This window comes from Schistocerca piceifrons, chromosome 2, assembly GCF_021461385.2.
Source record: "Schistocerca piceifrons isolate TAMUIC-IGC-003096 chromosome 2, iqSchPice1.1, whole genome shotgun sequence".
Taxonomy (NCBI): Eukaryota; Metazoa; Arthropoda; class Insecta; order Orthoptera; family Acrididae; genus Schistocerca; species Schistocerca piceifrons.
Window position 1 is genome coordinate 361929055 of NC_060139.1, and position 576716 is coordinate 362505770.

Here is a 576716-nt window from a genome sequence, read left to right on the forward strand (position 1 = left end):
AATGATATTTTTTCGAACCCATTCACTTTCTTTGTGTTGTTTTGCACTTCTTCCTCTCTTCTCTAATTTACAAGCAATCCCTGCAGACTACAAACTATTTGAGTACTATAATGCCAATTTTGTAAATTATCAACACATATAAGCTCTTGTGCTGTGAATGTGCTCTTTGCACATAAAACAGTTGAAAATTATTTTGTGAGGATCACAGTTCGCATGAAAAGAATGCTGAGGACAGCAATGTAGTTGAGATCACGTGACACGAACTAACTTGAGATTCTGTGCTCATTGGCTGTGACATTATGGGCACTGTGAATACACCTTGACATGACAGAGCCATGATGGAAATTGTGAATTGGCCTTTATTAGGTATTTTTTCCTATTCAATTCACATATGGATGACAGGGAGAATGTTTAAAGGCCTCTCTGCAAGCTATAAGTAATCTAATCTTGTCCTCATGATCCCTACCTGTCTGTCGCCATACATATCGAAACTACTCTTTAATCTCTTGTCGAACGCGACTGCCTCCGTCATCAACATATTTTGCTTCTATATTATATCTCGTATCAACAAGAGTAAGGAGTCGTACGATGCACAACTCATCGGAAAATAATTTATAAAATCCGTGATTCTGATTTCAGTCAGAAAATTGATATCTTACCAGGCGCTCCTTTTTTCAACCAATCTCAGACCCATTTCCTCTTTTTTTATTGTTTTCTGTTGCTTGCAACTATAGCTAATATAACTGGAGTACACACTTTCTTGTGGCTGTTCGACATCTTAACCTTGTAAAATCGCGTTGTCAACTGACAGCTTTTGTCAGTGTTATTGATAGTGTGATGTTGCCTCAATACATTTAAGGTTGGACAAACATAGTGTCGTCAATAAAAATTGAACCTGTACAGGCCCCTTTAACCACCTTTGCCAATGTTGTTCGTATCCTTGTAATGCAGTGATCTCCATACTAGAGATCACTGTTGTAATGATATGTGGTGATCTCTTTATCTTATATGTATGTAAACATTGGGACATTGTAAACAAGACAACTTTTCGACCAAAGCTTTTTGCAAAACGATTGATGTTAAAATTTAAATTATATGCACAATAGAAATACACCATGACGTATTAAATATTTTGCAGTACAGCATATAGGGCATAATTACGGTTGTTGCTGATCGGTTTTTGCATGCTGTAGAAATTCGATTATACCTTTACGGTAATCTTTGTTGAGTTCTATATAAAGAAGTGTAAAAATATGCCCACTTGTTTGGTTTAAATACACTCGGACCGATTGTGAACGGAAGATGCATGTAAATATGTAATTTAGTTATTTAAGTTTTTCATCGTATTTGTTACGTATTAGAAATCGTGTTCATAATAAGCTGAATGTTTCTTTATATTAATTATATATCCATCTGAGGAAATAAACTTTTTGTTGATGTTGCCAACACCTAGTCTTGAGTACATGCGCTGTATCTTATGTTCCGTGTGTATATGGTTTCACTAGACTGCTGTACAGTGGTTCTTTTGCCATCCTTTGTATTCTAGTTTGTTATGTAAGATGAAAATTTCACCAAATAGTTTGTCTTTTGTCTATCGCCATAAGTAATCCTCAATATTTAGTGTAATGGCTTATATACCCTACCAAAATCTTAATATTTTCTTGATGCACTGAAACTCATTTTTCTCTCTGACATGTTGTGGAGGAATATAATTTTATTCCACAGCCGACAGCATTTACTGTGGATAGTATCATCATTTCTCCTTTTGAGATGTAAGAAGTGGGAGGATCTTGCCCCATGTTCTAGTAAAAATGTGTTGGCTGGGTATTGGTCAGTGCTTCCTGTGATATAGTGATATAGATCAGGGTAAAAACTGAAAAAGCTTTAAACATATCGATGCAGTGAGTTCCTCTACTTTTTGTTGTGTTTTGTGTTGGCCCTTTTTGTACCTTGAAGTTTTGTTGTAACTAATTATGGATCAGACATGTGTAAAGTATAATGAGCTGCAATGCACTAGAGCTATAGTTCTCAGACTTCATATCATACTTTTTTAAAACATAAGTCGCGCTCTCCCTCTCTCCCTCCCCCCCCCCCCCCCATTTTCCTGCCCCCAGAAAAAGGAAAAAAATTAGAAACTTTTCCACATACTTGGCTACTTCAAAGTCCTCATTTTTCCCACTTTCAAATTAGTGAATAAGAATGGTTAAAGCACTCTCGCTGTTAATATTGCCATATTTGAGAGAGATGTATTTTATACTGGGATTACATAGGCTATTTGTTAAATTTTTAGATTTTCCATTTCTAATGATCTTGTCAATCGGACACGCCTTTTTTTTCCTTTTGAGGTGTGAGTTCCCGTGTAATTTTGGATGTCTTAAAGCTAACTGCCCAAAAAAATTTGTCATCATAATTTCAGTACAGTCTTTGTGATGTATCATATGAAGTGTATTTTTAAAGAGAATGCTATCACCTTGTTTTTAGTTCATGAGTAATTACAGTATAAATATTGACCCTGATGTGGGCAAGTATTTTGAATGAATTTAAGTAATAGTGCTAGTCTTGGCTTATGGGAGATGCTAATAAACACTTAACACCACCCATGAACTAATTGAATTCAAGAATTAAATAGTGATTATTTGAGATTCGTTGTTAAGGAGTGTTCCAGATACTACTTCCTGTCCTGACTTGCTACTCAGTAATTGGTTGTAATCAGAGGTTTTGTGTTAGGCGTGACATTCTCCCCATGTAATGTGTACAAATTCTGTAAGCCAGCCCTCTCGTACTTTGCCACTCTTATTTTGGTCACACCTTAAATTGGTCTCTCTTCGTTGATAGTTGTATTATGAAAATTTAATGAAAGAAATTATCTTGCTTCAGAGGCTTAGTAACCATGTTAAAATGTAACTGGTGCTGACAGACTTCAGTAAAAAGCAGTAATTATGGTGCCTGTGGTTCCAGTTACATGAGAATATTACAGTATTGCTCAGACTACGTAGCATTACCCTATCTTTGCAATCAGTTGATGATTCAGTGTATATTTTGTGATGGACATGAAAATGCTATAGTGACACTCATCTGTAAAACTGGAGACAAAACACCGCTGATTTTTGGCCTATTTCAGACTTTCCAAAAGGGTATAATGGTTTGAGAAAGTGGTCTATGATAGAATATTGTTTCGTTTAATGGTTAACAGCACTTTGAATTCGCTTCCATAAAGGAGTCTTCACAGAAAAAGCAATATAAGACCTTACATGTGAAGTCCTGACGAAGATAAACCAAAGATATTATCATGTAGGTATGTTATGTACCCTTGTCAAAGCCGTGGGTTGTGTAGATCACAAAATTCTACTTGGCAAATTAAAGTATTGTGACATCTCATTTGTTTGGGTGGAGAACTAATCTTCATAACAGAAAGCAGATGGTCCTATTTGCAGAATTTACCACAGGCATGGAACTAACCTCTGAATGAATGGGAGAACACAACATGTGTGGTCCCACACGTGGTTGGAACTGAGCTAATTATAGTTCTTAATCTACATAAATTGTCTTCCAATGACATTAAAGGGTGGTTCAAGTAGTGCTGTGTGTGCTGATGACACAGAAATGCCAATCAAGGGCCTAAACTCAACTTTGCAGATCAGATGTTAGCTGGAAATGTGGTTCACAGCTGGCAGATTAAATGTTAAATCTCACAGTGATTCCTATTACTCTACTTCAAACAAGCAAAAAGACCTGATACCACCAGAAGTAAACATTATCATTTGTACACTAAATGAAGCATACTGAATAAAGTTCTTTGGGATTCTGTTCAATAAAAATCCAAAATGGATAAACAAATTAAAGAACTCAGTTCAGCATGTTCTGCCCTTGGTAGCTTCATTCATTGTGTTGACTTAAAGACAAGAGTGTTGACACATTTTCTCTTGTTGTCTTATGAAATTATCTTCCAGGGGAGTGCATCTTAAGCAAACAAATTGTTTACGCAGCAGAATAAGGACATTGTGTAAAATAGATAACTACACATTTTAGAGAAGCTTTTTTAAAGGTCTTGTTGCTGACAATAAAAATCTGTTTCAACTGTACTGTGATCTACACAGTACGAGACAAAAATAATTTTCATTTAGATGTTCACTTTCTCTAGAGTTCAGAGTGGAGTTGTGTAATAACATAAAAGGAAGAAATTAAGAGTCCCATTTAGCCCGAAACAAAAAAGTATCTCATTAGCTTCTCTTTCTACAAATTAGGTAAATATCTATATTCTAGGGTTGAAAAATGATATTGCAGGCAGCAATGTTCGTGGTAAAGCTCTTGAGATGCGGTATTGTACTGTAAACAAGATACAGTGTTTACATATATAGATAACTCTTACTTATGAAAAATGCCAGTGTGATCAAGTTAATATCAAGCTACTACTAGGCAGTAAATAGTAACTATTGAATAAAACTGAGGAGTCAACAGCTCTTTTCAGAGAGACAGCTTTAGTTCTAATTATGTGATTACATTTATCTGGCATAAGCAAGAATAATAATAAGCAGTATAGTGATAGTTTCTCATTAATGCAGCATATGATCTGCCTTGTTTTTGTCAACATATATGCATATATTGACTTATCCTCATTCATGAAGGTTCTCATTCTTGGTGGAATCCCACAGAACATGATAATGAATTTGGGTTTTCAGTCACATAACTTCAGCTTCAGCTGTTTATAATTCAGCCATCTTGAAAGTTAACCGAAAGACTAACGCTGCAGCACTTGCTCCGTCCTTTTAAACTCGCAGACCATGCCACTGCACTTTCGGCCACATAAACAGGTGTCCGAGATGTTGATCAACGACAAAGAAGAACAATGTGTACAAATTACATCTGTGGCTGCACAATCAATCCACACTGGGATCTCGTCATATCACTCTGAACTGCACTGTTGCGACATCTCTGTAAGTTTCCTACAGAAAGTGCCAGAATCCATGACTTATCCAACCTGAAGCTGCTATCTCTCTCAGTTAAATTCATCACCAAGTGAATTTCAATTGCCTTTCACCACTGAGTCCCAGAAAGATGATTTAGACGTTAAAATTTAGAAGTTTTTGTACATCATAGAGTGACCAGTATCAAAACAGTGATCTGCGACAATCTATTTATTTGGCTGTATGAGGCCGGTGTATCTGTGCTGTTTCATACATCTTTGATAGACTGTACGAACTATCTGTCCGATGTATGAGAGGCAACAGCCTTCTGGAACATCTTTAGTGAGACCCAATAACACTTTTGTCTTCAGCGGAGGACAAAAAATCACTTTTACTTTGTGCTTGCAGAGGACGTGTCCTATTTTTGACAACATCTTTACCACATATTGCAGGAAAGCCAGGGATTTAAATCTTTCTTTGTCTTTTCTTGCACACCTTTGGTTCCACTTGTAGTGCCTTGTGTGTCTACTGTGCAGAATATACGTTGCCTTCAAAAACTCTCTTTAAATGTAGGAGCTTGTCCTGCAGACTGCTCTCATCAGCAGTGATGTGTGCTCTGTGGACTAAAGTTCTGAGAACACTCGTAATCTGCAAAGGATGGTGGTAGATATTTACTTGTATATATAAATTTGTATGCTTCAGTTTCCAATATACTGGATGTCCCAGTGCCATCATCTTTGCACTAAACCAAAACATCCAAAAATGGAAGGCGCCCATCCTTTTCTATTTCCATTGTAAATTAGATTCATTGGATGTGGCAGAACACTGTATTGGTACTGATCACTCTATGGTGTATGGAAACATCGAAGTTTCAGTGTTTACATCTTCTTTCTGGGACTCACAAGGGGAGGCCGCCAATTGTGAAATTCAGATTCGATTCATACTGCGCATAATAAAAGCTCATGGCCAGGGGTGTAATGTGGCAAAGCACCAAGATGCACTTCGCAGCCGTTGTCGAGAAAATCGACAGTTAAAAGAAACCGTTGCAGTGAAATACTCTCTACGATTTACAATTTCCTACAGCGTCGTGGCGCAGCGGTAAGCACTCAAAAACGAACCCGAGCTACCGCTGCGCCACGACGCTGTAGGGAATTGGAAATCGTAGAGAGTATTTCATCTCAACGGTTTCTTTTAATTGTCGATTTTCTCGACAACGGCTGAGAAGTGTATCTTGGTGCTTTGCCACATTACACCTCTGGCCATGAGCTTTTATTATGCGCGGTATGAATCGAATCTGAATTTCACAATTGGCGGCCTCCCCTGGTCAGTGGCGAAGGAGGCAATTGAAATTTTCTTGACGGTGAATTTAATTAATAGAGATTGTATCTTCAGCTTGGTTAAATCATGGGATCTGGTACTTCCTGTAATAAACTTACAAAGACATCACGACGGTGCAGCTGAGGGTGACACGCCAACATTCAAGTGCGGGTTGACTGTGCAACCACAGATATAATTCATGCAACTGTACTTCTTTGCTGCCAGTCAACACCTGTGTATCTCTGCCTACATGCGCTGTGGCATAGTCCACGAATTTAAAAGGAGGGAGTGAGTGCAGGAACATCAGTCTTTTGGCTCACTCTGAAGATGGCTGATCAGTATACAGCTGAAATATTAGAAGAAGAAGTTGAAATTATGTGGCTGTGTGCCCCAAATTTAATGGAGCAGTCACTGTGCTGTGAAAACATGAAGATGCACATGATGAATGAAGACCCTCACCACATCCTTTCATAAGCGTGGTGTGGAGCATCACTTCAGAAATGTAGCCTGGAGGAATACAGCCATTCTGAGATTCATTGGAGTAATACTGACCAACTGCTATATATGAAAAGACAATTTATGCCTACCAAACACTCATCTGAATTATTCTGGACTATTGTTTGCCAGTGTGGGACTGTTCCCAAATTGTATTAATAATAGATATGGAGAAAATTCAGTAAAGGATTGCAAGATTGCCATTGGTGTATTTAATCAATGTGAATGTCGCAGAACACTCAGGTCTAGTTGGAGATGCTGCAGAGAAGCACTTGGTTCCATAAAGAAGAATAAGTACACCAGACAAAAAATTAGTCACCTGCTACCATAGAACATCGCTTTTATCCTTGATAATGGCCCAAATTTGGCAAGGAAGTGTCCACAAGTTTCCTCAGGCATTTCATATGTAGTTGAAGCTAGCCTTTGATGAGCTATAAAATGCAGGAATGTCGATCACATGCTGTTCCAAGTAGTGTCAGGTATTTTCTGCTGGATTAGGCGTGGGTGATTTAACTGGGCAGCTGAGATCAGAGATTGTGCCTGAGTGTTCATCAGATCAGGAATATATGTTGTGAAACCCTGTCATCATGGCTGCTGTAATCTTGGAAGACAGGAGTTTCCAGAGGATATGCATTATAATAATGTAGAAGAAACTTTGACAACTGAGAATGTTGAAATAAACATCCTGATTCATGTACCTGAATGATTGGAGGACTGATGTCATGCAGTGGAGTAGGAGTACCTGAGGCCAGTCTTTACAAACAGCTTCAGTAAAATAGAAATGACACTCATATCTCCCACAAAAGTAGCATCTATCATAAAACCTTTAAAATCTAAGTAGTCTAGTGGTTTTGACAATATATCAACAAAGTTAATGAAAGAGTGCTCATGCTAGTTGAGTTCTATCGTAAGTTATTTGTGTAATCATTCTCTTATCAGTGGAACATTTCCAGACTGGCTAAAATATGCTGAAGTTAAGCCTCTTTACAAGAAAGGGGATAAATAGATACCATCAGACTATCAACCAATTTCATTTTTTCCGGCTTTTTCAAAAATATTAAAAAAGGTTGTGTTCAAGCGTCTCCTAAAGGATCCAACTGCAAATAATATATTGTCCAAGTCTCATTTTGGGTTTCTTAAGAGTTCTGATATAGAGAAAGCTATTTACACATACAGTGAGCATGCACTTAAGTCATAAGATAACACATTAGAGGCTACTGGCATTTTCTTTGACCTGTCAAAAACCTTTGACTGTGTGAATCACAGCATTCTCTTAAGTAAATTAGAATATTATGGTGTCACTGGCAGAGCTTCAAAATGGTTTGAGTCTTGTCTAACTAAGCAGAAACAAAGTGTGTCGTTGAGAAATACCTGTGCAGTAAGCAGTCTGTCTTCATCTGATTGGGAATTAATTACAAGTGGTGTTCCACAATGTTCCATCTTGGGCCATAGGTGCACTTGCAGCATTACGTGTTGCTACAAGCAATAGCCTTTTGCTGTGTACCCAACATAAAATGTCCATTGCATGTACACTGAAGCACCAAAGAAACTGGTATAGGTATGTTTATTCAAATACAGAGCTATGTAAACAGGCAGAATACAGTGCTGTAGTTGGCAACACCTATGTACGACAACAAGTGTAAGGTGCAATTGTTAGATTGGTTACTGCTGCTACAATGGGAGGTTAATCAAGATTTATGTGAGTTTGAACATGGTGTTACAGTCAATGCACGAGCGATGGGACAAAGCATCTCCGAGGTAGCAATGAAGTGGGGATTTTCCCATATGACCATTTCACGAGTGTTCCGTGTATATCAGTAATCCGGTAAAACATCAAATCTTCGACGTAGCTGAGGCCAGAAAAAGATCCTGCATGAACAGGACCAATGGACCAACGACGACTGAAGAGAATTGTTCAACATGATAAAAGTGCAACCCTTCCGCAAATTGCTGCAGATTTCAGTGCTGGGCCATCAACAAGTGTCAGTGTGCAAACTATTCAACGAAATATCATCGACGTGGGCTTCAAAGCTTAAGGCCCACTCATGTACCCTTGATGACTGCATGACACAAAGCTTTATGCCTCGCCTGGGCTCGTCAACACCGACATAGGACTGTTGATAACTGGAAACGTGTTGCCTGGTCAGATGAGTCTCGGTACAAATTGTATGGAGTGGATGGACATGTACGGGTATGGAGACATTCATGTCCATTGTGCATTCCGACAGACTTGGACAATTCCAGCAGGACAATGTGATGCCCCACTGGTCCACAGTTGCTACAGAGTGGCTCCAGGAATAGTCTTCTGAGTTTAAACACTTCCACTGGCCACCAAACTCCCCTGACATGAACGTTATTGAGCATATCTTGTATGCCTTGCAATGTGCTGTTCAGAAGAGATCTCCACACCCTCTTACTCTTACGGATTTATGGACAGCCCCATAGGATTCATGGAGTCAATTCGCTCAAGCACTACTTCAGATATTAGTCTTGTCCATGCTACATCATGTTGCAGCACTTCTGCTTGCTCTCGGGGGCCCTACACGATATTAGGCAGGTGTACCACTTTCTTTGGCTCTTCAGTGTAGTTCCCTTCACAGTATTTGCTCAGAAACTGGTTGAGATGACAGCAGCAGTTCGGTCACGTTTGAAGCTGATTGTCTGTGACAAATCAACCTACTCATCTCCATTCCTTGTTGGTTAGGATCTTTCTGTGACCCCTGTTTATTGCCATGTTACATGACTGCTTGTAGACACGAACAAATCACATTGCCATATTAACATATCAAGCAACTTCATTTGTGGTGTGGTCACGGGCACATCAAAACTGGTAGCTCCTTTCTGCCAATCCATCTCTGAGGGAGGGAAGAGAAGCAGAGAAGGGGTATGGACTTGTTGGTGTGGTGGGGAAGGGGGGGGGGGGGAGGGAGGAGACAGTAGGTGCTTGTAAGGCTGGAGTGGAAGCTGGGAAGGGGATAGAGAATGTTGACTAGCAAAAGTGATGGGCAGGGGGGGGAGGGTTGGCTACAGGAAGGAAGGACCTGTTGTAGGGATAGTTCCCACCTTTGCATTTCATAAAAAGTGGTGTTGAAGGGAAAAATCCTGATAGCTCTGGAGCAGTCTTTGAGGTCAAGCATACTGTTTTGCACTGCATGCTCAGCAACTGGTAGGCCCAGCTGTCTCTTGATCACATTTTGGCAGTTGCTGTTCATGCAATCATACCAGTTTTTTAGTGGTCATGACCACATGGTTGCAGATAAATTGATAATGGCTGCTTTCACAGATGGTCATGCCTTCATTGGGGTAGAAACTGTCTGTGACAGGAATGTAGTAGGTGGTAGTGTAGGGATGTATTGGACAGGCCTTGCATCTAGGTCTGTTGTAAGGACAAGTGGTTGGCAACAAGGGTGGAATAGAGATGGACAAGGAAATTACATAGGTTGGGTGGGCTTGGAATACCATTGTGGGAGGGGTGGTGTGGATATTCCTTATTTCCAGTCATGACAAGAGCTCGTCAAAACTGTGATGGAGAACGTGATGCTGTTGCTGTGTCCTGTGTGGTATCGATTCATGAGGGGCACTTCCTTGTGGCCAGCCAGTGACAGTTGACTATACATATATAAATGGAATGCAATGTAATGTGCATAAATAGATTAAAAATTCCAATATCATTTTATTATGCAATTAGTAGTAAGTTATTGGTATGAGCTAGAATCTTCACACGTCTTGGAGCCTGTGTCTGCACTAACTTAAGGTGGAAGGACTACTTAAGTCTAACTCTAGGGAAGACAGATGACAGACTCAGATTTATTGAAAGAATCCCAAGGAAGTATAATTTACACACGAAAGTAAATGTTTGCAAAACTCTTGTGTGACTGCTCGTTGAATATTGCTCATTGTTATGTAACCATTACTAGGTTGGATTAGCAGAAGCGAAAGAAAAGACTAAAGGGAGAGCTGCACGATTCATCATGGTCTTGATTTGTCAACATCAGAGGGTTACAGACGAGCTCAGAAAGTTGTAATGATAGATGTAACAGGAAAGGCATTAGGCATCGGAAAAGTTTTGCTCACAAAATTCCAAGAACTGATATTCCAAAACAAGTTATATATATATTGTTTCCTCCAACATACATTTCGCGTAAAGACCATGATGCTAAAACTTGAGCTCATACAGAGGGGTCCCAATAGCATTTCAAATTGCATACCATTCATGAATGGAATGGGGAAATGTGAATGGGGGTGGAATGATACTGGTACACTACGTACACTCCATCACTCACTGTACAGTGAATTACAAAGTGCAAGTGTTGATGTATGTGCCCATGTACCATATAGTACCAGTACCTTTGTTTTACGGGAATTGATTGCATCTGTTATTTCCACAAGATATCCTAGTTCATACTAAGCGAAAGGCTCCATCACCATAGCAAGACATCATGTTGATAGAACTATAAAATTGTAAATCACTCTACTCATTTCACATTGTATGGATACTTATTTGTCAATCTGCTTTTTTTTAGCCAGTATATCATTGTCAAAAACATATTTAGATTATGATAAAGCTAGTAACTTAAAAATGTATCAGGTAATATTTGCCTCTTAGCATACCTCCTTCACTGTCATTGATGTTTTAAAGCTTCAGCACATAAATATTTTTAAAAAAATGTATTCTGACTAGTACACACAATTAATCAACTTTTAAATATATTTTATTCTTTGATTATTTTACAATGGAACAGTAGCTCATTCACCAAGTGGTAGCAGCAGATGTGTTAAGAAAAGTTATTCACAATTAATATTTGGAAAACCAGGGAAATTTGCTTATATGGAATTGTTGACAGAGTAAAATATGTCTGACCTTTGTTGCTGCTGCAACATGGGAAGTCTTACCATTACTAGGTTGGATTAGCAGAAGCGAAAGAAAAGACTAAAGGGAGAGCTGCACGATTCATCATGGTCTTGATTTGTCAACATCAGAGGGTTACAGACGAGCTCAGAAAGTTGTAATGATAGATGTAACAGGAAAGGCATTAGGCATCGGAAAAGTTTTGCTCACAAAATTCCAAGAACTGATATTCCAAAACAAGTTATATATATATTGTTTCCTCCAACATACATTTCGCGTAAAGACCATGATGCTAAAACTTGAGCTCATACAGAGGGGTCCCAATAGCATTTCAAATTGCATACCATTCATGAATGGAATGGGGAAATGTGAATGGGGGTGGAATGATACTGGTACACTACGTACACTCCATCACTCACTGTACAGTGAATTACAAAGTGCAAGTGTTGATGTATGTGCCCATGTACCATATAGTACCAGTACCTCTGTTTTACGGGAATTGATTGCATCTGTTATTTCCACAAGATATCCTAGTTCATACTAAGCGAAAGGCTCCATCACCATAGCAAGACATCATGTTGATAGAACTATAAAATTGTAAATCACTCTACTCATTTCACATTGTATGGATACTTATTTGTCAATCTGCTTTTTTTTAGCCAGTATATCATTGTCAAAAACATATTTAGATTATGATAAAGCTAGTAACTTAAAAATGTATCAGGTAATATTTGCCTCTTAGCATACCTCCTTCACTGTCATTGATGTTTTAAAGCTTCAGCACATAAATATTTTTAAAAAAATGTATTCTGACTAGTACACACAATTAATCAACTTTTAAATATATTTTATTCTTTGATTATTTTACAATGGAACAGTAGCTCATTCACCAAGTGGTAGCAGCAGATGTGTTAAGAAAAGTTATTCACAATTAATATTTGGAAAACCAGGGAAATTTGCTTATATGGAATTGTTGACACAGTAAAATATGTCTGACCTTTGTTGCTGCTGCAATATGGGAAGTCTTTGCACAAAATTCTCACACAATTCTGTTTATATTTTCTTCCACTTCTACTACAGTTTGGCAGAGAACTCTATATTCTCTAAATCACTTCAAATGGATGTCTAAACAGTTTCTTCAATGAATTCTTGGTGACTTCTTTCTCTATCTGTGTCCAACTGGGCCGGCCGGTGTGGCCGAGCAGTTCTAGGCACTTCAGTCTGGAACCGCGCGACTGCTACAGTCGCAGGTTCGAATCCTGCCTCAGGCATGGATGTGTGTGATGTCCTTAGGTTAGTTAGGTTTAAGTAGTTCTGAGTTCTAGGGGACTGATGACCTCAGATGTTAAGTCCCATAGTGCTCAGAGCCATTTGAACCATTTTTTGTCCAACTGACCTAGTGCTCCATCAAAAACAATTTGTCTTTTTAATGTAATGTTAAATCTTTCTTTCTTGATTATGTGGCATGCTTGTCATACAGTGCTGTAATTCATTCCATTTTGATTGTGAATGGAGTTCTTATCCATCCATTTTATTTCATTTCATCCCATTTCATCACACTGCTGTAGGTCTAGCTTTTATGAATAGGAACACAATCATAAAGAGAAGGAGTAGATCCGAATTTTTGCATGAGTAACAGAGATCAATTGACTTTATGGTTCAAGCAGTTGCAAACAATTGAACAAGAGCCAATTTAGACAGTGATATACAAACTGCATCAGAAAAGTTTGATGCATAGTTCAGACAATATAGGAAGCAATAGTTGCAAACAGAATACCTTTACTGGCCTTCAAAGCAACCACACATCTGACATCAGTTGTAAAACTGTGGAAACTGTCACCAAATGCTTCTTGTGGAATCGCTCAAAGCACTGTAGTCACGTGTTGTTGGATATCCACATCATTACAGGAGATGAGACCTGGTGTTACCAATAAGATCTGAACTCCAAACATCAGTCAATGGCATGTTGTTCATTATCTTCCCCACATCCCCCGTGTAGAAATTCATGATGGATTGAGGCATTGCTGTCAAAAAAAAATCCATCGACATCATTTTAATTGTGGGTTTTGTCAGCTGACAATATTTGTGAGGTGGGGAAGATAATGAGCACCATGCCATCGACTGCTGTTTGGCCTTTGAGTTGTATTGGTAGCACTGGCTGGCATCTGTAATGCTGCAGATATACAATGCTTGAGCATGGTGCTTCAAGCGATTCCACAAGAAGCATTTGTTGACAGGTTCCAGCAGCCTTACAACCAATGTCAGAAGTTTGTTGTAGTGAATGGTGATTACTATGAATACCAGTAAAGATATTTTGCTAGTAACTCTTGTTCCCTTTATTTTCTGAATCATTCACCGAACTTTTCAGGAGCACCTTGTAATACCATAATGTTTTCTCCACTAAATTTCACAGCACTGGCAATGTAATGTTGTTAATTAGCACTTACATTGTGTGCACTCACTTCTTTATGTACATATGTACCCTTCAAGCCAACGAACTGTGCATGGTGGAGGGTACCACTTACCAGTACTAATAATTTCCTTTCCTGTTCAACTCACAAATAGAGTGAGCAAAAAATGACTGTCTAAGACTGTGTATGAATCCTCATTTCTCTGATCTTCTCTTTGTGGTCCTTACACATAATGTACGTTAGCAGCAGTAGAATCATCCTGCAGTCATCCCTCAAATGGAGGTTCTCTAAATTCGCACAACAGCATCACAAGAAAAGAGCATCATCTTCCCTCCAAATTGCTTGAATGTATTCCTTTCATTTAACCTGGTGGGAACCTCAAATACTCAAGCAGTACTCAAAATTGGTTGCACTAGCATTCTATATGCCGTCTCCATTATATATGAACTGCACTTTCCCAAAATTCTCCCAATAAAACGAAGTGAAGCATTCGCCTTCCCTACTACCAACCTGGCCATTCCGTATCACATTGCAGTGTTATGCCCAGATACTTAATCAACATGACTGTGTCAAGCAGCACACTACTAACACTGCATTCAAAAGTTACAGGCTTGTTTTTATCTACTCATCCATGTTAACTTATATTTTCCTACATTTAGAGCAAGCTGCCATTCATCACACCAACTAGAAGTTCTGTCTAACTCATCTGATATCCTCCCACAGTTATTCAACAATGAATTAGCAAACAACTGTAAATTGCTGCTCAGTCTGTATGTACATAGAGAATAAGAGTGGTCGTATAAAACTTCCTTGGGGCCCTCTTGCATTCTATTACGTAAAAAGTCTCCAAGCCACTCACATATCTGGGAACCTAATCCATATGCTCAGACCATCATCCAATAGTCTGCAGTGGGGCACTGTGTCAGTTGCTTTGTAGAAATCTGGGAATATAGAATCTGCATGTTGTCTTCCATTCCATGGTTTGGATATCAATACACTTCAATCAGAATGTCTCAATAAGTATCATAATTTTTGAATGCATCTGATCATCTTATGTTACCTAGGGTCATTGTGATGATTTTACATCACTAAAACCGAAGTGTGTTGAATTACCTGATATTTTTTCAAGTGACTTTTTCATTGAACCCAAGCCAAGCAGTTCTCTATTAATGGCGTGAGTACTAGTATCGCTTGCCGGTGTTTCTCAAAGTTCTGAGACCATTGTTTTGAAAATCAGCTGGTTTAACTCATATATCATAGACATTTATGGTCGTTATTTGTCAATATGTTTGGTATCTCTGGTTAACTCTTATGTGTTGGTGTTGCATATGACAATACTCTTATAAATGAAACAAGCATATCAGTGGATGCTCATAATGCTGACTCTTTCAGCTTTCTTTGTATACTTGTTTTGGCCAGTGTATATAGAAATCACATTTATCGAAGTTCCATGTGTATACAAGTTCTTGAAATGTTTTTATGATACAAAGCAACAGTCTTCGTCCTTGCTCAAGTTGTTTCTTGGCATTAATAGTAAGAATGTCTAACTTTTAAGTTGACTAAGGTAATTCAAAAGTACTTTAAATTAAGTCCAAAGTAGTTTTTGTAGCACAGATGATTTCTTTAATTTTAGGTTTATCGCTTGTGTGGAATATTCAGGTGTCGTACGTTGCTGTGTATCAGAGACACTTCAGTCTATAGACACTGTATTTCATCAGATGATGGAAAGAAAGGTGATGTGATATCTAGTGAAGACAATACTGGAGAGCTGCCAGAAGAACCCACCAACTGCTGTATGTCTGGATGTGAAAACTGTGTTTGGATACAGTATGCAGAGGAACTCTTAAAAAGATTTTCAGACGGTGATGAGAAAGCAAGAACTACAATTCTTAGTAAAGTATCAGATCCATCAATGAAGTCATTTTTATTAACAGAGCTAAAAATGTTGAAAATGAAAAAGAATTAAGATACTGTCTTAAGGAATCACTTAACAAATAGATAAATGATGTAATAGTATTATCTATCTCCATCTGTTGTATTTGTTTTTTCAAAAATTTTATATTGTCAGCCTGGAAGTTTTGTTTACAAACATCATGTAATTGAAAAATGTAACACTTTCGCAACTGAGAGTTTTATAAGAAAATTGAAACAAATGAAATAAAATTACAAAAATTACATTTATGTCAGTTTAACATGGCATTTCCGTGACAGAAGTTAAATTTGTACAAATAAAATAATTTAGTCTTTATAAGCAGGTGCTGTACAATTATTGTGGTCAAATTCAGCTCTAAGTGTCAAATAACGCACGTCTAGCTTGCCACCAAGTATGCTGGCATACCTTTTGTCTGTATGATAAGAATAAATTTATATGTAATAGTAGAATTAGAAAGATAAAAAGTGAGATGTCCCAGAAGTGACTTCTTATCTTTCAGTGGGGCGAATCAGAACAGGTGTATCATAATAGTGGAGAAAAGACAAAAGCATGAGCTGTCATAGGTGTTCACATGGAGAGCAGTATTTTGAAATATAAGAAAAAGATAGAGGCAATAGAATAACAGAACAGTTTAGTCTTGAATAAATAAAAGAAAGTCAATGAAAGCAAGATACCTGTGCATTCTTGGAATCAGTTGCTCTCTCTCTCTCTCTCTCTCTCTCTCTCTCTCTCTCTCTCTCTCTCACACACACACACACACACACACACACACACACACACACATTCAGGAGTACAGGATACAGGAATTAAATTCTCTCTCTGTCTGACAATCTAGACGTGAGTTATCCACAATTTCTGCAAACCATTTACAGAAAATGTTGGGATGACTGCTTTGAAAAGGCAGACTGATTTCCTTCCCCTGTTTGAGCTTGTACTTGGTGTCTAATGATCTCATTGTTGGCGGAATATTAAACTACTTCCTCCTGAACTGCCCACGCTAATGTTAAAAGTGTAAGCCGGGGGGGGGGGGGGGGGGGGGGGCAAACTGATGACCCTTCTTTTGGTTTGGTTCAGCCTCTGCTGCCTGCATGGAGTGTTAGTAAGTATGAGGAACGAGATACTTTGTTTGGGTCATCACATCACTTGTTACAGCTGAAGTCAGAATTTTGCTTTAAATTTTACCATTTGGTGTTAATATTATCATCCCCATTGTTTTGTAAACACTATATTAAAATGTACATGAGAAGGTAGGTATTTGTTATAAAGTAAATCACTGTTACAGTATTCTGTGGTGTATTTGTACAGAGGAGTAGTACGTATTTCGCTCATTAAACTTCTTCTCTGTCTGCTGTTTTCACAAGTTTGTGTTTTTTCCCATATACTGAACTTAGTTAATCTGTTTTATGTAGTAACAAGGATAAACTAGTATCACGCTGAGCACGAGGAACCTTAACTTGGTGCAAGAGAGATCAGTAATACTTACGCTGTGTATGAGCATTGTTTCATTGAAAGAATATCAAGGTTCTTACTAACCAATACAGCAATTTGTCTTGCGCTGGTCAGTGGCAACAAATGGTAAAGGAAGTTTGTTTTAATCCTGGTTTGATAAGACACGGAACAGTGCACAATATTACTTGAGGTGAATGAAGTTGCAATGAATATTACTTGAGGTGTTGTAGAGAGTTCAGTATGTGTGTCCAGATGGCAGTCGCAAAACCGATGGGGTTGCATGCTGTGTGAAGTACAGTACATCAGTCCTCTCTTGGTATGGTGAGAAATGATAAAGCATAACCTACACAGGGTGCTTTCATGCACCCATCTGCATCAAACTTTATGCCCTTGTGACATTGGAATGCTTGATTTGTGTCATAATTGCATTGCCTTACCATTAAAAAACCACAGTTTGATTATTTTCAAATTCTGTTAAGTGTTGGCATTGCAGCAAAACATCCATGAGGCCACATTTTGTATTGACCATCCTTCAAATACTCTGTTCATTTCTTATCAACACTATTGGCATAATCAGTATGTTAGGTGATAGTATCCATGTATTTTGGTGGCCATTCGATATAATACAGGTTGTTACTTAGGTATCACTTTGGATAGTTTGTTAAAGTGGTGTTAGCACTTACAAGAATGCAGGGAGGTGGTAGGGGTTGCCGAGTCTCCCTAAGTCAAGTGCATCTGTCTGTTACGCAATGGCCAGATCTGCTGAGAAGTTTATCAGCAGTTGAAGAAGAAAGTATCAGAGAGATTAAAACAACCAAATGTAAAGCACAAATCATGCACTAAATGAAATGGAAAAGAAAAACATGAAGTTTGCAACACTTTGACTAAATCAGCTTGTTAGGTGAACCACCTGCAATGATCCCAATGCTTAGGGATCATGGCAGCTCTACTAATTTACGTATCTGTAAATGATATATTAGTGTAACAAATAATATTCTGATCTGACCATTCTTTCTTGGCACCTAGCGTTTTTTTCACTACGAGTAAACGTGATTAATTATTGTGCTATGAATAGTTATTAATTATTACTTATTTATTACATAGCTTTCTTGATTAAAGTTCCATTCCATAACTGTTACTATTTTTTCATGCTATATTTGTTGTATGTTGTTGTTATGGTCTTGAGTCCTGAGACCGGTTTGATGCAGCTCTCCATGCTACTCTATCCTGTGCAAGCTTCTTCATCTCCCAGTACCTACTGCAACATAAATCCTTTTGAATCTGCTTAGTGTATTCATCTCTTGGTCTCCCTCTACGATTTTTACCCTCCACACTGCCCTCCAATACTAAATTTGTGATCCCTTGATGCCTCAGAACATGTCCTACCAACCGATCCCTTCTTCTAGTCAAGTTGTGCCACAAACTCCTCTTTTCCCCAATTCTATTCAGTACCTCCTCATTAGTTATGTGATCTACCCATCTAATCTTCAGCATTCTTCTGTAGCACCACATTTCGAAAGCTTCTATTCTCTTCTTGTTCAAACTATTTATCATCCATGTTTCACGTCCATACATGGCTACACTCCTTGCAAATACTTTCAGAAATGACTTCATGACACTTAAATCTATATTCGATGTTAACAAATTTCTCTTCTTCAGAAATGATTTCCTTGCCATTGCCAGTCTACATTTTATATCCTCTCTACTTCGACCATCATCAGTTATTTTACTCCCTAAATAGCAAAACTCCTTTACTACTTTAAGTGTCTCATTTCCTAATCTAATCCCCTCAGCATCACCCGATTTAATTTGACTACATTCCATTATCCTCGTTTTGCTTTTGTTGATGTTCATCTTATATCCTCCTTTAAAGACACTGTCCATTCCGTTCAACTGCTCTTCCAAGTCCTTTGTTGTCTCTGACAGAATTACAATGTCATTGGCAAACCTCACAGTTTTTATTACTTCTCCATGGATTTTAATACCTACTCCAAATTTTTCTTTTGTTTCCTTCACTGCTTGCTCAATATAAAGATTGAATAATATCGGGGAGAGGTTACAACCCTGTCTCACTCCCTTCCCAACCACTGCTTCCCTTTCATGCCCCTCGACTCTTATAACTACCATCTGGTTTCTGTACAAATTGTAAATAGGCTTTCGCTCCCTGTATTTTACCCCTGCCACCATCAGAATTTGAAAAGAGTATTCCAGTCAACATTGTCAAACGCTTTCTCTAAGTCTACAAACACTAGAAACGTAGGTTTGCCTTTCCTTAATCTAGCTTCTAAGATAAGTTGTAGGGTCAGTATTGCCTCACGTGTTCCAGTATTTCTATGGAATCCAAACTGATCTTCCCCAAGGTCGTCTTCTGCTAGTTTTTCCATTCGTCTGTAAAGAATTTGTGTTAGTATTTTGCAGCTGTGGCTTATTATACTGATTGTTCGATAATTTTCACATCTGTGAACACCTGCTTTCTTTGGGATTCGAATTATTATATTCTCGTCTGTCTCGTACATCTTGCTCACCAGATGGGTTTTGTCAGGACTGGCTGTCCCAAGGCAGTCAGTAATTCTAATGGAATATTGCCTACTCCTGGGGCCTTGTTTCGACTCAGATCTTTCAGTGCTCTGTCAAACTCAGTATCGTATCTCCCATTTCATCTTCATCTACATCCTCTTCCATTTCCATAATATTGTCATCAAGTACATCGCCCTTGTATAGACCCTCTATATACTCCTTCCACCTTTCTGGTTTCCCTTCTTTGCTTAGAACTGGGTTTCCATCTGAGCTCTTGATATTCATACAAGTGGTTCTCTTTTCTCCAAAGGTCTCTTTCATTTTCCTGTAAGCAGTATCTATCTTACCCCTAGTGAGATAAGCCTCTACACCCTTACATTTGTTTTCTAGCCATTCCTGCTTAGCCATTTTGCACTTCCTGTCGATCTCATTTTTGAGACGTTTGTATTCCTTTTTGCCTGCTTCATTTACTGCATTTTTATATTTTCTCCTTTCATCAATTAAATTCAATATTTCTTCTGTTACCCAAGGAGTTCTACTAGCCCTTGTTTTTTTTACCTACTTGATCCTCTGCTGCCTTCACTATTTCATCCCTCAGAGCTACCCATTCTTCTACTACTGTATTTCTTTCCCCCATTCCTGTCAGTTGTTCTCTTATGCTCTCCCTGAAACTCTGTACAACCTCTGGTTTAGTCAGTTTATCCAGGTCCCATCTCCTTAAATTCCCACCTTTTTGCAGTTTCTTCAGTTTTAATCTACAGTTCATAACCAATAGGTTGTGGTCAGAGTCCACATCAGCCCCTGGAAATGTCTTACAATTTAAAACCTGGTTCCTAAATCTCTGTCTTACCATTACATAATCTATCTGAAACCCGTCAGTATCTCCGGGCTTCTTCCATGTATACAGCCTTCTTTTATGATTCTTGAACCAAGTGTTAGCTATGATTAAGTTGTGCTCTGTGCAAAATTCTACCAGGCGGGTTCCTCTTTCATTTCTTAGCCCCAATCCATATTTACCTACTACGTTTCCTTCTCTCCCTTTTCCTACTACCGAATTCCAGTCACCCATCACTATTAAATTTTCGTCTCCCCTCACTATCTGAATAATTTCTTTGATTTCATCATACATTTCTTAAATTTCTTCGTCATCTGCAGAGCTAGTTGGCATATAAACTTGTACTACTCTGGTAGGCGTGGGCTTCGTGTCTATCTTGGCTACAATAATGCGTTCACTATGCTGTTTGTAGTAGCTTACCCGCAATCCTATTTTTTTTATTCATTATTAAACCTCCTCCTGCATTACCCCTATTTGATTTTGTATTTATAATCCTGTATTCGCCTGATCAAAAGTCTTGTTCCTCCTGCCACCGAACTTCACTATTTCCCACTATACCTAACTTTAACCTGTCCATTTCCCTTTTTAAATTTTCTAACCTATCTGCCCGATTAGGGATCTGACATTCCACGCTCTGATCCGTAGAACACCAGTTTTCTTTCTCGTGATAACGACGTCCTCTTGAGTAGTCCCCGCTCGGAGATCCGAATGGGGGACTATTTTACCTCCGGAATATTTTACCCAAGAGGACGCCATCATCATTTAACCATACAGAAAAGCTGCATGCCCTTGGGAAAAATTACGGCTGTAGTTTCCCCTTGCTTTCAGCCGTTCGCAGTACCAGCACAGCAAGGCTGTTTTGGTTAGTGTTACAAGGCCAGATCAGTCAATCATCCAGACTGTTGCCCCTGCAACTACTGAAAAGTGTGCTGCCCCTCTTCAGGAATGACGCATTTGTCGTTTGTCTGGCCTCTCAACAGATAGGGAGGGCGGGGGGGGGGGGGGGGGGATTATTGTATACTATGCTTTTTTATATATAGAGGGAGAGATGAGTACTGTGCAGTTCTGTGTTCAATATGATTCGCAGATTAAAAGTGAGGGAAATGTTTACGAGAGAAAATCAGCATGATGTGGCTCTTGCTGATGACATGATAGTGATTGCTGAAACTGTACAGAAATTGAGTTGGTTGCTTAATGGAGTGACTGCTAGCACGTGTCTGTAATGGATGGATAAATACACGATTCAAAAAAAGTTTTGCATCACCTCGGTTCTGAGAGTTCCAGAACCTGTACAGAAAATTGGAATAGATATCAACATAAAAATCATTTCTGCCATTTTATTGCTCATGAAAACCACAGATTGCATGTTGTACCACCATACAGCGAGACCTTCAGAGGTGGTGGTCCAGATTGCTGTACACACCGGTACCTCTAATACCCAGTAGCACATCCTCTTGCATTGACGGATGCCTGTATTCATCATGGCATACTATCCACAAGTTCATCAAGGCACTGATGGTCCAGATTGTCCCACTTCTCAATGGCAATTCGACATAGATCTCTCAGAGTGGTTGGTGGGTGGGTCACCTTGTCCATAAACAGCCCTTTTCAATCTATCCAAGGCATGTCCAATAGGGTTCATGCCTGGAGAACATGCTGACCATTCTAGTCGAGCAATGTCATTATTCTGAAGGAAGTCATTCATAAGATGTGCACGATGGGGGCGCAAATATTGTCGTTCATGAGGACGAATGCCTCACCAGTATGCTGCAGACATGGTTGCACTATCAGTCAGAGGATGGTTTTCACGTATTGTACAGCCATTATGGTGCCTTCCATGACCAAACACCAGCAGCATACATCGGCTCCACACAATGCCACCCCAAAACAGCAGGGAACCTTCACCTTGTTCCACTCGCTGGACAGTGTGTCTAAGGTGTTCAGCCTGACCAGGTTGCCTCCAGACACATCTCCGACGATTGTCTGGTTGAAGGTGTCTACAACACTATTTGGTGAAGAGAACGTGATGCCAATCCTGAGTGGTCCATTCGGCATGTTGTTGGACCGATCTGAGCCGTGCTACATGGTGTTGTGGTTGCAAAGATGGACCTCTCCATGGGCATCGAGAGTGAAGTTACACATCATGCAACCTACTACGCACAGCTGGAGTCGTAACACAATGTCCCGTAGCTGCACGAAAAGCGTTATTCAACATGGTGGCATTGCTGTAAGGGTTCCTCCAAGCCATAATCCGTAGGTAGTAGTCATCGACTGCACTAGTAGCCCTTGGTCAGCCTGAACGAGGCATGTCATTGACAGTTCTTGTCTCTCTGTATCTCCTCCATCTCTAAACAACATCACTTTCGTTCACTCAGAGACGCATGGACACATCCCTTGTTGAGAGCCCTTCTTGGCACAAAGTAACAATGCGGACATGATCGAACCACGGTATTGACCGTGTAGGCATGGTTGAACTACAGAAAACACTAGCCGTGTACCTCTTTCCTGGTGGAATGACTGGAACTGATTGGCTGTCGGACCCCCTCCGTGTAATAGGCACTGCTCCTGCACGGTTATTTTCATCTTTTGGCAGATTTAGTGACATCTCTGAACAGTCAGGGGGACTGTGACTGTGATACAGTATCCACAGTCTACATCTGTCTTCAGGAGTTCTGGGAACTGGGGTGATGCAAAACTTTTTTTGATGTGCGTATTAAACTTAAACAGGAGACTGTTGAAGGGATGAATAAATATTACTGAGTAGAAGAACAGATAAGAAGGAAAATGCAAAAAAAGTCATACTAGCAAGTATTGCACAATGCAAAAAGGCCTTTTTATGGAAAGAAATAAGTATTGACATCAAAAAATATAAACCTTACACCAAAAGAAGATTAGTGAAGTGCTTCATTTGAGGCACATCTCTGTATGAGTGCAGAACATGAACAATGAAGATGACAGAAAGGAAATGATTAGAAGCCTTTGAAATTTGATGTTTAAGGAAAGAGCTGGAGATGAAATGGATTGATATGACCAAATAAGGAATTACAGCCATCCTACAGTTAGGCAATAAGACAAAATGTTAATGAAGAACATCATTAAACAAAGAGAGAAAATGGTTAGGTATATGTTATGAAATAGTCAGTGCTTAAAACAATAGTTGGAGGAATGGCAGAGGGAAAGATTGACAGGAGCAGACCTAGGTACGAGTACATAATTTACACCGTTGATATAGAATGCAGCACTTAAACTGAAATGGAGATGACATCTGGCAAGTGACAGAAATTAAGAGCAACTAATTGGTCAGGCTACATAATTTCTGTGTCCAAAGAACTTAGAATACTATACAACACATTTACAGTTCACCAATTTTGTGGCCAATGTTTATTTGTTGTGTCTATAGAGTCAATCACGGAGAACCATCTCCAGTAATATGGTATAAATAAAGTTATACCGGATCAAAATAGAAATGGCTGTTATAAACGAAACCCGTAGGTAACAGGTGTGGTGGCACAGCTGTTTTAATTTACATGTCTAGTTCCACAGGACCAAATTGAGAAGCAAATCTCCACGGTCATGGAACAATTCAGTACATGAAATAAACATTAGAGAAATTAATTAAAGATAAATAAAATGTGCACAAGTCTTATACGGAAAACAAACTGCAGAGTATATATCAGAGAAATCAACAGTGTAACACAGGAACCACCATAATTTTTTTTTTTTTTTTTTTTTTTTTTAATTCAATCACTTTTTTATGATACAAAAAACCAGTTTCGGCCTTCAAAGGCCATCTTCAGATGCTGCTGTAGAGAACGTAAAAGCTTAAATTAATACCTGAAACAAGTGCAATTATTTTCACTAGGTCTACTTGTAACTTAGGGCTATTGCAATGCATAAGGCTCATACCTATGGGAGGCATCTGATGAACAAGTGTTCATGCGTTGTCAAATAAACATATCGGAAATCAGGGAAATGTATGCATACAACCAACTTTGTTTTTCTTTCCCTACTCCACACCTAACACAAAGAGTAGAGAAGGAAAAGTACACTTGGTTGTATGTATATAACTCCCTGATTTAGAATTTTATGTTTAGTTGACAATGCATGAACACTTGTTAATCAAATGCCATCCATAGGTATGAACCATGTACATTGTAGTAGCACTTTACAAAGTCACAAATAGATCTATGGAAAATTAATCCACATTTGGAGTGCACTTCCTTGACTCTTATGCAGAAAGGTGTACAGTATTCTGCTGCATCCACCTTTAGTAAACTACCACAAGAATTCATTAATAATAATAATAAGCAGGGATGGCTAGAGGAAAAATGTAAGGTTGTACAGGCTTATCTCACAAGAGGTAAGATAGATACTGCCTACAGGAAAATTAAAGAGACCTTTGGAGAAAAGAGAACCGCTTGCATGAATATAAAGAGCTCAGATGGAAACCCAGTTCTAAGCAAAGAAGGAAAAGCAGAAATGTGGAAGGAGTATATAGAGGGTCTATACAGGGGTGATGTTCTTGAGGACAATATTATGAAAATGGAAGAGGATGTAGTTGAAGATGAAATGGTAGATATGATACTGCGTGAAGAGTTTGACAGAGCACTGAAAGACCTAAGTCGAAACAAGGCCCTGGGAGTAGACAACGTTCCATTAGAACTACTGACAGCCTTGGGAGAGCCAGTCCTGACAAAACTCTACCATCTGGTGAGCACGATGTATGAGACAGGCGAAATTCCCTCAGACTTCAAGAAGAATATAATAATTCCAATCCCAAAGAAAGCAGGTGTTGACAGATGTGAAAATTATGAACTACCAGTTTAATAAATCACAGCTGCAAAATACTAATGCGAATTCTTCACAGACGAATGGAAAAACTGGTAGAAACCGGCCTCGGGGAAGATCAGTTCGGATTCCGTAGAAATGTTGGAACACGTGAGGCAATACTGACCCTATGACTTATCTTAGAAGAAAGATTAAGGAAAGGCAAACCTACGTTTCTAGCATTTGTAGACTTAGAGAAAGCTTTTGTCAATGTTGACTGGAATACTGTGTTTCAAATTCTGAAGGTGGCAGGGGTAAAATACAGGGAGTGAAAGGCTATTAACAATTTGTACAGAAACCAGATGGCAGTTATAAGAGCCGAGGAGTATGAAAGGGAAGCAGTGGTTGGGAAGGGAGTGAGACAGGGTTGTAGCCTCTCCCCGATGCTATTCAATCTGTATATTGAACAAGCAGTAAAGGAAACAAAAGAAAAGTTCGGAGTGGGCATTAAAATCCGTGGAGAAGAAATAAAAACTTTGATGTTCACCGATGACATTGTAATTCTGTCAGAGACAGCGAAGGACTTGGATGAGCAGTTGAACGGAATGGACAGTGTCTTGAAAGGAGGGTATAAGATGAACATAAACAAAAGCAAAATGAGGATAATGGAATGTAGTCGAATTAAGTTGGGTGATGCTGAGGGAATTAGACTAGGAAATAAGACGCTTAAAGTAGTAAAGGAGTTTTGCTATTTGGGGAGGAAAATAACTGATGATGGTCGAAGTAGAGACTGGCAATGGCAAGGAAAGCGTTTCTGAAGAAGAGAAATTTGTTAACATTGAATATTGATTTAAGTGTCAGGAAGTCGTTTCTGAAAGTATTTGTATGGAGTGTGGCCATGTATGGAAGTGAAACATGGACGATGATAAATAGTTTAGACAAGAAGAGAATAGAAGCTTTCGAAATGTGGTGCTACAGAAGAATGCTGAAGATTAGATGGGTAGATCACATAACTAATGAGGAGGTATTGAATAGAATTGGTGAGAAGAGGAGTTTGTGGCACAACTTGACTAGAAGAAGGGATCGGTTGGTAGGGCATTTTCTGAGGCATCAGGGGATCACCAATTTAGTATTGGAGGGTAAAAATCGTAGAGGGAGACCAAGAGATGAATAAACTAAGCAGATTCAGAAGAATGTAGGCTACAGTAGGTACTGGGAGATGAAGAAGCTTGCACAGGATAGAATAGCATGGAGAGCTGCATCAAACCAGTCTCAGGACTGAAAACCACAACAACAACGATAATAATTAGCAGTAATCCTTTCACTTTCAAGACCAAACTGAAGAATTTCCTCAAGGCGCAGTCCTTCAATTCATGTTAATGCACAGTAACTGTGAAGAAGTCAGATTTTCCATAACACAACAGTAATTGACATTAATCTTACATACATCACTTGGTTCTAGTAACAAAATCTTCAATGGACTAGGATGAGTTGGTCTCCAAAAACCCTTTAATTGCTGAGTGTCCCATAACAGTGTGCACATTTGTGTGCATTTGGGCCATTCCTCATAGCAGTACTTGCCGTGCTGCACTGATTGTGAGCTGTTATTACCACAGGCTCTTCTGTATTTATCATCACCAATAAGTTCTTAACATAAAGTGTACTATAAATATTCTTTATTGTTGAGGTTTCTAAAACTGGTTAACATGAGAATGAAGCACATTTCAGACTTTTTTATTTTTATTTATTTTGTGATATATTTCGAAACAAGCCACAACACAAAATCCCACATTACATTGTTTACAGAATTAACTTGATTCCTTTTGTTTTTTGTTGTTGCTGCAGGTGATGCATATTCTTACTGGTCTGTGTTGCTTTACTGATTGCTCGGAAAGTGCCTTTCTTGAAGCCCCAATATATTTTCCTCTTTTGTATGCCACATTTGCCACTGCACCCACAGAAGACTTTTAACTCAACACACATTTTGGTTTAAATTTGTTGGTATCAGTTTGGCAGTCCATTTTCGCAGCTTCTTTGATTCCAGATGTATGGCATGTCATCAATTTACAAACATCTCTTTTATCATGTCACTTCAAAGCCATCATAGCGTGTGTTGACCTAAATTCTAGATCTCCTCTATGCAATTTGGCTTCAAGTTTTGGTATACCTTTCCTGTTCCTGTGAACTGTACCTACTACAGTTGTTTCTCTTTCACGCAAGTAATGGAAGAGAGCTGGATTTATGTACCACTTGACCACATATAGTATGTGCCCTCTTCTGAAAGAGTTGTCATAATACTGCAAGTAACCCTCGAACAGTTTTCACTGGCAACTGCATCATGCTTTGCACCATTATCACTAAAAATTCAAGATTCAAGTATAAACCCTATTTTACAAACACACAGAACAGATATTTTTATTTTTCAGAATTAAAATCAACCATCAGTTGGAAATACAATTTTTTGTCATACCTTACCAGTCTTGACAAATTCATCTGTCATCTTTGGAAGCCTACAAAATATGGATATTATAAATCTGTAGACCTTGGCTTTACAGTTATGTGGAGTATAAGAAGTATATTACAGAAACCTACTTAGTATTGGTTTAGCAGATGTTAGTATCTTCTTCATAGAGCTATAATACTAAGATATGTCCAGAAATGTTTATATACTGATGTGATTATTATAAGCACAGATTGACTGTTTACAGTAACTGAATCGCACCTATATGTATTCCGAGCTGTTGCACTTGTAGCAAGGAACACACATAAAAACATATAAAAATTAACCACGATATATAAAGAAGTTATATATAATACATTTGAAAAAAAAATAAATAAATAAACATAGTACATAGTTCAAATATACACTGAACTGGTATAAGCATGCATATTCAAATACAGAGATATGTAAACAGGCAATGCCTATATAAGACAACAAGTGTATGGTGCAGTTGTTAGATCAGTTACTGCTGCTACAATGACAGGTTATCAAGATTTAAGTGAGTTTCAATGTGATGTTATAGTCGGTGGACAAATGATGAGACACAGCATCTCCGAGGTAGCATTGAAGTGGGGATTTTCCCGGATGACCGTTTCACGAGTGGTGGTGTTTTTGTTGTTGTTGTGGTCTTCAGTCCTGAGACTGGTTTGTTGCAGCTCTCCATGCTACTCTACCCTGTGCAAGCTTCTTCATCTCCAAGTACTTACTGCAACATACATCCTTCTGAATCTGCTTAGTGTATGCTTCTCTTGGTCTCCCTCTAGATTTTTACCCTGCACGCTGCCCTCCAATGTTAAATTTGTGATCCCCTGATGCCTCAGAACATGTCCTATCAACCGGTCCCTTCTTCTTGTCAACTTGTACCAAAAACTCCTCCCCAATTCTATTCAATATCTCCTCATTAGTTATTTGATCTACCCATCTAATCTTCAGCATTCTTGTGTAGCACCACATTTCGAAAGCTTCTATTCTCTTCTTGTCCAAACTATTTATCGTCCATGTTTCACTTCCCTACATGGCTACACTCCATACAAATACTTTCAGAAACGACTTCCTGACACTTAAATCTATACTCGAAGTTAACAAATTTCTCTTCTTCAGAAATGCTTTCCTTGCCATTGCCAGTCTACATTTTATATCCTCTCTACTTCGACCATCATCAGTTATTTTGCTCCCCAAATATTAAAACTCCTTTACTACTTTAAGCATCTCATTTCCTAATCTAATTCCCGCAGCATCACCCAATTTAATTCGACTACATTCCATTATTCTCATTTTGCTTTTGATTATGTTCATCTTACATCCTCCTTTCAACACTGTCGATTCCGTTCAACTGCTCTTCCAAGTCCATTGCTGTCTCTGACAGAATTACAATGTCATTGGCAAACCTCAGGTTTTATTTCTTCTCCATGGATTTTAATACCTACTCCGAATTTTTCTTTTGTTTCTTTTACTGCTTGCTCAATATACAGATTGAATAACACTGGGGAGAGGCTACAACCCTGTCTCACTCCCTTGCCAACCACTGCTTCTCTTTCGTGCCCCTCGACTCTGTATTTTACCCATGCCACCTTTAGAATTTGAAAGAGAGTATTCCAGTCAACATTGTCAAAAGCTTTCTCTAAGTCTACAAATGCTAGAAACGTAGAGTTGCCTTTCCTTAATCTTTCTTCTAAGATAAGTCGTAGAGTCAGTATTGCCTCACGTGTTCCAATATTTCCAAGGAATCCAAATTGATCTTCCCCGAGGTCGGCTTCTACCAGTTTTTCCATTCGTCTGTAAAGAATTCGCGTTAGTATTTTGCAGCTATGACTTATTAAACTGATAGTTCGGTAATTTTCACATCTGTCAACACCTGCTTTCTTTGGGATTGGAATTATTATATTCTTCTTGAAGTCTGAGGGTATTTCGCCTGCCTCACACATATTGCTCACCAGATGGTAGAGTTTTGTCAGGACTGGCTCTCCCAAGGCCGTCAGTAGTTCTAATGAAATGTTGTCTACTCCTGGGGCCTTGTTTCGACTCAGGTCTTTCAGTGCTCCGTCAAACTCTTCACACAGTATCATATCTCCCATTTCATCTTCATCTACATCCTCTTCCATTTCCATAATATTTTCCTCAAGTACATCGCCCTTGTATTGACCCTCTATATACTCCTTCCAGCTTTCTGCTTTTCCTTCTTTGCTTAGATCTGGGTTTCCATCTGAGCTCTTGATATTCATACAAGTGGCTCTTCTTTCTCCAAAGGTCTCTTTAATTTAACTGTAGGCAGTATCTATCTTTGCCGTAATGAGATAAGCCTCTACATCCTTACATTTGTCCTCTAGCCATCCCTGCTTAGCCATTTTGCGCTTCCTGTCGATCTCATTTTTGAGATGTTTGTATTCCTTTTTGCCTGCTTCATTTACTACATTTCTATATTTTCTCCTTTCATCAATTAAATTCAATATTTCTACTGTAACCTATGGATTTATACTAGTCCTCGTCTTTTTACCTACTTGATTCTCTGCTGCCTTCACTGCTTCATCCCTCAGAGCTACCTATTCTTCTTCTATTGTATTTCTTTCCCCCCTTCGTGACAATTGTTCCCTTATGCTCTCCCTGAAACTCTGTACAACCTCTGGTTTAGTCAGTTTATCCAGGTCCCATCTCATTAAATTCCCACTTTTTTGCAGTTTCTTGAGTTTTAATCTACAGTTCATAACCAATAAATTGTGGTCAGAGTCCACATCTGCCTCTGGAAATGTCTTACAATTTAAAACCTGGTTCCTAAATCTCTGTCTTACCATTATATAATCTATTTGATTCCTTCTATATCTCCAGGATTCTTCCATGTATACAACCTTCTTTTATGATTCTTGAACCAAGTTATGATTAAGTTATGCTCTGTGTAAATTTCTACCAGACTGCTTCCTCTTTCATTTCTTACCCCCAATCCATATTCACCTACTATGTTTCCTTCTCTCCCTCTTCCTACTCTCGAATTCCAGTCACCCATGACTATTAAATTTTTGTCTCCCTTCACTACCTGAATAATTTCTTTTATCTCATCATACATTTCATCAATTTCTTCATCATCTGCAGAGCTACTTGGCATATAAACTTGTACTACTGCAATCGGCGTGGGCTTCGTGTCTATCTTGGCGACAATAATGTGTTCACTATGCTGTTTGTAGTAGCTTACCCGCACTCCAGTCCGCCCCCGGTAGCTGAGTGGTCAGCGCGACAGACTGTCAATCCAAAGGGCCCGGGTTCGATTCCCGGCTGGGTCGGAGATTTTCTCCGCTCAGGGACTGGGTGTTGTGTTGTCCTACTCATTATCATTTCATCCCCATCGACGCGCAAGTCGCCGAAGTGGCGTCAAATCGAAAGACTTGCACCAGGCGAACGGTCTACCCGACGGGAGGCCCTCGTCACACAACATTTCATTTTTTACCCGCACTCCTATTTTTTATTCATTATCAAACCTATTCCTGCATTACCCCTATTTGATTTTGTATTTATAACTCGGTATTCACCTGACCTAAAGTCTTCTTCCTCCTGCCACCGAACTTCACTAATTCCCACTATATCTAACTTTAACCTATTCATTTCCCTTTTTAAATTTTCTAACCTACCTGCCCAATTAAGAGATCTCACATTCCATGCTCCGATCTGTAGAACGCCAGATTTCTTTCTCCTGATAACGACGTCCTCTTGAGCAGTCCACACCTGGAGATCCGAATGGGGGTACTATTTTACCTCCGGAATATTTTTCCCAAGAGGACGCCATCATCATTTAACCATACAGTAAAGCTGCATGCCCTCGGGAAAAATTACGGCTGTAGTTTCCCCTTGCTTTCAGCTGTTCACAGTACCAGCACAGAAAGGCCGTTTTGGTTAGTGTTACAAGGCCAGATCAATCATCCAGGCTGTTGCCCCTGCAACTACTAAAAAGGCTGCGGCCCTCTTCAGGAACCACTCGTTCATCTGGCCTCTCAACAGATACCCCTCCGTTGTGGTTGCACCTACGGTACGGCCACCTGTATCGCTGAGGCACGCAAGCCTCCCCACCAATGGCAAGGTCCATGGTTCATGGGGGGCTCTCTCTAAACTAGCCCTTATGTTTGCCATCCAATTCATATTCTTTGACACTGCTTACTATCCTGTTTTTTCCTTTAATCTTTATGATTAAATACATTGCACAAGAAATCACATGCATAACATCTTTTAGAAACAAATCTTATTTTGAAAATAACTATTCACTGCATAAAAATAAAATACTTGAAAAAGTACTATAAACTAGAGTACATTAGAGCAAGGAGTGGAAGAATTGTCCAACCCAGCTCAAATATGCACAGTCACCCATATGTGCAGCTTTCCAAAACCAACGATACCACTACACCACCTAATTAATGTACTGCTTTAAATCGAAGGTGCACTAAGCAGTATGCATTGGTTGAAGATAACTGTCCCCGAAAGATGGACCATGGTGAACCAGTAATAAGTTCTTAACCTTACTCAATCTTCCTTTCATTTCTAACAACATCAAATCTTCTAACTTTGCCCTTTCATCATGTTGAGTTTGCTCTTTGGTCTTCTGTCCTTGGCTATTTTCTTGATTTCCACTCAGGTCACGACATGTCCCATGGGGAAACTTTGCCTCCAATTGTCAGTAGGCCTTCACCTAAACATCAGCTCACACAGAGTGAACCCTGTAGCCTCATGTCAAAGGTTATTAATTATCTCTTCAAATGCCAAAATAAAATTTGCCCGGGTCATGTTTCCCCTAAGCTAAAACATTTTACACCACCTGTTCAATTCTTCCATAATACCTCCACTCAGGTTGCCTTGCAGAAAGTAAGGGGAAATCTTAATATGCGTAATGGCATTTCTCTCAACATTTCCTCAGATTTCTTCACTAGAAACTGGGGACCATCATCCAAATGTAGTGACTGAAGTTGCCCTATCTGAACAAAATAGTCTTTTTCCAGCTCATCCATAGAACCTCATCATTCTCTCTGAGGATGGGATAAAGCCTCACTTTTTGAGATAACATCCAACACCACAAAAATGTAAGTACATCTGTCTCTAGGCAGTGGCAGTGGCTTAAACAGATCCACAGCTAATTTTTTTAGCTGTCTAAATTCCTCCACTTCGATGCTCTGTTGTAAGCCCTGAATAAGTACGGAAGCTTTGCTCACTTTTTGGCATTGATTACATGCTAGGAAGCCTCATATGTCCCTGCCTCCACATGTTTTCAAATATTACTGTTACTTGTGATGTTGCAGTACACTACTTTATACCTTAATGTCCATAACTCACATGTATAAGGGGCAATCAAAAAGTTTCCATTTGGAGGCCGTACAGTCCAGAATTGGTATGCAAATCAGGCAAAATTGCTGTGAGAATTTATGCAATAACCCACCAACACATCAGATTGGAGGTACTACTGTTTCCTGCTGCATGAAAAAGTCTGTAAATGCCTGCTAAACATCCTTATCTGACAGGAATTGTCAATTTATCAAGGCCTTCTTTAAGGGACTGAAGGTGTGATAATCACATGGGGAGAGATCAGACCTACAGGGTGGGTATTGGAGTGTCTCCCACATTATGACATTTGTCATATCGGGAGGTGCATTATCATGAAGCAACTGCACCCCTTGTCATAGTTTTTCCAAGCGTTTTACATTAGTTGTACGCTATAATTACTCCAGTGTTGTTCAGTACCATTCCCCATTGGTGGAGACACCAGTTTCCTTAAAATCAATAAGTATGTTGGTCCCATTTGGACCATTTGATACTAATATTGCAGTAGTTCACATTTCTATGTTTACTGCAGGTATGTTGAAAGAGACAAATGCAAAATTAATCCTTTGCCTATATGTCTGTGTTTATACACCCACATCAGGGTCATGCTATGTTGTGTATACGTCGCAGCAGTGCTCTCAAATGGAAACTTTTTGATCACCCATTATATTAAACTGATGAGCACCTCTACATGCTGCTCTCAAAAGCAGATCTTCCAATCCTCCAAAATAACCTTCCTTCTGTGGAAGAGAATACCTCGACACAGTTTGTAATATACATGCACCTTTGAGTATTTCCATAAACACAGGATTTGCTAGATAGACTTATGTCACTTGTACTGATTCTGTTCCCTGTGTGTCTTCCTACAGATCCACTGAACTGTGGCTTCAGTTCTAGTTCCTTTCATGTAAAACACTTCGAGATTGAGACTCTCACAAGTTGGCACCTGAACTTCTAGCTGCCCCTCACCAGGCAGTTTACAAAGAGTGTTTGCAACAATATTGTCGCTCCCTTTTACATATCATATCTCCAAATCAAACAGCTGTAAATATGTACCCACCAGGCCAACCTTGGATGTCTTAAATGATGTCTATTCAGGAAGCTAAAAGCTTTGTGATCTGTTAATACCACTGTGTGATTACTTAACAGACAATCCTCAAATTTCTGGAACCTACATACAATTGCTAATGATTCCTGTTCTACCACACAATAACCCCTCTCTGCCACCATCAGCATTTGACTCACAAATGATGTTGCACATGTGATTATCCTCTCCATCCTTCCTTCCTAATTGGAAAATCATAACCCTGATACCACAAAGACATCATAGAATATGAAACATGGATTAGAAAAATGTGAATGATACAAAGTTTAATTCTGCATTAATACCGGTTTGAGTTTCTGAAAAACAATTTTGCATTCCACTGTCGATGCCCAAATGTTATTCTTCCTTAAGAGCTGATTCAAGCACGGGTTGGTAAAAGTCTGTGGTGACATAAATTGCTTATAGAAGCCAAACAATTCAAGCATCACCTGCAACTGCTTTTTATTCGCAGAACCAGGAAACTCCACTATAGCCTTTACTTTACTTCCTTGAGGGACTATACCCTTCACAGTAGTCTTGAGGCCCAGAAATTTAATTTCATTCCTGACCAACTTGGCCTTACTGAGCTACAATTTGATGCCATCTCCCTGCGTAGCTACTAATTCCCATTCCAAGAACTCACAGTGTTTCACTCAAGTGGATGTATACTGCCAGTTTGTCCATTACTCCTGGGCTCAGTGCCTAATGCTGTGGCCACAAATGCAACAGATATATTCAAACCAAAAGGTAGTACACAGTGCTAGTAACATAAGCCACCAAGCAAGAATGCTGTATACTTCCGTGACTCAAGGGCTGAGCTTAAGTTCCAGTAACCACAAGTGGCATCCGCTGACCACAAGAATTTTACTTCATGAAACCTTTGGAGACGTTCGTCAATTGAAACCAGCCTGTCACTTTCTCTTTCCACAATCTCTTAAGAGCTTTTGGGCATTGAGGACCAGATGTTTACTGCCATAATGTTTTGGAACAGCAGACACATTGATATACTCACTTCGAGCGTGTTCAATGATGCCCCAATCTGTCATTCTATTTATCTCTTTTCACACAGTATTTCTTTGAGAGAAAGATGCTGCAAACTTTTCATGTGGCTTTGCTCTTAATTCAGAACAGTCTAGCTTGAGCATCTGGAGATAGTGGCCATGTGTGTGTGAGGGTGAACTTGCTTGTGTGAAGGCTTTGGCTGAAAACTCAATTTTTAACAGTCTTTTCATAGTTCCTGTCTGCAACTCAGCATATAATCTTTTTGGTGAGTAGCAAAAAGTTGCTTTTTGTCTTTTGGACAACATATAGCCATTATGTGGATTCTTTCAACTATCTTGGGCCTAATTTGTCTTTGTCAGCCAGTGGATTGCTTGTCTTCATCAGACCTCCTCTCTCTTCTCCTCCACACAATAAGATGAAATATGGTGTCACCAAAGTCTAAGTTACTGAAAATTCCAAACAGATGGTCTCCCATGCCTTGTGGATCCCTATGCACATGCCTTCACAGTCCATGGCAAACATGGAACTGCTGCTTTGCACTTCCTTTTCATTCACCTTGAAACCAATTTCCTCATCTTTTAAATTTGATATAAAGCTTTGGACCTCAGAAATCTCTGCCTCTAGTTGATCATGGTCAGGCAGAGATTCTGAAATCAGATATTGGATTGTAAGGTGTACCCAGGGGCAGGTATAGACTCAGATAACAACCTGGTAATGATGAAGACTAGAGTACAGTTTAAGAGAATAGTCAGGAAGAATCAGTGCACAAAGAAGTTGCATACGGAAGTACTAAGGAATGAAGAGAGATGCTTGAAATTCTCTGAGGCTATAGATAGTGTGATAATAGCTCAGCAGGCAGTGCAGTTGAAGAAGAATGGACATCTCTGAAAAGAGCAATCACGGAAATTAGAGAGAAAAACATAGATACAAGGAAGGTAGCTGTGAAGAAACCATCAGCAGCAGAAGAAATACTTTAGTTGATCAATGAAAGAAGGAAGTACAAAAATGTTCAGGTAAATTCAGGAATACAGAAATACAAGTAACTTAGGGGTGAAATATAGGAAGTGCAGAGAAGTGAAGGTGAAATGGCTCCATGAAAAATGTGATGAAATTCAAAAATTGCTAGGACTGACTCCGCATATAGAAAAGTCAAAACAACATTCGGTGAAATTAAAAGTGAGAGTGGTAACACTAAGAGTGCACTGTTAAATGCAGAAGAGAGAGCGGATAGATAGGAAGGATTACATTGAGGGCCTTTATGAGGGAAAGGATTTATCTGATGATGTGATCGAAGAAGAAACAGGAGTTGATAGAGGACCCAATATTAGAATCAGAATGTAGAACTTTGGAAGACTTAAAATCAAATAAGGCAGAAGAGATAGATAAGATTCCATCAGAATTTCTATAATCATTGGGGAAAGTGGCAACAAAACGATTATTCTCATTGATGTGTAGAATGCAAGAGATTGGCGGCAGGAAGGGCATCTGGCCACCTCTTCAAAACCAACCTTGCCAAATCCGTTGTAACCATACCGACCATGCGAAAACTGCAGGACGAAGGCATAAGAAGAAGAAGAAGAAGAAGAAGAAGAAGAAGAGGAAGAGGTGTGTAGAATGTATGAGACAGTGATATACCAACTGACTTTCAGACGTTGTCCAGACAATTCCCAAGATTACAAGAGCTGACAAGTGTGAAAATTATCACATGATCAGTTGAACAGCTTTTGCATCCAAGTTGCTGACTAGAATAATAAACAAAAGAATGGAAAAGAAAATTAAGGATCTTTTAGATGATGATTAGTTTGAGTTTAGAAAAGGTAAAGCCACCAGAGAGGAAGTTCTGACATTGTGGTTGTTAATGGAAGCAAGAGTGAGGAAAAAATCAAGAGTGAGGAAAAAATCAAGACACACACGTAGTTTGAAATACTCAGAACAATACAGGTAAGCTGTATGGAAAGATGAGTAATGCATTTTATGTACAAGAACTGGGAGGGAGCAATAAGAATGGAAGACCAAAAATGAAGTGCACTGTTTAAAAAGGACGTAAATCAGGAATGTAGTCTATTGCATCTGCTGTTCAATTATAAGTTGAAAAAGCAATGGCAGAAATAAAAAAGTTTCAAGAGTGGGATTAAAATTTGAGGTAAAAGGATATACATTTTAAGATTTGCTTTTAACATTGCTATCCTCAGTGGAAGTGAATAGGAATTACTGAAGGTGTTAAGTGGAGTGAACAGTCTATTGAGTACAGAATGTGGATTGAGAGTAAATCAAAGAAAGACAAAAGTAATGAGAAGCAACAGAAATGAGGACAATGAGAAACTTAACATCACAATTGGTGATCCCGAAGTGGATGAAGTTAAGGAATTCTACTACCTAGGCAGCAGAGTAACCCAAGACAGACGGAGCAAGGATGACATAAAAAGAAGAGTAGCACAGGCAAAAAGGGCATTCCTGTCCAAGAGAAGTCTACTAATATCAAACATAGGTCTTAATTTGAGGAAGGAATTTTGAGAATGTACTTAGGAGCATGGCAGTGAGACATTGGCTGTAGGGATGTTGGAACAGAAAAAAGTAGAAGTATTTGAGATGTGATCGTATAGAAGAATGTTGAAAATTAGGTGGATTGGTAAGGTAAGGAAAGAGAAGGTTCTCTGCATAATTGGCGAGGAACAGAATATATGGAAAACATTGACAAGAAGAAGGGACAAGATGAGATGACATCTGTTAAGACACCAGGGAATAATTTCCATGGAACTAGAGGGAACTTTAGAGTTAGACGAGGACAGAGATACTTGAGGATGTAGGTTGCAAGTGCACTTTGAGATGAAAAGATTGGCACAGGAGAGGAACTGCCCTGCACTGACAAAAGCATCAACAGCACATCCACAAACTCTTTTACGAACAACTTTGGGTGCACATTCTCTTGTAGATAATAATACTGATATCTAAATGTAGCTTCTGCTGAATGCAGTATCGTGTTGTGACAGCTGCTCAAGTTCTTGGTCATGTTTAACCAATCTCTCATGATCAGTGGTATTATATTCCAGCTGTACTCTTTGGAGTGACACACACTTTTCACTCGGTGTCAAGTGTACAATCACTAAAACTAGTAAGGTGCTCTTGCATAATATTAACACTTATACAAGGCAACTCTTTTACACATGGCTTCCTCATCTACTGCATGTTTCACCTCTGTTCAGTGAAGGTGCGATAAATGTTTTCATTTGTTTCCAATTTTTTTTTACCAAGCATTAACTTGTATTCTTGTGCATGTGTTTCACACTATTCACACACTGCCCCAAGTTCTGAGTCAACATTAGTCATAATAACTTTAAATTTTGAATTAACATGTTCATTGAACTGTTAAGTTTGAGACCTCATTGAATACATATGCTCATATCTTTTCAATAACTTCATTTACATTACCAATTTCTGTTTGCATGTTTGTATTTACCTAATTAATCTTAATAGTTGCATTTGAATTTACACTATTAATCTCCATTTTTAATTTGCACAATAACATAATATTTTCTCTTTTTAATTCTGACATGAAACCATTAAATGCTTCTATAAAAGACAGTGTTAAAAACACTTTGCCAGTCAGGTTCCCTAGAGTTCAACTGGTTGTTTTCACTTGAGCTACTGATACCGTGTTAGCTATTCTTCCTCTTTTCTTTCACAATCCTCAACATGCATGGAATACATATCCAGACTGAACACTTCTGTTCTACTGCCCTCAAGTTTTATGTTAACATTAATATTGTGATCAGTATCACACTGTGACACAAAACTGCTATTTTTCTACTCTCAGCCATCCAAGTATTTTACAAGAGCATCTTCTTGCAGTTGCAAAAAGGTTTCCTGACTTAATTTCCAACAAGTCCTCAATGCATTACTTTCCAATGTATTGCCAGCAGCCGTGGATATTATGAGCTGTGTAGCACCTTGTTCTCACGGTCACATCAATTACCCAGCATGTTTCCCACATATCCCAGCTTCTTGTAGCCCATCTCACTTATTGTTCCTTGATGACAGGTTAAAAGACACTTGTAAAGCTTTCCATCTCTCTGGCTTTTGAAGAGCCAGCTACCAGCTGACGGCACTATGCTCTTGTTACATGGAGAATGCTGCAAAAATGTTTTACCCTTGGTGCATTCTGTTGAAGTATTCATACTGTTTCCCAGGCAGTGCACCACTTTGTAGCAGCCAGCCAAGACAGAAGCAGCAACAGGGAAGTAATCTATTTCGTGACTTCACGAGTTCCTAACCAGGAGTGGATTGTATAATTTCATCTGTGTGCTTTGACAGTTTAGTTTCTTGAGTTTCTGTGTGTTAATTTAACATCTAATAGACACAGTTCTTGCATTTTCATTGTCTTCAGAAAGTAAACCGATTTTGTAACATATTACAAGTTCCTAATCAGGGGCGAAATGTTTAGCCTCACCTGAGTGCTTCGGTAGTTCAGTTTCTGAATCTCTGCATATTATCTAATTTATTACACACAGTTCTTGCATTTTTGTCATTGTCTATAGTAGAGTTCTACAGCACGTGTCGATAGTCCGTTTGGATAGTGTAGTTTCCAACAGTCTTTAGCGTGGGTATGAACTGTGATTGTTGTGTGCGGATGCAAGCCGAGTTGGTGACCATTCACTCTCAACTCCAGGCTGTGACAACTTTGGTTACACAGCTTGAAGCTGCTGTGGATGGGCACCACTGTTGTGGGCCATCCATGGGGATCCAATGGACATCCAACACATCAGAGTCCTCTGATTGATCCTCACTGGTGGCCTGCCCAGTTACTGCGCACACTGAGGTTGACCCCTCACCCGTGGTCGAGTGGGAGGTCAGCTCATCGGCTCAGGGTGTGGCAGGCAGTGAAAGACTTTCCAGGGGGCTGCACATGAGGCCTCCCTGGTTAGTCTGACAATCAGGTTCCAGGTGCTGTCCGTGACTGACACTGTCGCTCAACCGGATGCAGTCGCCTGCCCTGTTTTGGAGGAAACTTGTCAGCCTGTAAGATATGGGCAATCACAGAAGGTGGGATTATTGTTAGTTGGAAGCTCCAAAGTTAGGTGTGTTATGGGGCTCCTTAGGGCCATGGCTGCCAAGAAGGGGAAAAAGAGTCAATGTGCACTCCGTGTGCATACCAGGTGGAGTCATTCCAGATGTGGAATGGGTTTCTTCCAGATGCCACGAATAGCACAAGGTGCGGCCAAAAGCAGGTGATGGCTCACATCAGTACCAATGAGGTGTGTCACTCTGGATCAGAAGAGATACTCTCTAGTTTCGAGCAGCTAACAGAAGTGGTAAAGGCTACCATTCTTGCTTGCGAGATGAAAGCAGAGCTCACCATTTGCAGCATAGCTGACAGGACCGATTGCAGACATCTGGTACAGAGCCAAGTGGAGGGTCTGAATCAGAGGCTCAAACCATTCTGCAACCGTGTAGGCTGCAGATTCATCGACTTGCACCGTATGATGGATGGGTCATGGGTTCCGCTGGATAGGTCAGGAGTCCACCACACATACAAGGCAGCTACACGGGTAGCAGGGGCTGTGTGATGTGGACTGGGTGGTTTTTTTAGGTTAGAGGGTCTTGGGAAAACACAAAAAGGGGTTCATTCACAAAGGGTGCAGGTCGAACACAGGAACCATCAGTATAACAGTTGTAAATTGTTGTAGCCATGTTGGGAATGTACTCTAACATTTTGATGACTTAAAGTGCGAGTGTGAATCTGACTCTGGGTTATAATGATTTATTTCCCCAAACCACATTCCACTTCTTTACGAGATGACTTACTTGGGTTTTACAGCCACTCTTCTTTACTGGATAGCCGGCTGCCGGAAACTCTCTTGACTTCTTCTCCATCGAATAACGCTAGGTACAGGAACTTCCAAGCCTCTTTCTATTCATGAAATAAGTAGCCATACAAATTTTACTTTTCATCAACCAACAATGTATTTGACTTTCAAGCACAATAACAAATTCTCACTTTCAACAAAATATGTAACTTCCAGCAAGTCTCTTGTACAGTCGTACGTTAGAAACAAACTGTTTTACATTCAAGAGAAAGTCTGGTTAGACACCTTGACTTTCAGTAAAAAGAATCTGAAAATACATCCTGCCTCTAACAAGGCTGAGTCAAGAGTCTATAAGAGTACTTTTTCAACTGCTCTTGTTATAATTAACAATAGTCAATGACACAATAAGCACAGAGTGGCATATTAACTCCATGGTTCTTCATTACTCACTCACTAACACATCTATGGATTGTCCAACAGGTACTTGTCAGTGCTGTTCGACCGCCCCGTCTACTTTCTTCCCGCAACTGATTTTAAACCTGCACACGCAAACATGTGACATGCAGTAGGTCAGATTTTACCATTTCACACTCGTATCTAGAATATCGTGTGTTTGAGATGGTAGGAGGCTGAGTGATTCTAGAATTTACACAAATCACTACATATCCCCCCCCCCCCCAGATTGAACACGCGATATTTTATACATAATCATTATACAAGTAATATCACTCATAAAACATTTCATATTTTAATAGTATACATTTTTACATATGTTTATGTACATATCTCTTCTTTCCATAATAATTCTCTGCCCTCTCTGGAACAATCTTTCGCTTGTTGTTTCTGTATTCTTTTCTTATTTTACTTTGATATTAAGACATGAGCATTTAATTGTGGTTTTAGTCAGCTTTATTAATATTTAGGAACTGTGAGGACTCTTTTTACTTTCTTTATTTCCTTTTTCATTCGAAAACTTCAGGTGTTTATGACACGTGAGTAATCTATTTTCTGTTCTTATGTTTTTGTACTACCTTTTTCCTAGTATGTACTGTTTTCATTAGTTGTAGCTTGGAGGAACTCTGGGCAAAATGAAAGTGTTCTTTTGAAACTCATTTACTTCCACAAAACAATAATGCTAGTCATTCATAGAATTTAACACTTTCCAGAATAATTCCTATAAAATTTGTGACTTTTGTCATGATACTGTCCCCTTCTCCTAGGATCAGCACCTATTCCTTGCTTGTGGGTTGACCTTATGAGAGCACTTCCTTTTTCCATTCTGGTAGATATGCCCCTTACCAAACATCTCTATTTTTTAGGCCACAGATCGTCCTATCTCCACGTAGGTACATCTGCCCTTTATACTTAGTGATTGCTGGGTACACTCCCCTTATCCCTCCTGAGTAGGCCTCATGATTTGTTACCCTAATATACATTTCTATGTATGCCATAATGTAGTATCTTCTGGTAAAGATAGATTTATATCTTAAACTTCACATTCATTCTTTAATATATCACTCACTCCCTAGAGTCCTCCTCTACTTATCAGCTTCTATACTTTCAATAGATATTACGTCTATATATACTACTTACGTCCCCCTATCTGTCAATTCATCAAATTCATCAGAGTTTTTATTGCACTGATGTTGTTTACACCTTTTTCTTATTTATCCGTTACTCATTATTATTTTATAGTTGTTTTTTATGTATGGGCACCTCTTCTTATGTATATTTGATGTAGAACCATCATAACTCCCCACATATGTGCGCATAATTCTCTATGTAGACACCTTTTCCCCTACAACACCTGGCGGTTCTCACATCGTGACAGGCTTTGTCTTATATAATTTAATGTTTGCGTAGAAGTGTATATTTGTGTTTATGTGGTTGTGTGTTCATGTAGTCTTGATTCTTCGGCCTTCTTATCTAAAGATAAGATGTAGGTTATTAGTAACCACAGAAATAATGAAGGACTTTAGCGATAGAAGTTTATGAATATGGAAAGAGGGAAACGACAGACAGGTCCTCAAGATGAGAAGAAAGGAAAAAAATCGATGTCCTTGCTACGATTGAAGAAGAGAAAGAAGACAGCCCCAAAGACAGGAAACCCTACCCACCCCTCTTCCCCAGGACCGCTACCTCTCAGATACTTGAGTGAGACACCAGAGGAGGCTTGGTGTTAAATTGTATCCTACAGAACAGACTTGTCCCACCTTCACCCTTTGAGGTCCCTGAAGGAGATCCTAGTAACCCTATGGAAATGGCAAATGAAGAAGAATCAGGCGCACATATTTGTGAGGGTTGTTTGAAAGGTGTGTTTTGTGTTAATCATGACTTATCTGTTCTTGTAAACCATGCTTTTAGCTACAATACCCACTCCTTTCAAAATTTATACAAACCCTCCCATCTCTACCACATCTCATAAAAGGTATAAAATACTCTATACAAAGTAGAAAAGTTATACACTTCGGTATAACAGTTGTTCAGTTAGTCACATCATATTACATTTTCCACAAATATAATACTCTAGTCAATTTATTTAATGTAGATATCACTTTTTTTGTGATTCCCTTAAGTCGGTCTCTATATTATGGTCATATCCAGTTTTTTAATAAGATTACAAGATAGTTCTAGATCTTAAAGGAATTAGGTGAGGAAACTATTTTGAAAAAACACCGAAAACAACTTGGGATCCGACATTCGCCACTCCACCCGTGAACTCGGAATGCTAACGTCCCTGGGGGATAGATGACTCTGCCTGGGTCCCATGGATCTGATATTAACTTTTCTTGTGCACTGGCACTACAGCGAACCCACCTGTTGGTTTATGCCACGTGGTGTGCACCAGCACTGCTGCACTCTTCCAAAAACTCATCTGCTTTACCTGCCCTGTATGAGTTCTGACTTTGCACCTTAGCTGGTGGTACATGCACAATCTTTGAATGAAATGTTGGTTGGGCAGAAAGTAAGTACCCAACATGTCTGGTAAAACACAATATATTGTTGAGGCACAGTGTCCTCCAACTAACTTTGTGTACATCCATATCAATTTCAACCAAAGACAAATGCACATCACACTGGAATTCAAGGAGCTGTTACAGAAGCAATTAATTCCAAGTAATCATCGCCTCAATGTAACTTTGATGAATTTCTGATTGCAGTGCGGTTTCACACAAATTAAGCTGCAATGTGGGACTTTATACATGAAATCCCAGGAAAGTTCTATAAACGAGATTCTCCACAACTAATTAAATTTCCACACTTAACAGTAATCAGAAGGCCATCTGTGTTTACCTTCCACAACACTGTGCACATACACAGTAAGAAAGTAAGTGTAGCCCCACTTGTCATTGTGGGGCATGATGATATAGCATGACATATGCTTTTGTTTGTCAAGTATAACCACATCTATATCTGTAATTACTGTAACAATACCAGAGAAGGAAAGTTGCTACTCACCATATAGCGGAGGTGCTGAGTCGCGATAGGCACAACAAAAAGATTCAGATTTTTTGTTGTACCTATCGCGACTCAGCATCTCCGCTATGTGGTGAGTAGCAACTTCCCTTCTCTGGTATTGTTACATTCCATCCTGGATTTTCCATTGTCTGTAATTACTGTCACTGTTCAAAATATAACTTTTGAACAACAATCAAAATCTCTTCCCGCATGACTGTACATGGTTATGTTTTGCAGACATAAGCTTATTGCACCACTGTAGTTGAGGTGGCACCAGCTACGTGCTCTAAACTCAGCCAGCACTCTTCATGATCTGCTTAGAATAAAGGGACACTACCTCTATATGTAACTTTTTCTCAGGCTGTGAGACAGAAATCTTACTTTGCTAATATCCATAACTAAGCTACTTTTATAAGTCGCAACAGTAACCTACAGTTTTGCTCACTTGGTTACTGTTGAGTGTGGAAATTTAATAGTCATGGAGTAGTTAGGATCAATCTCTCATACAAAATATATATTTTTTTGAAAGGGCTATTTCTTTTCTCCCACCTTGTAGACGCAGGGATGAGTTCATCCTGCAATTACCAAGGGCTACCTTCACCTCAAAACTGCTTCTTACTTTTTAGTTTCAACAGAAGTATTTCTATGGCAGACTTGTATAACATCTGAAGCACCATTTTCTATCCTCTTTGGTATCTGACTTTTGTCCACTTGGAGCAATTGCGCATCTTCCGTGGCCCCACCTTGTCACCTTGAATGACAGTGGTCAAACATTGTTGCAGCTCACCTCGCTGAATTCTGATGCACTGTTCAATTGCAAATCGTGTAACATTTGAACCAAATGTGAGATTTAAATGTGAGTTGCATCAATAAATTGAAATATTCTAGCAGAATATTTTACAATCTGCTCTACAAATAGTTATTCTTTTCGTCAACGTAAGAAATTGTGGAACATTATGTTCAGAAATGAGTGCAGGCCGATAAATAAAATGTCACTGCCATGTCTCAGTATTACTGAAGTTATTTGTAATGACTGGTTTTAGATGTTTGCTATCGGTATATACTGACCCTGACAACCCTACCTTTTTAGAAACAATTATCTAAAGCTTGCTAAAAAGTTTTGCAACACTGCATGCATCTATTACCAGTATATCATTTACTCTTAACATTATTGCCTCCTTCTCATCCCTAGTTCTATCAGTCTCCTTCGCTATATCTAATATTGTTATTCTTTGGCTACCTTATGTGGCTACCTTTGCCATATAATGCATTTTATTTTATGTCTGTAGTACTGTCTTCAGTATTTTGCAACATGTCTTGTAACAAGGTACAACCTCAACATTAGAGGTCTTTCTAACTAGCTTCTCTGTTTGAGGAATTTACAGTAGGGATTTATTACAATGATAATGTTACCAAGTACAATAAATTCTTACTGGAAGAGTCATTAAGAAAATATTTATTTAAGTTACCAACAACCACTATTTCTTTCCTTTTTACCATAAAACATGGTAACAGAGTTTAGAGATGATTTATGAACAGACTGGAATTTTCTGCAAGTGATCAGTATACACTTACTATTATAAAAGATTTGTTTTGAAATTATATTTTTGTTGCGCTTGCTTCCATATGCTGCTGCATCAAGCAATATTTACTGGTGACTATGTCAAATGTTTGGCAGTTGCTCAGCTTTTTCTTTCTCCATTTTCTGCTCTACAGAAGATATACTAACCTAAACCCCATAACACTTGACATATCTGCATTAGTGGTCACATGATGTTCAGAGAGGCAGAGTATGCCAGTAGGGTTTGGCAGCAATTTATCAAGCCAAACAAATAATTTACGCCTCAGTCCTCAAACAGTCTAAAGCAATAAGGATCACTGGCATGTAATACAGTGGAAATAAAATTTCTGGTAATATTCAAAAACTTTCAACTAACAGTTGTTTGTGTGCATTCATTTTGCTAGAATGCTGTTTTGTTTCTTTCTCAAACTGAATATTTGTTTCAGGCCTAACCTCTCTTGAAACTGCTTCTTTCAGTCATCGCTACCCTATAAAAGTTGTTGCTCAGAAACATGTAACCATATGTATTTTATCACACATGATAGTTCCTTCCCTTCTTAGTTTTTCTGCTAGTAGCACAGCCAGTTTACCCTTCTGTCAATTTTTGAGGTGAAGTCCATGACTAATATAACCCTATCTACTCACAGAATCAACTGAAACCACAGCAGTGTGTGATCGTGCACTCAATATTATCAGCCATTCCAAATCTAAATTAATTCTTCATGCAGGAAAGTTCAAATGAGGTTAATTGTGGTGTCGCAGAACAGATACAAATTCAACACTGGTATGTCGACATTACCTTTACCAAGTCACACTTTTTATTGTACTCAGAATCTCTGTCAATACTACTGTCCAGTCCACCAAATACAACCAAGGCCTCATATTTGGTGCAATCTTTACAACCTTACACAGACCAGCAGTATGCATTTTTTAAAACAAAATGGTGACCTTGTATTCTGATCATAGATCGTTCTGCAACAGTTGGTCTACACCTCTAGCATGAGAACCACCTAACAACAAAACTTCCTTTCTCTTTACCAAATTCACTTCTTCCACACTTTTCAAGTCTTGCTGAAAATATTTTGTGTACAGTCTGGCAGAGATCAGAAATGGAGAGAGTATGAGTCTATAATGTTTGGACTGCATACTTCACAAATCAAGGTGCTGCTGTTACATCAGTGCTACAGGTCTTACTTTATTCCTTCTGTAGTTCTGTGAGTATGGCGAGTCTGAGAACTGTGGTACTATGGTCACTTCCTATTCGTCCACTCATTCTCTCTTTCTGAAGCACACGGGAATGTAAGGCTAGTCATGTTAGTATGGAAGATGAATACGTGATCTTGCTGCTGTAAAGTAGCACTGACAAGGTGAAATGACCTATTGTCGGGATCAGATGGCCTTTAACAAAGCTGTGTTTAGTGAGACTGTGGAGGTTGTAAGACAAAAATTAATTGATGGGAAGTACACAACTGAAAATGTATTGTATTAGAGGAGCAGTTGATACATGGAGTAAGTTTCACAGAATAGTCCACACTTTAGAGAGAGAGAGAGAGAGAGAGAGAAAACCATACAAATTTCACTCAGTGCATACAAAATGGTTGTATTCTTGTCTGCTCCACCTCCACCACGCAAAAACTGGGCACAGAGCAATGTCACTGTTATAGCCCTACAACAACAAAGTGCACTATTTCTGTATGCATTTGGCCATGAAAACTTGTGTTTATGAGTTGTGTAGCTTATCATTCATTTCTGTAATTTATTTTCGTAATTAATCACCATTTAGAGATTGCACTTCAACCTCATGTCATGTTTTCTGGTACCGTTGTTACAGACTTGGTAATGTTGCACTCTTGTTACAGACTTGGTAATGCCTCAGAAGTGTGTGTACTTCAACATAATTATTATACATTCTCTGATTAGAAATTATGTATTAAAATAAATTTACAGTTGTCTTCAAAAAAGTTTTATCTGTATAAATGTATGTCTAAACAGAACAGTTTTCATTTGTAACCAATCAGTCATTGTATTGGTATATGTATAACTTGCTTCCATCATTTAGGCAGATCAGACTTTTTGTGACATTTCAGCTTACACCTGAAAATGGCTAAAAGCTAAAATCATGATTGTGTGACAAAAATGAATAGTAATGTACAGTTTAATGGCAGAAATTTCTTTCAAAACGGTTGCATGTGTAGTGGCAAAAGCGTGAGTCTGCAACTGTACTTGCGAACTCACATACTTGCTCTCCTTTCTGGGCTAGTTGAGTTCACGAGTCCACTTGTACCCTATAACAGACTCAGGTGACTAGTGGGTTGTGGTGGAGACTCATAAATCAGGTTTACACCACATGGATATGGCAAGTTAGTAGATGATGTCACATGACTTGCTGGGAAGTTTAAAGCGAGTATATGGAGCTCATATTCTATCTCTACTGTCTACAGCTGAAAACCTGCACACCAAAATTAGAAGCTGTGTATCCACAATGGGGGCAACTACAAAAACATGTTGAACTTATACAATTAATTGCACATTTTCTGGGCAAAGTACCTAATTTGTTTTTTGGATCAGAAAAGGAACTGAGCAATGTATTGAACTGTGAAGCAGAATCATCAGGTGAAGATATTAAAAGTAACAATATGACAAGGAAAGTTGCTACCATATGGTGGAGATGCTGAGTCACAGATAGGCACAACAAAAGACTGTCACTTTTTGTTGTGTCTGTCTGCGACTCAGCATCTCCACTATATGGTAAGTAGCAACTTTCCTTTTCATAATATTGTTGCATTCCACCCTGGATTTGCCATTGTTTGAAGATATTAAAAAGTTTCACTAGGAACTGATAAAGTTCCAGAAATTTTCAATAATGGCTCTGTCTCTAATAAAACAAAGCAGTTTTTAATCTGATTTGAATAATTAGATCTTTATGACAGATTATTTACAGTGGTATGAACAATAATAGTTTGTCAGTTATCTACACCTAGTTAATAGTCTACAGGAATGTGATAAATTATTTACAACAAATGAAAGCTAGCAGCACATGCTTCAGGTTGTATCTGAGTGTAGTCATAAGTTTTCATGGCATAGAAGAGAACTTGATCAAAGAATCAGGATTTTAAACAGAAAATGTATTATCCCATCATATTTACCTCACAAACGGTGTACAAAGTAGTGTTACAGATTGTACTATTAAAGTTAAAAGAGCAATATTAATAAATATCTTGAAAGTAACCAAGTTTCTGGTTAACTAGCAATTTCTGTAAAATATTTTTGAGAGAAAACATAAACGAGAGATTTCATTCCCCTCCCCTCAAAATGTAAGATGCAAGGGGCACCTCTTCCTCTTTTCCCATGGAGCCTAATGTAAACAGAACACTTTTATTTTCTTCATGCCATAGAACCAACTACAGAGGGAGAGGGGGATGGGGGGGGGGGGGACTACAACAATGAAAAACTCAAGACTTGAAAGACAAGAGTCATACTACCACACAGGCTCCTTTTGGTGGCTGGCTGATGCACGTAAGTGAAAGCGTAGTTCTCAATTTACAGCATAGATCCTAGTAATGACAACTGTCTTCTGATTACTAGCCTACGGAAATCTGTTACAATCTCAGGTCCAGATTTCTTTAAATGTGCTAGGAGATGGAAAACTGTTGGTTCCCTCAGAACAGGATAGGGCATATGCTACACTTGGGAAGCAATTACTTCAGTAGCAGAGTATGAGTGGCATGCATGCGTGCACGTGTTTTGTGTGTGTGAGTTTTTCCAGTGAGAAACACTCCACTGTAGAACCTATAAGCAGTTCTATGTAGTATACCAAAGGATCCTGAGCAGGTCACCTGTTTCTGATACAGAGTAGGATTACTGGAAAGAATATGGAAGACTCAAAGAAGGGCTGTACTACAGCTGCCTGTGTCTGAGGCCATAGTATAGTAAATTATGTTAAGACCAACAGCATTAATGCTGTGGAAAACTCAGTTATGTCTTATCAGGTAAACACTGACTCAGAATGTGAGATAATCTGTCATGAAAATAAGGGAATCACGTGCTTCATGGAGGGAGAGGGGGGGGGGGGGGGGGACCCTGAATATGTTTTGTGCAAAAACCTTGACCATGCCACAATAATAGGAGGATATTTCATAAACAAGCTATATGCTAGAAGGCACATTCATTTTTACATTAGCCATTGCAGAAGCATTCAGGGTAATGCTCCAGAACTACTTCAGTTCTTAATTTTAGTATAATTAATGTAATTCTGGTAACATAAAGTGGCTAGAACTAGAAGTAAATAGCAAGTGGTCTCAGATTCCAAATTAAATACATACCAGACAGATAGACTGGAACCGACTGTGGTGATATATTTATTGCTGTGAACAACTCAGTTATGTCTAATAAAGTAAACACTGACTCAGAATGTGAGATAATTTGGGGTGAAAATAAGGAATGATTTGCTTCAGAAAAAAAACTGAACATGCTTTGTGCAAATACCTTGACCATGCCATAGTGATAGGGGGATATTTCAGTACAAAGTTATATACTGGAAGGCACTTTCATTTTTAGACAGTACATTTGTAATGGAAATTTATTGGATCTGCAGACAAGAAACTGTCCCGAAGCTTTTGATTATGTGATCAGAATTAGGATACAGTGTCCAGAAGGTAATTATAACATCATTGATCATTGGTGTTGAATGAGACGTCAAGAAAGGAAGACCTTTCTGCAGAATAAGAGCAACAGGGAAATTATTACAAACTATCTGGGCAGCCAACAGTAAAAATTCACTTCTGGGGAGGAGAATAAGGATGATCAGTGTTACAAGTTGTGAAGTATTGTAAGTCACATACTACATAAGTTTTTACTTTGGAAGATTGTGAGGTATGTAAGGACCCACCACAAGTCTACAACAATATTAAAAAGGTATAAAAAAAGACCTCATAGCACAATCCTTTCTGACAGACCACTTATGTAGAACACTAAAGAAGGCTTTAGTTACATTTGAAACATTCAGTGGAATCAAAAGCATGATTTTACTTGTCCAATACAGAAAGAACTCTAGAAATGTTTAGTCCTACACATAATTAGTTAATATATCATAGTATTATTCAAAATGTTTGTTGATCATGGTGACACAGAAAAGGGAACAATAAAATTAAATCTGAAATGCTAATTTTCGTTTCCCAAAGTTGTTTCATGAAAGATCACAGTACAGTGATTACTTCAGATTACTGCAAGGATACAAAAACAGGAAATAGAAATAAGTTAGCACAGCTCAAGGTGCAAGTTACATTCTATACTGAATATGCCGATGTACCGACACCCTCTTCAAGCAACAGTCTGTTGTAAATCACTGGAACAACAGAGCATCCCATGTGATTAGAAAAAAAAAATGCAAGTCTGTTTTTAAGGCCAACAGATGTACAGACTTATAGACCAACGTCATTGGCATCAATATGCTGTAGAATTACATAAAATATATTGTAAAAGTTATTTGATAGGACTGAAGATTTTCTAACAAACAATATCCAACACATAAGACTTAATGGTGACACATCATCAGATGTAGAAGTATCATTAGCGTAATTGATTAGAGGGCCACTTTAGAAAATTGTTACAAAGGCATCATTTCATCAACAAACATAAATGTAATGTAATATGCATAAATAGATGAGAAGATATTATCTTGTTGGGCTACCCAACCAATGGCCAATCACAGCCATCACAAATCTACATATGTCTGTCAAGAGTGATTTTAAAGTGGAATGATTGCATAAACCTAGCCTTGGGGAAGGCTGATGCTAATTGTTAAATAAGGTTAGTTGCTGTGGAACACTTGCCAAGTAGGACTACTGGAAAGAACAGGGAAGACTTAAAGAAGGGCTGTACCACAGCTGCCTGTATTTGTGGCCAGAGGCTAAAATGCGATAACAAATTGTTAAGACCAACAGTATTAATGTGACTGTGTGGTAGTGAACCGAAGTGTTTCTTTGTGTGTTTTTGCATCTTCAATGTAACTGTGACCTACTGGGCTCTGCTAATATTAGAGCATATAGTTGTGACAATACTAAAAGAAAAAACACAAATGTAAGCACAGAATTCTGTACAGTTTGTAGTGTTTTTACACGTACATTTGCATCTGTACTATCTAAATGACTCTGTCAACAAAACTTTGAACAGAACCTGAAAATAATGTTTTGGATTCCTAAACTTAGTATCTGAATCCTTTCATAGGTGATTATGCATTAATATTACAAATAGTTCATACATCCACCCCAATTCACAGACTTAGTTTTGCAATACCCACGTAGTACAGCAGACCAGTCTTTTGAAATTCTCATTTGTTTTTCATACATAATACTAGTTTGATTTAAGATATTAACAATTTATGCATTATTCTACTTGTAGACGCTGAAAAATATTGTGTTTCTGGTTGCAAGAGTAATTACAAATCCAGCAAGAAAGTGTTGTTTACACTGAAGATGAGGAATGTGATGTGTCAAGAGTGGAAGTTTACAAGAATTCTGATGAATAGAACTGTTAAGAGTTCCTTCATCAGACACCACTGCTTTTATGAAAAGTGACGCAAAAATTATTTTCTCGGTTACCATCACATTTAAGCAAGGCACACTCTCCATTACAGTGTGATCCAGAAATCAGAAGGCAATGTTCTTGTAAAGAACAGGAGGAGAAGAATAATTAGGTCTGGTTAAAGGAGGACATTACACTTGTGGCAACACTGATGTGCCATAACATCTCTGGTGCACAAAAACTCTTCGGGCCAAGGTGGCCATTATGTTTTGTCTATGTGATACTTTTGATGTGTAATGACGTATGTCTGAAGTGTTACAATAAAAATTTGCTCATTGTTTTAACAGGTGGATCAATGGGTTGTTATTTATAACGATAAGGATCCAAAACTCCACATTGGTGACCCCGACGACAGTTTGTGACGCTCTTCTCGTGTTCTACGTGAGTTCAATAACAATAACAATCGTGTGTACGAGTGAACCGCCTGTATCGTCATGTGGCCTATGCATTGAGGTGTACCACCATATGATTTCTACGGTCAGAATCCGACCATGCCACCCATCTGCGCTACGCATGGACTCTATACATCGAACATTTCGAGGCCCTTCGATCTGCTAGTGGATTGCAGTACCACAACACTCACAGACAACGCACACGTACCGCCCGCCATATTGCCTCAAGATCATTCTTTCGAACATACAGGACAAACTGTGAAAAGAGATCCGGACATTCCACCGCTAACGTCGCACCTCAGGTGTGCGCAGCCCCCCTCAGAACTTTGCACCAACTTTCGGAGCAGTGCCACTACATGGCTGCTACATCATCCGCGCCGCGAATCGGTTCCGCGCCTGGCTATGCACAGCCGCCAGCCTCAATTTTCTGATTGAACTGAACAGTGTATAGTGAATATGACCTCTCCTAATACCTCGCCCACTTTTGCTAGACATGAGACAGTAATAACAACTGATCCAAGGGGTGTAACAGTTTACGGGCCCCCGGGCTTACCCCCACCCCCCACCCACAGCTCTCGCACCTACTGTGTTAACTTCCTCGCCCAGACTGTTACGCGCAGCTCAGTGACTCTCATATCAAAGTGTTAGGTACGGCGCCTTTAACGCTTAAAATGTCAAAAGACTTGAAGCTTTCGTGGACTTTTCATGTGGCACAGGCGACTTGTCTGGTCTTAGGCATTGACTTTCTGCGACAACACAAATTTTCACTAGACATTCCGTGAAGTACATTAGTCCGCCAACCTTCGCAAAAGACTATTGCCCTTACGGCCACTGCCTCTGTATCACCCATTCGGTCAAAATACATTGACATTTCACTATTGCAGACTGAATGTGCTCTTGTTGCAGCCAAGTTAACTAGTAAAAGTTGCGACATGCTACTACAATGACAAGAAATCAGTGAACTCAAGCAAACGAAGGCCAAGCTCACCTCCCTTATCGAGCATACCGAACAGACATTACAGAGCACAAAATCCGAACTCGCCTCACTTCGGGGTATTCGCTCTTCGCACAAACCGGCATGCACTCAAATTATTGACTCATTGCAGGAGTGTTCAAATGCTAACAACGTACCCCACGCGCATAGCATGTTATCAATCACAAGCGGCGCATGTCACAAACTCAATATGACTGAGGGACCTCCAGTCAGACACCAACCATAACGCCTGAATCCACACAAACTCAAGGCGCCAAAAGCAATAATCTTGGACCTATTAAAAGCAGGCATTGTACGCTCATCCTCCAGTGACTGGTCGTCACCGATTCATCTCACACCGAAGAAGGATGGTTCCTACAGACTCTGTGGCGACTATAGACGTCTCAACGACCGCACAATCATGGACAATTATCCAGTACCAAACATTCAGGACTTCGCTTCTCAGTTGGCAGGCACTAAAATTTTCAGTGTGGTAGACTGTGAGAAAGCGTATCACCAAATACCAATGTATGAACAAGATATCCCTAAAACGGCCATCACCACACCCTTCGGCCTCTTCGAATATATTTACATGCCCTACGGATTAAAAAACGCTGCCCAAACCTGCTAGAGGTTCTTAGATACAGTGTTACGACCCCTACCTTTCTGCTACACGTACCTGGATGACATTTTGATCTTTTCTTCCTCTCGGGAGGAACACGAGCTTCACATCCGCGCGCTGTTTGACACATTACAGTCCCACAGTGTGATCGTCAACCAAGACAAATGCAAACTGAGACAGGATTCTGCTGCTTTTCTGGGACACATAGTTTCAGCCGATGGTATCTGGCCCACACAAGAGAAAATATACATTATCAAACAGCTGCCGATACCAGAAACATACCATGAACTCCGCCAGTTCTTAGGAATGATCATTTTTTTCCACCGCCACATTCGAAGAGCCGCCGAACTACAGGTCCCCGTCACAGACGCACTGCGCGGGCCACAAATGTCAGGCGACAGGCGTGTGCCGGGGACAGACATCATGCGTGCGTCTTTCAAAAAACTCAAAACCGCACTCGCAGAAGCCATCACGCTTGCCCATCCACAACCGGATGCAACACTTTCGCTCACCACTGACACTAGCGAAATATCTATCGGCGCAGTACTTCAACAACACAGAGGAGAGGTGGTGCAACCTCTTAAGTTCTTTTCAAAAAAACTTCCTCCCTCTCAGTGCAAAAGGTCCGCTTTCAACAGAGAGCTCTTATCTGTCTACGAAGCCATTAGATATTTCCACGAAGACGTCGAGGGACGCTCCCTCACAATCTTTACAGACCAAGCACTCACAAACCCTCCAGCCAGCCCACCTCCTTGGAGGTTCCATTATTTCGACCTCATTTCACAATACGCAACTAATGTACAATACGTTCGAGGATCCGACAACATAGCTGCTGATTATTTCTCCCGGATCTTGGGCATATCTTCCTCAATCGACTTCGACACTCTTGCTTGAGCGCAAACAAATGATGATTGCTTGGCGAGCCTTTTATCTGACAATAATCACTCTCTGTGCCTGGCGCGCAAGACGATCCCCGGCGCACACTTGGAGCTATGGTGTGACACTTCCACTGGCGTGCCATGTCCCCTCCTCCCCTCCTCTTTGCGTCGCTTGGTGTTTGATGCACTGCACAGTCTCGTCCACCCGAGCATTCGCGCAATTACGCGCATCATTGCCGAGCATTTCGTATGGCCTTCGCTTCGCAAAGACTGTCGCAACTGGTGTCGCACTTGTATTTCATGCCAGCAGTCCACAGTCGGACGCCACTGCATGCCCCCCCTCAGGCATCTTCCGCTCTCGTTCTGGCAGACTCCGCCACATCCAATTCGACATTGTCGGTGACCGATACTTGCTTACTTTTATCGACAGAACAACTAGATGGGTCGAGGCAACCCTTCTAGCTGATATTTCGGCCGAAACAGTCGCCAACGCTGTCCTCTCCACATGGGTTGCACATTTCGTCTGCCCTGAAACCATTACTACAGACCAAGGCCGTCAATTCGAGGCTGTCCTCTTCACAAAAATGTGCGAGCTCTTCGGCGATGGCCGCATTTGCACGACAGCCTACCACCCCCAATCAAATGGCTTAGTGGAACGATGGCACCACACATTAAAGACAGCGCTAATGTGCCCAAGGAACGGTGGTTACACGCCCTCCCGTGGGTACTGCTAGGCCTTCGTTCTGTATATAAAGATGACCTGCAGTGCTCGGTAGCCGAATTGCTCTATGGCAAGCCGTTGACCCTACCAGCCGAGTTTGTCGAGCCTTCATCGCTCCAAGATACCATCGAATACCCCGTGCTAATCGAGAACATACGACAGACGATACGAGCACAGAGAACACTCGCTCCGAAAGCACACACTCCGCCTAAAACTTCGTGCACCAGCGGTTAGACACGTGTGAAGCTGTGATGCTTAGGGATGATACAGTGTGCACCGCCCTGCAACCCCCATACACAGGCCCTTACAGGGTACTCAGGCGCTCATCGAATACATTCAACATCTGTATCAAAGGCAAACTCTCGACAGTGTCAGTGTCTCGACTCAAGCCGGCGTGGGTCACTCCTGATGACAACAACTCCAGCGACCGACGCCGCCAACCACGACGTCCTCCATACCGCCGCCTCCTCAAGGGACGACACGCTGGCCACACTCCTTTCAACAACGCCGGAAACCCTCACTGGGCAGAGTCCGGGGTCCATGCCCTTCACCCCACCCTCTCCTGCTATGCCCGTTACACACTTCTCACCCGACATTCAACTACCCACTACAGTCTCCATTGACGTCTCACACTTTTCACCGTCTGACATCTGTATAAATATCACAAAAATTATTCTCTCTTAATCATCCACGCTCCCCCCGCTCTGCCGATGATGACACCTTCCAACTTTCCATTCTCCACTCCTCACCGATCCCCAATTCCTTAGATCCTTCCCTCATTCAATCTTTCATTGACGCCACGGAGACACTGTATGTGTTGTACCCCGTGTCTCTGTCTATTCCCCCACCCTCTCTGTCACCTCACGAACTGCTCGCCGCATACTCCCACCGGTGTGGCACCGTGATTACATTTTTCCATCCAAAAGGGCTCGAACCCTGGCCCGGCCCCGCCCTGCGCAGTTCCCCCTCCGGACGAAGACAGTGGGACACCTGCACCCTCCCCCCACAACAGCCAGAACCTCGTGCTCTGCACTGCAGGGAGGGGTGGGGGGGGGGGGGGCTGTGTGGCAACACTAACGTGCTATAACATCTCTGGCACACAGAAACTCTTTGGGCCAAGGCGGCCATTATGTTCTGTCTATGTGATAGTTTCAATGTGTAATGACATATGTCTGAAGTGTGACAATAAAAATGTGTTCATTGTTTTAACAAGTGGATCAACGGGTTGTTATTTATAACGATAAGGACCCAAAACCCCACACACTAAATTTTCAATGTTTGTGTACTGCTGACCAAGAAAGAATAAACAGTATACAAAAGTGCAGTATTAAAGTTAAAGACAATGAAATATTCCTTTATACTGCAGACTTTTCTGAAGATATGCCTCAAGTCAAAGTAAGTATCCAAATCAACAACAAACTCATTTCAAATATATTGTTACCGAATAAACTTCAGTATTAATTTGTTACTGCAAATGTGAATTCATATCACAGGAAAAAGATACCTTATCTGCTTGATAAATCGATTTCATTGCAACAATATTTCAAATTATGTAATAGATGTCAAATGTAGTTAGTTCCACAGTATTCCACAGACCAAACTTTGGAGTGCCTGTAATATGTTCTACAGTTTGAAATTGCGTTATAGTCTATAATTAGCAGTTTTATACAGCATTCACAGTTAAAAAAAATAAGTAAACAACAAAAACTAACAAAGATATCCCATTTCTGTCATCTTCATGTAGGTCTACTGTGTTATCACAGAACACAGGGAGACTATCTTATTCTATCCATGACCTAAATCTTTCATGTTGTTATAAATATGTGTTGGAGGTGACTACTATGAAATCTATAAAACATGTATAAATTACAGTTTAAAAAATAATGAATTGGTCTTGTTTCTCATACAAATTCCACACCCATTTCCCAGTCACCCTGTATCAGAAAGATATGTAAAAGAATTTAAATGGATACTTATGATCTGTAATGGAAAAAATCACATTCAACATGCTGATGAACAGGATATAAAAAGTTGGTTAAAATAGTTATTATGTCACAGCCATATAGAAAGATGTAAAGGATACTATGTTGTAGTTCCTAGAGACTGTTAAGCTAATTTAATGCTATTTGTATACAAATGGAAGTGATTATATATTCAGACAAAAGTAGATTGAAATAACTACAAGTCTGGGAAATATTGTATGTAGGCATCTCACAAAACTGCACAGTTACTGAACTATAAATTTCTGATGAGAAATGTCATAATATGCTGTTATGAAGTAAGCGTGAGTTACTAAAAAGTTTATCACAAATGTTTGCAATTGTTGCAATGAACTGAGCATAAAATGTGTAATGGCAACGTAAAGTTTGCGTATTATTGCAAGAAATTTGCTTTTTCATTTTTTGGAATCATATCTACGAAAAGAAACTCAATACAAATGTAGAATAGCTGTCATGCTGTCTGCACTCAGCAAAATCTGAAATGTAATCTTAGTTTAGCCAGTCCAATGACATCCAAGTTACAATGTTTTCAGTTTGATAACTCTGGCCTATAGTAGAGGTGGCCATGATCGTACACTTCATCATGGTTTTCTTTAATTAGTACAAGAGCTGAACAAACTCAAGTGGAAGATGCTATGAAATAAGACGTGCTGTGTATCAATTAGAGCATACCCTCAATCTTCCAAGAGCCCTTGTTCCAATGTATTACTCTCACTCACTTATATCTTGGGTAACTATGACTTCATCAGGAATAGAGAAATTCATGCATACAGTGAATAGCAACAATATTCCTTCCCATGAACAATCTCCTAATGGAGTGGGTAATTTGGGAGGTTTGATGGGGGAGTGGGAATTCCAGTACATCACATTACTGTACGGTCACTTTTATTGAACAGCTGTATATATAGATTATACTTTTCTAATATTCCTTATGCAACTAATTCAACCCCTAAACAAGATGATTTTTATCTGTGCTTCAGAAATTCTATATTTGTCTCACTGTATCAAGAAGAAAAAGGCATATGTAGATTTCTTGGGTGTCAACAATACGTAAGCATCTGAAAAAGATGGGCCAGAGTAAAGAAGATGCTTCCCAGTAAAGCAAATGTTACTTCAAGTTTAGCTAAGTTTTAGCGACATCCAAAAAGAATGTGCAGGAAAAAAGAATGTAGGTTCTTGCCCAAGGCAGAAAAACTAAAATACACTAATGGTATTTATGATTAAGAAGTTTCTGTTTTTTCTTATGTTGAGCTGTGATAATATGTCTCTTAGTTTAGGTGTGTGGAAACACCAGTATGTGTGTTTATGTACTAGGTACCACTCACATCCAATCATTTCCTCTTGCACATTCTTCTCTGCACAAAATTGTATATGTAAATGTGGTATGTTTGAAACTCTAACCAGTTTACAATCTATACCACAGCTCCCTCTCTCCACTATGCAGTTCCTTCTTTTGTGAGGTTGATGTGCTTTATAATTAGAGAAAATTAGTTTTACATAATCCTTAGAATATATTCTTCATTTGACATCAGCCTGAATAAATATACAGAAAATTCAATTGCCACATCTCATCTGTTCAAGTTAATGAAATTACTAGATTACCCCTCTCAGAAAAATGAAGAGCTCAAGTAAACCATTGCTAAAAAAAAGGAAGGAAACGGGTTCTGTGTATTAGGTTTTGAAGCGACTGTACAATATTACAGTTATACACAACAGAGAGAGAGAGAGAGAGAGAGAGAGAGAGAGAGAGAGAGAGAGAGAGAGAGAGAGAGTGGAGGGGTATCAGCAATGTTTATGAAACATTCAATTATTGGTCTGGAAAATCATATAATTTGCTTTAAGATGGCCTATAATGTACACTTTGTTGCAGAGCGAAGAGAAATATTTGTAATAGTTTAATAAGCAAAATGGCAAACTCCTTGAGAGAAACACTTCTAACTGATCAATAACATAGTGCCTTTTGTAAAACACCACCTAATCCCATACTTTCAACCTTAAGATTTAACACACAAGATATGACTTCATAAGTTGTACTAATTACATTAAAAATTAGTCTAGTAATAGTTTTCATACAATTATTCAAAATCTGAAATAGTTTGCTGTATGACTAAATGTGCAACACTATGTAGCCCAAAACAAGTGCTCACAAATATAACAATTCTACAGCTGTCATGGCAGTATATGGTTTCACTGATATTACTTTCCTCTCACAACTGTAGCTCCTGCAGATGGGGTGACTACATAAAATGTTGCTTTTCCTTTGTACTTCTTTTTTGTATTGTTTATGACTTCATTAACAGCATCTTTATACACCTGAAACAAGAAGAAAACAGTAAAATCTGTAGACTCTCTTTGTTGTATTATTTTATTAATAGTTAGGCCCACATAACATTTTTTGTTAGAATGAAAATACAAATATTTATGCACTTATTATACCATGTGATTCATGTTTATGCAGAATTCCAAAGGGGATGTGGCTGGAATAAATTGACTAAGTGGAGGAGATGGTATTTGTTAAAATGAAAATTATATTTGCTCTAATGACATGCACATCATAGTTCTAAGAATGTGGATAACGAAGTCAGAGAAAACATGATTTTGTGAACAAGAAACACGGAAAAAGTAGGAGGTATTTTTTTAAGTTAATAATAATACACTCAGATCATAAATGAAAGACAATTATACACTGTAATTATAAGAGAATAAACTCCTTTCTGACAAAATTATCAGCTCTTTCCATATCTCTTTCATCACAAGATCTATAGAATATTATGAATGAATTATAAGTGAATGAACATGGAGCTACAAAAGAACACAAATATTTACATAAATAACAACAATCACTAGCTTAAGGAAGTAAAGAAGATGAAATCAGACTATTAGTTGAATTTTTCTTGTCCTCTCATTCATTTGCATGTTGAATCTGTTATTTTCTTTTAATGGTCTTGTAATACACAAATTACAGTTATAAAACCTATAGCTGTAACATTAGACCTTAAATGCAACTTGTTACTATGTATTAGTACACTCTAAGACAAAAAATTATGCACCATGATGGAGTTATGCATATTGGCCACAGATTGATATTCATAGAGGTATCAACAGAAAATGAAAGATTGTTAACCTTGATAGCTGATGGATGAATGTGTGATGCTGCAGAGCAATTTCACTGCGCAGCTGGCAAAGTTAGTAAACAGGGTACATGCAGCTGGGGTCAAAGAAGTTGGTTGGAGTAACTGGCAAATTGCTTGAAATTTGAATAGGAGCACTGCCACTATTTGATAATACTGGCAGAAATGGATGAACCATGACAGAATACAGGGTCTAGAAGGAAGTGGTTGATCTAGAGAGAGCACGGAGCAATTGTCAGGGAGACACTCGGAGGCCCAGATTCATCATTATATCAGTATCACACAAGTACCATTAATAGTAAGCTCTCAGAAAGGTGGCTGAGCTCACAGCACTCCTTCCTCTAACTACTATTGAACTCTGAATACCAACTAGTCTTTTTGCAGTGGTATCAGGCACATCTGGCCTGGAATCTCATTGACTGGAATAGAATTGTCTTCAGTGATGAGTCCCATTTCGAACTGAGATCTGACCAATGAAGATGTGTCTGGAGATGCCCTGGACGGGGGATACCAACCTGTCACTCACCATATGGCCTGACAGTCAGCAGTGATGGTCTGCGATGCTATTTAATTTCATAGCAAGACCCCTTTGGTTTTCTTCCACGGCGCTCTTATAGCATAGCAGTATGTTGACAATATTCTGTGCCCTTGGCATGATATCTCTCAGGAGAACATCCAACAACTCTAGCAATCAATACCAAGCCAAATAACTGCTTGCATAAGGGCCAAAGGTGGACCAACACATTACTGACTTGCTTAATTTGTGAAGCTCTTTCTCTTAAATAAATCATTCAATTTTTCTGAAATTGTAATCATTTGTTCATCTGCACATGTACATCACATCTTTCAATGTCTGTCCTATTCGGATAATTCCTTCAGGGTGTTTCACTTTTTTGTCTTAGAATGAATAAGAATACATAAAAGTAAATTAAAGTAATGTCTGTGGATCAAGCTGCGACCAGGCATCAGCTTGAGATTTCCTTCACTGCAGCACTAGGAGGGGAAGGGTGATGGGCCCATCACCCCAGCTACTTTTTATTCCCAGACAGATCCCCAGTACTCCATTGGTAGCAGGTTGAGTGAACCTGCAGTCATCCCAAAGGGACTGGAATGAGTAAAAATCTCCTCCCATGGTTGAGATTGAACCCAGGACCTCCAGTGCTGGAGTGTAGTGTTGTACCCACTAGACTACCATTGTCACAGATAATAAATCTAAATATTAATATTAATCTTTCTTTGAACATACCAGTGTCACTGTGCAGCCTCCAAACCCTCCACCAGTCATGCGAGAGCCAAGCACACCTTTCACCTCAGTAGCTGCCTTCACCAGCCGGTCTAATTCTGCACAAGAGACTTCGTAGTCTGACCTTTAGAAAAAGTAATCTCTCTTTGTATGTGCTTCAGAGTTAGTAATAACCTGTTAGATGCCTAGGATGTAGTAATGTGTTGAGGACATATCACATAATTTTAGTTGGCATAGGGCAGTATTTGAAGGATGTGGAGACATAATGCTACATAACTGTACTGCTGCACCATTTCCTTTAAACTAATAGTATAGAGAATAAGTAAATGCCATCACACATTCCATCATAGTTGAGTTAGTTAGGTGCTACTGTACTGTGAAATATATTTACCACGAAGATCATGTAACTGCAATATAGCTCCATGCATAATTTAAAATTCTGCATTATACACTATGTTACAGAATTCTGTTACCATGTTAGAGTACCTTGTTGTTGACTCACATCCAAAATGATGAGAAAAACAGAACAGTGGTAAGTAAAAGATAAGTATCACTGCCTGCTATATAAACAGCACTACTATGTGACATGTAATTTTCTGCAATAATGACAATTTTTTGTTGATTCAATAATGGACTCTGGAGCATAGTGCACACTGTTGTGAAAGTTCGTAACAGATTAAAACTGTATGATGAAGTGAGATCTAAACACTGAACTTTACCTTTCACAGGCAATATTCTTATGGAATTAATTATGTGTGCATAACAATGACCCACCAACCAAACAATTCAACCTGCCAGTACCTTCTTCCTTCTTTCTGAAACTCCAGGGAGAGTCTCCTTCATACTCTTAAGACTAGCATGCCTGAGAAAAAGGATAATGTAGGAAATTGCTTCTTAACATCTTAAGGGTTGTCTTCTGTATGAGTCTTCCACTCTGTGATGGGATGCACCTTCTCAGAAACATGTAAACTGAAAATGTTGAATACTCTGTGACTGTTAAAAATCACTGAAATACTTTCATAACAGCACAATTGGAACACCACTGTGATTGTGGACTACCTATTATGTTCCAGGAAGCCTGTATACTGGCAAAAGTCATAGATACACCAGTGCAAAAAAAGGTGACTGGAATTATTAAGAAGTCTGATAACATTAACAGACTGAAACTACAAACTTCCAGCATCCTAGCTGCTAGCTGTCCCAGTGTGATGGGCCGCAAGCGGTTATGGAGCAGAAGCCTCACCAGTCACGGACACAGCAGCCTAGACAAGCAGCCATATAGGAACAGGCAGTGTACTTGCATGCACACCAGGATGAAAACATGCCCACCAGAAACCAAGTCGCAATTTTCAGACAGGCATTAATCATCAATAAGCCAATCAGTACACAAATACCCTTCTTCCTACCATATCTCTCTTGTCATGACTAGCCTATTATATTTTAGGGTCAATGAAGTTCCGGAAATATGACTTATTGACACCAATAGTTTGCAATAAGTAGGGGTGTCTTTCCTCTGGTAGGCCAGCCGAAGTGGCCGTGCGGTTAAAGGCGCTGCAGTCTTGAACCGCGAGACCGCTACGGTCGCAGGTTCGAATCCTGCCTCGGGCATGGTTGTTTGTGATGTCCTTAGGTTTGTTAGGTTTAACTAGTTCTAAGTTCTAGGGGACTAATGACCTCAGCAGTTGAGTCCCATAGTGCTCAGAGCCATTTGAACCATTTTTTTTCCTCTGGTAAAACCAGTCTTGCTCTGAGGAAGGCTGTAGTAGCACATCCGACACATCGGTTTTATGCTTTATGTATTTTGAAGTATTTTATATTTTATAAATGGCACAGTACAACATCCAAAAGAATTTTAATCATCTTAATATCTTAATGTGAAAGTTAACTAAAGAGAATAAAAATAAAATAAGAAGTGTGTGTGTGGGGGGGGGGGGGGGGGGGGGATAAGAGAACACATTTTTAAGTGTCATTGACTTAAAGTGGATTAATTGGCATGCAGTGATACATAAATGATTAGTGAGAAATATGAGCTTGATACAAAAAGTTATAGAGCACAAGTCCTGTTAAAATAGCAATTAGTGTGAGAAGCCCTTCCCTACACATGCAGACTGCAAAAAATAACTGGATGCTACCTGCTTCAACTGTAATATTTGAGTGTCTTTCACATACTCCTCATAGGCAAACAGATAACTTTTCAAAGGTCAGAACACTATGAAAAAGTGAACGAGAGAAAACTGTTGCATTATTTCATTTCAATAAGTGAAAAGTAATAAATTTAAAATGAAGTGCTGTGTTACAGTTGTGCCTTTACAGGAAAATTAGAATACTTTACTTTTTCAATTATGAGACACACACTGTCACATTTCTTAAATATTAAAAAATGAATAACAAAGAACAAAATTATCCTGTTCAAAGTAGTAAACGTCTTACTTTTGATGAATAAACTCACTTATATAACTGGAATGAATAAAAACATCAGCAAAACATGCTATGCATGCAATCTTCTTTTTTGATTGGGACTGCAATTTTGTGACTGTCATCTTTGTAACCAGTTCACCTTTAACTTTTTTACTGAAATATAAATGTGTATGTGCAAACAGAAATTACTAAAAAGGAAAAAAAAAATATTACAACAAATATTACCCAGTCCTGAGGAGAAAAAGGTATTGTCTTCACTAGTAGCTACCTCTAAGGGGCAAATATTTTACGTGACTCCTGAAATTCTATTATACAGTGCCATACATCTTATGCCCTTAACACATTGACTGCTATATGGTCACTGGGAGCCACAGCAGGAGGTTCTGCTCCGCTGCCAGTGGCCTTGTGGCAGTCAACATGTTAATGGTGAAGTGAATTAAAATGTACGCATTACTTTAGAAGGATAATAATAGTAGTTGTTTTACAGTTTAATTCTGTTTTGACTGCAAGACCTGCTGTATGTACTTGTGTTGGGATGATTCCACTGAAAGGGACATGGGCAATTTCTTGCCCTATTCTTCCACAATCTGAAATTTAGCTCAGTCTCTAATGACTTTGTCACTGAAGACAATTGAACACTAATCTTCCTTCATTTACATTCCAAGTACATGTTCACTGTATATCCACAAATCACTATATTCATACATTGTGAGAATACAGTGCTGTTTCTCTTTCCTCAGGCGAACAGATCAAGATGAAGGAAGGAGCTGGTGTTCAAAAATATATGTAATGGCATTAAAAGTTCCTTTGCATTATGTACAGTTTTGATACTGCTGTTTGTGCTGCTTGTTTCGATTTGAAATACCTCAAGTGGCACTGAATAGAGATCAATGCAATGTAGTCTGTATATATACACACACAACATCAGAAGGCGTTTGTATTCATTCCTAGGTGCTTCTTGCCCTCACTTATCTGACTTAGAGGGTGTTTTTTGCTGTTACACAGAGCATATGAATTTAGTATTTTGTCCATCTTTAGCAACTGTAGCATAATGTAATGAAATAATATGCAACCAGTAGCATGTAATAAATTTAATTTCTTGACCAGTTTCGGGCACTTAGTGCCCTTCTGCAGAATGTTGTGCCTATCACACTTTACTATTGGCAATCGCAAATAATTTGATAGGCATAACCTTCTGAACAAGGGCACCAAGTGCCCGAAACTGGTCAAGGAATTAAATTTGTTATATGCAACTGGTTGCTTATTATTTCACTATAGAATATGAATTAGTAATATTGTAGAGGCATTGAGTTGTTGACAGGCAGACAAACAATATTTTTCACTTTTAAAACTTTTTTTTTTTTTTCCTGAGCATTCTTCCTCCAGGTGCATACACACTAAGAGTGTGTGTGTGTGTGTGTGTGTGTGTGTGTGTGTGAGTGAGTGAGTGAGAGAGAGAGAGAGAGAGAGAGAGAGAGAGAGGTGCCTGTATTTTATATGGAATACTTGTAATATAGTTTTCATCAATAGTCATGATTACATCATTTGCGAAATTAAAATGAATCTGTAACTTTGTATGTGAGAAAAAAATCATACTGTTTCAATTTACTCAGATATTTAATGAAACAAAAGGAAGATGCATTCAAAAATTCATATTAAATTGCAGATATAGCACTTCTGCAAAGCATTTTAAACAACAGACTGAATTTAAGTAACAAATTCTTGGCACTTTTACTCTTAGAACTCAAAGTTTGTGACTAATTATACATGATGCTCTGGGTCATCTTTAATTGGACAGGTTTCCTGAATAAAATAACTTGTTATCAGGCTCAGTATTTTTCTAGACCAATAGTCTTGTCACTATAACTACTTCATGGTCACCGAGTTTTGTCTCTGAACTAGATTTATAAAAAGGCTGTACTTTTTTATGTCCAAAGACACTTAAATGTCTGTTTTCTTCTTTATCCTCCCAGGTTGAGAATTCCATTTTAGTGTATAATATTTCAACAGATGGCCAGAACCCGGGCAGCACACACACATAACACTTGTAGTAAGTATGATACTCAGCATAGTAGTTACGTTAAAACAACTAACAGGTCGTACATTTCCATTCAAATATATTTTACTGTTCTACAAAGTGCAAAGCATGCCGTCACAAACATTGATCACAGCAAATAAACTGCAGGTCCAGAGACATTAGTCGAGCTACCTCAGGTCAGCGATATTGTTCAGTGTGACTCGACAGGGTTACATCCCCACAGACTAATGCCCAATCATTGATGAGAAGGTCAGTTGTCAAAAGCGGTATATATAAACACCATGATTTTCTGTCTGTGTGTGAAGGCTAATACCAGGAACTGGTTTAGGGATTTTGATATGGTTCTCACTAATAAATAGACTGATTCACAAGGAAGGTTTCCACATATATAGTTTATAATTACAGTAATAATGAGTGTGTAATGTATGTGTTGTTATCTCTTTCACATTTAACTGAGTTTGAAATAACACTTTGTGGCAATGATGGGAGCTATGAGTTGGTCAGCTACAGAGGAAGTGGTATACAGCTGGAAAAGTAGTAAAGTTAACAGCCGCCGCAATTCCACAGCGCGGTGTAACTTGACCAGAATCTGTAAATATCTCCCACACATATTATAAATTAAAGTCTCCATTTGTTACCACTACACTACTGGGCACAGACATTTAGTGCTGCCTATGTGTTGTCACTGCAAATCACTGTTACTGTATACATAAATTAAATTGTAAACTTGGTTAGTAACCCTTCAAATCTTTAAATTAGGCCAGGAAAATCACAGGAACATCATCAGAGATAGTTGCTGGAGATAACTGTCATATAATTTGCTGAAAGTATTACACACAAGCCGTAATTCATGCAGCTTGTAATAAATACTCACTAGTCACTAAGTTGTACCTTGTAACACACAGACATGATCAAGCAATTAATACGTAATATTCTTTAGATTTCCCCAGGATTCAATGCAGCGTTTATTATTGTTGAATATGTATGGCAGAAGCAGTCAGTCACAAGATAAGTGTTCTTGTGGCTGTGTCCGCTTATTGTGCACTCTCAATTAATATGTTTTCCATTAGATATGTGGATTAAATCTGACACTAAGAAAGTAACTGAGGAGGATTAAAAAATACTAACAAAGCCAGCACATTGACATACAGAAAAGTGATGCATATGTGTCTCAAGGTGTGAGAGGTACAGAAAATTCAAACTACGTTGTTGGTAGATCAGAAAAGAATCTTAAAACAATCAATATCGTAACTCTGTAATAGCCCAACAGTATCAGGGCTCATAACATTCAGTATGTGGAAGTAGAATTCAAGATTATTTCACTTACAAATTTCACATAAATTAAAACTTGCCTTAAAGACTCATGGCTCTCCAACATCAACTTTCCAAATAACGTAAAATCTTTGCTCTTCAATGCCTCTGCTGCCTGTTCAGTTCTATTAATTTCACCTATGACATGTCTGGCACGACGCACAATATCTTCATCAACCTTCTTCTGCTGTAGCACTGTAAAAAGAAAAAGATATATTCAAGAATATGCTTGCTTTGTATGCAGTCTTAGAAGTACATACCACACACAAAACATTAACATGAGGTATATGTATTATGTGTGATAATATTAATTTACTAAATTAGAGTCCTGTATGAATTACTGTATTAAAAGATTAAATTGCCTTTTAAATGTTTAACATTTTGGTAGATATAATCTGAAATGATAAAATGAGCACAGTTAAATGATATTTATCGAAAACTGGCACAATCAACATGAACAATAAAATTACAAAACTTAAATACTTCTTGATTGAATGTTTCCTTTCTAAAGAGTGGTGAATGATACAGGAAGTTAGCAAAATGATGAAGGACATTTAGACTACAATGGAAAGAAGAGAAAGAACAGAATAACAACAACCAAAAATTAACACCAGTGTTGGATGGAAAATGGGACACAATTTAGTAAATGCTGAAAGGAGAAAGAACAGACTAGAACTAACAGACACAGCAAGAAAAATAAAGTATCAAAGAAATTATATACTGAGTCTGTAACTTTCAGAAAAAGAAAGGAAACATAAATTTGTAAATAAACTCCTTTAAAGAATAAAATGGCTTTGAAACTTGAATTGATAGTTTTAAATGCACAAGCCTACATGAAGCCCAAGCCTACCAGAGAAGTACATCTTTATATGCCTACTAGCTCCACAGATGAATAAGAGATTGAAGAAATGTATGCTGCAATAAAAGAAATTATTCATATACTTTCATGGGGGACTGAAAATCTTTAGCAGGAAAAGGAAGAGAAGGAAAAATAGTAGGTGAATACAAACGGGGGATAAGGAATGAAAGAGGAAGCCGCCTGGTAGAATTCTGCCTAAGGCTTACCTTAAGAATCATGAAAGAAGGTTTTATACATGGAAGAGGCCTGGAGACACTGGAAGGTTTCAGATAGATTATATAATGGTAATACAGAGATTTACAAACCAGGTTTTAAATTGTAAGACATTTCCAGGGGCAGATGTGGACTCTGACCACAATTAATTAGTTATGAACTGTAGATTAAAACTGAAGAAATTGCACTGAATTTAATTGATGAAAGGAGAAAATAAAAAAATGCAGTAAATGAAGCATGGAAAAAGGAATACAAACGTCTCAAAAGATCGACAGAAAGTGCAAAATGGCTAAGCAGGGACGGCTAGAGAACAAATGAAAGAATGTAGAAGCATGTATTACTAGGGGTAAGATAGAAACTGCCTACATAAAAATGAAAAGACACCTTTATAGAAAAAAGAATCACCTGTATGTATATCAAGAGCACAGGTGGAAAACGTGTCCTAAGCAAAGAAGGGAAAGCATAAAGGTGGAAGGAGTACACAGGGGGTCTATAAAAGGGCAATGTACTTGAGGGCAATATCATGGAAATGAAAGAGGAAATAAATGAAGATGAGATGGGAGATATACTGCATGAAGCATTTGACAGAACACTGAAAGACCTACGCTGAAACAAGGCCCCGGGAGTAAACAACATTCCATTAGAACTACTGATAGCCTTGGGAGAGCCAGCCATGACAAAACTCTTCCATCTGATGAGCAAGATGTAAGAGACAGTTGAAACACCCTCAGACTTCAAGAAGAATACAATAATTCCAATACCAAATAAAACAGATGTTGACAGATGTGAAAATTACCGAACTATCACTTTAATAAGTCATGGCTGCAAAATACTAACCCAAATTCTTTACTGTCAAATGGAAAAACTGGTAGAAGTCAACCTTGGGAAGCTCAGTTTGGATTCCGTAGAAATTTTGGAACATGCCAGGCAATGCCGATCTTATAACATATCTTAGAAGATAGGTTAAGGAAAGGGATACCTACATTTATAGTATTTGTAGACTTAGAGAAGGCTTTTGACAATGTTGACTGGAATACTCTCTTTCAAATTCTGAAGGTGGCAGGGGTAAAGTACAGGGAGCAAAAGGCCCTCTATAATTTGTACAGAAACTAGATGGTATTTATGAGTCAAGGGGCATGAAAAGGAAGCAGTGATTGAGAAGGGAGTGAGACAGGGATATAGCCTATCCCCAATGTTATTCAATCTGTATACTGAGCAAACAGTAAAGGAAACAAAAGGAAACTTTGAAGTAGGAATTACAATCCATGGGGAAGAAATAAAAACTTTGAGGTGTGCTGATGACATTGTAATTCTGTCAGAGAAAGCAAAGGACCTGGAAGAGCAGCTGAATGGAATGGACAGTGCCTTAAAAGGATGATATAAGATGAACATCAACAAAAGCAAAATGAGGATAATGGAATGTAGTCAAATTAAGTCGGGTGATGCTAAGGGAATTAGATTAGGAAATGAGACACTTAAAGAAGCAGACAAGTTTTGCTATTTGAGAAGCAAAATAGATGATGGTGGTCAAAATACAGGGCTATTACAAATGATTGAAGCAATGTCATAAATTCACTGTAGCTCCATTCATTGACATATGGTCACAACACACTACAGATATGTAGAAAAACTCAAAGTTTTGTCCGGCTGAAGCCGCACTTCGGGTTTCTGCCGCCAGAGCGCTTGAGAGCGCAGTGAGACAAAATGGTGACAGGAGCCGAGAAATGCACTCACATCAGTCAGTCATAACAGTGCAACGACACTTCAGGACGAAGTTCAACAAAGATCCACCAACTGCTAACTCCATTCGGCGATGGTATGCGCAGTTTAAAGCTTCTGGATGCCTCTGTAAGGGGAAATCAACGGGTCGGCCTGCAGTGAGCGAAGAAACAGTTGAACGCGTGCGGGCAAGTTTCACGTGTAGCCCGCAGAAGTCGACAAATAAAGCAAGCAGGGAGCTAAACGTACCACAGCCGACGGTTTGGAAAATCTCATGGAAAAGGCTAAAGAAGAAGCCTTACTGTTTACAATTGCTACAAGCTCTGACACCCGATGACAAAGTCAAACGCTTCGAATTTTTGGCGCGGTTGCAACAGCTCATCGAAGAGGATGCGTTCAGTGCGAAACTTGTTTTCAGTGATGAAGCAACATTTTTTCTTAATGGTGAAGTGAACGGATACAATGTGCGAATCTGGGTGGTAGAGAATCCTCATGCATTCGTGCAGCAACTTCGCAATTCACCAAAAGTTAACGTGTTTTGTGCAATCTCACGGTTTCTGCAAAAAAAACGTTACAGGACACGTGTATCTGGACATGCTGGAAAATTGGCTCATGCCACAAATGGAGACCGACAGCGCCGACTTCATCTTTCAACAGGATGGTGCTACACCGCACTTCCATCATGATGTTCGGCATTTCTTAAACAGGAGATTGGAAAACCGATGGATCGGTCGTGGTGGAGATCATGATCAGCAATTCATGTCATGGCCTCCACGCTCTCCCGACTTAACCCCATGCGATTTCTTTCTGTGGGGTTATGTGAAAGATTCAGTGTTTAAACCTCCTTTACCAAGAAACATGCCAGAACTGCAAGCTCACATCAACGATGCTTTCGAACTCATTGATGGGGACATGCTGCGCCAAGTGTGGGAGGAACCTGATTATCGGCTTGATGTCTGCCGAATCACTAAAGGGGCACATATCAAACATTTGTGAATGCCTAAAAAAACTTTTTGAGTTTTTGTATGTGTTTGCAAAACATTGTGAAAATATCTCAAATAATAAAGTTATTGTAGAGCTGTGAAATCGCTTCAATCATTTGTAATAACCCTGTAGAGAGGATATAAAATGTAGAATGGCTATGGCAAGGAAAGCATATCTGAAGAAGATAAATTATTAACATTGAGTAGAGATTTAAGTGTCATGAAGTCCTTTCTGAAAATATTTGTATGGAGTGTAGCTATGTATGGAAGTGAAACACGGACAACGAATAGCTTAGACAAGAAGAGAATAGAAGCTTTCGAAATGTGGTGCTACAGAAGTATGCTGAAATTAGATGAGTTGATCATGTAACTAATGAGGAGGTACTGAATAGAATAGGGGAAAATATGAATTTGTGGCACAATTTGACTAGAAGAAAGTAATGGTTGATAGGACATGTTTGGCATCAAGGGATCACCAATTTACTACTGGAAGGAAGTGTGGAGGGCAAAAATTGTAGAGGGAGACCAAGAGATGAATACACTAAGCAGATTCAGAAGGTTGTAGGTTGCAGTAGTTATTTGGAGATGAAAAGGCTTGCACAGGATAGAGTAGCGGGGAGAGCTGCATCAAACCGGTCTCTGGACTGAAGACCACAACAACAACAAATGTACATACAAGTTAGAAATAACAATATTTTGTATCAGATGAGGTTACTGAAATGATAACATTATGTAACAAAGACATTTTTTGTGTTACAAACAGCTGTGATGAACAAATAGAAACTGTAATTGTACACAACAGCTAATAAAGTGTATAATAGGTAAATAAATCCATGAAAATAATCTTGGAAGACAACAAAAAGCTGAAGGGATACACAAGATGAAAGAAAGCAATGAAGTAAGAGTGAGCCTAAGGAATGGCATGTTCTGAAAAAGAATGAACAGCTTAGGCTATAGAAGATGTAATGAAAGGATTTAACTAAGATACTGTTTTACTTTATGAGTTACCTTCAATGTCACTTAATTTAGCATCTCTCAGGCTTTTCTTTCCAAGCAGTTTTGCAGCTTCTTCACACTGCTTCCTTCTAGTTGGATACTCACTACCAGTCAGTTCATGCCGAACATTTGAGTTTGTTATTAAAATAACAATTTTTGGATCATTGATAGGAACTATAGTTGCTTCCATTGATCTATGAAATTAAACAAAAAAAATTAGTCCTGAATCAGTACAAATGAAGGAACATTTAAAATATGTGCTAAGCAGAACACGCACACAGAACCTATCCAAATACATTTTTCAAGACTGATTGTGAGTGTACTATCTTCCTACCTTATGCAATATTTGAACAGTTAAGTAGTGTACTGGTGCTTGCCATTTGATGGGAGGCATTATTGCCAAAGCTGGTCACTTTTGCCAGCATGGACATGAGCCAGTCAGCATGCGTCAGGAAACATGTGAGCAGCTAGAGAGTGCTGTATTGTATAGTAAATTGTGGTATGCAGAAAGTGGTAATGCTTCTACTAAGGATTTATTGTGGAGTGGTTTGAATATTGTGAAGAATCAAACAAAAATTCAACAGGCATTCAATAAGTAATGCAACTTTTTTTCTCAGCCAATTTTTGTTGAAAAAATGTGGAATTTCCTCTGGAACATTGTGGAGTATTCCTGTTTCAGTCCGTATAGTTTCATGACGCTCCAATAGATGACACCAGTATATGTAGCCTTCAAAATGGCATCTGTAACAGAGATGCATTCCAAGCAGAGAACTGTCATTGTGTTTCATTTGCCAGAAAACCAGAGCACTGAAGATATTCATAGGTGCTTGCAGAATCTCTGTGGAGACCTGGAAGTGGACAAGAGCATGCTGAGCTGTTGGGCAAGGTGTCGGTCATCATCACAACAAGATTTCCGATCTCCCGTATGCCAGACGGCCACACACATGTGACTCTCTGACTCCTACTATGTTAGACTGTGCAGACACTCTCATTCAAGGTAATTTACAGATCACAATCAAATAACTTGCTGCACAACTGAATGTCTCTGTTGTTAGTCCTGATATACTCATCCAACAGTTGGGGTATTCAAAGATGTGTGCCCACTGGGTATCTCACTGCCTAACGGAAGACCACAAAGAGCAATGAAGGACCATCTGTGCAGAGATGTTTGTGTATTATGAGGCTGATCATGACAATTTTTTGTTGAATAGAGTGGTGCCACACAACCTCTCCCCTGAAGAAAATGTTCAAAGCCACACCCTCAGTCAGTAATGTCTTGTGATGGTCTTGTGGGAATCTGAAGGGGTTATTCTATTTGACGTCCTCGTTCATGATTCAATAATCAACTCTGAAGTGTACTGTGCTACCCTCAGAAAATTGAAGAAATGACTTCAGCATGTTCATCACCACAAAGTTACAAAAGAACTTTCCCTTCTCCATAAAAATGCAAGGTGCAAGGCCTCACACAAGTCTGCACACCTTACAGGAGCTCACAAAACTTCAGTCGACTGTTGTTCCTCATCCACCCTACAACCTGGATCTCATACCTTCGCCTTTTGTCTGTTTGGCGCAATGAAGGATGCACTCCAAGGAAGCAGTACATGGATGATGGGCAGGTTATTAATGCAGCAAGACATTGGCTTCATCACTGACCAGTAAAGTGGTACCATCCAGACACACAAGCCCTCCCAGTAAGGTGGCATAACACCTTCATATTGAATGGAGATAATGTTGAAAAAGAGGGTTCTGTAGCCAAAAGGGTGAGAAATAATGTGGTGCATTAAAATACTGAATAAAACCAAGCTATTTTCAGAAAAAGTGTTGCATTACTTACTGAACGCCCCAGATATTTATTCAGAAGTATACTGTATTTGCTAACAAATGGAAAGTGTTGTTGTTTGCAGCATTTATGTGTAACAGGCAGTCAAATTAAAAGGAGACACATGGAAAAGAAGTACGTAAATTGTTTATTATTTCAAAAGTAATCACCACAACTGGGAATACATTTATCCCACTGTGAGACAAGATAATCAATGCCTTTATGAAAAATGTTTGTGGTTGCCTACAGACTGTACCCACACATGCACCTCTTCACCTGTAGCACATTGATTGCCACGAATGTCCTTCTTCAGAGCTCTAAAAATATGGAATTTGCATGGATAGAGATCATGATTGTATGGAGGATGTGCAAAGGCTTTCCCCTAAAACAGCACAGCCAAAGCAATAGGCACACCATTTCTGAGAAAGTCATGATGACCTTTTGCTTTGACTGCAAGTGGCTGCTGTTCACTGACTTTCTAAAACAAGGTGCTACAATTAACACACAGTGCTACATGAACATTTTGCAAAAATAGAAGCATGCTATTGAGTCTCAATTACAAAGAATTTCGATGGATGGCATCATTGTGTTGCAGGATAATGCGCACCCACATGTTGCAAAGATGGTTTCAACTACTCTTCAGAAGTTTTTCTGGGAAGCCCTTACACATCCTCTATAAAGTCCCAGTCTCTCCCCATGTGATTCCCATATTTTTAGAGTCCTGAAGAAAGACATGTTTGGCCATCAATTTACATTGGATGAAGAGATGCACACCGGGGTACAATCATGTTTCCATAGGGAACTGCAGATATTTTTCCAAGAAGGGATGGCTGTTTTGTCTCACAGTGGGATAATTGTGATAACAGTTATGGTAATTGCTTTTGAAATAATAAACAGTTTACCTACTTTTTTCCATCTGTATTATTTTCATCTGACTGCCCCTTATACATGGGAACATGACTTATTATCAACAATTTGTGACCATATCACTGAGAAACTTCAGGAACATTACCAATCTGAGCAGTTCTTCTTTCATAAAAATGTATTTGTTTTTAGTATGATTGCAGTACTTCTAACTTTATTACAGAACTAGGTTGCAAGATATATTCAGAACTTAAACAATGGAAATGCCAGATCAGAATATCAGCACTTATGAAATGGACAGAGTGCTACTCACGATGAAAGTGACACATTGAGTTGCTGATAGGCGCAATGAAAATACTGTTACAAACTGAGCATACCCAACATATATATGACTGCTATCTCCAACCGTTCTAGTCAGACTGCCAAGCAGTCTGGCTAGAGCAGCCATAACTTTACGGTAACAAGCAACTGTAATAATAAGACTCTTTCTATAGCAGGTGAAATTTTTTTTATGAATGTTTTAACAGACATACAAGTTGGAATGTGGGAAGGTGGTTATGTTGCCATTGCTGCTAGTAATATGATTTGGTACAGCTTTACAAGATATACAAAGAGAAGAAAGTTTAGATGTTGTTATAGACAATGTATAACAAAAATACTGAAATGTCAAGTGATATAATTACGGCTTTCTGATGAACCAGTGACAAAATTTGGAGTAAATAAAAACCAAGAAAAATCTGATGAAGGACTGTGACAATGGTACCATCAGGGGTCATAAGAACTTTTTGTGACACGGGTATGGCAAACCCAGGGTCCTATACTGCATAATTTTCTCTGACTTCTCTGTTTATCTTTTACAAAATCCCTTATCCTATCACCTTCTGTGTTGTATGAAGTATTATTTAGTAAGTCTATTGATTTCATAGGCTTAAATGTTAATCTCAGAGTGATAATGGAAAATATTTTAAAACGCAGAAGATAGAACTGTATCTAACAGCAAGAGGGAGTACTGACCCTGAAATTGTTCAATATTATAAAAACTATTGTGCGGTACTAAGAAAAGTTATTAAAAAGTCCAGAAGCATGTCTATCATGTCTGAGATCAGTAACTCTGATAATAAAATTAAAGCAATTTGGAATATTATTGAAAGGGAAACAGGGCAACCAAGAGCACATGAAGACTTTAGTGCCATAAAACTGAATGACAAGTGTACTAACAGTCAATCAGAAATTGAAAATATTTTCAATAATCATTTTTTAAATGTTGTGGAGAAAATAGGATCTAGATCTTCACTAGAAGAGGCAAGGCTACTAATAGAAGAGGCCATACCTGTGCAGTTTGAAACAACTGTAATTCCACCAACCTCTCCCTCTGAAATCAGTAAAATAATAAACTCACTGAAAAGTAAAAGCTCTTACGGAATTGATGGCATTTCCAGCAAGGTACTTAAAGCTTGTTCCCCACAGATAAGTAGGATTCTCAGCCACGTATATAATAGCTCTTTGGAGCAGGGTGTTTTCCCCGATAGACTGAAATATGTCATTGTAAAACCATTGCATAAAAAGGGGGATACGTCAGATGTCAACAACTACCGCCCAATCTCTCTTCTGACAACTCTATCAAAAATTTTTGAGAAATTACTGTATTCAAGAGTGCCTCCCATATTTGTAAAAATAAAGTACTAACAAAATGTCAGTTTGGTTTCCAGAAAGGCTTTTCAACAAAAAATGCTATATATGCTTTCACTGATCAAATATTAAATGCTCTGAATAACTGGACATCACCCATTGGTATCTCTTGTGATCTCTCAAAGGCCTATGATTGTGTAAATCATGGAATTATTTTAGATAAGCTAAATCATTATGGTTTGAGTGGGGCAGTGCACAAATCGTTTAATTCATACTTAACTGGAAGAATGCAGAAAGTTGAAATAAGTGGTTCATGTAATGTTAAAACAACAGGTGATTCCCCAAACTGGGGGGGCTATCAAGTACGGGGTCCCACAGGGTTCGGTCGTAGGTCCTTTATTATTCTTGATATACATTAATGACTTACCATTCCACATTGATGAAGATGCAAAGTTAGTTCTTTTTGCTGATGATACAAGTATAGTAATAATATCCTAAAACCAAGAACTAAGTGATGCAATTGTAAATGATGTTTTTCACAAAATTATTAAGTGGTTCTCAGCAAACAGACTCTCTTTAAATTTTGATAAAACACAGTATATACAATTCCGTACAGTAAATGGCACTACTTCAGTAATAAATATAGACTTTGAACAGAAGTCTGTAGCTAAGGTAGAATTTTCAAAATTTTTAGGTGTGTCCATTGATGAGAGGTTAAACTGGAAGCAACACATTGATGGTCTGCTGAAACGTCTGAGTTCAGCTACGTATGCTATCAGGGTTATTGCAAATTTTGGTGATAAGAATATCAGTAAATTAGCTTACTATGCCTACTTTCATTCACTGCTTTCGTATGGCATCATATTCAGAGGTAATTCATCGTTGAGTAGAAAAGTATTCATTGCTCAAAAACGTGTAATCAGAATAATTTCTGGATCCCACCCACGGTCATCCTGCAGACATCTATTTAAAGATCTAGGGATCCTCACAGTAACCTCACAGTATATATATTCACTTATGAAATTTGTTGTTAATAATCCAACTCAGTTCAAAAGTAATAGCAGTGTGCATAGCTATAACACCAGGAGAAAGGATGATCTTCACTATGCTGGGTTAAATCTGACTTTGTCACAGAAAGGGGTAAATTATGCTGCCACAAAAGTCTTTGGTCACCTACCAAACAGCATCAAAAGCCTGACAGATAGCCAACTAACATTTATAAATAAATTAAAAGAATTTCTAGATGACAACTCCTCCTACTCATTGGCTGAATTTTTAGATATAAATCAAGGGGGGGGGGGAACACCAACAACAACAAAAACAACAACAATTTAAACATTAGTGTCATGCAATATTTTGTGTAATGTAATATCTTGTACAGACATCTTTTATTAACCTGACACGTTCCACAGCATTACGAAGTGTCGTATTCATGATCTATGGAACAAGTATTAATCTAATCTAATCTAATCTAATCTAATCTAATCTACTCTACTCTACTCTAACCAGGAATGTTGAAGGAGGTAATATTTAATTACCATTCATAATGAAAAACTTTTGAAAGATGAAACTACTTTTACTGTATATGAAGAATTTTGCTTTGTATGAAATTACTAAAAAAATTGTCTCACCATCTTCAAAATATAATGGGTTCATGACCAAGTTTATTAACACAATATTTTATCATGCTATATGACTGGTGTCTTGAAATGTTTTTTTTTTTTTTAAATGATACTAAAAGATCCAAAATTGTAGTGAAGGAAAATACTGTTGTGAAATAAAAGTATACAATCTACTTCTCAATTTATGTCAGCTGTGTATTTATACTTACAGTTAAAAGGAAAAATTTGTTAGAGGAGCATAATTGTCAGATCAAGTAAATATGAATGTAATGAGATGCTGGAAGAATCAGTTCCGATGTAATGTATTTCTTGGTTAAAAGCATATGCTGCCTTATCACAAGTGAAGTATGTGAATTGCATTAGAGTATCATATATAAAGTGAAGGTTGATAGAGGGGATCACTGCTGTCAGCTGCACTGGGACGATTATGTGGAATCAGTGGCGATGATTGAAAATTTGTACCAGTCTGCTGACTCTGCATAATGTCCCAATGCAGCTGACAGCAGTGATCTGTTCCCTTTCCTTTCCTTTCTTCCCCTTTCCACCTTCAGTTTATGTATGATGTGTCACAGCTGTGGATTCTGCGTGGTGTCTGTTCTTTCAAACATGTCTGAATAATAATAATAATAATAATAAATACAATAAATAGGAGTATCATTACTATGATGATGCTTAGGGCACTATTGAGATATTTGATGTTGTGATGACATATTTTGAAGTTTGTATGATGTGATGCTTAGGGCTACAGGAAATATTAAGATTATGTTTGTGACATATACTGCAATGATTATAGGGATTATGTCCACCCCCCTTAGCTGAGTGGTCAGTGCATTTGACTGCCATGCAGCAGGCCTGGGTTTGATTCCCAGCTGGGTCAGAGATTTTCTCTACTTATCAGATTTTTCTTGGTTTTTATTTATTCCAAATTTTGTCACCAATTCATTAATAAGCCCTAATTGTATAACTTCACAACTGGGTGTTGTGCTGTTCTGTCCTCATTATCATTGACACACAAGTTGCCCAGTGTGGTAGCTGAAAAGACTTGCAACTCAGTGGCTGAACTTCGCCTGGTGGGGACTCCCGGCCATCAATGCCATATGACCACTTAATTTCTTCTTCTTCTTCTTTCCTTTATTTATTTATTTACTTTTTAAATAGGGATTATGTTGGTGCTAGGTTGAGGATGTGTTAGGGACTTACCGATGCATTATGTAATTTATATTATTCTTGTTCATGACTGTATGCTGAGACAAGTCTGTGGTGAGTTAGTGATGTTTGCTGAAGTGAAGTTTTGCTCTGAGATTATGTTCAACAGTTATTGAAATATCTGCTGCTAGTCTGACATATTTGCAGTATGTAGATTATGGCTGAATAGTTCACAGGGATGACATAGTGATGTAATGATTAAAAAAACCAGAATTATACAGATGAAATGATAATTATACAATGTAGCTGATTATAAACAATTAACATCACAGTATAAATCTTTGAAACTGTCTGACTAATAACACCAATGTGATCTAATGAAAGAAAAGGAACTGTAACTGAAGAAAAAAACAGTAATAATAATTCCTGGTTACAATACAGTTAATATGGATTGTATATATATGCTCTCAATACTGTGACATTACCTTAAGAAAACGAAATTAAAATAAATGTATTGTAAGAATATTTTATAGTCTGTACCATATGGACATAGACTAGAGGATGAAGATTTGTGTGAATAATTACCTTACTGAAAATCATTTCTAATCCTCAGAAGATTGAGGAAATTTTCTTACTGTCTTAATAAAACTTGAAGTTTAATTTGTTAGTATGCGTGGATAATTGTGTGAAACTAAAACATAAATACATACTGAAAGAAGAGTGAGAGAGAGAGTTCTGCCAATACCACATTTATATAGATCCCCCCCTCCCCACATAGAACCATGGACCTTGCCGTTGGCGGGAGGGCTTGCGTGCCTCAGCGATACAGAGAGCTGCCCATATGTGCACCCACAATGGAGGGATATCTGTTGAGAGACCAGACAAACGTGTGGTTCCTTAATAGGGGCAGCAACCTTTTCAGTTGTTGCAGGGGCAACAGTCTGGATGATTGACTGATCTGGCCTTGTAACATCCACCAAAATGGCCTTGCAAGAGAAACTACAGCTGTAATTTTTCCCAAGGGCATGCAACTTTACTGTATGGTTAAATGACAATGGCATCCTCTTGGGTAAAATATTCCGGAGGTAAAATGGTCCCCCATTCAGATCTCCGGTTGGGGGCTACTTAGGAGTACATCGTTATCAGGAGAAACAAAACAGGCATTCTACGGATCAGAGCGTGGAATCTCAGATCCCTTAATCGAGCAGGTAGGTCAGAAAATTTAAAGAGGGAAATGGATAGGTTAAATTTAGATTTAGTGAAGTTCGGTAGCAGGAGGAACAAGATTTTTGGTCAGGTGAATACAGGGTTATAAATACAAAATCAAATTACGATAATTCTGGAGTGGATTGGATAATGAATAATAAAATAGGAACATGAATAAGCTACTATGAACACCATAGTGAATGCATTATTTAGCCATGATAGATATGAAGCCCACACCTACAACAGTAGTACAAGTATATATGCCAACTAGCTCCGCAAATGACGAAGAGATTGAAGAAATGTATGATGCGATAAAAGAAATTATTCAGGTGGTTAAGGGAAATGAAAATTTAGCTGTCATGGGGGACTGGAATGCAACTGTAGGAAATGGAAGAGAAGGAAAAATAGTAGGTGAATATAAACAGGGGGTGAGGTAGAATTTTGCTTAATCATAGCTAACACTTGGTTTAAGAATCATGAAAGGAGGTTATATACATGGAAGAGACCTGAACACACTGGAAGGTATCAGATAGATTATATAATGGTAATACAGAGATTTACAAACCAGGTTTTAAATTGTAAGACATTTCCAGGGACCGATGTGTACCCTGACCACAATTAATTGGTTATGAACTGTAGATTGAAACTGAAAAAACTGCAAAAAGGTAGGAATTTAAGGAGATGGGATCTGGATAAACTGAAAGAACTAGAGGTTCTAGAGAGTTGCAGAGAGAATATTAGGGAACAATTGACAAGAACAAGGGAAAGAAATACAATAGAAGAAGAATAGGTAGATATGAGAGATGAAATAGTAAAGGCAGCAGAGGATCAAGTGGGTAAATACACAAGGGCTGGTAGAAATCCTTGGGTAACAGAAGAGATATTGAATTTAATTGCTGAAAGGAGAAAATATAAAAATGCAGTAAATGAAGTAGGTGAAAAGGAAAACAAATGTCTCAAAAATGAGATTAAGTGCAAAGTAGCTAAGCAGGGATGGATAGAGGGCAAATGTAAGGATATAGAAGCATGTATTCCTAGGTGTAAGGTAGATACTGTCTACAGGAAAATTAAAGAGGCCTTTAGAGAAAAGAGAACCACCTGTATGAATATCAAGAGCTCAGATGGAAAATGCGTCCTACCCAAAAAAGGGAATCCATAAAGTTGGACGGAATATATAGGGGGTCTATACAAGGGCGATGTACTTGAGAGCAATATTATGGAAATGGAAGAGGACGTAGGTGAAGATGAAATGGGAGATATGGTACTGCTTGAAAAATTTGACAGAGCACTGAAATATCTAAGTTGCAACAAGGCCCTGGAAGTACACAACATTCCATTAGAACTACTGACAGCTTTGGGAGAGCCAGCCATGACAAAACTCTTCCATCTGGTGAGCAAGATGTATGACACTGGCGAAATACCCTCAGACTTCAAGAATAAACAATAATTCCAATTCCAAATAAAACAGGCGTTGACTGGTGTGAAAATTACCAAACTATCACTTTAATAAGTCACGGTCGCACAATAGTAACACGAATTCCTGACACACAAAAGGAAAAACTGGAAGAAGCCGACCTCGGGGATGATCAATTTCAATTTGGTAGAAATGTTCGGAAATGAGAGGCAATACTGACTTATCTTGGAAGATAGGTTCAGGAAAGACAAACCTGCATTTCTAGCATTTGTAGACTTAGAGAAGGCTTTTGACAATGTTGACTGGAATACTCTCTTTCAAATTCTGAAGGTGGCAGGTGTAAAATACAGGGAGCAAAAGGCTATTTACAATTTGTACAGAAATCTGACGGCAGTTATAAGAGTCGAGGAGCATGAAAGGGAAGCAGTGGCTGATAAGGTTGTGAGAGCGGGTTGTTGCCTATCCCCAATGTTATTCAATCTGTATATTGAGCAATCAGTAAAGGAAATAAAAGAAAAAAATTGGAGCAGGATTTAAAATCCATGGAAAAGAAATAAAAACTTCAAGGTTTTCTGACAACATTGTAATTCTGTCAGAGACAGCAAAGGACCTGGAAGAGCAGCTGAACGGAATGGACAGTGTCTTGAGAGGAGGATATATGATGAACATCAACAAAAGCAAAATGAGGATAATGGAATGTAGTTGAATTAAATCAGGTGATGCTGAGAGTATTACATTAGAAAAAGAGACTTAAAGTAGTAAATGAGTTTTGCTATTTGGGGAGTAAAGTAACTGATGAAGGTTGAAGTAGAGATGGTATAAAGTGTCAGGAAGTCTTTTCTGAAAGTATTTGTATGGAGTGTAGCCATGTATGGAATGAAACATGGACAATAAACAGTTTAGACAAGAAGACAATGAGAATTATTAGGGATTTTTTAAAGTATATATTGACTTTCCTTATGTTTCTCATGTCTGTCTCTTTAGTTTTGTAATACCTATATTTGATGTACAGACATAAGTCATTACTCTGCAGTCCCAAAGAAGATTGCCACAAACAATGTTTAGTACTCGTAATTATAATTTCTTGGTACCCATTCTTTTATTATTTGTATGTACTATATGCTCTCCTGAAAAAAAAAGAACACCTACACTAATGTACATTAGACTGTGGGGAGGGGGGGGGGGGAGGGAGGGAGGAATTTGTAAACATTACATTAAAATAATCAATTTTTCATTAGGTAAATCAAAAAATAAAAGTCTGAATCCTCTGAATATGATATGAGTTTTATACTTGGTTGAAAATCCTACTGTCTTTTATTTGATATGTTGATGAGATAATATCCTCTGTTTAGAAACTATACTTTTTATATGCAAAGACTTTTCATCATTTATTTGTACTTAGCTGTATAATTGCTGGAATTCACACCTTCTTTAAAGTCACTCTGAGATGACCAGCTTTTCCATTTCTTATGTCGTATCCTTCTACGAAATTAATTTTAGGATGAATACAATTTCGAAAACATATGTCTGACTCTTCTGAGTAGATAAAACTGGTGAAAGACAGAAGTTCAGGTCAACTGAAAGAATGATATAAGTATGGAACATCAGTGAAGGAACTCATAGGAAATAAAGTGGAGAACATCATTACTATGAATATTGAATGGGTAGAAAACAGAATGAGTAAATGACAAAAAAATTTAAATTTCAGTACAACCAATCATGAAGCATTTGTTCATGTTTATGATAAAAGAATGAAGTAAGATACTGGAGGAAAAGATTTGTGTCAAACTTCAAACATTTCTGTGTTTTACTTGTATTATCTTTGGTGAGTGCAAAAAGAAAAGATTTGTGTCAAACTTCAAACATTTCTGTGTTTTACTTGTATTATCTTTGGTGAGTGCAAAATGAACACTAATTAAAATGTTTCTTATAATGTAATACAAGCTTGTTAAACATCAATGTTTTCTCCCTGTGCAAGTTGGGAAAGTTTAGATTAAACTTCACACTTTTATGAACTGTGAGAACATAAAGAGTAGGAATATTAGTAATAAAATTTTTGTGATAAGTTTGTAAAAAGTAGAGAGAGTGAAATGAACAGAAGTCTCCAGCTTATATTTTTCACACCAAGATCTGTTTAAAATTTTGAAGATTGGAGTAAAATGTTTGTCTTTGCTTTGTGTTACTCTATGAAGATTGTATGTAGAAAGGGAGTCATAAAGTTTGTCTTTGCTTTGTGTTAGTGTACGAAGATTGCATGTAGAAAGGGAGTCATAATAGTTGAGTTGTAAGGAAGTCTTTTTCGAATGTGATGGACATACATGCGGAGGCAAGATTGTAAAAAAAAAAAATTGTTCTAATGGCTCTGAGCACTATGGGACTTAACGTCTCAGGTCACCAGTCCCCTAGAACTTAGAACTACTTAAACCTAACTAATCTAAGGACATCACACACATCCATGCCTGAGGCAGGATTTGAAACTGCGACCGTAGCGGTCGCACGGTTCCAGACTGAATCGCCTAGAGCCGCTTGGCCACCAGCGGCCGGTGGCAAGATTGTAACTTGTCTCATTGCACCCCTGTGAAATGCATCCATACAGTTATGCTATTGTACAAAACGTGTCAGCAGTCAAGATGTGTTTGTGAAATGTGTGAAAAATGGCATTGTTGATCTGCAATCTATGTCCCGCAAAGTGAAAAAAATCATTTCTGTGTCTATTTCTTTACACAGAAATGTTGAAGGAATAATTTTAGTTAGTGAACTAACATCACTGTTTAATTTGACTGTGGGACTGTATTGTTTAGAACACACTGGTCATACAACTGACCCACTAGTACAGCAACCACATCCCAACCACAGAGCAGTGTTCATGTATGCCTGAGATGTTACTGTACAGTGTGCAAGGTGTTACATATGCCACAAGAATCAAGTGGCAAGGGCAAGTATTACTGTGTTTTTTATGTTTTACTCTTTCTGTTGTCTTTTTATCCACATGGATTCAGTTATGGAATTCAAGGACAGAAAACATGGTGTCCAGTATGACACGAGAAAACATTTTCGCTCGCAGTACTTTTTCCTAAACATTATGTTATTTACCTGGATGTTTAGCAGTTTCAATGAAACTACTGTGTATTTATCCATTCATATTTGGTTATAACCAAGTGCACTTACTTTAAATAATTTTTCTATGATACTGTTTCTCACTTTTGTGACCATATATATTTTTCCTGATATAATTTTTCATTTTTATCTATTTTCAGTGTCTTTAGGAATAACTTTTAGTAATTTGATTTACAATGTGGCCTTTTGATTTTCTATAGGCCCTGAGAACCCCAGACACAGTGGCCTGGATGTTTTATTATGGTTTCCTAATTTCTAGCTCTGCAGATGACGAAGAAATTGAAGAAATGTATGATGAGATAAAAGAAATTATTCAGATAGTGAAGGGTGATGAAAATTTAATAGTCATGGGTGACTGGAATTTGAGAGTAGGAAAAGGGAGAGAAGGAAACGTAGTGGGTGAATATGGATTGGGGGAGAGAAATGAAAGAGGAAGCCGTCTGGTAGAATTTTGCACAGAGCATAACTTAATCATAGCTAACACTTGGTTTAAGAATCATGAAAGAAGGTTGTATACATGGAAGAACCCTGGAGATACTAAAATGTATCAGATAGATTATATAATGGTAAGACAGAGATTTAGCAACCAGGTTTTAAATTGTAAGACATTTCCAGGGGCAGATGTGGACTCTGACCACAATTTATTGGTTATGACATGTAGATTAAAACTGAAGAAACTGCAAAAAGGTGGGAACTTAAGGAGATGGGATCTGGATAAACTGAAAGAACCAGAGGTTGTACAGAGTTTCAGGGAGAGCATAAGGGAACAATAGACAGGAATGGGGGAAAGAAATACAGTAGAAGAAGAATGGGTAGCTTTGAGGGATGAAGTAGCGAAGGCAGCAGAGGATCAAGTAGGTAAAAAGACGAGGGCTAGTAGAAATCCTTGGGTAACAAAAGAAATATTGAATTTAATTGATGAAAGGAGAAAATATAAAAATGCAGTAAATGAAGCAGGCAAAAAGGAATACAAACGTCTCAAAAATGAGATCGACAGGAAGTGCAAAATGGCTAAGCAGGGATGGCTAGAGGACAAATGTAAGGATGTAGAGGCTTACCTCACTAGGGGTAAGATAGATACTGCCTACAGGAAAATTAAAGATACCTGTGGAGATAAGAGAACCACTTGTATGAACATAAAGAGCTCAGATGGAAACCCAGTTCTAAGCAAGGAAGGGAAAGCAGAAAGGTGGAAGGAGTATATAGAGGGTCTATACAAGGGTTATGTATTTGAGGACAATATTATGGAAATGGAAGAGGATGTAGATGAAGATGAAATGGGAGATACGATACTGCGTGAAGAGTTTGACAGAGCACTGAAAGACCTTAGTCGAAACAAGGCCTCCGGAGTAGACAACATTCCATTGGAACTACTGACGGCCTTGGGAGAGCCAGTCCTGACAAAACTCTACCATCTGGTAAGCAAGATGTATGAAACAGGCGAAATACCCTCAGACTTCAACAAGAATATAATAATTCCAATCCCAAAGAAAGCAAGTGTTGACAGATATGAAAATTACAGAACAGTCAGTTTAATAAGCCACAGCTGCAAAATACTAACACGAATTCTTTACAGACGAGTGGAAAAACTAGTAGAAGCCGACCTCGGGGAAGATCAGTTTGGATTCCGTAGAAATACTGGAACACGTGAGGCAATACTGACCTTATGACTTATCTTAGAAGAAAGATTAAGGAAAGGCAAACCTACGTTTCTAGCATTTGTAGACTTAGAGAAATCTTTTGACAATGTTGACTGGAATACTCTCTTTCAGATTCTGAAGGTGGCAGGGGTAAAATACAGGGAGCGAAAGGCTATTTACAATTTGTACAGAAACCAGATGGCAGTTACAAGAGTCGAGGGACATGAAAGGGAAACAGTTGTTGGGAAGGGCGTAACACAGGGTTGTAGCCTCTCCCCGATGTTATTCAATCTGTATATTGAGCAAGCAGTAAAGGAAACAAAAGAAAAATTGGGAGTAGGTATTAAAATCCATGGAGAAGAAATAAAAACTTTGAGGTTCGCCGAAGACATTGTAATTCTGTCAGAGATAGCAAAGGACTTGAAAGGAGGATATAAGATGAACATCAACAAAAGCAAAACGAGGATACTAGAATGTAGTCGAATTAAGTCGGGTGATGCTGAGGGAATTAGATTAGGAAATGAGGCACTTAAAGTAGTAAAGGAGTTTTGCTATTTGGGGAGCAAAACTGATGATGGTCGAAGTAGAGAGGATATAAAATCTAGACGGGCAATGGCAAGGGAAGCGTTTCTGAAGAAGAGAAATTTGTTAACATCGAGTATAGATTTTAGTGTCAGGAAGTCTTTCCTGAAAGTATTTGTATGGAGTGTAGCCATGTATGGAAGTGAAACATGGACGATAAATAGTTTAGACAAGAAGAGAATAGAAGCTTTCGAAATGTGGTGCTACAGAAGAATGCTGAAGATTAGATGGGTAGATCACATAACTAATGAGGAAGTATTGAATAGGATTGGGGAGACTTGACCAGAAGAAGGGATCGGTTGGTAGGACATGTTCTGTGGCATCAAGGGATCACCAATTTAGTATTGGAGGGCAGCATGGAGGGTAAATATCGTAGAGGGAGACCAAGAGATGAATACACTAAGCAGATTGAGAAGGATGTAGGTTGCAGTAGGTACTGGGAGATGAAGAAGCTTGCACAGGATAGAGTAGCATGGAGAGCTGCATCAAACCAGTCTCAGGACTGAAGACCACAACAACAACAACAACAATTTCACAAAAACTGTGGGAAGCTTTTTTGTTACAGATTGTGAGCATACTGTCATCATACCTTACACTATATCTGAACATTACAGTAATGCACTGGTGCTTGACATTTGATTTGAGGCATTGTTGTCATTATGGAAGTCAGTGTGCGTAAGGACCAGCATAAGCAACTAGACATAGTATTCAGAAAGTGATAATGTTTCTACTAATGTTTTGTTACTGTAAATGTGAACATGAATTATTATCTCTATATTTGTGATTATGTTACTGAGAAGCTTCAGTACCATTATTAAACTAAGTTGTGCTTTTTGTGTAAAAATAAGTTTATTGGCAGTATTGTGCCAGTACCTACAAACTTTATTCTAATACAGCCTGACAAAAAATCTTCTGAACTTACTCATACAATAATGAACAATCAAGAATTAATTCTGGCTGCGCACACATGATTAACAGTTATTAAATGTAAAGTGCAGTTGGTTATTTTCATTGAAGGATTTTGATAATATGTGCTATTGCATTTTCGAGTTTGTAGTTCATCCCCCCATGGTGCCTGCAGAGGAGCCCTTTTCAGTACTTGCAGGGGCAACAGACTGGATGATTGGCTGATCTGGCCTTGTGACATCAACCATAATGGCCTTACAGTGCTGGTACTCTGAATAGCTGAAAGCAAGAGGAACTACAGCCGTAATTTTTCCCCAGGACATGCAGCACTACTGTATGGTTAAATCATAATGGCATCCTCTTGGGTAAAATATTTCAGAGGTGAAGTAGTACCCTGCTCACATCTTCTGGTGAGGACTACTCAGGAGGATGTCATCATCAAGAGAAATAAAACTGAGATTCTATTGATCAGAGCCGTAAATGTCAGATCAGATGGTCGGGCAGGTAGGTAAGAAAATTTAAAAAGTGAGATGGAAAGGTCGAAGTTTGAAATAGTGGGAATTAGTGAAGTTTGGTGGCAGGAGGAACAAGACTTCTGGTCAGGTGAATGCAGGGTTATTAATACAAGGTGAAATAGGGGTAATGCAGGAGTGGGTTTAATAATGAAAAAGAAAATAGGACTGCATAGTAAACACATTATTGCAACCAAGATAGACACGAAGCCCACACCCACTACAAGTTTACAAGCTAAATAGTTCCCCAGATGATGAAGAGATTGAAGACATACATGATGACATAAAAGAAATTATTCAGATAATTGAAGGAGATGATAATTTAATTGTGATGGGGGACTGGAATTTGATAATAGGAAAAGGAAGAGAAGAAAAAATAGCAGGTGAATATGGACCTGGGGAAAGGAATGAAAGAGGAAACCATCTGGCAGAATTTTGAACGGAGTGTAATTGAATCATCACTAACACATGGTTTAAGACTCATAACAGAAGGTTGTATAAGTGAAAGAGACATGGAAACACCAGAAGGTTTCAGATTGATTATATAATGGTTAGAGAGAGATTTAAGAACCAGATTTTAAATTGGGTGACATTTCTAGGGGCAGAGTTGACTCTGACCACAATTTATTGGTTACGAACTGTAGATTAAAACTCAAGAAATTGGAAAAAAGTAGGAAATTAAGGAGATGAGACTTGAATACATTGACAGAATCAGAGGTTGTTGAGAATTTCATAGGAAGCATTGGGCAATGACTGACTACAGCAGGGGAAAGGAATACAGTACAAGATGAATGTGAAACTTTAAGAGACGAAACAGTGAAGGCAGCAGAGTTTCAGACAGGTAAAAAGACAAGGCCTCGAGCAAATTCTTGGATGAAACATGAGAAATTTAATTTAATTTATGAAAGGAGGAAATTTAAAAATACAGGAAATGAAGCACATGAAAGGGAATACAAAAATGAGATTGACAGGAGTGCAGAACTGCTATGCAGAAATGGTTTGAGGACAGGTGTACAAATTTTGAAGCAGATTTCACTAGGAGAAAGATAGATACTGCTTATAGGAAAATTAAAGAGGCCTTTCAGGAAAGAAGAAGTAGCTGTATGCATATTGAGGGCTCAGATGGTAAACCAATCTGAAGAAAAGAAGGGAAAGCTGAAAGGTAGAAGGAATGTATAGACCACCTATACAAGGGACATGAACTTGAAAGCAGTATTATAGAAAGGGAAGTGGACATAGATGAAGCTGAGATGGGAGATGTGATACTGCAGGAAGAATTTTACAGAGCTCTGAAAGATCTAAATTGAAACAAGGGGTAGATGGTATTCTGTCAGAACTACCAATAGCCTTGGAAGGGCCAGCGATGAAAAAACTCTTCCATCTTGTGATGACAAAACTCTTCCATCTGGTGTGCAAGATGTATGAGACAGGCAAAATACCCTCAGACTTACAATTCCAAAGAAATCAGTTGCTGAAAGGTGTGAAAATTACCAAACTATCAGTTTAATAAGTCATGGTTGCAAAATACTAACATGAAATCTTTACATAAAAATGGAAAAAACTGGCAGAAGTTGAACTCAGGGAAGATCAGTTTGGATTTTGGAGAAATGCAGGCAAAATACTAACACGAACTCTTTACAGAAGAAAGGAAAAACTGGAAGAAGCTGATCTCAGGGAAGGTCAATTTGAATTCTGGAGAAATGTAGCAACACATGACTCAATACTGACTCTACAACTTATCCTAGAAGATAGGTTAAGAAAAGGACAATCTACATTTATAGCATTTGTAAACTTAGAGAAAGCTTTTGACAATGTTGACTCAAATACTTTCTTTGAAATTATGAAGGTAGCATGGGTAAAATGCAGGAAGCAAAGGGGCTGTTTACAACTTGTACAGAAACCAGATGGCAGTTACAAGAGTCAAGGTATATGAGAGGGAGGCAGTGATTGAAAAGGGAATGAGGCAGGGTTGTAGCCTATCCCTGATGTTATTCAATATGAACACTGAACAAGCAGGAAAGTAAACATGAGAAAAATTTGGAGGAGGAACTAAAGCTCAGGGAGAAGAAATAAAAATGTTGAGGTTTACCAATGAGACTGTAATTCTGTCAGAGACATCAAAGGACTTGGAAGGGCAGTTGAGTGGAATGGACAATGTCTTGAAAGGAGAATATAATAAGATGAATGTCAACAAAAGAAAAACAAGGATAATGGAATGTAGTTGAGTTAAATCAGGTGATGCTAACGTAATAAGAGTAAGAAACAAGACCCTTAAATTGTTAGATGAGTTTTGCTATTTAGGCAGCAAAATAACTAATGATGGCCAAAGTAGAGAGGATACAAAATGTAGACTGCTAATGGCAAGAAAAGATTTCTGAAGAAGAGAAATTTGTTAACAAGAAATATAGAGTTAAGCATTAGAAAATCTTTTCTGAAGGTATTTGTGTGGAGTTTAGCCATGTATGAAAGTGAAACATGGATGATAAACAGTTCATATAAAGGAATAACAGAAGCTTTCAAAATGTAGTGCTAGAGAAGAATGCTGAAGATCAGATGGGTTGATCACACAACTAATGAGAAAGTACTGAATAAAATTGGGGGAGACAAAAATTTTGTGGCACAATTTGACCAAAAGGAGGGATCAGTCGACAAAACACAGTCTGAGACATCAAGCGATCACCAATTTAGTACTGAAGGGAAGTGTGGGGGTAAAAATCATAGAGGGAGACCCACAAATGAATACAGTAAGCAGATTTAGAAAGATGTATGTTGCAGCAGTTATTCAAAGATGAAGAGGCTTGCACAGGATACAGTACCATGGAGAGCTGCATCAAACAACTTTTTGGACTTGGCCATAGCAACAAACAGTTTGTTATTCAGAACTAGACTTTCTACCTATGCAGTTATAGCTTTCAGGTACTACCTGTTGCAGTGTGAACAGTGACAGTTGGAGCCTATATAATGTTGAAACATCAACGACTGATAAACTGTCATGGTTTTGTTGGACATTAGTGAATATATGAATGCACCTGCACATTTTATTTTATAACACTCCAAGTACAGCATAGGCAATGTGGACAAATATCGTAATAAAAAGCAGTTTTAAGATACTAATAAAATGTGAGAGGTGGTTATATTAAAAGAAATAATAGAATGCAGTACGTGAATTTATAATTAATAAACACAGCTTTACCTTCCAACATGGGAAATAGCCTAAACAATTGTTAGGAAATTATCTACAAACTAATATGAATATCAAACAGAGGAAAATCCAGATTGTAATGTAACAATATTATGAAAAGGAAAGTAGTGAACATGCTGAGTTCCAGATAGGCACAACAAAAGGACTGCCACAATATAACCTTGTGGCCATCAAAGGCCTTTGATGAAAATAGATCACACACACGCAAACTCAACTCACACTCATGACTGCAGCCTCTGGCAGTTGAAGCCACACTGTGAGCAACAGCAGCAATGCATGATGGGAGGGGCAACTGGGTGGGGGTAAGGAGGAGGCTGGGGCGGAGAGGGGAGGGATAGCAGGGTAGGGGTGGGGGACAGTGAAGTGCTGCTGGGGAGCAGGCAATGATGTGGTGGAGAGAGGATAGGGCAGCTAGGTGCAGTTGGGAGATTAGATGGTGGGCGGGGATGAGGTGGGGGATTTGTGGAAAAAGAGAGAAGTTAAAAGACTGGGTGCATTGGTGGAATGAGGGCTGTGTAGTGCTAGAATGAGAACAGGGAAGGGGCTTGATGGGCAAGGAAAAAAGTCTGGCCTTTTGTGCTGAGTGTTCAAAAAAGTTAATACAGAACAGACACAATATTTTTTGTGTTTACTGAGCAGCACTCAACCATTCATTGCCAAACCAACATTCTTATCAAGTAACAATTTTGAGTGCAGTGTGCACTTCATGCCAATTATTGCGTCAGTTCAAGTAAAGCAGTATTGAACACTTGTCTTATAGCTTGAACTTGGTTCCACATGATTTCAACCTCTTCATGTGCATGAAACAAAGTTATTTTTAAGACTTTGTTCATAATTAGGTGTAGTGTGGGGAATTCACAAAATCTTTAATAGATAACATAAGTGTGTAACAATAGGATTAAATGGAAATAGAGAAGTGTTAATTTAGAAATATGCCTTTGCACCAGAGTCACTGGAAGCTTTGAGAAGGAATGTGGGATGCCTCAAAGAGATAACCTTAAGAGATAAGTTCCATCAATAATTTACACTATGAAAATTATACAAAAAATCTACTGTTTACACAAAATATTTTCAAGCATATGAAGAGGAGAGCTTCCTCTATGATTACTTGTATGTTTATGACAGAACCCCTGTTTTCAGTGCTCCCTCCCTTTCCATACTGATATTTTGACATTCAAAATATTATTTTTGCCATTGACTCATTATAGAAAAAATAAAAAATTATTCTTTGTTAAAAGGAAACTAGTTCTGCACATTGCTCCATTCCTTAGTGATTGAGAAACTGTAATAACTACTTTGGTAGAAATCTGATTGGTTTGAAGTAATGAATGGACACTTTCTGGAAAAGAATTGTCCTAGAGCAAGAATATTACTTTCCTTAGCAAGCATGTTCTTCTTTCTTCACAAAAACAAATTTAATTTATTTCATGACTTTTCATGGATACTTGCAACTAATATTACACTGTAACACACACCTTTTTTGAAATGACTAAAAGATAAAACAGATAAACATGATTTTTCATACTATACATTTTATCAGGAACTTTTGCCAGCTGGGAGTTGGTCTTCCATATTTTCTTTTTCTTAAGGTATGAAATTGTTTCCCCATGCCATGCCATTTCCAATCAGGGTCCCAATGCAAATTCAAGTCACATTAAATGTAATTATTATTTCCCGGAATAGACTTCCACTATAATTTGTGAACAAGAAGTCTGCCTCAGAACAAAATTTCTCCCAGCAATGTCTTTATTTGAATAATGGAACTAGAAAAGGTAACCATTCACTGCATGTTTGAGACACTGAGTGGTCAACAAAAACATAAGGAAGATTGAAAATCTAATCTGATGTTTTCCCAGAATACTTCTAACTTTTAGAATTCTAGGTGTCCACTCGGTTCACACTGTTAAGTTCTCCATGATATTTCAGCAAACAGACTTACTGCCATCCTGAGGTGCATCCTGACAACTGCTGTTTTGCTCATTTTAGCATCATATATACATACCAAGATGGAGTGTCTTACATCACTGGTTGTGGGGAATTTGTGCATGAAAGATTTCAAGGAGAAGGCCCTAGAGCAAGTACAACTATAACTAACTTGTTTCTACTGTTACGTGGATGGCACATTCGCTGTTTGCCCACATGGAAGGGACAGCTTAGACGAATTTCTCCATCACTTTAGCTCTCTTCACCCCGACATACAGTTAACCATGGTGGAGGAACAGAATGGCACTCTCCCATTTTCCTCACATCCTGGTCAAATGGCAACCAGACGGCATGCGGAAAACAGTGTGTACAGCAAGCCTTCACACACCGATCTGTATCTACATGCCTCTAGTACTCATCACAGCTCCCAGCGTGAAGGCATTTTACACACACTTGTTCAAAAGACACAATTCATCTGTGACCAAGAAAGCCTTCCAACTGAGCTGAAGCACCTGGAGACAACTTGCTAATGAAATTGGTACAGTAGATGCAAGCAGTCATGGCATGGTTTTATACAAGTTGATCCTAGACAACAACAGGAAGAAACAGATGATCACAGATCACTAGAATACATTCCATGTGTTGACAATGCCTCCAAAAAAGTCAGCAGAATCTTGGAGTGAACAATGTTAAATGTATATTCCACACACCTCAAAAACCTTGACACCTACTAGGTTCAGTAAAGGAGGACTTCACAAACCAGGGGTCAACTAGATCCCCTTCCAATGTGGCAAAGCACACATTGAGGAAACTGTATGCACAGTAGAAGAGAGGTGCTGTGAAGATAGACTGAATTACACTACATCAGACATAGTTGACCACAGAATAAAAACTGACATACTATAGATTATAACAAAACTAAGATACTTAGGCAATCTTCTTCCTTCTGGATTGCCTACAAGTGAGTCAGGTGTGGACTATTGCATTCAGCTGAGAAAAAGAAAGGCATGCAGTACTGTGAGGGTGGCACTCAATGGCAACAGCATGGACACTGAAGACCAAAGTTTACAGCTGTGTATTGCCTCCACCAACACCATCATCACCTTCACCACCACCACCACCACCAGCATGGACAGTGGCAGGAATGGAGTGACAGGGGGAGTAGTGGCCTATGTATACAGGACTCCAACATGAGTAGAGCAGCAGTCACCAGAAACCACATCAAGATGAGTCCATGTGCCAAAATATCAAGGAGAACTTATGACATGACCCAGGTGGAATTCTACTACATTGAAATGAAAACATTGTTAAACTACACACACACACACACACACACACACATACACACATACACACACACACACACACACACACACACACACACACACACACACACACACAAACAAAAAAAAAAAGAAGAAGAAGAAGAAAAGAAAAAATGGAAAGGTCAGTTTTCCATCATATTTATGTGCCTGTTATCCAAGCAAACACGCAGTTCACAGGGAGTTGCCCGAATTTTGAACATGTCTGTGAGGTTGATGTATAAAATTATAAAATTCTACAAAACATCTTGCATTGCTATAAATACAAATTTATCTACATTCAGGAGTTGCTGATCTGCAACTGACAAATATTTGCTCTAGAATTTCTTGCTCGCACAGATATGGATAATGAATAGCAATGGAACATTCTTGGACATACAAAGATCATTTCCATCTCCAAGGACATGTTAATACACAGAATTGCAGAATATGTACAATGGAAAATCTGTTCACACGTCAACTGGTACTGCTTCATTCTGCATTCTGCTGTATTTTTTCGAGGAGATGTGTCCCATGGGTCCTTTTATCTGCTCCGTCACTGGTAAATGCTACGAGTGTCTTTTGCACACCAATGTCATTCCAACGCTTCAATAGTGTGTATGTGTGGGTAGGATAATTTTATGCAATATGGCACTTCTTTACACAATGCACAGCCAGTGAAGCAGCTGCTGCAAAGGAATTCCAAAAAGGCTAGAATTATCAGTGGTCATTTCCTTAAAGTCTGACCATCCAGATCATCTGATCTTAATTGGTGTGACTTTTGGCTGTGGGATTATCTGAAAGATGCTGTGTTCAGTGCTCCAATTACAAATGTAACTGAAATGAAGGCATACATTACCCAACACATACTGAACATAGCCCCTGAGACACTCCAATCTGTTAATGCAACATGCTGTTATTGGATTTCAATTTGTGGCAGAAAACAGTGGATAGCATATTGAAAATGTCTTGTGTCAGGCTCAAGACAGTTAAAAATCAATTTCATTGTTGTTTTATGCAGTTTCTGACCTCAGGACAGTTAAAAACTATTTTTTCCCACTTGGTGTGACATGACCTTGTCAACAACTGTTGAATGCCAAACTTGTGCAGTCATACACATTGCACAGTACTGTTAGTTTGATGTGCAATTCACACCATAGCCATTGTATTGTGATTCATATGTCGTTTGTAGCCGAGTGTATTTATGTTATCACAACAAGAGCGAAGGAGAGAGGAACAACTGGAATAACAATTTGTGGGGAACATTTGAGGAAAGTGGTTGAGGAGAGTGGAGAGTTTCAGCTACCTAGAATGCCTGATACAGGAAGAAGGAAATGACATAGAAATAAATGAGCGGGGGAGAAAAGCAGAAGTATTACGGAAGAGTGTCAGAAGCCTGATATGGAGCGAGGATGTACCCCAAATCAATAAAAAGGTTATATACTGGTCATACTATGTCCCAATCCTGACATATGCATTCCAAACCTTGGTTATGAAAGGAAGCTAGTGTGATGGAATTCTTGAAGAACAGTACTGGAGTGACAAAGATAGACAGGTTAAGGAATGAGAGGATCAGAGAGTTAACGAAGGTGGAACCATTACAGGAGGAGATAGAGAAATCAAGGCTGGGTTGGTATGGGCATGTTAAACAAATGAACCTACACGAGATGAAACTGGAAAGAAAGAGACAGAGGAAGACTGAGAGACAGATGGCTGAAAGGAGTGGAGCAATGCATCTGGAAGAATGGAGAAGACTGGACCAAGGTGAAGATGGAGAGACAGTGGCAAGACAGAAGACAATGGAGAGGCTTACGTTCCAGTCAGACCTGGCCAGAGGTTGAAAACTGTCCAAGATGATGATGACTTACGGTGCCATCTAGCTGAAACATTTTCATTACAATTTTTTTGTTTCCATAATGTTTCCCCCTTCTTTAATAATGTTCCACTCAAATTTGAGATCACTGTGAGCAGCAGTTCTTTTTTTTTTTAACTTGAACTTATTATTATCACCCTGTACATCTCCAATATTTTACAGCACCTCAGTCAACTATGGAAATGGTGAGAACAGTGTCGAAACTTACATCGCAACTTTAACTAACTGGAAAAAATACATCATGTATTGTCTTAAGTAACAACATCACTGCAAAATTCAAGCTATAGAGTTGGACCACAGCACTCCTTCATGCAACTGGTGTAAAATTTTGCTGCAGCACACTTTTTTTTCATTACTTTACCTTTTGACTACTTCATACCTACAGATTATGATTGTACCTTTCCTTTTTTTTCAAAATATGAGTAATGTTCTACACCTCTCACTGTTCCCCTTTATAGTTCCTGTTGTTATTCCTACAAATCTGTTGTATTTGTGGGCACCTTAACTCTGCCAGCACGCTGTTCTCTTTCTGATTCTGATCCCTTTATCTTCTTTATAATTTCGCTTGCATTCTAATATTTAGACTGGTGGTCTGTTTTCCATGTGTCTTCACCAAACTATATCCACAATTCACTTTTAACTCCTGATATTTTAGGTTCATTGCTAGCATCTGCAATTTTTTTTAACCAGTTACTCTGACAGATTTGAAGGTGCTTGACTTACTGTGTTTGTTTAGAAAACTTGTTCCTGGGAAAACTGCAAACAACAATGTGTTGTTTCCACAGGTTGTTGCTAAGCAAATGGAGACTATTTTTTCTGCTAAACTATTCAGCTCATCATTTTAGACTTTTAAAATTAATTATTTATGTCATTTTAAAATGAAACATGTTAAGTATTTAGTTGTCAATGAATCAATAGCATCACATACTACTGACAAATATACATTAATTGAAAACACATTTACTCTTGTAATGCACAAAATACTTAATCTACACTGAATATCCTCAGTTAACATATTCATCTTAGATCAGTGTCCTTAAACTACTGCATATAGATCATCAACTACGACAAAGCATCATAAACATATCAGCTCATATAAGCTCATTGAAACCTGAAATTGATAAGAGTGAGATTTTTGGGGAAAATTTAAGTATATGTTGAAATGATAGGCAAGTGGGAAATAGAGGTGGTGTATTTATCACAGCAGGCAAAAAACTCAAATCCACAAGATGGAAACTGAAGCTAAATGTGAGATTGTTAGGGGATAGCTTAGTACTGGGGGTGGACTTAAAATGCTAATTAGATACTTCTGTTGCCCCCTCAACTCATCTCCTGATGTAACCAAAAGCTTTAGAGAAAACCTCAATTCACTTGTACAGAAGTTCCCCAGTCATGCTGCAATCATCAGTGGAGACTTTAATCATCCAACAATTAACTCAGAAAATTACAGTTCTGTTAGCAGTGGGTGTGATAAGACAACCTGAGAAACAATAGTAAATGCCTTCTCTGAAAACTACCTAGAATAATAGTTAGGAACCCCACTCATGATGGAAATATAAGGGACCTAATGGCAACAAATAGACCTGACCTCTCTGAGGGTGTCCACATCAAAACCGGTATCAGTGAGCAGGATGGGATGATTACCCAAGTACAAAGGACAACTAAAACAAGCAGAACGATATATATGTTCAGTAAACTAGATAAAAAAAATGGCTCTGAGCACTATGGGACTTAACATCTGAGGTCATCAGCCCCCTAGAACTCAGAACTACTTAAACCTAAATAACCTAAGGACATCACACACATCCATGCCCAAGGCAGGATTCGAACCTGCGAGCGTAGCGGTCGTGCGGCTCCAGACTGAAGCGCCTAGAACCGCTCGGCCACTCCGGCCGGCAAACTAGATAAAAAATCAGTAGTATCATATCCCAGTAAGAAACTTGAAACTTTCAGCAAAGGGCAGGAGCAAGTTTAAAAGAATAGTTGGCCATGCACTGGATAGATGTGTATTCAGTAGAACAATTCATAATGGGAGGTAATCTCTATGGTATATAGTCACTGTAAAGAAACTTCTAAGGAAACAGAGGTTATTGCATAATAGGGTAAATCAAACCATACGGCTATAGATAGAGAGATACTGAGTGAGATGCATTTGGCTCTCAAGAGAAGAATGGGTGATGCTTTCAATGACTACTGCAGCAGAATATTGTCAAATTGCTTCCATCCTAATATCTCCTGTGTATTCAATAGATGGGTTACTAGATTTAGTGCACTCATGTGATGGAAGACCATCTGCCTAAAAATATATGAATCTCAGATCTTAGACTATGCCACAAACTGTAAATATCTGAATCTCAGATATGAAGACTGTGTACAAACTGTAAATTTCTTAATCTGTGTATTGCAATAGCAAATTTTTTATGTACAGTTCTTATATGTAACATTTTTCTCCCAACTAAATTTAGAAAAAGTTGTAAAGATAATAATTACAGGCAACAATATGGAACTCTAGTAAGTAAGGCTCCGACTCTCCAGAAGACTGGAACAAAACAAAAAAAAAAAAACTTTTTTGTCATCAGTTGATGTTGGATCAAAATAAATAAATAAACAAATGATATTTCACAACACCCATAGAAATTCTGGTTATATCTAAAGACTGTTAGTGGCTTCAAAGTCAGTGTTCAGATCCCTAGAGAATGAGACAGGAACTGAAATTGAGGATAGCAAAGCAAAATCTGAAATGCATAACTCCATTTTCAAGTGTTCCTGTATAAAGGAAAACAGAGGAGAATTGTCCTAATTTAATACTTGTACTGTAATGGTACAGCCTCTCCTTAGATTCATATGAAATGTCTGATACAACTTTTTTTTGTGCATCCAGGTGTTTTTCGGACGATTCAGTGCTTCCTGGAGACTTTTGTGTGTCTTTCTGATACATTATTCAGTCCAATTTGCCAAAATACAGTTTTTTAATTCTGGATGAATGTATATTATCATAATTGTCTATAGATTGTTGTCATTAACAAAAATTATGTACAAGTTCCAAATCAAAAACCTAGTTGAGAAGTTGAAGTAAGAGATATTTAGTAACAAATGTTAAAAGGCTATAGTGTCTGGCACCTCTAATTACCTTAATTACAGTTGATTGTTGGGTTGACACAGAGAACCTCATTATCTCGAGAAACGGCTTAAAAATTATTACCAAGTGACGTATTTTCATTTGTTATCTATTTTTATGTCCTCCTCTGTAATTAATATCCTTTGTAATTACATTTCTAATTAACTCTCCAATTGCTTACATCACACAACTTTATGATTTTCAGAATTTGAGGCCTTATTTGTAACTTTCTTGTATGCAGTCAGATAAAGCACGAGATTTGTACTGTCAATGAATGTTAGTAACCAAATCCAAACTGTAATTAATTATGTAACTAAAATAATACAAGAGACATTGTTGTAATTCAAGTTCAGATCCATTTTCATATTTACAAATAGTGATGATACTATAAAAATTTATGTAATACGATATTGTATTTTATTCCTTATTTGCCTGTAACATTAGTTTCTTTACGTTTTGTAAATTTTAATTGTAACATCAGAATTGTACAAAATTAATAATGGGTTATTTTGAAATTTATTGTTAAAATTCTATATAAAGTGATGCAGCAAGGCTGCGAGTTAGTTGTTGAGTTGTTGTTTTGTCAGTCAATCAAAGAGATCTGTGAAGTATGTGAGTCAGTGTTTCGTTAATGTGACGAGTATGGAGCTCAGTTTGTCAATAAATTTTATGAAGGTGGAAACTGTTATATTCTTTCATCAAATGAACTAACTCAAGGCCAAGTTAAGTTAATTTAAGTAACGTTCAAGAATATAGCAACATTACAGTACCACTGAAAAGATGAATGAAATAAATACTAGTATCAGTGGTGTCATGAAACAGCTGAAATCGTTAAAATTGAACAAAGTTCCAGGGCCTGATGGAATCCCTGTCAGATTGTATACTCAATTTGCAGCTAAGTTAGCCCCTCTTCTAAGTAAAATCTGTTGTAGGTCCCTGGAACAAAAAGCTGCGACCAGTTCTTGGAAAAAGGCACAGGTCACACTTGTCTACAAGAAGGGTAGTAGAAGTGATCCACAAAACTACCACCCAATATCCTTTACATCGATTTGCTGTAGAATCTTAGAATATATTCTCAGCCCAACCATAATGAGATATATTAATCACAATCCCAAACAGCATGGTTTTCGAAATCACCGATCATGAGAAACTCAACTCACACTTATCTCACATGAAATACTGAAAGATTTGGCTCAAGAGAGTCAGGTAGATCCAGTATTTCTTGATTTCTGAAAAGCTATTGACTCAGTACCACACCTCTGTTTATTGTCAAAAGTACAATCATGTGGGGTTGTTGTTGTTGTGGTCCACAGTCCTGAGACTGGTTTGATGCAGCTCTCCATGGTACTCTATCCTGTGCAAGATTCTTCATGTCCCAATAGCTACTGCAACCTGCATCCTTCGGAACCTGCTTAGTGTATTCATCTCCTGGTCTCCCTCTATGAGTTTTACCTTCCAATACTAAATTGGTTATCCCTTGATGCCACAGAACATGTCCTACCAACCGATCCCTTCTTCTAGTCAAGTTGTGCCACAAACTCCTCTTCTCCCCAATTCTATTCAATACCTCCTCATTACTTATGTGATCTACCCATCTAATCTTCAGCATTCTTCTGTAGCACCACATTTCGAAAGGTACTATTCTCTTCTTGTCCAAACTATTTGTCATCCACGTTTCACTTCCATACACGGTTACACTCCATACAAATACTTTCAGAAACTACTTACTGACACTTAAATCTATACTCAATGTTAACAAATTTCTCTTCTTCAGAAACACTTTCCTTGCCATTGCCAGTCTACATTTTATATCCCCTCTACTCTGACCAAAAGAAGTTACTTTGCTCCTCAAATAGCAAAACTCATTTACTACTTTAAGCATCTCATTTCCTAATCTAACTCCCACAGCATCACCCGATTTAATTCGACTACATTCCATTATCCTCGTTTTGATTTTGTTGATGTTCATCTTATATCCTCCTTTCAAGACAAGGTCAATTCCATTCAGCTGCTCTTTCAGGTCCTTTGCTGTCTCTGACAGAATTACAATGTCATCGACAAACCTCAAAGCTTTAATTTTTCTCCATGGATTTTAATTCCTACTCTGAATTTTTCTTTTGTTTCCTTTACTGCTTGCTCAATATACAGATTGAATAACATCGGGGATAGGCTACAACCCTGTCTCACTCCCTTCCCAACCACTGCTTCCCTTTATGCCCGTTGACTCTCATAACTGCCATCTGGTTTCTGTACAAATTGTAAATAGCCTTTCGCTCCCTGTATTTTACCTCTGCCACCTTCAGAATTTGAAAGAAAGTATTCCAGTCAACATTGTCAAAAGATTTCTCTAAGTCTACAAATGCCAGAAACATAGGTTTACCTTTCCTTAATCTATTCTCTAAGATACGTCCTAGGGTCAGTACTGCCTCACGAGTTCCAACATTTCTGTGGAATCCAAACTGATCTTCCCCAAGGTCGGCTTCTACCAGTTTTTCCATTCGTCTGTAAAGAATTCACATTAGTATTTTGCACCTGTGACTTATTAAACTGACAGTTTGGTAATTTTCACATGTGTCAACACCTGCTTTCTTTGGGATTGGAATTACTACATTCTTCTTGAAGTCTGAGGGTATTTCGCCTTTCTCATACATCTTGCTCACCAGATGGTAGAGTTTTGTCAGGACTGGCTCTCCCAAGGCTGACAGTAGTTCTAATGGAATGTTGTCTATTCCCGGGGCCTTGTGTCCACTCAGGTCTTTCAGTGCTCTGTCAAACTCTTCACACAGTATCATATCTCCCTTTTCATCTTCATCTACATCATCTCCATTTACATAATTTTGTCCTCAAGTACATAACCCTTGTATAGACCTTCTATATACTCCTTCCACCTTTCTGCTTTCCGTTCTTTGCTTAGAACTGGGTTTCCATCTGAGCTCCTGATATTCATACAAGTGGTTCTCTTTTCCCCAAAGGTCTCTTTAATTTTCCTGTAGGCAATATCCATCTTACCCCTAATGAGATAGCCTCTACATCCTTACATTTGTCCTCTAGCCATCCCTGCTTAGCTGTTTTGCACTTCCTGTTTTCAGACATTTGTATTCCTCTTTGCCTGTTTCATTTACTACATCTTTATATTTTCTCCTTTCATCAATTAAATTCAATATTTCTTCTCTTACCCAAGGATTTCTCTTAGCCCTTGTCTTTTTACCTACTTGATCCTCTACCGCCTTCACTACTTCATCTCTCAGAGCTACCCATTCTTCTTCTACTGTATTTCTTTCCCCCAATCCTGTCTATTGTTCCCTTATGCTCTCCCTGAAACTCTGTACAACCTCTGGTTTAGTCAGTTTATCCAGGTCCCATCTCCTTAAGTTCCCACCTTTTTGCAGTTTCTTCAGTTTTAATCTATAGTTCATAACCAATAGATGGTGGTCAGAGTCCACATGTGCCCCTGGAAATGTCTTACAATTTAAAACCAGCTTCCTAAATCTCTGCCTTACCATTATATAATCTATCTGATACCTTCTAGTATCTCCAGGCTTCTTCCACTTATACAACCTTCTTTCATGATTCTTGAACCAAGTGTTAGCTATGATTAAGTTATGCTCTGTGCAAAATTCTACCAGACGGCTTCCTCTTTCATTTCTCTCCCCCAATCCATATTCACCCACTATGTTTCCTTCTCTCCCTTTTCCTACTCTCAAATTCCAGTCACCCATGACTATTAAATTTTCGTCTCCCTTCACTACCTGAATAATTTCTTTTATCTCATCATACGTTTCATCAATTTCTTCATCATCTGCAGAGTCAGTTGGCATATAAACTTGTACTACTGTAGTAGGCGTGGGCTTCGTGTCTATTTTGGCCACAATAATGCATTCACTATGCTGTTTGTAGTAGCTTACCCGCACTTCTATTTTTTTTTATTCACTATTAAACCTACTCCTGAATTACCCCTATTTGATTTTGTATTTATAACACTGTATTCACCCGACCACAAGTCTTGTTCCTCCTGCCACCGAACTTCACTAATTCCCACTATATCTAACTTTAACCTATCCATTTCCCTTTTTAAATTTTCTAACCTACCTGTGGGGTACTGAGTGTAATTTGTGACTGGATAGAGGACTTTTTGATAGGGAGGACACAGAAAGTTATCTCAGATGGAGAGTCATCATCAGATGTAGAAGTAACTTCAGGAGTTCCCCACAGAAATGTGTTAGGACCCTTGCTATTCATGTTGTATATTAATGACCTTGCAGGCAATATTAATACAAGGGTAATCTAAAAAGTAAGGTCTCCTATTTTTTTATAAGTACATAGACCTGTTTATTTCTACAATGGTTTACATCAGTTTACAGATTGAACATTTAGCTATTTTTCGACATAATCACCATTTCTGGCGATGTATTTTTGTAAACAGTGTGGCAGTTTTTGTATGCCCATGTCATACCAGCTCACCGCCATGCTGCAGAACATTATGAACCTCTTCTTTCACCTCGTCGTTGGAGCTGATGCCGCTGGGACCACAATTAACACTTACAGGTACTGTGAGACTCTGAAAAAACTCAAACGGGCAATTCAGAACCAGAGAAGAGGAATGTTGAGCTATGGCGTACACATTCTTCATGACAACGCTCGCCCACACATCACTCGGCAAACCGTTGCTCTCCTACAACAGTTTCAGTGAAACATAATCACTCACCCACCCTATATTCCTGACTTGGTGCGCAGTGACTATCACCTGTTCCCAAGGTTAAAAGAATATTTGGCCGGAAAGCGATTCAGCTCCGCCGACGAGGTGAAAGAAGAGGTTCATAACTTTCTGAACAGCACAAAAATGCATCAAAAGAAATGGTGATTGTGTCAAAAAATAGCTAAATGTTCAAGCTGTAAACTGATGTAAACCATTGTAGAAATAAACAGGTCTATGTACTTACAAAAAAATAGGAGACCTTAGTTTTGGGATTACCCTCGTGGTAACCTCAGATTTTTTTCAGATGATGCAGTTATCTATAATGAAATATTTTCTGAAAGAAGCTGCATAAATATTCAGTCAGATGGTGCAAAGACTGGCAATTTGCTTTAAATGTTCAGAAATTTGAAACTGTGCACTTCACAAACTGAAAAAATGTAGTATCCTATAATATCAGTGAAACAATGGGAAATCCAGGATGGATTGTAACACTGTTATGAAAAGCATAGTTGCTACTCAGCATATAGCAACTATCCTTTTCATAATATTATAACATCAACGAGTCACTGTTGGAATTGATCATCTCATACAAATACTTGGGTGGAACATGTTGTAGGGATATGAAATGGAGTGATCACATAGGCTCAGTTGTGGATAAAGCAAGTGGTAGAATTCAGTTTATTGGCAGAATACTGGGGAAGTGCAATCAGTCTACAAAAGAAATGGCTAACAAATCACTCATGCAACCTGTTCTAGAATACTGTTCAGGTGCGTGGGACCCATACCAAATTTGACTAAAAGGGGATATTGAATGTACACCAGAGAAGGGAAGCACGAATGGTAACAGGCTTGTTTGATTCAAGAGAGAGTTTCACAGTGATACTGATGGAACTGAACTGGAAGACTCTTGAAGATAGACGTAAGCTATCCTGATCATTCTGCCTGTGAATGGAATGGGAAGAAACCCTAATAACTGGTACATGTAGGTGTAAAACATGCCTTCCTGACTTTGTGAACACGTGAAGTGGCCTCGTGGTTTAAGGCGCCATGTCGCAGACTGCGTGGCCCCTCCCGGCGGAGATTCCAGTCCTCCTTCAGGCATGTGTGTGTGTGTGTGTGTGTGTGTTGTTCTTAGCATAAGTTAGTTTTTGTAATGTGTAAGTCTAGGGACCAATGATCTGAGAAGTTTGGTCTCTTAGAAATTCACACACATTTGAACACACTTTGACTGTATGAGTAACACTCTGTCCATTAACTGATCACTTTGAGAAGCACAAAGGTATATTATGAAGTAGTGCTGTGACATTAATATAATTTTTTTATTGTCAAATAGAAAGTAAACATGTTGTTTTTCTCCTAAACAGTCTCTACTTTAATAAAAATTATAATACCAGGACTTATAGAAGAAGTTTTTCTAAAAAAGCTGTCAAAATCTGACAGAATTGGTTGCAGGCTATTTATTATTTTCTGAAATAGCTGGAAGACAAAATATTCCATTAACAAATAAATAATTCTTATTGTGGAGTAAAGTAGATGGAAATTAGAGTTTAATGTCTCATCAACAGTGCAGTCATTAGGGATGGTGTATATATATGATATGAATATAATAGAGGGAAACATTCCACGTGGGAAAAATATATCTAAAAACAAAGATGATGAGACTTACCAAACAAAAGTGCTGGCAGGTCGATAGACACACAAACATACACACAAAATTCAAGCTTTCGCAACAAACGGTTGCTTCATCAGGAAAGAGGGAAGGAGAGGGAAAGACGAAAGGATGTGGGTTTTAAGGTAAAGGGTAAGGAGTCATTCCAATTCCAGGAGCGGAAAGACTTACCTTAGGGGGAAAAAAAGGACAGGTATACACTCGCACACACACACATATCCATCCGCACATACACAGACACAAGCAGACAAGCAGACATTTGTAAAGGCAAAGAGTTTGGGCAGAGATGTCAGTCAAGGCGGAAGTAAAGAGGCAAAGATGTTATTGAAAGACAGGTGAGGTATGAGCGGCGGCAACTTGAAATTAGTGGAGGTTGAGGCCTGGCGGATAACGAGAAGAGACGATATACTGAAGGGCAAGTTCCCATCTCCGGAGTTCTGACAGGTTGGTGTTAGTGGGAAGTATCCAGATAACCCGGACGGTGTAACACTGTGCCAAGATGTGATGGCCGTGCACCAAGGCATGTTTAGCCACAGGGTGATCCTCATTACCAACAAACACTGTCTGCCTGTGTCCATTCATGTGAATGGACAGTTTGTTGCTGGTCATTCCCACATAGAAAGCTTCACAGTGGAGGCAGGTCAGTTGGTAAATCACGTGGGTGCTTTCACACGTGGCTCTGCCTTTGATCGTGTACACCTTCCGGGTTACAGGACTGGAGTAGGCGGTGCTCCCAGTGTATACCTGTCCTTTTTGTTCCCCCTAAGGTAAGTCTTTCCACTCCCGGGATTGGAATGACTCCTTACCCTTTCCCTTAAAACCATTCTTTTGTCTTTCCCTCTCCTTCCCTCTTTCCTGATGAAGCAACCGTTCAACCGTTTGTTGCGAAAGCTTGAATGTTGTGTGTATGTTTGTGTGTCTATCAACCTGCCAGCGCTTTTGTTTGGTAAGTCTCATCTTTTTTTTTTTTTTTTTTTTTTTTTTTAGTGAAACTTCTAAAGTCCTCACTGACCTGCAATCAATAAGTAAGGCGCTGCCTTCTTTGGCCATCACTGAAATAAACTGGTCCATAATGCCACAAGGCATGTTTGCAAATGTATGTTCAGCTTTCTGACATGCTAACGCCTTGTCTTGGAGGCTGAAACAAAAAAATATCACACCATATATATAACAAAAAAAGAGTGTCCATTTTTGTGTATGATTCATACAAATCTATAGTTTTATTCTGGTCTTGACAAAATTCTGCACACTTTACCTTCAAGACAAGAGGAAAATCACTGTCTGCATAAGATTTGTAATCTGATTTGAAACATATCATGTACGTAATATGCAAAGGGGAACAGTTGTTATCAAAAATCTTCAAAAGTTCTTTGCTGATTTACTTCAAATTTCTACTTGATCTCCGAATGAGCATGTGGGCAGAGATGGCTATATATTCAAAGCCCTTGGCCAATTTACTTCAAATTTCTTGGCTGATTTACTTCAAAGTTCTACATAGACAATGAAAAAAATTAATGAAAAGTTAAATGCCTTACAAACAAAATAACTCCTATCATGAAAATAAATTACAGCGGCAAAATCCATGTTAAAGATAGCACCATCAGACATCACTAGAGCATGTGCTGAGTGAAAGCTCGAGAATTTAACAGAAACACGATTGCAAACTCTTATTTATTGATTAGTTGTCATTGTTACTTATTGAATATACCCTACAAGATATTTAGTCTGTGTTTCTCAGTAACTTTTATTATGAAAACCTGCATTGTCATACAAATGCTAAGGCAGATCATGGATATAGTACCAACAGAAGTCACTAGATTGCGTGCTGATCAAAATAACAAACAAAACCCACGATTTTCTGAGCTGTTCACACAATTTGAGTCGTGCTCAAACACATCCCTACTTGAGACCTTGAAAACTGAGCTCAAACAATGCCTTTGGTTAAAATGATTGCAGTTTCCTATGCGGCTTCCATTTGCTGTGAGTATCAACAAGGCACAGCACCAATCACTTCATGTCGCAGATATCAAACCTGGGAAATACCAGGCACTGCAGTACAACATAAAAAAGAAATTTTTCATACTTCATGTCATGTTTACTTGAATATACACTGAAGCACCAAAGTAACTGGTATAGGCTTGCGTATTCAAATACAGAGATATGTAAGTAGGCAGAATATGGCGCTGTGGTCGGCAATGCCTATATAAGACAAGAAGTGTCTGGTGCAGTTGTTACATTGGTTACTGCTGCTACAATGGCAGGTTATCAAGATTTAAGTGAGTTTGAACATCATGTTATAGTTGACGCACGAACAATGGGACACAGCATCTCCGACGTAATAATGAAGTGGGGATTTTCCCATGTGACCATTTCATCAGTATACCATGAATATCAGGAATCCGGTAAAACATCAAATATCTGACATCGCTGCGACCAGAAAAAGATCCTGTACAAACGGGACCAATGACAACTGAATAGAATCATTCAACATGACAGAAGTGCAACCCTCCTACAAATTACTGCAGATTTCAATGCTGGGCCATCAACAAGTGTCAGCATGCAAACCATTCAATGAAGCATCATCGATATGGGCTTTCAGAGCTGAAGGCCCACTCATGTACCCTTGACGACAACATGACACAAAGCTAGACATCTTGCCTAGAAACGTTAACCCGATATTGGACTGTTGATGACTGGAAACATCTTGCCTGGTTGGACAAGTCTTGTTAAAAATTGTATGAAGTGGGTGGATGTGTACAGTTATGGAGGCAACCTCATGAACTAATGGACCCTGCATATCAACCGGGGACTGTTCAAGCCGGTGGAGGCTCTGTAAGGATGTGGGATGTGCAGCTGGAGTGATATGCAGCCCCTGAAATGTCTAGATATGACTCTGACAGGGGACACACATAAAAGCATCCTGTCTTATCACCTGCATCCATGTGTGTCCATTGTGCATTCCAGCAGGACAATGTGACATCCCACATGTCCAGAATTGTTACAGAGTGGGTCCAGGAACAGTCTTCTGAGTTTAAACACTTCCACTGGCCACCAAAGTCGCCAGACATGAATATCATTGAACTTATCTGGGATGTCTTGCAACATGCTGTTCAGAAGAGATCTCCTGCCCCCCCCCCCCCCCCCATCCTCCCCCCCCCCCCACCCCTCCCTATACTCTTATGGATTTATGGACAGCCCAGCAAGATTCTTGGTGTCAATTCCTCCAGCACTACTTTAGACATTAGTTGAACCCACACCTTGTCGTGTTGTGGCACTCCTGCATGCTACACAATATGAAGCAGGTGTACTGGTTTCTTTCGCTCTTCAGTGTATAAACAAATAAGACAATTTGCAAGATTCAGTATGTGGGAATTACATGGATGTAAGCATTCACTTGGTGCAGAATGCGTTAAAATCCAACCAAAAGTAAAGAAACTCAATAATGGAAATTTGAGAATGGTAATAAAAAAAAATATTAGAATAGTAATGTAGTTGTGATATTATAACAACTGAAAAGGGAAGAGGAACCAAGGTGAAGCCAAGTTGGGGGTGATAGATACCTGGAAAATAACTAGGGGATCTGGTAAAAGTGAGGGAAGGCATAGTGCAAAATAATGCTGACACTCACATTCATATCCCCATCATTTATGCAATCACAGTTAATGTCAAATACTGTTATACTTTGTAATTCAGTATATTACTTTGAATTTTGTACAATTTGTTTTAAAGCATTAAAATTTCATGTATTTAATTTTTATTATCATAAGGATTGGTTCTGGTGTTTTTCATTATTATTATTTTGCTTATTTATTTATTTTCATTACACAACTTCTCTTCCTTCCTCTTTCACTATCACTCCTTCATCCGTTGGGTCTCTCGTGCATGTTCTTCTGCCGAGAATACTCTGTTCTTCCTCGTTTTCTCCTTGAAGAATTCCTTCACTTCCACAACTTTTTTGCTAAAGATCTGCCAGTTCACAATTTATTCTACTCTGATCCTGCATTTTTCTAGATCCCTCTGCACTTCTTTCACACATGGAACTTGAGTTTTCCTGTTCTCCTGGGAGAGAAGAATCTTGTTGGCGAGCCTCCTCATTCCATTTTTCAATATGTCCTTAGAAAGACAGTCTTCTTTTGTTCATAGTGGTGGTGACATTTTCATACCGTTGATAAAGTTCTTGATTTGATCTGAAGCCGAACGTAAATTCATTTGATATTTTTCTGGGTCCAAGAATCTTTCTTAGGAATTTCCTTTCTTTCTTCTCCAAGTCTGAAAGTCCTTTCTTGGCTGTTGTCTCAGACGCATATAAACATTCAGGTTTGACGACTGTGCTGTAGTGTTGGAACTTGGCCTGGTATGAGAGTGATTAGATTTGTATGTGTTCTGACACAATCTGAATGCTATTTCCATTTTTCTTGCCCATTCTTCAATTGCTGCCTTTTCATTGTTGTTTGGTGTCAAAATCCCTCCTAGGTACTTGAACCTCTGAACTCTTTTGTTGTCGCCATACTTGGTCCTAATTGTCCAGACTGGATCAGTGGCATTTACATTCATATATTGTGTCTCCTCAAAAGATATTTGCAATCCTACCTTCACTGCTGTTTCCTTGAGTACTTCAATCTGTTTAGTTGAAATTTGCAGATTCTCTGCAAAAAACACTATATCAATGCAAATGCGAGGCATTCAAATGTAAGCCCAGACTGTTTGCAGCCTAGCCTAATTCCATTTGGAAAGTTGAACTGACGCATTTCTTTTCGCCATTCCCTGATAACTTTTTCTAAAACACAGTTGAACAAGATTGGAGAGAGACTGTCTCCTTGTCTCAAACCTGTTGCGATTTCAAAGGGCTCTGACAGTTCTTCTAAAAATTTAATTTGTGATTGGGTGTTTGTTAGTGTTTGCTGAATAAGTGTCGTCGTCTTATCATCTAGTCCAAATTCTTTCAGCACTTCTACTAATGTGTCTCTATCTACCGAGTCATGTGCCTTTTTAAAGTCCACAAATTATAATTAAGTGAGTGCTGTGGCTGATTGAAGTTCATACTGGCTATGGCTCGTAAACTGGCCAGTACAGTGGCTGTGTCAGTCAGGTAGGCAATGAAGTAATATTTCCACTGACAGAAATGGATAAAGGAAAGTAAGCCCACCTGACAACTCCCCTTTTTAAAATGGGGTGATACTTTTGTGTGATTAAAATTTTATAAGATAGTTTGAACAGTGTTGAGAGTCTGAAGGAGTTTTCTGGCTCTAGCAACATAAAGATATTATACAGTAAACTACTGTTACAGTTTAAAGGAAGCTGGTGAAAAACAGCAGTGATGGTTTAACCCTTTGTATTCCAGTAGCAAGTGTTGCTCAACATGGCAAATTTTGTTTTCCACTCCGATGTCAAGCCCCATTTGACATGATTTTTTGTAGCTCTCATATGCTCCATTCTCAAAGCTGACTATACTAGGTATCAATGCTGCATAATTCTGCCAACTAGGTATACTTTTGTATGCTGTGTATTGAGATAAAAGTGAAAACAAGAATGACAATGGTTTTGATGATGACAGTTATTCATTTGTGAACAATTCAACTGAAATTATGATGAAAACAGTCCACCCTGAAGAATGTTTCAAAAAATAGCACAGAATGAAATATTTTGTGTTGTATTGCTTATGTATATATATTTGAATGAAAGTGCACATTTTGTTTTAGTGTACACCCTACTTGTTGGTCAGTGGCATCACTGTTTCCACAAAGAGACTCATACAGTTCTCTGTGGCACACTCGCGGCCCAGGCAGTGAGTATTTAAATAAGAGTGCACAGAAGTTCTCTGCATTGCAGAATGCAAAGGGTTAATATGGTCTGTGCTTGGATATTATACAAGATGATCATTAATAAAACCAACAAACTGCAGAGACAATTTCCTGTCTGGAAATGGAGGAAAAGAGGTCCTATGAATATGTGTCCCAAAATGCATTGTTGCCACGGTAGATGGCACTGATGAACGGAAGTTCCTCTGACCACATGTCATGTGTTCCTCGTGTTTTGCAGGCTGTGTGATTCACACAGTATACTGTAGGCAGCCGAATGGTCTCGTATTCATGTTGGTAACAAGCCGAGATGGTGTCTGTGTACAGCCAAACAGATAGAAACAGTTGAGAGGCAGCATGGATATACCAAAACCAGTACTCTCACAGACACCCACCATATTGCACAACATTTCGAGCTCTTTTTGGGCATTTGTGTGATAATGGGTTCTTTCAGACAGACAAATGTGCACGGAGGTGATGGACTGTGTGTACACCAGTTCTGGAGGATTGGGTTCTGCAGGATATTGAGATGAACTCTAGTACAAGCTCCAGGCAACTGGTTTGCCAACATGGTGTAAGCCAGAGTATGAGTATGTGTATCCTGCACAACAACCGCTGCTATTACTATCGCCTGCAATGAGTGCACAGATTATCAGCAACAGATTTCCCTCTATGAGAAGGATTTTGTTGATGTTTTTTGCACTAGAACGTGTGAAAGAGTATGGCAACCCAACAGATCCAACACACATATTGGAATCTCAAGCTTCTCGATGAAACTCTACCAGTGAAAGGGATAGCAAAATATCTAGGAGTAACCCTGAATGAGAAACTATTATGGACCCCTCACGTAAGGAGTACCTGTTCCAAGGCAAAAGGTAATTTATTGAGTACCAGGAGACCTTGTAGTATAAACTGGGGCTTAAGCCCCAAGAGTATGTCCTGGATATACACCATGGTAGTAAGACTTATGATTGCTTAAGGGGCTACAGTGTGGAGGAAAAAGGTAGAAGAGCAGGTAGCCACTAAGGACCTTGCTATGGTTCAGAGACTGGCATGCTTAGCCATTACAAGTGGAATTAGCAGCACACCCACTGCTGGAATGGAAACCATGCTGGACATGCCCCATTACACCTGTGGGTGAAGATGGAGGCAAAGCTGGAGCACATAGGTTAAAGACTGGCAAAAACTGGAACTCACTGAGGTATCCAGGATCTCACACTAAAATACTGAGGGAGAGAAACATAGGTACAGTTGGGGAAATGCCGGTTGACTATATAATAACAACCAGCTGCTTCAACAAGCCTTTCAATGCAGTAACTGGAAGTAGAGAGCTCTGGGAGAACAAACTTTTGACACTGTACTGGGGACATAGTCTGGTTCACTGATCGTTTGAAAAGAGACCAAGGTGTTGGGGCTGGGGTATACAGGGTGCAGCCAAGGCTGGAGACTGCAATCTCTTTAGGGAAGATGGCCACTGTGTTGCAAGCAGAAGTACTGCTATCAGGGTGTGTGGAGGAGAATTTGCAGAGGTGCTACAGAGGTCATAGCATTTTTATTTATTCAGACAGCCAAGCAGCCCTGAAAGCACTGGCAGCCTCTGCAACATGATCAAAGATTGTGACAGAATGCCACAAAGTCTACGGGAAAGCAATAAGGTAAACCTATTTTGGGTCCCTGGTCACACAGGCATTGGTGGTAATGAGCAAGCTGATAGGTTGGCCAGGATAGGGGCAATGACACCATTTATTGGACCAGAACCTGTCCTGACAATCACCAAGGCAATGATCAAAATAAAACTATGAGACTGGACAAGGAGACAGCATGCAGAATATTGGGCTAGGTCCAAAAGCAAAAACATGGCAAGGTATTGATGCTGAAGCCTGTTCTAAGAGAAGTCTATCAATCCTGGGCTTGAACAGGAGGGAAATGAAACTCATGGTTGGACTATTGACAGGCCATGGGAATTTCCAAAAACACCTACATATAATGGGGATAATAGAAGAAGACCCCAAATATAGGATGTGTGGTGTGGGCGAGGAAACAGCATCCCTGATAAAATCAAATCAAATCAGTACCATATTTTAGCCATCCATAATTATGTAGTTTAATTCACTTGATAGCTCCTGACCACAGAAATCTGTTTTGTTTTCGTTTGACGTCAGAGCTGTAAATGAAGAAGAAATGGCAAAAACCATTAAACATAAACATGAGTCATGTGGAGACTAACCCCCCTCCCCACTACACATCAAACTGCTCTGCACATGGGTGAATTTGATAGCTTGCTCATTTGCCCATGCAGTCACAGCCTTGGGAACAATGACTTCGCATCATGTTAAATTGGCAGTGTTTATTGCCCGTTGGCTAACTGATATGCTGCTACAGTGCAGTGTATCCCATGTTGCCTCGCACTCAATGGAGTCTGTGAGAACCTGAACTTTTCCTGAACCTCACCCTAAGTGCTGTAACATGACAGTGGCTTCCATGGAGAAAGAAAGGTGATGGGCCCTCTGCTGCATAACTTTACCCAACTGCAAAATAGCATAAAGTCTATCAGCCAATTGTAATTTGGTGTCGATAGGATCTTGCTTGAGAGAAATTAATATAGCTTCTATTGAAGGAGGTAGTTTTAGCATCCAAATCCAACATAATGTGTTGTTGGCAAACTGTCTGAAGTAATTGCACTTTGCAAAAGCCATCATAATTGCAGTGGATTTCTAAGTCCCAGCACTTCTTCATAAAGCACCAGCCATATTTGTTGCTCTAATAACAGCAGTTTAATAGCCTCAAACTTGTTTGAGCTCGGTAGAGAATCAATTAAGTCACAAATAAGATATGAGAGTTCACTTAAGTTATTCAGAATGGGAACAAACTTGAACATATCATCTTGAATATTGTAGCCATGTAGAATTAGCCTACACTATTAAACCATGTATTGGGTTGATCCAGTTGGAATGCTGGAAGTTTAGGCACCATACACATTTTAACTATCGTATCACTCAGCACTTGTTGAGTTCTGCCCATTATGTGTGGTGAGAGTTCTGGACATTATCTCAGCACAGATGAGCATCTGGTGCATTTAATATGTGGATGTGCTGCAAAACTAGCATGGTAACAAGGTTGAGGCATGCAGCATTTGGGTCCTAAGGTTGTGAAATGGTTTTCTCAGCCAACATATTTGAGAGGTTAAATACCAGAGCAGGAGCCAAATTGCTGAATATTGTATTTGGTTCCCATGGACAATTTGAGGAAAGTGTGGCAGGCACGAACAATGGGTTGTAGACTGGGGCAGTAGAGAAATCATTATAACTGACACCCAGTTCCCATGGCAGAGTGGCAGAGTGCGCAGCTGACAGGAAGAGAATGTTTTGTATCAGTGCAGTAGCATCTGAGTGATGGAGTCTGGCCATCTTATTCCATCCATTGTGAGTGAAATGACGATTGAATGAAGTTTGTTGTCAGCTGCTATGTCACAGATGGAATGCCTTGATTGCTTCTGGTGAAGCTACAGTAGGCCATTGTTCATTTAGTAACATGTGGTGTTCAACATGGAAGAATGAGCAGTCCACTATTTTCAGGATCACCATGGTAGTTAACAAATCACTGAGTGTTGGTTATAAGCAGCTGACACTCACAATTTAGCCCATCAACTACTTTATTGCTACTTTGTACACATCACGTAATTTAACTTGGTCATCAATATCTCATACATCCCACTAGAGAGTAAACCAAAGACCTCTCCTCATTCTTCATCTCGCTTGCAAAGAACCTACATTTTCTCTTTTTATTAATTCTCTAGGTATCAGTTTCTCGTAGAGACACCAGTAATACATCTGCTTTCTGTAGCCTCACAAATGACTCGGGTTCCATTTACAACCATTTCACAAAGTCTGTACACAATGAAGAAGAACAGAGATACTATAAAATGCAAAGATTTTACATCTTTGTCAGAGACAATTGCTGGTACATATTTAACAAGATTACACACACACACACACACACACACACACACACACACACACACACACACATGTGCATGTGAATTGCCCCACCCCCGCCCCACCCCCCCACCGTCATAGATTACAATATATTTTCTAATTTTGCTCTGCTTCACTTATCAAGCCTTACTTTGTTTTCTCTCCTGTAAGCGCCTCCAGAAATGTATAAACTCCAACCTCTAGAGCAGCACTGCTTGAAACACCTCCGCCAAGTGGAACACTTGAAGAAATGACAGCATTAAAGCCTGGGACTGCACCTGCAGGGATGAAGAATGGGACAGAGACAGCTTAAATTTTTTTTGTACTAATGTATTAGTGATTGTTACAAACAGAGATAAAGGAGTAAACAATATGACAACGAACATGACTGATTCACACTTGCAAAAATAAATATTAAAGTTTAATTTAATAAAAAAAAAAAATTCCATCAACATGTGTTGCATAATGTTAGGTAGTAGTAGAAGGGCAAAATATGTCAGTGAAAAAAAAGGTCAAAAAATAAAAATACATTGAAAATGGACCAGGAATGGAAGATGATTGCCACCTACTGTTCTGTGTACAGCTGTTACTCTAGAAACCACTGACAAGTTAAAAGATTCAGTTTATTTACTCATCTTGTCAAAAATCTGTATAAATATTTACTTCACACTGTATTTTGTGAACAAAACTGAAAGGCAGGGTGACAATTATTGAACTACACGGAAAAAAAGAAAGGAAATTAGTTACAAACTACAGCATACACACACTTTATTCAACATGTAAACGTCACTACAGATATTCAGATTTAGGTTACGATATGTTCAATATGCCTGCCATCATTGGTGATGATGTGGTGCAGACAAATAGAGAAATTCCGCATGATCCACTGAAGTGACAGAACGTCGATGCTGTCAGCGACTTCCTGAATGGCTGTTCTCAGCTCAGCAAAGGATTTGGGGTTATTGCTCTACACCTTGTCTTTAATATAGCCCATAAAAAGGAGTCACATGTGTTCAGATCTGAAGAATATGGTGGCCAATAAAGGCCCATGCCAGTGGCTTCTGGGTACCCCAGAGCCAGAGTGCCATCTCCAAAGTGCTCCTTCAGGGCACCAAACACTCTTCTGCTTCAATGAGGTCGAGCTCTGTCTTGCAAGAACCACATCTTGTTGAAATCAGGGTAACTTTGGGTACTGGGGATGAAATCATATTCCAAAACCTTCACATACCATTTGGTATTCACCACGCCGTCAAGGACTATTGCACCAATTATTCTGTAACTGGACATTGCACACCATACAGTCACCAGTTGAGGGTGAAGAGATTTCTCAATCACGAAATGTAGATTCTCAGTCCCCCAAATGCACCAATTTTACTTGCTGATGAATCCATCCTAGTGAAAGTGAACTTCGTCACTAAACCAAACCACATTCACATACTAATTCCCATCATGACCCACAGCCAGCTGTGCAGTTGAACATCCTATTGCAAACCGTCCAGAAGTTATGATGATTTTGTTACATATAGTTTAATAACTGTCACCTCGTACGTAGCTTGTGTTCTTTTCCACAACTACAGTCCTGAGTCAATAACATTTGTGAAATTTTCTCAGTTATTAAGAACACTTGTTAAGGTTTTTAATAATGCTAGTGCCTTCAATAATCTTAATGGACACTTAATGTTTATGAATCATTTAGGAATAAAGGAGACAACTCACCGAAAGGCACAAGTGCTGCGCTGTTGATAGGTGCACAAATAAAAGGTGCAGAGCTTTGCTAACTTTTGGAATGAGATTCCTTTTTCAAGCCTGTAGGAAAAACATACGCGCACGTGCACGTACACCCCCCCCCCCCCCCCCCCACACACACACACACACACTCATCTACATTCGCCTGTCTCCGCGCACTGAGCTCAGGCGACTGTCAGATCTTTCCTGGCCCACCTGCTAGATGCTTGCCCCCAACTCTCTCCCTGCCTCACACCACTCTCTGTCCCTCACCCCACCTCACCCTGTATCCCCACCTCACCCCAGTACGCTCACCATGGGCCAGGAAAAAGCCAACAGTTGGCTGAGCACAATTTAGGGAGACAGGTGTGTGCATGGGAATGAGTGAGTGTGTGGTTGTGTGCATGTTTTTTCTACAAGCTTGAAAAAGGAATCTCATTCTGAAAGCTAGCAAAGCTCTGTACCTTTTGTTTGTGCACCTATCAACAATGCAGCTCTTCTGCTTTACAGTGGATCATCTCCTTTATTCCTAAATAATTCGTAATTCTCAACTGAAACTTAATGTTTGCAAGATATTCACATGAATTAACAAATTATATCACTGATCTACAAAACCTGTATAAAATACTGCTTCTTTTTCTCAGGCAGAGAATATATGATTTAGATTACAAGATAACAAGTATAATTATCGTGAAAAGATTTTGTGGCAGTAAAAGAAGTATAAGGAATAACCAGCTGCAATCCACACATAACCTAAGGAATCCAGTATGATTGGAAGGTGACACTTTAGAGAGTCACTTTTCCTGGTGAAGGAGAGAGTAAAGATTCAGGGAAATAAGTATCCCAATGAGGGTAACAGTAAAGTAAGTTTGGAAATCCTATTATTGCGGAATAAACGTGAAAATTGACGTTTATGTGTAAACAGCCCATAGGTCGCCCATTTATGCAATTCTTTCTTTCTTTTGCCTGTCCCGCAGTTTTGCAGGGTCGGCACAGTTAGGACGGATTTGGCAAGGTTAATTTTAAGAGGTGGCCGGATGCCCTTCCTGCCACCGCCCCATACCTCCCAGGCTGTAATCAGTGTACCCCAGCTGTCTGCGTTGATGGTAGTGGTGGTGGTGGTTGTTGGTATGTTTAAGGGGGACTAAACAGCGAAGGTCATCAGTCCCCCATTCCAAAATCAGGCGAGCCGAAAATCTACGGAGCAGATAAAAACCAAAGGGGGAGGAGACGTCCCCCCAGGTGCTAAAAGAACACAAATGCAGCAAGAAACACTACAGACAGGAACAGGACAGAGGAACACCAGACAGAAAGAAACAGAAGAAAGGAGGATGGCCGGAGACTGGTTGACTGACCATGAGAAAAAAAAAAAGGGAAAGAGTCAACCATCTGACGGCACACCAGAACAGCAACAGACACAAGGACAAAAGACACAGAAAGGGTAAGGCGCAGGACTTCCCTAAATCGAACCATAAAAAGGACTACTACGGATAAAATGTAAAACAGTGTCAGCCATGGAGGCATCGTCGGATAAAACCAAAGCCAAAGTGCCCGGGAGATTAAAAGATGGCCGGAGTGTGCGCAGTCGAGGACACTCCAGCAAAATGTGGCCGACCGTCAGCCGGGACCCACACCGACACAAGGGGGGATCCTCCTGACACAACAGATGGCCGTGCGTCAGGTATGTTTGGCCGATGCGCAGCCGACACAGGACTACTGAGTCCCTGCGAGAAGCCCGCAGGGAGGAACGCCACACATCGGTCGTCTCCTTGACAGCCCGCAGTTTATTCGGGGCTGTCATGCCACGCCACTCAGCAGCCCACATCCCAATCAGCTTACGGCGCAACACCAGCTGCTGGTCGCGAGCCGTAAGGCCGATCCCCAAAGCCGGGGCGTCGATCGCCCCTTTGGCCAGCCTGTCTACACGTTCGTTCCCTGGGATGCCAACATGACCGGGCGTCCAAACCAGGACCACCGAACGACCAGAACGGGCAATGGCGGAAACAGACTCCTGAATGGAGGACACCAGAGGAGAGGAGGGATAGCAGCGGTCGATGGCCTGAAGGCTGCTCAGGGAGTCACTGCAGATCACGACGGACCTACTTGAGCAGAAACGCATATGCTCAAGAGCGCGCAATATGGCCACCAGCTCTGCAGTAAAAATACTGCAGCCAGCCGGCAAGGAGCGCTGCTCAACATGGGCAGCATGAGCAAAAGAGTAGGCAGTGCGACCATCAACCAGGGAACCATCAGTGTAGACAGTCTCACAGTCCGAAAATGAGGCGAGGAGAGCAAGAAAACGGCGACGGAGGGCCACAGGCGGAACCGAGTCCTTGGGTCCCTGTGCCAGGTCCAGACGGACGGACGGCCGGGACAAACACCAGGGAGGCGTAGGTGCACGGACCCGGAAGGGAGGCGGAAGAGGGAATGAACCCAATTCCGACAGCAGGGACTGAACGCGGACAGTGACGGAAAGCCCAGACCTAGGTCGCCGATCGGGCAGATGGAGGACCATGGCAGGGAAAAGCAGGCGACGATTGGGATGGCCTGGCGAGCAATGCACGTGGACAGCATAGTCGGCGAGCAGTCGATGGCGGCGAATCCGCAGCGGGGGAACCCCGGCCTCCACCAGTAGACTATCCACGGGGCTCGTACGAAAAGCGCCAGTTGCCAACCGGACCCCACAGTGGTGTATGGGGTCTAACAAATTCAACACTGAGGGTGATGCAGACCCATAGGCCAGGCTCCCATAATCAAGCCGAGACTGCACAAGGGCTCTGTACAATCGCAGCAGCATGCAGCGATCTGCACCCCAAGACGTGTGGCTAAGGCAGCGGAGGGCGTTGAGGTGCCGCCAGCATTTTTGCTTCAGCTGAGTAATATGAGGAACCCATGTGAGCCAGGCATCAAACACGAGTCCCAAGAAGCGGCAAGTGTCCACCACTTCAAGCAGGTGGCCGTCGAGGTAAAGGTCAGGATGAGGGTGGACCGTCCGATGCCTGCAGAAGTGCATAACTCGAGTCTTGGCTGCAGAGAACTGAAACCCGTGAGTCAGAGCCCATGATGCTGCCTTCCGAACGGCTACCTGCAGCCTGCGTTCGGCGACTCCCGTAGTCGTGGAGCTAAATGAGATGCAGAAGTCGTCGGCATACAAAGAAGGAGACACCGACGACCCCACAACTGCAGCCAGACCATTAACGGCCACTAGAAATAAGGACACACTCAACACCGAGCCCTGCGGGACCCCATTTTCCTTTGTATAAGAAGAACTAGAGGCGGCACCGACTTGCACCCGGAAAGAGCGGTGCAATAGAAAGGTTTGAAGAAAAGCCGGGAGCCGACCACGAAGACCCCACCCATACAACGTGGCGAGGATGTGATGCCTCCATGTGGTGTCATACGCCTTCCGCAGATCGAAAAATACAGCAACGAGATGCTGACGTCGGGCAAAAGCCGTACGGACAGCAGATTCCAGCCGCACCAAATTGTCCACTGCAGACCGGCCCCGACGGAAGCCACCCTGGGATGGAGCGAGGAGACCGCGCGACTCAAGGACCCAACACAAACGCCGCCCCACCATACGTTCGAGCAATTTGCACAAAACGTTGGTGAGGGTAATGGGACGATAGCTGTCCACCGCCAGTGGGTCCGCACCGGGCTTCAAGATGGGGACAATAACACCCTCTCGCCATTGCGACGGGAACACGCCTTCGCTCCAAATGCGATTAAATATCGTGAGAATGTGTCTCTGGCAGTCCCTGGAGAGATGCTTCAGCATCTGCGCGTGGATGCAGTCTGGGCCTGGTGCTGTATCAGGGCAATCGGCGAGGGCAGCGAGGAATTCCCTCTCGCTGAAAGGAGCATTGTATGTTTCAGAACGACGCGTGTGGAATGAGAACGGCGTCCGCTCGGCTCGCTCCTTGAGAGAGCGAAAGGCGGGGGGATAAGATGCAGTTGCAGAGCTCAGAGCAAAGTGCGCGGCAAGCCGTTCAGCAATGGCGGCAGCGTCTGTGCAGACAGCGCCGTCCAAGGAGAGCCCAGGGACACCCATAGGGGTCTGGTATCCATAAATCCGCCGGATCCGGGACCACACGAGTGAGGGGGAGACATGGGAGCCCAAGGATGAGACATACCTCTCCCAGCACTCCTGCTTACGCCGTGCAATAAGACGACGGGCCAAGGCACGGAGCCTCTTAAAGGCGATGAGGGTCTCGAGAGACGTGTGCCGCCTATGACGCTGGAGAGCCCGCCGACGGTCGCGAATAGCCTCAGCAATCTCCGGCGACCACCAGGGTACAGCATTCCTCCGAGGGAGGCCAGAAGATCGGGGGATGGCAGCCTCGGCCGCTGAAATAATGGACGTGGTGAAAACACGGACCACCTCGTCAATGTCACCCTGTGGGGGAGACGCAATGGTGACAGCGGAAGTAAAAGCTGGCCAGTCAGCCCTGTGCAGAGCCCAGCGGGGCAAGCGCCCAGAAGAATGACACTGGGGCAGTGACAAATAGATGGGAAAATGGTCACTACCACACAGGTCAGGATGCACTCTCCAGTGGAGGGATGGGACAAGTCCAGGGCTGCAAATAGAGAGATCGATGGCCGAGAACGAGCCATGGGCCACACTGAAATGCGTGGGAGCACCGGTGTTCAAGAGGCTAAGGTCGAGCTGAGCCAACACATGCTCCACGGCCCGACCGCGATCATCGGAGACAGTCCCACCCCATAGAGGGTTGTGGGCATTGAAATCGCCCAGAAGCAGCAAAGGTGGCGGGAGTTGAGCCAGCAGTGCAGCCAAGACATGTCGGGGGAGCTCCCCATCCGGAGGAATGTAAACAGAGCAAACAGTAATAGACGGCGAGAGCTCAACCCTGGCTGCAACTGCCTCTAAAGGCGTCTGAAGGGGTACTGGCGAACTACAGACAGAGTGGTGAACAAAGAGGCAAACCCCACCTGACGCTCGATGACAGGCAGCACGGTTCTTATAGTATCCCTGATAACCGCGAAGGGCGGGGGTCCGTAGTGCAGGAAACCAAGTTTCCTGCAGAGCAATGCAGAGAACAGGGGAATCACTCAGAAGCATCCGGAGCTCAGGCAGGTGGCGGAAATAACCGCCGCAGTTCCATTGGAGAATGGAAGCAGGAAGGAACTGGGAGGGCGTGAATGCGACTAAGAGGCAGACAGCGCTTCAGAGCCAACTGCCGCCACTGGGGGAGAGTCGGCTGAGTCCATAGGAGAGGCCCCCAAGGGTTCCGTGAGGGCGAGATCCGCGGCAGAGGCGAGGATCTCCACCTCATCCCCGGAGCCAGGACTATGTACAGCAGGCGGTGCTGAAACCGCCGGAACGTCCTTCTTTTTGGACACATTCCGTTCCTTCTTCTCGCGTCTGCCCTTAGGGTGAGAGGGCTGGGAGAGCTTCTCTGAAGGAGCGTCGGAGGCTGACGACGACGCAGAAGCCCTACGATCAGCAGGTGGCGGAACCTTCAGCCACTGGCTGACATCTGGCTGGGAAGGAGAAGAAACGGAGGAAGGGAGAGCCCCGAGGGACCCCTTCCGCGAGAGAGGAACCGGCGGAGGCAACGCCGCCGGAGAAGGAGGGGGAGGAATCGAGCCTCCCAGTTGTGGAGCAGATGTCACTCCCGAAGTAAGCTTGGGGGGAGCGACAGAAGAGGGTTTGCCCCCAACTGCTAAGGGGGCAATAGAGGAAGGCTTGCCCCCAGGCACGAGGGGGGCAGACAGAGATACATGGCCCCGAAGGCCCACTGAAGGCGGCACAGATGAAGCGACAACCGTCGCTCGCGTGGGCAACGATAACGTGGCTGCAGCATAAGATGTTCGAAGGGAAGCAGGATACAACCTTTCATATTTCTGTTTAGCCTCTCGATAAGTAAGCCGGTCCAGGGTCTTAAATTCCATTATCTTCCGCTCCTTATGAAGAACGGGGCAATCCGGCGAGCATGGAGAGTGGTGCTCCCCACAGTTGACACATACAGGCGGAGGCGCACATGGAGAATCGGGATGAGAGGGGCGTCCGCAATCTCGACATGTAGCGCTGGATGGGCAACGGGAGGACATATGCCCAAACTTCCAGCACTGGAAGCACCGCATCGGGGGAGGGACGTATGGCTTCACGTCGCAACGGTAAACCATTACCTTGACCTTCTCGGGCAAGACATCACCCTCGAAGGCCAAGATAAAGGCACCGGTGGCCACCCTGTTTGTCTTGGGTCCTCGATGGACACGACGGACAAAACGCACACCACGTCGTTCCAAGTCGGCTCTCAGCTCGTCATCGGATTGTAACAAGAGGTCACGATGGTAAATAATCCCCTGGACCATATTTAAGCTACTGTGGGGAGTGACGGTAACAGGGACGTCACCCAGCTTATCACACAAGAGCAACGCTCGTGACTGGGCTGGGGAGGACGTCTTGAGGAGGATGGACCCATTCCTCATTTTTGACAATCCTGCCACTTCCCCAAACTTATCCTCCAGGTGTTCCACAAAAAACATAGGCTTCGTCGGAAGAAAGGAGTCACCATCAGTCCTGCTGCAGACAAGGTATTGCGGTACATAAGGCTCCCGCTTGGCACTAGATCGGCGTCCCTCCCATGGCGCAGCCAACGAGGGGAACGTCTGAGGGTCATATTGCGCAGCATCGAAGTCGACTCTACCTCGCTTAGAGACGCTGGTGGCCGTGCGACCACCAGCTTGGTGTGATTTATTGCGCTTCATTGCGCCACATCCGCCCAGATGCCACCTACTCCGAACGAGGGCTCTCCCCAAGGGCGCCACCCAGCCAAAGCAACGGGTACCTGGCCGATATCCCGTTGCCCGGAGTCCCCGTGCCCCAGACAAGATGGGCACATACTCCTTGGCATGCATGGGGAGGAAACAGCTCTGGCATCTGTAGTGCGATCCCTGCGTGGTCAGGGGGCTACCACCAAGAGGGTACATGACGACCCCACCACAACGGACTGGCTACCGTGCTGGATTTTAGGTGTTTAAAGGGTCCACAGTTGTCGTAGGCGCTAAGAAGAAGAGTGCGCACAAGGCGAGAAGGAGACAACCCAGAAGATGTTGGGCGTAGTCCCCCCCCACACGACAATAGGTAATATGCAAGATGGTGGAGCATGATGGACCAATACAAAAACACCACGTAAGGTGTCCTTCCCCAAATGGCAAGCACTGACGATGGAAATTTGGAAGAAAAAAGGAGGTCAAACCCAAGAGGGGACCATCACAGAAGGCCGAAACATTTGAGACTCCTTTTAGTCGCCTCTTATGACAGGCAGGAATACCGCGGGCCTATTCTTACCCCCGAACCCGCAGGGGGAGTTGAGGGTAGTCCATGAAACAATGCGAACTTGTTCAAATGTCTGCGAGGTGTGGAACTGAGGCAGTATGTGGAGACCAGCCTGGTATTCATCTAGCAGGATGTGGAAAACCACCTAAAAACCACATCCTGGCTGGCTGGCACACTAGCTGACATCGGTAACCCACCAGGCGGATTATATCTGGGGCCGGAGCACCTACCCGAGTCGAGGAAGCAGTGCATTAGCGCTCTTGGCTAACCTGGCAGGTCTTACTTATTTATGCGAAAGGTGAATATTCCATAGAGTTCATAATATCTCATAAGTGAAGTACCAGCAGCAAAACACTTACTTATTAGACCACTAACAATTCTTTACTTTTATGATGTAAGGTGGAAATCCCATTATTGCGAAATAAATATGAAAATTGACTTGTATGTGCAGCTTTACTGTATGGTTAAATGATGATGGCGTCCTCTTGGGTAAAATATTCCGGAGGTAAAATAGCCCCCATTTGGATCTCCGGGCGAGGACAACTCAGAAGGATGTCTTTATCAGGAGAAAGAAAACTGACGTTCTACGGGTCAGAGCATGGAATGTCAGATCCCTTAATCAGGCAGGTAGGTTAGAAAACTGAAAAAGGGAAATGGATAGGTTAAAGTTAGATATAGTGGGAATTAGTGAAGTTCGGTGGCAGGAGGAACAAGACTTCTGGTCGGGTGAATACAGGGTTATAAATACAAAATCAAATAGGGGTAATGCAGGAGTAGGTTTAATAATGAAGAAAAAAATAGGAGTGCAGGTAAGCTACTACAAACAGCATAGTGAATGCATTATTGTGGCCAAGACAGACACGAAGCCAATGCCTACTACAGTAGTACAAGTTTATATGCCAAATGACTCTGCAGATGATGAAGAAATTGATGAAACGTATGATGAGATAAAAGAAATTATTCAGATAATGAAGGGAGACGAAAATTTAATAGTCATGGGTGACTGGAATTTGAGAGTAGGAAAAGGGAGAGAAGGAAACATAGTGGGTGAATATGGATGGGGGAGAGAAATGAAAGAGGAAGCCGTCTGGTAGAATTTTGCACAGAGCATAACTTAATCATAGCTAACACTTGGTTCAAGAATCATAAAAGAAGGTTGTATACATGGAAGAAGCCTGGAGATACTGGAAGGTGTCAGATAGATTACATAATGGTAAGACAGAGGTTTAGGAACTAGGTTTTAAATTGTAAGACATTTCCAGGGGCACATGTGGACTCTGACCACAATCTATTGGTTATGAACTGTAGATTAAAACTGAAGAAACTGCAAAAGGTGGGAATTTAAGGAGATGGGACCTGGATAAACTGACTAAACCAGAGGTTGTACAGAGTTTCAGGGAGAGCATAAGGGAACAACTGACAGGAATGGGGGAAAGAACTACAATAGAAGAAGAATGGGTAGCTCTGAGGGATGAATTACCCGGAACCTATCCTCTTATATAATAGATCCCAACCATTACCTCGACCGACTCTCCACAGTTCCTGTCCCTTTACCACATGGTGCCCTGCTCGTCACTATTGATGCCATCTCCCTGTACATCAACATTCCTAATGCCCTTGGCCTTACTGCTATCGAACACTACCTTTCCAGACGCCCTATGGATTCCAAACCAACAACCTCCTTCCTAGTCTCCATGACCTACTATATCCTCACCCACAATCACTTCTGCTTTGAAGGCATTACCTACAAACAAAGCCGCGGTACGGCTATGGCCACCCGCATGGCACCATCCTATGCTAACTTATTCATGGGCCATCTAGAGGAAGCCTAAACCCCTCACCTGGTCAGATTCACTGATGACATCTTTGCTATCTGGATTGAAGGTGAGGACACCTTATTCACATTCTTCCAGAACCTCAATAACTTCTCCCTCATTTGCTTCACCTGGTCCTACTCAACACAACAAGCCACCTTCCTAGATGTTGACCTTCACCTCAGAGATGGCTACATCAGTACCTCCGTCCATATCAAACCTAATAACTACCAGCAATACCTCCCCTTCGACAGCTGCCACCCATTCCATACCAAGAGTTCCCTTCCATACAGCCTAGCCACCTGTGGTCGTCGCATCTGCAGTGACGAGCAGTCCCTCTCAAAATATACTAAGGATCTCACTGAAGCCTTCACTGACCGTAGTTATCCTCCCATCCTTGTACAAAAACAAATCTCCCGTGCCTTATCTTTCCAGTCTCCCACAGACTCCCAAAGTCCCACAGTCTGGCCACATAGGAGCATTCCCCTTGTAACTCAGTACCATCCGGGACTGGAGCAACTGTATTACATTCTCCGCCAGGGTTTCGATTACCTCTCGTCATGCCCTGAAATGAGAAATGTCCTGCCCACTATCCTTCCCACCCCTCCTACCATGGTATTCCGCCATCCACCGAGCCTACACAATATACTCGTCCTTCCTTACACAACCCCTACTCCCAATCCCTTACCTCATGGCTCATACCCCTGTAATAGACCTAGATGCAAGACCTGTCCCATACATCCTCCTACCACCACCTACCCCAGTCCAGTCACTAACGTCACCTATCCCATCAAAGGCAGGGCCACCTGTGAAACCAGTCATGTGATTTACAATCTAAGCTGCAGCCACTGTGCTGCATTCTATGTAGGCATGACAACCAACAAGCTGTCTGTCCGCGTGAATGGCCACCGACAAACTGTGGCCAAAAAACAAGTGGACCACCCTTCTACTGAAAACGCTGCCAAACATGATATCCCTCATCTCAATGACTGCTTCATCACAGCCTGTGCCATATGGATCCTTCCCACCAACACCAGCTTTTCTGAATTGCGCAGGTGGGTACTTTCCCTGCAATACATCCTACATTCCCATAACCCCCCTGGCCTCAACCTTTGTTAGTCACTGTCCTCATCCATCCAGCCTCCTCCTTGTTCCCATTCCAGCACTACACAGCCGTCATAGCACCACCATACACAGTCTTTTAATTTCTTTGTTTTTATTTGTCTCATTTCTGCTATGTACCCCCTCCACCCTCCACACCTTCTCTCCTGCCCTCCGTCTAAACTGCAACACTTCGCTGTCTGCCATTCCCACCATACTATTCCTCCCCCTATCCGCCCCAGTCTCCTCCTTACCCCCACCCAGTCACTGCTCCCATCATGCATTGGTGCTGCTGTTCACAGTGTGGTTTCAGCTCTCTGAGACTGCAGATGTGTGTGCAAGTTGCGTTTACATATATGTGTGTGTGTGTGTGTGTGTGTGTGTGTGTGTGTGTGTGTGTGTGTGTCTACTGCTGACGAAGGCCTTACAGACGTGTGTGCAAGTTGCGTTTACATGTGTGTGTGTGTGTGTGTGTGTGTGTGTGTGTGTGTGTGTGTGTGTGTGTGTCTACTGCTGACAAAGGCCTTACAGAGGTGTGTGCAAGTTGCGTTTACGTGTGTGTGTGTGTGTGTGTGTGTGTGTGTGTGTCTACTGCTGACAATGGCCTTAATGCTCGAAAGCTATAATTGTGTGAATATTTTTGTTGTGCCTATCGCGAATCAGCATCTCCGCTACATGGTGAGTAGCAACTTTCCTTCTCTGGTATTGTTACATTCCATCCTGGATTTTCCATTGTTTGAAAAATCAGTTTTTAATTGTCCTGAGGCCAAAAACCACATAAAAAACATCAATCAAAATCTAATCGGATTATTAATTTCCATGTGACTGGTGCAACACATGTTCAATACGCTGTCCACCATTTTCTGCAACAAGTTGAAATCAAGAAACAGCATGTTCCACAACTGATTCAAGTGTTTCTGGGGTCATGTTCATCATTTCCGAAATGGCACTTCAGCAGCTGTCTTAACTGAATTTGCAGTATGTGGAGGTGCACCATCTTGCATAAAAATGATCCCATCCACACTGTTGGAGAGCTGGAATGACGTGGTTGCATAAAATACACTCATAGCACTTATCAGTGATGGTCCAGGTAACAGGACCGGAAGCACCTGTCTTCGAAAAAATATGGCCCTATGATAAATGATGCCATAAACCCGCATGACACAGCGACCTTTTCAGGATGAAGTGGTACTGGCTAATTTGTGTGTGGATTTTCGTTGCCCATATTTGGCAATTCTGTGAAGTACATATCCTATCAGATGGAAATGGGTTTCATCTGTCCACAAAATCTTCAATGGCCAAACATTGTCCACTTCCATGCGAGCAAGAAACTCTAAAGCAAAGGTCTTTCTAGCTGGCAGGTCAACAGGAAGCAACTCATGCACATGAGTAATTTTGAATGGATAGAATGGATAGCAAAGGAGACTGTTTTGTAGGATTTTATGCTCCGTGCTCATGGGTACGTCCAATTTTTCGGACAATTCTCCGTGCACTATGCATTTGCAAACCACCACTCGTCTCCTCCTGCACTGCTGTGGCAAATGCTTCCACTGACGTGGAATCAATTTGTTTCCTCCCCCTACTGAGTTGCACACCAAAAGAACCCGTCTTTTTGAATTTCTGAATCATTTTCTCCAGACCCATGGCAGTCGTCAGACCAGCGCCTTTTTTCAAACCCCTCAGCTGGAACTTCTGCAGAGCAACACGTGCACAGTCATCATTCTTGTAACACAGCTTTACAAGCAGAGCGTGATCCGGCATTGAGACAGTCATGGCGAACATCGCAGACACAAAAGGAGGAAAAGCCGTGTACCCGGCGTGTTATTCCAACTTCAATGGGTCGTGTGCATGACAGATGTTTTCATTTACATATTCTGACACATACACCTTTTTTTTCCCCCCTCCCACCATACATTTTCCCCCTTCTCCGATAAAATTCCACTGCAATTTGACTTCATTCTGACCAGTGGTGTTATTTTGAAGGTTTAACTTTAATTATAATCACTCTATATATCAATCAAGGTACACAAGTACTGCTGCAAATTTATTCTTGAAGTTCTCTGTCATATATTTAATGAGTCCATAAATCAATATACTGTCCCTAATAGGCTAAAATATGCAACTGTGAAACCACTGTTCAGAAAAGGTCATAAAACTGATGTTCCCAGCTACTGGCCAATTTTATTGGTAACAAGTCTCCCTAAAATCCTATAGAAACTAACGTTCTAGAAACGTTCAAGAGATTATGGCTCATTTTAATAAAAATAAAATGCTTAATAAGCATCAGTTTGGATACCAAAAGGGTACCTCAACTGAACACACCATTTTCTAATTTGCCAAAGAACTCCTTGAATCCATAAACAATAAAATGTCACTAGTTGGAATCTTTTGTGATCTGCCAAAAGCATTCAACTGTGTTGATCACAAGATTATACTTACAAAGGCTGAGCACTATGGATTAAATGGTAAGGTAAGGATGTGGCTCAAGTCATATCTAGATGATGGAAGGCAGAAGATAGTATTGAACAATTCTGTTATGGCACCTACCTGCTCTGACTGGGGCATAGTAAAATGTGGAGTGCCACAGGACTCAGTGCTTGGTCCCTTACTTTTCCTCATCTTTATCATTGATCTGCCATGCTGTATGACACAAAAAGCACACTGCACCCTGTTTGCAGATGACACAACCATAATGATGGACAAAACATCAAACTGCAGTCTAGAGAACATTGCAACCACTGTATTCAAACAAACTCTAGATTGGTTCACTTCAAATGGTCTGTCACTCAATGTTAACAAGACTCAGTTCATTCAGTTTCAAACAGCAAATAAAAAACAGGAAAATATTGAAATAAATTGTGGTGACAAAGAAATACTGAGTATTCAGTCTTCCAAATTCCTGGGATTACACATAAATAACAATCGAAACTTGTCAGTTCACATCAACAACCTATGAAAAAGACTGAATTCAGCAGCATTTGCCATTCGCTCAATTTCATCTGTTTGTGACATGGTAACAATTAAAGCTGCATACTTGGGATATTTTCATTTACTTATGACATATGCAACATATTTTGGGGTAACCATTCATGAGGAAAGGCTTTATTACACAGAGAAGAGTCATCGGAATTATGGGTAGAGTGCAAACTTTTTCAAACAGCTCGGGATCCTCACCATGCAATCTCAGTACATTTTTTCACTAATGTGATTTGTGAACAATAATCATACAATTTCCAAAACAGTGAATATCATGATCATGATAGAAGAAGTACACATGACCTTCACAAAGATATAAAAAAAAATCTGAGTGTGGTAGTGGAAAGAAGTACATTATTCAAGCATAAAAATATACAATACACTTCCATTTCATATTGAATCAGTTACTGGGAATATGACTAAATTCAAAAAACAGCTGAAACTTTATCTTTTGAATAGTTCTATGTATTCTTTAAAGCCGTTTTTGACAGCGTGTAACAGTAAAATGTGCTTAATTTTAAGCATTTCTATAAGAACTACCTATGTAGCAGTGGCATATCAAATGATGACAGAATGGTTTTTATAAGTATTAGAATATAAGACTTAACATTTGCTTGTGTAATCATTATTACTACTATAATCTGTGCGTTTTTAATACCTGAACCTCATGTATATGTTTATATATGATTTAGTTTGCAAGCCTCATGACCATTTAGATATGGTTATTACTATAATAATCCAACACATTCTACATCCTAGCAAACCCTTGCAACAAGGATCTATGGAACAAGAAAATAAATAATAAAAATAAATACTTTTTCTTCTGGGTTACGCTGGCAAAAGATCCAAGGCACAGATTCTCATCTAATCAACTGCAGTTCCTCATTTTGCTTCATACCAACCCATCCTCTGTGATGGGATAAAAGTGAAGCTTGACCCCTTACAGGAGACAATTGTCATTGTGGCCATATTGTCTAGTTCTTACACATCTTTGTTAATAGTTGCTTAGCAGACAAATGGCTCCCATGGAGTGTGTGGGGATTTCGAGGCAGTAACTCTCAGTATTTAGACAAATTTCTAAACCCTTGCCTTGAAGTTTATTTTTCAGACTAAAAGAGAGTGAATGTTACACCAATGTCAAATGTTCAACACGCATTTACAACTCCCACTGCATTCAGAGTTTCAACTGATCTTTGAGCTACACACAAAATCAGCTTAAGTCATTATCAAAGGTTTCCATCTAGAATTTCCAGCACCCCCGCCAGATTTCAGCACAATGTTACAGCAAGTTGCAATTATCTTTTTAACATAATTATCAACAGAACAACTGCAGAATCATCACATGCTGTTCACTTCATTGTGGAATATGGGCCTGAAACACAATTTCAAAAAATGTCAATTTTTCTAATGTTGTGTGGAATATCTACATTTAATAAAAAGCAAAGAGGGCATTCACCCCACCAACAGCAGGATTTACAAGCCATTCACAGTGTGCCTCTTCGTCACAATCTGAAGGAACAACATTCCTTCAGGGGATAGTAAACTACTGAGGTAGTTTCATTGCCTGCATAGCAAATGTCTCACATCTCCTCAGTCTGCTTCAGAATGAGGGAACAAAATGTGTATGTTCATTGGATTGAGACAACGTGTTTTGCATCCTTGAAAGATACTATAGTCTGCCCTTTGTCTAGTTCTGTACTACCCAGGTAAACCCTTGGTAATAGCTACAGATCCACCTCAATACATCATTGGGGAAGTTTCTCACATGGTGAACCTGATGGTTCTGAGTGCCCCATTGGATTAACATATAAGACTTTGAACTATGCTCAGCAAATTATGCACAAGTAAAACAAGAGGCCATAGTGATTATTTGTGCTCTTTGCAAATTCCATACATATCTTTATGGTGTGAAGTTTCATGTTCAGTCCTTGATCTTCTTTACTGGAGATGTCACATCAATGCTTGCAGCAGTAGGCTCTGTTCCAGTCATCATAACACTACCATTTTTGTACAAGCCTACCAGCTGTCATGACCTATAGATTTCAGTTTGATCAGCAGGCAAACATTTCCCACCACCACAGCCATAACTGCAGATTTAAAAATGATACACATTTCAACAGTTCTTGAAATAGGTGAAGTTAGGCTGACCAAACCATCTACCAAACAGTCCAGCATGTAGTTGAAAATATGTTTTTCCTCAAACTATCAGTTAACTGCACAAGACGGCAAGCTGCAAGTTGGCACAGAAACTGTGTCTCTCAGAGTGGTCGTTCCACCCACTCTCCACACTAAGGTGATTTCTTTGCTGTATGTGGGACACTAGGGCGTCACCGGCATGGAAATACTCACCCACATCCATGTCTATTGGCCAGGAATACACAAGGAGACTGAGCATCACTAGCATGCTCATGTTTAGACTGTGCTCCTCAACAAACTTCTCCCCAAAGATTTTTTCTCAAAGGCCTCGACTGACCAGTATTTAGGACTGGGTTCCTATCAGTTTCATGAGCCTCAACTGAAGACAATGTGCATCATAGCAGTGGACTCATTTATACAATTCTTGCAGTTGAGGCAGATGTGTTCATCAATGCCGGTAGTCAAATCTTTGTCATCAACGGTCTGCCAAGGGCAGTAGTAACAGACGATAGTACCCATTCATGTCTGCCTCCTACACAGAGGTTTGTCAACAACACAGCATCCAGCAACTGCCTGACCATTTCCTTCAATCCACTATAAGGGGAGGCAGAGCAGATGGTCCACACCTTTTAAGGCAAAAATGAAGAGAGCAATTCAGCTGACATCCACAGAGGGTGCTCCAACAATATTTTAAGCACCATGTAAGAATCCACTTTCCATTACTCAGACATATTCATCATGTACTCACACAGGTCACGGTAGGTAAAGGGTCGAGCACTGAGTGCCGATCATGTAACAGAAGGTAGCAGACTGAATGAAGCAGCACCATGTGTTGACCCTCAGTAAATCATTATGATTATACTAATTAGGGGAAAAAGTATTTGTTTTTGTCAAGAGTTAATATCAAAATACGAAGTGCAGATCATCAATGGTTGAGCCAACCATGCTGACCAATGGTTTGCAGTGTCGCCTATATGTGTGTATCACTGTAATAAAATGTGATGACATTGCAAATGGTATGTTGTGAGTAAGACTTGTTATCACGATATCAGATAGTAGTAGCAGTGTTAATGAACTCTGTTTAAAGTTGTGAATGTTAAAACCCATGTAAGTGGCTATAATATTCATGTACTATGGGAAAACGTGTGTACATTACCATAACTAAACAGGCCAAGAATTCATCATTAACTTAACTGAGACTTGTTTTCTAATGATTTTAATCCCAAAATTCCTCTCTGAATGGTTTAAATTGCTTGATTTCACATGGACCCACAAACTTGAATGCACACATGATGCAACTGTTGACTTACAAAGAAGCACAGCCAAAGAGCACAAAATAGCAAAATGATTACAGCAACCTATATTATGCAGCCTTCAGAGCTTGTAGGAAAATCAAACTGCATTTTGCATTTATGCCAAGAACTGCAAACAGTATTATCATTTTCTTTTCTTTTTTTAAATTTTGCTTGTAAGTATAGTGTGCTATTGTGTGACTGTAGTAAGAAACAGTAAGTCAGATGCACTATTTATTATGAATTATAGATTTACTGTTTATTGATTAATAATATATAGCTTACTTAAATGTTTTGTGTAAATCTGTGAGTGAATATTGAGGTCAGTATCTGATTTGGGTAGATCTAAGAGGAGTTCTGCATTTAGCTGTGAAAGCTATTCTGTTAATTTGAGTTAACGGAAGTAGAACAGTTAGCGTTTAGTTAATTAGTTATTAACCAGAAAGTCATGTGGGTTACTAAGGGGTTCATTGACAATACTTGCCAGAGTATTATCAATAATCAGGGAGTTTTTGAACCAAGGCTACAGGCCAAGGGCATGGTATATGGGAAAATGGAAGTAATGCAGGAAGACAGGGATGATTCAGGAATCAGTAAATGTGAATTGTCAGCTGGCAGCCCAAGGTCATTTAATGGATTACATCAACACACCAGGGAGGTCAAAGATAGATAAGCCAGATATAGCTGAGGAGAGGCTACAAAACACTGGAAAAGTCAATGATCTACAAATTTCAAGAAAACTCCTAATTTTTGAGAGGAAATGAAGAAACAAAAGAGCACTTAGAAAAGATATTCCAAGGAAACTTAAGAATATCGCAAGACAAACAGAGAAATTATCATAAGAAAACAAAGAAGACACAGAGAAAATGTTCCAGAAACTGGATGAAATTAGTGCAAGGTTAGAATAGAAGTACAAAAAAATCTGAAAACAGATCTCAAAGAAAGTGATGCCAAAGTGCAGGAGAATCTGGGCACAAACAGAGATGATGTGGATAGAAAGAGAGTTGAAATAACGGGATAAGCTAAGAAAATGTTTTGAAAGCTAAAACTGAACTACAAGAGAAGATTCAATAGACACACAATGATCAACCGATCAGCAATGTGACAGAGATACAACAAAATGTAACATCACAATTAAACAACTAGAAACCAAACAAATGAACTAACTGTGAGTTGAAGGGAAGGAATAGCAAGACAGAGGATAAAGGACAAACAATAAGTCATGCAAGAAATTAACCATTTGCAAGAGGGAACACAAGAACTGGAGAATCAAACTGAAGAGAGATTGATAGGAGAATTAATAATGCAACTTTGACTGTGAGGGAAGGTAATGTTACAGCAGTGAATGTCAATAACTGATTCACCTAGGCTAAGGCACAGCAAAAACGTAAAGTAGAATTGCACCCAATCAAATTTAACTATAGGTAAAATGAGTTTTAGCAGTGAACTTGAGAGATACAGACAATATCCAGACTGCAACAGACAGAATGGAGGGCAAAGCTTTCACTGGAGAATAAAGAAGAAAGAAGAAGTTAATAATCACAGTCAAATATCCAAACTGCAACAGATAGAATGTAGGGCAAAGCTTTCACTGGAGAATAAAGAAGAAAGAAGAAGTTAATAATCACAGTCAATTTGAAGCAGAATTTCTGAAGAAGTACTGGTCCAAGAGTCATCTTTGTGCAACAGTCAAAGATTTACTACAGCACAAATCTCTTAATACATGGAAGGGTAACTTGAGAGAATGTGTTGAGTATTTACGGGAACTGAATGTAACCCTAGAGCAACCATTAAATAACAACTAAATAATATCTGCAATGAAGAGAAGATTGAGTCGGAAGATGCGCAAAAATCTATCTGTTTTTCTGATTATAGACAGAGATACATTAATTGAAGTGTTGGAACAGTTAGAATCCATTTGCTCACAGGAAAGCAACGTAAAAAAATGTATAAACCAAAAGAAGAAACAATTATCACTAAAATCAGTTTAGTAATTCACCATATTATCAATGGAAAGGTGGTGGTGATTAACAATATAGAAGCCACGGAAATGACCATCAGTTTTATTACAATTACATGAAAATAGATAGTTTAAGAGATTACGCAACAGGAGAAGATAGACAAATGAATCATGAAACAAGAAATTAAAAGGCATAGAGAACCAACAAAAACTTCATGTTTCAAATTTCACTCCTCTCTCATCTTTCCTACCTGTAAGTTAAGAAAGTTGTAGCAGATTAAGCAATGGTTGCCCAAATATTTTAATCATGAACCGTTTAGTGAGGTATATGGCATATGTGTCGTAAGAGTATAGTAGTTTCCAACCAGCGGTAATTATTCCCTGAGGGGTAAAATGGAAATTTCTGAGGGGTAAACACCAAATGTGTTCGATGAAGATTCAGTGACCAGTATAAATCGATTTATTAAAATAATCTCTATTCTCAACACATTGGTAGAGTCTAATATATAACACGTCATCATCTTCATCATCTTCAGTCATTCCTTAAGTTTGTCTTCTTAGTATTTTCTTGTTTCTTGTATCCCAGAAAGAACTTCCTCTGGGCATCTACCATCCATCTTTCTGGTTTCTGCCCACCCCACTTACACTTTTTTTTCCCCTCGCTGTTTGCTAATCCATTTATTGGCTTTCCTGTCTCTCCCAGTAATCTGCAAACTGCATCTCTCTATTAGTCGATGAGCCACCTTCAAAATTTGAGTGGTCTTCATTTTAACACATCATGTCTCACTGTCATGAATCAAAAACGTTAATATGAACTGTTTGTTACTGTTCAGTTTCATATTCATTAAAACTTCATTTTTTAAATTTATTTAGCTTTCCAACAGCACTCAAGGTCAGCTTTACTCTTCTATTTGTTGCTTTTGCTGTTTATCTAGTGTTGTAGTTGTTGTGGTCTACAGTCCTGAGACTGGTTTGATGCATCTCTCCATGCTAATCTATCCTGTGCAAGCTTCTTCATCTCCCAGGAGCTACTGCAACCTACATCTTTCTGAATCTGTTTAGTGTATTCATCTCTTGGTCTCCCTCTACGATTTTTACCCTCCACGCTGCCCTCCAATATTAAATTGGTGATCCCTTGATGACTCAGAATATGTCCTACCAACCGATCCCTTCTTCTAGTCAAGTTGTGCCACAAACTTCTCCTCTCCCCAATTCTGTTCAATACCTCCTCATTAGATATGTGATCTACCCATCTAATCTTCAGCATTCTTCTGTAGCACCACATTTCAAAAGCTTCTATTCTCTTCTTGTCCAAACTATTTATCGTCCATGTTTCACTTCCATACATTGCTACACTCCATACAAATACTTTCAGAAACGACTTCCTGATACTTAAATCTATACTCAATGTTAACAAATTTCTCTTCTTCAGAAACACTTTCCTTGCCATTGCCAGTCTAGATTTTATATCCTCTCTACTTCTACCATCATGAGTTATTTTGCTCCCCAAATAGCAAAACTCCTTTACTACTTTAAGTATCTCATTTCCTAATCTAATTCCCTCAGCATCACCTGACTTAATTTGACTACATTCCATTATCCTCGTTTTGCTTTTGTTGATGTTCATCTTATATCCTCCTTTCAAGACACTGTCCATGCCGTTCAACTGCTCTTCCAAGTCCTTTGCTGTCTCTGACAGAATTACAATGTCATTGGCGAACCTCAACATTTTTATTTCTTCTCCATGGATTTTAATACCTACCACAAATTTTTCTTTTGTTCCCTTTACTGCTTGCTCAATATACATATTGATTAAAATCAGGGACAGGCTACAACCCTGTCTCACTCCCTTCCCAACCACTGCTTCCCTTTCATGCCCCTCGACTCTTATAACTGCCATTTTCCTTAATCTATTCTCTAAGATAAGTCGTAAGGTTAGTATTGACTGACGCAATCCAACATTACTATGGAATCCAAACTGATCTTCCCCGAGGTCAGCTTCTACCAGTTTTTCCATTCGTCTGTAAAGAATTCATGTTAGTATTTTGCAGCTGCGGCTTATTAAACTGATAGTTCAGTAATTTTCACATCTGTCAGCACCTGCTTTCTTTAGGATTGGAATTATTATATTCTTCTTGAAGTCTGAGGGTATTTCGCCTGTCTCATACATCTTGATTACCAGATGGTAGAGTTTTGTCAGGGCTGGCTCTCCCAAGGCTATCATTAGTTCTAATGGAATGTTGTGTACTCCTGGGGCCTTGTTTTGACTTAGGTCTTTCAGTGCTCTGTCAAACTCTTCACGCAGTATCGTATCTCCCATTTCATCTTCTTCTACCTCCTCTTCCATTTCCATAATATTGTCCTCAAAAACATCGCCCTTGTATACACCCTCTATATACTCCTTCCACCTTTCTGCCTTTCCTTCTTTGCTTAAAATTGGTTTTCCATGTGAGCTCTTGATATTTATGCAAGTGGTTCTCCAAAAGTCTCTTTAATTTTCCTGTAGGCAGTATCTATCTTACCCCTAGTGATACATGCTTCTACATCCTTACATTTGTCATCTAACCATCCCTGCTTAGCCATTTTGCACTTCCTGTCGCTCTCATTTTTGAAACGTTTGTATTCCTTTTTGCCTGCTTCATTTACTGCATTTTTGTATTTTCTCCTTTCATCAATTAAATTCAATATCTCTTGCGTTACCCAAGGATTTCTATTAGTCCTCGTCTTTGTACCTACTTTCACTATTTCATCTCTCAAAGCTACTCATTCTTCTTCTACTGTATTTCTTTCCCCTATTCATGTCAATCGTTCCCTAATGCTCTCCTTGAAACTCTCTACGATCTCTGGTTCTTTCAATTTGTCCAGGTCACATCTCCTTAAATTCCCATCTTTTTGCAGTTTCTTCAGTTTTAATCTACAGTTCATAACCAATAGATTGTCGTCAGAGTCCACATCTGCCCCTGGAAATGTCTTACAATTTAAAACTTGGTTCCTAAATCTCTGTCTTACCATTATATAATCTATCTGACACCTTCCAGTATCTCCAAGCTTCTTCCATGTATACAACTTTCTTCTATGATTCTTGAACCAAATGTTAGCTATGACTATGCTCTGTGCAAAATTCTACCAGGCGACTTCCTCTTTTATTCCTTAACCCCATTCCATATTCACCTACTACGTTTCCTTCTCTTCCTTTTCCTACTATCAAATTCCAGTCACCCATGACTATTAAATTTTCGTCTCCCTTCACTATCTGAATAATTTCTTTTATCTCATCATACATTTCATCAATCTCTTCGTCATCTGCGGAGCTAGTTGGCATATAAACTTGTACTACTGTGGTAGGTATGGGCTTTGTATCTTGGCCAAAATAATGCTTTCACTACGCTGTTTGTAGTAGCTTACCCACATTCCTACTTCTTTATTCATTATTAAACCTACTCCTGCATTACCCCTATTTGATTTTGTATTTATAACCCTGTATTCACCTGACCAGAAGTCTTGTTCATCCTGCCACCGAACTTCACTAATTCCCACTATATCTAACTTTAACCTATCCATTTCCTTTTTTAAATTTTCTAACCTACGTGCCCAATTAAGGGATCTGACATTCCTGCCTTCGACCCGTAGAACGCCAGTTTTCTTTCTCCTCATAACGACGTCCTCCTGCGTACTCCCCGCCCGGAGATATTTTACTTCCGTAATATTTTACACAAGAGGACGCCATCAATATTTAACCAAACAGTAAAGCTGCATGCCCTCGGGAAAAATTACAGCTGTAGTTTCCCCTTGCTTTCAGGACAGATCAGTCAATCATCCAGACTGTTGCCCATCTAACTGCTGAAAAGGCTGCTGCCCCTCTTCAGGAACCACACGTTTGTCTGGCCTCTCAACAGATACCCCATCTAGTAGTAGTATTTGCTATCAGTGACAAATTCTAATACCATAGTACCAGTAACTACTTTTTCCGATTTGGAAAATTGACCTGGATTCTAAGACCAGTCTCATGGATGAATGAATATATTTACATAGTGAAATTTGAGCCAAAGTACAATTTCTTTGGCCTATCAAAGGCAACACATGCTATTTTCGTACATCAACATTGGAATTGTTTTAGTATCACTCTGTCATTAGTAGCTATTGTTATTGGAAGAACTCTTGAGAATACTAATTCCATTCTTTGAAGTATGAAATTAGAGATTTGACGATGGACGCATGAAAAAAAATTGAAGAACTGAATGAACTTGGTGAACTAAAAAAACGTATCTACATGACTTTCAGTGTGGAATGGAGGACACCATTTAACCAAATATAAAAAGAGACTGATATAAATAACCACAAACAAACACCTCATTGACTCATTATATTTTTGTTCAGTGAATAGTGTAGCAAGCGCCTGAGTTTCCGTTGTGTGAACATTAATGGAGTATTATAAATAATGTGTCACTTTAAAACTAGGAAGATTTATCAACATGGCACTGAGTAGGAGGATTTATCAACATGGCACTGAGTGAAAGTTATTTATGTAGTGGTATTTCAGTTTCTTTAAAATGTGGTAGTGATGTGTGTAAAATACGTGTAAAAAAGGGAAAAGAGGTTTACTGTGCACTGACTGCAAGTGCTGGTACCATGACAGGTGTGTAAAAGTATTTTTGAAATACATAAAAGATGAATGTGAGTGGTCATGCCGTCAGTGTTTGGTAAGTGCCACAAAAAATGAAATAATGAACACACTAATTTTAAAAGAAACTATAAGTGTATTAACAGATGATCTGGAGATGATCAGTTCAAAACATCAAGAATTTGTGAGGAAGTGTAATGAACTGGATATGAAATGTACCATAATGCACTCTCTCGAAAACATCCCGTAGCAAAAGACAACATTATCGTTACAAGTCATTCGGTGGCAAAAACATGGTGTGCGCCGTGTGACACATGCATCAACTTCAGCATGCGAGTGCGACCCCACTGATAGTGCTGTCAACAAAATCAATGACAAAGTTTCTGAAGAAATTAAAAAATGAACTTTCTGATGCAAAGATTCACCAAAGGACTTCATTCTGAGAGTCAAGAAAAAGACCTCTCTTCATACTTTTGTGAGAGTATACATTCAAAGCATTAGGTTTCAGGAAGGTTGAACCTGATGTCAAGTTAAATACAGTGGTGGAGAATATTGTAATAGAGACAAGTTATAAGATCCAGTTGCTATTTCTCCAGGCCCACTATATTAGGTCGCAGTCTACCCTTTTTTTTCCAACAAACTTTCCGTACAGCTAGTCTCATTAAATAATTCCTCTAGCGATACTATGATTGCTTTTTCAAATGAGAACACCGATTGCTAAACGGTCATATATTATAATTTATTCAATTTATTTCCCATTCTATTTAAATTGTTACTTAAAGTTAATTTTCATTCTCTATTTGTTGTAACTAATACAGTGTTATACAGGGTGCACATAAAGTCCGGAAACACTTTCAATTATTTATTTCACAAGAACTAAACATTGTACAGATATCATACATATGGAATTTTGAAGAGAAACCCTGAAAGTTTTTTTTTCATGTGTACCGCCACAGCATCGTTCGGTAATCTACCGATAGTCAGCACTAGTCAGTGCAAAATATGGCGAGTTCAGGTGCGAAGCAAGCTTTATGTGAGTTGGAGTTCGACAAAATCAAGTGTGCTACAGCTGTTTAACGGATGTTTAGAAACAAGTACGGTAAGACGCCACCAAAAAGAATGGGGCTCCTCCCAATTTTCATCGTTAAGTTCGTGGGTACCTGAACACGAAGTTGCCGCATCGATGGATAAGCCGTGCTACAGAAGGGGACAGCTGTTTCATGAAAACCCCATCAGCAGATCTCACTCTGTGTAACTTTTTTCTGTGGGGACACATTAAAGATCTGGTGTATGTACTGCCTTTACCACATGGTGTAGGAGAGCTCTGGGAGAGAATACAGGAAGCAGCTGCCACAGTTGATGATGCCATGCTGGGACGGGTATAGCAAGAATTCCATTACCATATTGACATCTGCCGGGTCACTCATCGTTCGCATATCGAATGTTTGTAAAAAAAAACTTTCAGAGTTTCTCATCAAAATGCAATATGTATCACATCTGTATAATGTTTAGTTCTTGTGCAATAAATAATTGAAAGTGTTCCTGGACTTTATGTACACCTTGTATTTTAACTATCTGTTTGTTTTTTAATATTTGTTGCTTCTGTTAAATAGTCTTCCGCTACTCTGTAGTTTTGTAATATAATTTGCTAGCATTTTGATGAGCACATTTGCACAGAGTTTTGTTAACTCCTCATGAGTACTTGTTTTATTCAGTAAAACTATAGGCACGTCAATCATTGCTGTACCTCGCTCTGTTAAGAGATGTCTTACAGATACCACATGCCTCTTCCAATATGTTGAATACTTTTTTAGATAAAACAATTTAGCTTTCTGCTTTATTCTTATTTTCTGGTTGTGTGACATTTATATGTGTTGGCTGGTGTGTTAGAAAAGTATTTGTACACAGGTATGCGAAGGTATTGTTTACTTATAAATTATGGTTCCTGACAGCCTTTTTTTGTAATCTTGGTGCACTTTGTACTTGGACTTCTTCTTGCTCAAATGCAGGGCGCCTTTATCTCACTTTTTATTTGTGGAAGATGGTCATAAATCACCAAAATTAATAAACTGTTGTATAAGATCGTTGCCTATAACCAGAATAAGGACATAAATTGTTTTCTGGATTATTTTTTATAATGACAAGCCTGAAGAATCCATCAGAACAACTGGCGAAATGGACACTAAAGCTTCAGGAATAAAATGTACACCAAAAAAGCATGCTGACTGAATTATGAAAACGCCACTAGAGGAACATTACAGCACTGGTGATGTCTCACTTATCCCTGCATTAACAAACACTGCAGCCAAGCAAAGGGAAGGTCCAACTTTACTGAAGACCATAGCAGCCTTATGGGTGGAGGAGGCTGTCAATGGAGAATTCAGACAAATATATGGACAATTATATTAAAAGAATTAGAACACAACGGGATGGAAATCATCCCAGCTCTTTTATAGCCAGGCATACTGAACATCAGGTCACCTGGGATTTGTGAGACACTTGATAGAATCAGAAGCAGGTATCATTGTCCAGGTCTTTACTAACATTGCAGACATTTGTGTAGGCCACTGTAGAGAATGCCAATGAGGAAGCCATGTGGCCCAGTTAATCCAAGGATATTTTGTACCAATTTCTCCTCCAGTTGCTCCTTTTCAGTGGATTGGAACTGATCTCTTGGAAGGTTTCTCAAATCGACAAATAAGAATAAATGCATAACAGGATCCACTGATTAGCTAGCCTGCCGCATAGTCACCAAGGTTGCACAGATTACTGAATCTCTTTAAATCACCAGGTTTCTTGTACAGAGAGTCAGGTGTGAAGATCTCTGATTGTGGACAAATATTGAAAGTAAATTTATAACACATCATCATCCACAGGAAGACAACTGCCTATTTGAAGACTAGGGCCTCATGAAACATTTTAATAAGACAACGGTAGATATGATCTCAGTCTACATTGGTGACAAAGATAGTACGATATAGCACTGCTTGTTGTGGCAGTCACATACAACACAGTGAAGCAAGATATTACAGGTTTCATGCCATTTTTTTTTCTGATGAGGCTGGAACTTCAACAAGATAACTTGTTCCAGTCTCAATGTGACAATGTTCATATTGATTACATTAAACATAGCATCAACACCAACCAGTAAACTACAACCCAGGTGATCTATAATGGGTTTTTACACCTGTGCTGAAGGTCGAGCAATTATAAAAATTACTGAAGTGCTACTTTGACCATAAACAAATCCTACATTTCTTGTCAGACATCACCTACTTAGTAGAGGATATCAGTAGGTAAACTTGAAGCCTTATTATAGTCTTGAGACACAGGTCACTGCCCAATGACAGCAATAGCTCAATGGGTGAAACCCCATTTGAAATTCACAGTGAGCATGACAGGGTGAAAACATGACCACAAGATGAGGGTCCACCAGTGACACATACACTCCTGGAAATGGAAAAAAGAACACATTGACACCGGTGTGTCAGACCCACCATACTTGCTCCGGACACGGCGAGAGGGCTGTACAAGCAATGATCACACGCACGGCACAGCGGACACACCACGAACCGCGGTGTTGGCCGTCGAATGGCGCTAGCTGCGCAGCATTTGTGCACCGCCGCCGTCAGTGTCAGCCAGTTTGCCGTGGCATACGGAGCTCCATCGCAGTCTTTAACACTGGTAGCATGCCGCGACAGCGTGGACGTGAACCGTATGTGCAGTTGACGGACTTTGAGCGAGGGCGTATAGTGGGCATGCGGGAGGCCGGGTGGACGTACTGCCGAATTGCTCAACACGTGGGGCGTGAGGTCTCCACAGTACATCGATGTTGTCGCCAGTGGTCGGCAGAAGGTGCACGTGCCCGTCGACCTGGGACCGGACCGCAGCGACGCACGGATGCACGCCAAGACCGTAGGATCCTACGCAATGCCGTAGGGGACCGCACCGCCACTTCCCAGCAAATTAGGGACACTGTTGCTCCTGGGGTATCGGCGAGGACCATTCGCAACCGTCTCCATGAAGCTGGGCTACGGTCCCGCACACCGTTAGGCCGTCTTCCGCTGACGCCCCAACATCGTGCAGCCCGCCTCCAGTGGTGTCGCGACAGGCGTGAATGGAGGGACGAATGGAGACGTGTCGTCTTCAGCGATGAGAGTCGCTTCTGCCTTGGTGCCAATGATGGTCGTATGCGTGTTTGGCGCCGTGCAGGTGAGCGCCACAATCAGGACTGCATACGACCGAGGCACACAGGGCCAACACCTGGCATCATGGTGTGGGGAGCGATCTCCTACACTGGCCATACACCACTGGTGATCGTCGAGGGGACACTGAATAGTGCACGGTACATCCAAACCGTCATCGAACCCATCGTTCTACCATTCCTAGACCGGCAAGGGAACTTGCTGTTCCAACAGGACAATGCACGTCCCCATGTATCCCGTGCCACCCAACGTGCTCTAGAAGGTGTAAGTCAACTACCCTGGCCAGCAAGATCTCCGGATCTGTCCCCCATTGAGCATGTTTGGGACTGGATGAAGCGTCGTCTCACGCGGTCTGCATGTCCAGCACGAACGCTGGTCCAACTGAGGCGCTAGGTGGAAATGGCATGGCAAGCCGTTCCACAGGACTACATCCAGCATCTCTACGATCGTCTCCATGGGAGAACAGCAGCCTGCATTGCTGCGAAAGGTGGATATACACTGTACTAGTGCCGACATTGTGCATGCTCTGTTGCCTGTGTCTGTGTGCCTGTGGTTCTGTCAGTGTGATCATGTGATGTATCTGACCCCAGGAATGTGTCAATAAAGTTTCCCCTTCCTGGGACAATGAATTCACGGTGTTCTTATTTCAATTTCCAGGAGTGTATATGAAAGACCATTGACTAGATACAGACGTAGTGAAATATAATCCATTATGAAACAGTGGTTCACTGTCTTGCAAGGAGAGATAACGATGCCATGTGCTGCACATCATCTGTCATGGTGCTATGATGCTGGTTGGCGACATCAGGGAAACCAGTTCAATTTCTGCCTCCTACAATTATTCATCATTTAACATTTGTGATTTCTAGAAGGTTATGGGGCATACTTATTTATGGACATTGCAATTTGCTAGAATATTTTATGGATGTGTATGCTTGTATAGCATCACCTGCTGCTGAGGCAGAAAGTTCAGCACTGTATATACTCTCACATGCACTCAATAAATGTGCTTTCATTGTGAAGTGTCAGTTCTTGCTGATGATCCTCCTCTCATAACTGGTAGTAGATTATCGATTTTTTGTGACAATATGTTACAAGCCAGATTTAACAATGGAATGTAATGAGATTCTAATGCCAGGGCATTAATAATGTGTTGTAGGCAAACAATAGCTTCAGGTGCAATGTAAATACAAAAGGAGGGGTCAAAATGGAGAGTGAATAAACAAAGTGGGAAGATAGAAAAGGAAAAAACAAATTGTTACAAAAAAATAATACCTACACATGAATAGTCAAATTTAAAAAGTTACAATAAATAATAACTGTTGTAGTCAGAAAGGTAGTTATGGTTGAAAGTAAAAAGAATAAAATCAAGGGAGAAAATTCTTAAGAGGGCTAAAAAAGAAAGGTACAGAAGAGAGACAATTAAAGACATACATAAATTAGAGCCATGTAGACAGTACAGCAAAATGTGTACTAACATTTATGAAAATTAAAGCACCTAAGATTGATGCAGGTAACTGAAACAGACTTTATAACACAAATTCGGTATTGGTATTGCAGAACTGTAGATTATCTCTGACTCTGAGAATTCAATATGGTCTGAAAGCTTCAAATTGTGGAATCATAACTTCTAAATGTTTTGACACTGAAAACATGAGAAGTCCAAGGAATCCACTCCTTATGTAGGGTGTATGCAAGTCCAAAAACCATTAACAGTCTTTGCAGGAGCACGGTGCAAAGCAAGCTACCAACCAACAATATTCCAGTTGTGTTTATCAGACACCATGTCAGGTGATTGCGCAAGCCAGGGAATTATCAGTAATCGTCTTTCCTTGAAGAAGTATTATGCATTTCCTACCACCTGTGACAGGCATTGTGCTGCTACAATACAGCCTACTAAATTATCAGAAGAATGGTCAGTACCCTGAGCTCTAATGCTTCCCTGGTATAGCAGCTTCTGTCCAGATTGCCCTCGATGTGTAGGTTCCAAGAACACTGGCAGCATTCAGTGGCATCACAAACCATCACCTTGGCAGGCAGACCAATGCAGACAGCCATATTACATTTATCAAACCAGCAGCTGACATACATCCTGCCATCAAAACAGATTGAAGCAGAACACCTCTAAAATCAATAAATTTTACCTCTCAGTATCCCAACAACAGAATCAAATTGCACATTTTGTTTTGTGGTTTCTGGACACAATGATACAATGGTAGGCATGCCACTACCCATTCTACTGGATGCCTGTTCACAGAATAAGCATGATGCAACACTAACAATTCTGATCATACAATAGAGGGTGTTGTCACATCTTCTTGTATGCTGTCTCTGGGAAACCTTAATTACTTATTGCTGGTAAGCTGTTTTACACTTCCTCTGAGTTAGATGCATTAATTCTGGGCATTGCAGTTCACACAAATGTTCATCTGTGCTGGAGGGTTTCATAATTCCAGAACCAGTTGTGCTGATTCCACAATAAATTTTACAATCCAGACCATGCTGAAACTACATATTAACAGTAGCTGGTTTAAATAACTGTATGTTTACAAGCCAAAGTCTCACCATTATAGTTTCCAACCAGATCACATGAAACTATATTTCTCTTGATTATGAAGTAACTTACAAGTTTCCACACAGTTGTCTTGTCATGCCAGATGTTGAAGTAAATATATAATTCATCTACTCGCTGAATAACAGCACAGACAAGCACAAACACAAAGAGACAAAAATTCACGCTCATCGAATGAGAGCTACTTTCATATTGCCAAAGAAAGGATAATGTTGGAAGAAACAAGAATAACTGATTCATTAGGAGGGGTGGCCACCTTCTTCGCAGCTAATAGAATGTAATTCAAGTGGGGAAATATGACATTCAGGGAAATCAGATAATGTTTTCTAAGAATTTTTGTAGTTACTCATGACTATTGAACCAGTGTCCAAAATGTGCTTTACTATATACTGGGTTTACTTCAAAAACCACAATTAAATAAACTTAAATTGATAATTAAGTAGTGCTAATTATGTAGTTACAAACCTTTAAAATTCTGAACAACTCCTTTAACATAATTAGCCCATTTAGGTGACCCTGGCTGAAGAGACTGCTTAGACGGAATAAGAAAATCAGTTTCTTTTGGTGCATCACATTGCTGGTTAGTTGTCTTGACATGGCAGGTATCAGTATTGTTCTTGCTTCCTACCACAACTGTCACCAGAGGTAAAGCCTGTTGAACAATGTACATTGAGTTACAGACAACAGACAATACATTCTGTTAAAATGATAAGAGGTACATGGTGATTCTTAATAACACAGACTGACTGATTACAGTAACTCTGTCAAGGAATTTAGGTGATACTAGAATTTGGAAATCATTGTGGGATAAGTACATGTATTTTCATACCAACTATCATTTAAAATAAGGTTTTACATTATATTAAATGGGTATTTCAATCACTCATCCATGCCTTCACAGTGCACTATTAACCACTATTCAAACTACATGTGCACTTACAGCACCTTTGACATACAAGCGTGTATTGACAGTCAGAGCTGACATATGATATTTGCTAACAAATGCTGACAATCATATTCACAACAAAAAATTGCAGGGCCCACCATGCAGAATGAGTAAAAATAATGTGTGCTGATAAATATGTGATAGACATTAGAATCAAATGTTATAAAGAACTGGCAACTTACATGAAGAAGATATTCTGATACATTATTATGTGTGGCAACTTGGTGAAGCAAGTCTAACAAACAAAAAGGTGTGCAGCTTTGAGAGTATAGCAGCAGTGAAAGAAGTCACTATACTGCCAAATCACAACTAAGAAAATTATATATTATTGGGCTATTGTTAGCATACATAGTTGTTTGCAGTAGGTTTTTGGCAACTGCATGGACATTACAATGCCATGTCCTGTTGCTACAAACATAGCTAATCTAGACAGCGGTGACTCAGTTAAGGAAGCAAGGGAGTTGGACTGTGGAAGTGAAAAACAAACTTGATGTATGGGTCAATCTACGGGGTATCAGAGAGTCTGAGCACCATGTAGAATTGAGTATAGAGAAAGGCACAACATGTGAACAGAGTGAATGGTAACAACTTGCAAGCAAAACAAAGAACACAGCACATTGCAAAAGCCAGGTCTGAATTGGTTATGTCAGCATAAGAACTGTCAGGTAAACCTGTCAGCAAGTAAACACCCAGATCAATGGTTCTGACCATAGAGAGTGCGCCATCTGGGACACGTTGCTGCACTAGTCTACCGTAAGACCCACCACAACTCATTTTACGTCCATATAGATGTCTGCTGGGGCATACTCAACCCTTGAAAAGGCCATGTATGCCTAAGTTTTATGTCACAACCTGTATCACAAAACCAGAGAGGGTGTCAGATCTTCCAGCAGTGGGTCTACCTCTGATGTAGGCAACACAGACACAGAAGACTCTGCCACAGCATCAGAATAGGGCAGCTGGTCTGCCTGCACCAGTGAGGGTGAGGATGCAACCATGGGTGAGTGAGGAAAGGAGAGAATGGGCTCCAATTCCATGAGCTCTGCAGTTGGAATCACAGGAACAAACACTACCATTATCCCATTCTGTGAGCAAAAGTAGGGCAGTGGAGGATGTGGTGCAGATGGCAGCAGATGTGCATGCTGACACACAGAAACAGGCTGTGCCATGGCTTCAGTTTTCTCCTCGACCAACCCCAGTGTAACCTTGGGACATGGTGCACATTGACACTGCAGGCCCATTTTTGGGAAGCATATGGTTTTTGGTAGTGGATGCATTGTCTGACTTCCAGAATGTTGTTAAACCATCTTCCATAATGTTCACAGCAATGAATTGCATGTTATCTGTCACTTTTGCTATCGAGCCCCCCCCCCGCCCCCCCCCCCCCTTCCCCCCAACCAAGTTCGAGTCTCGGTCCAGCACACAGTTTTAATCTGCCAGGAAGTTTCATATCAGCGCACACTCCGCTGCAGAGTGAAAATCTCATTCTGGAAACATCCCTCAGGCTGTGGCTAAGCCATGTCTCCGCAATATCCTTTCTTTCAGGAGTGCTGATTCTCCAAGGTTTGCAGGAGAGCTTCTTTAGAGTTTGGAAAGTAGGAGATGAGGTACTGGCAGAAGTAAAGCTGTGAGGATAGGGCATGAGTCGTGCTTGGGTAGCTCAGATGGTAGAGCACTTGTCCATGAAAGGCAAAGGTCCTGAGTTCGAGTCTCCGTCCAACACACAGTTTTAATCTGCCAGGAAGTTTCATATCAATGCACACTCTGCTGCAGAGTGAAAATCTCATTCTGGGAACATCCCTCAGGCTGTGGCTAAGCCATGTCTCCACAATATCCTTTCTTTCAGGAGTGCTAGTTCTTCAAGGTTTGCAGGAGAGCTTCTGTAAAGTATAGAAAGTAGGAGATGAGGTATTGGCAGAAGTAAAGCTGCGAGGATGGGGCGTGAGTCATGCTTGGGTAGCTCAGATGGTAGACCACTTGCCTGCGAAAAGCAGAGGTCCCGAGTTTGAGTCTCAGTCTGGCACACAGTTTTAATCTGCCAGGAAGTTTCATATAAGCGCACACTCCGCTGCAGAGTGAAAATCTCATTCCGGTAAACTAATGAAGTTTCAAGAACTGGCTTTGAATGAAGACTCTGGGAATATACTGCAACCCCCTATATACCACTCCCACAGGGATCATGAGAATAAGATTAGATTAATTACGGCATGCACAGAGGCATTTAAACAATCATTTTTCCCACATTCCATGCACAAATGAAATAGGGAAAATCCCTATTAACTGGTACAGAGTGGGATGTATTATCTTCCATGCAGTTCACAGTGGTTTGCAAAGTATATGCAGATGTAGATGTAATACACAACTAAATACAAATGTATTAGATTTAGTTGTAGAGAAACTCCGTGTAACAACGACAGACATTATTTTGAAAAATACAACCCCTAAAAAGACAACAAAATTCATCAGATCACTAAAATTTAGTAATACTGCTAACTTTGTCCTAACTTGAGCTATGTCTGTACTCAGTCACTGGCTCATGGCATACTACTTTATGAACAAAGAAACACAATAGAAATATCCATCTATAAAACCAGAGATAGGCAAATGGCTCTGAATTACGGACCTATTTTGATGAATGGCAAACTTTGTCTGACACAGTCTTTTTCTGACGCAGGCTTTTAACAGATACACTGCAAATGCTCTCATTTTACAATATTGTATGTTAAAAAAACTAATATTCTTCAAATTGGTTTTGCTAAGACCAATCTCAGTAATAATACGCAACAGACAGTTGAAACTGCAACATCAGGAAGGCAGAATGCAACAGACATTATACTGGCATGTAACATATGCTTGGATACAACAATGAATTGCATTCCAGCACAACCATAAAGTAGATGAAGTAACACTATCAACGTTTAGTATGTAAAGTAACATTATATAGCCAGTTTGTCATTCAGAAATAGTATCTGAATGTTGTTTGTCTGTGAGAATATCATATTGGGCCTGATGCAGTGAGGTGATATGTCTAACAGCATGTGTTGGAATTTGAAAGTGGTAGAATCAGGTTCTGTCAAGGTAGTAGTTTGTATTTCTGTAATACTGGTGCTGATGTTGGTTGGCGTCCACTGACTGTCACATGAATATAGAATCAATGGATTCAGAAAAGCAATACCAAACACCATTCAAGATCTCAGAGACCCTGTGTAAAAATACATGACGGGATATACACAATGTTCCCTTGGCTGTGCAGGATTATTCAAAAATGTCAATTACCTTGTGTCAGGAAAAGGGCTCCTTATTGGAAGACAGGTATACACAGAGGCATTGTGATATTGTCTGGAGTACCATGGACTGTCAGCAGGGAAATCACTGTTACAGCAGCAGAGAGTGTACCAACAGTGTTGCAACCAATGACATCACTGAACACAGAAGTGAGAGTACATTGTCTTTTCAGGTGAGTACCACAATGAAAGTGTCCTTTTTAGGAGATTCTAAGGATAATGAACTGTATGAATTGCATTTGTTGCCATCATATGTTCCAGCACCTAGTGTAATGGTTTGGAATGCCGTTGGGTATGCAACATTTGTTGCACCCTATTTCTGATGTCTTCACGATATGGTTCCACAAGGTAAAGGAAGCCCACATGTTACCTATCATGCCTTGATCCATCCCAAAACAGAGGGTGCCCAACTGTTGTCCTGGCTAGCATGTTCTCCAGATCTCTCACCCACTGTAATCATCTGATCATGGGATGCCAAGAGACATGTACACTACTATCCACTGGGCACTATGATTAATTCCTACACAGATATGGTTCAAAATGGTTCAAATGGCTCTGAGCACTATGCGACTTAACTTCTGAGGTCATCAGTTGCCTAGAACGTAGAACTAATTAAACCTAACTAACCTAAGGACATCACACACATCCATGCCCGAGGCAGGATTTGAACCTGCGACTGTAGCGCCTACACAGATATAAAGAAGCTTAGAATGGCATACCAGAATCTGTCATCCAATCACAGTTTGGCTGAATGCCTAGTCAGGTTAGACCCGCTGGTACTGCTAGAGATTACAGCTCTTTTTACTAAGTTTCATGTTCTGTATATCTCCATATCATCTACAAATTACTATACCATCAATGCACAATAAATAAAATTTCATTATTTGCTATTCTTTCTGGTGTTGCAGTTTCATAAGCCAGCAAGGGGGTGAGCAGCTGTCACATCAATGGCCTTCTGCCATTATTCAAACTCCATGTCAGGCTGCATGTTTCCGTAACTTCTACTTACTGTTGTCAGTGCCTCTATAGTAAAAACTGCCCAATGGAAACTCCTGCAGTTAAACCATTGGTGAATTTGCAATGTCTGTTCACTATGTTATGTACGGATGACCAGTATCAAATTTCCAGTAAGAATAAATTACACAGACGAGTCGTTTATGCTAGCAGTTCCTAATATCCAGTTGACATACATGCTCAGAAATACACTTACGTACTTGATATCTGGGTGTGTATTGTGTACTTAAACTGGGGACCTAGAAACTATGGAGACTCTTTGTCCCACCATTGCCCTCAGTGGTTCACAACCCAACAACAGGCCACAGCAGTTCAACCACCCCATCACAGCCCCACACTGAACCCAGGGTTATTGTGCAGTTCGGCCCCCAGTGGACCTCAGGAACGTTTCATACCAGGCAAGTGTAACTCCAAATATTTGCGTGGTAGAGTAATTATGATGTACACATACGTGGAGACAGTGTTTGTGCAGCAATCGCCGACATAGTGCAACTGAGGCAGAATAAGGGGAACCAGCCCACATTCGCCGAGGTAGATGGAAAAGCGCTTTAAAAACCACCCACAGGCTGACCGGCCCACCGGACCCCGAAACTAATACACCAGGCGGATTCGTGCCGGGAACCGGCACACCTTCCAATTCAGGAAGCAGCATGTTACACCGAGCAACTAACTGGGTGGGCTGATATCTGGATACTTTATTCACTATTTGTGGCAAGTGAATACCACCCAGAATTTCAGTGTTTCCAAATCCTGGAGATGAGAACTGACCACAGAACACATATTTGGCTTTTGAATTATGGACGTATTAATTTTAGTTGTACATACATTTCTTTTTCATCGTTATTGTCTGTTTTTCCTCTTCTGAGTTTTGGCAGTAACTGTTTCTTTTCCCATTGTTTTTCTTGTGGCCATAGTGTCTAACTGGTAGAGCACAAGACTCCAGCTCTAGATGTCCTCAGTTCAGTCCCAGATGGGGTAGGAATTTTCCCTCTTTCCATTCCTTCCATGACGACCCCACGCTGATCAGCCTGCTATCGAATCAGTAATGGCGATCTTTCCCAAGAGCACTACACTAAGCATCAGCACCCTCCTAATCTCACAAGGAAGAAAGACGTTATTGTATTTTAGTCAGGCCAACAGCCCAGTCACTGGTTGTACCACAGATTTTATTTTTTACTTAACTGCTTTCCCTTACTTTCTTTTGAGTAAAGAGATATGCTTCACCTTCTGAAAACTTAAAACTGATGTGTACTTCCTGTACACGTGTGTGCTGTATCCTGCAACAAGTGCATATGAGTGTGAGTGTGCCAAGTGTAGTGTCACTGTGTGTGTGTGTGTGTGTGTGTGTGTGTGTGTGTGTGTGTGTGTGTGTACTTAAATCAACTGCCAACTGCAACAGTGCGGACCCAATTGTGTAGTAACCACGTTATACATGAAGCCAATCCAAATTACACAAGTATGGCATTATTCATAAACCTCTAAACAATAACAGAAGTAAGCCTCTCATGACTCCACATGTAACGAGACAAAAGAATCATACAGAAGGTGCAATGTAAGCGATACACAGAACAACTGATGTGAGCAGTACAATCTAAAAGAACATAGTGCGAGTGAGTCAGCACTGCTTGCACCTATATCAGCACGAGTCACCAGCAGATGGCACAAAGGCAACTGTGCCGTGTTCATGCTTCCTGCAGGTCTGGCCTGGGGGCTGGCCTGTGCTGATACAGTTGGCGGCCAATTTAAGTACACATGCACAGCAACACTACACTCACTGCACTTACACTCACATGCACTGATAGTGGGATACAGCAATGTGCTTGTCAGTTTTGTTGTTGTCATTCCTGTACCAGTTGTGAGCTGTTATACAAGCAGACATAAAATGAATAGTGATAATCTGATCACCAAACATTTAAAAGAACATCCTGTTTCAATCATAATTCACTAAAAGTATATTATACATATATATGGCATAATTACTGATTGATATTAAACATCATTTCTCAGTGAGTGCAATCAGTGTCTGTACAAACCGGTAGGCTGTACGAGTATCTCTGACAAAAAAAGCATTGAAATAATGTTTTAAGATATCTGTTTTCAAAAAAACATCTCTCAGGTCACATTACTGGAACCTCTTTTTTACATATCAAGCACTGAGTATAATTATCATGGTGTTGTATTCCATACCAATGAATGCTGTGAGTACCTGTATCGTTCTTTTTTTTTTTGGATATGTCTTTCAGTATGAAAATAACATCATGTATAGATCAAAGGTATGTACCTGTTGAAGAAGCAATGGAAGCAACTGAGTATTGGAAATACATTCTATTCTGTGTGGCACAAGAATCTCTCAGCACTACTTTTTATGTCTTCTGTAATCCCTTTTTGAGGGCAGAAACTTCTGTGTCACTGTACAGAATGTCCTGTCATCTGAGTGCCAGACTGTAGTGCGTGTCATACTAGGATCGGTGCTTGGCACCTGTTGCACACTCTGTACATGACACATTCATCAAAATGCCCATGCATTCAGCTGGCACTGCACAGAGATTAAGTATCAATATATACACGAAGCATGTATATCTATTCCATGCAGTGCAGACACAAGACTAACTGAGATGATATGGGATTATGTGCAGCAAAATAGAGGGTTGCTTTCAGTACAGTCAAAAGGCGAAGTGTTCATTACAGTGAGATGCCTAGTCCCCACGGATAAGCGGTGGGTAAACATCCTGGATGGAGTTGTACAATGAGGAAACATAACTTAGTAGTTATGTGCCATTCTTTACAAAAGCCTAACTTAGTACCAATTTGCTGAAGAACTGAGAGCCAAATCGATGGGAAGGTAATGGCAGTTCAATTCACTCTGACCTTAATACCAACACATGTCAGGACCTTGATGCTGTTCTGTACAAGATGGGCTGTACCTAATTTTGGAGTAAGTGGCAGTTGTAAGACAGAACAGGACCAATACACAATTTGATCACAACCACAGGGTGCAAAATTGAGCTCTCAATTTCGGACTGCTTTTACTCAGGTTTTTCCGATGACAGAATTCCATTAGGTACCAAGAATACCTTGCCTCCAGAGGAGGTTTATGTGACTGATCAGTGGGTTCTATGAGAACTGTACAACTTCACAGAACTGATGGATCTAGAAGCTGGACAACTTGGTGCAGTCCCACAGTACCACTATTTGGCCACACCTAAATGTGGGAATACTGCTGTTACTTCCAGCAAACTAATGAAATTTTTTTCACATGTTTTAGATTGACACCAGGGAAGACTGTTAAAAGGAAAAGCCACTAGTACTGGATCCACAAAAATGTTTGAAGAAATGGCCCATAGTGCTAAGCCTTCAAAGAAGAACAGGAGCCAAGGATTTCCACCACTATGACTTTGCTGGTGTACATCAGAGATATTTGGTAGCATATATGCTACTCATAATAATAGTAAGTTTTCCACAGTAAAATGGTGATAAGTCTCGTGAGATTGTTCAAAGGCTATGGTGACATAGGTGGTAAGGTATTACTGTGGAAAACTGCTGCAAAATTTCAAAATACTAAAACATCCAATACTGGCCATCAGCTTTGACCCTTGACATCATCAAAACAGACACAACCATTCAGCTCTATCCAATATGGTGAGCATAACATCACAGATTCAATAGAATTAACAATATGAGAACAAATTCAAAACTTAATCACAATAATTTGAAAAAGAATGCCAAAGTAATGGGACATCCACACTAATTAGTGGGTTTTGAGCAGGGAGAAACAAAACAAACAACTTTCCTAATGAAACGCTCATACCCAAACAGTATATCTGTGTGTTTTAATGTATGAGCATTATGTTACTGATCTGTGTGTGTGTGTGTGTGTGTGTGTGTGTGTGTGTGTGTGTGTGTGTGTGTGTTGAAAAAGACACTACCAAACAACAAAATCTCACTGCAAATTCTGGTATCGCAAAGTACAAGTGACCCCAAAATTCAGGACACTGCACTGTGCTCCAACATGCTGATGAGCCTCATTATAAGTCAGTGTAAGGGATAAGGAAGATGGGATTTAACATCAAATTGAGGAAAAGGTCATTAGAAATGGAGAACAAGCATGGATAAGATAAAGACAGTGATGTATCCTATGCCTGCGACCACGATTACCAGATCATAGACATGGCCGATGAATAGCCTGTGCTCCAGCTCTGCAGGAGACATTCCTGTTGCAGACCCTGGTGTCAACAGTAGTACACGCAGGATATAAACATCACAACAAGCTGGATTGTGTTGAAAACATACTGGTGTGTTTTGAAGGAGAACTCCAGCCAGCACCACAGAGAGACATGGCACTAACTTCACCATGAGAGGCACCAGCCTTGAGACCAACAGTGCGCACATTCTGGACACAATTGGGAGCGCTACTTTGCCTACACCAATGACATGCTAATCATGCATCAAGCAGATCACTCCACTGGGTGTGTGTTTAGATAGGGCCCAGTTGCTCTCTGTCAGTTCAGCTCTCTGTGCCACTGCAAGCTGTTCTGATGCAGAATGATCTCCAGGATCTACACCACATGGTTCCAGCAGCTGTCCATTCCAGAAGACACCTCACAGAAGTCACTACGAGCAGCCAGGGGACTTTGCATCCTTTGACTTGGCCTACCTTGGACTTGGTGCTCCAAAACTGATATTACTGTGTGGCACTTAAACTGTTAAACTGTGCTCATTATTCACCAACAATATATGACCTAATGGACTTTGATTTTTCATTATTAAGTACCAGTTCTACATGAACTTAAGATTTATTATCCCTATCATAGCTATTTCAGTGACTCCGATACTTTGGTGGAACTTATTATCTTTCATGTTTTTGTATAGAGACAGAGACTGAATAATCTATGATTTATCAATAGTCAACTTGTAGCAGTGGTAATCTGAAATGAATTTACACAGTTTATCAAAAGCTGCATATTTCTGGTGAAATGAATCTAAATGTTAGCAGCATATAGCAAGGGACAATCCTTAATTCATGTGTGTTACCACATAGGGCACATAAGTTGGTGACGACATTTTTCATGCATGTGCTACACCAATGTTAGACTTTTTTTCCATGTTACTGCCAAGTTTCAAATGAACTGACTTTTATTTTCCATTCCACTTTGTCTGACAAAAGCCCAGTGGGCACAGCCTTACTCCACGCAGAAGACTTTTAATTTGTTGTCCACTAAACTTGTTTTGAGTTGTTTATTGGGACTGTGCTCTTCTTGTGTTCCAGGCAGCGCAGTACAGCTGTTGACAGTGTCTTGCATTTCATCCTATCACTGTAGGCAACAAGAGTACCAGTTTTGCTCCACCTGTTCAAAAAGAGTAGTATTTTTGGTTTCCACATTCATCCCTTTTCTCAACACCAATGACATCAAGTGGTTTGTCATTTATATTCCCAGTATTTTCAGTGCTTTCACGGACATTTTATGAACTATAGTGCCATTTTGCCTCACAAGTTCAAGTGTACTCAGCAAATCTTTTTGTTTCAGCATGTGAATGCAAAAACAAGTTGAGTTGATGCACCTACTGCTTGCCATATAGCAACTTCAGAAAGAACAGAAGGCCCTTCTGCAAATGTGGCCCATCTGGATGCTTTCCAGCAACTTCAGCACTATCAGGAGCTTTTGTGATGGATGTGGATCTGAGTGAGGATCATGTGGCTGCCACCGTTACAAGAATTTGATGAGAGTTGGAGCTGTGGCCCGCCTTTGTCACAAGGTTGGAGCAATACTTCATGATCTCCACAGTTCAAGGTGACATGCCCAATGAGTTTTCTTCTAAGCCTACTCTGGTGCTCATGCCTATCCATATCAACTCTAGTGTGGATCCTCATACTTTACAGTATATCTATTTAAAATTCCAACTTACTCCCTATTATACTTCACAAACTGATTCCAGTGCTCAAGCACGTTCCCCCTCCCAAGCTGTCTTCCACGATGCTCCTGTGTGCTCCAGCACACAACAGTGCTCATGCACATGTAACCCTCTGTAGTCTTTAGTGCTCATGCACACAGTAACAACTCCAAATCATCATCTGCAAAATAGTGGGACTCTCTGCTAGTCCCAACATATTATGTGCGCAATCACATTTCCCAGTTGTCTTCTACAACATACCATGTCTCCTTGTCGGTCCTTCCTTCCTATTGCTCTCTCTGTCCTCTTCAAGATGATCGGCTGTCCAGGATGTCAACCATATACATCCTAATCTATTGTAAATGCTCTGGGAGCCCACAGCACTTCAGCCACCATATCCCCCTTGAGTACACATTTACTACGATTCATTCCAAGGTGCTTCACACTACCAAACACCCTGTGATGCAACAATGTTTTCAACTTCTCCTACAAGGTGTTCTTGTGTTATTTCCTTTGAACTCTGGGAGTCCCCTCCAGTGCCCCTTCCAGATCTACATCCTTTTTCAGACAGATTGTTTCATTCACAGGCTGATTCCTTTTCTTGGCCTCCTACCCACATTTTTACTATGTCTGACACCACTCCAGTTGATGGTGATGTTAAAAAAAAATGGCTCTGAGAACTATGGGACTTAACATCTGTGGTCATCAGTCCCCTAGAACTTTGAACTACTTAAACCTAACTAACCTAAGGACATCACACACATCCATGCCCGAGGCAGGATTCAAACCTGCGACCGTAGCAGTCGCACGATGGTGATGTTCCCTGTTGGCAACTGATGCCCCTGGCATCCTGTCAGCTTCTACATCTACATTTATGCTCCGCAAGCCACCCAACAGTGTGTGGCGGAGGGCACTTCACGTGCCACTGTCATTACCTCCCTTTCCTGTTCCAGTCGCGTATGCGAACTACTGCCGGAAAGCCTCCTTGTGCGCTCGAATATCTCTAATTTTACATTTGTGATCTCCTCGGGAGGTATCAGTAGGGGGAAGCAATATATTTGATACCTCATCCAGAAACGCACCCTCTCGAAACCTGAACAGCAAGCTACACCGTGATGCAGAGCGCCTCTCTTGCAGAGTCTGCCACTTGAGTTTGCTAAACATCTCCATAATGCTATCACGCTTACCAAATAACCCTGTGACGAAACGCACCGCTCTTCTTTGGATCTTCTCTATCTCCTCCATCAACCCGATCTGGTACGGATCCCATACTGATGAGCAATACTCAAGTATAGGTCGAACGAGTGTTTTGTAACCCACCTCCTTTGTTGATAGACTACATTTTCTAAGGACTCTCCCAATGAATCTCAACCTGGTACCCACCTTACCAACAATTAATTTTATATGATCATTCCACTTCAAATCGTTCCACACGCATACTCCCAGATATTTTACAGAAGTAATTGCTACCAGTGTTTGTTCCGCTATCACATAATCATACAATAAAAGATCCTTCTTCTGATGTCACTGCTCCACATTCACATAGTGATCTTCCAATTCTGGTCCTAATTCCTGCACTCTGTCAGTCTGCCACTGGGCTGGCAGATCCTTCAAGTGTGGTACCCAACCCTCCCACCATGGCAGCAGCACAGGGCCACATACTTTCTCATGTTCCTCACATGCAACCCACCATAGTTACCACAGAAACTGTATCTTCAGGTCTGGCTTCCACCGATGATTTTCTATCCACAATGAGTGAGCTCTCAGGGCCAGGTACCGACTGATGTTGCAGTTCATTACTCAAGAGTCTCATGACGGCACCATCGAGACCTTCAGTGTTGAAGGCCAGCTGCCAACCACTGTTGTGTGGTGCTGCTGGCACTGTCTGCAGGTTTTTCTGAGGCTCAGCGTCTACACCAGGATCTGGTTTGCCTTTGGTGTTGGCTGTTGTTGTGCTTCGTGTCCCTACCTTCTCCTTCCCAAGCCACAGGCATTTCTTGGACACTTGCCTTCTATTGGGCAGTGTCACTTCCCTTTCCCTGACTGTTACTAGCCTCATGCAATTCCACTTCTTTCAGACAGAATATTCAGCAAGCTGCAGCCCATCAGTCTGTGGTCCACACTGATTTGGTCCATACATCATGAGTCCTGCACTGGGTGACAACACAGTCACCTCCAGGGTCATCTCACCTTCCTCAAGATGACCAAGCCTCTTCCTTAGGAAAACCTATGCAGACCACCAGTCAACTTCACTGGTTCCACTGTTACTCCCTCTTGGAAATCCACATGAAAAAAGTCCGCTCTGAAGTACGGATCCAGTACCACTGGCAAGTGGTCTGTCCACGGCAAATTCACTATATTCTTATTCTTACTCTTGCCAGATCTGCCCAGGGCGGGGTTCCTGTCCAAGCCAGCTTCAGGTTTCACAGCCACTCTTGGGCCTGTGATCAGAGTCTTCTTTATGCCCTCAGGTTCATGGTTCCAGGGACTGGGACTCAGTCTAGATAGACACCCATGCCCATGGAGTGGCAGCGACTCTTTTATTTATGTGTGTTATCTTATAGGACAGATCAGATGGGACAGAAAACCAGTTGTTTCAAGGGAATCATCATGGCATTCCCCTTATATAATATGAGGAAAACCATGAAAAACCTAAATTTGGATTGCCAAACAGGGATCTGAACTCAACTCTTCCTGAATGAACTTCCACTGTCTTATGCAGTGTATTACCTTGCTCTACATATAATAAAATGTGATGTATGTTTATGAAGATGTTATAAAAGCAGATATTGTTTGATTACAATGTTACTGACAACACACTCTGAGTGTCTGCCAAAAGCGAAAACAATTAAATGGTCACAAACTATGTGTTGTACTTTCCTTGATCACTGGGCTCCTGAGTTCTGAATCAGTAATAGTCATGACTTAGTGTCTGGCCACTAAAAATCTTATTGCTGAAGCAGCAACCACAAAGTCAGTGTATTAACCATTATGCATGACATTTTAGCCATGAATGTCATGTTGTGCTATCATTGTGCTTGTTTCAAAAGAAGAGATGAAGAACTTCCAGGTCCACTTTGAGCACTATCTATGACTCCTCACAAAAGTAAGGAAAAAAATAAATGTAAATTACATATGGCATTGTCGGCTGGAATATCCCACAGGGTGGGTTCAGCCACTTGTCAGGAAAGATGTTCTTCCTCCATAAACATTGCCCACTTTTCTTGCAGATATGGGCATTTTCATGTGCATATTTGTAGAGTGTAGGTGAGTGTAATGGATGTGTGTATATTGAAGTGTTACATTTGTGTTATATATTGATGATGAGAGAAGGGAGAAGGTGAGACCTGGTGCCAGCACATAGCCTACTCTTCTTGAACAGCACCAAAGGAACAACCAGGCTTGATGTCCTCATCTGATAGACAGATCACCATCAACATTGTCACATGCCATCCTTCATGAGACACTGTGGATAGATTTCGAATTTAATCGAGGACATTGGCACAAAGACTGATAAGGAACTTCATGCCACCACTTATCCTCATCTTGATGTCCAAATAAAGGCTGTGAAAAATTCGTCCATCATCAAGATTCAAACCAGCGTACCTCTGAGTTATCCATCACCGCACAGGTGTGTATTAGCAACCTCAGCAACAGAGGCGTTATAGAAGCAGGGTTAAAATATGTATAGAAGTATGTGTCAATTCAGTTTTTATGAATATATAGTACAATGCAACTATTTAGTATCCTCACTGAATTCACACTACCCCTATACTCTGAAACCAATGTGAATTGCATGGTAGACGGAACTTGTCATTGTAACGGATGGGTCATACAAGCATTTTGTATGCAATCACCTTTGTAGACTGACTGCTTTTTTCTCAATTATCCTACCAATGACCCCAAGTCTCCTGTTGCCCTATCTATGACTGAGCCTATATTATCATTCCATTTCACATGTCCACATTTTTTTACACGATGGTATTTGAATGAGGTAACTGATTTCAATTGTGGCTTACAAATATTTTAGTCATATGATACTGTGACTTTCCATATTTTTGAATAGCAGTTTCTTACAGTTATTAACATTTAATGGACGTTACCAATCTTTGCACCACTTTCAAATCTCATCAAAAGCTGACTAGATAATTTTCCCTACAGTACTTTATAACAGATAACTCCATCAATTGCAAAAAGTCTGAGGTTATTATTAATATTGTCTGTCAGGTCAGTATGTACAAAATGAACAACAGGGAACACAGTACCCTTCCCTAGAGCACACCTCAATGTACTTCTACATCCATCAGTGACTCTCCATCTAAGGTAATGTGCTAAATCCTTCCTAACAATAAATCTTCAATCTAGTCACAAATTGTATTTGATAACCCTTCTATTTCATTAACAATTTCTTAGTAAAACTGACTGGTGTTTATATACTACTACTACACCAAATAAATTGAGTGTTACATAAAATTACAGTAATGGGAGCAAACTGATTTTCATGATGCATGGTTCAGAGAGCCTAAAAATTATCTTGTGCCCCTCAATGCATCATATATTTACATGTTTTATGAAAAATTTGTTATTTTATCTTATATCAAAATGTGTTTAATACTTTTTTTTACTTATTCAACATCCCTCTGTGGTAGAGACATTAATATATCTCTGTTATGTTATTTTTTAAAATAACTGTTGGTGTAACATTAAGTCAAATGCTTTTCAGAAGTCAATAAATACTACTTCTAACTGACTGCCTTGATGCAGTTCTTTCACGATGTCACATGTGAAAAACATGAGCTGCATTTTGCGTGACTGATGCTTTCTTACTTACGCTGATTGGCATGGAGGTGGTCATTCTGTTTGAGGCACCTCATAATATTTGAGTTCAGAATATGTTCTAAGACTCTACAACACATGGAAATCAATAATAGTGGTGGGTGGTAGTTCTGTGGAACACTTCTGTTGGCCTTCTTGTACAAGCGTGTGACCAAGGTTTTCTTCCAACCACTGGGCACAGAGACACACAAACACACACACAAATATCAAGCTTTCGCAACCCACGGTTGCTTCATCAGGAAAGAGGGAAAGATGAAAGGATGTGTGTTTTAAGGGAGAGGGTAAGGAGTCATTCCAAACCCAGCAGCAGAAAGACTTACCTTGGGGGGAAGAAAGGAAAGGTATACACTTGCACACACACACACACACATATCCATCCGCACATATACAGACACAAGCAGATGGGAACTTGCCCTTCAATATATCCTCTCTTCCCATTACCCACCAGGCCTCAACCTCTGCTAATTTCAAGTTGCCGCCGCTCATACCTCACCTGTCATTCAACAACATCTTTGCCTCTGTACTTCCACCTCGACTTACATCTCTGCCCAAACTCTTTGCCTTTACATATGTCTGCTTGTGTTGTATATGTGCGGATGGATATGTGTGAGTGTGCGCGAGTGTATACCTGTCCCTTTTTCCCCCTAAGGTAAGTCTTTCCGCTCCCGGCACTGGAATGACTCCTTACACTCTCCCTTAAAACCCACATCCTTTCGTCTTTCCCTCTCCTTCCCTCTTTCCTGATGAAGCAACCGTGGGTTGCGAAAGCTTGAATTTTGTGTGTGTGTTTGTGTGTCTATCAACATACCAACGCTTTCGTTTGGGAAGTTACATCATCTTTGTGTATATATGGTGTTACAAAAAGGTACGGCCAAACTTTCAGGACACATTCCTCACACACAATGAAAGAAAATATGTTATGTGGACATGTGTCCGGAAACGCTTACTTTCCATGTTAGAGCTCATTTTATTACTTCTCTTCAAATCACATTAATCATGGAATGGAAACACACAGCAACAGAACATACCAGCGTGACTTCAAACACTTTGTTACAGGAAATGTTCAAAATGTCCTCCGTTAGCAAGGAGACATGCATCCACCCTCCGTCGCATGGAATCCCTGATGTGCTGATGCAGCCCTGGAGAATGGCGTATTGTATCACAGCCGTCCACAATACGAGCACAAAGAGTCTCTACATTTGGTACTGGGGTTGGGTAGACAAGAGCTTTCAAATGCCCCCATAAATGAAAGTCAAGAGGGTTGAGGTCAGGAGAGCGTGGAGGCCATGGAATTGGTCCGCCTCTACCAATCCACCGGTCACCGAATCTGTTGTTGAGAAGCGTACGAACACTTCGATTCAAATGTGCAGGAGCTCCATCGTGCACGAACCACATGTTGTGTCGTACTTGTAAAGACACATGTTCTACCTTCCTTCAATTGGGCCAACTGGCGGTGAATCGAGGAAGTACAGTACATACTGACGAAACTAAAATGAGCTCTAACATGGAAATTAAGCGTTTCCAGACACATGTCCACATAACATATTTTCTTTATTTGTGTGTGAGGAATGTTTCCTGAAAGTTTGGCCGTACCTTTTTGTAACACCCTGTATATAACCTTAATCCTACTCCCAACATCACCACAGCTGAAGCCCAAGCTATCCATGATCTGAAGGCTGACCAATCCATCATCATTCTTCCGGCTGACAAGGGTTCCACGACCGTGGTACTTGATCGTCAGGAGTATGTGGCTGAGGGACTGCGTCAGCTTTCAGACAACACTGCATACAAAGTTTGCCATGGTAATCCCATTCCTGATGTCCAGGCGGAGCTTCAAGGAATCCTCAGAACCTTAGGGCCCCTACAAAACCTTTCACCTGACTCCATCAACCTCCTGACCCCACCGACACCCCGCACCCCTACCTTCTACCTACTTCCTAAAATTCACAAACCCAAACATCCCGGCCACCCCATTGTAGCTGGTTACCAAGCCCCCACAGAACGTATCTCTGCCTAAGTAGATCAACACCTTCAACCCATTACAAAGACACCAACCACTTTCTTGAACGCCTGGAATCCTTACCCAATCTGTTATCCCCAGAAACCATCCTTGTAACCATTGATGCCACTTCCTTATACACAAATATCCCGCACATCCAGGGCCTTGCTGCGATGGAGCACTTCCTTTCACGTCGATCACCTGCCACCCTACCTAAAACCTCTTTCCTCATTACCTTAGCCAGCTCCATCCTAACTCACAACTTCTTCACTTTTGAAGGCCAGACATACCAACAATTAAAGGGAACAGCCATGGGTACCAGGATGGCCCCCTCGTATGCCAACCTATTTACGGGTCGCTTAGAGGAAGCCTTCTTGGTTACCCAGGCCTGCCAACCCAAAGTTTGGTACAGATTTATTGATGACATCTTCATGATCTGGACTCACAGTGAAGAAGAACTCCAGAATTTCCCCTCCAACCTCAACTCATTTGATTCCATCAGATTCACCTGGTCCTACTCCAAATCCCATGCCACTTTCCTCGACGTTGACCTCCATCTGTCCAATGGCCAGCTTCACACATCCGTCCACATCAAACCCACCAACAAGCAACAGTACCTCCATTATGACAGCTGCCACCCATTCCATATCAAACGGTCCCTTCCCTACAGCTTAGGTCTTCGAGGCAAACGAATCTGCTCCAGTCCCGAATCCCTGAACCATTACACCAATAACCTGAAAACAGCTTTCACATCCTGCAACTACCCTCCCGACCTGGTACAGAAGCAAATAACCAGAGCCACTTCCTCATCCCCTCAAACCCAGAACCTCCCACAGAAGAACCCCAAAAGTGCCCCGCTTGTGACAGGATACTTTCCGGGAATGGATCAGACTCTGAATGTGGCTGTCCAGCAGGGATACGACTTCCTCAAATCCTGCCCTGAAATGAGATCCATCCTTCATGAAATCCTCCCCACTCCACCACGAGTGTCTTTCCGCCGTTAACCTAACCCTCATAACCTCTTGGTTCATCCCTATGAAATCCCCAAACCACCTTCCCTACCTTCTGGCTCCTACCCTTGTAACTGCCCCCAGCGTAAAACCTGTCCCATGCACCCTCCCACCACCATGTACTCCAGTCCTGTAACCCGGAAGGTGTACACGATCAAAGGCAGAGCCATGTGTGAAAGCACCCACATGATTTACCAACTGACCTGCCTACACTGCCAAGCCTTCTATGTGGGAGTGACCAGCGACAAACTGTCCATTCGCATGAACGGACACAGGCAGACAGTTTTTGTTGGTAATGAGGATCACCCTGTGGCTAAACATGCATTGGTTCATGGCCAGCGCATCTTGGCACAGTGTTACACCATCCGGGTTATCTTGATACTTCCCACTGACACCAACCTATCAGAACTCCGGAGATGGGAACTTGCCCTTCAATATATCCTCTCTTCCCGTTACCCACCTGGCCTCAACCTCCGCTAATTTCAAGTTGCCGCCCCTCGTACATCACTTGTCACTCAACAACATCTTTGCCTCTGTACTTCCGCCTCGACTGACATCTCTGCCCAACTCTTTGCCTTTACATATGTCTGCTTGTGTTGTATATGTGCGGATGGATATGTGTGAGTGTGCGCGAGTGTATACCTGTCCCTTTTTCCCCCTAAGGTAAGTCTTTCCGCTCCCGGGACTGGAATGACTCCTTACCCTCTCCCTTAAAACCCACATCCTTTCGTCTTTCCCTCTCCTTCCCTCTTTCCTGATGAGGCAACCGTGGGTTGCGAAAGCTTGATATTTGTGTGTGTGTTTGTGAGTTTTTTTATTGTGTCTAGCTACCAGCACTTTCCCATTTGGTAAGTCACAGCATCTTTTTTTTTATATATATATATATATATATATATATATATATATATATATATATATATATACAGGGTGGTCAGAAAATGTGTGAAATGCTTGTAGGGATGTTACAGGGCAAGTTGTACTGAGACATAAATGTTAAGAAAGAAATTCGATACGTTGCTCCATTTCAGAGTTATTTAGCATAGAATTTAGCCAATCGGGACGTCGCACGCTTGCATCCAAGCGGCCTGCCAGGGCTGGTGTTGCCCAACAAGTGCTTTGTCTCGTTAGCTGAAACTTGAATTTACGGGCGCGACGATCTGATTGGCTTACTTCAATGCTAAATAACTCGGAAACGGCGCAACGTATCGAATTTCTTTCTGAACATTTATGTCACAAAATCTGTACAGATTCTGAAAACAATTCCATCAAGTCCTGGGGCTCGGCAATTTCGGCTGTTTCTCAATGCTGTTGATTCGAATATCTACAACACATATCTTTGCAATGGTGTGGGAATTAAAATGGAGCAGCATTCCTGGATTTTCTACATCTACATCTACATTTATACTCCGCAAGCCACCCAACGGTGTGTGGCGGAGGGCACTTTACGTGCCACTGTCATTACCTCCCTTTTCTGTTCCAGTCACGTATGGTTCGCGGGAAGAACGACTGTCTGAAAGCCTCCGTGCGCGCTCGAATCTCTCTAATTTTACATTCGTGATCTCCTCGGGAGGTATAAGTAGGGGGAAGCAATATATTTGATACCTCATCCAGAAACGCACCCTCTCGAAACCTGGACAGTAAGCTACACCGTGATGCAGAGCGCCTCTCTTGCAGAGTCTGCCACTTGAGTTTGCTAAACATCTCCATAACGCTATCACGCTTACCAAATAACCCTGTGACGAAACGTGCCGCTCTTCTTTGGATCTTCTCTATCTCCTCCGTCAACCCGATCTGGTACGGATCCCACACTGATGAGCAATACTCAAGTATAGGTCGAACGAGTGTTTTGTAAGCCACCTCCTTTGTTGATGGACTACATTTTCTAAGGACTCTCTCAATGAATCTCAACCTGGTACCCGCCTTACCAACAATTAATTTTATGTGATCATTCCACTTCAAATCGTTCCGCATGCATACTCCCAGATATTTTACAGAAGTAACTGCTACCAGTGTTTGTTCTGCTATCATATAATCATACAATAAAGGATCCTTCTTTCTATGTATGCACAATACATTACATTTATCTATGTTAATGGTCAGTTGCCATTCCCTGCACCAAGTGCCTATCCGCTGCAGATCTTCCTGCATTTCGCTACAATTTTCTAATGCTGCAACTTCTCTGTATACTACAGCATCAAACGCGAAAAGCCGCATGAAACTTCCGACACTATCTACTAGGTCATTTATATATATTGTGAAAAGCAATGGTCCCATAACGCTCCCCTGTGGCACACCAGAGGTTACCTTAACGTCTGTAGACGTCTCTCCATTGATAACAACATGCTGTGTTCTGTTTGCTAAAAACTCTTCAATCCAGCCACACAGCTGGTCTGATATTCCGTAGGCTCTTACTTTGTTTATTAGGCGACACTGTGGAACTGTATTGAACGCCTTCCGGAAGTCAAGGAAAATAGCATCTACCTGGGAGCATGTATCTAATATTTTCTGGGTCTCATGAACAAATAAAACGAGTTGGATCTCACACGATCGCTGTTTCCGGAATCCATGTTGATTCCTACAGAGTAGAGTCTGGGTTTCCAAAAACGACATGATACGCGAGCAAAAAACATGTTCTAAAATTCTACAACAGACCGACGTCAGAGATATAGGTCTACAGTTATGCGCATCTGCTCGATGACCCTTCTTGAAGACTGGGACTACCTGTGCTCTTTTCCAATCATTTGGAACCTTCCGTTCCTCTAGAGACTTGCGGTACACGGCTGTCAGAAGAGGGGCAAGTTCTTTCGCGTACTCTGTGTAGAATCGAATTGGTATCCTGTCAGGTCCAGTGGACTTTCCTCTGTTGAGTGATTCCAGTTGCTTTTCTATTCCTTGGACACTTATTTCGATGTCAGCCATTTTTTCATTTGATCAAGGATTTAGAGAAGGAACTGCAGTGTGGTCTTCCTCTGTGAAACACCTTTGGAAAAAGGTGTTTAGTAGTTCAGCTTTGCGCGTGTCATCCTCTGTTTCAATGCCATCATCATCCCGGAGTGTCTGGATATGCTATTTCGAGCCACTTACTGATTTAACGTAAGACCAGAACTTCCTAGGATTTTCTGTCAAGTCGGTACATAGAATTTTACTTTCAAATTCACTGAACGCCTCACGCATAGCCCTCCTTACGCTAACTTTGACATTGTTTAGCTTCTGTTTGTCTGAGAGGTTTTGGCTGAGTTTAAACTTGGAGTGAAGCTCTCTTTGCTTTCGCCGTAGTTTCCTAACTTTGTTGTTGAACCACGGTGGGCTTTTCCTGCCCCTCACAGTTGTACTTGGCACGTACCTGTCTAAAATGCATTTTACGATTGCCTTGAACTTTTTCCATAAACACTCAACATTGTCAGTGTCGGAACAGAAATTTTCGTTTTGATCTGTTAGGTAGTCTGAAATCTGCCTTCTATTACTCTTGCTAAATAGATAAAACTTCCTCCCCATTTTATATTCCTATTAACTTCCATATTCAGGGATGCTGCAACGGCCTTATGATCACCGATTCCCTGTTCTGCACCTACAGAGTTGAAATATTCGGGTCTGTTTGTTATCAGTAGGTCCAAGATGTTATCTCCATGAGTCGGTTCTCTGTTTAATTGCTCGAGGTAATTTTCGGATAGTGCACTCAATATAATGTCACTCGAAGCTCTGTCCCTACCACCCATCCTAAATATATGAGTGTCCCAGTCTATATCTGGTAAATTGAAATCTCCACCTAAGACTATAACATGCTGAGAAAATTTATGTGAAATGTATTCCAAATTTTCTCTCAGTTGTTCTGCCACTAACGCTGCTGAGTCAGGAGGTCGGTAAAAGGAGCCAACTATTAACCTAGCTCGGTTGTTGAGTGTAACCTCCACCCATAATAATTCACAGGAACTATCCATTTCTACTTCACTACAGGATAAACTACTACTAACAGCAACAAACATGCCACCACCGGTTGCATGCAATCTATCCTTTCTAAACACCGTCAGTGCCTTTGTAAAAATTTCAGCAGAATTTATCTCTGGCTTCAGCCAGCTTTCTGTACCTATAACGATTTCAGCTTCGGTGCTTTCTATCAGCGCTTGAAGTTCCGGTACTTTACCAATGCAGCTTCGACAGTTTACAATTACAATACAGATTGCTGCTTGGTCCCCGCATGTCCTGACTTTGCCCCACACCCTTTGAGGCTGTTGCCCTTTCGGTACTTGCCCGAGGCCATCTAACCTAAAAAACCGCCCAGTCCATGCCACACAACCCCTGCTACCCGTGTAGCCGCTTGCTGCGTCTAGTTGACTCCTGACCTATCCAGCAGAACCCGAAACCCCACCACCCTATGGCGCAAGTCGAGGAATCTGCAGCCCATACAGTTGCAGAACCATCTCAGCCTCTGATTCAGACCCTTCACTCGGCTCTGTACCAAAGGTCCGCAGTCAGTCCTGTCGACGATGCTACAGATGGTGAGCTCTGCTTTCATCCCGCTAGCGAGACTGGCAGTCTTCACCAAATCAGATAGCCGCCAGAAGCCAGAGAGGATTTCCTCCGATCCATAGCGACACACATCATTGGTGCCGACATGAGCGACAACCTGCAGATGGGTGCACCCTGTACCCTTCATGGCATCCGTAAGGACCCTTTCCACATCTGGAATGACTCCTCCCGGTATGCACACGGAGTGCACATTGGTTTTCTTCCCCTCTCTTGCTGCCATATCCCTAAGGGGCCTATATTACGCGCCTGACGTTGGAGCTCCCAACTACCAGTAAGCCCACCCTCTGCAACCGCCCGGATCTTGCAAACTGAGGGGCAACCTCTGGAACAGGACAAGCAGCCATGTCCGGCCGAAGATCGGTGTCAGCCTGAGACAGAGCCTGAAACCGATTCGTCAGACAAACTGGAGAGGCCTTCCGTTCAGCCCTCCGGAATGTCTTTCGCCCCCTGCCACACCTCGAGACGACCTCCCACTCTACCACAGGTGAAGTATCAGCCTCAATGTGGGCAGTATCCCAGGCAACCACAGTCGTAGTCCGATCGGGGGATGCGTGGGACGAGCTGGCCGTCCCTGGCAAACCCCCATCCGGACCCCCACAGTGATGCCCATTGGCAACAGCCTCAAGCTGTGTGACCAAAGCCAACACTGCCTGAAGCTGGGAGAGAAGGGATGCCAACTCAGCCTTCATCCGAACACAGCAAAGAATGTCTGAACTAACCTACAGAGAGCACAAACAATTTGACACAAAATTTAAACGGTTAGTAAAATACAAGATTGCCTAATAGATGCAGTAATGCTGCTACTTGCACACTGCTGACAGACTGCTCGGCGGCGGAAGGAGACTACGCGATTTTACACTATTCAGGTACTAAAATGCGATGCTACACTTTCAAATACTATAATATGCCGGAAATTTATGAATTAAACAATGCAAGTACGAAAAACACACAAAGAAATTAAGAATTAAACTATGTAACAAATAAGTGAGCTAAGAGTATACGACTTGCTGCTGGCAGCTGCTTATCCAAAGAAAAATTTGTAAGTGGCTTTCAGTATTTTTGTTTTTGCTTTGTTACCCTCAATTTCAGTTCCTGTGTCAGCCATGAGTCTGCGTAATAACTGTCATTCCACTGACCTCCGTTACATACAACCAAAGTTTCTTTGCAATCTGAGTGTTCATTCAGTCTGATTCTGCTATGGTAGTTGGTGAATGTTTCACACATTGCTTGTGTGACAGTCATTCAGATTTCATTTATCTTTCTCTATCTTTAGCCCTACACTTTATTTTGCACTATTGTTCAGTAGTCACTGTTCATTTAGAAGTTTCTTTACTGTCTCTGCATATCATGGAAGGTCCCTACCACCACAAACTGTTCTACTAGGTAAAATATCTATCTAGCACTTGGTCAACATGCTAAATATTTTGAATTCCTCCTTGAGATATGACAATACTATTTACCAAGTTCACTGGAAATAAAAATGTACCTATATTTTTCAGTTGCCCTTTGTACTTTCAAAATCATGCTGCCACTACTGCCTCATGGTCAGATACCATGTCATGTCCCAATGCAATTGATATCACTCATCTCTTCCCTTTCCTTTCTTCTCCTCCACCTTCAATTTACATATAATGTATCACAGATACAAATTCTGCTTGGTGTCATTCATTCTGACATGTCCAAAAGAACAGACACTACACATTCATATAATTGATTCACCTAGATGGGCAGTGCATGTACTTTCTTCAGTGTGGATGGACTAATATGTCCGACCTCTGGTCGGATCTCTGAGTAGCAAGCATAGTGGAAATAGACAGGGACTGCAGATAAGTAGCAGTCGGTGGGAATGTGAGTTTGCCAAGAGGTGTACTGAGATAGTCCGTGTAGTTGCAATAAACACTGTGTCCCTGGCACAGTGGTTAACACAGCTGCCTAATAAACAGGAGATCCTGGGTTTGAATACTGGTCCAGCAAACGTTTTCACTCATTACCGCTGATTCCATGTCATCTCTCGATGCAGCTGTTATCACTCATCCCTTCCCTTGCCACCTCAATTTCCCATTCAACCATCCTTTTACACGCACTAAGATTCACCTCAAAAATCTGACTGCTGTCTACTTCAGGGTTTAGCTAACTTTCTGTACTTAATATTATGTGAGATCCACTGCTTTTTAAAAGTGCTCCAAAGTTTGGGCCTCTGTTGTGCATGCTTTGGCAGTTGATCACTAGGACTTTAATAGTCAACTAACAGAGGAAATTCTTTGAACCTTATGCTAATACTTTGGGGTCTTGCACAGCTGTTATATTATCAAGACTATAGGAAGAGTCAAATAATCTAAAAAAATTCTTGTGTATACTTCACACACATCACCTACCTGGGTAGCAGCCCCAGATGAGTAGTGTACCCCTGACTTATTTAGAATGACACTGTAGTCCCTAACCCTATAGTGTAAGTCAAGGAAGATGCAGTCTAGCTCATCACAAAACCCTAAAAACTTCCTTTTTAAAAAATTCCACTCGATCAGAGCAAGGAGGCCACAATCAGTTCTGAGAACAATTGTGCAGTTTGTGTGCCTTGTTGAAATTTTGTGAGCAGGTCTGTGCTTCTCAGCATTCTCCACCAGTCACTGGAATGACTCAAGTATGTCCTCGGAACTCAGAAAATAGGCATTGCTTATTCCAACATTCACTACAATCTGGAGCTGGTTTCATCCAGTTTTTTTAATGGCTGCCAGCACAAAATGCTGAATAGGGTCTCCTGACATAAACAATGAGTGCACAAGATGATCCTTTTTACTCCTTACTGCCATTTCATACAGAGTACCATTATTATTCAAATTCTCAACAGCATGAGAAAGGGGGAGCTTTCACTTCCATACTATACTTATTCATTTGACAGTCTGTGTGCTGGGGAAAGCATATATCTTCTGCTTCTGGCACCTGCTTCAGTTAGCAGGACAAACATTAAATGCAGAATACACTTTACTAGAAGAGATTAAAGAACTTCTAATCATGGATGAATAAGGTCCCTTGAAATGTTTATATTTTCCCACCTCCGCATTGCAAATGTTTTGAGTGAAATGCCCAGTTGATGCGCTATTGTTTTCACATCAATTCTACCAACATTGAGAGTTGTTTAGTTCTGGGTTTTGTAAAATTCCTGGATTCATGTCTCTTCGCTGTGCAGCCTATGAAAAGAATTGCGGAAAACTCCCAAAAAATTTCCAAAGTACAGTGCAGTTTTAATACCAATATATTTCCAGGACTCTGGTGTCCGAGCCTGGTAAACTGTACCGGTTACATCACATGTACCAAAAGTTGACATCAAATGACACAGAGTTCACAACAATCAACAAACGAATGAGCCTACAATACATTTGCTCGCAACCCTAGCCAAAAAATGAATGCCCCAAGGCACCTGCGTGACCTCTATTTATACTTTTGTTAACAATTACAGACAATGAAAATTACAATTTTATGTAAAATCACAATTAAAAGTTAAACCAAATATGAGATACATATTGCTAAAAATTTACAATCACAATGCTGAACAAGGTGAACCTATTTTCATCTTAGTTATGAGTGAATATAACATTTTCTGACTAATTATGTTACAGGTAACAATTACATTTCTAAATTTGTTTATAACAAAAGAACTAGTGCCTGAATTTTAGTGTTAACATATATTGGAGATTCAATTAACATGCTTTATTTATATGTTCTATTTAATTTGCTGTAGTAATTTTATAATGATAGGTTTACTGGTACATCCTGACCATGTGCTCTATTTCTTTCAATTAGTTACAGTATTAATTTCCCATTTATATTGTGTTTCTCACATAAAAACAATGTTAAATGCTTTTGGCACATTCAAAATACACACGGTGGCTTTTACACATATGGTTTCAGCAAAGCATTGTTTTTGAATTATATTTATACTGAAATAGTGTTTGTTTGTTTGTTTGTTTGTTTTTTGTTTTTTGTAATTTGGAAACAGGTCACTTTACAATTGAACAATTAGGACTGGTGTTTATCTTTAATGCTCTCCAAGGGGTTCTGATAGGCAGCAATGAGATACAGTAATATTTCACCCTTACACAGCTCTTTGCAAGTCTACGAGGTACAACAATACAGTAATGAAACCAATTTTCTTTGCAAGATGTGGCAACCCTGCAGGCACAATATCTTTGACCTTGGTGTATAAGCTGCTTCTAGTCCAAGCGGCACATTGATGCAACTGCTCAATCATGAGTTGTGTTGTAATAGATTAACACGTGTTTGTGTCTCTCGTCACAGAAATGGAACCGCATAATATTGTACAATGGTATGCCATTTCTTTTTGCGTTAAATTGGGTGAAAACAGGACGACAACTTACAGTAAGCTTCAGAAGGCTTTTGGAGAAGAGGTTATGTCAAGAGCTCGCGTTTTTCGTTGGCATAAAATGGTTAGTGAAGGCAGAACGAATGTTTAAGATGAAGACTGCAGTGGATGACTATCAACCTCACGGACGGATGTCAACTTGGCCAACGTTCATGAACTCGTACAATCTGATCGAAGATTATCCGTGAAAATGATTGCAGAAGAACTGAACATCAATCAAAAATGGTCCGTCTAATAATAAGTGAAGATCTTGGTATGAGAAAGATTTGTGCAAAAATGGTCCCCAAAAATCTCACACCACAACAGTGAGAAACACGGAAAATGGCAGCTGATCTGTTAGAGCAAACGGAAATCAATCCAGAATTATTGAGCCTTGTTGTCAATGGTGATAAGTACGATCCAGAGACAAAACGCCAAAGTTCACAATGGTGCTCAAAGGGATCACCCAGATCAAAAAAAGTTCGCATGTCAAAGTCAAAAGTGAAATGCACGCTTGTGTGCTTCTTTGATTCCAAGGGAATTGTTCATAAAGAGTGGGTGCCTCCTGGACAAACAGTTAACCAATATTACTACAAAGAAATTTTAGAAAGACTTCGTAAAAGAGCTCTTCGTGTTGTGCCATCATTGCTGATAATTGGATTCTGCATCACGATAATGCGCCATCCCATACTGCTCTGTCTGTACAGCAATTTTTAACCTCAAAACAAATTTCAGTACAACCACAGCTACCTTATTCACCAGATATCGCTCCATGTGACTTTTTTCTATTTCCAAGAGTCAAAACTGTGGTCAAGGGACACCATTTTCAAACAACACAAGATGTCCAAAAAGCTGTGACGAGGGTCTTGGAAGAAATTACAGAAGATGAGTTCCAGAAATGTTACCATCAATGGCAGAAGTGCCGGAAAATGTGTGTGCAATCAGAAGGGAACTACTTTGAAGGAGACAATACTAAACTTGACTAAAACGGTAACCAACATTTTTTTTTCACATCAGTCTCATTACTTCATTGTCGCATCTCGTATATACTGTAATACGAGTGTTGCTGGTGTTGACCTACCTACAGTCTTAATCAAATAGTAATGTCAGAAGAGACTGAGGGTTTTTTGATGAACATCAGATTTGTGACTGATTGATTTAGGTACCATGAGATTACTATATAAATGCACATCACTATAGTACCACAATACCAATCTGTGTGCACTATCAAAACGGGTGCAGTATATAGGGTTAAGGCTCAGCTCATCCAAAATCCAAGCAGTGCTAGTTGGTCACTCTAGGCTCATTAGCCCAAAATGCTGGGGATGCTTACCACTTTTAACCCTAAATGGGACAAATATCAATTCTCTCCTTCAACAGAGAGTTTAGGAGTACTGATAAATGAAAATCTAAATTGGTCTGAGTACAGAAATGCAAAGTGTGAGAAGGCATCGGCATCTCTCCATGCCCTGGAAAAATATAAAAAGCTATTCCTTATTGACATGAAAAAGAAACTGGTACAAACACTTATAATTCCAATTATTGATTACAGTGGTGTTATCCTGCAAGACCATTTTTAGGTAAGCTCACAGCACCTGAACTGGTTATGGATGCCTGTGCTCATTACATCTGTGCTATTTGACTCATTGATCATACTTCACCATCATATGTACAGCTGTCCAGCTTATGGGCAGACAAGCGCAGAGATTTCCATGCCCTCTGTCCTTTCTAATGTCTTATCAATGAACAATGTTCCTCATATCTCTCCTTGGACTGAATGTTCTTACCTGAATATAATGGCAGAAACACCCATTCCCATCAGAGCAAAATCCTTTCTTCCCACTGCATCGTTCAGTCACTTTCTCAAAGTTCTTCTCAGTAGCATGAACGAGACTCTGTAATAACCTCCCACATTATATTAGAGAACTGAATAACATCTCCATCTTCAGAAGACACTTAATGACATATCTACTAAAGCAACAATAAGGATTATCATTGTCCTCTTAACCCTTGCACATCCTTCAATCCAACCAGATCTTCCTCATTTCCTTGTATTCTTAGCTGGTGCAGTCTCCTTAAATTTCATTTCCCGAGAACTCTATACCAGAAAACAAATCTTGTACACCTATAAATTCTTTTTATATCTGCCACTACCATTACTGTTACTATTGTCATTATTATTACTCTTATTATTATTATTATTATTATTATTATTATTATTATCACTACTAGTGGCAGCAGCTGCAGAAGCACATACACTGCCAGTATTTACCCAAACTGCCACTTCAGATAGTCAAATCATTTTAATACTATTTGTCATATAAAGCTATTATTTCTCAGGAAACTGTGAGAACTATATGGAGAAATTGTTAATGTTTCTGCATAGATATAAGACATATAAAATTCTTATGTTTAGTGATATTAATATAGATGTGAAAATGCATAATTTTAAAACTAATCTTCTGTTACATACTTTGTGATCATGTAATTTTTTTCTGTCTCAACAGTAAAACTAAAAGACAAAAAGCATGCCTAGATAATGTTATTGTAAATGTCGACAGAAAGAACGTTGGCCTGGATGTTGTGAAATCGATACTGTCTGCCCATGATGACATACTTCTACAAACTAACTGGACATGTGTCGTCCTAACCGCCGTCTGCTTCACGTCTGCTGTGCAGCGAGCTACCTTAATTTAAGTATTAACTGTATTTTTCTTACTTGTCACTTCTTCTTCCATGTGTTATTGCTTTTAGGAAGCTTTAATTGTCAAGTGCTATTAATAGTGTTCCATAGATTTCGTGTTTGTTTTGAATACAGTCAGAGAGAGTCCCTTTAGTCAACCATAGTGCCAGTAGTGCTAGTGTTTGTTTTCAATACAGTCCAGAGACAGGTAGTGCTAGTTTCATTGTTTTCTACAAGAAGTGGCTAGCAATTGCAGTTTAGTCAATAATCAGCCGCCTTTAGTGAATTAGCAGTCTAGTTAAAAGTTGATTAACTCTCTTCAGTAAATTGATTCCTTAGGATGGATAGGATGTGTGACTGCTGTGTGTGTACGGACGCAGGAGGAGCTGGCCACTGTTCGTGAACAGCTGAACGTGTTGATGGCCGTGGTCAGCCGTCTTCAGGCTACTGCCTCGGAGTGTAGCGGCAGTGGTGTGGTCTGGTGCGTCGCAAGGTACACCCCAGGTGTTACATGCTTCACCCATTGTCCCTGCTGTCGAGACATCTTCGCGGGTACCGGGCGCGGTTGGGCCCCCCTCTCCCCAAGGGGAGTGGCGGGTTCAGCGGCGTCCGCGGCGCACGAGGCGGAGGGTAAATGTTGAGGCCGGCCGTGCGGCATCGCCCGCTCTGCCTGTGAGTGGACATGTGTCTGCTCCTTCAGCAAGGTCTGAGCAGGCACGTGGGGGGAGGGGTTCATTAGTTATTGGGAGCTCCAACGTTAGGCGGGTGATGGAGCCCCTTAGGGAAATAGCAGAAAGGTGGGAAGAAGGCCAGTGTTCACTCTGTCTGCTTGCCAGGCGGTCTCATCCAAGATGTGGAGGAGGCCCTACCGGCGGCGATAGAGAGCACTGGGTGCACCCAACTGCAAATTGTTGCTCATGTCGGCACCAATGACTCGTGCCGTCTGGGTTCAGAGGTCATCCTCAGTTCCTATAGGCAGTTGACGGAATTGGTGAAGGCGGAAAGCGTCGCTCGCGGTCCTCTGGTTTGGAGCCGAGTGGAAGGCTTAAACCAGAGGCTCAGACGATTCTGCGGAGATCTGGGGTGCAAATTTCTCGACCTCTGCTATCAGGTGGAGAAATGTAGGGTCACCCTGAATAGGTCAGGCGTGCACTACACGCCAGAAGCGGCTACAAGGGTAGCGGAGTACGTGCGGAGTGCACATGGGGATCTTTTAGGTTAGAGAATTCCCTCCCTAGGCCCGACAAGACGCCTCCTGAGACGCGGCAAGGTAGGAGTAGGTAAAATGCAACAGGGAATAACAATATTAATGTGCTAATCGTAAACTGCAGGAGCGTCTATAGAAAGGTCCCAGAACTGCTCTCATTAATAAATGGTCACAACGCCCATATAGTACTAGGGACAGAAAGTTGGCTAAAACCAGACGTAAATAGTAATGAAATGCTAAACTCAGATTGGAATGTATACCGCAGAGACAGGCTGGACAGTGAAGGGGGAGGCGCGTTTATAGCGATAAGAAGTGCAATAGTATCGAAGGAAATTGACGGAGATCCGAAATGTGAAATGATTTGGGTGAAGGCCACGGTTAAAGCAGGCTCAGACATGGTAATTGGATGTCTCTATAGGCCCCCTGGCTCAGCAGCTGTTGTGGCTGAGCACCTGAAGGACAATTTGGAAAATATTTTGAGTAGATTTCCCCACCATGTTATAGTTCTGGGTGGACATTTTAATTTGCCGGATATAGACTGGGAGACTCAAACGTTTGTAACGGGTGGCAGAGACAAAGAATCCAGTGAAATTTTTTTAAATGCTTTATCTGAAAACTACCTTGAGCAGTTAAACAGAGAACCGACTCATGGCAATAACATATTAGACCTTCTGGTGACAAACAGACCCGAACTGTTTGAAACAGTTAACGCAGAACAGGGAATCAGCGATCATAAAGCGGTTATGGCATTGATGATTTCAGCAGTAAATAGAAATATTAAAAAAGGTAGGAAGATTTTTCTGTTTAGCAAAAGTGACAAAAAGCAGATTACAGAGTACCTGACGGCTCAACACAAAAGTTTTGTCTCAAGTACAGATAGTGTTGTGGATCAGTGGACAAAGTTCAAAACCATCGTACAATATGCGTTAGATGAGTATGTGCAAAGCAAGATCGTAAGAGATGGAAAAGAGCCACCGTGGTACAACAACCGAGTTAGAAAACTGCTGCGGAAGCAAAGGGAACTTCACAGCAAACATAAACATAGCCAAAGCCTTGCAGACAAACAAAAATTACGCAAAGCGAAATGTAGTGTGAGGAGGGCTATGCGAGAGGCGTTCAATGAATTCAAAAGTAAAGTTCTATGTACTGACTTGGCAGAAAATCCTCAGAAATTTTGGTCTTATGTCAAAGCGGTAGGTGGATCAAAACAAAATGTCCAGACACTCTGTGACCAAAATGGTACTGAAACAGAGGATGACAGACTAAAGGCCAAAATACTAAATGTCTTTTTCCAAAGCTGTTTCACAGAGGAAGACTGCACTGTAGTTCCTTCTCTAGACTGTCGCACAGATGACAAAATGGTAGATATCGAAACAGATCACAGAGGGATGGAAAAACAATTAAAATCGCTCAAAAGAGGAAAGGCCACTGGACCTGATGGGATATCAGTTCAATTTTACACCGAGTACGCGAAGGAACTTGCCCCCCTTCTTGCAGCGGTGTACCGTAGGTCTCTAGAAGAGCGTAGTGTTCCAAAGGATTGGAAAAGGGCACAGGTCATCCCCGTTTTCAAGAAGGGACGTCGAACAGATGTGCAGAACTATAGACCTATATCTCTAACGTCGATCAGTTGTAGAATTTTGGAACACGTATTATGTTGGAGTATAATGACTTTTCTGGAGACTAGAAATCTACTCTGTAGGAATCAGGATGGGTTTCGAAAAAGACGTTCGTGTGAAACCCAGCTCGCGCTATTCGTCCACGAGACTCAGAGGGCCACAGACACAGGTTCACAGGTAGATGCCGTGTTTCTTGACTTCCGCAAGGCGTTCGATACAGTTCCCCACAGTTGTTTAATGAACAAAGTAAGAGCATATGGACTATCAGGCCAATTGTGTGATTGGATTGAGTAGTTCCTACATAACAGAACGCAGCATGTCATTCTCAATGGAGAGAAGTCTTCCGAAGTAGGAGTGATTTCAGGTGTGCCGCAGGGGAGTGTCATAGGACCGTTGCTATTCACAATATACATAAATGACCTGGTGGATGACATCGGAAGTTCACTGAGACTTTTTGCATATGATGCTGTGGTGTGTCGAGAGGTTGTAACAATGGACAATTGTACTGAAATGCAGGAGGATCTGCAGCGAATTGACGCATGGTGCAGGGAATGGCAATTGAATCTCAATGTAGACAAGTGTAATGTGCTGCGAATACATAGAAAGATAGATCCTTTATCATTTAGCTACAAAATAGCAGGTCAGCAACTGGAAGCAGTTAATTCCATAAATTATCTGGGAGTACGCATTAGGAGTGATTTAAAATGGAGTGATCATATAAAGTTGATCGTCGGTAAAGCAGATGCCTGACTGAGATTCATTGGAAGAATCCTAAGGAAATGCAATCCGAAAACAAAGGAAGTAGGTTACAGTACGCTTGTTCGCCCACTGCTTGAATACTGCTCAGCAGTGTGGGATCCGTACCAGATAGGGTTGATAGAAGAGATAGAGAAGATCCAATGGAGAGCAGCGCGCTTCGTTACAGGATCATTTAGTAATCGCGAAAGTGTTACGGAGATGATAGATAAACTCCAGTGGAAGACTCTGCAGGAGAGACGCTCAGTAGCTCGGTATGGGCTTTTGTTGAAGTTTCGAGAACATATCTTCACCATATGGAAATGGAAGAGGATGTAGATGAAGACAAAATGGGAGATAAGATACTGCGTGAAGAGTTTGACAGAGCACTGAAAGACCTGAGTCGAAACAAGGCCCCGGGAGTGGACAACATTCCATTAGAACTACTGACGGCCTTAGGAGAGCCAGACATGACAAAACTCTACCATCTGGTGAGCAAGATGTATGAGACAGGCGAAATACCCTCAGACTTCAAGAAGAATATAATAATTCCAATCCCAAAGAAAGCAGGTGTTGACAGATGTGAAAATTACCGAACTATCAGTTTAATAAGTCACAGCTGCAAAATATTAACGCGAATTCTTTACAGATGAATGGAAAAACTGGTAGAAGCAGACCTCGGGGAAGATCAGTTTGGATTCCGTAGAAATGTTGGAACACGTGAGGCAATACTAACCTTACGACTTATCTTGGAAGAAAGATTAAGAAAAGGCAAACCTACGTTTCTAGCATTTGTAGACTTAGAGAAAGCTTTTGACAATGTTAACTGGAATGCTCTCTTTCAAATTCTGAAGGTAGTAGGGGTAAAATACAGGGAGCGAAAGGCTATTTACAATTTGTACAGAAACCAGATGGCAGTTATAAGAGTCGAGGGGCATGAAAGGGAAGCAGTGATTGGGAAGGGAGTGAGACAGGGTTGTAGCCTCTCCCCAATGTTATTCAATCTGTATATTGAGCAAGCAGTAAAGGAAGCAAAAGAAAAATTCAGAGTAGGTATTAAAATTCATGGAGAAGAAGTAAAAACTTTGAGGTTCGCCGATGAGATTGTAATTCTGTCGGAGATAGCAAAGGATTTGGAAGAGCAATTGAATGGAATGGACAGTGTCTTGAAAGGAGGATATAAGATGAACATCAACAAAAGCAAAACAAGGATAATGGAATGTAGTCAAATTAAATCGGGTGATGCTGAGGGAATTAGATTAGGAAATGAGACACTTAAAGTAGTAAAGGAGTTTTGCTATTTAGGGAGTAAAATAACTGATGATGGTCGAAGCAGAGAGGATATAAAATGTAGACTGGCAATGGCAAGGAAATCGTTTCTGAAGAAGAGAAATTTGTTAACGTCGAGTATAGACTTAAGTGTCAGGAAGTCGTTTCTGAAAGTATTTGTATGGAGTGTAGCCATGTATGGAAGTGAAACATGGACAATAAATAGTTTGGACAAGAAGAGAATAGAAGCTTTCGAAATGTGGTGCTACAGAAGAATGCTGAAGATTAGATGGGTAGATCACATAACTAATGAGGAGGTGTTGAATAGGATTGGGGAGAATAGAAGTTTGTGGCACAACTTGACTAGAAGAAGGGATCGGTTGGTAGGACATGTTTTGAGGCATCAAGGGATCACAAATTTAGCATTGGACGGCAGCGTGGAGGGTAAAAATCGTAGAGGGAGACCAAGAGATGAATACACTAAGCAGATTCAGAAGGATGTAGGTTGCAGTAGGTACTGCGAGATGAAGAAGCTTGCACAGGATAGAGTAGCATGGAGAGCTGCATCAAACCAGTCTCAGGACTGCAGACCACAACAACAACAACAACAACCTTCACCGAGGAGTCAAGCAGTGTATTGCTCCCTCCTACGTATATTTCGCGAAGAGACCATGAGGATAAAATCAGAGAGATTAGAGCCCACACAGAAGCTTACCGACAATCCTTCTTTCCACGTACAATACGAGACTGGAATAGAAGGGAGAACCGATAGAGGTACTCAGGGTACCCTCCGCCACACACCATCAGGTGGCTTGCGGAGTATGGATGTGGATGTGGATGTGGACGTAGATGTAGACATGGTGAAGTTCTTAAGCAAACAACAGAACCCTGGGCAGTGAGACAGCTAAATGATACGTCCTGAATATGAAATGTAGAATTGTGTAGAGTGGAAATCCACTGCAGTGCAAATTGACTCACTTACTGGAGCATTTGAATGCTTCTTACATACTATTGTAAATATCTTTCATGAATGTTGTCCACTCAAAACAAAATCCAGTTGATTACATACCAAGAAGCAGAAAAAGAAGTTCAATAAGTTGGCATACACCTTTCTCCATAGATTAAGAAGCCTGCTTCAAGTATATTGCTGCAGAAGAAGCTAAGTAGCACAGTCACTGTAGTGTAGTGGTTATGATACTTGATTGTTGCATGGAAGGTCGTGATTTCAAAACTCACCTGAACTGCAAAATTTTAATTTCTATATGTGGTTCGAGTACATTCTAAAAGTATCCACAAATGTCAAGAATCATTTTACTGGAATGCTCTGTGACTGTATATATACCGTATGTGTTCTGGCCGGAGGCAGTTCACTCCGCACTCTTGTATGTGCATGTGCTGAATAAACCTTCATTAAGTGAAATTAGTGTTTGTCATTCATATAATTACACCTTCTTCTACGTGACATTATTCTGGTGAAGGCAGTGGGTATTGGAACTTGTGATAGCGCACATTATCAACGACACAGTGGCTCCTATCAGGCCACGACAGAGCCGCCGTTTGCGTGGGGAGAAACCCGAGTGCGAGTCATATTCAACAGATCGCAATCTATCGGAGACAGAAGAAGAAGAGGACGTTAAGATGACAGCAACTGTGTGCCACCACACGAGACATCCTTACAGGTTCTCTGGTGACGATGGCCAAGATCCAAACAAGTGGCTCAAGGTATATGAATGTATAGCCAAATTTAACAAATGGGATAACACCATGTGTTTGGCTAATGTATTTTTCTACTTGGAGGGCACTGCCAAGCAATGGTATGAGAACAATGAGGAGAAGTTCAAAAGTTGGGAAGTTTTCCAGGCAGAACTGTACAAGCATTTCAGCAACACACAACAACAGAAGTGCAAGGCTGAAGATACATTAAAGTGCAAGGCACAGCATCCAGGAGAAATGACAGCATCCTAAATTCAAGACGTCTTCGAGCTGTGTAAAATAGTGGATCCCAGAATGAAGGAGGAAGATAAGGTTGCACATCTCATGAAGGGTGTTGCTGAGGACATGTATGAAGCCCTACTCCTGAATGAGGTTTCGACAGCAGACGACTTCATAAAATGGTGCCAGTATATCGTGACAATGCATTAAAAAAAATTACCTGCAAGAAGTTTGAACGGCTTCCATACGTCGTATCGATGTCTGTAATGGAGGAAGAAACTGATTTCACAAGTGTTCTTCATCAGATAGTGAGAGAGGAAGTTCAGAAGGCACTTGGATTGCACGGTGAGCATAAAACCGAGACACTTCAAGAGGACATAAGGAAAGAAGTGGAACAGACATTGAACCCAATCTTTCAAACTTCATTTCCCTTTAAAATGGTAGAAAAGTTGAGACCCAGATGAAGCTACATTCCTACAGTGCCGCACGAGGAACCCATTTGGGCACCAAGGAAGACAGATGTCTGGAGGACCCAGGATAATCTACCAGTATGTTTCCACTGCGGACGAATGACACCTGAGCCAGAAGACAGCAGACTGATCTTAGCCGACACCAACTACAGGAAGACGAAGATGGACAAGAAGATGTGGGTGCAGGACGATGCAGGCCACCATCACTGCAAGCTAGCCGCTAGAGAGGACGCTCCCCAACATGCCGATCAAGGTCTCCATCACCGTTTAGAAGCTCCAGCCAATCACCCAGGTACCACAACCTGGAAAACTAAAGGGTGTGACCTTCCTTGGAGGTGAGGTCGCTGAAGAGGAAAATCCTCCACCATTGATCACTACTAAAATGATAGGAAACTATATTGATATCCTCATGGGTGGCAGACCAGCCCAAGCTCTAGTGGACTCTGGAGCATCATATTAAGTCATTTAAGAGAAGTACCATTGCCAGTTGCAGAAAACCGTATTCATTGACAACAAAACATCTCTGCTGAAGGTGGCTAATGGAAAATATGTAAAACCTATGGGAATATGTGTCATTCGTGTGGGTATAAGTGGCCATACACAGCCCTTAGAATTCAACATCTTACAAGAGTGTAGTCATGACGTCATTCTTGGATGGGACTTATTGAAAGCTTCCCAGGCAATTATAGATTGTGCTCACTCGAAGATATTGCTAAACAAGATGAGATACTGTGGACACAAAGATGCGCATTGTGATTGTGTGGAGACTGTGTGCTGGATGAAGTGCTCATTCCTGCAGTCAGCACTAGAAAGGTAACTGTTATGTGTCATGCCATGCATCAACCCATGGATCTTGTAGTGAAGTGTAAGAGAAGCATTCCACTGAAGAATAACTTGGTCATCCCAGCCACTGTCGTCTCATTTAAGAATGGATTCAGTGAATTGTGGATAGTTAACCGACACCAAGAACCGCAGATCCTTCAAAGACGCATGTGCGTAGCAATCGCTGGGCCGTTAATTGCAGAACAGCTGAGCGTCATAGAAACCTCCCATGCCGAGTCTGTGGGTGAAATTAGTGCTACCACTATGAGACAAGATCTTCTAGCTTGACTATCACCAGATCTCACTAAGGAACAACAGAAGAAGCTACTTGCCATTCTTCAAGAGTTCTCTGGATGCTTTAATCCACAGGTGAAGAGCAAATTAGACAAATTGATGGTGAAGCACCGGATTAGCACTGGAGACCATCAACCAATAAGCCAGAGAGCATACAGTGTGTCAGCAATGGAACGTCGAATAATTCGTGACAAGGTTGAGAAAATGATGAAAAATGACATCATTCAGCCTTTGCAGAGCCCATGGTCATCACCAGTGGTTCTCGTAAGGAAGAAGGATGGCAGTTGGCACTTTTGTGTTGATTACAGGAAACTTAATAAAATAACTAAAAAGGACGTTTACCCTCCTCCACAAATTGATGATACACTAGATTGTCTGAAGAGGGCTAAGTTTTTCTCAACCATGGACATGTACTCGGGATACTGGCAAATCGAAGTAGATGAGGCTGATCATGAGAAAACTGCGTTCATTACCCCTGAGGGCCCATATGAGTTTAAGGTAATGCTGTTTGGTTTGTGTCATGCACCAGCAACTTTTGAACGGATGATGGATAATCTTCTGTCACCTGAAGTGGACGATTTGTTATTTAGATGACATTATAGTGTTCTCAGAGACATTTGATGAACACACAAAAAGACTTAGGGCTGACGAAACAACAAGGCGGACTGAAACTTAATCCAAGAAAGTGTCTCTTTGGAGTGAAAGAAATCTAAATATTGGACACCTTGTGTCAAATGAAGGTGTGCGGCCACACCCAGAAAATATGAGATCTACAAAGAAATTTCCTATTCCTAAAAGTATTAGAGATGTGAGAAGTTTCCTAGGATTATGTTCTCTTATCACCGTCGTTTTATCAAAGACTTTTGTATCAAAGCCATGCCACTCCAAGAGTTGTTAAAAGCCGATGCTAAATTTATCTGGGATGCTGCTCAACAAGATTCTTTCGATGTGCTGGGAAAAGCTCTGACGACTGACCCTGTACTTGGTCTGTGCGATGAGAGAGCACCTACAGAACTACACACAGATGCCAGTGGTATGGGATCGGTGCTGTTCTGCTGCAAATTTCAGATTGAAAAGAGAAGGTTATAGCCTATGCGTTTAAGACACTTACGAAAGCCGAGAGAAACTACTCAACTACAGAAAGAGAATGTCTTGCTGTGATCTGGGCCAGGTGCAAATTTCGACAGTATCTCTATGGAAGGCCATTCACTGTTGTTGCAGACCATCATTCACTTTGTTGGTTGACAGGTCTTAAGGATCCAACAGGATGACTCTCCAATGGGCACTACATCTTCAAGAGTATGACATTACCATAGTGCACAAAAGTGGAAGAAAACACCAAGATGCTGACTGTGTCTCAAGAAACCCTATGCAAGACCATCAAGACTTTGATGAAGGCAGTGACTGTCTTGCTGCACTCGAAGATCTCTTTGCTGAGCAGAAGAAGCACATCAAGGTATCTCAAATTATGCTTGCCTTAAATCAGTCAGAGGGCGAGAACCTTAAATCAGTCGGAGGGCGAGAAAGGATAATTTAAGATAGTTACTGGATTACTTTGCAAGAAAAATTTTGATCCGTTTGGAAAGTGGTGGCAACCAGTGATTCCTAAACACATGCACTTATATGTTCTACAGAAATTCCATGACACACCTGAGGCTGGATATTTAGGGTTTATTAAGACATATGATAGGATCCGCAAGAGATTTTTTCAGGCCAGGTTTATTTAGGAGTGTCTGCCGCTATGTGTCACACTGTCGAAAGTGCCAGAGGAGAAAGGCAGTTCCTCAGAAACCACCTGGCCGACTCATACCAATTCCACCAGCCGAAACGCCTTTCCACTGTGTTGGGATTGACCTCCTTGGACGATATCCAACGTCTGCTAGTGGCAATAGATGGATTATTGTTTGCACTGATTATCTGACATGCTATGTCATTACAAAAGCTGTGAAAACAGCCGAAGCATTTGAGGTAGCCAAATTCATCGTGGAAGACATTGTATTAAAACACAGTGCTCCAAGGTCGTTAATTATGGATCGAGGGAAAGTTTTGCAATCAAATCTTGTGACAGAGATAAACCGTTGGTGCAACATTACTCATCACATGACAACTGCCTACCATCCACAAACTAACAGGCTTACTGAATGCCTTAATAAGACCTTGGCTGACATGCTACCAATGTTCATCAGTCTTGAGCAGAGCAACTGGGATGAGGTGCTACCTTTCGTGACATTTGCCTACAATGTCACCAAACAAGACACCACAGGACATACACCATTTTTCCTGGTGCATGGGTGTGATGCGACGACGACGATGGACACTGTGTTTCTGTTACATCCTGATGACGTGGACAACGACTACATTGGCCAGATGTTAACCAGAGTTGAGGAAGCTCGGCAGTTAGCTCGACTCCGCATGCTGCAGGCTCAAGAAAACTTCCGCCGAAGGTATGACGCGAGCCATCGCCCTTTTGTCTACCAGCCTGGTGACCTCGTCTGGATCTTCACTCCTGTTCGGAAGGTTGGTCTCTCTGAGAAGCTCCTCAGGCGCTACTTTGGACCTTATAAGGTAGTAAGACAGTTGTCTGATGTTACTTATGAAGTTGAAGATTTTGACCCTGACACAAGATAACGAAAGATCAGAGATACGGCCCACGTCCTTCAAATGAAGCCCTATAAGGATCCTGCAACCCAGGGTAAATTCGAAGCTCCAGCAACAGGCAACAAGCAACAAGCAGAAAGGTGATGAAGAGCATAACGGCAAAGGAAGTTCTAAGAAGATCACCGCCAGGGCAAACATCAGTTATCAGCAGTCGGAGTATGCAGGACCGATGACTTGTTCCTGGACTAGGAGGACGTAACACCGAGACACTGTTCTCTTAAGGAGGGAGCAATGTCACAGAAGAAGCTGAGTAGCGCTATCACCGTGGTGTAGTTATTACACTAGACTGTTGCATGGAGGGTGGTGAGTTCAAAACTTGCCTGAACTGTAAAATTTTAATTCCTATATCCGGCTCGAGTACATTCTAGAAGTACCACAAATGTCAAGAATCATTGTACTGGAATGTTCAGTAACTGTATATATACCGTATGTGTTCTGGCCAGAGGCAGTTCGCTCTGCCCTCTGGTATGTGCAAGTGCTGAATAAACCTTCGTTAAGTGAAGTTAGTGTTCATCATTCATCTAATTACACCTTCTTCTACGTGATATTATTGTGAAAAATTCTACTTAGAAATTCCCTCTAAACCTGTTTGTAACAAACTAAAAAAGATATACAGAAAAGAGATACTTATTGTTAAGACAAAGGCCAATGGGAAGTACATTTTATGTTCAGCAACAAATGCAAATCAAATGAAATGACACAATTTCAGAGACTTTACTGGTCTCATACAGATATGATTTTACGTATATAGACTGACACGGCAAGTGAAAATTTGTAGCAAGGCTGAGAATCGAACCTGGGTCTCCTGCTAACTAGGCAGGTGCACTAGCCACTAAGCCCCCTTGCACAGCAGTTCACACAACTGCACAGATTACCTTGGCATGCCTCCCTCCTCTATTCAATTTCTCATTCCCCCCTCCCAGTCAGTAAATTCTCTCTTACGCATGTTCTTGAATAACACCTCAGCATCACACATAATGGGGGATACAGTCTGAAAACCAGGTGCAGGTACTTATAAATGAAATGATGCAATTTCAGAGACTTTACTGGTCTCATACAGATATGATTTTATGTATATAGTTTGAAGTGGCGAGTGAAAAATTGTATCAAGGCTGGGAATCAAACCCATCTCTCCTGCTTACTGGGTAAGTGCATTAGCCACTGAGCCACCTTGGCACAGCTGTTCACACCATTGCATAGATTACCCTGGCATGCCTCCCTCCTCGATACAAATTCTCATTGCCCCCCCCCCTTTCCTGCACTGGACACAGGCTCATGACGACACGGCCCGGCTCCCTCCATCCTGCAGGCTAGCAGCTTACTCATTGCTTGTATCAGCTGCCAGTACCACACCACTGCTGACTCTCAAGAACCAGACCAGCGCTACTGACAGCTGGCCGCACCGCCCACTTCAACTCAGTGCCCTGAAGTCTGGCGCCCACCACCGTTGCATGGCCAGCAGCCACAGTGTCGTCAGTGCTGCCCATGTCCTTACCACGGGTACAGGACAAACAACCCACACGTACCAGCGTTTGCCTTCACCACCCCACTCTCATGGGAGGGAGGGACGGTGGCCGTGGGGGGGGTGGGGGGGTCTGTGTGGTGGCCTTTTACCGTACAGCTGTTTTAGCAGTTCTGTACGCCCCAAACTCTCAACGGCCATTTGATAAGGCTGTAAGTTTCTCCCTTCGGGTGTTACTTCCATCCCAAGCTGTCACTCCTGCTGTGTGACTGGACACCCACACACTATGGTCGCTGGTTACCAGTAGAGAACAGTTGCTCTACCGTAGTGAGACTTACGGCAACCTAGCCTCCACCAGGCTCCTTCTTCTCCTCATAGAGTCAACATATGTTTTTGCTCCATGCTCACACCGCTTTGGATACGCCACATGGCAATACATACTGTGAAGTTTTGAGAGACACCTGCGCTGCACCTTTTCTGCTCCTGCTAGATAGCAGTGCATGTAAATGGTGTTTCGTGTCACATCTTCAACTGGAGACCGTTAATTCTGTGCCTCATGTAAGAATGTCATAGTGCTGGTGAAACTTGGGGACAAAACTGCCATTCTGCTTGGCATCCACCTTTTCTACCATGCTACGCCATTTTCCAGTGCCAACCACACTAGCAAGTGACTCTGTTCAGAACTTACGAATTTCGAGACTATTTTGCGCGATTGTCTGTAGTTGCATAATCAGTAAGAGATGTGTTCCTTGACCACGTACAAACATTGTCTTTGTTTCGTACCTGGCACTCCTTGTTCTGTCATTGGGTAATCAGCTTATAAGTAAGGTACGGAAACATTCCTACACCTGCACCAAAACCCAACTCACCATCTCCTTATATAAAAGAGTTTTTGCAAAATTTTGCTGATACTGTTCCAACTTGTAATAGGAGAAAAGTGGAAGTATTTGATGTAATTAAGTCAGTAGCAAAAGTAAGTGGCTCCAGATCAGAAAATATTTATAGCTTCTCAAATTTTGTGACTAAAAAAAGAATAGGCTTAATATCAATCACTCTATGCACACATAAACTGGATGTCTGTTAATATTTTTACAGAATGTTTAAAAAAGACAGTAGTTATTCCATTATACACAAATGGGTAATAAATCCTGCACTAATACTTATTATCATCCAACTTCACTTTCTCAAAAATAATTAAATACTGTATACAAAAGCAAATTTTCATACATTTGTGAAAAACAATATACTGACTACATCTCAGCTTGGTTTTATGTCCCAGTTACCAACAGTTAAAGCTGTTCAAAATGTTGTTTCTATTGTACAATCCTCTTTTGAATCCAAACTATCTGCTGAAGCCACACTATTGGACTTGAGCAAGGCATTTGATGCTGGAAGAAGGAGCCTATGGGCACTCAACAGCGATGTCGTCAATGCATTTCATTCTGCAAACCTCAGAATCAAATTCAGTTACTGGAGAAACCATGGTGTTACAGCATTATGGACCTGCAACTTTCCCTCATTAAATGCTGTCTCAGTATCAGGAAACAAATTGTGAGCTACAATGGTGAAAAGTCACAGTTTGTGAATGTTGTTAGAGGTATTCCCAAGGATCAGTGCTTGGGCCACTACTGTTTATCATATTTATAAATGATATGCTCAGCAATATGCCATGCAAATTTGTGCTTTATGCAGATGACACAACTTTCATACTTCATAAATAAACTGAAGGTGCAAAGTAAAGATTTCCTCGGATTATATAATATGTTATTTGAAGCTGACAACATAGCTATTAACTACGAAAAGACTATAAATATTTCTTTTGGCTTATCCACTGTTGATGTGGAATCTACTTCTGCCACCTCTCCTAGGTACAAAATTAACTTGGGAGAGTCACATAGCCTACACGTCTCAAAAGTTTTCACGAGTAATCTATCTACTGAATAAATTATGCATATCTGTTTCTGAGAAACTGCTGATTAACTCCTATTATGCTTTCTTTCATTGCCAGCTGAGCTATGGCATTCTTCTGTGGGGTAATTCTCCAGTGGTCAGTAAAATTTTTATTTAGTGGAAGAAAGCCATCAGGAGCATCTCTGGGATTACCAAAAATCACATAACACGTAGGTCCTATTTCAAAGAATTACAGATAATGACAGACCCATCTGTTTTTATATACAGCTGCCTTCTCTACATAACAGAAAACCATAACAGTTACAACCTTAGGCAGTCCATTTGTAATAATAATACTCGTTGAGCATTAAAGGTAGACATCAGGTTACCTTCTATTCGGAAAGTGAATGCACTCAGCGACTGTTATGTGGCTTATAAATTATAGAGTGCAGCAATGAGTCGTCCTTTTTTAGATTTTAGTACGCAAATCCAGATTTCGGCTAGTGGTTAGACATTCTTAACGCTAAAAATACAAAAAGGACTTGGTCAGGAGATATAATAAGAAGTTACAACTAATGGCATAACTTATATGGCTTGTATATTATGTACCACTGTTTTATATTCTCAAGCCATATAAGTCCCTGTTGTTCGGACATCAGTCACATTTCTTCAAATACTATTGTATAAAGAAGGTACACTGTGTGCAGTACACATCGGTTGGTTGTATGGCGCCCTCTAAATGAACTATGTATATAATACCTAAGGGGAGTAAAAAAAAACTTCAAATTTGCATGGGAATTACATAAAATAAACCATAAGTAAAAGTCTTTACGTTGTTGTCCGACTTATTTCACATTTGCCAGTAAATATAGAAATATACAGGGTGTCCCAGCTATCTTGTCCACCCAAAATACCTCTGGAACAATAAAAGCTATTGGAAAACGACTTTCACCGGTATCAATGTAGGGCTGGGGCCCATGAATGTACATATTTGGAAACATTCTAAAACGAAAGCATGTGTGTTTTTTAACACAAACTTATGTTTTTTTAAATGGACCTCCTATATTTTTTCTTCAGCAATCCATAGCATGACAAAGCACATACACAATGGCGTTGATTGCATCGCAATATTCCCATTACATCCCGAGATATTGAGATGCGAAGTTGACGCTTGAAACACCTGACATGCGCTGCTAGCGCACGTTCTGAGGCTCAGGAGTGAACCACATGCTGCCCGTAATCGCGATGTGATTGACATGTGTAATCACACCTCCACACTTATCAAGAGGTCCGAAACGAATAATACGGTCTGCTACCATCAACTCTCATAAGCACATAATGGTTTCCCTCTTGCACGTTTTACGTATCTACGTACACAATATGAACCAGTACCGATCAGTGTACACCCGTCAGGTTGTCTTATTTATCCTGCACACTCAAAATAAGGTTTATCTAATGCGTTATATGACCCATTGTGCCTGTCGCGCAGGGCCTGGCTCTACCTAGTCAAGTGTCCAACGTAGTTCCCACTACTGCCACAGTTACCACTTCGCCTTGTTTATGATTTGTGACCCATGCAAACTCCTGTACTCCACCATCCTCTGAGCATCCCACTTGTTGTTGCTTTGGCGTGCAGTACACCGCTTGCCAGTGTAGTCGTGCATCAGAGTAATATAGTGACGGCACGGAGGTAGTACACATTGTGAATAAACGTTGTGTTGTCGAACTTTACAGTATAATGTACACACATGAAGATATGGTAGAAATGCTGCTGATCTATGGAGAATGTACGTTGACGGGAAATACGTTATGAGATTGCTTGTTTGTTGATAGTACTGTTAGCGAACATTATGATTATTGAGTTAATATGTCTGTTTTCTACTCTACTCTACATACCTGTACTGTACCCTGTTGTAGGTGGACGAAATGCTGTTCAGTCAGAACAACTGTACAGAAGACGATTCCCTGACAAGCCATCGCCGGATGTTTGGTCGTCTCACATCTCGTCTACGTGAAACGGGAAGCTTAAATCCAAGACCTCGACATCGTCCTAGAACACGCACAGATGAACGTGCTCGGTACCATAGCTGTGAATCCTCAAATCAGCACACGTCAAATTGAACGTGAAGTTGGTGTGTCGAAATCAAGTGCACAGTGTATTCTTAAACGTCATAAATTTCATCCTTACCATGTTCATTTACACCAGGATCTTCATGGAAATGACTTCCGCAATAGGGTAAAATTTTGTTGGTGGGCACAGCAAAAACTTCTGACTAATCCAAATTTTTTTGCAGATGTTCTCTTTACCGACGAGGCATCATTCTCCAACAAAGGAATTGTCAATATGAGGAATATGCATTATTGGTCCACAGACAATCCAAAATGGCTCTGTCAGGTAGAGCATCAACGTCCATGGAAAGTTAATGTTTGGTGTGGGATTATTGGAGATACCATTATCGGACCTTTCTTTATAAATGGCATCCAAAATGGCAGACAATACTCCAGATTTATACGACACAATCTTCCTGTTCTCTTGGACACCGTACCTCTGAACCGGAGAATGGTCATGTGGTATCAGCATGACGGATGCCCTGCACATAACGCCTTACGAGCACGACGACTTCTGAACCGTAAGTTCCCTGGCAGGTGGATTGGACGAGGTGGCCCAGTTAGGTGGCCTGCCCAATCTCCGGACCTTACACCGCTGGATTATTTTCTTTGGGGAGCAGTGAAGGATGCTGTTTACCAACATGAACCAACAACACTAGAGGACATGAAGCAATGAATTATTGATGCTTGTACAGCCATCACGGAGGAAACAGTAGCACGAAGTAGGGCATCCTTCATCCGCAGAGTGCAAGCCAATGGGCATCACTTTGAGCATGAGATGTGAACGCTATGTTTAGTATGTAGTGCTGGTATCACAGTGGAAGTTTCTACAAAGGGCCATTTTACCCAGTGATGTTAAGAAACATTTGTTTGCAACAATTTGTCATTTGACGCATTAGATAAACATAACATTGATAATTATGTGATAATAAAACTAATTGGTTAAACTTGTTTACATTCATCTTCTATGTCCTACCTGAAATTCCGAAATCAAAACATTTTTACCTAAACAACGGTAAAACTTTCAGTCCACTTGCTCGTTTCACTAAAACCATCAACATGAATTTTACTATTACGAGTGAACGATTAACTGTCACTTGCGCTAGATCTACAGTAGAGTAAAGTTTTAACGTTGAACGGCATTACCTTTTTAGTAACGGATTAACAATAAGCGAAGTTAACTTTGTGACTAACGCTCCGGTACACAGATATGTTACAGAACCGCATCACCCCTAGCCTATGGGATAAATACCTGCTGGAATGTACGACGTTAATGCAGGATGGAAGCAGACCGTATTATTCGTTTCGGACCTCTTGATAAGTATGGAAGTGTGATTACGCATGTCAATCACATCGCGATTACGGGCAGCATGGGGTTCACGCCTCAGCCTCAGGACGTGCGCTAGCAGCGCATGTCGGGTGTTTCAAGTGTCAACTTCGCGTCTTAATATCTCGGGATGTAACGGGAATATTGCGATGCAATCAACGCCATTGTGTATGTGCTTTGTCATGCTATGGATTGCTGAAGAAAAAATATGGCAGGTCCATTTAAAAAAACATAAGTTTGTGTTAAAAAACACATATGCTTACGTTTTAGAATGTTTCCAAATATGTACATTCATGGGCCCCAGTCCTACATTGATACCGGTGAAAGTCGTTTTCCAATAGCTTTTATTGTTCCAGAGATATTTTGGGTGGACAAGATAGCTGGGACACCCTGTATATAAGAAATTTTCAGGTTCACTCCTTGTGAGTCAGTTGTTCTATTCTGTAAACACCTAAGTAACATCAAATGGGTAAAACCTTTTTTTTTTCTTTTTTTTACATTTATTTACAAGACATAAGAAGGCAAATGCTATATGCAGCTATTAGAGTTGACCTGATTTAAATGTTTTTATCTTTGTATTATTTTTTCTCTTTATATAAACATCATGACAAGTACGTTATTCCTCTTATTTACTAAATAGTTCATAGATGGTGCCAAATGTCAGCCAGAGGGATGGTTGGTGTAACTTGGCATTCCGTTACAGATGTAGAGGGTACTAGTCTCTTTGTCACTCTAAACCGATTTTACTTATAAATACAGCAAAACCAGTACACTGAATTGCTGTTATTAACACTGTACATGCATCTGACCTAACATACCATGGAGAAAGTTGAGTGGAGTCAATGTTATAACCATCATACTTGTACAGTATTGTGCTAATGGCTGCTACATATTGGCAAGGCGGCAGGAGCTACTTTGTTTCCCCTGGGTCAAACCTTCCACTGTTTCCTAACAACAAGTTTTCAAACAATTCCCACACAGCACATTTTTCATAACAACCTGATCATTAATCAGGTTGGTGTCGGCATTATTGTGATGGCAGATCTCCAGCTCTTCTAGGAGGTCAAGGAACCTGCCCTTCTCACATTTATGCAGCAACCTCACATCAGATGTCAAAGCCGGCACCTTATATTTCTTTGTAAGTAAATGGGGAGCCAAACTCAATTTTTCCATGGTATCTTTTCTTCCCAATGCGACATGTTCTCTAAAACTAATTTCCAGCCTCCTACCTGTTTGGCCAACATAATAGGCCCTACAGTCGGAGCAATCAATTTTATAAACTCCAGAAGCAAGAAATATGTTCTTTGCATCTACAGAGTGTTTCAGAATACATCCTAAGTGATTTCTGGTTCCAAAAGACACTATCGCATAGTACTTTCTAAAGATAGTTGCAATCATCATCATCTTGGACAGTTTCCAGCCACTGGCTGGGTCTGTCGGGAACACAAGCCTCTCCACCGTGTTCTGTCTTTCCACCATTCCCCCTCTTCCACCTTCGTCCAGTTCTCTCCTCTTCTCGTCACACATTCCTTCACTCCCTTCACCCATCTATCTCTTGGTCTTCCTCGGGGCCTCTTCCCCTCCAGTTGCAGATCAAACATCCTCTTTGGAATTCTTCCCTCATCCATTCTCTTCATGTGTCCATACCACTGCAGTCTTGATTTTTCTATCCTGTCCTGTACTGGTTCCTCCTTTAGTCTTTCCCTCACATACACATTTCGCAATCTGTCTCGTCTTGTTACACTCAACCTGCTCCTCTGGAACTTCATTTCACTAGCCTGTATTCTACTTTTGTCGCTTTTGTGCATTACCCGTGTCTCACTTCCGTATGCCAATATGGGGACAAAGTAGGTTCGGTATATAATTCCCTTGGATTTCTGTGGCACCTCCTTGCTCCAAATAAGCCCCCTAATGCATTTGTAGAACTGTCCTGCTTTTCTGCACCTTTCATTTATTTCCATTGCGTTTCCCCCCTTACTTTCAATCATGCTTCCCAGGTACTTGAAGTTCTCTACCACTTGTAGTTTTTCCCCTCCACAAGTTATATCCACATTTGGCCTATTCTTCTTCCTTGTTGTGACAATTATTTCACTTTTCTTTGCAGAGAAATGCATTCCATATTGTGCTGCCGTTGCCTCCCATACACCTAACTGCTCTTGCACCTCCTTCTCGCAATTTCCCCATAACATCAGGTCATCGGCAAAAAGCACTGCTTTCATTTTATGATCTCCAATTGCATCTGATACTTGCTGTAGGATTTCATCCATAACAATAATAAACAATAAAGGCGAAAGTGCACTTCCCTGTCGCAGCCCATTTTCCAGCTTGAACCATGCAGTACATTCCCTCCCCACTTTCACACAACTCTCACTTCCCTCATACATTTTTCTGACTTTTCGTGTTATCTCTTCATCTATCACTTTTGCATTCAGCACATACCAGAGCTTGTCCCTACAGATACTGTCATACGCCTTCTCAATATCTAAAAAGGCCATGATTAAGTCCTTCCCGTACTCATAGCGCCTTTCCTGCAGTTGCCTTACCACAAATATGAGGTCCGTTGTTGATCTTCCCGGTCTGAAACCATACTGCTCCTCTTGCAGTCTACTTTCAATACTGCTTCTTATTCTCTTCTCCAGGATCTTTTCATAGATTTTTCCACAGTGGCATAGCAGGGTGATTCCTCTGTAGTTCTCACATCTCCTTTTATCCCCTTTCTTGAAGATCGGGACTATAATTCCTTTCTTCCAATCCTCAGGAATTCTGTTCTCCTTCCACACCACCCTCAGCACTCTGTATAGCCACTGGGTTCCTACTTCTCCTGCTGCTCGTATCATATCCACTGTTACTTCGTCCCAACCTGGTGCCTTGCCCCCTTTCATCCTCTTTATGGCTTCTTCCACTTCATTCCAAGTTAGATCATCAATTTCCCCACTATTATAATCGTCTGCTGCCTTAGGCTCTCCATCGCTGTTAGTTACCCACTTGGCGGCATTCAACAGATCTTCAAAGTACTCCTTCCAAATTTTTTTGAGCTCATGCATTTCCTCCACAACTCTTCCATTATTTCAATCCTTGCACTCATTTTTCCATAGTAAGGTAAACCAACAAACTTAGCATTTTCTTCAGAAGCCATATTATTGTAAAGCGTCATCCTATTTTTGTATTTATTAGCTATGTTCTTATATATAGTGCCTACAAAGTCATGTGGATAGTTATTCACTTTTGCATTGTACCTTATGTACGTGTATGATGGTTATAACATTGACCCCACTGAACTTTCTTCACGGTACGTTAGCTCAGATGCTTGCACATTGTTAATAACAGCAATTCAGTGTATTGGTTTTATTGTATTTATAAGTAAAATCAGTTTAAAATGACAAAAAGACTAGTACCCTTTACATCTGTAACAGAATGCCAAGTTGCACCAGCCACCCATCTGGCAGACATTTGGCATCATCTATGAACTATTTAATAAATAAGAGGAACAACATACCTGCCATGACGTTTATATTGTCACATAGAAGAAGGTGTAATTAAATGAATGACAAATACTAACTTCACTTAACGAAGATCTATACAGCACTTGCACATACAAGAGAGCGGAGAGAACTGCCTCTGGCCAGAACACATACGGTATATATACAGTTACAGGACATTCCATTACAATGATTCTTGAAATTTGTGGTACTTCTAGAATGTACTCGAACCAGATATAGAAATTAAAATTTTACGGTTCATGTCAGTTTTGAACTCACCACCCTCCATGCAACAGTCTAGTGTAATAACAACTACATCATGGTGATTGCGCTACTCAGCTGCTTGTGACATTGCTCCCTCCTTAAGAGAACAGTGTCTCGGTGTTACATCCTCCTAGTCCAAGAACGAGTCATTGGTCCTGAAGACTCCAACTGCCGATAACTGATGTTCGCCCTGGCGGTGATCTTCTTAGAACTTCCTTTGCCGCTACGCTCTTCATCACTTTTCTGCTTCTTGCTTGTTGCCTGTTGCTAGAGCTACGAATTTACCCTGAGTTGCAGGATCCTTATAGGGCTTCATTTGAAGGACATGGACCCTATCTCTGATCTTTCGTTCTCTTGTGTTGGGGTTGAAATCTTCAACTTCATAAGTAACATCAGACAACTGTCTTACAACCTTATAAGGTCCAAAGTAGTGCCTGAGGAGCCTCTCAGAGAGACCAACCTCCCGAACAGGAGTGAAGATCCAGACGAGGTCACCGGGCTGGCAGACAGCAGGGAGGTGGCTGACGTCATACCTTTGGTGACCGTTTTCTTGAGCCTGCAGCATGCGGAGTCGAGCTAGCTTGTCAGCCAAGGTCTTATTAAGGCGTTCAGTAAGCCCGTTAGTTTGAGGATGGTAGGCAGTTGTCATGTGGTGAGTAATGTTGCACCGACAGTTTATCTGTGTCACATGATTCCATTGGAAAGCCTTCCCTCAATCCGTAATTAACGACCTTGGGCCACCATGTTTTAATATAATGTCTTCCACGATGAATTTGGTTACCTCAAATGCTTCGGCTGTTTTCACATCTTTTGTAATGGCGTAGCATGTCAGATAATCAGTGCAAACAGTAATCCATCCATTGCCAAAAGCAGACGTTGGAAATTGTCCGAGGTGGTCAATCCCATTTGTTAAATTTGACTATACGCTCATACACCTTCAGCCAATTCCCAATACCTGGAGCCTCCACCAGAATAATGTCACATAGAAGGTGTAATTAGATGAATGATGAACACTAACTTCACGTAACAAAGGTTTATTCAGCACTTGCATATACAAGAGCATGGAGTGAACTGCCTCCGGCCAGAACACATACGGTATATATACAGTTACAGAGCATTCCAGTACAATGATTCTTGACATTTGTGGATACTTCTAGAATGTACTCGAACCGCATATAGAGATTAAAGTTTTACAGTTCAGGTGAGTTTTGAACTCACCACCCTCCATGCAACAGTCTAGTATTATAATCACTACACCACAGTGATTGCACTGATCAGTTTCTTCTGCAACAATATAAAGAGAAAAAATTAATAAAAAGATAAAAACATTCAAATCAGATCAACTCTAATAGTTGTATATAGCATGTGCCTTCTTATGTCTTATAAATAAAGTTTTAAAAAATGTTTTTACCCATATGATGTTACTTAGGTGTTTAAAGAATAAAACACCTGACTCACAAGGAATGGACATGGAAATTTCCTATATATATATATATATATATATTTCTATATTTACTGTCAAACATGAAATCATCAATGTAAAGAATTTTACTTATGTTTTATTTTATGTAATTCCCACACAAATTTGAAGGTTTTTTTTACTTCTCTTTAATATTATATACATAGTTCATATAGAGGGCACCATAAAACCAACCGATGTGTTCTCCACACAGCATACCTTCTTTATACAGTAGTATTCAAAGAAATGTGACTGACGCCCGAGCAACGGGGGACTTACATGCTTCAAGAATAGAAAATAGTGGTATGTAATATACAAGCCGTATAAGTTCTGCCATTAGTTGTAACTTTTTATTATATCACCTGACTATGTACTTCTTGTTTTTTTAGCATTGAGAATGGCTAGCCACTAGCCGAAATCTGGATTTGCATAATAAAATCTAAAAAAAGGACAACTGATTGCTAAACTCTATAATCTATAAAGATAGACATACTTACAATTCAACTCAAAAAAAACACACGGCTGCTACGAATATGTAGGAATAAAGCTTCTCATTCAACACATTAGCTGCATAGTGATATGAGTCATATGCATCCTCTTTTAATAACTTTAAACATAAAACCCAAATATGGCTGAAAGAGAAAACTTTTCACACACTTAATGAATTTGAAAACTCTTCAAAAGTAAACCTGATTTACTAAATAACTCATAATACTGTTTCTTTGTATCTTCTTTCCATGTTTTATGTGTCCCCTCTGGTATCTTATCTTATGTATATAATGGACATGCAAGAAACTACAATTGTTCAGTTCGTATTTTACTATTAACCACACTGGGAAATTGTTGTGCACGCCTTCTATTATTTTATTATGTGAAACTTAGTAACTTCACAATGTATAGTATCACATTTAATTATTAACCATGTGTAAAAATCATTATAATTATCTGCACTTTAATTACGTGTAGTACCTTAATATGTGTAGGTATGTTTCATACCATGTCAATCACTTTATAAAACCATTTGTACATTACTCATGACGACATTAACTGGATGCATATGCTTAAAGATGGATAAATTAATAATGGATAAATTAATTATGCTGCGAAACAAGCCAGTTTTCCTATTATAATGCATTGTCTCAGTCAAAAATATGGGAACATGTTCACCATTTACATGCCTGAACTTTTTTAATACTGTGATTTACACATAACTATGGGGACAATCTCCCTTCACCTCCCCCCAACCTCTCTCTAAAAGCTTGTGAGCAAACACGCACGCACGCGTACACACACACACACACACACACACACACACACACACTCTTTTTTCTGTGCACCACTAAGGCTAAGTTATGGATGCTGCAAGTCATTTGTTCTTCTATATGATTAGATTAAATTAGATTAATACTAGTTCCATGGATCGTGAATACGATATTTCGTAATGATGTGGAACGAGTCAAATTTTCCAATACATGAAATAATTAAGTTAATTTAACAACATAATTAAGTTAATATAACAACTTTTTTATTTTTTGTTTTTTTTTTAATTTTTTTTATAGTTGTTACTGTTGCCTAGGAACTGTTATTAATTGTTGTGAGATTAGGTACGGGAGGAAATGTAGAGCGAGGATGTCGGTGTACCCTACTGTCTTAAGAGGTTCTAGAGTGGACACAACATATCATCCTAATAAGGATTCACCACTCAATGTACTCCCAACAGTTATTAAATGTAGAAGTTATAGTGATAGCAACATAAACAACTTTGTACTTAGCTTAGAGAAAGAAGACTGGCAAAGTGTATTTACTTCCTCAACAACAAATGAAAAATATGACAATTTTCTGCAGATATTTAAATATTACTTTAATTGCCATTTCCCAGAGAAAACAAAGACTATCAGTAACAAAAAAAAGAATGCTTGGGTCACAAAAGGTATTAAAACTTCATCAGAAGAGATGAGGCTGCTGCACAGACTTAGCAAACTGGACAGTGGCAAATCCAGAGAGTTCAAGGTATACTATAAAAATTACAAAACCACATACAGGAGAGTTATCAAATGGGCTAAAAAGGCTCATAATGATAAAACAATTAGGAGCTCTTCCAACAAATGTAAGACGATCTGGGGTATAGTAAATGAACAGACTGGTAGAAAGTTAAGGATAGAGGACAAAATCACACTAAATATAGAATGACAAAAGACTGAAAAATGCACATAAAATTGCCAATAAATTCAACAGCTATTTTTCAGATATTTCCACAAATCTCCTAACCAACTCTTCAAATACTGTTCACTCTCCTCCCACAAATCTCCTGACTAACTCTCCAAACACTGCACACTCTTGTCTCAAAAATAATACTCCTCTGAACTTCTTTTTCCTATCTTCTACAACACCGTATGAAATTGAAGATATTATTAAAAAAAGAGTCAAAAAGATTTATTCTGCAGGGCATGATCTGATACCCTGCTTCTTACTTCATAAGTGTTCAAATTACATCAGTGGACCCCTGCCGAATATTATAAATACCTCATTTCTAGAGGGAACATTTCCAAACCAGCTAAAACTTGCTAAAATTATACCTCTCTACAAGAAGGGAGAGAAAACGGACGTGACAAACTATAGGCCAATTGCTATACTATCTGCCTTCTCAAAAATATTTGAATACTGTATGTTAACTAGATTAGAAATGTGTCTAAATTCTAACAACATAATCACATCTTCCCAATATGGATTTCGGAAAAATAGGTCCACCACACATGCTCTGTATGCATTTCTAGAAAAATGCTCAAGTTTTGTTGACCATAAACAACCTGCTGTCAGTATATTTCTTGATCAGTCCAAGGCCTTTGGCATGGTCGACCACAAGCTGCTGCTTATGAAACTCCCTAAGAATGGAATTAGAGGTGTAGCCCACAATTGGTTCCATAGCTACCTTAGTCAAAGAAAGCAATATGTAGAAATAAGAAAATCAGACATTCAGGCACTGCAGGTCAGATATACTACATACAACATATGGCATCCCTCAGGGATCTGTCCTTGGCCCTGTTCTTTTCATATTGTTCATAAATGATCTCCCAGAACACATACCAAATGCCAGCTCCTTTCTGTATGTGGACAACACAAATATCCTGATAACCAGTAGAGGTGACACATTGCAAGATGCAGTTAATGAAACTACTTGTCATTTACAGTCGTGGTTTGTAGCAAATAGACTACTCATAAATACTCAAAAAACTGTAAGCATGAACTTTCATACGAGACAAAATCTAATCCCCTTCAATGCAGTTATAGTTATCGGCAAAGATGACATTACGTACAAGCAGGACACCAAATTTCTTGGACTTACCATTAGTAACACACTAAATTGGAAACAACATATTGAGGCATTGTCACAAAAGCTTAGTAAAACCTGCTATCTATTACGATCATTAAAAGACACAGCCAGTGTAGATACCTTGAAGCTGGTGTACCATGCCCTGTTTGAGTCTGTCTTGAGCTATGGCCTAATCTTCTGTGGAAAGAGCTCTGATTCTCTCACAATTTTCAAGTTACAAAAACAAGTAGTAAGAATAATGAAATGTAAAAAAAGAACTGAACACTGTAAACCACTATTTCAACAGTAAAAAAGCCTGCCACTCCCATGCCTCTATATATTGGAACTAGCTTGTTTTACAGTACAGCACTTGGACACCCTCGACAGAAATGCAGACCGCCACACACGACACCAGAAACAAAACATAGTTACAAATTATAGCCCACAACACAAAATTATATGCGAATGGGGTTAAATGTATGGGCATTAAAATACACAACCACCTCCCAACAGACATAAAAACAAGCAAAAACCCAAAAATAATGAGAACTAAACTAAAGGAATTGCTACTAAATCACTGTTTCTATTCCATACATGAATTTATTGAAACAAAATTTTAATTACTTGCAATAAGCTGTTTATTCAGTTGTAGATGCTTCTACTTAGTAAGATAATTTAATTATTGTATCTTATCTATATTCTGTCTGTATCTCATATAGGCCTATGTATTCCGCTATGTGAACTATGTGCCATAATATTTTAATTACTTGCTATAAGCTGCATATTCACTTGTAGATATTTCTACTTAGTAAGATAATTTAACTATTGTTTGTTACTCATATTCTGTCTGTATCTCATATGTATTTTGCTATGTGAACTATGTACTACAATATTTTAATTACTTGTAATAAGCTGTATATTCACTGGGAGATATTTCTACTTAGTAAGATAATTTAATTATTGTTTGTTACTCCTATTCCGTCTGTATCTCTTATATGTATTCTGGTATGTGCAGTACGCACCACTGTCATCTCTCATCACACACCACCTTTTTTATATTTTGTCTATATATCCTGTATGTATTCTGCTATGTGAGTTATGCACCACTACTGTCATCTCTCATCATATACCATCTTAACATAATTTTCAAATTGACTTGTCCTATATCATGATGTGCTTTGCTGTACAAATTGTATGATCTACAGGACCAATAATAAATCAAATCAAATCAAGGATGATACATTCTGTCCACTCTATAGTGTGTCCTAGATAGTAGGGCATACTGACACTGTGTTTCTGTCCAACAAATATGTTTGTCCTCAATTATGAGATTGTATTATTGTTGTTGTAGTACTCAGTTTGAAGACTGGTTTGGTGCAGCCCTCCATGCTACTCTATCCTGTTAAGCCTCTTCATCTCCGAGTAACTACTGCAACCTACATCCTTCTGAATCTATTTCCTTTATTCCATCTCTTGGTCTCCCTCTACAATTTTTACCACCCACACTTCCCTCCAATACTAAATTGGCATCGCTTGATGCCTGAAAATGTGTGCTATCAACTGACCCCTTCTTCAAGTCCAGTTGTGTGACAAATTTCTATTCTCCCCAATTCTGTACAGTACCACCCCATTAGTTGCATGGTCTACCCATCTAATCTTCAGCATTTTTCTGTAGCACCAAAATTTCAAAAGCATCTATTCTCTTCTTGTCTGAACCATTTATCATCCATATTTCACTTCCATACAGTGCTACACTGCATACAAATACTTAAAAAAAAAAAAAAAAAAAAAAAAAAAAAAAAAAAAAAAAAAAAAAAATAGACTTCCTACCATAACACTTAAATATATAAAAGTTAACAAACATCTCTTCTTCAGAACCGCTTTTCTTGACATTGACAGTCTACATTTTACATCCTCTCCACTTCGGCCAGCATCAGTTATATTGCTGCTCACACAGCAAAACTCATTTACTACTTTAAATGTCTTGTTTCCTACATCATGTTAGTGAGTGAGAATAGAAAAAGTAAGTAAACTTTTCCACATTTTCATCTCCAAAATCTGATATATCCATTACAGAAAAGTTACAGGGCTTACAAGTTTAAGATCTGTAACATGAGCCTTCCACTACAGGTTCTTATGCATATAAACACACAATTTAGAATATTCTGTTTCATTTATTGATGTGCCCTCACATCTTATTTCTAATGATAATTAATTTAGAGAGATCCACCTCAGTAGTACAACTCAAGCAGATCTCTGAATTAATAATCATGCATCTCAGTTGCAGATGTTCTATGTACCAAATCTTATTTCTAAATGATGTGGTGACTACTGCACAGGTACAGTTTGTATATATCATGGAAGTTCAGTGGTAAGTCCATTTGCAGGGAGCCAATCATCAATTTTTGTGTGTTGAAGTTTCTCCATTATAGGCTACATGAATCATATTCCATGGATAGTTTTGAGTTTATGAAAGAAGTCAGAGGCATCAGAAACAGAAGGAATCAATGTCGGGTAGTTAGATTCATCCACAAATCATTTTGCATGATACATCGTAATGGTGTGGAATGAGTCATTTTACATTTAGTTTGTGAATTTTTATAAGCGGCTACATGCTGAACATTTCTCTCTCTCTCTCTCCCCCCCCCCCCCCCCCCCTCTCTCTCTCTCTCTCCTTTTTTTTCTAAATATATGGATGCGAGTTAGTAATTCCTAGCCAACACCTTTTACACATTGCAATAATTGAAACTTTTCTACAGAGTAGGAACTGTTAAGGTGAAACTTTTTCAGTTTGTTCTCAAATTTTACTTTGCTACCTGTCAGACATTTCATATCACTGGGCAAGTGATCAGAAGTTTTAGTTGTAGCACTGTGCACCCTTTTTGTGTTAAAGACAACCTTAATGTGGAGTAATGAATATCATTTTTCCTGTTGGAATTGTAATTATGTACAACATTGTTCCTTTCAAAGAGCTGTGGATTATTTCCAAGAAATAATCAGTCAGAATATCCAACTCCTTAAACAGAAACAGATATCAACAAGATGATCATGGGTGAGCATGAAACATTATTGTTATTATAGCATGTTTCTAAGCAATGAGGTCCTTCTTTCTTACGGATGAGCTAAGCCAGAACATTATTCTATATGACATTATTGAATGAAAAAATGCATAATAAGTCAACTTACTGATTTGTCTCTCCCCAAAATTTGCAATAATAAGTGTAAATGTGGCTGAACTAAGTTGTTTTAGGAGTTCCATAATGTACTTTTTCAAGCATAAATTCTCATCAATATGAACACTTAAGAATTTTGAACTTTTCACGCTATTTATTATTTTGTCACCATGTATGACACTTATCACTGGTGTAATACCCCTAGATGTGCAAAACTGAATATGTTATGTCTTTTTAAAATTGAGGGTGAGACCATTTGGAGAAAACCGATCAGTGATACTTTTAAGAGCATTGTTTAGGATTTTTTCTGTTTCTTTATGCCTGCTTGGATTGATTACAATATACTAGTGTAATCTGCAAAAAGAACTAATTCTGCTTGTTGTATATTAGTTAGATCATTTCATGTACGAGGAACAGTGGTGTGGTAGACTTAAGACTGAGCCTTAAGGAACTCTATACGTGATTTCTACCTAGTCAAAATTACATCCCTGTGCTATATTGGGTGGCCAGCCGCAGTGGCCGAGTGGTTCTAGGCACTTCAGTCCAGAACCACGCAACTGCTATGGTCGCAGGTTCGAATCCTGCCTCAGGCATGGATGTGTGTGATGTCCTTAGGTTAGTTAGGTTTAAGTAGTTCTACGAGGGTCGGTCAAAAAGTAATGCCTCCCATTTTTTTTCTACTTAAAGAAATTAAGTTAAGTGAAAAATTTGAATTTGGCGCCATTCCTCAAACCTTCTTCTGCAATCCACTGCAGTAGTAACTTTCTGTGTCAACAGGTGGCAGCACAGCAGAAGTTTGTAAGATGGCCGACATCGATGTTCGTTTGAGACAGCGTTGTGTGATTGAATTCTTGAATGCAGAAGGTGAAACGCCCATACGCATTCATCAAAGACTGAAGAAGGTGTATGGTGTTGTGACAGTGGATGTCAGCACTGTTAGACGATGGGTTCGTCGTTGTAAGGAAGCTGAAGGGCAAACACCGTTGACTGACGAAAAGCGGAGCGGCAGGCCGGTGAGTGCAGTGACTCCACACAACATTCAGCAAGTTGATGACATCATTCGTGGTGACCGTCGGGTGACTGCAGATGAAGTGTGTCGCATTATTTCTCTTAGTAAAGGCAGTGTGATCACGATTATTAAACAATTGGGGTACTCAAAAGTTTGTGCACGGTGGGTTCCAAGAATGTTAACCGATCAGAATAAAGAGGCAAGGAAAACAATAGCCTCCCAACACTTGCAGCGCTTCCGTTTGGAGGGAGATGAGTTTCTGAAAAAAATTGTGACCGGGGACGAAACATGGGTGCATTTTTTTGAACCCGAATCAAAGAGGCAGTCAATGGAGTGGCGTCACACAAGCTCGCCGAGGAAGAAAAAATTCAAAACTGTGCGATCGGCAGGGAAAGTTATGGCAACAGTTTTCTGGGATACAGAGAGTGTGATTCTGGTTGATTTTTTGGAGCAGCGATGCACAATAAATTCTGTTCAATACGTCACAACCCTCAACAAACTTAAAGCACGTCTTCAGCGAGTTCGCCCAACAAAATCAATGGCAGATGTTCTTCTTTTGCATGACAATGCAAGACCACACACCAGTCGTCACACCTCTGACGAGATTGTCAAAATTGGATGGGAAGTTTTGCCTCATCCCCCATACAGCCCTGACCTGGCACCATCAGACTTCCATCTGTTCGGGCCACTAAAAGAAGCTCATCGTGGGATTCATTTTGTAGATGAGGAGGCCGTCAAAACATCCGTGCGTCAATGGCTTAGGAAGCAGAGCTGTGATTTTTACCGTGCTGGGATACATGCCCTTGTTCAAAGATGGACCAAAACTGTAGAGATGGGCGGAGATTACATTGAAAAATGACAAAATGATCCTCAATGTTGTGGTTTTCAACCTATGTAATTGCATTTAAATTTCCTGACAATTAAACGTAGAAAAAAAATAGGAGGCATTACTTTTTGACTGACCCTCGTAAGTTCTAGGGGACTGATGACTTCAGATGTTAAGTCCCATAGTGCTCACAGCCATTTGAACCATTTTTTTGCTATATTGGTTGAATTACTAAGTAAAACTTTCCACATTCTTTTGCTTGGATATAGCATTAATAAATTTATGTTAATAAATTTATTCTCTGAGCAAAATTTATATTAATAAATTTTGCTCAGAGCAGCACTTAGAAGCTTGTGCAACAGAAGTAGTATTTCATAATATGTCCTTTATAAGTGCAGGTATATACAGATCACCTTCAGGAAATTTTAACATCTCAATTAAAAATCTGGAAGCTCTGCTGTCCCATCTCATGGTAAAAAACAAGGAAATAGTGGTTCTGGTGATTTTAAGGTGGTTTTATTGAAAAGCTCTGTCAGTGAACAATTATTGCAGTCAGTAATACTATCAGTCAATTTAGTTCGTGCTGTGAACTTTGCTACTAGGATATGTAAATGCTCTGAGACTGCTATTGATAATATCTTTGTAGTCAAATCTAGGGAAAAAAGTCATATCACAAAACCAATAGTAAATGGGCTATCTGATCATGACATGCAGCATCTTGTGTTAAATGTTGCAACTTGTCAGGATAAAAAATCTGTTAAATCTGAGTACAAGAGGGTAATAAATAGATCAAAAATTGAGAAATTCAGGAAATTGCTCAAAGACATGAACTGGATAGATGTTTACAATACTTCTGACTCAAATGTAAAATACAAAGCATTCATTAATAAATTTACCTCCGCTTTTGAAAATTGTTTTCCCCAAAAGGTAATTCAAATCACACAGAAGTCAAAAAACAAACCATGCATTACACAAGGAATAAAGAAATCATGTGGGACAAAAAGGCGACTGTATCTACAATCTAGGAACAGCTCTGATGTTAGAATTGTAATGCATTACAAAGAATACAGCAAAACATTGAAGCAAGTAATCCAGAAATCGAAGCAGCTTTATTATGAGGAAAAGATAATTACATCAGACAACAAAATAAAAGCTGTTTGGAATATAGTGAAGACAGAGACAGGTGGGGCCAAAAAGCAAGAGGAATGGATAGCTCTAAAAATAAATGAGTCTTTGGTAACAAGTACATGTAGTGTTGCTAACCTCTTAAACAAGTACTTCATTTCTGTTACTGACAGCTTCGGGTTATCAGGTTCGGTGAACAGTGCAATGGAGTGTCTGAGACCATTTCAGTAAAATGGAAGTGACACTCATGTCTCCCAAAGAAGTAGCATCCATCATAAAATCCATAAAATCTAAGTATTCCAGTGGGTATGATAACATGAATGAAGTTAATCAAAGATTGCCCATGCGAGTTGAGTTCTATCTTAAATTATTTATGTAATAAATCTCTTATCAGCAGAACATTTCCAGACTGGCTAAAATATGCTGAAGTTGAACCTCTTTACAAGACGGAAGAAAAGAGAGATACCATCAAACTATCGACCAATTACACTTTTGCTGGCTTTCTCAAAAATATCTCAAAATGTTGTGTTCAAGCCGCTCATTAAGCATCTGATTGCAAATAATATACTGTCCAAGTCATTGTTTGGATTTCTTAAGGATTCTGATATACTGAAAACTATTTACACTTACAGTGAGAATGTACTTATTTCATTACATAATAAATTAGAGGCTATTGGCATTTTATGTGACTTGCCAAAAGCATTTTTGACTGTATGAACTGTAAATTATCATGTCTCCTGGAATGCTGCAAAATGGTTTGAGTCTTATCTATCCAACAGGAAACAAAGGGTGTCGCTGCAATATACTTGTGCAGTACACAGTCCAGTCTTCATCTGACTGGGAATTAATTACATGTGGTGTTCCTCAAGGTTCCTTCTTGGGTCAAATCGCTTTTTCTTGTCTACATTAATGACCTCTCATCTGTTACATTGCCAGATGCTAAGGTTGGTTCTCCCCCCCCCCCCCCCCCCTTTGATACAAACATTGCAATAAGTAGCAAGTCAAGTACAGATTTAGAAATAACTGCTAATCAAATTTTCACTGACATTAATAAGTGGTTTCAGGCTAATTCACTGTCATTAAACTTTGAGAAGGCCCACTAGATGCAGTTCAGAACCTGTAAGAGATTTCAAGAATCAAGAATTTTATTCACCTTCCGGCATGTGTACAACATATGAAGACACGCAGATCGAAGAGGTTGACAGAGTTAAATTTCTGGGATTACAACTCAATAATAATTTCAGTTGGGAAGGGCATACCACAGAATTGCTTAAGTGCCTGAAGAAATCTGCATTTTCAGTGAGAATGATGTCAGATGTAGGAGATATAAATATAAAAAAACTTGCATACTTTCCTTCCTTTCATTCTATTATGTCATACGTGGTCATTTATCAAATCGAGCAAAAGTTTTTGGGGTGCAAAAGAGTGTGATAAGAATCATTTGTGGTGTAAATTCAAGAACATCATGTAGAAACCTGTTCAAGGAGCTTTGTATTCTAACCACTGCTTCTCTGTGTATTTATTCCTTAATGAAATTTGTTGCACGTAATACATCTCTATTTCCAACCAATAGCTCAATACATAGTATCAATACGAGGGATAAGAACAGTCTACATAAAGACCTAAATCCACTTACATTGGTCCAAAAAGGGGTCCAATATTCAGGAACAGACATTTTCAATAAATTGCCAGCAACCTCTAAAAACTTGGTTTCAGATAAGGCACGGTTTAAACAGAGTTTGAAAAACTTTTTGATAGGCGACTCCTTCTAGTCCATAGATGAATTTCTTAACAGAGACTGTCAAGCCAGCTTCAGTAAAAATATCTTTTAGATTTCAGTTTTGACAGCACTTGGTCATAACAGTCAAGATGTATTTTGCATATGATAAATTTATTAATAGTGCATAAAAGTTTATTCTGACAGCGTGTTAACCCTGTAAATATTAGCGGTTCCAGTTTTCTGCATTGTATTCACCTATTTTGACAATCTCACGAGAAATGATCAGGTTAGTAAGTATTACATTCAAATGTTCAATGTCATACTTTCTGACATGTTCCACACCCACGAGAATCATTTCTTTTTCTGGGCCTATGGAACGAAAACTGAATATAATCTAATTGTTGACTATATCATAAATCTCACAAGACTTCAATTTATCTAGGAGAACACTTACACACACAGTCATATGCTTTAGATAGGTTGAAAAATGTACCGAACGGCGCTATTTTATTATTTAACGCTTGTATAACATGCGAACGGTGTTCCCAGTTGAACAACTCTTCTGAAAGCCAAACTGTGATTACCTGGCGATGTTACAGTTGCTAAGTGAGATACTAGTCTAGGACACACAACCTTTTCAAAAATTTCGGAAAATGCTGTCAACAGCGCAGCTGGTCGGCAGTTACTGACATCTCGCCTATCACCTTTCAAAAATTGGGTTTGAAAATGACGTACTTGTCTCTCTGGAAAATGCCTCGAGTTAGTTATGTATTACATATTTCAGATAAGACTGGACTAATTACATGGGAACAAATCTTCAGTACTGTATTGGAAACATAATTAAAATAAGACGATCTTTTGTTTCTGATGACTTAGTGGAAATTATCGCACTAGCGCTCATGTTTATAGTAGCTGAAATTAGTGGGCTGGGCTGAGCTTCAACCTGGTTTCTCCATTTGCTTGAAATTTTATGTCAGTCCATTAGGAGAAAACTTTGCGTGGTACTAACCAATACACAGTGGCAAACAAAATCTCTCCCCTGGAACACTTTCTCCTTTTATGACTTTTATCAGATCATAACGGTAGTAGCAGCGGCTTTGTCACTAACACATTTTATTAATTTCAAAAGTCTGTACACACAATACAATTATCCAACAGTGCCAAGCTAGTCACATACTTATAATCTCCAATAAACAGCACATGTAACCCTTTTTTTCTTTGTATTCCAGTCGAAAGTACAACACACAATTTTTCAATGTTCGCGCTTAAACACGCTACGTCTTTGGCTCATTATTTCAAAGAAATTGCTATTAACGTTTGATGGCGTGAGGATTTGGTAAACTGTAACACTCACCATAGGCAAAACGAAACCATCGTTATAATCGGTGTGTTCGCCTATTAAGTTCACTCTTCCGGGTGCAAATACCACCACGTCTGGCTTACTTTTGAATTTTTCTGTAAAAGCTTTCTCGGCTTCATTTATTAAGCTTTCTACCTGCGGTATGTCACTTGCCATTGTGCGGCTTTCGTCTGTACTACAACAGCAGCTCATTCTCTGTTTTTATCGTTTGCAACAGATAAGAACGAATTATGCAATCATCTTATCACGTCATCAGATAATTAAGCGGCTAAGCGCTGAAATAGGTTTTGTTGTACTACCACACTGTAATTTTTACTCATCTTTTCACGCGTTAGCCATGGATTTACGCCTAGTTGCTGACTAAAATACAGTGTTATCTTTGTTTTTTGTTGGTACTAATTTGGTGCTAATTGTTCCTTCCTTCTCTGCTGCTCGAGTGATGTCTCGATTCGGAACAAGCTTTTTAAATCAAACACCAGTGGCAGCACTGTTTATTGGCGTTTCGTAGTCGTCTGCTACACTGTTTTGTAAACTGTCTATGGCGGTTAAAGTTGTTACCGTATTTAAAGGGAGGCATAAATGAGCGATCCTGGCCCCTTGTTTTTCCTAAATGTCTATCAACGATCCTCTTCTGAAAGAATTGAAAAGTGCGTGTACATTTAAAGCATGAACGATATAGAATTACTTCTACGTATAAACTTTACTAATTTTTATACCCTTTCGCCAAGCTTTTCCCATTTGAATTAATTTTGTTGACAGGTGCAACAATGATCATAATTCAAAATGAAAATCCCAAATTTTTACGTGATTGTTGGATGATGTGAGATTATTTATCAAGCCAATTACTGGTCTTGTAGCTTATAAGAGATGTAACCAAAACACAAGGGAGCCACGATTTAATTGCGAGGAAAATAATTTTGGGCATTTGACCGCGTCGTTACGAAACACTAAAGCAACTAAACTGCCGACGTTTCGACGGACTTGCAGCGGTTCTCTTCACGGCAGTCAACTAGCGACGCGGCCAGATACCTAAAATTATTTTACTCAAAATTACAGTCCATGGAAGCTTACGAACTTATATCACAACCTAATTGTTTCTACGTTTTTATAGGTTTTGCGAGCTGTTTACTGAGAAACGGTGGGAAATCTGTAACGGATAACAATGAAACGCTGTACCCATTTTGTATGTGTGTGGAAACGGTGCTTCAGAGAGGATTGTCATATATCCATGGTCCATTTGGATTGATAAAAACACCACAGAGCTGGACATGGCTGGAGCAGATAGCACAGCGATACCCAGGGTAAGCAGAGTGACCAAGAAATTTTGTGATGAAAAGTTCTGAAGAAATTATTATTGATAAATTAGAATCCAAATCCACTTCCAAAATGTATGGTTTTCAAATATGTAAATATCCATTGTACAATCGATCTGAAACCAGAATCATCAGGTCTTTTCCACGTATACAACCTTCTCTTGTGAATCTTAAAAAGAAGTGTTAGCCATTATTATGTTTCACTCTGGGCAAAATTCTGCCAGTTGGCTTGCTGTTTCAATTCTTTCCTCCTATCTATGTTGTTCTAATTTTCATTTTCCTCTTTTTCCCATAATGAATTCCAGCGCCTAATCACATATTGAATTTTCCTCTCTCTTAACTACCTGCATAATTAATTTTATCTCATTATCCTTTCTTTCTATCTGTACATCACATGCAACTCTAGTAGGCAAATAAATTTGTACTACTGTTACGAGTGTTGAGTTTGTATCTATTGTGGCCACTATAAGGCGTCCATTGTGGTGTTTATAGTAAAATTGCCCACTTTCCTATTTTCGTATTAATCCTGCATTACACGTATTTGATTGTTTGTTGATAACTCTGTACTGAGCTGACCAGAAATCCTCTTTTAGCTGCCACCCACTATATTAACTTCAACCATTGCATTTCTCTCATGAAATTATCTAATAATAATTCTGTCTGCAAGTAGTACATTGTGTCACAGCTAGAAGAAATACTTGGCATCATGTTGTTTATTTTCAAGTCCAGCCATCTAATTGCATTTTAACAATGTCTGACCACTGTAATTTTTTACTCTAACCCAAATAAATCTCTTTGACAGGTTATACCATACATTTGAAACTGACTACACAGCTAAAACTGTGAAAAAGACGAAGTAAAAGAATGTTATAATCAAAGCTACAACAGCCTGTGTGGCAGATTAGTATTACTCAAGACAAAAAGTTTATTTTAACTTCATTTTTATTTTCACCTGTTTGAGATTCAAAGTTTTCAATTGTGGTTACTTCTCTTAATACTGATAGCCCGAATTCTGAGAGTACCCTAAAAAAGGAGTGCTGCACTCACAGTAGTGATTACAGGAATACTCTTGTGAGCGCCTTTAAAATTTCTGCTATCAAACCAGCCAATTTCCCTTTCCTATTCTGACATAAACTAAATTTGCTAAGGAAATTGGTAGTAGCTCTGAGCAGCACACCACTAATACTGTATTTGAACCTTATAGGATTGTTTCTCCTACTCATCTACCTTAACTTACATTTTTCTACATTTAGAGTAGCTTCCATTCACCATACCAATTAAAAATTCTGTCTATATTAGCCTGTATCCTCATACAGTCCCTCACTGATGACACTGCGCCACCCACTACAGTGTCATCATCAAACACTCACCCCATCCCTCACATTGTTTATGCATATAGAGGACAGCAGTGGTATGATCACACTTCCATGTCACTCCAGGTAATGCATTTGCTGTGACAAACATTCACTTTCCAGGACCACATACTTGACTTAAGAGATCTTCAAGCCATTCACGTATACAAGAACCTATTCCTTATGCGTGGGCCATCATTACTGGTCTGCAGTGGGGCACTGCATCAAATGCTTTCTGAAAATGTAGGAAAATGTAATCCACTTGTTGCTCTCCACCCGTGATTCACAGGATATTGTGCAAGAAAAGGGCAAATCAAGTTTCGCATGATCATTGAAATGCAGAATTAAAATCTTCAGCATTCTTTTTGCTGTTTTCCACTGCCATACCATTCTGGTCAGTTTGAAATTAGAACGCCTTTGATCAGCAATTTTACATGGGACCAGAACTTTCTGTGGTGCTGAGCAAGATCTGTCGCTAACATACGATGGTGAAAGTTGTTGTATGCTTCCTGCATCACTCTCCTACAAATCCACAAATGTCTACTAACTTGTTTCTGTCAAAATTTATGCGTTCTTTTTTGGACCAAGAGTGCAACAGTCTTACATTCTAAGTCCATGCTGATTTGTGGGCAGAAGATTTTCTATATCAAGGAAACTGATTATACCTGAATTTAAAATATTCCCAAGAATGCTGGAGCAAAGCAATAATTTTGCGAGTCTGTTCTTTTAACCATCTTAAATAAGGCTCCTACGCTTTAGCCCAGCCACTTGTGACTTTGTGCTGGATAAGAGATTCATGATAAGTGTAAGCTAGGTAGGAGGCTAATGCTTATGAATATTCTGTTGAAACTGAATTGTGATTCCATCTGGAACTGATGACTAATTTGTTTTAAACTCTTTCAGTTGCTTCTCAGTACCAAGGATGCCTCTTTTTATGCCCTTCATAGAAAAATCTGCCCCCCATGAACCATGGACCTTGCTGTTGGTGGGGAGGCTTGCATGCCTCAGCGATACAGATAGCCGTACCGTAGGTGCAACCACAATTGGAGGGGCGGGGGGGGGGGGGGATATCTGTTGAGAGGCCAGACAAACGTGTGGTTCCTGACGAGGGGCAGCAGCCTTTTCAGTAGTTGCAGAGGCAACAATCTGGATGATTGACTGATCTGGGCTTGTAACACTGACCAAAACAGCCTTGCTGTGCTGGTACTGTGAACGACTTAAAGCAAGGGGAAACTACAGCCGTAATTTTTCCCGAGGGCATGCAGCTTTACTGTTTGGTTAAATATTGATGGCGTCCTCTTGTGTAAAATATTCCGGAAGTAAAATATTCCCCCATTCGGATCTCCGGGCGGGGACTACGCAGGACGACGTCGTTATGAGGAGAAAGAAAACTGGTGTTCTACGGGTCAAAGCCAGGAATGTCAGATCCCTTAATTGGGCACGTAGGTTAGAAAATTTAAAAAGGGAAATGGATAGGTTAAAGTTAGATATAGTGGGAATTAGTGAAGTTCGGTGGCAGGAGGAACAGGACTTCTGGTCAGGTGAATACAGGGTAATAAATACAAAATCAAATAGGGGTAATGCAGGAGTAGGTTTAATAATCAATAAAAAAATAGCGATGCGGGTAAGCTGCTACAAACAGCATAGTGAACGCATTATTGTGGCCAAGATAGATACGAAGCCCACACCTACCACAGTAGTAAAAGTTTATATGCCAACTAGCTCTGCAGATGACAAAGAGATGGATGAAATGTATAATGAGATAAAAGAAATTATTCAGATAGTAAAGGGAGATGAAAATTTAATAGTCATGGGTGACAGGAATTCGATAGTAGGAAAAGGAAGAGAAGGAAATGTAGTGGGTGAATATGGATTGGGGCTAAGAAATGAAGAGGAAGCCGCCTGGTAGAATTTTGCACAGAGCATAACTTAATCATAGATAACACTTGGTTTAAGAATCATAAAAGAGGGTTGTATACATGGAAGAAGCCTGTAGATACTGGAAGGTTTCCAGAGGCTCTGACCACAATCTATTGGTTACGAACTGCAGATTAAAACTGAAGAAACTGCAAACAGGTGGGAATTTAAGAAGATGGGACCTAGATAAACTAACAGAACCAGAGGTTGTAGAGAGTTTCAGGGAGACCATTAGGGACTGATTGTCAAGAATGGAGGAAAGAAATACAGTAGAAGACGAATGGGTGGCTTTAAGAGATGAAATAGTGAAGGCAGCAGAGGATCAAGTATGTAAAAAGACGAGGGCTAGTAGAAATCCTTGGGTAACAGAAGAGATATTGATTTTAATTGATGAAAGGAGAAAATACAAAAATGCAGTAAATGAAACAGGCAGAAAGGAATACAAACGTCTCAAAAATGAGATCGAGAGGAAGTGCAAAATGGCTAAGCAGGGATAGCTAGAGGACAAATGTAAGGATGTAGAGGCATAATCACTAGGGGTAAGATAGACACTGCCTACAGGAAAATTAAAGAGACCTTTTGAGAAAAGAGAACGACTTGCATGAATATAACGAGCTCAGATGGAAACCAAGTTCTAAGCAAAGAAGGGAAAGCAGAAAGGTGGAAGGAGTATATAGAGGGTCTTGTGTTCTTAAGGACAATATTATGGAAATGGAAGAGGATGTAGATGAAGATGCAATGGGAGATATGATACTGCGTGAAGAGTTTGACAGAGCACTGAAAGATCTGAGTGTAAACAAGGCCCCGGGAGTACACAACATTCCATTAGACTACTGATAGCCTTGGGAGAGCCAGCCCTGACAAAACTTTACCATCTGGTGAGCAATATGTATGAGACAGGCGAAATACCGTCAGACTTCAAGAAGAATATAATAATTCCAATCCCAAAGAAAGCAGGTGTTGACAGATGTGAAAATTACCGAACTATCAGTTTAATAAGTCTCAGCTGCAAAATACTAACATGAATTCTTTACAGATGAATGGAAAAACTGGTAGAAGCCGACCTTGGGTAAGATCAGTTTGGATTCCGCAGAAATGTTGGAACACGTGAGGCAATACTGACCCTACGACTTATCTGAGAGAGATTAAGGAAACGTAAACCTACGTTTCTGGCATTTGTAGATGTAGAGAAAGCTTTTGACAATGTTGACTGGAATACTCGCTTTCAAATTCTGAAGGTGGCAGGGGTAAAATACAGGTAGCAAAAGGCTATTTACAAGTTGTACAGAAACCAGATGGCAGTTACAAGAGTCGCATGAAAGTGAAGCAGTGGTTGGGAATGGAGTGAGACAGGGTTGTAGGGTGTAGCCTATCCCCGATGCTATTCAGTCTGTATATTGAGCAAGCAGTAAAGGAAACAGAAGAAAAATTTGGAGTAGGAATTAAAATCCATGGAGAAGAAATAAAAACTTTGAGGTTCGCCGATGACATTGTAATTCTGTCAGAGACAGCAAAGGACCTGGAAGAGCAGCTGAATGGAATGAACAGTGTCTTGAAAGGATGCAAGATGAACGTCAACAAAAGCAAAACGAGGATAATGGAGTGTAGTCAGATTAAATCGGGTGATGCTGAGGGAATTAGATTAGGAAATGAGATGCTTAAAGTAGTAAAGGAGTTTTGGTATTTGGGGAGCAAAATAACTGATGATGGTCAAAGTAGAGAAGATATAAAATGTAGACTGGCAATGGCAAGGAAAGCGTTTTTAAAAAGAGAAATTTGTTAACATTGAGTATAGATTTAAGTGTCAGGAAATCATTTCTGAAAGTATTTGTATGGAGTGTAGCCATGTGTGGAAGTGAAACGTGGTTGATAAATAGTTTAGACAGGAAGAGAATAGAAACTTTCGAAATGTGGTGCTACAGAAGAATGCTGAAGATTAGATGGGTAGATCACATAACTAATGAGGAGGTATTGAACAGAATTGCGGAGAAGAGAAATTTGTGGCCCAACTTGACTAGAAGAAGGGATCGCTTGGTAGAACATATTCTAAGGCATCAAGGGATCACCAATGTAGTATTGGAGGGCAGCTTGGAGGGTAAAAATCATAGAGGGAGACCAAGAGATAAATACACTAAAAAGATTCAGCAGGGTGTAGGTTGTTGTAGGTAATAGGAGATGAAGAAGCTTGCACAGGATAGAGTAGAATGGAGAGCTGCATCAAACCAGTCTCTGAACTGAAGACCACAACAACAACAGAGAAATCTGTGCAACAATCAAATAGTGGTGTGTCTGTATGAGTCTCCTGTGTGAATGATCATTGAAATGCAGAATTTAAAACTTCAGCTTTCTTTTAGCTGTTTTCCACTGCCATACCATTCTGGTCAGTTTGAAAGTGGAAAGCCTTTGATTTACATCTATACTCTGCAAGCCACCTGATGGTGTGTGGTGGAGGGTACCTTGAGTACCTCTATCGGTCCTCCCTTCTATTCCAGTCTCGTATTGTTTGTGGAATGAAAAGATTGTCGGTATGCCTCTGTGTGGGCTCTAATCTCTCTGATTTTATCCTCATGGTCTCTTCGCGAGATATACATAGGAGGGAGCAATATACTGCTTGAATCCTCGGTGAAGGTATGTTCTTGAAACTTCAACAAAAGCCCATACCGCGCTACTGACCACGCCTCTCTTTCAGAGTCTTCCACTGGAGTTTATCTATCATCTCTGTAACGCTTTCGCGATTACTAAATGGTCCTGTAATGAAGTGCGCTGCTCTCCGTTGGATCTTCTGTCTCTCTTCTATCAACCCTATCTGGTATGGGTCCCACACCGGTGAGCAGTATTCAAGCAGTGGGCAAACAAGTGTACTGTAACCTACTTCCTTTGTTTTCGGAGGGCATTTCCTTAGGATTCGTCCAGTGAATCTCAGTCTGGCATCTGCTTTACCGACGATTAATTTTATATGGTCATTCCATTTTATATCACTCCTAATGCTTACTCCCAGATAATTTATGGAATTAACTGCTTCCAGTTGCTGACCTGATATAGTGTAGCTAAATGATAAAGGATCTTTTTTCTATGTATTCGCAGCACATTACACTTGTCTACATTGAGATTCAATTCCCATTCCCTGCACCATATGTCAATTCGTTGCAGATCCTCCTGCATTTCAGTACAATTTTCCATTGTTAAAACCTCTTGATATACTACAGTGTCACCTGCAAAAAGCCTCAGTGAACTTCCGATGTTATCCACAAGGTCATTAATATATATAGTGAATAGCAACGGTCCTACGACACTCCCTTGCAGCACGCCTGAAATCACTCTTACTTCGGAAGACTTCTCTCCATTGAGAATGACATGCTGCGTTCTGTTATCTAGGAACTCATCAATCCAATCACACTATTGGTCTGATAGTCCATATGCTCTTACTTTGTTCATTAAACAACTGTGGGGAACTGTATCAAACACCTTGCGGAAGTCAAGAAACACGGCATCTATCTGGGAATCCGTGTCTCTGGCCCTCTGAGTCTCATGGACGAATAGTGCAAGTTGGGTATCACACGATCGTCTTTTTCGAAACCCATCCTGATTCCTACAGAGTTGATTTCTAGTCTCCAGAAAAGTCATTATAGTCAAATATAATACGTGTTCCAAAATTCTACAATTGATGGACGTTAGAGATATAGGTCTATAGTTCTGCACATCTGTTCGACGCCCCTTCTTGAAAACGGGGGTGACCTGTGCCCTTTCCCAATCTTTCGTAATGCTGCGCTCTTCTGGAGATCTACGATACACCGCTGCAAGAAGGGGGGCAAGTTCCTTCGCGTACTCTGTGTAAAATCGAACTGGTATCCCATCAGATCCAGTGGCCTTTCCTCTTTTGAGCAATTTTAATTGTTTTTCCATCCCTCTGTGATCTGTTTCGATATCTACCATTTTGTCATCTGTGCGACAATCTAGAGAAGGAACTACAGTGCAGTCTTCCTCTCTGAAACAGCTTTGGAAAAAGACATTTAGTATTTCGGCCTTTAGTCTGTCACCCTCTGTTTCATTACAGAGTGTCTGGACATTTTGTCTTGATCCTCCTACCTCTTTGACATAAGACCAACGTTTCTTAGGATTTCTGCCTAGTCTGTGCATAGAACTTTACTTTTGAATTCATTGAACATCTCTCGCATAGCCCTCCTCACACTACATTTCGCTTCATGTAATTTTATGTTTGTGTGCAAGGCTTTGGCTATGTTTATGTTTGCTATGAAGTTCCCTTCATATATTTGTCTTTAGTGTAATATGAGATATTTCACAACTTCCACATTTCCTGCTGTTGTGCAAAGTACTTTTCTACTAAATTGTGAAGGAATTTTTATCTGTTTAGAAAATCTGCGTGCATGGCGCCTATCATTCCATGTATGCTTAACAAGCTCTTTACCATCATTGATCAGCAATTGTACGTGGGACTAGAACTTTCTCTGGTACTGAGCAAGATCTGTCACTAACATATGATGGTGAAAGTTGTTGCATGCTTCCTGCTTCAATCTCTTACAGATGCACGAATTTCTACTAACTTTTTTCTGTCAAAATTTATGCGTTCTTTTTTGGACCAAGAGTGCAACAGTCTTTGTTTCCTCAGCATATTCTGAATGTTGTTATTAAACAACTGGTGGCCCTTTTCCATCGTTAATCCATTTACTTGGCACTTAATTCTCCAGCATGTGATTTATAATCTGTTTAAATGTTGCCCATGATTCCTGTATGTTTGACAGTGGAACTAAATGAATTCCAGTAATTGTCCAAGTTGAATGCTAAAAACTGCTTATTTGCTGTTTCCAGCATAAAAACTCTTCGAGTTTTCTTAATCAGTTTATTGACTTAATGATCATTGCTATGTTCACTAACCTCTATACTGACATTGTTGACAAGTTGTGGCCTGTTTGCAGATACAAGGTCCGAAATATTTGCATTGCATATGAGTTATTGAACACGCTGCTCAAGAACATGCATTCATATATTTGTCTTTAGCGTAATATGAGATATTTCACAACTTCCACATTTCCTGCTGTTGTGCAAAGTTGCTTTTCTACTAAATTGTGAAGGAATTTTTATCTGTTTAGAAAATCTGCAAGTATGGCGCCTGTCATTCCCTGTATGCTTTTTATCATGTTGGCAATAACAGAATTTGTCATTATCATCCCATGAGCCGAACATGTTAAAGTGCGATTTCTGGGGTATAAGGAGGTGAGTCTGCCCCTAACGATGAGGGCTAATGAGCGGCCAGCCTGGATGTGGTGTGTAGACAGTTTCCTGCATCTGGCTAGGTAAATACTGGACTGGCATGCATACCACGTCAGATACATGCTACACAAACAGTTACATAACATTCTAACATAAATTTATTCAAGCTGCAGGCAGTCTGTTGTGGAGGTAGTTGTGGCATCTTGAAGGATTTGTAGCCTCCAGTTACCACTGACATTGCCTCAACACATATAACAAATCTGACTACATAGAATGTTAAGGACCGGCAGATGAAGAAGAAGATTATTATAATCTCATGGTTGAGACAAGAACCTAAGGCTGTGAACACAGACCTGCATAAAAGTTGTTACCTGAAGTGTGTGTTCCATCATGTTTTTCAGCAGTTTCCTGGTTTCATCATCAAACAGACCTTTACCCCCAGTAATGAAGGAATCTTTTCAATTTGGAGTAGAGGTAATAGTTTTATTCAGAAACTGTAGCTTCCCTGATAATTTTGCAAAACAAATCATGCTAAAAACAAGGCAGTTGGGAGAGATTAATATGATACATCAATTTAAGTGCCTATTTTGTAGTATGCAAATATAAATATGAAAAACACCAAATATGGCACTTGAGTTTCATAAACATGTAACTCCACATGGTACTTTCTCAGTTTGTTTCTATCAGCAAATTGTATCATAGGACAGAAAAGTCATGCAAACATTGTGCGTGTGTGTGTGTGTGTGGGGGGGGGGGGTAAAATAGATCACTTTATTTGAGAATTTACTCAGTATTACTTTTACTACTTCGTGAATACCGTTTGTGATTACTTGATCTGTTGTGTAGACCATGGTCTGAGCTGTGTTAAAAGTGATAAGCTCTTGTGAACTGGCAGAACCAATGAATGTGATTTCAAATGTCAGCTACACTACTCATGCAGCTTGATTTAAATTCTTACATTTGTCGGGACAACTCTGATGTTTGTATGTCATCACATATCTTGTGTTGTGATTGGCTCATAGAAGTGAACCAAGGAGACACATGTTTGCAGAACTGAAGTGCTGTATTTGGTGGTATTTGTATTTATTCTTGTGTATTAGGGAAATAAGTAATTTAATTGATGCACCACGTTGAAGGTTTCTTCAAAATGTATCTTTTTTGTACAATTTGTTGTGCAGAAGTGTCAGAAAGTGTGACATTGCTGATTAAAACTGTTACTGGAATGGAGTTTGTCAGAAGGTATTTTCTTTTGACATCACATTGTAGTTCATTACACGAAAAATGAACTATCATGTTACAGTTATATATGAACTACAGCTGGGAGGAAAAATGAAGACAAAATCCAGTTTCAACATTCAGTGACGACCAGTTATGCAATTAGTAAACTGCTGTCCTCATGTTTATAACAGTTTTTGTAAGGGAAAATTTAAAATGTTGCAATATTTTTTTAAAAAAATCACTGATTTCGTGTTGTTTTCTAAAAACTAATCATTTTGTATTATTATTATTATTATTTTCATTACCATTTTCATGAAATTTTCCTGTCCTTAGCTATGGTCTGTATTTCTGTCCCTCACAATTTCTCCTGTGAGTTAAGTGGTGACCATTGTGCAAATGAACTGGTAATACCTCACAAAATTTTAGCTAATAAATTGGTTTCAGAGCTTTAAGATACTTTTCATAGGCTTTTCGTCACATTTGACTTTCTTGAGTATTATCTTTAATTTGTTTGTTAATTTATTTACCAATAAAAAAACTGCAGTCTCAAAATCTTAAAGTACATAACACTTAACATTTTTGTGGAAACAATACATGTGCACTTGTTTAGAGAAAGCTTTTGACAATGTTGACTGGGATACTCTCTTTCAAATTCTAAAGGTGGCAGGGGTAAAATACAGGGAGCGAAATGCTATTTACAATTTGTATAGAAACCAGATGGCAGTTATAAGAGTCGAGGGACAGGAAAGGGAAGCAGTGGTTGGAAAGGGAGTGAGACAGGGTTGTAGCCTGTCCCCGATGTTATTCAATCTGCATATTGAGCAAGCAGTAAAGGAAACAAAAGAAAAATTCAGAGTAGGTATTAAAATTCATGGAGAAGAAATAAAAACTTTGAGGTTCGCCAATGACATTGTAATTCTGTCAGAGACAGCAAAGGACTTGGAAGAGCAGTTGAACGGAATGGACAGTGTCTTGAAAGGAGGGTATAAGATGGACATCAACAAAAGCAAAACGAGGATAATGGAATGTAGTCAAATTAAGTCGGGTGATGCTGAGGGAATTAGATTAGGAAATGAGACACTTAAAGTAGTAAAGGAGTTTTGGTATTTGGGGAGCAAAATAACTGATGATGGTCGAAGTAGAGGAGATATAAAATGTAGACTGGCAATGGCAAGGAAAGCGTTTCTGAAGAAGAGAAATTTGTTAACATAGAGTTTAGATTTAAGTGTCAGGAAGTTGTTTCTGATAGTATTTGTATGGAGTGTAGCCATGTATGGAAGTGAAACGTGGATGATAAATAGTTTGGACAAGAAGAGATTAGAAGCTTTCGAAATGTGGTGCTACAGAAGAATGCTGAAGATTAGATGGGTATATCACGTAACTAATGAGGAGGTATTGAATAGAATTGGGGAGAAGAGGGGTTTGTGGCACAACTTGACAAGAAGAAGGGATCGGTTGGTAGGACATGTTCTGAGGCTTCAAGGGATCACAAATTTAGCATTGGAGGGCAGCGTGGAGGGTAAAAATCGTAGAGGGAGACCAAGAGATGAATACACTAAGCAGATTCAGAAGGATGTAGGTTGCAGTATGTACTGTGAGATGAAAAAGCTTGCACAAGATAGAGTAGCATGGAGAGCTGCATCAAAACAGCCTCAGGACTGAAGACCACAACAACATTGTCAAAATGCCATTCTCATTTTCAGTTTCCCTGTTTATAGTTTGTTCGTTTCAACAAATTTGTGCCAGATCTCATGTTCTATCAGTACCCTTTATAGTTACAGTTATTTCCACCAGTAAAAGCCCCTTTCTTTTTTCTTCTAGTGCTCCCTACTCTTATGTGTCATCAGTAAATGAAGTAAGAAACTCAAAGAAAGTAACAACTCCAGTTGGTAAGCTGAGACTTCTGATCCGTGTATGCCTAGTCAGGAAGTGCCTACATGTTCCTGTTGAACTTATTGTAAGTAAATTATGCTAATAACTTTCTCTTTCGTCTACATTGATATAAAAGGGCTTCATTGATGACATCGGTTGTGATAATTTTGTGCTTGATTGTCACAAGCAGGCTTTGAAGACACTCATGGGAGACATTAGGCAAACATTTCATGAACTATTGGTGAATTGTTGACTGTGGCAGCAATATCCCTGATAAATATATGCATTTTATTGAATGAACCTGTACAATTGTATTTTAATCATTGTCATACAGCTGTAAATGAAGTTACTGTGATATAATGTGCACAAATGATTATCTTCTGTTTATTAGGTTCGTCATCATGCAGCAGCAGGTGTGTACACCACTGGCTCAATTTTAAGTGATGAGATTCGAGGAGAAATCCTTCTATCAACATTGATGCCATGCAGTCTCCTTAATTTTAACCTTGATCTTGACAATAGTTCCTTTCTTGATCACACATGGGTGCTGCCATCCTGTATAACCACAGAGTTTGTGCCATGCAAAGCACTTGGGCTTACTTTAAAGTAAGTAATACTGTATTTCTGGATATTCTCATCCACAAATGGAAGCAATATAGGAGCTTTAAAAACATGCATATTTGACAACAAAATTATTAGTGTCCGAAGTAGCAAATGGTGATAATGGGATTTTAAACTCTAACCATCATTCTTATTACGTGGTACAAAGACAGCCTGTGTTTAAGGACCTACAGGATGTAGGTTGCAAATAAAAGACATTCTTAAACAGGTTAAGTAGTTTGGAGACTGAACCAAGAATAGTGTCTGAGATAGAAGGGATATTTAGGAATCTAATACGCAGAGAAAGAATATCAGGGGGCAGTTAGTTCTATATCTACACAGTCTATAACATTTTCCCAGTGGGCCCTTTGACCATGAAGGCCACATACTTAAAATACACAAAAGCACACATATGAGCATAAACTTACCCTTACCACGAACAGTAAAAATAACAAATATTCCTAGGCTATTCTGGTTGTACACTCTGCCTAAAATATGCAAAGATGCCATACCACTGAGACCAATTGTTAGTGCTATAAGCTCTTCTTCATATAGGCTGGTAAAGTATTGAACTAAATTATTGCCACCTATTGTCAGATGCTGTGACATCACATAAAGAAATTACACATCTTTATCAATCTCATAAGGTAGAAGAGGATAGGCCCAAGTTAATTCCTGGTCAGCTTCGATGTGGTCTCCCTTTTTATGAAGGTACCAGTGGAAGACACATTAAAACTGTCGGTGACTCGGATCTCCCGGAAAAGTTTAAAATAAGTATTTCGGTATACCTCGACAATCAATTTGTTTTCCTACGATGAAAATTATTATGAAATAATTAATGGGGTAGCTACAGGTTCACCACTGTCACCATCCATAGCTGTCTTTTTTCTTGGAGGATTTTGAAGAATAAGAATTGAATAGTGCTCTGTTATATCCATCCTGCTTCTTCAGAAATGTTGATGATACAATTGTAATCTTGCCATATGGCTGTTAGACACTGCAGCAATTCATCAGTCACATGAGTGGTGTACGTCCAAACATAAGATTTACAGCGGAGGTTGAGAAGAATGTGAAGTGGCCTTCCTTATATGAGTTGGTCAGTTGAAAATCAGAAGCATGACTCTGCCGCTCTGTGTATATAAAACGTATGCATACAGACCTGTATCTGATTGTGCATAGCTTTCACCATTCAGCTCAGAAGAGAACTATGCTGAAAACACTAATACACAGAGCCAGTACTATAATGGACAAGGACCACCTCAGCTCAAAGATTAATCATCTGGTGATGGAGTTTGGAGGGAAAGGATATTCTGTTCATGATATTAAGACAAAGCTGTCAAGGACTTTTCAACCAAGCCATGAGGACCAACACAGATGGTGCAAGCATTAGTAGGATAGATAAGAGTCCCAAAGGGGCAAGGAATCAGACCAGTCCGCAGCCACCCAAGAAAGTAAAAGAAATGTTGCAAGCCATTAAAGATAATCTGGACCTGAGAGTGCTACAGATTTATAATATTCCTCACAAGTGTGGCAAAAGTTACGTGGGCCACTATATGGACTGCAGCTGGTCATTGTATTGAGCATCAGCAGTAGCTTAAAAACAGGAATCTTAAAAAATAAATGGTGCCCGAGCACAGCCTGTTAAATAAGCACAAGATTTTGTTTGAACAAATGAGTATTCTTGCTCACACATCAGACTATTAGGACTCTGATGAAGGAAGCAGTTGAAATGAGACTGTACGAAAACGACTTAATAGTGACACTGGCTATGTTCTAAGCAATGCATTGTTAGTGACATGTACCCTCATTTTATAGACAGCCTTTCAGAACCAATGATTTTAACTTGGACCACCACTTTGCAGCTAGTTACTTATTTTTAGTGTTTTTGTGATGAATGAAGAAACTTGGGTGTAAGTATTTTTCCTGTGTGCTACAATGATTTACAAGATAATGTAAGCGTGCTATTCTTGGCAGCCTTATGTGATTATGATCTCTTATTTTTTTAAATTGGGTATTCTGAAAAAGTAAATGTGACATTGCTCCATTATACAGTTCATCTGATGATGCATTTTAAGAATGCAAAACTGGTTGTGACTTTTCAGTGAAGGACTTTAACAATCTGAATGGAAGACTTCTTATTCAACGCACAGAATTTTGGTGACAGTTGCCCTCATTTTAAAGTTACATGGAGGTATTACTTTTAATTGATGATAGTATGTTTCACAATATGGGCCACATTTGGGAAACATCAAGTTTGAAATCTAAGTGCTGCACAGTGTTGCAGTGTTCTCTCAGAAAGTTTGATCTGTGAGAGGATTTACCAGAACGAACATCTGCGTTGACTTTAAGCGTACTGCGGAATTCCAGTGCAGCAAGTTGTGCACATACGTTACTCAGTGTCACTTAGCTGTGAGCACCCCCAGTCCAGCTAGAATGAGCTTAGTGTGGCGAGCAAAGTGGTTTCTATGCTGGAAAAGCTTTGGAAAAGTTCTGTGAGGGCGTATGAATGGAAACAGTAATGCCCAGCTGTGTTATTTACTGAGCTGGGGCAGAAAGTGCTTAGCAGTGCAGGTATGCTAAGGTGGCCTAAAATTTCTACCTTTCTTTGGTACGGGGAGGAAAACTACACATACGCATATTGAGATTTTACATAAACAGCTAAACTTAAGATTCAAAGTTCTCAACAGTGAGATGGAAATTCCACTCGGCTACACCACAGCTTGCAAAAATGGGAACTACATTATCTTTACCCCTTATCCATTACGTAAAAGTAAAACTTGTGCAGCTTTCTTTTGTTAACGTCTAGTAATAATTTATGGATATCATTTCTTGTGGTTTACCCAGGGAGCTCTTTTGTAAATAGTAAATTAAACCACAAGAGATAATATTATGAAAATGAAAGTTGCTGCTCATCACTGTGGCTTCGGTTGCCAGAGACTGCGGTTATGTGTGTGTGTCAGTTGTGTTTGCTTGAGAGTGTTTTTGTGTGTCTGTTGTACATTTTTGATGACTGCCTTGCTGGCCGAAAGCATTATTTGTGACAGTCTTTTGTTGTGCCTATCTGCAACTCAGCACCTCCTCTGTATGGTGTGTAGCAGTTTTCCTTTTCATAATATTATTTCTTGTGGTTTAATTTACTATTTACAAAAGCACTAACTCAGCAATTTTGAAAACTATTAATGTAACATTGTATAAGAAATATCTGAATATTTACAAATTGTATAACAACAGGTTCATGTGCATTTTAGTGCACTTTATGTAAAGCATCATTTATGTAAATTGGCCAGTAGGCCCAAAATTGTAAATTTTATATTGTATTTAGTTATGTCATTGATGATGACATTGCTAGAAGAGAGGCAGTAAAAGCAACAGCCAGTGGCAGACTAAATAACTTTGGGAGTGGGGGAACACAAAAAATGGAAGGATTGGACAAGAGTTGTTGTTTGTGGATGAAAAAAAAAAATAAATAAAAAATAAAATAATTATCATATGAGACCTCAGAGTGCACACCTCATTCATGCTGGGAGAAGTTAGAGTGAGGACTTCATGTGGAGACACTGTACACACAAGTTGGTCATCTTATGTTCTGAAAGGTAGACATCCACACAATCGAAAGTGACAATTTTTAGATGTCAATGTTCGACTTAGTTTTTTTCATGAAGCATTTTACGGGGGTGGCAATTATTTATTCACAACTGATACAAAAGAGTTACATGTTGGCACCTGTTACTGTCCTTCAAAGTAGTCACCAGCATTGTGTAGAACCAATTGCCAACGATATGGAAGGCGCAGTATACTGTTAGCAGAGCCAGTTCTGTTGACGGTGTGAATGGAGCGGTCTATAGTTATGGTGATTCTCTTGTGCGACTGTAATATTGTTATCCTAACGCATTACATTCCTCCACTGCAGACTGTAAATGCACAGTATTACTGTTCATTTTTGGAGCATCACCTGTAACCAGCTTTGCAAAAGAAGCGGCGACACTTTCTGCACAACCCACCCGTCATTTAGCATGACAATCCGGGGGTGCATTCAGCACTAGCTGTGGCTGCTCTGTTCAGTCGATAGGACTGGGAAATACTGTACAATCCACCATACTCCCTGGACTTAAGTCCTTGTGACTTTGATTTGATTCCGAAGATGAAGGAACCAGTTTGTGGCATTCGCTTCAGAACTATTCCAGAGATTCGACAGGCAGTAGACCTCTCCATTCGCACCATCAACAGAACAGGTTCTGCTAATGGTATACTACGCCTTCCACATTGCTGGCAACGTGGTTCTACACAATGCTCGTGACTACTTTGAAGGACAGTAACAGGTGCAAACATGTAACTCTTCTGTATTGGTTGTGAATAAATAGTTGCCACTATTTAAGTTTCAACACTCGTATGTTGCAAACTATAAAGTTTTTGTCAGGTTTCATGAGAAACAGAGTTATAGGTGTATTAAATTAACTTCTTCATTTAGTGTGAATTTGGGAAGCACTTTCTGCCTGCTTGCTGTGCTATCTCAACACTTTTTAACTGCAAGGGGACTAGTGCTTTTCAAAAATGAACATTTTATTTGAAACCACAAACTACAGTGCCATCTAGTTTACTGAATCATACTGACTCGACAGACTTACATTCACTTAATCGTATAATTAACATGCTCTGGAATTAAACTTTATTAAATTTAACTTAAAGAAGTGAACGTTTTGCACTGGTTCATGATCATCCTCTATGTAATTACCAGTTCCAGTCATAAAGTAATGGCTCCTGTTGTTTTCTCCTTCATTAAGTTGCTTGTATAGTCATCACGAATTTGTTGTACTTTCACACATCTCCTCCTGCATCCCACTTCAGTAACAGCATCATACATCAGTAGATGACAGCACTGTAAAGTTTAGAAAATGACTGACACCAACGTACATATAAGACAGTGTTCAGTGGCATTCTGTGATTGAATTCCTCATTGAAGGAGGTGAAATGCCCAGTTGCATTCACAAAGGCTCACGGTATTTGGAGATGCAATAGTGGATGTCAGCACTGTTTGATGATTGATTCATCGTTGTAGAGAAGCTGAGGGTGCAAACACAGTTGGCGGATATGATGCAGTGCAGCTGGCCAGTGATTGCAGTTCTGTCCAGTGTGTCGACCAAATCATCTGTGACACCCGCAGCATAACGTCACATGAATTATGTCACCAGTTATTCATGAGTAAAAACAATGTGATGGCTATTATTGAAAAACTGGGCTACCCCAAGGCTTGTGCAGTCTGGATAATAGGAATGTTGATAGACCAAATTAAAGAGATGGAATTACATTTTGGTGGAGACACATGAGTCTCAAATTTATCTTTTGTAAGTATAGCAGCTGAAGTAATGAATTAAATTTTGTGCCAAGACCAGGACTTGAACCTGGGTCTTCTGCTTACGAGACAAGTGTGCTAACCACTACATCGACCAGGACTTGAACCTGGGTCTTCTGCTTACGAGACAAGTGTGCTAACCACTACATTGACCAGGACTTGAACCTGGGTCTTCTGCTTACGAGACAAGTGTGCTAACCACTACATCACTGTTGCATTGTGACTGACACAGCTGCATGGATTACCCTAGTCCAATGCCCTCCCTAACGCAAACTTCAATTCATGCCTTCAGCACAGTTTCTCTTCCAGCATGTCTGCTTAGTAAACACGAGACCTTTGTTCAAGTCCTGGCCTTGGACAAATTTTAATTCATTACTTCAGTTTCAATCCTTATCGATTATTAGAGAGACCATGCACCATAAGACTTACATTTGTTCACCCCATTCAAAGAAGCTAATTGGTGGCATCACTTTGAAGATGCACAGACCATGAAAAATTCTTTGTACCAGTGACTGAGGAAGCAATATAACAGTATTTACTGCTCAGAGGTACATGCTATTGTTTCAAGGCAGGAACAAGCTGTGGTCAGTGATCATGATCATACTGAAAAGTGACAAACTAATCGTGAGTGTTTCAGCAATTATCCTATGCGTATTGCATTTACTTTTCTTATAAAATAAAAATTAAAAAATATGTCCTCATATTTTTAATCCAAAAACATTATTTCAGATTCAGTTGTGAGCTTAAATTCCACACCCAGGTTATCAGGTCTTATAGCACAGTCAACAAAGACCAGAAAGTGTCAACGGGGGGGTGGGGGGAGTTTGTGTAGTCACAAATTTTTGTCAAGTAGTAGGAGGAGTTTAATGAAGAACATACTAAAAATCCTGACCAGTGGAGTGTGAGTGTGGGGTGGGGTGGGTTTGTAAAGGTCACTTTCTTAGATTTTCTTTTTTGTTTCACTATCTTCAAAACTGTGGCTTCTAGTGAAAATGTTTCCCAGTACAAAATTAAACTACATTATATTTCTAACAAAAAGATTTTATTAATTTTTTGTCTAGCACCAATAGTTTCTGTATTGCAGGGGATGACAAAATCTCATATTACTAAATATAGTATTTTAATGATATATAATTTATATATATTGCTAAAAATGTGGGTTAAGAACAAATATTAAATGTTTGTACCACAGCTACATGCAGTGGAACTGTATTAACTCATTCAAGTAAGGTTACAGTGACTGCTGCACTCCCTACAGACGTCGTAAACTTTTTTGACTTCTTCGTGTGGCTCCTGCTTATGAGAAGGATTCAGACAGATTACCATACATTTCAGGACTACTGTCACCATCAATTTCAGAACCAGATTCTACAAGCAGCCTCAGAATTTCTTCATCTGTCAAATTGTCCTCCATTCCATGACAAACTTTTGCTATCAAGACAACTACAGAAGCATACTGCGACAATGAATGTGCGAGAACTGGTTATGCTTGTAATATGTTTTTCAAGTCACATAGTACTTTCTAGAAGCAGGAACATTCATTTAGCGGCTCTCCAAGGTACCAAAAGAACAAACAACTGTCTTCAAGGCAGAATGACTTGCGACACACCGTGCAGAAAAGCTTGAAGGTGTTTATTTTCCAGAAAGAACATTAACACTACAATATGGATATGATTTGCTAATAGTACATATGCAAGAAAAGCATGTAGACAGAATCTACATAAATCTCTGCACATTGTTCTACACTGCAACTGGGGAAATTATTAGTCATCCTGTAAGGCAGTTGTCGTGTCCTTCCAGGAAAAGTGACTTCCTTCACCCAAGCACTGATCACATTTTTCAGTTTACAGACAGGCTATATCTTCCCAGTATTTTCTGTCCAGTTCTCTTGTGAAAGTAAAACCACTTTCATGAAGCTTGTGTTCATATAGTGGGGTTATTTTCAGTTTAAGTAAGAACTTACTTGCAGTTGTCAAGTGAGCTTAATGTAAAATACACTCCAATAAACAGTGACTGAAGAGTGCTTAATTTACAAGTGCGATGTTGTCAATGACCTATGTAGTGTTAGTGGGAAAGGTATTTGATTGATGCAGTGGCTTCTTGTTGCTGTTTGTCATTGACAGCATGTTGAAAAGCCATGCAACCTTGTTATAGTCACTTGGTGCTGAATTAATCAATGACCAGAAAGATACTGCAATTTTCTCACTGTCAGTTGTTTTACGGATAGACTGCATAAATCTCTTCCACTCAGAAATTGCCAGTACTTGTGGAGTGGGCTGCACTTAGTGGAGCAATTTACCACATATCCACAGTATATCTTGCAAAGTGGGTGCCAGTATGTATGATGGAATAGGACTGATCACATTTAAGTCTAGAAGAGTAATCTGCTATAATGCATTACTTGACATGTAGTGAAATATCTGAAGCTCCATGACACCTAGGTTACCTACTTCTGTTACTGAGGGAGCCAATTTAAGAATCTGGGCCTCTTCTGATGTTGGGAGAACTGAGGCTGTGATGATGCATTTAGTGCTCTCAAAGAGCGGAAAGTATTCTAGCCATTGATATTGGTGACTATGAAGTATTGTCAAATACGTATTGGCAGCATGTTACACTTGGGACAGACTCTTCAATGTGGTAGACAGTTGACTGCTTCAGCCATTGAATTTTTTTTACATAATAGCTCATTCAACAAATGCAAATAAATACTTAATGAACTGAAAACAACTGCACTATATAAACATGAGATCAATGAAGTTACCTTTGTCTACTCACAGGAGACAACTGAACAGGAAAAGCTAGGGATTTATACTCTCTGTAAACTGAAAACTGAGCAGCACTCATAGTGGCGAAAGTTGCCTTTCCCGGAAGGGTGCTACAGCTGCCATATAGCATAACTCAGAATTAATTTCCCTGTAGGAGTGTAGATAAGTGCACAGAGATTAACTAATATTCTGTCCATATGCATTTTTTACATTAATATTATAGTAATTCAGTCTGTATTCCAGGTAGTGTAAATAATCTTTTTGAGACATAAACAACCCCGGGCATGCCTGCACACTGTGTCATGAGTGATTCATAAGGCAAGCTGCAGAAGAGTTGGTATAACTTTCTGAAATACCCTGATTTGCTTTCTATGACATAGTATGGTAGAGAATGGGAAGTTACCTGCTCACTCTTTGTTTAGACCTTTAAATGAGGGAAGGGCATAACCACAATATGGCAACGTACCATCCCTCACGCTTCTAACCTCCACCCTGTTACACCCCCAGAACACAATTTATCCCTTAATATGATTGTGCTGCACTTAGATGTCGTACAAACATTTAATATTTGCTCTTAACCACATTATTTAACAATATACATTAATTCAGTACGTTCAGAACACTATTTTTAGTAATCTGCTATTTTTCCACCCCTTGCACCACGGGACTATTAGTTCCAGAGAAAAGAATAAGAGGACTTTTTTTGGAGGAAATTTAATGAAGTTTAATTTTGTGCCGAGGAAAATTTGTGCTGGAAGCCACATTTTTCAAGTCAGTTAAGAAAAATCTAAAAAATTAACTCACATCCCACCAGGCAGGGTTTTTAGTGTTATTCTTTACACTCCCTCCTATTACTGTACAAAAATTTGTGACTGCACAAGTCTTTTACCCAAAATTACCTTCATTGAGTGGTCTAACAAATGAATTCGTAATTTGTTTCAAACAATGGAAAATTCAGGATGGAACATAACAATATTGTGAAAAGGAAAGTGGCCACTCGCCATATAGCAGATATACTGAGTTGCAGATAGCCCAAAAAAAGACATTTACAAATAAAGCTCTCAGCCCGTAAGGCCGTCGTCAAAAATAGACAACAGACACGCGTGCGCGCGCGCGCGCGCGCGCACACACACACACACACACACACACACACACACACACGACTGCAGTCTAAGGCAACTGTAGTCATACGGTGAGCAGCTGCACCAGTGCGTGATGGGCGTCGTGACTGGGTAGGGTAAGGAGGAGGCTGGAGTGGGGAGGGGTGGGGTAGTAGGATAGGGTGGGTAAAGGTGGCGGACAGTGCAGTGCTGCTGGGGAGCATGCAGGGATGAGGTGGAGCACGTAGGGACGAGGTGGAGAGGGTAGGGCAGCTATGTGCAGTCAGGAGGCTAGACAGAGGGCAGGGGAGAGGGGGTAGTTGAAAAGAAGAGAAGCAAAAAGGCCGGGTGTGATGGTGGAATGAGGGCTGTATAGTGCTGCAACAGGAACAGGAACAGGGAGGCTGGATGGGTGAAGACAATGACTAACGAAGGTTGAGACCAGGAGGGTTAAGGGAACATAGTATATATTGCAGGAAAAGTTCCCACAAATGCGATTCAGAAAAGCTGGTGTTGAAGGGAAGGGTCCATATGGCACAGGCTGTGAAGCAGTCATTGAAATGAATGAGGTCACATTTGGCAGTGTGCTCAGTAACCAGGTGGTCCACTTGTTTCTTGGCCACAGTTTGTCAGTGGCCATTCATCAGACAGACAGCTTGTTGGTTGTCATGCCCACATAGTGCACAGTGGTTGCAGCTTAGCTTGTAGATCACATGACTTGTTTCACAGGTAGCCCTGCCTTTAATGGGTTAGATGATGTTTGTGATAGGACTGGAGTAGGGGGTGGTGGGAGGACGTATGGGGCACATCTTGCATCTAGGTCTATTACAGGGGTATGAGCTATGAACCATGAGGTAAGGGGTTGGGAGCAGGGGTTGTGTAGGGACGGATGAGTATACTGTGTAGGCGGAATACCACTGTGGGAGGGCTGGGAAGGATAGTGGGCAGGACATTTCTCATTTCAGGGCATGATGAGAGGTAGTCGAAACCTTGGAGGAGAATGTAATTCAGTTGCTCCAGCTGGGTGTTACTGAGTTACGAGGAAATTACTCCTCTGTGGCCGAATGGTGTGACTTTGGGAGATGGTGGGAGACTGGAAAGATAAGGTGCAGGTGATTTGTTTTTGTACAAGGTTGAGAGGATCATTACGGCCTGCCAAGGCTTTAGTGAGACCCTCTGTATATTTTGAGAGGGACAACTCATCACTGCAGATGCAACGACCACAGGTGGCTAGGCTATATCGAAGGGACCTCTTGGTACTTGGTATGGAACGGGTGACAGCTGTCAAAGTGGAGGTACTGCTGGTGGTTAGTAGGTTTGATATGGACAGAGGTACTGATGTAGCCATCTTTGAAGGAAGGTTAACATCTAGTAAGGTGGCTTGTTGGTTTGAGTGGGATCAGGTGAAGCAAATGGGGGAGAAGTTTTTGAGTTTCTGGAGGAATGTGGATAGGGCGTCCTCACCCTCAGTCCAGATTGCCAAAGATGTCATCAGTGAATCTGAACCAGGATTTTGTATGTTTAACAGAGGGTGTTTAAAAGGCCACAACAGACATTAGTAGAAAAATCTGAAATACAATGTGTAGGAGCCAAGTAATCATTCAGTTCGGTGCAAAAGCACACTGTCTGTGGGAGCAATAGCAAATTTGATAATTTCTGGACTCTCATTAACAATGTCTCGTAGACTCATGATACCTGTTAGTACAAAGAGAAGATTGTTGAAATGTGAACAGTGGAGAAGGAAGTGTTCTTTGCTGTCAAAATATGCCAACACTATTTAGCAGATGATGGTCGTTTATACGAGTTAATACCAGCCAGGCTTGACAAGTCAGTTACACCTGCTTGTGATCATCACGAACGCAAGAGAAGGAGAGAGACAACATGACAACACAATGTACATGAAATAAACACTCATCAGAAAACTGTTATGTATTGAATACTTTTGGGATGGAATGACATGTACCCAATAAAGTCATGCTTCTGTATCTTGTACAGCTTTATCTAGGATCTGAAACAATGGCTCTCCTGATTTCCATGTGGGTATTTATGCTGCGTGATGCCAAGTATCACTTCCATTTGGTGTGTGAATCTATTCTAGTATACATATTATTCATAATAAATTTCATCACCAAATTGTTACTTCCCATTGTACCATGATTGCTTTGACCTATAACTGAAAACTGATCACATTTTTCCTTGAATGAGTCATTTAACTTCATACTTCAAGATACTCATTTTTTTAGCTAAAAGTTAATGTTATTTTACTCTGACTTGGTGATTTAGATGTTCCAGATATTTATAAAAAGAATGTCTAATATATTATCTTATTCATTAATTTTTGAAATTATAAGAATTAGTAGTTTTCTTCCATAACAGTTCTTTCCATACCAATGCCCATATACCTTCTGCTCAGGTGAGTGGTGAAGAGATGCCCAAGAACAAAATTCATTGCACTCTCTGATGTACCAGCTAATAGTGTCATTCTGCCACACCTGTCTGTAGCTTGTGTCTTGGCTTGGGTAAAAATTTTAGCAGTGATTCTAATTTCAGTTTGTATGTGGCATTAATTATTGGCGGCATAAAGCAAGCATGTCAAGCATTGCTCGAAGAAGTGACAGCAATAGTTTCCAGAGTATAGAAATTGTTCTAAGGAAAGACAGTGGCCTAATGTGACATTTGCCAGTTATCAGGAAACAAAATGGCCGGAGCACATGGCATGAGACAGAGACAGAGAGCACACTGGTGGCACCACAAAGTATTATCCATTTATATTTCCACAGAACACATCATGCATCTGCCATGTTACTTGCACACAACTATGTGACAAGATGAAAACGTCTTGACCTTGTGTTAGCACATGTTAATAATGGCTTATAAGGAGCCAGATGCTTCATTTTCAACAATTAAGGACCTGGTAATTAAATTAAAAAATGCCATATCTTGAAATTTTACCGATGTGAAGCGTTCACAAAGCTGCTGCAGTGGATGAAAACATTGAGGAAGTGCACAATATAGCACTACACTGTTGGCAGTTAAAGACATTTGAAATAACCAAGTCAACAGAAATATCTCAAGAAAGGGTATAGAACACTATTAGAATAATTATATATACATCTATACTCTGCTAACACTGTCAAGTGCATCACAGAGAGTATGCCCCATTGTAACAGTTATTTCTTTCCCATTTATGTATGGAGCACAGGAAGAATGATTATTTGAATGTCTCTGTGCATGCAGTAATTATTCTAATCTTATCCTTGTGATCCCTGTGTGAGCAATACGTAGAGTATTGTAATGTTCCCAGAGTCATCATTTAAAGGTCGTTCTTGAAACTTCGTTAATAGACTTTCTTGGATTAAAAATAACTTTATGGCAGATTAAAACTGTGTGCCGGACTGAGACTCGAACTCGCAGGCAAGTGCTTTACTATCTGAGCTACCCAAGTATGACTCACGACCCACCATCACAGCTTTAATTCTGCTGCAGAGTGAAAATTTCATTCTTTTTCTCGGAATAGTTTACATCTATCTGCAAGAGTCTTCCAGTTCAGTCCCTTCATTGTCTCTGTGATACTCTCCCACTGATCAAAGAAATCTGTGACCATTGGTGATGCCCTTCTCTGTATGCATTCATCATCCCCTGTTAGTCCTATTTTATCTGGATCCCATACTTTTGAGCAGTATCCTAGAATCAGTCGACAAGTGACTTGTGAACAATGTCCTTTACAGACTGATTGCACTTCCCCAGTATTCTACCAATAAACCAAAGTCTACAACCGGCTTTAACCATGACTGAGCCTATGTGATAATTTCATTTCATATCCCTACAAAGTGCTACACCCAGATATTTGTATGAGTTGGCCGATTCCAACAGTGACTCATTGATATTGTAGTCATAGGATACATTTTTTGTGATGTGCACCGCTTTACATTTCTGAACATTTAAAACAAGTTGCCAATCTTTGCACCACTTTGAATCCTTATCAAGAGCTGACTGAATATTTATGCAGATTCTTTCAGACAGTACTTCATTATAGATAACTGCATCATCTGCAAACAGCCTGATTTTACTATTAATATTGTCTGCAAGGTCATTTATACTCAACGTGAACAGCAAGCATCCCAACACATTTCCCTGGTGCACACCTTAAGTTACCTGACGATGACTCTCCATCCAAGGTAACATGCTGCGTCCTCTCTGTCGAAAAGCCCTCAATCCAGCCACAAATTTCACTTAATACCCTGTATGATTGTATTCTTGACAATAAGTGTAAGTGTGGTACTGAGTCAAATGCTTTTTTGAAATCAAGATATACTACATCTACATGATTGCCTTGATCCAAAGCTTTCAGCGTGTCATGTGATAATAATACACTCCTGGAAATGGAAAAAAGAACACATTGACACCGGTGTGTCAGACCCACCATACTTGCTCCGGACACTGCGAGAGGGCTGTACAAGCAATGATCACACGCACGGCACAGCGGACACACCAGGAACCGCGGTGTTGGCCGTCGAATGGCGCTAGCTGCGCAGCATTTGGGCACCGCCGCCGTCAGTGTCAGCCAGTTTGCCGTGGCATACGGAGCTCCATCGCAGTCTTTAACACTGGTAGCATGCCGCAACAGCGTGGACATGAACCGTATGTGCAGTTGACGGACTTTGAGCGAGGGCGTATAGTGGGCATGCGGGAGGCCGGGTGGACGTACCGCCGAACTGCTCAACACGTGGGGCGTGAGGTCTCCACAGTACATCGATGTTGTCGCCAGTGGTCGGCGGAAGGTGCACGTACCCGTCGACCTGGGACCGGACCGCAGGGACGCACGGATGCACGCCAAGACCGTAGGATCCTACGCACTGCCGTAGGGGACCGCACCGCCACTTCCCAGCAAATTAGGGACACTGTTACTCCTGGGGTATCGGCGAGGACCATTCGCAACCGTCTCCATGAAGCTGGGCTACGGTCCCGCACACCGTTAGGCCGTCTTCCGCTCACGCCCCAACATCGTGCAGCCCGCCTCCAGTGGTGTCGCGACAGGCGTGAATGGAGGGACGAATGGAGACGTGTCGTCTTCAGCGATGAGAGTCGCTTCTGCCTTGGTGCCAATGATGGTCGTATGCGTGTTTGGCGCCGTGCAGGTGAGCGCCACAATCAGGACTGCATACGACCGAGCCACACAGGGCCAACATCCGGCATCATGGTGTGGGGAGCGATCTCCTACACTGGCCGTACACCACTGGTGATCGTCGAGGGGACTCTGAATAGTGCACGGTACATCCAAACCGTCATCGAACCCATCGTTCTACCATTCCTAGACCGGCAAGGGAACTTGCTGTTCCAACAGGACAAGCACGTCCGCATGTATCCCGTGCCACCCAACGTGCTCTAGAAAGTGTAAGTCAACTACCCTGGCCAGCAAGATCTCCGGATCTGTCCGCCCATTGAGCATGTTTGGGACTGGATGAAGCGTCGTCTCACGCGGTCTGCACGTCCAGCACGAACGCTGGTCCAACTGAGGCGCCAGGTGGAAATGGCATGGCAAGCCGTTCCACAGGACTACATCCAGCATCTCTACGATCGTCTCCATGGGAGAATAGCAGCCTGCATTGCTGCGAAAGGTGGATGTACACTGTACTAGTGCCGACATTGTGCATGCTCGGTTGCCTGTGTCTATGTGCCTGTGGTTCTGTCAGTGTGATCATGTGATGTATCTGACCCCAGGAATGTGTCAATAAAGTTTCCCCTTCCTGGGACAATGAATTCACGGTGTTCTTATTTCAATTTCCAGGAGTGTACTAGTTGAGTTTCACGTGATTGATGCTTTCGGAATCCATGCTGGTTGGCATTGAGGAAGTCATTCTCTTCAAGTTATTATGTTTGAGCTCTAATATGTTCTAAGTTTCTACAACAAATTGATGTCAAGGATAATTTTGTGGATTACTTCTACTACTCTTCTTGCAGACAGGTGTGACCTGTGCTTTTTTGCTAGAACTGGGCACATTTTTTTGTTCAAAAGATCTACAATAGATTATAGTTAGAAGAGGGGAAAATTTAGTATGGAATCTGACAGGGATTCCATCAGGTCCTGGAGCATTGTTCAGTTTCAACAATTTCAGCTGTTTTTCAACACCACTGATACTAATACTTATTTCATTCATCTTTTCAGTGGTGTGAGGATTAAATTGAAGCAATTCTCATGGGTTTTACTTTGTAAACATTTGAAAATGGAGTCAACCATTTCAACTTTTGCTTTGCTACCCTACATTTCAGTTCCTGTCTCATTTGCTAGAGACTGGACACTTAACTCTGAAGCCACTAACAGCATTTACATACAATCAGAATTTTTTTGGGTTTTGTGAAAAATCATTTAACAATATTCCGCTTTGGTAATCATTGAAGGCATCACACATTGCTCTCTTCACAGCCACACACATTTCATTTAATGTCTATGTATAGCCCTATGCTTTGTTTTACAACCACTATCCAGTAGTTTCTGTTTCTTTAGCATTTTCTTTACGATGACTGTATACTACAGAGGTTTGTTCCCATTTTGAACTGCTCTACTGGGTACATATCTATCCAGTGCATGGTCAGCTTAAACTTGAGCCGTGGTTCCTCTACGTGCTCATGTCATGTGCTGAAAGTTTCAAATTCGTCTTGAGATTTTTTATCTAGTTTACTGAACATATATATCTGTGTAAGAGCTTAAACTTGAGTTTCTCCTGGTGTATAAAATGTTCAGACAACTTCAGCTGTGCAGCCTTGTAATGTCTTCAACAACTGCTGTTATTTGGATAGGTAAACACCCCATAAAATCTACGAAAAAACATCCTCAAAGGAAATTTAAACTTTTGAGATCCACGGCTGTGCCGATGAAAAACCATAGTACAGCATATCCAGAAAGACACCTCACACATAGAAACACATGCATATGCAGAAAGGCAACTCACAAGTACATACACATACACGTGCAGAAAAGCAGAAGCCCCCCCCCCCCCCCCTCATGCACTCATGCGCACACACACACACACACACACACACACACACACACACCACATAAAAATCTAGTGCCACCATACAACTAAAGGTGAACAGTGACAGAAAATATTAGTAGTGAATATTAATTACCAGTGTGTGAGAAAGTGTCATTAATTCTCTCACTCTTTTGTTTGAAAGAGCAAGATTCCAAGAAGATTTTGAGCAAAAACCTCTGTCTCTATTGTGATATTACATCTCAGCTTTCTTTGATCAATCTCAAGGAGGAAGCATTGGGTAACACTGCTTAACTCATGCTAGGACAAGTTTTGAACTTTGCACCAATGTCTAAGTATTTATTAGTTGTTAGTTCTGTCAACCAAGCTGTTTTTAAACTACCTCCAGTTGCTGCCAAGCATGTTAGATCCATGCTAGGAAAACGTTTGAACTTTGCATCAACATCCAGCCATTTACCAGTTGTTAAGTTATGTCAAACAAGCTTTTTTCAAATTACCTCCAGACACTGTCAAGCAGGTTGGGAAAGAAGCATATCATGTATTGACTGAGAAACATTCACCCCAGCAAAATATTGCAGCAGCTGAGTGGGTTGTTTTGAAGTCTCTCGAGATGAATACTGATTTTGTATCTTACCTGTGTACGAGGGCAATGCTAGTGTTGTGTGGGGCAAGTGGGATTATGTTCAAAAGATGCAGTGTGTACTGTCTGATTCAGACTATTGCAGACTCAGTGCTGACCTGGCAAAAAGAGTTGAGAGATAGACTAAGAACATCTTGAAGAAAAGATTAATTATTGCAAGAGTCTATCAGGAAAATTAACTCTTTTGGTGTTCCCCCTAGATTATATGGCGTTCCAAAGATCCATAAGGAAGCAGTTTCTTTTAGGCCTTTTGCCAGTAACATTGGTGCTCTGGCATACCAGGTAATAAAGTACCTTCCTGCTCTGATGATTCCACTAGTAGGTCAGTGTGCACATCACATTACAAACTCAGCAGATTTCTTACACTAACTAGAGGAATTATGTCTGCATAACTGAGATATTTTAATGAGTTTTGATGTGGATTCCCCCGTTAATCTTGTTCCAGTATCTGATTTATTACAGTTAATAGTGGTTAGATTTGATGTTGAATTAACTGAGCAATTACAACATGTGTTGTGTTCATTATGATTAGTTGTTCTTAGATTTGATGTGGAATTAACTGAGTGATTATGACATGTTGTGTGTCCACTTACTTTTATTCAATGACCAGTTCTATGAGCAGATAGGTGAAGTTGCGATGTAAAGTCCTTTGTCACCTATCATTGCCAGTCTGTATGGAAGATTTTGAGGAATGTGCTGTGGAGTTGGTGGCATGTAATCTGCAGACACTTTTTTCATAGCATCTGAATTCAATCTAGCCTAATATTTGCTTCACACTGGAGGTGAAAAAGCATGGCTACCATCCCTTTCTTGATATGTTGATCAAGAAGAACATAGATGATACTTAGGTACTTGGCATGTATAGTGTAAGGGTCAGGGTGGGGAGCTGTTCATCTGGTTGAAGTTGGCACAACTGCTCTCCCACCTGGACTTTGTAGGTTTGATGGACAGGCAGGACTGCAGGAATTGTCAAACGTGAAGGCTGCCACAGCAAGATAGATGGATTTCAGGAAAACTCTTTAAATTTCATCAAGCTAAAGCTGATACAGGTGTGCTCACTCAGGCAGTGGGCACAGTCTGGCATTGACACACCAAGTCTTCACGTTGGTATTAGAGCAGTGACCACCCTTGAAGGTCACGCATGCTGCTGTGAGGCAACATATTGATGTAGTAGTGAGTAGTGGCGGTGGCCAGCTGAAGCTAGCGTAGCATTCTTGCAGCCCAGAGTGACTATGTACATCACAACCAACAGCAGCTAGGCAAAGTTTTCACTGAATTACATAGGTAACCTGACAGTGTCAAAGCTCAGATCCTGAGGAACATAGCTGGATGCTGGCTAGAGCAGGCCAATTGACCTTACACACAGGTCTGTTGCACTCTGTTGCCAAGCTGTTCACTGACTCCTTTGCTGCTCTTCACTAAGTGTTGCTGCTGGTAGGCCTTCAATCCTGCATATTTGTACAATTCTTGCACCGAATTGTTCTGCTGCCTGGTGGCGATGGAATGCACTGGTGATTGATGCAATGCTGTGTCAATGAGTTGTTACTGGAGTCTTGTGATATGTTGACATAAAGTGTGGGGTGGTTTACAGGACTGCTGTGTTGTCATCTGTATGCCTTCAGGATATTAATTGGATCACAGTCTCCTGAAATTCCTTTACATTGTGGTGCTCTGTCCACACACTGATCTGTATCTTCAGGATGGTTGTTACTATCTGGTTCAGCATGAAGGGATACTTCGTACCTTGGTTCACAGAGCCCACATCATCTTCAACCCTTGAAGTTCTCCATCTGACTTGGGCCACCTCAGAAGCAACTTTTACCTGAATAGCTATAATGAAAGATAGCTCAGACAAGATTAGGGCCATTTTATGGTCTGTAAAGCATGGTGTTGGTTTGCATAAGGTGGGAGTCTATTGTATTCTTTGTGCGTGTGACATGTCCTACATTAGTCAGATCATCAGGACTGTGGAGGACCAGTGTGCAGAGCATAAGTGCTACACTCGCTTACAAAAGCTTTGCAAATTTGTTGCTGCAGAACATAGTCTTGATCTTGTCATATATAACAACAAAGAGGTTCAGGTGTGCATTTCCAGCTGTTCCTATAGCTGAGGAAGCATTTGAACTTAAGTTGGCTCATGTCCTTATAGATAAGGATTTGCCTAAATTTTGCTTGGAATCCTGCTCCCTACCTGGTCAAGCAGCAGAGGACAGAATTAATCCTGTTCATTTCCCTGTTGATAATTAATATTCACTATCAATAACTGCTGACATTAACCTTCATTAGTTGTTTGAGTACATACACCAAATAGCTGATTACAATAATTAATCTTTATTTATGGTAGACTGTGTTTTGGCGTAATCACCAATTTCAAGTACATCTAGATTGCTGTGACATCCATATTGTGTCATTAGTGGACTGTTTTGTAACTGCTGTGGACTGCTTTATTAAGATTTTAAATGGTGTCAGGATGTTGAAATAAATGTTAGTTACGACGTGACCGAAGTTACTTTCTGTATGTGCCACATTATGGTTCTTGGTTTTATTTATTTATTTATTTATTCATCCGTAGACAACTTGTGTTGTATGGATGTCGTCAACTGTATACATGGAATGAGTATATACATAATAGTACTTCTGGTAGCACATTTTTCTATGGTGCAACTTAATTGTTTGTACACAAAACAAATACAGACCAATCTTAGTTACAAATAAATATAAATTTACAAATGTATTCTTGCATGGATTACACAAAACAAATACATACCAATCTTAATTAAAGATAAATATAAATTTACAAAGGTACTCTTGCATGAATTGAGGTGAACACATGTCATTTACAGTATTCTTTGACAGTATAGTAACATTTATCTGCTAAATAATTTTTTGCAGCTTTCCTAAAGGCATGTATTCCAGTTTCAGCTTTGATCTCCTCTTGAAGTCTATTATACATTTTTAATCCATTAAATAATAAACTATTTTGGGTTTTTGTTTTGTTTTTTCGTATGAGATGCAAATGGTGGCAGGATCTAGTCCAGTGTTGGTGTATAGATCTGTTTTGTGTGTACTGGTCAATGTGTTTCTTTATATATATCACAGTCTGAAAGATGTATTCACATGGTACTGTCAAGATTCCCATGGTTTTGAATAAATCAGTACAGTGAGCTCTCTTGCTGCTTTTTGTTATTATTCGTACTGCCCTCTTTTGGAGCTTGAAAATTGCTTGTATGTTCTGCACATTTGTACCCCAGAAGGTTATGCCATAACTAATTATTGAATGCACATATGCAAAGTATGTCGTCTTAGCACATGAACTATTACATACTGACATAATTATCCGGAGTGCATAGCAAGCAGTAGCAATTTTCTTTTCTAGTGCTGCAATATGGTCAGTCCAGTTAAGCTGTGAGTCAACATGCATTCCTAGGAATTTTGTGTTTGTGACACAATCTATAAGTTCATCTTTAACTCTTAGGCCTATGTTATTATGTTTTTTATTTATGTGGAAATTAATACTGTTTGTTTTTTTTTTAATATTGAGGGTTAATTTGTTGCTTACTACCCACTTGCATACATGATCGAGAGTTTCTTCAGCTTTGTCTCTCAATTTGTCTGCTGACTCGTCACTGATAAGGATGCTGCTATTATCTGCAAATAGTATTGCTTCCCCGTATTTGACACTCTGGGGAAAATCATTGATATATATTAGGAAGAGTATTGGCCCTAACACACTTCCCTGAGGGACTCCTATGTTAATATGTTCTGGTTTGGAAATGTGTTTTGTCAATCTGCTGAACTTCGTTTGTGAGATCTCTACACACTGTACCCTATTTTCCAAGTACGATTGAAACCAATTATTTACTGTTCCCCTTATTCCTAGTGCCTCCATTTTGTTTAGTAGTATTTTGTGGTCTACCGTGTCAAATGCTTTGCTAAGGTCAAGGAATATGCCTGTTACATGTTCACCTTCGTCAAGTGCTTCTAAGACAAAATTTGTGAAGTGAACTACTGCTGTACCTGTGCTTCTTCCTGGCCTGAAACCAAACTGTTCTTTACACAGTAGGTTGTACTTGTTTAGGAAATCCATTAGTCTCTTTTTCATTATATTTTCTATTACCTTGGAAAAGGATGAGAGTAATGAGATGGGCCTATAGTTTTCTATATTTTCTGGATCGCCTTTCTTAAATAGAGGCAGGACTTTTGCACATTTTAAGTATTCTGGGAAGCAGCCTGCAGTGAAAGATTCATTTATGATGTGTGCCAAAGGATGTTGTATGCTGTCAATGCAGTCCTTCAGTAAACACACTGGCACTTCATCTAAACCTGCTGATGTTTTATTCTTTAGATTCTTCACAACCATCCTTACTTCTTCTGTAGAAGTCGGTAACAGTAACATTGAGTTATCCATATAGTTCAATTTTTGTTCAGGCTGTTTTTTGCCAAACTTTTGCTGTAGCTTGGTAGCAACACTGCTGAAGTACTGATTTACAGTATTTACTAGTGTATTCGGGTTATGTATAATAGCACCATTATGTTTAATTTGAATGTTTACTGTTTTTAATTTATTACTGTTTGTTTCCTGTTTGGTAACAGTCCAGGCTGCTTTAATTTTATTTTCTGCCTTTTCTATAATACTGTCATTGTGGGCTTTTTTTGCATCTTGTAATACTCTTCTGTATATTCTTTTGTATGTGTGGTAGTAGTTTAGGAAACCAGGATCACTATGGTAGTTTTTTAACCTGTTCAGTTGTTTGAGTGTTGCAGAGGATTTCCTTATTCCTTTGGTCACCCAGGTATTTCTTTTGTGTGAGTGTACTGCAGTTTGCACCTTTGGGAATGCTTCATCAAATCTGAGTTTAAATAGTGACATGAATTTAGAAAATTTCTTATTTACACTAGTTTCAGCATACACTTCTTCCCAAGTTATACTGTTTATTTGCTTGGCAAATTCTGATCTGTTTGGTTTGGAGAAAACCCTTCTGTATGTGTATGTTTTAGTTGTACTGTCTATATTTATGTTTAATTTTAGGATTTGACAGGAGTGATCAGAAAGGCCAAGGTTATCTACAATAATTTCACAACTTTCTTTATCTATGTCTGTGATGATGTGATCAATTGTTGATGATGAGTTTTTGGCTATCCTCGTGGCTCTGTTAACTAATGGTGATAACTTATAACAGCGCAATATATTCAAGAATGAGTTACAGAATCTATCTGGGTTTTGTGTGTTTATATTTAAGTCTCCACAAATGAGAACCTTCCCTTTGGGATTCGAAGCCATGTCTAGAATCTGGATTAGTTTTGCAGTGAAAGTATCTATATCACCACTGGGTGAACGGTAAATACATATTATAGTTAACCTTTGTGCCTCATCTGTCTTGCTTATCTCTATGGCTGATATTTCTATGTGTTTTTCCTCACTTACAGAATTAATATCATTTCTAATTTTATAGGCAATTCCTTGCTTAACATATATACATGATCCACCACCTCTAATGGTGGTTCTACTATAATGACATGCTAGTGTATATGAGTTTAAATTTATTAATGTTATTTCAGTTCCTCTACACCAATGTTCAGTAATGCAAGTGACTGAACTGTTTAAAGTTTGTAGTTCCACTTCTAATTGTTGCACTTTGTTTCTGATAGATTGTATATTTTGATGAAAGACTGAGAAACGAGCACAGCTTACCTTGCCTGTATCTTTTGTTTGCATTTTGTTGACAGTGACTGATGCTTTGCGCCAGTTTGTCCCAGTTTTTTTCTCCTCTTGGTGCTGAACCATAAAAAATTCTCCTTTGGAGTGATGTACTTTCTTGTCCTCTGGCTCCTCATGATGGGGTGTGGTTTAGCTGGTGGCTTCTCCATTGGTACTGTTGTTTCTGGTGCTACTGCTGTTGTTGGCTTTGCTGTTGTCTGTCCCACTGTTGCTGTGTCTCCTGTTCTTATTGTTGGTGGTGGTGGTGAAGGTTCTGCTGATGTCAGTTCTGCTGCTGATGAGATGACTGTCTTTGTTGATTTTTCTTGTACTGTGGAATGTTCTATTACTGATAGTGGTATAACAGTTGTTTTTGTGTTGAAGGTGTTTTGAAGTAGTTTTAATTCCTTCATTATCATGTTCGCCAGATATTCTTTCCCAATACTGTTTAAGTGTAGTCCATGTTGTGTATGGAATCTACGACCTATATTATTTATATTAATACATTTAACATTTTTAAAACGTCTACAGATTTTGGCAAACTGATAGTTGGCTTTTTGTATTTCTGTGTTTACACATGATTGGTTATCCAGATCGTGCCGATGTGGTGTATTCACGATTATCACATTTGTATGCGTGAGGTTCGTCAGACACTGTTTAAGATAACGTGTAGCATTTGCAGTTTCATTTTTTTATATATCGTTTGAACCTCCGATGAGTATAGTCCCACCTACCAGAGTTTTTAATTTCCCTGCACAGCACTCTCTTGTTGCATTTGTGCTTTGAAACTGACAGGGTGTTCATCTGTCAAAACATCAGCAGTTGTCAAAGACGTCATCTGGCTGCATTCCCATAAGTTGTTTGCTATTTGTTGTGTCCCCTCTAAAAGAAAATGCGAAAGTGAATTTCTCAGCAGTGATGGGCTAATGTAGAAGGTATCATACTGGTTATGTATGCAAATGGTATCACTGTGGGTGAGATATACATCCACAGCCTCATGCTAGAAGTGAAAAAGCCATCAAAGAACTGAGTGATAGCCAGTAGCTATATACTGAAAGTGCTGAAGTCTATTTTACCTATTTGAATGGTTATGGACAGGAAGAAAGATGAAATTTTTTTTACGAGCCGGTATTGAGAAAAGTTAGAGAGCCGGCATTTGAGGCTGACTGCAGAATGATTCTACTGCTGCCAATGTACTTTTCTGAGAACCATGAAGACTGGTAAGAGAAATCAGGGTCATATGGAGATATATAGGCACGTTTTTCACTTGCTCTGTTTGTGAGTGAAGCAGGAAAGGAAGTGACTGATAGTGGTACAAGATACCCTCCACCATGTGGTGGCTTGTGGAATATGTATGTAGATATTTGATACCCTCTGATATTCACTTTGTTGGTATCTGAAATATTTTTTGAGTCGAGTGAAGAAATTATGGCAGTCTAGATGAATATTTCACAAAATCTTCAGAATCATAATACTTCAGGGATGAAATCTACTCACTGAGGGGAAGTATGGTAACAACTATATTGATCTAAAAGGAGACCATGTGAAAAAAGAAATTTTTTGCAAAAAAAAAAGAGTATTTTTCACCACACCAGGACACTTTCACCTTCCTCCAGTCTGGAATTTTCATCAGTGTATGCTGTTTATGTCATTCATGGAAAATGGAATTTAACTGAAAATGATTAACTGTGCATTAATTTTTGAGATGCAGTATACTGTATTTACAGGCATGAATTAAAATGTAATCTGAAATTATTTTCAGCTTTGTTGATGGAAGAGCACTTATTATGCATGTAAAGGAAGGCAGTGTCTCAGCAGAAAATGTAAGTATCTTGTCTGTAGTTTTTTTGTAACTAAGTTAAAAAAAAATTGGATATGTAGCACAGCACTTGCGCTCTGGACTATTAGGAGCATTTTTGGTTAACACTATTATCTGGTTCATTAACAAGTTTGATCTCCTACTGTGTAAAGATTTATTTATCATAAATGGAGAAAATGTTTGCTGTTCCATGTCAACAAAGATTAAAAAAATAATTCATACATATCCAATATTTTCATGACAGAATTTTTAACATTACTGAATTTTCTTAAAATCTATAAATGAGAAAGATACTGAAAAGAACCTCATGTTCTTATAAAAGATGGGAAAACAAATATAGTAGAGACACAGCAGACATTTTATAGCATATAGTAAATAGAAATATGGATTTTTCTAATCTTAATGTGTTGTTGCATAGCATAATTCTTTTACACGCCAGGTGAAGCAAATAGTGTAGTGGCAACTGAAGAAATGACATTCATATCTTAGTGTTTAAATTCTCCACTGTATCATCATACTGTTTCAATATTTTAGCTTTATTTTACATTTTAATTCTAAATCCCAGAAAATAAAGATAAAAAGGATTTTTTTACTTTACACAGGAAAGTGAATTCTTTGAAACCACTGTATTAAAAATTGTTATACCATATTCCATTTAAATTATTATTTTGTAAGATGAAAAATTATTTCAGTACATATACAACATGACCTAGGAATAGTTAATAAATAATTCTCAATTTCCAAACCTGGTAAGCAGGTTTTTCATAAAATGAGATCATTTCTAGGGCTTGATCAAGACTGGAGACATTTTGGATGAGTTAAATGGAGTGCATGTCACAAACTCGACAAGGAAAAAACTTGCTAGTATAATGAGAAAGAGCACAGCTAAACCAATCACTGTCAGAATTATCAAAGTAAGTGTGCTCTCAACATGTAACTAGTCATTACTTTTGAATCACCAGGATTTGTAGCTGTACTTCTATATTATGTCTTGCTGTATGAATTGTTTTGCTTTCAATTTGTAGGCTTTCCTACATGAACCTGACATAATATATCCTCCAATTCTCACCTTGCTACTTCAGGCCCATCTTGATCCAAATGAGTTGGTACGGCTGCATAAGGAAAATGCATTAGGTCAGTCCTTGACAAAACAAGTTTCGCAAGATGCTCCAAGGTAGGGAAATAAATTTTCAATCTTACAAAATCCATTTTCTTAAGTATTGTGGATATGTCTTCTCCTGTACAGCTTTTTGAAGTGTAAGCAAAAAGTGAGAAATTGGAATTGAAGTGTTACATGCATAAAAACATGATGTAATGATAAATTCATATTTCAAAACACTGCCAATTAATTAACAGTAAGATAACATAAAATAATATTGTCAAACATCTTACTCCAACAATCCAACCATAACGAAAAAGTGAATTCTTCACCAGATACCTTTTTCTTATAAAGTTGCAAGGCTTTCGAGGAGGGTAAGGAGGCATTCGAGTTGTCAATCTTTCTGCAGTTTGAGTGAACTTATCCACAAAGACAAATAACACAACCATTCACAGCCATGTTGACACTCAAATTAAATGCCAATTACATAACAGAATGAAAAGGCAAAAATGCTTAATGTTGCTGTGTAATTTTGAAACTGTGAGGAAAAATGTTTAGTATGATTTATTTTGAGGCAGTAACAGTTTTCTAGTCTTTGGTGTGATGAATTTTCAATGCAAAGGGGATGTTATTGTAAACACTGAAGCCACAGTGATGTGTGGAAACTGATATACCCTTACAGTGATTTTTGAGATGACCGTGATACAAGGGGAAAAAAATATCAATCAGTGTACGCAATATTCTACACTTATCAGTTACTAGATTCAGATATATTATCATAACACTAAAAGTGATATATAACATTTAAAAGGAGAGCTTGAGCTGTTGTATTGGAGACTTCTTTGCTTGGAGCCAAAACAAAACTAGCTATTAGGAGTGATGTCAAACCCCAGAACCGGAAATGAGAAATCTAGTTGCCATGGAAAAACCAAGAAATGAAGCTATCGCCAAAAAACTTCAATTATGAGCAAAGATAAATCTAAATAACATGGTTAAAAAAATAACCGAGAAATGCAATTCGTAATATGCAAATGTAAAATGAAGAAAACCAATTGGAGAGAAGAGCTGCGGATACTTAAAAAATCAAAACAGGATGGAAATTAAGCAAAAGTAGAAAAAGATGTGAATCTTGAGCTATTGTTCACAGTGTATTATATCTGAAACATGATTAAAGAATGTTATAATTATTACAGAAAAGTTGATGCAGAAGCTGATGAGACGATGTGCAGGAGTTCCCTGAACATCATATAAAATCCTGATATGAATTTTAAAATTTTCTCACTGACTTGAATTTTCAAACACAATACACCCATAAACTGATCATGAATCATTTCCTTGTTGCTGGTATGCAAACACAATGTAAGGAAAACAGAGATATTTTTCTCACTGTAGAACAAGCCAAATGTTATAACTTTCCTAATTCCAGTTATGTTGGTGATTGTAAAAGTCATTAAACAAATGTGATGTGCTGGATTCAGTACCTCCTGTTAATGGATATAAATTAAAGAGAATATACAGGAATTGCTTACCTGGAAGTTATGGCATACTAGATAAACTGTATTACCTCATTCTCGCACTGAGAATAATAAAAAAAAATGAGGAAAAGAAGAAGAAGAGGGGAAAAAAGGAACACCAACTGCTGTTTACTTGGTCAGTTTTCAGAACAGGTCTTTAATGCCTATAAACAGTTTATCCTCTGGAATGAGATTTTCACTCTGCAGCGGAGTGTGCGCTGATATGAAACTTTCTGGCAGATTAAAACTGTGTGCCGGACCGAGACTCGAACTCGTGGGCAACTGCTCTACCAACTGAGCTACCCAAGCATGACTAACGCCCCGTCCTCACAGCTTTACTTCCGCCAGTACCTCGTCTCCTACCTTCCAAACTTTACAGAAGCTCTCCTGCGAACCTTGCAGAACTAGCACTCCTGCAAGAAAGGATACTGCGGAGACTTGGCGCAGCCACAGCCTGGGGGATGTTTCCAGAATGAGATTTTCACTCTGCAGCGGAGTGTGTGCTGATATGAAACTTCCTGGCAGATTAAAACTGTGTGCCGGACCAAGACTCGAACTCGGGACCTTTGCCTTTCGCGGGCAACTGCTCTACCAACTGAGCTACCCAAGCACGACTCACACCCCGTCCTCACAGCTTTACTTCCACCAGTACCTCATCTCCTACCTTCCAAACTTTACAGAAGCTCTCCTGCGAACCTTTGTTTTTCAGGAGTTAAAACTCTTAGGATACAGATATGTTATGTCTTCAAGATGTAATCAGGATAGACTTCTCTTTCCAAAGTAAGGGGACTGGGAGATACTGCATGAACTCTTTGCCTACCACCATCTGCGATTTTTAATGTTATATGTACTTTATTTCTACTACTAAACTATTATTATTGTTCATGTATGTACTGACTGACTATGTCCACGACTGTAAAAGTTATTATGGACAAATAAACCATTATTATTATTATTATTATTATTATTATTATCATCTTTGAAGGAATCAGTACTTTGATTTTGAGATGTGAGTGAAGTAATATCTAGTGGCACATGCAAGAATGAGAAAGGAATTGACGCTTTAAGTGCTGATATTTTGTCAGAAACTTGAGATACAACTGTAGAACCATCATTTTGTGAGAAGCGAGACACATCGTATTTAATGGAAAGTGTAGAAATTGAGCACGAGAACGAGAGAATTGAAGAATAATTTCAGAAGTGGATGTCATTTTTAAGTATTGCACCAAATACGAAGAGGAAAATGTTACAGAGCTGAAAGAAAATGTTGAGTTGTTGGGGATAATAACAGGTTATGTTGCTTATGGAGTTAAATGTAAACACCCAGAGTTGTTATGCGTAAGGTATAACCGAACTGAACATATAATTTTTCAGGAAAGAACTGGTCTCAAACAATCATGGAAAACCTTCAGTGATGTCAACTTGTGACAAAGTAAGGTGGGATATTTTTACTTCCCCTCTTGTTTTGCCATCTGCCTCCTTGAATTCGTTTTTTCATTTCTGACTAATTACCATTATTTTCATAAAAGAGAAAGATTGGCCCTCGTTTTAAAGAATATAGCACCAGATTTAATTTTGTGTTTAGTTTTATGTATGTAATTGATTTTCTAATTTATTTTGACTATCCCTAGTTAGTATCTTCTGTTATAGGGTGAAATCAGTAATTGTTTCACAACTTAAATTCTATTATTGACTTATAAAAAAATATAAATTGTGTACTAATTATAAACATGAGGAGGAACAACTAATAGTATTCTTAAAGGATCTATTTGGCTCTATTTGAGAACATGTTAGCAAAGCCAGCCCTTAGTTAATTCCAAAGTAATTAACAGTTTTGTCAAAAGTATTGTTTGCACAACAATATCTGTTAATTTCATCATTAAAAAAAAAAAAATGGCCTAACTCTTGTAGTAGAAGGGACTGTTAAAAAGACAGAATTTTTCGATGTGTTTAGTTAATTTAATGAGTTAAGTTTTAATTGTAATTTCTGTAAATTAAACTTCGAACAATGTTTAGTTTCAGTGCCTATTATCATGCTGATATATAAAGGCCCAATTTTTGGTCCTGAGTGAGTCAGTCCATGGCCAAGTTTCAGACAAGAAACCTGTGTTGGTTAGGACAACACAAATGCATCAACACTTAACTGTGAAATAAGTGTAACACGATTATGTCGTGTGTTAAAACAATGTCAGTGTCTGTTCCACATGTACATTTTTATTCTTCAAGAACTGTGAACTGAGTGCTTAGGTTTTTACTGCTTGTAGGTGTTAAACAGTAAACTGTTGTAGCAATATGTGGATGTTTGCCTGCAACCTATTAATGAGGCTTATCAAAAGTTAAACAATAGTTAACTGGCCATATAACTGTGTAATAATGGGGTGGTTGTGAACAGTGAAAGTAAATAATTGTGAAATGCAACTGTGCACCTGTTGGCTACATCATTTAAAGTAGTCAGTGTTGAAATTTCACCCTCCATTTTTCAGCCAGTATCACAATGCAGTATGTCTACACCGAGGACAATCAATGATGAAATAAAGCAGGCGAATGTCACAAACTGAATGGTTTATGGAATTCATTTTGAAAATGGAAAGACAATTTCAACTATTCCACAGTAATTTCATTGATAGTAATACAAAAGCTTTTGTAGGATTAAATGACATTATGGATGTGTAACATCCTTGAATGGAGAACTTAGCTGTCATTTGTTTTGTAAGGACCCACACTTTCATCACAATGAAAGCTATCAGTGAGAAAGAAAATGCCAAATAACTGAACTGAGATTGAATAAAGACTAAATGTGAGAAAACGAAGAAAGTTGCAACATAATTTTTCACAATAAAAAATAGAAAACCTTTTAACATAGTTAAAATTTTGGATGCCCCAAAGGAAAACCTGATTTATATTATGAATATAAATATAACATATGTAACATTAAAATATTATTGTTTTGAGTTTAGAATGTCATAGGGATTTATTCGTGCTGTGGGCCTATGTGCTCTAAGGCTGAGAAACCCTTTTCCTCCAGTGAGAAAGTAGTGCCGTCTGAGATGATGAAAGAGTTTGATGTCCTACAGAGACTACACAGAAACATTTCACCAACCATACAAAAAATAATAGAGATAAATTTTAGAAAAAAATATTTTATATAATTGCCAACAAGAAATGTGAAGTACTCAGAAGTGGAAGAGGCAATGAAATGAAAATTCATGGGTTGAGAGGATGTGTGATGGTATTTCAGTGATTACAAAACTGAGTCAAATTTACAAAGAACTTGGCTGTATGATCCCATTTCCAATATGATGTCACGTCCCCTTTGTCCTAAATGCAGGCACTGATTTGGTTGGTAAGGGTCCGATAAAGCCAATGTATCCTCTCCAGGGGCAGTATGGCTCACAACTATTGTAAATGGTCCTTGATATTCCTGTCTCTGGGACAGAGTTGACATCCATGTTGGACCTGTGCCTGCTCTATCAAGAACATATCTGGGGATCTCACTGGCTACAGGAATACCTCACCATCATGTAGACAGTTACAGAGGCATGTTTCATATGTGGACGACCATTATCCTGTTGAAAAATGGCACCACGATAGTTTCACATGAGAGCTAACACTTGAGGACACAGGATGCCCATTATATACTGATGTGCTGTCAGAGGTCCCACAGTCACTGCCAGCTATGAGCTGAAGTCATACCCAGTAGTTCCCCACTCTATGACACCAGGAATAACACCACTGTGTCTTGCCAGAACATTGTAAGAATGGGACCTCTCCCCATGTCACTGCCATACTCACCGATGATGATCATCCAGGGTAGTGGAGAACGGCGATCCATCACTGAACACAATGTAACACTATTCATCAGCAGTCCGTGCTTCCCAGTCCTGGCACCACTCCAGATGCAGCCATTTGTGTTGTGGTGTTAACGGCAGCCTATGTATGGATGGTAACTCCTTAGTCCAGCTGCTGAAAGTGCCTGACGAATGATGTTGGATGAGAGAATGCTGCAGGGAGTCCATTACTTGTTCGTATATGGCAGGCGAAGATGTGAAAGGGTTAATACGTGCTTGGTGCACAGTTTGGCTATTCTCCCTTGTGGTGGTTAGATGTGGTTGACTGGGACCTTGACAGTGAGTATGCCTGGCCTCAAGATTCCCATGCAGTCACATCTGAATACCCCACAAACCTGGATATTGCACAGTTCAAGCAGCTGGTCAAATTGAGACCTAGAATGAGGCCCCTTTCAAATGCTGATAGTGTTTTGTTACATGAGTACACAACATCTCCATGTCCTTAACAGTGATCACTCAACATCTGACACTGTTCATGCCCCTTGTATATCATATCAGTCCTCATAACAACTCTAAACATGAATGACATTAATGCAGTTAGGTGTCCACCCTACCTTTCACAGATGATTGAAACTCTAAATCACTTAAATACCTCCTGACCGTATGTACTTCTACAAAAGTACATTGACATCCATCCGTGTCTTCTGGATACTTCTCATTTTAAAATGTAGTGTGTGTACTAAACAAACATTAATATAGAACAAAATTTTATAAATTATTATTATTATCTCTGAAAAATATGCGCAACAAGAAAGACTACAAAAAGGATTAGTACAAAGCCTCCATAGTCAAAAATGATTATCTTTAAATGCCAAAATTAGACATTACAAAACAGTAACTAAACCATCAGTGTTATATGCCAGCAAAACCTTGGCACTAAACAGGAAAACTGATACTAAAGAAAGAAGAAAGAAAAATAATTAGGAAAATTTTGGGACCAAGGTGGGCTAAGAATGGATACAGACTATAGAAAATGTCCAAACTTGAAGAATATTCTAATATAGGGACAGACATAAGGAAAAGACGCCTCAAATTATATGGCCACATAATGAGGCTTCCTGGGGGGGGGGAAAAAAAAAAAAAAAAAAAAAAAAAAAAAAAAAAAAAAAAAAAAAAAAAAAAAAAAAAAAACCATAGATTCCCTTGCTAATGGAGGAGAATGGATCCAAAGTGTTAAAAAAGACTTGAAATTAGCCAAAATCACCAAAGAGGAAATAGACACAAGGAACAATTTTAGAATAAAAGTTGAAAAATGGGAGCTTAAATCAGAGAGAAAAGCCCGAAGAACCAGAACAAAATGGAGTGAAGAAAGAAGAGCTAAATTCTCACAAACAATGAAAAACTAGTGGGCAAATAAAAAGAACCAGAAGAACAAGAAGAATGGACAATGAAACATCTTTACTTAGCATCTTCCACTCTGGGAGCTTTGTGGCTAATAATAATAATAATAATAATAATAATAATAATAATATAAATAGGAATAATAATAATAATAAGAAATAGGAATAGATAATACAAATATTAAAGAAGAACTAAAAGAAAAATATACACAAAGACTAACAAAAATACTGAAAACAGAATTGACAGCAAGAAACAAGACAAAAGCTATAAATACTTATGCTATACCAATATTGACCTACTCGTTTGGAGTAGTGAAATGGAGTAACACAGACCTAGAAGCACTAAGTACACTTACACGATCACAATGCCACAAATATAGAATACATCACATACATTCATTCAGCAACAGAAAGATTCACATTAATCAGAAAGGAAGGAGGAAGGGGATTTTTCGACATAAAAAACCTACATTATGGACAGGTAGACAATTTAAGAAAATTCTTTCTAGAACGAGCAGAAACCAGCAAAATACACAAAGCAATCACTCATATAAATACATCGGCTACACCACTGCAATTTCATAACCACTTCTACAACCCTTTAGATCACATAACATCAACAGGTTCGAAGAAAGTAAATTGGAAAAAGAAAATACTACATGGCAAGCACCCGTATCATCTAACACAGCCACACATCGATCAAGACGCATCCAACACATGGCTAAGAAAAGACAATATATACAGTGAGACGGAAGGATTCATGATTGCAATACAGGATCAAACAATAAACACTAGATATTACATCAAGCATATTATTAGAGATCCCAATATCACAACAGATAAATGCAGACTTTGCAAACAACAAATAGAAACAGTAGACCACATCTCAAGCGGATGTACAACACTAGGAAATACAGAATACCCCAGAAGACATGACAATGTAGAAAAAATAATACATCAACAGCTTGCCTTACAACATAAACTTATAAAACAACACATTCCCACATACAGGTATGCACCACAAAATGTACTGGAGAATGATGAATATAAATTATACTGGAACAGAACCATTATAACAGATAAAACAACACCACATAACAAACCTGACATCATACTCACCAATAAAATAAAGAAATTAACACAACTAATGGAAATATCCATACCCAATACAACAAATATACAAAAGAAAACAGGAGAAAAAATTGAAAAATACATCCAACTGGCTGAGGAAGTCAAGGACATGTGGCATCAGGATAAAGTTGACATTATACCAATTATACTGTCAACTACAGGAGTCATACCACACAATATCCACCAGTACATCAACGCAATACAGCTACATCCAAACTTATATATACAACTACAGAAATCTGTAATTATTGATACATGTTCAATTACCCGAAAGTTCCTAAATGCAATGTAACATATACCGTACAGTTAAAAGGAAGTCACGCTTGATCAAGGTCCGCGTCACTTTCCATTTTTGACCAGACATAACGTCTGAGAAAAGAAAGAATAATAATAATATACTTTAATATCAAAAATCCCAATGACATTCATGATAATTGTATAGGAGTGAAACACATTGTACACACTATACCTGTAAATTTCTATGTGGTGTGAAATACGAGAGGGTCAGTGGTGACATCACCACCGTAGCACACCTGTGTGTGATGTATGCCATTTATTCTAATAATTGTGATGTGACCCTTTTCCACTTACAGAAGAAAGTGTCGAAAGACCATGTTTGCTATATATTGAATTGCCATCATGAACTGTTGAAGTTACATACCAATTAGGTTTCATGATATATTGTGAAGACACTACAAGTCACAGATGGAACTACTGTATAATGTGTTCGTGGTACAATTCAGTGATGCAACTGTCCTTTTTGATATTTCCAGTAGCTTTTTTCATAGCCCAAAGTACACTGCTATACCACATTTCATGCCTAGTTCAACAAATGCTGCATTACCAACATGTATGCTAAACTAATAGGCCTGGAACAAAGTGAATGTGTCCTGGGATATTAACAAGGATTGAACGCCAGAGTAACAAATGATTGGGGATGTTTTTTGATTGACATCCTCTGTTAGCATGGACCTTGCCATTGGTGGGGAGGCTTGCGTGCCTCAACGATAGAGATAGCTGTACCGTAGGTGCAACCACAACGGAGGGGTATCTGTTGAGAGGCCAGACAAACGTGTGGTTCCTGAAGAGGGGCAGCAGCCTTTTCAGGGGCAACAGTCTGGATGACTGACTGATCTGGCCTTGTAACACTAACCAAAATCGCGTTGCTGTTCTGGTACTGCGAACGGCTGAAAGCAAGGGGAAACTACAACCGTAATTTTTCCCGAGGGCGTGCAGCTTTACTGTATGATTAAATGATGATGGTGTCCTCTTGGGTATAATATTCCGGAGGTAAAATAGTCCCCCATTCGGATCTCCGGGCGGGGACTACTCAAGAGGACGTTGTTATCAGGAGAAAGAAAACTGGTGTTCTACGGATCGGAGTGTGGAATGTCAGATCCCTTAATCAGGCAGGTAGGTTAGAAAAATTAAAAAGGGAAATGCATAGGCTGAAGTCAGATATAATGGGAATTAGTGAAGTTCAGTGGCAGGAGGAACAAGACTTTTGGTCAGGTGATTACAGGGTTATAAATACAAAATCAAATAGGGGTAATGCAGGAGTAAGTTTAATAATGAATAAAAAAATAGGAGTACGGGTAAGCTACTACAAACAGCATAGTGAATGCATTATTGTGGCCAAGATAGACACGAAGCCCATGCCTACTATGGTAATACAAGTTTATATGCCAACTAGCTCTGCAGATGATGAAAAAATTGATGAAATGTATGATGAGATAAAAGAAATTATTCAGGTAGTGAAGGGAGATGAAAATTTAATAGTCATGGATGACTGGAATTCAAGAGTAGGAAAAGGGAGAGAAGGAAACATAGTAGGTGAATATGGATTGGGGCTAAGAAATGAAAGAGGAAGCCGCCTGGTAGAATTTTGCACAGAGCATAACTTAATCATAGCTAACACATGGTTTAAGAATCATGAAAGAAGGTTGTATACATGGAAGAACCCTGCAGATACTAAAAGGTATCAGATAGATTATATTATGGTAAGACAGAGATTAAGGAACCAGGTTTTAAATTGTAAGACATTTGCAGGGGCAGATGTGGACTCTGGCGACAATCTAAGGGTTATGAACTGTAGATTAAAACCGAAGAAACAGCAAAAATGTGGGAATTTAAGGAGATGGGACCTGGATAAACTGAAAGAACCAGAGGTTGTACGGAGTTTCAGGGAGAGCATAAGGGAACAATTGACAGGAATGGGGGAAAGAAATACAGTAGAAGAAGAATGGGAAGCTTTGAGGGATGAAGGCAACAGAGGATCAAATAGGTAAAAAGACGAGGGCTAGTAGAAACCCTTGGGTAACAGAAGAGATACTGAATTTAATTGATGAAAGGAGAAAATATAAAAATGCAGTAAATGAAGCAGGCAAAAAGGAATACAAATGTCTCAAAAATGATATCGACAGGAACTGCAGAATGGCTAAGCAGGGATGGCTAGAGGACAAATGTAAGGATGTAGAGGCTTATCTCACGAGGGTAAGATAGATACTGCCTACAGGAAAATTAAAGAGACCGTTGGAGAAAGGAGAACCACTTGCATGAATATCAAGAGCTTTGATGGAAACCCAGTTCTAAGCAAAGAAGGGAAAGCAGAAAGGTGGAAGGAGTATATAGAGGGTCTATACAAGGGCAACGTTCTTGAGGACAATATTATGGAAATGGAAGAGGATGTAGATGAAGATGATATGGGAGATATGATATTGAATGAATAGTTTGACAGAGCACTGAAAGACCTGAGTCGAAAAAAGGCCCCAGGAGTAGACAACATTCCATTAGAACTACTGACAGTCTTGGGAGAGTCAGTCCTGACAAAACTCTACCATCTGGTGAGTAAGATGTATGAGACAGGCGTAATACCTTCAGACTTCAAGAAGAATATAATAATTCCAATCCCAAAGAGAGCAGTTGTTGACAGATGTGAAAATTACGGAACTATCAGTTTAATAAGTCTCAGCTGCAAAATACTTACGCGAATTTTTTACAGATGAATGGAAAAACTGGTAGAAGCCGACCTCGGGGAATATCAGTTTGAATTCCGTAGAAATGTTGGAACACGTGAGGCAATACTGACCCTGCGACTTATCGTAGAAGAAAGATTAAGGAAAGGCAAACCTACGTTTCTAGCATTTGTAGACTTAGAGAAAGCTTTTGACAATGTTGATTGGAATACTCTCTTTCAAATTCTGATGGTGTCAGGGGTAAAATACAGCGAGCGAAAGGCTATTTACAATTTGTACAGAAAGCAGATGGCAGTTATGAGAGTCAAGGGGCATAAAGGGAAGCAGTGGTTGGGAAGGGAGCGAGACAGGGTTGTAGCCTATCCCCGATGTTATTCAATCTGTATATTGAGCAAGCAATAAAGGAAACAAAAGAAAAGTTCGGAGTAGGTATTAAAATCCATGGAGAAGAAATAAAAACTTTGAGGTTCACTGATGACATTGTAATTCTGTCAGAGACAGCAAAGGACTTGGAAGAGCAGTTGAACAGAATGGACAGTGTCTTGAAAGGAGGGTACAATATGAACATCAACAAAAGCACAACGAGGATAATGGAATGTAGTCGAATTAAGTCAGGTGATGCTGAGGGAATTAGATTAGGAAATGAGATGCTTAAAGTAGTAAAGGAATTTTGCTATTTGGGGGGCAAAAGAACTGATGATGGTTGAAGTAGAGAGGATATAAAATGTAGACTGGCAATGGTGAGGAAAGCGTTTCTGAAGAAGAAAAATTTGTTAACATCGAGTATAGATTTAAATGTCAGGAAGTCGTTTCTGAGAGTATTTGTATGGAGTGTAGCCATGTATGGAAGTGAAACGTTGACAGTAAATAGCTTAGACAAGAAGAGAATAGAAGCTTTCAAAATGTGGTGCTACAGAAGAATGATGAAGATTAGATGGATAGATCACATAACTAATGAGGAGATATGGACTAGAATTGGGGAGAAGAGGAGTTTGTGGCACAACTTGGCTAGAAGAAGGGATCGGTTGGTGGGACATGTTCTGAGACATCGAGGGATCACCAATTTAGAATTGGAAGGCAGCGTGGAGGGTAAAAATCGTAGAGGGAGACCAAGAGATGAATACACTAAGCAGATTCAGAAGGATGTAGGCTGCAGTAGGTACTGGGAGATGAAGAAGTTTGCACAGGATAGAGTAGCATGGAGAGCTGCATCAACCCAGTCTCAGGACTGAAGACCACAACAACAACAACAACAACAACATCTCATCCTGTACATCTCATTATATGCGCTAGCAAAACGGTAAAGGAAGGAGGGTGGAGGGGTAGATAATGCTCACTGCATTTGTCACACTCTATAAGCCACATGTTTCTGTGGGTTATGCACCTTAGTAAATTTGGACAGAGTGGTCTGTGAACGGATGCAATGAATTCAGAATTGCCAGACTGAGGGACTGTTAATGCCACTAGTCTTCTACAACCTCAAAATTAAGACATGTTTTGGTGCCTCCCACAAATCAACCAACCAACTAATTTGTGGCCCAATGGTGGAAAGTTATCCTCAAAAGTGAACAAGGATATTGGTTTAGCTGCATTGATGGTATGAATAATGCAAATATCTATAAAAATCATCAACCTCAAGGTGTTCTGTGTGCCAGTGAGCTCGATGGCTGTTCATGCGAAACATCTTTAACAGGTAACATCTAAGCTATTGGTCAGACTTCAGTTCTGTTAGACTTGTGCAGTGGGGCTCACTCTTGATTGGCCTTTATTTCCCCAAGTGGCTCCTACTGTATCACACAAAGACACAACCTACAGCTCAAGTGGTTGGTTGGGCAGTGTTCAGATCCAACATACAAGAAAGATCCTTGGAAAATAATGCTCACATAACTAAAAGTTAAAACAAATGTTATGAAAGATAAGAAAAGTTAGCTCATTTGGAAAGATTTCACAATCCCATTTAGGTAAAGCTCTACAGTGTACAGCTGGAATGCTTACATCCATGAGTAATCTCAGGAGCAAGACTATATATCTGGGGTTCTCTACTTCTCACTCTGATACAAAATGCAAAAAATGTTCAGTATTACCATATTCTAACAGAACTGTACAACACACTGAATTTCAGCAAGGATGTTTTTCCTGAAGAGATTTGTTGGGCATTTACACTCTTTGACATAAAACCTGGCCACCTCAAAGACAGTCTGAGTAATTCATGTAAGCGGTCAATAAAACTGGCCACCCCTCAGATTCTTAGTCCAGCCATCTGCGCAACCTAGTAACACTGTGGAATGTGAAAGTGTCTGGTGAAAGTGTTGTCTTCTATTCGAGCTGTTACAATGCTATACCTGATTGTGATCCAGCGGAAAATGCCACACAGTGTAGATACACAGTCAAGAGTTTCCTCTTGGCACTGGCTGTCATCCATCCGGGCGAATGCAGGATGTTGTGCCTTGGACGCATTTCTCCTCTCACATTGGTAAGCATTGAATTGATTTTTTTTTTCCCACAAAATAACTTCAATAAACCGAGCATACACAATACATTTACGTAACATGTGCAGGTCAAGGTAGGATTCTATGACTGTATTTAACACTTGTCATTTTGTAATTTGTTTTGCAGTTAAGAGGTGGATTTTTTTACACTTGAATCTAAAAGTTGCAAGTGGTAAAAGCAAACATTTGTGACATATTGTTCACCTTGGGTTTAGTAGAAGGATGAAGGCAGTGGAGGCTACTTCTTCCTACTTAATTTTTGGTTTTTTTGAATACATAGTTTTAGTCACACTGAGTAATTTATTAACTGGGTTTCTTTATGCATTGATAGCAACTGTCTCATTTCCATACTACTTGAGTAAAGCACAGAACAGACTTTCACCAGAGGCTGTTTTGAAACTCAAAGCGCATAATATTTTACTAATTTAGGTTTTCTTGAGTTGTATATATTAAAATAGACTTCTGTCGCAAGGTTATCGAGGTAATTGTAATCCATTTGTATTAGTAAAGTGCATATTTTAGTAGTGTTTTTCCCTTAGTTTATTGAACACAACAGTAAACTTATGAGAGAAATTACTCATCTACAATATATCCTCTAACATTATCTAAAACAATATGGTGATGCACACATAGTTTTCTGATTCCACAATTGTAGGAACCTGTTTGTTTGGAGTTAAAGAGGTTGTCAAACCAGGTTTTAGGTACAGTTTTGTCCAGGAAGGAATTTTCCTTGTGGTTGTTTGGTCAGGAACAGGAAAAGGTAAACATTTAAGGGCACAGGATCAGAAGAATAAGTACGTGAAGGATGACTTCCCAAACAAACTCCTCAATGGTTTTGTTACTAAAGTAAGTAGAGGGTGTTGTTATGTGGCAGCAACACTTAATGCAGTTTTGTTGGTCGTTTCTGTTACATTGTGACCGAAAAGTGTATCAGTTGTGGGCAGCAACAGCAGTTCCAATGGATGTATCCCTGGGGAGGAGTTGTAGTGCAGAGCGCCCTTTTTGTGCAAGAAGGTGCAAAACACATGTGTTATTTGTTCACATTGCACTTTCCTTGAGGAGATGTTTTTTGTTTTCAGATGTTAATTTCTTGTTAAGAAGTTAACATAAAGGCATGGTAACTTGTCACCAGTAACAATATTACATAGGAATTTTCAGTGGGCGAACTGATGATGTTCAAACAAAAATCCAGTAATAGTTAATCCTTTGATTTTTGTTTTGCTGCGAATTAGAGCATGTTGTTGTTGCGGTCTTCAGTCTTGAGACTGGTTTGATGCAGCTCTTCATGCTACTCTATCCTATGCAAGCTTCTTCATCTCCCAGTACCTACTGCAGCCTACATCCTTCTGAATCTGCTTAGTGTATTCATCTCTTGGTCTCCCTCTACGATTTGTACCCTCTACACTGCCTTCCAATACTAAATTGGTGATCCCTCGATGTCTCAGAACATGTCCCAGCAACCGATTCCTTCTTCTAGCCAAGTTGTGCCACAAACTCCTCTTCTCCCCAATTCTAGTCAATACCTCCTCATTAGTTATGTGATCTACCCATCTAATCTTTAGCATTCTTCTATAGCACCACGTTTTGAAAACTTCTATTCTCTTCTTGTCTAAGCTATTTATCATCCACATTTCACTTCCATACATGGCTACACTCCATACAAATACTTTCAGAAACGACTTCCTGACATTTAAATCTATACTCGATGTTAACAAATTTTTCTTCTTTAGAAACGCTTTCCTCGACATTGCCAGTCTACATTTTATATCCTCTCTACTTGGACCATCATGCCCCCCAAATAGCAAAACTCCTTTACTACTTTAAGTGTCTCATTTCCTAATCTAATTCCCTCAGCATCACCCGACTTAATTCGACTACATTCCATTATCCTCGTTTTGCTTTTGTTCATGTTCATCTTATACCTTCCTTTCAAGATGTTATCCATTCCATTCAACTACTCTTCCAAGTCCTTTGGTGTCTCTGACAGAATTACAATGTCATCGGCGAACCTCAAAGTTTTTATTTCTTCTCCGTGGATTTTAATACCTACTCCGAACTTTTCTTTTGTTTCCTTTATTGCTTGCTCAATATACAGATTGAATAACATCGGGGATAGGCTACAACCCTGTCTCACTCCCTTCCCAACCACTGCTTCCCTTTCATGTCCGTCGACTCTTATAACTGCCATCTTTTTTCTGTACAAATTGTAAATAGCCTTTCGCTCCCTGTGTTTTACCCCTGCCACCATCAGAATTTGAAAGAGAGTATTCCAGTCAACATTGTCAAAAGCTTTCTCTGAGTCTACAAATGCTAGAAACGTAGGTTTGCCTTTCCTTAATCTTTGTTCTAAGATAAGTCGTAGGGTCAGTATTGCCTCAGGTGTTCCAACATTTCTACGGAATCCAAAATGACATTTCCCGAGGTCGGCTTCTACCAGTTTTTCTATTCGTCTGTAAAGAATTTGCGGTAGCGTTTTGTAGTTGTGACTTATTAAACTGATAGTTCGGTAATTTTCACATCTGTCAACAACTGCTTTCTTTGGAATTGGAATTATTATGTTCTTCTTGAAGTCGGAAGGAATTTCGCCTGTCTTATACATCTTCCTCACCAGATGGTAGAGTTTTGTCAGGACTGGCTCTCCCAAGGCTGTCAGTAGTTCTAATGGAATGTTGTCTACTCCCGGGGCCTTGTTTTGACTTAGGTCTTTCAGTGCTCTGTCAGACTCTTTACGCAGTATGGTATCTCCCATTTCATCTTCATCTACTTCCTCTTCCATTTCCATAATATTGTCCTCAAGAACGTCGCCCTTGTATAAACCCTCTATATACTCCTTCCACCTTTCTGCTTTCCCTTCTTTCCTTAGAACTGGGTTTCCAACTGAGTTCTTGATATTCATGCAAGTGGTTCTCTTTTCTCCAAAGGTCTCTTTAATTTTCCTGTAGGCAGTATCTATCTTACCCTCGTGAGATAAGCCTCTACATCCTTACATTTGTCCTCTAGCCACCCCTGCTTAGCCATTCTGCACTTCCTGTCGATATCATTTTTGAGACGTTTGTATTCCTTTTTGGCTGCTGCACTTACTGCATTTTTGTATTTTCTCCTTTCATCAATTACATTCAGTATCTCTTCTGTTACCCAAGGATTCCTACTAGCCCTCGTCTTTTTACCTACTTGATCCTCTGCTGCCTTCACTATTTCATTCCTCAAAGCTATCCATTCTTCTTCTCCTGTATTTCTTTCCCCCATTCCTGTCAATTGTTCCCTTATGCTCTTCATGAAACTCTCTACAACCTGTGGTTCTTTCAGTTTATTCAGGTCCCATCTCCTTAAATTCCCACCTTTTTGCAGTTTCTTCAGTTTTAATCTACAGTTCATAACTAATAGATTGTGGCCAGAGTCCACATCTTCCCCTGGAAATATCTTACAATTTAAAATCTGGTTCCTAAATCTCTGTCTTACAATTATATAATCTATCTGAAACCTTCTAGTATCTCCAGGGTTCTTCCATGTATACAACCTTCTTTCATGATTCTTGAACCAATTGCTAGCTATGATTAAGTTATGCTCTGTGCAAAATTCTACCAGGCGGCTTCTTCTTTCATTTCTTAGCCCCAATCCATATTCACCTACTACGTTTCCTTCTCTTCCTTTTCCTACTGTCGAGTTCCAGTCACCCATGACAATTAAATTTTCGTCTCCCTTCATTACCTGAATAATTTATTTTATCTCATCATACATTTCATCAATTTCGTCATCATCTGCAGAGTTAGTTGGTATATAAACTTGTACTACTATAGTAGGCGTAGGCTTCATGTCTATCTTGACCACAATTATGCGTTCACTATGCTGTTTGTAGTAGCTTACCCGCACTCCTATTTTTTGTTCATTATTAACCTACTCCTGCATTACCCCTATTTGATTTTGTATTTATAACCCTGTAATCACCTGACCAAAAGTCTTGTTCCTCCTGCCACCGAAATTCACTAATTCCCACTATATCTAACTTTAACCTATCCATTTCCCTTTTTAAATTTTCTAACCTACCTGCCTGATTAAGGGATCTGACATTCCACGCTCCGATCCGTAGAACGCCAGTTTTCTTTCTCCTGATTACAACATGCTCTTGAGTAGTCCCCACCCGGAGATCCGAATGGGGGACTATTTTACCTCCGGAATATTTTACCCAAGAGGACGCCATCATCATTTAATCATACAGTAAAGCCGCATGCCCTTAGGAAAAATTACGGCTGTAGTTTCCACTTGCTTTCAGCCGTTCGCAGTACCAGAACAGCAACGCGATTTTGGTTAGTGTTACAAGGCCAGATCAGTCAATCATCCAGACTGTTGCCCCTGCAACTACTGAAAAGGCTGCTGCCCCTCTTCAGGAACCACACGTTTGTCTGGCCTCTAAACAGATACCCCTCCGTTGTGGTTGCACCTATGGTACGGCTATCTGTATCGTTGAGGCACGCAAGCCTCCCCATCAACGGCAAGGTCCATGGTTCATGAGCATGCAGTACTCTTATGCTTGACTTCTGAACCTTGGCTGTTGAATGCAAGTGTCACATGAAGGTTAAATGATTGCAGTTCATCAAAAATCAAGACTTCCTGAAAGTGGAGAATCAGTCATTCCGGAATGAACTTCCCTGAAACAAGAAAATCCTTTTCTGACATGATTTATGTGATAGCAGTCACCCCACACACAAAACAAATGTTTCGAGCTGTCTCTGCTAACTTCACCCACAAAGCGAACAATATGTTGCAGATGTTAGCTTTTTCCACTTGCAACTTTATTCTGTAACATTACAACAATATTCATAACATTCAAGTTTACAAAATCCAATTCTTAACTTGCAAGAGAAACACCAGAACTTCAGATAAGAAGATGACAGTTGATAAATACACTCAGAGCAATATACACATGTTATACAGGGTGTTACAAAAAGGTACGGACAAACTTTCAGGAAACATTCCTCACACACAAAGAAAGAAAATATGTTTTTTGGACATGTGTCCGGAAATGCTTACTTTCCATGTTAGAGCTCATTTTATTACTTCTCTTCAAATCACATTAATCATGGAATGGAAACACAAATCATGGAATGGAAACACACAGCAACAGAACGTACCAACGTGACTTCAAATACTTTGTTACGGGAAATGTTCAAAATGTCTTCCGTTAGCGAGGATACATGCACCCACCCTCTGTCGCTTGGAATCCCTGATGCACTGATGCAGCCCTGGAGAATGGCGTACTGTATCACAGCCGTCCACAATACGAGCACGAAGAGTCTCTACATTTGGTACCGGGGTTGCGTAGACAAGAGCTTTCAAATGCCCCCATAAATGAAAGTCAAGAGGGTTGAGGTCACGAGAGCGTGGAGGCCATGGAACTGGTCCGCCTCTAGCAATCCATCGGTCACCGAATCTGTTGTTCAGAAGCATATGAACACTTCGACTCAAATGTGCAGGATCTCCATCGTGCATGAACCACATGTTGTGTCGTACTTGTAAAGGCACATGTTCTAACAGCACAGGTAGAGTATCCCGTATGAAATCATGATAACGTGCCCCATTGAGCGTAGGTGGAAGAACATGGGGCCCAATCAAGACATCACCAACAACGCCTGCCCAAACGTTCACAGAAAATCTGTGTTGATAACGAGATTGCACCGAAGTCAACATTACCTTCCTTCAATTGGGCCAACTGGCGGTAAATCGAGGAAGTACAGTACATACTGACGAAGCTAAAATGAGCTCTAACATGGAAATTAAGCGTTTCCGGACACATGTCCGCATAACATCGTTTCTTTATTTGTGTGTGAGGAATGTTTCCTGAAAGCTTGGCCATACCTTTTTGTAACACCCTGTATAACTATATGGTGTTCACTTAGTTTATCGAAGTTACTTCGCATGGAAAATCAAATTGCAATAAGTAATAATTTTATGCTTACTATTGTGAGAGCAGAAACATGTCCAAGGTGTGCCACTCACATTCACCAGGTCGAATGGCTGTCAGTGGCAAACAGCCAGTGCTGATTGGCTAGTGGCCACTGTAAAGTGCAGGAACTCTTGAACGTAAATAGCCTTCAGCTCTTTCATGGAAGATTTTGCTATTAATTGTGGATTAGAAAGTGAAGCAAATTATCTTTGAGGTTTTATCAGACTGAGACCTTTAACAGCCAGCCAAAATGCAGTTGAAAAATTAAGGACTGAGTGAACTTAAACCATGATGTTTGCAGCTAGACCATGGGAAAATACAACATTGTAACAGCTCAAGCGGAAGATAACACTTCAACCTGACACTTCTGCATCACACAGTGTTGGCAGATCGTGCAAATGACCAGATTCAGAATCCTGATAGGCAGGGATTTGTTGATCACATATGTGAATGAGCTGGACAAAATCTTTGTGGCAGCTGGTCAGCGGCTAGGTTTTATGTCTAAGAATTTACCTCTGTGGGACTCACCCTGATAGACATACATATTAAAGTACCACTTCTGGGACAGAGAGATGCATCAGCTCCAGATCAAACAACAAGTGTTGGTGTGCTGGGCAGCATGAATATGATTTTTAGTTGGTTTCCAACATCCCACTTGGTGAATACCGGGCTGGTACCCAAGTCTTTGTGTCAATTGCATGCTTTGCAGATATTTGTAAAAAGTGTCGCTTGTTTCCACACGAAGAACCCTTCACGCAGCAGATAGTTGGGGTACACGTATTCTGTCTGGGGGGCAGACAGCAAGGACAATGCCCAATCCGTACATAACCATGCTGACCCGGCACCAATGTGGAATAGTGTATTTCTAGGGACTAAAGTAAAAGTGGGAAGAAGGATGTGTGAAATTGTTTCATTCTGTGTACTTAGTTGTAGAGTAACTACGCCTCGCAGACACGTGGATGAACAACATAAGCAGATGTCAGTATTTGAGAGAGGGCATGCGGTTAGGGCATGTGGTTGGGCTCAAAGAAACCAGTTGGAGTAATCGGCAAATTGCGATGTGACTATTCAATGACGTTGGAAGGAATGGGTAAATCATGGCCGAACACAGCATGGTTTAATTTTTTTTTTTTTTTTTTTTTTTTTTTTTTTTTTTTTTTTTTTTTTTTTTTTTTTTTTTTTTTTTGCATTTAGAAAATGAATCGCAGATCTGATTTCACATGCAGCGGCACTTTCAATTATGGCTGACATTATAAAGAAGCACTACAAAGTACACATCAGCAGCAGCGATCTGAAAATGGCGTACATGTCTTCTCCTTGAGTCAGAGTAACTGCTGCGCATGCTTGGAACTGCGGTTGTACCGCTGCCGCAGATAGAAATAGAAATGGAACATAACTTAGTGGATGACCCTTGTATCTTGTTGAAATTATATATGACTGTTCCAGAAATAAATGATTTTTAAAGATTAAAATATTCCATTCTTATTACTACTGATCATGTGTAACAGTTACGTCACTAGTTTGTAAAGCTAGTTTCATGGTTTAAGTGATGTTACTGTTGCACGTTGGCACCAGTACTAAGAATGGAATATTTGAAGAGTTTCATAGGGTATTGCAGTTGTGGAGTACACAGTTGAATACCTTTTCCTGACTGAAATTGTTAGTCTTTAATAAAAATAAAAAAGTATAGCTGTATATTGTATGATACAATTTTTAACTTTTATCAGAGCTGTCCAGCATCAACTGTATGAAAAAGTAGAGAGTATTTCAGCAGTCACCAGTCTCCATCACCACTGAAATGTTCTTTCCAAAATCACTGGGTGTGCTACAGATACTGTAGTCACCCACTTTCGTGATGTGTCATGTCAAGCACTGTACAGTGGACTTAACCATTTGTAAGCTAGCTGCCAATGTTTGTGTCCATTTAGGAGCCAGAGCGGTGCCAGAAGACCAGCCAATCCATATATATATATAATAGGGAAACATTCCACACGGGAAAAATATATTTAAAAACAAAGATGATGTGACTTACCATACGAAAGCGCTGGCAGGTCGATAGGAAAACAAAGAAACACATACATAAACACAAAATTCAAGCTTTCGCAACAAACTGTTGCCTCATCAGGAAAGAGGGAAGGAGAGGGAAAGACGAAAGGATGTGGGTTTTAAGGGAGAGGGTAAGGAGTCATTCCAATCCCGTGAGCGGAAAGACTTACCTTAGGGGGAAAAAAGGACAGGTATACACTCGCGCGCACACACACACACACACACACACACACACACACACACACACACACACACACATCCGCACATACACAGACACAAGCAGACATTTGTAAAGGCAAAGAGTTTGGGCAGAGATGTCAGTCGAGGCGGAAGTAAAGAGGCAAAGATGTTGTTGAAAGACAGGTGAGGTATGAGCAGCGGCAACTTGAAATTAGCGGAGGTTGAGGCCTGGCGGATAACGAGAAGAGAGGATATACTGAAGGGCAAGTTCCCATCTCCGGAGTTCTGACAGGTTGGTGTTAGTGGGAAGTATCCAGATCACCCGGACGGTGTAACACTGTGCCAAGATGTGCTGGCCGTGCACCAAGGCATGTTTAGCCACAGGGTGATCCTCATTACCAACAAAAACTGTCTGCCTGTGTCCGTTCATGCGAATGGACAGTTTGTTGCTGGTCATTCCCACATAGAAAGCTTCACAGTGTAGGCAGGTCAGTTGGTAAATCACGTGGGTGCTTTCACACGTGGCTCTGCCTTTGATCGTGTACACCTTCCGGGTTACAGGACTGGAGTAGGTGGTGGTGGGAGGGTGCATTGGACAGGTTTTACACCGGGGGCGGTTACAGGGGTAGGAGCCAGAGGGTAAGGAAAGTGGTTTGGGGATTTCATAGGGATGAACTAAGAGGTTACGAAGGTTAGGTGGATGGCGGAAAGACACTCTTGGTGGAGTGGGGAGGATTTCATGAAGGATGGATCTCATTTCAGGGCAGGATTTGAGGAAGTCGTATCCCTGCTGGAGAGCCACATTCAGAGTCTGATCCAGTCCCGGAAAGTATCCTGTCACAAGTGGGGCACTTTTGTGGTTCTTCTGTGGGAGGTTCTGGGCTTGAGGGGATGAGGAAGTGGCTCTGGTTATTTGCTTCTGTACCAGGTCGGGAGGGTAGTTGCGGGATGTGAAAGCTGTTTTCAGGTTGTTGGTGTAATGGTTCAGGGATTCCGGACTGGAGCAGATTCGTTTGCCACAAAGACCTAGGCTGTAGGGAAGGGATCGTTTGATGTGGAATGGGTGGCAGCTGTCATAATGGAGGTACTGTTGCTTGTTGGTGGGTTTGATGTGGACGGACGTGTGAAGCTGGCCATTGGACAGATGGAGGTCAACGTCAAGGAAAGTGGCATGGGATTTGGAGTAGGACCAGGTGAATCTGATGGAACCAAAGGATTTGAGGTTGGAGAGGAAATTCTGGAGTTCTTCTTCACTGTGAGTCCAGATCATGAAGATGTCATCAATAAATCTGTACCAAACTTTGGGTTGGCAGGCCTGGGTAACCAAGAAGGCTTCCTCTAAGCGACCCATGAATAGGTTGGCGTACGAGGGGGCCATCCTGGTATCCATGGCTGTTCCCTTTAATTGTTGGTATGTCTGGCCTTCAAAAGTGAAGAAGTTGTGGGTCAGGATGAAGCTGGCTAAGGTAATGAGGAAAGAGGTTTTAGGTAGGGTGGCAGGTGATCGGCGTGAAAGGAAGTGCTCCATCGCAGCAAGGCCCTGGATGTGCGGGATATTTGTGTATAAGGAAGTGGCATCAATGGTTATAAGGATGGTTTCTGGGGGTAATAGATTGGGTAAGGATTCCAGGCGTTCGAGAAAGTGGTTGGTGTCTTTGATGAAGGATGGGAGACTGCATGTAATGGGTTGAAGGTGTTGATCTACGTAGGCAGAGATATGTTCTGTGGGGGCTTGGTAACCAGCTACAATGGGGCGGCCGGGATGATTGGGTTTGTGAATTTTAGGAAGAAGGTAGGGGTGCGGGGTGTCGGTGGGGTCAGGAGGTTGATGGAGTCAGGTGAAAGGTTTTGTAGGGGGGCCTAAGATTCTGAGGATTCCTTGAAGCTCCGCCTGGACATCAGGAATGGGATTACCTTGGCAAACTTTGTATGTGGTGTTGTCTGAAAGCTGACGCAGTCCCTCAGCCACATACTCCCGACGATCAAGTACCACGGTCGTGGAATCCTTGTCCGCCGGAAGAATGACAGTGGATCGGTCAGCCTTCAGATCACGGATAGCTTGGGCTTCAGCAGTGGTGATGTTGGGAGTAGGATTAAGGTTTTTTAAGAAGGATTGAGAAGCAAGGCTGGAAGTCAGAAATTCCTGGAAGGTTTGGAGAGGGTGATTTTGAGGAAAAGGAGGTGGGTCCCGCTGTGACGGAGGACGGAACTGTTCCAAGCAGGGTTCAATTTGGATAGTGTCTTGGGGAGTTGGATCATTAGGAGTAGGATTAGGATCATTTTTCTTTGTGGCAAAGTGATATTTCCAGCAGAGAGTACGAGTGTAGGACAGTAAATCTTTGACGAGGGCTGTTTGGTTGAATCTGGGAGTGGGGCTGAAGGTGAGGCCTTTGGATAGGACAGAGGTTTCGGATTGGGAGAGAGGTTTGGAGGAAAGGTTAACTACTGAATTGGGGTGTTGTGGTTCCAGATTGCGTTGATTGGAATTTTGATGTTTTGGAGGGAGTGGAGCTGGAAGTGGGAGATTGAGTAGATGGGAGAGACTGGGTTTGTGTCCAATGAGAGGAGGTTGAGGTTTGCTGGAAAGCTTGTGAAGGGTGAGTGAGTTGCCTTTCCGGAGGTGGGAAACCAGGAGATTGGATAATTTTTTGAGGTGGAGGGTGGCATGCTGTTCTAATTTGTGGTTGGCCTGTAGGAGGATGCTTTGAACAGCCGGCATGGATGCGGGAGAGGAAAGATTGAGGACTTTTATCCAGAATTTATATGAATGTTAAGTACCTGTCCCAGTTCAGTTATGATATACCCAAATACAGTATTGGAAAGGAAATTCCAAGTAGCAGTTTATGGTGTAAAGGATTAATTTATATGATGACAAATTTAGGAGCTATTCACCTAGTCTTGTTTTTGAAATACATAATTAGTTAATTGATTAGACAATCAATATTTAATGAACAAACCTTGATACTGGGACCAGAAAGTTGTCAATGGATAATGCACCTCACTTGCTATAGAATGGTGTAGAGATTAGTCATTAAATATGGTAATAAATAGCCTTTGGTGGAATAAAAATAATTTAAGGAGTAAAGGTAACATCTTGCTGAGCAGATGAGATGCTGAATAGTCAACAGGCACATAAAGAAGAATGACAGCATTTCTAGCTTTTGGTTAGTTCTCCATCAGAGCTGTAGATTGCAGACACATGCAACTATGAAAATAATCAATTATTGACAATATAATGTAAATGGATAGAAAAAACAATCTCCTCACCAAGCAGTGGCAGGAGAACACCCGCACAAAATTTTTTAACTTTGACAAGCTTTCGGAGCCAGTGGCTTCTTCTTCTGGCAGAGGAGTTGAAGGGGAAGGAAGAGGGGTGATGGAAAAGGACTGGAGAAGTTTTGGAAAAGGGGTACAGTTCAGGAAATGTACCCAGAATCCTGGGTCAGGGGAGACGTGCTGGACTGGATGAGAAGGAAAGAGTCTTACCTTCCCACCCCTTCCGGTAAGTTTCCCCTGACGCAGGATTCTGGGTACCTTTTCTGAACTGAAAGAGTCTTTCCTTCTCATCCCTTCGGTTCTGGATGACTTTTCTGAACTGTACCCCTTTCCCTTCAACACTTCTGCCAGAAGAAGGAGCCACTGGCACTAAAAAATTGTAAAAGTTAACATTTTGTGTGTGTGTGTGTGTGTGTGTGTGTGTGTGTGTGTGTTCCCCTGCCACTACTTGGTGAGTAGATGTGTTATCTATCCATTGATATATGCACCTACAACTGTATAACTTCACTGTCCCAGCTGACTACATTGTGCTGTCACTGCAGCTCGACTGGTCTGAGAAACCCTGTGCCCAGTAAAGCTGCAGTACTGGCATAATGTAATTAGCCAGAACAATGTAGCTGCTTAGTTGAATGTTAGTGTATGTGTATGCCGTAGCTCTGAAGAAGAAGTCATACAAAAGCTACACAGGTAACAGAATCTGGTAAGATTAATAATTAGTTCTGTTAATACCTCTTTACATTTATAGATTTATATGTTTTTGACATAATTATTGAATCTGGAAGCTTTACATCGCAAATTATCTTAATAACTAGCAAATAGTGCACATTGTACAGTTTGTGAACTTAAAGTTTGCAGCAGTTGGGCTATCCTATATGGTTTTGTGTGCCCACTTTGAGACTTCTGACATTTTTCTTTGGTGTTTTGAATTTAGAATTTGGATCTAGTGAAATTACTTCAGACTTAGAAATAGTGTGCTATTTACTTGTGGGTGTGATCATTGTGAATGTTAACTTGGAACTTGTAAGTTACTAATTTGAGTGTGAGAATATTAATGATGTGCCTTCATTCAGTCTTACTTGTAGTTATTACATACTGTGTGTATTCAGTGCCCATCGAAGCAAACTGTGGTCGTGTTTTGTGGAAATAAACTGTGTTATTGAAGGTTAATTCCACAGTTGTTGCCCAGTCAGTTCTGACACCCTTCTGCTTAGGTAGCTGCAGACATCAAATTTCAGGAATATGTTGCCGTGATGTATGGGCACACAGTAAGTGAGCAACAGCTAACCACAGTAATCATACATTGTCCCTCTGTCTTCTTGGCAAGTTGCGAGACAGTTGATTAATAGCAGGATGTGAAATAATAATTCATACTATAGGTCAACAAATTCTCAAAATAATATATGGACTTTGGCATGTCCAGGAAGATACTCCACAAACTAAACACCCTGCAGCATTGTTGAAAAAATATAGGGTGGTGGAGACAACATTATGGCGTAGGGGATGTTGTCTTAGCATACTGCTATCAATTTGTTAGGTACTTGTGACCCATTTTTTATGAATACATCCTTAGACATCTCATTCAGTTGCAAAAGTTGGTTCTCTTCTCTGAGAAATTACGGGTCCTTTCAGCTCTGTAACCTGTCTTGGCACACAATTCTAGAAAATGACAGAAAGAGCAGAATTTAGACTGTGAAGTAATTCCCTGAACCCCCTACATCCTCTCCTCCTCACAATTCCGTGTTTCTCAATACCTTTGCAACTTCTCAGCACTGGGTTCAGTTACTTTCATCTTGCTAACAATGATGATTCTGGATTTTAGCAGATGGTTAACACAATATGTCATGGTAATGCAGAGCCTTATAGTTGAGAATTCAGAATGTGTAATAGCTGATACTGCAGCAGATACATGGTGGCAGGGTTTTCTACAACATGATGCTAAATACCACAGCTAAAGAGTGCAGTGAGCTTATCTGACTGTGATCAATTAATTATTTGTATGACTTTAGGTCATAAATGTCTTAGTTGTTTGATTGTGTCATAAAGTTCATAAATAGCACTATTTGTTAAAAGAAAAAATGGAAACATACACGTAAATTGTATGTTTCATCTTTGAAAGTCATTAAACACACTCTCTTTTGAGAAGAGTATCACTCATATGAATCAAATTCAAAAGCATGTATGCACAGAGGATTGCTGAAATTCGTAGTAAAACTACAAGACTCTTAAATAAAAGCCCATGATATTTTCTTCAGATATTCTGTGCTGCTGTCAGCCTTTTCATCTGCTGCTACATCATAATTTGGGTAATATGTAATTATCATGTTGATCTTCCATGCTTGGGTTACTTTTGTAAATGTTGCTTTTATCTATAACAATTTCTAATGCATTTATTCTTATGATTTGTTGCTTTGACAGCCCTGGGATCCCTGTAATGTATGTGGGTGCTATTGAAACAGGGAGCAAAGGCGATGTAAAGCAGATAATGCCAGCAATTGCTCGCATCTTGAAAGAAAGAGACTGTAAAAAGAAACTTGTGGTTATTGAAATACTAGAAATTGGCATTAGAGTTCTTGATGAAGCTTCTGGAATTGTAAGTAATGATTTTATTGTTGTAGCATATTGTGTTATTGATAAATTAATTCTTGTAGAAAATTATTAGAGAGAGATAAAGACAGGTAAATTCTTTTACTATGCGCTGTTATGAGTAGGAGAAGAGTGGGAACAGTGAGACAGCGGGAACAGTGAGACATTAGTTTTATCTCTAGAATTTTGGTTTCAGTTGTTATTACCTACTGTGAATGTGGTAACCATTATTATTTAGTCTATGGATTTCCATGTTTCATACTTGACATTCTTGTTGTGATTTCATTGTTGGTATATTTGTGCTCAGAGGTAAGAAAAGTATCTTTTTACCAAATTTACGTAGCTGGTTTCTGAGTAGACCATTGGTATTTTCAAATCATTTCATTAGTCACTCAAAACTATGGTTTTTCCAAGAGACATAAATCCCCTTTACTGAAATGTTGCTTTAAGCTGAATGTGTTTGTAGCCATTTTGAAAAAAGTTTGCAATTGGGAACAGTGAGACATGAATAATGAGGGTACAGTGAGAAATGTCCGACTGTTCCCAGTGCTTGTTCATAGTGTCTGACAATGCGTGCTTGCTGTATAAAACAGTGATTTCAGTAGATTTTAGTGTGCAAACTTTTCTTTTAGGTTATGAAATGCCCACAAGAAAGGAGACTGATAAGGAAATAGGAAGGTTTTCAGAATCTTCAATGACGGAAGCTGTCACACTGGTGATCGAAAGAAAAATGAGCATCAGAAGTGCATCTAAGCTGAAAGGCTTATCCTTTCAAACAGTTAGTCAATACGTTAAGAAATATCGTGAGGATAACACTTCAAACAAGTGTCCCAACTATTCAGTGAACCACATTTTTCCACAAGAATTGGAGCTTAGTTTGTGTGAATATCTAGTTGTGTGTTTTAAAATGTTTTATGGACTTACTATGAATGACTGCCATACCTCAGCTTATGAATTAGGTATTAAAAATAAAATTGTTTTACCCAAAACCTGGACTGAAAGTTAGAAAACATCTATCAACTGGATGAAAGGTTTTCGACAGAGATTCCCTCAACTGTCTCTTCAAACCCCGGAAGGATGCAGCTTATCTAGAGCTACAGGCTTTAATAAATTTAATGTGTCAAAATTCTTTGATAAACTGGAAGAAGCAAATGTCATCCAAATTTTGCTGATGGATCATGTATTTTCAATCTTGATGAATCTGGAACAACAATGGTGTAGAAGTCACAGAAGATTTTGGCCTTAAAGGCTATGAAATAACTTAACAAGGCAACCAGTGCAGAATGTGGAATACTGGTCACGATATGTTGTATTATAAATGCTCTCAGTAACAGCCTACCCCCTGTCATGATATTTCTACATGTGAATTTTAAAGATCATATGATGTTAGGAGCACCTGCTGGCACAGTAGGTCTTGCCGTTAAAGGAGACTGGATGAACTCAGAATGTTTTGTGAAGGTCGTTCATCACTTCATCAAGTTCTCTGCCAGCTCAAAAGTTACTTTGTTACTGATGGATAATCATGAGAGCCACCTCTCAATAGAGGCAATAGATCTGTGCAAAGAGAATGGGATAATGATTCTGACAATCCACCTCATTGCACCAATAAACTGCAGCCTTTTGATGTCAGTGTCATGAAACCTTTCCACACAATTTATGATGCTGCTGCAAATGATGTCTCATCCAGGTGAAACATATTCAGTTTATAATGTTGCTCTCTGTGTGGGGATAGCATATTCCAAGGAATGACGTCTGTCAATATCATTGCCAGATTTAAAAAGACAGGAATAGTTGCTTTAGATTGCCATGTGTTCAATGAGAATGATTTTCTTCCATCCTCTGTTACTGATAGACCTGTAAATGAAAGCGTGGAAAGACACGTATCACCTGAAAAAGACATTAAACCTGTAACTGATGTGGGATACCCATCACATGATGAAAGTGAAGAAGCACAGTCTATAGCATCCAGTTCTTCACAATCACATGGAAAATCTGCACCAGTGTATTATCTCTCTCCAGAAGACATATGAGGTTTCCCAAAGGCAAAACCAAGGAGAAGTTGCAGTTGACGATGGCCTAAAAGAAGAACAATGATTGCGACCAATACACCAGAAAGGAATGAACTACAAATGAAAAGGAAACAGAAAGATATTAATGACCTAAAGCAAAGCAAGCTTTATTCCTATTTGATGAAACTGATGCTGACGAAAGTGGATTAATTTTGCAAGATTCTTCAGATGATGAGACCTTTGATCAGACAACTGATTCCAGAACTGGAAATGGTTAACTCTGAAAACTTACAGTGCTCACCCAAAGTGGGTGACTTTGTTTTAGTAGAGTTTGAGAAAAAAAAGAAAATATATTGTGTTGGAAAAATTTTCTCAATTGTAGGAAAGTCATCCAAATGCTAAGTTACCTTTCTTAGGAAACTAGAGAACAAATTTGTGATGCCTGTAGTTCCAGATATTTCGTTCATTGACACAAAATGCCTAAAAATGTTATTGTCTAACCCTATTACAACACATAGCAAGACAAAAAGACAGCAATCTGCTGTTTCATTTGAGATCAACTTTGCTTCTTATGACGTTCGTTAGAATTTGAGGCACTGTCTCACTGTACACACCATTAAAAATTCATTGGTACAGTGAGACACTTTCATTATTAATATTTTTTAAAAGGAAAGACAATACATTAAAATATTATTGTACCACTTTGAACATACTTAAGCACAGTAACATGGTTACCATAAGACATTAAACCAATAAAGAGTTTTTTAAAAGTGTAATTTGGATTTCAATTTTTGTGTCTCACTGTTCCCACCCTTCCCCTAACATTCAACATGCTCAATAATGAATGATTCCATTGGCTCATCTAGAGAGTGCTCCTATATACATATACCTGTTCTAATCATGAGCTATTATCGCCATTTCTGTTCTTTCTCCTTTTCTGTTCATTTAATTCTCTCTCTCTTCATTTACCTCCTGAAATGCTCACAAATCTTACTGCTAATTTTTAAAACATTGTTTTTTTACACTTTTTATATTCGGTTCTCAGCACACCTGAGACTTTGTAATGGCTGTGATGTGGATACATAGACTTTATACAAATAGGTATTTCTTGCTCGTACATTTTATGTGCTCTAGAGATTTAAAGATAATCACAACATGAGAATTATGGCTGCAGGTATTTTTTTTGTAGATGTAAGTCCATGCCTTAAAAGTGCCAAAAATGGGTGGCAACTATGAATGTTGTCATGGATTGAATTTAGATGGGTCAAAATTAGAGTTAATGTAATTTTGTCATAAGGCCACACTACAAAAGTATCGTAAATATACCTTCAGACTATTGTGGTTTTCAAACTTGCAAATTCCTCTGCCTTTTTCTTCTTTCTTTTTTTAAGTCTTCCATAAACAAAACATCCATGAACTTAGTATTGAATAAAACATTAAGTACAAGCAGTGCAAGCTTGAACAAAAATGTAAGCTCTTTATCAAAAATTTGGCTAAAGAGAGTAAGGGGTAACTTAGTGACTATTGATAACACATTGAAACTGACTGACAAATACAAAACCATCCTAACTATGGTAATTAAGTGTACCAATAAAGTCTACACAGTTTTGGATTTCTCCACAAATTGTCTTAATAGAGACACTAAGTATTTTGCAACTAGTAAAGTAGAGTTTCAAGGTAATTGAGCGAACAGTTAATCACAGAGGAACATCTTTCTTTTGAATTCTTTCAAATTTTGCGAGCCTGTAAAGCCTCAAAAGTACTACACCTTGTGCTTTAAATTGATTCACAACCATTTGGGGTCAGTAAGAGATGTACAGCAACTCAGCAGTCGTCCTCAATTCGTGGCTGATGGGATATCTTTTTATTTTCTGATGTATGATATCACTCAATAAACTATGCATTTTTAGCACTATAAGTATCACATTACAGTAAAAGAGTTAATACCTTTGTCTATAACAAGTGAACTATGACAATATCATAGGAAAGCACTGTAATACAGCCCTCTTGGTCACAAATGCATTGTTATTTTCTCAGTAAGGTTCTAAAATAGTTAAGAAGAAGTCATGATACACTTTGTCTGCTGAATCCATACACAGAGACCAAACAACTGCCTCAGTGGCACAAAAGATTGCTAATATTGACTTTGTAATAAGAGCACAGTATAACTTCATACCTAAAACCATCACATAGCAATGTCGAGATATCTGCTTGTCATATTAATGATGGAGTATTGAAAAACACTTCTTTGCTGTAAAGCAGTCTTAATTCAACAAAGCTTTTCACTCTGTATAATCGTTGCTACTCTATTAAGTCACTGAACTCAAGCCCTTGTCATACAGCCTAACCACATCCAAAAAATATACCTTAATCCAAGTCTCTTCATTTGTTCCTAAACAAGCTAAGTGAAATTTTTTTTCCAAATGTTGATGTAAAATTATTATTATTGCAGCTAAAGCCAGCGCCACTTATGTCTTTGACCAATATAATGAAAGCTAATAGTTCTGAATGTCCAGGAACTGCTTCCTATATATGAAGGGAGAGTTAGAGTGGACACCACTATAGATATAACAGAGTGGTGGCAGCAGCAGCAGCAGCAATCAGAGCTGCAAAGTGGGAGGTGCTTCAGTACTTTGAGTAATCACAGTGTGGCTGAACATAAACTACTGTGCACCAATAATAACAATAGGGAGTCAAACTTACTGCAGTTGATAAGGATCAAACTTCATAAAGCAGACTAGGGGGGCCTTTGTGCTGATGTAGCTGCCTCTGTGAGACTGATAGCTCTGCATATTGATTTGTATGCACAGCTGCTTACAAAGCATTTTCAAAAGGCTCAAGAAATCCACATTACCAAGAAATAAGTGGCTATACCAGCTAAAACACCATGGAGCACAGAGCTGTAGCACTTAAAATTGAGGCTTAAGGCCACACGGAGAATGTACCAATGTTCAACAGGACAGGAACAAAGAGGAACAAGATTACAACTGCACAGAAGAGCTAAAGGAGAGTATGAAGCAGTTCAGTCTGAAACAAAACTGGCACACTGGAAAAAAAATACATAAGGCTCCATAAGTGCTCATCTCAAGCTAGCCATAGCAACACCCAAAACTGTGTACTTACTACTCAAAGGCCAGCTATTTCAGTCTGGAATCCCTCTGATTGGATTTAATAACACTTCTATATTACACAGCAAGGTCTGCACATGTTGAGGAGTCCAATTCAATGAAAGGAGAAATTTTATGACACATATTACACTATCAGCATGAAAAGTAATTAAAATTATGCACAAGTTTCTGCAAGACAATACCATACAATACAATGTTGCATGCTGTTAGGGCATACCACAACTCTGCCTTCAATACCATAGTTGGTTTAATGGGCAGTGTATGGGTACATCAGGTGTGATTCGTAAACTGCTAATCCATTATTAGATGAGTGCAGAGGAGCGTACTCATCAGACTAACTGGAGCCTTCAGTTCAACACCTGTCAAAGCTATACTGGGGATCTACTTTAACACATTTAAGTATGGTATAAAGCAGCATGCTACTGGTTAAGTAGAGGCACATTCAACTGAGTGCAAGTGATTTCAGGGGTAATGACCAAATTAAGGGAACGGTGCACTTCAGAACTGGACATGGCCCTTACACCATCCACATACACAAATATGGAGACAGATAACAAATATCTGTGATTGAGAAGAAACAGGGACATTTAACCTTGCTGTGCTTAGTAGGGATCTTGATGAAGTATGGTCTAAGATACCTGGTAACCAAAAGAGTGAAGATCAGTGAGGTTTGGAGGTGTGCATAGGAGAAAAACAGTGGCAGCAGCACAATCTTGAGACAGAGTTCAACCATGGAACAGTGATGATGACGAGTTAGAATGGGGTGGTGATGAGTAAGCTAATTTAAATGTAATGTATTCATTTAGAGTGCACAGGTGTTCAAATTGCACAAAAAATACTTATAAGAACCCAAGCAGTAATGCAAAAACTTGAGTGCTGCCGAGCCATGCAGGATCATTTAGCAGTAATTTAATATAAGAATAAACTTATATGTGGAGAACTGCATGGTCAGCAGTCTTGAGCACTTAGAAGGCAGCCCACACTTAATGGAAATATTTTGGACCTTATATCTACAAACAGGACTGATATTATCAACAGTATACAGGGTGAAAAGTATTTAAACCGACAAACTCTGGGAGGTAGTAGGGGGCGTCAAAACAAATATTTTTCCCTAATGTCATTTTTTCCTATGAGGATTATTTAAATCGGTGGAGGCCGTATTATGCTCTTCAGTTGCTAGAGGCCATACTATGATCTTCAGTTGTTAGAGGCTGTATTATGATCTTCAGTTGTTAGAGGCTGTATTATGATCTTCAGTTGTTAGAGGGCGTATTATGCTCTTCAGTTGTAGGCAACCGGTGTCCACCAGTGTAGTAGTGCATTGTCTCTGTTTACTAATGGAGCAATACACCTAGAGTGAGTACACTGATATGGTTGGTGTGTACTACGTAGCGTACCACAACTGACGAGCTGCACAGCGGGTTTATCAACAACAATATCCTAAGCACCGTATCTCGCATCATACGACCTTTGCTGCTGTGTACCAACGTCTGCGTGAGACCGGGTCATTTAGCAGATTACCTGGACAGGGACGCCGTCGTACGGTAAGAATGCTGCAATTTGAGGAAGCTGTCTTGTAGTAGCATATGGAGCAGGATCCTTCAATCGGCACTCGTGCAATTGTACATAACATGGGGACAAATCAGATGAATGTAAGAACAGTCCTTCGAGAGCAGTTGTTACGTCCATTTCACTTACAGCGTGTCCACAACCTGGAACCAGTTGATTATCCACCCAGAGCACAGTTTTCGTAATGGTACCTGGAACAGTGTGAAATGCATCCTATCTTTCCATCCTCTGTGTTGTTCACCAATGAAGCAATGTTCGGGTGTGATGGAGTCTTCAACATGCACAATTCGCATGGTTGAGGTGACGATAACCCATATGCCATAGTTACTAGCACTCATCAAGTGCGGTTCTTCGTTAATATGTGGGTCAGTGTTGTTGGGGACTATTTAATTGGGCTGTATCTGCTACCTAGGCCGTTAAATGGCAGGCACTATTACAATTTCCTCGCAGAGCATTGCCAGAATTTCTGGAAAACGTCCCACTCCCTACAAGACAATGCATGTGGTTCTAACATGCCAGGGCGTCGGCACCTTTCAGTCGTCGTGTGCGTCGATTCCTGGACCGTTGGTCCCCAGAAACGTGGATTGGCAGAGGTGGTCCTGTACCATGGCCTGCTCGATCCCCGGATATGTCCCCTCTGGACTTTTTTGTGTAGGGATAGATGCACAACCTTGTTTAAGCAACTTCTATTGCATCAGAAGATGATCTGGTTGCCCGGATAGTAGCAGCAGCAGGAAATATTCAGGATACTCCTGGGGTTTTTGCCCGCGTCAGACAGAACATGATCCAAGGGTGTAACCTTTGTTTACATGTCAATGGAGGCATTTTTGAAAATTACTGTAACTGAAATTGGGTTGTGTTAATGTGTTGTCTCTTGGTCATAAAAAATGGAAAAGTGTTTGTTGGTTTAATTAATTTGCCACCAGAGAAATCTTCCTCTGCCGGAAAAAATTACACTAGGGAAAAATATTTGTTTTGATGTCTTCTACAACCTCCCAGAGTTTGTCGGCTTAAATACTTTTCACCCTGTAGAGACAGGGGTTAATGATCATGAGCTCATCATAGCAATGATGGTTACTAAAGTTAATAAGTCCATCAATAATACTAGGAGAGTATTTTGTTAGGAAAAAAAAAAACAGATAAGCAATTGTTAGCACACCATTTGACAATGAACAGGCATTATTTCACTCCATTATGATGGATATAGTGGAAATACAGGCAAAATTTAAACTGTCTGTAAATCACGCTCTGAAGAAGTACATGCCAAGTAAATGGATTAAGGATGGAAAAGACCTACAATGGTTTTGTAACAAAAGTTGGAAATACCGTGGAAGCCGAGACCATTGCAGTCTTGGTTCTACCAAGTATGAACTAATGATGACAGGGAAAAGTTTGTTGAAATTCGTGTATCTGGAAAAAGAGGGAGGCACAAAGCATATAACAATTTCCATCGTCAGATGCTAGCAATAGAACTTGCAGAAAAATTCTGATCCTACGTAAAATTGCAAAGTGGGTGAAAGGCTTCTATCCAGTTGCTCATTGACCAGTCTGGTGTGGCAGCAGAAGACAGCAAAAAGAATGCTGGAGTTTTAAATTTTGTGTTTAAAAAATCATTCATTTAGGAGGATCGTATAAAAATACCGTCTTTAGACCATTCTGCAGACTTCTGTTTGGAGGACATACTAATAGCTATCCCTGGTGTAGAGAAGCAGACCCAAGAGATGAATACACTAAACAGATTCAGAAGGATGTAGGTTGCAGTAGGTACTGGGAGATGATGAAGCTTGCACAGGATAGAGTAGCATGGAGAGCTGCATCAAACCAGTCTCTGGACTGAAGACCAAAACAACAAGAAGAACTAATCATGCAGTATCCATATTTGCTATTGTATTTATACTCTGTAGTCACTTCCAAAAGTTCTGATCTTGCTGCTACATCACTTCATTGATTTCTGCTATATTTAACTTCAGACTTTGCACTTCCCTTTTTAAAATTTACTGTCCTACCTACTCAATTAAGGGATCTACCATTACATGCTCCGACACATAGAACACGAATTTTGTTTCTCCTGTTGACATCATTGTGAGTAGTCTGCTCCTGGTGATCCAAATGTAGGACCATTTTACTTTCAGAATATTTTGCCACCATCATTAAGCCTTACAATTATGCAAATGAATAGCAGGTATTTCCATTGTGTAGTGAAATAATTTCTTATGTGATACACATTTGTTGGATATAGTCTCTCACCATAAGAAAAGCATGCAACATTCAAAAGTTGTACATAATGGATACTTATTAATTCACCATGCTGCATCTAAAATGATTTTGTTCCTTCCAGGTGCTTCAAAATCCATCATATATGGAAATTTCATCATGTGGCCTAACAATTCATTTTCCCAATTATTTTGCTTACATTTCTGGGTAAGTATCTGAATGGAGATGTAGCTCCACTAGGCACTGTTATGAAAAATTGGTTACTACACATTTTATTTCATAGCCATGAGTTGGTTTTCATAGAATAGTTGTAGCTAAAATAAAAACAAAGTATTCTGAGCCATAAAATTTTGTTGGTTAAGTATAACTGATAGCTATGACTGGCCATGTGATGCTTATAAAATTATATTATGAATTAGAGTATTAGAATGATGATAGTGTTTTTGCAGTGTGAATCTGAATAATGTAATGTTTGAGAGTGAAAAAAGTTGTCATTTATTTTACATACAATACAAATTTAGCATTGGAGGGCAGCATGGAGGGTAAAAATCGTAGAGGGAGACCAAGAGATGAATACACTAAGCAGATTCAGAAGGATGTAGGTTGCAGTAGGTACTGGGAGATGAAGAAGCTTGCACAGGATAGAGTACCATGGAGAGCTGCATCAAACCAGTCTCAGGACTGAAGACCACAACAACAACAACAACAACAACAACAACAGAATAATGGAACTTGGAATAAATATATTATGTTCTCTTATGCTGTATCTACAGTTAAGAAGAAGAAGAAGAAGATGAAGAAGTTTTTTTCCAGTGACTTTAATACCACAGAGTGAGTCACAGCTGAAATCGGTCAACTCACAAAAATTCTGGGATGTCACACTTTGTAGGGATATGAAATAGAATGACCACATAGGTCGGTCATGGTGAAAGCAATGGCAGACTTTGGTTTACCGGTAGAGTACTGGGGAAATACAATCAGTTTACAAAGGACATTGCTTCCAATTCACTTGTGTGACCCATTCTAGAATAATCCTCAAGTGTGTTTTTAAAATGTACACATTGACAAATTTCTCTTTCATGCTTTACAAATTGCCCTTTTATGCTTTATATTTTAATGTCTCTTACACCGCTACATTTTAAAGTGGCAAAATTTATCATGTAATTGACAAAACTGTAGTTTCTTTCAATTCTTTTATTTTGGTTATCAATGTGTCCAGCACTCAGATGGACGTGTAAGTTGTGTGTTAGGTCAGCAAGTAAATATTGAGTCAGCAAAATATGCAGATTACAGCAAAAAGATTCCAACGTCACCAAAACTCTTCTCAGCAGTTCTAAGGAAATTTTCAGATCATAAAACTGGGGAAATGATGAAGGGATATAGTATGTTAATGGGACATGACTGAACCACTTTTATCTGTTGATGATATTTTATTGTGTGCCTCTAGGGTAGAGAAGCTGTAGCCATGCATGGCAAACCAGTTTAAAAGCAGGCTTGAAAATTAATTATAATAAGACCAAAATAATGTAGAGCCAGCATAATAAAATGAAATTGTACAAAGTAACAATTAAGTCATAAGACTAGCTGTCACGTTTTCGAATTTCAGACAGTGGAAAACAACAACTGAATGAAGAGAAAAAGAAATAAAGAGGGTACTAAAATGGCTTGTGGTGGTTTTTGTGAACTAAATAGGGGTTTTAGAACTATGCTTTCAGTGTACCTAGAAATAAAGGTGTCAGTCATTTTTAAATTTTGGTTTTGTGGCATGGACTTTAAATGCAGAAATCACTCAGAAACTGATAGAGATGTGCATATTTGGAGTTGCCAGGAGAGACAGGAAAACATATGAGTGTATCAGAGAACTGTCTGGAGTGTAATATGTAATTATGCCCAAAATGAAAGTGAAATTGAAATGATGGGACATGTGTCCATACTGATTCATTAAGTTACTGCTGAGCCTAATATGTCATTTTCACTGCTCCATCCATCTGCCAATTTGAACTCTTTCTGTGGTAACAGATTGGAGACATTTTGTTTTATGTTTAGTTCAATCACTCGCTATATTTTATTTCTTTGATCCCTTTGATACAGATTTTGGGAGATCTTTCCTCTAGCAAATCTGGAACTATATTATGAGAAGAAAAGTTGCTACTTACCACATAGTGGAGATGCGGAGTCGCAGATAGGCACAACAAAAAGACACTCACAATTAAAGCTTTCGGCAATGGCCTTCATCAACAATAGACACACACACACACACACACACACACACACACACACACAAACACAACTTACACACACAATTGCAGTCTCAGGCAACTGAAACCACACTGTGAACAGTAGCACCAGAGCAATGATGGGGAGTGGCGACTAGGTGGGAGTAAGAAGGAGGCTGGGATGGGGAGGGATAGTATGGTGGGGGTGGCAGACAGTGAAGTGCTGCAGGTTATACAGAGGGCAGGGGAGAGGCGGGGAGGAAGTAGCTGAAAAGGAGAGAAATAAAACGACTGGGTGGTTGTGGTGGAATGACAGCTGTGAAGTGCTGGAATGGGAACAGAGAAGGGGCTGGACAGCTGAGGACAGTGACTAATGAAGGTTGAGTCCAAGAGGGTTATCGGAATGTAGAATGTAAATCAGGGAAAGTTCCCACTTGCGCAATTCAGAAAAGCTTGTGTTGGTGGGAAGGATCCATATGGCACAGGCTGTGAAGCAGTCATTGAAATGAAGGATATCATGTTTGGCAGCATGTTCTGCAACCGGGGAGTCAGTCCATTTGTTTCTTGGCCACAATTTGTTGATGGCCATTCGTGCGGACAGACAGCTTGTTGGTTGTTATGGCTACATAGAATGCAGCACAGTAGCTGCAGCTTAGCTTGTAGACCACATGACTTGGTTCACAGGTAGCCCTGCATTTGATGGGATAGGTGATGTTTGTGACCTGACTGGAGCAGGTGGTGGTAGGAGGATGTATGGCACAGGTCCTGCATCTAGGTCTATTGCAGGGGTCTGAGCCATGAGGTAAGGGATTGGGAGCAGGGGTTGTATAAAGATGGACGAGTATATTGTATAGGTTTGGTGGAGGGTGGAATACCACTGTGGGAGGAGTGGAAAGGATAGTGGGAAGGACATCCTTTGCATTTGAGGTTGTCCTGGATTGTGAGTCCCAAGAATTTTGTCTTTTTTTCCTTTTGAATAATGTTATTTCCAAGAATTTTGTCCACTCTTTCCCTTTTTACAATGCCATTTCCTATAGATAATTTCATACCTATTTGTGTTTGTTTCCTGGTGTTCAGTTCCATTGTTGCAGTCTTTGAATTACTTACATTTAGAAGGCTTTCATTGAAATACCTGACTATTTCATTGGTTACACTGTTGCACAACACCTACAGACTGTTGTAGGCTTTGTGTTTGCATACTGTTGATGTATTGTCTGCATACAGTATTGTTTTAGAGCTAGAAGAACAGTACTATATATCATTAACGTAGAGAAGGAGGGATTCCAAGAGAGAACCTTCCCTATTTGATAAGAGTAATTTTGGATTTGAAAGTGCCACATTTTGTTTTAAGCAGCACAAATTGTTTCTTGTTGCTGATATTTGATTTTATTGACTTGTAGCCAGTTCCTCTAATGCCTAGAATCCACAGCTTGTGAAGTAATACAGTGATATTGACACAATCAAAAGCTTTTTCTAGATCAAGGAACACACCTGTAGCATATTCTTTATATTCTACCCCAGTTATTATTTTGTCTATTAATTGTGCTGCAGCTACAGAAGTTGATTTGTTTTTCATAAAGGCATTCTGATTTTCATATATTACATTGTGTTGACTCAGGAATGTCATTGATCTAGTATAAATATTTTCTCAACCATCTTAGAAAATGCAAATAACATTGTGAAAGGGCGGTAGTTTTCAATGTTATTTTCACCTTTCTTGGAATTTGGGGTTACTTGTGCTCTCTTTAGACTGTCTGGGAAACAACTTGTGCAATTACATTGTTTAATGCCCTGGCCATGGCATTAGACATGTTGTGGATGCTCTGTTTTAATGTGCTGATAAACAGTCCCTTATAGCCTGCTGATTTTGTATTTTTAGTGACCTTACTATGTATTTTATTTCCTTGCTGTTAGTTGGAGCCAACTATACACTTTGTTTGACTGGAATGCCCTTATATCTATGATGAAGATTGTTGAAGCGCTCATTGATGGATTTTCCAACAGAAGAAAAGTACTCATTAAAAATATTTGTGATCTGATATTGGATCTGATGATACTCTCTTTATAGTTTATGGTAACATCGCTAATTGATTTGTCCTTACAATCCCTAGAGCTATTTATAACTCTCCCTGCCATCTGAACTAGTTTTAGTAGAGTTTCTTAACATTGTGGCTACATATTTACTTTTAGTTTCTAACAATGGATCTTTGTAATAATCATGATAGTGCTTAGTTTCTACTAACATTGCGGAAACACAGCCAATAAGTGGAGAGGATGAGTGGCACTTAACCGTGGAGCTGGTTTCCTTGTACATTGTGGTTCCTAAGTGGCAATCACTGAGCTTTTCTCAAATCACAAAAAAGACACAGCATTAAAAACACTTCCTTCCTTAAAAAAGCTATTAACTCCAGTAAACAGTTATAATTAAAGCTCTTGTGTTAGGAAATACAACAGTTTCAATTAAATCTGTACTTGCATTAAATTTCTTGTCTCAAGCAAATTTAGAACAATCACTCTTTTCTTAAAAAGGTTTTAAGTTACTAATTGCAGAGAGCAGTCTCAGTTAAATTATTTTTTAAAAATTTTCCTTACCCCACATGGCCATGGCTGACTAACAGCAAAATGAACAAGATAAATTTAACAAAGTAGGAAAAGATAGTTGGCTACTTACTGTAAACTGTAAAAATGAAATGTTAAGTTGCAGCCAAGCACAATTAAAAGATACTTACACATAAGCTTTCAGCAACAGCCTTCATAAGAAAAGAAAGAGAAACACACACCATTCATTCATACAAGCAAGTATATCTCACGCAAACATGACCACTGAGGTGGGGGGGGGGGGGGGGGGGGAGAGAAGTGTTGTCTGGGAGAGTGTCCTGGGACTAGACTGTTTACAGATACAGCGTCAGGAAGTTGTGGGGCAGAGAGGTGGGAAAAATGGAGCGAAGATTGAGAGAAGTGGGGAAAGATGAGTGGGAGCATTGGCAGAGAGTGGAAAAAAAAAGGGTGGGAGGCGAGAGTGGAGGAGGGTATTGGTCAGATGGGAAGGAAATTGTTGGGTGGAAGTTTAGGGAACAGTATGTTAACATAGGTTGAGGCTGTGACACTTACTGGAGCAGAGAATGCATTGTAAGGATAATTCTAATCTGTGCAGTTCAGAAAAGCTGGTAGTGGATAGGAGGATCCCTGTGGCTCAGGTAGTGGAGCAGACATTAAAGTCGAGCATATTAAGTTCAGCTGCATGTTGTGCTACAGAGTGGTCTACCTTGCTCTTGACCACAGTTTGGCAGTGGCCGTATATCCTGATGGACTGCTGGTTGGTACTCAAACCAATATAAAAAACTGTGTAATGATTATGTCAAAGCTTTTATATGATATGGCTGCTTTCACAGATGGCCTGGTCACTGATGGGGCATGACTAGAAGAGGAAGTGCTGGGTGGATGGTTGGACAGGCTTTGCACCTGGGTCTTCCGCAGAGACATGATCCTTGTGTCAAGGGGTTGAGATGGTGAGAGGCATATGGATGGACTAGGATCTTGTGGAGATTAGGGTGTGGGGGTGGGGGGGGGGGGGGATAGAACACTACATGAGGATGGGTGGAAAAGGTCTAGGGTAGGATATCCCTCATTTCGCAGCATGACGATAATGAAAGCCCTGTCAAAGGATGTTGTTCAGTTTCTCCATTCCATGGTGGTACTGGGTGATGTAGGGGGCACTGCTTTGTGGCTGGTGCTTGGGGATGGTGGGATGATTGGGGGTGTGAGTGGATATGACACAGGGGATCTGTTTGTGGACTACATCTGGGGAATAGTGCCTGTCTATGAAGACCTTCATGAGACTTTCAGCATACAAGGTAAGGGACTCCTTGTCAGAGCAGAATATGCCATCCCCAGGTGGCCGGGCATTATGGGAGGGATTTTGTGGTGTAAAAGGGATGACAGCTGCAAAAACACATGTAATGTTGATGGGTGATGTGTTTAATGTGGACTGAGGTGCTGATGGAGCCATCCGAGAGGAGTTGGTCAAGATCTAGGAACGTGGGTCACTGGATGGGAGAGAAGGTGTTGAGGTTGTGAAGGGAGGAAGACAGGGTGTCATGGCCCTGAGTACATATCATGGAGATATCATAAATGGACATGTACCATATTAGGGGTCTGGTGTTCTGAGAGGCTAGGAAGGTCTCATCTAGGTGGCTCACAAACAGGTTGGCATGAGAGGGTGCCATGCGGATGCCCATGACTGAGCCATGGATATGTTTGTAAATTTTCACTAAAAAGGAGATGTAGTTGTGGGTTAGGATAAAGTTAGTAAGGTGTGTGAGGCCTCCGTTAGTTATTATCTGATTCCTCCAGTATAAAATCTGCCAGTGATTCCACCCCAGAACCCTAACACAATCTTCAATACATGCTTAAACTTCTCCCTTTAATCTATTTCCCATCTCATCTCTATGATGTCTCACACACCCACCTCTGCATGCTCCCCAAAATTCACAAACCCAAGAATCATGGATGGCCTATTATGGCTGGTTATTGTGCCCCTCTGAAAGAATTTAAGCCCTCATTGACGAACACCTCCAACCAATTGCCCCGAATCATAGTCTCCCAAGTGAAAGATACCAACCACTTCCTTTACCGTCTCTCCACCATCTCCGGCCTTGTATCCATAGATCCCTACTTGTCACTGTTGATGTCACCTCCCTATACATCAACATCCCTCTTGCTCATAGTCTTACTGACAGAGTCTAAACCCACTACCTGATTCCTCATTTATCTTACTAACTTTATCCTAACCCCACAAGTGCTTCTTCTTTGAAGGGAAGGTATACAAACAAATCCATGGCTCAGCCATTGGCACCCACACGGCACCCTTTCATGCCAACCTGTTTATCGGCCACCTAGAGGAGACATTCTTAGCCTCCTAAAATGCCAAACCCCTAGTCTGGTTCATGTTCATTGATGATATCTGCTTGATATGTCTCAGGACCAAGACACCATGTCTTCAATTCTTCACAACCGCAACACCTTCTGCCCCGCCCACTTCACTTGGACCTCCTCGAACCAGTGTGCCATGTTCATAGATCTTGACCTACTACCTCTCTGATGGCTCCATCTGCACCTCAGTCCACATTAAACTCATCAACCCACCAACACCACCAACATTGCCTGCATTTCCACAGTTGTCATCCCTTTTACGCCAAAAAATCCCTCCCATATAGCCTGGCAACCTGAGGACGGCATATTCTGCTGTGACGAGAATTCCCTTGCTTTGTATGCTGAGGGTCTCACCAAAGCCTTCACAGACAGGCACTATCCCCCAGACCTAGTCTGCAAACAGATCCCCTGTGTAATATCTCCTCACACCCCCAACCATCCCAACATCCCCAAGCACCAGTCACAAAGCAGTGCCCCCTATGTCACCCAGTACCAGCCCGGACTGGAACAACTGAACCACATCATTCGCCAGGGCTTTGATTACCTATCCTGATGCCCTGAAATGAGGGACATCCTACTTTAGGTCTTTCCCACCCCTCCTAAAGTGGTGTTCTGTCACCCACACCATCTCCACATCATCTTAGTCCATTCCTTCCATCCCTATGCCTCTCCCAATCCCAACCTCTTGACACAAGAATCATATCTTTGTGGAAGACACAGGTGCAAGACCTGTCCAACCATCCACCCAGCACTTCCTATTCTAGTTCTGTCACAAGTTTATCCTACTCCATCAGTGGCCAGGCCATCTGTGAAAACAGCCCTGTCATATACAAGCTCTGCTGCAATCATAACACAGCTTTTAATATTAGTTTAACCACCAACCAGCTGTCCACCAGGATGTATGGCCACTGCCAAACTGTGACCAAGAGCAAGGTTGACCACCCTGTGGCACAACATGTAGCTGGACTTAACAGACTCGGTTTTAATGTCTACTTCACTGCCTGAGCCATCTGGATCCTCCCATCCACTACCAGCTTTCCTGTAAGTATTGCAGCCTCAACCTACAGTAATATACTGTCCCCAAAACTTCCACCCATCAGTTTTCACCCCATCTGTCCAAGCTCCTCCTCCCCATTCTTGTCTCCCACCCTCTTTTTTTTCCATCCTCTGCCAATGCTCCCATTTATCTTTCCCCAGTTCTCTCAAATTTTTGCTCTGTTTCCCCAACTCCCTGCCCCACAACTTCCTGATGCTGTGCCTGTAGACAGTCTAGTCCCTGCACACTCTGCCAGACAGCACTTCTGCCCCCTTCCACACACACACTACACTATTCTTTCCCTGCCCCTCCATATTGTTGACAGTTGTATTCTGGTCCGAGCTGCTGGAGTTAGTGGCCATGTTTGTGTGAGGTGTACTTGCTTGTGTGAAACAATAGTATGTGTTTATTTTTATATTTCTGATGAAGGCTGTGGCCAAAAGCATTTGTGTAAGTGTCTATTAATTGTGCCTGTCAGCAGCTTAACATCTTTATAGTAAGTAGCAGTCTGTCTTTTCCTGCACTGCTGATATTCCAACCTGGGGTTTCTGTTGTTTAAAAATAAATTTAACGTAGTTATTACAAGGCAAAATGGCCATGGTCAACTGAAACACAGTTGAGCAAATTCAGTTAGTTGCAAAACACCAACATTTCATTCACAGTATTGAGAACAATGGCTGGAACTGTTATTAACAGCAATTTCTTCAGAAAATGGCTATGATCCCAAAATTACAAACAATTCAACACTTTCAGCAGAATACAGGGTGCAATTTTACTGAGAGGACAACTGTGACTAACTGACAGTATCAGTATAAAAATTGCAAATTTTCATTAAGCAAGGATGGTTGTGACTGACCAGTAGAAAAAGTTAAATATTTAAAAGGAAATATAACATAATAGTAAGCAAGCAGCTGTTACTGACCAACAGCTAAATAGCTCAAATGATATGAAGTGTACATTACTGAGAGACTGTCCTTGACTGACTGGCAGTTGAATCTGCAAATTTTATTGAGCAAGGATGGCCATAACTGACCATTAAAAAACAGTTAAATTAACCTTTAAAAGGAAAATCAACATAATTCAAGCAAGTGGCCATTATTAATGAACAGCTAACTAACTTACACAATACAAGATGAAATTTTACTGAGAGACATGGCAGTATCAGTCTACCAATAAAGAAATTTTCGTTAAGCAAGGCTGCCCATGGCTGACCAGTAAAAACAGGACTATTACATTTAAATATAAAGCTTTTACACTTCTTGCAACGAGAATAGCCGTAATAAATCAAGGGAGCCCAGAAACATTCAAAAGTCACAATTCTGCAAGAACACGGCTGTGAATTACCAAGGGAAAACAAATAGCATCACAGTTAAACACAAGGCTATGGATTCTGTTTAAGCAAGGAACAGCAAACTTAATAATATAGAGCAAACTCAAGTAAAGGCATTTGAGCTTTTCATACAGTTAATTACCCAACAGTACTAATACATGGCACGTCCCAACTTACAGTCAGCTTACATACAGTGAATGACACAGTTTTAAGCTAACCTTTCGCAGCTGCCAGTGCCACAGCACACTGTACAGTGTAATTTAATGGGGTGCCCAAATCACACATAAAACTATAACAGACAGAGAAATACAATTAGATACAGCATAAATTATGTCACATGATTGACACACGGTTACCTTAAGGAATGACCCTCTGTACACAACTGCATTTAACATAGAGTTGTTCTTGTGGTCTTCAGTCCTGAGACTGGTTTGATGCAGCTTTCCATGCTACGCTATCCTGTGCAAGCTTCTTCATCTCCCAGTACCTACTGCAGCCTACATCCTTCTGAATCTGCTTAGTGTATTCATCTCTTGGTCTCCCTCTACGATTTTTACCCTCCACGCTGCCCTCCAATACTACAGTGGTGATCCCTCGATGTCTCAGAACATGTCCTACCAACCAATCCCTTCTTCTAGTCAAGTTGTGCCACAAGCTCCTCTTCTCCGCAATTCTATTCAATACATCCTCATTAGTTATGTGATCTACCCATCTAATCTTCAGCATTCTTCTGTAGCACCACATTTCGAAAGCTTCTATTCTCTTCTTGTCTAAACTATTTATCGTCCACGTTTCACTTCCATGCATAGCTACACTCCATACAAATACTTTCAGAAACGACTTTCTGACATTTAAATCTATACTCGATGTTAACAAATTTTTCTTCTTCAGAAACGCTTTCCTTGCCATTGCCAGTCTACATTTTATATCCTCTATACTTCGACCATCATCAGTTATTTTGCTCCCCAAATAGCAAAACTCCTTTACTACTTTAAGTGTCTCATTTCCTAATCTAATTCCCACAGCATCTCCCGACTTAATTCGACTACATTCCATTATCCTCAATTTGCTTTTGTTGATGTTCATCTTATACCCTCCTTTCAAGACATTGTCCATTCCGTTCAACTGCTCTTCCAAGTCCTTTGCCAGAATTACAATGTCATCGGTAAACCTCAAAGTTTTTATTTCTTCTCCATGGATTTTAATACCTACTCCAAACTTTTCTTTTGTTTCCTTTATTGCTTGCTCAATATACAGATTGAATAACATCGGGGATAGGCTACAACCCTGTCTCACTCCCTTCCCAACCACTGCTTGCCTTTCATACCCCTCGACTCTTATAACAGCCATCTGCTTTCTGTACAAATTGTAAATAGCCTTTCGCTCCCTGTATTTTACCATTGCCACCTTCAGAATTTAAAAGAGTGTATTCCAATCAACATTGTCAAAAGCTTTCTCTAAGTCTACAAATGCTAGAAACGTAGGTTTGCCTTTCCTTAATCTTTCTTCTAGGATAAGTCGTAGGGTCAGTATTGCCTCACGTGTTCCAATGTTTCTACGGAATCCAAACTGATCTTCCCCGAGGTCGGCACCTATCAGTTTTTCCATTCGTCTGTAAAGAATTTGCGTTAGTATTTTGCAGTTGTGACTTATTAAACTAATAGTTTGGTAATTTTCACATTTGTCAACACCTGCTTTCTTTGGGATTGTAATTATTATATTCTTCTTGAAGTCTAAGGGAATTTTGCCTGTCTCATACATCTTCCTCACCAGATGGTAGAGTTTTGTCAGGACTGGCTCACCCAAGGCTGTCAATAGTTCTGATGGAATGTTGTCTATTCTGGGGGCCTTGTTTCGACTCAGGTCTTTCAGTGCTCTGTCAAACTCTTCACACAGTACCACATCTCCCATTTCATCTTCATCTACATCCTCTTCCATTTCCATAATATTGTCCTCGAGTACATCGCCCTTGTATAGACCCTCTATATACTCCTTCCACCTTTTTGCTTTCCCTTCTTTGCTTAGAACTGGGTTTCCATCAAAGCTCTTGATATTCATGCAAGTGGTTCTCCTTTCTCCAAAGGTCTCTTTAATTTTCCTGTAGGCAGTATCTATCTTACCCCTAGTGAGATAAGCCTCTACATTCTTACATTTGTCCTCCAGCCATCCCTTCTTAGCCATTTTGCACTTCCTGTCGATATCATTTTTGAGAGGTTTGTATTCCTTTTTGCCTGCTTCATTTACTGCATTTTTATATTTTCTCCTTCCATCAATATTTCTTCTGTTATCCAAGGCTTTCTACTAGCCCTCGTCTATTTACCTATTTGATCCTCTGCTGCCTTCACTATTTCATCCCTGAAAGCTACCCATTCTTCTTCTACTGTATTTCTTTCCCCCATTCCTGTGAATTGTTCCCCTATGCTCTTCCTGAAACTCTGTACAACCTCTGGTTTAGTCAGTTTATCCAGATCCCATCTCCTTAAATTCCCACCTTTTTGCAGTTTCTTCAGTTTTAATCTACAGTTCATAACCAATAGATTGTGGTCAGAGTCCACATTGGCCCCTGGAAATGTCTTACAATTTATAACCTGGTTCCTAAATCTCTGTCTTACCATTATATAATCTATCTGATACCTTTTAGTATCTCCAGGGTTCTTCCATGTATACAACCTTCTTTCATGATTCTTGAACCAAGTGTTAGCTATGATTAAGTTATGCTTCGCGTAAAATTCTATCAGGCAGCTTCCTCTTTCATTTCTTAGCCCCAGTCCATATTCACCTACTGTGTTTCCTTCTCTCACTTTTCCTACTCTTGAATTCCAGTCACACATGACCATTAAATTTTCGTCTCCCTTCACTACATGAATAATTTCTTTTATCTCATCATACATTTCATCAATTTCTTTGTCATCTGCAGAGCTAGTTGGCATATAAGCTTGTACTACTGTAGTAGGCGTGGGCTTCGTGTCTATCTTGGCCACAATAATGTGTTCACTATGCTGTTTGTAGTAGCTTACCCGCATCCATATTTTTTTTATTCATTATTAAACCTACTCCTGCATTACCCCTATTTGATTTTGTATTTATAACTCTATTTTAACCTGACCAAACGTCTTGTTCCTCCTGCCACCGAACTTCACTAATTCCCACTATATCTAACTTTAACCTATCCATTTCCCTTTTTAAATTTTCTAACCTACCTGTCCGATTGAAGGATCTGACATTCCACGCTCCGATCCGTAGAACGCCAGTTTTCTTTCTCCTGATAACGACGTCCTCCTGAATAGTACCCGCCCGGAGATCCGAATGGGGGACTATTTTACCTCCGGAATATTTCACCCAAGAGGATGCCATCATCATTTAATCACACAGTGAAGCTGCATGCCCTCGGGAAAAATTATGGCTGTTGTTTCCCCTTGCTTTCTGCCGTTCGCAGTACCAGAACAACAAGGTCAATTTGGTTAGTGTTACAAGGCCAGATCAGTCAGTCATCCAGACTGTTGCCCCTGCAACTACTGAAAAGGCTGCTGCCCCTCTTCAGGAACTACACGTTTGTCTGGCCTCTCAACAGATATCCCTCCGTTGTGGTTGCACCTACGGTACGGCTATCTGTATCGTTGAGGCACACAGGCCTCCCCACCAACGGCAAGGTCCATGGTTCATGGGGGGACTCCGTGTCAAATCCTTGTCTTTCAAAATTTCATCAACTAACTCAAGTATTGGAAAACAGAGCAAGCACACATCTTCTTGCTCACCCCTAACAATCTAAAGTAGATCTGTAACTCTTAAGCACTGAGGAAGGTTACGGTCAGCTGGGCAAAAATCAAGGAACTCATTTATAAAGTTGGGGAATTCTTGACATAGGTCCACAGGCGATGTTTAATCAAAGCCAGGTTGCAGTTTCTATCATGACTTAGCTGCAACTCCACTGGTATGATCACAAGCCCTGCACCAACAGACTTCATGTAAGCTTTGGTTGACAGCGGCCACGTGTCTCTTCTTGTGCTATGCTGCCATTATGGGCTTGTAGACAACACATGATCCCAATACTGGCCTCTCACAGTGCAGTCTCATTGACATCGCCAGCCATCTCTCTCTCTCTCTCTCTCTCTCTCTCTCTCTCTCTCTCTCTCTCTCTCTCTCTCTCCCCCCCCCCCTCTTTCCCCCCTCTCTCTCTAACTCGCATGCAGTCTCCCTTCAGATCCCCACCATCCGCCATGGTCCGTGCCATCTAGCCTAGCACCGCATCTCGGTATCTTTGCATGTCCAAATTGACCACTGAGCAGTCGGTGGGCATGCATGAGTTGCTGTTCTTTAACACTGTACATTGAAAAAGTCTTAAGCTTTTCGTTTGCTGTAGCCACTTCATGATTTATCTTTATACATATTGACCAGCTGATCAGTTTTGTTTACCATTTCATGAATATTTGATGCTTCCTTCATGATACATTGTTCGTGTTTGGCTTTTGTGACTTTTATAGTATAAAAAAACTATCATTCTTGCCAAACCAGTGTCACTGTCTTGCTGTCATAATTTTACACTGAAGACTCATTTTTTGACTTGAAAGCTTCATAGTATCTACTACTGCCCAACTATTCCCAATGTAACTTCACCAGAGCCCCATGGTTCATGCATTTTAAGGCAATCCTATGCCTTGTGATTCTGGCTGAGATCCACATCTTGGACTATAAGTTGTACTTAGAGAGAGATCTTTGTATCCTGAGGCATGTAATACTTTTATTACTGATGGTGTCTCACAATATTTCCCAGCCAATGCATCTTATGCAGTATTTTTGTCTTATATGAATTGTATGTATTCTGTCACTTACTTAATATTGATTTTAAGACTGTATGATGTCCAGGTTCAAAATGTCTGGTGGCTTAATGATAAAACAAAGAGACAGAATACACACAAAGGCTGTGTCATGTTATTTAGCACTCTCTGCGGTGCCACATTGTACTGTTCACCGCCATATTTCCAGAAGTCAGGCTCTGGTTGTTCTGAAGGCAGGATAGTAGACCTAAACATTCAAACTTGTAAAATAAGTAGTTGCTGAATTTCTTTTTGAAATCATGCCTAACATTTGTGCAGTGTGTAACTTCATACACAGAAACAATAAAAGTGCGAATATTTCTTATTTCAAGTGAGTACTGTTTTACTGGTTGTCTGAGGTTAAAGCGTTTATATGAAAGCTACTGACACTGTTGAAAAAAATATATAAAGCATTCGTTTGCTATACTTGTAGGTAATATTGTTTCCGGCTAGAGTTGCTAAGCATTAACGGTTGTAATTTCTTGATGTCCTTACGTGCTATCATGTACTACACTCTTTTCCTGACTTCCAAAAACATGACAGAGGATTGTTCAGTTTGCTTCATTAAGGCTGCAGTGTTGCCGGTCTGTGGTATTCTCTTTCTGTGTGAAAAACAATAGTTCAATATTAAATCTCAAAATTTAACACTGAACAATAATAAATTCAGTGTTTGGTGATTGTAGAGAAGAAGATATAGACTTACATACTACATTATTCACCTATTTAGTAAGCTGCCCTGTAACTGGTCTGCATTCCTGAAAGGTTTTGATTGCAGGAGCAGATGCTCCCTTGTGCTGTTTGCGCTAGAACTTTCTAATGACATCACTATCTTTGAGTAATCATTCTAATGCAGTAGTGCTTGTTTATATAAAACCTTACTATCTCTGAGTTGTAGGGTTTGAAAACAGATAACTCTTACAAATTTTCAAAAATTTGAAGTAAATGTTTTTGGAGTTATTGGGCGCTTTTCTATGTTTTTTATGTGGCAGTAAAGAAATGTATATAGCACAAACTGGTCAGAAGCCTATTATTTTACATGCAATATGATTTCATTACATTGATTTTTCTTTATTTACGATACTATCAGTTTAATAAGTCACGGCTGCAAGATACAAATGCGAATTCTTTACAGATGGATGGAAAAACTAGTAGAAGCCGACCTCAGGGAAGATCAGTTTGGATTCCGTAGAAATATCGGAACATGTGAGGCAATACTGACCCTACGACTTATCTTAGAAGAAAGATTAAGGAAAGGCAAACCTACATTTCTAGCATTTGTAGACTTAGAGAAAGCGTTTGACAATGTTGACTGGAACAGTCTCTTTCAAATTCTGAAGGTGGCAGGGGTAAAATACAGGGAGCGAAGGGCTATTTACAATTTGTACAGAAACCAGATGGCTGTTATAAGAGTCAAGGGACATGAAAGGGAAGCAGTGGTTGGGAAGGAATTGAGACAGGGTTGTAGCCTATCCCCGATGTTATTCAATCTGTATATTGAGCAAGCAATAAAGGAAACAAAAGAAAAGTTTGGAGTAGGTATTAAAATCCATGGAGAAGAAATAAAAACTTTGAGGTTCGCCGATGACATTGTAATTCTGTCAGAGACAGCAAAGGACTTAGAAGAGCAGTTGAACGGAATGGACAGTGTCTTGAAAGGAGGGTATAAGATGAACATCAACAAAACCAAAACGAGGATAATAGAATGTAGTCGAATTAAGTCGGGTGATGCTGAGGGAATTAGATTAGGAAATGAGATGCTTAAAGTAGTAAAGGAGTTTTGTTATTTGGGGAGCAAAATAACTGATGATGGTCGAAGTAGAGAGGATATAAAATGTAGACTGGCAATGGCAAGGAAAGCGTTTCTGAAGAAGAGAAATTTGTTAACATCGAGTATAGATTTAAGTGTCAGGAAGTCATTTCTGAAAGTATTTGTATGGAGTGTAGCCATGTATGGAAGTGAAACATGGACGATAACTAGTTTGGACAAGAAGAGAATAAAAGCTTTCAAAATGTGGTGCTACAGAAGAATGCTGAAGATTAGATGGGTAGATCATATAACTAATGAGGAGGTATTGAATAGGATTGGGGAGAAGAGAAGTTTGTGGCACAACTTGACTAGAAGAAGGGATCGGTTGGTAGGACCTGTTCTGAGGCATCAAGGGATACCCAATTTAGTATTGGAGGGCAGCTTAGAGGGTAAAAATCGTAGAAGAAGACCAAGAGATGAATACACTAAACAGATACAGAAGGATGTAGCTTGCAGTAGGTACTGGGAGATGAAGAAGCTTGCACAGGACAGAGTAGCATGGAGAGCTGCATCAAACCGGTCTCTGGACTGAAGACCACAACAACAACAACAACAACAACAACAACAACATTGATCCTTTTTACTGGGCTTCACTCAGGAGAAACATACACTACCAGCACCAGATTATTAGGTGACTACAAAGTCTCAAATGAAATGCCAATGATCAAAATGGATATAGTTATTAGCTGGAGCTGTGGTCACTAGCTGTTCAGAGTAGGGCATTTCACACATTGGCTACACCCTCAAATGAAACCTGCCCCTGTGGGCTGGTAGAAGAGGAGTTGGACCTGTTAGTTGCTACAGTCTCCATGTCTGTCCGCACTCTGCCACTGATGTAGAGAAAATTTTTTGTGAGCAATATGGAACTCTCATTTCTGAACAATGTTATACCAGTTGAGAAAACGCAGTGAATTTCTATTAACAGTTTTCTCTAATGCCAACTGTGTGAGATATTGCTTGGCATGTGGATTTATTTTTATATGAAGGACAGAGTTTTATTCTTACTGAAGTTTACCGAAATCCTCCGTAAAATGAGCATAATGATTTAACATTTTCAGTGGCAATTTGCCAGGAAACTTTTACATTTTAGTGAAGTTGTGATGCAAGTGAGATTTTAAATTTCAATTTCAGACAAAATATTGTGGTTATAAAAGACTTGGTCATCATGAAAAAGCCAGAAATATTTTCAGAATAGAGCCATTTTACTAAAGAAATTTGTTAGAATGTTTAGTAGAAAGTCTTTATACCTCCTTTGAAGGACTGCTGCGGCAAAGAAGTAACAGTTTCAGGCAAGACAATTGAAAGGAGCCTACAGTAGGAAGTCATATTGGGCACTGTTTGTTATTTTTAGTATTTGTTATCATTTACCAACTGTACGTGCTGCCACTGTAGAATGAGAATGGGCAGTGAGTTTGTAGGTGGACAGTACTGTGCTGACAAGTTACAGGCAGAAAGAAAGCTGCAAACATCAAAAGCCTTGAGGAAGGAACAAAAACTATTCCTTAACATCCTTTATCCAAAACTTTTTCATGTTATTTGGTACATGAAAAAGGTGAGTTTTTAGAGAAACAGAATCACAAAATAGTTTTTGCTCATTTCTCTGGCCTAGTGATGCTTGTAGCTCTCTTGCTGCCTGTAAGCTCACTACTGTTGAGCTACAAACTCACAAAAACTATTTTGTTATTCTGTTTCCATAACCTCGCCTTTTCTCGTGCATCACATTCATGAATATCTTTTAATCAAAAAGTAATCTTTACAAATTTGTAACATTAAAACTACTTTGCACTTGTTATTCTATATTCATATTAATGTTAATCCAGATATGCACTGAGATGAGGTTCGAAGATTAGATGTGCTTCAATCTAGTACATTTCTTGTGAAAAGAATATAAATATTGTAAATAATAAAATCCCTGTGTGTCCTTTATTGACACTCACAAGTCTTAGATATTGAAGAAAATAAATATCTCACATATGACGAGCGTGCCATGTGCAATGGTTCTGCAGTTACATTTCTGTGACTGAAAAAATCCAGCCTGTCACTAGATTTAGAACATGTATCTTTTCTGGAAAATAAATGACTTCACTCTTTCTTTCACAGGGAAAAATCTTGCAGCACTGCAAAATCGTTCACGTGCCACATATTTTACAGTACTAATGAAGAACAAGTACAGACTATCTTAAGATGTATTGGTAAGCTTACATTTTTCAGTTTTACTTCTATAGCCATTAGCCGCGTACTAGCTATTCAGACACTATGCATTTCCTGGACTGTAATAGGAAACCTCATCTGTTGTGCACACTACACCAGTAGAATAACTTGGTGTCACCTTAATGTCAAGATGACAGTCATCTGGAACAGTACTTTGTGAAATCCTCATCCATAGCCTCCTCCTTAAGCCTTACTGATGATGAATGCTGAATACTGATCCAATTATCTTTTAACACTGCTCAATTTGGCCACTGTTAAAGTTTCTCTATGGAAAAAGCAATATATGATTTCCAAAACTTAATTCTGGTTGAACTAAACAGGAAAAATTATCCTGAGAGCATTTTTTGTAATCTTGCTAATACTATACTTTCAGTTGTGTACATTGTAAAACACGACCAAGGAAACTACAATGTTGCGCCATTATATGCACTACCTTTATGTAGATGGAGTCATATCTTAACTACAGAAAAGAGAGTGTCATATTAACAAATGATACCACAGGAGTAAAGCTAAATTTGCAGTAGGTAAACATTAAATATGGTGATACTCTTTCTGTAGCTTGAGGCCACAGTCATATAATACTGTTTAAATGAAAGCTCCACCATTTGACTGTATAAATTGTTTAGTCTATAGCCCACGTCACGTAGGATGGCACTTCTGCACATAGAGCAGAGTGATAGGAAATTGTGGAGGGGATGAGGTCTGCGTATGCGTGGTGACAGAGAGTGGGCAAACAAGGTCCGTGTTGCCGAACTGTGTTGCTGCAGTCAACTGTCAGGCCCATTTGCCATCAGTACAATGTGGGAATTATACATTTTAAAATCAATTTCAATCAGACATCTACACGAGAGAAGTCTTACTCTTGTGGTTGTGTCCACTGCTCCATAGCAGTTGTCTGTGTGTCGTTGGTAGGAGAGAACAGCTGATGCAACTTTGTGAAGACGTCAAGTGTAATTTTTCTCAAAATGACGATTGTCTAACGACAGGATCATCAGAAATGGTTGCAGTAATTGCTGTTTATTGTGATTTGGATATACACATGAAAATAAACTTCCAACGCAAATCAAAAGGATTATATTTACTTGACAACTGCTTCTACTCCATACAATTTTTGTAAATGTGTATAATGCCTGTATAAGGCTGTGTTTCACTGACATTCAATGTAAATCAATATGTGTAAAAAAGAAGAAATGGTAGCGAGGACTACTAGTACATGAGACTATTGTAAAAATTTTCAGTTTGTTATATTTTCCAGTGTCAAGAGGCATTATGAGTTTGAATTAATTCATTCAACATTACAGTGGGAGAACACATTTATGATCCATTGAACATGCAAACAATTAACCATCTTCTGTGAATAACTCAAAAGAATGCTGATGATAATGCTGAAAACCACCAGTATCTCAACAGGCAACCCCTCCCTTTCGCTTTAAGACATTTTACAATTTGTGCCTTGAAAATGGCTGGTGTTTACTTGCCGAAATATTGCAGTTTTTGGTGAATTTATTTGGCCGCATTCTTATGAGTAATCAGAGTGTACAACACACTGGGAAAAGCTTAACTTCTCCTTAGGCAATGTGTTAAACATTATAGGGTGAATACTTCATAGGCTGTGTATTCCTAATCAATAAAACCTAGGAAGTTCTTATGTACTATGTATGCAGTTGACAAAAACATTTCAAACCATGAGTCTGTGAAACCAAGGAAGATTATTACTTTACTTTGTTTCAAAGTCTACGTCGTAATACCACCTGGTATCAAAGTTCACGTCCAAACCATCTGATTGTAAATTTAGGAGGGTAGATTCAAGGCTTTTATGCATCCTCGCCTCCCTGTCAAAGTCTTATTTCTCAAACTTTTCAGTGAGCTGCCCACAGTGTACCCATGCTGAAGGCTGCTGCTGCCTGGTGCTTCATGCACAAGCATTTCAGCGTGTGTTATCTTGAATTTCCCCTCCCTCCCCCCCCTCCCCCTCCCCCCCCCCCCCCCCACTTAGCTTGTAACCTGTCTGCAAATTAATTCTATTGGATTAAAATGACAGTGATATATGGGTAAATGCATGTTCACATGCAAAAAAGCCAAATTTGTACATTCTGTTGCGTGACTTTTATAAATTAACAAGCTGAAGGAGTTTAGCATGGATCTGGCTTATATTGCCCGGTATATTTTTATGTTCAGCCAGAGAACAACACCTTTCCTGGTATTCGTACTTGGTCTTTTCTCTGTAACAACTGAATGATAACTGACATGGTAATTACAATGATCGACTTCGAATCAAGGTATGGCAAGAATTGTTCAGTGAACCACTTCTTGAAAGCGACAGTGTTCATTTTCGAATGCTAGTCACTACTGATTTTCTTACACCTAAATACAAGTTTGCTCTCAGGAACCAAATCAGAAGAAGAGCCAGCATGCAGAAATAAGTCTCGGAGAATCTTTTCCTGTGGGAACTTTAAAACCTTCAGTACCATCACTCGTTTTCCTGCAGGTATTCATCGAATGATTCTGATTCGTTCATGTTTCATCAATGTAATACACTGTAGAGCTACCACCCCCTCTTGTATCGTGCATCTTTTTAAGGGTTGTGGTTCGTGCTGATTCTGTGTCGCTTCTTTCAATTAAAAACTGTCTTCTTAAAACATTTGAAACCAATGTCTTTCAAAATTCTTTGCATTGATGAAGTGCTATCTTTGAAGCCAATTTGCTCAGGCATAATTGTAAGAAATTTCTTTGATGACGGGTATTCCCTGCTCATATATATTTCATACATGGAGCACTTTAAAACATCTTAGTCAAAACCATCCATTTGTGTTACAGGTTTCTTGTGGTTTCGTTGCTTTACAGGTGGCGTAAAAACAAATTTTGCTGACGTTACTGCAGCTCTGACACTTTTGTTTATTATTCTCTGTACAGTTCTCTTGCCAATACATGCTTCTGCAATTCATTCTTGAATCTTCGAAATCTCAAAAATAGAAGTCTCACTTTCAGATACACATTTTAAAAAGTTATAAATGCGGGATGTAAACCACCTAGACTGCTTATGAAGCATCTATGTATACATCTCCACGATTATTCTGCGATCCACAATTAAGTGCCTGGCAGAAGGTTCATCGAACTACCTTCAAGCTATATCTCTACTGTTCCACTCTCAGACAGTGCGCAGGAAACACAAACACTTTAATCTCTCCGTGAGAGCTCAAATTTATCTTATTTTATCATGTGATCATTCCTTTTTATGTAGGTGGGTGCCAAAAAAGAGAAATCTGGTAACTGAAATTTCATGAGAAGATCCTGCCACAATGAAAAACACTTTTGTTTTGATGATTTCCACCCCAACTCATGTATCATAACCGAGGCAGTCTCTCCCCAATTTCGCAACAGTACAAAACGAGCTGCCATTCTTTGAACTTTTCGTGACTCCTATCTGCTGTGGATCCCACACTGGACAGCAATACTCCAGAAGAGGGACAACATGATATAAGTAATCTCTTTAGTAGATCTGTTACATTTTCTAAGTGTTCTACCAATAAATCGCAGTCTTTGGTTTGTTTTCCACACATTATCCATGCGATCATTACAATTTAAGTTATTTGTAATTGTCATCCCTAACTTATTAGTTGAATTTACAGCCTTTAGATTTCTGTGTTTTATCCTGTAAACAAACAAATGTAAGGGCTGTAAATTCAACTCAACTTATCCTGTAAACCCTCCCCCCATGAACCATGGACCACGCCATTGGTGGGGAGGCTTGTGTGCCTCAGCGATACAGATAGCCGAACCATAGGAGAAGCCACAACAGAGGGGTGTCTGTTGTGAGGCCAGACAAACGTGTGGTTCCTGAAGAGGGAGGGGCAGCAGCCTTTTCAGTAGTTGCAGGGGCAACAATCCGGATAATTGACTGAATTGGCCTGTGTAACATGAACCAAAACAGCATCACTGTGCTGTTACTGCGAACGGCTGAAAGCAAGGGTAAAGTACAGACATAATTTTTCCTGAAGCCATGCAGCTTTACTGTATGGTCAACTGATGATGGCGTCCTCTTGGGTAAAATATTGTGGAGGTAAAATAGTCCTCCATTTGGATCTCCAGGTGGGGACTACTCAGGACAATGTCGTTATCGGGAGAAACAAAACTGGAGTTATGCAGATGAGTGTGGAATGTCAGATCCCTTAACCGGGGATGTAGGTTAGAAAATTTAAAAAGGGAAATGGATAGGTTAAAGTTAGACATAGTGGGAATTAATGAAGTTCGGTGGCAGGAGCAACAGGACTTCTTGTCAGGTGAATACAGGGCTGTAAATACAAAATAAAATAGGGATAATGCAGGAGTAGGTTTAATAATGAATTAAAAAATAGGAACGTGGAAAAGCTATTACAAAGAGCATAGTGAATGAATTATTGTAGCCAAGATAGACACAAAGCCCACGCCTACCACAGTAGTCCAAGTTTATATGCCAACTAGCTCTACAGATGATGAAGAGATTGAAGAAATGTGTGATGAGATAAAAGAAATTATTCAGATAGTTAAGGGAGATGAAAATTTAATAGTCATGAGGGACTGGAATTCGGTAGTAGGAAAATGAAGAGAAGGAAAACTAGTAGGTGAATATGGACTGGAGGTAAGGAATGAAAGAGGAAGCCGCCTGGTAGAATTTTGTTCAGAGCATAACTTAATCATCGCTGACACTTGGTTTAAGAATCAGAAAGAGACATGGAAGAGACATGGAGACACTGGAAGGTTTCAGATTGATTATATAATAGTAAGACATTGATTTAGGAACCTGGTTTTAAATTGTAAGATATTTCCAGCAGCAAATGTGAAATCTGACCACAAGTTATTGGTTACGAACTGTAGATTAAAACTGAAGAAACTCCAAAAAAGTACAAATTTAAGGATATGGGACATGGATAAATTGAAAGAACCAGAGGCACAGTAGAAGTTAAATGGGTAACTCTGAGAGATGAAAGAGTGAGGGCAGCAGAGGCTCAAGTAGGTAAAAAGACAAGGGTTAGTAGAAATCCTTGGGTAACACAAGAGATATTGAATTCAACTGATGAAAGGAGAAGGTATAAAAATGAAGTAAATGAAGCAGACAAAAAGGAATATAAACGTCTCAAAAAATGAGATCGTCAGGAAGTGCAAAATGGCTAAGTGGGAATGGCTAGAGGACAAATGTAAGGATGTAGAAGCATATATCACTAGGGGTAAGATAGATGCTGCCTACAGGAAAATTAGAGAGACCTTTTGGTGAAAAGACGATCACCTGTATGAATGTCAAGAGCCCAGCTGGAAAACCATTCCTACACAAAGAAGGGAAAGCAGAAACGTGGAAGGAGTATATAGAAGATCTGTACAATGTGGGGTGTATTTTTCCTTCTTTTCCTGGTGTTGTTTATTTTGTAAGATTTGTGGTGGGCCTTATACCAGCACTAACGGAAAGTTGGGTCCCTGGCTGATATAACAGGGCAATATTTTGCCAACCCCAATACACCGCCAGATGAAAGTAGTATTATCTTTATCCTCTCTTCTCAGAGTAGTTTTTTGGTGGTCCGGATCCTTCCATGCCACCTCCCTGTCGATCCAACTGCGGTGAAGGTTCCTGTAATGCTTCCAAAAGTTCTCTCTAATGCGCTACTAAATAAATAGCCATGCTTCTCACAAACAGGGGTATATTTTGCCCAACATTTTCACTATTAGTTTTCACAACACAACTAACATTTGCTATGGTAATAAATCACACTCTTGAGTACATTCAAATGTCTGTACATGTATTCTGTAGGACCTGAGAGGGAAAAAAAATCAACTAACTCTCTTCAGTAGTTCATTATGCCTTGTTGGTGTGTTGTTTACTCCATGGCTCTCGGATTCAGGCACTTGCTGCACCATAGTACAAATTACTCCCAGACAGTTGTAATACCGTTTTTAGTGGTCCCCATCTCACCAGCTCTACCACTGCTCCACATTCACTGCATACAAGAACGGAAAACACACAGTGTCCCTTTCCCATTACATTTATCCTTATTCGTTTACTCACGAGCCTCTCTTGTTGACGGCTTTCCAATAGTGTGTTGGGATGTTTACAGATATCCCAAAACACTATAAAGGGTGATGTACTTGAAGGCAATATTATAGAAATGGAAGAGGACATAGAGGGAGATGAGATGGGAGATATGATACTGCATGAAGAATTTGACAGAGCAGTGAAAGGCGTTAGTCTAAACAAGGCCTCAGGAGTAGACAATATTCCGACAGAACTACTGATACCCTTAGGAGAGCCAGCCATGACAAAACTCTCCCATTGGTGAGCAAGCTGTATAATATGAGTGAAATACCCTTAGACTTCAAGAAAAATATAATAATTCCAATCCCAAAGAAAGCAGGTGTTGACAGGTGTGACAATTACCGAACTATCAGTTTAATAAGTCACAATATCAAAGTACTAACACGAATTCTTTACAGACGAATGGAAAAACTGGTAGAAGCTGACCTCAGGGAAGATCAGTTTGTATTCTGTAGAAATGTTAGACCACACGAGGCAATACTGACCCTATGACTTATCTTAGAAGATAGGGTAAGGAAAGGTAAACCTATGTTTACAGAAAGCTTTTAACAGTGTTGACTGGAATACTCTCTTTCAAATTCTGAAGGTGGCAAGGGCAAATGTAGGGAGCGAGAGGCTATTTACAATTTGTATAGAAAAAAGATGGCAGTTATAAGAGTCGAGGAGCACAAAAGGGAAGCAGTGGTTGAGAAGGGAGTGAGACAGGATTGTAGCCTATCCCCAATGTTATTCAGTCTGTATTTTGAGCAAGCAGTAAAGAAAATAAAAGAAAAATTTGAAGTAGGAATTAAAATCAAGGGAGAAGAAATAAAAACTTTGAGGTTCGCCGATGACATTGTAATTCTGTCAGAGACAGTAAAGGACTTAGAAGAAAAGGTGAATGGAATGGACAGTGTCTTGAAAGAAGGAAATAAGACGAATATCAACAAAAGCAAAATGAGGATAATAGGGTGTAGTCAAATTAAATCAGGTGATGATGAAGGAATTAGGTTAGGAAATGAGACACTTAAAGTAATAGATGAGTTTTGCTATTTGGGCAGCAAAATAAGTGATGATGGTTGAAGTAGAGAGGATATAAAATGTAGACTGGCTGTGGCAAGAAAAGTGTTTCTGAAGAACAGAACTTTGCTAATATTGAGTATAGATTTAAGTGTCAGGAAGTCTTTTCTGAAAGTATTTGTATGGCGCATAGCCCTGTATGGAAGTGACACATGGACGATAAATCATTTAGACAAGGAGAGAATAGAAGCTTTTGAACTGGGGTACTGCAGGAGAATGCTAGATGAGTAGATCGCGTAACTAATGAGGAGGTACTGAACAGAACTTGGGAGAAAAGTGTTAGGAAATCATTTCTGAAAGTATTTGTGTGGAGTGTAGCCATGTATGGAAGTGAAATGTGGATTATGAACAGTTTAGGCCAGAAGAGAATAGAAGCTTTTCAAATGTGGAGCTACAGAAGAATGCTGAAGATTAGATGGGTAGATCACATAGCTAATGAGGCGGTATTGAAAAGAATTGAGCAGATGAGGAATTTGTGACACAACTTGACAGTTGGTAGGACACATTTTGAGCCATCAAGCAGTCACCAATTTAGTGTTGGAGGGAAGAATGGAGTGTAAAAATTGTAGGAGGCAGCCAAGAGATGAATACACTAAGCAGATTCAAAAGGATGTATGTTGCAGTAGTTACTCGGAGATGGAAGAGGCTTGCACAGGATAGAGGGGCATGGAGAGCTGCATCAAACCAGTCTTTGGACTGAATACCACAACAACAACAACAACAACATTCTGTAAACCGACATTTAGCATGTTCTCTTTAGTACTCGTGTGGATTAATTCAGACTTTTCATTATTTAGAGTTAGTTGCCACTTTTCTCATCACACAGGTATCTTATCTAAATCGTTTTCTAATTTGTTTTAATCATTTGGTGACTTTATAAGATGGTCAATCACAGCATCATCTGCAAACAGTCTAAGAGGACAGTTCAGATTGTCTCCTAAATCATTTATGAAAGGAACAGCAGAAGGCCTACAAAGCTTACTTGCAAACGCCAGATATCATTTCTGTTTTTCTTGTTGATTTTTTGTCAGTTGCTGCATACTGTGACCATTCTGACAGGAAATCATTCAGTCATACAACTAAGAAGTTACTCCACAGGCACAAAATTTAATTAAAGTTGCTTGTACACAACTCCACGTTTATTGCCTTCACCTGACATATTTATTTGGAAGTCACACTAAAATGTTTACAGATACAAAATCACAGCTATACTGTTACAAGAAAGTAACATCGACATCAGAATGAATAATTTGGTCACCTTGTGAATGAAACTGCACTGTTGCAAAATATGGAAACAGCACAGCATGCCTGAGCGAGATTCTTGCAGTCTAGGTTGTAACTCGCGGCTAGCCGCTCGGAGAGAGAATGAATCTTATTGGCCGCTAGCAGTCAGTCGTCTGGATTGCACAGAATGGCTGAAAATAGAGCTGCCTTCCTATATGACGTGAACTTTACAGTCATGATTTTGGCATTTGGCTATTTTCAACTACCACACTGAAAAGATAAATATGTACAGAATTTAATGAAAAATGCAGTGAATCAGAAAGTAGGTAGCATTATGCCGGTACAGTTTAAGATCAAAAATTTTTTTTGGAGTTTCAAAATTTATTATTGAAAATATTTGCTTACATTTTAAGCATGATTAAACTTCTGTAAACAAAGTCATCATCAAAATATATTAAACTTTGTTATATAATGCAAGTGTCATAGCATATGAATGAGAACATTTTCGTAGAGCTTCTGGCAAAAATAGGAAAATCATGTCTGACATACATGTAGTAACTGTGACATAAAATGATCACCAAGAACAGTCACTACATGTTCAGACACCATTATCTAAAGCGACATTATTGAATTTCCTAATTTATTTATTTAGCAGCTTATGATGTACATCTATGGAGTAAGTCCAAGTAATGGAGTAAGTAATGGAAACCAAAGATGAACATTGTAGCCTGTCAGTTTATATGATGTACTCTGTGGTTGAATCTAGAGAAGTGTTGTAGGCAATAGAACAGAGTTACATAAATTCAATAAGGATTTTATATCTTTTGATGGTTGTTCTAAGTTATGAATATATTGTGTAAACAAATACACATATACCAGGGAATTTAGCAATGATAGGAATGGGCTGTTATACATCATGTGGTATGCTGAATATGAACTATAATCATGCATTACTGCAAAGTAGATCAGTTGTAAAAGGTACATAACGTAACCATCTATCAAAATGTACTATGAAAGCAGATCATATACAGTTGTTCTATGAAAGAACGAACGAATGTTTGTTTTAAAAATGTTGTATACTACAAATATTTGTCATAAAAACATTATATACCATAATGTAACAGGATACTGTAAAGCATTTGTGTGCTCTTTCATAATATGGTTGTATATGATCAACTTTCGTAGTACATTTTGACAGATTGTTACATTATGTTGCTTTAAGACTGACCTAAGTTGCAGTAATGCACAATAATATTTCGTATTTAACATAGTGCATGATTTATAACCATGGCTAAATTTCTTGGTTTAAGAACATTTGTTTACACTACATATTAGCAACAGAGAAAACCATCCAACGATACACAAACTTTATTCAGGGTATGTAACTCTGGCCTATTGCCAACAACACATCCTGGATTCAATCGTAGAGTACACCACATAAACTGACAGCTTACGATGCTCATCTTTGGGTTCCACTATGTTTGTAAATTTGACAGTGCGGCTTTAGATAATGGCACTTGCACATGTATTGACTGGTTCTGATAGTCATTTTATGGCATAGATACTAAACATATGTCAGTCATGTTTGTTCCACTTCTGACACACACTTTGTGAATGTGTTCTGATTTATATTCTGTGGCACATGCATTACATAACAAATTTAACATAGTTTGACAGTGACTTTCTTTAAAGATGTCTAATCATGCATAACATGTAAGTAACATGATTTCAATAATTTATGAATTCTAAAAAATTTTATAAATTTGTGATCCTACATTTCATGTCATGATGTTATATACCTTCTGGTCCATTGTATTTATTCAGTTGGGTACTTCAAAACAGCCAAGCTGAAATCGTAATTATACAGTAGAATAAACAATCTATACAGTTGGTGGAACTTTCATTTAAATATTGCATATGGTATCCATGCAAGGTTCAGTACCAAGTATATCACACCAGAAATAATTATGGAATAGATTTATCAGTGGTTCACAGTACACAGATTAATCCACAATCTCTTAAAGACTCATGTTACACAATTCCAAAGAAAAGAATGTGATTTTCCGTTACAGAAGTAGAAAACAATAATCACCGACCAAACTAAACGCCATGCATGAAATTCGTAGGCATCCAAATGGATAACAAATTGCGATGTGATGGAAATATTTTATGAATAAGTAAATCAAAATCTTGTTTCTGTATTCTTAGCAGTAAGGAATTTTTCCCACAATTTTGATCTGTCACAGAACTGTTAGCATATTTAGCATATTTTCACTCACTAATATTCTCTAGGTTAATCTTTTGGGGCAATGTAGTTAAAATCAAGAAAGTATTTAACCTACAGGAACTTGTGGTAACAATATTATCTGCAGTTGATAGCCAAACATCTTCCAGGAGTCTATTCAGGGACTTAGGTACTCTTAAACTCTCTAATGGTATTTGTGATAAACAGCAAGAATGAATTTATGATGAACTGTGACATTCATAACCACATTATTGCAGACAAAAGTATTTCATATAGACTATATGTGTACCTGTCTAAGATTCATAACAGTGTCTTATAGTCTCCGCGCCAGTCATTAACAGGTTGCCAGTAGACATCAGGCATGAAATTGGAAATCAGCAGAGCTTCAAACAAAAGAGTACAGGTATTAGTCACTCCTATAATCTATCAGGTGAGTGGACTTGGGGATATAAATTCTGGTTAACAGTAATGTCATGTTATATACATTTTTAACTTTTTTTCCAGTACGTAGGAAACTGATAGAGAGTGCTGTCTGATATAAGTACAATTAGATAAATGCTTAGTATGAAATGACAGATAAAAGCTGTAACTGAATAGTGAAAGAATAGGAACAGTTGGTTGTTTGAAATTAGTTACTCATAATATATATGTAGACTAATGTAGAAATATTTACCAAAATTATCACTGTGCATAGATTAGTGAGAGTCAGAATTGACTTTTAGTGTATAGCCTGCCCCTGTGGCTGAGTGGTTCTAGGCGCTTCAGTCCAGAACTGCGCTGCTGTTATGGTCGCAGGTTCGAATCCTGCCTCAGGCGTGGATGTGTGTGAAGTCCTTAGGTTAGTTAGGTTTAAGTAGTTCTAAGTCTAGGGGACTGATGACCTCAGATGTTAAGTTCCGTAGTGCTTAGAGCCATTTGAACCATTTGAACTTTTAGAGTACTTTACAGAAGTAGTTTTGAGGGCTTTTTCTGCCTATTAATATAGAACTTCAGTTTTCCATATTCTAGAAGGCTCTCTCTCATGATAGGATTTACAGAACATGATATATGTACATATCAATAAATGATTTAATTTGAAGCTCTGGAACCTTTTGGCTGGGCTACAAGCTTCGCACACTTGTAGTTTTCGTTTTTGTTTTATTGGATTTTCCCCCGAAAGACATCAAATGTTGTCTTTCACAACACAGCTCTCTCAGTGACATACTTGCCTCACTACTAAATTGTTATTGTAATTAACTTTATGTTAGAAAACACTTCATCTTTTTTGTGGATCCCTTATTTTGCTGCAGGCACTTTCCACATCTTTCTTTTATTGAAAAAGTGGTCTGTTCAATTTATACTTTCTGTGAATGAAAGACACTGCAATTTGCTCCCAGCATTTAGGTGACAAAAATCAGTATAGTTCCAATTTTGGCACACAGAATTCATGTTTCAAATGATTCTTGTTGAAGATTAGTCAGTTTTAGAATGGAAGCTCATATTTCTTCCCCTACATGAGATCACCTTAGATGGGGCACAAGGTTATATGATCAAAACATCATGAAGGAGAGTTGACAAGATGGTTTGATGTTGGCTCTACTGCTCCAATAATGTATGGAAAAATTCATAAGTGGATTCTCAATTATCTTAAACGTTTCCTGTATTCAGTTTTTGAATGATAACACTTATCGGAAACTTGTGAGTGTATTTAATACTTCCTGTGGATGTGAGTCTTTCTAATTACTGTTTTTATCTGATAATGTGCACATTAATTACTATAAAATCACAGTTTGATTGTTCAATATGTGTAAAGTATTTGACAAGAGTTGTTATCAGATAACATGTGCCTCCAGTATCAGTAAAAAGTTCTTTGTCATTTCCAGGTCAAGGGTTTCAAAGGACACATTTTGCTGTGTGAAATCAGATAAGTCTATCAAGAAACTGTATATATTCCGCTTCATAGATGATGATTATGTGGTGCACAGCAGTGCTTAGTGATCAGTGAGGAGAATTTCTTGACTCTCTTGTGTTTTATAATTGTAATTTGTCAGTTATTCAGCTTCAGAGAAATAGTGCTGAGTGTTGAGAGATCTGTGTTAGTTCACTAAACATATCATTTCTATATCATAACATGTAAGTAAGATTTAATACAATTTTAGTGTCAGTTTAGTTTCAGTGAATAATGACAGTTGGTATGTTACCATAGCTCTTACATGAATCAGTCAAAAATTAAAATTTCAACTCACATGTTTCAATAGCATTTAATTTTCACTGCCATAAAGCATATTAGTTCCAGTTAAATAAGAAAATTTTAGTACCTGTGAATAAGGGTGTTCTCATCTCGTCCCTTGTATATTTTTTTCAGTGTCCTATAGCCCTGTAACAGTATTTTTATGGAGTAAAAGTATTCTTCAAACTGTTGCTGTTATGTATTAAAATTTGCTTACTTTCTATCAATTTTAATGATTGTAAAATTAATGCTGTATATTGTCTACATATGAGTGTGTGTAATGATGTGTGTATAGCAAGTATTATGTTGTTGCACTGTTTCAAAAATGGCATTAGCAGATTATTAGAGACAGTGTTCTAATTTGCTTTCAGCAACTTTTCTGCTCATTGTAGTTGACCGCAAGAAGAATGTGTGCAAATAATTTCCACTGGAAGTACAAATTCAATGTGATATTGTTCCTGGTGATGATTTTTAACCCGCACCTCAGTAGTGTGTATACATCAGGCTATTTCATTGCTGAAGATTATGATTCACCACATATAAACCTGTCACAGGATACAACAAATTCTGTTGATGCAATAAAAAGTGGCTTGACACAAAACATTGTTTTGATATTGGCTGATGACCTGGGTTGGGATGACTTTGGGTCATATTGGCCATATACAGCTTTAACACCAAACTTAGATGCCATTGCAAAGGAAGGAGTAATGTTAATGATAAACAGTGTAATAAATCTCAGTGTGACAAAAACTTCAATAAAAAGCCATTTTCTTACTAACACTAATCTAAGATGATAAACAACAATGATATTCTCATGCTTCACATTTTGTGTTAATAATTTCACTACTTGTCTGTTACAAATTTCTACCAAAAAGTAAAGGAATTATTAAAAATCACCATATGTCTGTAGCAGTTTCAGACTTTTATAAAGTAATTTGTGTTGCGGAGCTTCAGAAGCACATTTTTTGTCTTATGAAACTAAGTCTGGTGTAGTTAATGACAAATTTACTATGAATTACTATGTGTTTTTGTATGACTTTACAACATATCTTGACCTATTATGCTTTTAATAAAGATTGCACCCCCTATTATACTGTGCATAAAGCTCACTCTCTTGAAAGGAATATTGGCAACAATAGACTTGAAATCCTTAAGTATGTGTACATTGATTGGATTTACTGATGCAGTTGTAGAAGCAACAATTAACAAGGCATAAAGGGGAAAAAGAGGCAGGAAAGTCTATATGTTCAGTAAATTAAATATTGTAAGGTAACAGCTTTACTGCAGCTAGAGTCAGTTAGTTCAAGCAATGAGCTGTTTGATACACTTCATGACAAGTATGAATTAAACAGTGGTTCAAACTGTAGAAAAACATACACCTGCCAGAATAATAGCATTGCTACAAAAACAATGTCAGGATACTTCTTAAGAAGCATTTGCTGCATGATACAAAGTAAGACAGAACACATATCCAACATAATATGTTTAGCTATCTGGACAGTAACCAAAGCTTTCTTTAGTATCTACACAGGCATAACAATGCTGTTACACTACACAGTCGGTGTGGGTACTTCACAGGCAAAAAGTGGCTTGATAATAGCCGGGGAACAGAACCCCATGAGTGGAAAATGAACCCGCTCTGTGGGTGAATCTACAGGAAGCAAAGGGTCCAAACTGACACAGAGACAGGCACAGGAATGACTTGGCATGTGGCAAGCACAGACGGCTAAAGGTGAAGCACTTGACAAGGCGTGCAAGGTAGCAGTGGAGACAAATCCAACTGTTTTGGCAGGGGGGGGGGGGATGAGGAGGAGGAGGAGGAGGAGGAGGAGGAGGAGGGGCTGAGGCTGCAGGTGACAGGAGGACACGGAGGGGATGGCAACAAGGAAGCATGGTGCAGCAAGGTGAGCCCTCACCCAAATCCTGCCACCTGGCTGACGAGAAGACTGCAGCGTTGATGTCCCAATAGGGCACAAATGTAGCTGATTTGCATGGTGGGTCCGTTGCTCCCTGCTGGCATCCACCACAAACAACTGACAGCCAAAATGATTTTCTGGAAAAGTGGGTCATTAGCTGTGGCATTTGATGGAAAATCCAACAGGGTTTGCTGCAAGACAACACCCTTGCGAACATGGGGGCCTCCTGCTGGTTGAACTCCGGATCAGGCCCCAATGGTAGCCTTGACAGTCCACCAGCATCGGTATGCTGGGTAAAAAAAACATAGCAACAGTTACTGAGAAAGAGGGCCCACCTCTGCAATTGGTGGGCAGTCTTATCCAGCAGCTTTGAATGAGAGCCAAATAAGGAAACCAACACCATTAATTTCTTCACTCCGAAAATAAAAGCTAGCACCTCCTTTTCCACCTGTGAATAGTTACACGTACACGGTGCAGTGGAAAGTGTCTTTCAGGCATAAGCGTTGGGCTGTTTAGTGCCATCAGGGTTCAATTGGCACAGGGCGACACCAATGGCATACTGGAATACGTCACAGGCCAGGGTTAAGGTTTACCCATTGTAAAAAGGAGCCAAACAGAGCAAAGCACAAACACTTACTGAGAGACTGAAAAACCTGTTGACAGTATGCAAACCAGACAAACGTAATACCCTTCTGGTGAAGCCAGTTATGAAACTGGCAGGTGTGTGCGACCCGGGGAATGAACTCAATATAATACAAAATTTTATACAAAAAAGACTGGAGCTCATTCCGGTGCTGGCAGGTTGACAATCACCTTGATGTGGTTGTCTGCAGGAACGAGACCAACTTTACTAAGCACGTGTCCCAAAAATTGCAGTTTTTAGAAGAGAAAACTGCACTTTCCAGTTTGCAATGACGGCCAATTTCCAGGAGGCATTGCAAAACTGACTGTAGGTTTCGTAGGTGCTCCTGCCGAGTAGGGCCTGTTACCCATATGTCATCAAGATAATTGCTGCAACAGGGTGTGTCTTGAATCACGTGCTCCAAATACTGCTGATAAATTCCAGGTGCAGATGAGATTCCAAAGGGCAAGCGATTAAACTGATGTTGAGGACCAGGAAAGTCTGAGAAGCCATGCCCAATGGCACCTGCAGGTAAGCATCGCATAAGCCAATGGGGAAAAATACTGGCCCTCTGACAACTTTACCAATAACTCTACATGGTGCAGAATTGTATATAAATCCATGACACATTGTGTGTTGAAGTTCAGTTTAAAATCATTGCAAAGCAGCACATCGCCGTCGGGCTTCTGAATCACCACCAGAAAAGTGGTCCACTGACTCGAAACGGGAGAGACAATACCTTGATCCCGACAACAATGGAACTCTGCCTTTACCTTGTTGTGCATGGTGAATGGAATTGGGCATGGGCAACAGAATTTAGGTACCACTGACAGCTTAAGTTGAATATATCCTTCAAAATTTTCCACACGACCCAGGGTATTCTCATTCAGTGGGCTGTGTGACTGCATTAAGGAGTCCAACTTGTGAAATGGAACAGGCTGAGACACTAAATGCAGTTTGTCATTGGTATGGAATCCAAAAACAGAAAAAGTATCTAGCGAGGAGATATTTTGTGCCAACAGCGAATGACCACTAAAAATGTAAATTTGCATTCCCATTCTTATAACACACAGAGACAGAGATTGCCTGTGCAAAGGAATGTGCTGTTTACAATGAGACAGACCTGATAGAGTGGCCGGTGCAACTCCGGACACCCCAAAAGCCTGTAAATTAATGAGGATGACTTCCTCTTTTTTCAAAGAGACGTGTGGGGTGTCGGATGCCCCACAGTCCAGTGAAAACTTTAGAGTATTCGATGACTGACTGATGGCATACTGATGGTCACAAACAGTTTCCAAATGGCTTATCTGATGGTATATTCTGCACACTGTCTTCACATGGAGGCAGTCTTGGCGAACATGCAACATAGACAATCGGGTCAGGACCACTGGCTCACCCAGTGAGCAGAAGGAGAACAACACCAACGACCCTGATAGGAATTACAATGCTGCAAGAGGCACAAATCCGCCTAGCTCAGCATGGGCAGGGATGCAGCAGCTCCGAGATGACACGGCACCAGAATCGTCAACTGTGGCAACACAAGGCAACTCAGCGGGAGGCAAGGCCCACAGGTTATCAGAGGCTGTTTACTGTGTACATTAATTGTGCGATTTGCCACTTATCAGAAAGGGTATCCCTCCTGGGCTACTTCGGCTAAAGAAGGGTCGGAGAAGACCAACGCCCTAGTCTGAACCTTCAGATCATGAGCTAACATGACAAACAGATCCTGACTTAGTGAGTCTGAGTAAGGGGTGGCACATTTGGGACACACAAGACAAGACTCGTATGAGAGGCTCTACACTTCCGTGATCCATAGTGTGTACAACTACCCATAGCACTTGTGATGTTGGTTAAACACTGAACTGTGCCACCACCAAGAGAGTTTGATGTCTAAAATACTGCATAAACAACTGACAAAATTCATAAAAGGGGAGTTTCCCAGGCTCAGTGAACGGCTTCAAATTTTGGGCAACTTCATATAAACCCATGCTGCTGGACAAGAAGATAGCCTTATAAATTGGATTGTCAATATGCCTTACCTGTCGATGCAACAGGAACCAGTACAGGTAATTCTTCTACCTTCTCATTGACTCATTCAAACCAGCAAATGGTGTTGGGAATGGCTGGTGTGCAAAGAAAACTGCACACTGCACCGTAGCTGCCTTAGCCCCCCCCCCCCCCCCTTCCTCGGTGCTCGGTGCCACTCGAAGGGCATGAAGTGAGTCCACATTCTGGTTTATCAGTTGCTGCTGCTCTTTTTGCAGGTGCCACTGTTCCTGCCAGTGCTGCAGAAATGCCTGTTCTGTGGCAGCCCAAGTTAACACTAGGCAAATTGGAAAAATGGGGGGGGGGGGGGCATTACACTTGTTTTTGTCGCCACTTTAGTTTCTGCATCAGCATGACAACGTCAATACACTATTCAGTCATTGTGGATATTTCATTGGCTGATCGTGGCTAGTTAATAGCTAGGTAACAGACTCCTATCAGAGGGAAACAAACTCCTCATTGCTGGACAGTCATAGGAAGCTGAGAGTCCAAATACATCTAGGGACAGGCACAGGAATGACTCAGCATGTGGCAGGCACAGACGGCTAATGGCTAAGAATTCAGCAGCACAATGCTGAAGGTGAGGTCGTCGATGACAACTCCAGGTAAGCACTGCCCCGCATGGCTTACTGCCACCCATGTGTAAACACCTCCACCAGCAGCCCTGTCCATATTATTTTTCACATGCACTCTCCATGTCAGGTTTCCGCTCTGTACCACTGTGCTACCCATGCCAACTCTCCTTCATCGTGATGTCTACTGATGGGGATACTAAACTTTCAATGCCTACCATCATCAAATGTTCGTACTAGACCTCTGCAGTATCTATAGAAATTTCGGTAATTTATAAAGGCTGATACTAGCACAAAAATTATTGCCTAGGCGTATGAATAAGTAAAAGCAAATCTAAAGTTGTTTATGATCCATTTGTAAAGAAAACAAAGAAATTCTGACACACTTCAATTGCAGAAGTGATGCAAAGGAGAATGGTATAATATTTAATACTGATGGTGTTGAGAAGTTGCTCAAATTCCTGTAAGTCTATATTTGGACTCATGTCCTGACAGAGTCAATGTCAGATAGTACACAAATTTGCAAGCAAATTACCTCCACTCTGAGTAATAATTTATTGCAGATCCTTGGCCTGAGCTCTATTTGCTGTTTGTAATAAAAGAGTAGAATTTATTCTGAATTCAAACATGATAATGGACCTGGTGTAGATTTTTCTCCTCCTTGGTAATCATTATCACATGGAACAACTTACAAATATCAGTCATGGGCTTCTAAGAACCTTGGAAAGAAATAATTAAGTGAATTCACTGTTTGTAGACTTTTTTAAGACTTTCCGTTTTGTACCACACTAATGAATACAAAGAAAATGTATTCATGCAGTATATCTAACTGAGTTTGTGGTAGAGTTGAAAACTCCCTGAGTAGTGGAATGCAACACACAATCCTTTCACCTGCAGACAGCAGTCATTTTATCTATGCCACAGGGAAGTATGATTGGACCATTATGATTTGTGTTTTGAGTTAATAAGTTGATAGAAAGTGTCAGTTAGAATCTCAGACTTTTTGCGTATAATAGTGTCTGTGAGGAACTTGCATCAGATGAAAATTTTATCAGTATCCAAAATGTATGAAATATATTGACACAAAGCTGTAAATAATTAAACTTAGCAACAATTAAGATTCCTCCTATCTATCACTTTTTACAGTATGGCTGTTTCACACAAAATGCATCAAACGTAGCAGATTATCTGAACTCTGCAAATCATCATAAAGTGCATGGCATAGGGGACTGTTTATTTTAATATTCATCTGGGCCTTTTTTGCATTCAAGAGACAGGAGGAAAGAATGATTGCTTTTATGTCACTATATGTTACATTATTAGTCTCATTTTATCTTCATGGCAGTAGTAAATATGTGAACTCCAAATAGGAATCAATGTAGGAAAAGACAGATTGCTGCTTACTGTAAAGAAGACACATCGAGTTGCAGACAGGCACAATCAAAAGACACTAACATAAAGCTTTCGGCCACAGCCTTTGTCAGTAAAAGAGAGACACACTCACCATCCAAACTCATACAAGCAAGCACACCTCACACACACACACACACACACCTGCCAACTCCAGCATTTCGGGATGGAAGTTGGTGGTTGTGTGTGTGTGTGTGTGTGTGTGTGTGTGTGTGTGTGTGTGTGTGTGTGTCTTTTACTGGCAAAGGCTGTGGCCAAAAGCTTTATTACTGTGCAAATTTCTGATAAATGAATTGTATAATTCATTTATGTATCTGTTACCATGCTGCTGCGTAGTGGACATAAGAGATAGGTTGTCTGTCACATCACCCAACTCGGTACAGCTCTAGATGAGCATGTGCATGGTCACACATAATCGGCAAAAGTTGCATGACACCATGATTGTAAATAATATTTTTATTAATGACCTGCCGATTGGTTGTGATCTACTTGCTGGTAGAGCTTGCATTTCCAGACTGTTTAAATTTTCAGCATTGTCAAAATATATGGCTTAATTTTGAAAAAGATAAGCTGTATTACCTATATGTATAATATTATACCTTACATTTCATTATTGCTGGCATAGAAAAAATATTTACAATTGCAGTGTGTGTCTATGTCATACTGTAGCTCCAAAGATGACAGCATAGTACTGTCAAAACCAGTCATCACTTCAAAATAAATATTTAAGCGAGATCCTGGCTCTGAAGTATTTCTTCAAATATTACCACCCTCAGTCTTTTGCGTTTTATGATAGTAAGAGAATAATCTCCTTACCCTTGTTAATGATATCCTGCCATCTTTGTTTAAGCTATTATTTTTTATGTCATTTACTTTGTTGATGACAAGAGCACTGCTCTTGGTATGTGTCCATACCAATAGTCCAGGTGTTATTCATTTCTCTGTAATGAGAGATTCCTCAGATCTTTACTTGTAACTATTATTTGTGGTAGGGTTTTACAGGAAAATAGCCATTCGCAATGTACAGGGCTATTACAAATGATTGAAGCGATTTCATAAATTCACTGTAGCTCCATTCATTGACATTTGGTCATGACACACTACAGATACGTAGAAAAACTCATAAAGTTTTGTTCGGCTGATGCCGCACTTCAGGTTTCTGCCGCCAGAGCGCTCGAGAGCGCAGTGAGACAAAATGGCGACAGGAGACGAGAAAGCGTATGTCGTGCTAGAAATGCACTCACATCAGTCAGTCGTAACAGTGCAACGACATTTCAGGACGAAGTTCAACAAAGATCCACCAACTGCTAACTCCATTCGGCGATGGTATGCGCAGTTTAAAGCTTCTGGATGCCTCTGTAAGGGGAAATCAACGGATCGGCCTGTAGTGAGCGAAGAAACGGTTGAACGCGTGCGGGCAAGTTTCACGCGTAGCCCGCGGTAGTCGACGAATAAAGCAAGCAGGGAGCTAAACGTACCACAGCCGACGGTTTGGAAAATCTTACAGAAAAGGCTAAAACGGAAGCCTTACCGTTTCGGACTCATTGATGGGGACATGCTGCGCCGAGTGTGGGAGGAACTTGATTATCGGCTTGATGTCTGCCGAATCACTAAAGGGGCACATATTGAACATTTGTGAATGCCTAAAAAAACTTTTTGAGTTTTTGTATGTGTGTGCAAAGTATTGTGAAAATATCTCAAATAATAAAGTTATTGTCGAGCTGTGAAATCGCTTCGATCATTTGTAATAACCCTGTAGAATAAGCATTTCCATAGAGTGGAGGTGGCTTTCAATGGCCATCATTATTACTGGCACTCAATACCCTACAGTCCAACAGAACAGTAGAGCTCTTATATATTGTTGTGGCCTTGAAGTATTTTTTTTCCTCCACACATTACCCTTGGGTTCTCCAGTAATCACATCCAGGCTGTGTTTATTTGGAACATTCCAAGGGTAGGAAATGTTTCCAAGTACTCAATTTTTGTTATGTTTAGTCAGAGTCCAAGCAGAGTGGTACTATTATAACATGCCTAGTCTTGTCGCTGTCTTGCTGAGTGGTACTATTATAACATGCCTAGTCTTGTTGCTGTCTTGCTGAAACAATGTCCATGACATCATCTGTGTAGAACAAGGTATAAAGTATTTCTATTGCAGGTATCATGTGAAGTTGTCCATAAGTAAGATGAGCAACTGTGATGACAGGTACAGACTCTTGATGCATTCCAGCTGGGTAGCTGTTATATAGGTTAACTTGATAATACACGCACCTTTTTGTGTTTCTGTACACTATTTTGAAACAGTGTACTTATTTGGCAGGCATATTGTAATCACAAATGATATACCTAGTTAGTTGTTCCAGAACGTCATCAGTCTTTCTTTAAATATAAGAAAGGAATTTGCAATAATATGATCTTCTCGTGGTGTTTATTAGTGAGTTCTAGATGCTTTTGATTGAGTTGATGGGTACTGATGATGCCATCAGTTGCTCCACATTAGTTGCTGGCATAGAATTTCTGCTTCTACATCCACATAAATATTCCACAAGCCTGTGTTCAGGGCATGGTTGGGGCGTTGTACCAATAGTATTGATTTTCTTTCATATTCTACCTGCACTTTGAGTAAGGGAATAAGGACTATTTAAATGCCTCTGTACAGACCCTTATCTCTCTTATTTTGTATTCCCATGATTCCTACATTAGATATACATTGTTGGTAGCAAGTAATCACACAGTTACCTCAAAATACTGGTTCTCTAGATGTGCCCAACAGGGTTTTGCGAGAAATGTATCATCTTTCTTTCAAAGATTCCCACTTAAATTCTGCAAGCTTCTCTGTTACAATTCTGTATGTGCTGTACTGACCTGTTATGTCACACCAGTACATCTTTGAATGTATTTGTTGTCTGTTATCATGTCTACTTTATAATGATTCCAAACACTTAAATCTTGCATGTGATTTCCTTTACAGGTGCACTGCACTTTTCCAGAACCCTTCCAACAAATCTAAGTCTCCCATTAGCCTTTTCTAATACTGATTTCATGCTTATCACCCCACAAGCAGTTCTTGATAAATATGGGCTAGGAAAGGAACTAATTCTGTGCAGCGGTAAAACACTAGTGTGGTAATATCCTCTTGTATGAATACTTTTTAAATGTGGAATTTAAAATCTCTGTTTTCTGCCTACTGTCTTCTGTTTTGACACCACACATATCCACGAGACATTGAAAGATGGGTTTCGATCCATTCATTGACATTAAGAATGACTAGAACTTCCTAGGATTTTCCGATAAATCTTACACCAGGATGTGACTGTGTAAATTATTATAGGCTTCACACATGATCATTCTTACAGATGCACAAGTTGTTATAAACTTTTCTGTATCAGCACCTCTGCACTCTCTCTTTTAGCAAAAATGTAGTATTCTCTGTTTTCACAACATTCCTTTAATTGTACCTTTAAACCATGGTGGGCCTTTTCCATCTTTTATTATTTTATTTAAAAGGTAGTAGCCCAGACTGCAGTTCATATCATCTTTTAGATTTAAACAAAGTTTTTCCTTACTGTCATTGGAGACACATTGGAAAAGAATAGGCATATTTGTAACTAGGAGATCTAGAATATTTATGTTGTGTTTTGGTTGTCTGACTAATTATTCAGATCAATTGTCGGACAAAGTTCAGATGTTATTTCACAATAGTTTTTTTCCTTACCCCCGATAATGTATTCTTAGTTTTCCCACTCAATACTGGGCAGGTTAAAGTCACTGCCTACTACTACCTTATGCTTAGACTATTTCATTCCTATTAAGTTTAGGCTATCTTTGAATGTCTCTACAATTGATGTGACTGTATCTGGTGAGCAGTAGAAACACCCAATTACTAAGTCCACTAGTCCTGATTACCATTGTCTACATCAGACCACAATCAGATTGATTATGGACCTCACTAGACCTAACACTTCCGCCTGTTTCTATAAAGTCTTCTCCTCTTGCTGAGTCTAATTTATCTTTCCAGTGAACATTCCACATATTGTCAAAAATCTACCTACTCATTGCTTTGGGTTTCAACCAATTCTCAGTATCTAGTTTGATGTGGGGGCAATTGCTTTCTATGAGAGATATACTCTGGCAGTTAACAACTAATGTATTGAGATTCTCAGTCTCCACATTTGCTGTTAGGTCTGTTAAAATAGTTGGCTTATCCACTGCTGATTTTTCTACTGTGGGCTTTGGAGTTTCATTTAATGTAAGAAAGATCCATGTGCCTTCCACATGTACTCTGCCACCTGAATGGCTGTTTCTAGTGTAACAGCTGATCTCATCACAGAACTAGCAAAGTCTGTGGTATAGATCTTCCACTCAGCTCCACTCTAGAAGGCTCCGATCAGTTCTTGAGACAACATCACAAATCAACAGCTGTGCAGAGACTTCACGGGCAAGGCTTGCTGCCTACTCCACTTCCGGCATTCTCTGGTAAATGCTGAGAATGGTCTCAGATTCTAGGCAACAGACATCACCAGTTATGTGAGTGACAGTCTGCAGATGAGTGCAATCTGTGCTTTCAGTTGCTTCCAGCATGGCCTCTTCCACTTGTCAGACAATTCCTCCCAGGATACAGAACAAGTTAATTCAGTGTGGTTCCCTTCTGTGACCCTGTTTTTAGTAAGAAGGTCCATGAGATACATAACATTCAAACTGTCTACCATCAACAGCCCCTCCTTTCCCATTTTCAGCTGCTGCTAACATGACAGAGGAGAGGCAAGACCTTTTGGCTGTGTCCCCTCATCAGCAGAAGACAGTACCTCATACCTGTTTGTTAAAAGTATGGGGCTGGCTTTTTGGCCATTTGCTACATACCGTATTCCTCACGAAACAGCTCCTATGATATTTGCTGCTACCACAAGTCTACTGGTAAAAGATTGAAACACATTCATACCAGACACAGGGAAGAGAATGATGCAACAAGTTGACAACTGGTTCACAGCAAATAGGCTTACCCATAATCTTACAAACACTTATGTTATAGAGTTCTAAATGAATGGAAATGACTTACAGCTACCAGGACCATAGGTCAATGGACACACACAGTATAAGGATACATGTATGAAGTTTATAGACATTCAGGTGTATAATAACTGAGGATAATTGGCCCAAAAAGCTCAGTTAGGCCTGCTTTGCATTTAAAATACACTATCATTTTGCTCACCTGCAGATGGGATTGTGAATATAATTTCAGTCAATACTGTGTATTGCATGTGCTCTGGGTGAATACAGCTAAGTGAAAAAAAACCCACTTTGTAATGGTATCTGTGGTTAATATCAAGAGTAAATTTAGGATGAACTCTGAAATCCACAACTATAATACTAGAGATAAAAATATTTACATATGCAAGGTGTGATCAAAAGTAACAGGAATATTTTAATTTTGTAAGCCTTATACATCCAATTTAAAAAATTCATCTTGTTGGTACATATGTTCCTGATGTATGTTTGCGTTTTCAGCTGTTTTGAATATTTAGTTTATTGTTGACAGTTGAAAAGATTATACGCGTTTTTAAGCGCTCGACGAAGTTTCACTTACGAAAAGATGAATCAAAGAATTTGCATTAAATTTGGCTTGAAAAATGGAATTAAGTACAGCACCACATTCAAAATGCTAACTGTGGCTTTTGACAAATGTACTATGTGTAAGACAAGAGTTTATGAGTGGTATAAACATTTCAAAGGAGATCAAGAGGACGTTTAAGGTGGCAACCACCTTGGATGCCCTAGCACATCAGTTACTGACAATAATGCAGAAGTAGCAAAGAAAATGATTTTGAAAAATCGTCGAATCACCATCAGACAGGTTGCTGATGATGTCAGCATAACCTTTGGTACATGCCAAGCAATTTTTTTGAGATGTTTTGGTCATCAAACATGTAGCAGCAAAGTTTATTCTGAAATTATTGAATTTCAACCAAAAACAACATTGCTCAGGAATTGCTCAGTGAAAATGGCAACAATCCAGAACTTCTAAAAAATGTTATAATAGGTAATGAGACATGGGTGCATGGGTATGACTTCAAAACCAAGGCCCAGTTGACCCAATGGAATCTGCCTGAAGAACCAAGACTGAAAATAATTTAACAAGTTTGATCACATGTGAAGGTTCTTCTCACTGTTTCCTTTGACTACAATGGGGTAGTGCATCATGAGTTCCTGCCCTATGGTTGTATGGTCAATAAGGAACACTGTCTGGAAGCTATAGGCCGTTTGCATGAAGCAGTCCAACGAAAATGGCCAGAATTGTGGAGAAACCACTCGTGAAAACATGTCAATTCTTGTTTGTGATTTTTGGCAAGAAACAAAACATTATATTGCCTCAGCCACCATATTCACTGAACATGGCTCCCTCCAACTTTTTTCTATGAGGTCTGTTCAGAAAATTCTGGAACATTGTTCACAAAATTTTTCCATGCTTACTTTGTACTTATTGTGCATGGCCTCCTTCGAAATACTCTCCTCTCCCAATGCTATTTCCACTTGTGGAAGCAGTCTTGGTAGACCTCTTGCTGGATTGTGCGAAGTGCCGCCTGCGAATTTTCTTTTACCTCGTGTCTCATTGCAAATCTTCATCCTTTCAATGGTGTTTCCAACTTTGGAAATTAAAAAAACATTCACAGGGATCAGGTCTGGAGAGTATGGAGGATGAGGCAGCACAGTGATTTTCTTTTTGTGCAATAGTTGTGCACCAACAGTTATGCACCAACAGGGATGAATTTGCGGGTACGTTATCGTGATGCAAGAGCCATGAATTGTCTCACCACGTTTCAAGCCATTTCCTTCTCACATTTTCTCACAGGTGTTGCAACATGTCATGATAGTACCATCGATTAACGGTTTACCCCTGTGTCATATATTCAGGATGAACTAATCCTTCAGAGTCAATCAGCATGGCTTTGACTTTTGACCTGACCTTTTTTTTTCTTTTTTATCTTGGAGAACCTTTCCAACCCATTGTGAAGACTGTACCTTGACCTCAGCACCATAACCGTAGGCTCACCTTCCATCACCAGTTATGATTCTCTTAAGGAACATCTCGTTTTCATTTGTGCTATCCAAGAGCTCTTCGCGGATTGTGAGGCGAAGGTCTTTCTGATTGTGACTCATGAGCTGTGGCTCGATCTTCGTGACAACATGACGTATTCAAAAATGCTGTGTCAGGATTTCATGACATGGTCCAACTGAAATGTTACATTCTTCTGCAATCTCTCGGACAGTCAGTCTTCGATTGGCACACACAGTTTCGTTGACGTTCCTGACAAGAGCATCGTCAGTAGGCATCAAAGAGGATTCTGAATGAGGGCCATATTTAACCTCCATCTGGCTATTTTTAAACCATGTGTACCATTTATATCACCAAGTACAGCTTAAGCACTCGTCAGCTTAGGCTTTGTGCATCATTTGGTGTGTCCCTCTAAAGGTTTTCTTGAGTTTCACAGAAATTTTAATGCAGGTGTGTTGCTCCTCTAACTCTGCCATCTCGAAATTTGCAAACTATGCAACACAATGCCCTACTCAATCCAGGACTGAACGATAACTAACAGACGTACAACAATGAAACTTTCGGCAGCTGCACATTAAACACAGGTATGTGCAGGGATACTAATCGTATTTCACCCCAGCACACCACAGGTGCGAAATTACAAAAGTTCTGAAATTTTTTGAACAGATCTCGTATTCCAGAAGCGAAAGAGAACCATGAAAGTATGTTGTTTTGGCACTGTTGATGAGATAAAAACAGAATTTCTGAAGGATCTGATCACCATAATGAAAAGTAAGTTCCAAAAGTGCTTTCAAGACTGGAAAAGTGCTGGCTCAAGTGTATTCTATCCAAGGGGGATTACTTTGAAAAGGACAGTGTTGATGTTGATGAATAATTAAAGATACTTTTAGAAAAACAAAAAATTCCCATTAGTTTTTTTATCAAAACTCATATTTCATTAAGATTCTTCTGCATGTCTGACCACATCATGATATGATAAAACTACAAAATTTTACAACTTCATAATGGTGACTACTTGGTGTTTTATGGTTACTGCTTTATAGATACTTCTGTCTCCCTATTCCTCCAGTTGAAAGTGATTGGGACTCTTTCCATATTTTACATTAACTGGATGATAAGACCAAGGGAGGACAACATCAGATGCTACTGTTAGGAATGTTCGATGTTAATTTTTATTGGATGTTGCTGTCAAATATGGTGAAAGTTGCCATCATGAGACGTATTAGTGCTTCTTGTTGTCTGGAATGTGATTTTTATGGCGAATGGTGGTGCTGCTTCCCAAGCACAGTCAGTCTGCCAGCCTCTTATAATGGTCACAAACCCAGAAGAATATTTGCAAACATCCAGTGTGCTGGAATAGCTTGGGTCAGCAACTTCTGTTAATTGGTAGAATGAAAAACCAGTCTGAGTTACAAATTTTTACTTTTTATTCATTCGATGACTAGTTTCAGGCCAAGATCCACACTGTTAATTTAATGTTTTTTACATCTTTGGTAATGCCATTTTCGACTTTATTATGATGATTTTGAAAATGGATCTTGGCCTGAAACTAGTGATTGAATGAATAACAAGTAAAAATTTGCAACTTGGACCAGAGGAATATTATTGAAATGGGCTCCAACCATGGAAACTATGGTCATGTAAAATCCATATAGACTTTCCATGCTTCAGAATGGTTTTTTATGTGTAAGGTGATGGTAGTTTGTCTCTCGGATTCCAAAGGTAAAGTGGAACTTGGCAACCAGGTCAAGGAGAGCTCTTACATAAACATAGCATCGCGGCAAGTAGATGGTGTGTCCCCGATTTTGTTCAGCCTGGCCCTTGGAGAGATAATAAGGGAAATTTTCATAAGAACTTTGAGGGGATAGAGACAGAGGGTGAGAAAAGCATGCCTCTCACATATGCTGATGATGTGGCCCTGTTGTCCATTTCTAAGGTAGAACTGATGCGATTTAATGACAGAGTGGAGGTGGCAGCAAACAGAATCTGTCTCCTTGTGAATGAATTGAAGACCGAATATGTGGTAATGAGCAGGAATCATGCTCATTCAAGGGACCCACTCCAGCCTCTGGTTGATGGAACCTGATCATACAAAAGGCTTCATAATTTTAAATGTCTGGTGGTAATCTTTACAGAGGGATGCACCATATTAGGCAGAAATCAAAGTGAGGATCCAGGCCACAAACCAATCATACTACAGACTGAGTGAGCTTTTTAAATTGTGCAGTCTTTCAAGGAATTTCAGACTCCATCTGTACCGAACACTGATCCAGTCCATTGGGCTGTGTGGTTGTGGAACTTGGAGTGTCCAGAAAAAAAGACTTAAATAGACTTCTGATAAGGATTATTGCTACTCACCATATAGCAGATATACTGAGTTGCAAATAAGCACAACAAAAAGACAATCAAACAAAGCTTTTGGCCAACAGATCTCCATCAGAATAGACAACATACACAGAAGCATGCAAATGCAACTCACACACACATGATCACAGCCTCTGGCTGACAAGGCCTTGTCATGCAGAGACTGTGGTTATGTGTGTGTGAGCTGTATTTGTTTGTGTGTGGTTGTGTGTGTGTTGCGTATTCTGGTGAAGGCATGTTGGGCCAAAAGTTTTATTTGACTGTCTTTTTCTTGTGCCTGTCTGTGAGTCAGCTTTTCCTCTGTATGGCGAGTAGCAACTATCCTTTTCATAACACTGTCATCATTCCGTCCTGAATTTTCTATTGTTTGTTTAAATAATCTTCTCATTTTCGAGTGAAAAGTCTTAAGGATGCTATGGTCCAAAGCAAGATGAGGTCATTGGAGAATGGAGGATCCGGCATAATTGTGAACTGGATGAAGTCTACAATAGACCAAACATTGTAGGCCCGATGAGAAGCAAGCAGCTAATCTGGGCAGGATGTATCGCTCAGATCCACAGAGACAATGGCTTTTGAAATCCATAGATTTTATTCCATACAGAAGAAGGCCACAAGCAAGACCAAGCACAGCAGGTGCACAGATGGAAACCATGAGAACTTACTGCAGATTGGCATAGAGGAGGATTGGTGACAGAAAGCAGGAAACAGAATCCAGTGGAGGAGGAGCCTTGTAGCTACACATGGTCCTCTTTGCCTGATCACTTAAAGCAAGTAAAGTAAAGTGCTGGTAGACATCCAGCAGGAAAATGAAACTTTAAACATATTCTGAAAGAAAGTAAACCAGTATCCAGTCAGTCACTTCTTCCCCAATTTATCAGAATATTTGGTCTCAATTATATTAGTTGATCCCAACATCCTGTGTCGACTGCCGTCTGAATTCTTGTAATGCTGATCATCTTAAGGCAATAACCCAAGACCATTCTGGGTTCCACCATTGTGTATGCTGTTCATTTCAGATGTGGTGAGCAGTTTTCTATGCAGCCCTGTGGGAGTTGCTTTATCTAACATGTCAATGAACCAGTCATATGCCATACATCCAGTGAGGTGCAGAGGGAAATTATTCATTTTGTCTTTTACATGTGTTCAATAATCTTTCCAGTTTGCTCTGTCACAGTTCCATTTCCTTAGCCATTCTGAAGCAATTGTTGCTTGTTTGTTGTCTAATTGATAACAATGCGATGATCTTATAAGACTTCCCAACCATGTTTCCGAGTATAAATGCGTAACACATGGGAAGTGTTTTTTTTTTTTAAAAAAAAGAAAAGAAACAAATGAAGACAATGGTAGCATAATGGGTGAAAGGTTATTTCATAATTTATAGGGTTTTGCTCTTCTGTTATGGGTATCATTAGGAGTGCATCAGAAGAGTATGGCAGGTCCACTATTCTTATCTTTAAACATAAATGATCTGACAGACAGGAAGAACAGCAATCTGCAGCCGTTTGCTGATGATGCTGTGGTGTGCAGGAAGATGTCACTATCAAGTGGCTGTAGGAGGATACAAGATAACTTAGAAAAAATCTTAGTTGGTCTGATGAATGGTACCTACATCAAAATGTAGGTGAGTAGGAGAAGCAAATCCTTAATGTTCGAACATATCATTAGTAGTGTGCCGCTTGACACAGTCAAGTTAATTACATATCTAGACATAACATTGCAAGCAATATGAAATACTACAAGCATGACAGGATTGTAGCGGGGAAGGTGAATGGTCGACTTTGGCTTATTGGAAGAATTTTAGGAAAGTGCAGTTTCATCTGAAAAGGAGACCACATGTAGACCATTGGAGTGACCCATTCTTTAGTACTGCTTGAGTGTTTGGCCCTGCACCAGTTCAGATTAAAGGAAGGTATTGAAGCAATTCACAGATGGACTGCTAGATTTGTTATCCATAGGTCTGAACAACATGCAAATATTTCAGAGTTGCTTTAGGACCTCAAATGGGAATCCCTGGTGGAAAGATGATGTTCTTTTCAAGAAACACTATTGAAAAAATTTAGAGAACCACCATTTGAAGCTGACTGTAGAATGATTTTACTGTTGCCAACATGAGAAATGAGGGCTTATATGGAGGTGTGTTGGTAGTTATTTTTCCCTTGCTCTGTTTGCAAGTGTAACAGGAAAGGAAATGATGTAGTGGTACAATGTATCCTCTGCCAAACACCATATGAAGATTTACTGAGTATTTATGTATATTGATCAGCCAGAACATTATGACCACTGATCTACTATTGGTAAAAACCCATCCAGGTGATAGCAGTGTCACCAGGCAAGGAATGACTGCTTGTCATACAGAAGCACAGTGCTTGTAATATCAGTGAGCATGCTGTCCGTTTGTAGAATGGGGAAGGTGCGCAATCTATCTGAGTGACCAAAGAATGATTTTGATGGCACAGAGGCTCAGCACGAGCATTTCAGAAACTGCACGAATTGTCATCTGTTTGAGGAGTGCAGTGGTGAGTGTCTTCAACAGGTGGTGAAACGTCCAGATGTCATGGGGTTTGGCTGTCATCCTCATTACAGATGTCGGACATTGTAGGCTGGGCAGACTGGTACAACAGAACAGGCAGCAAACTGTGGTGGAACGACATCAAACTGTAATGCTGGGCTGAGTAAAAGTGTGTCTGAACACCCAGTGCACCAAACACTCCTAATGATGGGCCTCTGCAGCTGACAAACCATGCATGTGCCAATGTTAACACCACGACATTGGCAATTATGACTGAAATGGGCAAGTGACCATTGGTACTGTACCTTGTCTCAGTGGCAGAGCATTGCATGGTCTGATGAATCCCAATACGTTCTTTATAATGCTGATGGGAAGAGGTGAAGCCATCATCTTCCAGGGGAACAGCTCATTGACTCCTGTATGTGGGACAGAGACAGGCTGATGACAGCTGCATTATACTCTGGGGAACATTCATCGGTGGATCCAGTGGAGCTTGTGCAGAGTACCATGACAGCTAAGGAGAGCACATACATGACTTCATTACGATTGTGTTTCCCGGCTGCAGTGGCATTTTTAAACAAGATAATGTGCCATGTCATAAGGCCAGGAGTATGATGGAGTGGTCCAAGGAACACAGTGGCAAGTTTCAACTGCTTCCACATTCGTCATATCAGCAGACAATGCAAGAGTTAAATCAGGTGTTCCGAATGTGGAAATTCTTGGCTCATTTTGTCCTGTAACACTACAGTTGCTAAACATAGAAACTACAACGGCAAATACTACAGACAGATTACACTCACAGTAGCATGTAATGAGAATCACTCATAAAGTAAGAGTTATTACAGGGCGTATACGCTCCGGGAAAAGCCCGGGAATTTTTTGCTGTTTTAGCTTTTTTGTAGTTTTGACAGGTAAGAAATTGTCTCTAACAAAGAATTTTACTTTAGCCCATTACTGCAACGTAATATTGCAGCAATAAAACATAAACGAGGAAAAAAATATAACGTAAGTTGCAAAGGAAATGCGCCATTTACAGCAACAAAACACAGTGCGCACACAAACGTCTGCCAAAAGCAAAATGTGTCTAAGGCTTTAGGGCGAAGATTGTGCAATACTTCATGACAACAAACTACTTCCGATACGCGTGACGTGACAACGGTTAACATTAGGTTCGTTTGAACAGTTGTCAGCGGACTTACACGCATGCGCAGTTCAGTCGCGTATGAGGTACTTAAAAGTGCAGCAGTTACTTAGGTAACTATACAGGGGCTGTATCAGCAGTAGCAATAAGCAGCCAGATGCAACGCGGAAACGTTTTTCTGGTGCACCCAAGCTGCCAGATTCGCGCATGCGCCGAGTAGTCTGAGTTCTAGTGAGATGAGGGGTAGTCTCCACGTGAACGGTGTTTAGCTTAGTGATTTTGGTGCCTCTCAAGAATAAAATGGATTTCTAAGGCTGGGAGCTATAAAGTGAATTAAAATATTACATAATTATGGAAGGCTAAATTATGTAATTAGTCTCAGTTTTCTGATTTTATTTTATCGCCAGGTTTTTGGGAGTCGGGAATTAATTGCCTTGCAGAACAATGAAGTTATTTTTGTCGATTTGCTAAGAAAAAATTTAGCCTTAATTAATCTTTTCTGCAGAGGTAGTCAATTTATTTGAAACACTATTGGCTAGCGTCAACTACTTGCGGTATTTCAAGTGCACGTTATCTTTTGCGATGAATGGCATTATGCCATAGAACTAAACATGAGATAATACAGTACTGGTACTTCAAGAAAAAGAATTCCGAAAACCATACTGAAAAGTTTAATATCAGCTTGAGGCCTACTTCTTTGTGAATCTGGACATACGAATGTGCTGTTTAAGTCGAATTATGGATTTTAATATGGTTTTAGAAATTCCGATGCTCTTGGAGTATCCTCTGATGTCCTGTTTCGTTTAGGACGTAATGTAAGATCTCTTAATACCAAATACGTATGGACTCCTGCTTCATCGTGGCTGCGAAGGCTCAGTAACACCATTTTCTGGCGCTCTCTGACAACTGCGGAAACGAGTTAGATTAGATTAGAACTTGTTCCATAGATCATGAATACGACACTTCATAATGATGTGGAACGTGTCAGGTTAATAAAAGGTGTCTATACAAGATATTACATTAGACAAAAATTACATGACACTTAATATTTTTATTTTATTTATTTAATTGGGGGGGGGGGGGGGGGTCGCTTGGGGAAATCACCCACTTACTATATCCAGAAATTCATCTAATGAGTAGGAGGAGTTGCCATTTAGAAATTCTTTTAATTTCCTTTTAAATGCTATATGGCTATCTGTCAGACTTTTGAAGCTATTAGGTAAGTGACCAAAGACTTTTGTGGCAGCATAATTTACCCCCTTCTGAGCCAAAGTTAGATTTAACCTTGAGTAATGATCATCCTTTGTCCTAGTGTTGTAGCCATGTACGCTGCTATTACTTTTAAATTCATGCGGATTGTTAATTATATATATATATATATATATATATATATATGTGGTTATAATAGAGGGAAACATTCCACGTAGGAAAAATACACTCCTGGAAATGGAAAAAAGAACACATTGACACCGGTGTGTCAGACCCACCATACTTGCTCCGGACACTGCGAGAGGGCTGTACAAGCAATGATCACACGCACGGCACAGCGGACACACCAGGAACCGCGGTGTTGGCCGTCGAATGGCGCTAGCTGCGCAGCATTTGTGCACCGCCGCCGTCAGTGTGAGCCAGTTTGCCGTGGCATATGGAGCTCCATCGCAGTCTTTAACACTGGTAGCATGCCACGACAGCGTGGACGTGAACCGTATGTGCAGTTGACGGACTTTGAGCGAGGGCGTATAGTGGGCATGCGGGAGGCCGGGTGGACATACTGCCGAATTGCTCAACACGTGGGGCGTGAGGTCTCCACAGTACATCGATGTTGTCGCCAGTGGTCGGCGGAAGGTGCACGTGCCCGTCGACCTGGGACCGGACCGCAGCGACGCACGGATGCACGCCAAGACCGTAGGATCCTACGCAGTGCCGTAGCGGACCACACCGCCACTTCCCAGCAAATTAGGAACACTGTTGCTCCTGGGGTATCGGCGAGGACCATTCGCAACCGTCTCCATGAAGCTGGGCTACGGTCCCGCACACCGTTAGGCCATCTTCTGCTCACGCCCCAACATCGTGCAGCCCGCCTCCAGTGGTGTCGCGACAGGCGTGAATGGAGGGACGAATGGAGACGTGTCGTCTTCAGCGATGAGAGTCGCTTCTGCCTTGGTGCCAATGATGGTCGTATGCGTGTTTGGCGCCGTGCAGGTGAGCGCCACAATCAGGACTGCATACGACCGAGGCACACAGGGCCAACATCCGGCATCATGGTGTGGGGAGCGATCTCCTACACTGGCCGTACACCACTGGTGATCGTCGAGGGGACACTGAATAGTGCACGGTACATCCGACCGTCATCGAACCCATCATTCTACCATTCCTAGACCGGCAAGGGAACTTGCTGTTCCAACAGGACAATGCACGTCTGCATGTATCCCGTGCCACCCAACGTGCTCTAGAAGGTGTAAGTCAACTACCCTGGCCAGCAAGATCTCCGGATCTGTCCCCCATTGAGCATGTTTGGGACTGGATGAAGCGTCGTCTCACGCGGTCTGCACGTCCAGCACGAACGCTGGTCCAACTGAGGCGCCAGGTGGAAATGGCATGCAAGCCGTTCCACAGGACTACATCCAGCATCTCTACGATCGTCTCCATGGGAGAATAGCAGCCTGCATTGCTGCGAAAGGTGGATATACACTGTACTAGTGCCGACATTGTGCATGCTCTGTTGCCTGTGTCTATGTGCCTGTGGTTCTGTCAGTGTGATCATGTGATGTATCTGACCCCAGGAATGTGTCAATAAAGTTTCCCCTTCCTGGGACAATGAATTCACGGTGTTCTTATTTCAATTTCCAGGAGTGTATATCTAAAAACAAAGATGATGTGACTTACCAAATGAAAGTGCTGGCAGGTCGACAGACACACAAACTAACACAAACATACACACAAAATTCAAGCTTTCGCAACAAACTGTTGCCTTATCAGGAAAGAGGGAAAGACGAAAGGATGTGGGTTTTAAGGGAGAGGGTATGGAGTCATTCCAATCCCGGGAGCGGAAAGACTTACCTTAGTGGGAAAAAAGGACGGGTATACACTCGCACACACACACATATCCATCCACACATATACAGACACAAGCAGACATATTTAAAGTGTCTGCAGGATGATCTTGGATGAGCTCCAGCAATTATTCTGATTACACGCTTTTGTGCAATGAACACTCTTTTACTCAATTATGAGTTACCCCAGAATATGATGCCATATGAAAGCAGAGAATGAAAATAGGCATGGTAAGCTAATTTACTGAGATGTATATCGCCAAAATTTGCAATGACCCTAATAGCATAAGTAGCTGAACTCGACCGTTTCAGCAGATCCTCAGTGTGTTTTTTCCAGTTCAAACCCTCATCAATGCATACACCTAGAAATTTTGAATATTCTACCTTAGCTACCGATTTCTGATCCAAGTCTATATTTATTAATGGTGTCATTCCATTTCATGTGTGGAACTGCATATACTATGTATTGTCAAAGTTTAATGAGAGCCCATTTGCAGAGAAACACAATGATTTTCTGAAAAACATCGTTTACAATTTCACCAGTTAATTCTTGTCTGTTGGGTGTGATAGCTATACTTGTATCATCGGCAAAAAGTGCCAGCTTTGCATCTTCGTGAATATAGAATGGCAACTCATTAACATATATTATGAACAACAGAGGACCCAAGACTGAACCTTGCAGCACCCCATTCTTGGTTATTCCCCAGTTTGATAAATCACGTTTTTTGCATATTTTGTGAACTGCTTATTTCAACTTTCTGCACTCTTCCAGTTAGGTATGATTTAAACCACTTGAGCACTATCCCATTCATACCACAGTACTTGAGCTTATCTAGAAGTATTCCATGATTTACACAATCAAAACCTTTGATAGATCACAAAAAATCCTAACGGCTGACTTCCGGTTACTCAGAGCATTTAATATTTCATTAGTGAAGGCATATATAGCATTTTCCGTTGAAAAACCCTTCTGGAAACCAAACTGACATTTTGTTAAAACTTTATTTTTACAAAGGTGTGAAGCTACTCTACAATACATTACTTTTGCAAGAATATTCGATAAGGCAGTCAGAAGAGAGATTGGGCAGTAGTTGTTGACATCAGACGTATCCTCTTTTTTATGCAGTGGTTTAACAATGGCATACTTCAGTCTATCTGGGAAAATACCCTGCTTCAGAGAGCTATTACATATGTGGCTAAGAATCCCACTTATTTCTTGGGAACAAGCTTTTATTATCCTGCTGGAAATGCCATCAATTCCATGTGAGCTTTTATTCTTGAGAGAGTTTATTATCTTCCTAATTTCAGAAGGTGAGGTGCGTGGAATTTCAACTGTATCAAATTGTGTGGGTAAGGCCTCTTCCATTAACTGCCTTGCTCTTCTAATGAACATTTAGATCCTATTTTCTCTACAACGTTTAAAAAATGATTATTAAAAATGTTTTCGGCTTCCGGCTTGTTGTTTATCAAGTTTCCATTCGCTTTGATGGTGATGCTGTCATCCTGTACTCTTTGTTGCCCTGTCTCCCTTGTAATAATGTTCCAAATTGTTTTGATTTTGTTATCAGAGGCATTAATCTCAGACATGATGCAGATGCTTCTGGACTTTTTAATAACCTTTCTTAATGTAGCACAGTATTTGTTATAATATTTGGCTGTTTCTGGGTCATTACCCTTTCTTGTTGTTAGATACAGCACCCTTTTGTGGCTACAAGATATTTTTATTACTTTAGTAAGCCAAGGTTTTTTGCATGGTGTCTTATAATTAGATTTAACTATTTTCTTGGGGAAACAGTTCTAACAGGTCGCGGGAAAATATTGCAATTGGTCGTTTAAAAAGCGTTACTTTCAAAGTAAATTTCATTTTACACAATATGAGTTATGTTCAGTGTGTGAACGAGCTTTGAATTTCTTAAATCGCAGTGCGTTTGATTTTCATTTAAAACTTAACACTTTGAGGGCCAGCCAATTAGATGAATTAAGAGCCCAAAAGACCAGACATTTACGTCATTACTTAAAATTTTACCGGCACATTTGTGTGATGCATCGAAGTGTAACACACGCAAAAAAGGCAAATATTGTATGTGAAACCTTAGACCTTCTTGTAGCTATGCTGTGAACATTAATTTTCCTATTTGTGTGTTCGTGCTACTTAACAATGATGACACTGACTACATCAAGTGTCGAATCACTACATTTACGTGCAACACATCTTCCGAAAGACGAAAACTGAATTTCGGAAAACATCATTCGCTGTCATGTTTACATGTGAAGGTCTGAAGCGGATTTGCTAGCCCAGTTAACTACGGCGCCTGGAAAACACCAGATGAAATTTATGATTTAGTCAGCACAATTGCCATTTCTCTTCAGTTAGACGAGGTGCAAACCGCTTCAGTCTAATATTTCTACTTATCCTTCACTGTACAAAAAGCCACTCCGTGAATACTAGCCGAAATGTTTAAAAACAAGGCGAAACATGACAGCCCAAGCAGGTTTCAAAATACCGGCTGTGTTTACATGCAGCGAAAATCGATTGCGGAACTGGAAAAGCGACAACCAAAAGCGTATTTCCAGAATCGATTTTGAAGCGTTTACGTGACCATCCAGGTGAGGAGCGGTATTGGGAGATCGGCTTACGGAATCCGGTTTTTGGAGCCTCATGAAAAAGCGATGGATATTTGCTGACAACGGCTTGCGATATCACGTGACAGGAGCTATGACGCTTCCAAAAGCGCATCGCAATCTTGATTTCAGTTCTTCGGAAACTAACGTTTTGTGTTTGGTGGTTCGACTATATACTTTTGTAATACGAAAACATGCAGCTTACATGTTGCTGCAAATCAAAGAACCTTCAAAAACGCATTTTTTTCTGGGGTTCGTTTCCTAAAGTGGTGGGAGGCTCTAGGCCGGTGTACAAAACCTTAAGCATTCAAACGATTGATAAGTTTTACGATACCGAGGGAATGTATACTGCCACTTAACAAGTAGAAAGCGTATTTTCACCCGGGAGGAAGTGTATTTTTTTAACCGGTCAATCCGGGAAAAACACGGGAATTTTTTTCCTTGTCCACATATACACCCTGTATTAGGAGAAGCTCTGACTTTTAACTTATTCAGCAGTTTCTGAGAATGCACTCTGGCTTTCAGCCTCCTAAATTGAAAGTAATGGTGGAGGTTCATATTTGTAAGTGATGTGATCCAGCATTATGAATTGACCACGGTAAAGGAGACCTGCACAGCACCAGATTTGTCCACAGTAGTGCAATACCTACTGAGTTACAACACTTATATCAGCTGTTGGAAATGCTGTTGTCTCCAACTGTCAAAATCTCAAATTCAGCAAACCTACAGCAAATAGCACAATCTACCACAACTCATTGACCGAGTTCAGAGGAGACTAGGGCCTGTAATGTGGTTCAGTAGAAGACACAAGACTGGATGAACAAAGTACACAAGTTTGTTTCAGCATTAATACATAAGACTGTTCAAAGCCAAAAGAATTCAAAAGCCACACCATTCATTCATATCTTCAAGAGACCAAACAAGATTTAAAAATTCTGGTTGTATGTAAAGGCTGTTAGTGGCACCAAAATTGGTGTCCAGTCTTCTAACTATAATCTATCATAGAGCTCTCAAACAAAAAACTATGTCCAGTTCTTGGGAAAAGCCACAGGTTACACTCGCCTACAAGAGGGGTAGCAGAAGTGAAGCACAAAACTACCATCCATGCACAAAACTACTGTCCAACATCCTTGACATAAATTTGTTGTAAATCTTAGAATTTATTCTGAGCTCACATGTAATGAGGTATTTTGAACAGAATGACGTCATCAGTTGAACCAGCATGGATTTCGAAAACATCAGAATAGATAATACTTCAAGAAACAAGATAGCCATAAGAATACTATATATGGCTGGGGTGGCAAATCTAAGACAGTTATAAACTATATATTAACAGACAAATTAATTGGAGGAAAAGTAAGCAACACTAAAGTCATACCAAGTGAACAGGTGGATAGTGACCACAGGTTACTTGTAGCTGACCTAAATTACAAGATGAAAAGTTTGAATGCTGTACAAAGAATGCCAAAAATTAAGGAGTGGAAGTTAAAGAAGAAGAAAGTAAGAAAAGTTTCCAAAATCTAGTAGCACAAAAATTGCCAAAAACTGAAAGGGGTAGTGCAGAGGAAGAGTGGAACCATTTAAAACATCAATAGTTAACAGTGCTGTGCAGATATGCAGCAAAATAAAGGATAAAGTAAAAGACAAAGAAACCAGTTGGAGGAACAATAGTGTAAAAGATGCAATTAAAAAACATAATATGACAAAGAAAAGCATGGATTTTGAAAAAAGAAATCAGAACCAGGGGCCGATGCCAAAAGATGAACACAAGGTGGCAACACTGGAGAAGGAATATCAACAAAAGAAACTCCATGCAAAGAGAATTGTGAAAGAAGAAAAGGAGAATAGTTGGAAAATATTCACCCAGAAACTACACCAGGATAGCAAAGGGGACCAAAAACTGCTATATGGGTCATTGAAAAGTAAAAGATCTGATAGAGAAGACATAAAAGCAATTGAAACAGAGGATGGGGATATTATCAGGGACATGGAAGGTATCAGAGAAGAGATGAAGAATTATTTTGAAATCTTACTGAATGGGGAAGGTGCACATGAAAGTGACACTAAAGTCATTGAATTAGAGGAGGTGCAGGATCCCATCTCTTGGTTAGAAACTGAGAATTTCCTGTAACAGATGAAAAGTGGGAAGGCAGCTGGAGTAGATGAGACAGCGTATATGACTGGAATCCATGGAATACAGTGGTTACACTGGGTGCTGGGGGTGATATGGAAAGAAAAAGAAAGTGCCAAATGAATGGAAAAAAGGAATTATAATACCATTGTTCAAGAAAGGTAGTAGAAAGAAATGCACCAACTACCAAGGAATCACACTGTTATCACACTGCCTTAAGATAATGGAAAAGATCATAGAAAAAAGATTGGTGAAAATACTAGAACACCAATTAGAGGAACAACAGCATGAGTTCAGAAGAACAGATCTCACTTTCTCACTCTGTCAGTTAATGGAGAAATACTGGGAAAAAGGAAAGGACTTGATAGTAGTATTCGTGGATTTGGAAAAAGCATATGACAGTGTACCAAGAGAGAAAATATGGGAATGCTTGAGAAGATATAATGTTCCTGATTCATTAATTAAAAAAGTCCAGATGCTGCACAATGGTTTAAGAGCAGTGTACAAGTAGGAGGTGGAAGATCAAAATTTTTTAAGACAAAGAGAGGTGTTCAGCAAGGCAGTTCGCTCTCCCTTTATTCTTCATTACACTTATGAACACAATCATGAAAGAAATCAATGAAGAAGAAAATAAAGATCTCAATGCTTTTGTTTTTGCTGATGACATCGCTATTTGGGGAGAGACGGAAATGAAGGTTCAGAGGAGACTAGATTACTGGGGCACAAAATTTAAAAAATCCAAGTTAACTGTGAGTAGGAACAAGACAGTGGCAGTGAAGATGAGCGGGACACCCACATCTTGTAACATTATACAGGAGGGGGAGAAGGTTGAATGTGTGAAAAGCTTCAATTATCTGGGTAGCATCATATCATGTGATGGAAGTTCCAAACTAGAAGTCTTAAACAGAATAACAAAAGGATCTAGCTTCTTCCACCAAATACGAAATCTAATCTGGGACAAGGAAGTCCTTCTAAGAGCCAAACAGACCGTGTATAAAACTTATCTCCTGCCAGTCATGGTGTATAGTCTAGAGGCCTGTGTCACAAATAAGAGAGAAGAGCGTCAAATACAAGCATGTGAAATGAAGTTCCTTAGGTCAGCTTTATAAAAAAAAAAAACTAGGAGAGACAGAGTCAGGAATGATTATGTTAGGAAGACCTGCAGGTGACATTGACTACAGAGGAGAGGATGAGTGACTTGAGATTGAAGTGGTTCGGTCATATGAAGTGAATGCACGCGACTCGAACTTCTCACCAGTATTTTGAGATGGAGGTACCAGGAAGAAGACCAGTTGAGTTGCCTAGAAAGAGATGAACAGACCAGGTTAAGGAAGATCTCAAGAGGAGAGGAGTAACATGGGATGTAGTGGAGAGAGAAAGCTATACCAGGACAGAAACCAATGGAGGCATATCGTTCACCAAGTTCCTACCCGACTCACTGAAAGGAAATCCTGATAATGATGATGATGACGATGATGATAATGGCTTGAAGAGTGTAAGAAACTATGAAAGATTATAGGCTGATAAAATACAGAAAGTGTGTCATAACAGATACTCTGAAGAAAAGATGAAGTCCCATTGAGAATTTGGGCATTAGAGAGGCAGTAAAAACTTGGACAGGACAAGAAGGGAGAAGTAAACCACACATTTCCTTTTCAAAAAGATCATCTTGGCACGCTTTAATCACTCAGGTTCCCTGGAAGTACCTATCTACAAGCTAACAACAATTGTTGATATTCTAAACTATAGTTTCCAATATTTAACATAAGGAGCAAATCACTACCCATTGTTCTTAGAGTAATAGCCGTATTAGCATTTTATTTACACTTGGTGTACATGCTGTTTTGTGCCAGTTATCAGTGATATAATTGCTACTGTCAGCATCTTTCATACAGAGGTTGGACAAAAATATGGAAATACCATTAGAAATGTACAGTTGAAAATAAATGCAGATGCTAGCCCAGCCAGCAGCTTGCAGTGTTGTATTTGACCATGAATGGCACTGGTGCAATATCCTCAAGTGTCAGTCATGACAAGAACAATGTTCTGTGTAGTTGTCAGTGCATTATGTCAGAGCTAAGTAAATTTGAATGTGGTGGTCACATGGTGGATGCTTCTGTAACCAAGATAGCCACATTGTTTGGTGTTTCAAGAAGAAACGTATTGAAGATTTATACCACATACGGGGAAAGTGGAAAAACTTGATCCACTAAGTCACAATGTGGATGAAAGGGTATGTTGAGGGATTGTGATGGATAATTACTGAAGAGGATTGTGCTGAGAAATAAGAGCATAACAGCCACAAAAGTAACAGGGAACTGAATGCTACACTTGAGAGCCCTGTTAGCAACTAAACAATACAGAGTGGGCTCCAGAAACAGGGAATTGCAGTTCAAGCTGGAATTCTAAAACCTCTCATCAGTGATGCAAATGTCCATAACAGTAACACTTGGTGCCAAAGCCATAAAACCTGTACTATGGAACAACAGAAGAAAGTCATTTGATCAAATGCTCCTTGTTTCACATTGTTCCCAGTGTGCCTGCTCTAGTTTAGATAAACTATTTAGAAATAAGCTGTTCATTTTGGGTGCAGCAGTCACAAGATACATTCATAAGATCATCCAACAAGACTGCATTTAGAACCCTGTTACAGTGGTCTTTAATTATGTGAAGTCTTCTTCCATAACTGTATGTTGTTTGTTTTGTGGACAATAAATGGAGAAATCCTTGTGGATGTGGCATATGACGGTAAATCAAAATAATGAATACATAGTCCTAATTTACCCGAGAATTACAGCATAACCAAAGGAAGTGTGTGTCAAGTGATGAGAGTAGTTAAGTGCTCAGAGGGATGTGCTTGGAGCTAATTGTGTGCTCAGGTCATATAAAAGATGAAATTAGAAGTATAACCCAATCAAGCTGATATTATTTTGCTCTCAAGAGAATAATATGAAACAGTAACAAACAAAAATGTCATAGAGATATTGGACATTACGTTGTTGTTGTTGTGGTCTTCAGTCCTGAGATTGGTTTGATGCAGCTCTCCATGCTACTCTGTCCTGTGCAAGCTTCTTCATCTCCCAGTACGTACTGCAACCTACATCCTTCTGAATCTGCTTAGTGTATTCATCTCTTGGTCTCCCTCTATGATCTGTACCCTCCACACTGCCCTCCAGTACTAAATTGGTGATCCCTTGATGCCTCAGAACATGTCCTACCAACCGATCCCTTCTTCTGGTCAAGTTGTGCCACAAACTTCTATTCTCCCCAATCCTATTCAATACTACCTCATTAGTTATGTGATCTACCCATCTAATCTTCAGCATTCTTCTGTAGCACCACATTTCAAAAGCTTCTATTCTCTTCTTGTCCAAACTATTTATCGTCCATGTTTCACTTCCATACATGGCTACACTCAATACAAATACTTTCAGAAATGACTTCCTGACACTTAAATCTATACTCGATGTTAGCAAATTTCTCTTCTTCAGAAACGCTTTCCTTGCCATTGCCAGTCCACATTTTATATCCTCTCTACTTCGACCATCATCAGTTATTTTGCTCCCCAAATAGCAAAACTCCTTTACTACTTTAAGTGTCTCATTTCCTAATCTAATTCCCTTAGCATCACCCGACTTAATTTGACTACATTCCATTATCCTCAATTTGCTTTTGTTGATGTTCATCTTATATCCTCCTTTCAAGGTGCTATCCATTCCATTCAACTGCTCTTCCAAGTCCTTTGCTGTCTCTGACAGAATTACAATGTCATCGGCGAACCTCAAGGTTTTTATTTCTTCTCCATGGATTTTAATACCTACTCCAAATTTTTCTTTTGTTTCCTTTACTGCTTGCTCAATATACAGATTGAATAACATCGGGGAGAGGCTACAACCCTGTCTTACTCCCTTCCCAACAACTGCTTCCCTTTCATGTCCCTCGACTCTTATAACTGCCATCTGGTTTCTGTACAAATTGTAAGTAACCTTTCTCTCCCTGTATTTTACCTCTGCCACCTTTAGAATTTGAAAGAGAGTGTTCCAGTCAACATTGTCAAAAGCTTTCTCTAAGTCTACAAATGCTAGAAACGTAGGTTTGCCTTTCCTTAATCCTTCTTATAAGATAAGTCGTAAGGTGAGTATTGCCTCACGTGTTCCAGTATTTCTACGGAATCCAAACTGATCTTCCCCGAGGTCGGCTTCTACCAGTTTTTCCATTCGTCTGTAGAGAATTTGTGTTAGTATTTTACAGCTGTGACTTATTAAACTGATAGTTTGGTAATTTTCACATCTGTCAACACCTGCTTTCTTTGGGATTGGAATTATTATATTCTTCTTGAAGTCTGAGGGTATTTCTCCTGTTTCATACATCTTGCTCACCAGATGGTAGAGTTTTGTCAGGACTGGCTCTCCAAAGGCCGTCAGTAGTTCCAATGGAATGTTGTCTACTCCGGGGGCCTTGTTTTGACTCAGGTCTTTCAGTGCTCTGTCAGACCCTTCACACAGTATCGTATTTCCCATTTCATCTTCATCTACGTCCTCTTCCATTTCCATAATATTGTCCTCAAGTACATCGCCCTTGTATAGACCCTCTATATACTCCTTCCACCCTTTTGCTTTCCCTTCTTTGCTTAGAACTGGGTTTCCATCTGAGTTCTTGATGTTCATACAAGTGATTCTCTTATCTCCAAAGGTCTCTTTAGTTTTCCTGTAGGCAGTATCAATCTTACCCCTAGTGAGATAAGCCTCTACATCCATACATTTGTCCTCTAGCCATCCCTGCTTAGCCATTTTGCACTTCCTGTCGATCTCATTTTTGAGATGTTTGTATTCCTTTTTGTCTGCTTCATTTACTGCATTTTTATATTTTCTCCTTTCATCAATTAAATTCAATAGTTCTTCTGTTACCCAAGGATTTCTACTAGCCCTCGTCTTTTTACCTACTTGATCCTCTGCTGCCTTCACTATTTCATCCCTCAAAGCTACCCATTCTTCTTCTACTGCATTTTTTTTCCCCATTCCTGCCATTTGTTCCCTTACGCTCTCTGTGAAACTCTGTACAACCTCTGGTTTAGTCAGTTTATCCAGATCCCATCTCCTTAAATTCCCACCTTTTTGCAGTTTCTTCAGTTTTAATCTACAGTTCATAACCAATAGATTGTGGTCAGAGTCCACATCTGCCCCTGGAAATGTCTTACAATTTAGAACCTGGTTCCTAAATCTCTGTCTTACCATTATATAATCTATCTGAAATCTGTCAGTATCTCAGTAACCTTCTTTTATCATTCTTGAACCAAGTGTTAGCTGTGATTAATTTATGCTCTGTGCAAAATTCTACCAGGCGGCTTCCTCTTTCATTTCTTAGCCCCAATCCATATTCACCTACTACGTTTCCTTCTCTCTGTTTTCCTACTACTGAATTCCAGTCACCCATGACTATTACATTTTCGTCACCCTTCACTATCTGAATAATTTCTTTTATTTCATCGTACATTTCTTCAATTTCTTCGTCATCTGCAGAGCCAGTTGGCATATAAACTTGTACTACTGTAGTAGGTGTGGGCTTCATATCTATCTTGGCCACAATAATGCGTTCACTATGCTGTTTGTAGTAGCTTACCCGCATTCCTATTTTCCTATTCATTATTAAACCTACTCCTGCATTACCCTCATTTGATTTTGTGTTTATAACCCTGTAGTCACCTGACCAGAAGTCTTGTTCCTCCTGCCACCGAACTTCACTAATTCCCACTATATCTAACTTTAACCTATCCATTTCCCTTTTTAAATTTTCTAACGTACCTGCCCGATTACGTGATCTGGCATTCCACGCTCTGATTCATAGAACCTCAGTTTTCTTTCTCCTGATAACGACATCCTCTTGAGTAGTCCCCGCCCGGAGATCCGAATGGGGGACTATTTTACCTCCGGAATATTTTACCCAAGAGGACACCATCATCATTTAATCATACAGTAAAGCTGCATGCCCTCGGAAAAAATTACGGCCGTAGTTTCCCCTTGCTTTCAGCCGTTCGCAGTACTAGAACAGCAAGGCCGTTTTGGTTATTGTTACAAGGCCAGATCAGTCAATCATCTAGACTGTTGCCCTTGCAACTACTGAAAAGGGTGCTGCCCCTCTTCAGGAACCACACGTTTTTCTGGCCTCTCAACAAATACCCCTCCACCTACGGTATGGCTATCTGTGTCGCTGAGGCACACAAGCCTCCCCACCAACGTCAAGGTCCATGGTTCATGGGGGGAGGATTGGACATTAAACAGATCCAAAATAAACTACAGTCTATACAGATTTGACATATCAATGCCCTTTGTTCAAGGTACAGTGTCGTTACAAGTTCAGAGTCCATAGTGGCTGAAAGCAAGCTATTAGTTCACAGTTAACATGTGTTTCGCAGTGACACAAATTAGTACAAAAACAGATGTGCCAGTTGCAACTATGTTCAAAAGCAAAATCAAAAATGACACTGGGCTATCTCTGATAGATTAATATGAGGTATACCACGTCCAATCTAAGAGAAAATTGAAGTAATCATACTGCATAGCTAATCTAGATCACTGAATGGTACCAACACGGATCAGATCTATGGAATAATGAATGGAGAAAATCAAAAGCTGTAAGTTCATCTAACAAAACAATGTACTCACCAAGCAGCAGCAGAACACACACATAAAAGACTGCTGTGATTGGCAAGCTTTCAGAGCCAGTGGCTCATCCTTCAGGCAGAAGCGTTGAAGGGAAAGGAATTAGGGTGAAGGAAAAGCATTGGAGAGGTCTAGGAAAAGGGATAGATTTTGGGAAAATCACCCAGAACCACGGGTCACGGGAGACTTACCATATGGGATGCCTTTCTTCCTATCATCTTTAACTGATTTATTCGCAAATTTGACATCTATTTCCTTTTCCAACATCCACTTATCTTCTTTATACATAATTATTTCACTTTTTGTGTGTTTATTTCGCAGCAAATTGCTCCGATCGACTTTTATTGCCGTCTCTTATGTCACTTTAATTGCCAAGTTAAATAGTTTTCATGTTCTTGTATGACTTTCGCTTTCTGTTTACCCAGTTTCTAAAATTTTCACGACCTTCCTGATCAATTTTTTCCTTTTTTTCCATTTATCATTTTCCATATCAATACATATCACCCACTCATTATCTCTTATTAATGACATCCATATGAATTTTTCTAATTGTTCCTACATTTTTCGTTGCTTTTCTTCTGTTTTTCTATCTTTTCCACCCTCTGCTTTTCTTTACACTCTCAAGATTAACTCTCCAAACTGTCCTCTCTTGCCATGATGAATCCCATCTCATATTACATCCATTCCTTTTGAAAACATGTCTTTGCACTACGAACACTGAGATCCCACATTCTGTTTCTTGGAACCTGCTTGTCCCTTGGAGTTACTCCTAAAGGCCTAACATTGAAAGACCCTGTTTCTGGATGCAATCCAACACTACACCAGGCTCTTTTACAATTTAAAATACAGCAATCTCTTATTCTTACCCAGAAAAAAGTCTTCCCTTCTCATCCTGATGGTAAGTCCCCCCTGACCCGCAGTTCTGGGTGACTTTCTCAAAAATCTTTGGTGGGTAGACTTTTTATCTATCCAATTAAATAATTTCATCAATAATTGATTGTTTTCATTGTTATAACTAAACAATGTTTATGACATCCTGAAAATCAAGCACTAAAATTGTTAAGGGTCAACTTTCTATGTAGTAGCAAGACATGGTAGATTGTCTTTTCAGAGGAATTATTTGTGTTCATCTTCATGTTTTCATGGCGCTAAGACTGTTCCACAAAATTACAGGCATGCAACCGCATAAATTCAGCTTCTTCTAATATTTTCGCTGAATAACATCCAGCCATCTTCAGAGTGAGCAGAGGTGACTAACGCTCCAGCACTTGCTCTGTCCTTTTAAATCCAAGGACACAATGATTCGGTCCTCGGCTTTAAAAGGACAGAGGAAGTTCTGGAGCGTTAGTCACCTCGGCTCACTCTGAAGATGGCCAGCCATCAGCCGAAATATTAGAAGAAGAAGCTGAATTTATGTGGCTGCATGCCCAAAATTTTATGGAATGGATTATTTGTGTTCTGTAACTGAGTACACACCTGTTGGATAATTTTAACAGTAATACTCTCACCCATCCATAGGTTTCAACATCAATTAAGGAAATACGGATATCTGTATTTATCTGTGAATGTATAGGCATCTTGTTGATTGTAATTTAGTGGATATTTTTTTATGGTCCAAATTGTATTAATTTCAATGCAGCTTATATCTTGATTACAGCTGCAGGACCTTAAACAGATCCTGACACAGTGTGTGAGAATAGCTATGGCATATAGCTACTGCATATCACTGTTTATAACAATATGAACATATTACTCATCTGTGCATTCACTGATATGTATTATGTTAACTGAGCCATTCCTGGAAGGAGAGAAGTAAAATACAAAAGTGTCTAGATACTGCAGATATTCTGCTGGGTATATAGATGAAGTTGCAGAGGTAGAATTATCTTCTCTTGTTTTTAAAACATTTCCTGTCTTCCATCCCCCTCACAGGAAGATGATTTGACCAGTTGACTTTCTAAACAAGTGGCTGAAATACTATGTAGCATTGAACCAACAGATATCAATGTGAACTTGTATTCTTTGTAGTGCAGCTTCTGTTAGTTCATGTGCTAAGATGGCTGTGAGTGCTGCTTCCAAGGTTTTGTTTTTCAATATTGATGTTTCTGTTGGAACTTCCTTATCTGGGATGGACCTAATGAATTAATTATGAATTCACAGATGTACATATGGATATTGACATTAGTGTTTCTGCATGTCAAACTAACAATGACAAAAAAGGCCATATACCTGTGATGGCCAGTTAGGAGCTGTATGGCTGCTACAATAGCTTATGACATTGTTTGACTTCAAGCGTAACTGCAACAGTGTGAGTTGTGGTAGTTTATTAACGTGAGAGCTGAGCAGATTAAAATCTTGGTTGTGCCACCATTATAAATTGCTCAAAAAGACTTGAGGTAATGCTGATGTAGCTGCTACAACAGTTCCAGTTGTTGCTGATGAGGCTACTTTAATAGTATCAGTTTCTTCTGATACAACTGCCATAATAGCTTCAGTTACTGCTGTTGCCACTGTTATTGTCTTTCTATTAAATGCAGTAGTCTTATTTCCATGTTGAAACTAGTTTTGCATAGGGTCAAAAATGTTTATCCTCTTCACAAATGCTGTATTTACAATATAAATACACTTGTAGGAATTGGGTAACGAACACGATGTTCATGATGTATAATGACTGTCAATGTTACTGATTCACACACACAATGTTTATTTCTACACATCATACGGACAGATACAGCTTAAACACTTGGCATCTTGGAACACACTACCCAAGGTATAGAGATACTGTCTTTGAAGTGATATTCTTGGGGATGGAAGTCCATTGAGCTTGTGTCGCCACAGGGCTCGCTCTCCCCCCTCCCCAAAGGCAGGGAGTGCTGAAGTTGTGTTGTGGTGTGGTGCAGGTCGTCTCTGGAGATGCCGTCTAGCTCATACTTGACTCGATGTCTCGGTCGGCGCAGTGGTCTGCCTGTTCCTTACATCATTACTGGCTGAGTAGCTGGTACTGGAAGTGCCATCATTAGGTCGTCTGCTGGTGGTAGTATGCGATCCTGCGGTGGGGTTGTTGGCTGATCCTGGGTCCGATTTTCTGTCTTGTGGTCTGGGGCTGACACATGTAGGATGCCATCCCTGGATAGTGTAGATCACAGTGCAGCTGTATCGACTTACTGTGCTATCGGTGTGGAGTGGTACAATGATTGTGACATTGTGTTGTTGCTGACCTGTCGGTATTTGTATGTGCCAGATACCATGATCATTGCGTCATGCAGAGACACTAGCAGGAAGGTAATGCTTAACACTGACTGTGACGGGAAAGGGGGTTGTGTCGTGGCGTGGGGTCAAAGGGGTGGTATTGTTCCCCAGCGTCTCCGCCAGAGTTTATGTTGGCTTCAGTCTACAGATGGACACAGTAGGGGGTTTGCCAGCTAGCAGATTTTGAATGTGTTGAGTCCCTGTCTTAGTACTTTATACGATCCACTGTACTCTGGGTACAGCATTATGTGAGTGCAGGTCTATAGGTTTTTGTGCACAAATACAGTGGGTGTCATGTGGTGCGATGGCAGTGGCAATCTGATGCTGCATATCCATTCTCTCACCTGTCGTATGAGGCCTGGGAGGTCCTCATTGCCTTTGTCCATTGTCTGTGTGACAAATTCGGCTGGGAGGCTAATCGCTTTGCCATAGAGGGCCCCCACTAGTGAGGCGTCAAGGTCCTCTTTATCGGCCGTTCTGATACCCAGCAGCACCCAGGGTAGGGCCTCTGACCATTTGTTATCATGGCTCACCATTGCTGTTGTCAGCATGCGGTGCCACTATTCTACTAGGTCGTTTGACTGTGGATGGTAGACTGTGGAATGGAATCGGTGGCAGCCGCAGAGGCGGCACAATCCTGTAAACGGGGCCAATTTGAATTGTCTGCCCTACTTGGATGTTAGCGACTCAGGGCAGCCAAAACTCGCTATCCATAAGTCGATGAACGATCTCACCACTATCTCTGCTGATATGTCTCTGAGCAGAGTGGTATCCACTCACCAAGTTATTCAACCAATGACCAATAGGATATAATGAAATCCGTTACATTCAGGTACTGGCCCCATTAAATCTAAATGTGCATGTCAGAAATGGCCCTTCAGGACAGAGAAGCTCCCTAACAGCAGCTGGTTCTGTTGTCCTGCCTTCACCCTCTGGCAAGGAATGCATGCTTGTCTCCAAGTGGCACAATCCCTCTTCATATCTGGCCACACATAATGCTCCAAATCTAATTTCGTCATGAGGCACACTCTGGGGTGATTTAAGTTGTGGAGCAAGTGAAATATTGTTCAGCAGTAGTTGGCAGGGACAAAAGATCATTGCCTCCTCATTGACACATTGCACCAAACTAATTTGTTGGTTTGGGCACTGGGCATTGTTGCAGTTGTAATCCTGTGTTGTTCCAGGTCTGTATCTGTTACCTGTGCATTCGTGAAGTTATCGAAATCCATTTGAGTGATCATGGCCGCTGCGAGGGACAGATAGTCCACAACCATATTGTCCGCTTTGTGCACATGACGGACAACTTTTGTGAACTGTGAGATGTTGTCCAATTGCTTGAACCTGTGTGGTGTGGCGCTGACAGATGGATTCTTTACTGTGTCAGCTAATGGCCAATGGTCTGGGTAGCTAGTAAGTGGTCTCCCTTCAACACCATCATGGAAGTGGCACACCACTTCGAACATGGCCAGTAGTCAGAGGTTGACCACTTCCTTTGAAAGTCTGTCAGTTTCCTTGAGAAAAAAACGGAGAGATTGTGTCATCCCTGGCACTTCCTGTTGTAAGCACCTATCGCTCCGTCGCTTGCGTCTGATGTAATGATAAGATGAGTATCCAGTGAAGGTAGTGTGTGACGGTGTGGGCTAGTTGGGCTTTAATGTTGTTGGAAGCATTTTGCAGGCTGTCCATGTTAGCTTCCTCTTCCCCAATGTATTTTTCCCTTGTAGAGCTTCTGTGATGGGAAGTAGAGTTTCAGCTACATGGGGTAGGTGTTGTTGGTAGAAATTGACAACGCTGAGAAATTTACATAGTTCTTAGTAGTGTGTGGATGGGGGCAGTTAGTCCACCCTGTGTTGTGACATCTTGTCACATACTCCAGGCAGGTGTCATTCGTGTTCCTCTGTGTATTTTTAGAATATAATTAAATAATCTAAATAGCAGTAACAGTGTGGCACATTGAAAAACAGCCTATCAATGAATCTTTGCCACATCAAACAGCATGAATAAGAATTCATATAAACCGAATGGAGTGATAATGCCCATTTTGTGAACGTCCTCCAAGACCATAGGTATTTGGGAGTATGCTCTTTTACAGTCCAGTATGCTAAAGATGGTTGTCCCTGTCAACTCATGTGTGAAATCTTGGATAGTCAGGACCTGGGTAGCTATCTATAATCATTCTAGTGTTGAGGTACCTGTAGTCACTGCAGAGGCACAGTGTACCATCTTTCTTCAGCCGCATAGTGATAGGTGATGCCCATGCACTGTCCTAAGGTCTGATTATACCATCCTGGAGAAGTTCATCAATGGCTGCCTTGGCCGCCTTGAGTTTGTGGGGGGGCTAGACAGTGGGGGCGGTGGTGTATGGGCAGTCCTGGAGTCATATTAATTCTGCAGATGGTGCCGTCCATAACTTTTTTTTTTTTTTTTTTTTTTTTTTGGTAGGGGTGGTCCACGGGGCAGAATCCTGTTGTCTGATCTGTCCACAAGGGTGGTAGCCTTGTCAGTGGATAATCTGCTTGTGAGAGCAGAAACACTATTGCTATTCGACCTGCTTGCGACAGCGTAAACACTGTCACTGTTCAACTCGCTCACAAGAGCTGCGTCACCAAGTATAATAGGCACTGTACTAACTTGTGTATCCGTGCTAGTGGTTGTACAGTTATCCTGTGGCTCTTGAGTGTGTCAGGCCATCTGTAGTTGCTGCTGGATTCATTGCAGTTGCCTATCTGGTTTGTGATGGCAGCTGCATAGCTGCTTGTTCTCTGTACATGTTTTGTTGTTCTCTGTACATGTTTTGTTGTTCTCTTTACAGATGTTCTCATAGTCTGTGATCTTTTCATGGCATCCATCCCACAGTGTTGCATGTTATAATGCAAGATCCGCTGCAATCTCCGTGTCTAGCAGTGGAGGGGAGGGTCTGTAATGGATGGCAGATTGTCACTGCAGATGTCCCCCATAGGATGTAGTCCATCGCATTGTAATAACAGAGCCCTGCTGAGATCCAGGATGAGGCAGTAGTGATGGAGGAAGTCTGTTCCAAGCACCAGTTCCACTGTTTCAGCCACAAAGAAAGTCCTTGTACGTGGTGTGTGGTCGTCTAGTCAGAGCATCACGGAGGTTGTTCCCATTACCGGTATTACTGAATCATTTGCCGCTCAGAGTTGTATGTTTGGGGGCTTGTAATCTCTTGTGGTGAAATGTGGGGGTAGCATGCTGATGTCCACACCTGTATTGACCAGCAGGTACTGGTGCAGCCGGTGGCCATAAACAAACAGTCGCACGCCATCTGCTCTTGTGTGTGGTGTGTTACGTGCTTTGGTATTTCCAGTAGAAAGGCAGCTTGTTGTATGGAGGCAGGCTAGTGTGCCATTGTAGTTTGGGTAGCTGCACGGCTGTCGGCAGCAACATGCATCAGCACCGAACCACATGTGAAACCAGCTGTAGTCACTTGTCTATTTGTTTTGGCTGGGCTGTATTGTGGCAGCCCAGGTGTCGGCCATCTCCCTTGTTTGTTTATTTCCTGCAGGAGCTGAGTCCATGCTCCGTGATTGTTGCAACACTGCAGTGGTAGCAATCTGCAAGACAGCTGAGGTCCAGTTGCAGGGGGAGGAGGTTGCTCAGGGTTTGTGATGTGTCTGCCACTCTGCTGTCCATGTCTGTTGTGCACCATATCTGTCACTGGCATGGCGGTTGTAGATAGGTGTCCTGGCACTGATCAGTGTCCAGTGGCATGCGAGCGCCAGCATCCTATTGGCCAGTTGTAGGCGCCTTTCCAATGGTGTGCCCACATGTACTAGAAGTGCTGTCTGTATTGGCTCTGGGAGCTCGAGTAACCATAATAACCACAGTGCCTGGTCTGGTAACAGGTTGTTATTGATTTTCAGGCACAGTTTGTGCCATAACACTGATGGTGTGTCGTCACCCAGCATCGTCTCATTTATGGCAAGGTGCAGTTGTTGCTCTGATGTTCATGATAATCGTTGCAATATTAGTGACTTCATTGTCTCATACTTGAGCACAGTCAGGGTATTTAGCAGTATATCGCTGACAAGATCCGCTTGTTCACCAAGATGGTTGAAAAGTATTAACAGCTTGCTCTGGTCATCCTCAATCCCAGCTGTCCTCATCATACATTCGCATAAAGCAAACCGCACTTCTGGTGAGTCTGTGTTAATGTGTGGCAGATGAAGTTTGATAGGCAGTGGGTGGTGCCCATAGTTGTCGTTTTGTGTTGTTCACACTGAGTTGTCACCATGCAGTAGTTGCATGGCATTGCTCAGCATGACTGTGGTGGCCTTGTGAGGTATGACCATTGTTTCTTCTACCTTTTTGCAAGATGTGGTGTGATATTCCAGTTGGAGCTGTGGTCTGGCGTGCAGTATGGCCAGCAGGGCAGTGACATCACACCCCTGGAGTGGTGAGTGTCGTGGCATAGTGTGTGCTGTCACACATGTGATGTATAGAGGCATCGGCTCACTGCGAAGAAATATAGTTCCATTGGATATCACAGTTTCCTGGCGGTGTTTGTCTGTGTCTCCACTGTGCACACTGTTCTGTTAGTCAAGTCGCAGCTGTCATGGTTTCTCTGGTTGCATCAGTGTAATGAAAAGGAGTGCACAGTGCGGGTAGTGTAGCAAGTAAGTCTGTGTTAATGGTGTCTCACCCCTCGGTCGTAACACACATCGTGGTAGGTGGGGTGAAGTCACAGTCAGTCGGAAACCATCATGGCACAGGAGGTCCATGCTGTGTGCCCATAGGTCGGCTGTGTGTTGCGTGATCATCATTGGCTGGATAAATTCATGGTAGATTGTTAGCCCATGTGGTCACTGAGACCACAAAATACACTGCCCTGCAAGTTTGTTTGTTGTCACTGATTGTTTGGTGTTTGTTATGTTGCTGTGGTTGGTGTCCATAATTAGCCTGTCAATGCTTGACATCTCAGTAATGGTAGAGTCACTCAGTTGATAGGGAGACTTGTGAGTAGCATTAGTACTAGTTGAATGCATATCAATTGGAATATTGCACTAGAGAATGGTTAGGGCAGCAGGGTAGCATGATTGTTCATTACCACCGATCATCATTGTCACTTCATTGTGTAGTCTGATGAGGTAATTGTCCATATAAGCAATTGTGACACTATTTTCAGTGTTTGTTAAAGGCACTGTGGTCGATGGAAGTTCAATGTCATAGTCCTTATGTGTGTACTGATGTGACAATGGTTGAATTGTTGTGCAGGTATTAAACACAGAAGTATTGAATTTCCATCTTGTAGTGGCGAAAAGTTGTTAGATAAACACCCGCAACACTTGCTATCATTGCCTGTAGCTGGCTGACTGTTGGTGTGTGTAGGATCCACATCAGCAAGGTGTTGGATTCTCACATTGGGTGGAGGTGGAGCAACATGTCACACGAAAATGTCGCAGCACAGTTGTCAAAAAACTCAGGATCACCATTGTAGGAATTGGGTAACAAACATGTTGTTCATGATGAGTAATGACTGTCAAGGTTACAGATTCACATACACAATATTTATTTATGCGCATTATATGGACAGATACAACTTGAAAAAAAAAAACACTTTGCATCTCTGAACACATTACTCAAGGTCCAGAGATTTGGTTTCTGCAGTGATATTCTTGGGGACAGGAGTCCATAGAGCTTGTGTCCCCACACACTTTATTGTAGGTACAGAGTCAGCACAGGTGCAGAATACATCATGTCTGAAAGGCTGTTATCATTACACTGCAAGTTGTCATGTATAGTGGAGAAAAAAGGACACAAAAGTGTCTCAGTCATAACAATATTCAAAAGCAATAGTGTGTACAGGATGATCCAGTGTCTGCATAGAAACAAAATAAGATGAAGGCTATTCAGCACATCATGGTTACATGTAAGGTGCAGAGTTCATCTCTTTAAGACAGCTCATAAGTCACTGGATTTGCCCACATCTTTATTTTGTAGCAGTGGATGATATTGAGAAATACATTTGATAAAGAGCAAAATGCAGCTTAAGAAATGTTGCTGCTCAACATGTCATTTCCAAATATTGGAGTGTACTGATCTCTGGCAGTAAATGCTAAGGTCTCATACATCAGAAAACGAATTTTGTGAATAAGTTGGATAAAAAGAGGGATAGACATTACTTAACATTTACATTTTGATATGATATTTTTTCTCACCAGAAGTGTGTTGTGGATAATATAATGGTAGTATCAGTATAAAAGATCTTGGTCATTTACAGGTGATTTCTCATATATTCGTACTACATTGACCTTGTCAATTGTTGTAGCAACCAAGCAATTCTTCTCTATTTCAAGAGGAAAGGAAAGTGCAGAAGATAAAAGTCACAAAATTAGTGCCCAATATGGAGGCAAAGAAGTTTTTAAAAATTGTTGCAAGCAACTTCTGATTTACCCATTCACATAGTATGTTCTCTAAATCCCATCATGCCGTAGACGGTGGACAATGAGTCATGTTATACATTAGCAAGAAGACTAGTGATAATCTACTCATACTGATAATTAAAGGAATTATGTCTAAATTGCTTTATTTTATATATGTTTATTTGTTAAAAATCATTCAAAAGCTAACACAACACTTTTTTTTATTCAAAACAAACACTTTCAAAAGTCTTAGCTGTCATCTTCAGGTCTTAAACTTTTTTTTGTAATAAAACATGTTCCTTTTACACTGAACCTCATGCACAAGATGTCAAGTGGATAAAACTCAGCACATTATAAACATTTGTCACTGCTAAAATATTTAAAAACACACAGTACCTGGTCAAAAAGTCCATGTCCATATATACATATTGTTAACACAGTTGCTTTTTGCATGATACAAATATGCCACATTGTGACACATTTGTTTACATATGGTGAACATGTGTCCAGCATATACAAACAGATGACAGTTGTCTTGAATTAAAAAAAAATGTGTGTTCTTGAATGGTTTTTAACAATTAAAACAAATTGCCCTTTAATGCTTTCAAAATAAGAAATTTCAAAAAAAAAATCAGGATCAGTAGTCAAACTTGGAACTTCGCCTTTTGCTATAAATGCTATTACTGACTGAGGTAACCAGGCATGACTCACAATTACCCTCTACACTTTACTCTAATCAGTATCTCCCTCCTACCTTCCTGCTTGTAAAAGCATAAGCAAGAGAGTGAGTCTCAGTCCAGCACAGCCAGGAACTTTCAAAACAATGTACTCCAGTACAGAGTTGGAGTATTCTGATAAAATGCACAAGTGGCTAATAAGCTTCTTTTTTACTTTTTTATTGGGGATTTTCAATTTTCTGCCTAACATCAGCTGTCAACCTGATGCAGACTCTTGCACCAAAATATAAAATTCCTTTCTGAGCCTACATGGGGATTATAAAGTACATGGAAATCATTTTTGCTTGTAGTATTATGGTTGTAAATTTCACAGTTCATTCTAAATTTAACCTTATTGTCACCTCAGATACCATGCAAATGTAAGAATCTGTTGGTCCCTGAAGATGTTCAGCTATATCTTAGTTGCATTGCCCCAGAAGATTTTACTGTAGGTCATTATCAGGTGAAACTGTGCAAAGCATACTAGCAAACCCATCTGCATGTCAACACAATGTGAGAGATTTCTTTGTGTAAAAGAAGTAGAATTGAGCTTTTTGGTTAACTTATCCATATGCTGCTGCCAACTCACTTTTTTTATACATCTGGATGTCTGGGAACTTCACCCAAAGGTCCTCATCCAGTGTGTGGCCATTGATCTCTCTTTTGCATACATGTAAGTAATTTTGATTTGTTTGGAATCACATAAAATGGGTCTTTGTCTGGTTAAGGATTAAACTGTTTGCTGTCAACTAGTTGTGAGAATGGTCCATTATTCTCCTCACTGTGTCTGATATGGATGTGTTTGCGCCCTTTATCAGTATACTAGTGTTATCAGCAAACATCACAGTTTTTGAAGAGTTCTCGTCCAAGGTAAATTATTTATGTAGGCCAAGAACAGGAGTGGGCCAAGCACCAAACCTTGTAGGACCTCATGTTTAGTGTTTCCCTACTGTGAATTTAGCCTTATTTATGTCACAGTTAACTAATGTGGTCCAATTACAGTCGACCTCATGCATTTTTTTTGGAAGTGTTGTGATGGTATCTACCAGCATTCCCATTAAACCCTAACCTCAGTGAACAAAGTCTTGTGGAATAGCTATAAACTGATTTCTAGAAATTTTGGAAAATGATGTACACTGCACAGATTTTCAGGTAACATGGCTTTATTCACATTTATTACCACCAAAAACACTGTAATGACCAAATCAGGGTGCACATCAAATATTTCTGTGCAAATAGACACACACACTGAAGTTAAAAGTCCTCTTAGACACTATATTTGCAGAAAACATTGGCTATAAATTATGTAAACAGTGCACACACTTGAGTTTTGAGACAGTCACTGAGATGATTGACCATCATTTACATAGCATGATACCAGTCCAAAGTAAAACACATTCATCGGTTTGAAAGACTTAACCCAATCACTCCTTGATAAAAGTACATAAGATAATCGACTCATGCATGTTGGTCATACATACAAAGACCAACGTTTTCCATAGAAAAGTTAAATGTGAATTTGATGAATACTGGATAGCTCTATGAATGTCAACATGGTAAATCAACAACACTGTAGTGCTAGAATGTAAATGTCAAAATCAAATTTAGCCACTACTCAAGCTAGTCATGGTTTCTCAAAATCTCATATAAATGTTGTGTGAGGACTAGCAAGTTCCACACATTTTTTATGTATGTCTTCTTTTTTACTCAATAAGGACTCTCACAAAGTTGCACACTGATGTTACATGTTTACTTCTTGACTGTAAACTTTTTTCAGGCTAATTGCATATAGGTGTTACCGTTGCTGTACCTGAGTCCAGACTGAAAAGTCTGGATGGCATCCAACTATTTAAAGACTGGTGTGAGAATATATTATGATCTTGGAAACTACATAATCATTTGAAAAATATTAATTTTCCACTCAGAATGGACTAAAAGTACTAACAGTAATTGTGTTTATGAAATATGTGGTGGTATAGAAAATTAGAAAACTTTATGAGACCATTTTATGCATCTGCACTGGAAATATCCTGTTTATGGGTACAAGAGCCATATTGAAAATTACAGTCAATTATGCAAAAATCATAATTAATGACTAAATCAGTTACTGAAGTATGTCATTTTGTGCATAAAAATTAGGTCAACAAAAGCATAATGGTAAAGGTCAGACTGTAAAAGCACAGAGTCAAAATCTGCAATGAAATATGGGGATATTCCTGAAAGTAAATGATAATTATGTCATAAGTTAATTAGTTTCACAGAAATTTAAGTACAGTACTGAGAAGTCAGAATTTCTGTCTTTTCACGAGTTGTGTCACTAGGCCCATAAATACATACTAGCTCAAATGAAAATTGCCAAGCTGACTTGTAATGGAAAGTTCAATTAGTCATATCTTTTGATCAACAGATTTTCCAGTAAAACTAGATACATAATTGGAATCAGTGCATTGGAAACAATGCCTTGAATGATGAATCCAAGAGGGGAAAAACTTGGTTGAAGTTTGAAATACTTGAGCACTTACCACTTGTATAGTACTTAGAAAAGTATGTAAATTGAAAAATAAGTAAAGAAAAAAATTAATTATTAACAGGATTTCCAGTAAGAGCAGATGGGTGATTCCAGCTTGCTCTCTTTCAGTGTCACTTGTTTGAACAATTATTTTAATGTTAGTTGTTCCATTGAAGTCAACTTTATATAAGTTTGGAAGTGTTGTACTGTTAGTATAAGGATGATCCTTCTTTCCAAATTTTAACTATCCCTGAATGAGATTTTCACTCTGCAGCAGAGTGAGTGCTGATATGAAACTTCTTGGCAGATTAAAACTGTGTGCTGGACCAAGACTCAAACTTCAGACTTTCGCCTTTCGTGGGGATGTGCTCTACCATCTTAGCTATCCAAGCATGATTCATGCCCTGTCCTCACAGCTTTACTTCTTCCAGTACCTCATTTCCTACCTTCCAAGCTTCACAGAAGCTCTCCTGTGAACCTTGCAGAACTAGCACTCTTGGAAGAAAGGATATTGCAGAGACATGGCTTAGCCACAGCCAGGGCCAGAATGTGATTTTCACTCTGCAGCGGAGTGAGTGCTGATATGAAACTTCCTGGCAGATTAAAACTGTGTGCGGGACCGAGTTCGAATACGGGTTACTGCTAAGTAGCAACTGTCGCCAGCAATGACCACCAGCCACCACCTGACAATTTCAAGTAGTTGCCTCAAGTTAACATTATAGGATACACAAAATGTGATTGAGCAGCAGACCTGAGAGCCCCATTTGGACTTGTCTTCTGTAGCATGTTTCTGAAGATGGGTAGGAATCTGGCAAATGCTGGTCTGGCACAATACAATTTTAAAAATAAATGCTATGCAGCTGATATCAACCTTTAGTCATCAAAAACTGAAGTTCCTCATCAACACATATGTCAAAAGAGAAAACATCAACAAAATCCTGTAAGGAATTTGACAAACACATCAGATGATCAATTAGAAACCTAAAACTATGTCAAAAGCTACCAGACCATCACACACTTTGATTGTTTCACACATATGAAATGGAGATGTTGAGTCACAGACAGGTGCAATGAGAAGACTGCTATACATTTAGGCTTTGGTTCAAAAGGTTTCCATCCGAAGTAGAAAATGCACACACTTTCACACAAATACAACTCACACATGCATGACCGCTGTCCTGGTCATTGTGGCCAGACTGCAACAGTAGCCAGAGGCAACAGTAATGTGAGTTTGAGCTGAGCTTGTGTGAATGCGCTTGTGTTTTCTACTTTGGGAGAAGGCAGTTTGGCTGAAAACTTAAATTATAGCAGTCTCTTCATTAGGCCTGTGTGCGACTCAGTGTCTCCTTTATATCTAAAAACAAAGATGATGTAATTCACCAAACAAAAGCATTGGTATGTTGATAGAGACACTAACAAACACAAACACACACACAAAATTCGAGCTTTCGCAACCAACGGTTGCTTCATCAGGAAGCTTATGTCTGTATATGTGCTGGTGTGTGTGTGTGTGTGTGTGTGTGTGTGTGTGTGTGTGTGTGTGTGTGTGTGTGTACTTGTCCTTTTTTCCCCCCTAAGGTAAGTCTTTCTGCTCCCGGGATTGGAATGACTCCTTACCCTCTCCCTTAAAACCCACATCCTTTCATCTTTCCCTCTCCTTCCCTCTTTCCTGATGAAGCAACCGTGGGTTACGAAAGCTCGAATTTTGTGTGTGTGTGTGTGTTTGTTAGTGTCTCTATCAACATACCAATGCTTTCGTTTGGTAAGTTACATCATCTTTGTTTTTAGATATATTTTTCCCACATGGAATGTTTCCCTCTATTATATTCAGTGTCTCCTTTATATGATGAGTAGCACTCTGTCCTTTACATAATATTGTTATTATTCCATTCTGAATTTTCCATTGTTTAAATGTGAAATGGACCGTTTCATGGAAGCCATAGACTACAAGTCTTTTGGAAGAAAGCAATCAGTCCTCCTTCACTGTGTGTGGGTGCACATTTTCATAATGGAAAATACCTCCTGACAGACTTGTCATTAAAGGCACTGGTTGTGGTTATAGTATGTACTGCATATAGAACTCAGGTGGAGTCAACACCCCATTTGTACTAAAGTAAAGCTGATAACAAGTCATTTCTAATGGCCATTTAACAAGCATGCATGTAACTGGAGCGATAAGTTGTACTACAGCAAACAGAGAATTGAGGCACTGTGATGTGGCAATCAGTATGTGTATTGTTATGGTTAATACTCAAACTGAAGCTGGGTTTGTGACCTAAGATAATTAGCCTCCATCTTCCATGGTCTATCACTCCCTTTCACATTACTGCTCTATTTATTTATTGTATCTGAGCTAGTAAGACATATCATTCTTATTATTATACAGACAGAAGTCCCAGTCTGAATGCAGTTTTGAAATATACTTTTATATAGACTGATGTTGCTTTTCTTAATATACATATAATATGTCAAATACATCAAAATTAAATAACTACTGTTCTGAAATTACATTGATACTATTACATTTGGCATAGGTTCTCAGATTTTCATGTAGCATCATCTGTATGCACACCTTCCCGAGGAGCACTTTTGACAGGCCGTCTGGGATTAAGGACTGGAGTTGTAAAACACCTTACACCTGATGCTGTTGGAGGCATTGCTGAGAATGAGACAACACTGGCAGAAATCCTGTCTCATGCTGGATATAGAACTGGAATGTTTGGTATGAATTAATTGTTACACATGTCTCACTCTGTCTTGTTTGTATCATGAAAAATTGTTCAGATTTTTGTTCTCAATTTTACAGGAACAATAGCAATAAAATGTTCTGATAATGAAAAAGAGTACAGCAAGGATTGTCAGTTTTCAAACACTGTCAGAAAAAAATGTTATAATACAAGAGAAAAGACAAAAATCAATGTAGCATTTTCTGCACTACAATTAATTCACTGACAATGTAACTTTGATGTAATTCTTTGATTAGTGTACACTATTTTCTGCAACAGAAGACTGACAATTAAACACAATGTAGTAAATAGTAATCATAAAATTGTTGTAAACAAAAATTGTGAACATAGTGTCATACAAAAATAATATTTTAGAATACCTCAAATGTAGCTTGAGAAAAATAACAAACTTACAGATAACATGAGCATGAAAAATAAAAAAAGAATAAATAAGTTAAAAATATATTCTTTTAATTCAGAAAGTTTTTTCATAAAAAATGAACACCAACAAGGAAAACAATGCTCTAAGGAATAATGAATGACTGTTGGTAATAATGAAGATTTTGGTAGGATTAGAAAAGGGAAGAGTCAAGGATAGGGACATGAGAAATGTTTTAATGAACCTTCTCTGTCAATATATGCAGGTAGTAGTGTATAACAAAATGAAGGGAATTTTCTCTAATAACTATATTTTGAGAATGAACAAGATATGGCTTTGGGCAGAAAATAACCATAATTTTTATTCATTTATCATAAACATTTGACTGAGAAGTACAATGTTTTGAAGTCTCATGAATATTCCTGGATTTTTATTTTATTTATTTATTTATTATTATTATTGAGTCATCACATCTGAGAGTTGCACTTGCAAAATACGTCCTCAATTATTTGCTGGATGTTTATCCAGTCTCTGTCTTTATCTACAGTTTTTGCCTTCTAAAGGTCCTCTAGTACCATGGAAGTCGTGACCTGATATTTTAACAAATGTCCTATCATCCTGTTCCTTCTCTTTGTCAGTGTTTTCCACATATTTCTTTCGACTCCAATCTGCACAGAACTTCCTCATTCCTCACTTTATCAGTTCACCTAATGTTCAGCATTCATCCATAGCACTGTACCTCAAATGCTTTGATTCTCTTCTGTTCCAGTTTTCCCAAGGCCCATGTTTCACTACTATAGAATGCTGTGTTCCAAATGTACATTCTCAGAAATTTCTTCCTCAAATTAAGGCCTATGTTTGATATTAGTATACTTTTCTTGACCAGGAATGCTCTTTTTGCCTGTACTAGTCTCCTTTTGATATCCTCCTTCATCTGACACTGGTTATTTTGCTACCTTGGTAGTAGAATTCTTTAACTTCATCTATTTTGTGACCATCACTCCTGATGTTAAGTTTCTCGCTGTTCTCGTTTCTGCTACTTCTCATTACTTTTGCCTTTCTTCAATTTACTCCCAATCCATATTCTGTACATACTAGACTGTTCGTTCCATTCATCAGATAACATAACTTTTCTTCACTTTCACTCAGGATAGCAATGTCATCAGCAAATCGTATCATTGATATTCTTTCACTTTAAATTTTAATTCCACTCCTGAACCTTTCTTTTATTTCCACTATTGCATATTCAATGTACAGATTGAAGAGTACGGCAAAAGACTACATCCCTGTGTTACACTCTTTTTAATGTGAGTATTTTATTCTTGGTTGTCCACCCTTATTATTACTTCTTAGCTGTTGTACATATTGTATGTTACCCATCTCTCCCTATAGCTTACCTCTATTTTTCTCTGAATTTCGAACATCATGCACCATTATACATTGAGTGTGTGTGTGTGTGTGTGTGTGTGTGTGTGTGTGTGTGTGTGTGTGTGTGTGTGTGTGTTGGGACTTATGGGCACTCAACGTCGAGGTCATCAGCGCCCGGACACTCATTAAAGGGAGTGAATGTGTGCAGACCTAATGAAACTGAAGCACACACGCAAAGAAAGCAGGAAAAGAAGGAAAATGCTACATAAGAAAGTAAAACGTAAGGAAAGGGAAAACGTAGCAACAAGAATGCCACAGTAAATTGTCACTAGCTGGTCACTTACATAAAATATGGGCGAGCTTGTCACACAGTGAGCAAATTAAGATCCTCTCCCTAAAATCTTTGTAAAATCATTTGACATGGCACAGAACTTTAAAACTTTAACCACATTCGTCCGAGTGTTGCCTAAAAGAGATGGTAGGTCTGCTGGCAAGTCAGCCGCGGCCCGCTGGTCAGAAAATAAAACGCAATCCAATAAAATGTGGCGCACAGTGACCTGGACGCCACAAGCACCACACATTGGAGGGTCCTCCCGCCGGAGCAGGAAGCCATGCATCATAGGGCTGTGGCCTACCCGAAGCCGAGTGAGGAGAACCTCGTCCCATCGACGGGGCTGAAAAAAAGTACACCACACACGCATTGTGGGCTTGACTATACGGAGCTTATTGTCAGTCACTTCCAGTCACTCATCCTCCCACCGACGTATGACTCGTGAGCTCAACAGCAAGGTGAGTGCGTGCAGGGGTATAGCACACTGAGATACTTGTGGATCGAGACACACCTCCTTGGCCGCGAACTCTGCCCTTTCATTCCCAGCAATGCCGACATGCCCCGGAACCCAGCAGAAAGCCACCACCTTCCCCAATCGCTGTAATTGGAGGAGGGCATCCTGGATGGTCTGGACTATTTTATCTGCTGGATACAAATGTTGCAGTGAGTGGAGGGCACTTAGTGAATCAGAACAGACAAGAAATTTAAGACAGGAAGAATATCTCATCTCCAGTGCCCGCAGGAGCGCGGACAATTCTGCATCAAAGACAGTAAAAGTTTGAGGCAGTCGGTCTTTGGGGACACGATTTGGAAAAACAATAGAGCAACCGATGGAATCCCTTTGTTTCGACCCATCTGTAAAAACAGCTACATAGTCGTGGTGCTCAGATAAAATGGCAGAAAAAGCTGCATTAAAATCGGTGGCAGGAGTGCAATCTCTCTTGTATTGCAATAAATCTAAAATCACTCCGGGCCTCTTCAGTAACCAGGATGGCAGGTGGTTAAAACCCAGCATTTGGGGTTGTACAGACTCCACACCAAGGGACTCTAGCACACGTTGCACACAGATCCCAAACGGCAACATAGCCCGGGGACGGCGGGAAAAAAGGTGGTCCAGAGGTGGATGAGCAACAAGATGGTGAGCAGGCGAGATGGGAGCTGGAAGAAACTTACAAGCCTGGCGCACCAGGAGGAGCTGCCGCCGGATGGTAAGTGGCGGCTCGCCAGCCTCAGCACAGAGGCTGGGTACGGGACTGGTCCGATACGCACCCGTGGCCAGTCGAATCCCAGCATGGTGAACAGCGTCAAGGATCTGCAAACAATACGGCCTTGCTGACCCATAGACTGTGCACCCATAGTCCAACCATGAACGCACAAAAGCTCGGTGAAACTGAAGGAGACGCGCCCTGTCCGCTCCCCAAGACCTGTGTCTGAGGCACTTGAGGATGTTCAGTGCCTTCAGGGTTCTGGCTTTCAAGTCTCGTAGGTGTGGCAGCCATGACAACATGGAGTCAAAAATTAGGCCCAGAAACCGCACTGTGTCTCTAAAATGTAGGACAGTATCCCCCATATGCAAGGCTGGCAAAGTAAAAAGACAACGAGAACAATTAAAATGAACACAAACACACTTATCGGCAGAAAACCGAAAAACCATCTTTGCATCCCATTCCACTAACTGCCGCACTGTTAGCTGCAACTGACGGCTCACGGTTGCAGCACTGGAGGAGGAACAGAAAACAGCAAAGTCATCCACAAATAAGGAGCATTGTACTGGACTCCTCACTGTAGATGTTATACTGTTGATGGCTATGGCAAAGAGGGTAACGCTTAAAACACTGACCTGGGGGACACCGTTCTCTTGCTCAAAGCGATCAGACAGTGTGTCACCAACTCAGGTCCGAAAAAACCACTGAGACAGGAAAGATCGAATGAATACGGGGAGGTGGACTCGAAAGCCCCATTGATGCAGTTGTGCAAGAATACAGTGTCTCCAAGTAACACTTTTTTCAGGTCAACAAATCCTGTGAATGTGTCTTGATTTTTCTTTAGTCTTGCTTTCATTATCAACCACAATGGCAGAATTGCCCCTCTGGTGCCTTTACCTTTCGTAAAGCCAAACCAATCATCATCTAACACACCCTCAATTTTCTTTTCCATTCTTCTGTATATTATTCTTGTAAGTGACTTGGATGCATGAGCTGTTAAGCTGATTGTGCAATGATTCTCACACTTGTCGGCTCTTACAGTCTTCGGAATTGTGTGGATGATATTTTTCCAAAAGTCAGATGGTATGTTGCCAGGATCATACATTCTACACACCAATGTGTAAAGTCATTTTGTTGCCACTTCCCCCAATTATTTTAGAAATTCCAATGGAATGTTATCTGTCCATTCTGCCTTATTTGATCTTAAGTCCTCCAAAGCTCTCAAATTCTGATTCTAATACTGGATCCCCTATCTTTTCTATATCAACTCTGTTTCTTCTTTTATCACATCAGACAATTCTTGTCCCTCACAGAGGCCTTCAGTGTACTCGCTCTCTCCTTTGCATTTAATAGTGGAATTGCCATTGCCATTTTAATGTTACCACCTTTGCTTTTAATTTCATCAAAGGTTGTTTTGACTTTCCTGTATGCTGAGGCAGTCCTTCCAACAACCCTTACCTTTTTTATTTCTTCACATTTTTCATGCAGCAATTTCATCTTAGCTTCTCTGTACTTCCTGCTTATTTTATTCTTCAGTGACCTGTATTTACATATTCCTGAATTTCCTTTCCTTGTACCTACTTTTTCTTTCCAACTTTTGTGAGTGACCTTTTTAGAGTTGTTTATTCCTCTTCGACTGTACTGCCTACTGGGTTTTTCTTTATTGCTGTATCTACAGCCTTTGAGAACTTCAAGTGTATCTTGTCATTCCATAGTACTTCTGTATTCCACTTCTTAGCATATTGATTCTTCCTGACTTATGTCTTAAACCTCAGCTTCATTGAGAACCCAGAGGTGCATTACACATAAAGCATCCCAGAGTGCCCATGAGAGCTATAACACCAAGAAGAATCGCTTCTCAGCTTTTGGCGATGTGTACTTTTTTCTTGGGGGGGGGGGGGGGGTCGGAATAGGGAAACTTTTTATTTAATTTCTATAATAAAGAGTTACATCACCAACAAGTTTAATATTTTTACATACAAGATCTCCTTTGATCCATATACAAGCTCCTTCCTGTTCATTAATTTTGAGATGATTCCTAGTTATTAATACCAATGGCATTGTAGATATAAAGTAGGATTTGCCAGTATCTCTGTTATATACCTCTCCAATCTGAAAGGTACATACATACATACATTAATCCTTGTTCCATAGATTGTGAACACGATATTTCATAGTGATGTTGAATGTGTCACTTTAACATAAGTTTTCATTGCATAAAATAATTAATTTTTATTTTATTATTTTACAGTTACTACTTTCTATCTAAAAATTCATCTGTTGACTAGAGGGAGTTCTAATTCAGAAATTCTTTTAATTTGCTTTTAAATGTTGGCTATCTGTCAGACTTTTAATGCTATTTGGCGAATGACCGAAGATTTTTATGGCAGCATAATTCACCCCTTTCTGCGCTAAAGTGAGATTTAACCCAGAATAGTGAAGATCATCCTTTCTTTTAGTGTTGTGCTATGCACTTCACTGTTATTTTCGAATTGGTATGGGTTATTAATGACAAATTTCATAAGTGAAGATATGTATTGCATAGGTACTGTGAATATCCCGAGTCCCTTAAATGAATGTTTGCAAGGTGGTCTTGGGTGGTCTCCAATTATATTCTAATTACATGCTTTTGTGCAATGAATACTTTCTCTCTTAATGATGAATTGCTCCAAAATATGTGCCATATGAAATCAGTGAATGAAAATAGGCATAGTAAGCTAATTTAGGGATATGTTTATCATGAAAATTTGCAATAACCCTAATAGCATAAGTAGCTGAACCTAACCATTTCAGCAGGTCATTGATGTGTTTCTTCTAATTCAACTTCTCATCAGTGTACACACTCAGAAATTTTGAGTATTCTGCCTTAGAAACAGGCTTCTCTTCACAGTCTATATTTATCGATGGTGTTATGCCATTTACTGTACAGGATTGTATGAACTGTTTTTTCTCAAAATTTAGTGAGAGTCCATTTGCAGAGAACCACTTAATAATTTTATGAAAGACATTAATTACAATTTCCTCAGCTGATTCTTGCTTGTTGGGTGTGATTACTATGCTTGTATCATCAGCAAAAACAACTAGCATTGCATCTTCATGAATATAGAATGGCAAGTCATTAATGTATATTAAGAACATTAAGGGACCCAAGACTGAACCCTATGTGACACCATTCTTGATACCTACCCAGTTAGAGGACTCTGCTGGTTTTCGCAGACTATCTGTACTGTTAATTTCTACCTTCTGCATTCTTCCAGTTAAATATGAACTAAACCATTTGTACACTGTCCCACTCATGCCACAATACATAAGCTTTCTAGATGAATTTCATGATTCAAACAATCAAAAACCTGAGAGAGACCACAAAGTATCCAAATGGGAGATGTTCGGTTGTTCAATGCATTTAATTTTTGATCAGTGAAGGCATATATACACCATGTGATCAAAAGTATCTGTACACCCCCAAAAGCATATGTTTTTCATATTAGGCGCACTGTGCTGCCAACTACAGCCAAGGACTCCATATCAGCAACCCCAAGAGTCATTAGACATCATGAGAGAGCAGAATGGGGCACTCCACAGAACTCACAGATTTTGAATGGTCACGTGATTGGGTGTCACTTGTGTCATATGTCTGTACTCTAATGCCTTAGATGACAAGACGTGATGTGGAGCTGGTTTGCAAACTTCCCACCTCTCTCTCATAGGTTGACTTACTTGGTATGCACAGCTGATCTTCTTCTCTGGAAAGCCAGTGGCGTCAATCTCCAAAAACTCCTTCTCTGAAGAATAATACTGGTTAAGGGAATTTATCAGACTCTCTCTCTACTCATGAAATAATTTGGTACTCAAAGAATGCCTTTAGTTCAGTCATGGCATATTTCAACTTCCACAAAAACCAAATTCACCATTTCTCATATAAATATTTGAACTCGTCCGAGTCAACCAAGTGGTCAAACGTTATACTTTATTAAGATACATTTACAACAGGGTTGGTTTAAGAACCACCACAAAATATGAACATGTCCTGCTTCTAGCAAGTCCAACACATGAATTACTTAAAAGTCTAATCTCATTTCTTCATTTGTCCTTAACAATCATCACAGTCACTAGAACAGCAAAGAATAGCACAGGCTCTTCTCTACACATACACTGAATCTCTGTGGATCATACAGCAGGTTCTTGTCAGCTGCCGTTCAGTCGCTGCATCCACATTTTGCTAATGACTGTTTTTAGACCTGTACACACAAACATGCAGTGCGCAGTAGGTTGGATTCATCTCTCTCATACTTCAATTTAAAATATCGTGGGTTTGAGATGGAGGAAGGCCAAATGGTTCTAGAATTTATGTGGAAATTCTTGAAGCACTACAGTACGTCAGATTTCCACACTCCTAAACATCCCTAGGTCCACTGTTTCTGATGTGATAGTCAAGTGGAAACGTGAAGTGACACATACAGCACAAAAGCATACAGGCGAACCTCGTCTGTTGACTGAAAGAGACTGCCGACTGTTGGAGAGGGTCGTAATGTGTAATAGGCAGATATTTATCCAGCCCATCACACAGGAATTCCAAACTGCATCAGTATCCACTACAAGTACTATGACAGTTAGGCAGGAGGTGAGAAATCTTGGATTTCATGGTTGAGTGGCTGCTCATAAGCCACACATCATGCCGGTAAATGCCAAACGATGCCGTGTTTGGTGTAAGGAGTGTAAACATTGAATGATTGAACAGTGGAAAAAGGTTGTGTGGAGTGACGAATCATGGTACACAATGTTGCGATCTGATGGCAGGGTGTGGGTATGGCGAATGCCTGGTGAACGTCATCTGCCAGTGCGTGTAGTGCCAACAGTAAAATTCAGATGTGGTGATGTTGGAGTGTGGTCATGTTTTTCATGGAGGCGGCTTGGCTTGCACCCCTTGTTGTTTTACATGGCAATATCACAGCACAGGCCTACATTGATGTTTTAAGCATCTTCTTGGTTCCCACTGTTGAAGAGCAATTCGGGGATGGGGACTGCATCTTTCAACATGATTGAGCATCTGTTCATAATGCACAGCCTGTGGCTTGGTGTTTACTCAACAATAACATCCCTGTAATGGATTAGCCTGCACAGAGTCCTGACCTGCATCCTACAGAACACCTTCGTGATGTTTTGGAAAGCTGACTTCATGCCAGGCCATACTGACAGACATCAATGCCTCTCCTCAGTGCAGCACTCCATGAAGGATGGGCTGCCATTCCCCAAGAAACCTTCCAGTACCTGACTGAATGTATGCCTGTGAGAGTGGAAGCTGTCATCAAGGCTAAGGGTGGGCCAACACAATATTGAATTCCAGCATTACCGGTGGAGGGCGCCACAGACTTGTAAGTCATTTTCAGCCAGGTGTCCGGATATTTTTGATCACATAGTGTAGCATTTTCTGTATAAAAGCCTATGATAGACAATGACATCCTCACTATTAAAAGTCCCAAGTCCTGGGACTGTTTTAACTTTTTCCCCATTATACTACGCTTCTGTAATAGTTAACCAACCATTACCACTCTGCACAGCATCTACTTTGGTAAAAGTGAAATTCAGTACACATCCACAAAATACAGAAGCACCCTGCAATATAACATGCACTCCAACACCACCAGTTGTAGTAATCTCCAAATTGTTGATAGTCTTGCAAACAGTCATACAAAAACGTCTGAATCTCCTATAATGAGACATCTTCGGTGTGAGCAGATCAATGCTGTTGCATAAGCGGCTGCATGAAGACTGAAGCATTCTTAACAAAATATTACTTATATAGACGAAACAGTTGTCTCCTTGAACCCCTGGTTCTTGATGTATGCTTGGCAATCATCAGACTTAGAAAATTTCGCACTTGGAGATGACATCACGCATTGACCACCAAGCATACATGGAGAACCAGCAGCTTGTGGAGACAAGTTCTGTCTACATAAGTAATGATTTTGTTAAGAAGCAGCCACTCATGCAACAGAGTTGATTTGCTCACACAGAAGATGTGAGTTAACTGAAATCTTCCCATATCATTCCAAGTATATTTCCTCCTCTTGTGATTCTTGAACAGCGTATTCATTATTGCTAACTGAAATTTATTACAGGACTCTATTAGTCTTTCTCCTCTCTCATTCCTTGTCCCAGGCCCATATTATCCTGTAACCTTTTCGTTTACTCCTTCCCCTACAACTGCATTCCAGTCCACCATGACTATTAGATTTTCATCTCCCTTTATGTACTATATTATCCTTTCAATATGCAGGTATACTTTTTCTCCCTCCTCCAACTTCAGCTTGCAACATTGGTATGTATACTTGAACTATCATTGTAAGTGTTGGTTTGCTGTCAATTCTGATAAGAACAACCCTATCTCTGAACTGTTTGCAGTAACACACCTATCATCATGTTCATAATGGATCCTACTCCCATTATACCATTTTCCGCTGCTGTTGATATTACCCTGTACTCAGGACCAGAAATCCTGGTCTTTTTTCAATTTCCATTCCCCTGCTGTATCTAAATTGAGCCTCTGCATTTCCCTTTTTAGATTGTCTAGCTTCCCTATCACATTCAAGATTCTTACATTCCACAACCTGACTCGTAGAACGTTATCCTCTCATTGGTTATTCTTGCTTTTTCTCATGGTCAACTCCCCTTTGTAGTCACCTCCTGTTGATCCGCATGGGGGACTATTCAGGGATCTTCTGCCAATTCAGAGATCATCAAGACACTCTTTCAATTACAGGCCACATGTTCTGTGGATACATGTTATGTTTCTTTCATGCAGTGGTTTCCGTTGCCTTCTGCATCCTCATACCATTCTAGGTATGATTGCTTTTCGATAAGTGTTTGATGTTTGTAAAATAACTAGCTCTTAATTTTAAACAACCCAAAAATAGTGAATAAAGAAACATTTTACAGGAAAATGGCACCTTGGTACACAATCTGGTCATCATCCTCTGGATAAAGGCCTCCAGACTTATCTTGGAATTCCATATAGTGTCGATATGGGCCGTGCTGATCCACCAGGAGCAAATTATCCACCATGTCCTGCCTGCCCATCTGGTAAAGTACTTTTTTTTTTAAGTTAAACAACTAGCTTGTATTTCAGATATTAATAAAATGCAGTGCAATTTTTTGCTATTTTCATTGTCTTTATCATTTCATTGTATATTATGCTATAAAAATATGTATTTACATTCCTATCATTATCACTGTTTACCTTCAGTGAACAGAGCTAGATGGAAATTACACGCTCTCTCTCTCTCTCCCTCTCTCTTTTTCTCTCCCTCTCTCTCTTTTCTCTCCCTCTCTCTCTCTCTGTCTCCCCCCCCCTTCTTCTTCTTTAACCATCAATGTGTCAATATGTCTATATGTCTAGGTACCTATAGTATGAAAAGGATAGATCGCTACTTATCACATAGGAGAGGCATTGAGTGACAAACGGGCACATTGAAAAAAGATGGCTGTGTCTATATCTCTATCCACATCAAACCACCAAAAATACGTCCACTTCAACAGCTGATAATGACTCCACACCAAAAAGCCACTTCCATACAACCTAGCCATCCAAGGTCATCACATCTGTAGTGATAAGCAGTCCTCCTTCAAATATGCCAAGGGTCTCACTCAGGCTTTCAGACGCAAATTATCCTCCCAACCTTGTCCAGACACAGCTCTCACATCTGGTTTCACCTGTTACCCACCACCTTCCATGTACCCAGTGTCCAGTCATAGAGAAGCATCCCCCTTGTGACTCAGTACTGCCCAGGACTGCAGCAACCTAACCACATTCTCCACCAAGGTTTCAACTATCTCTCATCATTCCTTGAAATGAGAAATATCTGTCCCACTATCCTCTTCACTCACTAACAGTGGTATTCTGCCACCCACCTAAGCCATGCAATATCCAAGTCCGTCCTTATTCCACCCCTGTTCCCAAGCTTTTACCCCATGGCTCATATCCTTGCAGTAGATCTAGATGCTAGACCTGTTTCATTTATCCTTTAACTACCAACTACACCAGTCTTGCCACAGGGATCTCATACCTCATCAAAGGTAGAACCCCTGTGAAAGCAGCCATGTTATCTACTGACTTAAGTGTAACCATTGTTGCTGCATTATACACATGCATGACAACTAACAAAGTGTTTGTCCACATGAACAACCACTGCTAAACTGTAGCCAAGAGACAGCTGAACTGCTCAGTTGGCTGAGATTGCCACCCAAAATGATGTGCTTGACTGCTTCATATTCTGTATGTCTGGATTCTTACCACCAACACCAGATTTTCTGAACTGCACAGATGGGAATGAGAAGTCAGAAATGGCACCAGTTGGAGAACACTCACAATATGACAATGATGAAGTTAATGATCTTCAGTTTAAAATGCAATAATACAATACCAATCACATTGGATAATAGGACATCTGCTGTAAATGTACTTCACTTTGGCAGTATCCTCTTTAAAATCCAAAGAAAATAAAGCACAAAAGTGATTTTAATAATTAGATTGGCTATGCTGCTTCTTTAATGACTCACTAATTAATTTCATTCACTTACATTGCATTTGTGAATCACAACACAAAAATGTTCAAAGTGAAGGCGCCAACTATACTTTCAGAAGGTGAGAACTGCATACTGACAGAATTATGGGCCGAATTTTCACACAGGATTGATTGCTGGGGATATCTTGCAAGTGTCCTTTTTTCTGCATAAAATATGAGGTCAAGTTAATGATGTTTCCTTATTAGACTGATAGTTAACAATTTCTAGGAGTATTTTTTCAGTGTATCTGTCTGCCACTTGACACTTTCCCTATGTGCACCAATTTACCTTTTCCATATTGTTGTCATACCATCCTAGATTTTCCGTTATTTGATTTTACGTAAGTGTCTATATGGCTTTATTTGATATCAATATAATAGAAGGAAACATTCCATGTGGGAAAAATTATATATAAAAACAAAGATGAAGTGACTTACCGAACGAAAGCACTGGCAGGTCGATAGACACACAAACAAACACAAACATACACACAAAATTCAAGCTTTCGCAACAAACTGTTGCCTCATCAGGAAAGAGGGAAGGGGAGGGGAAGACGAAAGGAAGTGGGTTTTAAGGGAGAGGGTAAGGAGTCATTCCAATCCCGGGAGCGGAAAGACTTAACTTAGGGGGAAAAAAGGACAGGTATACACTCGCACACACGCACATATCCATGTGTGTGTGTGCGAGTGTATACCTGTCCTTTTTTCCCCCTAAGGTAAGTCTTTCCGCTCCCGGGATTGGAATGACTCCTTACCCTCTCCCTTAAAACCCACTTCCTTTCGTCTTCCCCTCCCCTTCCCTCTTTCCAGATGAGGCAACAGTTTGTTGCGAAAGCTTGAATTTTGTGTGTATGTTTGTGTTTGTTTGTGTGTCTATCGACCTGCCAGCGCTTTCGTTCGGTAAGTCACCTCATCTTTGTTTTTATATATAGCTTTATTTGATATAGTATATGAACAAAGGGTATTTCATGACTAGAGTAAGGATAGTCCAAAAGTACTCAATCAAATACTTACAACCATTCCTTCAGCATCGGTTATGTCGACACTTTAGTGTGGCAGTTTAAGATGGAGGGTGTTTTGAACTACGGTTGTGTAAGTGTGTAAGTAACTAGTAGAGGCGACACATGAACTACAGTGTTTATAGAACTAGCAACTTCAGCAAACAATTGCGCTGTAGCCAGTACCAAATGCTTTGTGTACTACTATTTGATTTGTGTTGTACATTGCTCGTTGTTTTCTTTTTTTAAACTTTGAAATAAGTGAATAGACTAATCTTGGCCCACAATCGGGTTTGAGTACGACCCCCAAAACATAACCATTGTGCAGTTCTGCTTTCATAGAAGCACAGAACACAGATGTAGGCTGCCATCCCCATGAGAGGGAGATGGGGCCTGTTTCTCCACTCTGCTCCACTCCGCCTTCCCCCCCTCCCACTCCCCCTCCCCCCAAAAAAAATCACACACTAGAGGCAAATGAAAAATAAACATTCTGAATGAGAGTCATCCACATAAATTGTTTATTTATGTGTAGTGTAGGTTGTGAATAATATACCAAAGTAATGACAGACAACTGCTTACCGACAACTGATGGTACGTAGAAATATATAACAGTAGAGAGTCATCATCTCGGGAGAGAGTGTTCCTCATTTTTATGTATATAGACTGCAGCAACAGTGAAATTCATACCAAGGCTGGGAATCGAAGGCAGGTTTCCTTCTTACTAGGCAAGTATGTTAGCCACTAAGACACTTTGTCACAGCAGTTCATGTGTAAGGGGGCATTTAACATAGACTGGGGTGGCAGTGAGAATTTGGATTGAGGTGTGAGGCACCTCAGGGTAATCCGTGCAGTTGTGTGAGCTGCTGTGCTAAGGTGGCTTAGTGGGTAACACACCTGCAAAGTAAGCAGGAGGCTCGGGTTCAATACCCAGCCTTGTTACAAATTTCCACTCATCACATCAGTCTATGTACATAAAATTCATATCTGTATGAGACCCGTAAAGCATCCGAAATTGTGTCATTTTATTGGTGTAAGTGCCTGCGCCTGGGTTTCAGGCTTTAACCTTGATTTATGTTCAATGCTGAGGTGCTATTCCAGAACATGGGAAGCATTGGCAATTCTTTTCAAGTGTAAGGGGAAATTTAAAGTAGACTGGGGTGGCAGTGAGACTTTGGATCGAGGAGGTAGGCATGCCAGGGTGATATGTGCAGTTGTGTTAACTGTGCCAAGTGTGCTTAGTGGCTAACACATCTGCCTAGCAAGCAGGAGACCCAGGTTTGATTCCTGTCCTTGGTACAAATTTTCACGCACTGCTTCAGTCTATAAACATAATAATCATATCTGAATGAGACCAGTGAAGTCTCTGAAATTGTGTCATTTCATGTCTTCCACATTACTTCCCTGTGTTATTGCATTATAGCAGGGGATGTTACAGGTAATCCACAGCAGACCACACACAATCCTACCATGTCCCAAACATACTCATTGGGGGCAGGTCTGTGGATCAAGCTGGCCAGAGCAATTGAACAGCATTGTATAGAACAGATCATGTAATGCAAGATGTATGTGCACAATTATTATTCTATAGGAGAAGGACATCTCTCTGAAATGTAAAGAATGCCACAGGAATGGGTTAGACAGTGTTCTGAATGTGTCCTTTATCACTCAGTATTTAACCAACAACTTCCAGAGGTTGTTTATAGTTCCTCATACATGATGCCCAATGTTGGTCCTGTATGTCACCGAGAAGCACTTTTGGTAGTTGCTTCTCTCATGATTAGTTCTGCATTTCCAAATGACCACTTCTGATACCAAGGTAGAAAACTGTTCTCATCACTAACAATTACTTTACACCATTTGTCCTTCTCATTGCACCTTTTTCTTCAATAGTGATGAGATGTGAGAAAAAAAACCTTGTGAGTAATACCCTTGCTCATAATTTGGCTTATAAGCAATAATTCCTGGTATTTATAGGTGATGCTTTGGGTGTAATTTTGGTTCTGGTTTGTGCTGTGGTCACCACATTATTTGATTAACAGCCCTGGTATGAGTGTTGCCATCCAGAACAAGGATGAATGGTGGTATATTTGTGAATTAAGGTACAACAAATAACAGCAGCCATCAATAAGCAACACAGCTTATTCCTCCACAAGTGAAGGCAGAAACAGAAATATACATAATTTCAATAACTGGACTAGTGCTGCCATTGGTATGATGATTACCAAAGACTATGGATGAATCTGGTAAACAGATTGCTGAGTAGTAGAAATCCCAAGAAAGTCCAGTTCCAAGAAGATTCAAAGTCCAGACAAGGGTGATCCAAGTAGTGAGGCATCAAGGTAACAACTAATGCATAGCCCAGGGTGAGACTGCTGGAGTGTGGTGTCCTGTGACTTATAAAGCTTTGGCAGAGTTGAATATGCTTGCCACTGGTAAGCCTGCAGTGGCATGGCACAGCATGCTTGGAGCTGCATCAGGAGGTATCTGTTTTGTGAGGGCACACCGGCCAGTCTTGCTGTGATGCAACAGAGGCAGTTAAGTACAGGGACTGTGCTTGTGCTCTATGGGTGGGCTGCACTGCACATGAAATGTATCTGCTGGCTGTGGACTGCCTGACGTGTGACCTGTGATTATGAGGTGGCGTATGCCATAATGTAGGAAATGACGATACCACACTCTTCCTTGCCTCCCTCCCCCTCATGACTCAGGTGGTAGTGGTGGTGCACTGTGAAGAGCCACAGCAGTGATGGGAAGGTCTGGGCCAGAGGCAGGGTGAGAAGGGCTATGATCTGATGTGGGTGATGCTGTTGGCCTTACAGAAAGATGCAAATCCTGTTGAAGTCCATTGTGGGCCATTATTTAATACAATGGTTGTTGTTAATCTGTCTTGGCAGAGTATAGTTGCTAAAGCTCAAATTATGCTCATTGATATTGTGGAATTTATAGGAGAGTTGAAAAAAGTGTCTACTACAATAAGCCACTGCAAACCCCAAAATGCACCTGTGAAATTGATTTGAAGCCATTGCCGGGCATTGTCCAGTTAGGGTCAGTTGAAAAACTGTTGACAAGCAGCAGGCAGATTCTCTGTGGATTCCTTGCAATATGCAATCATTCATTCAATGCCCCTGACCAGCCCCAGCTATGTGCAGTGCCCCATGGCCACTTGCTTCCTATGGACGATGCCCCAATGCCCTTTGTGAAGTAATTCCAACACCTGCTGTTGCAGAGATGCAGGAATCAGCTCTTGGGTCTGCTTTACAGTGCGTGTAAGAGCACAACTGCATTTGGTACAAACAGGAATCCTATCGGAAAGACCAAGGCTGAAGAAACTCACTGGGAAGTAGCTTCATATCTGCAGACCAGCATGACTGAATAAATTAGCAAAGGAGGTGGATGGTTCCATTTGATGGTGGTCAATCAGAATGGCAATCACCATATCTTCATCAGTATGGTCAATGTGTCAATGTGAAAGCAAGCTTCCTCAGAAGAATCAAATGCCACATCTGATCTGACAGGAAGATAAGAAGAACATGTCCTCTTGTAATTTGTTAATTAATTGTTTGGGGTGAGGGAGCGTGTACCAATTGACAACAAATCGTGTATTGATAGTGAACTTAACATCTGCACAAACGTGGAGTTGTCCATTGGGTTTTCTGACTATGACAAGGAGTGATGCCCGTTGACTGGCAGATACTGACGTGGTAACCCCCCCCCCCCCCCCCCCCCCCGATTCTGCATCTTCCTCAACTCTGCTGAAATCTCCTCCTGAATTGCGTGGGGGACATCTTGTGCTTTGATCACAGCTATGCTGTATCTTGCAATTCAATGTGACTGAAAAATTCTTTTGCCTTACCCAGAAAGTCCTCAAAAAGCTGATGGTGTTTGTCACAGAGCTTTGTGATGTTGTTGTGGGGAATGCAGGAATTGATCATTACCACATTTTCCAAGATTTGGAGGCTGAAGCTGTCAAAGGCTTTGAAGCCAAAAATGTTAGAACTGTGGGAAGAGTGAAGCACTATGACTGGAACTGCCTTGATTGAGATTTGTACTGCATCTGTAGAAGAAAAGTGCTGAGAATAGTGATGTAATCCCCGTTATACATGGTTAGGGCCTGTGTTGGAGCTTTGAGATGTGGGGAGCCAAGCATTTCAAACATGCACCCTTTGATCAATGTAACAGAAGCTCGGGTATCAAGCTGGAACTGGACATCTTGGCTCTGAATACACAACTGAATGATTAGTTTCTTTGGTCACATACAGTCAAAGAATGATGCTGGGGGCGACTGACAGCGTGGGATGCATAGTGGAAATTATGCAGCAGGTTTGAACCGGTAAAACTCATCAGAAACCAAATGGTTCAGGATATGGCATCATCAACATTGAGCTGATGGATGCCCATTATTTTAGAACTGTGAGTGGCTGTGTTAATAGATTGGCCTGTAATATCTTTGAGCAAATGTCTTGCATGTGACCAATCTTTTTACAAAACAAACATTTGGTTCAACGGAAAGAACAAGTGTCCCTATCAGGAGAGGTGTAGCACTGAAAGCAAGATTGCAATTTTCTGCCATTACACAGCTGCCACGGTTGGGCTTTAGGTTGTTTTTGGTGCCTGGAAGAAACAGAGATCCCATGTGGTGTCAACAACTCCTGTGTCTCAGTAATGCAAATGACATCCTCAAGTGTGGCACTCAAAGTCTAGAATCGGTAACATTTGGAACTACAGCACACTACAATGTGTCATCCGCATACTACTTACTGGATGGACATACAAGTTTGCAGGTGCCCCAAAACTCCATGAGTGACTGTCTATGGGACTGGGTAGGTTAGCACTTTTTGCAGAAGAACTTATATAGTGTGCACAAAATGCCATGGCCACTAGATGTGCAGTGGGTTGGGGAAGAGTGGGGAGAGAGACAGTGGTGAGAGGTCACTCAGAATGCTGTAGGGCAAATGCCAAGCACTGCACGTCCACACTTGCAAGATGACCATTCAGAAAGATCTGTCACCTCTTCTTTGGTTAGTATCTAAAAAGAATTCAACAGAAAAGGCAGTGATTTATTTTAATCTGGCTTATTAACCATTTGTAACATTCAGACAAGTGGAGAATTTTTAGTAAAACCTACACATTTATCATGTTGCCATGTTAAAATTTCCTTCTTTTGCCAAAACACAGCGGAGTTTACACAGTCTCACCTTGCTAACATGTTGCACAGAGACAGTTGAGACAGAATTCTGAAACAGTGGTTTATTAGGTGAGGAACTGAGGAAAAGGAGGGTCAGTTGCTTATGAAAAAAGGCATCGTCAGTACAAAAAATTAAAAAAAGTGTAATGTCTTCACTTATGTTGTTCCAAAATCCATAGCATTTCTCATTTCATGTGCTATCAATGGCCCTTAAAAATTATATTCTTTCATTAGAAACATCTGCAGTTAGTGGAATAATGCAGTAGACAGTGAAGTTTTGCAGAATAATCAAAGAGGAAAATACCCTCCTCTTTGTGTGCTACCATTTGCCAAAATCTCATTTTGAAATCTCAAACTGTTTATGAAATATGAGGAATGTTGTGGGTATTTCACTTTGGCTTTATCACTGGCGTGGTGCAATCACAAATTAGTGTGCAACGAAAGATAAGTTTTCTCAAGACTGGTGACAGATAGAGACCTCCAGCCAAGTCTAAAGGAAAATTCAGTATGTTAGCTAAATTACATATGCAGCAACATTTCCTGTAAATATCACAGTAACTATGTCCATTAATGAAATGATGGGCACATCATAATGAACCTCACATATAAAGTTATAAGTAAAGCAAAAACAAAATTTTTTTACTAAATAGTTTCTGTAAAATCATTTGAGAAAGACTGCAGGGCTTGCACATCAATTCTGTCATTGCCGACCAGCCAAAAGGTGGCAAACACTTGTTGGCCTCCCCTTTTGAACAAACAAATGAACTAGCCTAGCACTTTGGATGAAAACTGGTCATTGTGCATCAGCCACCATGTCTTATGCTGCGTGACCTACCATGCAGCACCAACCAACACCTGTGAGTTGAAATACTCACTGAGAGCCACAATGACCTCTGAGAAAGGAACTGATTCAGACTGAGTAAGGGGAAAAATTTGATGCAAATGTATGAGATATCACTGCCAACCCAAGGGAAAAAATATAATTGTTGAATCCCACCCAAAATGTCATAGGCTGCAAAGTGTTGAAACAGCTGCAGTTTGTATTTGACCCATTCCTCTGCAGCAGCATCAAACTTGAGGAATATTCAAACCAATCGGTGTCTGCTGCCATTGTCATGAACCTGGGCTACATGTTGAAGCAGCCTGCTGTAGAAGCTATCGGTCCTCCCCCAACACCATGTCACCTTGTCTATCAGTTGTGTGAACTGAATCAGCTGAAATTAAGAAGTTCATGTAACGATACAGGTTCTTCTTCAGGGCAGCCACTGTGGCAGAGAAGAATAAGCAACAAGTTACAACAATGTGCATGAAAGAAAAATAACGAAAGAGGAGCTGTCCAAAAGCTTCAAGCTAAGCGCTGTCTACTCCTGAAACGAAAAAACAGGACAACTATCCCTGTCAGAAGTGATTAGACACAGAACTCAAAAGGGAGGGCATGCGACAGCGACTCCAGCAATAGAGTTGTGGCGACAGTGGTTCCATAGTGCCAGGAAATAGAAGCCAATGTAAGAACCAGTCTCTGTCACAATTAATTAGGTGGTTCTGTGAATGGAGGTACAATGAGAAACAGAGGGCATGAGTAAGCAATGCAGTTTATTCCACCACAAGTGAGAAGCCATGAGTAAGCAACATAGTGTATTCCTCCACAAGTGAAAAGCCATAAGTAAGCAACACAGTTTATTCCTGCACAAATGAAAACAGAATCAGAAATATACATAACTTCAGAGACTGGGCTATCAGTGCCACTGGCAATTAGCAAAGTTCGTTGTGAATCCAGTGGTCAAATTGCTGAGTGGCAGAAATCCCAAGAAACTCCAGTTCCAAGTAGAGTCAAAGTCCAGACGAAGGCAATCCGAGTGGTGAAGCTTCAAGGTAACAGCTATAGCATAGCCTAGTACAAGATTGCCAGAGTGTGGTGCCACATATATGCTTATAAAGTCCTGGCAGCATTTGAGTGTGCCCACCAATGATGAGCCTGTAGTGGCACGGCACACTGTGATTGCTATTACATCAGCTTGTAGATGTTTTGCAAGGGTACAATGGCTGGTGTTCAGTGCTGCTATGATACTGCAGAGGCAGCTACATGCAGGGGCCACACCTGGGCAGTCTCAGCAGGTGCCATGGTCTAGGCATTGATGATACCACAAAAGGCATATGCACTTTTTTTCAATCACTTACACTAACATTGATACATAATTTACACATCATTTCCACCATGTTGGGTAGTCTCTTGGTAGAATCGTATAGCCTCTACAGACCCACAGTAGGACTTGAAAAATCGATGCCATTGTAGCATGTACATAAATTTTACTGAGTGAATATTGTGGTCAATGGAACAAACAATTCTTTGAACAAGTCTAGTCAAACTGTTATGAAAACAGCATTTTCATTTTCATACACACAGAGAGACAAACAAAGAGATGCTAAAAAGAGCTGAAAAAGAAAGGCAGTTACTGGATGTAATTTACTGTAGGAAAATAAATTTAATTGGACATGAGCTAAGAAACGAAGAAATCTAGAAAAATAGTTTATGCCGAGGCTCAGATAAGGCATGAACATCATATTTAAATTGCGTTTGTCACTTCAGTTTATACATGGAAGCTGCTTGGCTCAGAACTTGTAATCAACATTCTCTGCTCTGTGAGTATCTGAAGGTGACTGTGCCAAAACATGTCACTAAAGATCATCAATGTGCTTTAGACAAGAAACATTTATTGGAAATTTGCTGTGGCTGTTGCATGGGGGCTTAATTAAATTTAATGCAAATAATTTTAATTTTTTGATTTAGTAGCTGTCTGTTCGGTTACGCAGTCTCGTAAATGGTTGGCCCTGACAAGTTTTTGTACGCAATCTGACTGCATAGAACAACAACAAGAATGAAATGAAAATTTCCGTTAACACAATTAATTAAGTCCCCAGCAACTATAAAACCTACGAAACCAAAACACAAGTGTAATTGTTCTGTGTGTGGGAGTGTGATTCAATGTACACATCTGGCACGGTTCTTCAACAAGACAAATTTTAAATACCATTTATACTGAAGTAATTAAAAGAAAATAGAAATACTATAACTGTGCAAGAAAACCAGAATTACACTCTATTACAAGAACACAAGCCAGATGCTTTGTTGACTGAACCTGTAATGACGCATTATTTACGACATTAAAATAATGAAAAAAAAAGGAAAAAATTTTTTTCTTTTACCTTCATATATTGACGAAAAGCACTCTAATCATTACAATATCTCCACACCGACTCGCTACTACCACATCTCAACAAGAACTTTTCAGTATCACATCTCAGCAAGCACTGCCTACTACGAGTTCTCGACCAGCACTTTTCACTAGCACATCTCAACAAGCACTGACTACTACGAGTTCTCGACAAGCACTGCCAGTGGAGGCGGCTGAATAATACTCTTTGGCGCAATCTCTGGCGCTGTGGCTCAGTGTAGCCACCTTTCATATGCCCCTCCTCCACGGGCCAGAATTTGATGGTATTTTTGCCAGCATTGGTGGTGAAAATACCACCAAATTCGTCCACAAAAATACAGACAAAAATAAAAGATGTTATTAATACGTAAATATCACATAATTAGATAAAATTTTGGCTTTGCACTGACCTTTCAATAACCTAATATATAAAACACAGTAAGCAATACAAATTCTTTCATACATGTGACTTTACATAATAGTTTACACAATACACAAAAAAATCAGTTTATACAAATGTTCACATAAAATGATTTTAATGATTCAAAAAAAAAAAAAAAAAAAAAAAAAAAAAAAAAAAAAAAAAAAAAAAAAAAAAAAAAAAAAAAAGTAGTTGATAGTTCCAGTAGTAGCACCCAGCAATGGTCAACAGGTGCAAATACCAACAAGTGACCATTTTAGTAGAAGCAGTTCATCAGTGGCACCCAGCAATGTTGAACAGGTGCAGACACCAACAAGTGACATTATCTCAGTAGAAGCAGTCCATCAGTGGCACCCAGCAATGTTGAGCAGGTGCAGACACCAACAAGTGACAACATTTCAGTAGAAGCAGTTCCATTAGTGACACCCAGTAATGTTGAGCAAGTGCAGACACCAACAGGTGACATTATGTCAGTAGAAGCAGTTCCATTAGTGACACCCAGCAATGTTGAACAGGTGCAGACAGCAACAAGTGACATCATTCAGCAGAAACACTTCCATTAGTGGCACCCAGCAATGTTGAACAAGTGCAGACACCAACAAGTTACATTACTTCAGTAGAAACAGTTCCATCAGTGGCATCCAGCAATGTTGAACAGGTGCAGAGAGCAACAAGTGGCTTCATTTCAGTAGAAGCAGTTCCATCAGTGGCACCCAGCAATGTTGAACAGGTGCAGACACCAACAAGTGACATCATTCAGCAGAAACAGTTCCATTAGTGGCACCCAGCAATATTGAGTAGGTGCAGACACCAACAAGTGACATTTTTTCAATGAAAGCAGTTCCATCAGTTGCACCCAGCAATGTTGAACAGGTGCAGACACCAACAAGTGACATTATCTCAGTAGAAGCAGTGGATCAGTGGCACCTAGCAATGTTGAACAGGTGCAGACACCAACAAGTGACATTATTTCAGTAGAATCAGTCCATTAGTGGCACCTAGCAATGTTGAACAGGTGCAGACACCAACAAGTGACATTTCAATAGAAGCAGTTCATCAGTTGCACCCAGCAATGTTGAACAGGTGCAGACACCAACAACTGACATTATTTCAGTAGAAGCAGTTCCATTAGTGGCACCCAGCAAAGTTGAGCCGGTGCAGACACCAACAAATGACATCATTTCAGTAGAAGCAGTTCCATCTGTGGCACCCAGCAATGTTGAACAGGTGCAGAAACTAACAAGTGACATTATTTCAGTGGAAGCAGTTCATCAGTGGCACCCAGTAATGTTGAGCAAGTGCAGACACCAACAAGTGACTTCATTTCAGTAGAAGCAGTCCATCAGTTGCACCTAGCAATGATGAGCAGGTCCAGAGAGCAGTCCATAATATTCACTATCACTGATCACACTGTTCATCAGAGTTTATAAGCAGAAATTAAACATGTCCTAGTGGCACCAATCATGTAGAAAAAGTGCAAGTAACAGTCCATAATATTCACCATCACTAATCACACAGTTCATCAGCAGAAATTAAACATTTCTAAGTGTCACACATCAATGTTGAACAAGTGCAGGTAACAGTTCATAATATTCACCATCACTAATCAGACAGTTCAGGAATGAACAATAGTTTGAATGCACATACAAATGCTTTCACAAAATTATTCTCAATGCTCTTACACTAAACATACAAATTCTAATAAACACACAAATGATATCAGATAATTGTCATATTAACTATTACAAATACTCAAATATCAGTAAACCTATAATATTTATGGGTGTCAGTGCAAGCCACTACAAACAAGTAAGATAATATTTAGGAGATAGGTTGGGACTAATTATTTGGGATTAGGAAAGGAAAACACACAAAACACACTCACTCATCTTTCATCCACATTAAGTACTACTGCGTAATTGAATAGTGTTAACTGTGTAAATGCAATTCTGTAAAAATTTGATGTACATCATGTGTATCAAGTAGTAGTGGCAGCAATGTATAACAGTCAATAATAGTTAAGTCAATGTCATAGTCATCATGTCAAGACCAATGTTTGCCAAGCCAGATCAAAATGTACAGTTGCTAAAAAAAAAAAAAAAAAAAAAAAAAAAAAAAAAAAAAAAAAAAAAAAAAAAAAAAAATTGCACCTCACTTACTTTACCTCTTATCCACCAAAACTCCAATAATCATCAGCATAACATAATCTCAATACTTCAATAATACCTCTTACGTCGATACATATAAATCTTATCATCAATATCATTTACCTTACCTCTTGTCCACAAAAACTCCAATAATCATCAACTTCATATAATCTCAATACCTCAATAATACCTCTTCAATACGTCGACACATATAAACCTTATCGCCAATATCATTTCAAACAACTCTTTCCTCTAGTCAGTCTCCTCGAACAAGTACAGATAAAATCCTAATGCAAACCTCATCATCCCATACAATCCGAAGACACACTGTCAACACACAACCTCTGTGTAATCCATCTGACCCAAATCTTCTACTCATTATGAATTATAAACAAAAGAAATGCATACATGACCACTAACAGACTTAGTTCGAATAACTCTCAGTAATTAAGTACGATTACAGTAAATTCATCGTAATATTTCACAGTGTGTACACCACTTCAAGAATAATGGCAAACAGAAGCAAACATGTGGAGTATTTCTTGTGTCAAGTGTCACTATTTCAATTGCTCACGAAGAATGTAGTGTAATAACTGTCAATGGTCTAACCTATTAATGGTATGTCATGTTGTTAGCTTCCTTCCTATTAGCATAAATTTATACAGCTTCCATAAAACCTCCAGCTCATGTGACTTCTATGAAGTTTCTTGTACTAATGTCATTTATGTCGAATTATAGCAGTTCATTTTATCTTAAAAATATAAGGCACTGAGCGTAAGCAAAACATGCAACAGCGAGTAAATATACCAGTAGAGAACAGAATGTCAACTAGTGGATGCAGCACAATTCTTACAACGAGGCTCTGCCAAGTGAATAATCTATAATTAATACAATAGTGTGACCTAAACTCTATGTTTGTACACAGTATATCAGCACTTCTATATACCAAATTAAAGAGTAGTTATGACAAAACAGAAATGTGTAAATATGCAATCCATAAGAAAGGCAGCAAATATGTTATCTAACATAATAAACAGGTCATTAGCATCATATCAGCATAAGCAAATAAATGTTCATATGTAATCTTAGTAAGTAAACATGAAGGCGCAAGCAGATAAATGACAAAGTGTAACCTACATACATAACCACAGTCAGCACAATTAATCAGGTGACAATTATAATTTAAATAAATGAGCACAGCTGGCACACAATAAAAAAATATGACATCAGTGAAAAAGCAGTGCAGCCAAGCGATGCATAATGTATACAAATAACCCTGTTCATTAATAAAACATTGCCAAAAATCAGCAAATGTACGCAAGCACATCGCTTCACAAGTAAATTCATAGAACATGAAATTTGCACAAAGTATGAATCACGTAACTGCGAGCAGCAAATTACGTCTAAAGTACGTACCTAAGTGGAAATATGTTACCTGAAAAAATAAACTCAATTAATAATTACCTTTTTAGTTTATTAGTTTCTTCTTGGAAATTACATTCTTTCTGAAATTTTCTCGATAGCAAGAAGTCTTAATGTCGGACACGCACAGAATTTACCTGAAGTTCTTAAATATTTTATACAACCGTATCCTGAAAAATACTGAATGTTAATAACATAATTCATCGAGTCACTATAGCTTTATACTGAATTTAGTCGGAGAAATTAGACTATGTATTTGTTTACGGCTGTCAGTGCATTCGCACTGAGCGCTCGATCAGCTGTAGGCGCGTGACGTAGGAAGCAATTGTTTGCGGTCAACGACTGCCTTGTGCGGCGCGCAGACTTTACTGTTGCTTTGAGTATATGCCGCCACGCCACCAAAACACAGCGCGGTATCCTTGTATTCTCTGCATGTTTACGTAAACTGTTGGTTTCTCGAAAGTATGTAATTCCACAAAAATTTTAACGTTTGATATATGATGTATTCCCTTGGAGCGTCGTGATTTAAGAGTTTCTACTTCAACAGTGTTATCATCAATAATTTTGCGAATTCTATATGGACCGTTATAAAGCAGAAAAAATTTGCGACACAAGCCTTTTCCTTCGTGAGACAAACTATGAGACTTAATTAACACCTTTTGGCCAACTGAAAAAGTTTTTAAACGACCAGGACGCTTAGCTGATTTCTCTCTTCTAGCAGCCGCAGATGCAATATTTTGCAGAGCCATGTTGACAACTTCAGAATGCCGCAGTTTCCGTGAAGGCGGAAAAGGAACGATTTCTGATATGCGATTTGTCGGTGCTTTGTTTTTTTAATATCAGTATAGGCGGTAAAGAAGTTGAATCATTAGGAAGTTCATTCAGAATGTTTTGAAAAATATGAAGATACTGATCCCAAGTTTTGTGATTCTGATGACAATAAAGACGACACAATTTATTGATTTCCTTCATCCATCTCTCTGAAGCGTTAGATTGAGGGTGAAAAAGTGAAATGAAGATTGGTTTAATTTTACGACGCCGTAGAGTACGAAGCCAAATTTTAGAGCGAAACTGTGATCCATTATCTGATATAACCTTATCAACATGACCCACTTCTTTAAGAAAATGTTTGATGAAAGCATTAGATACTGAACGAGCTGTTGCTTTGCGTAAAGGTGTAAGACACACATATTTTGACGTCAGTTCCACTGCTACGAAAATGTACGCAAAACCATTAGTGGAACGAACCACTGGACCGAACAAATCGACTGCAGCCATGTCCTTTAATTTCGCTGGAATGATAGGAAACAACGGTGCTCTGTGAGAAATTGTTGGCGGCTTAGCCTTTTGACATAATTTGCATTTGGCCAAAACAGATCGAATACGTTTTTCCATATTACTGAAGTAGCAATTTTCCCGTAATTTATGAAAGCATTTTCTGGGACCAAAGTGTGCATAACTGAAATGCGTATACCAAATCAGCTTATTAACCCACTCATCAGGAATACAAACTAACCAGACAGAGTTGTCGACCGATTTTCGTTTAAAAAGAATGTCATTGCGAACTAAATAATGCTTTCTAATCGCTACGCTTTCCTTTCTCCTCCACTTCTCTTTAATGTCCTTCCAGATTGGATCCTTATTTTGCTCCTTAGCGACGTCCTGTAGCGAAGACGAAATAAAGTTCTCAAACGCAACACCTTGAATATACATCAAACAATAATTGTTTTCCTTGCAGTCCTCTTCAGCACTTTGTTTCAAACCCATAGGTGCGCGTGATAAAGCATCAGCAACAATATTTGAAGAACCCTGTATGTAAACAATACTAAAATCAAATTCCTGTGGGTACAACGCCCATCGTGACAATCTGCCATGAGTTAATTTTGTTGACATAAGAAATTCCAGAGCTCGATGATCGGTGTAAACCTTAGTATGTCTGCCAAACAAAAATGTCCGAAATTTTGTAAAAGCCCAAACAACAGCCAAAGCTTCAAGTTCCGTAACCGAATAATTCTTTTCTGATTTAGAGAGAACACGACTTCCAAATGCAATAGTCTTCTGTACTACAACGCCGTTTTCTTCTATCTGTTGAAATAAGTGTGCCCCTAGGCCCTTGTATGATGAGTCCGTAGCCAAACAAAAATCTTTAGATAAATCCGGATGTGAAAGAAGTGGAGCAGCAACTAAAGCATCACGAAGCTGTTCAAATTCTGACTGAGCTTCCTCATCCCAACACCAATTAGAATTCTTTCCAGATAGTTCACATAAACGAGGTGTAGCCAAATTGTCCAATCTAACAAAGCGTCTAAGGCCAGTATTACACTATCAAATTTCTTTGTCCAATATCTTTGTCCAATATCTTTGTCAAAGATATTTGATAGTGTAATAGGGATCTTTGACAAATGTCGTCCAATATTTGATCAAATCTAGGCCGAGGCCGTATATTTGATCAAAGAAATCGCTTGTCTTCTGTTCACTGCAATGCGAAATGTTACCACGCGGAGCGCTAGCATCGCTGCAGCGTTCTGTCGTCTGTAGTGTTTTTATAACCATTGCCGGTAAATACAATTGGTGTGTGCCGACAACTACAGAATTAATAGAGATGTCTGAAGCTTATGAGGCGCTTTACAACGTGAGGCACCCTGAATACAAAAATACATTAAGAAGATTGGAGACCTAACCTGACCTAACCTAACATAACCCTCTCCTGTAGCAAGGAATCGGAGTGTTATAGTGAGCCTGTCTTCTGAAGATATAGCAGTTCTTAAGTGAAAATTGTGCTTTGTGATATGAGGATACACTTCATTGAGCACATACAGAAATGTATGCTCATCCATTCTTAAGTAATTGATGTACGACTTGACGTCTTCCACTGTAAGCTCACGTAACAAGTTTTGTTGAATGCTTTTATCGTGTCGTCGTAAAACCCACGGCTTCACCCAGATTAGATTAGTTTTTCGTTCCATAGATCCGTGCTGAGGAGATCCTCGTGGATGTGGAACATGTCGATTTTTTTTAAGCTGAAATAAAAATACTAATAGTATGAATAAATACAATACATCATTTGTTTCTATTAAAAATTTCGCCAATGGAGTAGAAGGAGTTGGCCAGTAGTAAGTCTTTCAGGCTCCTTTTAAACTGATCTTTATTTCTAACTAAATTTTTTATGTTTCCTGGCAAATTATTGAAGATGAGTGTTCCTGAGTAGTGGACCCCTTTTTGAACTAAAGTAAGTGTTTTTAAGTCCTTGTGCAGATCATTTTTGTTCCTGGTATTTTATGTATGAACTGAGTTGTTTGTTGGAAAAAGAGTTATATTATTTACGACAAATTTTATTAAGAAGTAAATATACTGAGAGGCAGTAGTTAACCTGCGAGCCGGAAGTATAGTGAGACTGTCATTTGGGCCTACGAGAGTTATAGTTTTTTTTGTTTGTTTCTCATGCCTAGATAACTGTACAAACATATCGTTGCATGTATTGTAATAATGATTACATATAATGATCCACATGCAACAATATCTCTACGGAAGTATCTAGGCATGAAATACAAAACAAAAAAAGCTAACCTGCAAATCTCGTACGTCCAAACGACAGTCTCACTGTACTTCTGGCCCGCCAACAGTTTCATTTTCTTTCTTATTTTCCCCCAGTACCAATGCAAGAATCTGAAGTACCCAGTTCTTTGAAGAGGTTTCTGCAGGAGGTCCGTGAATTTACTCCACAAATAATACGTATTACACGCTTTTGGACCTTGAAAACTTTTGTTTGACTTCAAGATTTACCCCAAAATATTATCCCATATGACATTATGGAATGAAAGTATGCAAGCTTTTTCATTTTTATGTTGCCTATGTCTGCTAACACTCGAATTGCAAATACAGATTTGTTAAGGCGTTTCTGCAGTTCTGTGGTGTGCTCCTCCCAACTGAATTTATTATCAAGTTGTAATCCCAGGACTTTTAAGACTGTCAACCTCGTGTGTATGGTTCCATTTTTTCCCCCCACTTCTTTTCCGCATGTGCACACAATGCAGTTGGAGTACGTAGAACTACTGCGGTTAATAACAAGTTGTTGTCAGCCATCTTGCACTTTGACGAAAAATTTGATGACAGTGTAATACCCCTTCTAGCGCTACGTCAAAGATCTTTGTCCAATATATTGGACGGAATATTGGATCACATCTTTGATCAAATATTGGACAAAGAAATTTGATAGTGTAATACCGGCCTAAGAAAATTACAGACACCAAGGAAACTACGAACATCACGTTTTGTGGTAGGAACAGCATAATTACGAATAGCATCTAGTTTCTCTGGATCAGGAAGAATACCTTCTGTAGAAATAATGTGACCGAGAAATTTCACCTGAGAACGACCAAATTCAGATTTTTCTAAGTTCACTGTAACGCCAACTTTTGCAAAAATACGTAATAATGAATCCAAAATTTTGTTGTGCTCACTCCAAGAATGTTTAGCAATAAGAATATCGTCACCATATGAAGTAATATTGTCACGAAGATAAAAAGGTAAGATTTCGTTTAAACTACGAATGAATGCTGCTGAAGATACAGTAAGTCCAAACGGTAATTTCCGAAACTGGTAACAGTTACCAAAGGCTAAAAAAGGCAGTATATTTTCTACAATCAGGGTGGAGTTCTATTTGCCAAAAACTTGCGCGCATATCAATCGTGGATAAAACTTTAATTCCATGGAAATGTTGAAGTTCATCTAAATTTTGTGGGCGGTCAGTTTCAGGAATGATGATATTATTTATCTCTCTGGAATCCAGAACCAAACGAATTGACCCATCCTTTTTAAGAACAACGTGTAATGGGCTAGTATAAGGACTGACTGCAGGCTCAATAATGCCCTGATCTAACATGTATTTAAGTTCATTCTTAACCTTGTCTCTGTAAGCCAAAGGAATAGCGTACGTTTTCCCCCGAAATGGTGTGTGTTCTTTTACTTTAAATAAATATTGTTAGCCCTGTATAGTTCCTGTGTGATGACTAAATACTGTAGCATGTGAAGTCAAAATGTGGTGCAGCTCTTCTCTTGCAACGTCATCTGGCACTTCAGCTTTCTTAACCTTTTCATTATTTAATTCTTCGTTATTATTTATATCATCCATCGCGTCTCTGTATCTATTGTCACTGTCATGAATAAACACACCGTCGTCATAATGCTCAACGAAAACATCAGAAGTAAGAAACTTTAAACATTTTGTATCTGACTCAGATCTTGTTAAACACTCGAAAAATTTCAAACTTTTCGGTATTCCGGCAACAGTCAAATTCACACTTCCTTCTTTAAAGTTCAAAATTGCCTTATGTGTGTTAAGAAACTCCATACCTAATATAATTTGTGTACTGAGTAATGGAACAATAATAAAATTAGCAGAAAACTCGTATCCTTGACAAATGAAATTTAGGTTCGTCTGTTGTTTGACTTCCACACTTTTTCCAGAAATAGCGCCTCGAATTGTAGTTTTAGAAACAGGTAACACAGGACAAGCAATAGTTCTTACACATATACGAAAAACTGATTCACTAATGACATTCAATGGGCTCCCAGAATCTAAAACTGCAGTGACCTTATTCTTACCCACACATACTTCAATAACAAGATGTAAAAATGCGTCTACATTATTGTCCTTTTCGTCTAGCAAAATGTCTCATGTCTTCCAGGCGTACGTAGTGTAAAGTTGTAGTGTCATTACTTTCTGAACCGTCTATATTGCTGCCAGAAGCCGAAGCTGCAAGTATTTATTTATTTATTTATTTATTTATCTCTTGTTCCGGTGATCCATGTTGTGACAGTATCACAGGATATGGAACGTGTCAATTTTACAAGCTTTTGGCCAGAATTTATGGTAATACATAAAACAAAACAAAAACAGTAAACAGTAACTTAGGTCCCACTACAAAAAAATACATTTTAGATATAGATAGAGATTACAAAACAAAAAACAGTGAACAGTAACTTAGGTCCCACTACAAAAATACATTTTAGAGAGAGATAAAGATTACAAAATAATAAGTGTTACAAAGAAATAAATATTGCAAAATATATGTTCACAATAAAAATATTCGGTATTACAAACACAAAATTGGGCATTTCACAATACAAGAGATGTTAAACACTGTAGTTCAGGAACTCTTCTAATGTATAAAATGATCCTTGCAATAGGAACTGCCTTAAGGTTTTTTTGAACAGGAGATCATCATCTATCAAACACTTAATTCTTGAAGGGAGGGCATTAAAAATCTTACAGCCACTGAAATGGACTCCTTTCTGCACCATACTTAGATTTGGCTGTTCATAGTGGATATCATGTTTCCTTCTAGTATTGTGACTGTGATATGCACTATTCAGCTTAAAGATGGATTTTTCTTTCCTTATGAAGCACATCAATGAGAATATATATTGCGCAGTGGATGTAAGTATTTCAAGCTTCTTAAAAAGATTCCTGCATGTGGCTCTAGGATTGACTCCACACATGATCCTTATGGCTCTTTTTTGTACACACAGTACTTTTTTAGCCAGTGGCTGATTTCCCCAAAATATAATTCCAAATGCCATAATTGCATGAAAGTAACCATAATATGCTGACTTCATGGTTTCCATATTTCTATAAGAAGAAACAATGCGCAATGCATATGTTGCTGAACTTAGTCTTTTGCACAGATCCACGATGTGGCTGGACCAATTCAGTTTGCTATCAATATGCAAGCCTAGGTATTTTGAGGAATCTACCCTGTTCATTGTCTGCTCACCTACCTTTACAAATATTTCCTCATCTTTGGATGTTTTGTGGAACTGAATGTAGTTTGTTTTACAGTAATTTAAAATAAGACCATTAATGTTGAACCAGTTCACCGTTTCATTTAAAATCTTATTTGCCGTTACCTCAAGCTTATCTTCCGAATTATCAATAAGTAGTGTAGTGTCATCCGCGAAAATGGTGAATCTACAATATTCTGTAGAGAGAGGAAGATCATTTATAAATATAATAAAAAGTAGGGGGCCCAGAACTGAGCCCTGCGGCACTCCACATGAGATGGTACCCCATTCTGAAGATATAGGGACACCAACTTGACTATCTACTACAACTTTTTGTTTTCTGTTTGACAGATATGAGTCGAGCCATTTCCCTGCTGCACCACTTATACCGAGATGTGCAGCTTTTTGTAAAAGAATTTGGTGATTTACACAGTCAAATGCTTTTGTTAGGTCACAAAATATGCCAATCACTTTCAGTTTTTTGTTGATAGATTCCAAGAGTTTGCCAGTAAATGCAAATATTGCATCTTCTGTTGACAAACCTTTCTGAAACCCAAATTGACTTTTGCTGAAGCTATTGTGTTCACTGAGATGCTTAACTATCCTGGCATGCATTAGTTTCTCTAAAACTTTCGAAAAGCTTGTCAGTAGTGATATTGGCCTATAGTTAGCAGTATCCGTCTTATCCCCCTTCTTATACAGCGGTTTTACAACTGCATACTTAAGCCTCTCAGGAACTATTCCTTGCTTAAGTGATGCATCAAAAATGTGGCAAAGGACTTTACTTACATGGCTGGAGCAGTATTTTAATAATTTGTTAGAAATGTTGTCAATTCCAGCAGAGTTTTTACTTTTCAGGGATTTAATAACTCTTTCAATTTCTTGAACAGTGACTGTTTTTACCTTCATGTGTTGCACTAAACCAGGTACTCTAGCTTTCAAAAGATTGATGGCTTGCTTCATGGACCCTTGTAAACCTATTTTTTCTGTTACTGTTAAAAAATTGTAGTTGAATGTGTCTGCAACTGTTTTTGGATCGCTAACAAGATTACCCTCACTTTTGATTTGGATATTTTCACTACAAACTGCATTTTTCCCGGTTTCCTTCTTTACAAATTTCCAGATAGTTTTTACTTTATTGCTTGAGTTGTCAATTTCTGCCTTCAAGCACATGTTCTTTGCTGCCTGAATTGTCTTATTCAGAACTTTACTGTAGATTTTATAGTGTGTAATCCTACTGTTATCATTTGAACTCCTGGCTGCAGCATATAGTTCTCTTCTTGTTTTACAAGAGATTTTGATGCCTTTAGTAATCCAAGGCTTGTTTCCAGATTTGCACAGGTTTTCTCTCACTGATTTTTTAGGAAATGCTTCTTCAAAAAGGCTTGTAACTTCATTGATAAATATATTAAATTTTGAATTAACACCAACTGTAGCATATACAGGAGACCAGTCCACAAGCCGTAATTGCTGATTAAAGGTTTCAGTGGTGTGTCTGTTTATAATCCTAAATGTTTTCCAAATGAAATTTTCTTTTCTTCGTACATTCATTTGGTTTAGAGTGAGGAATTGCCCTTCATGATCAGAGAGACCATTTATAATATTTTTCATGGTTAAATTATTGCAAATATCCTTATCTACAAATACATTATCTATTAAAGTGCTAGAGCTGGCAGTTACTCTAGTTGGAGTGTTCACAAGTGGTACTAAATTGTAACAGTACATTAAATGTTCAAAATCTGTCTTGTTTCTATTTTCTGTTAAAAGGTCCACATTGAAGTCACCCATAACAATGATAGATTTAGTTTTCCTACATAGGTGGACCAGAAGTGATTCAGTTTGTCTTAGAAATACATTTAGATTTCCAGCAGGTGCCCTGTAAACAGCCAGAACAATAACAGTTGCACTATCTGCTGTTAACTCAATGCCACACACCTCAAAATGTTGTTCATCACAGTATTTGCTTAAATCTAGGGATTTATACACTATATTATTTTTTATAAATATTGCAACACCACCTTTTTCCATAACAGATCTACAGTAATGAGTAGCTAAACTAAAGTTCTCAATCTGTATCATGTGGATCCCATTCTTAACGTGATGTTCTGAGAAACACAGTATATCAGGCTCACTTTCACACTCGTCTTTTAAATTTATTAGCAACTGGTCTATTTTATTCTTGAGGCTACATATATTTTGGTGGAATAAAGACAAAGTTTGATTTTTCCTCACCTCTGCATTTGCGTGATGTTTGCTAGGAATGGCTTTTTTCAGTACATTAGTTGATAGTATTGCTTGGGGTGTGGAAAACTCATATTGAACACACGAGAGAGATGCTTCACGCAACTTTGAATCCTCATCTCTCGTGTTACTCACCATAAAAAACGCTGAGTTTGTTTTCTGTTGCGTGTAGGACGGGCAATAGTTACCGCTGAATATGTTGTTTTAGCTGTTGGTTCCGCCACTGACGATTCTGCTGCTTTTGAGGATGCTTCTTCTTCTTTTGCTGAGACTGGTCCCATACCGGTACATGGAATTTTTCTGTTCGCTCTCTCTCTGTTCGCAATGATTTCTTTTATCATTTTACATACAACGTTTTTTCCTTCATAATTTAGATGCATTCCGTGTTTGGTATGCTGGCATCTGTCCAATTTGCCTATATCAAGGACGCTACATTTTCCAAACAAAGAACACATCTGTCTTATTTTAATGTTAGTTTTACGTATTTCTTTATTTACACACGAGTGATACATTAGATCATATCTGTGTGGTAATGTTGCAACTATCGTATTTTTTTGTTTACTGCGTTCCAGGAATTTCTTTAGTTCAGTGAGACAGTTATTTGCTTCGTTTTTCGCAACATCATTTGCGCCCGCTATACACACGACATAGTCATTTTTTCCCGACATTTTGTCTTGTAAATCAACACCAATAATGTTTTTTGCTGTTGCTCCTGGCTTCACAAAACCTGTTGCGTCGTATTTCGTCTTTTCTTTGAATAGTCTCGTCATTTTTCTGCCGTGACTGTCCGTTAAAAATAATACATTACTTTCGTCTTTGCACTGTTGTACGTTTTGATCGATAGTGTCTTTCTCATTACTTCGTGCAATAGATGCCCCATTATTATGTACAATAGAGGGCATGCTCAATATCGCACCTTTATTGTTTGTGTTAATGCTGAACTCAGAGCCTGTATCACCATTCTGATTACAAAGTTTGTTCAAAAGTTCATGTTCCCTTACCGATGTTAGGCCTAAATCCGCCTCTTCACTCACGGAAAGAACTTGAAATTTGTTTTTAACAGCCCACTGCTCCGTGTTTTTACTCCCTGGTGATGCTTTCGTATTCACACCTCTGTTTTTATATGGTATATTTGTCCACTCATTAGAGTTTTTTTGCGGAAGAGAACTGGCCGTTTGTTTGACTAATGACTCACTTATTTCTTTTCGAAGTTCTGACATCTCACTACTCAATACACTGACGATTTGCTGAAGGCTAGAAATACACTCATTTAACTTAATAATTTCGTCCTTACAATTCACACACACTGTACTTTTACCGATATTATTTTCGTTTTTCGCAGGAACACTACTCACTTGTACACACAACATCTCCGCCATCTTTGTCGATTGTTTGCGTCACGTCTTTGAGTATTCGCGTCATTTCGCGGATCAGTTTCTACGATTTGCACTTGTCTCTCTGAAGTTCTGTCACGTGGAGGATGCCAATTAGGTCCCTCCTGTCTGTTAGATGCAAATTCTTGGTTGTGTCTTATTAAAATTTCTATTTTCCTGTCTGTCTGCATGACCACTTCTTGTGTAATTTCGACTGTCACTTCTGAAATTATTGTTGTATCTACTACCCTGGTTATTTCTGTAGTAAGAATTTCTATTACTGTATGAATAATTTCTGTCTTTATGATACCGATTACTGTTTCCGTATGATTGATCATTCCGGTACGAATTACCGTTATTATAATTGTATGTGTAATTTCTGTTAGAACGTCTGTTATTGTCATAAGGCTGGTATCTATTGTCCTGTCTGTTACGTCTGTCATCCTCAAAGTTACCCATATAACGCCCGTTCCGATCACTATCTCTTTTCTCTGAAAATCTATTGTAAATACTGTTACTGAGAAAGTTACAAGAAGTCCCGTCGTCGTTGTCATACTCAAGTTCTTGCAACAAAGTCTTAAAAGTCTCAATGTCGTCTTTACATCTTCCGGCTAAAGCAATTTGTCTTATGGATTGTGGCAGCTTAGTTAAACAAATGCTAATTAATTCAGTCGGGCTATAAGGGTTGGACAGGAACTGATGCTTTCGAATCATGTCTGCAAAATATTCTGCTGGCGTGCGGAACTCAGACTGTTTAAAATTACGCTGCATAATCAGACTATGTTTGACTGTCTTGCGTGTTTTCGGACCAATATGCCGATAGAAATGCATGATAAAAATCATTTAGATTATTACAATCTCTAATGAGTGCGCGCATCCGCGTCTCCGGTTCGTTTTCTAAATATCCACACATAAATTCCAGTTTGTGACTTAGTGGCCAATTTGGTGGGAGTGCGTACATAAATTGATCTAGCCATGAACATGGATGTATGTCATTCTTAGAATTGCGGAAGATCTTAAATTTCCGAACAGTCAAAAAGTGTTTATAGTCAAAGTTTTCGCCTCGTGGCGACAAAGACCTACCGCGTCTGTCCCAGTCCCAATGTTGATTATTGTCAAGTTCGCGCGCCTGGCGCTCTCTTGTTGCATCCCGTAAATGAAACAAATTATTTTCTTCAAACCCCTCTGGTATCTGTGATTCTAAATTTCTTTTGCTGTTTTTTCCTACGATTTCGCCTTCAATTTGCTTGACTTGCTTTCGTAATGCCTCAACTTCCCTTTAAACGCGTTCATTAAATTTTCCCTGATTTTCAACATGCTTATTTATGTTCTGGTACTCTTCGGTTTCTGCAAATGGTAATGGAGCTGTATCATCCGAATCTCTGTCCCCATGTAAACTAAGATTTGTCAATTTATCTGAAATCTCGTCAACTCTTTCCGTTAAGTCACCTATTTTTTCTTTCTGTTTATTTAAGTCTTCCGTAAGTGTCGCGACTCGGGTTTCAGTATTAACACATTTGGTAGTTAACTGTTCATATTGTTGTGTTAGATTATTCAATCTGTCATTTGGTACGGATTCCTCGATTCTCTCAAATATTTCTTCCTTATCTTTTGCACGTTGTAAATTTAACTCTGAAAATTTCTGTACTATCACGCGATCTCTTTCTTCCTGTTCTCTATCCTGTTCCCTTTGTCTAATCTCTACTGCAACTAATCTATTATTGTGAGCATTCAAAATCGGTTGTACTTCTGATTTCTTTCTTTAATTCATCTTCATATTTTTGAAACATGTCCCTATTCGTGAATCTAACCGTGTTTCCAAAGTTCCCATCTCTGTTTTTAATTCAGATCCTAACCGTGTTTCCATTGTTGCCATCTGTTTTTAATTCAGATCTCAAAGTTCCCATCTCTGTTTTAATTGTTCCTATTTGTGATCCCAGTGAGTCTAACCGTGTTTCCATTGTTCCCCTATCTGTTTTTAATTCAGATCGTAACTGTGATCCCAGTGAGCTTAACCGTGTTTCCATTTGTGAGTCTAACCGAGATCCCAAATTTAATATTGCACTCATTAACTGCTCCATATTAAATGGTTCAAAATTCTTTTCGCCCCTAACATTTCCCGCAAAACTAACTTCCTTCTGCATAGCCATAAAGCTATCTGTGTTCGATACTATTCCAGAATCGAATGTCGTTATCTCGGATTCTGTGAATTTTCTGATTGAGAAAAGTCTTCCCGACTTATTAAATTGTTTTCCACTTCATTATTCATGATACTGTTTTCCTCTGTTGGCGAGTTCGCCAAGTTAACAATTTCGTCATTCTCACTATCCATCAATTTTGCCTTTTTCATCGATCGCGTAATCATTTACAAAACATACAAAACTTGTCACTGTACGAAAATTACACACAATGACTTTATCTCCAACAATACCATTTACACGAAATGTTTCCCTCAAACACGATTAATCGAACAATTTAAATAATTGCCCGAAATTGTCAAACGTGTATACAAGACAATAATATTAAATTCTGAAATACCATTAGAAGAATGACAATTACCAAATCTACACATGCAATATAGACTACAATTACTAAACTACAAATTACTACAACACTACTACTGTCTACTATTTTTACAATCAGAAGAATTCCAAGGGACGATCCGAAGCAGCGGTCGCCATGTGCATGGGGGCTTAATTAAATTTAATGCAAATAATTTTAATTTTTTGATTTAGTAGCTGTCTGTTCGGTTACGCAGTCTCGTAAACGGTTGGCCCTGACAAGTTTTTGTACGCAATCTGACTGCATAGAACAACAACAAGAATGAAATGAAAATTTCCGTTAACACAATTAATTAAGTCCCCAGCAACTATAAAACCTACGAAACCAAAACACAAGTGTAATTGTTCTGTGTGTGGGAGTGTGATTCAATGTACACATCTGGCACGGTTCTTCAACAAGACAAATTTTAAATACCATTTATACTGAAGTAATTAAAAGAAAATAGAAATACTATAACTGTGCAAGAAAACCAGAATTACACTCTATTACAAGAACACAAGCCAGATGCTTTGTTGACTGAACCTGTAATGACTCATTATTTACGACATTAAAATAACGAAAAAAAAGGAAAAAATTTTTTTCTTTTACCTTCATATATTGACGAAAAGCACTCTAATCATTACAATATCTCCACATCGACTCGCTACTACCACATCTCAACAAGAACTTTTCAGTATCACATCTCAGCAAGCACTGCCTACTACGAGTTCTCGACCAGCACTTTTCACTAGCACATCTCAACAAGCACTGACTACTACGAGTTCTCGACAAGCACTGCCAGTGGAGGCGGCTGAATAATACTCTTTGGCGCAATCTCTGGCGCTGTGGCTCAGTGTAGCCACCTTTCATTGTTTATGCTTACAATAGCCTAAATAATTGTGCTGTCACATGCATTGAAACATAATTGCATGTTTGTATGTTTTTTTAATACGCACTGTCGGCAATTCTATGTTACTAAAATTAACTAGCGTGTACACACACACACACACATATTTTGCAATTCTGTAGAAAAAATTGATATTAGCATCTTTATCAAATATTTTTCTGTATTTCCAGTGACATTACAGGGAACACTATTTTAGGTTGAGAAAACTTTTTTTATAGAATAGAATATTTTTATTAGCCTTTCAGTATTTTTCATACAATTGGCTTCGTCAAAGTTTACAGAGGGTTTTAGTTTCAGTACAATTTTCAAATAGTTACAGAAAGGGGAGAAAAGGAACTAAAGACTTTTTCTTCAGCATTATGTAAAACAATGTTTTATACAATAATTAAATACACACATAAGAAAAGAATTACAGTAAATAACTAGCTTATATAATAACAAAACATTTTCTTCACAACTTAGGTAAAACATATATTTTGATGATTAGTTTCTATGAAGTCTTCAGTTATATAGAATTCGTTGTTTTTTATCCAGGTTTGCAATGTATTCTTATATTTATTTAGTGGTACTGTACGAGCCGAGCATGGTAACGTATTGAAAAATTTTATGCTTAAGTTCTTATAGTTATTATGGACTACAGCAAGTCTTGTGGAAGGCAAGCCCAGCAGGGGACTGTTTCTTGTACTGTGTGCATGCACATCACATCTCATATTCAATTTTTTCAGATTTTCTCTGGCATATATTAAACAGTTATATATGTACATGCTTGGCACTGTCATTACACCAAGAGATTTGAAATAATTTCTGCAGGACTCTCTCTTGGTGCTAACCCTTCCATGCACCTGATTGCTTTCTTCTGCCATCTGAAAATACATTCAGCCCCAGGGGAGTTACCCCAAAGCAATACTCCATATTGCAATTGGGAATGAAAAAAGCATAGTATGAGTGGAGTAGCAATTGCTTGCTCACACTGTTTCTTAATTTATACAATAAGAAAAGTACTCGTGCTAGTTTACTACATAGATAATTGGTGTGTCCTTCCCATGAGAGCTTTTGGTCTATGATTCACTGTATAGTGGCTTTCTATGTACATCTTTCTGAATAATAATTTCTTTTTCTAGTTTCATTGAATTATAAATGTTCAACAATTGTTGTCTTTCATTTACAGAGAATTCAAGCAGACTAATTCCATTCCCAATGTGCAACGTACAGCTTGCACTTCCTTTATATTCAAATAGGACAATAATACACGAACCTGCTAAGCTAGAGGAACTTTCAGCAATGTTTGCTGATTTTGCAGAAGAATTTATATCACAGAGGTAATCAACTGTCATAAAATTGATTTCTGCTCTACAGACATTTTGTCACAAAATAATTCGGAGACAATAATGTTTATTTGTGTACATTAGATTGTAATACAGCGTGTCTCACAGACTTAAGACTTTATAAGTGACTTCATGCTGAAATAACATTTAAATCAGTGGAACAAAGAGTGAAGACATTTTTTTCATTTATTCTTTTGCAGTTGTGGTATGTTGCTTTGATACTTAAGCTAGATCATATAATCACATACATCTTCATAACACATTTGTGTACAATTGTAATTACTCTTGCCACATTCTATTATTAAAGATGATTGGTGGAGGTATGGTGATTGATAGAGAGAGATTTTGTAATAGAGCACTTAATTTTTAATAACCACTTCTCATAAGTTTTCTTGGAGGATGTTAGAACCCACTGAACTGCGTGGAATCTAATGTGAAATTTGTGAATGCTAAAGCCAAGAAATCAGCATCTATGGTGCCTAATTAACAACAAATTATCTGATCTTCAACTATGAATTTCAGAACCATTAATGTCACAATATTCATTACTCAGCTTTTTAATCATTTCTAAATAATTTTTCCATGAATAAAGTTGTCTTTCATGAATAGTTCTGATTTTCTTTCATGGAAATTTCATTCTATAAAGTATTTAAGCTTGAAAGCTACATTTAAATTGTCACTAATTATTTCTCATTTATAAACTATTTTCTCAAAAAATAACACTTAGAAATACTTAAGTCATTATGTTTCATTGAACAAAGATCATTAACTGAGTATCTTAACCATAACATTACTGTGAAAATGGAAAAGCATGAAAACTATCACAGAATCATCAGGAATGGTGACCAGATTGTGGAGTGTCAGAGTTTGTTTTCATGTGGGGTTTCGTAATATAAACTACTTGAGAAATGATGTTGGCCCTTCTGGAAATGCAATAACTGTCACTACTGCTAGACAATACTGAAAAAATGGGAGTTTATCTGAAAACTTCTAGTCGTTTTGGCAGTAGCACGAAAGAGTTGACAATTTTGAAGCTGCACCTCGCAGTAGTAATGTTGCAGCTAGACCAGAAGAATGGATTACAGTCAAACCTTACAAATTAATTAAAAGATTCAGTATATGCTGCAAGTCTGGTAGCTTCAGTCTGTTTATAACCAATAGCTTCAGTGTGTTGGAAACTGTGGGCAAAAGCATTCAGACAACCCAAAAAGCTGTATGGCAACAGAGTGTAAGCTAAGAGTAGGAAGGAAAGTCTTAATAAGACAAAAAAGGCCATTTTTTGTGGGTAGTTGTAATGGGAGGGGATTGTCAGAACTAGTACAGAACTCTTTGGGAAGTGATTACAGGTGACTAATATTTTTGAGCCAAGTGCAGGACTCTCCAATATTACCTGTGATTATCTTCCAGGAAGAAACACTGGAAGAGAAGATCATTTCATAATAGTAGGAGCAACAGGTAGCAGTTTGGACCATAATTTTCCCTATACAATTCAAGATGAAGTGAGGCAAATTTCTGAGAACACTACTCATGCTAATGTCGAGACTGTGTCTCTTTGTGCAGTATGATAAGCTGTCGATGGTGAGTTCTATGGAATGTGTTAATGAATAGCTTGGAATGCTTCTGGTAAGAGGTAACTTGTGCATCTAATTGCCAGAAGCACGCTGTCTGATCAAAGCCATCTTACCCCTGTGATTTCCAATAAGTTCTTTAGGCCTTTTGTAGAGTAAATTCATCTGATAGACAGCACTGCAGAATAATTATTTTTACAGTTGAAACTGGTACTGCCAAAACAAAACACTACAGCTTGGACAAATTCATGCATATTAAAGAAATACATTTAGTATTTACCGTACAGGCATCAGAAGCCTCATAAATAAAAAGATTGAAGTTCTCATAACCATACAGTAAAATGAAAAGGCAGATGAGATATTGGCAGATGTGTTGTGCAACTCAGAACATCAAGTGGAAATCAGCTAAACTGTGCAAGCTAGTAACTATATTTATTCTGCAGCTCCGTCTTGGATGAATTTATCCTAAATAAGTCCCAGGGAACACATTCGAATTTGCTCGACATAATGAATACTGCTTTCATGTGACTGAATGCTTCTGGCAGATGTGTAAATTTTGCAAAAGTTTATAAAGGAAGGCCCATGGACACTTGATTGCAAGAAACATGATATGCCACAGAATGAAACAAAACTTTGTACTTTTCTTGTTGTTTTGTCTAGGATCATCATCTCATATAAACTTAACGATTTATTACAAATATTTTACAAAATTTAAAAAGTTTTTGTCTTTCCATTTACCTCTCTTTTCTGGATAAGAGAAATTGTGGTATCGAAAGCTGGATGTTATTTATCTTACAAGTGTCCAAGTACTGCAAATTTATTTTTATTTGTACTTTTAATTTTCTTATCCTTTCCTCAATAGCCAGTGGCCTTGGTGCAGTAGTAATAACAGTTCCCAACAGATAAACAAAGTTAAGCGCTGTGGGCATGGACAGCACTTGAATGGGTGACCATCACAATCTTCACAGTGCTGTTGGCAAGTGGGAACTGGGGTGCATTCAGCCCTCATGAGGCCAATTGAGGGGCTACTTGACTGAGAAGTAACAGTTCTGCTTACGAAAACTGAAAATGACCAGGAGTGTGGTATGCTGACCACTTTCCCCTTCATGTTCGCTTCCAGTGATGCCTATTGGCTGAGGATGACATGGTGATCATTTGGAACAATTGGGCCTTCTGATGCCTGTTCAGATAGAGGAGAGAGTTTCCTCAATAGTTTTTTTCACATCAGTTCTACATCTACATCCATACTCTGAAAATTCATGAGAAATGCACGGCAGGTGATACTTCCCATTATTCCAGTTACTGGAGCTGCTTCCTGCTCCATTCACGTATGGAGCATGAGAAGAATGACTGCTGAAACACTCTGTGCATGCTGTAATTAATATAATCTTGTCCTTATGGTTCTACAGGAATAAAACATGGGAGGGGGGGGGGGGCTGCAATATATTCCTAAATTTGTTATTTAAAGCTGATTATTGAAACTTCATTGCTATGCTTTCTCAGAATAATTTTATCTATGTACAAGTGTCTGTTAGTTCAGTTTCTTCAGCATGGTACTCAAATAAACCTGTTAACATTCATGCTGTCCTTCTCTGTATTCCTTTAATATTGCCTGCTGGTCCTATTTGGTACAGGTCCCATGCACTTAAGCAATATTCTAGGATTAGTCATGTGAGTGTTCTGTAAGCAGTCTCCTATGCAGACTGATTGCATTTCCGTAGCATTCTAACAATGAACTGAAGTCTCCCACCTGCTTTACCTATGACTGAGCCTAAGTGACTGTTACATTTCATATCTCTACAAATAGTTACACCCAGGTCTTAGCTTGAGTTGACCGATTCTAATTGTGATTCATGGCTGTTGTAGCCATAGTGTATTGTGTTTTTTCATTTTGTGAAGTGCAAAATTTTACATTTCTGAAATCTGAAGCAAGTTGCCATTCTCTACACGACTTTGAAATATTGTCAAGATGTAAAATTTGTGCAGCATTTTTCAGACAGTACTTCATAACAGATAACTGAATTATCCAAAAAAAGTCTGAGGTTACTGCTAATACTGCACGCAAGATCACTAATAAATGACATGAACAGCAAGTTTCACAAAACACTTCCCTGGGATACACCCGAAGTTGCTTCTACATTTACCAATGTCTCTTCATCCAAAATCGTCTTTATCAAGAAATCCTCACTCCAGTAACAAAATTTGCTTGATACCCTATACAGTCATACTTTCAATAATAAGCATAAGTGTGGTACTATGTCAAAAGCTTTTCTGAAGTTGAGAAATACTGTGTTACCTGACTCCCTTGATCCATGCATTTCAATATGTAATTTGAGAAAAGTGTCAGTTGGATTTCACAATTTCAATGTTTTTTCAAATCCATCCTGGTTGCAAGAGGATCATTCTGTCTGAGATATCTCATTATGTTTGAATGCACAAAATATTCTAATATTCTACAGCAAATGGATATCAAGGATATTGTACAGTAGTTTTGTATATCACTCCTGCTGCTCTTCTTGTAGGTTGGTGAGACCTGTCATTTATTCCAACTGCTGGACATTGTACTATGTTTTAGGTATATACAGTAGATTATGGTTAAAAGAGAGGCTAATTTCACTTCATTTAAAATACTTTACTACAGTTACAGAAGGATATTTGAACACATAGCAACAATGAAATGGCAAACTTTAAAGATGTAGTGATTTTTTTCAGTGACCCCTGCCTGATTCATTTATATATATGTATAAAACTTTTAACCAATTCCTCCCCCTCTCACCCCCTCCTACTGTTTTACTGCTTTGTTTTTCTTTGATGAATATCAGTGATTGTTACATGTGCTGGCATAATGTCACCTGGGAGTGGAAGGACCGGGTAAAATAAGGACTGAATGTCATTTGTATTGAGGTTTTTATTAATGCTCCTCAGGAATAGTAACTTTACCAATTAAATCAACTGGATCTTGACATATTAAGACAAAATCATCCAATTAGATAAAACAATTTAAGAATGATTACTGATAACCGGAAAACAATCTTTTCAAAGGTTCAAGTACAGAGCTGAATAATGCTCCAAATAAAAGTGTTTTGTAACAAGTATAACATGATAGGAAAACAGTCTTCAAACCAGGCATGCAATAAACATCTTTAGTATGTGTTTGCCTAAAATAAAACAAATAATTCAGGTTTATCTAATAGGAGTTCATTAAAAGGAAATCACAATTAAAGCTCTTGGTATGAAACCACCAAGCACTGGGCAATGTGGTCTGGATGAATAGCCCTGAAATTTCACAGGGCAGCCCCGATATGCTGCTCACCACACTCCTTTTCTAAGCAGCTGGTTGACACATGCCCCAAGGCACAACATGCAATGATAGTCTGATGAACAGAGAAAATGAGTAAAAGCTTAAGTCATCAGATTACATACTGGCAGCATAGACAAAATACTTGTGATAAGTCACTAAAAGATAATGTGAAAACTGGCTAAGGCAACCACTCCCACCTACACCTGACTACAAAGAAGTTCAGCAGTCAGCTGAGATTCAGCTTCAAATCATGTCATGAGGTGGCAGCAGTAAATCTGGATTTATACATTCTGGGACAACTGGGAAATCCAGGAAAAACCTGGGAATTTTTTCATCCGGGACAAAACCGGGGCAAAATGTGGGAATTTTTTACAATTCTGGGACTTTTTCATGGTTTTAATTTTCAATGAAATTTTTATGATTTTGACTGGTAAGAACTGATTCTCTAACAAAGAGTTTTACTGTTTCCCACTACTGCAGAATAATACTACAGCAATAAAACATAAATGAGAGAAAAAATAAACAAATAAAACTTAAGTTGCAAAAGATATGTGCCATTTACAACAACAAAACACACTGCACACCCAAGCATCTGCCAACAGCAAAATGTGTCAAAGGCTTTAGGATCAAGACTATGTGATACATCATGACAACAAACTGCTTGAGGCCAGGCTTCAAGACTTTGCAACTAAAACTCTAAGAAGCCAACGTCCAGAAGACGCTCAGCCAGACAAACTTGGAAGCCTCATGGGAGGGAGAACAAACAGCCAGCCCATTGTCCAGCACACCTGTGATGTCGACACTGCTCCATTCAATTCCTTTCCCTGTAAAACGGCCTCACTGCCACTCTCAGCCAACGGGCCATACCTCCTTCATGCCACAGGTTGTGTTCCAGGAGATGTGACACAAGCTATCGATTGTCCAACAATTCTTCTCCTAGCACTCAGTCTAGAGTGCTTATAAAAGCTAATACTAGCACATTTAATCCCAAAGGTAGCACTCTGTACTGATAACCTCTCCTGTTGCATAAAAATACTGTATACTGCCTCAAATCCAGGTCCAGTGAAACTTGGTGATACCCAAATCTTGAATTGAACTTGTACTTGCTCCCTTGAATTTATGAATGAGCTTATTGGCTTGGCATGCACCCAACACAAGCCTCACATCTCCCTTTCTTTTGCTACAGTGACTAAAAGGAAAGTGTACTTAACTTACTTGGAGCCCTCTATGTTACTCCCTTATTTAACATTCTTTGCAGGGCCTGTGGAATTGGTTAAGGTGGCTTAAAATATGGTTTATGAGGCTTTATTTTTATATGATGTGGTGGGCCTTTTATTATTCCCAGACTTTTTCCAAAACTGTCCCTTAAATCTTTCAGTTAACTGAGATAACTGCCCAGCTGCTACACTCCCTATGTTAGGGAGTTATTTTGCTTTTAACATTCATTTGCTTCTTCCTCATTAATTGGAAATATATCACTTTTGTTAGGATGTTCTACATTTTCCTCTTCTATTTTCTCTTCAAAAGCCACCAATCAGCAAATACAGAAAAAACCTTGTATTCTACCTACCGTTTTTTGTCACTAAATATTAATTTTTTCTTCTTTTTTCCGTTGTATAACTTCATTTCATTTTGCCCATAATCTGTCCGTGCATTGTGAAGGACTTCCTCTTGCAAAATAAGGCATGACCACAGAATCCATTCGATACGATTCTTCTTCTGTTTCCCTGCTACAACATTTCCCGACAGTAATGGTTTTCTGGCATTCATCCACAGCTCTTTTTATTTTGAATCTACTAACCAGTAAATTTCACATTTTATCTCTAGATTTGAATAATTGATTATGCATGCAGTTTGCTGTGGCACACAGCTGGCTTCTTGAGCCCACTAATGATTTAGTCACATGCCCACATATTTTAACCTCAATTATAGGTGTGATCACTGTTTTACCTTTCACTATATAATGTTCTTCTAACAAGTTTTCTTTTTCTTCCCTTAATTTTTCTGCTTTTATTACATAAACGTTTTTCCCTGTTTCTGTAGTTTCTTGGGGGCCCTCCAAATATGTTTCAGGTATGGCTCATCATGAAACCCCAATATGTTTTCCGCATTTTCTTTATCAGTCCCTATTCAGCCTCCATTCTTTGTATCCATTTTCTCACAAGCCATGCTCTTCTCTCTCTCATCTGCATGTCCTCCTCTCTTCATGATATATGAAAGCATAGCTGCTGTGCCCTCGGACTCTTCTGTTTCTGTCTTTATTTCTCCACTCTTGTACATGACGCATCCTAGTCTACAGTGCTGTTCCTGTTAAATGGCTACATACTTCATGTGGTTATCTTCATACCACCCATCACATCACATTTCTCTCATTATGGGGCATGTCAAGGTATATATTTTTTTCCAATTCCTTTTCCAAGAATTCAGCATAAGTTCCATTCATTCTCCTACTATATGGACGATTACTTGTGGAAATCAGAATATCGTCCTGTTTACTCTAGGATCAATATATGTTTAGCAACATTTTCTAGCATTCTGCATACTTTAAGCATCTCTTTTCCAATTGCATACCCCAGTTATATGCTTTGGTGTCCATTTGGTTTATGATGTAAGCAATTTTTGTTTTGTCATCCCATATTTCTAACAATAACCTGTCGAAATTCCTTATGAATGTCACCTGGTGCAATTTACCTTTATGATGTAATTTGCTGGATTTACAACGATGAACAGCCCAAGATTACTTACACTTCAAAAGATAATCATAAGAAAAATGTGTTTAATCCAAGAAAGAACAACATGTCACCCATTATTTAAAAAATTAAAAATACTTACCATTCCTTCTCTGCACATGTACGAAATTTTTATTTTCATATGTAAAAATCAAAAATTACTCGACAGTTTTCATTTCAACCACAATTACAGTAATCATCACAGACACAGTTTCAAACTTCCCTTTACAATAAATTAAATAACACAAATCTGTTAAATATGGAGTTTAACAAACTGAAAAGATTGTTATTTAATTCACTAGTGGAAAAATGCTATTATTCAATAGAATAATTCATTCAGGGCAGTTTGGTAGTTTGAAAAGAAAAGAAACAGTAAAGATTATGTATTGTATAATAATAAATTGTTAATATATTGTATAAATTGTATTGCAAGCTGCAAAATGACCATAAGTGTTATATGTGTTCCCGTTAAATTGTTCATGTCTAAAAATTCACAAATGCCTGCTTAAATATATTAATTATTATAACCTTTTTTTTTAAAACTAATTTGACGTACCTCCAGTACAAAAATCTTTGATTTGTAACTGTATGTTATGAGACAAATAGACTACATTCTAGATTCTACATTCCAGTTGATGGTCCACCTTGGCCATTACTGCAGTTTGGCCAGTTACAGACCTTGCTTTACCTTGTGGTTGGAACAGACTACCTGTTCAACCTGCTGTTCAATATTTTGCTGTACTTTCTGTACTTTTTCTGCCACTTGGTCTGCAACTTCTACTTTTCGGTCCATCTCCCTTATGCGTTTACTAGTTCCTTTTGTCTTTGTATCATCATACTTACCAGAACAGCTATCACATCTGCTACTTTCGTTATGTTCTCATGCTGCTGTTTTTGATGTGCCTTTATTTTCTTGATTTCTGTTTCCTGCTTCCCTGGTAGTGGTTTTACTTCTTCTTCATTGATTTCCTTATGTTCTTCTCTTTGTGATCTTACCCTCCCTCACATCACCTGTTGATTGCCGCTCTTCTAAATGATTGACTCATTTCATAAACTTCAAGAGGAGTAAGATTTACAAATAAACTTTTTTACTTGTCTTCTTTTCTCATAGTTGGTTCCAATTCGTCACATCTAGGGGTTGATTCTTGAAGCTTAAATTTTTGACTTTGTAGGTTCCAAATGACATGAAAACCATTAAAGATTTGTGTGTTTTTCTCTTGAATTTTATTTTTGTCACATTTTTTAATATCACCATCACAATTTCCACTTCATTGTTAAAAATGAATTTTTTATTGCCAAACATAATAACACGTCCAATTACATCAGAGGCATGCCAATTACTACCTCATTCTGCTGTACTGACAATATTCCAAAGAGTTTACAAAGAAAGAGAGTTTATAGACTTTTTTGACAAAAGAAGAATCTTCACCTAGTTGTATCATTATTTTATAAATGAGACCAGAAATAAATTTAATAAATATCATCAGATTGCATAATTAAAAACAGGAATTTTATGTGCGCCAAACATTTCATAATTTCAAATGTTTCTGAAAGAAAAGTAAATCCAACTGTACATACAGAGCTAATGCTTATTGACAGTGACAAATAAAATATGATATATTCTTTTTATACATTTTAGCCTGAAATATATCACAACATATACAAAATCGTATGAAATTCTTGTAGTTAAACAGCTGATATAAGATTAACCTGTACAAGAGTCGAAAATATTTTTGATATCGATTACTACCGTTGAATGAAGGTAATGTTAGAGGAGGGTGTCTCTTTACAATATTCCCCTCACAAAATTTGGAAACAATGTGTTTACAATATTTTGTGACAGACTGTAAGGTTTGACAAACAGTGTACAAAATGATGCCAAAAGTTGGAATACAGATGTATAGAAGTATCTGATACATAACATGTTACAGAATACATAAGACAAATATGTACTATACAAGTCATAATCTATACATATTTCAGGACATGATATTCAGATTTTCAGATCTGTGGAACATTCTGTCACAAGACAATTGATATAAAGCAAAAACTACAACATTGCAACTCTAAATTACAGAAATAAATACAGAGACAAGGTAAATTACTAGAATTAAAAATTGTAAGTTTGCATCCATAAAACACTCCTTCAAAATCTTCAAAAGAGAACAGAAAGAATTCAGAGCTTAAGTGAATGACGGGTGAGCCCACTCGAAAAACACACAATGATGGGTACAGACCAGAAGAATATACTCACCATGAGTAGGAATATAGCACAAAATCAATCAGCCACATAAACCAGAGTGTTTAAGGATATGCTGATTCATTGAAGGACAATACAGTGAAAAAATATTAGGGCCTAAGCTTACAATGTAAGGACCAACCCATGAATCCAAACCACACTGGGTACAAACCAACAAAAAGTGTTTCAACACAGCAAAATGAATAAAGCTCATAATCATATCAATAAATTCCATCATATGCAAAGAGTATTTGTAAGATGGATCTAGCCTCAAGCAACAGTTGTACACTCTCCTTGAGTACTCTCTCTCTCTCTCTCTCTCTCTCTCTCTCTCTCTCTCTCTCTCTCTGTCGCAATGACCAGGGATACCCAGCATGAGTCTGCCCACAACTCAAGTTACAATCAGATGCAGTATTGCAGTACTCAGGATAAATATAGGTAAACAGAGTCATAATTAGCTTTGAATGTGACATAATGCAGTAGCTTGAGAACCAAAATCAGTGTATGAAAGCAGACATGTATACATCTTGTTATATTGTCTATACTAGTAAATGTCTCCCACACTATTTGCTAATCGTCCATATAAACTAACCTACATACATGAAGGCCTAGAAGATTCTTTACAATTGATAAAAAAAATATTGATTTAAAGTTACATAATGTATTGGGAAGTCAATCCCCTTACTTGAAAAAACATGCATTTATGTAGGATATCACTGTCTTTAGCAGTCTTGGCTAGCAATTTACAAATCTCAGTCACAACAATGATGTAGTTGACAGATACTTGAGTACATTACCCAGCACCTATGATCTCTTGTAAGTCGACTGGACCAGTCGGGTGTAGCCATAGAGCAGTGTGGGAGTGTGTACACCCACATCTCTCAGTTTCCTCCCTAGAATTCTCATCACACACTCCAATGATAGGTAACTTCCCATCTAGCATTCACATCAAATCCTTAAACATTGTTTTGTGTACTACATAAGCTGTTCAATACCTTCTTCCCATCACAAGGTGTATGCTGTCCCTATTCATGTTACAAAAGCAATTACGTAGGTTTTATGTCAGATGAGATTGAAAGGTGTTCACATACAAAACATTAATAAACAGAGTTCAGTTCAATGAAAAAATGAACTAACAAGATACTAAGATACTATTCCTAATTTTTACAGGACAAATTATGAACATTACCCCATTTCAAAATTGCAAAAGGATCTACTCATCTAGTCTCATGGCATATGTGTACCAAATTCTAAAGCACAAATCTATTACAAAAAATAATTATATAGTGTATCATAGATTTCAACTCAGTTGATATATAAGACAAAACTTAAGAAACCACATTGTCTTACATACTACATTCCTGTCAAACAAAACACAGTTATATAGTCTTATGAATCTGCAAATAGATTTAAACTCAGTCAATGAATAAGACAGAACTTTAGAAATCACATCATCTTCCACACTAAATTCATGACAAACAAAACATAATTATATAGTCTTATAAATCTACAAATGTAGTGTATATTTTCTTCTAGACTAGGGGTCATTATACATCCATATTTAAAGGTCTTGTCCTCTATACTAAACTTTGACAGTACATGACTTTTACGTACTTGCTTTGCTTGCCAGTAGTTCCTCTTGTCTTTACATGTGCAATGGACATTTCCACAAAATTCTTACTATACTTAATCTTGTCTCTAAACTGTTCAGATATACCACAAATCAGGCTACCGCATCAATTACACAGCTCCGTTCCCACTGATCAATATTAATCTTAATGTAAGGATACCCAAAATCTGAATCATCATCTCTGTTATTAGACACTTCATGCAAAAGATCACTTTCAATTTCATCAGATGCTACATCCACACTGTTTTTACAGGGTGTTACCAACTTTACTGGTATTATAGCATTACTTTGGTAGCTCATGCAGTCAGGTAAAGGTTGAACACAATGAATTGTTTCCATAACACAACTAACATCACTTATTACAGAAGGATCACAAAATATATTACTGTCAGAATTACACTTCCTACTTAGACCTTCTTTCATTTCATTTTCACCAATTTGGATACAAGTTTTGACTAACCACAGCTAACTTATTCCAGAATGCACATTATCTATGTTATCATCAACCTGGTCCCAAACAAACTTAAAAAAGTTTTCATCTTTATTCTCTAGGCTTTCAGATAACTCACCTTTACTGTTTGGATCATTACTCTGCATGACATTAATGAAAAACTGCTTTGATTGGACTGGTATACCATGACTCTCACTTACAACATCACATACTTCACTTACTTTACCCATATTCACAAATAACTCTGAAACTTCATTATTCTTAAACCCCACAATTACCTGATACTCATAATAATAATAATAATAATAATAATAATAATAATATCCTTGCAAAATTATTTCATCAACAACATCATTAACAGCACAAGTCTCATCACCATCAAAAGTATCCGGACACCTGGCTGATAATGACTTACAAGTTTGTGGTGCCCTTCATCGGTAATGCTAGAATTCAATATGGTGTTGGTCCACTCTCACAGGCATACGTGAATTAAGAACAGCTGCTTGATCATGTTGAGAGATGTAATTGTCAATCCTGAATTGCTCTTCAACTGTGGGAAGCAAGAAGGTGCTTAAAACATCAATGTAGCCCAGTGTTGTGATAGTGTCAACAGAACAACAAGGGGTGCAAGCCCCCTCCATGAAAAACACGACCACACAATAACACCATCACCTCTGAATTTTACTGTTGGCACTACATATGCTGGCAGATGATGTTCACCAGGCATTTGCCATACCCACACCCTGACATCGGATCACCACATTGTCTACTGTGATTTGTTACTCCACACAACTGTCCAATGTTTGCACTCCTTACACCAAGCGAGGTGCCATTTGGCATTTACAGGCATGATGTATGGCTTATGAGCAGCCGCTCGACTGTGAAATCCAAGTTTTCTCACCTCCCACCTAACTGTCGTAGTATTTACAGTGGATCCTGATGCAGTTTGGAATTCCTGTGTGATGGTATGGATAGATGTCTGCCTATTGCACATTACCGCCCTCTTCAACTGCCGGCATTCTGTCAGTCAACAGACGAGGTTGGCCCGTACGCTTTTGTGTATGTGTCCCTTCATGTTTCCACTTCACTATCACATCGGAAACAGTGGACCTAGGGATGTTTAGTAGTGTGGAAATCTTGCATTCAGATGTATGACACAAGTGAGACCCACTCACCTGATCACGTTCGAAGTCCATGACTTCCACAGAATGTCCCATTCTGCTCTCTCACAATGTCTAATGACTACTGAGGTTGCTGATATGGAGTACTTGGCAGTAGGTGGCAGCACAATGCACTTAATCTGAAAAACATATGTTTTTGGTGGTGTCCAGATACTTTTGATCACATAGTTTACATTCATTTGCAATGAGCTACCAGTCTCAGTCTTACCAACCTCAGTTATTTCACATCTCTCATTCACCACTATAACAAAAATACCACCTAATTCAGATACAACACAGTCATCATCTACTTTACATACATCAATAACACTGTTTTCTGACTAAGAGAAGAAATAATTAGCACATACTACATCAAAATTCTCATTACTCTCACATTCTAGTTTGTGATTAGCTCCTATATCAGTATAATTAAACATAATATCCCAAAACTTTTGATCAAAACATAAATAAAAAATCTGATATTCCTTCTGCTCAACTTCAGATACATGTGCTACATCATTAGAGCTGCTGTTATTGTCTAGTTGCAAGTATAAATTGGGGGTCATGTGCTCATTGTATTTCCTCATGCCAAAACTGTGGATGTTCATTGAAGCGGACTGCCATTTCCCAAGTAGTTGGCTCTATGGTTGTTTCTTCTATTAAATTGCCCATGGTTATCCACATTGTTCCTATTCTGCTGATGTTCAACATTTCTATCTCTATTACCATTTTCACCATGCGGTTCTAGGCGCTACAGTCTGGAACTGCGTGACCGCTACGGTTGCAGGTTCGAATCCTGCCTCGGGCATGGATGTGTGTGATGTTCTTAGGTTAGTTAGGTTTAAGTAGTTCTAAGTGACTGATGACCACAGCAGTTAAGTCCCATAGTGCTAAGAGCCATTTGAACCATATTACCATTTTCGCTCTGATAGAAGTTACCATTCTCCCTGTTTCTGTAGTTATTACCATTGTGATCTCTATCATTTCGATTATTATGGTGTAACATCTTTCTGCTGCCCTACCCAGCCTGTCAATATATTGTAAAAATTGTTCAAGATAATTGTCAGGTCCATGTACTAAATCCCACTGCAACCTTTCTGGTAATCTCCTTTGGAGTGCATCAGTCAATGTCATTTCATCAAATGATTTGTCAAGGTGTGTTAATTTCTTACAAAACTCTTTCAGGCTACCATCCCTATTCCTATAATTAGGACCATTCAAAAATTCACTTTTAATACTCCCCTGTTAAGCTTCCAACCAAAATTTATTTAAAAAACTTTTTTCAAAACTTTGATATATTTCCCACTGACTTAAATTTAAATTTACCCAAGACAGAGCTTTGCCTTCACGACATCTTTTAAGAAATTTAATTTTTTGATTGTCACTCATGCCTGACACAAAACTATCTGTACAGTGGTGCAGAATATCCACTAGGTGTAAATTGTATGATCAAAAACTTTTGATTGTAATGTTTGGCCACACAATACCATTGTTTGAATATGGATTTTTGTGAATGCAATTTTCCTAAATCAGTGAGATTTTTGATCTAAAACATTTACATTAGTTTGCATCTTTTTTACAACATTTAACATTTTTTGATGTAAACTACTGAAGTTCTGTTCCATTTTCTCCGCTTCAGCCTTCTGTTTAACTCTGACATCATTAACATTCTTTATCTGTCTTGTAGACTTAGCAATAAACTCATTTTCCAAAACTATAAACTTCTACATCTACATTTATACTCCGCAAGCCACCCAAGGGTGTGTGGCGGAGGGCACTTTACGTGCCACTGTCATTACCTCCCTTTCCTGTTCCAGTCGCGTATGGTTCGCGGGAAGAATGACTGTCTGAAAGCCTCCGTGCGCGCTCTAATCTCTCTAATTTTACATTCATGATTTCCTCGGGAGGTATAAGTAGGGGGAAGCAATATATTCGATACCTCATCCAGAAACGCACCCTCTTGAAACCTGGCGAGCAAGCTACACCGCGATGCAGAGTGCCTCTCTTGCAGAGTCTGCCACTTGAGTTTGTTAAACATCTCCGTAACGCTATCACGGTTACCAAATAACCCTGTGATGAAACGCGCTGCTCTTCTTTGGATCTTCTCTATCTCCTCTGTCAACCCGATCTGGTATGGATCCCACACTGATGAGCAACACTCAAGTATAGGTCGAACGAGTGTTTTGTAAGCCACCTCCATTGTTGATGGACTATATTTTCTAAGGACTCTTCCAATGAATCTCAACCTGGTACCCGCCTTACCAACAATTAATTTTATATGATCATTCCACTTCAAATCATTCCGCACGCATACTCCCGGATATTTTACAGAAGTAACTGCTACCAGTGTTTGTTCCACTATCATATAATCATACAATAAAGGATCCTTCTTTCTATGTATTCGCAATACATTATATTTGTCTATGTTAAGGGTCAGTTGCCACTCCCTGCACCAAGTGCCTATCCGCTGCAGATCTTCCTGCATTTCGCTACAATTTTCTAATGCTGCAACTTCTCTGTATACTACAGCATCATCAGCGAAAAGCCACATGGAACTTCTGACACTATCTACTAGGTCATTTATATATATTGTGAAAAGCAATGGTCCCATAACACTCCCCTGTGGCATGCCAGAGGTTACTTTAACGTCTGTAGACGTCTCTCCATTGATAACAACATGCTGTGTTCTGTTTGCTAAAAACTCTTCAATCCAGCCACACAGCTGGTCTGATATTCCGTAGGCTCTTACTTTGTTTATCAGGCGACACTGCGGAACTGTATCGAACGCCTTCCGGAAGTCAAGAAAAATAGCATCTACCTGGGAGCCTGTATCTAATATTTTCTGGGTCTCATGAACAAATAAAGCGAGTTGGGTCTCACACGATCGCTGTTTCCGGAATCCATGTTGATTCCTACATAATAGATTCTGGGTTTCCAAAAACAACATGATACTCAAGCAAAAAACATGTTCTAAAATTCTACAACAGATCAACATCAGAGATATAGGTCTATAGTTTTGCGCATCTGCTCGATGACCCTTCTTGAAGACTGGGACTACCTGTGCTCTTTTCCAATCATTTGGAACCTTCCGTTCCTCTAGAGACTTGTGGTACATGGCTGTTAGAAGGGGGGCAAGTTCTTTCGCATACTCTGTGTAGAATCGAACTGGTATCCCATCAGGTCCAGTGGACTTTCCTCTGGTGAGCGATTCCAGTTGCTTTTCTATTCCTTGGACACTTATTTCGATGTCAGCCATTTTTTTGTTTGTGTGAGGATTTAGAGAAGGAACTGCAGTGCGGTCTTCCTCTGTGAAACAGCTTTGGAAAAAGTTGTTTAGTATTTCAGCTTTACACGTGTCATCCTCTGTTTCAATGCCATCATCATCCCGGAGTGTCTGGATATGCTGTTTCGAGCCACTTACTGATTTAACGTAAGACCAGAACTTCCGAGGATTTTCTGTCAAGTCGGTACATAGAATTTTACTTTCAAATTCACTGAACGCTTCACGCATAGCCCTCCTTACGCTAACTTTGACATCATTTAGCTTCTGTTTGTCTGAGAGGTTTTGGCTGCGTTTAAACTTGGAGTGAAGCTCTCTTTGCTTTCGCAGTAGTTTCCTAACTTTGTTGTTGTACTGCGGTGGGTTTTTCCCGTCCCTCACAGTTTTACTCGGCATGTACCTGTCTAAAACGCATTTTACGATTGCCTTGAACTTTTTCCATAAACACTCAACATTGTCAGTGTCGGAACAGAAATTTTCATTTTGATCTGTTAGGTAGTCTGAAATCTGCCTTCTATTACTCTTGCTAAACAGATAAACCTTCCTCCCTTTTTTTATATTCCTATTAACTTCCATATTCAGGGATGCTGCAATGGCCTTATGATCACTGATTCCCTGTTCTGCACATACAGAGTCGAAAAGTTTGGGTCTGTTTGTTATCAGTAGGTCCAAGATGTTATCTCCACAAGTCGGTTCTCTGTTTAATTGCTCGAGGTAATTTTCGGATAGTGCACTCAGTATAATGTCACTCGATGCTCTGTCCCTACCACCCATCCTAACTTACTTTCAAAGACATCACCTTTTTTGTTCACACTTTTTAACCCCTCTGGCAACCCATTTTTTAGCTCTGTAACCTGATTACTAAGTTGGTCCATTTGCTCTTGCACCAAATCCAATTTGCTATTGTTATCTGTCATCATTTCCTCTAGTTTTGCCAAAATCAACTGCAAAATATCAGTTTTTACTGTTTCTTTGCTGGCTACAATTTAACTCTGGTGAAGCATATCCTGAAATATACATCATATAAAAAATTATATAAAATTCTTTTAGTTAAACACCTGAGATAGTATTAACCTGTACAAGATTCGAAAATATTTTTGGTTTTAATTACTTCTGTTAAATGAAAGTAATGTTAGAGGAGGATGTCCCTTTACATTTTCCTTTCCTTATTTTCTCATCCATCCTTTTCTCCCATGTTTTAAAAATTTGCTTGTAATTCTCTTCTTGTATTTATTTTTATTTATATTTTTATTTTGTTTTATCTGTATTCTGAATTATTGCTGACCTGATTATTCCGATTGGTATTTGAATCTCCTTTTGTTCCTTCTGCATTTCCTCTCAGTGCTTTCTCTCATATCTAGGACATTTACCCCAATACTTCCATTAACTGATCAAAACTGAATCTGGTTCCTACCCTTGATTTTGGTGTTTCTATGAACATGTCATACCACTGTCTTTGTTTGCTGCTACAGTTTCTCATCCTTCTGTTTTGGGAGTGTTCACATTTCCTGCCATTATCACTTGGGTTGTGGCTAAATTCCCTGCACATTCCTGTGCTATACTATTCTCAAAGAAAAATTCATTCAGGTCACCACTCAGACCTTCCAACTCGAATCATATTTTTCCTGCTTAATTTCACTTTCGAATGAAAATTGTTTCTCTTCTTTTCCATTTGTTTGATAATCATTCTCATCTGTGGAACTCTTTTACTATCTTACATTTAGGCAATTTTGGCTCCATTTTTTCAGTTTTAAGTTTACTATTATGTTTCCTGAGTGTTACGTGATGTCTATTGATTTCACATTTCTGAATTGTCACTTTTTGGCATGTGCAGTTTTAATCACTTCCTTGCCTATGCTGCACTGTTCAACTATTTCTACAGCAATAATTTTTGTTAATGACCTACAGAAACTTGCAACACTTACATTCTGTATTTTCTGCTGTTTCTGGCTGCTGTTTGCAGTGATGTGGCATCTGCTTGGTCCCTTGTCTTATTCTGTGGTCTCCTTCTTTCTTATAGCAGCTGTCCTGTTGCATCAAAATGTTTGAAAAGTGATCTTACACTCATTTCACTCTTCCTACAATTGCCTACCCTGTGTAAGCATGCTCTGGCTTGGCTGACCACTCCTTTGTGCCAATGATCTCCAGGCACTAATCTCTCCATTCTAGAACTATCATCCCCATCAGTGGTTCTGCTGCACTGTAGCAATGGAGCATATGGGTGTATCTGATTCTTACTGTATAGGACTGATATCTGTATCCTTATATACTCAGTGGGACAATTAACAGCCAAGTAAAGTTCTGATGCCAAATTCAATTCATCCTGCACTATGTTCTCTTACAATTATTACTAACATTATTATTTTTATTTATTGACATAAAATGCAGCAGTAAATACAGAAAATGAAATCGCTTTGCTGGAGCACATATTTTATCATTAATTTGACACTTTCAGATTGCTTAGGACTGCATGACATACATAGATAGTGCACACAGATTCCAGCAAAGAGTTTTGTAGTTGGTAGATAGATATTTTATCAATCACAGTGGTTTTCAAGTGACCTCTGAGATCTTTTGGCTCTGCACTGTATGTGTCAACAACCACTGGAACCTCTTTTTCCTGTGTATACTAGAACTGCTGAAGTCAAATTTTCAGGTCTTCATATCTTGTAAGATTTTCAAATTGTTTTTAACTGATTTTTCAATTGCCTGGAATAGCAAAGTCATTGAGCCACTTTTTTGTTCTGTTTCATGATTGTGATCTCTATCATATTGTGTTCCAGTGTTCAATCAATCCAAAATTGGAAGTCCCCACATTCGTTTAGCATGTTAATTTTTGACCACTTTTTCTTTCTTATGATTCTTTTAGTCATTTGCCATTGGCAAATGATTCTTCTAGCTTAAGTTCCAATGAATAATTTGAACTATAACAGTGTGCCTCTGTTTGTAATCCATATGTGTTATTTTTGCAGGAGCTCATAGTGTGTTCAGTTGTTTTATCAACTGTTTTGCAAGGTCTTCATTTAATTTCTCAGTTCTAACTATCACAGCATTCATTGAGATAGCTAGTGCCTACAATATTAGGATCAGACCATGTGCTTCCTTTCTCAGGTTCCATTGGTTTGCCAGAAGATCTTTCCTTGTTTTCTTTGCCTACGATAGTCTCTAAAAATTGTTCATGCATTGCTTTATTGCACTAGCTATACATCTATATTCATGCAGATGTTTTCTACTGTTGAATCTTGAATCTCTATTTGTTACACTTTTTATAACTTCTGGGTGTTAAATTCCATTAGAGCAGTATTCTTTCTTTCACATGATTCATTAACAGTTGTTTTTTTCTTCCACTCTCTGATTAACCTATGAAAGTCCTCTGCCATCTGATTTTTTGGGTAAGTACAAACTGTCCACATCATTGCAATGGTATAATGTGTGATTAATTGTTGTAAATTTTGTAGTTTGCCTGTGGAAATCATCTAACCTTGCTTGCATCCAATTTACAATACTAGTAGTGTACCTGATGACAGGTATGATTCAAGTATTCATGGCCTCTATTCAGTGGTTTTCCAAAATGTTTCTAAACCACTGGGTGCAGTGTATGCTGATCACACTTTTCATGCTTGATGTCCAGTTGCAATATGCTCTGCTGTTTATAGGGTTCATGCAGATTGCATTAATGGCTTATCCATTTGTTATTTCTACATTTTTTGCTTCTGTGATTTTCCCCTTTTTTAGTGACATTATGGGACAGAGAGATAAACAACTTTAGGGTGAGCATGTTGAAAGAGCACTTTCTGTGAAACAGTCTACTTATCCACTTAACACATTTATCATTAGAGGCTATACTTCTAATTCTTTAGCTTCATATCTTTCAAAATTCATCCAAAGCGAGTTTTTTTCTACATGATTAGTAAAAAGCCACACAGGCATTGGTTGAGTGGAACCTATGGAGGGATTTGTATTCTCACCTTACAACTCTGCAGTTACAGGTACGGTAGCATTTTTAATCACTTGTACCATTTTCCATTATTTTACTACAAAAATATTTTTTATATATATCTTTTATATATATCTTTAATGTGCCAGTGCCTTGAAACCACATATTTCCATAGTTTTAAAGTTATGATATGAAAACCACTAAAAAATGGAACTTCAATTTAGTAATCTGTATTCCAGCATAACATTTGCTGCATTCAGTCTTCAAGATTGTAAGCAAACACGAACCATACTCATTTACATTTCATAGAACTTTGCTCAAACCTGATGAAACTCGATGCCTTGCTTACAGATTTTAGTGCTTAAAGAGTAAAGTTTGATGCAATGATGTAAAAAAACTCACCTCACACCATGTGCATACTAACTTTCACTTCCTGTGTGAGGACAGCATTACTGAGGTACTTATGAAGGGCCAATTTTTTGTTTCCTCTGATGCCTTCACTGTCTGATCCCTCAGAGACACTCACTTAGATTCTCTAGTTTGCCACTTTAGCTGAGCGGTTAGAGCAGCTGACTGCTATGCCACAGGCCTGGGTTCAGTTCATGGCTGTGTCAGATATTTTGTAAGCTCAGGAACTGGGTGTTGAGTTGTCCACATCATCATTTTATTATTATAGTGTGGTGTCAACTGAAAAGACTTGTAACTTGGCTGTCAAACTTTCCCCAGCCAACAAAGCTATATGATCATTTCATTTTGTTTTTATATTCCCTTTTCCTGTTTCATTCTCCATTCAGAGCTCTTAACAACCTCCATTTCAGTTTATTCAGGCCCCATAATCTTAATTTATTATCTTTTTGCAATTTCTTCATATTTAATGTGCATTTTATAACCAATAAATTATGGTCAGAGCTCACATCTACTGCTGGAAATGTCTGGTAGTTTAAAACCTGATTTCTAAATCTACATCTACATCTACATGCACAATCTGCAATCCAACATATGGTGTATGGCAGAGGATACCATGTACCACTACTAGTTGTTTTCTTTTCTTGTTTCATTCACAGATAGAGCAATGGCGAAAATGATTATCTGTATGCCTCCTTAAGAGCCCTAACTCCTCATTTCTTATCTTCATGGTCCTTATGCAAAATGTATGTTGGTGGCAGTAGGGTCATCTGTAGTCAGCTTCAAATGCTAGTTCTTTAAATATTCTCAGTAGCATTCCTTAAAGAGAATGTCACCTTCCTTCCAAGGATTTGAGTTTCCATAGCACTAGCTACTTGCCTCTGAATTGCTTTCATATCTTTTTTTTAATCAGACCTGACATGGATCCCAAATACTCAAGCATCCTCTATATGGTCTCCTTTACCGATGAACAACACGTTCCTAAAATTCTCCCAATAAACCAAAGTTGACCATTTGCCTTCCCTAACACAGTTCTCACATAATTGTTCCATTTAATATCACTTTGCAATGTTATGCCCAAGTATTTAAGCAATGTGGATGTGCCAAGCAGGGCACTACTACACTCATCTTTGACACCTTCCCATACACCGCAGCATCATTGGCAGACAACTGCAGTTTGCTGCTCACCTTTTCTGCCAAATCATTTGCATGTATAGAAAATAATAGTGGTCCTATCACACTTCCGTGGGCACTCCTTAAGATACCCTTGTCTCTGATGAACACTCGCTGTCGAGGACAACACTTGAGTTCTGCTACTTATGAAGTTTTTGAGCCACTCACATATCTGGGAACATGGGAACCTTTTCTGTATCCTCATAACTCCATTAACAGTCTGCAGTGGAGTACCATGTCAAATGATTTTCAGAAATCTAGAAATCTAGAGGTATGGAATATTCCTGTTGCACTTTATGTGTAGTTTACAGGCTATCATGTGAGAAAAGGGCAAGCTGAGTTTTACATGATTGATGTTTTCTAAAACATGCTGATTCATGGCCATAACCTTTTTGGTCTCTAGGAAATTTGTTATATTCATACTCAGAATATGAAGAAAACTAGTGTTAAGGGTATTGGTCCGTAATTTTATGGGTCTGTTCTTTTACCAGATAATCTGTCTGATCTAATCCAGTGCTTGCAAATCTCTTCCACGTATACAACTTTCTATCATGATTCTTAAACCAGGTGTTAACTATGATTATTGTATGCTCTGTGCAAAATACTACCAGATGGCTTCCCCTTTCATTCCTTTTCCCCAGTCTGTTAAGTTTCTTCTTCTTATTCTTCTTCTTCTTCCTCCTTTTCCCACTATCAAATTCCAGTCCCCCATCATAATTAAGTTTACTTGTCTTCTTTAACATAGTGAATAATTTTTTTTCTCTCATCATACATTTTTTCAGTCCCGTGAGTAGAACTTGTTAGGGATGTATACTGATACTACTGTGGTCGGTCATGGCTTTGTATCTATGTTAACTTTAATAATACATTCACTATGTTGTTTATCCTCCATTTATCATCGTAGATATAAATCTGATTTACAGCCTGTTTGCTTCTGTCTCAGAATCTTTGGCTGACATTCATTTACCAAGGATCCTGGATTCCCATACTGCAGTGGAAAACTGTTGCAGGTAACAAGGGGAGATACACAGCAATAATGGTCACAAAATAGCTGTCAGACATTAATGTGACTGCTAGACACAATCTCTGATTGCAGGCTAGACCACAGTCCACCATCAGTGATGGAGGATAAACCTCTGACAATGCCACCCACTTAATGATAAACAAAAGTCATCTGTAGATCCTGACACAGAAACCAATGCACAGTACATCAACAAGTAACCATGAAAGATACCTAAATGTTTTAGATACAAAACTGTTTACAAATACAGTTATTAAAATTAGTGCAATGTTGATATGCAACAATTTTCTCTGGAATACTTTAAATTGCACTTAGTCTGTCTTTCTCCAGGGATTCATAAAAACTTTTCCTTAATGTGTCTTATGTTCTAGAGTGGAGCCTTTCTTCTTGTATGCTGCACTGCAACATGTACATGCTCCATTGGCACATGGGCCCATATGTAACAACATTACTGGAAAAGGAACATTTGCAGATACTTTACTGGAAATGGACTGGCTTGTTGGAAGAGTTGTCCAAGCAGCCATGAATCATAGTGAAAACACTTTGATATGGGTGTTAAGTAAGTCCTCTTATTGATTTTCAAGTGCTTTCATGTTTCTGGTTATTTTGATATCATATTTTGTCTACATCAACTTACATATAGTACAAGCAAGCATATCGATCTTGGCAGAGTATACCTTGTATCACTATTAGTCATTTCATTTACTGCTCCATATGCAAATGGAGTCAGGGAAAAAAATTACTGACTGTGAGTTGTGATCAAGAAGTAGTGGGAATTTTTTAATTTTGCATGTTTTACACATACAATTTTCATAGTAATTTTTTTTATTTTGTTGATACAATGTGCCTGATTTATATTTGTATTTTCAATTTTGAATACTTAGTTTAATGTTGACAGTCGAAAAGGTTACATGTGTTTTCATGAGCTTGGCAAATTTTCTGCTTTTGAAAAAGTTGGACAAAGAATTCCCATTAAATTTTTCTTGAAAAATTAAATGAAATTCAGCATCACATTCAGCATGCTTACTGTGGTTTTTGGCGACTCTGCCATGAGTAAGACAAGAGTTTATGAGTGGTGTAAATGCTTCAAAGTGTGTCGAGAAGACCACACCCTAGTACATCAATCACTTATGACAATGTGGAAGAAGTCAAGAAAATGGTTCTGGAAAATCACCGAATCACCATCAGAATGATGATGATGTCTGTATACCCTTTGGCTCATTTTAAGCAATTTTTATGGATGTTTTGGGTATGAAACGTGTAGAAGCAAAGCTTGTTCCAAAATTGTTGAATTTCGACCAAAAATGATATCTTGTAGACATCACTCGGTAATTGCTGAATGAAGTTGACAATGATCAGGAACTTCTAAAAAAGGTTACAACAGGTGATGAAACATGGGTATGATGTTGAAACCAAGGTTCTTCTCACTGTTTTCTTTGATTACAATGGGATATTACATCATGATTTCCTGCCTTGTGGTCATACAGCCAATGACAAATACTACATGGAAGTTATGTGCCTCTTGTGTGAAATAATACAAAGAAAATGACCAGTATTGTGGTAAAACCACAAATGGATGTTGTATCATGTAACAAAAAAACAAAACTGTTATGTTGTCTCAACGACTATATTCACTGGACATAGCTCCCTGTGACTTCTTTCTATTCCAACGGCTAAAGAGAACCATGAAAGGACACTGTTTCAGCACCATTGATGAGATAAAACCAGAATTCCTGAAGGAGCTTAACATGATAATGAAAAGTGAGATCCAGAAGTGATTTCAAGACTGGAAAAAGTGATGGCACAATTGTATTACATCTGAGGGAAATTACTTTGAAGGGGACAAAGTTGATGTTGATGAATAAATGAAGATGCTTTAAGAAAAACAAAAATTCCTGCTGCTTTCTGATCACACCTCATATATGCCTCCATCTAAGCCCTGATGTATCTTATTTTGTCTTCACAGTTCTTATGTGAAATGTACATTGATGGCAGGAGAATTGTTCTGCAGTCAGCTGCAAATACTGTTTCTCTAAATTTTCTCATGAGTTTTTCATGAAATGAATGTTGTCTTCCCTTCAGGATTCCCTTTTGTGTAGTGGTGGTTCTTTTTATTTATATCTATTGTTGGTATTTATTTGTTATGTAAGGTTGGAGTTAATATTATTCTTCCTGCTTCACAATGGAAAATTATTTACGCCATGGACTCAGTTATGGGACTTCTTGTAGTTAGCTTGCCCGACAAAGCTGTTTTTATATCAAAAGACACCACCAACACACAATATTCCAGATATACAGCTGCAGTTTACTTTTGTTAATTGTTGTTTTTACTTTTGTGAAAAGACAATGCTGAGGAGATTCTTGCAATATCTGTTAAGCGGAGATAAAAAAAAAAAAAAAAAAAAAAAAAAACTTACTGAAATCATGTTAAATAAGTATGGTTCAATATTAGAAAAACTGACTACTATTACTGTTTCAAAAGGAGAACCACTAATCAAGAGAAATCTCCTACATTTACATTTATTTTTAATTATTTGTCAAAATTAGCAAGTATTAAAATATTTATTATGACTCTGGGCCATTATCATTTAGAACCATGGCATTGACCTCTGCACCATTGTTCCACTATAAAATTTGCATAAATTGTTTACGTCATTCACTTCATGAATATAGGATCTGTTACGGTAAAGCATTAGTGACACTTTTAAGTGATATTTGATTATATTTAGTCTAAATATCACTTGAAACTTACACATTTTTGTGCTTCATCAAAAAATGGCTTCTTACAAAACCAAGAAACAAAAGGGAAGTGAGTCGATTTTAATAACATTTGCAGATCATATTAGTTTCTTACATAGTCTTTGTGATTTTTCTGTGATAATATTTGTTTCCTTACGATGTCAGTTTTGTTATATTTGCGAAGTTCTTCAGTCTTATATTTTCACGTTATGTGGCATACCACCACAGTGTTCACAAAGCATCTCTGTAATATTCATATGTTGATCGAACCTCCTATAACCTGACCTGGTGGGGATCCCAAACACTTGAGCAGTATTCGAGAATGGGTTACAGTAGTGTTATGTGTACAATCTCCTCAACAGATGAGCTACCATTTCTTTCAGTTCTCTCAATAAACCAATGTCTACCATTCACCTTCCCAACCTTACATTCTCATTCTATACCATATCACTTTACAACATTATGCCTAAATATTTAATCAATGTAACTGTGTCAAGCAGCACACAAGTGATATTGTTAAGATTGTTTATCCTACTCATCTGCATAAACTTATATTTTTCTACACTTAGAGCAAGCTGCCATGCATCACACCAAATATAAATTCCGAATCATCCTGTATCCTCCTCCTGTACACAATGACAACTCTTTCTCATACGCTCTAGCATCATAAGCAAACAGTCACAGTTTGCTGCTCACTCTATCCATCAGATCATTTGTGTATATAGAGAACATGAGAGGTCCTATCACAGTTTCCTGTGGTACTCCTAATGATACCATTGTCTCTGATGAACATGCACCATAGAGGACAACATATTAGGTTCTATTACATAAGAACTCTTCAAGCCACTTGGATATATGGGAACCTCTTCCATAACCTTAGCTCTTTGTTAACTGTCTGCATGGACAACTGTGTTGAACACTTTCAAGAAATCTAGGAATGTTCCCCTTCATCCATGGTTCACAAAATACTGTGTGAGAAAAAAATGACAAGTTTCACATGAGTTGAGCTTTCTAAATCTGCGCTGATTTGTGAATGAAAGCTTTTCTACAGAAAGGAAATGCGTTATATTTGAACTTAGAATATGCTCAAGAATTCTGCAGCAAACTGATGTTAAGGACATTGCTTTGTAATCTTGTTGTTCCATGCTTTTACTCTACTTGTGTAATTACCTGCATTTTTTCCAGTTTGCCTGGGACTATGCTGGGTGAAAGATTCTTGATAAATGCAAGCTAAAGGGCCAATGCCATAGAGTACTCTCTTTAAAAACAAATTGGTATTCCATCTGGATTGGTGACTTATTTGTTTTCAACACTTTTAGTTTCATCTCAACACCAGGAATATCTATTTCTATGTTATCCATGTGGGAGTCTGTGCAACAGTCTAACAATGTTGTGTCTGTATGATCTTCCTGCATGAATGATTTTTTTAAATGCAAAATTTAAAACTTCAGGTTTCATTTTGCTGTCTTCTATCACCACACCAGAATTGTCCATGAGTGACTAGATAGAAGCTTTTGGTCTGCTTAGTGGTTTTTCATATGACTAGAATTTTACTCTAAATGCCTAGAGATTGCCCATTCATTTTGTTTTGATTTTCCATGCTAAGATATGAAAATACAGGTTGACCAATCATTAACAGAAGTGCTTTCACAGCACGTGGCTAGCCTTTGAGGCTAGATATTTATATCTTTTAAAATACTTCCTTTTGGGAAGTTTAATATTTCATACATATATAAGCAAGGAAGAGGCAGTATACTGAGATTTTTAAATATTGGTCTACAGGAGCCTCTGTACTTAGCATGGTTTATTATTCTAACAATCTTTTTCTGTAGTCTAAATATTTTGTTTGTACCTACGGAGTTCCCCAAAAAGATAATGCCGTATATCAGCAGTGACTGAATACTGCCATGGTACATTGTGATCACAGATGCACAGCTCGTATTTTGTGCGAGGATTCTTACTGCGTACATAAGTGTGTTAAGCTTTTTATTTACATGGTTAAGAAGTGTCTCCCATTTTAGGTTCTGCTGAATATGTATACCTAAAAAAATTGTGTCACGGATGAGACAGTCTTTCCATCAATTTTAAAAATTGGTCTTGCAGGATGTAGTTTCTGTGAATTGTGGAAATTGACTGTCACTGTTTTTTCATTATTTATTATTAGCTTGTTTGCTCTGAACCATTGTGTCAAATTTTGTATTATACCTGTAGCTGTTTTTTGTAGGCTTTCCTCATCACGTGATTTGATTAGGATATTTGTGTCATCTGCAAAAAGTACTGTTGTCCCTTTAGTTATTTTTTCTGACAAATCATTAACATAAAGAATGAAAAGAATTTGCCCAAGGACTGACCCTTGAGGAACTCCATATGTAATGTTTTGTGCATTACTGTAAAAATTAAAATTTTTTTGTGTTTTTATGTCTTTGTAATTTATTTGAGTGATCTGTTGATATCCATGAAGGTAGGAATGTATCCACTTGTTTGGCAGGCCTCGTATTCCATAATTACCTAGCTTCTGCAACAGAGTATTATGATCAATTACATCGAAGAAATATGCCAGACACATGTTGCTTGTTATCTACTGCAGTTAGAATTTCATTTAAGAAGATATAAATAGCTGACTGTGTTGACCCGCCAGTTCTGAATCCGTGTTGCGCATCACTTATTATGTTTTCTGTCAATCTTCTAAGAAATAGTTTTTCAAGAATTTTACCAAAGCCTGACAATATTGATACAGGTCTATAGTTTGCAGCTTCATGTTTGTCCCCTTTCTTGTACAGTGGTGTCACTTTTGCCATTTTCAGATTTTTCGGGAATATACCACTCACAAATGATGAATTGAAAATATCCGTTAATGGTTCTATGATATATGTTACACTTGCTTTGGTGATAATATCTGGTATTTCACCAGTACCTGCTGAATACTTATTGGGTAACCTTTTTATAATGACAGATAACTCCTCAGGTGTTGTTGGAGACATGAATAGTGTTCTTGTAAGAAGTTTTGTATCTGACTGTAGTGTATTGCTGTCTGGTTGTGAGTTGTAATGTTTGGTAATCAGGTGGTGTGCTACATTAGAACAGTAGTTGTTAAATTTATTAGCCACTACTGTGGGATTGATTATTTTATTGTTGTTTTCATGAAGTTCTATATTTTTGTGGGCTAATGATGTAGTACCGATTTCTCTTTTTATGATACTCCAGGTTGCTTTAGTCTTATTCCTGGAATTTTTTATTTGTTTGTCATTTTACATTTTCTTTGCTTTTGTTATAACTTGTCTAAGTATTTGTTTATATTGTTTAAAGTAGTTGATAAATACAGGATTTGTGGTTTGCTTTGAGTATTCATATAAGTTCCTTTTATTCTGACATGATATTTTTATTCCTGTTGTGATCCATTTATTTGGTTTGTGCACAGACTTTATAAGTGATGTTTGTTTAGGAAAGGCTATTTCAAAAAAATGTTTGTATGTGGCCATAAATTTATCAAACTTGTCATCTGTGCTGTTTGAACTGTAAACATCAGTCCAGATTTCTCTTCTCAAGAGAGAACAAAAGTAATCTATGTTTTCATTATTAAACTTCCTCACAGTAGTTCTAGTTTTCTGAGCTTTCGTGTTTCCTGGAATAGCAATTGTTAGTATTTGGACATTGTGATCACTAAAACCAGTGTTTGCAGTCTGTGTGTTGCAGATATATTTATCTTTGTTTACAAACACCTGATCTATGATTGTTGCAGAAGTAGTGGTTATACGAGTTGGGTTGGTTATAGTTGGTTTAAGGTTAAAGGACTTCAGTAAGTCTTTGATTTCATCTTTAAATTTACTGGGTTTGGAGAAATCAACATTGAAATCTCCGCATATGATAATATTTTTTTTAAGGGTGTTGAAGTCCTCTAACAGGTCTTCCATATGATTATAAAAAACTTTTTTATCGCCATCTGGTGACCTATATACACAGATGATGACAGAATTCCTAGTTGGCAGTTCTACTATTGAGAGTTCTATGTCTCTTTCTTTAGATAAGCTGTCAAATTTGGTTATGTTAGTGAAGTCTATATCTTCTTGAACATATATGCAACTGCCACCCTGCCTGAGTACTTCTCTACAAAATGTGGCAGCTAATTTAAACTGAGGTAGGTATGCTAGTTCTATCATGTCTTTATTTAGCCAGTGCTCAGTAAAGCATAAAACAGAAATATCACTCATATCATTTAACAAGATTTGTATTTCATTCAGTTTATTGGAAAGAGACTGAACATTATGATGGAACTCTTTAAAGTGTGAAGCAGGGACTATATTGTGTCTTGCTTGACCCCTTACCTCTTTTTTACATCTAGTATTGTTACCCGTAAAAAATCCTCCTTGATTTGAGGTGTGGGTGGTGTCTTCTTGCTAGCTGGTTCCCTGGATTCTGGGCCCTGCCTTTCGTGTGCTGTGGTGCTTCTAATGGTAATCCAATTGTCAAGTAGCATTTGTTTCATTTTAGGCATTGTTCAGGCATTTCTGACACCTGCTTAGGAAATTGCTTGTTACACTCTACAGTTCCTTCTGACAAATGGCAACAATTTCATGATGAATGTTAGTTTTAAGTTCATGTAAAATGTTGGGTTTGATTGTGTACTTTCTCTTTTAATGCCATCAGTGATAAAAATCACAGGGGTTATAACTTGGGGAACAAGGTATCCATATTTTATTAGTGATAACTCTATCTTCAAACATATTACAAATTTCCTGTAATGAGAATTTGGCTGTATGTGCCATCACTGATTCCTTCTGAAATGTCATGAAAGCATGATCTCTCTCTCAGTTAATTGGCTAAAAAAGGCCACAAAATGTTTTCCACGTATCTCTCACTGTTAATAGATTCCTGGAAAAAAAATAGGGCCTATTATTCTCTCACTGCTAATAGTGCACCATTCTCCTATTTTTTGATGATGCAGGGGTGCCTTGTGTATTATGTTAGGGTTTTCAGAACTCCAGTAACAGTAATTTTGTGAACGGACGTATCCACCTTGGTGGAATCATGATTCATCCAAAAAGGAAGTTAGGTGAGGGTCAATTTCTCTGTCATGCACCCTGTTCAAAATCCATTCACAGAACCACAATCTTTTTACAGGGCCACCTAATTTATACTCTTGTGCTGCAACAATTCTAACCAAAATTTATTCATGGTCATCTATTTCTCCCGTCAAGAACACTTCCTGTTTCAAGAAATTTATTTATCAGTCAATGACTGGTACTCTGATTAGGAACTGGTACATCAGGAAATTCCTCTTGAAATAACCTCCTTACTGTATGTGCTGATTGTGTATCACATATGAAGCATACATGAACATTCTTTGTATGTAGAATACTTCCGTTTCACCATTTCACTTGAAACACTTTAACTCAATACGCTATATTCTGTTGCCAAACATGCTACTTGCACAAACAAGGGCCTCGCAATGGAGTGAAAATATACCCTCCCCCCATAGTGCCACCGTAGGCTGAACAACAAAATCCCTTCCAGGTGGTTGCATTAAGGAATGTTCACCCTGTATATATCAGAGTATGAGGCAGAGTAATTTGTGTCACATAATATATAAAACAGACACAGTTAAGAAAATTTGGTAAACCATGTAGTTTCCACAGTTTTGAAATAAAAAACCATGTATTAATTGTTTGACCAAAGAAGTTATTTAATTGCTTCACAATAATTCACTTTCAGGGATCACCCTGAATTTTATGAGAAACTAATGAAGAGTACAGCTTCTTAGAAAATTTGTTTTCACATGTTTTCAAAGTAGGCCTACTCTCCCTCAATTGTGTGCAGGGGGGGTGGTTAATACTTGCAGCATCTATGGCATTTGAAAAGCCACACATGCCTTCTGGGTTGCACCAAGTGGCAAGTGCCTCCAAGAGTTCAGTTTTCATTGGCTGGATATGACTGTGGTGAATCTGGGGTTCCCAAGGTGGAGACAGTTGAATGCACCACCAATCCCCTATAACAGCAAGCTGTGTAAATTCTTCAGCAACCACTATGTGGTCCCCCTGCGGGTTCGGGGGTAAGAATAGGCCTGCGGTATTCCTGCCTGTCCTAAGAGGTGACTAAAAGGAGTCTCACACGTTTCGGCCTTCTGTGATGGTCCCCTCTTGGGTTTGACCTCCTTTTTTTTCTGAATTTCCGTTGTTAGTGCGTGCCATTTGGGGAAGGACACCTTACGTGGTGTTTTTCTATTGGTCCATCATGCTCCACCATCTTGCATGTTCCCTATTGTCGTGTGGGGGGGGGACTACACCCACCATCTTCTGGGTTGTCTCCTTCTCGCCTTGTGCGCACTCTTCTTCTTAGCGCCTACGACAACTGTGGACCCTTTCAACACCTAAAATGCAGCACGGTAGCCAGTCCGTTGTGGTGGGGTCGTCATGTACCCTCTTGGTGGTAGCCCCCTGACCACGCAGGGATCGCACTACAGATGCCAGAGCTGTTTCCTCCCCATGCATGCCAAGGAGTATGTGCCCATCTTGTCTGGGGCACGGGGACTCCGGGCAACGGGATATCAGCCAGGTACCCGTTGCTTTGGCTGGGTGGCGCCCTTGGGGAGAGCCCTCGTTCGGAGTAGGTGGCATCTGGGTGGATGTGGCGCAATGAAGCGCAATAAATCACACCATGCTGGTGGTCGCACGGCCACCAGCGTCTCTAAGCGAGGTAGAGTAGACTTTGATGCTGCGCAATATGACCCTCAGTCGTTCCCCTCGTTGGCTGCGCCATGGGAGGGACGCCGATCTAGTGCCAAGCGGGAGCCTTACGTACCGCAATACCTTGTCTGCAGCAGGACTGATGGTGACTCCTTTCTTACGACGAAGCCTCTGTTTTTTGTGGAACACCTGGAGGATAAGTTTGGGGAAGTGGCGGGGTTGTCTAAAATGAGGAATGGGTCCATCCTCCTCAAGACGTCCTCCCCAGCCCAGTCACGAGCGTTGCTCTTGTGTGATAAGCTGGGTGACGACCCTGTTACCGTCACTCCCCACGGTAGCTTAAATATGGTCCAGGGGATTATTTACCATCGTGACCTCTTGTTACAATCCGATGACGAGCTGAGAGTCGACTTGGAACGACGTGGTGTACATTTTGTCCGTCGTGTACATAGAGGGCCCAAGGCTAACAGGGTGGCCACCGGTGCCTTTATCTTGGCCTTCGAGGGTGATGTCTTGCCCGAGAAGGTCAAGGTGATGGTTTACCGTTGCGACGTGAAGCCATACATCCCTCCCCCGATGCGGTGCTTCCAGTGCTGGAAGTTTGGGCATATGTCCTCCCGTTGCCCATCCAGCGCTACATGTCGAGATTGTGGACGCCCCTCTCATCCCGATTCTCCATGTGCGCCTCCGCCTGTATGTGTCAACTGTGGGGAGCACCACTCTCCATGCTCGCCGGATTGCCCCGTTCTTCATAAGGAGCGGAAGATCATGGAATTTAAGACCCTGGACCGGCTTACTTATCGAGAGGCAAAACTGAAATATGAAAGGTTGTATCCTGCTTCCATTCGACCATCTTATGCTGCAGCCACGTTATCATCACCCACGCGAGCGACGGTTGTCGCCTCATCTGTGCCGCCTTCAGTGGGCCCTCGGGGCCGTGTATCTCTGTCTGCCCCCCTCGTGTCTGGGGGCAAGCCTTCCTCTGTTGCCCCCTTAGCAGTTGGGGGCAAACCCTCTTCTGTCGCTCCCCCCACGCTTACTTCGGGAGTGACATCTGCTCCACAACCGGGAGGCTCGATTCCTCCCCCTCCTTCTCCGGCGGCGTTGCCTCCGCCGGTTCCTCTCTCGCGGAAGGGGTCCCTCGGGGCTCTCCCTTCCTCCGTTTCTTCTCCTTCCCAGCCAGATGTCAGCCAGTGGCTGAAGGTTCCGCCACCTGCTGGTCGTAGGGCTTCTGCGTCATCGTCAGCCTCCGATGCTCCTTCAGAGAAGCTCTCCCAGCCCTCTCACCCTAAGGGCCGACGTGAGAAGAAGGAACGGCATGTGTCCAAGAAGAAGAACGTTCCGGCGGTTTCAGCACCGCCTGCTGTACATAGTCCTGGCTCCGGGGATGAGGTGGAGATCCTCGCCTCTGCCGCGGATCTCGCCCTCACGGAACCATTGGGGGCCTCTCCTATGGACTCAGCTGACTCTCCCCTGGTGGCGGCAGTTGGCTCTGAAGCGCTGTCTGCCTCTTCGTCGCATTCACGCCCTCCCAGTCCCTTCCTGCTTCCATTCTCCAATGGAACTGCGGCGGTTATTTCCGCCACCTGCCTGAGCTCCGGATGCTTCTGAGTGATTCCCCTGTTCTCTGCATTGCTCTGCAGGAAACTTGGTTTCCTGCACTGCGGACCTCCGCCCTTCGCGGTTATCGGGGATACTATAAGAACCGTGCTGTCTGTCAACGAGCGTCAGGTGGGGTTTGCCTCTTTGTTCACCACTCTGTCTGTAGCTCGCCAGTACCCCTTCAGACGCCTTTAGAGGCAGTTGCTGCCAGGGTTGAGCTCTCGCCGGCTATTACTGTTTGCTCTGTTTACATTCCTCCGGATGGGGAGCTCCCCCGACATGTCTTGGCTGCGCTGCTGGCTCAACTCCCGCCACCATTGCTGCTTCTGGGCGATTTCAATGCCCACAACCCTCTATGGGGTGGGACTGTCTCTGATGACCGCGGTCGGGCCGTGGAGCATTTGTTGGCTCAGCTCGACCTTAGCCTCTTGAACACCGGTGCTCCCACGCATTTCAGTGTTGCCCATGGCTCGTTCTCGGCCAGCGATCTCTCTCTTTGCAGCCCCGGACTTGTCCCATCCCTCCACTGGAGGGTGCACCCTGACCTGTGCGGTAGTGACCATTTTCCCATCTATTTGTCACTACCCCAGTGTCGTTCTTCTGGGCGCCTGCCCCGCTGGGCTCTCCACAGGGCAGACTGGCCGGCTTTTACTTCTGCTGCAGCCATTGAGTCTCCACCACAGGGTGACATTGACGAGGTGGTCCGTGTTTTAACCACGTCCATCATTTCAGCGGCCGAGGCTGCCATCCCCCGACCTTCTGGCCTCCCTCGGAGGAAGGCTGTACCCTGGTGGTCGCCGGAGATTGCTGAGGCTATTCGCGACCGTCGGCGGGCTCTCCAGCGTCATAGGCGGCACCTGTCTCTCGAGACCCTCATCGCCTTTAAGAGGCTCCGTGCCTTGGCCCGTCGTCTTATTGCACGGCGTAAGCAGGAGTGCTGGGAGAGGTATGTCTCATCCTTGGGCTCCCATGTCTCCCCCTCACTCGTGTGGTCCCGATCCGGCGGATTTATGGATACCAGACCCCTATGGGTGTCCCTGGGCTCTCCTTGGACGGCGCTGTCTGCACGGACGCTGCCGCCATTGCTGAACGGCTTGCCGCGCACTTTGCTCAGAGCTCTGTGACTGCATCTTATCCCCCCACCTTTCGCTCTCTCAAGGAGCGAGCCGAGCGGACGCCGTTCTCATTCCACACGCGTCGTTCTGAAACATACAATGCTCCTTTCGGCGAGAGGGAATTCCTCGCTGCCCTCGCCGATTGCCCTGATACAGCACCAGGCCCAGACTGCATCCACGCGCAGGTGCTGAAGCATCTCTCCAGGGACTGCCAGAGACACATTCTCACGATATTTAATCGCATTTGGAGCGAAGGCGTGTTCCCGTCGCAATGGCGAGAGGGTGTTATTGTCCGCATCTTGAAGCCCGGTGCGGACCCACTGGCAGTGGACAGCTATCGTCCCATTACCCTCACCAACGTTTTGTGCAAATTGCTCGAATGTATGGTGGGGCGGCGTTTGTGTTGGGTCCTTGAGTCGCGCGGTCTCCTCGCTCCATCCCAGGGTGGCTTCCGTCGGGGTCGGTCTGCAGTGGACAATTTGGTGCGGCTGGAATCTGCTGTCCGTACGGCCTTTGCCCGACGTCAGCATCTCGTTGCTGTATTTTTCGATCTGCGGAAGGCGTATGACACCTCATGGAGGCATCACATCCTCGCCACGTTGCATGAGTGGGGTCTTCGTGGTCGGCTCCCGGCTTTTCTTCAAAGCTTTTTATTGCGCCGCTCTTTCCGGGTGCAAGTCGGTGCCACCTGTATTCATCTTATGTACAGGAAAATGGGGTCCCGCAGGGCTCAGTGTTGAGTGTCTACTTATTTCTAGTGGCCATTAATGGTCTGGCTGCAGCAGTGGGGTCGTCGGTGTCTCCTTCTTTGTATACCGATGACTTCTGCATCTCATTTAGCTCCACGACTACGGGAGTCGCCGACCGCAGGCTGCAAGTCGCCGTTCGCAAGGCAGCATCATGGGCTCTGACTCATGGTTTTCAGTTCTCTGCACCCAAGACTCGAGTTATGCACTTCTGCAGGCGTTGGACGGTCCACCCTCATCCTGAACTTTACCTCGACGGCCACCTGCTTGAAGTGGTGGACACTTGCCGCTTCTTGGGACTCGTGTTTGATGCCCGGCTCACATGGGTTCCTCATGTTACTCAGCTGAAGCAAAAATGCTGGCGGCACCTCAACGCCCTCCGCTGCCTTAGCCACACGTCTTGGGGTGCAGATCGCTGCACACTGCTGCGATTGTACAGAGCCCTTGTGCAGTCCCGGCTTGATTATGGGAGCCTGGCCTATGGGTCTGCATCCCCCTCAGTGTTGAAGTTGTTAGATCCCATACACCACTGTGGGGTTCGGCTTGCAACTGGTGCTTTTCGCACCAGCCCCGTGGATAGTCTACTGGTGGAGGCCGGGGTTCCCCCGCTGCGGGTTCGCCGCCATCGTCTGCTCGCCGACTATGCTGTCCACGTGCATTGCTCGCCAGGCCATCCCAATCGTCGCCTGCTTTTCCCTGCCATGGTCCTCCATCTGCCCGAATGGCGACCTAGGTCTGGGCTTTCCGTAGCTGTCCGTGTCCAGTCCCTGCTGTCAGAACTGGGGTCATTCCCTCTTCTGCCTCCCTTCCGGGTCCGTACACCTACGCCTCCCTGGTGTTTGTCCCGGCCGTCTGTCCGTCTGGATTTGGCACAGGGACCTAAGGACTCGGTTCCGCCTGTGGCCCTCCATCGCCGTTTTCTTCCGCTCCTCGCCTCATTTCTGGGCTGCGAGCCTGTCTACACTGATGGTTCCCTGGCTGATGGTCGCACTGCCTACGCTTTTGCTTACGCTGCCCATGTTGAGCAACGCTCCTTGCCGGCTGGCTGCAGTATTTTTACTGCAGAGCTGGTGGCCATCTTGCGCGCTCTTGAGCATATGCGTTTCTGCTCAGGTAGGTCCATTGTCATCTGCAGTGACTCCCTGAGCAGCCTTCAGGCCATCGACCGCTGCTATCCCTCTTCTCCTCTGGTGTCCTCTATTCAGGAGTCTGTTTCCGCCATTGCCCGCTCTGGTCGTTCGGTGGTCTTGGTTTGGACGCCAGGTCACGTTGGCATCCCGGGGAACGAACGTGTTGACAGGCTGGCCAAAGGGGCGATCGACGCCCCAGCTTAGGAAATTGGCCTCACAGCTCGCGACCTGCAGCTGGTGTTGCGCCGTAAGGTGCTTGGGGTGTGGTCTGTTGAGTGGCATGGCATGACAGCCCAGAATAAACTGCGGGCCGTCAAGGAGACGACCGATGTGTGGCGCTCCTCCCTGCGGTCTTCTCGCAGGGAGTCTGTTATCCTGTGTCGGCTCCGCATCGGCCATACGTACCTGACGCACGGCCATCTTTTGCGCCAGGAGGATCCCCCCCTGTGTCGGTGTGGGTCCCGGCTGACGGTCGCCCACGTTTTATTGGAGTGTCCCCGACTGCGCATCCTTCGGCAGTCTTTTAATCTCCCGGGCACCTTGCCTTTGATTTTATGCGACGATGCCTCCATGGCTGACAGTGTTTTACATTTTATCCATGCTAGTCCTTTTTATGGTTCCGTTTAGAGTGGTCCTGCACCTTTCCCTTTGTGTGTCTCTTGTCCTCAAGTCTCTCATATTTGGTTGCAGATTTTAGTGTGTAGTCGGTTGGTTGACTCTTTCCCTTTTTTGTTGTTGTCGTGGTCAGTCAACCAGTCTCCGGCCATCTTCTTTCTTTTTCTTTTTTTTTTTTTTGTCTGGTGTTCATCTGTCCTCTTCGTGTCTGTCGTATTCGTTCCCGCATTTGTGTTCTTTTAGGGCCTGGGGGGGGGAGTATCCTTCCCCTTGGGGTTTTATCTGCTCCGCGCCTTAGTGTCTCGCCTGTTTTTGGAATGGGGGACTGATGACCTTAGCTGTTTAGTCCCCCTTAAACATCCTAACAACCACCACCACCACCACCACCACTATGTGGTACAGCGACAGAACATTTTGTTTTACAGCGAGCAAGGATCTTCACTTATCCAACCAGATCATCAGGATGGTGCAAACCTCTGTACCTCTGTAGAAAAAGCTTTGATCACAGTGTGTGCTATGTTTCAATGGTGTTGCTATGCACTAGTTTTATAAGGTAGTCCCAAGCAAATGGGCTCTGTCATTTCCCTAGCTGCTCATAGAATGCCAATGTATCATACAATGGATCCAAGTGCTTTGGGTGATTTCTTGGCCATTTTTAACACCCAAACAACAAAGAGGCCCTATCTGAATAGTTCACCTTAGAAGCTTGTCAGCAGTAGACCATATCCTAAAACCATTATCCAGCACCTATTGTTCACACATCACGAATACAGGAAAATATCAGATGGAAAGGATGTTTGAAAATTGTAATAAAAGTACAAGCAATACATATAGATTTTTTGTTAACAGCAAAAAACACAGTGTCAGAAATACAATATCTATAAATAATGTTTTCTAAAGGTAGATGCATGGAGTGTCAATTACAGACAACAAACCAGTTGCACTTAAAAAATAAATTTCACTGCAGCTTAAGGTGTTATGTGAAGTAATTTATGCAGTCTGTCATGTTTCTTTTGGACTACTGGAAAATGAAAAAAGAACACCAAGAATTCATCAACCCAGCAGAGGGAAATTTTATTGACACACTTTTGAGGATGTATACAACAAACAATCACACCAACAGAGTCATATACATCTTAGTGGAAGTCAACAGAGCATACAAAATGTCAGTGCTAGTACCGTGCTTACTCTCCTTTTGCAGCAATTCAAGCTGTAATTCTCCCATGTAGATGATCATAGAGGTGACGAAGGTAGTCTTGCAGAATGACCTGCAAGCAATTTCTACCTTGTGCTTCTATTGAGCAGTCTTGACTGCCAGTCTTGCTGACAGCATAATGTGACTTTTCATCCAGTCCCAAAACATGCTCAGTGGAGGGACAAATCTGGGGATCATGCTGGCCAGCGTAGATGACATACACCTTGGAAAGCACGTTGGGTGGCACGGTATACAAGTGGGTATGCATTGTGTTGATGGAAAAGCATACTGCCTTGTTAGTTCATGAATGGTAGCATGGCAAATTGAATGATGCTATGGACGTATTGTACATTATTCAATGATCTATCTACAATAATCAGAGGAGAATGGCCATTCTAAGATGTAGCTCCCCATACCATGATGCTGTATGTTTGTCCTGGGTGCTTCTTTTGTATACACTCCAGACATTGGCTTTCATCTGCACAATGGTATACACGCATACCATTGACACCAAGACAAAAGTAACTCTCATCACTGAAGACAATTCTCTATTCATCCTTCCGTATGACAGTACCACTGGAGGTGGACTGCATGATGTTGGGATGTGAGCAAAAGATGTCCTAATGGCATGCAGGATCATAGCTCTGCTTCATGGAGATGGTTACCAGTGCTCCTCACTGTCACAACCAGAGCAGTAGTGCCCCTTATTTGTTGTGAAGTTATGTTGTGGTCTGATACAGCACTTCAAAAGATGTTATGGTCTTGGCTTGCATCTGTGTTGTTGCTGCTGTCTGGACCCACACTGACAGGCATGTGCACCTTCTGCTACTGCTGGCAACAACATTAATGCACTGTGGAGACCTCTAGCCCCACGTATAGTGCAATTCCATGGTATGATCTCCCAGCTCATGCAGACCCAGTATATGCCCGGACTCAAACTCTGTCAGTTGCACAAACGATTCATTTTGACACTGTTGTGGCATTCTTACAGTGTTGGAGGTACAGACCGAGCTCCGTGTGCCTCAGCAAACCGGCCGCTATTGGCTCTGTAGGTGAATAACTGCTGCAAAACTTGCGGCAATCTGTGGCTGATAATACAGTCCTTGGTTTGTCTGCATTCATAATTGCATTAACTGCCCTCTCATACTGTCCTGTGCATGTATGGTATGCCATACTTACTTGTGTCAAGATGTTCTTTTTTCATTTTCCAGTAACATACATAAAACATTTAAGGCTTATACAGGCACTTAAATCCATTAAGAGGCTGCATGATAGCACATGCCTGGTTAAGATGGCAAGACCTACCTAAATAACCAAACTGCTAAAGGCCAAATTACTTGGAAAATGTGTGAGACATAGAGAACCATTAACAGCTTTGTATTATAGTTGTGGATATTTGAGTCATAGATTGATAATAACACACTTTTGCAGTCAAATGAATATTTATTTAAACACTGAACAAGGTGAATACAATATGGCTGTACGAACATAGTGAGCAGAGAGACATAGACAAAAGCAGAGTCAAAGATCATCGGGTCCAAAGACATGGCACTTCACACCAGAGGTGCCATAGAGCCACCACCCCCTCCCCACCCCATCCCCCCCCCCCCCTCCCTTCCAGCAGTGCAGAGCATGTGAGAAGCTAGATCACTTCAACACAAAATCTTGGTGCCAGCATGGGGGATGAAGGCGGCATCCAGCACGTGAAGTGTGTGCCTCAGAAGCAACACTGACAGGGTCACGTGTGTCAGACTGCTGCACAGGCAGTGGAGAATCATTGGAGGCCGCTTTGGTGGCATCAGCAGGCAAGGCATTGGTGATGGCAGGCTGGCCGGGGGAATCAGAACATGGCTCAGAGAGGGACCACACAGGTTTATATCCGTTAACTGAAACCGTATTCGGTCGTCCAGTGAGTAGTAACATGAAAGTATTCACTACGCAGCATAAGACACGGTGCAGACTGGAGTAAGGAGGTTGCAGAGCCGTATCATCTCATAGCATGATGAATTCACATGATACCAGGTGTTTGTCTACAAACACAGGCAACGTGGAACGAGTGCGAGGCAGGGGTGGGCAAAGCCAGGCGACGTGCACATGCGCTCATTCTACGTGGGCCGGAAGGTTGATTGTCTTGGTCAGGGGTGTGTCCTCAACGAATTCAGCTGGCAGGACAACATGTTCTCCATATAAGACCTCCTCCAGTGAAGCATTCAGGTCCTCCTGGTGGGCGGGGCAGATGCTGAATAAGACCCAAGGAAGTGCATCAGACCAAAGCCCACCGTGGCACATGTGTGCAGCTTTCAGGTGGCCGCAAGCAGCACACGATGTGGAGTGAGCCGGTGCAACCAACGGCATGATGTTTCCCAACTGCTGCAGGCCTGGAGGCAGATGCGGCACAATTGTAATGGCCGGTGCCATTGCAACAGTGGGCGGAGAATGGTTGCGATGCAGCCATGGGGGGCCTGATCCGGAAACTGGACCAGAAGAAGTGGCTGGTGCCGTTATGATAGCAGGCAGAAGATGATTGTGGTGTGAGCATGGAGTGATGGTCGTGGAAACCGGCGTGGTTGATTCTAGTGGAGTCGCTGAGATGGTGTGCGGGGAGGGGGTGCGGGGGGGGGGGGGGGGGGGGGGGTTCAGTGATGTTCAAATTACAGTTCTCGAATGTTGTCAGCACATCATAACAAACTGAAGGTGACTACTTAGCTGAGGGGTGAAACATAACATCCTTCATTGGATTATCGTTCACAATGTCACTAAGCGGCATGCACTGTCCGTGTAGCGCCATTGCTGCGTAGTAGAATTTGATGGTGGCCATGTTGGGCCAGTTACAGTTAAGTGGCTGCCAGCATGACTGGGGCCAGGGAATTCTTCACTTTTAACCAAATGTACAATAGGAGCACCAGTAAAAATGTAAGCACAGTTAATAGAGTGTGAGGCACTGGTGCAAAACAGCACTGGTAGATCTGTTGTTCTGAAGACAATGTGGACCAGCACACAAAGTCCCTTAATGATGAAAAGAAGCACAAAATAATTCCTGAACACACGATGATGATGTCAGGGTCACCACCGTGAATACTATGAGCCGTAGATTAGTAATAACCTACTTTTTCAGTCAAATGAACATTTAAACACTGAACAAGGCAAATACAATTTGGCTGTACAAACATAGAGTGCGGAGAGACATAGACAAAAGCAAAGTCAAAGATCATCACGTCCAAAGAGAAAACACTTCACACCAGAGGCGTCACATAGTGAATATGTCATAAGCTGCCAAGGCTTCATGAATATTAATACTAAGCAATTGCAAAACAGGAATGGGAAAGTGAAGGTGCCACCAGGTTAAAAAACATGAACAATGTAACAGTGAGTCTGAAAAGACAACAGACTTTTATTTTGACATTCATTGTACTGAAGTTCCCTGCGTACATTGCAGCAGGCTTTATCTGTCTTAGCTCTTTCAGAAGCCTCTGGCTACACTTGCTATATTAAGGTTTACTGTGCTCCAAAAGAAGTATTTTTTCCCAATGAAAACTTCATATACATGTTTGTGAATGTTCAACCTTTTCATAATGTACAACTGCTGCCGATTGCTGGGCATCACTATAAAAATATATCAGCAAGTCAATGTAGCACTGCACAACAGCTTGTGACCACCAGAATCACGGAAGTTGGTTAGTCATAGTCCACTGTATAATTCAATATTGTGATTATTATTTTGTGTGACAGTTAGTCAATGATCAGCTAATTTATTACAACAGTGAATATTTTAAAAATAGTTATTGTGGTCTATAAAAAGAAGCCAAGGGTAAAAATTCTAATTTTGAAAATTTGTACATATTTTGGTAGAAAGCTTATGTTTAAAATCATTTTTAAAAAATCTCCTAAGAGCATTATCGCATAAAGAAAAATTTTCCTTCCCCCTGAAAAAAACAGGACTGAGAGAGTTAAAGTTAAACTCTATATATCCAAACATAGGTGCTGCTTTAGATGTTGTTCACACAGCTATGGTGTGTAAAGAAAAGGATATGTGTGAAAGATGTGTTTTAAATGCACATGAATCAAAAGACACTGCTCCACCTATTCCCAAAACTATTCAGTCTGGAGTAGACAATGTCCAGATTTCATAGAAGAGAAGAAAATCAAAGAGACAAAAGTTGTACAATGTATCTCATACTCTGAGAGGAAGAAAGCGTTTAATGCCATGCAGCCATCTGCTCTTGTGAAGTAATGAAGAAGCCTGTACCAAATACCTTTATGTTGAACAAGCGGCAGAACATTCACATCAACACATTAACAGATTCAGTCACTGCTGTTAACTTCTTGGTCACACTTCTCAACGGGATGTGGTGAATGAACTGCACTCAAATGACCACTTCCCAATCTACATTCATCTGTCATACAGACCAGTGACCAAAAGAAAGCTCAGTAAGGCAAACTGCATACTGCACAGCCAACTTGCTGCAACTGAGTACTGTGACAGCATCCAAGAAAGGGTAAACCATCTTATTGGTATGATCCTCATGCCACTGAAGTGTCCATTCTACAATTCTCAGAACAGCGACAAAGGCATTTCGCCAGTAGAGCAATGAATTCCACTCCACAATCAGTTGCAGTGCAGTGCAAGTTCAAGTACTATCCAACTCACAGCTTGTCAGGTAGTAAGGGCAAAATGCCATCACATTACTACAAAGATCAAGAGGAGATTATGACAACAGGGGACATAATAAGACATTCCTCTAAAAGTACAATTGTAGCAGGAGGATTTTTGGGAGAGGTGGGAGATGTCCAGTGGCTGCTGTAATGTAAAATGAAAGTCTTTAATCAAATTCATGAGACAATTGTGGAACATTTCACCAAAGTTGCTGCCATCACCAGTCAGGATCCAGTTTTCCAGCAACACAGAGTGGCTATTGAGTTGGAAGTTTGGACTTCAGTTCCACCAATGCTGAAGCATACAAGTACCCCTTCTTTATGTGGGAACTCGGTTCTGCATTATCTGTGATTTGTACTTTATCTTCTGGTCATGATAGGATACATTAGCCTGTTGTGGCACCTTACAGGGAGAAGTTAATAAATCCTCCTCACTATAATTTCATGTGACTAACAAAACAGCCCCCAGGTCTTGGAAAGGAGCTATTTTAATCTTCTCATAGTCTTGAACTCACCATCTTTGTAGTGGATGCTCAACAACCACCTTATTTGGATCTTAAAATCCAACCTGTTCCTACTGGATGCATCTATACAACAGGCTTTCCTGTATGTATTTTATTTGACATCTAGGAGGTTTATGATACCACTAGCAGGCATAATATCCTGGACCATTCAAAAAATGAGGCTTGTAAGGACTTCTTCCCATTATCATACAGTCCTTCCTCTCTCCACAATATCTTAAATATGGTGAGAACAAGAACAAGAGAATGGAGTCCCTGAAGGTAATTCCTTAAGAGTGACTGTCTCTGCAATGGCTATTAATAACATAATGTTGAAAGTAGAAACTCCTGTCCAGTGTTGACTGTTTGTGATCATGTTTCCAAGTTACTGCTACATGTGTGAAAATTTGTGAACTGTGATCAAGAAGGCCAAGAGAGCCACAGAAATGGAAACACCTCAGCTCATCACAACAGGACTGCCATGCCATAAGAACAAAGATAACCACAGCATTTATGAAAAGACTGTTTAACATCTGCATGATCCTATTGTGAAACTGTTTTTGTAATGCCATAAAGCCTCCACCTTGCTGCACTCACTGGTCAGTGTGTCTGAGGTATTCAACCTGACTGGGTTGCCTCCAAACATGTCTGCGATTATTTTCTGGTTGAAGGCATATGCAACACTCATAGGTGAAAAGAACGTGATGCCAATCCTGAGCAGTCCATTCGACATATTGTTGGGCCCATCTGTACTGTGCTGCATGGTGTCGTGTTTGCAAAAATAGACCTTGCCATGGATGTCAGGAGTGAAGTTGTGCATCTTGCAGCCTATTGCGCCCAGTTTGAGTCATAACACAACGTACTGTGGCTGCGCGAAAAGCATTATTGAACATGGTGGCATTACTGTCAGGATTCCTCTGAGTCATAATCCATAGGTAGCGATAATCCACTGCAGTAGTAGCCCTTAGCCCTTGGGTGGCCTGAGCAAGGCATGTCATCGACAGTTCCTGTCGCTTCTTCTCCATGTCCGAACAACATCGCTTTGGTTCACTCTAAGTCGCCTGGACACTTCCCTTGCTGAGAGCACTTCCTGGCACAAAGTAACAATGTAGACTCAATTGAACTGTGGTATTGACTGTCTAGGCATAGTTGAACTACACATAGCACGAGCTGTGTACCTCCTTCCTGGTGGAATGACTGGAATTGACGGGCTGTCAGAGCTCCTCCGTCTAATAGGCGCTGCTCATGCATGGTTGTTTATGTCTTTGGGCGGGTTTAGTGACATCTCTGAACAGTCAAAGGGACTGTGTCTGTGATACAATATCCACAGTCAAAGTCTATCATCAGGAGTTCTGGGAACTGGGATGATGCAAAACTTTTTGAGGGTATATATTGTCATTATTTTGTACTCAGTAGAATGTCCTTCATCATGATCAAAGGCAAGAGTTTTCTGTTATTATTGATATATGTGAAAGTCATTTATGAATAACAGGAATATGTTTTGGGCAAGTTCAATGAAGTATTTAAGTGGTGTTTAATATATTGTTGTTTTGTATTTTTTATTTTACATTATTGTTGAGGAACTTGCTTTTCTCTTGTTATATGATAAATCTGTATTGTTTCCTTTGTTTTACTACATCACCACTCTGTGTCATATTAAAAAGCAACAGTTTTTGAATAAAACCTTAATTAAACGTTGACAGTTTCAATTTCGCTACAGATACTGTTTATTTTTAAGTAACAAACAGGTGGATAATTATATAGAACAAAAGTTTTCCATAGGTTACATGGCCCTTTATATATCTTCACTTCCTTTCTAGATGTTCACTGCTTCTGGTTTTTGGGGTAACGTAGTAAGGCACTGATTACATAAAGAAAGAGAGCATTATGAGGTAATGCCTGACAGGTATACAACACACCTAATGCTTAGGTAATGTGGGTACGACCTTAATTGACCAAAGCTAACAGGAAAATTGCCATAGTCTACACTTATTTATGATAGTGTACATTAGCCTGTGGTAGTTTTACAGCTCTAGAGACACCTCATGATGTGGCAAACTTTTAAAAGAATATCCACACCACAATGCATGCATGCTATGTCATTTGCTGCTTGGGTACTAATGAAATGATTTTTCAGAAATCAGCTGCAAGCAATGAGGCCTTTTGGGATCCAAGTGAACAACTGGCTGGTAGGGAATGATGTGGCTAATTTTAAAGTTTTCTGCCAAGGTTAGAACAGGTCTCTGCCTTGGCTTCTTAAGAGATAAGAAATTATTTTAATTTGACAAATTTTGAAGAACAAAAACAGGGTGGGACACACAAAAGTGTCCCAGAGAACAGATCCAGATGTAGTGTCTGTCTGCATGATAGACATGATATGCTGGTCTCTTGTGACCACTTCATGTTGATTTGATTGGTTTCTGAAGCATTTTCTGGTGAACTGCAGACACATTTTCTGGTGTGCAGGCACTTTTTGGAATATTTTTTGACTTATTCAAAACAGATCCTGTATGATGCTATTTTCAGACTAAGTGTTGCATGGCACTCTTTGCTGATACTTTGACACCATGAAGCTCCTCAGCAAACAACTGATCACACTGTTTCCATGAACTTTTGTAACATAACTTTCAACAACGAACATCTGCTGCTCCACCTTGAGTACCATTGTCCCTTTCGCACTGCTCCACTCACACTGACACAGTCCACACTACACTCTGAACCGGTGTGGATCATGTGGCAGGTATACACATGGTGAGGGTGTCAAAGCATATGCATACATTCACGTCCAATTGTATCCACTCATCTGGGCCACTTTTATTTGCCCCACCCTGTTCAGTGCAAGCTTTTAAGTTCTTATTTTGTAACAAATTTAGATAGTCATCACTATTTTAATGAAGTATACATTGATGGCTTGAAGTCATGGGATTCTCTGTTATGCTCAGTTTTTTTTTTTTTTTTACTCTAGTCGTGTTTTACGGTTTTATCTTTCTATTAAATACACTGTATTTAGTGCAGTATTGTATGCAATTCTGAAATTATTGGGCCAGATGAGGTGTAATCAAAACAAAAAGTATCTCATCTGCTCCAGTGCCCTTAGTGACCTAGATGCACTGCAACAAATGTACATGATACAAAAAATACAGGACAAATTTCTTGTTCTTCAATAGGGGAAGCATAAATAATTCCACTGAGTACTAGGGATGTGGGTGTTTGGGGAAATCAGCAAAAATATCAAGCAAGCAAGGAGGCTTGCAGCAAACACAACATGCAGTTTTCTTGCACACTGTCATTTCGCTGTAGCATCAGAGAGCCCTTACTCTAAAGAGAGAAGTCAGTAAGTGAAATTAACTATACAATCATGGTGCACATGAAACCAATCAATCCAGTTGCTTGAAGAAATCCTGATCTGTCTCCAAATCTGGCACTGTCCATTAGCATATGCTTTGCTGATTCAAAACACTTGGTCCATTCATTGCAACTGCCTTCCATCATGGTATGAGGCCTGAAGACAGTCAAACAGTGAGTGAAGCCAGTTACCACCAAATAGAGGTTGTTTGCTGTCAAACATAAACATTTGTCGAGAGATACAAATGATGAGTGTTCTTTTTCATGATCATCTGATGTAATATTCACCAACTGCAAAGTTTTCTTACATGAAAAGTCTCATCTAATATCATAGATGCAGCAAAAAGGTAATCCCATTGTTGCATTTATTATGCTAGATCATGTAGAGGGGATCAAATTGTTTCATTTTTGAAAGCGAAAACATGTTTCTTCAGTAACAACATCATGATTGACTTCCATCTTGAAAATAATCAAATTTATGTCTGAATTCTTTATACCAATGAAACGCCATGTCCATGGTAAAAATTCTCATAAACAACTACAATTACTGTAATTATGGGCATCAAATCAGTTATGACATCACTAAGAGATATTTGTTCATGTTTCATGTTAACAGATAAGGGAAACAGAGTACTATGTGGATCACATCAATGAATATCCATCCACTTTTTCTAGTTTGATTTTGTGCCAGTTACAAAGATTTAATGGCATTGGTTGTATGTATTCAACTATATTATTTCCTAAGAAGATTACTGATATATCAAAAATTTATTCTGTCAGTTGTCTGCCAGTTTTGAACTTTGTTCCTGATGACTTTTCTCACTTTTGAAATGATAATTAAATCAAGACCCTTAGCTGCTGACCGGCATTGATCTACATCAACGGGGACAGTTGAAAATGTCCCCGACTGGGATTCGAACCCGGGATCTTCTGTTTACATGGCAGATGCTCTATCGATCTGAGCTGCTGAGGGCACAGAGGATAGTGGGACTGCAGGGATTTATCCCTTGCACACTCCCCATGAGACCCACATTCCCAACTTAATGTCCACATACTACATTCATAATGCCCCAGTCCATTACACTCATTACTCGCGGCATACAATCTTACCGAGTCCCGGAAGAGTTCAGGCAATGGGTGTGCATCCACACAGAAGAAGGTCAATGGCCAGTTAGCCTTAACTATACGAAGATGGTATCTGTTCTTTTGGCCATTGACCTTCTTCTGCGCAGATGCACATGCATTACCTGAACTCTTACGGGACTCAGTAAGATTGTCTGCCACGAGTAATGAGTGTAATGGGCAGGGGCACTATGAATGTAGTGCGTGGACATTAAGTTGGGAATGTGGGTCTCTTGGGGAGCGTGCAAGGGATAAATCCCTGCAGTCGCACTATCCCCTGTGCCCTCGGTGACTCAGATGGATAGAGCATCTGTCATGCAAGTAGGAGATCCCGGGTTCGAGTCCCAGTTGGGGCACATATTTTCAACTGTCCCCATTGATGTATATCAACACCGGGAGCAGCTTAGGGTCTCGATTTAATTATCATTTCATTCTAGAGAGCTGCATGGTGACAGATGGTATCTGTCCGAAAGAACAGATACCATCTTCATGTTTCTCACTATTAGTCAGCATTTTGGTTGAATGTGGTTTTCTTCTCTCTCTTGCATTTATACAACTTTCATATTTCAGCTGTCTTACATGTTCTACATCCTTGAGGAATCTTCTCACTATTGGCCTATGGAATGCAAAGTACATCTAACCTATTCTTTTATTTTTAAATTTTGTATTCATATTAATGTTTGGAATTGGTTTTTCAATGAAGCTATGCTGTGAAATACTTCATTACTTTCTGATGTAGTAGCATATTTATTATACTTCTTAAGTTTGATCTTTGTATTTGCTGACAGGTGACAATGGTCCATGGGAAGTAAAATGTGCTTTGGCAGGATCATGTGGCCCATTTACGGGGAAGTGGCAGAGAGATGAGCAGGGAGGAGGAGGAGGAGGTGCTGAAAAGAACACTGTCTGGGAATGTGGACATCGTGTTCCCAGCTTGGTGTTATGGCCTGGTCATGTAAAGGTTGGAGAGCCATATTCTTCACAATCATGAACAACAGATTTTTTATTTATACTTCTAGGGTTCAAACACAGACTAAGTACTACTTATTTCATCTACATGCTCTTGAATTGTAATTACTTTATTTTATTTTCTACTCCTGTTTTTCTTCCTTCTTGTCTTTCCCTTATTTCTGTCAGCCCCTCTTTCCTAGTATTTCTAACATGGATGACATTTCAAATGCCTCTATGACTATTCAGATTTATGTTTTCCATTTTTAAAGACCTTGCCATCAACAGGGCATTAAATTCTAATTTTTGTCCCTTTTCTTTTGATGCTACAAGAGAATGCTGAAAATTAGTTTGGCAGATTGGATAGTTAATGATGAGACACAAGTATGTGCATGTGTGCGTGCGTGCAGAGGTAGGAGGTGAAAAAATTGTGCAGGGAGAACTGGGCTTGGCTACAGTGAGAAGGTTTGAATGTAGGGGTAGATTATCGTAGAGATCTGCATCAGATTAGAATTTTGACTGACGAGAGTAACAACAACAGACTGATCCTCACTGACAGTCAGCTGTGCTGGAAAAAGTAGTCAGTTGACTAGTGCTGAAGTTATTGTATGATGACCTATTTGACATGAGCTGCCATAATAGGAAAGTGCTACTCATCATAAAGATCACCCGTTGAGTTGCTGGGCTGCTGGTGGTAGTAGTCATGTGTGTATTAGGTGTGCTTGCTTGTGTGAATCTGTATGTATTTTCTTTTAGGATGAAAGCTATAAGTTGTAACAGTATTTTCATTGTGCCTGTCTCCAACTCAGCAGGTCAGCTTTTCAGTGAGTAGTAATTTATCCTTTTCCTAATGTTGTTGATATTCCAGCCTCAAGTTTCCACTGTTTGTAATAGGAAACTCCTTTGCCATTCAAGTCACCTTCACATCTAACTGGAAACTAATTATTTCCTAATGATCCTAAGTGGGTCTTGGAGGGGGTGAATAAGGGATAACAATGACTATTTAGTTTCTGGTCACATAAACAGACGTGGAATTTTCAGACAAGATGTATTGTATCCATTGTTTTGATGTCTATTTGGGAATAATTTTATTGTGCTGCTATAATAGTTCTAAGAGATTTTGGGATTGCAGCTGGTCGATATAAACTTCACTCCATGATATTTCAACTGGACACCTGCCAGTCATCTTCAGGTGAGCCATCAAAGACTGATGAAGATGTTCTCTGCTCCACCTTATACAGCGCGCTGATAGTATTGCCATGAATGCATCAGAGTCATGGTGACAGAAGGACCAGCAGCACCCTCGCTGATGGAACTGCAAGAAGCTGTTCTTTGGAGCGCAGCAGAGAATGTCTTCATCAATCTTTGATGGCTCAGCTGAAGATGACTGGATGGTGTCCAATTGAAATATCATGGAGTGAAGTTTATGATGACCCGCTGCAATCTCAAAATCTCTTCGAATACTTAACTCACCAGGAAAATTTTAAATTTCACATGATAGTTCTAGATGCATATATAACTGTATGCTCTGACCTGTTCTTATTCCGGATGGAATGGGATCTACATCTCTCATTCTGTAATATTTACATTTCAATAAAATCATTTTATGTGGGGAATAAGTAGCTAGACAGAACAACATTAATGTACTTAATAAACTTTTGAGCAGTCTGTATGCTGACAGGGACTTTATGCTGCTGCTGATACGAAAAATTTTAAGCACCTCTTGCCTTCAAAGTGCCTTCAGATCATGTGTTATGAGAATGCAACCGAGTGACATCTTTGACAGCCAGCAACATTTTAACAGATGAATGTAATGTCATTTGTTCCAGTCATATGCCTGAAATGGAGGAGATGGAGAGATATTTGGTGTTACACATAGGTAAAGCAAGATTCTAAACATATCAGGTTTTGTATTACAGTTATGGATTGATAACAGGTATTTGATATGAGAGGGGAGGTACCAAGGACACCAGAGACTAAAAAACCAATGCAGGAAACAGAGTTGTGAAAACTGCTTGAACTATCCAGTCTCATCTGCCCTAAGTGATCAATCAACCAAATGTTCCATGCACATACTTTGAAAGCACTATTGGCTAGCCTAGGTCATCTGGAGTTTCACTGTTTGTGCAATGCTGAGCAACATCACATTTCTAAAGACTCGACAGCACTGAAGACAGGGATAATTTTTATTTTTTTTTAGGTGGAAATATTTTTCTAAATTCTTGATTTGTGTGTTAGCATGAGAGAGATTTCCTCCATGCTGCAACAGTTTATGAACAATGTAAACAGTGAAATAGAGTCATACTCTTTCACGCAGGAAATTGGAGAACTAGTATTCTGCTGAGGCTTAGCCTATGGCATTAATTGAAAGACAAGTGTCATATATTCCAAACAACACCCTTCAGTGTCATATTTAAGCAGAAAAATTTTGTTTAAGTTCAATGCAATAAAATGACTTAAGATTCTGAAATATTATTGTACTCTTATTATAATGACAATGTTAATCATGAAATTACCTAAAACATTTATTTTAAGTGTTTATATGAAGATACCCTTCAGTGAAGTAGAAGGAGTTGCTTGACAAAAGTTTTTTTTTTCATTCAGTCTAAAACTCCATCACTAGTATTACTAAACATTTAATATTAATCCCTTGAAGTCCTTATAGAGGCTGCTTTCCTAGAGCTAATGCCAGCTACAATTCTTATAACATGTCCAAACAATTCATGAGAATGCAGCCAAGTTATGTCTTTGACAGCTGGCAATATTTTAACAGCTGTGTATAATGTCATTTTCAAAGCACAAATGCAATGAGAGAATGCTGTGCAAGGAAATAAAAACCTCAGTATGTGGGTCTATGCTGACCAAGAACCATAGTACAGCATATACAAAAACACACCACACACACACACACACACACACACACACACACACACACACACAAAACAACAACAACTAGTGCCACTGCATAACCAAAGATGAGCAGTGTTAATATTATTTATTACCAGTGGGTAAGTAAGTATTATTGAAACTGTCCCTTTGTTGTTTATTGAGATTGAGGGACAGAGCAGAATCCAAGCAAAATTTAAGTGGAAACCTTTATCTTTGTTTATAAGGTCATTTCCTAATTTCATATCAATTGCTTCCTTAATAACACAATCCCAATAGCTGGAACTGCAAGCCAGAATCTAAGAATTCTGATGAAAGGTAACTCTTAGATGTGCTCTCTCAGCTGATATACTTTCAGGACCTCATATGACATGGGCCCTATGCATCAAGGCACAAAGTATGCCTTATGCTGTCCCGCGTCCAGCCATCCTGATTTAGGTTTTCCGTGATTTCCCTAAATCGCTCCAGGCAAATACTGGGATGGTTCATTTGAAAGGGCATGGCCAACTTCCTTCCACATCCTTCCATAATCCGATGAGGCCGATGACCTCGCTGTGTGGTCTCCTCCCCTAAACAACCCAACCCAACTATGCTTTATGCTGACCCAGATGGTGACAACTATCAGAATCTCTGTGTCCTTATGTTTCATAGGATGATTGATACCAGGGCAAATAGCAGATTTGCTCAGCTGATGTAAGCATTTGTGATATTTGTGCTCAATAAGCTGGTCCTCCATGGTCTTGATGGTTTGACCAATGTGTGACATACTACAACTGCAAGGGATGTGGTGGGCACCCCTCCTCCTTCCCCCCCCCCCCCCCCCCCAACTGCCTTTCACAAACCAAGGTCAAGGTCATCCTTTACAGACACTAATGGGGCCCTAATCTCAAATGGTGGTCAAAAATCGCACTTCATACCATATTTCCACAAAATACAACCAGTGCTGTTGGAAATTCTATCTATGCAAGGCAAAAAAGTTGTAGACTTAGGCACTACCTCATTGCTTTTAGTCCTCATCAAATTTACAGTTAGTCAGTAGAAAATGCGCATCTGATTTGTAGTTCACTGTAACAATTCTGGCAAGAGATGACTTCAAGGTGGCCTATCTCAGCTGAAAAACTTCTCAAGTCTGAGATGTGGGCCCTATGAGCCAGTTTATGGACCACTGCTTCATGCTGAGCTGGATGGTGGTTGCTGTGAGCCTCAAGAGACGAGTCATTGTGTGTTAGCTTCATATAAACTGCATGTCCCAATATATCATCAACATTTCTCCTAATCAGCACATCAAAGAAGGGAAGGCAACCACTCTTTTCCCCCTTCATCATGATGAAAATATTCAGGTGGATAGATTTCAGATTTTTTAAAATGCTGTTTAAATTTTTACTTCCGTGAGGTTAAGCAACAAATAATTCTGCATGCCCAACACAACTATAGCATTACCCTTGTCTGCAGGTAAATTAACAGTATCAGGATTCACCCTGAGTGAATGCAAAGTGGCCCTCTCATCTGCTGTAACATTACTCTTGGGTGAGTCTCCCATAGTCAACAAAGAAGCTGCTTTCTGAACATCCTTGACAGCACCAGGTTGTAGTTTAAGAGCAGATTGATTGACAGAATTTATAAAATCAGATGTGTGGGCATTGGTGCAAAGTTTAAACTTTTCCCTAACAGATAAAATGGCGTTATCCAAAACAGTGTTTTGAATATTTTATATTTGGAGAAACTCGAGTTTTCAGTCATTCAGTATTCTGAAAATACCCCTGTAAGTTTAGTTTCTCACCAAAAAAATGTTTCTGTATCTCATTAGTGATCAGAAATATGTAGAATAAACTAGTTTTTAATTTTTAAATCACTTGTACCTGTGATTATGAATAGTGGACAGGTAACTGTGCTAAGACACTCCTCTAATTCTAGGATGTTGGTTTTCCAATTATGATTGTGATCTTCCTGTAATTCCAAAAACTTTTCACCTTCTACTACTTGTATTTCATTATTCAGGTGGACTATTTAACTAGCTTATGGAATTTTATGGGAAATACTAAATTGTATGTATTGAGTCTTGTCAAATTTTAGTGGTAATTTGTGTACACTGTTGATTTTTTTAAAAGTTTCATTGGCCGCCTTTTCCATAAGAGGACTAGCACTACTTTTTATTTCTATTCTTGGATCATCTACAAAAATGAAGCTAATATATCTTCTGACATTACAAGGGAAATATCTTTTATGTATAAGAAAAACTACAGAGAACCTAAAACAGAACTATGTCCCATTGTTTGAGATTTTGACTGCCTTCTGATATGCAACCCAGCCTTCTGTTATGCACACAATATAAATAAGATAAACATATTTTGCCAACTATTAAACAATATTTTTACTTTCGTGTGTGGATATCATGATTCCCACAGTCAAATTCCTGAGTCAAGCCACAAAATATTCCCTCTCCTAATAGCTTCTGATTTATTGATTCTAGTATACTAGTCCTCCCATGAACCATGGCTCTTGCTGGTGGTGAGGAGGCTCGTGTGCCTCAGCGATACAGACAGCTGCACCATAGGTGCAACCACAATGGAGGGGCATCTGTTGCAAGGCCAGACAAACATGTGGTTCCTGAAAAGGGGCTGCAGCCTTTTTGATAGTTGCAGGGGCAACAGTCTGGATGATTGATTGAACTGGCCTTGTAACATCAACCAAAACAGGGCACTGTGCTGGTACTGCGAACAAGCAAGGGGAAACTAGAGCCGTAATTTTTCCCGAGGGCATGCTGCTTTACTGTATGGTTAAATGATCATGGCATCCTCCTGGGTAAAATATTCTGGAGGTAAAATAGTCCCCCATTCAGATCTCTGGGCAGGGGATACTCAGGAGCACATCGTTATCAGGAGAAACAAAACTGGCGTTCTACAGATCAGAGTGTGGAATGTCAGATCCCTTAATCAGGAAGGCAGGTTAGAAAATTTGAATAGGGAAATAGAGAGGTTAAAACTAGATATAGTGGGAATTTGTGAAGTTTGGCGGCAGCAGAAACAAGACTTCTGGCCAATCAGATGTGGGTAATGCAGGAGTAGGTTTAATAAGGAATTAAAAAAAAAAAATAGGAATGTGGATAAGGTACTACGAATAGCATAGTGAATGCATTACTGTAGCCAAGATAGACATGAAGCCCACACTTACCACAGCAGTACAAGTTTATATGCCAACTAGATCCACAGATGATGAAAAGATTGAAGAAACGTATGATGTGATAAAAGAAATTGTTCAGATAGTTAATGGAAACAAAAATTTAATAGTGATTGGGGACTGGAATTTGACAGTAGGAAAAGGAAGAGAAGGAAAAGTAGTAGGTGAATATGGATGGACTGGGGGTAATGAATGAAAGAGGAAGCCGCCTGGTAGAATTCTGCACAGAGCATAACTTAACCTTAGCTAACACTTGGTTTAAGAATCATGAAAGAAGGTTGTGTATGTGGAAGAGGCCAGGAGACTCTGGAAAGTTTCAGATAGATTATATAATGATAAGACCGAGATTTAGGAGCCAGGTTATAAATTGTAAGACATTTCTAGGGGCAGATGGGGACTCTGACCACAATTTATTGATTATGAACCGTAGATTAAAGCTTGAAAAACTGAAAAAAGATAGGAATTTAAGGAGATCGGATCTGAATAAACTGAAACAACAAGTGGTTGTAGAGAGATTCACAGAGAGCATTAAGGAACGAATGACAAGAACAGGGGAAAGAAATACAGTAGAAAAGAATGGGTAGCTTCGAGAGACAAAATTATGAAGACAACAGAGGATTAAGTAGATAAAAAGATGAGGGCTAACAGAAATCCTTTGGTGACAGAAGAGATATTGAATTTTATTGATGAAAGCAATAAATATAAAAATGCAGTAAATGAAACAGGCAAAAAGGAATACAAATGTCTCAAAAATGAGATCAACAGGAAGTGCAAAATGACTAAGCAGAAATGGCCAGAGGACAAATGCCAGCATGTAGAAGCATATATCACTAGGGGCAAGATAGATACTGCCTACATGAAAATTAAAGAGACATTTGGAGAAAAGGGAACCACCTGTATGAATATCAAGAGTTCGGATGGAAAACCAGTTCTAAGCAAAGAAGGGAAAGCAGGAAGGTGGAAGGAGTATATAGAGGGTCTATGCAAGGGCAATGTAATTGAGAGCCATAGTATTGAAATGTAAGAGGACATAGATGATACTGTGTGAAGAATTTGACAGAGCACTGAAAGACGTAACTGGAAACAAGTTCCCAGGAGTAGACAACATTCCATTAGAGCTACTGTTGCCTCGAGAGAGCCAGCCTTGACAAAACTCTAACATCTGGCGAGCAAGATGTATGAGATGGACGAAATACCCTCAAACTTCAAGAAGAATATAATAATTCCAATCCCAAAGAAAGCAGGCATTGACAGGTGTGAAAATTGCCAAACTATCGGTTTAATAAGACATGGTTGCAAAATACTAACACGATTTTTTTTACTGACAAATGGAAAAACTGGTAGAAACTGACGTCAGGGACGATCACTTTGGATTCTACAGAAAATTTGGGACACACGAGGCTATACTGACCCTACGACTTATCTTAGAAGATAGTTTAGGGAAAGGCAAACCTATGTTTCCAGCATTTGTAGACTTAGGGAAACATCTGACAATGTTGACTGGAATACTCTCTTTCAAATTTTGAAGGTGGCAGGGGTTAAATAAAGGGAGCAAAAGCCTATTTACAATTTGTATAAAAACCAGTTGGCAGTTATAAGAGTTGAGGGGCACGGAAGGGAAGCAGTGGTTGAGAAGGGAGACAGGGTTGTAGCCTATCCCCAATGTTATTCAATCTGTATACTGAGGAAGCAGTAAAGGAAACAAAAGAAAAATTTGGAGTAGGCATTAAAATCCATGGAGAAGAAAAAAAAAAAAACTTTGAGGTTCACCAATGACATTGTAATTCTGTCAAAGACAGCAAAGGAACTGGAAGAGCAGCTGAATGGAATGGATAGTGTCTTGAAAGGAGGATGTAAGATAAACATCAACAAAAGCAAAATGAGAATAATGGAATGTAGTCAAATTAAATCAGGTGGTACAGAGGGAATAAGAAAATGAGATACTTAAAGTAGTAGACGAGTTTTGCTATTTATGGAGAAAAATAACTGATGATGGTCAAAGTAGAGAGGATATAAAATGTAGACTGGCTGTGGCAAGGAAAGCATTTCTGAAGAACAGAACTTTGCTAACATTGAATATAGATTTAAGTGTCAGGAAGTCTTTTCTAAAAGTATTTGTATGATGTGTAGCCATGCATGAAAGTGAAATATGGACGATAAATCATTTAGATGAGGAGAGAATAGAAGCTTTTGAACTGGGGAACTACAGAAGAATGCTGAAGATTAGATGAGTAGATCACATAACTAATGAGGAGGTACTGAACAGAACTGGGGAGAAGAGGAATGTGTGGCACAACTTGATAAGAAGAAGGGATTGGTTGGTAGGACACATTCTGAGGTATTAAGGATCACCAATTTAGTATTGGAGGGAAGCGTGGAGGGTAAAAATTGTAGAGGGGGACCAAGAGATGAATACACTAAGCAAATTTAGAAGGATGTGAGTTGCAGTAGTTATTCGGAGATGAATAGGTCTGCACAGGATAGAGTAGCTTGGAGAGCTGCATCAAACCGGTCTCTGGACTGAAGGCGACAACAACATCAGTATACCAGTAACCCTCCATCCTTGATTCTGTAAAGAATTGCACTCCCTTGTATAAAACAGCTTGGAAATCTGATTAATTTACAAATTTTTCTACTGTTTCTGTACTATTCCACTCTTGAACAGTGTGCAGGAAAAACAAACACTTAAGTCTTTCTGTCTGAGATTTGGTTTCTGTAGTAATAAATCTGATTTACAATGATCATTTCTCTCTGTGTAGGTAAGTAGCAACACAATATTTTTGCATTTGAATTTTTTTGTGATAAAACAAAATAAGCTGTCCTTCTTTGAGCTTTTTCGATGTCCTCCTTAAGTTCTTTCTGGTATGAATCCTGTACCACACGGCAGTACTGTAGCAAAGGGTGGACAAGCATAATGTAGCAGACAGTCACTTTAATTGATTTATTGCATCTTCTATGTTTTCTGATGATACAACACAGTCTTTGATTCGCCTCCCCTGCAACATTATCTATGTGATCATTCCAATTGTTATCCCTAGGTATTTTGTTGAATTGACAGTGTTTAGATATGTGTGATTTATTCAGTAACCAAGATTTAACTGTTCCCTTTTAGTACTCATGTGGATGACTTCACACTTTTCATTATTTAGAGATTACTGCCAATTGTTGCACCATTCAAATACCTTATGTAAATTGTTTTGTTATATTGATGCTGCCTCAGGACCTATATACACATTTTCTAACATTAAAACCTGTCTTATTGTGTTAAATCTGTAATGTATGATTATACATCTTAATGAGGAGATTAGGACAACATTTAAAATTTTTAAATTTGGTCAAAAATTATATGAAATACTGAAAATAAAATTTTTGTTGCCTCTGGAAGCTGTTAGGTATGCAACATGCAACAGGGATGACTGCTTTAACCATTTAGTATTATACCACCATGAATAGATTCATCATATAGAGTACATAGGCAACAATTTATATTACAAAGTTCAGTTAAACATTTGATTATTATACTACTGTGTTCATGATAACTTGAACATTTGTTTTTAAATAAGTTGATAACTTTGAAATTTTCTTTTGGTAATGGTCAGATGTAGATGAATTTGTCAAATATTTTTTGAAATGTGTCTCGTAGAAACAGTATGCTTTGCACTAAATATATGTCCAGACCTAAAGTATCTGCTACTGATACAAAAAAGTGTAAAAATATTTACAATCTACATGTTCATCTACATCTGTATCCATACTATGCAAACCACCATGAAATACATTACAGTTAACCTATTATACAACAATATCCCCATTTTTCTGATTCATTTTGCCTGTTTCTAATTTTACTATACAATGGAAATAGCTCTTATCTGATCTGTCTTCGAAAATAAAATACAGTGACATTTAATATCACAAATTCCTGCATTCAGTTTATTTAGCTAATTAGTAGATTTGTTACAGCTCTTCATGATATGTCCTCTTATTTCTGTTAACCAACAGCCACTAAGAAAATATTTGTGAGCCTTCGTGACATTCACATTTTGAGAAGTTCAGTAACAGTGCTAACTACAGGCAGTGGCTTAAAGGGTTTCACAAGTCCCATTACTTTTATAATGAAAATGACATTTGAAGACAGCTGTAGGTTAACTACAAAAATTTTAAAATACCTTTGTGATAAAAGATGATGATACTGAACACATTTAAACATTTAAATGTTCTTTTTACACTGAGGTGACAAAAGTCATGGGACAGTAGTATGCATGTATACAGATGGTGGTAGCATTTTGTACACAAGGCATAGAAGGGCAGTGCATTGATGGAGATGACATTTGTGCAGATGATTCATGTGAAAAGGATTCGGATGTGATTATGGCTGCATGATGGGAATTAACATACTCTGGATGCTGAATGGTAGTTGGAGCTAGACGCAAGGGATATTCCATTTCAAAAGTCATTATGGACTTCAATAACCCAAGATTCACAGTATCAAAACTGTCTTAAGAATATCAAATTTCAGTCATTACCCCTCACTGTGGACAACACAGTGGCATACGGTCTTAACAGAGAACAGTGATGTTTGTGTAGAGTTGTCAGTACTAATAGACAAGCAACACCACATGAAATAAGTGCAGAAATCAATGGGGAATGTACAAGAAACATATCTACTAGAGCAGTGCAGCGAAGTTTGGCATTAATTAGGTATGGTAACAGACAAGCGATGCAAGTGCCTTTGCTAACAGCATGACATCACCTGCAGTGCCTCTCCTGGGCTTGTGACCATACCAGTTGGACTTCGGAGGACTGGAAAACTGTGGCCTGGTGAGACAAGTCCCAATTTCAGTTGGTAACGACTTATGAACACATAAAAATAAGTATTATTACAAATGCAAAAGTCTTATCTAAAATATATAATGCACCACTAACTAAAGGCATTTTTTCAGAGAGGCTGAAACATGCCATGGTTTAACCCCTCATCAGGAAAGGTGATAAGAGAGATATCAATAACTAATGAGTTGTTTCACTGCTGACATCATTTTCCAAAATTTCTGAGAAGCTGTTGTATTCTAGAATAGTTTTTCACCTTAGCAAGAATAATATCCTTAGCAAATTGCAGTTTGAGTTTCAGAAGGGTTGCTCTACTGAGAGTGCCATTTACAAGTTCACTCGCCAGATTTTACAAGCATTCAATAATAAAATAGTGCTGGTTGGTATTTTCTGTGACTCATCTAAGGCCTTTGACTATGTGAATCACAGTATTCTCCTAGATAAATTGAAGTTTTATGAGACTGATAGTACAGCCAAACAGTGGATAATGTTATATCTAAAAAAAGAGAATGCAGAAAGTTGTACTTAGTAATTCAACCAGTAGAGTCCATGCAGATTGTTATGAATGAAGATGAATCACATGTGGGGTTCCACAAGGCTCAATATTAGGTCCACTATAGTGCCTCATACATGTAAACGATCTTCCAACTAATATGTATCTAGCAAAATTAGTTCTTTTTGCAGATGACATTGGTATTGTGATCAATCCAAGCATACATACAGAAACAGAAAAAATGGCAAACAAAGTTCTTAAGGATACAGGGTACTTTTCCGACTCAATATTATATAAAAATCAACACCTATTTCTTTCAGGCACTGTTTATAATGTATATGTTTTACAGATTTTTTATTGATATCAGGTAATGCAGCACACTCTCTAAACAAATTAGAAGTATTTTGAATATTTTTGAACCTGCTTAGGGTTATTAAAAAATTACAAAGAAATTGATGCAATTTTTTTCCAGAATGCTTCTTCAAATTGAGGTACCATTTAATCCAATGTTATACATTTGAAGGAGGCCAAATTTTTACCAGATATGCATGACAAGATGGCTGAGGTACTAGACCTATTTAATTCTATCTATTATGTATATTGCAAGTATAAAAAAATATCACATCTTACATTTTAATTTTTATAATTTTTTTCCCAACAAAAATGGTTGTTTTTTTTATTTTTTATTTTTATTTTTTTAAATTTAGTTGAGTCTGTAATAAAGCTTATGTGTACTACATAAGTATGGACTATTGCAAGTTACAGAAAAAAATTAGAGCAATGCTTTATAAACTTTAGAAAATTTTTGTACCTGAATTCTGAAAAATACAACTTGTGGGAAATTGTGAATGAAGATGAGTCCAATTAAATTGTACCCCAGAACATTCCTGAAGCACAGCCTTCATCCTGCAGCATTTCTTCATCTTCAACCTTCCTCTTGGCATTCCTTTCAGCACTTCTTCCTTCTTTGGCAACTTGAAGAACGAATCTTTCAGCTTTATGCACCAGTTGTCTGTCACATGCAAGCTATTGATCTTCCATATTAGAGCCACATTTTATGCCTAAATTTCTCAGGACTTCTTGCATTCCTATCACTCCATCATCGAAACATATCTCTGCATCTAGTATACCAACTTTTAATGTATTTAGTCCTACAGAAACATTCTTGGGTAATCTTTCCCATATGCAATGGTTGAAACTTTCATTTGTATTCTGAGTGCCCCCATGAAGATATTTGTAAGCAAAACAAGGTCACTCAGGTCTCTAAAAATTGATTTTATTTCAATCATAACAGGCTCAGGAAGAGAATGCTTATTATGGTATATTTGTCCACTTTCTTTTGCTTTTTGGTAACCACACCAAGAATCTGCTCCTTTAGCACCAAGTCTGTGAAACGGGTGGTCATCTGTAGACAACTTATGAAAGTAGGTGGCCCATACAGCTTTTCTAATTGCTGTAACATCATTCAGAGATGCAGTTCATCTAATGGCCAGTCCATAATAATTTTGAAGATGGTCTGTTTCAGTTTCTGTCAATCTGCCTTGGCCAGACAGAGATTTTCCACCAGATAGCAACTTTCCTTTCATTTCTCTTTGTAGCTTCCTCAGTCTAGCACCCGTGCTCTTTTGCACGTGTCCACAACACTCCAGTTTTGTTACCAAAGTATCACCATAAACATTGAACTCATTAATTTTATTGAAAGCTTTAGAGTTCTGTTCGCCTAGGTACTTCGTATATCTGACGTTATAAATGGGCACTGACCTCTGAAATATTTTTAGAGCTCCATCACACTCCATACCTCCACTGTAGCCATCATAATTCTTATAACACTGATGTTCAATATATTCTTCAGTGCTACCATGGCAGGTGTGGTTGTACTTAGATAAGCACTCAACATCAACAACTTTTCCATTCTCCAGGGAAGTAGCACTTACAACACCATTCAAGGAATGGTGTCCTCGACGTTGCCATGTCCCATCAAGTGCAACAGCATTGTCCCTGGTTCCACTAATATTTACAGTTTCTTCTACTGCACGTTTCATAGATGCTTTAGACACAACTGTCAAGGTACCTAAAAGTATTTTTATGTACTTGCTGAACCTACTGGGAGGAGGAGGAAGGTCCATCAAACCACAAAACATTTGAGCAGCCTTTTTTCCTTTACCCGTTGCACGCATTTCATACACTAACTTCAAATTCTCATCATATGAATTATGTACAGTGTTTGAAGTCATTTTCCAGGTAGATTTATTGTAGGGTCTACACAGAACAACTAATTTTGACACTAAACCCTTCCTGCTACTTTCTTGTTCAGTTATTTCCAGACAGCCTACACCGTCACATTGTTTACATTTTGCCACTTCCTTCATCAAAGAAGATGCTCACATCATCAACAACAAATTCAATAGAAACAGCGTCATTGTTAACACAAAAATTTGAATCACCAGGAGGCATGCCATGTGGGAGTTTCTTCCCTGAAGAACTGATACATAGGCTACTTTCGACAGTGTGGCTTGCTTTGTTTGTGAACTGGTAACCAAAGAATTTACTTTTATTGAATAGTTTGTAATTATTGCACACTAAAGGCTATGTACTTCTGCAAATATGTGTAGTACTTGGGCAACAAACATTCAGTAACACATGAACAAACTGCTTCAGTGAAACGAAAGGAAATGCTAGCAAAGATAATCATTTACAGTCACTAGAAACCTGCACTGTCACCAACATATATAATGTATCATAATTATAATCACTGGAAACAGAAAATTCACAGTTCTTTTCGAAATAATACTGGTTTCTGTAACAGAAATAAAGGGAGCTTTAAATTTTGTATATATAGGTCATTTTTCATTTGAAATCCAATAATGTATTTATCAATGTAATCAGGAAAGACTATAGAATTTAATTAAGCCATAAAAAATATCCATTGTTTTTACAATTTATAAGTACCCTGTATCCTTAAAAGCATTATTGAATGGTTTCTGCAAATGGTCTCAACTTTAAAAAGATAAAATATATTCAGTTCTGCGCATATATGGGTACTACACAACTAATAAGCGTAACATATGGTGAGGAAATAATAAACAGGGTGGAAACTTCAAAATTCTTAGATGCTCATATTGATGAGAATTTAAATTGGAAAAAGCACATTTTCGATCTCCTATAACAACTAAATGAAGCCACATTTGCACTTAGAATAGTTGCAAATCTTGAAGAGAGACAAATCAGTAAGTTGAAGTTGACATATTTTGCATAAGGTCATTAAATAATATCATGTGGAATATGTTCTGGAGTAAATCATTGTGGCGTAGAGCGCCATGAATATTGATATTTGTTCTGTGCGTAAGTGTGCTATCTTTGAGGAGAGGGCTTTGGGCAGGATGTTGGATGCTGTCGGGAGTTAGCCTCCGGACTTGTATCCGTGTAGAAGCTAAGTGCGAATAAATCTGTGTCTGAGAGAATTCTAGTTGTTTACCTACAATTATTCGGTATTCCCTCACTGGTGACCCCGTTTTTGTGTAATACGCATCCGAGTTACTGCCCGAAGGTTATTTACGCGCCTACCGCGTCGGGTTTCTCTGCGATCACGAGGGCCTTTGTTCAGCTCCAGACAATGGCCTTTCAGCATTCACCGCCACCCGGATACCAGCAACATCTCTCCAGCACTCCTGCCGTCGTAGTGGACATGCCGCAAGAATCTTCGGAATCCTTCAGCCAGAACATGCAGTGAAATTCATCGGGTGCCGCCAGTTTCTTCCAACCACCAAAGGTCATGGACTCTGGTTTTGTTAGCCTGGACCTTCCCATGTGTTCTCCACAGAGTGTTGGTCAGAACATTCCTACTCCTGTGTCGAACACACACTGTGTCAATACAGTTCGTGGCGTCGAGCGAGGTTTTGCTACTTTGGAAAATCCAGTAGTAAATTCAAACTCGAATCAGTTCCCGCCACGTGTGTATCCTTCCGCGCCGGCTAGTCAACAGGTGTTCAATGCTCGCCAAACAGCAAATATCACACCGAGTGCGCATCCTAGTGGACGTGTGTGGGATCCTAGTGTTGCTTCTAATCAAGTCACCAATTCTGTGCTGGACAGTAATTACTCTGACATCTACAACCAGCTCCACCACTCACGGTCGAGTGAATACTGTGTGCATAACGGACATTCACCGGCGTACTTCAGCATTCAGCACTTGTGGCTTCTCTCTGAGCTACCACATCAATGAGAATGCACATTTTGACTACAATCCTCACACCGTTCAAGCGTCCGTCGCTTCTCAGCTGCCCCCCCCCCCCCCCCCACCCGGCGTCAAGTGAATTTTGCGATTCCCGCATTACGGGACGCCAATAATTCGGACTCGCAATCTTCTGCATGCTCTACTTCCGTCCGAAGTAATAGGCGCACCTCCGCAGTGACTGCAGTGCCGAAGCTGCCGAAATTACCAGACTTCAAACTCGCTCACCCGGAGTTCTGGTTTAACCTGGTTGAGCAAACATTCAATGTCTGTGCTTTGGACGACGACACACGCTTCGCCTTCCTCATGAACCATCTTCACGACCGCGTCAATTTAATTTATGATCTGGTCAAAGCAACCCCCCTAGCAGGGAAGTATGCTGTGGCGAAACAGACGATACTGGAGCGCGTCTCTAAAACCAGGAAAGAAAATGTATGACAGCTCATCTATGAAGAGCGTCTCAGCGACAGGTCTCCGTCCCAGCTGTGGCGGTGCATCCGTCTTCTTGTCGATGAGCAAGTTATGCCTGATGACATGCTCGCAGAAATCTGGACTGAAAAGCTGCCTTTGCCTGTCCAGACTGCAGTTTCTGCGTATGAAGATAGGCCAGTAAATAAACATTTACGTGCCGCCGACAGAGCATACTCCGCCAGGCAATGTGAGCTCTGTGCACTGCATTCTGGACGTGACCGCACTAAGACGCTTTCTGACGCCATGCCCTGGTCTGGTGCTGCTAATAACAAGTTTGTTAAACTAGCCGCCCTGCCTGCACCTTCAACTCCCCGCAACGACAGTGCATCGGCCTCTGTGGAAGACTCTGGGGCACATACTCCGTCACCTAGCAACTACCCACAGGAGCACAGGCCCGCCCAACCTTACTGTTTCTTCCATGCGAGATTTGGGGAGCAAGCTCGCAAATGCCAGTCACCGTGTTCTTACCCAAACTCCAACCACAGGTAGGCTATGGTGCCACCTCCTGCGATGTAAACAACGGGCACCATCCCACGTTGCACTCCGTTTCGGACAATAACAGTAAGTGTGGTCGAGTCTATGTTCGCGATTTACGATCAGGTGTATGTTTTCTGGTAGACACTGGCACAGACGTCTCTTTGCTGCCGGTTTGCCTAGCAACCAATAAAGTGCAACCACCCAAAACAGTACTTCGTACAGTGAACTTGTCTACCCTACAGTGTTCGGGTTCCACTTTGTATACAGTGAAACTTTCGCCCAAGTGCAAGCTGGAGTGGACGTTTCTAGTGTCAACAATTGAAGAACCTATTCTCGGAATTGATTTCCTCAAGCACTATCAGTTGTCACTAGATTTTGTGCAAAATACTGTGTTTTACCCTCCCCTTAACAAACATATTCCTTTCTCTTCGCCGAGTGACAGTTCGGCTAACACCAAACATGTGTGCTGTGCTAAGAAGTGTGTAAACCTATCCTTGGAGCTGCAATCTTTGACAAACAAGTGGCTAGTGGAGTGCGCCAAGTCTTCAAAGTTGCGGATGGAACATACGGAAATGCTGCTACATCTCCGCGACATACACCACGAGTTGGCCTCCACACAACAACGCCTCGCGGCACTACAAGCAGACGACTCGTCGGCTACAGACAAGGTCAGTCCATGCCAATCTGGTGTTCCCGTGCCCGCGCACGTTAACGACAATGTTGTGAACTCTGTAAACTGTGTCAGCACCCCCTTTTGTAATGATAGGGTATGTCCGAATGGACAATTAACTTGCCAAGCTCGTGGCACTGAACTATGGCCATCTGCCGTTCAGCCACACCCACTCGTGCCTACAGCGCTCGTAGTGGCACGGCCCGCTACCAAGAACCAGTGAACCAACCTCGCCCATGTTAACACGTGTGCGGCCTTTACGCAGCCTACGAGCGGGTGGCACACCTGTACTTTCGTGCCCTCAGTGCCACAGCTTGGCCCGTCCGCCACTGCCTGCTCCACTTCACGGACATCTGACTGTCGTGCCGCGCCACATATTGCAGTAGTCACTAATGGCACAGTTCATCGGTTATGTCTAACCGATGGGCCGCCCATATCACAACGCCCACGCCACCTCAAGCCGGAATTTATGAAAATTACAAAAGAACAATTGGACGATCTGTTACAAAAGGGAATAATTGAACCTTCTTCCAGTTGCTGGGCTAGTCCTATCCTGTTTGACCAAAAGAAAGACGGTACTTGGCGTATGGTCGGAGACTATAGGCGTTTAAATGCCCGCACCATCATTGATAAATATCCGGTCCCACACATTGCAGACTTCAATCATGCGCTCGCAGGTGCAAAGTACTTCTCTGTTTTGGATTGTAAGCACGCATCAGATTCCTATGGCTCCTGAGGATATTGAAAAGACTGCCATAACCACTCCCTTCGGGCTGTTCCAATACAAATTTATGCCGTTTGGGTTGAAAAACGCCCCCCAAACGTGGCAGCATTTCATCAATCAAACTTTATCCCATCTAGACTTTTGTTTTGTATACATGGACGACATATTGGTTTTTGCTTCTACTTTGGAACAGAGTGAGGAGCGTGTTCCAGTCGTGACAGAGATTTTAGCAGCCGCTGGTATTGAACTGAACAATAAAAAGACTCAATTGCACCAGTCATCCGCCACATTCCTAAGTTATGTTGTGTCATCGGACGGTCTGTTCTCGAGATGCTACGCCCTCAGACCTATAGGGAATTATGCAGGTTCATCGGAACAGTTAATTATTACCGGAAACATTTGCCAGCCGCTTCTGCGGTGCAGGCTCCTCTCACAGATGCTCTCGCTGGCCCACAAACTTCTGGCACCCGCCAGGTACCATGGACACCAGACATGGACAAGGCATTTAATGAACTCAAACAGCCACAATGTTTATCACTACTGATGCTAGTGACAATGCTATCGGTGCAGTACTGAGTCAGACATACAACGATGTTACGACCCCCCCGCAGTTTTTCTCAAAAAAGCTAAACAACGCGCAGAAGAAATACTCAGCATTCGACAGAGAATTACTTGCAGTTTACGAGGCCATAAGACACTTCAGAACTGATGTTGAGGGACGAGATTTCTGTGCGCTCACTGATCACAAGCCGTTGGTTCCTGCCATAAAAAATCCTGCGGCTGATCCGCCCCCACGACGCTTTCGTCACATCGATTACATCTTGCAATTTACAAATGACATTCGCTACATCCGAGGAGCGGACAATGTGGTCGCTGATTTTCTCTCACGTGTTGGTGCTGTCACAACCTTAATTGACTTAATGGACCTACCTTGGTTGCAATCGGCAGACCCCGATACCATGCAGTTAATTTCAGACCACAGCTCCTCTCTCCAACTGGTACGCTCTACTTTCCCTGGCATATCTGACTTAGTGTGGTGTGATGAATCAACTGGTATGTTGCGGCCATTCATTCCTAAGCCCCTTCAACACCAGGTCTTTGACAAACTACACACATTAGCACACCCCGGTGTCAAAGCTTCCACCCGTCTGGTAGCTGAACGGTTTGTCTGGAGAGACATGCACCGTGACTGTCAGTCTTGGGCAAGGGAATGCGTGGTGTGTCAACAGAACAAAGTTTCCAGGCACACTTCTCCACCCCTTGGCTGTTTTGCCCAACCGCCAGGCTGGTTTCACCATGTTCATGTCGACCTCGTAGGCCCTTTGCCCCCCTCCGAGGGTTTCCGTTACTTGTTTACAGGTATTGACAGGATGACTCGGTGGGCTGAGGGTGTGCCTATTCCAAACATTACCTCTGAGACAGTAAGTTGAGCATTCTTAGATTCGTGGATCTCTAGATTTGGCTCACCTGTTTACCTCACCACTGACCAGGGGCGACAATTCGAGTCTTCAGTTTTCTCTGACTTATATAAAATGTGTGGTATTGTCAAAATTCATACTTCTGCATACCACCCCCAAAGCAATGGGCTTGTCGAGCGATGGCATTGCAACTTAAAGTCTGCCCTGCGTTGCCATGACTCACTATGGACAGAGGCACTGCCCTTCGTGCTTCTTGGCCTTCGTGCGACTTTCAAGGAAGACCTCAAGGGTTCCGTAGCTGAGTTTGTGTATGGCCAACCTCTGGTTTTGCCTGGAGAATTAGTCACTCCGACCCCACTTCCATGGCCCTCTGAACTCCCTTCACTTCTCGAGCGGGTGCGCTTGCACTGCAGCAAAATTCAGCCGCCACCTCCGGCTGCTCATACACCCCCGCGCGTGTACGTACCGCGCACGCTAGACTCTTGTGAGTACGTGTTTCTCAGAGACAACTCAGTCAAAGCCCTGCTTCAGTCGCCCTACACAGGTCCTTACAAGGTCGTCAAACGCTCTGAGAATAACATGGATCTCCTCATAAAAGACTCTGTAACCACGGTCTCACTCAACCGAGTGAAACCAGCTTTCATTGAGCCTCAGGTGAACCTCCCTGATTCTGCCCCTATTTCTCCCACTCCTGCTTCGAGCGGCCATCCATCTTCCCACACCATGCATTCGGGTATTGATTCTCCACAGCGTGCTTCTCTGCCGAGCACTGCTCCTTCTCCGCGTTCATCTAATTTGAGTGGCCAATCTTTTCGGGGCTTCACTCCTCACAGCCCTCGCAGTCGAACTGCCAACCACTTGGATTCTACCATTGTGTTACCATCTTCGTGTGACAGCTCTTTGTCACGCCGTTCAATCCACGCTGGCTCGTCGTTGCCTTCAGTCACGCTCCCTCGTCTGTCAGCTGATCGCCCGAGGTTGTCTCCTGCACAGTCCAGTGCACCTGCCACCCCCCTCTTAGCAGATGCTTCCCCCTGCCATGGCTTTCCCACACCTCCCTGCCTCCCTACCATTGCTCGTACAGGTGCCATCCAAGAATTCACAACACATGTGCACCCTGATGACATACATAAATTATCTGTTGTCGTAGATGGCGATATAGTGTGTGTGGTACTCGCATGTGACAATATTGAGGGAGGAAGTGCAGAATCTCATGTGGTGCGCCGCTTTAAATTGAGCAGAAGTGCTGCGTGTGGCAATTTGCGTGCCTTTGTTAGGCCTTCAGGCAAGGTGATTCTCCGCCTGCCAGCTGACGAAGTGCTACACCTCCACTCCAGGACGGGACGTTGTCTGCAGCCGCCGGCGTCGCTTGCTGATTTCACCGTCGACGTACCGGGTTTCACCCCCCGGTCTCCTACCAGTCGAGCGCTTCCGCCTGACGCAGAAGAACTGTGCGTTACCTTCCTAACTTCTCACGCCCCCCATTCACAGGGACGTACTCCATACTGTGCGGGGGAAGGGGGGGGGGGGCTATGTGGCGTAGAGCACCATGAATATCGATATTTGTTCTGTGCGTAAGTGTGCTATCTTTGAGGAGAGGGCTTTGGGCAGGATGTTGGACGCTAACGGGAGTTAGCCTCCGGACTTGTATCCGTGTAGAAGCTAAGTGCGAATAAATCTGTATCTGAGAGAATTCTAGTTGTTTACCTACAACTATTCGGTATTCCCTCATCATCTTTAAAAAATAAAGTCTTCATTGATCAAAAATGTGCTATAAGAATAAAATGTGGAGCTCACCCATGATCATCTAGTAGAGATCTGCTTAAAGAGATGGGCGTTCTGACTACTGCTTCACAGTATATTTATTCTCTCGTGAATTTTGTTATAAATAATCCACTACCATTCAAAAGGAAGAATGATGTACATAATTACAGTCTGCAAGGAAAAATGACATTCATTACTCTGCATTAAGGTTGTCTTTAGCACAAAAAGAGATGCACAGTGCTGCAACAAAATTTTTTTGTCACTTGCCCAGTGATATAAAATGTCTGACAGATACAGAGTAAAATTTAAAAACAAAATGAGAATGTTTCTCCCTGCCAACTCCTTCTATTATTGTAATGTATAAAGGATGATGGGTAGAAATTACTAACACACATCTTTATATCTTTTTTTGTAATATATGTATTAAAAAGAAGAAAAAGGAACTTAGAAATGTTCAGAATTAACCACATGTACAAATTAATTTGTGGAGGGAATGTAAAATGAGTCATCCCATGTCATTACAATCTAGTGTTCAAAGTGATCCATAGAAAATATAACTAGCTATCTAACTTGCAATACGTAGACCTCTTTAACTTTTATTTCATATTTAAGTATAATAATGAAATGACAGGTAATTATGAAATATTAATTCTAACTTTAGTGAAACATATAAAATGACATAAAATTGTTTCAATTTCAGCCAGGTAGTGTATCTGATGCGTTAGTGTCTTCACTTGACATTATGCCAACTATTGCTGCAATACTCAATATATCTCTGCCATCAGATCGATTCTATGATGGTATGAATATTCAAGACATTCTGACAGGACAGTCCAGTGTGGGGCATGAGGTAAACTTCATTTTCTGTTTTCGCTACTATAATATGGTAGATTTAAAAGTGTATGAAGTGCAGGTACTGTAATTTACTTTTCAAATGATGGAAAATCCAGTGAGTTGCATTTGTCTGAATGCTTACTCGTTAACAGTATTTTTGTTGTACCTATTTGTGCCTCAATATCTCTGATATTTGATGAGTAGCATTTTATTCTTTTCATAATATACTTTTCCATTTTCAGATGTACAATATTGTTAATTTTTTCTCTCATCTGAAAAGTATATATAGTTATCAATTTAGTCTATTGGAAGTTGTAGAACGAAAATAACATTTGTACTTATCTTTCATGTAGAAATAACAGGACTAGGGTTCTTCAATATTGAGTGATGGTTTGACAATATTTAAATGTATCTTCCAGTTTATTTCATATGAATGCCGCAGATAAATTACACATTTGTAGAATCATTGGTTCAATTTTTCTGGTACTTTCAAATCTAAATTTCTAAACCAAAACATGTGAACCCACTGTGGTTTGCCAAGTATACATAACAGCAAAACTCGCAGCACCTGAAGAGGATGGCTAGGTCAGTCATTGAAATATTGTTCACCATGTGGAAATAACTCAGAAGAACACCTGGAAGCACACCATTAAAGTTTCAGCAAGTCACTAGTCAATTATAGTTCTTTCTTAAATGCCACATGTTTGTTATGTTATCTGTTGTGTAGATCCATGCAGAGCTTTGACTGGCTGCATACTGGTAACATTATGCTCTACCACTGCAATATGCCAATCACAAAGTTATTTTATTCAGGTTATAGTACTACTAAAAACATATTTCAGAAATATGAAAATAGCATTGCTTTAGTCAGACATGGGTATATTAATGCCTGTACATGAGTCATTGTACTGAATGCCCATACATTACTAGACTAATAATTTTTCAGTTTTCTTGTATCTTGAAAGACACACATAACCATATGAAGACCTTTTTCGTAATAAAGTGACTGTCCTGTCATTTATGATTATTGACAGATACCCTTTGATTTAATTACTAATATGAAATATAAATATTTGTTCTAAGCATGCATAATTCCTTAAAAAACAGTAAAGTAAAACTGTAATGTTTTGTATGATATAAAAGGAAAAAAAAAAACTTTGTTAAGCCATATTTGACATCTGCTAATACTGCTCCACAAAAAAACAAGTTTTGTGAAAACGAACTTGGTGGAGATGATATGTATCTGTAAATGTGAGTCAGAACTTATTATGATATGGTTCATCAGCTTTACAGGCTATTGACCTAATTTTCTGCAAATACACTTCATTTATAATTGAAAAAATCTTAAATATGGATAAGAGTCATCGTACCTGTCACAGATAGATACTTGAACAGAGCCCCAGCTTTCATGGTTTCTCTGCGTGTTTGATAACTGTACCAAAGCAAAAGATAGAAATTAATTGATTACAGTTAAGTGCCCATGAATCTCATTACCCACTCCACTGACTTATCAGCTTGAAGGCATTCTGCCAATCTAAAAAGATGAGCAAATGCTGCTACACTATCATAACAGTAGTAATTTTGAAGAAATTAAGAACTGTAGGTTTATTTTGTGAGCAGATATTTAGAGGTACTGCAGCACTCTGTTTCCAAACAGCTTCATTAGTTAGATATGACATACATTTCATTAGACAGTCAGTAGTATTGTGATATACTGGAGACAGTGAAGTAGGTAGCTCATCATTCTCGATAAGGAGGCTGCATATAGATTTCTTTCTAAAACTATCTGCAATCTGCTTAAGCCAGACATGCTGAGTAAGATTGATAATTGTTAGATATGGATTAATATTGGTTTTAATCTCTGATTGACAACTGTTATTATTGTCTTTCAAAAATGTGGGCCTTTCTGAAGTGTCTCCTGTAAGGGAATAATAGTATCTGTATCCATTGAATTGATTAAGCTGTAAGCATTCCCACAAATGTAGCTAAAAGCAGATTTTATCATAGGTGTACTGTAAATAGTACTGTGTTCCATTATATTACCATTAAGTGGCCTAATCACAAACATTGAATACTGTTTTTAAAACTCCAAGTTAACATATGATTTTCAATTACAAGTGTTCAATACACAGTGTCCTGATATAAATAGGGCCTATGGAGTGTCCTCAGTATTTAGGGGTAGATCTATGGGAATAATATTCTCTTGCTGATTACAAAAGTCACCCCTGGCCAGATACCTAAAGCTCATCGAACCCACATGGATATAAGATTATTTGGAAGTTCACCACTCCCACTGTGCCACACCACCAATGTACTGCCTCCACAATTAGGAAACACCCAGTACTTAAATAGACAAAGACAAGAAACAAATAACATTAATTAATTTCTGATTTCTAACATCTTAAGCATAAACTATGGTTGTCACAGTAGTAGAAGATAAAGATAATCACATTTTGGGTTCCATACCGCAGTCATTAAAATCGTAACCCTTATAGCATTGCTGAGTTGTCTGTCTGCCTCTCTGTCTATCTGTCCAACTGTTAAGAAATCTTTTTGCTCGGGAATAGGTAGATGTATCAAGTTGAAATTTATGTCACATACTAAGGTCTATGGTCCTATGGCCATTTATGCCTCATATTTTGATACTCACAAACTCACTTATCAAAACCTGTAAAGTACTCCCCATGATGGAGAATCATGAAATGCAAGAAGCAACATTTACCAGTACAAGTAAAGAAAAAAATTGAAACTTTTTAATTTGTTGTTATACCACACAAAGAAAATATATCATTTTTTGTCATTTTTTATCTGACTGTCTGTGTGTTCATCTGTTAAGACCACTTTTTCTGAGGAATTACTGTATCAAATGCAAAATTATACAAAAAATTAAAATATTCTCTAAAGTCTTGGAATTTCTGGGGCTGATTTTCAGCAATATTGATATTGATAATAGGCAAAAGCTGTCAAGATTCTCGATTCCCAGGATGGGTGAACTATCTATATACATAATTAAGTTTCTACACATACATATACACACATGGTCTGCAAGCCACTGTACAGTGCATGGCGGAGGATACCACATACCACTACCAACTATTTCATTTCCTTTTCCACTCACAAGTAAAGTGAGGGAAAAAATATTGTCTAAAAGCTGTCACAGAATCCCTAATTCCTTGCATCTTATCTTCATGGTCCTGATGCAAAATATATGTTGGTGGCAGTGGCATCATTGTGCAGTCGGCCTCAAATACTGGTTCTTTGAATTTCCACAACAGTTCCTTATGAAAAGAGTGTTGTCTTCCCTCGAAGAATTTCCATTTGAGTTCACAAAGCATCTTTGTAATATTTGCATTGTGCTCAAACATACCAGTAACAAATCTAGCAGCATGTCTCTGAATTGCTTAGATGTCTTCCTTTAATCCAACCTGGTGGGGATTCCAAACCTTCAAACAGTACTCAAGAATGGGTCACACAAGCATTCTATTTGCTGTCTCCGTTATGGATCACCTAACTTTCACAAAATTCTCCCACTAAAACCAAGTAGAACATTCATCCTCCATACCATAAAACTGATGTACTCATTCCATTTCATGTCACTTTACAGCATTATCCCTATGTATTCAATTAATTTGAGTATGTCAAGCAGCACCCTACTAATCTGGCATTTGAACATTACAGGACTTTTTTTCATACTCATCCACATCCATTCATCACACTGTCTAGAAATTTTGTCTAAGTCGTATTGTATACTCCTACAGTCACCCAATGATAACACATTTCTGTACAACACAGCACCATCAGCAAACAGCTGTAAATTGTTGCTCATCCTGTCCATCAGACCATTTGTGTATACAGAAAATAAGAGTGGTCCTATCACATTTCCTGGGGCACTCCTAATGATACTCTTGTCTATTTATTATTTATTATGGAATGTGTTCAAGAATTCTATAGCAAACTGATGTTAAGGATATCAGTCTAGAATTATGTGGGTCCATTCTGTTATCTGGTTTGTATTGTACTCTTACACTTTTTTACTCAAAACTTATCAGCTGTTATCCTTCCAGGTGTTATTTCATCCCAACAGTGGTTTAGCAGGACCAGACGGTGAAATTGGAGCAGTACGAATTGGTGACTATAAGGTGGTCTACTATACTGGTAAGTTGTGCATTACCACCAAAGGGAATGCTTTAGAGTCAATCATTTTTTTAATTGTTTGAAGTTTCCAGTCAGTAACTTATTGTCTCTTATTGGAAAAAATTGAAATAATACTACTTTACTTTCCATAAAATTCTTATGCGTTGTATATTGTGTTGTGTAAAATGATGTATGAATATTTCAGCTGCTGTTGCACATAGCATTCATTGAGGTGGGTAATACTGTTGGTAATGTAACTTTACCTATAATGTATTGTCTTCAGTCCCCCACATATAATTCTTTAAAAGGAGAGCAATTAAAATTCATTATAAGATTAAATCTTAGGAGGGGAGATGGTTGAAGCTGATGTTCTTTATGGATTGCAATTTGCAATGGAACGTTATTTACCCATATTGGAAAATCAGGAGGGAAATGCATTGGTGATATGGTGCTGTACCCACAGTAGTGAGTGTCCATCAGAACAGGTGAGTAAATTGTGCTTGCAGCCTTGCATAATAGCATGGACTTAGCAGTGCAGTCTGTCTACAGACAATGAATACAATGGAAACCTGTGAACATCTTCAGACTTCATGTTGGTGGGCTACATGTCTGTCTCAGCCGTCTCTCATAAAATCCTTTTGAAGTTAAGATGAGGCAACACAGATAAGAGAGTGTGTGCATCAGATGTGAATTGGATAACATAACAAATCTGTGGTTGCAGAATACCAAAATGGATGTGGAAAAATGTATACAGTTTGAGGAGGCAGATATAAGAGGTGATTGAGACAGTCAAACAGCCCACCATCCATTAACTGCAATTATGGTTGCAGACCTCCATTGTCGTGGCTGTCATCAGCAAACAGTGTACAGGCAGACTGCATGCATGGGTCTGACCCATCACACACAGCTGCAAACACTCTCCCAAAAGATATACAATGTACTAATCTGTTCAAATCGCCATTGGACAATGTGGATACAGCTCCACATCACAAAAGCAGCACCCTCCAGACTTACCAATGGTAAATGAACAACATCTATAAATATAATCAATAAAGAACATCAGCTCCCCTCATCTACACTCCAACAATCCTTTCATATGACAAATTTTACTCACACTCCTTTCAAGGAACTGAACAGGATTGAACAAGGCTGGTGTGCTGGGTGTGAACATCGATAAAACTGATGCTGCTGGGGGACACTTGTCCAGCAACAAGAAGTTGAGCAACATCTACAGCTGGTGGCTGTACAGGAGCTTGGCAGGACTCTGGGTCCCAGTTCCCTTCATACAGTAAGAGTCTAAAAAATGTGAGAGCCTCCTTAGTCAGGAAATCTTGTGCATCTGTGTCTTATACCTTTGGACAAAGTGTTCTGCCTTGCCATTCAACTGCAAAAGCGAGGGCAGCACCATGATATGGGCATGCCATTGCATGTCTGAAAGTGCTTGGAATATTGTGACATGAACTGAGGACCATTGTCCAAAACCAGGATGGAAGCCAACCATTCTATGGAGAATATCTGTGACAGGATTTGACAGTTACATCTACTGTTGCAGATGGACAGTGAATGACATAAGGAAAATGAGAAAAAGCATCAGTTGCCAATAACCAGAAAGTCTCTAAAAAGGACCAGTGAAATCAATGCAGATTCTTTCCCAATGCTTAACATCTGCAGGCTGTGACAAGGTGTCCCAGCTCCCAGTGGATGCCCGTGCAAAACATAAGGTGGCACACCAACAGTTTTGTGCAAAAGATCACCCATTGACCCTAACGTAACAACTGGAGGTCCTCTAGCTGCAGAGCCACTTGAACCACAATACGGGAGTAAACCCTTCCAGTGACAGGAAAATAATGCCATCCAAGAGGGAGAGGCAGTGTCACAATGCATAAAAATTCTGAAGTGGAGTCAATGCCAGGTCCAGCAGACGGTTAGGCCACCCATTTTTTACCATGTGTATGACCTGCTGGAGCACCAGATTGACTACTATAGCAGATGCACTATGGGATCTGGTGATGGGTAAGCTTCTACAATATACCTCACCTCCATATCCAGTTGCAAACAAAGGAGTACCTCCTGGTCGAACAAGGGGTCAGGGTCCACAGGGAGTTGGGACAAAGCAACCACGTTTGCATGTTGCAACAAGGGACAAAAATGGATGTCATAACTGTACCAGGACAAGAATATAGCCCAAAGCTGAAGAAAATCAGTGGCTTTGTCCAAAGGATGCCAATGGGCTGAACAGTGAAACCAAGGGCTTACCGGCAGTAATTAAGTGAAATATAGCGCTATAAAAGCACACGTGAAATTCTTTTAAGGCATAGACAATCTACATACATACATACTCCACAATTCACCATACAGTGCATGGCAGAGGGTACCTCAGATCACTCCCAAACAAAATGAGGGAAAAATGACTGCCTATATGCCTCTCTACAAGCCCTAATCTCTCTTATCTATGTGGTCTTTCCGCAAAATGTAAGTTGGCGGCAGTAAAATTGTACTGCAGTCAGCCTCAGATGCTGGTTCTCTAAATTTCCTCAGTAGTGATTTACGAAAAGAACACCTCCTTTCCTCTAGAGACTCCCACCCAAGTTCCTGAAGCATTTCCGTAACACTTGTGTTATGATCAAACCTACCAGTAACAAATCTAGCAGCCCGCCTCTGAATTGCTTCTATGTCCTCCCTCAATCTGACCTCATAGGGATCCCAAATGCTCGAGCAGTACTCAAGAATAGGTCGTATTAGTGTTTTATAAGCGGTCTCCTTTACAGATGAACCACATCTTCCCAAAATTTTACCAATGAACCGAAGAGACTATCCACCTTCCCCACAACTGCCATTACATGCTTGTCCCACTTCATATCGCTCTGCAATGTTACGCCCAAATATTTAATCAACGTGACTGTGTCAAGCACTGCACTACTAATGGAGTATTCAAACATTACAGGATTCTTTTTCTTATTCATCTGCATTAATTTACATTTATCTATATTTAGAGTTAGCTGCAATTCTTTACACCAATCACAAATCCTGTCCAAGTCATCTTGTATCCTCCTACAGTCACTCAACGATGACACCTTCCCGTACACCACAGCATCATCAGCAAACAGCCGCACATTGCTATCCACCATATCCAAAAGACCATTTATGTAGATAGAAAACAACAGTGGACCTACCACACTTCCCTGGGGCACTCCAGATGATACCCTCACCTCTGATGAACTCTCACCATTGAGGACAACGTACTGGGTTCTATTACTTAAGAAGTCTTTGAGCCACTCACATTCTTGGGAATGAATCACATATGCTCGTACCTTAGTTAGGAGTCTGCAGTGGGGCACCGATTTAAATGCTTTCTGGAAGTCAAGGAATATGGCATCCGTCTGATACCCTTCATCCATGGTTCGCAAGATATCATGTGAAAAAAGGGCGAGTTGCGTTTTGCAGGAGCGATGCTTTCTAAAGCCGTGCTGATGCATGGACAGTAACTTCTCTGTCTCAAGGAAATTCATTATATTCGAACTGAGAATATGTTCGAGAATCCTGCAAGAAACCGATGTTAAGGATATTGGTCTGTAATTTTAAGGATGCGCCCTTCTACCCTTCTTATATACAGGTGTTACCTGCGATTTTTTCCAGTCGCTCGGGACCTTACATTGGGCAAGAGATTCATGATAAATGCAAGCTAAGTAAGGAGGCAATGCAGTAGAGTACTCTCTGTAAAACTGAATTGGAATCCCATCAGGACCTGGCGATTTGTTTATTTTCAACCCATTTAGTTGCTTCACAACCCAAGGGATGTCTATCACTACGTACTCTATACGGGAATCTGTACGAGACTCAGATGGTGGTATGTTTGTACGATCCTCCTGCGTGAAAGATTTCTCAAATGCTAAATTTAAAATTTCAGCTTTAGTTTTGCTGTCTTCCATTGCCAGGCCATACTGATCAGTGACTGACTGGATGGAAGCCTTCGACCCGCTTACCGATTTTAGGTAAGACCAGAATTTCCTTCGGTTTTCAGCAAGATCTTTTGTTAAGGTATGATGGTGGTAGTGATTGAATGCTTTGCACATTGCTCTTTTTACAGCAGCACTAATCTCTACTAACTTTTGCCACTCCTCATTCTCCCGATCTTTCTTGTACCGCGAGTGCAACTGCCTTTGCTTCCTAAGCATTCTTCGAATTGTGCTGTTAAACCACAATAGCAACACCCTCTTTTTCCACCAGAGAATAATGTTTCTGAGCTGAGTTGAGTGTTTTTGATGCAAAGGCAGAAGGCTGTTCAGGGCCATCTAAATGGCGATGAGCCAGAACTGCTCCCACCTATACTGGGAAATGTCCGTGTCCAGGACCAGATGCTTACCGGGCTGAAATGTTGCAAAACATGGCACGGCTGTCCTTAAGCTGCACAAAAGCACGCTCACAGCTGGAGGACAAATGAAAGGAACACTTCCTGAGATAACAGAGGCAGGGGGTGAGTGATAGTAGCTGCTTTGGGAATAAAATTGTGATAGTACTGCTTTGGGAATAAAGTTGTGACAGTACGCCACTTTTCTGAGGAATACCTAAAGCTCTCGTAGATTAGTCAGATGGGACAGAGCTGTAATGAGGCAACACATTGCTCCATGGGATGCAAATCCTGCTGGGAAATTTCATGACCCAAATAAACTATGGAAGGCTGGAAAAAGTGAGACTTAGTGAGATTATATCTGAGATCCACAACCTGTAGAACAGAAAAAAAAGAACAGAGGTTATGTAGGTGATCCTGTATGGTATTATCTTCACAATAATATCATCAAGACAATTAATGAAATGAGGGACAACTTCTGTACCCTTTTCTAAAAAATGTTGAAAGATGTGTGGCACACCAGCGACCCCAAGCACTAACTGTTGATACTTATGGAGACTGAAAGGTGTGTTAACCACAAGCAGTGATGCTTCATTGAATCAAATCTGAAGACAGGGTTTGGCCAAGTAGATTTTTGAGAAGAATTGACCCGCACACAACTTTGTGAGCAGCTCCTCTGGGCATGGGAGGGGTAAGGGTCTATGACTGACTGTGCATTAATAGTTATATTGAAGTTACCACAGAGAGGAAATTGACTAGATGGCTTCTTTATGATCATTAATGGTGTAGCCCATTCACAATGAGGAAATCGATCTAATCACTTCCAATGATGTTAAGCAATCCAGCTCTGCCTTAACCTGGTCACGTAAAGCTAGTGTCTCCAGTTGCACCTGATAAAAGGAACAGCAGGCAGACAGTTTGAGGGCGACGTGTGCTGTGAAACTGTTTGCACAACCTAACCCTGGGGCAAACAGATCCAAAAACCAAGAACACAAGGAATCCAATTCATGATAAGGCATTTGGTCTAAAACAAAATGCACTGCATCCACATCCATGAGAGGCAAAGGCACCTAACCAAACAGATTTTCGTTACTTGCATCATTAACCTCCAAGTACATAATGCAACGGACAAGTGATTTATAAACTGTGTCAGCTGTGAATTGCCTGCGAATAGTGATCTGCTGTTTGTTATAGCTTACCAGCCAATGCTGCCGGCCGGAGTGGCCGTGTGGTTCTAAGCGCTACAGTCTGGAACCGAGCGACCGCTACGGTCGCAGGTTCGAATCCTGCCTCGGGCATGGATGTGTGTGATGTCCTTAGGTTAGTTAGGTTTAATTAGTTCTAAGTTCTGGGCGACTGATGACATCAGAAGTTAAGTCGCATAGTGCTCAGAGCCAACCAATGCTTGACGTATGCCAACAGTGGGGGTCCTAGCGTAGCACATGTCCGTGAGTTGAGTAGGAACAGTGGCACCCCCTCCCCCCCCCCCCCCCCCCCTCCCCAAGTTGATTTGCAGGATTAATGGATTTATTCATCACCCACACTTCAATAAAAAGTTGATTCTTGTCTGCAGACAATAGCAAATGCAATTGTGAAACAGTTTTAATATCGATGTCCATTGATTCCTGCAGTGACTCCTTGGGAGGGTGGCAGCAATTGACATACTACTGCTATGTGACCTTTCCTCTTACATTTATGGCAACAGGACCACTGCTTGTGGCAGGCCACCAGCTCATGCTGTACAAGGCAAGAGCAGCACAAAGGAAGTGACTTTCACTGTTCTTGCGCTGACAATGTTTTGTCCGTATCGGCCTGGTTGCCTTGTTTGTACTGTGGCTGCCACCTCATCCCCCAGTGAGCCAGGCTCCATGAACTGTGCCTACATTATAACAACAGTGGGGACATCACTCCAAGCCTCTAACTGGCAACCTATGGAGTGGGAGACATTGAATGACTGTGCAGTATTCGAAACCTTTTGTAATATAGGATCTCAAACTGAAAGACACTTTGACACTCCTCTTTACCTGGGATCAAATGAATGGTATCTGCATAAGACTCTGAGACTTAACCATGATACACAGACATTTATGACTGGGGCCATGAAGCTCAGCCACCCAAGTTCAGTATGATTGTTGTGGCTGTTTGTGAGATTGATAAAATTCAACATATGCAGTGACCTCATTTGTGTGATGCATCTGTTGTTGCAGAAATGATCAGAGTAAAGCCTCCATGAAGAATTGTATGACTGAAAAACCATGCAATCTGAAAGACATGAAAATTCGAGCCTTATCATCACCACTTTGGTCTAACTAGGAACACAAGGAAACACAGCTGTAAAAGAGATACAATTTATTGGGCCATGGAACGACAGCATTAAGAGTACAATGAAAGTAGTTTATACATCTTGGAACACATTCAGCAACTGAGGACCCTGAGGCCTGTGCATGCCCTTGTAAAGACTCTATACATATCAGGTATGTCTGGTGTAGTGCTGTGCATGTATAGTGGGCCTAGTGACAGTGATTGGTGACTGGCCTGGCCCTGGTGGCAGCCTTGGATAATTCTGCGCACACCGTTTGAATGTCAGTGCACAGTATGCTTGCTGTAGTGGCCCGTTTTACATCTGAGCAGTGGGTGGTGGGTGTAGTAACTAACAGGTTACTACACGAAGATCTGCTGTTAGCCAACAAATATCATATGCCTATTGTCTGTATGCAGGGTGAATGTGCAACATATTCACCATTAAGTTTTGCATAGAAATGTAACTGAAATAAATTTGATTCAAAGAGATTACAGTTGTAGGGACTCTTTATGAGTGCACATTATTATTTTCATGGATAGTCTTGATGTAGTACCATAGATCTTGGACAGTGTATTAAGCAAAACATACAGGACATAATAAAGACAAATGAAAACCAAACCAGATCCAGTTAACAACAAAAGCACAATTCCTGCCATGGAATGCTTAACAAGCTTTGCAGGAACAGTCTCTATTGCAGACTGATGATGCCCTTGTAGACTGCAGTACATACATAACCATTTATTCTCAGGGGTTTGCCGATTCTTGCAAATCAGTCCTGGTTTGGCACTCCTAAAAATAGTCCAGCTGGATTGAAAGCCGCAAATAAGTCCCAGGAACATGCACAGTCATCATCAGACAGAGCCACTAGATGGAGAAGAGGCAGCATCAGTGAATAAACAACAACTGCTTGTGTTCATTGGATCACACCACATGAAGTTCTCTCAGTTATCAATGCTGACACAGGTGAAACCTTTCAAATCAGATCAATGTCTTCATCTGACACCATGTCAGATGCAGCACCCATAACAGCCGGCCAGTGTGACCGAGCAGTTCTAGGCGCTTCAGTATGGAACCACGTGACCGCTACGGTCGCAGATTCGAATCCTGCCTCGGGCATGGATGTGTGTAATGTCCTTAGGTTAGTTAGGTTTAAGTAGTTCTAAGTTCTAGGGGACTGATGACCTCACATGTTAAGTCCCATAGTGCTCAGAGCCATTTAGCACCCATAACATAAATTGATCCCCCACCAGGATTCAAACCAAAAGTGCTATATGGAAAAATGCAATAATATCTCTTGGGTATGGAGTGGCAAGTGAATTAATTATTAACTAAACAGACTACCAAGTAATTTCAGAAAATAGTTAGTTGCTATTTAGGAAATTTGGAAAAGAGAAACTTTAATCCAGATATTATGCATTAAAGAGCAGCGGCAGTTCATGAGCTCTCACCCTTCCGGTCACTGGAAGATGGACCATGAAGGTGCAATAAAATGGCTAAAAATGAGAAACATAGTAAATGTTATACAGAAAGACACATATATGACGTTGATCATTTGTATCAAAAATTCATCCTCCTATCTTTGAATGCAGAGGATATGTGAGTGATGAATTTTTTTGAAGTCTGTGATTTTACGTATGAGGTTTGGGAGAAAAGTAATGAAATTGATTTTTTTATCTGTTTCAGTTTTTATTTTTTTCAAGCAACAGTATATTCCCCTTCAAAGTAGTTTCTTTCAGCAGCTATACACTGGCAGGGTCCTTGTTCACAGTGCTGAGAGATGCTGGTAGAGCCTTTAACATGTCAATCACATTCTTTTGAGTGTAGTCCAGATTCCCAAAATAACATCCTTTTAAGACATTTTTCAGTTTCAGGAAAAGAAAAAAGGTCACAGGGACTCAGATCAGATGAATATGGGGGCTGTGAAACAATAGGAATACCTTTTGATTTCAAATTTCTGTGATAGAAGTGGCCATGACATGGGATATTTTCATGATGCAGCACCCACTCGTCTTTAAAGTCCAGTATTACTCAATTCACTCTTTTTATGAACCTTTCAAGGACATCTTTGTAAAATATGTGGTTGACAGTTTGTCTTGGAGGAGAGTCTCACAAGAGCACGCACACATTCAACATTTTCTTTGGTTTTTGCAGTTGAAGGTCTCCCTGAGCAACAGTCATCATCAACGTGTTCTCGGACTTCCAAATGTGTTTTGTGCCAACGGATAACTTGTGCACTTGGTGAAGGATGCTCCCCATAGATCAGCTCCAACTTTTCAAAGGTTACACTCACAGATTCCTCAGATTTAACACAAAACTTGATGGCATAACATTGCTCTAAATTCTGCTTTTTCATTTTCATAATGCACAACAAAAACACAACTTCACTGTTGACACGCTCAAAAATCTCAAGATGGCTGTGAGGAGTTCAATCTCGGACTGAGCATCTGGAAGGGATGAATACACCAGTCCACACAAGCAGAACAACACAACATTGCCAGTTTGCTTGAAGTGTTGACAGTCTCATAACTTTTCTCACACATCTCATACAAAGTCTTACTTGATGATGAGAACTGCTATTGTGATTAGATGCCCTTGACTCATAGTACCTTGTAGGATAGAGGAAGATTGCTTTGTCTCACATGCTGCCAACTGTATAGTAATAATGACTATCTTAAGTTTAATTGTTCCACTAAAAGGTTTATGGAAATTATTTTAAGCAGCAATTGCAGGAATAGAATAGTCCTGTGATAGTTCTAAACTCTTTCCTCATATAAAGTAGTGAAGCTCCATTCATGGCTTGCTGCTTTTGTAGAAAGGGTATATTCCACAAGAACTTTGCAGCAACAGGTGCAGAAATTGACTCACATAAATAACCACCTTATCAGAATTAAGTAAATTCAAAGGGGTGACATGCCCTATGAAGTGAACATAGGCCTAATTGTGTCACAAATATTTTTGCAGTTAGTTTTTAAAATTTCATTTCTCACCCTTTCTTTACATCTTTGCCCTTGGAAGTGGTGTCAGTAATGTTAACTCAGCTGTCCCATATGGAACTTATGAAATGTTCTACCCAAGGTTGTACGTCGGTGGGTCAACAGCTTGTGTTTGTAATTTACTGTGCAGTGTAACAAGTGTTGTGTGATAATATAATACAGACAGCCAAAATTGAAACACTGTGTGCTCATAATTTCAAGGAGAGCCTTCTCGCTTGAGTAATTTTATGGACTGCTGATATTTAAGCTAAATCCTCTCCAGGCCTTTTAGAACAGTTTTCTGTTTTAGTAGCACAGTCCATAATTCCATGTCATGTTAGAAATATGAGGGACTTTTCTACTCAGTGTGTCAGTCAGCATCACTGTTCACCTGGAAGAATAAAAAAATCTAGGAATCGTATTGAAGTCAAGGAAAACAAAAAAAAAACTAACATCCATTTTCTCGAGGTTTACCTTAAGACAGCTTATTTGATAACTGTGACAGACTGTGAAATTGTTGGAATATCATTTGTCTCATTAGCAGTATCAGATACAAAATCAATGTCAGTAATTTTCTTTCTTCCTCAGTCATGATAAGCCTTCAACATACAGGAAAGTAAATCATTTTGAATATGTTCATCTATATCTTTGGAAACAATAGCCTAGGAAAGGTGATGCTAAGTGCAGCATTGAGTTCAGCTGTGAAAATTATGATACCATAGAAAATATTTGGATTTGATTGGTCATCATATTCATCATGCCAGCAAAATGTAAACTCAAAATGTAATGAAATTCAAAGTTTTAGTGAGCACTGTGACAACTATTGGAAACATGATCAATTTGTCTTTTAATCAACTTTCTATAAAGGCTATATAGCTATTGTTGAATGTTGCATTCCTCTTTCAACATTCTGCTGCAGCTAATGATCACTCTTGTTCCCTAAAGTACAATTTTTGTGGTATAGTGTCACATATCCAATATATTTTCCTGTAAATGTCTACTCTGAAAATTGTTGCTATTACTTTAATTTTATTTTCAGTTTTATTAAGTAATTTGGTTTCAGGTACTGGTCTCCCAAGGCCTTTGATATGTAGCTTCAAATGACAGGAGAGAGAAATTAATTTCCCTAAGGCTTTGCACTGAATTTTCTTTTCATATTCCATAAGAACTCATGCCTTCAAGCTCAGAATTGCTTACCTGATCCTTCCATATGACACATTGTAAAATCTAGGTGAGGTATTGGTAATTTAACTGCAGAAAATGAGAAATAACTCCTATCTAGAGTTGCTGACTAGACTTTTATTTCAGAAATACAATAGCTTTCTGGGACAATTGACATTACAGGTATTATAAAACAGTGTAGACATGGATTAGTTTAGAAATATGCTGTGTATCTGTCTCATTAGCCGAATGACTGGAGAGAAAGACTAACCTCTCTTTGGCGAGGTTCATCTGTTTGAGGGCACATAGAGGCCCTGTGGGATAGTGGCCATAGTGTTACTCCAGTTCACAGACTAAAAGACACCTCCAGCCCCAGTTCTTGTATTCACCCCTTGACACCAAACTTAAGAGTTAAAATATGGTCTTTGGCATTGCACCGCATTTGTAGAGTCATGCACAATCAAATTTCGTATGTGGGTTGACCTGAGCAGGTGACAGTCAAGTACTAGATGGTGATGACATTGGTGTAGTAATTCAAATAAATTACTACATAGTTATCTGCCGTAGAAGTAGGTGAATGAGTTAGTTTAAAAACTTTATTTCTGCAGAATTTTCTCAGATGCATGTATTTAGGTGGAGGTTGTGCCACATGATGAACTATTGCTGTTAAGATGTAGAATTCTGTATAGATGTTAGTATTTTCTGATAAAAATGCTACATCATATGAAGCAATGAGTAAATTTGCATAACGAGATTTAGGGAGATAGTTTACAAATAGTTCGATTCAGATGCATGCACTATATAAACGTGTGTCATCCAACATTTTATAAAAGTTTATAAATTTATTATTACAGATGATTTAGTAATGATGAATTGTGGCAGGTGTTAAGTACTTACTTAAATTTATATATTTCTTCTTTAGAGGTCAATAGATTGTGTTTCAATTCATCTGCGATATTATTATTACTACTACAAATATCACAATACCAATAATAATAATAATATTTATGCATTAATAATAGAACAGAAATAAATTTGATGAAATATAAAATAGTGCACTTTATAAAATGCAGAAAGCTAGTATCCTATAACTACATTACAGCTACATACATACTCTGCAAGCCACCATTTGGGTGCATGGGAGAGGGTACCTCATACAATTCCTAGTCATTTCCTTTCCTGTCCCATTGCTAAGAGACTACCTGAAAGAAGCTGCATAAATATTCAGCCATATCTTCATTAGATTTCAATGTGGTGCAAAGACTGTTAATTTGCTTTAAATATTCAGAAATGTAAAATCGTGCAATTCACAAAATGAAAAAAATGTAGTATCCTACAAAAAAATGTAGTAGCCTACAATTATAACATCAATGAGTTACAGTTGGAATTGGCCAACTCATACAAGTAGCTGAGTGTAACACTTAGTAGGCATATGAAAGGGGATGATCATATAGCCTCAGGCATGGATGAAGTAAGTGGTAGACTTTGGTTTATTGGTATAATATGGGGAAATGCAATCAGTCTACAAAGGCAATTGCTTACAAATCACTCAAACACCCCATTATAGAATATTTCTCAAGAGTGTAGCACTCATACCAGGTAGTTCCAACAGGGGATATTGAACAAATAGAGAGAAGGGCAGCACAAATGGTCACAGGTATGTATGAACCATGAGAGAGTGTCACAGAGATACTGAAGGATAGTCTTGAAGATAGATGTAAGCTATCTTTAGGTAGCCTACATATAAAGCTTAAAATAGTCCATGTCATAAAATGCTTTAATTGATTACTCTACGAATATGCTACAACCCCCTATGTGTTGCTCACATAGGGATTGAGATGACAAGATTAGATTACTTACAAACGTACGCAGAGTATTTAAAGAATCATTTTTCTAATGCTCCATACGTGAATGGAATGGGAAAAACCGTAATAACTGGTGCAGTGGGACATATCATATGTCATATACTTCACAGTGTTTTACAGAGTATAGCTGTGGATCTAGATTTAGGGGAAAATGACCATGTACATGCTTACATATGAGCCCTAAGTTATCTTATCTGCATGGTCCTGATGTGAAATGTGTGATGGCAGCAGTAGAATGTTCTCAAGTCAGCCTCTAATGCTGGTTCTCTAAATTATCTCAATAATGTTTTGTGAAAAGAATGACTTATTCCCCTCCAGGGATTCCCATTTGAGTTCACAAAGCACCTCCATAACACTCACATATAGACTGATCCTAATGGTAACAAAGCTAGCAGCATACATCTGAATTACATGGATGTTTCTCTTTAATCTGCTGTGGTGGGGTCACAAACACTCTAGTGACATTCAAGAATAGTCACACTAGTATTCAACAGGGTGAGAAAGAATGTTGCAACAAACTTCAAGCAGTTGTAGAGGCTGTCTTGAGAATCAAATCAAGGGTAGGAATGTGTGTCCAGAGACATCATCCAATGACACTACAGAGCACTGAAGTTATAGGTACTGGTGCTGGCACCTGCCACTTGCCACGCCTTTGATAGCAAATGTGACCTTCTACACAGATGGATTGTAGGCATAATGTCTCACTATATTGTTTGTTATTCAATGTTTGCAACTGATTTCCATGACTGGCAGTGGAGAATACGGAGCCTTGTCTCCTGTAAATGTGTTGTTCTGTTACCTTGGTGGATGATGGTTTTCAGACACAGATTTCCATCTGCAATTTATTATTCTCTTTTATACTAAAAAACATTAAAGATCTTAGAGGGTTCCAGGAGAAAAGCTGTCATCCACCGAGGCAATAGAGCATTACATTTGTAGGAGACAAGGTCTGCCTATACAACAGCTAGCCTCACCTTCTTCACTGGTGATCATGGCAATCAGTCACAGTCACTGAATAACAAACAACACTGCAAGAAACTCTGTCTATGGTCCATCAATGAACAAAGTCACATTTGCACCAATGCCTGTAAGTTTGATGCTCTGTAGCATTGTTGGATGACATTTCTGGGCACAGGTTTCTATCCTTGATTTATTTCTCAAGACATCTCTCTACAACCCCTTGAACTTTGTTGGAACATTTTTGGGACACCCCGTATACATGGTCTCCCATATAGATGAGCTACACTTTCCTCAAGTTCTCCCAGTAAACCAAACTCAACCATTCACTTTCCATACTGCTGACCTTATGAACTCATTGCATTTCATATCGCTTTGCAATGTTGCACTTACATATTTAATCAATGTGTGTCAAGCAGTACACTACCAATACTGCAGTTGAGCATTAGGTGATTGTTTTTTCTATTAATGTGCATTAACTCACATTTTTCTACATTTAGACCAAGCTGCCATTCATCATAAAGGCATCTTTTATCATCCTATAGCCACTCAATGTCAACACCTTCCGCTATATCACAGTATCATCAGCTGAGACCTGCAGAGTGCTCACCCTGTCTTTCAGATCGTGTATGTATATATGTATGTATGTATGAGAGTCATCCTATCAAACTTCCCTAAGGAACTTCTGACAATGTCCTTGTCTCTGATGAATACTCACTGTCAAGGACAATGTACTGAGTTCTGCTATAAGGGGCAATCAGAAAGTTTCCATTTGGAGGCTGTATGGTCCAGAACTGGTATGTCTATCAAGCAAAATCACCATGAGCATTGAGGCATCATCCCATCAGTGCACCAAGGAGGAGATATCTGTGTGGTAAAACACTGTGTCCTGCTGTGTGGAGAAATCTGTAATTGCCCGCTGTATTTCCTGATCTGACAGGAATTGTCAACTATTCAAAGCCTATCTTAAGGGTCTGAAGATATGATAATCACATGGGTAGAGATTAGGGCTATAGGGTGGGTGTTTTGTGTCCCCCACTTGAGATCATGTAACTTCTGTGTTACAACATTTGCAGTATGGGTATGTGCATTGTCATGAAGCAGCAGCACCCTTCTGTGCCATATTCCACAATGGTAGTTTTCGACAGACGTGGCACCCCATTTCACAGTGGTGGGTTTTGACAGACATGCTGCCCCATTCACATTCTTCATTCTTCGATGAAGTTGTACCAGTGTTTGTCCTTCAGTAGCCAAGAAAAGAATAACAGCAAATTTGTCCTGTTTCAGTAATAATACTGCCATAGTTCACATTTCTGAATTTACTGTACACATCAGAAAAACATGAATGCTACACTATTCCCTTGCCTACATGTTGTTACTTATATACCCACATCAAAGTTACACCACATTGCATATATGTTGTAGAAATGCTCTCAAATTGAGACTTTTTGATCGCCCCCTATACTTAAAAAGTCTTTGAGCCACTAAAATATCTGGGAATCTAATCCATATGCTCAGACCTTTGTTAACATTCTGCTGTAGGGCACCATGTCAAATGCTTTATGGAAATCTAGGAACATGGAATCTTCCTGTTGCCCTTCGGCAATGGTTTGCTAGATATCAAATACGAAAAGGACAAGCTGTGGTTTATGTGAGCAATACTTTCTAAGTGTCTGCTGATTTGTGGGCAGAAAATTTGGTGTCTCAAGGAAATTTAATATATTCAAACTCAGAATATGTTCAAGAATTCTGCAGCAAACCAATGTTAAGAATATTGGTCTGCAGTTTTGTGGGTCCTTCATTTTATCCTTCTTATATACAGGAGTCGCCAGTACTTTTTTCAGTCACTTGAGACTCTGCTTTGGGCAAGAGATTGGTGATAAATGTAGGCTGAATAAAGGAGAATAAAGGAGCAGTGCCTTAGAGTAGTCTCTGAAAAACCAAACAGAGATTTCATCCAGACATGGTGACTTATTGTTTTCAACTGTTTCATTTGCTTCCCTACATCAGACATGCCTACAGTGGTCAAACTATGGTATGTTTGTTCATTTCTCCTGTGTGACTGATGTCAAACACAAAATTTAAAACTTTCAGTTTTCTGCTTGCTATCTTTTGTTGTCATGCCATACTGGTCAGTGAGTGACTGGTTAGAAGCCTTTGACTTGCTTAGTCATTGTAGATAGGATCAAGTTTCTTGGGTTTTTGGCAAGATCCTTTACTAAGGTATGAGTCGCTCTTCTTTAAGGCGAATGAATTTCTTCTAACTTTTTTCTGTTTGTCATTTGCACATTCTTTTTGATCCTAGAGTGCAATAGTCTCAACTCCCTTAGCAATTGTTGCATTTTGTTGCAAAACAATGGTGGATCTTTCCCACCCATAACCCAAGTACCTGGCACATACTTCTCCAGAATGCAATTTAAAGCCAGTTTTAAACTTCACCCAGAATTCCTCTACATCCATCATTTGGAAACTAAGTGAAGCTGAATGCTAACAACAGCTTATTCACTGTTTCTAACAAAAAGACTCTCCTAGCCTTCTCAGTGAATTTATTAACTTTAGTAAGCATCATGATTATGATGACATTATAATCTCTAATCATGATCTCTAATCCTTGTCACTATACTGACACTGTAAATGAGGTTGGGCCTGTTTGAAGCTGCCAGGTCTGTGCCCTGTCAAACTAGCTGCTCAAGACAGTTTTCAGAGGTAGTGTCCAAACCTTCTTCAGAAGACTGTCTGTCCATAACACCTGAAATGAACTCATACATGTCCCAGGCTGTACTCTGTAGGTTAAACTCACCTCCAACGCATGTGAAATAATCTCGGTATTTCCCCACTACTGAGTGTAGACTTTCATGAATGATTCTAAAACTATCATAGTGAAATTGGACTGCAGTATCAATGAGCTAAATTGGAATAAGTTAACTTATAAATACATGAGTGAAACAATTTGTTGGGATATGAAATGGAATGATCACCTAAGCTCAGTTGTAGGCAGTTATAGGTAGGACAGAAGGGCACACTTTGGGGTTCATTGGCAGGATACTTGGATCCCCTGGTAGAAAATACTGTTTCCATATTTTTAGTAACCCTAATGGATGTGCAAATGGAAGATATAGATGTATCAGTGCGTGTAACAGCATCCATTTCCAGTGATGATACATGAAGCAGGAAAGCTATTGATATCGCAGGCTGGTCATGTGAACTTCTGTAGTTGGCACATATAAGGCCACCCTGTGACTGACTGACTTTCAGTTGCTATTATCTGACTTTGTCTCTACAAGTGAACTCCGACTGCTGCTGCTGTTTACCTTAACCAAATTAGGCTTGTACTGTATAGTGCTTTGATGAGCATGTGATTCCTGCCACCCCAAGACTGAATAGAACTTTGCTAAATGTTATAATGTCCATACACATGCATGAAAATGAGTAGTTCTTGAACTTACATAAATTTCATTAGGAGCTGTTGCACATTAATTTATATCAGAACATACTACTTATATTAATTTCCATCAAGAACTGCTATAGTTTGGTTTTGTGAACAACTGATAATTTTGTCTTTTGTTACAGAAGTGACAATGTTATCTTCCTCTGTACACTATTTAAGATCTTTCCTTCTTGCTAATGAATATCATTTATTTTTTATTGTATACAATTATTCAGCTCATTTCTATATTAGTGTTTCTTTATTTTTCTATCAGTTATATGTTGACTGGAATGCAACATGTAGACAGTAAAAAGTCATAATTAAGTTGCAATTAATTGTTGTATATTTTCAATTTGCAAGTGGCACTCTAGACTGTGATTACAAAATTGGTCCTGTGATGTCTCATTTTTCATCCCCGTTTGTGTTCAACATTAAAAACGATCCTGAAGAAAGCATTTCATTGGGTGTAAATACCACAGAGTGGTTGTCAGCAGTGCAAGCAGCTGAAGAGGCACTGGCTTGGCTGGAGATGAGTCGCTGTCCTTGGGACTGATTTTTTGATTATGTTAAACTGAAGTATTTGATGATGGAGAGCAGTATTCTGGAACATGTTTCTATGTTTATTTCACTTAATTATGTACCATTAATGTTGAGAGTCATGAATGGAAACACAAATAGCAATAATGTGATACATGGTAATATGATTTAGAGAGTTACAAATGTCTGCTACCACACTCATTCACAAAACTGGTAATCATTAAAGATGAGAAGAATTATTTCCTTTTATGAGCGTTTAGCCTGCTGTAGATTAAATATGACATTGTGATCCTTACTTCAGAACTATACAGAAATGATAGAAAGTGTGAGTGCTCCTGAGATTTTAAGATTTATTGTGTCAGTAGCAGATACCAGTACCTACTAATGTTTTACAAGTGTAAGAAACCCTCATATGAGATTCCTTTTTTGTATGTTATAAAAATGTTAAATAGATGTAACTTTTTAGGTAAAAATATTTATAAAATCATACCAGGACAGGTCAGGTCCATTTGTGTGAGTGTGAACTTCTGGTAACAAACATGTTTATTTTATTTCAGTCCTGTTAAAATAAATAGGCAGTAGCCAATAGTTATCTGACATTAATTTTCTTTTCTTATGAGAACGGATTCAGTTTGCTTCTTTTGGACTGATTGTGGCGTTGCATACAGAACTATCATCCAAATAAATTTTTCGCAACTGACCTGTAGGACGTGTTCATCAGTTGAAGATGTTTCACCACCTTGGAAACACAAATTTTGTTTGGCTGTATCATTAATCAATAATGACACAGTGAATATACACAGTGCATTGAAATGAAGCAGTGGGCCAACTCGCATCAAAACCTGAACATAATACAAAAATGGTTATAAAATAGTACAAAACTGTGTTCTTATTATATTTTTGGGATTGCTGATAATGAATCTGATGTTGGAAGTAAAAAATTCAAAATGGCAGTTACAATATGGCAGATCGAAATTATGAATTTAGCAGATGTGGGTAAACTTTGGGTATAAGGTCTCTTCAGGTCACTGATAATGAATTAGAAGTCACAATTGCTGTTTTGAAATGTTTTATTTGATCATGTACATTTTTCAGTCAAAATCATAGTCACACTTGTCACTTGTGTTGCTATCGCTGTTAGAAGAGTCGCTATTGAATTGTCCACTGGGAGATGGTTCGAAAAGCTGATCTGTTACCTCAGGTGGCATCAGTTTGTCTTCTTCAAGTGTCATTTTCTTTAAGCTTGAGATGAGTGGATCCAAAGACGCCTGAAGTCATGTGTCATTTTCTCATGGGAATATTGCCATAAAATCTCCTTGGTAAAACCAGATATCATTATTCCAAGTTTCCAGCACATCTTCAGATGCTCAACGAATTGGCAATGGGGCAGCTTTTATTATGACATATCTGTGAATGAAGACTATGTAGACTTATGTTGGCGCTGAGTACAGTGGTATAAATTCATATACCATTTGGCCATCTTAAAGCAGTAGGTTTTAAATTTCAGTATTAATGGCACATTCACTTGACATTGTCTGCATGATCACTTTGCTCTCAACCATAAACTCCTCATAATTCACCAAAATTTGTGCAGTTAAGGGTACAACACCAAAAAAGTGACTAATAGTATTACCATCATTTGTTGTGCACGATCCCTGTTTGGAAAAGTCAATCAGCAAACGGAAATTGTATTTGAAGTTCATTTTAATTTTCACTTTTCATACTGTGACAACAGGACCTGGTGAAGATCACCTCTAGATGTGAGGAATAAAAGAGGAGCAGATGTTGGTAGTGACCACTACCTTATGCTGGCAACAATCCATCTAAAAATAGCTGCATGCAAGAGACATTGCAGGCAGAAGAGGATTAATTTTAATTTTTGAAAGTTGGACATTACAAAAGTCTGAGAGGAGTGTTTGATCCAGCTGAAAAATCGTTTTGAAGTGCTTAGCAGAGGAATCAGAGGGAACAACATTGAGTGTCAATGAGATTCACTGTAAACAACCTATGCACAGACTCCTAAAGAAATTCGTGGAACAAAAGACCACAGCAGACAAGACTGGATCTCTGGTCATACTTGGGATGCAATACAGCAGAGGATGATGGCAGAACTCCAGCTAAATTGCACACAGACAAGGGAAGTAAAAGAAGAAATTCAACAGGAACTCTGCATATTAAATAGGATGGTGAAGAGGAGTTTCAGAAAAGAAAAGAGAACCTTCATCAATAATCTTTCAGCTGAGGCAGAGGCAGCACCCAACAGAGGTGATATCAAGATATTATACGACATCACAAGGAAAATGTCAAATAAGAAATTTGGGGATGATATGCAAATCAAGTACAAGAAGGAAAACTATTCACAACTCGAGAAGATGATGTGCACAGGTGGAAACAACATGTTGAGAACATTCTGAACTATGAAACTACAGAAGAAAATGTAACTCAACTGAATGTGGACAGGGAATGACTCCAACAAGATATGTCAATTAATGTAGATCCCTCTATAACAGCAGAAATTTTACACCCACTCCTGACAGCTATATGGATGAATGAAACATATGTTATAGTACTGAGTGATTGGAAGAGAGGCTTGCTCATTAAGCTCGCCAAGAAAGAAGACCTGCAGTGTGTGAGTTTGTGATAATTGGAGAGGCTTCACCCTGCTGTCAATCCCAAGCAAGATCTTCTCATGAATAATCCTAAATAGGATAAAAGAATATCTGGACAAGGAAATAAGAAGAGAACATGCAGGATTCAGGGAAGGTTGCTCTTACATTGACCAGATAAATATCTTGAGAATAATGGCTGAACATTCATATGAATATCAGTTGCCACTTTACAAGCTGTTTGTAGACTTTGAAAAGGCCTTTGACAGTGTAATTAGAACAACAATATGGAACTCACTCCATAATTTTGGAATTCCCAAGAAAATAATTGCTCTTGTCAAGTGCATGTATGAAAATGGCACACGCCAAGTTCAACAAGGTCTACTTTCAGATCCAATAGCAATGAAAGCAGGAGTTAAGCAAGGCTGCATGCTCTCACCAATATATTTAACATAGTACTGAATTTTGTAATGATGCAAGCAATGTATTACATGAGAGGAACAAAATGGAGCAATGGAACACATAGAAGACCTAGATTTTGCAGATGACCTTTGCCTTCTATCTCACAGCCTCAATGACATGAAAGAGAAATTAGAAGATCTGAAATCTGTGGCAAAGAAAGTCAGTTTGAAAGTTAATGCCCAAAAAACAAAAGACATGTGGGCAAATGATAACAACATCACAGACCTTAAGCTTGAGAGCCAGGTAATTGAAAGGGTCGATAAGTTTTGCTATCTTGGAAGACTGATTCTACCATGTGGTGGTACAACAGAGGACATTAACAGCCTCATCAACAAAGCAAAAGGCACTTTCACAATTCTTCACTCTATCTGGAGGTCGAAGGAAATAACATTGAGGACCAATATGCACATATTTGAAAGTAATGTAAAATCTGTGCTTCTATATTGACCTGAAATGTGGAAAGTGACAAAGCAGCTAATCCATAAGTTGCAGATATTCAGCAACACATGTCTGAGGAACATCATGGAGGTTGTTGTTGTTGTGGTCTTCAGTCCTGAGACTGGTTTGATGCAGCTCTCCATGCTACTCTATCCTGTGCAAGCTTTTTCATCTCCCAGTACCTACTGCAACCTACATCCTTCTGAATCTGCTTAGTGTATTCATCTCTTGGTCTCCCTCTACGATTTTTGCCCTCCACGCTGCCCTCCAATACTAAATTGGTGATCCCTTGATGCCTCAGAACATGTCCTACCAACCGATCCCTTCTTCTGGTCAAGTTGTGCCACAAACTTCTCTTCTCCCCAATCCTATTCAACACTTCCTCATTAGTTATGTGATCTACCAATCAAATCTTCAGCATTCTTCTGTAGCACCACATTTCGAAAGCTTCTATTCTCTTCTTGTCCAAACTATTTATCGTCTCATGTTTCACTTCCATACATGGCTACACTCCATACGAATACTTTCAGAAATGACTTCCTGACACTTAAATCAATATTGGATGTTAACAAATTTCTCTTCTTCAGAAACGCTTTCCTTGCCATTGCCAGCCTACATTTTATATCCTCTCTACTTCGACCATCATCAGTTATTTTGCTCCCCAAATAGCAAAACTCCTTTACTACTTTAAGTGCCTCATTTCCTAATCGAATTCCCTCAGCATCACCCGGCTTAATTAGACTACATTCCATTATCCTTGTTTTGCTTTTGTTGATGTTCATCTTATATCCTCCTTTCAAGACACTGTCCATTCCATTCAACTGCTCTTCCAAGTCCTTTGCTGCCTCTGACAGAATTACAATGTCATCGGCGAACCTCAAAGTTTTTATTTCTTCTCCATGAATTTTAATACCTACTCCAAATTTTTCTTTTGTTTCCTTTACTGCTTGCTCAATATACAGATTGAACAACATCGGGGAGAGGCTACAACCCTGTCTTACTCCCTTCCCAACCACTGCTTCCCTTTCATGTCCCTCGACTCTTATAACTGCCATCTGGTTTCTGTACAAATTGTAAATAGCCTTTCGCTCCCTGTATTTTACCCCTGCCACCTTTAGAATTTGAAAGAGAGTATTCCAGTCAACGTTGTCAAAAGCTTTCTCTAAGTCTACAAATGCTAGAAATGTAGGTTTGCCTTTCCTTAATCTTTCTTCTAAGATAAGTCGTAAGGTCAGTATTGCCTCACGTGTTCCAGTGTTTCTACGGAATCCAAACTGATCTTCCCTGAGGTTGGCTTCTACTAGTTTTTCCATTCGTCTGTAAAGAATTCGTGTTAGTCTGAGGAACATCATGGGGGTATGGTTGCCAAATGTAATCACTAACAAAACACTCTGGGAAACAGCCAACCAGAAGACAATTGAGCTGCAAATAAAAACCAGAAAGTGGCAATAGTTAGGACATACACTTAGGAGACCAAACGAACATATTACGAAGGAAGCACTTTATCAGATCCTGCAGGAACGACGGAGGTGAGGCAGGCCCAAAATGATGCAGAGAATAGGAATCGGGTGGGAAGAAGTGAAAATACTGGCAGAAGACAGAACAAGAACGCAATCATTTGTTGCAGCTCTATGCTCCACATGAGGAGTCAAAGGAATTAATAATAATCAATATATTGTGACATACTGTTTCTGCTCCACAGATGACGCCTACAATGTTTCCTCCAATTTGTCATTGCTGTTCTTATAAGCTAAGTATAAACTGGACCATGAACCTTATGCAGACATGGAGTGAAGATTCCCCAAGACTAATGTTTGCAGAATTGATCTCTTTTATCGTGAGTGAATCAATGTTATTAACTTGTTTTGGTTCTTTCTTACAAATATAACAATGTTGAGCTGATCAAATGTCTGTTATAGCATATTTCACTTTGCTGTTGACTACAGTCAAAAACAACTGATATTTAAGCACTATATTTCTGTAACTGACAACAGTATGGAACAGAACAAGAAATTCAGGCTGGTTTCGAAGATATTATTGTTTCTCAGTGTGGATATTTCAGAGATTCTTTCAAAACTTGCAGCCTCAGCAATCTGCAAAAACACATCAATCGTGGCTTTACGTTTCTCCAAATAACATTTTTATTGCTTTTGTAAGACATCACAATAAGATCCAAAGGTACAACTGAAATGAAGAAAACACCTGCATGGTTGCTGTTCTTGTTGGAGTAGATCTGTCAAAGCCCTACAAACTGAGGTACAAGCATCAAGAAAGTCAGAATCTACAATATCACATTAATTTAGTTTTTTGCCCCCTCAGTCAACTTCTCTGAAAGACAGTCCAGTAGTGCCTGCAGTTGCATTTGAACTGTAGTTCCAGTTACTTTTATATTCAATGTTAGTAGATAACAAATGTTTATAGCTGACAAAATTTAAGCACACTGTGGATACATGGACATCTGGACATATGATGGTTCTTATTTGCCGTATCTCATACAATGAGATTGGTTCCCTTAGTCATTTTACTGGAGATAATTGTTTCTCTGTATCTTTATATCCCTTCTGGTATTTGGCCATTCACCCCAATGAATTTGTTGTAATCACTTTGAACAAGCTGGAGGCTGTAGGGACACCATTCACACGAAGACTCATTTACTTGGCATACACCAACTTTGCTGTGCTGTTCATTGATCTGAGTTTCTGCATCTTACGATACTTTGTTTGTTCAGTAGTATCATCAAATGGGGATTAATGCTGACCAGATGTCTTCCTTTAATTCCTTTGTCTAGGCAACAGTGCCATGGCTAAGAAATACTATAGTGCAATATCAATGTTACCACACTAGTATAAAACACAAAGCATTTATATGAATGATAATATGAATATGGACAGTGCTCAACATAAAGGTAATACAACTATTGTTTACTGGCAACATCAAGTTTGTCACATTTCTGTTTAACGCTGGTTCCACCTCATCCACAAGTTCAACAAAATAAATTGCACTTGATTGTCATTAGCAGCAGTCAGATGAAATGAACTATGGACTGCCTGCATCCTCAGGACAATTTTGACTGTATGGCTGTGACATGACTGCAAGCACCTGCTGCCCGAGAAGGTCAAATATTTGAACAGAATTTGGCTTAAAATGACCATGACATGCATAATTTTTATTTAATTGTCTTAATCACACAGCTTTTTGAACAGCATTACCAGTTTCAACTATGCAGTAAACATATTCAGATTCTACATTAAAAGCACAAGAAAGTACATTACTCACTAATATAGTAAGAGATTAAAAACAGATAACAGAGGTTATAATAAAAACAATATACCTCATATTCTGCTGCACTGCAGCAAAGTCATAACGTGTAAAAATAACACAAGAAAAAACCACCATGCATGCATTTAGGAAGCAAAGTGATCCTTCTTCCTTTATAAGACTGACTTTAGAGCCTTGACTATGTATTGAGTTTCAGAATGTTTTCTGTAATCACTTTTTATTTTAAACATTTTGTTAAATTCTGACCAATTCAAACTGTCAGAAGATGAGTATATTTTCGCATAGATAAACATTTTTTAAAAACTCTTGCTTTCTTATATTCAACTGAGAATATTATAATGAACTGTTCTTGTAAATTAATTACCTTTTATTCACTTGTGTTATTATCTTTGTTATATATGCATCAACGGCATCTAGGATTGCCTTACATCCTATGTGTAGCTGGTTATACATGCGTGGCCATTTTGACTCGTTTTCTTTTTACATATTATGAGTTGCTGCAGTGCAGCACAATGAGAAATATACTTTTCTTATTACAACTTCCATCATTTGTTTTTAATCTCTTACTATATTAGTAAGTAATGTCTTTCTTTTAGTTCTATTGGGAAATTCAAAGATGGCTAGCGCACAGCTGAAAACAGTAATTCTAAACAAAATGCATTGTGATCAAGATAATTAAATAAAAATAATAATCAAATATTTGCCTAGGTGTGCAGTTTTTTGAATGGGGAATGATGCTGAAAAAGAAATCATTCAAAATGTTAATCAAAGAAGTATCTACAGTACAGTGTTTGTTGATTAATGTTCAGTTCAGTAAACAAACAATTGTTTAATTGATTGTTAATGAATTTATTAATTATTATGCATTCTTGCACAAGAATTTTCACAATACTGCACAATAATTGTCAATCTTGTGACACTGCCACATGAGAGAAAATGACTGTCCACCAAAAAAACCCACATTAGCACACAGGTATATTTCATCTCATTAACTATACTAATAAAGTGGTAGGAGAGCCATTTACAAGTGTGGTGCCACACAAATGAAATATTTAACCAAGAATTTCAGATTATATTGGTAGCAGTTTAGTTTTTATTTATTTACTAAATAAAAACTAAACTGCTACCAATATAATCTGAAATCGTTGGTTAAGTTGATATACACCATTACACGAGTTAAAAATGTCATAAACATACCTTCTGAAGTGCTAGCAATCTTATTTTATCCTGACAACTGTGCAGGATCACAAGTGCTAGCAATCTTATTTTATCCTGACAACTGGGCAGGATCACTCTTGTATATTAAACAGGCCTCTCAAACAAAATCTGAAAAATATGCCATCAGATTTACTGTTTATCAGCAACTGTCAAGACCCATATCATATTGACTTGTGACTGGAATGCCACTGCAGCATTGGATGAGTATGCACCAGTCAACAAGCTTCTGTGGGCCTAAAGTCAGAATGTGCATCTTTTTCTATTTCTGTTCTCTCCATGTTTGGTTTGGTAGTATCATCAAATGGACACTGATTCTGATGGCTTCCTTTCATTCCTTTGTCTGGGCAGCATTTCAATGGCTTTGTCATTCTGTTGTTGACAGCAAGATTAATCAACCATGCTCATCGCATATCACACCGCTGACAGTGCAATTATGGGAATCCAACCAGGGCAGTGCCAATGTGAATGTGCGACTCTGTGGCACGGTTTTGCTACCTGCGGTTTTCACGAGGAGAAGAACAGAACAGAACTGACTAGACCTGCAACTGAATCATGCATTATAACTATAAACTTTGCATATGACGTTTCCCTATACATCTTTAAAATAGCAACAACAGGCTGTCAGGATTCTCTAATACACAAAAGCTGAATGAACACTTTTTTGTTGAACTTGTATGTCTTCTCAATTTGTAGTGAATATAAGGAAAAGCTGAAACATAATTTAGAACATTCTTCTATATTTGCAGGAGTCTAAAACCTAATACAGAATCACTTAACTTCTTCTGTTACTAACATGCTCATGTATGAAATAAGAGATAAGAATCTGGATGAAGTGACCATTGTCTATAATTTCTCAAAGGTCTCATGAATACTTCACTATTTCTACCATGATGTTTAACCACTAGTTCACTTGTCAAATGAATTCAGTACCAATGCAAGTTATAGCAATGTTTTCAAAAACTACAGAATTTTTTCTCTCACTTTGAATGGTCTTGCTACTTTTTTTTCCAAAGTCATCTAAGAGGAGTTGGGCCCTAGATGAAGAAGTAAGGAAATGATTGTCTTAAGCTGCCACACAGTGGAGTGCTGCCTTTAATTTGGTGAAAATATGTCAAAGATTTGATGAATCAGTGATTAATATTAAACAAATAATACCTCATATTGCAGCTAACTTGTTTAGTTTAGTTTAGTTATGTCATGTCCCATAGATCATTTTCATGATTATTTTATCTATATGATGTGGAACAAGTCAGATTACAAGATATATATACACACATGAATAGTGATAATACATTACTGTTACTGAAATTTTTAGTTCTGCACGTGCAATTACATTTACAGGTAAGATTTTTTGTTGTTGAAAGTGTTGTCCAAAAGAAATGATTTTAAGCTAGATTTAAAACTTGATCTGCTACCTGCCAGACACTTTATGTTGTTGGGCAAATGATCAAAGATTTTTGTTGCTGAATAACGTACTCCTTTTTGAGCAACTGACAGCTTTAATAATGGATAGGAAAGGTCATTTTTCCCTCTAGTGTTGTACATATGAACATCACTGTTCTTCGCTAATTGAGATGGATTATTTATAACGAATTTCATTAGTGAATATATGTACTCTGATGGTGCAGTTAAACTACCTAACTCCTCGAATAGGTGCCTACATGACGTCCTTGTGTGAACACCATTAATTATTCTCACTGCTCTCTTTTGTGCAATCAATATTTTATGTCTAAGTGGTGAGTTACCTCAGAAAACTATTCCATAAGACATTATTGAGTGGGAATATGCAAAGTATGTTCGGAGGCTGATATGTTTATTACCAAAACTAGCGATTATATGAAGTGCGAAAGAGGCTGAACTTGTTGTCATCAATGTGAACACCCAAAAGTTTGGAGAAATCTACCCTCTTAACTGAGCCCTGTTCATATGCTGCATCAATTGTCAGTATGACTATTCGGTGTACAGAACTGGATATAGTGAGTTTTTTCAAAATTAAGGGAGAATCCATTTTCTGAGAACCACTTAATAATTCATTGAAAAACATCCTTAACAACATCTTCAGCTGCTCTTTCTGGATTTATTATAACACTCATATCATCTGCAAAAAGTACTAATTCTGCTTGCTGAACGTTATTCCCATGAGTAAGGAACAGCAGAGGACCCAAAATTGAACCCTGTGGGACTCCCTTTGTGATAACTCCCCATTCACTAGAATTTACCACCCTCTCAACATTATTTGTGTTATTCAGCACAACATTTTGCTTTCTGTTCGAAGTATGATTCAAACCAGCTGTGTGTATAGCCTTCAATTCCATAAAACCTAAGTTTTTCTAGGAGTGTGACATGATCCACACAGTCAAACGCATTGGAGAGATCACAAAAAAACCAACTGGTGATAATTTTTTATTTAGGGCTTGTACTATCTAATGGGTAAATGTGTAGATAGCATTCTCAGTTCAGTAGCCCTTCCGGAACCCGAACTGTGACATGAGTAAATTATTTTCACTTAAATGTGAGACTACTCTTGAGTACATAACTTTTTTGAATATTTTAGCAATGAGACTGGTGTATAATTATTTAAGTCATTCTTGTCCCCTTTCTTATGAAGAGGTTTGACAATTGCGTATTTCAATCTGTCTGGAAGAATACCCTGTGATAGCGAAGCATTACATATATCACTAAGGACTCCACTTATTAAATTAGAACAACACTTCAAAATTCTGTTGGAGACTCCATCAACACCACACGAGCTCTTGTTTTTCAGTATATTTATAATTCGCTTAATTTCAGTGGGGGATGTTGATGCTATTTCTAAAGGCCTTAAGTCCTGGGGAATGACATTATTAACATTTTTTTTGCTTCCTCAACTGAACCCTTTAACCCTATATTTGCTGATACATTCAGAAAGTGATTGTTAAAAATACTTGCAAGTTGTGAATTATTACTCACAGCATCATCATTTAGCTTTATTGCTATGGTATACTGTGTAGTGTGAGGCTGCCCCGTCTCCCATTTGACAATATTCCATATAGCTTTAATCTTATTATCCGCATTATTAATTTCTCTCAGAATACATAAGATTCTCAACTTCTTAATGACTTTCCTTAAAATATTATGGTATATTTTGTAGTAAGCAAGTAACATCGGATCCTGACTTATTCTGGCCACCATATATTTCCCTCTTCCTCTTACACGATATCTTAATTCCCTTAGTAATCCTTGGCTTTCTTGATTTGTAATGGTTTTTTGGATAACATTTCAGGAAAGCAACTCTCAAGTATTGAGACAAATTTATGGTGGAATAAATTGAAATTGGCGTCAGCACCAGTTTCTGTGTATGCTTCATCCCATTCTACCTCTTCTAGGTTGCTCTTAAAACTCTGTACCCTGTTCGAATCAATAAGCCTCCCTGCCTTGTATGAACCAGCCTGAAGCCTGTAAAGTGCTGTATGTGTTTGATTGGGATGAAAAAACCTCTACTGCTGCTTGTGGATTTGAAATCATGATGCAAGTAATTTCATTCAACATGCTTTTGCAGATGTTTTACCTCTCAATGACACCTCATTTAATATATTGCAAGCCAGAGCATATGACATTAGGTAATGCATAACAAAAACTGATGAATCCCAAGAAATAGTGAAAACCAAATGTGACATATTTGAAAGAATAGGGGAAAGAGTAATTCATGGGAAAAATATGGATGAATCATTAACTAAATGTACTAGATATGGTGCTGCAGCCAGTTTGGAAACAAGCATTGTAAGAATCTACTGTAAAATTTTGGATAATGTGCTGGGGTTGTTATCAGATAGATTCAGTAGCTTCAACTCTGTTATTTCTGGAACTTTGATTGGTATAAACAGTGTTACCCAGAACTTGCAAACTATCGCTAACAGATTGCTATGGATCTCTTTTGTTTTTCTTTATTTAAGGTCATGGCTAGTGGTTGTGTATATTTTCAGGGAAATGTCACACAAAAATGTTGGTGATTTATTGAATTTTGTTGTTAAATGGACTCCAGATTGCATACTGTGAAATTGTAAAACTCTTTCAACTTATTTTGAGTATGTCTACATCCATTGCCTCAGTTGTGAGAAGCTTTTCAGCCATAAAAAGGATAAAAAACTATTTATGTATTGGTAGTTCAAAAATTCAGAAACAGCTTACAAACTTAACTCTGTGGCAACTATTGATAGTCCACCAAGCCTCTACGATGATGAACATTAAGATCTTTGGACTTCAGTCTGTGCTATGCTGTTGTGATGTACACTTGTGCTCTCATGCGTACAGTTTATTCACACAATAAGGTTCACATCGTTTCTTATAGTTGGGTGACTTCTCTTAACGGGTATAGAGATAAATATCCATACTGTTGACAGCAGATATATATATTACTGTAGTGTACAGTTGACTCCTAACTCCCTGTCTATGCACCAGATGTTGATTGTGAAGCACACACGCAATCAACAGTGCGAGTATCAGTTCTCTGTGCTCATTTACGTTCTTTCGATACCAGCCAACATGTGTCTAATCTTACTGTGACTGCACCGCCATGGGAAGAACCTCTTGCAATTGTGCCATTGCACACTGCAATATATGCCAAATGCCAAGCTCTTTCTCATTTCTACACATCCACCACCTTCATCAGTTCATCACCCACAACAGGCAGTAGACATTTATTATGCACAGATGCCACAGTGTCACATCCGCTGCCCGAGCAATTTCTCATGAACTTTCCATCTTACCTTTCAACAACCATGTCTGTCCCATCCCTGTCAGTCAGTTTCACTTCCACACTTGCCGCATCATGTAGCACATGTGGCTAATGCTTCATCTGCCCTTCCATGGGGACCTTGGGACCTCAGGCGACACATCACACTGATCTCCTTCCTTGCATGGTGTTCTCAATAAAGATTTCTCACCCTCTGCTTGGGAGATATCATCACAACTACCACATCACCGGCTCTCTTCCATTGTACATTGAGTCAACCGACATCCATGCAGCACATCCCAGCATTCAGATTCCCCAAGTTACCACAGCTCCAAAAGTAAAATCCTTGGCGGATAATGTCCTCAAAATACACAGCATCCTAAACGATGATACTTGATCCATATGCATCATCAGCCACATTCATGACCATACTGACCTCATTAGCAACCCTGTTTTGAGCCCTCCTTCACAACCCAAACATGCTACTGCAAAGCTGATCGCCATCAGAGCTGTCGCAACACCTCCGAGTACAGGTTGGCCGTGAATTCATGTCAGACATCACCCTTTGCACAGTATGGCTTGTTAAGGTACTACATGATCTCTCACTTCAGCTGCTCTCAAATTCAGTGCCCTCCACAGCTAAACTCCGGCTGGCAGATGAGACACATAGAATCACTCATCATTGGCTCTTCTGCAGTAACAGTTTACCATCCTGTGCTTTTGAATGCTGCCATGTTCGCACAGCTGCTGTGTGATACACATATCTCCATCACAGCTGACACAAGTGACACATTGAATGGTGCAGCTGTACAGCAAGGTGTTGGCGATACAACACAACCCCTCCAGTTCTTCTCGAGGAAACTCACTGCTCCTCGGTGCAAATGGTCAGCATTCAACCATAAACTTTTCCCAGTCTAGAATGCCATGAGGTTCTTCTGTGAGGACATTGAAGGCTGCAAGGTCACAATTTTTACTGACCATAAGCCTCTCATGAACTCTATACACAGGCCCCCACAGTACCTCACCCATAGAGATTCTGACTCATGGGCTTTATTAGTTAGTATACTGTACCACTGACATTTAGCACATCAGGGGGCCAGACAATGTGTTAGCCGACTACCTGTTATGAGTGATCTCAATTTTTTCCTCTTTGGACTTGGATAAACTACCTTGTCTGCATGCAGACAATCCTGAAAATCAGAAACTGCAACAAGGCTCTAATTTGACACTGTCCTGGGTGTCCTCTCCCATCCAACTCTGTGTGGTATCTCAAATTGTAAGTTCCACTTCCTTGTTCTGGCCCCTCTATGACAGACACTTTTCTTGGCTATCCATGATCTCACACACCCAGACATTAAGGCTACAAAATGTCTCATAATGGAGCATTTTGTTTGGCCCAACATCAAGAATGACTGCTACTCTCAGACATGTGCATGTACACCATGTCTATCGACTAAGGTCAGATGCCACATTTAACCTCCACTGGGAAACTTTGACATACCAAAGGATGATTTTTCACTTCTACATGGATTTTGCATTTTGGATGCCCTATGTCCATCATCACTGACCAGGGATGCCAATTTGAGTCCCTACTCTTTGCCAAATTATGCTCTCTGTGTGGTGTTGACTAGCTCCATACAGCAGCATACCAACCGTAGAACAACAGACTGGTCAAACATTGGCAGTTCTCTTAAAGTGGCTCTCATGTGCCGCAGCTGTTCCTGGTCAGAGGCCCTACCACTGTCTTAGCATTTGTTCAGCTCACAAAGATGACCTGAACTCTTCCCTTACTGATATCCTCTATGGCATGCCATTAGTGCTACCTGATGAGTTTGTCAAGGACACCTCCCACCTCAGGATGAGCTCCTAGTTCTAGTTGAGGATGAGCTCCTTGTTCTATTTGAGCACGTCCACTCACACATGGCAAATATACATATACCAGCACCGCGTCCCCACACCCTGCTATGAGTGTTCTTACAAGGCAACTTGGCACATTGTGAGTTTGTGCTGCTATGCGATGACACCATTCATGCATCTCTTCAACCATCATACTCTGTCCCACTTAGGGTCTTTGGCTGTGTGGATAAACCAACTAATATTCTTCTCAACAGGAAACATCAGACAGTCTCCTTAAACAGTGCAAAACCTGCAAAAGAATGAGGAACCTTCTAAAATCACAAATGCAGGTGCAGTACTGACAGATGAGCCCTTCAACAATTACTCCTCCCAGTGCTCTATTCCCCCATTGTGTCCCCTGACACTAGTGCTTCATGTGACACATGGCTCCCTGAAGAAATGAATTGTGTACTTTTGTCACCCCCCCCCCCTCCCACCCTCACCTTCCACTACTGCGGTCTTCACCATTGATATGCTCAACTTCTGTGTTGAGGATATGTATCTTCAACTTGGTGACAGAGTGATCTTCATGTTCGTTGCTTCTCCTCGTTCTCTTGACATCTCACGCACCATTCACATCACCCTTCTATGTTCATTTCAGTTACTGAGAGACACTGATGAGGACACATCGTGGCCGCCATCGATGGATGCGACAGGGTCGCCATTACTGTTCAGTTACTGGTGCACCCACAGGATCAAGTACATGCGCGAGAGATCCCTCTTGCCCTTGGAGGCTGATGCAGCATGGAATGTGATACAAAAATGGTTACATAAATATTGTTTTCATGGAAAAATAAATGAAATGATACAAATAAACAATACTGGCTATATTTTTGTTGATTACTCTGAAACTACATTATCCGAAGTATTCATACGATGTTTCCTGTTTCAAATATGAGTACATTATTTTTGTCAATATATAATACAGCAGGCCAAATAAACACTTTGTTTACATTGTTAATCTGGTTTTGTTTTATGAATTACAGTAATTAAAAGGTAATTACATATTGTTAGGTTAGCCAATGGCATAGCAAGGTGACAATGTGATAAATAGAATTGTTACAGGATTCAAACATTATAATTACAGTACATTTGGTATCTTCTTTGTTACTCAATTGTTTGTAAATGAGGAGCCCTAATTGCAATTAAATGAATTAACAATACATGTTCCTACCAACGGATCAAAGTAATATTGGTGAGTACTTTGACACAAGGTTGTTGATGCAAAATTATTTGTATGAGTGCTGCTTGGTGATATAACAGTCATACAGTCCAAATCAGCTCCAAATCGTATGAAAAATCAGCTGTTGCATTTCAATCTCCCCCCACAAAAAAGTACTGTACAACAATAAGTTGGACAAAACTTTTGCAGGTTATCCATGAAACAGCAATCAGGTTAAATAACTTAAGCATTCACACATATGACGGTACATACAAAACAAACAATACATCTTCTAATAGCAAGAGATCAGTGAACCAGTAATACTGTGTGTAGAAGAAAAGTTTTTCAACTTTGTTTTATGTACTACAAAATTAGCCATTTTTTTGTGTCAACTAATTTTTCAGCAGTGTTGGAACATGACTGACAAAACTAACATCTGTCCTAACTTCCATTTTGCAGAAGGCAAGCACAACTCTTATCTCAATTTCCACTTCAAGCAGTTCCCTAGATCGTGCTATACAAACAGTCAACTTACATTATATCATTTCTCTATGTTTACTGTAATCTCAGTCTAAGAACCATTAATCTCTCCTTATTACTAAAAGCACATACAATTGGCTATCAATATTTACCATACATAGATATTTTTTTCCACACACACCATAAAGCTTAATGGAAACTGGGTCATGAGATTTCAACTTAAGTTTGCATTGATAATTTTTCACTCTACCTGTTCTCTCATCATAATTTCTCTTTATCATTTGCACTCAAAACTTAGGTTTCCCATATCTTTTTGCTATGACTTCACTGTAAGAATCATTAGTTATTTCTCCATCACAAATCCCTTCGTCTTCCTCATAGTACCCATCCTCTGTCACCAAATTCCTCTGATCTCTAACCTGACTACTAGTACTAATATTTGTCATCACAATATATGTCTCCCCAGAAATTTCTATCTTAGAATCAGTAAATGATTATTTTATCTCATTCCAATTAAAATTAACTTTTGTCTTGACAATCCAGTCCATTACTGCTATTAAACATTAATTCAAATCCTCAATCACTAAACATCCCAGTAGACAAGAAACACCATCTATTTTGAAAAATAATAGAAGTTGTCTGGTGATCACTTCAGTACTTTTTCCTGTGCCTCCTTCCATTTTGACTCCAGTTACAGGTAACTCACCAAGTTCACCCCATCTTTTGTTCTCTCTCTTACCTTTTTTGCTGCTCCACAAATCAGGTTTCCATTGTCAACCAGGCAATTATCTCTCCAATTACCAGTCTGAACACAAATATACAGATTCTCTCGTATATTATTATTATCACTGTTTCCATATTCATACAACAAAGCTTCTTCTATCTCTCTGAAACATATGCCTTTTCCTTTCTCTACAGATTATCCATTTTCCACAGGCTGTAAGCTTTCCAAAACTACATTGTAATCTAATGGTTCTTCATTAGGCTCAAAAGTCACCTCCCACTCTAGATGTATGTCCTGACAAATTCCCTTCAAAACATCATGCATTATACTACCATTACTAACTTTATCAAAATAATTACAAGTTATCTTTAAAATTTCAGCACTAATCACCTCACTTTGCATACTGACGGGTGGACCCTATTTTGCCAATATTAACTTGTGTAAGTAGATAATAATGTATTCTTTATTCTTCACTAAATCATTATCGTTACCTAATATTGTGTTCTTATCATCACCTTTCATCAATATTTCCACTTTAATCTCAACATAAATCATTCCACCTAATTCTTCAAAAAGCACAATTTCATCATCATTTTCAACAAGACCTGAGTCGAAACAAGGCCCCAGCAGTAGACAACATTCCATTGGAGCTACTGATGGCCTTGGAAGAGCCAGTCCTGACAAAACTGTACCATCTGGTGAGCAAGATGTATGAGACAGGCGAAATGCCCTCAGACTTCAAGAAGAATATAATAATTCCAATCCCAAAGAAAGCAGGTGTTGACAGATGTGAAAATTACCAAACTATCAGTTTAATAAGTCACAACTGCAAAATACTAACGCGAATTCTTTACAGATGAATGGAAAAACTGGTTGAAGCCGACCTTGGAGAAGATCAGTTTGGATTCCGTAGAAATATTGAAACACGTGAGACAATACTGACTCTATGACTTATCTTAGAAGAAAGATTAAGGAAAGGCAAACCTACATTTCTAGCATTTGTAGAATTAGAGAAAGATTTGGCAATGTTGACTGGAATACTCTCTTTCAAATCCTAAAGGTGGCAGGGGTAAAATACATGGAGCAAAATGCTATTTACAATTTGTACAGAAATCAGATGGCAGTTATAAGAGTTGAGGGCATGAAAGGGAAGCAGTGGTTGGGAAGGGAGTGAGACAGGGTTTTAGTCTCTCCCCGATGTTATTCAATCTGTATATTGAGCAAGCAGTAAAGGAAACAAAAGAAAAATTCGGAGTAGGTATTAAAATCCACGGAGAAGAAATAAAAACTTTGAGGTTCGCTGATGACATTGTAGTTCTGTCAGAGACAGCAAAGGACTTGGAAGAGCAGTTGAACAGAATGGACAGTGTCTTGAAAGGAGGATGTAAGATGAACATCAACAAAAGCAAAACTAGGATAATGGAATGTAGTCAAATTAAGTCGGGTGATGCTGAGAGAATTAGATTAGGAAATGAGACACTTAAAGACTGATGATGGTCGAAGTAGAGAGGATATGAAAAGTAGACTGGCAATGGCAAAGAAAGCGTTTCTGAAGAAGAGAAATTTGTTAACATGGAGTATAGATTTAAGTGTCAGGAAGTCGTTTCTGAAAGTATTTGTATGGAGTGTACCCATGTATGGAAGTGAAACATGGATGATAAATAGTTTGGACAAGAAGAGAATAAAAGCTTTCAAAATGTGGTGCTACAGAAGAATGCTGGAGATTAGATGGGTAGATCACATAACTAATGAGGAGGTATTGAATAGAATTGTGGAGAAGAGGAGTTTGTGGCACAACTTGACAAGAAGAAGGGACCGGTTGGTAGGACATGTTCTGAGGCATCAATGGATCACCAATTTAGCGTTGGACGGCAGCGAGGAGGGTAAAAATCGTAGAGGGAGACCAAGAGATGAATACACTAAGCAGATTCAGAAGGATGTAGGTTGTTGTAAGTACTGGGAGATGAAGAAGCTTTGACAGGATAGAGTAGCATGGAGAGCTGCATCAAACCAGTCTCAGGACTGAAGACCACAACAACAACAACATTTCAACATCAGAAATGTCATTAATAGCACCATTCCCCAATTCGTCACCAATAACATCATTATTCACAGCAGTATCATGATCAACAACGGCAACAACAACAATTTCATTACTCGTTATCCTTACAAGATCAAACTTATCACAGTTATCATCATCAGTATCTTTAATCAGTTCTCTGTTACAGCTACATGGTTCATCAAATAAGTTATTTCAAGACATCTTCATCAGGATCAGCTTCAGCCTTCTGCTTCCTATTTTCTTCCTCTTTTATTTCTCCTCATAGATCTTCACAAAATTCCCTGCCAAACACTATCATATTTATCTGGCAAGAACTATTATAATCTCTATTGTGGCACACCTCCTGAAAATTACCTCTTCCTCTCCTAAAATTATTAGCTTGTTTTTGGTATCTACACTCCTGGAAATTGAAATAAGAACACCGTGAATTCATTGTCCCTGGAAGGGGAAACTTTATTGACACATTGCTGGGGTCAGATACATCACATAATCACACTGACAGAACCACAGGCACATAGACACAGGCAACAGAGCATGCTCAATGTCGGCACTAGTACAGTGTATATCCATCTTTCGCAGCAATGCAGGCTGCTGTTCTCCCATGGAGACGATCGTAGAGATGCTGGATGTAGTCCTGTGGAACGGCTTGCCATGCCATTTCCACCTGGCGCCTCAGTTGGACCAGCGTTCGTGCTGGACGTGCAGACCGCGTGAGACGACGCTTCATCCAGTCCCAAACATGCTCAATGGGGGACAGATCCGGAGATCTTGCTGGCCAGGGTAGTTGACTTACACCTTCTAGAGCACGTTGGGTGGCACGGGATACATGCGGACGTGCATTGTCCTGTTGGAACAGCAAGTTCCCTTGCCGGTCTAGGAATGGTAGAACGATGGGTTCGATGACGGTTTGGATGTACCGTGCACTATTCAGTGTCTCCTCGACGATCACCAGTGGTGTACGGCCAGTGTAGGAGATCGCTCCCCACACCATGATGCCGGGTGTTGGCCCTGTGTGCCTCGGTCGTATGCAGTCCTGATTGTGGCGCTCACCTGCACGGCGCCAAACACGCATACGACCATCATTGGCACCAAGGCAGAAGCGACTCTCATCGCTGAAGACGACACGTCTCCATTCGTCCCTCCATTCACGCCTGTCGCGACACCACTGGAGGCGGGCTGCACGATGTTGGGGCGTGAGCGGAAGTCGGCCTAACGGTGTGCGGGACCGTAGCCCAGCTTCATGGAGACGGTTGCGAATGGTCCTCGCCGATACCCCAGGAGCAACAGTGTCCCTAATTTGCTGGGAAGTGGCGGTGCGGTCCCCTACGGCACTGCGTAGGATCCTACGGTCTTGGCATGCATCCGTGCGTTGCTGCGGTCCGGTCCCAGGTCGACGGGCACGTGCACCTTCCGCCGACCACTGGCGACAACATCGATGTACTGTGGAGACCTCACGTCCCACGTGTTGAGCAATTCGGCGGTACGTCCACCCGGCCTCCCGCATGCCCACTATACGCCCTCGCTCAAAGTCCATCAACTGCAACATACGGTTCACGTCCACGCTGTCGCGGCATGCTACCAGTGTTAAAGACTGCGATGGAGCTCCGTATGCCACGGCAAACTGGCTGACACTGACGGCGGCGGTGCACAAATGCTGCGCAGCTAGCGCCATTCGACGGCCAACACCGCGGTTCCTGGTGTGTCCGCTGTGCCGTGCGTGTGATCATTGCTTGTACAGCCCTCTCGCAGTGTCCGGAGCAAGTATGGTGGGTCTGACACACCGGTGTCAATGTGTTCTTTTTTCCATTTCCAGGAGTGTATTTCATCTTGCCCCAAACCATTCTAAATTTGTGTCATCAAATATTCAGTCACTAGTTTTCCATTGCCCACTTCTTTGCTCATGACCACTTTTATCAAACCTATGTCTATCATTCCTAACATTATTTCTACTGTCATCATCCCTTCACCTGTCATTCCAGTGATTATCTCTCCCATTACTATTATCATGGCAGTTGTTCCTTTTATCTTTTATTCTCTCTCTGTCTCCATTCTGATAAAATCCACGTTCTCTTTGTCTATCCCTTTGCCTCTTTTTTTCTTTTCCTTCCACTGTACTTTATGTGGCAATTGCCTCTGTAATGCATCCGTGTGATGGTTTATCTAAGTGTGCCAGTTTTTTTAAGTCGCTGTTCACAAAAGTCTTTCGTGGGAATGCTGCCTTCTCTGAAACATGACCCATCCAAAAATTCTGATCTGATCCTAGCTTGCATGGTTTCAGACAAAATTTGTTCAAAAATATTTTGCAAATTCTCAAAAGTCATATCTGTACACATATTCTAATTAGGCCATGACAGTACCTCCCCATCTAAAAATTTCTTTCCAAATTTAATTTTGAGGATGTCTGACATATAGTTAGTAAAATTATCCTTACGTCGGTAAATAAAGTCCACTGGATGGATTTTGTTTTCCCTGGGAAATTCTTTATGTTTATACTATTCCAAATACTACAGTTGTTACTACAAAAAGAATTCTAGTTGCAACATTTTCTTCAATTTCATCTACTTTTACCACAGCACTTTAAATATTACCAACACATGCACCAACATCACCCTTTACATCTGAAAATTCTCGTTAAATATTCTATTTGTTTCAGTCAATTTTCAATTAATACTGTCACTTTCATTTTTAATCATAGAATATAAGATTTGTAGGCTCCTGTCATTGCTCTCTACCTCACTGATCAATTTGTTTCCAGCCTTCTCAGTCTCGTATTCTACAGAAGTGTCACATATTTCAAATTTAGTATGCTCTGTGTTTACATATGTTTCAAAATGATTTAAATCTACTTCTAATACCTAAGTTGTCTCTGCAGTTTTCTCTACCTGAACTTTGACATCATCTAAATCTTTTCTGATATGTGTATTTTAGTGCTTGATGTTACCTCTCTAAGTTTTTATTGAAACAGTCTAATTTTTTCCCTTGTTGATCCAACTTTTTTCTAAGTGCTCACTTTGTTCCAAGTTTTTTTCCCAGTCCTGCTGTCTAGGTTTCTGACTTTGTTTGTCTAATTTCTCCCTAATGAATTTCGCAAGCATATTAAAAAGACTGCTACTATCACCAACCATCTCCTTATGTCTGAAACTTTGAGTCAGTGAAAAATACTGTCTGAATCTCTGTCTACTTCTTCCCTTCTGATTCTATGTCACTAACATTATATTTAACTAACTTTTTACTATCTTGTACAAAAATTTTCTACCTCCTCCATATCTTGGTTTTCAACCCCATTGTCATCACACATCATGGAAATATTATACAAAAAGCACACACACACACACACAAAAACACTCATTAAACAAAAAATTTTTCACACAACCTACCAAACTGATGATGTGGGAAAGATGAAATAATTGTAGATGGTGTACGTCGATTGTTGCAAAGTCCAAGCTGATTGTAACTTCTGGTACTCACGGTTCCACAGTTGAATTACCTTGTTCTTGTAACTTTTTTGGTTCTACAATGTTTCAGTGTCCGAAATTTTGCTTTTCAAATAAAATGGTCTTTGAGTCTTGATGTTAAAAGTGGTACACCTGAAACTCACAAGTTGGCTTTAGCATTTGGCTTGAATTAAATCACTATCCCAGCTCATTCCACCATACTGTTGTGTAACCACCCAGCTGGGGATAAATGTTATCAACAGAAAATAATTCAAAGTAAATGTCATTATGAAATGTTACTTCTGTTAATGGTTAGGTGAAGTAAATGTTCCTAAAATTTTGTGGTAGTAACTCAGTTTGATCAAAATAATATACATTGACCATAATTTATTTTCATTTTGTTGGTTCATTGCATTTGATGTTCCCTGTAAGTTTCTTAAGAGAAAATGGGCCAAAGAACACTATGGTTCTCAACAGACGTGAAAAGTCAGTTATTGTTTCTGATGCACCATTTATGATGTCACAGAGCGCTGTTCAAGATCTTATATCATTCTGGGCCTTCCACATGATTGCTTGTAGGTCTTATATACTCATTGTAACAGCTGCGGTATTACGGTATTATGACATGTAGCACAGTCGATAATTACAATTACAGAAGTTGTTGATCATTATAGAAAATGTCATTATCCAGTGGTTACAAATGAAATGCATGGAATGTGATACAAAGCGATTACATGTCAATTGTTTTCATGGAAAAATAAGTGAAATGATACAAATAAATAATGCTGGTTACATTTTTGCTAATTACTCTTTAACTACACTATCACAAGTTTTCCTGCAATGTCTCCTGTTTCAATTTTTTGCAACATATAATATACCAGCACAAATAAACACTTTGTTCACAATGTTAATCTGGTTTCATTTTATGAATTACAGTAATTAAGAAATAATTAGATGTTCTTACACTAGCCAACAGCATAACAAGCTGACAGTGTGATAAACAGAGTTGTTACAGGTTTCAAATGTTATAATTACAGTACATTTGGTATCCTCTTTGTTGCTCGATTGTTTGTAAATGACAAGCCCTAATTGCTGTTAAACAAATTGACAATACATGTTCCTACCAATTGATGGTTGAATACTGAGTAATTTTTTATTTATTTATTTATTTATCCATCGGTAGACAATAAATATTGTATGGATGTTGTCCAAAAGTACATGTCAATTTATGGGAAACAATTTATGGAAAAGGAACATACAAAATTTTAAATTGAGTAGTACAAAGAATAATACATACAAAATTGTGCAAAAAATGTATAAAGAATAATACTTGGTTATAGAAGATACAGTAATACAACTTCTTATACATGTATACTAACAGTATTGTAACTGCATAGTCTGTTTGCCCTAAGGCTTTACTTTTGTCTTCCATAAACAGGAAGCCCTTATATTCACTACAATAATTCAGTAAGGCATAATCCGTATCACTTCAAGCAGGGAGGGGTAAGGGGGGGGGGGGTTATCTTCAGAGTCTCAGACATTATTGAATTTAGCAGATGTTAAAATTCAGGAGTAAGTAAGAAACATATTTTTTTGTTTTCTCCAAAAAAATTCCTGCCCCGAGATACAGGCCTCCAAAGATGACACTGCTAACACGATTTTGAAAATGCGAATTTCAGAAATTTTTTTAGAATGCTTTATCTCTGTAACAGTTCTATATATTTTGTTAGAGTTTTTTAATTTGAAAGATAATTGTTTTATGATTACATTTGGACATATCTGTCAGAATTCTTTTGCTGTCGCCTTTGAATTATTTTTTCAAAAACATGAATCCAGAAAAGTTGGATTTTTTTTTTTCTGTTGGTAAGTACCATGCACTACTATATTCTCTGTAAAGGAGAGCTTCCACATTTAAGTTGGACAGGTTTTATTATAGAAAAATTATTTTTTTAACTTTCAAGGGTAATTTATGTCTTCACTGAAGTTTGTTTCTTACTAATTTCTTTGTTACAATGTTTGCTTCTATTGTCTAAGTTGCAGTTATTTCTTGTCACTTACTTTGTTGCAGTTATTTCTTTTCAATTTCATTGTTGCAGATATTTCTTACAGTTTGTTGCAGTTTCTTGTCAGTTCCTTTGTCGTGGCTGTTCATTGCAGGTTTCTGCTTTGTAGTTGCTCAGTGCTAATTTGTGTACTGAAGAGGCTTTTAACTTTAAGAAATCTGAGACCATCCAGTGAGTTCTGTGTTTTCGTGAGGAATTTGCCAGTTGACACAATTGCAGTTTGTTTTGTGAAAAAGGATGGTTTGAAATGTCTTCTGACTGGGGCCACAGGAGAGTGAAGTGTGCTGACTATTTGTATATCCATAAAAGAGTGATATATAAGACAAACAACAAAAAAAAAGACTTTTTTGTTCTCATTTGAAGACTCTGTTTCAAAGTGAAGATGTTTCCAGTGACGACTCTTTGTGTTCTAAGTGTTTTGACATAATGACAGTATCTGAACAAGGTGAAGCCTCCCATTGTGCAGATGATGCAGATTTTGCATCAATAGAGGAAGAATTAAATACCCTGAATCATTCGATTACAAAGGTAGATGTTAGTCCTGTGCAGAAACCGTGGTCAGTGAAGTCAAGTCATAAGCTCTATGCATCAAGAAAGCACAGAGAAATTACTAAAGCTATGGATGAATACACTACAGCAAAACTAGCCACACTCTTCAAAGTAGAAATTCCATCTTCAGAAGAAAATGAACCAAACCACTCTTGCACCTCATGCAGGAATTTTTCACAAATATAAATTAATCTGTTGAATATTGTGCATCCTACAGTGAAAAGGTGCAAGATTTAACTATTATTCCAGAGACATTTTCAAAGAAAACAATTTTGAACCACGTTTCATCAGTATCAAAGTACAAGGTAGAAAAATCAAGAAATGTGAGGTTTGTAAAAGGAGTCTTTGGAAGAACAGATCCTCAAGTTCAAATAGTACAGTCTGGAAGATAAATGGGACTGTTCTCGCCAGAGTGCAACAAAAAAGACACTATAACTGTAGTAGTTGAAGGTCAAGAAGTTGTGAAAGTGAAGAGGTAGATGATTTGCAGTATTAAAGAAACCTTTGCAATTTATAAGAGCAGCTGTACAACTTCACATATTGGAAGATCAAAATTTTATGCACTATGACCAAATTGTGTAGTTCCACACCCATCTAGAGATGTCTGTTTATGTGTGTACTGCGAAAATTTTGAACTTTGTGTGGTAACTATGAAGAACTTACTGGAGCATGTGACATGTCACCTTGGTTGGGCATGTGAAGTCATTAGTAGTCTGTGATGTAAAGTGAGAGACTTCCTTGTTTCAAGAATGTGGTGACTGCCCTGGAAGGGGAGGACTGTCTTTACAGACACTTGGCCAGGAAGACGTAGCAGATAACTCTGCAGAAATTACATATGCAACATGGGAGGAAAATTAAGAAAACTGTTGCCTTTGACAGTTTCATTGATGAACTTTAAATGGTCAGTGAAAGCAGTAACACACCAGCATCTGAAGAAATTGCAACAATAACACACTGCAGAAGTGAAAGGATGTGTACAGGCTGAAGAACTATGTTTAGTGCTTAACTGTGATTTTTCTGAGAACTGGTCTGTAATTCGCTCACAAGAAGTACAAGGGTATCATTGGACTAATGACCAGGTTTCAGTTTTTACAGGAGTGACATATTTTCAAAACAAGACCACAAGTGTTGCAGTTATAAGTGATGACACAGACATGACTCAGCACATGCTTTGCTAGCAATGCACAAAATTCTTCATCTGCAAACAGGGACAGAGAAGATTATCATTATTTCTGATGATGCTCCTAGTTATAAGTGATGACACAGACATGACTTAGCACATGCTATGCTAGCAATGCACAAAATTCTTCATCTGCAAACAGGGCACAGAAGATTATCATTATTTCTGATGATGCTCCTAGTCATCAAGTGACATTATACTGGGTGCACTATCCGAAAATTACCTCGAGCAATTAAACAGAGAACCGACTTGTGAAGATAACATCTTGGACCTACTGATAACAAACAGACCCAAACTTTTCAACTCTGTAAGTGCAGAACAGGGAATCAGTGATCATAAGGCCATTGCAGCATCCTTGAATATCAAAGTAAATAGGAATATAGAAAAAGGGAGGAAGGTTTATCTGTTTAGCAAGAGTAATAGGAGGCAGATTTCAGACTACCTAACAGATAAAAAAAAAAAATTCTGTTCCAGCACTGACAATGTTGAGTGTTTATGGAAGAAGTTCAAGGCAGTCATAAAATGTGCTTTAGACAGGTACATGCCAAGTAAAACTGTGAGGGACGGGAAAAACCCACTGTGGCTCAACAACAAAGTTAGGAAACTACTGCGAAAGCAATGAGAGCTTCACTGCAAATTTAAATGCAGCCATAACCTCTCACTCAAACAGAAGCTAAACGATGTCAAAGTTAGCGTAAGGAGGGCTATGCGTGAAGCGTTCAGTGAATTCGAAAGTAAAATTATACGTGCCGACTTGACAGAAAATCCTAGGAAGTTGTGGTCTTATGTTAAATCAGTAAGTGGATCAAAACAGCATATCCAGACGCTCTGGGATGATAATGGCATTGAAACAGAGGATGGTAACGCGTAAAGCTGAAATACTAAACACCTTTGTCCAAAGCTGTTTCACTGAGGAAGACCGCACTGCAGTTCCTTCTCTAAATCCTTGTACGAATGAAAAAATGGCTGACATCGAAATAAGTGTCCAAGGAATAGAAAAGCATCTGAAATCACTCAACAGAGGAAAGTCCACTGGACCTGACAGGATACTAATTCGATTCTACACAGAGTACGTGAAAGAACTTGCCCCCCTTCTAACAGCAGTGTACCGCAAGTCTCTAGAGCTACAGAAGGTTCCAAATGATTGGAAAAGAGCACAGGTAGTGCCAGTTTTCAAGAAAGGTCGTTGAGCAGATGCGCAAAACAATAGGCCTATATCTCTGACATTGATCTGTTGTAGAATTTTAGAACATGTTTTTTGCTTGTGTATCATGTCATTTCTGGAAACCCAGAATCTATTATGTAGGAATCAACATGAATTCTGGAAACAGCGATCATGTGAGACCCAACTCGCTTTATTTGTTCATGAGACCCAGAAATTATTAGATACAGGCTCCCAGGTAGATGCCATTTTCCTTGACTTCTGGAAGGCATTCGATACAGTTCCGCACTGTCGCCTGATAAACAAAGTAAGAGCCTACAGAATATCAGACCAGCTGTGTGGCTGGATTGAAGAGTTTTTAGCAAACAGAACACAGCATGTTGTTCTCAATGGAGAGACGTCTACAAACGTTAAAGTAACCTCTGGCGTGCCATGGGGGAATGTTATGGGACCACTGCTTTTCACAATATATTTAAATGACCTATTAGTTCCTCGCGGCTTTTCGCAGATGATCCTGTAGTATACAGAGAAGTTGCAGCAATAGAAAATTGCAGTGAAATGCAGGAAGATCTGCAGCAGATAGGCACTTGGTGCAGGGAGTGGCAACTGTCACTGAACATAGACAAATGTAATGTATTGCGAATACATAGAAAGAAGGATCCTTTATTGTATGATTATATGATAGTGGAACAAACACTGGTAGCAGTTACTTCTATAAAATATCTGGGAGTATGCGTACGGAACAATTTGAAGTGGAATGATCATGTAAAATTAATTGTTGGTAAGGTGGGTGCCAGATTGAGATTCATTGGGAGAATCCTTAGAAAATGTAGTCCATCAGCAAAGGAGATGGCTTAAAAAACACTAGTTCGACCTTTACTTGAGTATTGCTCATCAGTGTGGGATCCATACCAGGTCAGGTTGTCAGAGAAGATAGAGAAGATCCAAAGATGAGCGGCATCTTTCATCACAGTGTTATTTGGTAAGTGTGATAGCGTTACGGAGATGTTTAGCAAACTCAAGTGGCAGACTCTGGAAGAGAGGCGCTCTGCATCATGGTGTAGCTTGCTGTCCAGGTATCGAGAGAGTGCGTTTCTGGATGAGGTATCGAATATATTGCTTCCCCCTACTTGTACCTCCCGAGGAGATCATGAATGTAAAATTAGAGAGATTCGAGCATGCATGGAGGCTTTCTGGCAGTCGTTCTTCCCGCAAACCATATGTGACTCGAACAGGAAACAGAGGTAATGACAGTGGCACGTGAAGTTCCCTCCACCACACACCGTTGAGTGGCTTGTGGAGTATAAATGTAGATGTAGAAGATACTGAAGAAGTGGAACACATTTTTAGTTCATTGATTGGGTAATTTCAGTACAGAAGCTGTATAAATTGAAACCTTCAGTTCTCTGGACCTTTGACATACATTTTGGAACCATTTAAAGTGCTTGAAAATGAGTCTCTCACTCATATTTCAAAACAAAAATTATGTTAAATAAGGCAAGGCTTTGATTTTTATGATTGTGTTATATGATAATATGGTAATAAAACAGGTTTTATGTATGGCAAAAATTTCAATTCTTTATAAAACCTGTTCAACCTAAAAGTGGAAGCGCTCCTTTTCAGGGAATGTAGAACTATACAGTGCTAATCAACAGAAGAAAATCGAAATTTTATGGATTGGTATTTTTGAAATTTTTTTCCATACATTATAAAAAAGTTCAGAATGCTGTAATAAAAGAACTTTGGCAGATAAGTCCAAATGGAGGATTTCTTTGTAATCATAAAGCAATTATCTCTCAAACATAAAAACCCTAACAAAATATCTAGGACTGTTCCAGAGATACAGAATTTAAAATTTTTTTCCAAAATTCACATCTTCAAAATGCTGTGCATAGTGTCACCTTTGGAGGGCTGTATCTCTGAGCAGAAATTTTTTTGGAGAAAACCAAAAAATATGTGTTCCTTACTTAGTCCTCCATTGTAACATATGCTAAATTCAGTAACATATTAGACTATGAAGGTATGATTTTTTCCTAGCCTGCCAGAATCGATATGGACTATGCCGTAACATAAAATTAACAAAAACTTTAGGGGATAAAAGACAGTGTTTTAAGTTTTGCCTTAATATAAGCATTATCAGAGTTATTTATTGGCCTAATTAGTCATGTACTGAGTAAAAACATTGTCCATGTAGAAATTCTTTAAATTCTACTTTAAATCTGTTTTCATCTTTTAACTTTCTGATGTTGGCTGGCAGTCTGTTGTAGAGTTTTGCACTGGTATGGCCCACATGCCTTTGTGTGTGTGTGTGTGTGTGTGTGTGTGTGCGTGTGTGTGTGTGTGTGTGTGTGTGTGTGTGTGTGTGTGTGTTCTTTTTGTTTGCTGAGTATGGAGTGCTGTGCTCTTTCGGGTATTGTAGTTATGCAAGTTGGCATTTATCTGAAAGGTGGGCCCTAACATATAAAACACATTTGTATATATGCAGAGTGTTTCAGAAGTGATAGTCAATAATCAGGGATATGACAGGAACGATCATTCTAAACAAAAAAGTCAAGTAAACATGAGCTCTGAAACACATACAAGAGCTATTAGCAATTCTTGATCTACGATACTGTGGAAAAAAATCTCTTCTACTGCAAGTTCTTTGCTTTACATATTTTGGGAAGTGGTTGTATGTACCAAAACAAGAAAAAAAGTCCAGTAAACATGTGCTCTAAAACACATACCTTAAAAGTTACGAGCACTTGTGCATTAGAAGAGCTGTGTTTCAAAGTAGTGAAGATGAAAAAGTGCTCATAGCTCTTAACATATGCATTTTAGAACCCATGTTTACTAGACTTTTTGTTTCAAATGATCATTCCTGTCATATCCCTGAATATTGACCATCACTTCTGAAACACCCTGTATAAGTAAGGTATTGTTGAATAAGGGTTTGCATTGTGTCTATGGATGACTGTGTGTGTTACTATTCATATAGCCCCCTTCTATAACCAAAAGATTTGTTTTATATGGCAAGTGGTGGAACCCCAAAATATTATTCCGCATGTTGCAAGAGATTGAAAATAGCCAAAATATGCCATCCTGGTACCCCCTGCAGTACAAACATTTGCAATAATTCTAAGAGCAAAACAGGCTGAGTTAAGTTTCTGCATAAATTTCATTACATGGTCATTAAAATTAAGATTATCATCTACGTGAATCCCCAGCAATTTCATTGCTGCCACTCTGTCTATGGCCTTGTCACCCAACAACATATCAAGATTTACATTTTTACATATTTTCTCAAACTGCATATAATTTGTTTTATTTCCATTTAATGTTAACTGGTTTGCATTAAACCAAGTGTGGACATTCTTTATTATTTATTTATTTAATTATTTATTCCATGTGATCTGATGGCACACAGTGTGTTGCAGATGTCGGAAAATATCATTTAACATTGTTAACATATGTTAACATAGGCCTATAGTATCCTAATGTATTATATTACTCAATGTTTTTAATTTAACACGAACAGCAAGATTACTGTTCTAAGTATTCATTAACAGAGTAAAAACAGTGACACAACAAATATGACTTCACGGCTTTGCTAAGTTTTATGTTGTCTTCGATGGACTTAATACTAGTGGGAAGATTGTTGAACAGTTGGAGGCCCATGTGGAAAGCTCCCTTTTTACACAGTTGAGTGTTTGTACGTATAACATTCAGGTTTGCGTTTTTCCTGGTATTGTGTTCATGTATGTCATTATTTTTCACGACTCTGGGGTCAGTTGGCACTATGTGGTTTCTGAAAAATTTTAGAGTCTCAAGAATGTAGAGGCAAGGCAGTGTAAGGATTTCCAACTTTCTGAGGATGGGTTTGGAGGAGTCTCTGGGTTTGCTCCCAGTAATAATCCTCATTGCTCTCTTTTGGATTCCGAAAGTGCTCAGAGCAGTTGGAGAATTTCCCCAGAATATTATATCATATTTTAGGTGGGCTTGTATGTAAGCGTAGTATGCACTGGTTAATGTTTTCAGGCTAGCACATGTTTTCAGTACACTCAATGCATAACAGCCAGTACAAATCCTGGCATTTACCTTTCCTGTATGTGTATTACATTTCAGGTTATCTTGAACCCACAGACCCAGGAATTTGAAAAAAATGTCAGTATCTATTGACTGGTTATTTACAGTGACAAATGGCTGAGAGGAATTTGCATTTTGTGTTGTGTGAAAGTTCATGGAAGCTGTCTTTTTGGTGTTGATAGTTAATCTGTTGATTTTAGCCCAGTTACTGAGTTGTTCAGTGGCCAAGTTAACAGCTTTTTACACAGCCTCTGTATTCTCCCCTTTAAGGAGTACAGTTGTGTCATCAGCAAATATTATTGTTTTGTGTGCATCAACATTCAGGCTCAAGTCATTAATGTACAGGAGGAAAAGTAGGGGTCCCAATACTGAGCCCTGTGGAACACCTTGCTTACCAGTTTTATTACTTGATAATATTTCGGTTATTGAGTTGCTTTGTCTATTAGTATATTTCATGCTGACTCTCTGCATCTGATTGGTTAGGAATGTAGCAATCCAGTTGTTTGCAATTCCTCTGATACCACAGTGTTCTAATTTTTCCAGTAATATTTTGTGGTCAACAGTGTCAAAAGCCTTTGACAGATCCAGAAATATGCCTATTATGTGTTGTTTTCTATCTAACAGTTCTAATAGCGTATTTATGCAATCATATACTGCAGTTTCAGTAGATTTGTTGCTTCTGAACCCAAGTTGAGCTAAACTTAGTAAATCTTTTTTTTCAATGAAGTCCATCATTTTTTTGTACATTATTTTTTCAAAAACTTTAGAAAAGCAGGATGAGATTGAGATAGGCCTGTAGTTATTCATATCTTTATTATCACCTTTTTTGAAGACAGGAATTACTTTAGAAAGTTTCAGAGCTTCAGGGAACATACCTGCCTGGAAAGAACAGTCACAGAGGTGAGTTAATGGTTCAGCAATTGTGTGTTCACAATTTTTGATTACAGCTGCTGGGATACCATCAATTCCAGCTGCGTATGAACTTTTTAACTCTCTGAGGACTTTTGCAACATCATTTTCAGTGACTTTGGTAATGAAAATTGACTCTGCACATGTGTGATACTTTTGGTTTGCTGGTTGGTAATTTGTGTTAGGATTATTTTGGACCAATTTTTCATCTATGCTCGTAAAGAAATTGTTGAAAGAGTTCACCACAACTTCGGGATTAGATACAGATTCATTGTTGAGTTTGATTTCTATGTTCGTGTGTGAAGCTTTCATTTCCCCTCTTTCCCTTTTTATGATATTCCACATTGCTTTTACTTTATTGCTGGATTTGTCAATGTACTCATCATTCTGCATCCTATTTGCTTGTCTTATCACTCTTCTTAGGATACATGTGTAGTTTTTATAGTATTCTGTTAGTTGGGGGGAGTCACTACTTTGTTTACATAACATGTGGAGTATTCTTTTATGTTTGCAAGAGATTTTGATAGCTGGTGTAATCCAACTCTTGTTTCTATTATTATTATTATTCATTCTTACTGGTTTTTGTGGAAAGGCCTCTTCAAAGTGGTGGATCATTTTGTCAATAAATATGTTGAATTTCATGTTGACATCATTGGCTGTGTACATCTCTGTCCACTTTTCTTTACTAAGGAGGGCATTTAGCTTGTTCAAGTTCTCTTGGGTGAAAAACCTTCGTAAAGTTTTAGGTGGAACTGGGTTTGAGGTATCTTTGCTAACATCGACCTTTAGAATGACAGCTTGGTGGTCGCTGAATCCTGCATTGTATACTTCTAGAGTTGGGTTAAGTTTATTTCTATTTGCAAAAATTTGATCTAGAGCTGTCTTGGATGTGGGTGATATTCTAGTGGGCTCGTTTACAAGGCCATGCAGATTATGAGTTTTTGCAATGTTAATCAATGTTTCCCTGTTTCTGTTGTGGGTGAGAAAGTCTATATTAAAGTCACCACATATAATCACATCCTGTTTCCACTGACTTATTTTGGATAGAAACAAGTCCATTTGTAACAGAAAATCTTTAATACTACTGGAGGGGGGACAGTAAATTGTAGCTACAATTAGATTTAGATCTGTAAGCTTTATGGCTGCACATTCAAAGATCTTGTCTGTTCCTATTTCCTTTAGGGTAGGAAGTGGGCTATATTCAATGTGTTGTTTGATGGAGATGGCAACCCCACCATGTCCATCATTTTATCTGGAGTAGTGTTCGCACAATTTGAAGTTTGGTAGTGAGATTAACTTACCTACATCAGTGCAGAGCCAGTGCTCTGCTAGGCATACTGCAGAGATATCACTGAGTTCACTGGTCAGCAAAATGCTTAAGTCATCAGTTTTGTTGCTCAAGGATTGGACATTGTGATAATAGATTTTCAGGTCTGAGTGGGGTTTACTCAGGGGGCTTGAAGTCATATTTACTGTGTCACTGACATTTAGTTTAAATTGTGCTGTATTCCAGGTATGTTGACTTCTGAGCAGTTGTGCTGGTTCTGTTGGTCGTCCTTGGCAGCCGACTCATCTTCCAGGTGGGCTTGAAAAGTATCCACATGCACTTCACACTGCTGAGGCATCACATTGACATTTTGGTGGGATGTCTCGATAATGTTCACCATCACATTATTGATCCTTTCAGGTTCCTGACCTTTTTGAGGGGTCAGGGGGTTTGTGTTTTATCTCTGTGACTTTGTGACCCATTTGTCTAGTGTAGTTCGCACAGTATGGCCACTATTACTCTTTTTATTTCCCATCTTGTTTGTCTTTATCCAATTGCATATTAGCGTCTGTTTATGGTTTCTGACTTTTGGTTTCTTATTGTTCCCCATAGTTGTCAGGAAGGCCAGTCTATTGCAGATAATCTCCTTGCCACATTTGTTTAGGTGTAAGCCATGTGTTATGAAGTGGTTTCTGGCTAGTCTCTCTATTTGATCAGTGGTTGTTTGCAGCATTTGCTTTGGTGCACCTATTATCACACAAGTGTCATTTGCGAATAGTATGGCCTTTGCTGCTCCATCTGAGATTTGAATGTCATTTATGTTGGCAAGGAACAATAAGAGACCTAGAATACTGCCTTGTGGCGCTCCTATTTCAACTTTTTTTGCAATTTATTTTGTGGTTGGAGTAATCTGACATCAGTCCTACAATCTGTGTTCTGTTTCATAGGTATGGTTCAAACCACTTTTTCCCTGTCCCATGAATACCTATTGCTTCCAGTTTTTCTAAAAGAATGCCATGATTGACAGTGTCAAATGCTTTAGAGGGATCTAAATTTATTCCTACTACTCAGTTGCCTTTCCTAGATTTTTGATGTTCTATACATGGAAGAACCCTGGAGATACTAAAAGGTATCAGATAGATTAAATAATGGTAAGACAGAGATTTAGGAACCAGGTTTTAAATTGTAAGACATTTCCAGGGGCAGATGTGGACTCTGACCACAATCTATTGGTTATGAACTGTAGATTAAAACTGAAGAAACTGCAAAAAGGTGGCAATTTAAGGAGATGGGACCTGGATAAACTGAAAGAACCAGAGGTTGTACAGAGTTTCAGGGAGAGCATAAGGGAACAACTGACAGGAATGGGGGAAAGAAATACAGTAGAAGAAGAATGGGTAACTTTGAGGAGTGAAATAGTGTAGGCAGCAGAGGATCAAATAGGTAAAAAGATGAGGGCTAGTAGAAACCCTTGGGTAACAGAAGAAATATTGAATTTAATTGATGAAAAGAGAAAATATAAAAATATAGTAAATGAAGCAGGCAAAAAGGAATACAAACATCTCAAAAATGAGATTGACAGGAAGTGCAAAATGGCTAAGCAGGGATGGCTAGAGGACAACTGTAAGGATGTAGAGGCTTATCTCACTAGGGGTAAGATAGATACTGCGTATAGGAAAATTAAAGAGACCTTTGGAGATAGGAGAACCATTTGCATGAATATCAAGAGCTTTGATGGAAACCCAGTTCTAAGCACAGAAGGGAAAGCAGAAAGGTGGAAGGAGTATATAGAGGGTCTATACAAGGGCGATGTACTTGAGGACAATATTATGGAAATGGAAGAGGAGGTAGATGAAGATGTAATGGGAGCTATGATACTGCGTGAAGAGTTTGACAGAGCACTGAAAGATCTGAGTCGAAACAAGGACCCCGGAGTAGACAACATTCCATTAGAACTATTGACAGCCTTGGGAGAGCCAGTCCTGACAAAACTCTACCATCTGGTGAGCAAGATGTATGAGACAGGTGAAATACCCTCAGACTTCAAGAAGAATATAATAATTCCAATCCCAAAGAAAGCAGGTGTTGACACATGTGAAAATTACTGAACTATCAGTTTAATAAGTCACAGCTGCAAAATACTAACGTGAATTCTTTACAGATGAATGGAAAAACTGATAGAAGCCAACCTCAGGGAAGATCAGTTTGGATTCCGTAGAAATGTCGGAACACTTGAGACAATACTGACCCTACGACTTAACTTAGAAGAAAGATTAAGGAAAGACAAACCTACGTTTCTAGCATTTGTAGACTTAGAGAAAGCTTTTGACAATGTTGATTGGAATACTCTCTTTCATATTCTGAAGCTGGCAGGGGTAAAATACAGGGAGCGAAAGGCTATTTACAATTTGTACAGAAAGCAGATGGCAGTCATAAGAGTCGAGGGGTATGAAAGGGAAGCAGTGATTGGGAAGGGAGTGAGACAGGGTTGTAGCCTATCCCCGATGTTATTCAATCTGTATATTGAGCAAGCAATAAAGGAAACAAAAGAAAAGCTGCGAGTAGCAATTAAAATCCATGAAGAAGAAATAAAAACTTTGAGGCTCGCTGATGACATTGTAATTCTGTCAGAGACAGCAAAGGACTTGGAAGAGCAGTTGAACGGAATGGACAGTGTCTTGAAAGGAGTGTATAAGATGAACATCAATAAAAGCAAAACGAGGATAATGGAAGGTAGTCAAATTAAGTCGGGTGATGCTGAGGGAATTAGATTAGGAAATGAGACACTTAAAGTAGTAAAGGAGTTTTGCTATTTGGGAAGCAAATTAACTGATGATGGTCGAAGTAGAGAGGATTTAAAAAGTAGACTGGCAATGTCAAGGAAAGCATTTCTGAAGAAGAGAAATTTGTTAACATTGAGTATAGATTTAAATGTCAGGAAGTCGTTTCTGAAAGTATTCGTATGGAGTGTAGCCATGTATGGAAATGAAACATGGACGATAAATAGTTTGGACAAGAAGAGAATAGAAGCTTTCGAAATGTGGTGCTACAGAAGAATGCTGAAGATTAGATGGGTAGACCACATAACTAATGAGGAGGTATTGAATAGAATTGGGGAGAAGAGGAGCTTGTGGCACAACTTGACTAGAAGATGGGATCGGTTGGTAGGACATGTTCTGAGACATCGAGGGATCACCAATTTAGTATTGGAGGGCAGTGTGGAGGGTAAAAATCGTAGAGGGAGACCAAGAGATGAATACACTAAGCAGATTTAGAAGGATGTAGGCTGCAGTAGGTACTCGGAGGTGAAGAAGCTTGCACAGGATAGTGTAGCATGGAGAGCTGCATCAAACCAGTCTCAGGACTGAAGACCACAACAACAACAGATTTTTGATTATTTGTTCAGTGTAGCACATTAGTGCTGTTTCTGTATTTTTACCTGCCTGGAAGCCCTGCTGATTTCTGTTTAGTAAGTTATGGTCATTTAGATATCTGTGCTTCATTATTTTTTCTATTATTTTGGAAAATGCCAGAAGGAGAGATATTGGCTGATAGTTTTCTACCTTATGCTTGTCACCATTTTTGAATAATGGCTTCACTTTTCACATTTTATGCTTTCCAGAAACACTCCATTAAATGATAAGTTGGCTATATATGACAAGGGCTTTGCGATTTGTGCAACTGTCATTGTTATGATATAAACAGACACCTCATCTACTCCTTCTGACATTTTAGGTTTCAAGCTCTTTATTACTTTGAACACTTCATGTCCGTCTCTTGGATTATCCTCATGCTACAAGCAGCTTTTGAAAATTCTGGTTTTTCTTCATTTGTAAATTTTAAGCTTACTGAAGCTGTCACATTTATGAAATACTTGTTGATGTAATTTGGCAAATCTTGTTTTTAATATTGACATTTTCTGCGTTTTTGAAATTTTTGTCCTGGTCTTTGCGGCTCTTTCTTGTTTCAGTCTTCACAATACCCCATATGGCTTTTGATTTGTTGTCAGACTGTCTTATTAAGTTGTCATTACTCATAAATTTTGCCTTGGCAATTACTTTTCGATATACCCTCTTGAAATTCTTAACATATTCTATGAACTGTGGATCTGTAGATGTCTTCAGTTTTGAATTTAGTCTCTTTGGAGTGCCACAATAAGTTTTGATGCTAGCTGTGATCCAAAACTTGGCTTTGTATTGTGATGTGATTCTTGACAGCTTTTTTTGATAACACATTTCGAAATATCCCATGAAAAATGAAGGAAAAGTGTTATATGCATCATTTGTATTTGTCAGCACTTCAGCCCAGGTCTCACTAGTTAGGATATTTGTAAATTCTACACAGTTTTCAGTGGAAAATTTTCTTTTATACGTGAAGTACACTTTTTTTTTCTTGCAGTGGCATTAAAGGAATTTTGAGGACAAGAGAATTATGGTCCAATAATCCCAAATCAGTATTTGTTACTTCTACTTCTGTGGATCGTACATTTGAAAATATATTATCTGTAAGACTGGTTGCATTATATTTTATTCTTGTGAGTTCATATATGTGTGGAAACCGATAGAAACTACATAACAGATTTAGGAACTGATTTTTTAGCCTACTTTCATTCATAAGATTTATGTTGAAATCCCCACAGACAACTACAGTTGCCCTTTCAGTAAAAAGAATGCTAAGCAGTGTTTCTAATTGATTAATGAATATGCCTGTATCCCCAGTAGGTGGTCTGTATATTGCTATGATTATGATTTTTCCCTGTACTTCATACAACTGTATAACTGCTGCTTCAAAATGAATTTCCACACTCTATGATTCAGCTTCACACCTTCTTTTGTACCTCATACTTGATTTAGTAAGGGTACATACATTTCCGGTTTTGGCATTTTTTCTACGATACTGACTTGCCAACTTATATGGATGATTATTAATGCTACTTAGTTCAAAACTTCTGCATCAATGCTCCATGATGCAGATGTAGTCAGTGTTTGCACCATTCATTGCTACCTCAAGTTCTAGTGATTTACTTCTAAGGCACTGAATATTTAGGCTTAAAATCTGTAGGTGACTGTTTATGTTTTGTGCTGTCATACTCGTTCCATTGTCCGGGTGAGATACAAAAAATCCTTGAGAAAGACAGGTTTCCTGCATGTCTCGGGTTGTACCTGTACATTGGGCTGTGATGAGTTGCTTGTTGCTGTTTTTTTTAGGTGCTACTGCTAATATATCGTTAATACTGCCATTTATGTTGTTGTTGACGGTGATGCTGCTTCTGACACTTCAAATGTTGGTTCTGCCACTGCTGCTGTGCTCTTTTGTGAACTTGGAGTCTTCTCGTTTTTCTTGTTTTCGTCTAAAAAAATTTTCGGATGATGAGGAACTGTACTTCTCCTGTCACTCAAGTCGCTATCCACTGTTCTCTCTATTAACACTTCGTTATTTTTTACATCATGCTTTACTGGTGCTGATGATGGTTCTCATGCTTTTACCTTTTTGAAGTGCTTTCGTAATGGAGTCTGGCGATGGCGATGCAATTGTCATTTTGGTTTTGAATTTATTTTGGTGGTTTTTATTTCCATGGTTATCAGGTTTGCAAAATATTCTTTCACCAAGTCATTCAGGTGAAGTCCGTGTTGTATGTGGAATCTACGTTAAGATATATTTTCAGCAGTAATACCCACAAGAGTAACAGCGTTCACTCATCGCAGCATTACTGCAGAAAACACTCAAGCAAGCACAACACGGAAGTCCCACTGTGACACAAAAAAATATAATACAGGTATTAGTGCAGTTCTGCTTGCTGACAGCCACGGAATAGGATTTGTGGGAATTCTTCATTAGCAACAAGGTTTAAAGGTTACAAGCGTTGTGAAACCTGGAGCAGGTTTGCAAGAAGTTCTAAAAGATTATAAAATCAGTAGTTGTGTCGCAGAATCAGTGTATTGTAATTTCAGCTGGCTCAAATGACGTGAATAAAAATGAACTAAAATAGCAAACAGAATCTTAAGAGATGCGTTATGTACTTTAGGTGACCAAAATGCGATTGCGATTGGTACACCTCACAGGCATGGCCTTATAGAATCTTCTTGTGTAAGTAAAAGAGATTCAAAAAGCAAACAGGAGTTACAGAAAGATCTGCAAGACCACATCAAATGCTTTTCTTTCCTCCCTGTTGATGATCTAGAAAGAAAGCATTTCAGTACACACATCCTGACATTATAGTCACAGGATACGACTTTTTTGTTTTGTTTTGTGAAATACACAATTTTACATTTCTGAACATTCAGAGAAAGTTGCCAATCTCTGCACCACGCTGAAATCTTGTCAAGATCTGACTGAATATTTATGCAGCTTCTATCAGATAGTACTTCATTGTAGATAACTGCATCATTCTCAAAAATCCTGATTTTTCTATTAATATTGTATACAATGTCATTAATATACACCATGAATAGCAAGAGTCCCAACACACTTCCCTGGGCCACACCTAAAGTTGTTACTTCTACATCTGATGCTGACTCTCCATCCTAAATAACATACTGTGATCCCCCTACCAAAAAGTCCTCAATGCATTCACAAATTTCACTTGGTAGCCCATATGATCGGACTTTTGACAATAAGTGTAGGTGCGGTTCTGAGTCATCTTCTTTGGAAATCGGGAAACAATGTGTCTACCTGGATGCCTCGATCCAAAGCTTTCAGTATGTAATTTCATGAAAGTGGTAGTTGGGTTTCACCTGATCAATGTTACCGAAATACATGCTGATTGGCACTGAGGAGGTCATTCTATTCAAGATACCTCATTATGTTTGCGCTCAGATTATGTTGTATTGTATTGTATTGTATTTTTATTGATCCAGGCAATCATAGTATTGTACAGCTGTACATATGATATTGGATAGGTCAAGAGAGCTATTTACAAGTAATTTTTACAAATTGATTATTACATTATTTTGTAGCAAGGAAATTATCTATCTTAAACGAAACAGTTAATACAAATCATAGAATTGTAAGGTTGTACATACGATATTGGACAGGTCAAGGGAACATATTTGCAAGTAATATTTAATAAATTGATTTTACATTATTTTGCAATGAGGAAGTTAGCTATCTTTAACAAAAGAGTAAATACAAATGTTGTATGGTAAATATCTTTAACAAAAGAGTAAATACAAATGTTGTATGGTAAAATACAAACAGCCAATACAAATGTAATAGTAAAGTAGTCCAGTGTATTTCATAGACATGCACAGTATATAATTTTCAGACCTAATTGAACATTTATCATATTGTTTACATTTTAATCCCTTTCAAAAAAATTATCAACTGCATAAAAGCAATGGTCCAAGAGATATTTTTTAACTTATGTGTGAAGGCTCTTGGGTTCTTTGTTGCTTTGATTTCATTGGGTAAATTATTATACATTTGTATCCCAACATTTAAAACACTTTTTTGGTAGCAGGTAGTTCTGGACTTAATCATATGTAGGTCAGATTGCTGCCTTGTTGCAAAGTTATGAATATCTCCATTGAATTTTAGTGTGAAGTCATTGTTTAACAGGTATGAGTTCTGAGATTGTACAACAAATCGATGTCAAGGTAACTGGACGATAGTTTTGTAGATCACTTCTACTACCCTTCTTGTTGATGGGTGTGATCTGTGTCTTTTCCCAAGAACTGGGCACAGTTTTTTGTTTGAGGGATGTGCGATAGGTTATGGTTAGAAGAGGGACCAACTCAGCTGCAAATTCAGTATAGAATTTGACAGGGATTTCATCAGGGCCTGAACCTTTGTTCAGTTTTAACAATTGCAGCTGTTTCTCAACACCACTGACACTAATACTTATCTCATTTAACTTTTAAGTGGTACGAGGATTAAATTAGGGCATTTCTTTTGTGTTTTTCTTTGTAAAGAACCATTTTAAAACGGAGTTAAACACTTAACTTTTGCTTTGCACCCTCAGTTTCAGTTTCTGTCTCATTAGCTAGGGACAAGACGCTAACTTTGGTGCCACTAACAGCCTTTAAATACATGGATTTTGTGGAATGTCATTTGACAATATTCTGCTACGCTAGTCATTGACGCTGTCACGAATAACCACAGCATGGCAGAAGAATGGTTGTATTTTGTGAAACGTGAGGCATCAACGAGCAATGGTGCTTTGCGGGTAGGTCCAGTAGAGGCACAGATTGACTCAAGTTTAAGCCATACCCGATTTGATATAGACCAGTTCTTCATTTGCTACATTTCGGTGGCATTGGTGGATAAAATCGAGTCTGCCTTAGCGTTTCTGTCTGCTGATAGTTATGCTTCGTATGTACCTTCTACAGCAGCGAACATTTCACCAGGTACTGCAGGCTGTGGTATGTACATATACCCAAGTGCCGTTTTCAACCAGTAGTTCTTCGGCTTGTTTTCTTCATGTGTCGTAATTATCGCATACAGCCTTCCTTGTTCAAATCCGTGTTGAAACTTAACACCTCATTTTTCGTACGATTTCGAAGACTTTGATTAACTGTTATGTCATTAGGTCATTTTTCATACGATTTCGAAGTTAACTTGGATTGCATGATTAACTGTTACGTCATTAGGTAGGACCTATATAAGTAATTTCGTCTTTTGAGCTCTGTAAGTTTCAACAATTTCATGTCAAAGTGTGTGATTCAAGATGGCGGCTAGAGTAGAAGTTAAGCAAGTCTCCTTCCAGACAAACGTAAATTTTGCCGTAAAAAAGAAATCGTGTGAAAATTGTAGGGATGAAATTACGAAACTGAATGAACTCATAACGAGCCTACCGTTCGTAATCGGTAGTTTGAAAACGGATATTTCGAAAATACAACAAGAAAATAGTGAGCTGAACACGCTAAAACTAGCGCGAGATAGTTCGTCCGTTACGGAAAAGTGGTCAAATTGAAGTGCAATAGCAGCAAGACCCAAGTGCAAAATCGGAATACCTACGAAAGTAAAGCATGCTTTGTGCACGGGAACACATTTCAAGTACTTTCAACCACCGATAGTGAAAATGCAATATATAGCTCGCAAGAACGATGGGAAAAGCAAAAGGCACTGTGAATAAGGTAATAGAAGAAAATTTACTGACGCAAACAAGCGTGAATGAGGTCAATGTAAATGTGTCGACCAAAAATTGTGCCGAAGTGTTTAGTAAAACAATACAAAACGATTCCCACATTGTGAACTCCAATAACAGCAAACTGTTTGTGCTTTCAGACAGCTGTAGTCGTGGACTTAAGAGTAAGCTGAAAGAAACAACTAAAACATATTCTTGTGGTATATTGGAACCAGGAGCCCCACTTGAAAAAATTAAAAAATTACTGCATCCACAGAGATAAAAATTCTGCACGATAAAGACTTTGTTGTACTTCTGCGAGGCGCAAAAGACGCCCACAAAAATGAAACATCGTGTGTTACGCGCGTTCTTACACAGTGTCTGAGAAACCTCACTTGTACAAATGTAGACTTCGGTTTGCTGGTGGAATACTAGAGAAGTACAAACAGTCAAGTAAAGAGATTGCTTACAAAACACACTTGCGACCCATCCTAGAATATTGCTCAAGTGTGTTGGACATGTACCAAATAGGAGTAACGGGGGATATTGAATGCATACAGGGAAGAGCAGCATGAATGGTGACATATTTGTTTAATCAGTGGGAGAGTGTCACAGAGATACTGAAGGAGCTGGACTTGAAGCCTCTTGAAGATAGACATAAACTATCCAGAGAAAGTCTTTTAACAAAGTTTCAAGAACCAGCTTTAAATGATTATTGTAAGGATATACTACAACCCAAACGTACTATTCACAAAGGGATCATGTGGGTAAGATTATAATAAATATTGCACTCACAGAGGCATTCAAACAATCATTCTTCCCGCACTCCATACGCGAATGGAACAGGAAGAAACCCTAGTAACTGGTACAATGGGATGTACCCTCTGCTATACACCTCACGTTGATTTGCAGAGGACAGGTGTAGATATAAGTTACAATCAATGTATTAGACATAAGCGATGACTGTTGTCAATTATGCTGATCTACAGTTTTTAATATAGCTAGGACCAGAGGCGCCAACTTGAAAATATTTTTTTTGGGGAGGGGGGCGGGGGGGGGGGGGGGCAAGAATAATTTTATTAGGTACTACATTTAACAGATAACTTTGCGTTTCCATCTACATGTTCGACACTCCAAACCAGTCCTACTTGCAGATGACACCAGTGTACTGATTGAAGGTGGAAGTAGAAAGGCTCTTAGGCTGTATGCTGAAGTCACAAATGAAAAGATTTCAGGAATAAGCTCCTGACTAAAAAAAAAAATAACCGCCACACTATATAATACCTCACACAGAAAAATTAAAACCAAATATTTCTTTGGAAAACCAAAATATTAAGTGTAACTGAAACAAAATTGCTTTATTTACTTACAAGACAATCTGAAATGGAATTCCCACATCACATTCTTAAATTCTAAGCTACGTAAAATGACCTATGCAACGAAAATTATATGGAACAACACAAGTGCTGAAGGAGAGAGGTTTATTATGCACGCTTACTTTCCCTTTTGAGTTATGACATCATATTCTTGGGAAATCCCCCTCACAGCATAACAACTTTCAAGAAACAATAAAAGATTGTAAGGATAATGAAAAATGCAAACAGATGAAAATCATTCAAACTACGATAGGCTGGCGACTAGCCCTTACCCCTCGACTCGCTGAAACGTCAATCACAATGTCTTTTCAGTCGGAGTATAGGTCAGTAGTGGTACAAAACAAATACATAAGATAAAATATCGAATGAATGTTTTTTGTCACCAAGAAGAAATTGTTCAATTTGATTTAGAAACATGAATGATTGAGTTTTGAACCGTGATTCCAAGAAGCTGATGGATGTATCCACTGTTTCATAATACAATCTTCTATATTTGTCACATACTTCAGTGAATGTTTCTACAGATGAATTGATGGAGTCATCGTATTTCTTACTAACTTTGCTTCTACGGGGTAATTTTGGAGAATCAACATCCATATCTTGACATTTTGAAGTTACTTCACCCCAGAATGATTCAAAATTGTTTTTCATAAATTTAATATAAGTTACAAGAGTGGAAATCACCTTATTGGCCTCCTCTAAGTGTAGGGATTTCCTCTGTAGTGCTATGTTTACAGTATCAAAAAAATGGCTCTGAGCACTATGCAACTTAACTTCTTAGGTCATCAGTCGCCTAGAACTTAGAACTAATTAAACCGAACTAACCTAAGGACATCATACACATCCATGCCCGGGGCAGGATTCGAACCTGCAACCCTAGCGGTCGGTGTCAATGTGACCAAACAGTTTTACCAAAAGTGATAACATGAAAAAGAAATCATATGTCTGCATATTAATCAAGATGCCGTTTGCTTTGGCCCCAGTGTCTGAATTGCCATTACTTGAAACATTTAGAAAAAATCCTGAAGTTCTGTATAGATGGACAAAACTGAAGACATTGCCAAGTATCTTACAGCCCACCTTGTAGGACAGAGTGGTTTCAAATTTGTAGAGGCATCTGCATTCAGGTGAGCAAAAGGATCTAATCTTTTAGGTGAATCTCTCACAAAATGTATCAAGTCTTTCATAGCATTCAATGCATTTCGACATTCTGGAACTGCTTTCACAGTGTCTTGTAGTGTTAGATTTAAACAGTGTGCAAGGCAGTGCATAAACATAGCTCTCTTCTCCATTTTCATAAATTTTGCCTGGACACCATTATATAATCCGGCCATGTTAGCTGAACCGTCAAAGCATTGGCCCCTACAATTAGATGTGGGCAAATCAAATCGTCTTAAAATGTCGATAATAATATCAAACAGAGCCTTATCTGTGGTACTTTGTATTGAGTATAGCCCCAGAAAATATTCTTCTATCTCTAGCGAAGCATCAACAAATCTTATACAGATACTAAATTGCTCTTTGGTCGCTATGTCTGTTGTTTCGTCTGCTATTATTGAAAAATACTCTGCATTCTAGGTATACTCCAATAATTTTCTATGAAGCGTATGACTTAAAATGGCCAAAATATCGTTTTGCACATCATGGAATGTCCATTTGTAAGTTTCGCGCTGTAGCCATATTAAAAGTAGCTGTTTATCTTTACATCGAAGGCGTAATAAATGCCCACGTATTGCAAGCCCCTGCACTGCTAAATAACGGAGGGAAGATATGATTTTTAGTAAACACGCTCGGTTTTCTTTCATTTGTGTCAGTTTTTCTTTGGAAATCTGGCTAAATACATTGACATTCGGTTTTAAGGATTTGAATTTCAGTACAGCTTCTCTGCGGCAGCCCAATGCTTCATGCGCTTTCAACTTTTCTGCCCCTTTCTTCCAGTTCGAAAAAAACAGTTTCCATGAAAGTTTTTTTCCATTTTGTGAGAAAGCTGAAAACGATTTTCTTCAAACTTTTGTCTGCAAATTAAAAAAAAATATATTTTACCTTATTGTAATCGATCCATACAAATTGCTGTTCCCAAGAGGGCTGATAACAGAGTTGTTTTTTTCCGGGAACAGTGTTTTTTGTCACCGCCACGGTTCCGTCACTATCTGTGTCTTTGTTGTCACACACGGCATCAGTAACACTTCACCATCGCTAACACTTGCCACATTGTCTCATTTCTTCCTAATTATAAACTTGTCCATTTTAAACTGGACAGTAAGGGACGAAAGATTAACAACTGAACCGAGTCACAGTAAGACTAACTGACCATTGGCGATGTCCAGCTCCGGAATATTTACGTTCGCTGCGAACATTAGCTGCGGCCTGCGTAACAGTACTGTGCGCCTAACAAGAAGTAGCCATGTAACAATAGTGTTGATTATTGTTAGGGCCGTCTCTAGGGAGGGGGAGGGGCGAACCGTGCCATAGCCCAGGGCGGCAGATTTTTGAGGGCGGCAAATCCATCTTGCGTAAATGAAGGAATGTGAGAATAAATTGGAAATACAAATTATTCATAAAATCAAGAGTCTTATTGAAAATTATCTATGGTACAGAGAGAGTGTCCTCCGATTTACGAAAGAAACGTTTCCTCCGACAAAAATGGCTTAAAATGTATTGCACTGTAGACGTATCACTGACTGCTGCTTTGATCTTAAAGACATATTTACAACAAAGAGACGAATGAGAGTGATATGTGAAAATAAGGCGTCATGTATGAAATATATTATGGGAAAAGTTGACTATGTCGAAAATCGTGGGCGGGGCGGGGGGGGGGGGGGGGGGGGCACTTGACATGTTCGCGCGGGGCGGCAAAATCTCTGGAGCCGGTGCTGATTTGTGTGGTGTTGTACCTAGTGATTGTCAATAGAGTTTACAAAATTAATGAAGAGTCTTTAATGTTACCTAGTCCTTCTAGCGATCGCCATCAAATTCGGTGTCACTATTGCTCATTAGTTTCTTTCACAAGTTGCCATCAGGCTGTTGTGGGAGGAAGAGGGGCTCGTCCTAGCAGCCAAAGCGCTGCGAGCTCATGGTGAGCTTTTGTTCCCCGCATACCTCCGTACAGTAGAAGTGTGCGAATAGTACAGATGCAGGGGACAAACCCTGTCACGACAGGTCGTCATATGCAGAGGTTGGAGGAGTAGCAGAAAGGAATGCGCAATAGCTCGTAAAATCGGTATTTTTTTCCTACATAATCATTACATACTATTAAGCAAAAATGTATGTGGAAATTTTAACAAATTTCCCAGTAAAGGATGAGGAAGGGGGAGAGAGCAGTGAGAAATTAATGTTTGAATACTGGAGGGGGGGGGGGGGCGAGGCCCCTACTTTTAACTATGGGGGGGAGGGGGCACAAAGTACCTTGCCCCCCCCCCCCCCCCCCCCTAAGTCGGCACCACTGCTACCAAGTGAAATTTGGGATTGCATTGAGGACTCTTTGGTAGGAAGGTCACAAGAATCAAGAATCTTTATTCACCATAAATCATTTCACAATATTATGGGTTTCGTAAATTTGATACAAGATAAAGTATATACAATGCACAGTACTACAATGTGTAGCATTAAATATTAGTTCTACAAAGTTAATACTGCAGTTCATAATAATACAATTAAAAGTAACAGCATGTTATCTTGAATGGAGAGTCATCGTCAGATGTAGAAGTAACTTCGGGTGTGCCCCAGGGAAGTGTGTTGGGACTCTTGCTATTCATGATGTATATTAATGACGTTGTATACAATATTAATAGAAAAATTGGGCTTTTTGTGGATGATGCAGTTATCTACAGTGAAGTACTATCTGAGAGAAACTGCATAAATATTCAGTCAGATCTTGAAAAGATTTCAGCGTGGTGCATTGATTGGCAACTTTCTCTGAATGTTCAGAAATGTAAAATTGTGCATGTCACAAAATAAAAAAAAGTATTATCCTGTGCCTATGATGTCAGTGAGTTACTGTTGGAATCGGCCAATTCATACAAATACTGGGATGTACATTTTGTAGGGATATGAAATGAAGTGGTGACATAGGTTCAGTCGTGGGTAAAACAGGTGGTAGACTTCGGTTTGTTGTTAGAATACTGGGGAAGTACAAACAGTCAACTAAAGAGATTGCTTACAAATCACGCGTGCGACTCATCCTAGAATATTGCTCATGTGTGCGGAACACGTACCAGATAGGACTAACAGGGAATATTGAATGCATACAGAGAAAGGCAGTATGAATTGTCACATAGTTGTTTAATCGGTGGGAGAGTGTCACAGAGATACTGAAGGAGCTGAACTTGAAGCCTCTTGAAGATAGACATAAACTATCCAGAGAAAGTCTATTAAAAAGTTTCAAGAACCGGCTTTAAATGATTACTGTGAGGATATACTACAACCCCAACGTATCACTCACAAAGGGATAGTGAAGGTAACATTATAACAAATACTGCACTCACAGAGACATTCAAACAATCATTCTTCCCGCGCTCCATACGTGAATGGAACGAGAAGAAACCGTAATAACTGGTACAATCGGATGTACTCTCTGCTATATATCTCAAGGTGGTTTGCAGAGTGCAGATGTAGATGTAAGTTACAATCAATGTATTCGACATTAGCGATGACTGTTGTCAATAATGCTGATCTACAGTTTTCAAGACAGCTATGGCAGTTTAGGTGTGCTACTGAATCAGGTTGAATGGTTGGTTGATTTGGACAAGAGGACCAAACGGCGAGGTCATCGGTTCATCGCATTGTGGAAGGTTGGGAGAGGAAGTCAGCCGTGCCCTTTCAAAGGAACCACCCCGGCATTTGCCTGAAGCGATTTAGGGAAATCACGGGAAACCTAAATCAGGAGAGCCGGACGCGGGTTTGAACTCTCGTCCTCCCGAATGCGAGTCCATTATGCTAGCCACTGCGCCACCTCGCTCGATCTTAATCTCGTGATAGACTATCAGATGTAGAGTAAAATTAACAGTAAAAATCTTGGAAGAACACAACTCAAGGATTCAGAAAACAGTGAAACTGCTAGTTCCTCGACGTTTGTGAAACTGGGTAAACATTTCATGAACAAGGCAAAAAATGCTGTAAGTGACAGTGAAAATTTGAAACAAAGGTTAAAAAGGGAAAAATCTGTGTTGAAATGCTGCTTTTATAACTTGAAGGGGCACGCAGAAGATAAGTGCTTTTTCTAGAGAAAACTAAATGTGCAAGCTGCAAACAATGTCAACGATGCTCGATGCTGTTTCTTTGTTGTGAGTAAGCGTGCTCCGAAGTTTTGTGACTCCAACATAGCCAGCGGTAGCACATCACGTATGTGAAACAATCCAAAAGTATTCACACATGTGACAGAGACATGATAGAATTTAATGCTTCCAGACAACAGTGCTACGCAAGTAACATCTACAGGTGACGTACGTGATACGCATTGCAATCGCAGCCAGTGGCGCCAACTCTATAACGCTGAAAAACACTTTGAACGTGTCTAAACAACAAATCTCATTTCAATGGCAAAGCTTAAGGACAACAACCACACAGTGATAATTGAAAAAAAAACTCGTGTACTTATACGAATACTAACGGGTAAATCAAACTGATTACAAGAAAATGTCCAAAGGCGTGTGTCTTCGAACCGAAAGTTACGAAACGTGGTATGCATCTCGGGCATGCTCGATTAGGCCACACGAAGTCGCGAGATAAGATCAAAATGCTCAAAAATGAGTATGTTACAGGTCTGAAATTCAATGATGTTGATCTTATTGGCCGGCCGGAGTGGCCGAGCGGTTCTAGGCGCTTCAGTCTGGAACCGCGCGACCGCTACGGTCGCAGGTTCGAATCCTGCCTCGGGCATGGATGTGTGTGATGTCCTTAGGTTAGTTAGGTTTAAGTAGTTCTAAGTTCTAGGGGACTGATGACCTCAGATGTTAAGTCCCATAGTGCTCAGAGCCATGTGAACCATTTGATCTTATTAGACGCACTGTGTGTGTTAAAGGAAAAATCTCGCCTCATCCCTTGACCAAACGAGGAGGGAACTTAAACGAATTTCTGGAGTTAACCACTAGGATGTCTGTGGGCTAATGACAGAAATATCTCAAGATGCTGCGAAACCTTTTGTGACCTCTACAGGCAGCCACAGCAGATGGTGTCAATTTTATTTCCTTTGTCATAAAAGAGAAGTTTTCTAAAAATTCGTTAAGTTCAAAAAGCTAGTTGAAAGTATACTGGGTTTTAAATTAGACCGCTTCAGTCAAACAATGGCAAGGAGTATTGCAATGAAAGGCTGGACTCCATCCTCAGAATGCCAGGAATACAGCGACATCTAACAGTTCCATACACACTGCAGCAGAACGGTGTTGCTGAACAAAGGAACCATTCGTTGGTCGAAGTGGCTCATTGCAGGCTGCTCGAGACAGAACTAATTTTATCATTTTGGGCCAAAGCCATCAACATAGCTAACTACATACAAAATCGTTGCTCAACTAATGGATTGTCTGATGGAACTCCATGTTTTAAGTGGTTGAAGAAAATACCTGACCTCTCCCATTTTCGTACATTTTGTCAAAAGGTCATCATCCTAGATGAATCGCCAAACAAAGAAAAGTTCGAGCCTAAAGGCAAAGAAGGGATTTTTTTAGGCTGTTCTAACTGTTTGGCTCACAGGAGTCACGTGTGAAGAGATGTGAAGTGAAATGATCATGACAATTTTGAGATCAAACCAACTTATTTGGACTTCTATGATGTCACCGAAATGGGGGCATCAACGCGTATTAGGTGGAAGGCGCTTTCAATGGTAATACAAACAATAGACCAGAGCTATTGTCAGATAACGAACTGTTCTATGGCCTTGAAGGAGACGGCATTCCAATCACTACAGGCCAAGGATTCAGTACCGATGATGAATTATCATGTGATGAAGAGAATAATTCTTCAAGCGTCACACCTGCTCAACAGTCGGTGCCAGATGTAGATTTATCAGATGTTTCAATTCATGATTCTAATTTCATTTCAAATGTAACGAAGATCAGTGTTAGTACTGATCACTGATGAAAAAATGATGCCTGGGGCATTGCAGACAGGTCAAAAAACGAAAGGATAGTTGACTGTAGTACTGTTTTAAGGAACAAATATAGAAATGATGGATACTTGCTGAGGAGAAATAGAGGATTCAACCAATGGCCTGAAGTTGACTTTGTGGAAACATTCTCTCCAGCTGCAAGAATCGAATCATTAGGTTACTCATTGCTCGTTTTCTCGGAAAGTGATGTACGCCACTTGTAAAGACGCAACCAGGTCAAATAGGGTCACGTTTAATTCATTTGTAGAATGACATTTTGTGTCATTGTATTTCACTGTCAATAACTCACTTTTGCGAGTAGATAGTGTTACAGAATTTAAAGATTTTTGCCTGCCTCCTTTTTATGGTATGCTTGCCCATTATTTGTAATGTAATCATCAAATTGTGGACAATACTTACAAACATCACCGCGCTCCTGACAACGAAAACATCGTGGACAACCGTCATATCTTTTTTCGTCATTGTTGTGGCTGTTATCACGCTGACTGGTGCCATGGCCTCGTTTGCTTTGAACACTTCCGTCCCGCTTCGTCTGTTGTGTGGGCCCGTCTAACAGTCGAAACTTTTAATGCTGTCACTTCACTTTCGCATTTCATGTTTGTAAGTCATCGTTTCTCTTCAAAAATAAGATTTTTGAACTTCTTAAGAGGGAAATCCGCCTCACCACACGGCGTACTTCTTGCAAAAATTTTGTTTTCGGAAGATATATCCTTCAAGGTGTACACAGCTGCTTGCTTGTCTGACGATTCTCTGTCAGAACCACGTACTTTCACCAGCAGTGCGTTCCACCTCGAAAGGTAATCTAACATCGATTCTCCCACTCTGTTTTCGATGTTCGTATGTTCCTTTAACGCAAGCATTGCATTTCAGAAATCAAAATACACTCCTGGAAATTGAAATAAGAACACCGTGAATTCATTGTCCCAGGAAGGGGAAACTTTATTGACAAATTCCTGGGGTCAGATACATCACATGATCACACTGACAGAACCACAGGCACATAGACACAGGCAACAGAGCATGCACAATGTCGGCACTAGTACAGTGTATATCCACCTTTCGCAGCAATGCAGGCTGCTATTCTCCCATGGAGACGATCGTAGAGATGCTGGATGTAGTCCTGTGGAACGGCTTGCCATGCCATTTCCACCTGGCGCCTCAGTTGGACCAGCGTTCGTGCTGGACGTGCAGACCGCGTGAGACGACGCTTCATCCAGTCCCAAACATGCTCAATGGGGGACAGATCCGGAGATCTTGCTGGCCAGGGTAGTTGACTTACACCTTCTAGAGCACGTTGGGTGGCACGGGATACATGCGGACGTGCATTGTCCTGTTGGAACAGCAAGTTTCCTTGCCGGTCTAGGAATGGCAGAACGATGGGTTCGATGACGGTTTGGATGTACCGTGCACTATTCAGTGTCCCCTCGACGATCACCAGTGGTGTACGGCCAGTGTAGGAGATCGCTCCCCACACCATGATGCCGGGTGTTGGCCCTGTGTGCCTCGGTCGTATGCAGTCCTGATTGCGGAGCTCACCTGCACGGCGCCAAACACGCATACGACCAGCATTGGCACCAAGGCAGAAGCGACTCTCATCGCTGAAGACGACACGTCTCCATTCGTCCCTCCATTCACGCCTGTCGCGACACCACTGGAGGCGGGCTGCACGATGTTGGGGCGTGAGCGGAAGACGGCCTAACGGTGTGCGGGACCATAGCCCAGCTTCATGGAGACGGTTGCGAATGGTCCTCGCCGATACCCCAGGAGCAACAGTGTCCCTAATTTGCTGGGAAGTGGGCGGTGCGGTCCCCTACGGCACTGCGTAGGATCCTACGGTCTTGGCGTGCATCCGTGCGTCGCTGCGGTCCAGTCCCAGGTCGACGGGCACGTGCACCTTCCGCCGACCACTGGCGACAACATCGATGTACTGTGGAGACCTCACGCCCCACGTGTTGAGCAATTCGGCGGTACGTCCACCCGGCCTCCCCCATGCCCACTATACGCCCTCGCTCAAAGTCCGTCAACTGCACATACGGTTCACGTCCACGCTGTCGCGGCATGCTACCAGTGTTAAAAGACTGCGATGGAGCTCCGTATGCCACGGCAAACTGGCTGACACTGACGGCGGCGGTGCACAAATGCTGCGCAGCTAGCGCCATTCGACGGCCAACACCGCGGTTCCTGGTGTGTCCGCTGTGCCGTGCGTGTGATCATTGCTTGTACAGCCCTCTCGCAGTGTCCGGAGCAAGTATGGTGGGTCTGACACACCGGTGTCAATGTGTTTTTTTTTCCATTTCCAGGAGTGTATGTATGGAAATCTTTCAACGGTCCCATATTTCTTTCGCAGTTTGGCAGTCTTCTGTATCATCAAGTGAACTGTCATCTACTGTTGTTGTACAATACCAATCGCCCTTTCATTTGTTTTTTGTTCGTCCACTGTGGGTGTGTTTGCCATGTCAAACTCGATCGCACTCCAACAGGGTTTAATTATAAGAATTTCCTTAGTTCCCTGCGAACGGTGTCGATAAGTGTCTTTGCCGCGCGGGATTAGCCGAGCGGTCTTGTCCATCAAAAATTTTGGCATGCGAACATATTCACGTTTTTTTTTGTGCAGAAATATAGTAGCAGAGAGACAGTGATGGTGAAAGAGAGTGGAGACACTGCCAGTGGGGGAGAAGGTGAGGGGTGACAGTGGTGGGAAGGAGAGAAAGTGACTGTGAAAGAGAAAGAGAGATGAATGAAGACAATGGCAATTGGAAGCGAGAGAGAGGGGGCATTAGTGGTCAGTGAGAGATAATGGCAATAAGAGAGAAAGAGAGATGAATGGAGATAAGAGCGGCGGGAGCAAAAAAGAGAGGAGACGGTGGAAATGAAAATTACAGGTGAGTGGAGACCATACATAGGCTTGTGGGACCTGAACCCTCCCAGACAGCGAACTTTAATATGTTGGTATACGATAGGACTCATTTTGGACCGAAATTTTATACATGTCGGGATAAGAAAAAAATAAGCTGAATCACCAGAATATTATAAGCTGTGGAGGCGTGGTCGGGACTATGGTAGTGAGAAAGAAAGACCAAAGGATACAGTGTCAGTGAGAGAGGAGATAGTGGCAGTGGGATGTACTGTAAATCAGTGGGAAGAAGGGAGACAGTGGGAGAGAGAGGGAGATGCTGAATATGAAGATGAGGAGAGACTGAGTGAAAGGATTTAGAAAATTCTGTATTAAAAGAGCGTGAATACGTTTACCTGACAAAATTTTTAGCGAGAAAGGCGGATTGAGGTACTTGGTTCCCCACTTTTTTGCGAGAGTCTTTAGAAGAACGCATTCGCCTTTCTTGTGCTCTGACAGGAGAATTTTCTGCTGTAGAATGTATTGCTCATCAGGTACTTGTTAACTGCCTTTTTTTAAATAAGTTTCTTATATTAGTCTCTTTAAACTCCTTGCCAGTTTACTGTACAATTTTATTTTCTAGTAGAAAATTAAGTTTTGAGTTTTTTTTGTTCATTCCTTCTTGGTAACTTTTAGTCTAGCTCTTGTTTCACAGTCATCAAGAGAGCTGTTTATGTAATAATTATAAATGTTATTTTTGATATGTACAACTACTTGGTAAGTGTACTCACATGGTCTGCTTAACATCCGCCGTGTTTTGGATAAATCTTTACAATGAGCTCGACTACTGCTTTTGGTTATTGTTCTTACAGTTTTTTTTTTTTGCAATTCACGTTTTGTGCATTTGTTCCCCAGAAAAGAATTCCATAGACAAGAACTGAGTATACTCATGAACAGTAAGTAACTAAAGAACACTGGTTGTTACATACTAATGACAGGACTTTAAGGTGGAACATGCTGATAATGTTTTATCTGCAAGTATCTTTGTGTGTTCGTACCCACATCAACTGAGAATCAATATTCATTCCTAGATTTTATTTTTGTTACACTGTCTATCGAGATTCCATCTACATTTAATTTATAAATATCGTTCTTCCTCTTCAAACTTGAATTCATGGCATTCCTTTTTTTATGCTCAATGTCATTTTATTGCATATTTACCAATTGCAAACTTCCTCGAGGGTATCATTTGCTTTTGCTGCAATGGGCTCTTGTTTTCTCAGAGACTCTAATACTGCTGTCATTAGCAAAGAGAATTTTTTTCCTGCGGCTAACACTACTGAGAAAGTGATTGATGAACATCGGAAACAGTATTGGCCCGAATATAACACCCTGAGGAACTGCGATGTTAATGTATTTTGGTTCTGAGAAATGTGTTACTAAATTTTTTTACTTATTTGAAATACATGCTATCTCTGTTCTTTGTAGCCTGCGATGTCCCACCCAGTTCTACCCTTATATGGATCAGTTTTCGCCTATAAATGACCGTGGTTGGCCATCAGACTCGTCATTATAATAGGCGGACACTCGCATGCAGTAAGATCTCAGTGTTGTTTTCACTTAGCACTCTAAGCACTGCAGAGCTAAGCTCTTACCACACAATCTCTAATTTTGAATAACTGGAGCCGATATAGTAATTTGACAAGCAAATAAGGGGGAGGAGAGCACACAATATGTCATAACCACTTTGAAATAGAGACATATGTTGCATATGGGCAATATGCATCCTACACATGTATTACGTTCCTTGCCGCAGCAGTAGACACGTTCATCAGTACAGAATAAATCTATTTTAAATTTGAGACACTTTATGTAAAATAACACTGAAATGTTGAATGATAAGGTGCTTATAAGCATTATAGATGCATAGCTACTATGGTTGAGTTATTTGTAGGTTTCGTAACTAATAAACATCTTTCTTTAACATTGTCTTTACACAGAATTGAGCCCTGACTGAAAATGAAATTTTACACTGATGTTTCATGATAATTTTTGGCGTGAAGAACTTTTGAACTGATAGTACTTCAATGCAACGTAACAAAAACACTTTCCTCCACTTTTATTGGGACATAAATTTAGTCTGTCACATGCTGCGAATTAGCAAAATCGTATGTTCTGAACACTACAATAACACTCTTTTTTGTAGTAATGAAAATGTGCACAATACCTTTTGTGGTCTTCTTCTGCAACTGCTTTTTTATGCTTGTCAATGTAATAAAATAGCTGGTACTTTGAACACTATCTGATGCTTTACTTAATATGGCAAAAATAATTTTAAGTACATTGTATAGGCCTAAATATATCCAGGTTATGACGTGAAATGTTGCTGAGTAAATATCACAGTATGTGAAAAGCAGGGCACACTAAACATCTACTGAAATAACAACGCTGTAATAAAGCTTGTTGCTTTTAAACACGTATCTTGTATTAACTTGTACAAGAGAACGACAAATCGTGACTTTCACAATATGTCCGTCACTTTTAAAAATAGAATATACTAAACTTGACCATAGAAATAAGTACTTCGTCCTTTTGTGGTGTTGAGCCACGTATTGGAGCCTCTGATGAGATTTTGCTACCGAAGGATGCTTTAGCAGCTTTTACACAGTGGCTTCCAAGCCGTAATTCCCACCGTAGTATTTGGCCAGTACAGTGGGTAATGCAACATGAAGTCTACCCCCTTCACAGCAAACGACGACTTCCCACTGGCCGTCATATTAACATTGCCACTTCTGATTGGTTGACAAATAGTTGCTTAATACTGTAGAATTATATGTAGCAACAGTTTCCCGTCCATCTGGGGCCGTTTAACAATAACTGTGCTAATTTTGATCACCACACAATACAGTACATGGGCATTGCACTACACTTTACTTCACAACCTAACGGCTCAGAAAGAAGACTGTTTTAGAACTTTTTGTTGTAACGTTCCTCCCGCCTTACTCTTATGGGCGGAAGTCCTTTTAGATTTTAATGTAGGCCTAAAGCCATGACTCATTACAGTTTTAATTACAAAGGTTCATAATACTTTTAAAATTAAGATCTACTTAACAATATACTGGCTGAGTCACTAACCATTGCCATGTAGAATAACTCCGAAAGTATGATAGTAACTGAAAAGTTTGTGGCACAAATGTTGGCTGAGACAAGGGGGGCATAATATGACGTTGGATTTTTGTTGCTAAGTGGGGTCGCTTCAGAGATATGAAGGTCAACTTTATTTTTTTTTAAATGGGATGCTATAGTTTGGTACTTATTTTCTGATAGTGACTATCGAGACGAATCCAACGATGCGTAACAGTAAGCTCTTTCAAGGTCAACGAAGGTCGTAAAGGTGGCATGAACGTCCATTTACAGAAGGTGTACGAAGTGATGACCATTGGTATCAATGCAGTGCTGCAATCTTCTTATCATGGGCTGAGTGGTATTCCTTATCACTTCGGCACTTATCGAAACACATGCTCTGAAAATTCTCTCTCGTATATCGTGCAAATAGTAAATATTCGCCGAATACGGAGTATCCATCTAATGTGCTATTGACATGTAAACACCATTCGGCGGTTTCGCAATACAACACTAATAAGAACTGTAAGACTAGTATCGTCGAATCAAGCGAATGTGAATGATGTATTCCTTCGAAGAACAAGTCGATATGCTTCTCATTTACGGAGAATGCCAACGAAATTCAGTGAGAGCTGGAGACGTATACGCTGAAAGATATCCTCAACGTAGTCACCATACACGTGGTACATTTAAATATGTGTCTGATAAACTGAGAACAATTGGATCTTTAACGCATCGGAAACATATCTGGCAAAGAAAAGTTACTAACGAGGAAATGGAAATTGGTACTCTTGCCGCTGTGGTTCGAGATCCTTGTGTTAGTTCGCGTCTAATCGCAAGGAAATCTGGCATGAGCCAGAGTAGTGTCGTTCGTATTCTGTATCGTCATAAATATTATCCATACCATATCAGTCTCCACCAAGAATTAAATGGTACGGATTGCATGCGTCGCACTGATTTCTACCGACGGGCTAAACTTCAGATTCAGAGGGGTGACACATTTATTAATTTGATTTTATTTACTAAAGAGGCTAAATTCACGAACCATGGAAATGTTAATTTGCATAACATGCATTATTGGGCAACTGGAAATCCAAGTTGGCTGCGGCAAGTTGCACACCAAAAACCGTGGTCGGTGAATGTATGGTAAGGGATTCTGGAGGACAGAATTATAGACCCCTATTTCATCGAAGGAAATCTTAATGGTAGGAAGTACACCACATTCCTGCAAGAAATATTAGGTCTGTTATTGGAAGAAATAACTTTAGGAACAAGGAACAGAATGTGGTTTCAACACGATGGGTGTCCGACATATTTTTCGCTGATGGCTAGAAATGCGTTGCAGAGACAATTTCCAAACCATTGGATTGGACTCGGAGGAGATGTGTCGTGACCGACTCGTTCGCCATACTTGACGCCTCTGGATTTTTACTTGTGAGGATTCGTAAAAGACATTGTTGATAAAGACGTTCCAATTACACCTGAAGATGTGCGAGAGAGAATTGTCAGAAGATGTGCTTCGGTAAGTGCCGAAGTGATAAGGAATACTACTCATTCCATGATAAGAAGATTGCAGCACTGCATTGATACCAATGGTCATCACTTCGAACATATTTTCGGAGTTATTCTTGATGACAATAGTTAGTGACTCACCCTGTATAGAGATTAATACAAAAAACATGATTTACAGCTACACATTTAAAACACAATCAGATTATTGGTTGCGTAGTTCGCAGGCTGGTGGCAGCACCTTATTGACAGTATTTCCTACTTTATCTTGCTGCCATTAGATGGCATATGCGCTCTCAGGGCTATATAGTCTCACTGCTTGCTTTATACAGGTTTTTACAATTGCCCTGCTGCTGATCGTATTTTTTGAAGTTATCACAGAGAATGACGAAATAACTTCTACGAAATGAAATGGAACAATACCCACACTGTGTGACGTACTTGTGTCGTTACAACCCTGTCTGCTAGGTACAATTGGAACCGATCATTACTACGCATCTTATCCCTAAAGCTTCTGGTATACTTAGTAGAATCTTATGTTCAACAGTGTCAGAAACATTAGAAAGATCTAAAATTACGTCCGTGACAGACTCATATTTGTCAAGAACATCAAGTATCACTTTTGTGAATTCCACTATGGTCGATTCTCTGCTTCTACTACTTCATAAATCATACAGTGTTTCGTTTAAAATATTTTATTTATACGGGTAATTCATTAATCTGTCTTTCGTAATTGATTATTATTTTTGAAAATGACGACAACAGGGAAATTCTGTGTCTTCTGCAAACACTCCAGGATATGAATGATTCATTTATTATGTTTATTAAGGGACTTGTGTACTCTGTACACATTATGTCAACACACACTGGTACTACATCACAGCCTACTCGCTTTTATTTTTCAGGTTTTGTACAGTTTCACTGGCTCCATCCTCTGTGGTTAGTAATAACATCATTTTAATTAATGTGTGATTATTTACAGGTGACGTATTGGTTTTTAGTATTTTTTGTAATTTTTCTGTAATACTTGAAAAATGACCATTTACGTAGTTTGCTAGGTGGTGTGGATCATTTATTACTTGATTCCCCTTCTGTATCAATGGGTTATTATACCCTTGTTTGCCTCTCCCTGTTTTCTTTCTATTGATTTCACCTACTGCTTTACTTTTATTTTCTGTCTTGTATGTTATTTTGTCATTAAATAATGTTTTGGAGCAGTCAGCATTTCCATACAAATCTTTTTATATGTGTGATAGAAATTTAAGAACTCTGGCTCAATATGTCTGAGGTACTTAAGGAAATGATTTTTTGGAGCAGTCGGCATTTCCATACAAATCTTTTTGCACGTGTGATAGAAATTTAAGAACTCTGGCTCAATATGTCTGAGGTACTTAAGGATTTGGGAGGACTTTTTAATACTTGCTGCTATGTATTAGTTTTGTGAGGCGTTGATACTGATGTGAGTACTTTTGGAAATGTCTTTTCAAAGTTCAGTTTAATCCTTATTGAGCGTTTAAAGAATATCACATTTACATTTGTTTCTCTATACACTTCATCCTAACTTTGGTTTGCTAGTTCTCATGAAAAATCATATATTTTGATTTCTGATAAACTTGTTTTGTAGGGCTGCAGTTTAGGATTTTTTTTCCATACCCGATTTTACTGTTATTATTAGGCATAAAAGGTCTGGTAGTCCAACAACTTTCACAGGTACACCACACTTTTCCCTGTCCATATTTGTGGCCACATGGTCGACTACTAATGCAGTCATTGTAGTAACCATTGTAGCACTACTGACCAACAGGGATATGCCAAAGCTCTGAAAAGTATTTATGAGGGTGATACTAGTTTCATTTACGATATATGTGTCCATACAAACTTGTGTTGACTTCTGTACTTGAGAGTTTATCTAGAACTTCTGTTAATCTATAGAAAAAGACGTCGACGTGATCGATACATACAAAAAATTATTAATTTCTTGGTGATGTCAAGTCTTGTTAGTACAGTAGCTGATATTATAAAGTGCTTGTTGTTGGATCTCATTCTGGTAGGTGCACTCTACAGCGGACAGATGTGCCCAGATGGCGAAAAGAACAATAGTATTTTATTACTTTATTACACAATACCCAAAGCAACTACAACAAAAAAATCTTCCAAAGTAGTACCACTAAAGGACTGTCCTGATCCGATAAGGATTGACACCAAACGCAATGGCAGTTTCTGGAATATACGAGCCGTACTGTTGTGCTAACGTAGCCACTGAATCCGTCCTAACAGGGTAGCACTGACACACCCAGAAAACATCTGTATGCGGGCGTAGTCTGTGGAAGAAGCACTTGGCAAGACTTGGAGGTTTGAATGCGGTATGTGAGGCTGTAGGCTTCGATTGACATGTGCTGCGCTCTGACGAATGGAAGTCTCATTGTGGGGCCGCTTGCGCGGTCGACTCCTGGCCTATGGAGCCTTACCTCCTGACGCTGACTGACTGGCGAGTGTTTGGGCGGCGTCCTATAAAGCCTGCCAGGGGAAGAATACTAGGAAGTCACGATAATGTCACGTGGTTCGAGGAAACGATAGCAGCGCTGCATCCAGCCAACGTCACGCCACCAGATGCCGCAACGGCTGTTGTACGCCTCATATGCTGCGGTTGAATTTCAGGCGCCTTTGAACTGCGGCAACCTGCGGCTCTCCGCTGTGTGGTTGATAGCTGGATCGATGGGCGCCAGCCACGGTTACTATACCCGAACCAGAATGACAAAGTGGTGACGTTATGCATTTTACAAGGCTGCTACCATAGCAACAGCCAGTGTGAGAACGTGCTTGATCGCACCTCCTGTGCCGTTCACCGTTGTCAAATCTCTCTGCTACTGTAGGCAGCGGCTACTGTAGCCAGTTGGAGACGACGCTCGCAGATGGTGACGTAAGTAGTTGTGGTCTACTTCGTTGTGTGCTTTGTTTCTCTGTGTGGCGAGTTTATTTTGCGTTACAGAATGTCTGAACCTCCTAGGTGGAAGCGTGCGAAAGAGCGTGACTGCTAACGGGAAGTTCAGCGATCTGCTCACGTTTTTCATAGTCAGACACGTGGGTTTGGGTGGTCGGTTCGGGAATATTTCGAGAAAGAGAGAAACAATGGTGCAAGTCTATTGCCCCTAACGAAGGTAATAGAAAGAACTGCAGACGCTTTGAAGATACTTAAAAATAATGTCATGAAAATCTGTAAGGAGAAATACTCTGCAGAAGAGGAAGAGCTTGGTTCATGCAAACAGCGGACACACGGTAAAAAGAGAAGGATGGAACCACGAATAACAAACTTGGATTCTTCTCAACAAGTATCTGTTCGTCATCACATATATGGATATTACGAGAGGCAACATCCAACTATAAAAAATCCGTGCGTTACTCTTCGCGAGGCAGAGTTATTCAGTGGCAGCAGAACATCTTCGTTAATGAAACTTCCTGACAGATTAAAACTGTGTGCCGGACCGAGACTCGAACTCGGGACCTTTCCCTTTTGTGGGCAAGTGCTCTCCCAACCGAGCTACCCAAGCACGACCCACGCCCCGGCACTCACAGCCTTACTTCTGCCAGTACCTCGTCTCCTACCTTCCAAACTTTACAAAAGGTAGGAAACGAGGTACTGGCAGAAGCAAGGCTGTGTGGACGGGGCGTGGGTCGTGCTTGGGTAGCTCATATGGTAGAGCACTTGCCCACAAAAGGCAAAGGTCCCGAATTCGACTCTCGGTCCGGCACACAGTTTTAATCTGTCAGGAAGTTTCATATCAGCGCACACTTCGCTGCAGAGCGAAAATTTCATTCATCTTCGTTAACGGTTGTCAGCGTCCTCGGTTTTCGCCACAAAAAAACTAATGGACGGACAATTATAATTGATAGAGGTGACATTGTAGCATGGCGTTGTCGATTTTTAAGAAATATAGTTAAAGTGCCGTTTGAAGACATTGTGTTGCTCGACGAAACGTGGATAAATGCCGGTCATTCCGGCGGAAAAGACTTGACAGATGGTGGCGTAAGTGGAAGTACTGCTGTTGGCTTGGGAAAGGACGCTAGAATTATTGTCTTGCATGCTGGAACTGCATATGGTTTCGTAATTAAATATCTTCTAGCTTACAATTCGAGGAAAACAAGCGACTACCATGAGGAGAAGAACTATGATAGTTCTCTGAAGTCGTTAAAGCGACAACTATTGGAAAACTTAAATCGGGCGCCTGTCATCGTAATGCTTAATGGCCCGTACCATTCGGTTATTAAAGATAAAGCTCCAACGATGGAAGCGAAAAAAACCAACATTGTTGAATGCTTAAAACTCGACAATGTAAAAGTTCAGGATGATCTGTGTAAGACGGAGCTCATGGAAAGAACACCCGTGGCAACAAATAACAGGAGGTTCACTGTGGTAGAAATTAAGAGACACTTAGAGGAAGCAGTGGCACAAGTAATGGGAGAGAAGTGGAGCAATGTTGTACGCCACACAGAAACGGTTGTTAAAGAAGCGTGGGAAAGTGAAGTGAGTACAGAAAGTAATATTGAAAACATAATTATATCCTAGTGAAATTCCAGTGACTCATCAACGAACCATAGCTCAGATGACATCAGTGTCGAGGGAGAAAGTGATTCTGGACTAAGTGGCATTTACCGTTGGCCTTAATTCGTCTTTGCTTTTGTAGTTGTGTTTCGTACTTTTGACTGAATGGTGTCTACTGAGCTTGCACAATAAATCTCATTTCATTATTAAATAATATTCCTCTGCACAAGTGTGACTCTCTACAAACGCATTAGTGATTGGTAAGTGCTGAAGCAGTTCATGTTATTTTAATGTTGTTAGTTGTAGTATTTACGTAAACGATTCAGGTTCATTTCAACACCCCTTTCTTATCGAATACGACAACTGAACATGATTCATTCTTATTATTGTAAGAGACAGTACACATCCTGTTGCTCTTGTTGAGATAAAAAATAAAATCTATACGGTATCACTTTATTCACGGCACTGCGTTTGTTAAGCCACAAGGATACTACGACCCTGTAAAGCGAACTCAATACCGCACTACTGCACTATAAAGGGCGTCGTGAGCAGTTCAGTAAGGAACTACACAGCTGTTGGTGCCGAAACCATACCGCTCGCTCACACATCTGCGAACCGACATCGCTCCCTTCCACGCTCATCTGCGATACGCTGTGAGTCACTTTGTTATTCTGATCCCAGTATACATTTGTCTTCACTTAGTGTACTAAGGTGACGTCTTGATTTAATCAACGTTCCATTTGCAATATGAAAACATGATCCTCCTCCCTTTGAAGTAGTCTTACATTAAGAGTCTGTCTTTTCATACAGTGATAATACTGCAGTATCGATTTCTGTGTTTCTACACTAGTACTCAGAGATACAAACTACTGTGAAGTTCAAATACTGAAGTTCAACTTCAAATTGCTGACTTTTATTTTTTATTAATTGACTGCTTTTTGAACGATTGTAAAGTCTGTGAAATGTTCCCATGTTACTTTTTCCAAAAATGTGTATGAATTTCTAAAGGACAAAACTGCTGAGGTCATCTGTCCATAGACTTACACACTACTTAAACTAACTTAAGGTAAGAACAACACACACACACACACACCCATGCCCGAGGGAGGCCTCAAACCTCCGGCGGGAGGGGCCGCGCAATCCGTGACATGGCGCCTCATACCGGGCGGCCACTAACGCGACTTACTTTTTCCAATTGTTTATTTTTCTTTATGACTTGTAGTGTGTATGTTATATCGTGTGTTAGAGTCGATCTTACGAGGGATTATTTCAATAATTTTTAGACCGCTGGAGATAATCTTTATCTAGGAAACCGGTTGTCTGGATTTATCATAAAAATGACCTACTTCACCCATCCATGAAAACATGTATTTGACCATGCGTAGCCCGATATTCACACCCTACACTTTCATGAATCCGTTGTATTAGTCTTCTTCCCCAGTCCTGTTTAGGTGTAGGCCACGCCAAGCGATAGTCCCGGCTGGTACCAGGGCAAACACAAAGTAGGCTGCCATCGTTTCCATCTCTAACCCCACATTAATCCACCTCATAGCTGCATTCAGACGGTAGATCATTACGCTGTAACAGCTCAACAAAGTGTACATTGCTGCTACAAGTCAGAGAAACCATTTTGTCCAGGTCCCTACCTATGTCATATACCCCCTCCCGCCTACAATGTTTCCTGCGCCACACACTATCACTATATGGTCCTTTTTTTGAAAAATGTTTACATTAAGACCCCAAGTCCTTTACCAGTTCAAAGAAAGGTTGAATGATTTGCGGTATTTGCGTTTGATTGACAGAGGAATATTCCAGAAATACACCACATATTGGGATCCCTGTAAGAAAGGCATCACGCATCTCATGAAGGAAGGCTCATAAATTGTCAAGGACCTTTTGGCAAGGTGGAAATCTAATAATGTATTTCTCACTTGTATGTACTAACTAATCAAGGGGCCTGTTAGCATCCGTTTGAAATTAGAGACCTTAATGATACACATAAGTTAGCCATTTTCTCACACGGCCATCTAATGACCGTTCAGAAAATGTGTAAACTCGTATAGTTTCACCCAAGATATCACACAGTCCACAAAGAACATTTGGACAGGACTATAAAAATCCATTCTGTCAGTCACTGGGGTAAGTGCAAGGGATGCATTTATTCATCAATAGAAAGATCCAGAACCATCTGTAAGTACGTGGGAGAAGACTACGGACAGTAATCTGTTTATAATAGCCATACTGCTGCTGTCAATAGCAACTATGGCATTTTATGTGCCTTGGAAAAACAGCGATGCCATATGCAACTTCATTTAAGGCCTTAGTTAAACTGTCAGCTTGAACCGCTCAAGTAAGAAGCAAAGTTAGATTTTGGAATATATTCCGAGTACATTCCAAAGCTCTACCTTATTTGCTATCTGTCCCATTATTCACGTTCCTCTGTGATGAATACTTGAACAACAACCATATATAAAGAATCTTAAAAGAGTAATTGACTTTGCTTAGTCTGTGTATTAACAAGCAATGAATTAATAAAAACTGATTTCATTTAAGGGGACCACATCGTGGTTCAGGTCGAAAAAAATCGATTTTCGGTTTTCATCATATTTCGATAGATTAAGGTTTTATTTAAGTACTCTGAAAAGGACTTTACTGAAAAATTTGAAAAACTGACTGCAATATTAGAGAATGCTGTATGTGAGGTCAGTGAGGAAAGCATGAAACTGGCTGCTAGGGAAGCAGTGGAAGAAAATGATGGATGTTCGGATATTGCAGTTGCACTTGATGGATGTTGGCAGAAAAGAATACATGCTTCTCTGAATGGAGTAGTGACTGCCACGACTGTAGACACCGGTAAAGTGTTAGATGTGGAGATAATGTCTAAATATTGCAAATGTTGTTAAGTCAATGAACATAAAGAACACAACTGTGTGGCTAATTTTAGAGGAACAAGTGGTGGTATGGAAGTTCATGGAGTACAACAAATCTTTCATCGCTCCATAGAAACAAGAGGCGTACGCTACACAAAATATTTGGGCGATGGTGACAATAAGACATACAATAATATGGTGAACTCTAAGTCATATGGAGATGCCATTATTAGCAGAATAGAATGTGTAGGCCATGTTCAAAAACGTTTGGGAACAAGGCTGAGAAAACTAACTGTTGATATGAGAGGAAAAAATTAGAAGATGGAAAATTGTTGACCGGACAGGGTCGGTTAACTAAAACTGAAATAGAAAACTTGCAGATATACTATGGGCAGGCAATTGAGACAAATAAAGAAAATTTGGAGGCAATGAAGAGAGATGTTCAGGCCATATTCTTCCATAAGTCCTCTACTGATGATAAGCCTTGTCATGGATTGTGTCCATCAGGAGAAAATTCGTGGTGCAAATACAATAGGGCTCGGGCAACTGAAGAATCTTATTCTCACCAGCATTCTCTTCCTGCTGATGTTATTACAGCAATTAAACCTATTTTCAGAGACTTGGCTCATCCTGACATTCTAAGGAAATTTGTGCATGGGTAGACACAGAACCCAAATGAATGTTTCAACAGCATAATGTGGAACCACCTTCCTAAAACTGTATTTGTAGGCATGCGTTGAATGAAACTAGGAGTTCATGATGCTGTTATTACATTCAATTGTGGTAATATTGGAAAGTGTTGAGTACTGAAAAAGCTGGGAATTAATCCTGGTGAAAATATGATCACTGGGCTGCAACAGTGCGATAACATGGGGATAGCCGATGTAGACGGGTCTGCATCTATGACCAAGAAAGCAAGACAAACATCCAGCAAGGTAAAAAGAAGCTGGAAGACCTGCAAGAGGCCAAAGATGGGCCATCATATGCAACAGGACAGTTTTAATTAACTGTAAGTAACAAATTTCAAAAGTTTTTTCTTTAAAGTCAGTTTTCCGCAAACTAAAATTTTCCGTACATATGCCACTTTATATCAGAAACTATCATAGATAAATGAATGAAATTTTCAGAGACTTTGCATAACATAAAAAGCCACCTCTGGTACTACATTCATTAATATTCCCTCATTAGGAAGTTTACAAAGAATATTTTCTGCAAGAAAAACTAAATATTTTTTGTTAGTAAATTTAAGAAAGTATTTCTTAAAAACTATAAAATGGATGAAGTACATTTAGGTACAGTTGACTCTATTATCGTCATGTAACATACAGTAAAAATATTAAGGTCTTGCATCAAATAGTTTTTTCAGAAATGGGTCAAATACTTGCCTATATTAACATGGGTTAGATAGGCAGGATGTGGTCCCCTTAAAGTGTTTTCCGCTACGTTGGCTTGGCTACTTGTGCTGTGTAGCGTGTTTCTGTGTAAATTTAATAAATGCACTGCACTTCAATAGTTGGGAAATTATGAAGCAATCATCACCATTATAACCAGAGCGCCCTGTGACCGCTGTGTGAGCGTGCTGATATGATTGCAACTGACTGAATGTGTTGTTGTCAGTCTGTTCATTTTGCAGTTAGAGATTTCTACAGTGTTGAGGTATTTATTATAATACTGATAATACTGCATTGTAATTTCAGTGCTTACAGTGTCCTATAGCATGTTCCATACCGTATTCTATTTTCGTTTAAGATACGTGTTTGGCTTTTCTCTTTGTTTTTGGAGAGAATTTATTGCCAATATATGATTGCTTGTGAGCTGTTAGGTAATCCCCACCCTTTATGCAGCACCAATGTCAGCCATGAACTATATGATGGCTCCTTTAGCCTTTCCATCCATATTTAGTGATGAGATTATTTATACAGTGTTTCTTTGCACTGAATTAAAATACGAACGCGCTAGTGGCTACTTCTGCTTATAGCAGGTTGTGTTTCGTAAGCTGTGCTTATTACTAAAATTATACATGACTGTATCAAGAAGGAGGAAGAAAAGGAGGCAAGCACATGTAACAGTAGAAATGATGTCTTTTTTAAGTTGATTACTCCTCAGTTGACACTAACATAAAAAATATAAGGCAAACCAATAGGCATAAGTTGCATAACAGAGTGGGTCAGCGGTGTGGAGGTACGGAATTCAGCCGTGCGTGTGCACACGTTCTGCGGCACCAGCTGCTGGAGGCCCACTTCTCCAGTATCAGCACCACCAGCGATCCAAGGGCGGCAGCCATGTAGAAGTATAGCACAACACACACGTTATCAATGGCAACACTCTCGTACCGGCACCATGGTCTCTTGCGCAGATGTGAGGCGTTCGCAAAGTACCGTGCAAAGAAACCACCCTGGCGTAGTTTACTAATCCTGTAAATTGGAACACAGTAATCATGGCAAGTTTTCACATAGAATCTCCAGACACGAGAACATAAGTATTACACAAAAATTTATGACATTTTCCCAAAACTGAAGAGTATAATTTTTTTCTCACTGCAGCTATCCATAAACGATATTACCACTCGGGAGGCATACACTCGAATGGATCGACTAGGAAAATTCCAAAAGAGGTTGGTGTCGTCTGTCCACTTCAGTTTATTGCTTTTGGCAGCTATTTTATATCATTAAGTAAGGACTAATGGAGAAACATGAAGATGGTATCTGTTCTTTCGGACATGGCCGAAAGAACATATACCATCTTCATATAGACGAGGCTTACCGGCCAATGACCTCCTTCAGTGAGGATGCACTCACATTGCTCGAACTCTTACGGGGATCGGTAGACTGACTGCCGCGGGTAATGAGTATAGTGGTCAGGGGCACTACAAATGTAGCGTGTGGACAGAAAGTTGGAAAGTGTGGGTCTCACAGGGAGCGTGCCAGAGATAACTCCCTGCAGTTACACTATTCTCTGTGTCCTCGATGTCTCAGTCAGAGACGGCGTCTGGCATGTAAGCAGAAGATCCCGGGTTCGAGTCCCGAACGGGGCACACATTTTCAACTGTCCCCGTTGATATTTATCAATGCATGTAAGCAACTAATGGTCTGGATTTCATTGTAATTTCATTAATGGAAAAACGGTTGTCGGCACGCTCGATGTATGGAGCGTAGGGACTCCGCCCTCCAAGGCTCACATGGAAAAAATGGCCATCTTGCACATTAGAGAAGGTGCGTGCAAAGTCTCACCAGGTACTACTATGACAGATAGAAATAATTATTATTGATACTGAAACGTCCTAAGTTGCAATCAGGCCTGCGCAATCTGCCGAGGAATATGCAGCTCAGCTGCAAGCGCAATCCCTACCAGTAGAAGCCTAAAAATGACGACAAGCAGACAGAAGAAGCTGACGGTGTTAAATTATAGGCATTACAGCTTGATAGCAAATTTAACTGGGAGGAGTATACCACAGAAATGGTGCAGCGCCTAAGTAAAACTCTATTCGCTACGCGAATATTGTCATACATATGTGATACAAAAATAAAAAAGCTAGAGTACTATTCTTACTTTCATTTCATGACGTCACATGGGGTTATTTTCTGGAGTAACTCATCAAGCGAAGCTAAAGCTTTCCGAGCCCAAAAACGTGCAATACGATTTATTTGTGATGTGAACTCACGAACGTCCTCCAGCGGGCTATATAAGCAACTGAGGATACTAACTACTGCCTCCCAATTTGTTTATTCCTTAATGAAATTTGTGATTAAGATATACACACATCAAAAAAAAGTTTTGCATCACCTCGGTGCCCAGAGTTCCAGAACCTTTACAGAAAACTGGAATAGAGATCAACATAAACATCATTTCCGCTCATTTTATTGCTCATGCAAACCACACATTGCATGTTGTACCACCATACAGCGAGACCTTCAGAGTTGGTGGTCCAGATTGTTGTACACATCGGTACCTCTAATACCCAATAGCATGTCCTCTTGCATTGATGCATGACTGTGTTCGTCGTAGCATACTATCCACAAGTTCATCAAGGCACTGTTGGTCCAGATTGTCCCACTCCTCAACGGCGATTCGGCGTAGATCCCTCAGAGTGGTTGGTGGGTCACGCCGTCCATAAACAGCACTTTTCAATCTATTCCAGGCATTTTCGATAGGGTTCATGTCTGGAGAACATGCTGGCGAGTCTAGTCGAGCGATGTCGTTATCCTGAAGGAAGTCATTCACAAGATGTGCAGGATGGGGGCGCGAATTGTCGTCTATGAAGACGAATGCCTCGCCATTATGCTGCCGAAATGGTTGCACTATTGGTCGGAGGATGGCATTCACATATCGTACAGCCACTAAGGCGCCTTCCGTGACCACCAGCAGCGTACGTCGGCCCCACATAATGCCACCCCAAAACAGCAGGGAACCTCCACCTTGCTGCACTCGCTGGACAGTGTGTGTAAGGCGTTCAGCCTAATCGGGTTGCCTCCGAACACGTCTCCGGGCCGCGCGGGGTAGCCGCGCGATCTAAGGCGCCTTGTCACTGTCCGCGCGCCTACCTCTATTAGAGGCTCGAGTCCTCCCTTGGGCAAAGGGTGTGTGTATGTTTTCCTTAGCGTAAGTTAGTTTAAGTTAGATTAAGTAGTGGGTAAGCTTAGGGACCGATGATCTCAGCAGTTTGGTCCCATAAGACCTTACCACGAATTTCAAATTTCCACGTCTCCGACGATTGTCTGATGGAAGGCTTTTACGACACTCATCTGTGAAGAGAACGTGATGCCAATCCTCAGCGGTCCATTCGGCATGTTGATGGGCCCATCTGTACCGCGCTGCATGGTGTCGTGGTTACAAAGATGGACGCCGCCATGGACGTCGGGAGTGAAGTTGCGTATCTTGCAGCCTATTGCGCACAGTTTGAGTCGTAACACAACCTCCTGTGGCTGCACGAAAAGCATTATTCAACATGGTGGCGTTGCTGTCAGGGTGCCTCCGAGCCATAATCCGTAGGTAGCGGTCATTCACTGCAGTAGTAGTAGGTAGCCTGAGCGAGGAATGTCGTCGACAGTTCCTTTATCTCTGTATCTCCTCCATGTCCGAACAACATCGCTTTGGTCCACTCTGAGACGGTTGGATACTTCCCTTGTTGAGAGCCCTTCCTGGCAGAAACTAACAATGCGGACGCCGTCGAACCGCGGTATTGACCATCTAGGCATGGTTGAACTACAGATAACACGGGCCGTGTATCTCCTTACTGGTGGAATGACTGGAACTGATCGATTGTCGGACCCCCTCCGTCTAATAGGCGCTGCTCATGCATGGTTGTTTACATCTTTGGGCGGTTTAGTGACATCTCTGAACAGTCAAAAGGATTGTGTCTATGATAAAATATCCACAGCCAACGTGTATCTTCTGGAGTTTTGGGAATGGGGTGATGCAAAACTTTAAACTAATAGCACAGTTCGTGGAATCAGTACTAGAGATCAGAATAACTTTCACAAAGATTTAAAGACACTTTCTTTGGTTCAGAAAGGTGTCAATTATTCAGCAACACACATTTCAATAACGTGGCAGCAGCCATAAAAACTTTACCTAATACTAAAGTTCAGTTTGAGAAGAGTCTGAAGGATTTATTAGTGGCCAACTACTTCTACTGCACTGATGAATTTCGTAGCAGAATCGATTGATACATGTATGTTATTAATAATATCACATAATGTGAATATTGTGCATAGTCTGACTTCTACACAAAATTTGTGCAGTAGTGTGAACATTGTAAAAAAGTGCTGGAAAATGCTTTTTTTGTTTTTTACTTTTTAATTTAATGATGTGCGGCTACAACAGGCTGAGAATTATCATATGCACCTAAATGTATTGAACATTTAATATTTTGTGATAGGTTTTGTACCCCTATAAATTAAGATTTTTTTGATCGGTTCCACATCCACAAGGGCAGTTTCATTTGGGCTGTAAATATGCTTAAGATTTTTTTTTCATCGGTTGCATATGCAGAAGGGCAGTTTCATTTGGGATCTGTGGAAGATGCATTCGCAAGTCTGTGCTCATTTGGTAAATATTTACTGTGTACTCTTGTTTTCTGACATGTTCCACATGCAAGATGATATCATTATGGATCAGTTGGGACGAAAAATGCGTCTAAACTAATCTAATTTCTGCAACTGGGCACTGAAATAAAGGGTGGCTCCCGGGAAAGGGTACATTTTCAGTTGATG

General features: G+C 39.7%; 3 protein-coding genes and 1 pseudogene across 5 annotated transcripts; 3 read left to right on the forward strand and 1 right to left on the reverse strand.

Annotated features, from left to right (window-relative positions):
• Window positions 1-1007: 1007 nt before the first annotated feature.
• On the forward strand, window positions 1008-16227 carry LOC124776842 (oxidoreductase-like domain-containing protein 1). The gene is made up of 2 exons (XM_047252005.1): window positions 1008-1308; window positions 15610-16227. Exons 1-2 carry the CDS (start codon window positions 1303-1305, stop codon window positions 15940-15942), a joined length of 339 nt encoding a protein of 112 aa, XP_047107961.1. The 5' UTR covers window positions 1008-1302; the 3' UTR covers window positions 15943-16227.
• A 43924-nt stretch (window positions 16228-60151) lies between these two features.
• Window positions 60152-215381, reverse strand: LOC124775021 (galactokinase-like). Of its 2 annotated transcripts, XM_047249783.1 has the most exons (8): window positions 215033-215378; window positions 149437-149623; window positions 117418-117544; window positions 108507-108632; window positions 73268-73449; window positions 68527-68680; window positions 62722-62842; window positions 60152-60657 (listed from the first exon to the last, which is right to left on the reverse strand). In XM_047249783.1, exons 1-8 carry the CDS (start codon window positions 215228-215230, stop codon window positions 60541-60543), a joined length of 1212 nt encoding a protein of 403 aa, XP_047105739.1. In that variant the 5' UTR covers window positions 215231-215378; the 3' UTR covers window positions 60152-60540. The 2 variants fall into 2 exon arrangements, with proteins under 2 accessions (XP_047105739.1, XP_047105740.1); XM_047249784.1 differs by lacking the exon at window positions 62722-62842 and having other exon boundaries at window positions 215033-215381.
• A 79-nt stretch (window positions 215382-215460) lies between these two features.
• Window positions 215461-321990, forward strand: LOC124775020. 2 transcript variants are annotated; one of them, XM_047249780.1, is made up of 11 exons: window positions 215461-215685; window positions 216150-216339; window positions 227889-228024; window positions 228331-228545; window positions 252847-252907; window positions 253689-253817; window positions 253929-254077; window positions 281158-281332; window positions 290370-290452; window positions 308481-308572; window positions 321043-321990. In XM_047249780.1, exons 1-11 carry the CDS (start codon window positions 215649-215651, stop codon window positions 321075-321077), a joined length of 1302 nt encoding a protein of 433 aa, XP_047105736.1. In that variant the 5' UTR covers window positions 215461-215648; the 3' UTR covers window positions 321078-321990. The 2 variants fall into 2 exon arrangements, with proteins under 2 accessions (XP_047105736.1, XP_047105737.1); XM_047249781.1 differs by lacking the exon at window positions 290370-290452 and having other exon boundaries at window positions 215462-215685.
• On the forward strand, window positions 321797-487082 carry LOC124775390 (annotated as a pseudogene).
• Window positions 487083-576716: the final 89634 nt, after the last annotated feature.

Excerpts from the sequence above, each read along its gene's own strand:
- LOC124775021 (XM_047249783.1), bottom strand. The coding sequence starts at position 215,230 with ATGAGCTGCTGTTGTAGTACAGACGAAAGCCGCACAATGGCAAGTGAC. Across the intron at positions 68,681-73,267 it reads TAAATTAAGTGACATTGAAG|TGCTACAGCAGAAGAAGGTT; the intron begins GTAACTCATAAA and ends TTCTTTTTACAG. Across the intron at positions 62,843-68,526 it reads GAGAGCCATGAGTCTTTAAG|GTCAGACTACGAAGTCTCTT; the intron begins GCAAGTTTTAAT and ends CTTTTTCTAAAG.
- LOC124775020 (XM_047249780.1), top strand. The coding sequence starts at position 215,649 with ATGTCTATCAACGATCCTCTTCTGAAAGAATTGAAAA. Across the intron at positions 252,908-253,688 it reads GCAGTGTCTCAGCAGAAAAT|GGCTTGATCAAGACTGGAGA; the intron begins GTAAGTATCTTG and ends GATCATTTCTAG. Across the intron at positions 290,453-308,480 it reads TATTTTGCTTACATTTCTGG|GGAAAAATCTTGCAGCACTG; the intron begins GTAAGTATCTGA and ends TTTCTTTCACAG.